This window comes from Felis catus, chromosome A1 (assembly GCF_018350175.1).
Source record: "Felis catus isolate Fca126 chromosome A1, F.catus_Fca126_mat1.0, whole genome shotgun sequence".
In the NCBI taxonomy this organism is placed as follows: domain Eukaryota; kingdom Metazoa; phylum Chordata; class Mammalia; order Carnivora; family Felidae; genus Felis; species Felis catus.
In genome coordinates, this window is record NC_058368.1 from 209909176 (window position 1) to 210485891 (window position 576716).

The window sequence follows — 576716 nt, forward strand, 5'->3', positions numbered from 1 at the left end:
TGATCCAAAAAATGTTAAAAGTTCTCATTAATAAATATTTATATTGATTTATGCTATAATAATATTTTAGGTATTGGGTTAAATAAAATATATTAAAATATATTAAAATCAATTTATCTGTTTTTTTTTGCTTCTTTTAATGTGACTAGTAGAACATTTTAAATTACATATGGGACTCACATTGTATTTCTACTGGACAGCACTGTTATAAAATGATTTTTCTTTATAGAGGAGTCCTTGCTGTTTATGGAGGAGTCCTTGGAATTGGCAGGGCTGGCTGGCAAAATCTCCTCTCTCCTCCCCATTTCCTCCCAATTTATTTAAATAGATTAACAGGGGCGCCTGGGTGGCTCAGTCAGTCGGGTGCCCTACTTCAGCTCAGGTCATGATCTCACAGTTCGTGAGTTTGAGCCCTGCATCGGGCTCTGTGCTGACAGCTCAGAGCCTGGAGCCTGCTTCGGATTCTGTGTGTCCCTCTCTCTGCCCCTCTCCTGTCGTGCTCTGTCTCTCTCAAAAATAAATAAACATTAAAAAAAAATTTAAATAGATTAACATAAGATGAGAATATTGGTTTCTGCACAAAGGTTTCATGCTAGTGGTAATACGACTACTAATAAAAACAGCTACCATTAGTTGAGTCTTTTCTATGTGCTGGGCACTGTGCCACGTGCTTTACATTTGCCTCATTTGCTTGTCACAACCACTCTATTGTTACTGTTATTATTCCCACTTTAAAAATGAAGGAATCGAGGTTCAGAGAGAATTAGCAACCAGCCAAAGTCACAAGCTGGTTAAGTGGTTGGACTGGGATTCCACCCCAGGCCACTTGCATTCAAAGTTTAGGCACTTAAAGGCCACATAATTCTTGTTGCTGGAACTTACACTCCCAATGAAAATACTGCCCTCAGAATTCTACAAATTCCCACCATGTTTAAAGGCGCTGGAGGGAAAGTGGAATATACAGAAAGGGGCAAAATGGCTGCAGTCCTCAAGGAGGTTACAACACAGTGGGGAAAATAAATGCACAATGAAATAGATGACAAAATAAAACCTGAAAAGATTAAAAATAAATTTCTGTAGACATGAGAGAGATTAATTCCAGTTGTGGGGAAAAAGAGTTTCATGGAAGAGACAGTATTTTACAAGGAACTCTAAAGATGAGGAAGTTTTTTTCCACAGTTAAGAATATCTTAGGAGAGTCATTCTAGATGGAGGAATGGAGGTGTCTAGGTGAAAGACATGGAGTGGTGTGGGGGGCATGAGCAAGGACCTTACATGGGTGTTCCATGCATGGCTAACGGATGGAGAAAAGACCAAAGAGATATGGTATACCATGTTTTGGACAAGCAGAAAAGTGGGAAGAAAGTAGAAACAACGTGTATACCTTGTGTTCTTGACGATGCACTCAGAGCATGTCTTAGGTTGAGAAAGTCTTTAGGTGCAATGTTCAATATCAAAGGTAACTTTGTACTAATGCACTTTGCAGAATCCTAGTCTTTTTTTTTTTCTTTCTAGAATCTGGCATAGCAAGCAGTAACACCACCAACAACAAAATCAGTCCCTAAAACCTTCCAAGAACTACGCAATCTTCATGAGCCAAAAAGAATATACCCAACCATAACAAGACCCTGTGGGAGTTACTCCCTGGTGGCCAACACTCTTCCATATTCCAGGATCTCCATCACCAGAAACAATGGCTTCTCACCCTCCACCCTCACCCCAATCCACATTCTTGTTAAAATCTTGGTTTTCTTCTATTCCATTAGAGGAAGGTCTGTCTCAGTGACAATAGATTCACCAAGAAATAGTAGTTGCTAACATTTACAAGGCAGACAGAAAAGATTAGAGGGGTGCCTGGGTGGTTCAAGCATCTGACTCTTGGTTTTGGCTCAGGTCAAGATCTCATGGTTTGTGAGTTGGAGCCCTGAGTCAGGCTCTGCACTGACAGCATGGAGCCTGCTTGGGATTCTCTCTCTTTCTGCCCCTCCCCCACTCACGCACATGTGCACATGCGTGCTCTCTCTCAAAAATAAATAAGCTTCAAAAAAAAAAAGATTAGAAAAAGAGCAGCTTTCACCAGATGTAGAGAAAATGAATGATTTTATTAGGTAATCTGTTGGAATCCCTTTTAAGGTGTCTGCTATGTTTTTCCCATGTGATGTTTAAGACAGAACTCACTCCTCATGGCCTTGACATGGCAGTAGGTGGAGTCCTCCCTCCTCTAGTGCTGCTTATACTTGCATCTTTCCTCCACCAAATCCAATAGGACTCAGAATTTTAGTTCCATTTTCAAATTCTTCCAGGACATTGAAGCCATGAAGCCTCTTGTTCTAGAACAGTTTAGTGATTAAAATGTGGTCCCAGTCTAAGCCTAGTCTCATGGGTTAAAGTGTGTGGAGATGGGATTAAGGAAGGGAGGCATGTTTACCCTAGGTTGACTACCCTTTGTACTTTTCACTATAATCTCATCACTATGGTCCAGCACTAGCAAATCTTACTCCTCCTGGGACTGGCCCTATTCCAGGAGGCAATCCTGTCAATCTTGGAGCTACCCCTCTGGCATTCCTTTTATCTACCAGGAATATCTGGTTTTCCCAACTTCTTCTTTTTTTAAAGAAGGTATGCCTGGTAATTAGAATTTTAACATAGCAATTTCATCATCAGATCTTTGAAGACTGCTTTTTTTTTTTTTTTTTTTTTTTGAGAGAGAGAGAGAGAATGAGTGGGAGGGGCAGAGAGGGAGGGGAGGGGGACAGAGGATCTGAAGCAGGCTCCAGGCTCCAGGCTCCATACTGAGAGCTGAGAGCCTGATGCAGGGCTCAAAGTCACACACTGTGAGATCACGACCTGAGCTGAAGTCAGAGGCTTAACCAACTGAGCCACCCAGGTGTCCCGCCCAATTCATTGCTTCCTTGCTGACCTTTTAGAGCTGTTTTCTTGGGTCTTCTTGATGAGATTTCAGGCTTTGAGATATTGGGCTTTATGGAAGGAGATCCTTCCTATAGACAAGTCTTGAGTTGATGAGAGCTGCCTGGAGGTTTAAAAATGCACATTGACTGCATGATGTGATTTGTGTGATTAGGGTGAGAAAGAGGAAAAGAACAAATGAGAGAATGGACAAGGGCACAGATAATCTTCAAAAGGAATGAGACAGGCTATGGCCAAAGCTGGGATTTTGATTCTCATTATAAAGGGAGTGTAGACTAGAGGAAGGCTCTCTTCTGATCTTTCTCTTGATGTTGACTTAAGATTTTCAGATTCCTCAGCTCCACCAGCATGGGCCCTACAAATTTTTCCCTTATTCTAGTGCCCCTTCAGTCTTTATATTTAAAAAGTGTTTACATATTTGTTTTGAGAGAGAAAGAGAGCAGGGGGAGGGGCAGAGAGAGAAAAGAGAGAGAGAGAATTCTAAGCAGACTCTGCACTGAGGGCTTAACCAACTGAGCCACCAAGGTGCCCTTGACACATTTAAGTAAATGTTGACACATATAAGTAAATATTTTCCTTTTAAAATTTTTGAAGACTTGAGTCTTCAAAAATATCTTCTCTTCACAAAAGAGTAAAATATATAAAGTTGTTAGTGTTGCCTTTCTACACTGCTTCACACTCTCAATTTTCACTCCCATTTGTTCACTCTTCATGCAACAAATATTGAGTCCCTGCTCTGTGCCCAGCCCTGGAAAGTCATGAAAAAAAAGAGAGAAGGTTTTCACTCTCATGGAGCTTTACATTCCGGTTGGGAGGAGACAGACCCTACACAAATAAATGCTCGCTGCTTCTGGAAAGGGCTTTGGACCTCACTGTGAGTGGATAGGAAGGCATTTTAGGGCTTAGCTCCATGAAGAAGAGTGATGGCCTTTTAAAAGGCTAACACTGGTTGCTGCATGGAGAATGGTTAGCTGTATGGAGACTAGTTAGAAAGCTACTGGAATAGTCCAGTGAGAAATGATGGTGGCTTAGATTAAGGTCACTAACAGAGACGTGGTGAGAAGTGGCCCTTTTGGGGTTGTATTTTGAAAGAAAAACTGTCAGGATTTAATGACAATTTGGACAAAGGTATGAAAGAAAGAGAGTAGTGAAGGATGGAGCTAAGGTTTTAGGATTGAACAACCAGGTAAATCAAGTTTAATTGAAATGGAGTGGAGAGCCTAAGGTTCAGGTTAGGTGTAAGTGAATGAAGAGTCCTGTTCTGGATCCTCTCAGATCTCCAGATGGAGATGTCTAGGCGGCAATGGCATCCAAGAGAGTGAAAGCTAGAATTCCATTTGGAACTTGTCAGACACATGGAATTAAGAGCTGCAGTGCGGCATAAGCATGCCCAGGGAGTGCGTGAGAGTACGTGAAGACAAGAAGATTCATAACTGAAATGGAATGGAATAACTAAAAATTAAATAGTTGAGGTTATTTTATTTAACATTATACATGCTAGTACACCTAACACTATTACAAAGGCTAGAGTTATATCTAAATGAATCTCTATTATGCTCCCTCATATTGTTAGCCAAATTTGTATAAGCATTTATTGGCTCAAAAAGGATGACACCAAGGTTTTTGGCCTGAGAAATTGGACGACTGTAGTTGTAATGTACTGATTGGGGGGAATGATCCAGAACAGATTTGTGTGGGGTGTGGTCAGGGCAAGATATCAAAACTTCAGATAATCAAATGGAGATGTTGAATGGGCTATTAGATAAAAAAGAAGGAATTCAGGGGAAAGGCCTGGTTTGAGATTAAATTTGGTGTTATCAACATCTAGATAGGGTCTGAAGCTATTTCAGCAGTAAAGGAATGGATGTTGTCTACGAGGGGGTGAGTGTAGCTAGAGAAAAGATAATCAAGGACTGTTCCTGTGGGCTCTCCAATGTCTAGAAATGGAAAATATATGGAGGAATTGGAAGAGAGACAGTAAGGTAAGGGAGGAGAAAGCAGAAGTACTATCTAATATACCAAATTACCTTAAATATTACAAGTACTTAACCCATCACATAGTCACAGGTTCTTTTAAAACTTAACACAAGTATAGAGTTTCATGGGTTCGATTTCCATTGTCTCTGAATTTAATTCTAAATCTCTCCAGGATTATAGACACTTGCCTTTGGAAATAATTATGTCATGCAAATAATTTTAAGGTTGCTTTCCCAAAGGACTATTTTGGAATTATGCTTGCTGTTATACATTTCCAGCTAATTAGTGTTGCCCACCGACCAGAGATTTTGGCAGGGTATGATGTAGAAGCTGCAGACATCTATGCTCCTCACTTCAAAATTGTGTAGTTATTAGACCTGATGCTACATCTTTTTTACTGTTAGTAATGAAGCACAAATATATGCAATTGTATTTCAATATAATTGGTTCCCTTTGTAATTTTTTTGGTTTTTATTTTATGTACTTATTTTTTTTTATTTTATTTTGAGGAGGGACTTTATGAGACCGCCAAAGGGGACAATGGTGCAGAAAAGTGGAGAATCTCTGGTGTCTGGATCTGTGTGGTGCATTCCTTGCATATACTTCCCACTTCTCAGCACCACACAACTCTTTTTTTTTTTTTTTAATTTTTTTTTCAACGTTTATTTATTTTTGGGACAGAGAGAGACAGAGCATGAACGGGGGAGGGGCAGAGAGAGAGGGAGACACAGAATCAGAAACAGGCTCCAGGCTCTGAGCCATCAGCCCAGAGCCCAACGCGGGGCTCGAACTCACGGAGTGCGAGATCGTGACCTGGCTGAAGTCGGATGCTTAACCGACTGCGCCACCCAGGCGCCCCATCACCACACAACTCTTAAAGATGGTGTGATCATATGCTACTGGTTATCTTGGGGATTTGACCAATGACAGTATCTTCGTTCACAGTGTCTTTTCTCATCTGAGATTTTATTTTTATTTATTTTTCATTTTTGTGTCATATATATGGAGAGAATGCATGTGGGGGGGGGGTTTGGAGGGAGGGGCAGAGGGAGAAGGAGAGAGACAGAATCTTAAGCGGGCTCCACACTGAGCATGGAGCCCGATGGGGGGCTCGATCATGACCTGACTGAAATCAAGAGTCCTTCACTTTAGGTAGTGAAGTCTGCTATTGTTACTTCTGTCTCCACGGCTTTTGAGGTTTTTCTAGGTTTTGAGTATTTCTTGGAGACACTTTCCCCACTCCAAAGTTATAAAAGTATTGTACTCTCCAACATTTTCTTAAAAGATTATTTATTTATTTTGAAAGAGACTGAGAGAGCAAGCAAAGGATAGAGAGAGGCAGAGAGAATCCCAAGCAAGCTCAGCACTGTCAATGCAGAGCCCAACGTGGGCTCGAACCTGAGCTGAGATCAATAGTCCAATGCTCGCTCAACTGACTGAGCCACCCAGGCACCCCTTCTTCCAACATTTTTATAGGGTTTTGTTTTGTTTTTCATCTAGCACTTCAATCCAATTGGAATTCGTTTTTATGTCTGTTGTGATGTGTGAAACTGAATAAAGGGAAACCTCACTGAAAATGGAGTAGGGAGGTTGGAGGAGGGAACTCTCATGCCCTGCAACTTGTTGCCAATTGCAGACCCCAACAGGAAGAGGCCTACTTTCCTGCTCCAGCAGGAGGGAGAAGAAATTTCTCCTTGCCTGGTAACAAGTTTGGCCAATAAGAAAATACCACAACTTAGCCAACAAGAAACTGTCACCACCTGGACTATCTCTTTTTTCCCAATGGACTTTCATCCAAAGCAGCCTCTCCCAATGTCCTCCTTTTCTCTCTAACATAACTTTCTTCTCTTTTGACCTCTAGACTCACATATGGTTTGCCATGGCCTATAAGTCTTGTATTGCAATTCCTCTGCTATGCCCAAATAAATCCATTTTGCTGGTAAAAATAACTGGCTGTTTTACTTTTAAGGTTGACAGATACAAGGATCTAACTTTTTCAAAAAAATTTTTGACGTTTTTATTCATTTTTGAAAGACAGAGAGCGTGAGCGGGGGTAAGGCAGAGAGACAGAGGGAGACAGAGAATCTGAAGCAGGTTCCAAGCTCTGAGCTGTCAGCACAGAGCTTGATGCAGGGCTTGGTGCAAAGCTCAAACTCACAAACCACAAGATCAATGACCTGAGCCAAAGTCGGACGCTTAACTGACTGAGCCACCCAGGAGCCCCTATAAGGATCTAACTTTTTAATTTGTTCTCCTACGATGATAGCTAAATGTTTCAAAACCATTTATTGAATAGTCAATCTCTTTCTCATTTACCACTTTTTAGAAGCTTTACTGAGGTATAATTGATATACAATAAACTTATTAAAAATATACAATTGGATACATTTTGACATATGTGTATACCCATGAAACCATCACCACAATCAAGATAGTGAACTACTCTTATTTCTTAATATCTTCAATTTTATTTATTTATCTTTTGAATGGTTAGCACATTCACATAGTTGAAAATTTAAAGACATAAAATGTGGGGCGCCTGGGTGGCTCAGTCGGTTAAGCGTCCGACTTCAGCTCAGGTCACGATCTCGCAGTCCGTGAGTTCGAGCCCCGTGTCGGGCTCTGGGCTGATGGCTCAGAGCCTGGAGCCTGCTTCCGATTCTGTGTCTCTCTCTCTCTCTCTCTCTCTGCCCCTCCCCTGTTCATGCTGTGTCTCTGTCTCAAAAATAAACGTCAAAAAAAATTTTTTTTTTAAAAATTAAAAAAAAAAGACATAAAATGTTTTATTATAAAAAGTTTCATTACTCATACCTAATTCCAGCCTTAAGTGCTCATTTCCCTCTCTAGAGGCAATGTCTTTAGTTTCTTTTGTATCCTTATAGAGATGTTTATTTATACCTATACTTATTATTTTTTTTAATTTAACTTATTTTTTAAGTAAACTCTACCCCCAATGTGGAGCTTGAACTCACAACTCTGAGATCAAGAATCCGCATGTTCTACCAACCGAGCCAGCCAGGCGCTCCGTCCAGTATGTTTATTATTAAATAGCCGTTATACCTTAGTAAAATTGCTGAAAATATGGTAAGTGAGGAAAAGATTTACTATTCAAAAATAGAAGTATTTATGCATATATAAGCAAATGTATGTATTGTACACACACACACACAAAATAGTATATAATACACATTGTTTTTCATATTCCTATTTTTGCCTTACTAATATATTTTGGACATAATTCCATACCTATGTGTATTTATTTATTTTATATATCTGTTAACATTTGTTTATTTATTTTGAGAGACAGAGTAAGAGAAGGAGCATGTGCTCACACGTGGGAGGAGCAAAGATAGAGGGAGAGAGAGAATCCCAAGCAGGCTCCATGCTGTCAGTTCAGTGCCCAAGGTGGGGCTTGAACTCATTAACCATGAGATCATGACCTGAGCTGAAATCAAGAGTCAGACACATCAAGGACTGAGCCACCCAGGTGCCCTCTATACCTATATTAAAAAAAAAAATTCTTCATTCTCTTTTGCTTCTTAGAATTCTATTGTATGGATATATTCAACAAATATTTATTGAAAACATGAAGTACTTTTCTAAGCTGTGATATATAGTGAAAAAACAAACAAAAATTCTTTCCCTCACAGAGGTTATATTCTAATGAGATCTATCATAATTTATACGAGTTTCTTGATAATGGACATTTAGATGGTTTTCAATCTTTTGCCACTATAAACAGTGCTGCAGTGAATACTGTATATATGTCACCTTACGCATGTGCAATCAATTGGTCGAATACAATTCTAGAAGAGGACTTGCTGGATAAGAGCATATGTACATTGGTAATTGATATGATCACATTATTCTTAGTAGAAGATTTTCAATTTACACTCCCACGAATAATGTATTGATTGTGCTGGTTCCTCCACGTATTGTTCTATGTGGATTTTTATTTTCGGCAATTTAATAGGTAAAATAATGACAAGTCATTGTAGAGTTATTTACATGTTTCTTCTGATTAACGATACTGGGCATTTTCTCATATCTTTAAGAGCCATTTCTACTTTTCCTCTTCATCTATTGAATTGTTAGTTTTTTCTCGCTGATTTATAGAATGCATATATTAGGACATTTTGGCTTTTCTTCTGCGATTTAACTGTCTAAAATTTTGACCAGTTTGTCATTTATCTTTTGATTAAGGCTATTATGGGTTTTGTTGTACATAAATTCTGATTTTTATAAAATTGAAATGATCAATATTTCCTTTTATAATGTAGGGGAGGTTTTTATGGTACTTATACAAGTTTTCCCGGGGCGCCTGGGTGGCTCAGTCAGTTGAGCGTCTCACTTCCACTGGGGTCATGATCTCGAGGTCTGCGAGTTCGAGCCCCGCGTTGGGCCCTGTGCTGACCCTTGGAGCCTGGAGCCTGCGTTGGATTCCGTGTCTGCCCCTCTCTCTGCCCCTCCCCCACTCATGCTCTGTCTCTCTGTCTCTCTCTCTCTCTCTCTGTCAAAAATAAATAAACATTAAAAAAAAATTTAAAGTTTTCCCCACTGCAGGATTATAAAAAACTGCAATGATTTCTTCTTGGATTTTTATGATTTCATTCTTTGAATTTAAATATTTAATCTACCCGAAATTATCTTGCAATAAAGTAAGGATTCAACCTAATTTTTTTTTCCATTTGGCTGCCCCAACACTATTTATTAAATAATCTTTCTTTTCTCCATTGATTTAAAATGCTGTCTTTATAACTATTAAATTTTCACATATATTTTTTGCCTTTTTACTCTGCTCCATTGATATGTCTGCATATCCAATGTGTCAATACCACAGTTTTAACTACTGTAGCTTTATAATATAAAGACCTTTTTTTCCCACTGCTCTTGTTTTTCATGATTGTCTCAGCTATTCTTGCATGCTTGTTTCCATATATTCTTTAAAATTAGCTTACACATTCCAATATCTAATTATTTTGTTGGGATTTCTGAGGAGACCAACATATAGCATTTTCCCCTCTCTGTCCATGTTTTGAACAAATTGAGAAAAAAATGTAAAGAGTTAGGCGTATGGGAAATAAAAGTATAACTTTTATTAGAGACCAAGGCTGAGTTGGATAGCTAAGAAGACTTCCAAATAGGCTTGTGAACTGAAACTTAGAATTAGACAGATATGCCCCCCTCGAATCAGAGGTAACCTCTTAAGGTGGGAGCTGTCCCGGTAAGACTTTGGAACCAATGCTCCTGAAGTCTGTTCACTTCAAAAAAAAAAAAAAAAAAAACAAGAACAAAAACAAAAGCAAAAACAAAAAACCAAAAAAAAAAAAAAAAGGGAAGGAAAGAAGCAGCCAAGAAGGTCGATTTTATTCTTCTTAAACTTGTCAGAGGACAAGAAGGAGGAGTGACTAAGGGATTGGAGCAAGACCTTAAAAGTTAGACCTCCATAGAAAAGGAAACTGAAGATTTCCTTTCTAACAATTTGATGCTGGTATGAGCAAATTATTGTCCCACTTTTTAAGATGAAAGGCATAATAAGATGTTAAGAAGTCACACAGACATCTTTATCTTCTACCTCAGTTCATTCCATAGGCAAAGCCCTTCTTGCCTTCGACAAATCCCCTACACTAATTATTTTGGAATATTCTCTCACCCCAACATAAATATGAGAGAAATGATAAAGGTAAATTTCTCCATTGCTTTGGGTGTATTTTCCTTCATTGAAATGATTTAGAAATAATCTTTAACATAATCTCATGAATAATCCTTAATTCAAACTTCAATTGCTTCCAGTAGCAATTTCAACACTAAATTCAGCTTTTTCCAGGCCAGGGGTACTTGCTTCAAGATAGCATCTTTCTTGGAAGCTATCCCACAGTTTGGGTTCTGTCTGACTCACCTCAAATTAACTAACCCCAAAGTGATGCCAACCTGCATGCATAGTTCCCTCCCCATCGTGCTTTTCTTTTTAAATTTTTTTGGGGAGAGTTAATTTTATTTGTTCAAGGGCTCATACTGCAACCACTAAACCAAGCATGGCTTCAATGCTGTGAGCCCAGATTCACATATTTAGGAGGATAAAAGCAAACTGTGATCCATGTATATGGATGAAAAACTAAAAGCTCATGGTTAATCACATTGTAGTTTTAAATTTCTATGGCTTAGAAGCCAGAAGTCACAGGTCTTTTAGGTCTTTCTGGATGTCTCACAAAGTATTTGCACTTTTCTTGAGCTGAGCAACCTCATCATTTGTCAGCTTCTGGTTGATAACACTGGTTAATCCCCGAGCGTTCAGGATGCGTGGAAGGCTCAGGAAGACTTTCTTCTCAGTGCCATCCATTCCCTTCACCATGGCTGACACTGGATGAATCCTGGATAGATTTTTCAACATGGATTCAGTGAGATCAGCCACACTTAATCCAATAGCCCAGCTGGTATATCCTTTTTAGCTTTATGACTTTGTAGGCACCATCTTAAGCACTTCCTTCCCCAATTTTCACTGTCATTGTCTGTTGCCATGTCTGGATTCAGTTCCTGGAGAGAAATGCCTGCCCCATTCACGCCACTCTGCACAGCCACACTTGAGTCGCCATGTTCTCCCAAAATCCATCCATGGAGCTGCTGGGATGAATGCCAAGTTTTTCAGCCATAAGGTAGAGAAATCTAGCAGAATCCAGATTACATCCTTTCCAATCACATGGTGGTTGGGTAGTCCACTTAGCTTCCAGGTAACATATGTAAGAATATCTACTGGGTTGGAGACCACAGCTCTGACACAATCAGGCCCGCACTTGACTATCTGAGAAATAATGAATTTGAAGATGTTAACATTCCTCTGCACCAGGTTGAGCCGGCTCTCTCCCTCCTGCTGGCGGCCTCCTGCAGTTACCACCACAATCTTAGAATTGGCGGTCATGGAGTAATCTTTATTTGCCACAATTTTAGGCGTCTGAAGAAATAAGCTCCCATGTTGCAGATCCATCCTTTCTCCTTTGAGTTTATTTTCCAAAACATCCACAAGGGCAAGTTCATCAGCCAGAGACTCTCCCAGAATGCTGATGGCACATGCTATACCAACTTGTCCAACACCCACTATAGTGATCTTATTGTTTGGGACAGTTGCCTCTTCTGTGACTGGTGCAATCAGTTTTTTCTTAAGAGTTGCCATTGTGCCCAGAGAGAAACGGCTGTAAGAGTCGCGTGAAGGAGACAAGGTCAGCTGTGTTGTGACTCTCCATAGAGTGTTTTTCTTATTCTTGATGGTGTCTATGGGATTATTGCTGTGGACCCTAAAACTGGGAGAGGAAGACTGGCACCTCTTCTGGTTTGCTGAACTTGAAGTTGGAATTATCCAGGGCCATTCATCTACCCTACACCTGTTCTACAACCCCATGAGATCTGGCTGCACTAAAACTGACCTGCCTTTTGGATGGAACATGTCTCTTCAAGGATCACTGAGCTCCTCCTAATCCACATGTTCTTCTAGGTGGTAGATCCCCCTTAGCCCTCCAACTCTTGTGCCCCACCCTGAGACACAGGATTCTGTGGAATTCCAGAGCAGGGGCTTTCTTCCCAAGCATATGTTCTGAAACAAAATACTGCTTACTTTTAAATCGCTATGTTAATATGGTAGGTGCCCATAGGAAGAGAAAGAATCATCTTAAATGTACGTCATTACTGGAATCAGAAGAGTGAATTTATTTTTGAATGTGCTCCTGAAAAGGAATTGAGCTTTACTGCATAACCTCCTAAAGAACTAATGCAAGTCATGATTACAAAAAGCTTTCATGGCCTTTGTGTGTGTGTGTGTGTGTGTGTGTGTGTGTGTGTGTGTGTGGTTTTCTTTCCTTGCCTTTCTTCTCTTTTTCTTTTCTTTCTTTCTTTCTTTCTTTCTTTCTTTCTTTCTTTCTTTCTTTCTTTCTTTCATTTTAAAACTCATTCTCTATCTTTGTGCTACTGAGTTCAAGCACACTCCACTTAAGAGCTTGTTAATGTTCATCACAGTATCTGTGTTGAAGTTTGGGAGGTCCATGGAACTTAATTAGAAAGAAAGTTGGCTCTAATTTTGTCTTTTAGTACCATACCCCCACTTGAAAAAATAAAGACTGGCTGTTTGAAGACCCTTAAAAAACTATTCTTTAGTTTCCTCTTGATTTGTGTTTACTGCTCAAAGTTTTCCCAGGGGAGGGTGGGAGGCAACCATAGGACAGTTCAGGCGTTCTGTTCTACTCCTTTTCTATCGAAGAGCTCCAGATAACAGCCCCAAAGAAGGGAACACATCCAGGCCTCACAGCAGGATGTCAGTACTTTATAATAACCTCTCCCACAGCCTGAAGCTCCCAGCACTATTCACTTTGTACTAGTACCCTTGACCCAGCACAAAGGAAGACTTTGAAAGTCGCTGGACCCCACATCCCTGCTGAGAACCCAGGACGCAGGATGCTACACAGCAGTCTTCAAAAAGCCCCCTAATTTTATTTCCATCTCTGATTTCTGGGCCAGAGTCTTCTGCTTGAACAAGGGGGAGAGCAGCTGTGTAAATAAATACAGATAACTGCAATGAGATGAATGCTTTCCCCCAACTGCCTGCTAAGCTCATATAGGCTCTCAGCTGATTGTGTAGATGGATAAAGACATGGACCAAATGTGCTGCAATATGTGATATTCTTCAGGGAGGAAAGTGGTATTAAGCACCCAGAAGTGTTCTGTATAAAATAGGGCTGCTGGGCAACCAGAAGCAGTTAACTGAATCCTATTACACTAGTTAGGAACCTTCAAAAAGCCTGTTTTCCTAACACCTATCAATCATCCGTCCAGCAAACATTTATCGAGTATCTACTACATACAAAGCATGTTTCTAAGTGTTTATGGGGTCACTTGGAAAACCTCAGGGAGGTCTGTCTGTGCCTTTAGGCATGTGGATCAGAGCAAAGGGATAAGTAGTGATTGAAAGTACAGTTTCTGAAGTCAACTGTCTTCAGAATGAAGTCAACATTCCCTACTAGCTGTGTGGCCTTGGGCAAGTTGCAAACCCTTTCTGAACTTCAGTTTCCTCACCTCTAACATTTGTTTCCTCATGTGCTGCACAAAGTCTGCCACATAACAAACTTCCAGTGCAAAGATCAGCTGCCTTATAGGGCATAGATTAAGCCGATGCAGCAGAAAACAAACCCCACCCCAAATTCAGTAGCACAGCATGGTAGAGGTTATTTCTCTGTCCAGAGCTGGGAGGTGCAGGGCTGTAAGGGTATTTCTATCACTTTCAACATGTAGCTTCATCTCCAAGACCAAGATGGTTGCTCTGGCTCTTACCACATCCCTGCCAGCAAGAGAAGGAGAAGGTCAGAGGAGAGTATGCTTATTGCTTTTAAAGGTATAACCCAGAAGTGGCACATACTATTTCTTGTTACATTCCATTTGCCAGAACTTAGTCATGTGATTGTGTCAAGCTGCATTAGAAGGGTGGGAACTGTAGTGTCTAGCTGGCCATGTGTTTAGCTAAAACTCATAACTTCTGTTGTGGTGGGCCACAAACCATCCCAGCCACAGCTATCATTATGACCTACTCACAGGGCTCATGACAGTCACTGCTGGAGGAGCCTTGGAATATCATGGGAGGTAGACTCCTGGACACAGGGGTAAGAAGAAGAAGAAGAAAAAAAACCATTCCAATGGAGGGATAGAGAGCTCAGAGACATCAAAGAGGGGATTTGTTTACAGTATATTGAGAAGTCTGGATTATCTGGGGTGTAGTGTGCAATAACAGAGCTGTGTGGGAAGCAAGGCCAGAGCATAGGTTAGCAATAGCTCATGAAGGGCCTGAGACATTTGTACTGTATTTTTCCAGTCAGGGAAGAGATAGTACAGATTTCCTTAGTAAGGGAGGGAAAATTAGGCAATGCACTTTAAGAACGTATGTGACAGTAATGAATAGGCAGGAGGTGAATGACCAATTGGAGAAGTCATTTAAATAAACCAGGGATAAGATTTTGAGGGCCTGAACCGGGCTAAAGTGGTGGTGAGATTGTTAAAAGAGTCAGATGGGAGGCACCTTTGGAAATAGAATTGACAGGATATGGGAACCCACTGAATATGGGTGTGAAGAAAATGGGTCAAGAATGACCCCAAGTTCTCCGCCTTTGTTTTTGTCAGGACAGTGATGCCATTAAAAAGGACAGGGAAGGGGTGCCTTGGTGGCTCAGTCAATTGAGTGTCTGACTCTGGATTTCACCTTAGGTCATGATCTCATGGTTCATGAGTTTGAACCCCACATCCGGCTTTGTGCTGACTGTGCAGAGCCTGCTTGGGATTCTCTTTCTCCCCCTCTCTGTCCCTCCCCTCCTAAAAATAAATAAATAAACATTAAAAAAAAAAAAAAAAAGGACAGGAAAGCCAGGAAGAGGGGAGAGAAAAGCTAGGACAGGGTAATGTCTTATGAGCCAGTGAAGGAGAGAGAACATGGTACCCATATATTTAAATTTATTATTATTATTTTTTTTTTGGATAATTCTTTAATGTCTGCTCACCTCCACTAGATTGTAAACTCATCTATAGCTGCATAACAAACCATCTCAAACTTTGTGGCATGAAACAAGCAAAAAAGGTCATTTATTACTATCTTTCATGGGTCTGAGGGTTGACTAGACTTAGCTAGGTGATTATCACTCAGGATCTCTCATTCAGTTAAAGCCAGACAAGGGGAGGAAGTGGAATCATCTCAAACACTCACATGTTTGGTAGTAGATAGTGGCTATCAGCTGAGACTTCAGCTGGGACTATTGGCCTGGGTTTCTTCACAGCACAGTGAATGGGGTCTAAGAACACATGTCCTAGAGAAAGCCAAGGAGAAGCTGTATTACTGTTTATCGCTGAGTCACTCAGAACATTTCTACTGTATTCAGTTCATTAGAAGTGAGTTACTAAGGGGGCACCTGGGTGGCTCAGTCGATTGGGCGGCTGACTTCAGCTTAGGTCACGATCTCGCAGTCCATGATTTCGAGCCCCACATCAGGCTCTGTGCCAACAGCTCAGAGCCTAGAGCCTGCTTTGGATTCTGTGTCTCCCTCTCTCTCTGCCCCTCCCTCACTTGTGCTCTGTCTCACTCTCTGAAAAATAAATAAATGTTAAAAAATTTTTTAAAAAAAGAAGTGAGTTACTAAGGCTAATCATATTTCAGGGCTTGATGGGAGGAATGTGCAAAAATTTGTGGACATGTTTTAAGCTACCACATTCTGTGAGGACAGGACCTTAATCCTGCCATTTTTTAAACCACTGTATTACTAATGCTTAGGAAAAAGTAGTGTGTGGTGTGGTCAGTGAAAGTTTGTTGAACAAGTGAATGAAGAGAAAAATCAACATGTTTCAGTACCACAGATTATTCATGATAAAGACTAGGGAATATTGACTTTTATTGTTTGTTACTAGCTGGCCACCTGTATGGCCACCATACATGTGGGCAACTCAATTTTCAGCGGCCATTACTAACACTACTGGGGGAGTGAGAACATTACAACCCCCTTCTTATAGGGCTATTGGCTCCTGGGTATGGCACAAGTGGATCTGAGAGCTGTTAAAAGATAAACTGAGACATATTAATAATTTTAAGAGTTTATCTTAAAGCTCTGCAAAAATCTGCTTGAATGGGCAACATCCAATCTGGCAGATAGAAAGGAGTTCCAAGGAGCTGTACAAAATGAAAGACTTTTAAGGGCAGAAGGGAGCAGGAAGAAAGAAGTTATATGAAGCACAAAAGCGGGTTGTTTATTGCAAAGTGACTTTCCTTTAGGGTTCAGCAGGGTGCCTTCAGGCAGATTACCTACCTGGTGGCTCATCAGGTGATTCCTGACCGACTGAGTTAAGATTCTACTTCTCAGAGAGCTCAAACTGTAATTCTCAGTTTGGTGACGTGGGGCTTAGTGTAAGCTACTCCAGTCTGGTTTCTAAGTCAGACCTGGTCTCACCCTAAACCCGCTCTGGTTCCTAAGTTGGACCCCGCTTGACCCAGACCAGTTTCTAAGTCGGATCCAGTCTGACTCCAGCCAGTTTCCCACCTAGCCCACCTCCAGAGGTAGTGAGAAAGCAGCCAACCCAAGGGGCTCCACCGGTACCTAGGTTTGGTTGCTCTGCTGCTCCAGGGGACCATTAGGGTCTCCTCGGTTCCCTCTTCTGATACCAAAACTGTTAGAAGATAAACTGAGGCATATTAAAAATTTTAAGAGGTTGAGCAAAAATTGATTTGAATTGGGCAGCATCCAATCCAGCAGATAGAAAGGAACTTCGAGGAGCAGTACAAAATGAAAAACTCTTATAGGCAGAAGGGAGCAGGAACAAGGGAGTTACCGGAGGCAAAAGGCGGGTTGGTTATTGCAAAGTTATTTTCCTTTAGGGAACAGCAGGGTTCTGTCAGGCAGATTACCTAACTGGTGCTGATCAGGTGATTCCTGATTGAGTTAAATTGCATTCTGGGAGAGCCCAAGCTGTAATCAAGTTGTCTCAGTTTGGTGACATGGGGCTGAGCATAAGCTATTCCACTTTGGGCCTATTGTCTTGTTTTTAACAGAGACAATACCTGAACCAAATGCCTACGTCCTTCAAGGAACTATTTTCTGCTTTTACCCAAACATAAAAGGTGAGTGTAGCAGGTTTTTTTTTTTTTTCTTCCTGATGCATAACAAATTACCACAAATTTAGTGGCTTAAAACAACACTCATTTGTTAGCTCATAGTTCTATAGGCAAGAAGTCTTGGGTGCTCTGCTTAGGGTCTTGTAAATCTCAAATCAAGGTGTTGGTCAGATTTCATTGTCATCTAGAGCTTAGGGTCCTCCTTCAAACTCATGTGGTCGTGGAAAAATCCAGTTCCTTGTGGTTGTAATATTGTAGCCTGTTTCCTTGCTGGCTAAGGGTCACTCTCAGAGATGAGACTGCATTTCTTGCCATGTAACCCCCTCCATCTTCAAAGCCAGCAATGGAGAATTTCTCTCTCATTGAATCCCTCCCTCTCTTAGGCTTCAAATCTCTCTCACATTCTGTCTCTGATCTCTAGATCCAGATTTAAAGGGCTAGTGTAATTAGGTCAGGCTCACCTGGATAATCTCCCATTTTCAGGTCAATTGATTTGGGGACTTCATTACATCTGAAATTAATATTCGAATAACTAGGAGTTCACAGTATTAGTGTCTGAATAACTGGGAGGTATGTGTACAGCAGGGGCTAGGAATCTTGGAGGCTATTTTAGAAGTCTGCTAACACAATAGGAAATTCCCCAAATATAGGAAGGTATACAGACAGTTCCAGTATTGGAAATAAAAAATGATGCAAATGTTTACCACAGGAAGAAAGAGGACAAATGAAGATATAGGAAAACTGAAAGGTAAGCATCTGAGATTGAAGTTATGAATTCTACTGAGGAACTACAAATGGACAAAGGAGTGAGGAGCAGTGTTGAAAGCCTGGCTGAAGTTGGCTGGGTGCAGAAAACGGCAATCGAGGCCCTTGATGTTCTTAATTAGTTTCTTAAGCAATCAGCTGCAGCAATGAGTATAAAAAGATGAAGCTGGAGAAATTGAATGGCGATGTTTGCATAGTATGAGGATTGGCGAGGCGAACGGCATTGATCATGGAAATGAAGGATCAAGGTAGGAGCACTGTTCCAGGAAAAGAAGTTGGAGGTCTGAATTCTCCTTATCCGTAAGGTGTGGGTTGTGCAGTGGATAACGTCCAACCGTCGGTACTGTAGCATCTGGATTCTATGTTGTGGCCACAGGGTCCTGCTGAGTGAGAGAGAAGACAAGGAAATAATGCTAGTACAGATGAAGAATAGAGATTAGAAATCATGATGAGGACGAAGATTAGGTGCGTTCGGATTTGATGCAATCAGAGAGTGTAAGAGGATGAGGTAAAAAGTTGATTTTATGCTACTTCCCATGTAATTTAAAATTTTTATGGCCATATACTTCCTTCCCCCCACTCCTTTCTTTGGTCTATTATTGTAATAGGTTTTACTTCTCAGTAAGGTATAATCCTCACAGTACTTTTTTGTTTGTGTGTTTGTATTAAAGGTCAATAATCATTTAAACACTTTAACAAATAAAAAATAAGTGTCTTTTATAGTTATCTGTATATTTACATTTATGGTACTAGTCATTATTTTATGTAGGTTTAAATTTCGATATATTATTGTCTTTCACCTTGAAGCACTTTTTTTTTTTTTCAACGTTTTTATTTATTTTTGGGACAGAGAGAGACAGAGCATGAACGGGGGAGGGGCAGAGAGAGAGGGAGACACAGAATCGGAAACAGGCTCCAGGCTCCAAGCCATCAGCCCAGAGCCTGACGCGGGGCTCGAACTCCCGGACCGCGAGATCGTGACCTGGCTGAAGTCGGACCCTTAACCGACTGCGCCACCCAGGTGCCCCATGAAGCACTTTTAAACATAGCTTATGGCAATGAATTCTCTCAGTTTTTGTTGTCTGAAAGTATCTTTATTTCAACCTCATTTCTGAAGGATTTTTTAAAAATCTTCTTTAAAAATTTCTTTTAATGTTTATTTTTGAGGGAGAGAGAGACAGACAGAGTATGAGTGGGGGAGGGGCAGAGAGAGAGGGAGACCCAGAATGTGAAGCAGGCTCCAGGCTCTGAGCTGTCAGCACAGAGCCCCACATAGGGCTCAAACTCACAAACCGCGAGATCATGACCTGAGCTGAAGTCGGACACTTAACCAACTGAGCCACCCAGGCGCCCCTGAAGGATTTTTTTAAAAAAATATAGAATTCTAGACTGGTTCCCCCATCCCACCCGCCACCCTCTTTAAACCTTCAAAAATGTTGGTCCATTTTGTTCTGTGAAATGAGAGATAAGTGATAATTTTTGATGAGAAATAAGTGATAATTTTTATTTCCTTGTGTATAATGGGCATTTCCTCATCTGCTGCTGCTTCTATAATCTTTCTCTCCACTGATTTTTAGCAGTTTTATTATGATGTGCCTTGGCATGGTTTTCTTTTTGTTTATTCTTTTGGGATGTGTTGGGTGTCTGGGATGTGTGAGTTTATATTTTTTATCAAAATTCATCATAATTTCATCAAAATATAATTTCATCAAAATTTATATATTTCATCAAAATATTTTTCATCAAAATTGTGTGAGTTTATATTTTTCAACATTTTGATCATTATTTCTTTAAATATTTCTTCCATATTCTCTCCAGGACTCAAGTTACACATATATTAGACTATTATTGATATTGTGCCGCATATCCCTGATGCTCTAATAATATTTTTAAGCCCCTCTTAACTTGTGCTTTAGTTTGGGTAGTTTCTATTGCTTGTTTTCAAGTTTACTGGTCTTTTCTTCTGTAGTGTTCATCAGTTACTGATCTCTTCCAGTAAATTTTTCATTTTGGATATTGTATTTTTCATCTGTAGAAGTTCCATTTGTTTCTTTTTTTATATCTTCCACTTCTCTAATCATTATGTTCATGCTTTTCTCTAAATCCTTGAGCATATTTGTGATATTTTAAGCAGTTGTTTTAAATCCATCATCCATGAATTCCATAATTTCTGTCATTTTGGGGGGTATATTTCTATGGGTAATTTTTCTCCTAATTATGGGTCACATTTCCTTGTTTCTTTAAATATTTAGTGTTTTTTTTTTTTTTTTTAGTTTATTTATTTAATTTGAGAGAGAGAGAGATCACATGTGTGTGCACACAAGCAGTGGAAGGACAGAGAGAGAGGGAGGGAGAGAGAATCCCAAACAGACTCCATGCTGTGCTGTCTGCTGTCAGTGTGGAGCTCGATGTGGGGCACAAACCCATGAATGGTGAGATCATGACTGGAGCCACCCAGCTGAAACCAGCAGTCAGATGCTTAACCTTCTGAGTCACCCAGGCACCCCTAGTGTTTTTGATTGGATGCTGGACAGTGCATTTAAGTGTCTGGATCTTTTTATCTTTCTTTACTGGAAGAGTGGATAGATTTGTTCTGTCATGCAGTTAACTTACAGAGTAGCTTCATCATTCTGAGGCTAGTTTTTAAGCTTTTGTTAGGGACAAGTATAGAGTAACTTTTTTTTTTTTTTCTAGGATTAGTTTGGCCCTAATTCTATGCCCTGCCCTTTATTGGGTCTTCAGTGGGGAAAAACAAAGAATCAAACAAACAAACAAAAACAAACTCAGGTATTCAGTAAAGTTTCTGTTTTTCTTTGATTGGTCTCATGCAGTATTACCCTGTGCATGCACAAGGTTGGTATTCAGCCAAATACTCAAAGAGACCCCTACACAGATTTCTAAAGCTATATCTCTGCACAGTTCTGTCTTCATTGCCCTGCAAATTTCAGCCACCTTATCTTATGTAAACTTCATTGAAGATCTCTTCCACTCAGTGAGACCACTGTGCTCTGCTTGCTTTCTGCTTTCATGGCCTGGAGTCTGGTAAATGCCTTCAGAGAAAAATGTTATAGGGGTCACTATCAGAATAATTTCATTTGTTTCCCTTCTCTGGGGAGTTACAGTTTTCTTGTTTATTATTATTTTTTAATGATTATTTTTTGAGAGAGAGAGAGCATGAGCAGGGGAGGGGCAGAGAGAGAGAGGGAGACACAGATTCCGAAGCAGGCTCCAGTCTCTGAGCTGTCAGCACAGAGCCCTATTCAGGGCTCGAACTCACGAACCATGAGATCATGACCAGAGCTGAAGTCAGATGCTCAACCAACTGAGCCACCCAGGCATCCCTGTATGTATACATTTAATATAGGTTCAACGTCTTTGGTCTTATACCTTTAAGGTTAGCTACCGGGAGATCATGACCTGAGCTGAAGTTGGACACTCAACCGAGTGAGCCACCCAGGTGCCCCAAGAGTTACAGTTTTCTGATGCTAGTTGTCCACGGTCTAAAAACAATTGTTTCATGCCTATTTCTCAGAGAAGAAAATGAGCAAGGCACTCTTGTGTCTACCTCTGACCTTGCTGGCCTCTTCCATAATACCCCTTGTGCAATCATGTGAAATTCTGAGTACAGGGGCTGGATGAGTTCACGGAGTTAAGAGATCTGAAATGTGTGCTGGGTTCCTACTCTCAGATTAAAAATGCAGCTTAGAATAAGGCGACTTCAGCATTTCTCGTTCAGAGTGCTTCTGGGGAAATTCTTTATGAACTCGCTAAGGTAGGTGTTCGGGAGGTTGGTAACATGAGGCAAATAGCTCCTGTCTCCCTCCTCTAGGTCCTTCCTAAGTTGGAAAACTCTCCCTGATAAAGGCAAGAACTGAGCTAGAGCTTGGGGAACAGGCTTGGAGGAGGTGGGAGCAGGGTGCAGGCACCAAGGTGGCTCAGCCTCTCTGGCTTTCGCTTTTTCTAAGGTATCCCCTCTTTTCCTTTTCTTACCCCCTACCCCCACCAAATTCTGGTGTTGTGGTTGCTATTTTCTGAAGAGCACTACTTTAAAATAACTTTTATTGTGTCATAAAATAAACAAGACAAACAAGACAAATATTTATTCATTGTTGAACACCTAAAACTTACTGAGCATCCTTAGAGAACTATCTTAGATGGTATTTCCTTTTAATGAAATAGGTAGTTGGAATAGCTGGAATAATATAATGCATGAAGTTGTGTGTCCAATTTTTAAAGCCTAGTATTATGAACATTTTTCTAAAAATTTTAGCTCTGCTTTTACTTGTTGTGTTAGCTTGGATATTAGTCTCGGTAAACCTCCGTATCCTCATTTGTAAAATGGAGATAATAGTAGTACCTCCTTCACAAGATTGCTGTCAGGACTAAATAAGATAGTATACATCCCACTCTTAGCTAGTGCCTGACATATGGTAAGCACTCATTAGCTGTTAGCTAATACTTTTTCATGTCATGAATGAGTTCATTATATCATCAAAGTATGGCTTTTCAACGAGTGTGTATTATGTCATTGTATAACTGTATCGTGACTTATTCAACTGTTGCCCTATTTTGGACATTCATACTTGGTAAGATTTTTGCGTTATAAGTAATTTTGTGATGAAAGTCCATTGAATATAAACCTGTCTCCCTTTCATGTGAAGGTAAATCCCTGGAAGTGGAAGGAATAGATGGGGAAAAGGAACGGAACATTAGTGGAGGTAGAGTTTCCTTCATCGATCTCAGCTCAGACTCCTCACATAAGGCCTCTGAGAAAGGAGAGAAGCAGCTTGGGGCTGGCTTCTAGAGGAGCTTGGGCTAAAGGAGAGAGGAAGACCCTTTGGGACATTTATGCCTTCCCTCCTTTTTGTTTCAAATTCTCAGAGGGTTGGGGCTCACTGAACTGGGAAGACCTGAGGTCTATGTCCACAGCTCACTGGCCAAGTATGTGACGTTGGGAAAGTCACTCAATTTCCATGGGCTTCCTCTTGGATAAAATGAGGAATTGGACTCCACTTCTAAAGTTCCTTTAAATGCTAGCATCCTTCAATCTAAGACTCTGACAACCTCATATCTAATATCAACAGACTCCACTTCTTACTTCAAGTGGAGAATTTAGTTCGTGAAATCTTTGGTTAATACATGTTTTCCAGAAGCATTTATCCCACATCTACTATTCATCCATCACAGAGGTGAATGGTCTCCAGTCTTCGAGGAACTCCCAGTCTAGTAGGGAAATAGGACAATTATATTGACACACCGCGACAAGTTCTATAATAGAGGCTATCGCTGAATCCCATGGAAGGACAGAAGGAGGAGATATCTGTTATGTTTTTAATGGTGCTGAGTGTGTGGGTCAGATTAGGAGTGGATCACCCAGGAAAACAGGCAAGCTGTCTCCAATCTCTTTTATGTATGGGCCTGATTCTGAGTATCAGTGAAAGCTCTCTTGATATGAGATTGTTATCTTAAAACATCTCCATAAAGCGAATATTGCCAAGAAATTCCAAGATGAGAGAAGGGAAGTTGACTACAAAAATGAACAAGACATTGTCTTTACCTCCTAAATAGGGATGGGAAAAGGCGGCTATGGAAGTGGTCAGTATGGAAAGTTAAGTATGGAAATAATAATAATAAGTTATGGACAGAGCAATTTTATTCCTGAGAGATCTGGGGTGTTCCTTCTGGCTTGTTGAAAACAATGTTGGCTTTGGAGTTAGAGTGGACAGGTAGCTTCAGGATCTAGGATAGGTTGCCTGATAGCTGTATCAGTAAACAGACCCAGGAACACTTACCTGGAGATAATGCCCCTAGAGCTGGGGTATGTATCAGACACTGTAGAAGATGCTCCTTTCTCCCTTCCTCTGGTCACCAATCTTTTAGTCTTTGTTTACATATCTTAAAGGTGTGAATAGTATTTTCCCCTGAAGGAATATTGATGAAGTAGTGAGTATGAGGGCATTTGGCACATGTTAGAGCATTACTGTGGTTCTGGAAGGAGGATATGAACTAGAGTCTTGAAGAACGGACTTATCCAGTAGACGTTTTAAGGAAGATTTTGGCATTCACCAGGGAGTTGTGCTCATCTGCAGAAGGGCACCATCCAGGAGCAGTTCCTGGCACGGGGCCTAATGCTGTGGGCAGTGGTGAAAGCTCTCACAGGAGAGGGAAATGGAGCAAAGGGGAAGGAGGACAGGGCCAGCTGACCACATCTCAGTCCGACTTGGCCAAAGTGCCAGTAGGGAAGGGATACTTAGGCAGAGTAGGGTCTGGGGGTGGGGTGACTTCTTCTGAAGTGCTAGTCATCTAGCACTATGGGGAATGTGACAAATAGTGGTTAGCACCCCTCCCTCTCTGTCCCTCCTTGTTGTGTTCCAAAGGGGAAAGCTATGCTGAAAGGGCTTAAAAAAAAAAAAAAAAAAAAAGGCAGGGCAAGGGAAAGATAAACCAAGCAGGGGTTGCCAGGACAATAGTGAACAGACATCTGGGTTGAGTGTTTGGGGTTGTGCAGTGAAGGAGAAATGCCCTGAGAAGTGCTGGGCTTTGTTCAGAATTCAGACATAATGGCAAAGGCCAATGAGATCCTCTCCACCCACCCCCCTCCATCCCACCCCCCACCCCCAAAGTCCACCCAGACAGAGAGGGGGAGAGATAAAGAGGCGGGAGATTTATTTTGATGTAGAGTGTTCTGAAAGCAATCCAGAAGGGAACGGAAGTGAGCTCAGAGAAGGGAAAATGTAGGATATCCTAGGGCACTTTCACAAGGCACCAGGACAGGAGAGAGAATCCACAAAGCAGTGCGGTGACTGTTATCTCCATATGTACGGAATGCCCGCTCTGTGCCTGCAGTTGAAATCGGCGGCTTTTTTTTTTTGAACAGAATAGCATTTGCCGGATTTGGGATGTGTTATCTCAGAATGTGTTTCCTATGCCTGCTCCCTTGTCTCCCAGCATGCTCTGTCCAGCGTAGTGAAGGTGCCTGGTTAGATCACTGGGTAAGGCATGCACTATCTCTCATGCAAGCACAATCACAACATAGCTAGCAGTTAAAAACATGGACTCTGGTGCTACACTCTCTGGATTTGTAATCCAGTTCTACCACTTGGGCGAGAACTTAACCTTCCTGGGACTCAGTTTCCTCATTTGTAAAATGGGATAAGAGTAGTATCAGCTGTGGACTGTTACAGGGTTAGACAGGTTACACATGTGAGGCACTGAGGAGACTGCTTGGCACGTGGTAAGAACTATGAAGCGTTGGCTATCATTATTATAAAATACCTGGTGCTTAGAAGGTATTCAAACGATGTTAAGTGCTGTCAGAAAAATCATCGTATCAAACAGTTCCTGAATCCCTATGTATCCATGATGCTACGTTTTATACTTATTTATGGTGCTCAACTGAAGACATGTTTTTCGCCTGGTAACTTACTTTCTGGGGTGGATGCACTGATTTGGACACAAAGAATTGAAGAAAAAAATGAGAAATCAGGCACAAAAAATAATGCATCAAAAAATAAAGATGTGGGTCACCCAGGTGGCTCAGTCAGTTGTGTTTGACTTGATTTTGGCTCAAGTTATGATCTCATGGTTCGTGGAGTTGAGCCCCCCATCAGGCTCCCTGCTGATAGTATGAAGCCTGCTTGGGATTTTCTCTCCTCTTCTCTTCTGCCCCTATCCCCCAATCAATCAATCAATCAATCAATCAAATTAAATAAAAAAAAAAAAAAGATGTGAGCATAAAAAGCCAACCAAAATTTGTGCTTACTATCTTAACAGAGCAATCTCATTTCTTATTGGTAGGGTTTTAAAATTGGTTGATAAGTCGTGGCACCTGGGTGGCTCAGTTGGTTAAGCATCTTACTTTGGCTCAGGTCATGATGTCATGGTTTGTGAGTTCAAGTCCCGCATCAGGTGAGCTCGAGCCCCACTTCTTTCTCTTTCTCTCTGCCTCTCACTCACTTGCACCCTTTCTCTCACAAATAAAATAAAAATAAAAATAAAAATAAAATAAAATAAAATAGGTTGATATGTCAATTTGCAGCTGTTAAATAGTCATATGCCTACATGTAAGGAGGTCTCTATTGGGATATCACAGAAATCATTCTTATCCTGGTGAATCGTTTTCCATAATAATAGCTTGTTATTATAATAAATCATAAAATATTTAATGTTAAAGTTATATGTTATAATAAATATCATATTTATAGCAATATTTTATTTCTATAATAAAATGTTGAGAGAATACCAGCTATGATGTCATTTAGTTATCTCAAGGATCCTGTGATACAAAATATTTATTATTATTCCCATTTGACAGATGAGAAGGTTGAAATCGCTCAAGTTCACATAGTTAATGAAGGGTACAGCTTGTATTTAAACCTAGAACCTAGAACCATTTGAATTCAAATCTATATTCTAAATGACAAAGAATCCAAAGGTAATAATTTAGATTATCAAAAAGATATCAAAAGAAATAGAGTTGTGGACTGAAACTAACAGGAGTAGATAAAATAGGGATAGATGGAAAATTCTGAATGTACCTTCATAAAACCAGCTGTTTGAGTTTGAAATGGACAAAATATGGCTTAACAACAGATCATGTGATATATGCTTAGGTTTTCTTTCTTTTTCTTTTTTTTATTTTTCCTTTCTTTTTTCCTTTTTTTTTTTAAGTTTATTTTGAGAGAGAGGGAGTGGAGGAGAGGCAGGGAGAGAGAGGGGGAGAGGGAGAGGGAGAGGGAGAGGGAGAGAGAGAGAGAGAGAGAGAGAGAGAGAGAGAGAGAGAGAGAGAGAATCCCAAGCAGGCTCCACACTGTCAGTGCAGAGCCCAATGTGGGACTCGGGCCCACGAACCATGAGATCATGACCTGAGCTGAAATCGAGAGTCCAATGCTTAACCAACTGAGCCACCCAGGTGCACCTCTTTCTTTTCATTTTTAGATTTAATTTTAATATGAGCCAACAAATATCTAACATGGCTGCCCATAAAAGCTAATTGCTGTGGTTGCAGCAATCTGCAGAAACACAACCATCACAGGGAGGAACGGACGAATAGAACACTAAGAATTTGTGTCAGTGAAGGGTCTGGAAAATACGTTTCTAACAATTTCAACAACAAGGAATTGCTGAAGGAACCATGGTGGTGTTGTTTTCTAGAAAGCAATGATGGTTATTATAATAATATCTAATTCTGATACAACAGTTTCCTTGACTCAGGCTTATTTATGTATTAACTCTTTTATACCTTACAACAGTGTTATGAGTAGATGTATTATCATTTCACTTTTATGGATGAGGAAAATTTGTTATGCAGCACAGAAAACTAACAGAGTAATTCTCTACCTTGTGCTTCCCTCTGCCCTGCCCCTCCCCAGCCACCACCCCTGCCCCCAGTACAAGAGCATACAAGAGCTTTTTCTTTTCCTCCTGACTCGTGTTTTTAGCTTCTGCCATGGTCACATGTAAGATGTAAGTGCAGTGACAGAGTTTTTACTTTAGTATGTGGCCAAAGCTGACAGAGGACTAATGAAAACCTGTATCTCCTTTCCCAACTGTTTCCAGATGTGATGTAATGAATCCCTCCTTTTCAAGAATAGCATGCGAGGGGCTAGCTGTTAAAAGGAAACCGTTCCACATGTGAGCTAACTCCTTTTACTCTCTGACAAGCTGTTGCCTCTGTTGGCCAGGGTCTACCAGCCAGGTGTCTTCAGATGTGTGCCATGGCCAGCGAGATTCACACAGCCATGAAATTGTCCATGAGTGGGAAACATAGGAAATTACAAGTTAGAGATATGCAAAATCTTGCTGGATGTAAAGGTTGAACAGTCCTGACACAGACAGATATACAGAAAATAGTATAAACTCTCTTGCTATCATGATTTTGCCATTTGTTACTTGATAACTCTATTTAAAAATTTTGCAATAAATACTTTCAGCAGAAACAAGCTAAAAAACAAAAACAACAATAAAACAGAACAAAACCCCCAAACCTGAAAGAGTATATTTAAGGAAAAATAAGGTCCTGAATGTTCATTTCTCAAGTTTGTTGATGATGAATATAAAACTTGCACAAAGTGTTTGTTGACCTCAGGGGCTTAGTGATATCATTAAACACATGAAAAGCAAAGACACACATCTGCTGAAGAAGCAACAGCACCTACTTCAAAGTTAGAAGTTATTTTAAGAGGATTGTGTCCAAAGAAAACAACTTAACATGTGCAGTTGCGGAAAGGTATGTTTACACATCACTCTTTGAAGTGTGACTTTTCATTTAGATCAAATGTCTGTTCTTCTAAATTAATTTCAATCATTTTCAATTTCAAGATCTCTTGTGTATTTATAAGACAATGTTAAAGTGTTGCTCTATTAGCAATAGAAGAATTTTGCAATCAGTTAAAATAATTCCAGTTTTCTGTCAGGGTCATCAGATACTTCAAATAGGAAATCAGACCAGTTAAATTCCCATTAATGATTCAATTCTTTTTCCATCTGACAACTCATGAAGTCAAAGTAAAGCTTCCAGAAGATTTTCTGTTGAAGGCAAAACATCTGATATAATGGTGAATACTGTGATAAATTTAGTAAAAAAGTTAACATTGAAGATTAATTTTTTTTTTGCTGTGGAGATATTAATGAATATATGTTTTTGCAGAGCATATCAACATGATAAAAACATATCAACATGATAAAAAAATGTGTTCTAATTATGATATCTGGGGAGCAGAAATATAATTGGAATGGATTTTGGTCCATGCACAGATCCTAATTGCATTGAAACCACATTTAATATTTTACCAATTGAAATAGAAACTGATAATGGTTACATTTTACAAATATTTATATATATACACAAAGTAATGGATTACAATTTTTGTGTGTATGTGCAGTAAAGCTGCAAGAACTTCACCATAGCAGTATGTATTTTCTCTTAGTCACGCATCATCAATTGAATCTTATGAATGTTTGAGCTTTTTGAAAAATTACTTGCAAAATCAACTTAAGTATCAACCATGGGGAAGAATTTCTCTAAATTTTGATTGCATTCTATCCAAAATCAGTTGGAAATGTTTAATCAAATTATTCAATAAAGGAACAACCAAGATCTTTAGTTCTTAAAGTTTATAGCAAACTTTAATTATTAAAATCAAAGCTTGCAAACAGGGAGATATTGATGTTTATCCATACAAGAGCAAGGGAAGAAGCAAACACATTAATTAAAGAAAACTCCAATGCGGAAAGAGCTCCACATGCAGAATAAAATCTTTTGATAAAGATTTGGTTTTTAATTTGGTAAGTTTATATTCTATTCTGGAATGGATTGAAACTGAGAGGACCTGTGATTCTGTATAATCTACGTTTGATGAACTATTTAGAAAAATCATTAAAAACCACCTTTTAAAATGAACTTTATCTTATAAAAAATATTTGTTAAAGAAGATACTCTGGGGAAAAAAAAAGTACGTGTAAAAATATTTAAGTTGAAATATGAACAGATCTTAATTTAAACATTAAAATCTGAGGGGCACCTGGGTGGCTCAGTCACTTAAGCGTCTGACTCTTGGTTTTGGCTCAGGTCATGATCTCAGGGTTGATGAGTCTGAGCTCCACATCAGGCTCCGTGCTGACTGTGCAGCGCCTGCTTGGGATTCTCTCTCTCTCCCTCTGTCTCTGCCCCTCCCCCACTCGCTCTGCCTCTGTCTCTCTCAAAATAAATAAATAAACTTAAAAAAAAAAACAGATGTTCAAAAATTAAAATCTGAGAATAGGCTCTGTTTAGCAGACTTTGCTCAGAGTTGCCTAGAGAGTGCCCAGCACCCGTACAGAGATTGATCTAGATCTCTTAGATAAAAATATGGTCAGAAGAAAGGGGTCAATTGAAGCTGTCATGAATTTCAAATATATTAATCATAAAATTCGACTATGAATAATACTGAAGGCAAATTTATGAGAAAATTAAAAATAATAATTACATATCAAAAAATTCTTTACAAAAATACTAGTGATAGGGTCTTATAGACAGATCAAGCTAAAAAATTTATTAAAAACATGAAAGTGTACCAAGGATAATTATTTCACATTTATTAGTTTTAATGTTCAGATAATTTACATTCAGACTTAAAGTTTATCCTAATATACTCAGGTACATTAATTTTAACTTTTTAAGAAATAATTTTATTTTTGATAATAATTTTTTTAATGTTTATTTTTGAGAGGGAGAGAGACAGACAGACAGAGCACGAGCAGGGGAGGGGCAGGGAGAAAGGGAGACACAGAATCCGAAGCAGGCTCCAGGCTCCAAGCTGTCAGCACAGAGCCCAACACCTGGCTTGAACTCACGAACTACAAGACCATGACCTGAGCTGAAGTCAGACACTCAACCAACTGAGTCACCCAGGTGCCCTGAGAAGAAATTTTAATAAAATAATCTGTAAGTTCTCCAATAAAAGAATACCAGTTTTTTGGTCACTTAATATTCCAAAATGTTATATAATTTTAGTTATTTGTCTTAAGTTTTTATTTGGATATAACTTCAAACTTACAGAAAAGTTACAAGAATATTACAAGGAGGTCCATTCCTTCATGTTTCCATTTTGTTCCATTTACTTTAACATTTTCCCTTTTCTCTTTCTCTCTCCTTTATCAGTGTGTGTACATAAAATCTTTTTTTTTTTTTTCTTGCACCATTTGAGGGCTTAAGACACCCTTGCCCTTTTTCTACAAAATCATTTCATGTGGTTTTTACTGAAAGTAAGGATATTGAATTCAGGAAACTCAACATTACTATAACACTGTGATCTGTAGTTCATATCCAAAGTTCACCTCTTATCTCAGTAATGTCCCTTGTAGCTATTTTCTTCCCATCCAGGACCCAACGTAGTTAACACATATAGCAGCAGTTGTCAGGTCTCTTTGGTACCCTTCAATCTGAAATAGTTCCTCAGTTTTTCTTTGCCCTACTTAATTAACCTTGACATTTTTTAAAAGAACAAGCTAGCTGTTTTGTCCCTCAGTTTGGGTATGATTAATTTCAGACCATGCATTTTTGGCAGGGATAATGTGATATGTCCTCAGTGCATCACATCTGAAGGCACATGGTGTCAGTTTGTCCCAATATTAGTGATACTGACTTAGATCATTTGGATAAGTTGGTGTCCAGCAGATGTCTCCCCTGAAGGCATAGATATATTTTCTAAGAAGTAATTGGAGGTCATACAAATCAAATTTTTACCCGCTATATTTAGTATCAGTTGATTCTATTAATTGTCCTAGATTGGACCAATGGGATTCCTTCAAGCTAGATGGCTCCTTATTCTTTTGGGATGATCTCTTATTCTTTAAACATTTCCTTAATTTTCAGCATGAGGTATTACAGGAAGCCTTACTGCTTCAGGTTTGGAATCAGCCTTTTCTCCAAACATCCATGGCTTTTTAGTAAAGAGTGGTATTTATAAACCAAGATCTGACAACTAGTTGTGCTTCCTGTTACATGTGAATCAATGCTTATAATGGTAGTGCTGATACACACACACATACACACACACACACACACACGTATACACAAGCATGTACATATATGAACTTCTCTCTCTCTCTGTATGTACGGGTATAGAGCCATGAATTTATGCTCATATCCAATTCAATCCAACACCACAGGATACATTCTAATTTTCTTCCTTCTCTATATAATATACAAGTACTCATTTGTTCATGCCTGGAATATACAGAACGTAGCTTCACAATTGCTCAACCATACTACTGTGAAAAGCAAACTAGCTAGAATTTAATATATATTTATAGTTTTATTAGGTAAAAATATGTCCACTGAAGTGTAGGATCTCAAGTGTACAATGTGATGGAATTTTTCAAATGGATATACATGTGAAACACAATCCTTACCAAGATAAAGAGCATTTCTATCACTCCAGTGAGTTTCTTCTTGCCCCTTCATAGCATTTCAGTCCTTCCTGTAATACACACACTCAAAGGTGATTTTTTTTCCTTTCTGATTTTTAAAAACCACCTGAATTTAGTTTTACCTGCTTTAGAACTTCATACACAAGGTCATGAAGATACTCTCCTAGATTCTCCTAGAAGCTTTATAGTTTTAACTTTTATTGTCAGGTCTATGATCTATATCAAATTAAGTTTTGCGGATGATAAAATAGGAAGGAGTTGAGTGCCATTTCTCCCTCATACATGAATCTAGTTGTTTTAGTACATATGTTGAAAAGGCTTTCCTTTTGTCCTCATTGCATTGCTTTGGCATCCGTGTTGATAATCAAGTAATTGTTTAAGTGTATTTCTGGACTCTTTTTTTCCCACTGAAATTTGTCTATATGCTATTATCACACTGTCTTGATTATTGTAGCTTATATTTAAGTCTTAAAATAAGGCAGTGTGAGTACTCCAACTTTGTGCTTTTTTTGTTTAAGATTAGTTTAGTTACACTAGTTTTTTTTTTTTTCTCATTTGCCATATACAGTTAGCATGATCTTGTCAATGTCTCTAAAAATACCTGCAGGAATTGTAATTGGGATTGCTGTGAGTCTATAGATCAATTTGTAGAGAATTGACATTTTAACAATATTGAGTTTTCCCATCCATGAACATAGCATATCTCTCCATTTATGTAGGTCTTTAATTTTTATCTCAGAGTATTTTGTGGTTATGAGTGTAGCGGTTTTGCACATTCTTGCTGAATGTATTCCTAAGTATTTTATGTTTTTTTGATGCAATTGTAAATTGAGTTTTCTTAAACTTTATTTTTCAATTGTTTGCTGCTAAGAGTAGAAATCCTACACAATAGATTTTTAAATATTGACTTTTTATCCTGTGATTTTGATAAAATCACATACAAGTTTTATAGTTTTGTAGCTTCCTAACAACTTTCAACTTAACATTTGTGATGTCTGTGATTGGGAAGAGTTTTACTTCTTCTTTTTGAATCCTTTTGTCTTTTTTCCCCTTTTTACTGGTTGTATTGCAGTGGCTAGATGATGACATAGTTTTTTATCGAATTTGTGTAAGATTGATATTATTACCTCTGTTGTTTCTGATGAGTAGTCTACAATTATCAATATCATTGTTTTCCTTTTAGTCATATGTCTCTTTTATCTTAATGCGTTCAAGATTTTCTTTTTATCTTTGGTTTTTCAGTTGTTTGATTAGGATGTGCCTGAGTGTGTCCGTATTTTTCCTTGGGGAGTTGCTAATCTTTTTGCATCTGTATGCTGTTTTTCAAAAAAATTTGGTAAACCTTTGGCTATTATTTCTTCAAATAGTCTTTTTTCTTTTATATCATTCTTTTATTTTCTTCTGGGGGCTCTAATTACAAGTATATTAGTCTGGCTGATGTTGTCTTCTAGGTCCCTGATGTTTTGTTCATCTTCTTTAAATCTTTTATTTATTTATTCTTCTCTTTTTATGTTGGATAATTTCTATTGACCCATTGTTAAATTCATTAAACCTTTCTTCAAACTCCATACTCTGATTCCTCAAACCAGTAAGACTGGGACTTTCTGCTTATGTGTGATTGCTTTAGGCTTGTGTGGACTGGGGAGAAGTCTCAGGCAAAAACTATATAAACACAGATTTTATTGAATTCAGTTCTCTTCCAGAGATTGACTACCATCCAGTTTCTACTGCTTTTGATTGCTCTCCAGGGCCTTTAAATGGTTGTTTAAACTTTTTTTTTTCATAACTATCTGTAGAAAACACAAGCTACCTTGTCAATATTAGATATGGGAGTAGGAATACAAATACTATTCCCTAATTCACCCAATAAAGGAAAAATATGTTATATAAATATCATTAACAATTGAAATAGAACAATACGTTATAAAAATAAAATGTTTTAAAGATTTAAAAAGGCTTGTATAAATATTTGGGTTACACTTGGCAAACTTAACCTTAAAATATCTCATGTGTTAACCTGAGCCTATTAAATCATCACTAGAATGTAGCTCATGCCACTTGCAATTCACCTGGATCAACAGCTCCTGCACCGCTCCATTTGCTCTCTAATGAACTGAGTCTACAATTATGTACTTGAGTGTTATGGCTGCATCAAATTGCTCTCAAGGTTTCTAAATGCATACTCCAATATGTCCTTGTCTCATGGTGGCTCAGCCGCAAATATTCACAGATTGGCATAAGTCTGCAAAATGCATGATGAGCAATGCTGATATACATGTCATTCTTCCGGAACTGTGGATGCACCTCTGAGAAACAGCTGTGCATGATTGTTGAGAATGAGCTAGGTAATGAGTTAAGGGTATCCTTGTTGTGTAGTGAGTACTGCTGACCTTAATCCATCTATTTGTCTATATTCTACCTTTGACAAACTCTTGCCAGACCAGTGGCATAGTTGTGCATTGGGGACCAAGGTCTCTTTCTTCAGAGGATTGGTGGCCAACACAGATACCGTGACCTACCACTGTTTTTGCAGGAATAACCAAGTATTGTATCTCACTATCAAACCACCTGCTTTCTACAGACACTTCATCATCACCAACTGTGGCAGATCCTGGCACCTGTCAGTGGATGGACTCTTCATGGTTTTCAGTTTTCTTCCATCATGAAGATGGTAATGACGGGACTGAGTAAGATTCCTTGGGTTTTTTCTCTTGGCATGGGAGGTGAGACAACCTAAAGAGGTATGCATACTTTTTCACAATAGAGGAGTGGCATGCACAGTTATTTAATTTGAATATTTAAAAAAGACAGTTTTATTTTGTACCCCATATTAGGAAAAAGGGACATATAAGTCACCAAAATAGATATATCCAAAGAGGTACATCTAAAACTGCAGACAACAAAGTCAATGATAACACTAGAACTAACTATCTGTGTTATGTTCTTTATAAATACTGATACTTTTAGGGCAGAAAGTTTGGTTGAGAATGCATTGACTAAGTGGACAAAATCCTCATTTAATTTGTGTAAGTCTTTTTCCCAAAGAAGTAGAATTTAGAATGTCCTATTTTTTTGCTATAAATTTGGGCTTGGTTAAATATTGAGACCAGTGATGAAGATGTTTGTGTGGAGAGAGGAACACAGAGAACTAAATTTAACTAGTTTAATTTACCAAGTATTATTTTTGTGATCTGTTTTTACTCTGTTTGGGCCATTGTGTTGATTCTGAAATGTTTATCTGCCCTTGGAGATTTCAGTGATGAGAACATTTTAAGAACTCTGAAAAATTCTGTAGTTCATTAAATGCAATCACCTGTTGGCATGTGGTCAAGACATAATTCACAGGAAAACATTTGTGTTGTGGGATTAGTCCATATCCATCAGGTAAAAGCTTATTTGGTCAGTCATCTTTCCCAAAAGTCCTGGCAGGGAGACTTGGTGTCTGTATTGTTTTATAATGACTCATATCAAGGGTTAAACTCCTTGATCCTTGCTGGGGTCATGTTGTCAAGCTTATGCTGGATATGGTATTTTACATTCTTCACCCACTAACAGCGGCTGCAAGGCTCTCTCCTTTTCTCCCTCCAAAGCCAGGACTAACCTCTTCTTCATTCCTCCACCCCCATTCTTGTTCTCTTCTATTTTTTAACACTCCACTCATGGACTGCCTGTCTGGATTAGGAGGCAATGGAAGAATTCCACTATCTTCTTGTAAAAATTTTCGGTGACAAGCAAAGAGTGTACAGTCTGACAGGGAAGGTACCTAATTCGAGATGACAATGTGTGAGCCCGATGCTCTAATTAAGGTGAGCACACACTCTTGTGGTGCATCTGGGAGGAAGCTTGCCTGGAGAAGGTCTGAGAAGATTTTCTATATTAGAAGATATGTAAGAGAGCACAGAAATATAATTTGAAAGACAAATAGGGGCTAAGTCATAAAAGAATTTGAATGACATGTTAAGGAATTCAATCTTTAGTGTGAATTATGAGGAGCCACAGAATATTTGTAAGTGCCATGTAAGGTTTGTGTCTTTGAAAGCTCTCTCTAGTGGCATTACAGAGGATGAACTGTAGACAGAAGATCTAATGAGACACAACTGAAGAAGAACAGGTGACAAATTGTAAAGGCCTGAAAGTGGGGGCAATGAATTTGTATAAGAGGAGAGAAATACACAAGCTATTTTAGAACTTAGACTCCATAGGACTTGGGACTGGCTTGGATGGAGCGTGGGCAGATGGAATAAGGCTCGGGAGGAGTTAGGATGAGGTCTCCCAGGCTTGAAAGACTGATGGATAGTGGTGGCACTGGCCAAGAGAAGGAATATAAGACTAGAAACAAGTTAGTCAGTGAGGGACAGTGGGGGGAGGTGTTTAGGTAAGAGATTCTAGTTTAGATTTGAACACATTGGATTTGAGGTGTTTATGGGGAGATAATAATAGATTTCTAAGCATCGAATAAAGGAGAAAGGTTTTTGTTTTTTCTTCTGACAATTGGTAATTCTCAGTAACTTTTCAGTCCGGTGTATTTTTTTAGTTATACTTGTATTGTTATAATTTTCTTGATTCTTTTTTTTGGCCACTCATAGATATATTCCTGGCTCCCTTGCATTCATATTCTGTGAGTTATTTTTGTATCATTACTATTTTTTATTAGAAATATATTTTACTGTGAAATATGCATTCCATATTTTGTTTGTATTATTGTTTGATATCTCAGTTCAAAACACTTTTTTTTTTAATGATTTTTATTTATTTTTGAGAGAGAGACAGAGACAGAGAGCAAGCAGGGGAGGAGCAGAGAGAGAGAGGGAGACACAGAATCCCAAGTAAGCTCCAAGCTGTCAGCATCAGAGCCTGATGCAGGGCTCAAACCCACAAACCCTGAGATCATAACTTGAGCTGAAGTTGAATGCTTAACCAATTGAGCCACCCAGGAGCCCCCAAAACACTTTTTACATATACATTTTATTTTCCTCTATGCAACAGTGCTACAAGTAGGTTTATCAGGTAAGGAAACTGAGATTTAGAGGTGGCAGGCAAGCACCTGGCTTGTGCAGAGAGTTCACAAAAATAAAGCTGGAGAAGTGGGCCTGCTATAGGTCTGCGGAAGAAGAATAACCAGAAGTGAGGGTCAGAGCTGCAATAAGAAGAAATAATTTGCTGGTATGAGAAAATCGGAGGGGTCACTAGCCAGCATTCGAATCAGCAGAATAATGCTCTAGGCTGGGCTTCTGGGTGTCTGGGTGTCTCAGTAGGTTAAGCTCAGGTCATGATCTTGTGGTTCCTGGGTTCAAGCCCCGCGTCGGGTTCTGTGCTGACAGCTCAGAGCCTGGAGCCTGCTTCAGATTCTGTGTCTCCCTCTCTCTCTCTCTGCTCCTCCCCTGCTTGTGCTGTCTCTCAAAAATAAAACGTTAAAAAAAAAAAAAGAACCTCTAGACATTTGCATTTGATCTCACATATTAATGGAACATCTACTATGTGGTTGGCACAAGGTTAGGAACTGAGGGTGTAACAATTAAATAAGACATTCCTTCCCCTCCATGGGCTAAGAGTGACATATGTATAAACAGTTGACTATATACAACTGCTAAGTTCTAAAGTAGAGCAAAAAATCACCTGCCTTGGGAATAAGGGAAGAGAGAGTAGTTAATATTGTCTAAGAGTTCAGGAAAAGGAAAATGAAGAAAGAAGTTATATTTGAGCCAAAGTTTGAAAAGGCTGGAGAGATGTCTACAGGATTGGAAAGGAGGACAAGGGAGTTCTAAGTACCAGGAAGAACAAGGGCAAAACCTGGGAAGTATAACAGTGTATGGGGGTGGGTATAGGTTGGGTCAAAGGTATTACCTAGGGTAGAGCCCCTCATAGAGGCACATCCATGTGGAAAGGTGGCCATATTATCACCATGCGGTGGAAACTTTTCAAAGGCAGGCTGGGGGGATAGGTGAGGGAGGGGACTCACCACCTCTTTTAGTGGAAGAATCAGCTGGATTGCTGACACTGTGATCTAGATTTTTAAATAATCTCTTATGTCCACAGGTTCTAGGAGGGGTGAGAAGATTGGCCATGAGTGAAAAGTTTGGTGGAGAATACTCTCCCCTTCTCTTTACCTTGAAACATGGGCAAGGTTTCAGGCAACTAGTTTTTTACAGGTCGTTAGGTCAGACACTATGACCTTGGTGTTATTTGGGATTCAGAGGTTCTTTGCTCCCTGCGGTAAAGATATCTATGAAAAACTGGGTAGAAATCAAATGTTTACCAATTCTGGGAGAGAGGGCTGTGTGAAAAATACAGGGCTCAAGTTCACCTTGAGGTGGAAATAGGATGAGCAGGTCCACCCAGCAGAGTAGATAGTCTGTGGAGGTCAACAAGATACATGCTGAAGGAGTGTGTGAAATTGGCCTCCAGTGAACATGGGTATTATGTCCAGGACAAGGCTCATGTCAGTGAGGCTCTTTATAAAGTACTTATATCTGATGTGAGGGGTAGGGAGACACTGCAGGCTTTTTATCATTGGGTAGTGAACATGACCTCTTGGGGAGATGATTCTGATGGATGGAGAGCTGGGAGTCTCTGATTATATGTACATTTTCAATTCCTGGGTTCTTATGAAGTGGAGGGAAGCCTTCATATCATTTTCCTGATAAGCAAACTCATTTGACACCATCAGACTCTTCTTCACAATGGAAGGTTCTGGAGTTTTGGATAAGTATAGGACTGAGTTGAGGAAAAATAGCCCGAAGCCTGCAGTCAGTAGCTGAAACCAGCAGGCATTTATCAGCCCTGTGCCATGTGCAATGGCTTTTCCCAAGTGTTTTTTGTTTTTTTTTAAATCTGTGTTTGCTTCAGTCTCAGGGGACAATCTATTCAGTCACCAGAAGGGATACCTTCAAAGAGTTTTCTTGGATAAAGTCCACTCATGTGGTCAGTTGTGACCTCATCTTACTGCTCCAGGGGCCCTTGTTTGGGACTTGATATCTCCAGTTCCTGCCTGAATGGGAAGCAGAGAGGCCTTTCTTTTTAGAGCCTCTCATTTTGGAACACATCAGAAACCACCAGTTAAATGTTTTTACAGATTTTTTTTTTTTCATTTTGAAATAATCTAGCCCATTGCCCTGCTTATTGTCAAGAATCATTAAAGACAGCCAACTGCTTATATTCTTTTCACAAACACAAAGTGGGAGGTTTGGGGAGGTGCAGGGTGGGGAGAATGGGGCTTTTCACTTTGCTGGCACCAAATTTGGAACCGTAGAGGAAGAAGAATAAAAGCACTGGTTCAGATTTTCCCAAACTAAATTGCGAACTTGATGTTTCTACCAGCGACCATAATACGTATCTCATGGAAATGCCCATATTTCTCTTTCTTAAATGTCTCTTCAAATTTGAAACTGTTCCAAGGGGGCTCCATATTCCCCCATTTTATTTATTCTTGAAAGCAAGGCTCCTGGTCGACTCCCGTAACTCCTTGGAGGAGAAGCTACCCGTCAGAGCGTCTTTCTCCTGCCAGCTGTGGATACAAATCCAAATGTCTCAACTATTCACATCCTGACCCCATAACTCCATGGCTTGTGCAGAGTGTTTGACTAACAGCTGAGGGGGAGGCTGGGAAGGGGGGGGAGGGGCAGGGGGCAGGTCTCTTGTTAGGGCCCCAGAGAGCAAAGCTGTGCATGGGACCAGACCTGCTTCCAGAACAGGCCCCTGCTGCCAGAAACAACTCATTCCCTGAAGAGTCTCTGACTCATGCCTCTAATAGGACTATTATGGTTTCCTGGCTGCAAAGTTGTCCTTTCGAAATGTAGGGTTTTTTTCTTTTTGAAATTTGAATTCTGAGTTATGTGTGGTGGATTAATTCCCCTGTGCCATGGTCTCACAGTGTTTTTTGAAGCTCTCTTCACGGTATCCCTTTGCCTGACTAGATTTTAAACTCTATGTACCCAAGGACTGGAGTCTGCTCTGTATGCTACTGTATGTCCAGTAGCTGGAATAGTGAATGGAGCATGGAGGCATATGACAATTGTTTGTTGAATGAATGAATGAAACATTGATGTGTTTTGCCTATGCAGCCCTACCCAGGATAAAAAGATTTTAAGAGGCCTTAGACCTCATAAAGCAATAACAGGGGGACAACTAAGGAACATGTCCCAGAATTTCACTAGGCTTTTTTTGGGGTCACAACTCAACAAGTGTGGTCATCTGGTTTCTATGCTACAGTAGAAATAGAAGCAAATTGCAACAGGGAGGTAGGGTGCTGCTAGAGAGAGGTGACTCTAATAGGAAAGGAGGGAACAGTGGAGCGTGAGGCTACCGGTTGAAGGGGACTCTCACCCCACAAACTTCACGAGCGTGAAGATCATCTTTACATTTTAACAAAATGTAATAATTGCACCGGAAAGTGGCGATGTTCAGTTATCTGGGAAGTGTACTTACGTGAACTAGTTTATTTCCAAATGGTGCTGAGCCACTGAAGTATTAGCATGTTGTGGCATGTTCATTTTATTTCTTCGAATCCTGTAGAAAATCCACGACTTTTCTTTGACAAGAGTAATAAGAATTGTGTCCTATTCTGTTTCTACCTCACAAAATAGAAGACGTTCCTCAATGGCCAAAGGTTGGCCCAGGCTTGTGAGGAGGAGAATCTTGTACCTTGTTAGAGTCTTTATGAACATTTTGGGGCACCTGGGTGGCTTAGTCAGTCGAGTGTCTGACTTTGGCTCAGGTCATGATCTCACAATCCGTGGGTTCGAGCCCCACATCATGCTCTGTGCTGACAGCTCAGAGCCTGGAGCCTGCTTCTGATTCTGTGTCTTCCTCTCTCTCTGCCCCTCCCCTGCTTGTGCGTGCTCTCTCTCTCTCTCTCTCAAAGTTAACATGAAAAAGAAAGTCTTTATGCACATCTATATTGGAAGTTTCCTTCAATCAAAAACAAAGAAGAAAAAGTCAAGAGGAGCACCTGGGTGGCTCATTCGGTTAAGTGTCCAACTTCGGTTCAGGTCATGATTTCACAGTTTGTGAGTTCAAGCCCCATGTGTTGGGCTCTCTGCTGTCAGCGCAGGGCCCACTTCAGATCATCTGTCCCCCTCTCTCTGCCCTTTCTCTGCTCATGCTCTCTCTCTCATTCTCTCTCAAAAATGAATAAACATTAAAAAAAGAAAAAGTCAAGAGAAGAAAACTATGACAACAAGCTATCTATACTCAGGGTACAGAGATGCTAAAAAGTACAGTTCTTATTTTGACACAACAAATAAAGGAATAGAAACTTCTAGTGATTTCACAGGAGAGAAAGACAGAGAGGTGAAACCTGGAAGAAACTGAGGAGCTTTTAATCAGATAATGGAGTTTCAGGTATTTGCCAACAGAAGCTGTAATTCTTCCAAAAACTTTTTTATGTTCATGCCACATTGAACAATAGTTGCTTCAGATTTCTAGGTAAGGAGAAAAAATTGCATGACTCAAGCCATAAAAAAGGTGTCCTCACTCCACAATTTAATTTTTGAGGGCACACATGGGCTTCTCTTGGTCTGTGCTTATTCTAAGCAGGCACCAGGTTGTCTAGCTTGCAGGATGCCACTCATTTAACACCTGGAAGAAAATACATGCCAGGCACTAACACTGTCATGTGAAATATTTAGAAGTAGTTACATCCAAGTTATTATTGGAAAAGGGCTTGAAGAAAAAGGTGAAAAGAATGAAAAAGGAAAGATGAATTCTTTAACACTTTCTTTCTTCCTCTCTCTCTCTTTCTCTTTCGTTCTCTCTCTTTCTCTCTTTCTCTTTCTTTCTTTCTTTCTTTCTTTCTTTCTTTCTTTCTTTCTTTCTTTCTTTCTCTCTTTTTTCTTTCTCTTTCTTTCTTTATTCTTTCTTTCTTCCTCTCTTTCTTTCTTTCTTCTTTCTTTCTTCCTCTCTCTCTCTTTCTCTCTCTTTTTCTCTTCCTTTCTCTCTTTCTTCCTTTCTCTCTTTCTTTCTCTTTCTTTCTTTCTTTCTTTCTTTCTTTCTTTCTTTCTTTCTTTCTTTCTTCTTTCTTTCTTCCTCTCTTTCTTTCTCTTTCTTTCTTTCTCTCTCTCTTTCTTTCTTTCTTTCTTTCTTTCTTTCTTTCTTTCTTTCTTTCTTTCTTTCTTTCTTTCTTTCTTTCTTTCCTTCCTTCCTTCCTTCCTTCCTTCCTTCCTTCCTTCCTTCCTTCCTTCCTTCCTTCCTTCTTTCTTTCTTTCCTTGTAGAGTTAACATACACTGTTGGGTGCCTGTGGAGCTCAGCCGGTTAAGCGCCCAACTTCAGCTCAGGTCATGATCTCATAGTTCATGTGTTCAAGCCCTGTGTCGGGCTTTGTGCTGACAGCTCAGAGCCTGGAGCCTGCTTCAGATTCTGTGTCTCCCTCTCTCTCTGTTCATCCTCCGCTCACACTCTGTATCTCTCTCAAAAATAAAAATAAAGATTAAAAAAATTTTTAAAAACCAGTGTTATATTAGTTTCAGGTGTGCAACATAGTGATTCACCAATTCTGTACATTATTCGGTGCTCATCAAGACAAGTGCATTCTTAATCCCCTTCACCTATTTCACCCATCTCCCCAACCACTTCCCTTCTGATAACCATCTATTTGTTCTCTATAGTTGAGAGTCTGTTTTTTAGTTCGTCTCTTTTTTTCCTTTGTTCATTTGTTTTGTTTCTTAAATTCCACATATGAGGGAAATCATGTGGTATTTGTCTTTCTCTGAACGACTCATTTCACCTAGCATTATACCGTCTAGCTCCATCCATGTTGTTGCAAGTGGCAAGATTTCATTTGTTTTTATGGTTGAGTAATATTCCATTGTATATAGATGATATCTTCTTTATCCATTCATCTATTGATGGACACTTGGGCTGCTTCCATAATTTGGCTATTGTAAATAATGCTGCAGTAAACACAGAGGTGCATGTATCCCTTTGAATTAGTGTTTTTGTATTCCCCAGCAGTGTGATTACTGGATTGCAGGGTAGTTTTATTTTTAACTTTTTGAGGAACCTCCATACTGTTTTCCACAGTGGCTGCACCAGTGTGCATTCCTACCAACAGTGCATGAGGATTCCTCTTCCTCTACATCCTCATCAGCACTTGTTGTTTCTTGTCTTTTTGATTCTAGTCATTCTGACAGGTGTAAGGTGATATCTCATTGTGGTTTTGATTTGCATTTCCCTGATGATGAGTGATGTTGAGCATCTTTTCGTGTGTCTGTTGGCCATCTGTGTATCTTCTTTGGAGAAATGTCTATTCATGTCTTCTGCCCAGATTTTAATTGGATTATTTGTTTTTTGGGTGTTGAGTTGTATAAGTTCTTCATATATTTTGAATACTAACCCTTTATTGGATAAGTCATTTGTAAATATCTTCTTCAATTCAGTAGGTTGCCTTTTATCTATTTATCTTTTGATGGCCATTCAGGTTGCTAACACGTTTTAGCTATTGTGAATAATGCTGCTATGAACATGGGTATACAAATATCTATTTATGATCTTGCTTTCAGTTCCTTTCGGTATATATCCACAAATGGAATTGCTGGATCATACAGTAATACTACTTTTAATTTGTTTTTTATTTAAAAATTTTTTAATGTTTATTTATTATTGAGAGACACAGAGTGTGAGCAGGGGAGAGGTAGAGAGAGGGGGAGATGCAGAATCTAGAAGTAGGCTCCAGGCTCCCAGCTGTCAGCACAGAGCTCGACGTGGGGCTTGAACTCACAAGCTGTGAGATCATGACCTGAGCCGAAGTTGGATGCTCAACCGACTGAGCCACCCAGGTGCCCCTATTTTTAATTTTTTGAGAAACTTCTATCCTGTTTTCCATAGCACTGTACCATTTTACATCACACCAATAGTGCACAATGTCCAATTACTCTACATCTTTCTCAACACTTATTTTTCAGGGTTTTTGATAGTAGCCACCCATTGGTGTGAGGTGATATCTCAGTGTAGTTTTGATTTGCCTTTCCCTAATGATTAGTGATCTTCAATATCCTATCATGTGCTTATTAGCCATTTGTATATCATCTTGGGAGAACTATTCAACTCCTTTGCCCGTCTTTGAATTGAGATGCTTGTTTTGTGTTGTTAAGTTTTAGAAGTTCTCTATTTATTCTGGATATTACCTTTATTAGATTTGATTTGCAAACATTTTCTTCCATTCTGTGGGTTGTCTTTTTACTCTGTTGATATCTTTTAGGGTACAAATTTTAAAAATTTTCATGAAATCCAGTGTGTTTATTTTTTTCTTGTGTTACCTGTGCCTTGGTATTGTCAGATCCAATGTTGTGAAGCTTTTGCTCTACATTTGTTATTTTTCTAGTTCCTTGAATTATAAAGTTAGGTTGTTGATTTGAAATCTTTCTTGTTTTTTAATGTAAGTAGTTATAGCTATACATGTCCCCTTAACAGTGCTCTTGTTGTGTCTCATACATTTTGGTATATTGTGTATTTGTTTTCATTCATTTCTAAGCACTTCCTAATTTCTCTTGTGAAGTCTTCTGTGATCCATTGGCTGTTTAAGAGAGTGCTCTTTAATTTCCACAAATTTGTGAATTTGCCAGTTTTCCTTCTGTTATTCATTTATGTCTGACTTCATCCTATGTAGTCAGAGAAGATACCTTGTATGATATCTATCTTTGTATTTAATATCAAGATATAACTGAGGTATAACGTTTTACTAGCTTCAATTGTACAACACGATGATTTGATATTTGTACACATTGAGAAATAATCACCCCAGTAAGTCTCATTAACATCCATCACCACACATACTTATGAATTTTTTTTTCTTGTGATGAGAATTTTTAAGACTGACTCTTTCAAATATATAATACAATACAGCAACTTTCAAATATACAACACAGTACTATTATGTAATGCTGTACATTACATCCTGAGGACTTATTTATCTTATAGCTGGAAATTTGTAGCTTTTGACCACCTTTACCCATTTTGTCCACCCCCCTATCCTCTGCCTCTGGCAACCAACAATCATTCTCTGTGTCTATGAGTTGTTTTGTTTTTTTAGATCCCACATATAAAGATCATATGGCATTTGTCTTTCTCTTCTGATTTATTTCACTTAGCATAATGCCCTCAAGGTACACCCATGTTGTCACAAAGGACAAGATTTCCTTTTTTTAGATTACTAGATAATATTCCATCATGTATATGTGTGTATGTATATGCCGCATTTCCTTTATTCATCTATTGTTGGACACTTAGGTTGTTTCCATGGCTTGGCTATTGTAAATGATGCTGCAATAAACATGGAGGTTCAGATATCTTTTCAAGTTGGTGTTTTCATTTCCTTCAGATAAATACCCAGAAATTAAATTGCTGGATCATAAGGTAGTTCTATTTTAAATTTTTTGAGGAACCTCTATACTATTTGTCATAGTGGCTATACCAATTTGCATTCCTGTACTTTTTCTTGACTAAGTCAGTAATTTGTGTATTTCAATGAATTTGTTCATTTAATCTGTCAAATTTATGGGATCCAAATTATTTGTAATATTGCCTTCTTAGCTTTTTAATAGCTATAATGTCTCTAGCCACAGGGTTATCAATTTTACTCTTTCAAAGAATCAGACTTTGTTTTTATTGATTTTTCCCTGTTATTTTTCTATTGGTAATGTCACTAATTTCTGCTTTTAACTTTAATATTCCTTTTCTTCTACTTTGGATTTAGTTTCTTCTTCTTTTCCTTGCTTTACTTAAAGCTTTGCTCATTGACTTTAGAAGTTTTTTTAAAATAATTATTTAAACAATTAATAATGTTTAAATTATCTTGTAAGACTGTTTTAGCTTCAACCAACAAATTTTGTGGTATTATTTTTTTCATTTTTATTGAATTAAAAATATTTTCCAGGGGCGCCTGGGTGGCTTGGCGTCCGACTTCGGCTCAGGTTATGATCTCACGGTCCGTGAGTTCAAGCCCCGCGTCGGGCTCTGTGCTGACAGCTCGGAGCCTGGAGCCTGTTTCAGATTCTGTGTCTCCCTCTCTCTCTGCTCCTCCCCTGTTCATGCTCTGTCTCTGTCTCAAAAATAAATAAACGTTAAAAAAAATTAAAAAAATATTTTCCAATTTCTTTTGTGATTTATTCTTTTAGCTAAGGGTTTAGAAATGTATTGTTAATTCTAAACATTTGGGTATTTTTCATATATCTTCTTTTAATGGTATCTAATTATGTCCATTATGGTCACAGATATTACTCTGTATGATCTTAGTACATTTCATTTTACTGAGCTTTATTTTATAGCCTAGTATATGGTCTTTCTTCATAAACATTCCACATGGGCTGAAAAGAGTACATATTCTGAAATTATAGGATATAATGTTCTATATATATTAGGTCAAGTTGGTTTGTAGTGTTTTCAGCTCCATTTTGTCCTTACTGACTTTTGTTTAATTGTTCAATCAATATTTATGTTTTTCTCTGAAACAAAAATATCTGATTGCTTAGAGGTACTTTAAATAGATTTGGAGTGTATCACTAATCTTTTTTACATTTACTTTTACCATTTCAGATTCCTAAATTCTGAACTGTTTTGATCTCTTACTTGCATGACTATATTTCATCATTAAGTAGGTTTTTGGAAGACATGTTTTAAATAAGCCTAAGATTTTACATGTTTGAAAATTTCTGTGTTTTTTGTCTGAGTATATCTGTGAACTTGGTGCACATTATTCCAATGTCTTCTGGAATTAAGTTTTCTAGGTACAAGTCTGAGGTCATCCTGAATTTTTGTCCTTATTGTGACATTTTTTTCCTGTCTGGTAGTCTTCCTTTATTTATTTTTTAATTTACGTATTTTATTATGAAATATGGTATACACTTTCAGAGATACCTTTATTCCTGAATATGTAATGACGTCATATAGTATCAATTTTACCTGGTATGTAGTATGCTCTTTCAAGTTTACATATTCTGTTCTTCATTTTAGGAAAATTTTATATGATTATACATCTCCAAACACATTTTTTCCCTACTATTGTTTCTTTCTTCTTCAAGGACACAAACATTTTTAGGTTGAATTGTCTTTTTCCTTTCTATCATATTGTCTTAATCCATTTCATTTCTTTTCTTTTTCTTATATATTCACTCTTTTTATCTTAAGGTGTTCCTTCCTACTGTTAATTTAAAATTCAGGTATATCTATTTCATCCTTTTCTAGATCTAGGTTACTTATCTGATATAAACGGTGAGGGTTTTTTTTGAGTATTTTTAGTATGCTTTAATCATTCTGCCTCCTTTTCCGTGCCATGTTGTTATATCATCTTGTCTTTGCACTCCTATTTTATTGAAGCAATACTCTTATTAAATTCTTCTATAGTATACATTCTAAAAGAATCTGCTTCTGTTTATTGAACTCTATTCCACTTTTAGTAATTCATTTGTGTCTTTTTGCACATTTTTTTCTCTTTTTGTATATTTCTTTATCTTCTTTTTGTTGTATCTCCATATAGTTTCTATTGTATTTCTTTTAATCTTGCTTATGCCTGGGAAGCTTTTGTCCAAACGTCTATTTTCTATAATATAGCATGAGACTTGACACATATTCCATTTATAGAAGGTAATTTTAATACCCCACCCCATGTCCCCTTCTCTCATCTGAGTTACCAGCAGCTGCCGACAGTTCCTGGCATGCTGACATCTTCCCTTCTCAAGCACCTACACATCTCCTCTTTACTGCCTGGAGCCCTTCTTTGAGAACATGGGAGTTGGCTTGATTGTGTACAAGCACAGTCCAAAAGTATGGGTAGAATACTACTTCTAGGGGAAACTTAACTGATAGGGTATGGGAGTCAATGAATAAATGGTCCTCAGGGAGTATCAACCACAAAAAATATACTGAACAAGTGGACATGATAACTCAGTCATTAGCGATCAGCCAGTTTGTCCTCTGCCACCATACTGCTTACACAATGGGCCCATGAAGAATTTAGCAAGGGTGTCAAGTATAGATATTCTGTATGGGTCCAACTGTTGTTGGGCTCTTTCTCACTAAGGCTCATCTAGTAATTGCCATTGCTCAATGTCCAACATGTTAGCACAGAAAATAATGTTGCGCACTTGATCTGATACTATCCTTCAAGGACACTAACTAACTAGTTGGTGGCAAGTTGCTTACATTGGACCCCTTCCACCCTAGAGGAAAAGTAATTCTTTCTACTTGAGATTGATAAGTATTCCAGGCACAGTTTTGCCATCTCTGTCCACAATATCTTGGCCAGCACCACTAGCTGAAGGTAGAATTTCTGATTTACTTATATAGGATCCTGCCTATATTGCCTTGGATCAAGGGACCAAGACATTTAATTTACCATAAAGAGGTGTGACAGTGGGCAATGACCATGGAATCCATTGGTCCTACCATATATTGCATCACCTAGAAGCTGCTGGCATGATAAAAAATTAGAATGTCTTCTTAAAGGCACAGATGAGGTTCCAGCTTGGAGAATAACACTTTTAAAGGTTAAAGTATGTTACATGGTACTTTGTCCCCAATAGGCTATCATATGGTGCTTTGTCTTTGGTAGCTAAAATACAAGGGTGGAACCAAGGGGTGGAAGTTGAAGTGACTCCCCTCACTCTCACCATCACTGTCCCAAATAGGGAGTTTTTATTTTCTATTCCTACAACTTTAGGGTCTACAGAATTAAAGGTCCTGATCTTCAAGGAAGTAATCCTTCTACCAGGGGACACAATTAGGCTTCCACCCAATCTAAAGTTATGACTGTTGCTCTCATGTCAACACACCATCAGGCTAAAAAATGTTCCCATGCTGGTGGTGGTAATCGATAAGATAATCATGAGAATCTAATGTTTTCGTTGTAACAGTGGGCATGGTCTGAAAGTCAGTAGATCCTTCAGAGAACCTCTGATAATTCTGTGCCTGAAGGAAGGGCAGTTTCATCAATTAAGGATTGACAAGGTCAAGGATACCAGGGATTCAGACATCTCAAAGACCAAAGTCTGCATTGTCTCAAGGAAAAGCAAGCTAGGATGGCAAAAGTTCTGACTGTTAGATGAAACTAGAATGGGTGCAAGGGGAAGGAGGAAATAAAACCAGTTGCTTTGGGCCTAGCCGAAGCCAAAGAACTTCAGGTTTCCCCATTAACCCTCTTAGCTACAGCAGCAGGGATTTCAGCTTTTACCCCTAAGCATCACTAAAAGAGTGGAATCAGGGTGGGGCACAAGCAGGTCTGGGAGCTGCTAAGGATGGTGACTGGCAGATACTGCTAATAGCATTCCCTGTATCCCTTGACCCACCTGGGTTCACCTACTACTGTGTGGGGGGGAGTTGATACTCTTGATGCCCTAGTCTTGTCTTCCAGTGGGACAATTCTGAGGTGCATTCAACACTATTTCTCAGGAAGTCCCAGATGTTTAAGCTTCAATTGCCTAAAGCAGTAACCTGATCAATACCATTACTTCTTTATTGGGCCTTCTTCTTTCCCTTTTCTCAATTCCCAGTTGTCTCCCTTGTGCTTCCTGGGATCATTTTCTAGTTAAACCACCTGTATACAATTACTTGTTCCATAGTCTGTTTTGGGGGAAAATCCAAACTAGAGCATCTCTTATCTGAGACAAGTTTGTGGTTTTCCTCCAAGCTGCACTTTGATTCTTGGATACTACTTTTAATCTATGTTGCTGTGGGCTCCGAAGGGAAGAGTGAGAGTCTTCTCTCTTTTTATTGGCCAGTCTAACTAGCAGTTTGTCAATTTTGTTGATCTTTTCAGAGAATCCAATTTTGCTTTCATTGATTTTTTTTGTGTGTGTTGTTTTTCCTGTTTCTATTTCATTTATTTCTTCTGCAAACTTTATTATTTCCTTTCTCTGGTAGCTTTTGGTTTAGTTTGGTTTGCTCTTTTGCTTTTTATTTTTATTTTTTATTTTTATAGCTCCTCAGGGTATAAAAATTAGGTTACTAATTTGAGATTTTTCTTCTTTTTAATGTAGGCATATATGGTAAAAATTTCCTTCTGAACACTACTTTTACTGCATTCTCTAATTTTTTTAAAAAAAAAATTTTTTTTTTTCAACGTTTATTTATTTTTTGGGACAGAGAGAGACAGAGCATGAACGGGGGTGGGGCAGAGACAGAGGAAGACACAGAATCAGAAACAGGCTCCAGGCTCCGAGCCATCAGCCCAGAGCCCAACGCGGGGCTCGAACTCACGGACCGCAAGATCGTGACCTGGCTGAAGTCGGACGCTCAACCGACTGCGCCACCCAGGCGCCCCTATTTTATTTTTTTTCAACGTTTATTTATTTTTGGGACAGAGAGAGACAGAGCATGAACGGGGGAGGGGCAGAGAGAGAGGGAGACACAGAATCGGAAACAGGCTCCAGGCTCTGAGCCATCAGCCCAGAGCCCGACGCGGGGCTCGAACTCACTGACCGCGAGATTGTGACCTGGCTGAAGTCGGACGCTTAACCGACTGCGCCACCCAGGCGCCCCTGCATTCTCTAAGTCTTACTGTTTTGTTTTTGTTTTCATTCACCTCAAGATATTTTCTAATTTCTTTTGTGATTTCTTCTTTGACTTTTGGTTGTTGAGAATACATTGCTTAAATTCCATATATTTAAATTGTTTTTAGTTTCCCTCCCATTATTTATTTCTAGCTTCATTCCATTGTGGTAAGAGAGATAATAGTTTGTATAATTTCAATCTTTTAAAAATGTATTGAGTCTTATTTTGTGGCTTAATAGTGTTCTATCCTGGAGAATGTTCCATGAGCACCTAAAAAGAATGGGTGATCTTCTGTTTTTGTTTGTTAGGTCTAGTTGGCTTACACTGTTAAGTTTTTTATTTCTTTGGTGACATTTGGTCTAGATGTATTATACATATTTGAAAGTGGTGTATTGAAGTTTCCAACTATTATTGTAGAACTGTCTATTTCTTCCTTTAATTCTGTTGATGTTTGCTTCATGTATTTTGGGCTTCTGTTGTTTGGTGCATCTGTTTATAATTATTATATGTTTTTGCTGGATTGACTCTTTTATCAGTATATATGTCTTTCCTTGTTTCTTATAGCAATTTTGACTTGCCTGTTTTGTCTGATATTGGAATAGCCACCCCAGATCTTTTTTGGGTACTGTTTACACAGCATATTTGTTTCCATCTTTTTCTTTCAATCTCTTTGTATCTTTGGATCTAAAACGACTCTCGTATAGGCAGCATATAGCTGTCTCATGTTATTTTTTCCAATCTATGCCTTATGATTACAGGGTTTAACTTAGTTATATTTAATGTGATTACTGATAAGGAAGAATCTACTTCTGCCATTTTGCTACTTGTTTTCTATATCTTAACACCTTTTTTTGTCCTCCATTTCCTCCATTACTATCTATTTTCTGTTTAGTTTGTGTTTTGTAGTGAACTGCTTTGATTTTTTTCTCATTTCTTTTTGTGTATCTTTTTTAGATATTTTCTTTATGATTCCATTTCTTTATGATTACCATTTAGTATCCTAAATTTGTAACAGTCTATTTCAGTTGATACGACCTTAACTTCAATACCATGTAGAAATTTTACTCCTATACAACTCCACCCTTCCCTCCTTTATGTTGTTGTCCGATATTTTCCTGAGAGATAATTTTCAGAAAAAGAAGAGACAATAGGAGACACTTCACTACCAGTAAGTGGCAAAATAGCCTGTCTTAGAATCCTGTTTCTGTACTTATCCGTGCACTGACCCCATGACCCAAGAAATTAAAAGATTAGTAGAGGAATAGTTATAGTATTAGAGTTGTCATCAACAGTGGTCCAGATTCTGGTACAAGAATGGAGGGTTGGAAGGCCCTGACCCCTAGGATGAGACAAACACTGAGGTATCAGATTGAATCACATATGCTGGGAGGAAGTTCAGTCTGGAGGGTACAGTGTGACTTCTAGGGCATGGTGAATCCAGATGGTGGGTTGATGGGACCAGTATAGTCTGGGTTTCAGAGTGCCCTTCTCAGCTTCCTTCCCACACTTGGGTAAAGTCATAGTGTTCCTATAAAATCCTTCCTCCTATACATTGATATATCCAGGACTCTTTCCACACTTGTCTCAGATTTGTCTTCTCGAATTTGTCTTCTTGGGATTGTTGCAGCAAGTTTGCTGACCCTTTATCTTTCTTTTGGGTTCCTATGCATGTGATGTTTTTTCACCAACTATTCCAAACCTAGGACGTTATTTCAGATTTTAGTTGAATCATCCCTAACACCATGAAGGTAAACTCTGCCCACTTTTATGAGTCAAACTGTGGACTATGAGTCCAGCAGGACAGAGTGGACAAACAGCAGCGGAAATGACTTTGGATAACAGATCAGAATGAGATTCCCAGCTCTACCATTTAATAGTTAGGCTTGCAACTACAAAAAGGGAATGATGATAAAAAATGGCTAGCTATGTCAGGCACTATGGCAAGCACTTTAAACATCTCATTTAATCTTCATAAAAATTATGAGGTAAGTGCTTTATTATATTTATTTTGTTGATGAGGAAATTGAAGCTTAGGGAAGTTAAGTGCCTTGCTGAAGTTTACACAACTTGTGAGTCAAGGAGTTTGGATTCTGATCTAGTTCTGATGCTAAAACCTAAGTCATACAGTGGTTACAAATATTATGTAAGAAAGTATATGTGAAGTGCTTATTTGCTTGCTATTATCACTGTATTATTATTGAAGACAAATCTCATATCTCTTTCTCTCATTTGTTCATTCATTCTGTACTCATGGAGTCCCTCTTATATGCTGAGCTAAGCTCTCTGACACGGCAGCCACGAACCAGAAAAGACCCCTGCTCACCTCTTAAGAGGAGGGGGGCAAAAAATTGGATTAAATTATTTCAGAAAGTGATCAGTGATCTAAAGAGAATCAAGAGTGACTAGAATGGTGGTGAAGATTGTTGGCTTCATTACATCAGGTGATTTAGAGCCTGAGGACATGTCATAAGCAGAATAAGGATTCTCCAATATGTCCCTGTCCTAATACGCAGAACCTGTGAATATATTATGTTAAATGGCAAAGAGGGATTAAGACTATAGATGACATTAAGATAGGGAGACTAGATTGTCAGGGGGCTGTGGGGAGGTGGGGGTAGGGACCCCGTGTAATCATAAAGGTTCTTAAAAGGGAAAGAGGAAGGCAGAAGAGGTCAGAGTGGTACCATACAAAAAGGAGTTGGCTCACCATTGCTGTCTTTGAAGACAGAGGAAGGAGTCTCCAGAAGCATACAGCCCTGCTAGCACCTGATTTTAGCTCAGTGAGATCCATTTTGGACTTCTGTCCTCCAGAACTCTAATACCTTAATACTTGAACTGTGTTTGTATTGTTTAAACCACTACGTTTGTGGTTGTTTGTTATAGCAGCAATGGAAAACTAAAATAGGAGATGTCATTGAAGTTGACACCTGGGGGACAAGAAACTATCAGCTGTGGGTCATAGCATTGCAGATAGATGGAACAGCATGAGAAAGGGGAATAGAAAAGAGACCAAGGAGTGGAACCAGAAAAGGAAGAGAGGGAATGGTAAAAATGGGTTTGGAGAAATAAGTAAGGGCCAGTCATATAGGACCTTGTTGGCTGTCATAATAGATTTGGATCTCATTTTAAGAGCAATTGAAAAACTTTGGAGGGTTTTAACTAAATGAGTGACATACCAAATTTATGTTTTAAAAATAATTGTCTGTATGTAAAACAAAACTGGTGGGCAGAGGACCAGGGAGAGGAATTCCTGCAGTTTGAACTAGGCAGTAGCAATGGAAATGTGGGATTGCAGGTATACATGGGATATAGAGACAGGATTTGCTATAGGGGGATGAAGAAAATAGAAATTGAAACTAGGGGTAGACTTCTCATGAAGTTAATGAAGGCTAAGTGTCAGGTATCTTCACCTGCACGGGTCCTATACCTAATTTTTAATTCATTATTTTGTATTATTTTTCATAAAGACAACTCCTGTGATTGCATCTGCTTCAAGTCCCCACAAAAACAAGAGTCTGCTTATGGGCTTAGGTGGGACAATGCAATTTGCTAAGCTAAATCTCTTTAAAATCTTTCTGTCTAAGGCCGGAAGTGGTCCAACCCAGAGCAGGATGGGTATGCAGGTGGAGGCTATCAGACCTCAGTTGGAGGGAGAAGAGAGCCTAGAGTTTGGGGACCAAGTTGGGCTTAGCACCTTTGGGGGCGTGGGTGTGCCACTGGAGACCACAGCCAGACTGGGAGACAAGCCTCTTCTCTCATGCAAAGATATGGGTTGGGAGCTAAATGTAGGAGCCTGTCTTTGTGGGAATCAAACTTGTCATTCATAGGGAAAGTTTATTTAACAGAGCTCTACCAAGAGGGAGCAATCAACAGTGACTGAGATACATTTCAATTGGTTGTTAAAAGTCACCCAGAAAGTGATGCGCACGAGGATTTTCCAGTGTCTATGTTATCTTCTCGTGATGCTTTCTCTGCCTTTTCGTCTTTGCCCCTTTCCTGTTGGCTCTGCATTCCTTTATCCTTGGCTATCTCTTATACCAACCATTTATGGCCAGGTCTGTCCTGTCTTACACCTGGTTTACTCCATCTCGTTAACTATCTCATGATCTGCCCCCCTTGCCCTGCACTAGCTGCCTGGTTCTTGAGAGTTGAGGTCATGTTAGCCTGCAGGAGACTGTCTTCTTTTTTCAGCAAATACTTGGGTCCCCTGTCCATGGGGGGCAGCACCTTCATTGGCCACATGTAAGGTCATAGTCCTATCCACTTCACTGATCCAGCCCAGCTCAGGTACCTTCTGTCTGCAAGAGCTAAGAGCAAGAGCTTAGTTTCCACATTGCTATCTCTTAGTCCTCTGCCATTCCCCTGGTATTGGACTTTGGCTCGCACTTCTCAGGGCAGTTCTGGCATCCTTTTTCTTCTTTCTCTTACCCCTCTGGGACTTGGTGCTGGTAAAGCCTGTGACAGAACTCTTGGTTGATGGATTCAATTCCTGAAGTAGGCTGTGTTATTTTGGGTTCCCCCTAAGGCAGAGCCTGACACAGCACTTTCTGCATCCTTGAGTATACCTCTTGCTTAGGGAGCAGGATGGAGGGAGGTGGGGATAGTGAGACAGGGAAGGAGGAAAAACCAATAAAAATGTATATCATCACAGTTGCTTCTGTGGATGGCAGTGCTTGATTCTGCTGGGGAGCAGCTCCGCTGAGGAGCATAGAGAATGCTTGTCAGACTGTCTGCCCGAAGATGGAGAGTCTAGAACATTCACCCAGCCCACTGTACCTTGTGCCAAATTGGTAAAGTTTGCCCTTGGGGGCATCAAATTCCTGCTCTCACAGACTGCACTGGCTTGTCCTATGAAGCTCTGGGCAGAATGCAGAGGGACTGAAATCTAGAAAGGCTATGCAGTAGGCATGAGGTGGGGCACCACCAGTTCAAGGTAAGTCTGAGTCTTCCAGAACTGTCCTCTGCAGCTATAGGTGAAATCAGAGGTGGACCAAGGGTATGATTCTTGTACCAAAGCCATCTGTTACACATGCCTCCTTCCTTCCCCTGCTGTCTCTGGTTCCAGGCTCTCTCCTTGCTTCACATCATAGTATAATCTATCCAAAATGATAGCCCTCATCATCAAGCATGTATGTCGGTGGGAATGTAAATTGAAATAGCCACTATGGAAAACGGTATGGAGGTTCCTAAAAAAAATACCTTAAAAATAGAACTACCATGTGATCCAGCAGTCCCACTTCTGGGTACATATCCAAAGGAAACAAAATTACTATCCTGAAGGGGTAGCTGCACCCCCATGTTTATTGCAGCATTGTTTACAATAGCCAAGGCATGGAAACAACCTAAGTGGTTTCTTTTTGTTTTTGAAACAAATGATATACAAACTTTTATTCAAAGATATTCAAGAAAGACATGTTTTGGTCATTTTATTTTTATTTTTAATTTTTTAAAAATATTATTTATTTTTGAGAGAGAGAGGGAGACAGAGTGTGAGCCGGGGAGGAGCAGAGAAAGAGGGAGACACAGAATCAGGAGCAGGCTCCAGGCTCTGGGCTGTCAGCACAGAGCCTGTCACAGGGGCTCAAACTCACGAGCTGTGAGATTACAACCTTAGCTGAAGTTGGATGCTTAACCAACTGAGCCACCCAGGCATCTCTGTTCTGGTTATTTTAAAGTGAGATTAGTGAGGGAGGGAAGATGGCGGCGTTAGGAGGACGCTGGGCTCACCGCGTGTCCTGCTGATCACTTCGATTCCACCTACACCTGCCTAAATAACCCAGAAAACCACCAGAAGACTAGCAGAATGGAATCTCCGGAGCCAAGCGCAGACAAGAGGCCCACAGAAGAGGGCCAGAAAGGATTGGCACGAGATCTTCAATGTGCTGAACAGAAAAAATATGCAGCCGAGAATCCTTTATCCAGCAAGTCTGTCATTTAGAATAGAAGGAGAGATAAAGGTCTTCCCAAACAAAAACTGAAGGAATTTGTCACCACTAAACCAGCCCTACAAGAGATCCTAAGGGGGATCCTGTGAGACAAAGTACCAGAGACATCTCTACAAGCATAAATCATACGGACATCACAATGACTCTAAACCCATATCTTTCTATAATAACACTGAATGTAAATGGATTAAATGCGCCAACCAAAAGACATAGGGTATCAGAATGGATAAAAAAACAAGACCCATCTATTTGCTGTCTACAAGAGACTCATTTTAGATCTGAGGACACCTTCAGATTGAGAGTGAGGGGATGGAGAACTATTTATCATATTACTGGAAGCCAAAAGAAAGCTGGAGTAGCCATACTTATATCAGACAAACTAGACTTTAAATTAAAGGCTGTAACAAGAGATGAAGAAGGGCATTATATAATAATTACAGGGTCTATCCATCAGGAAGAGCTAACAATTATAAATGTCTATGCGCCGAATACCGGAGCCCCCAAATATATAAAACAACTCCTCATAAACATAAGGAACATTATTGATAAGAATGTGGTAATTGCAGGGGACTTTAACACCCCACTTACAGAAATGGATAGATCATCTAGACACACGGTCAATAAAGAAACAAGGGCCCTGAATGATACATTGGATCAGATGGACTTGACAGATATATTTAGAACTCTGCATCCCAAAGCAACAGAATATACTTTCTTCTGAGTGCACATGGAACATTCTCCAAGATAGATCATATACTGGGTCACAAAACAGCCCTTCATAAGTATACAAGCATTGAAATTATACCATGCATACTTTCAGACCACAATGCTATGAAGCTTGAAATCAACCACAGGAAAAAGTCTGGAAAACCTCCAAAAGCATGGAGGTTAAAGAACACCCTACTAACGAATGAGTGGGTCAACCAGGCAATTAGAGAAGAAATTAAAAAATATATGGAAACAAACGAAAATGAAAATACAACAATCCAAAAACGCTTTGGGATGCAGCAAAGGCAGTCCTGAGAGGAAAATACATCGCAATCCAGGCCTATCTCAAGAAACAAGAAAAATCCCAAATACAAAATCTAACAGCACACCTAAAGGAACTAGAAGCAGAACAGCAAAGGCAGCCTAAACCCAGCAGAAGAAGAGAAATAATAAAGATCAGAGCAGAAATAAACAATATAGAATCTAAAAAAACTGCAGAGTAGATCAACAAACCAAGAGTTGGTTTTTTGAAAAAATAAACAAAATTGACAAACCTCTAGCCAGGCTTCTCAAAAAGAAAATGGAGAGGACCCAAATAGATAAAATCATGAATGAAAATGGAATTATTACAACCAATCCCTCAGAGATACAAACAATTATCAGGGAATACTATGAAAAATTATATGCCAACAAATTGGACAACCTGGAAGAAATGGACAAATTCCTCAACACCCACACTCTTCCAAAACTCAATCAGGAGGAAATAGAAAGCTTGAACAGACCCATAACCAGCGAAGAAATTGAATCGGTTATCAAAAATCTCCCAACAAATAAGAGTCCGGGACCAGATGGCTTCCCAGGGGAGTTCTACCAGACGTTTAAAGCAGAGATAATACCTATCCTTGTCAAGCTATTCCAAGAAATAGAAAGGGAAAGAAAACTTCCAGACTCATTCTATGAAGCCAGTATTACTTTGATTCCTAAACCAGACAGAGACCCAGTAAAAAAAGAGAACTACAGGCCAATATCCCTGATGAATATGGATGCAAAAATTCTCAATAAGATACTAGCAAATCGAATTCAACAGCATATTAAAAGAATTATTCATCATGATTAAGTGGGATTCATTCCTGGGATGCAGGGCTGGTTCAACATTTGCAAATCAATCAACATGATACATCACATTAATAAAAGAAAAGATAAGAACCATATGATCCTGTCAATCGATGCAGAAGAGGCCTTTGACAAAATCCAGCACCTTTCTTAATAAAAACCCTTGAGAAAGTCGGGATAGAAGGAACATACTTAAACATCATAAAAGCCATTTATGAAAAGCCCACAGCTAACATCATCCTCAATGGGGAAAAACTGAGAGCTTTTTCCCTGAGATCAGGAACACGACAGGAATGCCCACTCTCACTGCTGTTGTTTAACATAGTGTTGGAAGTTCTAGCATCGGCAATCAGACAACAAAAGGAAATCAAAGGCATCAAAATTGGCAAAGATGAAGTCAAGCTTTCACTTTTTGCAGATGACATGATATTATACATGGAAAATCCAATAGACTCCACCAAAAGTCTGCTAGAACTGGTACAGGAATTCAGCAAAGTTGCAGGATACAAAATCAATGTACAAAAATCAGTTGCATTCTTATACACTACCAATGAAGCAACAGAAAGACAAAGAAACTGATCCCATTCACAATTGCACCAAGAAGCATAAAATACCTAGGAATAAATCTAACCAAAGATGTAAAAGATCTGTATGCTGAAAACTATAGAAAGCTTATGAAGGTAATTGAAGAAAATATAAAGAAATGGAAAGACATTCCCTGCTCAATGATTGGAAGAATAAATATTGTCAAAATGTCAATACTACCCAAAGCTATCTACACATTCAATGCAATCCCAATCAAAATTGCACCAGCATTCTTCTCGAAACTAGAACAAGCAATTCTAAAATTCATATGGAACCACAAAAGCCAAAGCCCGAATAGCCAAAGTAATTTTGAAGAAGAAGACCAAAGCAGGAGGCATCACAATCCCAGACTTTAGCCTCTACTACAAAGCTGTCATCATCAAGACAGCATGGGATTGGCACAAAAACAGACACATAGACCAATGGAATAGAATAGAAACCCCAGAACTAGACCCACAAACATATGGCCAACTCATCTTTGACAAAGCAGGAAAGAACATCCAATGGAAAAAAGACAGCCTCTTTAACAAATGGTGCTGGGAGAACTGGACAGCAACATGCAGAAGGTTGAAACTAGACCACTTTCTCACACCATTCACAAAAATAAACTCAAAATGGATAAAGGACCTGAATGTGAGACAGGAAACCATCAAAACCCTGGAGGAGAAAGCAGGAAAAGACCTCTCTGACCTCAGCCGTAGCAATCTCTTACTCGACACATCCCCAAAGGCAAGGGAATTAAAAGCAAAAGTGAATTACTGGGACCTTATGAAGATAAAAAGCTTCTGCACAGCAAAGGAAACAACCAACAAAACTAAAAGGCAACCAACGGAATGGGAAAAGATATTTGCAAATGACATATCAAACAAAGGGCTAGTATCCAAAATCTATAAAGAGCTCACCAAACTCCACACCCGAAAAGCAAATAACCCGGTGAAGAAAGGGCAGAAAACATGAATAGACACTTCTCTAAAGAAGACATCCTGATGGCCAACAGGCACATGAAAAGATGCTTAGCATCGCTCCTTATCAGGGAAATACAAATCAAAACCACACTCAGGTATCACCTCACTCTTATGTTTTCACTCTTATGTGGATCCTGAGGAACTTAACAGAAACCCATGGAGGAGGGGAAGGGAAAAAAAAAAAAGAGGTTAGAGTGGGAGAGAGCCAAAGCATGAGACTCTTAAAAACTGAGAACAAACTGAGGGTTGATGGGGGGTGGGAGGGAGGGGAGGGTGGGTGATGGGTATTGAGGAGGGCACCTTTTGGGATGAGCACTGGGTGTTGTATGGAAACCAATTTGGCAATAAATTTCATATATTGAAAAAAAAAATAAAGTGAGATTAATCGAAGGTCTCAGAAAAATTATATTTGATTAACGCACATGACCACTCACAGAAAGTTCTCTCTTCTGTTAATAGCAGCTAAATCTATACACACAGAAAAAAATTAAGACCATGCAAATTCAGTTGAATTCCATGCATTCATTATATTCATCAAAAACCTGTAGTAATGTCCACGCCAAAGTGTTACTTTAAGAAAAAAATTAAAAATACACACTAAAACATGACCAAGATTAAACTGAAGAAAACAGTAAATAAGCATAATTTGTTTTATTTTTAAAAGTATAGCATCATACATATTCAAGTGTGTTATACCAGGTTCATTCCCCAGAAGTGGCATTTTAAAGTGTTAAGCATTGTTAAATATCAAAAAAATATGAGTCTACCTTTACAATGTAGTATAATTCATTGTGGCATAATTCAAAGTACTGTGCCAATAATAAATAGTATAATCAAGTTTCAAACTTCTTTTCAAATATATTTAAAGGAAAGCATATAGACACATTTATATGTACACAATTTATTATACTCAGGTAATTAAAGATATTTTATAAGAATAAACAGTTTTACCCCTCAGCTTGTTTGTACACTTATATAGATTTTTAATACGCGTTCAAAGACTTTCAATTCCTGTGAATACAGATTTTCATGAGAAGGAATAAAGATAAAATTTAATTTTACAGGAACACACATTGTCTTCCTTCACAAAATAACCCATAGTCATTCAAGGTTGATAAGAACTAATCTTTAAGAAAGCAACTGTTGTTGGGGCCCCTGGGTGGCTCAGTCAGTTAAAGGTGGACTTTGGCTCAGGTCATGATCTTGCCATTTGTGAGTTTGAGCCCCACAGTGGGCTCTGTGCCGACAATGCTGAGCCTGCTTGGGATTATCGCTCTCTGCCCCTCCCCTGCTTTCAATCTCTCTCTAAATATATAAAAGCTGAAAAAAATAAGTACTGCCACCCAGGTTCCTTATTAAAATGAAGTGTTACACAGCCCTCCCCCACCAAAAGAAGGAAATTCTGCCATTTGTGATAACATGGATGGACCCTGAGGGTGTTATGCTAAGTGAAATAAATTAGACAGAGAAAGACAAATACTGTATTTACTTGTATTATTCACTTATATGTGGAATCTAAAACAAAACAAAACCCCAAACTTCTAGATACAGAGAATAGATTGATGGCTGCCAGGGTGGGGAGTCAAGGGACAGGAGAGCTGGGTGAAGGTGGTCAAAAAGTACAAACTTCCAGTTGTGAGATTAATTAATTCTGGGGATGTAAGGTATAACATGCTGACTGTAGTTAATAATACTGTATTATTTATTTGAACATGGCTAAGAAAGTATATCTTAAAAGTTATCAAAAATTGTAACTGTGAGGTGATAGATTTTAACTACGCGTATTGTGATAATCATTTTCCTGTATACACATATATCAAATCACTATGTTGCATACCTTAAGCTTAGATAATGTTATATGTCAGTTATATTTCAATAAAACTGGAAAAAAATAGAAAAGAAGGGAAAGGTGAGCTGGTGCTCCACTGACTTAGTTTACCTAGGTAGCAGCAGCAGAAGTGATGTAATTTGGATAATGTCCCTGATTACAAGGTCATAGGTGAAAAATGCCTCCCACAGTGATATCCTTAAAGAAAGACATTTATCTCCAGCTCAAACTCGCTAGCATTGATTCTGTGACGTGTAACGAAGAACATTGGCTGATAGAGCTCCATGATGCTGGATAAGTGACATTTTGCTGTATGACATTTGGTTTAATGTTATCGCAAGGAACTAAGCCCAGATAAACTGAAGCCATAAGAGTGAACTTTAAGATAATTTGTACAGGGCCAAGTACGGAGTTCTATAGGAAACATTCAAAATAGAAATTTTGTTTCTTTCTACTAAGAGTCTAAAAACTCAAAGGTGGCCTGATCACTGTACACAGAAAGGAGGTTTGGGGGAACCTAGGTGGATCAGTCGGTTAAGCGACTGCTTCTTGATCTCGGCTCAGGTCATGATCTCATGGTTCATGGGATCAAGCTCCACATTGGACTCTATGGTAACAACATGGAGCCTGCTTGGGATTCTCTCTCTGCCTCTCTCTCTCTCTCTCTGCCCCTACCCTGCTCATGTGCACGCTCTCTCAAAATAAGGAAATAAACTTTATTTATTTATTTATTTATTTAAATGTTTATTATTTATTTTTGAGAGAGAGAGAGAGACAGAGTGAAAGCAGGGGAGGGGCAGAGAGAGGGAGGGAGACACAGAATCTGAGGCAGCCTCCAGGCTCTGAGCTGTCAGCACAGGGCCCCACGAGTGAACCATGAGATTGTGACCTGAGGTGAAGTCTGACACTCAACCAATGGAGCCACCCAGGTGTCCCAGAAACAAACTTGAAAAAAAAGGGGTTTTGTTTGTTTGTTTGTTTGTTTTTAAAAGAAAGGAGGTTTTTGGGCACAGGACCAGGCAGTTTTTTGGTTTTTGTTTGTTTGTTTTGTTTTGTTTATGAAATCATTTCTGCCCTTACCATTTGTTTTATTTATCAGTATGTGTCAGGCATACCAGATCAATTGTTTTATTTATCAGTATGTGTCAGGCATACCAGACAAAAGGTAAAATGCAGCAAAACAAGTCAAAGTAGAATGGTCTCCTTCATAGAAAACGTATACTCTGCGGAATTCTGACTGGTGTCCTATGAGCTCAGGGTTCCAGACAGCAACCAAAAGTAAGTAAATACAACCGAGTAAAGCTGATGATCTAATTGGTGTTATTAAGTGATTCACAAATCAGGGCAGCATCGGGTCCAGCAGGTAGAGGGGAGCTCCATTCAGCTAAACGAAAGAAAGATTTTTTTTTTTTTTAATTTTTTTTTTTCAACGTTTTTATTTTTATTTTTGGGACAGAGAGAGACAGAGCATGAACAGGGGAGGGGCAGAGAGAGAGGGAGACACAGAATCGGAAACAGGCTCCAGGCTCCGAGCCATCAGCCCAGAGCCCGATGCGGGGCTCGAACTCACGGACCGCGAGATCGTGACCTGGCTGAAGTCGGACGCTTAACCGACTGCGCCACCCAGGCGCCCCCACGAAAGAAAGATTTTTAAAGGCAGAGAGAGGCATAACAAAAAGAAGGAATGTATTAGCAAGGAATGCATTCTTTAGCCAAGGTTGACCTCCTGAGGGGAGCCAAAGGGGTCTACCAGCAAACTCTCTAGTATTGACCAGGAAATTTCATGCTGACTGGTTAAAGGTTACATTCCTGGGGGTGTTGAAACTGGAGTTGGGTTAGGTGTTAAGTCTGGGTTTCCTGACTTGGGGCCTTAACCTAAGTGATACCATTTTGGGCCTATGGTTTTCTTAACAGTTCCCTCCTTTTGATCAGACTTCCTCTAACTCAGACATGTGATCAAAATTTAAGACATTAGTGCCACTCTCAGCTACCTCTTGCTGGTTCTCTCAGGTTTGCTGATCCTTTGCTGGCATTCGCGGGCCGTGACGTTTTGCTTTATCTCTGTACGTTATGGCTTTAGGTTCACATTCCTTAAGTCGGTCATCTTCTGTGTGCCTTTTCTGACGTTCCAGTCTTAGGGTGATCACTTGCTTGGTGGCTAGCAGCTTTGAACATCCATTTAAAGCTTTTGGATGATAAAAGCTGACATGCAGGCTTGACAGCCTTATTTACATTTGCCCCTAACCAGGGAAATAGGGACCTGCCAGAGGGAGTAAATCCTGAATCATGAAAGCTTCCTGCAACATCCTTTTTAACTCAATAATGTGAATTTAGAGGAGTCGACCAGTGAGATGTCTTATTTTGCTTGTGAAAAGTTAGGGGCACAGGTAGATTTTTTCCCTAGCCTTAAATAAAACATTGTTCGAATTGCAGAGGTTACCCCCACCCCGCACCCTCAGTAATGGCCTCGGAGGTGAAGATGAGGCATTATCTTTCTAGGCCAATGCCAACAGAAAGGAAAGGAAAAGAAGGAGACAGGGTTTCAGGTTCAGCTAAACTGTGAACTCTTGATCTGTCGTCTTGGGCAGAAAGAGTCTGCCTCAATGTCACTACTGCTTTTCCTCGTCAATTTGATTTGGAGGCTCCAGCCTCTATATAGGACCAGGTGCCACATGGAGCCTTCTTTAGCTGTGTGATGTGAGCCCAGGGCTTGATACGTTCTAGCTCTGTAGCAGTGTCTGTGGTCAGCAGAGCTTGGTAAGTTCCTTTTCAGTGGGGCTCGAGAGCTGGTTTTCTCTGATAACATTTCCAAAATACCTAAACACCAGGCTCTAAACTATGATCAACAGAATCCTTTGTGGGTTTTTTGTTTTATATATATATATATTTTTTTAAATTCTTTTTAATGTTTATTTTTGAGAGAGAGAGAACGTGCATGTGCGTGTGTGGGGGGGAGACGTAGAAAGAGAGGGGGACAGAGTATCTGAAGTAGGCTCTGCACTGACAACTGACATGCAGGGCGCAAACCATGAGATCATGACCTGAGCAGAAGTCAGACGCCTGACCGACTGAGCCACCCAGATGCCCCTCAGCGGAATCCTTTGAATTGGGACCCAAGAAGGCTTCTTTCATCTGTTGATGACAGGCTTGAACATATGCATTAGAGACTTACAGTAGGTGGCCACACTAGCATGAGACAACAGGGATCAGCCGAAGGTTGTACACTGGCAGAATTCCAAGAAGTCTGCAAGGTTTTGTTAAGACTTGTATGATTTGCTCAGTGAGGTGGATGCCTTGATCACTGGAGATTATAGAAGGTATATCATATCCTAAGTGGGAAACACATTTTTGAACGGCTTTTCTTCTTATTTTCCTACTGTGAGAGCATCAGGAAAGGCTTCAGCCCATCCAGAAAACATGGTAACAAGAACATATTGATAATACTTACAAAGTGGCATCTGTAAGAATGAGGTTAAGCTGTAGGTGTTCAGAGGGTCCAGAGGGAATAGGTCTGAGGCCTCGGAGACAAAAACACTTTCCAGGATTATGGACCTGCCAAATCACACTTTTTTTTTTTTTTTTAATAGAAGTTTCCCACTAATGTCTATTTATAATCTGAGTCCTCTGAAATGCACTGTGGTGGGTGAAGGAATGCAAAAACTGAAAAAGGGGGTTTGTCAGGGAGCCCGGAAGAACCAAATAGCCCTCTGGGTTTTCTCGCAGCCCTGATGTTTCATTTAATGGACTTCACCTGCATGTGTCACAATCTTTATAGAATCTGTTGCTGCTGCCTTGTGTGGAAGTCCGGCCGATGACATTATTAAAATTTCTTTTCAAGGATTTCTTTTCCACAAACCTGTAACTTTCTTTTTAAATTTAGATTTTGTCTTAAGGTTTCCTTTTTTATTTAATTTAATTTAATTTAATTATTTATTTATTTATTTATTTATTTATTTATTTATTTAATATTTTATTTTTAGGGGCGTCTGGGTGGCTCAGTCAGTTAAGTGTCAGACTTGGGCTCAGGTCATGATCTCACATTCACCGGTTTGATCCCACATTGGGCTGTGCACTCCCAGTGCGGAGCCTACTTGGAATTCTCTCTCCCTCTCTCTCTGCCCCTCCCCCACTCATGCTTTTTCTCTCTCTCAATATAAATAAATAAACTTAAAAAAAAAAAGATTTTGTTTTTAAGTAATCTCTGCACCCAATATGAGGTTCAAACTTACAACCTGAGTTCAAGATTCCCATGCTCTACCGAGTAAGCCAGACAGATGCCCTGAAAGTTTTCTCTTTGAATAGCCAGTCTTATTTTAGGACAAAATTACTTTCTTTTTCCTCAACAAAAATGTATTTCTATTTGTCATGCTTTTTCTTACCAAAACTTTCCTGCATATAGAATTGTTACCCTTATTATTTCCAGTAGTCTTAATTGCATTTATTAGAATTTGTAACTCCCAGAATTCTTAATTTTGAGTGAAAGCTTATAAGTAAGCAATTGTGAACTGTTACACCAGTATTCTTTAGATTGCAAATTTATGAATAATTTTTAGAAGTATATGCCTTTTTCATTTTTCCAATGTTGTGCTAACACATCTAAAATATCTTTTAGTTTCTTTGCAATAAGAAGCCAAAAGTAGAAAACCTGTGTTCAGTAATTAATGTTTTAGTATTTCATCTTATTTGGAAATGATCTGGATATTTAAAGAACTTAACTTATCATTTGACCTCATTTAGAAAAACTTTTAAGGTTTTAGGTTGCCCACAAAGCTTTAGGAAAGCTATTTAAGGAGACATAAATATTGCTGAAAAGTTCCTTTTTAAACTTTTCTTGCTAACTTTTACTTAATTCACTTCTGTTCAGTAATTATGTTTAGATTACCTACGAAAATTTCATTCAACGTTAGACAACTTCAGCCATTATCCTAAAGTATTAATTTTTTGTTGACAAATCTTTTTTTTTATAATTTATTTATTTTTTTAAAGTTACATCCAAGTTAGTTAGCATATGGTACAACAATGATTTCAGGAGTAGATTCCTTAATTCCACCCCTTACCCAATTAGTCCATCCCCCCTCCCACATGTTTATAAATCTTGTATGAGACAACATGAGCTTATTTGGCTAGTAAATTCAGGTAGAATAAAATTTTTGTATTTAATGCTGATAACTCTAAAGACATGTCTGTTTTAATTAAACCATCAACCTTAAACTAGCTTTACATATCAAATATTTTCCCAGTTCACATGCACTTGAAAAAAATTGGGGTTAATTTCTATCTTTTTGAGTATTTTAAATTGCTCAGTCATTACAAGTGCTTGTCCTCAAACCCACTGAGTAGAGCTCTTTTTGAAATTAATTTTAGCAATATCATCTGGGGGTAGAACAGTACCTCACATTTGTAACATAAACACAAACACACAGGCGCAAAGACCTCATAGTTACTAATATTTGTGGAGAAGATTTTTAAGATTTGTATTTGTCCCTGAAATTAATGTCAAGGGACCTGTGCTAGAGTTTGGGAACAAGTACCCTTTTAGTGGTTTGTATTTTTAAAAAAGGCCTCCTTCTCTTTCTTTTAGTCTCAGGTGATTGTGGGCTGTGTTTACATTTCAAAGACATGATAAGATGTTTAACTTCAAGGAACAATGAAAGAATGTAAGTTTCTGTAAGGAGGACTTTGGTTTCCTAAGGCCAATGATTTACTAACCTTTTAAGATGAACAAAAGGAAGTTTGGGGATTGGTAAGAAATAGATAAATTTAGAATTGCCACTGGAGCTGATTTTTGTTTTCCAAAAGATTTGTAAGCTAAGGACAGTTGCTCTTACTTAAAGAATTGAATTGTCACTTGAATGACATCATAGGTTGATCTACCTTTTCTACTATATTATCCTCAATTTGTTTCTTTCCCTCTGAGTACATAATTAGAATTTTAAATCTTTTTAGCGGTATTGAGTACCCCTCCCCCTCGCCCTGCTTGGGTGTAAGACAGGTCCCCAAAGAGGGTGCAAAGGATATTACCTTCCCCAAACTCCCAAAGACAGACAAAAGAAAGACCCGATGACTGGGGCTGTCCCAGGCAGGCAGAAAGCCAAGCCCAGTTATGCAAAATGAGTCAAGCAAGAAAGCAACTGCTACCTCTGGGAGAGAGTGATGCAGGCTGCCTGGGTAGGAGGACCCAGTAGCGGATCTGCAGGACCAGCCAAAAGGGCCCTTGGCTTTGCACGGAATAGAAGTCAAACTCCCAGGGAAAGTGAGAGCAGAGTTTGCATAATAGTGTAAGTGATGGGGCATAGCAGATGGAGCATCTGGGAGACACAGAGAGCATAGGACACTCTTGTTTCTGCTGGGGGTCTGGGGTTTTTATTGAGGATGCTGGTCTTGTGAATGTGTCCTCTCAGACATCTAGGAATGGTCAAAACAAGGACAAGTGCTCAGGCGTCCTCCATAAGTCACTGATGGCCTGGAGCCGTGGGTATTGGTGTCTAGGTGTGTGGAGTCAGTGGTATTGGGAAATGGTACCTGATGACTCTGCCTGGTCATTCCTTAGATGTTATCTATTGTTCTGGAAGACTCCAAAGAAATCATTAATTTCTTGACCTTTACAAAGAGGACATATAAGGCATCTGAACTATAAGGCATGTGAAAAGTTGGGGTGCAGGTCCTAGCAAGAATAGCAGCAGGAAAAGGAGCAAAAAAAAAAAAAGTGTTTTTCATGGGGTCCTTCAGTTTCCCTGTCCCAAAAGGGTCAATAACCAATGGGTCTGGATTTGGAAAGGCAGGGACAGTGTGAAATTTTATTTTCGTCTCTTGACTGGGCACTACAGACAGAGATTCAAAAGAACTGATTCTGTTAAGAGTTTTCATCCTTTACTGGCTTCTGCCAATTTTTCCAGGATCCCCTCTGCAGGCTCTAGTATCTCTGAGTCTCCCCCAAATGTCTCAGTGTTGTGAACTCTGAGGGGCCCATATGGGGGGGCTCCTTTGAAGGTAGATATGGGGGTATCTGTAAGGCCATTGACTTGGAAGCATTTTGTTTATATTGTGTAGTCTTCTCAGGGTGGAAAAATAATTCAGACTAGGATGAGTACCCAAAGGAAGAAAGAAGAAAGCAATAGTGCTGTCAGTCTTATAGTCTTTTCTTTTAGGTACCTCCCACATCTTTAATTTTTCATTAGCTTTTTGCAACGAAACTTTCAATGAAACGATTTTGGAATTTTGAAACCTTTTGGAGGTTTTTGCTTGCCAACTAAAATGGGTATACTGTTCAGTTGAATTGGAGAACGCTTTCTCTCAAATGAACTTCTTAAGTGAACAATTTTGTCTAATCGGAATATTCCCCGTACTGGTCATTGTGATTCCATTTTGCTTTCAGTAAAATTTTGCCATTTTTATAGGTATTCACAGCTCCCTGCCTCTGTTTTTGGACATGAGATGACTTCCAGGTGTGCTGGGAGGCGCTGTGCCAGACTCTTTTTTTTGTTTTGTTTTTGTTTTTTAAGTTTATCTATTCATATTGAGAGAGGGAGAGAGAGCATGAGCAGGGGAGAGGCACAGAGAGAGGGAGAAAGAGAATCCCAAGAAGGCTCTGTGCTCTCAGCGCTGAGCCTGATGTAGTGCTCGATCCCACGAACTGTGAGATCATGACCTGAGCTGAAATCAAGAGTCAGACACTCAACCGACTGAGCCACCCAGGAACCCCTGCACCAGACTCTTTAGAATTTAAGGATCCCATTAGCTAAGACTTTATTTACACAATACAAGAAAAACAAACATATGCACCTTAACACACCAGCAGTAACCAAAAGATGTTATTGCAGACTGGCCAAGAGAAGGCTGTGTGCACCATCAGCAATTTCCAGAATAGACTAAGTCAGCAAAGTCCAGCAAATACAGAATACAGGTGGGAACTGGGGAAGGGACTCCAGTGTGGAAATGTGGACTGAACCAAGGGCCAAGGGCAGGTGCTCTGTTGGAGGCTCTTATCAGTCTCCACTGACCCGTTAACCTTAGACTGGAAAGCCAATTAAGTTGGTAGCTTGAATTCAAAAAGAGCAGAGCTCAAACCAAGAGGGACTCACCATTGGCCCTCAGAGATGGTGAAAAAGACCGTGAACTCAAAAGGGTTTGCAAGGCATCATGTTTGTTTCTTATTGTCCCTGAATGCTGTCAAAAGTTCACTTTGGATCCCAGCGTTGCCACCAAATCTGTTAAAAACCAAAACTCAACCAAGCAAATCTGACGATCTAGTTGGTTTTATTAAACGACTCGTGAATTAGGCAGCATTTCATCCAGCAAGCAGAGGGCAGCTCCAGTGAACTACACAGAAGGCACAGAGAGGGCACAACAAAAAGAAGGAAGGAGTATATTAACAAGGAATGTGTTGCTTTGGGAAGGTTGCCCTCCTAAGGGGACCCAAAGGAGTGTTTCAGTAAATTCTCTAATATTCACCAGGGAATTAATTCCATCCTGACTGGTTAAAGGTTACATTCCTGGGGAAAGCTCGCATTAAGATATTACGTTAGGTATTAAGATTAGGTTTTAAGGTTAGGTATTAAATCTCAGCTTACTGACCTGGGGTCTTAACCTAAGTGACACCATTTTGGGCCTGTGGTTTTCTCTTAAATACAAGCTTAAAGCTTGAAAACTAGAGTGTAATCTTCTCGTTTCACAGATGGACAGAGTCCCAGGGAGGTAAAGTGACTTGCGTAAGGTTTCACAACTAATTCTAGACTGAAGGGCAGCAGAAATGTGACAGTAGTTCAGGACAGGCTATCCCAGTGTGCTTTATTATGTTCATCATTTTGAGCTGTAGTCACTTGAAAAACAATACATGCAGGAAAAGGCTTTCCCTGATTTCCCCTTATCTGCCAGAGGACAGGTCAGGCAATAGGAACTGGGTTGTCCTCAAGCCTCTCCCTCCCTGGGAATGTCATTAACTGGGGAAGATTGATCACAGGAGAAGAGACTAGAAATTAATACCAACCCTAACAAACTTTGTCGCTGTCTTATCTCTCATCTATACGTCTTTCTCCCAAGAGTAAATGATCTGCCTCCCTCCCTCCTCTTTCCCTATTAAGATAGTATTTAATCCTGAATTCTAAAGCCACCTCTGGGTCTTACTCATTTTCCTTGCATATCTCCTGTGAATGCATAAGGTATATACATGCTAATGATGTATTTCTCCTGTCAGTCTGCCTTTTATCTCAGCTTAGAACTCAGAAGGGTAGAGGGAAGATGGTGTATTTCTCCCCTAAAAGGCAGATCTAGATTTTTATTAAAAAACAAAACAAAAACAAAACCCTGGTGTGCCATTCTCTCCACAGATGGATGCATCCTCCATTGTAAGAGAAACCAGCGCTGCCCCGTGTAGCACACCCGGCCTCCACCTAGCGCGGGTCTTTGTGCCCGTGGCTCCCTCGGGAGGGGTTTAACCCCTGGAACAGGTTGACAAAGAGATGGAATTTAAAATGGCCCTTGCTCTTGGGGGGGAGGGAAATGTGCTGTGGGGGGGCTTCGGGTTCTTTGCCTGGAAGTGGCTTCCACGTAGCAGGAAGTTTCTTTGCCTTGCTGCCTCCTTCCCTGAACTCCAGATTCAGCCGCATTTATTTTTCCTCGGGGTCCTTTCAGTTTCTGCCTAATGAGACCGGTGGCAGCTGAGTGTGTGACTGACACTCGGTATGTACAGCTTGTATTCATCTTCCTGAGAAAGGGCATTGCACAATAAAGGATTGCCAAGGGCAACAGCGGTGGCATTTCGGAGAGCCCCAGCCGCCGCTGTGCACCGCCCCGGGGGAAGGAAACAGCGCGCGCAGAACGAGCGAGCGGGTGGAGGGAGGCGGGACTTCCAAAGTAATTAAAATATTCATATGCAGGGGACCTTGAGTTCCTTTCTCTTTGCCCATTAGACCTCTTTACTTTTTACCCACAGACGGTTCTCCTGATTTCCAGGGCACAAAAGCCAAGTCGAGGCTGGAGGGAAATACTTTTGGAGTAAAATCAAATCAGTTGCAAATGAGTTACAACATCTCAATTGCCTTAATAGATCAAACAAAACTTCTCTGTGTTACTCCAGGCACCAGAACCGAAACCCTCCTTGGAGTTCCCCAGCTAAAAAACCCGTAAATCTTTGGCCTGCCTATAGCAAGGTCCCAAGCAATGCCCTTGAGGGCTCACCCAGGGCACAGTGACTTGGAAATAGAGTTTGCTGAGCACGTGGCTTGCCAGGATGGTGTAACTAGCAAACTAGCTGGAATGAGCACGCCAGCTTCAGGCCAGTGAATTCTTCTGTCCGGCCAGAAGTAGATTTTACTTACTTTGCACCCCGTGTATTGCCTGGGGAGAGGGTGGGCAAGTGAAGCGGGTTTTTTTGTGTGTGTTGGTAGCTCAATTGATAATTCCAGCCAGGCTGGCTGCCCGTACCCTCCCTGTTCCCCCATTCCACCTTCTCTCCCGGTTCTGTCTTCAGAACAGAATTCTGTGTACTGCACATAAAGGAGCATCGGATAGGCACCTCCTTGCTTCAAGTGGGTCTCTTTTTTAATAGAGCTGGCTGGTGCTTTAAAGTCTAACTTTAAAAACAGGTGGATTGAATTGAGATTTATAGATTTCAAGTTGAAAAAAACAAACTCAGTTTTATTGATAAAAGTAATTTACCAATTGACATAAAATAAACTGCGTGTACTTAAAGTATACAGTTTGGTAAGTTTAGACATATGTATACACCCATGAACTCATCACCATAATCAAGATAATGGACATATTCATCCCCTCCAAGAGTTCCTTCTTGCCCCTTTGGAACCCATCCCTCTCCCCTCTTCCTGGCCCCTGCCCACACCGCTCCTACACTTCAAGCAACCACAGATCTGCTTTCTTTCATAATAGATTTGTTTTCATTTACTAGAAACTTATATAAATGGAATCACACATGTGTACTCTTTTTTGGTCTGGCTCCTTTTACTCAGCATAATTATTTTGAGATTTATCTATGCTGAGTGAACTTTTGTTTTGTTTTATGTCTGATCTTATTTATTTGTTACTCTTAGAAAATCTCATTTTTGACTAGACTCAACTTAGAGGTAGAAGCTTCCAGAAAGAACAGCCTCTGTGTCTTGGCAATCTGTTCCCGGTGTTTCTCTTTGGCTTTCTTCATTCTCTTGGCCAAAAGTTTAGTATATTTTGCAGCCTCTTCCTTTTTTTTCCTAGTATGCTATTTCTTCAGAGAGAAGATGTTTGTGTCACATGACATGTGGAGGAACAAGATGTTGAATCTTGGGCACTTTGTTTCTAGGTTTCTTACTGTCTTTGTTTAGGCTCTTTCTCACAATGTACTGGTAGACATAATCTTCTTTAGAGAGATTGAAAAGATTTCTGCTAGCTCTTTTGGGTCCCAGGAGACAAGGCATAGTAATATCAGTGAGTCTAGGAATATCGCCTCCCTGTTTTTGTTTTGTTTTGTTTTGTTTACAATAATCAAGTTGAGAACACTAAGATTGACATCCACAGTCCAACCTGGAAAAGATTTGCGCTTTCTTTCTTCAGTCCTCCTTGGTCTGTAACGGGAGTGCCCCTTACACAGTAGCAGGCAGACACAGCCATGGGTCAAGACACCATGCCTCAGGGAGAATCCTTGTCTATAGTTCCCACCACTGATTGGGACCATACAACCCTTCCATTCCTCAATCAGAGCATCAGCAGCAACTTCTGTGGTCATATGCTTCTCATAAAAGGTACGAAATTTGCATTTATTGTCCACTCTGATGAGTTTCTGGCAGCCAGTAGCTGGGAAAGAGACGTTCAGCTTCACCCTGAAGCAGCCGACCACCTCTAAGGTGCCCTGAAAAAGAGCTGTGTTGGGGCGCCTGGGTGGCTCAGTCGGGAGGGCCTCATGACTTTAGTCATGATCTCACAGTTCATGGGTTCGAGCCCCGCATCAGGCTCTGTGCTGACAGCTCAGAACCTGGAGCCTGCTGCAGATTCCGTGGCTCCCTCTCTCTGTGTTCCTCCCCTTCCTGTGCTGTCTCTCAAAAAAAAAAAAAAAAAAAAAAAGAGCCATGTTGAGTGAACTTTATTAGTCTGTAACTTTCAAAGAATTGGTCCATTTTAAAGTTGTTAAATTTAAATTTATTGGCATAAAATTTCTTGCTCATTTATTTTTTTTAAGTTTATTTATTTATTTTGAAAGAAAGCACAGGTAGGGAGGAGAAGAGAGAGAAGGAGAGAGAGCGAATCCCAAGCAGGCTCTGCACTGAAAGTGCAGAACCTGATGCAGGGCTTATACTCATGAACCTTGAGATCATGACCTGAGTCGAAGTCAGACACTTAACTGACTGAGTCATGTGGACCTGGCATAATATTTGTAGAATTTAAAGTACATTCACCTCTGTCATTTCTAATATTATTAGTTTTTGTTTTCTCTTTTTTTTTTCTTGATAATTCTATTTGGAGGTTCTTCAGTGTTATTGATATTCTCAAGCAGCTTTTGGTTTCATTGATTTTCCTGACTGTTATTCTGTCTTCTGTTCATTGATTTTTGCTCTGATATTTATTCCTTCCTTCCTTCTACTTTACTTTAATTCCTTGGTTTAATTTGCTTTTCTTTTTTTAAATTTCTTTAAGTGGAAGCTGAAGCCATTGATTTGAGAACTTTTTTCTTTCTAATATAGATAGTTACTACTATACATTTATCTCTAAGTACTGCTTTAGCTGCATCCCATATGTTTTGATGTTATTTTTCTTCTTTTTAATTAAAATTTTTTTAATGTTTATTTATTTTTGAGAGAATGAGAGACAGAGCATGAGTGGGGGAGGGGTAGAGAGAGAGGGAGACACAGAATCCAAAGCAGGCTCCAGGCTCTGAGCTGTCAGCACAGAGCCTGATGTGGGGCTTGAACCCACAGACTGGGAGATCATGACCTGAGCCAAAGTCAGACACTTAACTGACTGAGCCACCCAGGCTCCCTATTCTTTTTAATTTTTGAATACTTCCTAATTTCTCTTTGGTTTCTTTTTTGGCTCATAAGTTTAGAAGTTTATTACTTCTACACTTTAAATATATACAATTTTGTGTCAATTAAATAAAACTGTCAAAAATGTGTATTACTTAGTTTCCAAATATTTGGGAGTTTTCCAGATCTTGCTATTATTCGTTTCTAATTTAATTCCACTGTGGTCACATGAAAAGATGCTCAACGTTGCTCCTCATCAGGGAAATACAAATCAAAACCACACTCAGATATCACCTCACACCAGTCAGAGTGGCCAAAATGAACAAATCAGGAGACCATAGATACTGGAGAGGATGTGGAGAAACGAGAACCCTCTTGCACTGTTGGTGGGAATGCAAATTGGTGCAGCCACTCTGGAAAACAGTGTGGAGGTTCCTCAAAAAATTAAAAATAGACCTACCCTATGACCCAGCAGTAGCACTGCTAGGAATTTACCCAAGGGATACAGGAGTACTGATGCATAGGGCCACTTGTACCCCAATGTTTATAGCAGCACTCTCAACAATAGCCAAATTATGGAAAGAGCCTAAATGGCCATCAACTGATGAATGGATAAAGAAATTGTGGTTTATATACACAATGGAGTACTACGTGGCAATGAGAAAGAACGAAATATGGCCCTTTGTAGCAACGTGGATGGAACTGGAGAGTGTGATGCTAAGTGAAATAAGCCATACAGAGAAAGACAGATACCATATGGTTTCACTCTTATGTGGATCCTGAGAAACTTAACAGAAACCCATAGGGGAGGGGAAGGGGGAAAAAAAAAAAAAAAGAGGTTAGAGTGGGAGAGAGCCAAAGCATAAGAGAATTTTAAAAACTGAGAACAAACTGAGGGTTGATGGGGGTGGGAGGGAGGGAAGGGTAGGTGATGGGTATTGAGGAGGGCACCTTTTGGGATGAGCACTGGGTGTTGTATGGAAACCAATTTGACAATAAATTTCATATATTGAAAAAAATAATAATTCCACTGTGGTCAGAAAAATACTTTGTATGACATGAATCCTCTTAAATTGACACAGATTTGTTTTGTTCAGAATATGGTCTGTGTTCTGCATGCAATTGAAAAGAATGTGTAGTCTGTTGTATGGAATGTTCTAGAAATGTCAATTAGGTCAAGATGATAGTGTTATTCAAGATGTCTGTATCTTACCTGATTTTCTGTCTACTTTTCCTATCAATTATTGAGAGATAGATATTGAAATCTGCAATTATAATTATAGATTTGGAAAATTTGTTCTAAAGTTCCATCAATTTTTTGTTTCATGCATTTTGAAGCTCTGTTATTGGATACATTCATTTTTGGAATTGTTATGTCTTCTAGAAGAATTGACAGACTCCTTTACCATTATGTAATGAGCTTCTCTAACCCTGGCAATATTCTTTACTCTAAAAACTGTCTGATATTAAAATAGTCACACTATCTTTGTTTTGATTAGTGTTAACATCGTACATCTTTTCCCATCTATATTAGTTTCCTATTGCTGCTATAACAAGTTACTACAAACTTAGTGGCTTTAAACAACACAAATTTGTTATGTTATAGTTCTGGAGGTCAGAAGTCCAAAATCAGGTTTGTTGGGCTAAAGTCAAGGTATCATCAGGTTTGGTTCCTTCTGGAAGCTCTGGGGAAGAATCCATTTCCCCGCCTTTTCTACTTTCAGGATGCTTTAACTTAGGGCCCCTTCATCCTTACAGCCAACAGCATAGCATCATTATATTTCCCTTAATTATCTCTGTTTCCATTGTCACATAGCTTCTCTGGCTCTGACCCTCTTGCCTCTCTCACATAAAGACTCCCATGATTACAATAGGACCACTTGGATAATTTCCTCATCTCAAGATCCTTATTCACATCAGTGAGATCCCTTTTTCCATGTAAGGTAATGTGAACACAGTTTCCAGGGATTAGGATGTGGTTATCTTTGGGGAACCATTATTCAGCCAACCATACCATTCTTTTTCTTTTAACCTATTTGTTTCTTGTATTTAAAGTAGGTTTATGGTAGGAAGCAGGTTCTTTTTTAAACAAATTCTTTTAATTATAGTGTTTAGGCAATTTATGTTTAATGTAACTATTGATAAAGTTGAGTTCAAATCTTCCCTTTGCCATGTTTTCTATTTGTCTCATCTGTTCCTTGTTCTCTTTCTCTTCTTTTGTGCCTTTAGTCTGCTATAACAAAATGTCACAGACTGGGTAGCTTATAAACAATACAAATTGACTTTCAATGATTCTGGAGATTGGAATTCTGAAATAGGGTGCCTGCATGATTGAGTGAAAGCCTTCTTTCCAGTTGAAGACTTCTTGTATCCTTACCTGGTAGAAGTAGACAGAGATATCTCTAAAGTCTCTTTTCTAAGGGCACCAATCCCATTCATGAAGGCTCTGCCCTCATGATCTAATCATGTCTCAAAGGTCTTACCTGCCAATACCATCAACTTGGACATTAGGATTTCAACACATGAATTTTGGAGGGATACATTCAGACCATAGTATGCCCTTCTTGGGATTAAGTATCTTTGATGATTGCATTTTAACTCTGAATTTGGATAATGGCTATAAATCTGTTGTATTTTTTTAGTGGTTGCTTTGTGGTTTATAGTAAACATCTTTAACTTACCACAATATATCTTCATGTGATATCATACCATTTCAAATACAGTATTAGAACCTGATTCTGGTGTACTTTCATTTCTTCCTCCTGATCTTTGCACAATTATTATTTACATTCTACTTTAAATACATTATAAACCTCACAACAGGTTCCCCCCCCCTTAAAGTGAATTATCACTCAAAGAGGTTTAAATAATAAGGAAAAAATATTTGATTTATATTTACATAGTTACACTTTCTAGTATTCTTGTTTTCATGTGTATATCCAGATTTCTATCTAGTACAATTTTCTATCTGCCTGAATTACTTTATTTGATATTTCTTATAGTTATGGTCTGCTGGTATTGTCTTCTTTCAGCTTTTATATCTCTGAAAAAAATAATTATTTCACACTTTTTTTTTTATTTCACACTTTTTAAAAAGGTATTTTTGCTGGCTATAGAATTCCATTTCTTTACTTTGAATATGTGCCCTAGTCCCTTCTGACTTGCATTCTTTTCACTAGGAGTCTGATATAATTATCTGATAAATTATCTTTGTTTTTTTGCAATAGGCCATATGATGACATCCCTACATGCTTTTTTTTTAAGACTTTATTTATTTATTTATTTTGAGAGAGAGAGAATGGCATGTGCACACAAATAGGAGGGAGGCAGAGAGAGAGAGGGAGAGAGAGAGAATCCCAAGCAGGCTTCAAGCCCAACCTGGGGCTCGATCTCACAACCAGAACCATGAGATTAGGACCTGAGCCAAAATCCAGAGTCTGATGCTTAACCAACTGACTTAATCATTTAATCATTTCTTCTTGTTTCTTATACTTGGATTTTGTTGAATTTCTTAGATCTGTGAGTTTATAGTTTTCATTAAATTTCTGACCATTATTTCCATTATTATTATTATTATGATTATTTCTTCTTCCTACTTCAGGAGCTCCAATTCCCTATATATCAGGCTGCTTGAAGTTGTCCCAGATCTCACTGATGCTCTGTTCATCTTTTTCTTCAGTCTTTTCTCTATTTTTCATTGGAATACTTTCTATTATAATATCATTAAGTTTACTAATCTAACAGTATGATCCTTTTGGGTCTTACTTTTAGATTTTGTTAGGCAGGATCAGAGCAGTTTTTAGTTTAGGGCTAATTTTCCACCATTACTAAGGTCAAACTTTTGGATATATGCTAGTTGACAACTCTGAATTATGAGGTTTTCTTCTCTGGTTTGTGGAACCAGGAACTTTTTTTTGGCATTGTGTGACCTTTGGTTATTCCTTCTACTCTCATTGGATATCCCCTCCCCCCAACTTCAGCCTGCCTCAGGGTCATTTCCTGACATACAAATGTTGCTCAGCACTCTACTGAAGACTTATGAGTCATCTGCAGATCTCAAGAGCTCTCTGAGTCCTGTTCTCTCCAGCACTCTCCCATACAGACTCTAGCTATGGGGAGACCAATCTTCTCAGACTCTCAGCTCTGTCTCCTCACTCAGAGATGATGCTGGCTCTAGTTAGGTTTTTCCTTTCTCTTCCACATCCTGGAAACTGCTCTAGGCAGTAAGATGGGACACATGTAGATTCATTTCATTTGTTTCTCCTCTTTTAGTGTTCATTATCTTTCAATACCTGATGTTTAATGTCTTGAAAACCATTGTGTCATGCATTTTGTCTGGGCTTTTTAGTTGTTTCAGGTGAGAGAATAATTTAGTCCATGACATTTCATCTCAAATCACAGAAGTTCTGCAACCCTTCACTTAATTTTTTTTTAAAACTATTGTGTTTATTCAAGTAGGGACTCTACAATTAGATTTTAAGTGTGTATTTCCTTGATTAAGGGCCTTTCAGAGAATCAGGTAGCTAGAACCTGAGAGGTAAAATAAAAGATATCATTTCCCAAAATGCAAGTGAAGTGCCTCTGAAATAAAAATGGAAGTCATTTAGAAATTAGAGTACTGTTTATAAGAATTAATGTAGTCATCTACATTTATCTACCTATTATATAAATATTGAGAGATAATTATCTGATTCTCATGTTTCTGCATTTCTTTGTTTTGGACTATCTTCTCAAAGATGTTTATATAGCAAATAGCTTGGAAGTTAGAGATAGAATCTTGTAGAGCAGAAGACAAGATTGCCTATAAACCTGGTATAAAAAAGATTTCTCCCACTGGAGCCGAGGTCAGACTTTTTGCTTTGTTTGCTTTTTGGCCATTATAAAGGATTCAGGTTCTGTAAACTCTCCTGTAAAGCAACCCAATGCAAGTGTGGGTGTCACTTTGTCCTCTTTGCATTGCCTGTGGGAATTTGGGCCTGAAAAACTGGTACAAATATTTTGATGCTTATGCCCTTTGCTGTGCTGTGAGTAATAGTCTTTTGTCTCTGACCCAGGAATCTCATATCTTCTGCCAGCATCCATGGATCTGTGTAAGGTTAGTTTGTTTGCTTGCAAAGAGGGTAACATACCAGATTCTTTACAGAGTTGACAGTGATAAAGAGCATATTTACCTAGGCTGCTGGCAATTTGACTATGTTTCCTTATACCAACAAGAACCAAACTTACAGAAAGTGGCGGAGATGGAGGGACGAGGACTATATGGGAGGAATCAAGATGAGTGGCAGCTATGGTATGACCATGTTCTGTGGCTTATAAGAAGTAAAGCATCATAAAGAAGTAAAGTAAAACACCAGGTGGTGTTACTGTATTATACTTATTAAGGAATCTGAGGATATTCAGCTTGGAGAAGGGAAGACTAGGCAGAGCAAGATAGCCATAATCAACTATGTGAAGAATTTTGAAATAAAGAGTAGAAGTATGTTTACTTATTAGTGAGACCTAATCCTCTTTCTACTCTTAGGTGGGTGCTGCCCCTATAAGAGATGTAATCCACAGTTAGTGGGAAAGGAACTATTGCCAAAGACAAATCATGTGCATATCACCAATAGGCATTCTGTTTAGGATAAGAAAGATAAAAATGTACAAGTTCAAAGGAAAGAATCCCCAACCTTGGGCAAAGGGCCAAGGTGGGGCTTCAAGGGGTTACTCCTGTTGTGCTGTCCTATCCCCTCTGGCCTTACAACTGCAGTGTCAGACTTCTTACATCCTAAGGCTTTCTTTCCTTAGGTGAGAAGTGCCTGAGGCTTTATTTAATCTCCTACACCCAGAAGTCTTCAACCATGACTGATGAAAACTGGTTCATAAATCTTCAGCTCCTTTGCATCTAGCTTCATGCTAGCTTCAAAGCACACGTTCTAACTGATTCTTTGTGTTCCCAAATTTATGCTCCAGTTATTTCCAGCAGAAATGGACTCTATCATGCACTGTTTATTTGCTGCCTTCTTTTTCCTGTCTCATTTCCCATCTCTTTACTGGAATCACCTCTCCCCCGCCCCCTCCCCCGAACTCCTTGTACTTGAATCTTTTTATCAGGATCTGTTACCAAACTAAGCAGGTAAACGGAAGGGGATATGGACACACTGAAATAATCACATTTGACGAATCATCCCACTAAAATTTGTACATTAGAAAGTTGATAATCCCCTCAGTGAGGCTCTGCAGCTAAACTGTAATGCAGTTATTGGCAAGAGGAATGGGTTTTTTAAATGTCCCTTAGGACATGTCCCCTTTGAAGGAGAAAAATGTCCTGAAAACCGTGGTGCAATGCCTGTTCAGGAACATAAAACAGATGTCTTTAAAACCCTATCAGTGAGGTTGGGAGTCCAGAGGGCTTTGATGGCTCCAGCCTTGTGCTTTATTTGCTTGCAAGATATTTTAGATTTGCCAGAGCTTCTGGGGTTGCCATAGTATTTGTAAACAAAACTCTGTGGTCAACAGACTCTGGGGTGGTACAACAATGCTAAGGGAAGTTTGGGGAAGGCAGGGTGCTCTTGCTGGGAAAGAGTCTTGAAAAATGACATCTTGAAAAGGTCATAGAACACAAAGCAATGGAACTGGCTGCCTCCAAGATTGGGATCAGTCACATCGACTCGGTTCACTCCCTTTCTTTCCTCTTCTGGGTTCTTCTCAGCAGCTGCTTCCATAATGATGGGAAAGAAGTTAAAATCATATGAAGAAATTTCCCAGGTGCCATGGAGGGTGTGGCGAGAAAGACCTCTGGGTTTCTGATAATTAATAATCAAATCTCTGCTGAGGAGCTCATAACTGCCTGCTATTCTCTCTTTTTTGAAAGATACTGGTTGCACAAACATTTATCACACAATTGCAAAATGCTGAACTCTGCAACAGATAGTGGGGAATATAAAGATGATTAAGATACAGCTCCTGTCCTCAGGAGGCCCCTGACCAGCAGGGGACACTATAGGGTGATGAACACGATCACAGCAGCACCATTCACAGTGGTCAGCAGAGGAGAGAGTGGGTAACTTGGCGGTGGGTTGCATCCTCCTTGGAGGGCAGGGTGGGCCAGAGACCATAGTTTTTACTGAGTATTTACTATGTGCCAGGCACCATTCTAAGTATATACATGTATTAACTAATACCAAACTGCACAAGTACTTTTATCCCCAGATAAGTGAACTGAGAAGTTAAGTAACATGCTTAAGGTCACACAGCTAAGCCAGAATTCAGTGCCCCAGACTTTACAGTCTTAACAACTACACGGTGCTGCAAAAAAAACCATTTCCAGGGCTCAGCATAGGAAAAATTGATGTATATTAGTGATCTTTTTCTTTTTAAAGTTTATTTATTTATTTTTAGAGAAAGAGAGAGTGCATGCAGGCAGGGGAGGGGCAGAGAGAGAGAGAGAGGGAGAGAGAGAATCCCAAGCAGGCTCCATCCACGCTGCCAGCACAGAGCCTGATGCAGGGTTTGATGTCCTAAACCGTGAGATCATGACCTGAGTTGAAATCAAGAGTTGGACACCTAACCAGCTGAGTCACCCAGGCACCCCAAAGTTTGTGATCTTTAACACATTTTACAGGTGTTCTGGTGGGCTATAAACTAGAGTCCCAGATGTGAGACTAGGATCTAGGATTTCCCAGGGCATTAGAGTCCCTATCAGCAAAATGACCACAAAGTTCCTATTTCAGGAAACTGCTTCTAGAACCTGTTTAGAAATCCCTCTTCTCCCAGGGCGCCTGGGTGACTTTGTCAGTTGAGCGTCCAGCTCTTGATTTCAGCTTGAGTCATGATCTCAGGGTCATAAGATCAAGCCCCACATCAGGTTCTGCACTGGGCATGGAGCCTGTTTGGGATTTCTCTCTCTCTCTCTCTCTCTCTCTCTCTCTCTCTCTCTCTCTCTCTTAAAAAAAAAAAGAAAGAAAGAAATCCCTCTTCTCCCAAAGATGGCGACTAGGCTTCAGGCAGGCTGCCAGAGGTTTATGCATTAAAATGCAAACATGACAGGATCCTGAGAGTATAAAGAACAGCTTTATACTGTTCTTTATACAGTATAGAGAACAGTCCATAAGTCTTCCCAGAGCCAGATCATTGTCATTATCTTGATCAAGATCATTATCTTGAAAACAGAAACCCTTAAGAGTTTTAGAGCAGAAGAGTCCCAAACAGGACCTAGTGTGCTAGGGCTGGCCTGAGGCAGAGCCGGAAAGAAGCCATTTTGCAGAAGGAAAAATGCCTAGAAAGAATGAACATATACGTAATCCAGAATAAGCTTTGTGATGATGGGGAGATTGGGTGGACCCCAGGCAAGAGGAGCCTCGATAAGAGCAAACAGAAATGACTAAGAAAAAATGGGCTTCTAATACCTAGGTGGTGAATACTCTGACTTGGCTGACTTTGGTTTCAGTGAGGAGACCTGGGCCAGAGTGGGAAAGGACCTTCTCCTTCAGGACCAGGAGGAGCTAGAGGAATGACCTCAGCCTTTGCTATAGGTATAGAACTCAGGTGTGCTGGACAGCAAGACAGTAACCTGGAGGGTAGGGGCCTTGTGCCTGGCAGGAAGAAGGAAGACAGAGAGAGCCTGGATGGACCTGTTTAAACTCTAGCCAAGCTACTGAGTAACGTGCCACAGTGTTCAACTGTTCTCAGTGTGAAATTTCCTCATGCTGTGGCAGAGTTCATTTGGGATCTTGAGCTGACTGCATGTGCTAGACTTTGAAGGGCTAGATTCAGAGAGGAGAGGAAGAGGGGAAAATTGGCCCTGGACATGCTTGTTAATAGAGAATGCCTTCTACCCTCCTTCCTTCCCTACCTTAATTAAGAAAAAAAAAAAAAAAAAGTAGTAAAATGCACATAGTTTTAAAGGTCACAGAGGTCTATAAGATTAGTTAGGAGAGGGGCACCTGGATGGCTCAGTTGATTAAGCATCCAACTTCGACTCAGGTCATGATCTCACAGTTTGTGAGTTCGAGCCCCGCGTCGGGCTCTGTGCTGACGGCTAGGAGCCTGGAGCCTGTTTCAGATTCTGTGTCTCTCTGTGCCCCTCCCCTGCTTGCGCTTTCTCTCAAAAATAAATAAACGTTAAAGATTAGTTAGGAGAAAAGCAACAAATTGTATAACATGACTGTCCTGGGAGGGACGTTGGGGGTCTGGCTCTAAAATATAGTCTTTAACCAGTCCTGTTTATTTCAGCTACCCTGTCCAGCTCCCCTCCTTCTAGAGGTACCTGCTGCTAATTTCCAAAACTTTTGAGGATTTCTTGGTGCAAACCAAATTGTTTCTCAGCTTTCTGGTTTAGGGAATACATTCATGTATTTTCTGTCTTTCAAATTTTTGCTCTTAGTTCCTTCTATCATGGATAACAGGCCTTTTAGATTTATTAATTTTTTTTTCAACGTTTATTTATTTTTGGGACAGAGAGAGACAGAGCATGAACGAGGGAGGGGCAGAGAGAGAGGGAGACACAGAATCGGAAACAGGCTCCAGGCTCTGAGCCATCAGCCCAGAGCCCGATGCGGGGCTCAAACTCACAGACCGCGAGATCCTGACCTGGCTGAAGTCGGACGCTTAACCGACTGCGCCACCCAGGCGCCCCTAGATTTATTAATTTTTTAATGTATTTTTTTAATGTATTTCTGAGAGAGGGAGAGATGGCACGAGCAGGGGAAGGGCAGAGAGAGAGGGAGAAAGAGGATCCGAAGCAGGCTCTGTGCTGACAGTAGACAGCCTGATGCGGGGCTCAAAGTCACTAACTGTGAGAGATCATGACCTGAGCTGAAGCCAAAGCTCAACTGACTGAGTTACCCAGGAGCCCCTGGCTTTTTAGATTTATGTCTTAAGAAAAAAATAACCCTTTATTGGCATTTTTAAGTGTATTTTGGGAGGAAAGTAGACAGTTGTGTCCCATCTGCAGATTTTGTCAGAAGTAACTTCGATTTTTTAAATCTTTATTTGGTGACTATGAAAAATCAACTGTATGAGTCACTATGCGTGGGAGTCTCTCTAGTTGGTTAGTCAGTCAGTCAGTCAGTCTGTCCATCAGTGTCTTATCCCATGCCCAGGGATCCATCGTCTGTGTTATCACAATGCTTTTGGCTGATCTTGGCTTCAAAAGAGATATTAAATCAGATGGGAGGTGGGAGTGCAGAAATAAGATCACCTCATCATCTTTTAGGAGCAGATGGTAGATGCCTAGGCTCTCTTGTATTTTGAAGCAAGCCTTCCTCACTGATTATCTAGATCCATACCTGAAGATTCATATCATCAAAGAGACAAGCCATGGAATCTCCAGGATGTAGAGTAGTGGGGATAAAGCTATCCATTGGATAGATGCCTCCAGCTGGAGACCCAACAGGAATCTCCCTTCCCCAGGGCACCTGAGTGGTTCAGTTTGTTGGGTGTCCAACTCTGGATTTCGGTTTAGGTCATGATCTCACAGTTTGTGGGATGGAGCCCTGTAGCAGGCTCTGTGCTGACAGAGCCTGCTTAGGATTCTCTCTCTCCCTCTTTCTGCCCCTCCCCTGTTCTCTCTCTCTGTCTCTTAAAATAGGTAAATAAACTTAAAAAAAAAGAACCTCCCTTCCCACATTGATAAACTGACTCTCTGTTATCACTTAGGCAAAGCCAATGAGTGGTGACAAGAAAGGGGAAGCTTTTGCTTCAATATATTGGAGAGAGTAGAAATTCTCATCTGTGTGCTGACAGGAACTTAGGGAAAGGAAGAAAATGCCTCTACTCTCACATTTTCCATTACCAATGGCTCCTTGTTTGGGGACACAAATATACTTGAGCGAGGACTACATCATGTGCCCTGAAGGGTCCTAGTCCATAGTGGACTCTTGGTGGTCAGTCTGCAGGTCCCGCAGGCATAGGATCCAAGACGGTGGTGGGGGAGGGTGCAGAGAGTATAGATGCCAAAGGAAACTTGCCTAGCTTCCCAGGTGTGTTGACAACTGGCAGGACCTATTAGGTGTCCATAGTACCAGGGCAGGGAAGCTTTTCCTTGGGGCAGTGGCATATGTGATTTGACTCACAGCTTAAAGGAGTGGAACCCCAGGAAGCAGCACTTAGAATATAGCTTCTCTGGACACTAGCATTCCTTGGCTTGTCTTAGCCCCTCATGCCATGTGCCCCACTTTAGAGCTTTCACTGCCAAGACTTGGAACAGCTTAGGATTGTCCCTTCTCAATTAGTCTTTCTCAACAGCCACCAGGAAGTTCAAGCAAGAGTGTTCATAGGAGCTGGAGTAACACTACCCAGGACTTATCCTCCATTCTCTGAGATCATTCCAGAGATTTGGGACAGCATTTCCCACGGAGTAGCAAGACTGGAGGAACAACAGAGGGTGCTAGTTAAAAGTGAATATCCCAGGACTCACCCCAGGTTTTCCAAATAGATAATTTCTTGAGTTAGAGGGGACACGCCTAGCCATATTCATTTCTTAGAAACAGAGTTCTCAGTTAATTCTTCTATACGCTAAACATTTGGGAAACTTTAGGCTGTTTTCCAACTTGATAAAAATCTCCTATGTTTTAGGCTTCTTCCCCCAAGATTTGATCCAGAGCATCTGGAATGGAGTGTGGGACTTCGTATTTCCAGCAGGTATCCCATGTGATTCTTACCAGAAAAGTTGGAGAAAGGCTAAGGGATGTAGGAGTAATGAGAGACAGGCCCAGGTCTTCTCTGCCTAGCTAATCCTCAGAATTACCTGAGGCGTTTAAAAAAGGTACATACAGGTGTCCCTTGCTTTTTGAAAGTTCACAAATTGCACCCCCTTGGTGTTTATGAAAGACCTACATTAGTACCGTACCTGTTTTTGCTACCTGGAAGAAATCCAGAGATAATTTGCACTTTTATGATAAACAACAAAAGCAAAAATAGCATTGAGCATTTATTTCACAGCAAGTCGTTATAGAGGCAGTGCACCCCCAGCAATGAGGGTAGCTCCGCCAAGCTCCTTCTCTGGTAACTATACTTAGTATCTCAGCATCAGGCTTCCAGAGCTTTGGACTGTGCGAGCATCTGTACTTGCCTCTATTTATTTTGTGTATCTGTCAGCAAACTGTGTCCTAAGGTATCAAAAAAGCCTAAGGGAGGTTATTCTTTGGATCTTGGCACTAAAAATTTTCCATATAAATTAACGATACTTGCTTCTTCACCTTACACCATTTTGGCTTACCAAAGATTTCATGGGAACATTCTACTTTTGGACAGTGGGGGAAACGGGTACATTTAGCCCATTCCTGATGACCGATTCAGTAGGTTCTTATCCATATAATTATAATTATTATGCACACACCTGGGCTAGAAGTACCACCTATGCTCTCCGTCAAGCTGGTCCGGTTTCCATGAATTCCATGAATACTTCCAGAAGGAAGCATTTGATAAGACTGTCTTTTTTCTTCTGGAACAGGAGTTCACTCAAGAAATGATGATGGAAGTTTACAATTGGAAATGGAAACGATGGAAATGATGATGCCAATTTACAATTGACATAGCACTTTTGCATGCTTTATCGAATTTGATTGCCACATTGTACGGTTATGACATAGATATTTTTATTCTGTTACCTTATGGATGAAGAGCATGAAGCTCAGAGAGGTTCTATAACCTGCCCAAAGTCCCACAGTTTGTGTGGGAGTAGGTGTGGGAGCAGCAATTTGTCTCTAGTCCCATTTAAATAAGTAGATGAGGCAAGAAAATTAACAAAGGAGTATTTGCCCAAGGGATTGGGGTAGCATTGGTGTGGGTCTCCTCTGTGGGTGGAAGGCTCTGTGGGGCTTGGCCAGAGAAGAGGAGGAAACAGTTATGATGCTAGTGTGCTCACTTTTATTTGTTCCTGGTGCCACTGGTAGCCTTCGGTGGGATGTTGCCATTGAGGTCTCCCACTTCTCTGTCTCCCAGAGTCAACATGACCTAAAACGGCCTACACTCTGCTGTGACCAGACCGAAGGCCACACTGCAAACCTTGACCAAGGACATGGGGAGTCAGGGCTACACAGCTTATTTTTCTTTATACAAAGGCTGCTGGCCCTTTGAGGACTAGTCCTTGATGTCATTAGCTCCAGTGAATGTGACCAAGTGGACCTACCCGCCCTGACCATAACGACAGTGACATAACAACCACTGACATTTCACAACTTGTCAAATGCTCCAGAAGTCAGCAAGCTTTGTGAGAGGTGGACTTCTTTTTCCTGTGGCTCATCATTGGAACCCCCACCAAACAACTGCTAGATAAGTATTTATTAACTAGAACAGGGACTCTAGCAAGATCCTGTGCTAGGGCCTAACTCACAAGGGTTAAGACCAAGGGATAAGAAGACCCTCTTGTTCACATGACTGAGACTGGATTCCATTGGGCCCCGCCTTGTAGTCTTATTCACAGGAGAACAATCACATCAATCCCAGCCCTCGAGGTCCTGGGGGGAAGCAAAAGGTTCAGAGAATAAAGAGGGGCAGGGGCCTCAACACCCTGCTTGTTATCTGAGCATAATTTGCTTGCTGTTGTAATGAAGAAGAAAACAAGAGGAAGGGGTGAAGTGTGAATAGGAGCAGGCTGCAGAGTGATCCAAGAGTAGCTGGCTCCCTGGAAGGTTCGATTGTATTGGCCTGTATTTCATTGGCTGCCAACTTATTCGGATCCAAAAATGGCATGGGATTGTTGGCACTAGAATCCTCCTTACCACACACTAGGAAATAATCCCAAATAGTTGGAGCAAAATGTGAGGGTGAGGTTTGGCTAGGTAAGGGGATAGAAGGAACAGAAGGCTGCAGGGCAGTGAAGGAATTCAGAGTCCAGAAGAGACAATATTTGTTTTCCTATCTCTTTCATCAGTGAAGTCACAGGCCCCTGAGCCGGCATGACAAAGGGAAGAATGAGGGTAGAGGCAGAAAAAGAGAGTGAGAGCAGAAGAAGAAAAAATCTGTAGTAAGGAAACTGACCCTGAGGAGAGAGGACGTGGCTTGGCTTCTGGGCATGTCTTGAGTGGATATGTGTGTGCACGTGAACACACACACACAATACACACACACCTACCTCTTTGCCAGCTCCAAGCCTGCAAGTTAGCCAAGAATGAATTTTTAGATTACTCATCTTAACCATCCCCTTTTATTTTATTTTGAGTTTTTTTAAGTTTATTTATTTATTTGGAGAGAGACAGAGACAGCATGAGCAGGGGAGGGACAGAGAGAGAGAGAGAGAGAGAGAGAGAGAGAGAGAGAGAGAGAAGGAGGGAGAGAGAGAGAGAGAGAATCCCAAGAAGGGTCTGCAGGGTCAGCACAGTGCCTGACGAGAGACTCGAACTCACAAAGTGTGAGATCATGACTTGAGCCAAAATCAAGAGTCAGATGCTTAACCGACTGAGCCATCCAGGTGCTTCACCATCTTTTAAAGTATAATTAGCATTGGGAACATTTTTTTTGCCTTTATGAGTCCTTTCCCTTAAACCACATTAATGTATTTGTATCACATTAATAGATAATTTCATGTTTACTTATTTTTTTTTAACCTCACAGCCACACTTCTGACCTCTAATTGAACGTAAATACTTTTCATGGGCAGGCAAAGTATCGTTTCATTTATTTCTTACTCCACGCCCCGGAGAACCTGCATGCTCCTCAGCTTAAGTCACGTGCTTCATAAATGCCTAATTGGTGACATCTTCACAGGAAGGAAAGATTCATGGCTTTCCGGGGCGGTGTCAACCAGTAGCTGGGCTTGGCCAGGGCCCAGTAGCAGTTCTGCCAGGGTGATTCTTACTCTGTATTCTGGAATGTTCAGCCTACTTTACAGTCACTTGGTCCCACAAGGTTCAGCATCTTTTCTCATGGTGAACCTCCCAACCTAGCATGGCTGTAGCTTGGAACCCTGCTATATGACTGGCCTTGAGATATCCTTTCCAGGACCATGTTCTCAGTGACATGGTGTTCTCACACAGTACTTCTGGTACTTTGGCTAATCTGACTTCTTTGGCTGGGGCCCAGTGAGGGCCTCTGTAACCCTGTTTCTGAGCCAAGGAAAGTCATGTTATAGCAAAGATCTCGTGAAACAAGAATACCCAACTACTCTTTGAAAAGAATTTCAGAAAATTCTGAGTCAAGCTTGCCATCTGCTGAAACTTTTTTTTTTCATCAGCCCCACCCACATCGATTAATGAGATCCCTAATCCACTCAGAACCTCATGCCAGCCTCCTCTCCATCTCCTTAAGGGAGAGGGAACATTCACCTGCTTGGAGTTTATACTGCAGAGAATTCCTAAGGAAACCTAACAAAAGGTAAGTGAAAGGAGAGGCTCAGGCAGTTGGATCCTTTCAGACTCACCACTGAAATTCTTCTAACCCAGGAGACGGCCATATTGGTGCCTCTACAGAGGACATGGAGAGACCAGCGTTGTTGGTTCTGGGAAATGAAAAATCCCAGTGCTGCTGGGAGAAAGCTGAGTCAGATTGGCTAGAATGCTGCTCCTAAAGATTCTGGCTCAGTAGGGCTGAGGCCCACCTGGGAATCTGATGCAGAAAGTCTATAGACTGTGCTGTGAGAAACCCAACATTTATAAATCCCAAGGGCAGACGTTGGTCCTCAGCTCCTTCCATCACCCTCACTGCCATCACTACCACCATCTAGGAAATATTTATCATCTGATGGCCCAGGTTCGACTCACTGCAAAACTAGCACATTCCTTGCTAGACCACATAAAATTCCAGGGACCCCAGCAGCTGCAGTATACATGTATGCATGTGCACCTGAAATGCGGTAGTGAGACTGAGGAACTGGAAATTTCATGTTATAGCTTTTTAACTAATTTTAGTTTATTTATTTATTTATTTATTTTTTTAAATGAAATTTATTGACAAATTGGTTTCCATACAACACCCAGTGCTCATCCCAAAAGGTGCCCTCCTCAATACCCATCACCCACCCTCTCCTCCCTCCCACCCCCCATCAACCCTCAGTTTGTTCTCAGTTTTTAACAGTCTCTTATGCTTTGGCTCTCTCCCACTCTAACCTTTTTTTTTTTTTTTTTCCTTCCCCTCCCCCATGGGTTCCTGTTAAGTTTCTCAGGATCCACATAAGAGTGAAACCATATGGTATCTGTCTTTCTCTGTATGGCTTATTTCACTTAGCATCACACTCTCCAGTTCCATCCACGTTGCTACAAAAGGCCATATTTCATTTTTTCTCATTGCCATGTAGTATTCCATTGTGTATATAAACCACAATTTCTTTATCCATTCATCAGTTGATGGACATTTAGGCTCTTTCCATAATTTGGCTATTGTTGAGAGTGCTGCTATGAACATTGGGGTACAAGTGGCCCTATGCATCAGTACTCCTGTATCCCTTGGATAAATTCCTAGCAGTGCTATTGCTGGGTCGTAGGGTAGGTCTATTTTTAATTTTCTGAGGAACCTCCACACTGCTTTCCAGAGCGGCTGCACCAATTTGCATTCCCACCAACAGTGCAAGAGGGTTCCCGTTTCTCCACATCCTCTCCAGCATCTAGAGTCTCCTGATTTGTTCATTTTGGCCACTCTGACTGGCGTGAGGTGATACCTGAGTGTGGTTTTGATTTGTATTTCCCTGATAAGGAGCGACGCTGAACATCTTTTCATGTGCCTGTTGGCCATCCAGATGTCTTCTTTAGAGAAGTGTCTATTCATGTTTTCTGCCCATTTCTTCACTGGGTTATTTGTTTTTCGGGTGGGGAGTTTGGTGAGCTCTTTATAGATTTTGGATACTAGCCCTTTGTCCGATATGTCATTTGCGAATATCTTTTCCCATTCCGTTGGTTGCCTTTTAGTTTTGTTGGTTGTTTCCTTTGCTGTGCAGAAGCTTTTTATCTTCATAAGGTCCCAGTAATTCACTTTTGCTTTTAATTCCCTTGCCTTTGGGGATGTGTCAAGTAAGAGATTGCTACGGCTGAGGTCAGAGAGGTCTTTTCCTGCTTTCTCCTCTAAGGTTTTGATGGTTTCCTGTCTCACATTTAGGTCCTTTATCCATTTTGAGTTTATTTTTGTGAATGGTGTGAGAAAGTGGTCTAGTTTCAACCTTCTGCATGTTGCTGTCCAGTTCTCCCAGCACCATTTGTTAAAGAGGCTGTCTTTTTTCCATTGGATGTTCTTTCCTGCTTTGTCAAAGATGAGTTGGCCATACGTTTGTGGGTCTAGTTCTGGGGTTTCTATTCTATTCCATTGGTCTATGTGTCTGTTTTTGTGCCAATACCATGCTGTCTTGATGATGACAGCTTTGTAGTAGAGGCTAAAGTCTGGGAGTGTGATGCCTCCTGCTTTGGTCTTCTTCTTCAAAATTCCTTTGGCTATTCGGGGCCTTTTGTGGTTCCATATGAATTTTAGGATTGCTTGTTCTAGTTTCGAGAAGAATGCTGGTGCAATTTTGATTGGGATTGCATTGAATGTGTAGATAGCTTTGGGTAGTATTGACATTTTGACAATATTTATTTTTCCAATCCATGAGCAGGGAATGTCTTTCCATTTCTTTAAATCTTCTTTAATTTCTTTCATAAGCTTTCTATAGTTTTCAGCATACAGATCCTTTACATCTTTGGTTAGGTTTATTCCTAGGTATTTTATGCTTCTTGGTGCAATTGTGAATGGGATCAGTTTCTTTATTTGTCTTTCTGTTGCTTCATTGTTAGTGTATAAGAATGCAACTGATTTCTGTACATTGATTTTGTATCCTGCAACTTTGCTGAATTCCTGCATCAGTTCTAGCAGACTTTTGGTGGAGTCTATCGGATTTTCCATGTATAATATCATGTCATCTGCAAAAAGTGAAAGCTTGACTTCATCTTTGCCAATTTTGATACCTTTGATTTCCTTTTGTTGTCTGATTGCTGATGGTAGAACTTCCAGCACTATGTTAAACAGCAGCAGTGACAGTGGGCATCCTTGTCGTCTTCCTGATCTCAGGGAAAAAGCTCTAAGTTTTTCCCCATTGAGGATGATGTTAGCTGTGGGCTTTTCATAAATGGCTTTTATGATCTTTAAGTATGTTCCTTCTATCCCAACTTTCTCAAGGGTTTTTATTAAGAAAGGGTGCTGGATTTTGTCAAAGGCCTTTTCTGCATCGATTGACAGGATCATATGGTTCTTCTCTTTTTTTTTGTTAATGTGATGGATCACGTTGATTGATTTGCGAATGTTGAACCAGCCCTGCATCCCAGGAATGAATCCCACTTGATCATGGTGAATAATTCTTTTTATATGCTGTTGAATTCGATTTGCTAGTATCTTATTGAGAATTTTTGCATCCATATTCATCAGGGATATTGGACTGTAGTTCTCTTTTTTTACTGGGTCTCTGTCTGGTTTAGGAATCAAAGTAATACTGGCTTCATAGAATGAGTCTGGAAGTTTTCTTTCCCTTTCTATTTCTTGGAATAGCTTGAGAAGGATAGGTATTATCTCTGCTTTAAACGTCTGGTAGAACTCCCCTGGGAAGCCATCTGGTCCTGGACTCTTATTTGTTGGGAGATTTTTGATAACCGATTCAATTTCTTTGCTGGTTATGGGTCTGTTCAAGCTTTCTATTTCCTCCTGATTGAGTTTTGGAAGAGTGTGGGTGTTGAGGAATTTGTCCATTTCTTCCAGGTTGTCCAATTTGTTGGCATATAATTTTTCATAGTATTCCCTGATAATTGTTTGTATCTCTGAGGGATTGGTTGTAATAATTCCATTTTCATTCATGATTTTATCTGTTTGGGTCATCTCCCTTTTCTTTTTGAGAAGCCTGGCTAGAGGTTTGTCAATTTTGTTTATTTTTTCAAAAAACCAACTCTTGGTTTCGTTGATCTGCTCTACAGTTTTTTTAGATTCTATATTGTTTATTTCTGCTCTGATCTTTATTATTTCTCTTCTTCTGCTGGGTTTAGGCTGCCTTTGCTGTTCTGCTTCTAGTTCCTTTAAGTGTGCTGTTAGATTTTGTATTTGGGATTTTTCTTGTTTCTTGAGATAGGCCTGGATTGCAATGTATTTTCCTCTCAGGACTGCCTTCGCTGCGTCCCAAAGCGTTTGGATTGTTGTATTTTCATTTTCGTTTGTTTCCATATATTTTTTAATTTCTTCTCTAATTGCCTGGTTGACCCACTCATTCGTTAGTAGGGTGTTCTTTAACCTCCATGCTTTTGGAGGTTTTCCAGACTTTTTTCTGTGGTTGATTTCAAGCTTCATAGCATTGTGGTCTGAAAGTATGCATGGTATAATTTCAATTCTTGTAAACTTATGAAGGACTGTTTTGTGACCCAGTATATGATATATCTTGGAGAATGTTCCATGTGCACTCGAGAAGAAAGTATATTCTGCTGCTTTGGGATGTAGAGTTCTAAATATATCTGTCAAGTCCATCTGATCCAATGTCTCATTCAGGGCCCTTGTTTCTTTATTGACCGTGTGTCTAGATGATCTATCCATTTCTGTAAGTGGGGTGTTAAAGTCCCCTGCAATTACCACATTCTTATCAATAAGGTTGCTTATGTTTATGAGTGATTGTTTTATATATTTGGGGGCTCCAGTATTCGGCGTATAGACATTTATAATTGTTAGCTCTTCCTGATGGATAGACCCTGTAACTATTATATAATGTCCATCTTCATCTCTTGTTACAGCCTTTAATTTAAAGTCTAGTTTGTCTGCTATAAGTATGGCTACTCCAGCTTTCTTTTGGCTTCCAGTCGCATGATAAATAGTTCTCTATCCCCTCACTCTCAATCTAAAGGTGTCCTCAGGTCTAAAATGAGCCTCTTGTAGACAGCAAATAGATGGGTCTTGTTTTTTTATCCATTCTGATACCCTATGTCTTTTGGTTGGCGCATTTCATCCATTTACATTCAGTGTTATTATAGAAAGATACGGGTTTAGAGTCATTGTGATGTCTGTATGTTTTATGCTTGTAGTGATGTCTCTGGGACTTTGTCTCACAGGATCCCCCTTAGGATCTCTTGTAGGGCTGGTTTAGTGGTGACAAATTCCTTCAGTTTTTGTTTGTTTGGGAAGACCTTTATCTCTCCTTCTATTCTAAATGACAGACTTGCTGGATAAAGGATTCTCAGCTGCATATTTTTTCTGTCTAGCACCCTGAAAATATCGTGCCAATTCTTTCTGGCCTGCCAAGTTTCAAAAGAGAGATCAGTCACAAGTCTTATCGGTCTCCCTTTATATGTGAGGGCACGTTTACCCCTTGCTGCTTTCAGAATTTTCTCTTTATCCTTGTATTTTGCCAGTTTCACTATGATATGTCGTGCAGAAGATCGATTCAAGTTACGTCTGAAGGGAGTTCTCTGTGCCTCTTGGATTTCAATGCCTTTTTCCTTCCCCAGTTCAGGGAAGTTCTCAGCTATTATTTCTTCAAGTACCCCTTCAGCACCTTTCCCTCTTTCTTCCTCCTCTGGGATACCAATTATGCGTATATTATTTCTTTTTAGTGTATCACTTAGTTCTCTAATTTTCCCCTCATACTCCTGGATTTTTTTATCTCTCTTTTTCTCAGCTTCCTCTTTTTCCATAACTTTATCTTCTAGTTCACCTATTCTCTCCTCTGCCTCTTCAATCCGAGCTGTCGTCGTTTCCATTTTGTTTTGCATTTCGTTTAAAGCGTTTTTCAGCTCCTCGTGACTGTTCCTTAGTCCCTTGATCTCTGTAGCAAGAGATTCTCTGCTGTCCTGTATACTGTTTTCAAGCCCAGCGATTAATTTTATGACTATTATTCTAAATTCACTTTCTGTTATATTATTTAAATCCTTTTTGATCAGCTCATTAGCTGTTGTTATTTCCTGGAGATTCTTCTGAGGGGAATTCTTCCGCTTGGTCATTTTGGATAGTCCCTGGCATGGTGAGGACCTGCAGGGCACTTCCCCTGTGCTGTGGTGTATAACTGGAGTCGGTGGGCGGGGCCGCAGTCAGACCTGATGTCTGCCCCCAGCCCACCGCTGGGGCCACAGTCAGACTGGTGTGTGCCTTCTCTTCCCCTCTCCTAGGGGCGGGATTCACTGTGGGGTGGGGTGGCCCGTCTGGGCTACTTGCACACTGCCAGGCTTGTGATGCTGGGGATCTGGTGTATTAGCTGGGGTGGGTAGGCAAGGTGCACGGGGGCAGGAGGGGCAGGCTTAGATCGCTTCTCCTTAGGTGATCCTCTTCAGGAGGGGCCCTGTGGCAGCGGGAGGGAGTCAGATCCGCTGCCGGAGGTTTGGCTTCGCAGAAGCACAGAGTTGGGTGTTTGCGCGGAGCGAGCAAGTTCCCTGGCAGGAACTGGTTCTCTTTGGGATTTTGGCTGGGGGATGGGCGAGGGAGATGGCGCTGGCGAGCGCCTTTGTTCCCCACCAAACTGAGCTCTGTTGTCAGGGGGCTCAGCAGCTCTCCCTCCCTTTGTCCTCCAGCCTTCCCGCTTTCCGAGCAGAGCTGTTCACTTATGACCTCCCAGACGCTAAGTCGCGCTTGTTGTGGGAACACAGTCCGTCAGGCCCCTCCGCTTTTGCCAGCCAGACTCGGGGGCTCTGCTTGGCCAGCGAGCCGCCCCTCCGCCCCGGCTCCCTCCCGCCAGTCCGTGGAGCGCGCACCGCCTCGCCGCCCTTCCTACCCTCTTCCGTGGGCCTCTTGTCTGCGTTTGGCTCCGGCGACTCCGTTCTGCTAATCCTCTGGCGGTTTTCTGGGTTATTTAGGCAGGTGTAGGTGGAATCTAAGTGATCAGCAGGACGTTCGGTGAGCCCAGCGTCCTCCTAAGCCACCATCTTGCCTCCAATTTCTAACTAATTTTAGTTTAAATGTAAATAGCTACATGAGTGCAGTGTCTACCATGTTACATAGGGCAGAATTAGAGGCAGGGAGGAAGAACCTGATCAGCTCCTGGCTTTGGATCAGATCACTGTTTCCAAAATCAACCCATTGGAAAGTACCAAGTCTAACAGCTGGGAGAATCTGGACATACTTAGACTAACTTGGATGATATGTGCGAATTGACCATTTCTCCCACCCCTCCCAGTACACAGCATGGTATGACCTTGATGATCACCAACCTCCTTCCACTCATGGAGGTCCTATACTGGAAGGGTTGTGTTGCCTTTTTCAGTAATCCTAGGAGATCAAGGATGGGACTTTGTGCTACTGAGAATGGGGAAAATTGAGGGTGATAATGAAGCCAACCCTTTGGGCTACTATAGCTGAATTGTTTGACCAAACCCCAGCAGTGTGGTATAGTAGGGAAGGGTCTGGGCCCCAAAGCCGGAAGCCTGGGTTGAACCTTACCTCTGCCACTTGACATCTGCATAACCTTGACCAAATTACTCCTTAAACTTCAGTTTCTTCATCTGTAGAATGGGAATGATAACAATAGTTCCAACTTCATGAAGTTGCAAAAGTTTAGCAGTTCTTATATTCTTTAGTCTTCTGACCCTTTTCCACTCTGAAAAACTGATGACAACCCCCCCCCCCAAAAGGACAGTTTTTGAGTTAAATCTCTACATAGTATTAGAAATAGAAATAAGAACATTAAAACATATTAATTTATTTAAATATAAAACCATTACATATTAGCATAACTTATTTTTGTGTTATTTTCCTAAACAAAAGTAGTGAAAAGTGTGACATTGTTTTACATTTTTGCAGATCTCTTTCATGTCTGGCTTAAGAGAAAACAGCTAGGTTCTTACCTCTCTGCTTCTGTGTTCCTTCTGTGGAATGGTTATGTTATGTTTACACTGTGTTGTTTTGGTCAAAGTATATGGTGAAAATTTGGCCTCACTCGGGTTTTTAATTGGAAAAGAGAGAAGTATTTTTATAGTGTTTTCAGATAATTGTGGGGTTTTTCCTTTGCTACGTAAAACTTGAAAATCGAATGGTTTTTAAAGATTAATTGCAATGTGGAATCTGAAACCGTCAATAAACTTTCCATATTTTTCACACTAAAATCTATTGTTTTAGCATGTACTTTTAATGCATCTTTTACCCATGAGTAATTTCGTAATATCATGAATTAGTCACTTGGGAAATATTGTTTCATTAAGTTATGCTGATTTTCCAAATGTTATATTTTATTATGCAATATCAAAAAAGCATAGTTGATAATCTCACCTCCAATATCATCAGAAGTTTTTAAGTATTGGCAATCTTCTAGGACAGTAGTGTTTGCATTCCTCTTGTGGCCCACAGATCTTAGGTTTATCCAAAGAGTAAAACAAGACAAAGATGGCAATTAATGACATTGTATTTTTTTTTTAAGTTTATTTATTTATTTTGAGAGAGAGAGTGAGTAAAAGTGGGAGGGGCAGAGAGGAGAGACGGAATCCCAAGCAGACTGCACCAGTGCAGGGCCTGATGCAGGGCTTGAACTCACTGACTGTGAGATCGTGACCTGGGCTGAGATCAAGAATCAGACACTTAACCAACTGTGCCATCCAGGCACCCCTAGGGTTTTTTGTTTTTGTTTTTTTAATCTCTCTCTGATTGTTGTTTTTTCCAGTAATTAATTTTGTTATATTTGGTATGTTTACATTTTGAAAAACCTTATGGGAAGATTGTCCATTTTTTATTCAGTAACCCGGGATGTTGGAGTACATACTTCTGTCATTTCTATACAGTCCAGAGATGAAGGATTCAATGAAGAATAATCGGATTTATTATAGAGGATATCTTGGCACATAGTTAGAATGCTTTTGACTTCCATGTAGAAAAAGAAGTAAGATGATTTGTTCAGTAGCTAGGTAAGTGCTATGCCCAAAACTTTAGGCATAACAAATCACCTCAGATCTAAGTGGCTTAGTACAAGGAAAGCATTTCTCATTTCTTGTGCTTTCTGTAGGTCAGGAATTTGGGAATTGCGCAGCTGGGCAGTTCTGGCTAGGGGGCTGTATAAGGTTTCAGTCAGACGCTGGCTTTCAGCAGGAGGCCCCAGTCCTTCACCATGCAGACTTCTCCATAAGGCTCCTTGAGTGTCCTGATACATGCTGACTGGCTTCCCCCAGAGCAAGTGACCCAAAAGAGGGTAAGACAGAAACCACATGTCTTTTATGCCATAGCCTCAGAAGTCACATGTCATTTCTGCAATATCCTGTTGGTTATACAGATCAGCCCTTTTTAATGTAGAAGAGACTCTACAAGGGTGTGAATATGAGGAGAGAATTGTTGGGGGCCATTTTTGAGGCTGACTATCACAGGCTATTTTAGGTATAGGATTGTCTTTTCCACCTGTAGAGCCTTTATATAGGCTTCATTACCAAGGAGCTTACAGAATACCTATTCAGGAGCATAGAAACCCACACAACTTAGTGTCAGACCAGGGGACCCATTTCCTAGTGAGGGAGATTGGGAGCAGGGCCATGATAATGGGGTCCATTTTTGTATCGCATACTGCACCATCCAGAAGCAGCTGGTGTCTTAGGTGGCACCACAGTCTTCTAAAATTGCAGCAGACACTCCAGCTCAGAGCTAATACTTTGGGATGATGGTCTGTCATCATTCAGCATGTGGTATGTGTATTAAGCGTAAGCCTCTATGTGATGCTGTGTCACCAACAAGAACAAATGGGTCTAGGAAACAAGCAGTGGAAACAAGAGTGGTCTCACTGGTGATTTTTATGTTTCTTGTCCCTTTAAGTCTATTTCTGTAGAATTGAAGGTCTTGATCCCCAAAGTAGGAATATTTTTGCAGGGTACACAGCAGGGTTCCCATTGAACTACAAGTTACAGTTGTGTCCAGGTTCCAGTAGGTAAGAAGGAAGTCATCATACTGACAGTGGTAATTTACTGTTAGTCTAGGTCCTCTGAAAAGCAGACATCATGGCAGGATTAGACATGTAGGGATTTTATTGGAGCAAACGCCAAAGGAAGAAAATGAATCATGTGAGGTTGGGAGAGTGGTCAGACTGTGATGCAAGTCTGATCCGAAGGAAGTGGAGAGGAAACAAAGGTTGGGTAGGAGGATCCTAGACTGCTGTGCAGTCTTCAGAAGTCTCAACAAGGCCACTGGGAGCCCTGAACCCAAAGTCAGCCACCAGAGGAGTCCCATGTCTCCCAGGAAGGGCCACCATAGTATCCCCGCAGTGCCCATTCATTGTCCAGGAGCAGCCTGTGGGAAGTGCAGCCTCAGATTTCAGAGCCAGCACCTGGGGCCCTTGGTCAGTTACACTCCCTATTGTTGGAGTTCTGCTGAGTGCATTCTCATGGCTGCCATACTGATCCTGGTTCACAGGAAATGGTAGGACTGCTTTTATACAAGGAGGAAATGAGGAATGCCATGTATAACCTCCTGGCACTTCCTTGCCTCATTACAATTGTGAATATATGAATATGTGTGCATATTATCTGCATAGGATTATAAGAGCGGGAAGAAAAATATGGGAGGATACAAATTAACTTGTGAACATGGCATGGAAGATAGTATTGATTTGTTGATGGAAGCCATTCTTGATCCCCTTTTCCACAGCCACTTTCCAGTCAGGGATGGCCATGTGACACAGTTCTGGCTCGAGAGACATAAGCACAATTGTACTGGTTGTCATGTCTCCACCCCCCCCCCCCCCCCCAACACTGGCTTCCTCATCAGGATATGTGCTCAATGCGTGAAGCTGGAGCAGCCATTTTGAGGCAATGAAAGAAAGGCCAAAAGGATTGCCCGCAGTAGAGTATCTTTAGAACTCATGAGAACAAACTGGACACCTATGTTTTACTCACAGTAAATATGTATTCTATCATATAGGATACTTTTGGTTATATGAATTCATGTGGTAAAGAGGTAAGTCAAGGCTTAGAAAAGCAAATATAAGTAAGACCCACTTAAAAAAATCATACATATGATCACATGTAATCATTTACATGCATAGGTCTATATATGTTTTAATAGATGTAAAAGCCAATAAAATGATTAAATATTAAAAAAGTAATAATGTCAATTTAATCTATTTTTAAACTTCACTGGCATATAACTTATATATTTAAATTTTCATTATTTTAGTTATACCTTATTTAAACATTTTTAATATAGTACATATTTTTTCTTTGCCAGATCTTGATTTTACTCATCTTACAAAACAAAAACAAAAACTTAGATTCTGTAGACCTTCTTTACTGTTTATTTTCTAATTCATAAAGTCTTTCCTTACCTTTGTCATTTCTTTCCTTCTACTTATTTTTGGGATACTGTGTTCATTTTCTAACTCTTTGAGTTGAATGCTCAGCATTAATTTTTAGCTTTTATGTATTTATTTTTGAATGTAATAAATCCTGGCCAAAACATGAGTGTTGGTCTAACGCAATTAGTGATGGGCTCCCATTTTCTGTCCAGCCCCTATTCTTAATCAGGAGGCAGATTGAAGTTCTCATCCTCTTTATAGGTGGGAGAGGGCTGGGCAAAGGTGAAATGGCAGGCAATGGAGACAGGAGGTGGGTTCTCAGCCAGTTACTCCCCCCAGAAGTCTTGTCAGTAGCAAGCTCCAGTAGATGATCACCACCAGATGGTGCCCAACCTCAATGGGGACCATTCAAGAAAGGGGATCTCTAGATCTCCTTGCCCATGGACTTCTTTTTCTTTTCTTCTTTTTTTAATCTTTTCTTTATCTTATTGTATTGTTTTTATTACACTATTCCTCCTTATATTTCAAATATTTTACTGGTTACAGTAAAAGTTTTATCGTGCATACTTCACTAGTTATTCAATCTTTATTTGTTTTCCTTCCCCAAATACAAGGATTTAAGATACCTCCTCACATTTCCCATGCCATTGTTCTTTAGTATTTCCTTTAACTTGCTTTTGGCTCTTCCAAATTAGCTCTTATTTTTGTTACTGTTGTTTCAACTCAATGCTCATTTCTCTGCTCATTTGTTCATATTTATTTTAAGATTCAACTTGTGTTTCTTTCTAAAATACATTCAATTAGTAGCTTTTCCAGCAATGGATGTCAGGGATAAATTTCTTTAGGCTTATTTTTTAAAATACCTTTATTTCATCCTCATTCAGGAACAACAGCTTAGTTGGGTATAGAAGAGAAACTCTTCTATTTTTGCTAGTGATAATTTTGTGGTCAACCTACTTGTCATTTCTTTTAGGTTTTCTGTCTTTTCAGGAGCTGTTAAGTGTTTTATTTGTTTGTTTGTTTGTTTAAAAGTTTGGCTCCAGGGTGCCTGGGTGGCTCAGTCAGTTAAGCATCTGACTTCGGCTCAGGTCATGATCTCACGGTCTGTGAGTTTGAGCCCTGCATCAGGCTCTGTGCTGACAGCTCAGAGCCTGGAGCCTGTTTCGGATTCTGTGTTTCCCTCTCTGACCCTCCCCCGTTCATGCTCTGTCTCTCTTTGTCTCAAAAATAAATAAATGTTTAAAAAAAATTTTAAAGTTTGGCTCCAATGTGCGTATCTGTATGGCTTTTTTGTTTATTTTCTTTTATGCTACTTGGGACTCAATGGCCTTCTTAAATTCTGGAAAATTCCCTGCTATTATTTCTTTGAGTTTCCTCAAACCCCCTTCCCTCCATTCTCTTCTGTAATTTATATTTGATTTAGATTTAAAAATCCAAATATATCAGTCAACTCTCATGGTTTCTTAAACTCTCTTTGACATTTTCTGTTCTTATTTTTCTGTGTTTTATTCTGGATGATTTTCTCATCAATCTACCAGTTCACTAGTTCTTTTTAAGTGCATCTCCTCTGCTATTTAATTTGATTTAAAATTTTTTAATGATTTTACTTTTCAGTTCTAGAAGTTCTACTTGATTATTACTCAAATTGCTCACTTAAATTTTTGAGTCCATTTTGATTTTTGTTGTGCTTTCTTCTATCACCTCAGTTTAAACATACTTATTTTGCTGTGTCTTTCAGGTTATTCTGTTATTTTAGTTCTTCGGCTCATTATTCTTCCATGTGTTGTATCAGCTAATACTCCTCCCTGATACATTTTCATCATGTGGTTAGTACATTTTTACCGTAAGCTTTTACTTTTCCCTTTGTTAAGAGTTCCATTCACCGTGGATTGTGGATAATTCTTTACACAGCAGTTTTGTATTTATTTCACTCCAGGTTCCCATGGTTTACACTAGCTTAAATTCATACCCCATACTCAGGTTTGGGATTTGGGTTTGGTACTTTTCACAAGATGAATATTTTTTCCCACTTGAGCCCAGAAAAGATAACTTGCTTCCTTGTTGTTGCTCTGGACAGTAGACAGAGTTCTTGAAGTACTCCATTCAAGTCCTGGGAGGATTTTTGGAGTCTCAGTTTCAAGCAAAGATCTCAGTTTCAGCCTGAACAGCCTCCAGGCCAAATTTTCTGTGGGACCTGTATCCAGTTCTGATTCTTTCTTGGTCCCTTACATGTCAGCTGGAGCCCCACATCTCTGGTTTTGAATTTCCTTTTGTTTCTGGCACCCGGGAACTGTCTTGGCCTTTTTGAAGCTGTGCATTTTAGAGTTTTAAAATATTTATCCAGCATTCCATGTATTTGTAGTGGGGAGGAGTCTTTGTTGTCAGGCTGCCATTTTGCCAGCACTGAAGGCCTTCCATACTCATGTGTTGGTTATGCATTTCTCACTTAAATTAATCTGGACAAATTCCCCTGATCTGATCTCACACCCCAAAGAAGTTGGATGAACCAGGAACATAGAGTGGCCTACTTGAGTTTCCTTTTCCATTTCATTTGCATTATTTCTCAGAAACAATCAAAGAAGGATGGAGCTGGGAGGGACCTCTCATCTGTATGCTCATTATCAGATGAGGAAGCAGGGCCTAACTGGAACTCTGGATTTTGGATTCTATGTCTGGAACACATTCAAATTCGCTAGCTGGAGCTGAGTGTAGAAAAAGGGGCTCTGGACTTGGACTCAGAAAACGGAAATTTGCAGCCCAGGTTTGCCACCTAAGAGCTGTAGGATCTTGGACAAGCCACTTAGCCCTTTGAGACCCAGTATGTTATCTTTTAGATAGAATAGAGGCAGAGTACATGGGCTTTTTGATTCAGCAAGTGTGAAAGGTTTTGGGATGTAGTAAGCATTAAAGAATTCTTTCTTCCTTATGGTTAAGATACCCCCATACCCTCTAAGAAATATCTCTTTGCAGCTGTTCGTTTTCACAGAATCTGCCTGGAAAAAGCAGATTTGTCAAACTGAAGGTGTAAAATTGGGAAACAGGAGGTTATTTTCCTGTGTCTCTTTTTTTCAATCCTGAAACTTCATTCCTAAAGGCTAAGCAAATCTGTCTTAAAGAGTTATATACAGGCTATACAATTGTTAGTGAAGTCATTGGAATCTTAAATGCTTTTCATTTAAAGTTTCACATTCACTGGTTTCCCATTCATTGGCCTATGGCTTTCTTGTGGTGATCACAGAGTGGATTCTACACCAGGGGTTGTTAGCAAACTTACTCTGTAAATGGCCAGATAGCATATATTTTAGGTTTTGAGGGCCACAAATGTTCTCTGTCACGTATTCTGGTTTTGTTTACAGCCCTTCAAAAATATAAGAAACATTCTTACATTGTAGACTGTACAAAAACAAGCCATAGGCTGGGTTTGGCCCATGGGACTGGCTGTAGTATGGAAGCCTGTTGTGGACTGACATAGCCTTCTGACCAAGTCCATGAAGACTTGACTTCAGCAAATCTCACTCAGCGCTTAGGGGCATTTAGCCTAATTACCCTACCAAGTTTGTGCAACCATCCTTTGTCCTGCACCCTCTTTGTCCTCTACCCCACCAGCTCCTGATTTTTTAGACTAGTTTCCTAGAGGAAAGAGAAGGACCGCTCATTGGATCACTCGTTGATTGGATTTCTATCCGTCCAATCAATGACTTTTGCTTTTTGATCAGAAAGTGATTTCCTAGGTGGTTAAATTAATGCTTCTCAACATTTTCTATGACATGGCACATTTGGAAAATGATAGTAGTTTGTACAGCTCGGGACTGTGGGATTTGGGGTGGGGTGGGGGGAAGTGAACAGAAGAAGGTTGAACATGTCCAGAGACAACTCATGTCCAGAGACAACTGGGCTTCAGGACTCCAAATGCCCCAGGAGATCTGACGGGGTTAATGTCTCAGCAAAGCTATCAGGAATATAGCAAAATAGTGATAGGCATAGTGAACTTGGAAATCAATCCCATATTTAAATCCTGGCTTTGCTTCTTGCTAATGATATGACCTTGGCAAACTTTTTAATGTGCTCTGTCTTAATTTCCTCCTCTGTAGAATGAGAATAATAATAGAAATACCTATTTGATAATGTCTATTTTCATATAAAAATGTGTATTATATATCCATGTAATGCCCTTAGCAAGGTGCTCAGTTATTAATCCTAAGTAGAATGCATTCTTCTTCTAAGTCAACAGTAGTTTTGCATTAAATGAATTTTATTTATTGAAGAAAGTCTCTAGGAACTAATAACTTCTAGCCCTTTGAACTTTAGTTTAAAAACGAAATAGTTTAAAAACTATTGTTTTTATTATAAAGGTTTCTTTTTTTTCACTTTGTCTTCCAAATTTAAGCCTTTGTGGTCTGCATTTTTTTTTTGTGAATCTTTTTTTATTGTTCAAACACTCAATGTCAAGGAGTTCCGGCCAGTGATGTACAGAGAACACCATGATAAGTAGCAATCTTCAGTTCTTTCGGGCCAGGCTCCCTGCTTTCTAGACACTTATGTACAGTGATCCAGAAAGAGTTAAGCAATCATATAGGGTAAGAATTAAACAGAAAGCATGAGATGATCTGAAAAAGTCTGGCACATGGCGTGGGTTTGCTGTATATCGGGTAAACACTTCAAGTAAAACTTTGGGTTGAGGAGTGTGCCTTTAGAGCCAGCAATCAAGTCATTAATAACCACAATTTGCCAATGGATCTGCAGCGGAGCCACCTGTGGGTAATCAGCCCTTGGCCATGTCTAGAGAATGTATCCTCTGTCTCTGAGGCAGCCAACCCTTCCAGGGGTCCTGGGATACAGCTGCCGCCATAGCAGTAAGAGAGCAACAGTGTCAGGAAGTGAAAGATCACCTTACAAGTGGAAACCACAGGAATCCCGGGCAGGCAGAAGTAATCAGGAAAGTTGTGTTTTGGCAAGGTGACATGGGTCAGCTCTCCCGGCCTCAAGAAGAGTGCTCTGAGATCCGTGTGACTTTAATCACATTCAGTCACTCTGTGGTTATGGGATGGCTGGTTGCAAAGTGTTCACAGTGCATTTTGCTTCATTATGCCTAGTACTTTGTGGGGGTGAAAAAGCAATGGAAGAGTTCATTCCTTCACCTAAGGCCCTAAAATTGGCTAGCAGGTCAGACTTGACATATATACAGCAGTTAAAGATACAAGTGATGGGGCCCCTGGGTGGCTCAGCAGGTTGAGAGTCCAACTCTTGATTTTGGTCACGGTCCCAGGGTCCTGGGATGGACCCCCATGCCGGGCTCTGTGCTGCGTGTGGAATCTGCTTAGGGTTCTTTCTTGCTCTCCTCCTGTTCCTCTCCCCCGCTCGCATGTGCTCTCTTTCCTAAATAAGAAAACATTTTGGGGCGCCTGGGTGGCGCAGTCGGTTAAGCGTCCGACTTCAGCCAGGTCACGATCTCGCGGTCCATGAGTTCGAGCCCCGCCTCAGGCTCTGGGCTGATGGCTCGGAGCCTGGAGCCTGTTTCCGATTCTGTGTCTCCTTCTCTCTCTGCCCCTCCCCCATTCGTGCTCTGTCTCTCTGTCCCAAAAATAAATAAAAAAAAAAAATAAAAAAAAATATAAAACGTTGAAGAAAACATTTTAACAATTAAAAAAATTAAAAATTAAGATTTTTATTTAAAAAATAATTTAACTTATTTTATTAAATTTTTAGTTAATTTAAAAATTAAAATTAAAAAAATATATATGTGAAAAATCTCCAGAAACAGGAACTCTAGGCTATATAGGTCCTCCAAAGTTCTCCAGAAAAAAACAGTAACAATAAGGATCTGCCATAAAGAAGGTTTGTGAAGCTCCAAATACTTCATTCTCTCCCGAAGAGTCACAAAGATGCGACCATGTTAAAGGGTCTTAGAAGTCCCGCAGTAAAGAATACAGTGTAGCTATGTTTAACAGAGTTTCACAAATGTAATTGACCTTGGCACCCACCTTCCCACTGCCTGCAGTGATCTGGAGTTCTTTGATTCTTTGGTTGAAAGGAGATACCAACTCTAGCTAAGAAGAACAAAAGTAATTTTCTGGAGAAGTCCTGGAAGCTTATGGAATTGTCAGGAAGACTGGAGAACCAAGCTGCCTCCTCATGTGGTTGCCTGAGAGCCAACATGACTTAGATTTACTACTTAAAACTGGATCACTGTGAAGGCTGGAGGGAGCCTTAGATGTATGTCAGGGACTTCACAGAGGAGGAATGAGTACTTTTACTCATAAAAGTACTCATCGTGTACTCATCCTAAGAAAGTAATTATGTTGGTCTTTTGAAAGTTGATAGTTTCTTGTGGTCATGGTTCATCTGAGGTTAGAGGTTCAACAGTCATTACTTCCCTCTCTTCTCTCCCCATTACTCTGAATATGGAGTAAAAGTACTCATTGTAAAGACTCAACTTCTCTGTGAAACACATTCTGCTACTTCCTTGCTCTCCTCATCTAGAATTGCCAGATTAAAGACAAGGACTCCCAGTTAAATTGGAATTTCAGATAAATGATGAATAATGTTTTAGTAGAAGTGTATCTCAAACGTTGCATGAGACTTATACTAGAAAAGTGTTTGTGGTTTATGTGGAATTCAAAATTAACTGGGGATCCTGAATTTTTTGAAAGTTTACTTATTTATTTTTGGAGAGAGAGAGCACAAGTGAGGGAGGGGCAGAGAGAGAGGGAGAGAACTCTGACAGCGCAGAGCCCGACAGGGGGCTCAAACTCACGAACCCTGAGATCATGACCTGAGCTGAAACCAAGAATCAGACGCTTAACCGACTGAGCCACCCAGGTGCCCGGGATCTGGTATTTTTACTTGCTAAATCTGACAAGTGGAGCAAGGTTTTCCCTGGGTGACACCGATGGGATTGCATCTTGTCTTGTCTCCCTTCTCTGACTGTGCAGGCAAAGCTCTCAGCACTGTGTCTGGCAAAGATATAGCACTCAATAAGGGTTAATAACTTTTGTTATCGCTGTATTCTGCAGCTACTTTCGCCTTTGTTCTGGTAACATTTTTAACACTTTCTTATCCTTATGTGGTTTCATTTTGCCTTCTTTATCAGTCTGCAAATCTAATGACAGGAGGAACTGTGTTTTTATACCTTAGCAACTGGATATTGTTGGTGCTTGATAAACGTTGAATGAAAAAAAGAAGGAAAGAGAGTCACTTGCACAAGAGGTGATAGAAGAAATGCTATAAAGGGAATATTGAAGCTACATATCAAATTAATAGTGTTTTTCAGTCACTTTTGGCATCTGACAGTCTTGATGTAAAATCTGAGGTCCGCCACTTAATATTCATCTGATCTGGGGCAAACTGTTTGTCATTTTCGAGATTCTAGTTCCTTATCTGTGAAATGGGGATAATGCATTTTCCCAGCACTATGAGACTGTTCTTGACTCGGCCACTGAGAGAAGAATCAGTCCCGGTGCCCCTGGCAGTTTTGGGGGGACTTCCACACGTGTGGGACCTCACCTGCCTTTAGCCAATTCGCCACATTGATGCGGTATGAGCTGGATGCAGACTGATTCTTACAGGGTGGTTTCCTAGAGGAACAGAACCTACCTTTTAAGGTACCCCTGCTTCTCTCTTTCATCCGTTTCCGGAGAGAATCTTCATATACTTGCTTCTCTTTCTGTCTTTTTCTGTCTTCTTCTCACACGTGTGTTTCTTTTTAATTTTTTGCCTTTAGTGAGCAGTGACAGGCCTCAAGTTCCAGAGTCTCTTTTTTTTTTTTTTTTTTAGCACCAAGCAGTGTTTATTTCTTCTTTTCCCTGCCTGTGTGAGAAAGGAAAGGCTAGAGGGCTGAAGGTTTTCTGGCTCCCTCATCTGGGGGAGCCCTCTCTCTGTGTGTGGGTTTGTCACTGGGGTACACATCCTGCCTTCCAAAACATTTTGGACAGAATGCAAGTCTTTTTTTGGTGACTCCGAATTATCATTATGGACGGTGGCTTTGCAGAGACCTGGGACTTTGAGATTTTGACTAAAAAAATCAATTTATCACAGGAGGAGGAAGAAAATTTCCCTGCTTAACTAAGTGGGAGTTACTGTAGTTTAATCAGAGACTTTTAGCTCCCTTCACCAAAGGAAGACTTTCACCCAAGAGCAGGTGGTCCGTAGGTAATGCAGGACCTTAGCTCAAAGAGACAGATTGTCAGAACACAGTCAGCACCCTACAGAAGCATCCCAGCTTGAAAAGGGATAGCTGTGCTCTGGGAATGAAATTTGCCTTGAACCTCCCACCAATGCAAAAAGGCAAGCCCAGAGGGAAGTGGTTAAAAGCTGCGAGCTCTCAAGAAACTCTCTCGGTCCCAATCCCAGCTTTGCCTCTCACTAGCCGTAATATCTTAGGGAAGATGCTTAACTGCATCTGTAGGATTTGAAGAATAACAGCACCTACCACACAGGGTTCTTACGAGGATTAAATGACATCATGCAAACAAGCAAGGATGGCGCAGAGGCATTTCATAAATACTAACTCTTACGACTCTCATTTTATGAAGAAAAATGAGTAACTGGTGGAGTCAAAATTAGATTCCAACTCCCGCTTTTTTCCCCCCCATTTCAGCACAGGGCCACTGCCAAAAGGAGAGAGGGGAAGTGGAACGTGGGGGCATCAACGGGATCCCCCAAATTATATCCCTAGTTACAAATGTCACTAATTGGCTAGGATGTAGGTCTTGCTGCTAAAAACCAGAATATCAGTGGCTTAAACAAGACAAATTTATATTCTTATTAAGAATCAGACCAAGGATAAACAGTAGAAGGTGATGTGGTGGCTCCATTGCATCAGTGACCAGACTCTTTCTTGTTGCTCTGTCATCCTAAATACGTGGTTGTTTGTCCCAGCTCTGGACACCATGTCCACACCCAAGCCAGCAGATGATGAGAACAGAGAACATTAGACTTCCTTTCAAACACGGGCATGACCTGGAAGTAGTATATCACTTCCATACACACCCTATTGGCCATACCCAACTGGAGGGGAGAATAGCATAGTCTTTGTTTCAAGCAGTCATGCGCTCAGTTATTATACTAAAATAAAATAGGAACGATGGCTATTGGGAGCTTAGGTAAAATAGTTCTTTCTTCATTTTTATTTATTTTTTTATTTTTAGGGAGAGAGAGTGTGAGTCGGGGAGAGAAGCAGAGGGAGAGAGAGAGAGAGAGAGAGAGAGAGAGAGAGAGAGAGAGAGAATCTGAATAGGTTCCACACCCAGTGTGCAGCCTGAAGTCGCAGGGCTTGATCCCATGACCCTGAGATCATGACCTGAGCAGAAATGAAGGGCTGGACGCTCAACCAACTGACTGAGCCTCCCAGGTACCTCTAGATGCAATAGTTCTTTCAACTGATTTATTATCTTTGTCCTGTTTTGAAGCTAACTTGATCATTGGTTCCACTCCCACTCTAAGGTAGAATAAGTGGGTCTGTTTATTTCATCATTAAATATCCTAGACTTCAAGGTTTCTTGGATTCCCCTTTTATCATGTTTTTACTGCCTTTTTAATTTTCTCTCTCCTTGCCAAGCTATCCGTTGGCGTTTTCCTTGGCAGGCAGGGCAGCCATTGGAGGCTCCCCTCACCCAAGCCTGTTTCGTCCTTCCCTTTCTTTACACACTTATATGTTTGACACTTGCACTTGTTTTTTTTTTTTTTCTAAACAGAACTGTATGCAGTGCAGAAGGAAACCGGTTTGAGTGAAGGCTAAGATATGCCCACTCTTGTCCTAAGTCCATGCTGGCTATTTGGGAGTGCTGCTTGCTTGCTTCCTGGTTCTCAGTTACTAGAACAGCTGAGATTGCTAAGTAAGCAAGGAGTCTCTGTGTTAGAAGAAGAGAGGAAATGCGAGGAGACCAGTGATGGGGGAGAAAGAAGCAATCAGAAAACAGCTCTCATCCAGGGAATTTTGCCAGGATTAAAAAAAAAAAAAAGTAAGAATAGAAAGACGGGGCAGATGAGGAATATAGCAGGCATAACTATGGGGGAGGTAAACAAATATCCAGAGATCAAAAGCAGCTTTCTTAAACTTTGAAATATAATGATAGTTCCTGAACGTGGATGTCTGGAGTGATCCTCGCTACCAGGGTTTGTTCTGATTTGAAGCACGGTCTGGGGGTGGGGAAGGGTCTCCGGTTTGTTAGGACTGTGGTTGTGTTGGGGAATGCAGGATCTGGAGCTAGCGAGGTTCATCATCATGCAGGCTGAAAAGAAGGCCATTGAGATGCTGGTCACCAGGGACTCTGGCGAGGAATAATGGGGGAGCTGAATGCCGGTCTTCGCGCTGGCCATTCTAATCACTGATCCTCTTTGTAACGGTCGATTTACATGTTAGAAGATCTAAAAGGCAGGAAGCATAGAAATGGGCTTTGAATTTTCTTCCTTAGAGTTTGTTTCCAATTAATCTTTCTGAGACAAGAATCGCAATCCACCGCAGACTGTTTTGAAGCTTTCAAGCGCAGGTTTTGCTACTTGGGACAAGATGCTAACATATTAAAAAGGAAGCAAACAACTTAGTGTTTGGTTGGGCGTCTTCCCCCCAAATATGAAAAACGCCTCTCCATATCAATAAAGAGGCAGTACAGAAATCTCATGTACGCTGAACTTCTGGCAGCTTTCTTAGAATCACAAAGCTGGAGAGAACTGGCCAGAGTTTTTAGAAATGAAGAAACTGAGGTCCAGAGGGGCCAAGCCATTCTCAGAAAGTTGCTCAGCAAATGAGTGGTAGAGCAGGAACTGCAAATGTTTCCAGACCTTTCACCAAACCCTACTGGCGCTTCAGCAGAATTTATCTGTAATGAACAGAAAGGGTTGCATCCCAAGCCTGATTAGTTTCTTTGACATTTCTTTAAAGAGCCTACACCTTATATGAGTGGAAAGGTTTTGTGTTCAACGAGAAACAGTGCAACCCAGAGAAGCTGCCCTTGATCCTACACAGAGACGATTGGCTATGATCTCAAAGGTGATAACAGGACATTTCCTGCCCCAGAGTCTTTCCTACTTCTCTTGCCTCTGGCCTGAAAACTGTCCTATTATTATATCCCAAAGCAAAGATATTTAACAGATGGTGGTCTCTCCTTCACACTCTGGTTAAAATGCAAACATTAACTGGGAAGAAAACCTCCTACAATTATCAGCTGTTGACATTCGCCATCAGGGGTTTCAACCTTTTCTGGGGTCATAGACATATTTTAGAATCTGAGGAAATCTATGGCTCTTTTCCGCAGAAAATACACAAGCAAAATTATAACGTCTTAGGGTCTTCACTGACCTCTGAAGCCCACCTTTAGAACCAGGTAAAAACACTCTTGTTTTTAAGTAAATTAGCTTGTCCTAATAGCTGGCTGGTCTTCACAAGCAGAGCCTAATGGGCATGGAACTAAGTTTCCATGGGAGAAAAGAGCCCCAAAAGGGCTTCCCTGAAGCAGTGAGTAGCCCAGATAGAGTCCTGAGCAAGTTCGAGGGAAGCGGACAAAGGAGAAGAATCAAAGAGAAGGGTTCTCAGGGAGGTTTGGAGAGAAGCCAAAGATAAACTTCTTGACTTCATCGCCCTGTCTAGGGTTGGCATAATTATGATTTCCAGGCTTATTTAACTTACTTAGCTGACCTCTGTAATTATTCTAAAGTCACACATCTTCCTGGAATCCTTCCCCAATACACACTGACTCAAAGGCAGCCCTGTGCTGGTGAATAAGATATCTAGCTGAGAGCTGAGTCCTTGTTTCCTGGCATCTTGCCATTTTATGCTGCTCACGGATCTTTTGAATCCCTAAAAGAGGTGGGAAGTTCCTTGCAATAAGCCATGGGGAGATGATGTATCACCAAAACCTAGACACGATCTTGGCAAGCTCACCAGGTAGTGATGTATTGATAAACATCAAAAGAAGTCATGAATTCCAAGAAAGAAAGTGATTTGGAGTAACTCCAGTGAGTCAGATTTTTTTTTTTTTTTTTTTTTTTTTAAAGACAGAAGTTGATTTGTATTGCTCAGCAGGACATGGTTGAGAAATGTGTTCAGGCTCCTCTGAGCAGTGGGAAGCCACAGAGAGGGACCTAAGCTGCCAGGACATATATGTGCCCTGGAGTCCCTAGCGGTTCCAAAGAAGTGAGTCTGGGATGAAGCTTAGGTGGGAAGCAGCCATTTCAAAAACTGCGAACAGTTGCAGCAAGTCATGGGCCACTTATCAGGACTCCACTGATGCCATTTCAATGGCAGGTTCTCACAGACTGGGAATCCTCACAGGAGGAAAGGCAGAGTGTGGGAATCCCAGTTAAAAGGAGCTGGGAAAGAAGACTAGATACTGGGAATCCAGGTGGTTGGCTGCTTAATTTATGCAAAATATTCTATAGTCTCTATGCCCATTGGGTAGCCAATAGCCCTGTATGGCTTTTAGTACTTGAAATGTCACTAGTGCAACCAAGGAGGATAAAATCTACTTTCACAAAGTGATCCTTCCTGTTAGGACAGACCATTGTCCCCAAGATAACATGGAGGCAAAAGTAGATAAACTAAAAAAAAAAAAAAAATATATATATATATATATATATATATATACACATATATATGTGTATATATGTGTGTGTGTGTGTGTGTGTGTGTGTGTGTGTGTGTATTAGAGAGCTGTGGACATGAATAAATCAAATTCCAGAATCAAATTCCAGAAACGGATGAGTCCTAGGTGAGAAGAGCTGGGGGGTGTCTAGGCACATTTGTAAATCAGGGTATGGCAGTAGGAACACAAAAGTGTCATGCACAGAGGGACTCTGTGGGGCATGGAAAAGTTCCCCAAGTTCTGTATGCAGAGGATTCTATAACATCTGAAAACATATCTCACTCTAGAGACATTTGCACAGGTCACAATAATTTATTTTAATTTTCTTAATTAAAAAAAAATGTTTATTTATTTTTGAGGGAGAAAGAAAGGCAGCAGGAATGGGGAGGGGTAAACAGAAAGAGAGACACAGAATCCGAAGCCGGCTCCAGGCTCTGAGCTGTCAGCACAGAGCCTATGTGGGGCTCAAACTCAGCAAGAGTGAGGTCATGATGTGAGCCGAAGTTGAACGCTTAACTGACTGAGCCACCCAGGAGCCCCTTTAATTTTTTTTTAAGTTTATTTACTTATTTTGAGAGAGACTGATACAGTGTGAATGGGGAAGGGGCAGAGAAAGAAGGAGGATTCCCAAGCAGGCTCCATGCTGCCAGAGCAAAGCCAGATGTGGGGTTCAAACTCATGAAAATGAGATCATGACCTGAGCCAAAACCAAGAGTTGGACGCTTAACTGAACTGAGCCACCCAGGCACCCCAGTCACAATCATTGTTAAAGACCTGTGTTCTTTCTGAGAAACATAAAATGGGTGTATCTTCCAATAACTGACATTTCAAGGTATGAAATATAATAGTGGTCATGGCTTTTTCTTCATGTAAGAAAGAAATTAGGTATTGAGATCAAGAAATTTGAACAATTCAACTAAGACTTTTCTCTTATTTCTTGAGACAAGGCTTTGAGAAAATGCTTTGATAGATTTTGTGGCACAAATACAGTGGAATATGAAATAGCCACTACAACTCTCATTAGAGTATTTTTATGGTCTAATTATTTATGATAAATAATTATGATAAAATGTTAAATGAAAATATAACACAAAATGAAACAATTCCTTGAATAAACTTATATAAAAAATTATATACACATGGAAGGAAATTTGGAAAAATATACCAAACATTATTAAGAGGGGCAGAATATGATTTTTTTTTAAATGTGTATTTAGTTTTGAGAGAGAGAGAGAGAGAGAGAGAGAGAGAGCATATGAGCAGGGGAGGGGCAGAGAGAGAGGGAGACACAGAATCCAAAGCAGGTTCCAGGCTCTGAGCTGTCAGCACAGAGTCCGACACAGGGCTCAAACTCGTGAACTGGAATATCACGACCTGAGCTGAAGTTGGATGCTTAACCGACTGAGCCACCCAGGTGCCCCTAGAGGGACAGAATATGATTTTAATATAGTCATATCTGTGTGTGTATATCTATCTATACCTATACCTATATCTACATATCTGTATTTGTATCTGTATCTGTCTATATCTATATCTATATATCATCTATCTATATCTATCTATATCTATATCTATATCTATATCTATATCTATATCTATCTATATCTATATCTATCTATCTGTATATGTGTTATGTTTCAGTAAAAAGCTTTGAGGGGTGCTTGGGTGGCTCATTGGGTAAAGTGTCAGACTCTTGATTTTGGCTCAGTTCATGATCTCACAGTTTGTGAGATCGAGCCCCACATGGGGCTCTGTGCTGACAGTGCAGAGCCTGCTTGGGATTCTCTGTCTCCCTCTTTCTCTGCCCCTCCCCTACTCTCTCTCTCTCTCTATCAAAATAAGTAAATAAACTTAAAAAAAAAACCCTTCTTTGAAAAACTTTTAAATTGCAATCAGATATTGAGGGGCACAGAGCGTGCTTCTGGGAAGGGAGAGCACATGAGCAACGGTGCTCAGGGGGCAGTGTGCAAGGCATGCTCTTGTGCTGGCAAGCACAGGGGGCCCCCCGTGGGCACTTTGGATGAGCTCAGCTGAACCAAGGGTAGGAAAACACATAATGTTGTCATTTTTCACCTGTGATCATCTGCTAAGCCCTGGGGGAAAAGAGTATGTGTCCAGTCTCTGGCTGAGCATCCCAAAGGCATGTGGGCTAACTGACGTTGCTAGAAGACAGAAGAAAATAGAGGACTTGTGACTGCCTGAGGCACCCATGATAAAGACAACACTCTCAGCAGGGAAAAGCGTCCCAAGTGTCACAGCAGAGTCATATTGTAGCTTTGCCTTTGTCCATCAAAGTGAAAATGAAAGAGAAGAAAGCAGGCAAGTCAGATAAAGCAACGATCAATAACATCAACCATCAATGAGAAATACTTATCAAGCATGTATCTTGTATCCGGCACCTTCTAGGCACTGGACCATCCCATAACTGATAAGTCTTCTGTGGTCCTCTTCCAGGATCGGAATAGCACCATCTGTTGTAATTCCTACTTATCTTCCAGCTATATCACTACAGTGCCTACCACATGGGAGGCAATCAAAAAATATTTTTGAATGACTGACTAAATAAATAACTCCGTTAATGATTTAGTGATGAGGCTGGTCTTGTGTATCTCTCAGTGTCTAAACAAAAGGCACCTCCACCTCCCCATGATGATGCTGCCCCTCTTCACCAGGCCCTGCCCTCAGCAGACATGGGGATGCTGTCTGGGCTTAGCCCAGAGAAGATGAGGACTCTGGACCAGAGCCCTTATACCATCTCCACTGGGAAAGCCTGTTGTGCTGAGGGTGGGGCTTCCCTCCTCCACTCCCTGTCCTCCCTGACACAGCACAGAAATTTTTGTTTAGATGTTGGTGTTCTATAGTTTCAAATGCAAGAATCAGGCAAGTCTCCTATACCTTCATGTGGCGGTCATTAGAGCTTTTCAAATATATTCCCTCAGTTTTGTTGCTGTTATTATGAAGATTTTAGGGTTGTTTTTGTAGCATAATCTAACCTATCCAGACGTGTGTGTGTGTGTGTGTGTGTGTGTGTGTGTGTGTTTATATGTAAACACACTATATTTGTAAGTTTTGCGTAAATATTTTTAATAAATTTTTAAATTAATTTTTTTGATTTGTTTTTACTATCAACCAAATCTAAACTATGCCTTTGCCTGATCATTATGTACCTCTGCTTAGATAAAAATAGCACCACAAGGATCAGCCTCTCCTAATCAGCAAGAGCACACAGAAATCTATGTCTACACAGATTTCTTATCAACTAACATTATGTCACACTGTTAGCTCAACTTAGGGCTCACCACAGTCTTTTATAATTTGAAGGCAGTTAGAGCTTTTGTGCTTATTTGCATTTTTTTTTTGCACCCTCCATATAATATATTCTTAAGATTCATGGGAATTGCATTCCCTGATTTCTCTTCCTTTTCCCTCCTGGTCTTAAGACACTAGGAGAGCAGTTGATCAGTACATTCAAATGTATTTGTTCAGTTAATTCTTAATTATCGAGTATGAGCGGAGGTATGGGTTACTTCATACACAATGGAATATCATTCAGCCTTAAAAAAAAAAAAGAAGGAAATTATGCCATTTGTGACCACATGAATGAACATGGAGGACATTATGCTAAGTGACATAAGCTGGACGTAGTAAAACAAGTACCACCATGTCCCGTTTATGTGGAATCTAAAAAACTAATTGAATCCATAAAAGAAGAGGGCAGAATTGTGGTGGCCAGGGGCTAGAGGAGGGTAACTGTCCATATAAGGGCAAACCCTGGGACCTGGCAGAGCAATGAGATACAAGGAAGTTGGCGTCCTGACCCCTGGACAGGATCCACCACACCACGTCCAACCTCTCTGTGACAGAGAGATGAGTTTTTCTGTAGTGTAACCATTATTACTTTGGGTCTCCATCATAAGCATTTGATTCTGTCCTAACTCAGTGGTCTTAAAAGTGAGGTATAAGTTTCCCTGGGGGATAAATATCCTCCACAAGACATAGAGACTCATAGTTTTAAAAGAATCAAGTTCTGAGGGTGCCTGGGTGGCTCATTTGGGTAAATGTAGGACTCTTGATTTCAGCTCAGGTCATGATCTCACAGTTATGAGTTCGAGCCCCGCATCGGACTGTGTGCTGATGGCATGGAGCCTGCTTGGGATTCTGTCTCTGCTTTAGTATCTTAAGGAGACTTTTAGACATTTTTTCCCAATCATTCCCATCACAAAATTTTAATTCCACATATGTATGCCATATATCTGTTCATGTTCTATATGCGTATGTGTACTTCATACACTAAAAAAGTAAGATTTTTATCCCTTAGGAACCAATTTTTGCCCCCATCAAGCAAGCATACCTTAGAATACAAAAATCTGTAGGGCACCAAAGGACTATTTGAAATACTGATATTGGTGTGAGAGATTAAATGACTCTGATTGCATATTGAATCTTTTACCACTCATAAAATTTCTGATTCTTTGCTTCAAAACATGCAAGAATGTAACAAGATGTCAGCTGATGAACCATTAAAACGAGCTCAGGAAGGATTCAAAGAATTGAGTGACCTTGCCATAACAAAACTCCTTTCATTTCTATGTAATTATTTATATGAATAAGATACATCAGGACTTTCATATATAAAAATGGAATACAGTAATATAAGTAGGCTGAGCACTGACTCATTCTGATGTTAAGTATTGTCTGTCTGTAGAAATGATTAGAATCACTCCTATTTAGAGATGCACTTCTAATAAAATTCACTTTTTATATTTAGTGATTTGTAATATATTTATGTTAGTTTTACCAAAATTACAGTGATAATGAAATTCAGAAGACATCTTTTGACTCTTAGGTCTTTTTGGCCATAGGAAATTATAAAGAGCATATTAAATGCCAGGCTTTACATGTATCTATATATCTACATCTAAACATGTCTCTATCTATAGGTGTATCTGCTATAGTAGAGAAAGTATGATGGCATGGTCGTAAAAGACTGTAAGAATAAAAATATAATAGGTTAAAATTACATGGAGGAAGTCAGATGGAAATGTAAGTCCAAAAGGAAAACGAATTGCTATAAAATTTCTTACTATTAAAGAAGGACTTGTTCGTGTATAGTTTAAATAAATGAATGAATGATGGTAAGTACCAATCATAATAGCTTCTAGATTCCATTTAATACACTTAAAGAGTCATGTAATGGTTCAATTAAAAAATGACAGGGGTGCCTGGGTGGCTCAGTTGGTTGAGTGTCTGGATCCTGATTTCAGCTCAGGTCATGACCTCACGGTTCATGATATTGAGCCCCATGTCTGACTCTGTGCTGAGCACAGAGCCTGCTTAGGATTCTCTCTCTCTCTCTCTCTCTCTCTCTCTCTCTGTCTTTCTGCCCCTCCCCTACTCGTGCGATTTCTCTCTCTCAAAATAAATAAACATTTAAAAAATGTCAAAATACACAACATGCCAGGAAGTACATACTTTGCAACAATTTAAACTCACGACGAAAAATGTTAGATGTCTCCTTAGAAATGAGTGAGGTTGCTTTAAAGTTTATTTTGAGGGATGCCAAGCCAAAAATGCTGAGGATTCGAGGTTCAAGTCTGACAGGTAACTGTGACGATGTTACCAAGCCACCACGGGAGGAGCAGAGTTTGTCCCCAGCCCAATTCTGGTTGCTAGTTCTAGCAACTGAGAGTGAGCCTGAGCTCACAGGGCAGGCAGGAGACGGTCCTCAACATGAGGGGTGCAAGGGAGTAGAGTCTGGGAAGTCAGGTTACTGTTGGCTGTTTGGCACAATACCTGCTTCTCCCTCCTTCCTTGCTGCCTGGGTTCAAGTGGTGAACAGTAGCCCAAAGGGGAACCTGCAGACCTCAGGATTCTCCGTGCTCTGAAGCCCTCCCCTCCACCGAAGGCCTCCAGCCCAGGTGGCTACATATCACCAAGTTCCTTGGGACCCCCTTCCCCACTCTAGCTGTTTTTAGCTCTTACTACGCTGACCTTCTCTTTCTCCAAAAATGTGGTCCACCTGTGTCGAATCACCTGGAGCCCTTGTTAAAAGTGTATGGTTTTTGGTCTCACAACAGACCTATTGTATTGGTATCCCTGGGGGTGCGACCTGGGATTCTACATGATTAACTCTTCAGAATAAGATTTACCTCTTTACGTTAGTTCTTTGTGTCCAGCAAATAATGGTAAGTTTCTTTGCTTACGATGGAAACTTGATATTGAGAGTTTGCATTTTAAACACTAGCAAATGGACACATGGATCTGAAAAGATTTCAGCCTGTTTTATTCTTGGATGATAGCAGATACTGGGGACTTCTTGGCTTTAAACCTGAAAGAGCAGGAAGAAAAGAATAATGTTCGGAGCAAGATAAAATGTATGTTCAAAAGAGAAAAAAAAAAACGAACAGGAAAATCACAAAGCAAGCTGTCTTCTAATCTGATTCTTAGGACCATGACATTGGACAAATGTGCAGCACTGAAAAAGAGCAGATGGTCTCCAGCACTGTACCTAACGCAGAGTTGGATGCCATCCCAGTCCTGGGGTTGGATCAGAGTTTGGACTAGACCAACACAATCATAAGCAGAGGCCAAGAATGGGTGCTCTGTTCCAGGGAAGCATAGGAAGGAACCGGGAGCTTTGGGGTCTGTATTTAGCAGTGTCAGATTCAAGGCCAGCTGATTCTGTGAGGGAGCCTGAAAGAAAGGCCCCATGAAAAACAGAGCTGGGCAGATGGATCCCTTTGATAGCACAGAATGGGGCTTACCTAAAGCATCTGGAGAAACGGAGTGAGGCAAACAGGAGCTTTCTCCAATTTTCTACTTTTAAAATCCAGCAACTGTCTCTGAGTTAGCATGTTCAAATTCTCTGCTCAGCTACTTAAGCCAGCAGGCCACAACCCTTGGTTTTTCCTAAGTTTACTACATGGTGCCTTGTGGCAGTGGCCATCAGAGTGATGTTTTCATTATTTAAAATAATTCAGGCAATGCACAAAAGTTTGCTTTCTGCCAGACCCAACATGTTTGGCTCCTTTCTTCTAGCACAGAAGACTCACCTCTTTGTGCTATTGAGAAGGGAAAAATTAATCCCAGGAGGAGCCCTACAAGAATGGGATAAAAAAACTTTTTCCTGCGTAGTTGTAGCTTTGGGGAGGGTGGTATTCTCGGCAACAACCATCTGTCTGGACTACAGAGGAGTTTTGAATGTTTTTGGAGAATTATCTTTGCTTCTTTGATTTCACAACACTCCCTTCTCTTTTACCACCTTGGTTTTATAATAATTTAGTGAATATAAATAGGTTGTTTTGGGAAACCAGGGAAGAATTTTGTGACACTTCTGGGGGTGAAATGGAAAGCCTTGTGGCTGATAGAACCAGGAACGAGAGTCGCTACTCTTGGACTAGAAATATCTGAGAGTGGTCTACGAGGTTCTGAGAGTCTTCAGCCTTGAACCCTGGGAAGGTAATACTTGGGTTTCTAACCCAAACACACAACTTGGTTCTAATCTTTTTATTTTTATTTTTTTGTATCTCACTTGCATATGTAACATTCTTTCCATTTATTATGTGTACTTAAGAATTGTTTTCACCCACCAAAGCGAATGGGTAGATCTAGATATCTGCTACAATGCTTTGTTTTTCTTGTTTGCTATTCATTTCTTTCCCTACTCACTTTAAGAAAAGAAAAATCAGTGTTTTCTTCCCTATTTGTCCTTCTCAGTCTGAACCACTTATGCCTTGTTAGATCCTGGATTCATTTACTCAGTTGACTGATATGAATGGAGCACCTATTATGTTCTCAGAACCGGGCTAGGTCTAGGATAGAGGCAGATGTGTTTCCTACCTTCCAGAAGCTCTCACTCTCCTGGAATTCCCAACGTGTTTCTCTCGGGACCTCTATACAGACTTCCTGGGCGATGACATTCTCTTATGTGTCATCAAGGCCTGCTGGGGGCATTTCTTGGCCTGTACTTTTTTTATTCTGGCTCTTTTTCCAAGGACCAGAGGCAATGCACCTCAGCCCTTTCCTTTCTCCACCAGGAAGGAGGCTTGATGGATCCTCACAGTTTTTTCTCCCCTGTCTCACAGGGACGCCACAGAAGAGTTCTGGAATGCTTGGAAGCTGATGAAGCACCTTAAATAAACAAAAGCAATCATAGTTATATCCCTGGGGGAGATGGAGACATCTGACTACAGCCAAGTAGATAAATATGTCCTTTGGTGTTTAGCTGCAATCCTGGGGATGATTGAACAAATCTCCCTTTGTGGGAGTGGCTGTAAATCAAACAACATAAGGCCTTCATGACACAAGGGAGATAACTCTGCGTTACCATATGGGTTTGAAAACACCCCAGCTCAACGGGCAATAAGAGGAGCTCAGATAGTCAGCCTGGCGCTACACGTTTGTGGGCCTTCCGGCTCCACACTCCTCGCCCTCATGCGGCTCTGCTCTCATGCAGCTGTGAGGGAAGGGACTCGCTTGGCTGACTTGATGAATGTCTTTCCTTTCTCAGGCATGGAGAGTTGAATCGATTATAATGTACAGCTCGTTGTGCCCCTTTTGCCATTGTCAGTACAGAGCCCCGTTCACCGGCTCGGTGTTTGTTTCCCCTGATATCTCATTCCGTACACTCACTCCCCTTTCTCTCCAGGCATTTGTTCTTACAAAGTGTATATTGCTTGGTCTGCAGGTATTCTTTCCATCTTTTAATTATAACCGTGTTCAAACACAGTGGAAAGTTGAATGTACACGTACCCTCCTATACCAGCCGCCTAGAATCAAACATTTCCTAATGTTTTGCTTGCTTAACTCCATATGAGCATTTGAAAGTAAGTTGTAGATATCATAAGTCACCCCTAAATGCTTCGGTATCCTTCTTTTAAAGGCCATTCTCCTCCGGAAAGAAAATATCTGCACATCTATGCATGTTAATAGTGATTATATAATCTAATATCCAGTCCATATTCAAATTGCCCTAATTACTAAAAATGTCCTTATAGTTTATTTTTTAGTTTTTTTATTTGTTTATTTATTTGTTTATTTTGAGAGAGAAAGAGCAAGAGAGTGTGTATGCAAGCACACGAGAATGGGGAAGGGGCAGAGAGAGAGGGAGAGAGAAAGCAGGCTCCACAGTGTCAGTGCAGAGAACAACATGGGGCTCGATCCCATGACCATGCAATCATGATCTGAGCCAAAATGAAGTTGTCACTCAACTAACTGAGCCACCAGGGCATCCCTCTTACATTTTTTTTTTTAATCAGAATTTGATCAAGGTTTACACATGGTGTCTGATTAAATATTTTTCATCTACTCTAGAATGGCCTCCTTCTTTTAAAAATAACATTGACTTTTTGAAGAGATGTGTTCATTTGTCTTGTAGAATGTCCTCCATTCTGGATTTGTCTGATTGCTTCCTCAAGGTGTTTAATTTTTTCCCTTATGTTTTGTCATTCTTGTAAACTGGAAGTTGGATCTAAAGACTTGATTAGCTTCAGGCTAAGTTTCTGACAAGCATACTTCATATGTGATTTTGGGTACTTAACATTGAATCCTATCAGGAGGCTCATAATTTCAAAATAGTCCATTGTCTGACTGTAATGTTCAATTTGATTACTTGGTTAAAGTGATCACTGTGATATCTTTGCATTGCAAAAGTACAGTTTACCCTTTGAAATTTAATAAAAAATGTGTAGGGATGGTACTTTGGTGCACTTGGACATCCTAGTCTCCAATAACCTCTCCCTTAATAATGATCCATCAGTGACTCTTGTTTGGATAAATGATCTTATTGGCAGTTGTAGAATTGTGATATTCTACTGCTATGATCCTTTCTACATTTATTTGCTGTAATTGTTCTATAAAACAGAGCTTTTCTTTATTGACAGTGGATAAATTCATGTCTACTACTTCATGAAAAGGTAGAGTAAGATACTTAATTATTTACCTTTAACAACCAGATTTTGGAGTAATGGGTTATGTAATAGGTACCTCCAAAGATGAAAAATGAGCTTTTTCCTCTCCTTTTATTTTACTTCATAATTTGAATGTCAGTATAAGCTTATGGGTATTTTTTATTCAAGATTTTACAACCAATTATAGTCATTTTTCTTTTTAATGCTCAAATTTGTGTTTCTTGCCGGGACTCTGATTAATAGACAATATATCCTGGACACCACTCTACATCACTACATAGAGATCATCTTCATTGTTTTATATGGCTGTGTAGTACTTCATTGTGTGGATGGACCAGAGTTGGCTCACTTTTTGTGGGCCAACCTTGACATCTCATCCCTCCACCTCAGGAGTCAGTATGATTGGAATCACTTGCTTTTTCTTTTCTAGTGGGTGACATTAAGTAATGTCACTTAACCTCTCTGTGCTTAAAGATTTCTCATCTATAAAATGGAGATGATAGGGTTGTTGTGGAGATTTAATGAGTTAATATATGTGAAGCTCTCAGAATAGTGCCTAATGTATATTAAGTATTCAATAAGTCTTAGCTATAATAATAATAGCAATTAAGATAATGTGATATTTGCCAATTATTTTTTAAATGTTTATTTTGAGAGAGAGAGAACAAAGGGAAGGGTCAGAGAGAGGAGAGAGAGCATACGAAGCAGGCTCCATGCTGATAGTGCAGATACTTAACCAACTGAGCCACCCAGGTGCCCCTATTTGTCGATTATGATTATGACTATTATAACCTTCACGTATTCTCTTCTTCTGCTTGCTACAAACCCCTGGGAAGTGTGAAGATGAACAGAAGCTTTTAAGGTGGGACAATGTGATTTAATGAAAAGAGCACTGGGCTTGGAGCCCTGAGATCTGGATTCTAGTCCCTGATTTACTTCTAACCACTGGGGTAATCCTGGAGGAGTCCTGAAACTCTCCTGATGTTATCTAAATAAAGAAGGAGCTGGAAAAAGGAGCTTAATTCTCTCCCTGCTCTCTGGTCTGTGTATTCTACTGGATGACTTGTTTCGTATTGGCCAGAGGAGAGGAAAATCTTCTGCTCTGAAAACTGGGACCCCCCCCTTCCCCCCCACCCTGCCATCTGTCATTCAAGGATCCACAAGTCCCTGGCTTTCTTCCATTCTGTGGTCTTGTAATGCACCAAAATTAGAATTAAGATTTCTCAAGATCTTTAGTCCTGGAAGGAAAGGAGGGAAGGAGAGAGACAGGAAGAAAGAGGGAGAGAAGGTGGAGAGGAAGGAGTAGGAGGAGGAAAAAGGAGGAAGAGGAGGAGGAGGAGGAGGAGGAGGAGGAGGAAGAGAAATTTAATTTCTCTTCAGTTTCTTGGCTGTAGGGTGCTTTTATTTTTTCCTTGAATGGGTGATATGCCTTCCTGTACACAATATGAACATCTCTGAGTAAAGTTACTGTTCAAAAAAACCAGTTAAGTCCTGAGCTTCTTATCTCTAAAAAGGTGCTTTTTGGAAAGTTAATCCTTGAGATTTCCCTAACATGCATGCGCCTGGAACATTCCAATCTTTTGGCTGTCCAGTCCCAGCAGTAAGAGCAAGGTTTGGGTTAAACTTTTAAACTGCAAGGAGTGTCTCAAGGCCGTCATTTTTGTGGTATGTGGAGCAGTGTGTGACCTCTATCTCTGGAAGCCCGAGCATAGAATTAATGAGAGGTTTCATAGGCGCCTAAAAGAAAGTCTTACTAAGAATGTATTACTCTCATTTTTGTATGTTCTCTTGAGACCCTTCAAATTGGTGGTGAGATGGAAAACTTCAGAATTTCCTTTAAAAACTCTGCCTGGGCAATGAGAAAGAATGAAATCTTGCCATTTGCAACAACATGGATGGAACAGGAGGGTATTATGCTAAGTGAAATAAGTCAGTCAGAGAAAGGTAGATATCATATGTTTTCACTGCTATGTGGAATTTGAGAAACTTAATAGGAAGACCATGGGGGAACAGAAGGGGAAAAATAGTTTCAAACAGAGAGGAAGGCAAACCATGGGAGAGTCTTAAATACAGAGAACGAACTGAGGGTTGTTTGGGAGGGGGGTGAAAGAGGGGGAAATGGGTTATGAGCATTGAGGAGGGCACTTGTTGGGTTGAGCACTGGGTGTTGTATGTAAGTGATGAATCATTGGAATCTACTCCCGAAGCCATGAGCACACTGTGTACACTGTATGTTAGCTAAATTGACAATAAGTTATGTTGAAAAACAAACAAACAAACAACTCTCCCTGGGGCTTGGACACTTTTTTGTATGTGTGTTATACTTCAATAAAAATTTTTACAAAGAAAGAAAAACAACAACCCTGCTTAAGTCTTACTTTCTCTAGGATAAACCTAACGTACCCATCATTCTTTATCTTTACCATTTCCTCAAACACCCAGCACTTAAGAAGTCTTTACTTCGATTTCCAGAATTGACAAACTGTAGTTTAGTGAAAAGAGCCTTCAGTTCTGAGTCAGCATCCCTAACTCCAGAACTGCTTGGTTCTTTCACATAGGAGCTGCCCATTGTTGGGCAGGACCCTTGACCTTGTTATGGCTCCATTCTCTCACCTCTGAGACAGGTGTAATATGGATTGCCACGGATGTATTGTCATGTAGATCAAATAAGACAATGGATATAAAAAACGCTTCATTAACTACAGAAATGTAAAAAATTTATAATTAAGGTGTATATGTTTTTGTTATTTTTTTCTGGTCTGTTATATTATTATCTGGTTTCCTGGGTTCCACTCCCTGTTGCCCACAGTTCAATTTCCACCCAGCAGCCAGAGGGATCCTATGAATCCATCATGTCTCTCTTCAGCCTCAGTGGCCCCATTTCTCTCTATGCCCTCTCTGCTCCTAATTGCCTCTCTGACTTCGGTTCCTATTATTGTCCCCCTGCTCATGATCTCCCAACACGCTGGATTTCCTGTGAATCCTCAAGCCTCCAATTTTGGTCCTGCCTCTGAGCCTTTGCAATTTACATTCCTGGGAATGCTTTTTTCCCAGACTTCCTTCAAGTCTTTGCTTTTCATTGAGGTCTGTTTTGGCCATTGTGTTATAGTTGCAACCCTGGCCCTCCCTAATCCTCCTTCCTGCTTTATGTTTTTACATTGCTAATAAGCTTCTAATATTCTATGTATAAATAATACACTTATTTATTTTGATTATCATTTGCCTTTCCCTACAAGACATAAGCTCCATGAGAGCAAGGTTTTTGTCTGTTTTATAAACTGATGCATCCTCAGCACCTAGAACACAGCTTGACACATAGTAGGCTTTCAATAAATATTTGTCAAATGAATGAATGAAGACAGTTTCAGGCTCACAATTGGACAAGGATGGAACTTAGATTTCTGGATAGTTTCCCAGACATAACTAGTATGAGTGAGCCCTATTGGAAAGTCTGTGTGCCTTCCGTACCTTCCCCCAGAATCTTGACCACCTGGAAGGTATTTGTATAATCTCTGCATGCTTCAAAATCAAGGAATGCTGTTTCTGTTCCAAAGACCTGTGGAGAGGCAGTAAATGCCACAGAGATATTCTTTGGAGAAATAGAACCTGGACCATATGAGGCAACTTTGACCCGAGGCACTGATCTATTCTATGTTATTATTTCCCCATCCGGGTTTGTAGCATTTTCTTCAGCCTGTAATTTGGTCTTGCAGCTTCTTAGAAGGCAGAATGATGAGCTCATAGCATTCCCCAATGCATTCCCAATAAGTTCGAGGAAATGCTTATCTGAGTTCAAAAAAGAATAAGGGCTCCACAGTTCTGATTCATAGTACATATTTGCGTGTTAAAGGCTCTGAGGAGTCACATAGCTTAATATAAATAAAGGATGGGTGGCCTGCTTAATACTTACTCATTTATTGGACTAGGGAAAAGCTTTTTCACTGTATACCTGTTAACACTCTACCCCACTCCTAGAGAATATAAAGGAGTACTAACATTTACTGAGTTTTACTTAATATTTTGTTAAAAGATGAGGCACTAAAATAACATGTGTACAGCAGATCCATGACATCATGCCAGATTATTTTTAAAACCTAGGCAATATTGAATTCTGCTCCAGTATATTCATTTATTTGAAATAACAGAGTGATATTAAAAGGCCTTACCTATTTTGTGGCCATGATCAAAACCTTTCAAACTTTCATTTCCCACAGATCTCATGGCATCTCATATACATTTTATTTTGCCACTGAGTCCTGTTCAGTACTCTGCAAGCTTACCTAAGGAACGAACTCCATGTATGGAGTACCTATTATGTTAATGATATATTGTCTGTGGCCCGGCGGTTCTTTTTTTTTTTTTTTTTAATTGTTTTATTTTTTATTTTTTTAAATTTACATCCAAGTTAGTTAGCATATAGTGCAACAATGATTTCGGGAGTAGATTCCTTAGTGCCCCTTACCCATTTAGCCCATCCACCCTCCCACAAGCCCTCCTGTAACCTTCAGTTTGTTCTCCAGATTTATGAGTCTCTTCTGTCTTGTCCCCCTCCCTGTTTTTATATTATTTTTGTTTCCCTTCCCTTATGTTCATCTGTTTTGCCTCTTAAAGTCCTCACATGAGTGAAGTCATATGATTTCTGTCTTTCTCTGACTGACCAATTTCACTTAGCATAATACCTTCCAGTTCCATCCATGTAGTTGCAAATGGCAAGATTTCATTCTTTTTGATTGCCGAGTAATACTCCATTGTATATATATACCACATCTTCTTTATCCATTCATCTATCGATGGAAATTTGGGCTCTTTCCATACTTTGGCTATTGTAGGTAGTGCTGCTATAAACATGGGGGTGCTTGGGTACCTTCGAAACAGCGCACCTGTATCCCTTGGATAAATGCCTAGTAGTGCAATTGCTGGGTTGTAGGGTAGTTCTATTTTTAGTTTTTGAGGAACCTCCATACTGTTTTCCAGAGTGGCTGCCCCAGCTTTCATTCCCATCAACAACCTGCAGTTCTTTTTTGATTTCTTATCAATGAAGAATGTATGAAGCTCTGCTCCTTACTTTATGCCAAGAATTCTATTAGGCACAGTGAAGACACCAGGGGAACAAAACAGGACTAGATCATGGAGCTTGCACTCTGGTATTGCTAGGCAAAGACAAATAAACTTACCAAATAATCAATGTTAAGATAAGGGTTTTAAAAGAAGAGAGGAAGTAGAATAAGGTGTGTGAGGGTATTTCCTATCTGTGGTGAGGTGACCAGGAGACAAGGATGCTCTGAGGTAAGGACATTTAAATTGAGGTGTAATGATGATAAGGAGCTGGACATGACAAGCTGGGGAAGAACATTTGTTTTAGGCAGAGAGAGTGGCAGGACTAATGGCTTAGCCACAGGAAGCAACTTGCTAACAATTGAAAGAAGGTCACATGGTTGCCCCCTAGTGTTCATGAGAGCCGCGTGATGAGGGGAAGTTGGCAGACAATGTGTAGGGGCAAATCACCCAGGGCTTTTGAAGGCCATGGATTGGACTTTGAGAGAGCAATATGCTCAAATTTGTATTTTAAGGAACCTTCCTCAAAGGAGAATATACCCCAATAAACTAACATTTTTGCTAAGTGAACAATGGACGTTTTAGAATGCTTTTAACAATCTAAAAAATGCAGATTATATATTTCTCTTTCTCTTTATTCCAAACACACAATATCCTCCAACCCTATGAGAACCATTGGGTCTTGGTGAAATGTTATTATTCTACTCTGTGTTTTATTTAAAAAAAATTTTTTAAATTATTTTTAAAAAATTATTTATTTTTTAAATTTACATCTAAGTTAGTTAACATATAGTGCTATAATGATTTCAGGAGTAGATTCCAGTGATTCATCCCCTATGTATAATACCCAGTGCTTATCCCAACAAGTGTCCTCCCTAATGCCCCTTACCCATTTAGCCCATCCCCCCACCCACATTCCCTCCAGCAACCCTCAGTTTGTTCTCTGTATTTAAGAGTCTCCTGGGGCACCTGGGTGGCTCAGTCAGTTGAGTGTCTGACTTCGGCTCAGGTCATGATCTCTCAGTCTGTGAGTTCGAGCCCTGCATCGGGCTCTGTGCTGATGGCTCAGAGCCTGGAGCCTGCTTCGGATTCTGTGTCTCCCTCTCTCTCTGACCCTCCCCCGCTCATGCTCTGTCTCTCTCTCTCTTTCTCTCTCTGTCAAAAATAAATAAAATGTTAAAAAAAAATTTTTTTTAATTTAAGAGTCTTTTACGTTTTGTCACCCTCCTTGTTTTTATATTATTTTTGCTTCCCTTCCCTTATGTTCATCTGTTTTGTATCTCAAATTCCTCATATGAGTGAAGTTGTATGATATTGGTATTTTCCAATTTCGCTTAGCATAATACCTTCTAGTTCCATCCACATAGTTGCAAATGGCAAGATTTCATTCTTTTTGATTGCTGAATAATATTCCTTTGCATCTATATACAACATCTTCCTTATCCATTCCTCTGTTGATGGACATTTGGGCTCTTTCCATACTTTGCCTATTGTCGATAGTGCTTCTATAAACATTGGGGTGCATGTACCCCTTTGAAACAGCACACCTGTATCCTTTGGATAAATATCTAGTAGTGCAATTGCTGGGTTGTACGGTAGTTCTATTTTTGATTTTTTTGAGAAACTTCCATACTGTTTTTCAGAGTGGCTGCACTGGTTTGCATTCCCACCAGCAGTGCGAAAGAGATCCTCTTTCTCCACATCCAACATCTGTTGTTGCCTGAGTTGTTAATGTTAGCCATTCTGACAGGTGTGAGGTGGTATCTCATTGTGGTTTTGATTTGTATTTCCTTGACGATGAATGATGTTGAACATTTTTTCATGTGTCTGTTAGCCATCTGGATGTCTTCTTTGGAAAAGTGTCTATTCATGTCTTTTGCCCATTTCTTTACCGTATTATTTGATTTTTGGGTGTTGAGTTTGGTAAGTTCTTTATAGATTTTGGATACTAACTCTTTATCTGATATAACATTTGCAAATATCTTCTCCCATTCTGTTGGTTGCTTTTTAGTTTTGCTGATTATTTCCTTCACTATACAGAGGGTTTTATTTTGATGAGGTCCCAATAGTTGATTTTTGCTTGTTTCCCTTGCCTCTGGAGACATGTTGAGTAAGGAGTTGTTGTGGCTGAGGTCAAAGAGGTTTTTGCTTGCTTTCTCCTCGAGGATTTTGATGGCTTCCGGTCTTACGTTTAGGTCTTTCATCTATTTTGAGTTTATTTTTGTGTATGGTGTAAGAAAGTGGTCTAGGTTCATTTTTCTGCATGTTGCTGTCTGTTTTTCCCAGCACCATTTGCTGAAGAGACTGTCTTTATTCCACTGATATTCTTTCCTGCTTTGCCAAAGATGAGTTGGCTATATAGATTTGTGGGTCCATTTCTGGGTTCTCTGTTCTGTTCCATTGATCTGAGTGTCTGTTTTTTGTGCCAGTACCATACTGTCTTGACTATTACAGCTTTGCAATACATCTTGAAGTCTGGGATTGTGATACCTCTGGCTTTGGTTTTCTTTTTCAGAATTTCTTTGGCTATGCGGGGTCTTTTGTGGTTCCATACAAATTTTAGGATTGTTTGTTCTAACTCTGTGAAGAATGCTGGTATTATTTTGATAGGGATTGCTCTACTCTGTGTTTTGTACATGAGTCTCCACAGCTAGGCTTTCTATGCCTCTCTGCTTTAAAGAACACTGATAGCCTGGAGCATATGTGAGGATTTTTGAGGTCAAAGTCTACCTTCTACAGTCCTGGAGCTTGTTTTGGGGATCTACCTGTACCATGACCTTTCCTTCTTCCAAGTCCCCAAACCTTCCTCAGATCTCCATTCTACCCATTCTTGAGCATAGTTCATGTAGAAATCCGGTTAAAGTGTTAATAGGTAATGATCATGTTAAATGAAGTACATTGAAGTGTGATCTTGACCAAAAGCATTTGTAATTTTGAAGACAATTCTTTAGGGCAGTCTTGGCACCTAAGGCATAGAGACAAAACCCATAGGGTAAGTGGGTGGGGCAAGGGGGACTCCTGCTCTGGGTGCTTTTAGAGGGTTCCCATATTAGAACGACACACAAAATAAATTTATTAAGTCATACACAGGTGTCAATGCCTTGGGATTCTGTGCTCAGTGTTGGCACAGTATGATCCATAATCCTAAAAGTCCACTATCATTACTGACACCATTCAGTCCCCAGGGAGATACTTCTCTGCATTTCTCACCCTGTGTTCCTGAAACATCAACAGCTAGACCTAATGCTTGTGGGTTATTTCACTGCTGAAGTCAGAGATAGACACTGCTTTCATATGTAGGAAGGATTTGAACAATGGAAGAACTGAAGTATGGCAAAACAAATTAATCAACTTTTCAAATCTTTGCTCTCAGTAAGCATGAATTCAAGAGGTTCCTGGGTGGCTCAGTCAGTTGAGTATCTGACTTTGGCTTAGCTCATGATCTTGAGGTTCATGAGATCAAGCTCTGCGTCAGGCTCCATGATTACAGTGTGGAGCCTGCTTGGGATTCTCTGTCTCCCTGTCTCTCTGCCTGTCCATTGCTCGCATGCACGTGCTCTCTTTCTCTCAAAATAAATAAACATTAAAAAATGAGGTTTTACTTTTCTAAATATTTTGCATTTACTACAATTTATAGAATTTGATGAAAGCCTGTTTAAATTTTATAAACTTTGAATTTTAACTTAAAATATTTTAATCTTCTAGATTATTGAGAATGAGTGCAAATTGCAATTGTGACAAAAATTAAAAATACAAAACTCCAGGGGCATCTGGGTGGCTCAGTTTGTTGAGTGTCCAACTTTGGCTTAGGTCATGAACTTACGGTTCCCTTGTTCGTGTGTTTGAGCCCCACATGGGGCTTTGCACTGACAGCTTGGAGCCTGCTTTGGATTCTCTGTCTCCCTCTCTCTCTGCCCATCCCTGGCTCTCTCTCTCTCTCCTTCAAAAATAAATAAGCATTAAGAAAAATACAAAACTCCACAAAAGCGGAGTTCAGAGAAGAGAAAAGGCTATAAAGGAAAAATAAGTAAATCTACAAAGAGGCCATCTGCTTAAATTTTTAAAAACTGTTAAAAAGTGAGCAGGCTTCTGTTACTCTGACCCACAAAAGATTGGCAAATAGGACATTACAAATTCTTTTTAAGTCAGGTTTTTGAGGTATAATTTACGTGTAGGAGCAGTCACCCTTTTTAAGTGTTCAGTTTTATGTGTTTTGACAAAATGTATCCTATCACGTAACCATGACCCCAATCAAGATATAGTGTTTTCCATCAACCCAGAAAGATCCCTTGTGCCCCTTTCTGGTCAATCCCTTTGCTCTCTTCTCCCAGCTCCCTGCTCCCAGAAACCTTTGATCTGATTTCTGTCCCTATAATTTTGTCTTTTTCAGAATGTCATGTAAATGGAATTCATACAGTATATAATCTTTTGTGTCTGGCTTCTTAGCATAATCCTTTTGAGAGTCATTCATGTTGTTGCAAGTATTGATAGATCATTTTCTTTTATTGCTGAGTATTATTCCATTACCTGGAGGAACTACAATTTGTTTAGCCATTCGCCAGTTGATGGACATCTGGGTTCTTTCCAGTTGGGGAGATTATGAACAAAACAGCTATAAGCCTTCTACACAGGTCTTTGCGTGGATATTAAGTTTTCATTTCTCTTGGGTAAATACCTAGGAGTGGTTTGCTGGGTCATATGGAAAGTGAATGTTTAACTGTGTGAGAAACTGCCAAAGTATTTTCTAGAGTGGGTGTCCATTTTGCCCTCTGCCAGCAGTGTATGAGAGTTACCCTCACTGTGCATCCTTGTGGGCACTTTGTAGGATAAGATGTTCTCTCTCTCTTTTTCTTTCTCTCTCTCTTTTTCTTTCTTTTCTTTTCTTTTCTTTCTCCCTCCCTCCCACCCTCCCTCATTCTTTCTTTTTCTTTCTCTCTCTCTCTCCATCTCTCTTTCTTTCCTCTTTCTTTCTTTCTTTCTTTCTTTCTTTCTTTCTTTCTTTCTTTCTACTTAGCCATTTTAATAGGAGGAACATTCTCTAATTACTGATCCAAACAGTTAAATTGAGCAAAAAATGATTCTCATCAACAACACAACTCAAATAGATCAGATGAAATCTTGCAGTTTCATCCTACTGGTTGAAATGATAAGAGAATATGTGCAGGCCTCCACTTGTTTTGTTGCCCAGGGCCCACAAATGGTAGCGGTGAGGCCGTACTCCTTATACCCTTTCCTTTCCTTCCAAAGTTGACCCTTAGAGGAGGTGTGTTGCTCTGGGGTCTGAGACCGGTCCTGGTGAAGGACAGCCACCACCTCACTCTGCAGCACCCCCTGGTGGAGGTGGAGACGTCTGGATTCAACCTATGCTCTCACTGTCCCCTCTACACGAGGGGTGAAAGAGGAGTCACTATGCCACTCTGAGAGGCTGTGCATAAACTTAGACATAATATTTGTCAGTAACTTACAATTTATCTACCAGAATATTTTATGCAAACCAGGCTTTGAAACAGCCTGAGAAGTATTTGGAAAAAAAAAAAATCGAATTCTTATCATTGTGATATAAACAAGTAAAACCAGTTTTCGGTCATATTTTTGAGACGTGAAGTAGAGATCTGTAGTTATGTAATGTGACAATCGAAAGAATATTAAAATTAAATTTTTGTGCAAGGTCACAAGTATCACTGGAAGTTTAGGTACACATCAACCAGGAACTGCTGTCTTCGGGGTGGCCAACACACCATGCCGAGAGGCTGGTCTAGAAGACAGGACTTGTGTTTAGGTAGCTTTCTGTGGGGAATGCAGTGCATGGCGCCATGGGCCACCTAATGGAGTGGTGAGTGATGCTGTGAACAGTCGGCGAGCAGTTGAGCCTCCATTCCCCCAACTGTCATGAGAAGACTTGTGGGATGCAGCAAATGGTAGCATGCTCCATTTTCCCATCACTGGTGAGACCTTGAGTAGAAGCTTCCAGTCAGTGAAGAATTCAGCTTCAGGATCCCCAAATCCTGGAAGCATGGCATTGGAAAAGGCTGGCCTGCAGTGGACATTGGTCGGCTTCTTCTAATACGGGAGAGGAGGGGAGTCTGAGGCTATCTAATTTACCCTGACTCAAGACTTTTTAGTAGATTATAAAGAACAACACTAGGAAAAAAATGTACTTCCTTCATTTTCAGATTCAGCAAAAAAGGCACTCAATAGATCAAGATGTTGTCTCTTCCTGACCGCAAGAATGTGTCCCCACAGGAGCCGTGGTGTTTTGTGATCTACCAGCAGCAGGCTGAAGTATAATATCTCTTGACTTGGCATTTGGGGAACCTTCACATATTTAAGGGCACTCGTCTCTCCTCTCAGTTATTTCTTCCTTTGGGGATCACAAAACCTTGAGAAATGTCAAGCTTTCTTTTCATATTTTCTTTATTGAATGCAAGATCTCAACTATTTTTTAGCCCTTCTAATGCATTTGGGCTATCATCTAATGTCCATTACACTGGCAAGCCAACTTTTCTAAAGGGCACTCTGTGTGTAAGATATTCTCAATCGACTAGGAGTTACTTACATATTTTGTATTCATTTAAAATAACTTAGAAGTTGACCGTGCAAGCTGTGGAATCAGACAACGTAAGTCCAAACTGTAAACTCAACTACTTAGCCAGCTGTTATACCCTCTTAAAATTCGAATGTGCTGTCAGCCCACTTCCTTATTTATTTATCTTTGGCAGTTCTGTTTGTGTTATTACCTTCCTGTCTACAAGCAGGACTTATAGACAAGTCCTTTGAAATTTAAGAATTTTCAAACGTTAGTGAATTTACACAATTGGTCTCAAGCAACTTTTTGCATTTTATTCTTGCAATAAAATGCTGCACAACCTTGGGCAAGGAACTTCTCCTCAATGACATTTTTTCTTAAAAACAAAACAAAACAAAACAAAACAAAACAACTTTTGAATTGAGAGGTAGCAAACATAAAGGGTATCAATCTTCATTGCACAGCTTGGTGAGTTGTTGTATACACCCATGTGATCGCATTAATTATTGTTACGTTTTGTTCTTGGAAAAACAAACAAACATTTAAACCTCAACTGGCTGGGGCTCAATATGCAAAGCACACAAAGAAAGTGTGACTGTAAGTCACATCTAGAATACTTAAGTATAAATGAGAGTGAATATTCAGATACTAACAAAATTCCCTGTGACAAATTTTGTTTGTATGAGCGATAGTGTTACACTAATTTTATGCGATGTTAACCATGTGATCTGGCGACTGAGTGTACTACAAACTTGAAGTAGCTCTCTTCATATTTGTCTGTGTTGTACTGCTCAAATATGTGATCTACAGTCCTAAGTACTACTACAAAGCCATTGTCGCATCAAATGACTCAACAGCTCATCTTACAATGAAAAAAAATATAAAGGATTGCCTTAAGTCCTCCCCTCCAAACAGCCACTTAATCAGTGGGACTTAGACAATGGTGAAGATCTGGATTTCACAGAATAATGTGAAAATATTCAGGCTGATCTTCTCATTGTTTAGGCAATGAAGGAGGGTGAGAAAATAAAAATTAGCTTGGATGGTAAGATTCTGTCTTTCAACTGACTAGAATAAAAAACACAGATAAAGCTAGCTGCAGAGTTAATAGAAAACAATATTTCCTCCAAGCACATGCTTCAAAGCGTCACAATAACTCCTTTCTTTGAGTGACCACTGCTTTCTTACTTACTAACTTTACTGTGTGAACTAAAACTGGTTAAGAATAGTTTTATTACTCTTGACCAGAGGATTTAAGTCACTTTGACATAGAGGAGTAGTCTTGGTTTCCAACCCAGGAGCAGAGCTTGAGATAAGAGGGTTTAGATCCAGCATTTCACATCCATCTTAACTTTGTAGTTGCCAAGGAAACAAGACCCCGCTTTCACTTTGCAGCCCACACTTGATGTTGACTTCTTTGAGTCTACTGCCATACTACTTCGGTTAAATTTTACTTACTTCTACCTTTTCCCCAAACCCTAGAATAAACCTATCTTTTCCTTTGTTTGGTGAGATATCCCATGATTCTCTGGTGTGTGGTTTCCCTCTTTTGAGTGGACCAATAAATCTGCTTTAGTTGGCCTACCTGTTTGCCCTTGGAATGCACAAGCTAATCACGCTAGGACAGTAGGTTTTATTATTCCTGTTTTTCCAGGTGAGGGAGGTGAGGGTCAGGGAGATTAAATAAAATATATACGGGGTCATGGATAAGTGGTCGCAGAATTACAGAATTCAGACCAAGATCTGAATGAAGTGTGATGAAGTCCAGTCATTTCCCACCATACCACGCTGCCCTCTACGTTTGCTTAACGCCCCCACCTGCTGTGAAGCCACATAACCCACTTATGCCACTTTTCTCTTCCCCATCATAGCTAGTATGCGATTCTGATACACACCTCTGTTCCTCAAAGTATGGCTTCAGTTGTATAGTGTTCCTCTTTGCAGGAAACTGAATGACCATCCAATACTTAGTTTCAAGTTCCTTACTTTCTCCGCCACACCTATCAGCAAATATTTCTTTTTTTTTTAATATATGAAATTTATTGTCAAATTGGTTTCCATACAACACCCAGTGCTCATCCCAACAGGTGCCCTCCTCAATGCCCATCGCCCACCCTCCTCTCCCTCCCACCCCCCATCAGCCCTCAGTTTATTCTCAGTTTTTAAGAGTCTCTTATGCTTTGGCTCTCTCCCACTCTAACCTCTTTTTTTTTTTCCTTCCCCTCCTCCATGGGTTCCTGTTAAGTTTCTCAGGATCCACATAAGAGTGAAAACATATGGTATCTGTCTTTCTCTGTAGGACTTATTTCACTTAGCATGACACTCTCCAGTTTCATCCACGTTGCTACAAAAGGCCATATTTCATTCTTTCTCATTGTCCTGTAGTACTCCATTGTGTATATAAACCACAATTTCTTTATCCATTCATCAGTGGATGGACATTTCGGCTCTTTCCATAATTTGGCTAATGTTGAGAGTGCTGCTATAAACTCTGTTGGTGGGAATGCAAACTGGTGCAGCCGCTCTGGGAAACAGTGTGGAGGTTCCTCAAAAAATTAAAAATAGACCTACCCTACGACCCAGCAGTAGCACTGCTAGGAATTTACCCAAGGGATACAGGAGTACTGATGCATAGGGGCACTTGTACCCCAAGGTTTAAATCAGCAAATATTTCTAACGACACACTCTGAGTTTTCACACTTGCATGCCTGCCTGTCCTTGTGCCATTCCCTGACCTTGGAATTCCTTGCCCCCAATTCTCTGCCTGTACAAATCTTTTTAAAAAATGGTATCAAGGCTTTTAGTGCAAACATAAGAATCCACACTAGTTTATTTTAGCAGACAAATAATTTATAAAGACTATTAGGCACTTCACAGAAACTTCGGAAGGACCAGCACACCTGACTTGAAGCCTACTCTACAGGGATGGTTCAGGGTAGCCTCCCTGCCACCACAGGACACAAGGAACAGAATTTCCATCTCTGACATTAAGGAGTGCTAGACCCTCTCTTGCTGCTGTTTCATAAGCTGGGTGTCTGCCAACACCCTCATCGGGACTAGCGAGGTTGGTGCCTTATTTACATCATGAGCCTCCAATTACATGGCTGGATTTTCTAACCATTGTCCATGTATGCTTGCTTTCTCAAACATCAACCATCCAGGAGGGTTGTGGTCCGTTGTGGACACACACTACTGAATGATGCAATTACTCTGGGCTCTTCAGGGTTGAGTGACCTGCCAAGACCAAAGCCCTTGTACAAAATACCTCATGAAGAATGCTGGGCACAACCAAGGGGATCTGCCAAACCCTACAGTGGTCTCCTGCATCTTGGACCCCCAGATTGCATCCATGCCTGAGTGGAGGAATCTCTTTCCTGGCCCCTTTCCTTGTCCCATAAGATGGGCTCCTGATGCGTAGGACCAGCTTTCATATGAGTGGTCTTTTGCTTGTTTTATGCTTGAGGTTTTGGTTTTGAAAATAGGCCCAGTGTCTTAGGCCATTGGGTATAACTTCAATGGATTTGATGGATATGACAAATAAAAGGAATGATGAATATTATGTAACAGCTGGCAGACTCCGAATGGTTTTTGCTGTGATTCTGGAAAGAATGAGGAAGGGATGACATGAAAAGGTGAGATTTGAATGGAGCCATCCTAACTTTCCTTTGGACATCAATTTTCCAGCAGGAGGTTAAAGCAGGATGACATGGAGGCCAATGCAGTACTTCTTCCCCAGGCTCCTGCCTCTAGCACGGTACTGAAGAAATTCTCAGGCTTCAGACATTCTTGCATGTTTCTGGCAAGACATCCCTTCTTCCCTATCCACCAACACCCATCTCAGTGGCATTATCTTCCTTGAGACCCTCTGGATTGACCTTCCTCCATGTAATTCAGTTACCACTAAACACCCAAGACTGCCTGGTCATTCCTCGTCTCCCAGATTCTCATTTCTGAAAAATCTGAATATCTTAAGTGACTCCATCTCTCATCCTTTTTCCAGAAATCAAAACTCTTCCTCTGTGCCCCTGGAACTCAGTGTATACAGACAGGAAACTCTTCTTCCTCATGTCCTTTTCCCTTTCATTTCTAACTGGCTCTTCCCTAAGGACACTGCTCCCACTGTAGTCACTCATAGAGGTAGCTGGTTTCTCTCCTACATCTCTGGCACTGCTGGGCCTGGCATAGGATCGATGTCCTCTTTGCTTATTGCTGCTCCCAAGCCATTGTCCCATCCTTTTCCAAAAAAAATGAGCAGCACTGAAATTCTTAATATTGGACTCTATATCATTTGCCACCTTCCTTTTGACAACCACTAATGACTCCAGTGTCACTTCCCTTCATTCTTGGCTCACTGTCACTTTCTCCGACACCATGTCTACTCTGTTCTTGGTGATTTCAGTATCCACATAGGTGGATCTCCAATATACTGGCCTTTCAGCTCCTTTACCTCCTCCCCTCCAAGTATCTCATACTCCATCCTACCTCAGCCGTCCACTTGCATGGTCATGGCACATGACCCTGTCCTTACCAAGAATCTTATCCCCTCTGCAATCTTAATTTTAAGCATCCCAATATTTGAGCACCACTTTTTATTTTATTTTATTTTCATCTAACTATGTCTTCCTTCTCTATCCCATTTCCTTGCCTCCTTTCCATGAGTATCCATAAGCCCTAATTTTGCACTTTTAATTCCCCTGATATTTATTTATACTTCCCCTGATATTTAAAATGGCTTTATCATGGGGCGCCTGGGTGGCGCAGTCGGTTGAGCGTCCGACTTCAGCCAGGTCACGATCTCGCGGTCCGTGGGTTTGAGCCCCGCATCGGGCTCTGGGCTGATGGCTCAGAGCCTGGAGCCTGTTTCCGATTCTGTGTCTCCCTCTCTCTCTGCCCCTCCCCCGTTCATGCTCTGTCTCTCTCTGTCCCAAAAATAAATAAAAAACGTTGAAAAAAAAAGAAAATAAAATGGCTTTATCATATATGCATGTATTCCTAAACAGCATGTTGCTTACTTATTTTTCTTGAATTTTATATAAATGATATCATACTGCATGTAGTGATTTGGAGTTTGCAATGTATTTACTATTCTATGCATAAAATGTCTCCATATTGTGTGCAATGGCTATGGTGTAGTCTTACTACTGTATAATATTCTGTGGTGTGAATATACCAAAATGTATTCATTCATTCTTCCCAGCTTTTTGATGTCATTATTTCTGCTGCTATAAATAGCTTGTACATATCTTCTGGCACATATTTGCAAGAGTTTTTGTAGGAGCAGAATCGATGGGTTCAACTTTACATGATGCTATGTTTTTTTCTAATGTAATTGTATATCACTTCCTATTATTCCTCTAGGTCCTGATTTTAAAAACTTTTTGCATTGCTAGGACCTGTAACAATTGAGCATACTATCTTCTTACTTCCTTCAGTCTCTACTTATCCAGGCCATAGTCTGTGGTCTGTCATAATGTTCATTCCTTTATATGTACCTTAGTTCCTTTGCCTCCGCTTTCTTTGTCATGCTCATCTGGCAAAACCCTGGCTCTGACCACAGCCAAACCTCTGTACGTGTACCCCTGCACGCGAATATGGTTGCAGACAACACAGCTGAGCTGGTTGTTCTTGCTTTACGTTCATACCACTCATCTCAGCCTGTCAGTCATACTGTACTTCCCTGGCCTATTAACTCTCCCATGCTTCTGTTTCATACCTTCTCTTCTCTCCTCAAACCTCTATTATCTCTTGCTGCCTCCTCTCTCTCGGCAGATAACCTTCTTCACTGAGAAAATAGAAGCAATCAGAAAGGACCCGCCATTGGCTCTCACTTCTGCAAAGCTCATCTGTGCTCATTGTATTATCCATTGCTAGGTAACAAATCACTCTGAAACTTAGTGGCTAAAACAATGACATTTGTGATTTCATAGTGGGTCAGAAACCGGGCACAGTTTTGCTGGGTCCTCTGGCTGTAAATCTTCTAGTACCCTCCTTTCAAGTGCTAGTATACCTTGATCAGTAAATAAATGGGCCAGTTATACCCTGGCCCTCAATGACAAGTACTTATATTACTAATAACGAGCTGGATGAGAAAGGCCACACACACCTTCCTCTTCCCATAGAACACACACTAGGCAAAATAAATTTTGTACTATTAGTAAATTGTAAAACTCTCCAACATTAAACCATTTTTTTCCCTTAAATTACCTTTATGGTATTAGAATAACTAGCAGACATCTGGAAAAAAGAAGATGGAATTCTTGGCTCACCTAAGACCAAAATAATTCACAGATGGATCAATGATTTAACTGTAAAGAAAATAAAATACCAGGAAAAAAAAGAAAATAATTTTTCTTATTATCTCACAATAAGAAGGAAAGATCTTGAATGGAGTGCAAAATCCAGAAGTCATATAAAAAAAGATGGGGAAATTTGATTCTATAATAATAAAAATGTCTACAGGGTGAGAAAAATAAAATGAAACGACAAATTACAAACTAGGAAAATATCTTCAACTTATATCATAGACAAAGGATATATTATATATATATGTGTGTGTGTGTGTATACATAATTTATACTTTAAAAAATGTTTATTTTTCAAAGAGGGAAAGAGCAAGAGCACAAATGGGGGAGGGGCAAAGAGAGAAGGAGACAGAGGATCCAAAGTGGGCTCCACGCTGACAGCAGCAAGCCTAATGTGGGTCTTGAACTCACAAATCATGCGATCATGAACTGAGCTGAAGTTGGACTCTCAGCCAGCTGAGCCACCCAGGAGCCCCTATAATTTATACTTTTAAAGCACTTGATAAATCCGTAAGTAAAAGATCAATAACTTAGTAACAGAATAGGCTTAATAACAAAAGATTCTCAAATTCACTCAATTTGAGAAATGCAAATTATAGCTACAATGAATACACATACATTGTGTTAGATACCATGCTTTGCACAGATTATATACAAACATGTATTTATATATTATATATATTTGACTCTTTTACTCTCTTCTCAACAATCCTATGAACTAGGTACTATTATTATTCTCATACTGTAGATAAAGAAACTGAGGCTCAGCAGTTTGGCCAAAGACAGCTAGAAAGTGGCAAAACCACGGTGCTTCTGGCTTATTTGCATGTGCAGAAAGTGACACAAGTGCCAGGAGAGTCACTGCAGAGCATGGCACGAGACAGTCACTGGGTAAGTGTTGGCTCAATAAGTAAAGAATAGCAAAGACTGGAAACAACCTACCTGCCCCAATAGGAAACTGATTAAATAAACAGGGTACAGTTAAAAGAATGAAACACTAAGCTCACTGATAGGGAATAATCTCCAAAATTGATAACTAAGTGAGAAAAACAAGATACAGAAAAGTATGGATGACAGGCATATCAACTACGTAATATAAGGGATAGATTTGTAAATGTGTGATATATGTCTGGAGATATTCACAAGAAATCATTAAGAAGGTTTGCCTCCAGAGAGAACTAGGTGGCTGGCTGATAGAGGAGAAATGAAGAATACTTTTTATTATATTCCACCTCCTACTACCTTTTTTTGTTTTCATGTGTGCATCTGTTACCTATTTAAATGAATGAAAAAAATTAAAAGTGAGGTCGTGACAATTTTAAAAGAAATAAAATAGTCTATAAGCAACAGTATAGAAAAATATACTATTACCAAGTGAGCTGTTACTTACTGAGTATATTTAAAAGAACAGGAAGGAGTGGTTTTATGTGCAAAAAATAGACATGGTCCAGGGATGTTAATATAGCGTAGAAGCCAGATATTCTGGATTCATCTCTTGCTTTTGACTTTGGCTGCTGGTGCTGGAGGCAAGTGAATTAAGCCAGTCATATCTGGATAATAGTACTTAATGATCAACCTTACCTATGCATTGTGAAAACCACTTACTTGATGTTGGTGAAACACTTTGAAGGTGCAACATTCCAGGGTGCAAGGCAGAGCCTGTTCAGACCTGTGTGTTGTCATGGGAACTGAGACTCCATCCAGAGTCAAGTCTTTGAGGAGACTTCCAATCACTATTTAGTTAAACAAATGTTTCTAAGGTGCCAGTGCTTCCAAATGTTTCTTAAATGTGTGTGCCCAGAGAATCAGACTATTTCAGTTGAGTTTTTGTATTCCTGTATTACATTCCTACAATACCGCCACTAGTCCACTAAGTACATTTTGAATATGATGATTTCAGGAAAATGAGTTCTTTTCAGAGAAGGGAAGTACAGCTTAAGACACATCGTGGTGTACAATTCAATAAGGAAATTGCAAAGCCTTTAGAAAACTAAAACGAGTTAGGGGCTAATAATGTTTTTTAACAATGTATATTAATTAATTGAGAAAAATATAACATCCACAAGGAGAAATGTATAGTCTAGGGGAAAAATAACTAATAGGAATGAGAATGTTGGTAGACAATTCCCCATGGGTCTCTCTCACTTTTCCACACCTTGAAAGCAATGCATCAACTGTCGTTTTGTCTGGAGTATGTTTTCAGGATGTTTGCATAGTTAACACCCTTGGAAGACAGAGATAGTGTTTTCCTCCAGAGCAAAGGCAAGTTTGCCAACTGTGCTTTATCAAAGATTGAAGTTCTTCAAATTCCAAGTTCCTCTCTGTTAGTGCAATACAGTATCACCTAGCTCTCTTCACATCATCCGTGGTAACTGGGGCTTGGTGAGCTCTTGCCAGTATGCTGATACTTTGGTTACTGCTGTCACTGTGAGTAATAAACTATCCTTTGTCTTTGAACCCGGAGTTTCATATCTACCAGCATCCATAAAACTGTGGCCAAATGACTTCTTAGCTTGCAAGTGGAGTAATATCTCAAACTCTTCGCAGTTCTTGAAAAAGAAGTGTTCTCTAGATCACTGCTATACAACAGAAATGCAATGTAAGTCACTCATGTGAGCCACATACATAATTTTAAATTTTACAGAAAGCACATTAAAAAGCTAGAAATAATCCCAATCAAAATTGCACCGACATTCTTCTCAAAGCTAGAACAAACAATCCTAAAATGTGTATGGAACCACAAAAGGCCCTGAAGAGCCAAAGAAATCCTGAAAAAGAGAACCAAAGTGGGAGGCATCATAATCCCAGACTTTAGCCTCTACTATAAAGCTGTAATCATCAAGACAGTATGGTATTGCCACAAAAACAGACACATAGACCATGGAATAGAATAGAGAACCCAGAATTGAACCCACAAATGTATGGCCAACTCATCTTTGACAAAGCAGGAAAGAGTATCCGATGGAAAAAAGACAGCCTCTTTAGCAAGTGGTGCTGGGAGAACTGGACAGCAACATGCAGAAGAATGAAAATAGACCACTTTCTTACACCATACACAAAAATAAACTCAAAATGGATGAAAGACCTAAATGTGAGACAGGAAACCATCAAAACCCTTGAGGAGAAAACAGGCAACAACCTCTTTGACCTCAGCTAAAGTAATGTCTTGCTCGACACGTCTCTAAAGACAGGGAATTAAAAGCAAAAATGAACAATTGGGACTGCATCAAGATAAAAAGCTTCTGCAATGCAAAAGAAACAATCAACAAAACTAGAAGGCAACAGACAGAATGCGAAAAGATATTTGCAAATGACATATCGGATAAAGGGCTAGTATCCAAAATCTGTAAAGAACTTACTAAACTCCACACCCAAAAAACAAATAATCCAGTGAAGAAATCTGCAGAAGACATGAATAGACACTTTTCCAAAGAAGACATGAAAAAATGCTCAACGTCACTCATCATCAGAGAAATACAAATCAAAACTACACTGAGATATCACCTCACACTGGTCGGAATGGCTAAAATTAACTCAGGAAGCAACAGATGCTGGAGAGGATGTGGAGAAATGGGAACCCTCTTGCAGTGTTGGTGGGAATGCAAACTGGTGCAGCCACTCTGGAAAACAGTGTGGAGGTTCCTTAAAAACAAAACAAAACAAAACAAAACAAAACAAAACAAAACCCCAAAAACAGAACTACCCTACGACCCAGCAATAGTCCTCCTAGGAATTTATCCAAGGGATACAGGAGTGCTGATTTATCATAAGGGCACATGTATCTCAATGTTTATAGCAGCACTTTCAACAGTAGCCAAATTATGGAAGGAGCCTAAATGTCCATCAACTTATGAATGGATAAAGATGTGGTTTAAATATACAATGGAATACTACTTGGCAATGAGAAAGAATGAAATCCTGCCATTTGCAGCAACATGGGTGGAACTGGAGGGTATTATGCTAAGTGAAATAAGTCAGTCAGAGAAAGACAGATATCATATGTTTTCACTCATATGTAGAACTTGAAAAACTTAACAGAAGACCATGGGGGAAGGGAAGGAGAAAAAAATAGATACAAACAGAGAGGGAGGGAGGCAAACCATAAGAGACTCTTAAAATCTTTTTTTTTCAATATATGAAATTTATTGTCAAATTGGTTTCCGTACAACACCCAGTGCTCATCCCAAAAGGTGCCCTCCTCAATACCCATCACCCACCCTACCCTCCCTCCCACCTCCCATCAACCCTCAGTTTGTTCTCAGTTTTTAAGAGTCTCTTATGCTTTGGCTCTCTCCCACTCTAACCTCTTTTTTTTTTTTTCCTTCCCCTCCCCCATGGGTTTCTGTTAACTTTCTCAGGATCCACATAAGAGTGAAAACATATGGTATCTGTCTTTCTCTGTATGGCTTATTTCACTTAGCATCACACTCTCCAGTTCGATTCACGTTGCTACAAAAGGCCATATTTCGTTCTTTCTCATTGCCACGTAGTACTCCATTGTGTATAAAAACCACAATTTCTTTATCCATTCATCAGTTGATGGACATTTAGGCTCTTTCCATAATTTGGCTATTGTTGAGAGTGCTGCTATAAACATTGGGGTACAAGTGCCCCTATGCATCAGTACTCCTGTATCCCTTGGGTAAATTCCTAGCAGTGCTATTGCTGGGTCATAGGGTAGGTCTATTTTTAATTTTCTGAGGAACCTCCACACTGCTTTCCAGAGGGGCTGCACCAATTTGCATTCCCACCAACAGTGCAAGAGGGTTCCTATTTCTCCACATCCTCTCTAGCATCTATGGTCTCCTGATTTGTTCATTTTGGCCACTCTGACTGGCGTGAGGTGATATCTGAGTGTGGTTTTGATTTGTATTTCCCTGATAAGGAGCGACGTTGAGCATCTTTTCATGTGCCTGTTGGCCATCTGGATGTCTTCTTTAGAGAAGTGTCTGTTCATGTTTTCTGCCCATTTCTTCATTGGGTTATTTGTTTTTTGGGTGTGGAGTTTGGTGAGCTCTTTATAGATTTTGGATACTAGCCCTTTGTCCGATATGTCTTAAAATCTTAAAAACAGAGAACAAACTGAGGGTTGATGGGGGGGGTGTGGGGGAGAGGGGGAAATGGGTGATGGGCATTGAGGAGGCACTTGTTGGGATGAGCACTGGGTGTTGTATGTAAGCGACAAACCACGGGAATCTACCCCCAAAACCAAGAGCACACTGTACACACTGTATGTTAGTCAATTTGACAACAAATTATATTTAAAAAAAAAAACTAGAAACAGGTAAAATTAATTTTAATAATATATTTTATTTAACTCAATATATCTGAAATATCTCAACATGTCATCAATATAAAGTTATTAATAAGACATTTACATTCTATCTTTACTACAAAGTCTTTCAGATCTGGAGTGTTTTTAATACAGTATATCTTAATTTTTACTAGCAACATTTCAAATGCTCATAGTTATTTAGTGGCTTTCATTTTGGAAATGAAACTCTAGACTGTAAAATATGGCAAAATGAAAGTAAAAGTTTTCAAGACTGAACTAGATTTTTCTTTAAACAAATTAAATCCAGGGTGTGAGTAATCACTTACTGGACCTGTCACTCCAGGGACTCTGAACCATGTCCTGCATGTTCCAAAATTTAAGTCTGACAAATCTGTCAGAAAATCCTTCATGTGTTATTTAATCCTCCTGTGCCCTTTAAGCTACATTCAGGACGGTTGATTCTTCTGCAGCTGCATGTAATAAGATAGGAAGTTAGGATAAGAGTCACTAAAGACAAAGTTGCTACCAATCAAGCCATACCTTGTCCTCTTGTTTCCAGAAACTGAAATTTAAATGCGTCTTCATTTTTTCCTTAATTTTCTCCTTGGAGAAGTTTGTCTAGCTAGAGGAAGGGGAAAATCCCTAACCTCAGCCTGTATCATTTTACCATTGGAATAGGAGATGGGCACTTACACAATGTTGACGAAGGAAAAATGAGTAACTTTAGACAGACCCACTTTGCCTCAATTTGCTCATCTGCCCTGCCCAGTTCACAGGGTTGCCATGTGATCGCATGGAATAATAGCACCAATGAGGTGTTGGCAAAGGAAGAGAGAGTGCCTGAGACATAAGCCGCGTTGATGATGAATATAATGATCTGTCCCTTGCTATAAATTTTTACTCTAAACAGCGTTCTTCAGACCTCAGAATCTTGCATGGGTTTGATTATGGTGAAATAAAGCAGATAACTGCCAAAACTTTTGATCATTTGGGGCTAAGGAGATTTAACCCAAATAATACTGAGGTTTAAAAACAAGAAATATGAGTTTACAAGAACATGCACACTGTTCTTCATACAGCCTCAAACCCTCCATATATGGGAAACTGTAGAAGTTAAATGACTTTATTTTAATGCTCTAACCTCACAAAATCCAATGTTTGAGAAAAGGACTCGAATACAAGTATTACAAGATTTCATCTAAAGTATATATGACAGAATCCTTTTTGGAACAAGGAGAAGACATTTTAGTTCACTAAATCAATCAACCGACCTCTCTGGAAGAGTCCTGTAACATTGGCAGTGGATGAGTTAAAAAATGACATAAAATGGCCCAGTGTGGTCAGGCATCCAAGGGAATATTGTCCATCCTCAGATCCCAGACCCTAGACAACCCAGGAGAGGCATTCTGAATCCCAATGTGAGCACAGGGGAGGATTCACCTGCACGTAGATTTTCTGTCAACTGATGACCTGTTGTTACTCATGTCATTCTGTTCCATTACGTGAAGCTGACATTTGGTCTGAGAACTTTACAGAGGTTCTGTGGCTCCTTCATAATGCTATTTAAGAACTGCTACCAAGATGCCTCACTGGCATTGTGCCCTTCTCTTTTGTATGCCTCCTCTTTTATCCAGCACCCTGACTTCCCAACCCTCTCCCCAAGGGTCTCCTCATTTCTTCTATTGCTGTGTTTCCCAGTAACACCACACTTTGGGTTTCATACCTCGACTTTGGCCAGATCCTTCCCTGGTTTGGGACCTCACCCATGTTGACACCTGGTTCCTTCCAGACTCTGCTTTCCCTACTTAAAATTTGTTTAGTTGCTACATCTTTGGGTAATAGGCATCTCACCCTGCATCACTGCCCAGTTGGGTACTCTTTTAGGCAGCCATTAACTTTGCTGGCAGTCATTTGTTCCTTGTATTAGACAATTGTTTACTCTCTTTTCCCCTTCCTATTCTCTCTTCTCTCCCTCCATTTAAATGACAGTGAGCTATACTAAAAAGTCTATGGAATTTGGAGTTAACAAAAACTCCAGATTGGATTCCCAGTGTAGGATTCCAAGGTGCCACCTTGCTATGCAACCTTGGCAATACTTATATCTAAGCTTGGCTCTTCATCTACAAATTTGGGATGATAACAATCAGTACGTAATTATCTTATGATGATAAAAAGACGTGTGAAGGCCAGTGTGCAAGAACCGACATAAACTGACACATGGGCATGGCATGTTTGAAGGACAATGAGTTGAGTTCTAAAATCAACTGACTTCTTGTTGGCCTGGCTCTTTCTGCATGAATTGGATTTTTTTTTTTTAACACAGGTATATATCTTGTAACTCCTGCTATATTACACTACATCTTTGACATGGAACACTTTATCTTTTGTATTCCTTTCAGTAGTGCCTTGGCCATAACAATTAGGTATTTCTTGGCTTGGGTGAAACAGAGAGCTCCTGCTCAAATCATGGTACATAAACTACCCAAAAGAGGGTTTTCAAATATTGGGAACCCTTGTAGGTTTTTGACCGGGAAATCATATCACAAAAGAAAGTTGTGGGAAAGCGTGATACCCAGTGTAACAGAACTGCTTGGAAGCAGGGAGGCTAGTGGTCGGAACATTTGACAGATATGAGACTCTATGTCCTGTTGTCTGTGAGGTGTTGAACAAATTGGCTAGCTTTGAAGCTTTAGTTTCCTTGTAAGCACACTAAGGATAATGATAATATTTTCCCCACAGCATTGATAGGAGAATGTATTCGAGAATCCATGACACTGGATTATCACATGTCTGACATGTAGGACCTACTCAGCACACATTAACTATGATGATTTTGATGTTTCCTTTAAACATCTTCCAAAGCCATTCTCAACCAGAGTGATCCTATTTAAAATGCTGATCAGGTCATGTCATTCTGCTGCTCAGAGCCCTCCAATAGCCCCTTCCGTTCAGTGTGAAAGTCATGATCCTTGCAGAGACCTACCCAAATGCACTATTTCCTTTCTCAGCTCTATTTCCCAACCCCCACCCCTGAGCATGTAAAGCCTCTTTCAAAACATTTAATTTACTTATTTGGTATGTTTATTGTCTATCATTTGTCTCTCCTTACTAGACTGTAAGCTCCATGAGACAGGTCTATTCTGTTCACTGCTATGCCGATGCTCTAGAACAGTGCCTGGCCAGTGGAGGTGCCATTTGTTAAAGCAAGCAAGCAGGAAGGAAAGGAAAGGAAAGGAAAGGAAAGGAAAGGAAAGGAAAGGAAAGGAGGACAGAAAGAAGAAAAGAAAAGAAAAGAGAAAAGAAAAGAAAAGAGAAAAGAAAAGAAAAAAGAAAAGAGGGAATGAATTTCCCACAGTCAAGTCTCTTCTAAGTTCCTATATTACTTTGATGGCTATTCTCTTATACTAGTTCTTACAGTCTAAATTATGCTCTATACTATTTTGGGATTTGCCTTGGTTCCTTAACCAGAGTATAAGCTTCCTGATTGGGAATGGGGTCTTTTCATTTTGCATTACCCCCAAAGCCTGGCACACAGTCATTAGTGCTCTTACCTAGGGAGAATACCTCTGAAATTCTGGACAATGTTCTCTGTCTTTCCCCCACTCCTGTCTCCCTTTTCTTTACTAATATCAAACTTTACTGCTAAAAATTAATTTGTTAAGATTTAGCCTTTAAATTTCAAAAGCAAAATGAATCTAATAAACACCACTTAGTAAAATCCCTTAATAAGGGTCAGCTTTACTTTCTGAACATAATCCTCACAGTTTCTTCTCAGGAGAAACAAAGCCCATGTTCCCACCCCCTCTGTAATGGCGTGGTCAATATCAGCGTGACGTGGATGTGGTGGCAGAAGGCGCAGTGGACTCTGTCTCCACCTGCTTTTGCTTCCCTCGTGTGACCACATCATACAGTAATGACAATCTGCTGCTTCACCTTCTCCTTCCTCTGGGCCTCCTTGATGCCACCTCCCATCATAAAACACTGTGGCTTGAGGGCAAAATCAAAGGAAGTAGAAAAGAGCCATTTAGGAAAAGAAGCAGACAAAAATACAATCCTCCCGCTCTCTCTTTTATTACACGGGGAATTACAAAAATGTGCTTCACTGGCCATTTCTCGTTTTTGAGTGCTAAACTTCATCAGCTTTTAGCCCAACTCGTGATCCCAGTAACTGATGTCTATTAAAATTCGGGCTTGTGTAAATCTAAGGAAGAAATTCCTGAGCTTGAGATCCCCACACAGATAGCATGAATAAGCCCTCAGTCAGCGCCTGGGGCCTTGAATAAAGGAGAGAAGCCCCGCCCCCAGACTCTGACTTAGGCACAACGGGAAGCCCTGGGGGCCTCCGGGAAGGCGCCTGAGCCCATGACAGTTGTTCAGCTGCTGCACGTCTTTATTTCTCCACCTGAAGCCCTGTGACTTTTACTTGATGTTTCTTTTTGAAACTCTTGGGTTCCCTCAGGACCCCAAATGGCACAGGGAGGTCTGCGTGTTTCTCATGGCCCCTCAAGGGTATGCTGCCCTCTGTGACAGGCTCAGGGACCCACATTTGGAGCAACATCTATTTCCCAGGCTGCTGGGCAGACAGACTGGCCAGAGGACTGCAGGCTTCAAAGGCCCGGATGAGCCCCTGTGGCAGGTCAGCCCCTGGAAATGCCTCTGATGTGCACAGACACCTGGACAAACACAAAGGATGCAGGGGGGCTCTTTAGCGCTGCTACACATTTCCCGCAGCAAAACTTGTTAGAACTACCTTCTCATGGCTCACAACATAGAGAGGCTTTTGTGTTGCTGGGGGCTGGGGAAGACGGTGCGTGTTGGATTAGAAGCTTCTTGGAGTGAGGTCTTTCATCTTTCGCCATTGAGCCAGCCAGTGCATCTGGCCCTTGCTGTGTCCAGTGGGGGTTGGCACCTCAGTGGTCCGGTGCCCAGTCACCGCTAAGTCTGCCTGTGGTGGGAGATTCTCAGCCAAATAGTCATTGACTGATCTTCCACAGAGTGTGTATGTATAGCTTTTCAGGACTGGGCTCAGCGCCTGATCCCGTAGGGACACAACAAATATTTGTTGAACGAACAAATGAGATACTGAATGAAACCCTGGAACAAAGCTATATTTTTAGGAGCTGAACCATTTGTCTTAGTTTGGATTACTAACCCCTGCCCCCTGACCTCCCAAGAAGCAGACTCTGAAACATGGGTGTAAGTGGGAATAGTTCATCTGGGAAGTGATTCCGGAAACACCAATAAGAAAATAAGGAAGTGGGGCAGGTGAAGGAAAGCAGCCGACAGGGGGTGTCTCGTTTAGCAAATTACCTCTGTGGGCAACGGGGTATAATCCTGCTGGGGAGTGCAGGGAGCCAGGGAGGGACACCTGCCTCCGAGGGACCTCACCCAGAGAGTGAAGGAGCCCAGGTGCGTAGGTATTATCCATCAGCTTTATCAGGTATTGACAAAGCACGGCTCTCAGGAGCATCGTTAATTCCAGCCTGCAATGTGCCCGGGGCCACAGAAAACCTTCTAGTGAAGGTGTGCACTACACTTGTAAGTCAGATTGGCCAGTGCACAGATGGTAGGGGGCATTTGCGGTGTCTACGATACCCTTCCACCCTACTCCAGTTTCCTTTCCCTTTATTTCCTCTGTACAAGTAGCTGTCAGGGGACCCTGAGGGTCACTGGCTCCTGCAGCCCTAAAGACAATAGTAAGTTCCAGAGACTACAGCTACCAGGACAAGTCACCTCCACGGTCTCGTTACCATCAGTGGGGTGGCTAATATGCATGTGCGTTTCAGCAAAGCACAGGCTAATCTTCCTGCAGTGCGTTTGGTTTGTGATGCTCTTGTGCTCATTTCCAAATCTCAATATCTGTGTCTTAGTTCTCATAGGATTGAAGAAACAATGCTTGTGCTTAAAATTTAAGGGGTTGGGGAGTTCAAAAAACAGCAGTGTTATAATCCAGAGGGATTAAACATATTTAATAGCATTACATCATTTCTCCCCAAACCTGACATTTTGGACCCATGGGAAACCTTAAATATTACTTAAATGAGCTTATTTTATTGACAATGAGACCAATGAGCAGAGAGGTGAAATGATATGTCCAAGGTCACATGGCTGATTATAGGCAGGACAAGGTGACGGCCTCCTAGCCCCTGTCCCTATCCCCTTGCCACACTCCTGTTCACACTAACCATCCCCAGGGTGTTACTCTTCACAAAATCTCTGAAAAGTAGTTGTCATAGTGTAGTCAAATTCTATACACTACAAACTTTACTCCCCAAAAGTAATTTCTTTGATTTTTAAAAAAAATAACTGATCTCATCTTGGTCCTGGGACGTCATTCCCACTCAGTAGCAGGAAATTAAACACACATGCACAGACACGAACTAAAGTTTCAATGTAGAATAACTGAGCTGCCTAGGGATTGACTCACGAGGCCAATAGTTTTACTTTGTCAACAGCACAAGATGAATTACAATTCTCATGTTCATGAGGAGACTCCTTCACTGGCCTCTGGTACAGCAGGGCAGCCCTGGGCATCTAAATGCTGGCAGCATTTAATCGGAGTGTCTTCCATCCCCATGGATGTTCCAGGTATCTCTTCTGGTTATAACATTGGAGATCTCTTTAGGAGACAATTATAGCTTTTGAGACAGTATCATGCTAAATGATCATCACCCTGTGACACATCTAAAAAAATAAGTCGATCAGTTTGGGCCAAGTAGAGAGCTGGCTGTGCAAGAAATAGGAGCCAGGGGAAGAGCCAAGGTGTTGGGGGAGGCGGGGAAGAGAGAGCAAAAGGAGGTGTGGAGAGGATGCTCAAAGCATGAGAGACTTCCAAGAAGGGCAGGCATGGCCAGGGCTGAGCAGCAACCCAGTGTGAGGGCCCTGGGAGCTTGGGGAGAGGAGTTTCAAGTAGGATGGTGTCTAAAGGCACGTAGCAGAACCACCTGCTATGCTGTGATAACTGTTGTGTGTGTGGGGTGATGCTTGGACGGGCAAAGTGAATATTGAGGCTGGTGCTGACCATCTTCAGAGCCAAGGGATGGCCTTCTAATCCTGTCTGCACTCGCATGGGAGCCAGAACCCCATCTCCTGACCCCTGTCCAAAGCTCATAGTGCCAGGCACAGACGGCATTGCCCATCAGTGCCCAAGGGCCAAGGGGTAAGTTTCAGGGCCTGTGCAATCCTCTCTGAGCTGTGATTTCCTTTGATTCTGTTGTTCTTGTTCTATCCGAGTGGGACTTCTGTTCCCATTCTGAAGGCCACTGTTAAGTCCTATTCACGCTCAATGGCTCATTTAGTTCAGTGGGGGTTTGGGTTTTTAGAAGGTTTCCTCTTTTAAATTCTCTTTTTTTCTTTTCCCCTTTTTTTAAAAGGGGTCATAAAGAGCTTTAAGATGCCATGCATGAAAAGCTCTGGATAAATGCAGCTTGTACTGGATTGTAAAATACTGTATTGTTCCAAGCTTAATTCCTTGTGTGAGACTGGAATCGGTAATTTCCTCGTCCTAAGAGCAGCAGGCTGCAGACTGTGGGGATGGGCGCCCCTGGGGGCCGCGAGGGAGAACCACAAATCTCCCGGAGAAATTCTCCTTTTGGTCCAGACTTGCTTTTCCTGACTTTTGCATTAAGGTAATTGAACATTTTTATGAAAAAAACAAAAACAAAAACAAAAACAAAACACAGCTCTGCTCTCTGAAGTGGCAGTTTAGGGGCTGGATCGGCTGCTATCTAGGGTCACACCAAGTTCTAAACCACAGAAACAACCTCCTCCCAACCTTCCTCCTCTGCAAACTCTCCCTGTCTGGTTTATGATCATGTTTGCACGTGTGGGGAGTCCCGCATCTCTGAGTTATGAAGACTGTTGGCCCTGGCCTTGATGTCCAGGTTAAGAGGCTGCCCAGTTGCAGATGAGCAGGGCTAACTTCCCCCACATCTGCCATGCTTACCCCTGCCTCCTTGTCACCGCCTCACTTGGTCCTTGCCTGGAGTCCTCTTCCCAGCTTCCTCTCTGCCTAGATTGTGCCTCTGTGCTTTCAAGCTACCCTCCTCCATAAAACTCTTCTTCCGACTCTACTGGGCTCCCTCTTCTCTGATCTCTGTTGTAATCATAATGATTGCACATTTTAATCCCTTTTGGGCTTCCATTTGGTGCCAAGGTTAGATGGTCAGCTGCTTGAAGGTCATGCCTTTCCCACAGTTTGTATCTGTCATATGTGCTATGGTATGTGTCCAGTGTGAAGCAAGAACTTATTGAATTCCCACTGTTTTTTTCTTTTTTATTAATTGGTTTGTTGTTTGATTGATTGATTGATTGTGGCTCAGACACCTCCTAATCAGATGTTAAGTGTTTTGCTCAGTTGACCCCAGATGTCAGCAAAGGTCTCTGTCGGGCTTTCGTATCCACACAGGCTGACTCACCCCCACTTCTCAGGAGCAAGACTCAGCCTCTGCTCCAGTTTCCAGGAAAAAAAAAAATCCACTCATGCCAAATGTCCTGTGAGTCTTGGTAGACTTTCACTAAGCATTTGGGGATGGTAGGAGGGCTATTTTGGCAGACTTCTGCATTTCACCATCTCCTTGTGTCCATGATACAGAATGACCAGAGAGTCCCTGTGCATGAGTGTGTGCACCAACAGCTGCTATAGAGCTAAAATGTCTACTGGTGACTCCACTATGGAAGATGTCTAGAAGGACAAGAAAAAACTAAAATTTACTGGGAAGATGAAAAGAGACATCATGGATAACGTCTAAGTTTATTGATTCATTTTTTGAGGGAGAGAAAGAGACAGAGTAAGAAGGGGAGGGGCAGAGAGAGAGGGAGACAGAGAATGCCAAGCAGGCTCCACACTGTCAGCACGGAGCCCAATGCAGGGTTTGAACTCATGAACCGTGGGATCATGACCTAAGCCGAAACTAAGAGTCGAGTTGGACACTTAAGCAACTGAGCCACCCAGGTGCTCTGAGACAGCATGGATAACTTCTTTTTTTTTTTTTTAATTTTTATTTATTTTTGAGAGAGAGAGACAGAACGAGAGCAAGGGAGGGGCAGAGAGAGAGAGGGAGACACAGAATCTGAAGCAGGCTCCAGGCCCTGAGCCGTCAGCACAGACCCCGATGTGGGGCTTGAACTCACAAGCAGTGAGATCATGACCTGAGCAGAATTTGGATGCTCAGCTGACTGAGCCACCCAGGTGTCCCTGCATGGATAACTTCTAATCAGCATACAGGGGATTTTAGCATCTCGACCTCCCATTAGAAGCAGCAAGAATTTCTTCCCCTGGCCCTTGCGTAGCTGCTTATAGAACATCACTTGCGACTTGAGGGTGTCTCGTTTAGGGTCACGCTTTCCACCTCAAGTGATATATTAACGTGTTTCTTCAAAACAAATCCCATGCTTTCTCCAAGAATAATCCCAGGAATTCTCTTTACCCTCCTTATTCTCACAGTATCCATACTCAGAACGGTTGAGTTTGTCATCTCTGGATCCGATTATTAAAAGCGTCCATTGGAGAAAGCAGCCACTAGCTCAGGGTCAAAGAGGGTTCAGATCTCTCCTGCCCCCAGCTTTAGCACCATGGGATACCAAGAGTGAGGTCTGGGCCCTCTGGAGGTCTGGGCATGAAAAAGTAAACAGACACAGAGCTCCCGCCGGCCTCCCCATCAGGAGCTGTTCACGCGGGGTGTCGCTGGCCAGGGGCTGCTGCTCTGTCCCAGCTTCCGGCAGCTTGATTCAACTCCTTTCCAGGCCTTCTTCCTGCCTCATGGAAATAGCAGCTTTATAGTCATGTAATTTTGGCACCGCAGAGATTTCATGTTAAGAAAAAATAGAATTGGTGCTGGGTCATTGCTATTGAAACTACCACACCGGTTTACACTTGCTCTGAAAAAGCCCTCCTCTCAACTCCCGCTCCCAGGCTCCCCTCTCTTGTGTAGCCTTTTGTGCGGCTCCTTTGGTTTTTCTGCTCTTCAGATGTGCACACAGTTTAAATAACATTCCTTCCTGAATTTGTCCCTTCATTTCCCCAGCTTCTGTGCTTGGGGGCTCTCCAGCTCCCATCCTTTTTCTTTCTTGCTAATGTTCCCTTCTCCATCCTTTGTTGACAGGCCAATTTATTCAGCACTAGCCTCCCCCTTCCTCTCCTCACTGTTTTCCATTCCTCGCACTTCTCTTGACAAACACTCCCCAAATAGTGTGTGTGTGTGTGTGTGTGTGTGTGTGTGCCTGGGATCTAGGAAAATAAAATCTATTCTGTCCCCATATCCCTGAAGAGGTGGGGGGAAGTATCTCTTCCTCCCCTACAAATTCTACTAAATCTCCAATGTGGCCAGCCAGGAGACAGGCTCAATCCTACGCATAGGTTAAGGGCCGTGTGACTTGCACGGTGCCAGGAAGGCCACTGCAGCAGCCACTTCCGGTTGCCTGCCCACCGGCCATTTCTCCCTTTCTCCTTAATAACAGTACCTGGACTTTGTTTGGCATGTGCCTCCTGCTCAGCCATGTGCTCCAGTGGAGGTTGGGCTCTAGTCTCATTTCCCACCTGCGAATCACGATTGGTCTAACGGATCTTGAGAGTTCCGCTTGTCTGTGATTGGTGTAGGCATGGGCATGTGAAACAAATCTATCCAATGAGAATGAAGAAGCAAGCTGGGGCGGGGGCTTCTGGGAAAGATCATCCTCTATCTTTAAAAGATAACACGGAGAAATGAGAGTCCTGAATGCCGTAAGTTGTCTGGAAGATGTGATGTTGAGGGCTGCTGCAGCAATCTTGAAAACATGAGCGGACAAGCCCCAGGGAGAAGCCATTCTGCTGAGAATAGCAGAAAAGAAATATGAAAAACAGTTGAGTCCTTGACACTCTTGTGCTGCTGAAGCTGTCTTCACTATGGACTTCTTGTTTCTGAGATAATAAACCCCCTCCCTTTTAAGCCATTTGTTTTTAGTATTTGCTGTTCCTGGCAACTTAAAGTATTTTTAAAAACCTAGCTTTTCTGACCCCAAATGGTTCCTGTCTATGTATACCATCTCTTCCCTGCTTTGTTTGTGTGTGATACACAGATCATCATAATAACAATGGCAAGTAATTTCATATGCTTTGTTCATGTGCCAGGCACTGTTCTGAATGTTTGAAATAAAGTAATTCGTTAAACCCTTACAAGAGCCTATAAGATAAGCACTCTTATTATTCTCATTATACAGGTAAAGAAACTGAAGCATAGAAAGACTGAGAAAATTGCCAAAGATCCCACAGCTAGTAAGAGGCAGTGGTGGGGTTGAATCTGGACTAGAGGCTGGTACCAATAACTCCATCGGCTTCCAGGAGTTGAATGGACTGGCAGTTCTGGCCCCGGTTCTCCTGGGAGGGGGCACATCTAAGTGTCTCTTCTCCAAGGTGAGGAAGCCCATGATAGTTTGGTTAGAGTCAAGATTGGAGGCTGCCTCATCGCTCTACCCTTGAAGGTGGTGACGCCAGTGCCGATAAGGTGTCTGGGAAATGTGATCCAGAGGCCACCATTATTATGCATACTTCAGTGCTGTCACCAGGATGAGCTGAACTGGACATTGGACAGCCTAAAGGCTAGCCCAGAGCCAGAGCTGGGCAGCCTTCTCACTTTCCCCTGGGCCTCAAGCTCAGATTCTTTCAAGTCCCCTCTGTAACTTGGGGACCCCCAGCTCTTTACCCCACTCAGTGGCCCCACTCTATAGGACATGGAGATTTGTTATTGAAGGGCTTGTAAAACCCTCCTGGTCCCATCTCCTCCCACCTTCTCTTTATCACTCAGGATCCAGTTAGGAGGCAGGAGTTACACCAACTATTTTAGAAGAGATAATTTAATATAAATAATTGTTATCTAGGCTTGAAGAATTGAAAAGGCAAAAAGAGAACATGAAGATATCACAGAGCAGCAACTGCAGGAGGCAGCTACTGTCCTTCTGACTGTGGATCAAAGGAAGAGGTTGGAATTACTAAAACTTAGAAACTTAGAGGAGGGAAGGGGCGCCTGGGTGGCTGAATCAGATGAGCTTCCAACTCTTGATTTTGGCTTAGATCATGATCTCAGGGTCGCGGGTTTGAGCCCTATGTTGGATCAAGCCCTATGTTGGGCTCTGTGCTGAGTGCAGAGCCTGCTTAAGATGCTCTCTCTCTGCTCCCTGCCCCCCACCCACAGCTCACTTGCTCTCTCTCTCTCTTAAAAAAAAAAAAGAAAGAAACCTAGAGGAGGGGGCGTTGCTCTGCAGCAAATGATGAAGCAGGGAAGTATCTCTAGGGTGCTGAGACAGGACCTTGAGGCCCATTGAAACCAAAAAGCAAATAGGAATGAGTGAATCTGAATCCGTTCTGCCTCCTCCAGCATTGCAGTTGGCCTCCAGTGCTCTCTGTGGTGGAATCCAGCCCTGAGCCAGATGACAAAGCAGCACACAGAGTGTAGAAGGGAAGTTTGAGCCCGAAAGACAATAGCTAATTCTCTTTCTCTCTCTCTGTCCATAAGTGTGGTGAACAGCTCAAGGGAGTGCAAGGCAGACATTCATCAATGGGAATTCAGTACAGTAAGGAATCTTTAATTTCACCTGCATCCCATTTGCATTGGATGTACAAGATATAAGTGAGGGGGCAGCCACATGAAAAAGATAACACTCGAGAAAAGTCAGTGCAAGAGGCTTAAAAGCCACATAGTAGAAGACGCTGGTAGATGGTTTGGTGTAGGAAAATTTACTGTGTACTGATGAGGAGACATTTTCAAATTTTAGGTAAAACAAAGGAAAGAATTAGATAATTAAGAGTTTTGATACCTTATTAATGTCACAGTGTTAATAGTGTCCTAAAGATCTCTTCTCTCTGAAAAAAAAAAAAAAAGTTGTCCTCACCTCTTGGATCTCTGAGGAGCCCCCAGCTCTGCTTATGGGGGAGGAGTGATGTGTTCCTGGCTTAATGAACACTTATTAAGGACTTCCTATATGCCAGACTCTTTTGAGTACTTTTGCCACTTACCATCTGTGTAACTCTGGTCCAATTATGTTACTTCTTGTAAGCCCCAGGACCTAGATCTATGAAATGAAAGTAATGCTATTTCATAGAGCTAGGAGGATTAGGAAAATACTGGAAAGCTCTTAGCCTGGTGTTTTTCATACATCGTTTCTCATTGTTTGTTTATGTACTTTACCCTTATATATACACTTTAGAATCAGCTTGTCCATATTTATAAAATATTCTGGTGGTTTAATCTTAAAAAATTGATTAATATGACAGCATTCTTTCTGATTAAAAAACAAACAAACAAACCTCAACAAAATAGGAACAGAAAAGAACTTCTTCAACCTGATAAAGGGCATCTGTGAAAAACCCTCAGCTAGTATCAGACTTAATGGTGAAAGATTGAAGGCTTTTTCCCTTAGATCAGGAACAAGACAAGGATATTTGCTCTTGCTACTTCTATTCAACGTTGTACTGGGCAATTAGGCAAGAAAATGAAATAAAAAGCATTTAGATAAGAAAAAAAAGAAGAAAATAATCTTTATTTCCAGTTGGCATGATCTTACATGTAGAAAATCCTAAGGAACTTATTTAAAAATTTATTAGAACTAATAAACAATTTCAGTGAGATTATAGGATATAAGATTAATAAGCAAAATCAATTGTATTTGTATATACTTTCTGATACAATAGCATCAAAAAGAATAAAATATTTAGGACTAAATTTAACAATAGAAATGCAAGATTTGTATACTAAAAATTACAAGATGTTTTGGAAACAAAATTTTAAAAATCTGAATAAAGTATATCTCATGTTCATGGACTGAGAGACTTAATGTTGTCAAAAATGACAACACTCTCCAAACTCATCTACAGATTTAACACAATGTCTATCAAACTCCCAGCTGATTTCTTTTTTTTTTTTAATTTTTTTTTTCAACGTTTATTTATTTTTGGGACAGAGAGAGACAGAGCATGAACGGGGGAGGGGCAGAGAGAGAGGGAGACACAGAATCGGAAACAGGCTCCAGGCTCTGAGCCATCAGCCCAGAGCCTGACGCGGGGCTCGAACTCACGGACCGTCAGATTGTGACCTGGCTGAAGTCGGACGCTTAACCGACTGCGCCACCCAGGCGCCCCCCAGCTGATTTCTTTATAGGAATTGACAAAAGGATCCTAAAATTCATATGGAAATGCAAGAAACTCAGAACAGCCAAAACAACTTTGAGAAAGAATAAATGTGGAGAACCATCACTACCTGATATCAAGACTTATTATGTAGTTACAGTTACCAAGACAAGGAGATAAAGATAGATACATAGTTTGATGGAATAAACTAGAGAAATCACCATATATAGTTCTACATATAGAGAGAGAACTGATTTTTAATGAAGGGCAAAGGCAATCTAGGAGCAAAAGGAAAGCCTTGTCAACAAATGGTGCTGAAACACATAGATCCCCTTAAGCAAAACAAAAACAAAACACAAAGTAAAAACTTAGATAGATAAATAATTAACAAAAATTAACTCAACATGGATCATGTACCTACATGTAAAATGAAAACTAGAACATGTCTAAAGGAAAGCATAGGAGAAAAATCTTTGTGACTTTGGATTTCATAGATATAGATTGCATAATTGATATTAATAAATGAAACTTTATCAAATTAAGAGTTTCTGCTCTTTGACATAAGAGGACAGAAAGACAAGTCCCAGCCTTGTGAGAAAAATATTTACAAATCACATATCTGATATTGGATTTGCATCCAGAATATATAAAAAAACCTCAGAACTCAAATATAAGAAAACAAACAACCCAATTTAAAAATGGGCAAAAGCTTTCAATAGACATTTCACCAGAGAAGATGTACAAATGCCGAATAAGCACATGAGTAGATGCTCTTTATCATTAATCATTAGAGAGGTGCAAATTAAAACCACACAGAGGTAGCACTAGGTATGTATTAGAACATCCAAATTTAAAACACTGACCATAGCAGGATTTGGTGAGGATTTAGAGCAGCTGGAGCCCTCATACACTGCTAGTGGGAATATAAAGGGGTCCAACCGCTCTGAAAAACAAATCTGGCAATTTCTTACCTTAAGCATACAGTTACCATGTGATGCAGCTATTTCGCTCCTAGGTATTTACCCAAGAGAAGTTAAGGCATACGTTTCTACAAAAATTTGTAATGAATATTCAAAATTTTATTTATAACAGCCCCAAACAGAAAACAACCTTGTGGTATAGTTAAAAAAAATACATATATATATGTATATATATATATAAGATATATATACATATATATAAATATAAATATATGTAATATATATATGTATATATATATGTACACATACATCTCTCTATATAGATATCTATATAGATATATATATGACTTTGTCCCTGGTTCCTGGCACAGAGATCCTAAAACCCTTGGAATTTTCTGAGTGATAGGAGTCTCTTTTGTTATTTGTAACAAGTCTCTTTAGACCATATCTGAGTTTATGCTAGTGAGGTACATCGCAGTGAGGTCCCTAGATAGCTTCAACATGCAGACAGGCCACCAGGAAGACCAAGCATTAGCACTTTTCAGCCCTCTTCCCTGACCTCCCTCCTGGGAGTGGAGTGGGACTGGAGATTGAGTTCATTCACCAATGGCCAGTAATTTAATCAATCATGCCCGTGTAATCAAACTATCAGAAAACCCCTTAAACAATGGGGTTCGGAAAGCATCCCAGTTGGCAAACACATGGGCGTGCTAGAGGGGGCATGGGGGATCTACACCCCTCTCCCACCCATACCTTGCCCTATGCATCTCTTCCGTTTCACTTTCTGAGTTGTATTCTTTAGACTAAATGGAGTTGTATCCTTTATAGTAAACTATAATCATAAATAAACAGCTTTCCTGAATTCTGTGAATCATTCAAGTAAATCATGGAAACTGAAGAAGGGTTGTGGGAAGCTCAGAATTAGTAGTCAGCTGGGCAGAAACATGGGTTGCCCTGGGACTCCACTTCTGACTGGTGTCTGTAGTGAAGATAATCTTTTAGGACTTAACCTGTGGGGTCTGTGCTACCTCTGGGTAGTTAGTGTCAGAATTGAATTGTCAGACACCCAACTGATATCGGAGAATCGGAGAACTGGTTGTTGGTGTTGGAAAAAAAAGATAATCACAAACCCAAATATCCATTGGGAGATGAAAAAATTGCTATATAAGCATTTAATAAAATACTACCCAGCAATAAAAAAAAAATGAGCTATTAATACAGTCTACAATGTGGATGAATCTCAAAATAATTATGCTGAGTGAAAAAAACAAAAAGAAATATATGTTATACGAACCCATTCATATGAACTAATAAATGTAACCTAATCTCTTGTGGCAGATATCAGACTGGTGTTGGCTTAGGAGTGGGAGACAGAGAAAGGAATTACAAAGGGGCACGGGGATTCTGGGGTGATGGCAGGCAATGGACATACTCATGTTGATTGTGGTGATGGTTTCACACACACACATAGACACACATGCCTGTGAAACTTCTCAAATTATACATTTTAAATATTGCATTTTATCGTAGGTCCGTCATGCTTCAATAAATCTGTTAAAATTTTTTAGATGACTGGAATAAGATATTCAAATGGTTATCTCTGGGTGATAGATTTTGAGAGTTCTGTTTACTTTTATACTTTGTTACCCTTATACTTTCCTCTAGTTTTAAAGTTTTCTGCAGTGAGCTTGTATGGTAGAGAATGAACGTATACAGGAACAAAAACAAAAACAAAATGATATAAAAATATTACACAGGGCTAAGACAACACGATTAACTTTACAGGAACGTAGTGAGTGAAGTAGTCCTTTGTGGCTCATCTGGGAACCCAGTCACCATTGATAATGAGGCCGCTGTGAAAAAATGTGCTCTCCTTCCCAAACACTGATTTTAAATTGAACTTTCAGAAGAGTTGTATTTTTTTTTTTTAAAGCTCTTTCAGCAGTGAACTCCTTTGTTTCAGGTTTTGTTCACAAGAGTTGCTTTTATTTTCTTGAGGATATTTCTTTCACACTAGAGTAAAAAGGTTCTTTAAAAATTGCAGCAATATTTGGTGTGGGAAATGTCCGTGAGGACTAAGGCCAGAGAAGTTTTCTGCTGAACACATCAGGAAAAGCTTTCAATGTGGTTACGCTCAGAAACAAGTCTATAAATATTGCACCTTGTTATGGCAAAAGCCCGTCTCCTAGTTTATGTGGCCCCTGTGACTGAACTGCTTGGTGAACTGCCTTCTCTCCCTACACACCATCTCCGGCATCCCCCGGGGCCCCCTGCAAATGACAAACCTTAAGTCGGGCTTCTGTTTCAGGACAGCTTCTGTCCCATCAGTGGCCTCTATTGAGTCTGTCTTACTGTCTCATGAGACCTGAACGAACACTTGTTTTCCAGTGAAGTTCTCACCTTGTGATCTTTTTTGCAGACAATGATGCATAAAGCAAAAAGCAGGCTGAGAACTTCTGAATTGGTGGGACTCATCCCAAGTCTTAGGGGAGGGAGACAAAAATCAATCCAACTGAATTTAGACTTGTGAGAGCTTAACTAACCACCACTCTTTGGTCTCTTCAAAATAGGAAACTTCAGGAAACACTAACTAAGAAAGCTTTGCACAGAGTTTGGTGGATTTTCAGACTCGCAAAGTAGAAGTCTGTTTCCCACTATTTATCGCCTTGGAAACTTTGCACACTCTCTAAGACACAACCTGACCTCACACCTTGGTCTATTGAAAAGAACTCAATCCAGACATACAGTTTTCTTGAACAGCCCAGAATAGGCTCAGCTATTCTCCCTTCCATAGGTGCTCTTGTCGCACTCGGCATTGTAGCGCTCAAGCAATTTCTTGCTTTTCTCAAAGGGAAAACCACTCTCTCTCTTCTGTGAATCTGCCCCGACGTCTAGCGGAGTTCCTGACACATAGTAGGCACTCAAAAAATGTATATGTGACTTACCCATACTGTTTTTTTTTGTTTTTTTTTTTTTAAAGATTTTTTTTTTCAACGTTTATTTTATTTTTGGGACAGAGAGAGACAGAGCATGAACGGGGGAGGGGTAGAGAGAGAGGGAGACACGGAATCGGAAACAGGCTCCAGGCTCCGAGCCATCAGCCCAGAGCCCGACGCGGGGCTCGAACTCACGGACTGCGAGGTCGTGACCTGGCTGAAGTCGGACGCTTAACCGACTGCGCCACCCAGGCGCCCCTTACCCATACTGTTTTATCAACAAATTCCAAACTAATGAGGCTTAAATAAGTGCGTTATTTGAAGGTAACTGATAGAACAGTGTAGGGATAACCCAAGAGGTTTCTTGTGATTTAATTTCACTCTTATTGCTGTTACTTTGTACGTTTCTTAGGGTGCTAAGAGAAGTCCAGTAAATGAGGGGCATTAAGTTGTGTGATTTCATCATTCTGTTACCCTCTCCCCCAGCACAGCTGACTCTCCAAGAAGTCTCCTGTAAGTCATTTGACCCATTCAAGAGTAGGGTTTGTGTCAGTCAGCATTTTAGTTGCAAGCAACAGAAACCAATTTTAGGTAATTTAATTAGAAAAGGGACCTATTAGAAGATATTGGTAGCTCACAGAATCTTGGGTCAGGTCAAGTAATCAGTCAGCATAATGCTTCAAATGCCACAGGGAACCTGTTTCCTGAAGACACCAGTGTCTCTGTTAGTGGGGCATCTCCAGCATCTCCAAGGTAGACCTGGGCACTGCCACTGAAATAGTTGACACTGTTGGCTCCAGAGGTGGAGTGGACCTGCTGTCACTGTGGCCTCCCTTACCAGAATGGGTTAGTGGTACTGTTCCTTTGTGTCATCAGTTTCCGATTGGGCAGAAACGAAACTGAGGTCCAGACCCTAGATGCGCAGGTGTTCGGATGGTGATTATCTGGTGTGTACTCTGGGAAGAGAAGGTCTTGTCTCTGTCTCAGATGCTGGGGCCATGGATATCCTTTACAAGGCTGTCTTGTCATTACTCTCTCAAGGATAGGAAGCCAGGAAATATCTTTAATATACAGCTGCTGAGAACCATCAAATACTATCTTTGTGACGATGACACAAGAGAAAAATCAGTGAGACTTAGCATGTGTATAAAGCATTGGACAAGCAAGCAGAGAAATCAGTGGGTGGATATTAGGGGGTCTGTGAATGCTCTGCAATTTTAGGCAAAATTATGTGTATCTCGAAGGCATGCATTGTGCAAAAAGCCTAAGAACCTAGATCCAGATTATTGTCTAAACTCATCACTTGGTATATGAGACTAATAAATTGAGGCCCAGAAAGTGGCTTATTGGAGGATGTATAGGGTGTCCTGGCAAAGTAAGGACTAGAATTTACGCCTCAAAAACTTGCCTGAAAAACATCTTCCAAGTGCAAGGTACAGTTTAAGGTCATAGATGTGTTTGTTTTAGAATAACCGTGTCAATTTGGACTAAAGTTATTACATGTTTTATGGAAACACAGAAATCTGATCCCAGGCTTCAATTTCAGCTTTGCTCTTCATTAGGTTGTCTGGTATTGGTATAAATCTCACCTGCTTTCCTTACATTCCCTACCAGTGACCTAGACACATCACTTGCCAGAGGAGGGAGGTGAATCAAGGCAGAGGGTAGAAGCCCCCAGGTCAGACCACCCCAGCAACTCTACACTCAGGCTTCTGAAGGTCTCTTCTAAGCTGAGACTTTGTGCCAGCTATTCTGGACTTGTCACAGGGCTTTCCTGCCTGTGCTGAAACCGCCCAGCCCTCATAGCAAATGGGCTTCCAAAGAGATTCTAATTGCACTGTCCAGCCATTTATCTACTAGTCCTTATGCTGAGCGCTCAAAGTTCTATAGGGGTCAAACAAGTAATAGGAGTGAAGCTGTTCAAGGTAAGCCACTAGGAAGTGGTGGGAACTGTAGTAAACTAGGTACAGTAGTGGGAAGAAAAATAAAGTCAGATTCTTCCCTGACTTTTTACACCAAAATAAATGGAGGAGTAACCTCAGTCGATTCACCATATGCCAACCAGATATATGTATTAGATCTCAATAACTCAGACAAATAACTAAGTCTTTTATAAGGCCTACAAAATGAAGATGCCCACAAGAAGATAAAACTGTATTACGTTTTTTTTTACCCAGCAATATGTAAAAGATCACCTGCCATACTTCAAGCAATGCAACGGAAGGACAGGGACAACTGTCCAGTCTCCTGGAGCAGATGAAACAAATTTCAAAGCAATAAGGGGCTGACCCGACTGATTTATGGATCAGGCAAGATCATCATTAAGGCACAGTGTCATGATTTTATTGGGATTTTTTCTTGCTTAGTGAATACAGAATAATGGTGTACCTTGCGGTTGATGGCATCTTAGAAATACAGCATATATATTTGCTTGTGTGTGCATATAATATCTCCGGAAGAGCACACAAGAACCTGTAGCAGTGGTTGTCTCTGGGGAAGCAGCACTTGGTGTTAGGGGACAGCGTGTGTCTTTTGAACTTTGTAAGCAGGTACAAGTATTATATATCAAACAGCAAAATAACAATTAAAAAAAATAAAATGTAGCTTTTTACATGCTAACGTGGAAGGAAACCCAAGATATGGTGTCAAATGAATTAAATAAGGAAATGCATAGAGTAGGGAGTTCTCAGATTCAATCCATTTCGCTATATGGGAATGCAGACCCACTGTTCCCAGATCATCTGATTTTTCGAGAAAAGCTTGAAATCTCAATTTTGTGTGAAATTCCCTAATTTTTAAGGTTGAAAAGAAATTTAAATTCTTTCAAACATGATTAGGGCAATAAAACCCATCTGTGAGTAGGCTGGGGTCCACAGACTGTCACTTTGGAATGTCCACGTTGTTCCTGATGGTGGCCCTGCCACACACAGTTATGCACATTGCTTTGAGGCACCTGCCAAGGGGTTGAGTGGGGGCTGATATCCAGCCCTGTTCCCTTCCCACTGAGCCATGGGGCCTGGCACAGAGCTGTGTGTTCCTAGAAGGAAGGCCACAAAGGTACCATTTGCTCACTAAGCACAGCGCCAAAGTCACCAAAGTTGCCCATGGGTCACCTTTTCCTAACTCAAGCCAAGGTGGTCTACAGGTTAGCGATGGCCCCACCTGAAGAAAGAAAGATCAGTGGCTTTAGTTTTGTAAGGTGAAACTTAAACTCAGATCTGTTTTTTCTGCCATAAAATTGATTACTTTTTGCCTTCTTGGTTTATGAACTGTTTGAAGTGAAGGATTTGCTAGCTAAGAAGGCCAAGTGGAATGAATTCACATGGTTGCACAGAACCCTGAAGTCCTGTGACTGTCTTGGCCAAGACAGATATGGCAGGTTGTCAAGGATACAGTTCTATTTGCCTTATTTGGTTAAAAAAAAAAAAAAAAAAAAACATTTGTCAAAGCTTTTTGTAGTTATTCCTCCTTTCTGTAGACGAACACACAGCTCTTGGCTGTAATCAATATTCACCCACCCATAAACCAACACATTATATTGAAGCTGAAGAAAACAATTTCAGTCATTAGGGATGTTTGTTGTCCTGAGCATTAATTGAGATAATACACTCAAGGGCTTAGCAGAGTGTCCAGCACCCAGTGAATTCTCAGTAAACAATTGCTTTTTTTTTTTTAATAAATGGTAATGTAGAATTCATATGTAAAGTCCTAAATATCTTCATACCTTACCAAGTTAGAAGCAAAACACCTTTCATAGTAAGATATCCAAGTCCTAGGCAACCATCCTGGACCCCTCTAAAATAATGGTCATTACAAGGTATGAATTCAATGAAATTTGGCTTTCATCTAAATGCCCCTTGTCAGCACTGGAAAGCAGGGGAAAATGAGGGACAGAAAAGTCATTCCTCCTGCTGGCTTTTTTTCTCTCTGTTCAAAAATGTCGACTCTACCGAAGTGTTGCTGAGATTGCTAAGAAATCGGCTGTTGTGTACATTGGGACCTTGACTCTGATTTGGGACAAAGCAATCCACAGATTTTCCACACACTGCCTGCCCCTGTTCCCATTACATTGACAGGGTTAAAACCAATCTGGGATATATTATACTGGTTTCAAGTCTAGGTCTGTTTTTTCATATAAAAATAGTGATGATTAAAACTGATGATGATGATAGTACCTACTCATAAGGCTGTTTTAAAGATTTACCAAGGTAATATCTTTGAAGTGTTTGGCACATTCCCTGGTACACAGAAGTGTTCAGTTAGTTTTGGCTATGATTAGGCTCTGGAAAGCAGGACAATGAAACTTCATTTATTCATCATGTACTTATCAAGTGCCCTATCTGTCTCTCTGTCTCTGTCTCTGTCTCCCTCTCTCTTTATCTATCTCTGTCTCTTTTTCTTTGCCAGGCACTGTGCCAGAAGCACACTCAAAGACAGGAAGACTGAGCTCTCGAGAGGTTTATGTTCTAATAGAATGATAATTTAGGACTGGATGAAAGAGAGAGGACACAGTCGCAGAGTGATAAGAAGCTACCCAGATTTTGTGTTTCGCACAGCATACTTCAATCTTGCCACTGCCTGCACCGTAGCTAGAACTTTGTTTTCCATATGGAGACGAACGGGATCAATAATTGGGTAATTTTGACAAAGCCGTGACTCCTAGAATGAAAAGAATCTTGGCTTACCTAGTTCATCCCTTGCAACAGTCTGCAAGAAGGTCAATGCCCAAATAATCCAAGATATCCAGGTCTTCCCTTTTCCACATAGGACCTTTAGTGGTAGAGACTTATCAGTCTCTCTGGAGAGGCACCTGTTTAAGAGCCTTCTAATCAAGACTGCTTCTTTCTCATGTACAACTTTGTTTTCTGGCAGTAAATCAAGCAAATTCTCTCTAAATGAAGTTGAGTGAGCCAGGCAGAATTTCTAGGTCATGGGCAGCTCATTACCCTTTCCACTCCTGCTGATATCCATCCTCAAGAGTTGTTCTTGGCCATATTCTGGTTTCTCATTGGAGGAGGCATTAGAATGCCATTCTGCTGCATTCCTCAGGGAAAGTATTCGGTGGAAGGCCTTTCTGAGAACCTATGGTTAAAGTTTAGTAAAACTGGAAGTACCCTATTACTGTTCAAGAAGTTTTAGTAAGTTCCACAACCCGGACTGGAATCTGGAGTATGTTTTTCTTGCTTTTTACAAAAGTTTCTGTGACATAATTAGGGCAGCACCTGTAAGAGTTGAGGGCCAAAGGTTAAGGTGGCCCCAACTCACCTGTCTGTACCTCACTGGAGAAGCTCATCTCATTTCAGCAAAAATAAATTGGGCACCTCCTGTGCACGAGTATGATTATTTAGAAGATCATAGAGTCTTGTGGGTCTGTAGATACCACTCAGCACAGCTAAACCTTTCAAATCTACAGGTGTATCCATCTGCCAAACATAAATTATTTAGCTCAGACTTAAACAAGCTTACAGCTGGAAGAGACTTTAGGAATTTTCTGGTACTCAGAGAAGGATCCCTTCTCTGGGATCCCTAGTATATGACTGTTCTGCTTGAGCCCGCAATCTCTTGGGAGGGGGAAGTCACTCCTTCCAATGAACATTGTTCCATCTGACACCCAAAGCTTTTTTTTAGAAGAATTAAAGTATTGCAAATAAGGAAACCAGAACATAGTATTCCCTTGACTAAATATTCTTTTACTACTAGGTTGGAAAGTTCTTCCCAAACTGATCTTAATACAACCTCTGTCCCTTCCATTCATTTGGTTCTCACTTCACCTTCTAGGTCAACATGAGACTAGTGTACTTCCTTCTCTGCATGACAGTCCTTGAAGCATTTGGAGATAGCTGCCTTCCATCCCACCCTCTCTGGCCTCATCTCATGCTCCTCAATGTCATGACCTCAGAGCAGCCTTCCTGACAGGTTCAGCCACAACAGATCCTTCTTTCCAGTCACTCTGTCAATCACCTTGTTTGTCTTCTTCAAGCATTTTTCACAGTCTGAAATTATCTTGCTCCTGCATTTGTTTATTTCTTTATGGCTGACTATAATATAAACACTTTGAGGGCAGGGATCTTGTCTGTCTTACTCATCACCAAACTGAGCGTGCCTAGAACTGTAACTAGCAAGTACTCAGCAAACATTTGCTGTTTATTCGTTGAATGAGTAAGTGAACAGACCTGAAACCAGTCTTTCAATAATTCCCTATAAGATTTTATTCCTGAAAAAATTTTTTTAATGTTTATTTATTTTTGAAAGAGAGAGAGAGAGAGAGAGAAAGTGTGTGTGTGTGTGTGTGTGTGTGTGTGTGTGTGTGTGTGTGTGAGTAGGGGAGGGGCAGAGAGAGAGAGACACAGAATCTGAAGCAGGCTCCAGGCTCTGAGCTGTCAGCACACAGCCCAGTGTGGGGCTTGAACTCACAAACTGAGAGATCATGACCTGAACTGAAGTCAGATGCTTAACGGACTGAGCCACCCACGCCTCTTGATAAGATTTTATTCTGTTTATTCAATTTCTTTGGCTTAGGTAACCAAATAGCTCTATCCTATAGACGGGAATGAAAAATAAAGAAGCCACATTAGAGCAAGGAACATCTACAAGCCACTTCCTTTTCTTACTCCTTTGAATATGGTGTAATACTGGGAGAAAAGAAAAAGCTGTCAGGACCTGGATTCTTATTTGATATCTGCTGGTATCTTACTGTGTGGCCTTGGAACAGTCTCTCAACTGTTCTGAACTTTAGTTTTCTCACATGGAAAATCTGGAAGGTGGCCTGGGGCTCAGAAATATTCTCAGTGGAAGTATTAATGCCAAAAAAAGAAGCCTCAGTGTAGTTCAGGTGCATTTAAGACCTGGTCATTCTCCATTAGCAAAGAGTCAGAGGTTCCCAAGCCTGGATGTACGTTCGAATCACCTATGAAGTGTTTGATTAGATCAACTTTATTGAAGTATGATTCATATGCAATTAAGTGCACATAATTTAAAGTATTCCCTATACACACTGTAAGCACCACTCCAATATAATATATAACATTACTCTGGTTCTGGAAAGTTCCTTCATGCCCCTTTGCAGTTAATCTACATAACACCCTGCCCTACGTAACCACCAGCCTGATTTCTATCACCAGAGATTAGTTGTGTTTATTTTAGAACTTTATGCATATGACGTGTGTGTGTATATATATACACACACGCACATAATCATAATCATACATGTGTATTCTTTTGCATTTGGCTTCTTTTGATCAGAATATTGTTGTTGAGATTTCATCCGTGTTGTTGCTTATATCAGTAGTTTGTTCTATTTATATAGCTGAGTAATTGTCCATTCTAAAAAAATGCTTTTTAAATGAAGAGTCTTGGGCTCCACTGATCTTCATATTTGGATCTCTGAAGTCGAAGTCCAGAAATCTATGTGTTTAACATGTGCCAGACAGAATACTTTTGCAGAAGCTGGGTTTAGGAAACTTTTAATTAGCAGCTGTTCCCCTCAAGTGCAAACAGTTCCCAAAATGCGACTGGTATGGCTGAGAGTAAATTGGTCACAAGTTCTGTGCGGGTCTGAGAACCCTCATTCCTGTCGGACTCTCTCCGCCAGATCTTGTGGCCTGCCATAGCTCATGAAGTTCCTGGTGCTTGTAACAAAGCCCAGAGTCAGCCCTGCAAATATTCTTTCAGCTCTAAGGCACCTGTAAACTGAGTTATGAGTCTCAGTGTTCACAGGTAAGTCTATAATCTTAATCTATAAAAGCTCACCCCTGCCACGGAGAACCAGAGGTGCTTACGGCAGCCCTTCTATTTCAGCCCAGCTGCTGAATTACTCATGACAGTTTTATGAGTTGTTTTACTGTCTGGTAAACTTTTTTCTTTCCTTTTTTTCTTTCTTTTCTTTTCTTTTTTTTTTTTTTCTGGTCTTAATTGAGGGAAGCGTTCTTTGACCATAGTACACAAACGCCACCTTCAGGCAGAAATTGTAACATTCTTTTGAAACCACAGGGAACAGTTTTCTTAGAACTTAAAAAAAAGTCTTGAGAGCAACATACAGTTTATATTTTTTCACTTTGGTCCAGACTTTTAAGAATGAGAATTTATTTTTTTAGAGAAGTTTTAGATACACAGGAAAAATGACCAAAAGGTATAGAGATTTTTCCATATATTCCCAGCCTTTTTATCTGCACATCCCACACCAGAGTGGCACATTTGTTACAATAGATGAATCTATATCATTACCTCTCCAAAGCTATAGTTCATATTAGGTTTTAACTCTTGGTATTGTACATGCTGTGGGTTTGGCCAAGTGTATAATGATGTGTAGGTACCATTACAGTCACACAGAGTATTCTCACTACCTTGAAAACCCTCTGTGCTCTGCCTACTCATCCTTCTCTCCCCTCTCACCCCCACCAATTACTGATCCTTTACTATTTCTGTAGTGTTACAGAATGTCATATAGTTGAACCATATAGTATGTGTAGTTTTATATTGGCTTCTTTCATTTGGTAATATAAATTTAAGGTTTCTCTATGTCTTTTCATGGCTTGACAGCTTATTGCTTTTTAGTGCTGGATAATAGTCCACTGTCTGGATGTACCACAGTTGATTGATCCATTCACTGACTGAAGGACATCTTGGTTGCGTCCAAATTTGGGCAGTTATGAATCAAGCTGCTCTAAGCATCCATGTGCAGGATTTTGTATGGCCATAAGATTTCAACTTCTTTGGATAAATACCAAGGAGAGGGATTCTGGATCATATAATAAGAACAGATTTCATTTTGTAAGAAACAGACAAACTGGGGTGTCTGGGTAGCTCAGTCGGTTAAGTGTCTGACTTCAGCTCTGGTCATGATCTCACGGTTCATGAGTTCCAGCCCTGCATCGGGTTCAGCACAGAGCCAGCTTCGGATCTTCTGTCTTCCTCTCTCTGCCCCTCCCCTGCTCACATTTTTTTTCTGTCTCTCCCTCAAAAATAAATAAACGTTAAAAACAAAACAAAACAAAAAAAGAAACAGTCAAAATGTCTTCCTGTTTGTCCACATTCTCGTGAGCATTTGTTGGTGTCATCCTTTTGGAGTTTGGCCATTCTAATAGGTGTGTGGTGATGTTTCATTGTTGTTTTAATTTTCCATTCCCTAATAACATATGATGTAGAGCATTTTTTATACACTTATTTCCATCTTTATATCCTCTCTCAGCCCCTCCTCTATTCTCTCTCTCTCTCAAAATAAATAAACTTAAAAAAAAAGCAACATCCTTGCCTTGTTCCTGATGTTAGTGAGAAAGCTTCTAGTCTCACTATCAAGTGTGATGTTAGCTGTAGGTTTTTGTAGATATTCATCAGTTCATTTAAATCTCTTGCATGTATCTTAAATCTTTTGAGATATTACTAAAAAATGAAAACGGTGGATACTCATGCAACAACTGAACCATGAAAGCAGGTTTATGAGACATTCCTTTTATACTTTAAATTGTTAATTGTGCTTTAAATCAGTTAGCCAAAGAAAATTGTTCATAACTAGTTTCACATTAAAATCCAGAAAACTTGTGTTCCACTGGCTGGTCATTTAATATCTAATCATGTCTCTTGTATTGTAAAGAAATCTATCTGAAAATCAAAACTAATGTGTCAATTTCTCTTTAGGCTATGTATTGGTAAATGAATTCTTTCCTAATTGGCCACAATTAAATATTATGTATTCTACCACTATGGTCTACATTTTGCTGTTAGTTTCATGATGGTTTCTTTCTTTTTTCTTTCTTTTTAGGTTTATTTATTTATTTTGAGACAGACACACACACACACACACACACACACACACACACACACGAGAGCAGGGGAGGGGCAAAGAGAGAGAGGGACTCCCAAGCAAGCTCCATGCTGTCAGTATAGAGCCTGATGCAGGGCTCAACCTCATGAACTGTGGGATCATCATCTGAGCTGAAACCAAGAGTTGGATACTTAACTGACTGAGCCACCCAGGCACCCTTCATGATGGTTTCAATCATTTATTACATCTTCAACATCTGTTGGATGGCTAGTACTGTAACAAAAACACAAAGAAGTTTAAGTCACAGTTTCTTCCTTCCGGGGATTTAGGAATCCATTAGGGAGTCAAAATAGATATTAGAAACAGCCGAGATACAATACAAAGCCAAGTGTACTTATTCAACAAAATGAGTGATGTTGGCTGTAAGTATAAAAGGAGCCAGGGATATGGCAGACTATTGCAGATTGGTTGCTGTGGAAGATTTTACAGAGAAGGCAATAACAGGTTAGGCCTGAGTGGGTAGGTTGGATTTGCAATGTGAAAGGGAACAGGCAAGGCATTTCTTCCAGGAATCTGGTCAGCTTGAGCAATGGCTTGGAATTGGGAATGAGCGTGGTATGAGTAAGCACAGTGTAAGCAGACCATGAAAAGAATGGTGTTGGGGCTTAATCTCCTTGAGGTGTGATTGTTCACAATGTCATTTTCTATAATGACAAAGGAGGAAGATTTTAACACTCTACAGAGCAAACAAAGCAGTGATTCAGTTTCACAGTTTATGTTGCTCACATAATTGTAACTTTCAGAAATATGATAGAATGATTAAAATCCACCTCCCCACTCCCACTGATGTTGGGATACAGCATGCCCTTCCCCTCCCCACCCCTACATTTTTGGGAGGCAGTGTAGGAACTAGCCTGGCTGGCTGGAGCCATGGGCTGTTACATTGTAGGTAGGATGGGGGCTGATCTTAGAGCCCATTAATAATGGTTGGCTTCCATTATTTGACTCTCTGTCCTGGACCCCTCTCCCCCAAAGTAAGGGGCTATTCACCCAGAGAATGAAACCCCTTTACTATCGCTATAAAGACAGTGATCTTTTGCAGTGATCTATTGGTTGCTGCAACCATAGAAAAAAATGTCTAGTATGCCTAGCATGAATAGCTTTGGATTTCCTGCTGCTTTCATTTGAGCCCCAGTTCTCCATTTCCCTAATCACAGATTTCCTGTGCATATGGCTAGAGGGAGCCTGCCCTGTAGAGCCTTGTGGTATTAAGGCTAGAGATTGCCTCCGCTACCCCTCTGAGGAGTAAGGTGGTAGGTTGCAAATATTAATGTTGCTCTTTGGGGGCATAGGTCACAGGGGTATGGATCATCTTCCTAGTTCCTATCCTACCCTCAAGAAGCGTAAGAGTCACGGCAGCAATTACAAAAGCCATATAAGATTTCAATGTCAACTTTCCAAAGCCAGGTATTATGAGTTTCAAAAAAAAGGGCACAGTGAATTTCTCTTTTTCTCTTCAGAGTATCAACCACTTATAAAATCCCCCACTCTGAAAGACAGTGGTGTATGTATATTTTCTCTTGAAGAGCTCTGTTGGTTAATGTGGAATACGGCTGTCATCCATTAATATATTCAGCAAGTGTTTATTGAACACTCACTTTGCAAAATGCCCATGCTTGGGGATAGGGATACGGTGGTGAGCAAAACAGCTAGTCATTGCTCTTAGGGTATTTAGAGTCTTGTAGGAAAGGCAAAGAGTAAACGATAGCAATGAAATGCATTGAATGCTCACAGGAGAAGCATACACGGGAGCATATAGCAATAGAACCTAACCAAGTTGATAAATTAGAAATTAGCCGGGCACCGGGAAGAGGAAGAGTGTTTCAGGAGGAGTGACAGCCTGGCAAGGGCTGGTGGTACTGGAGGAGAGAATGGTACATACTGAGACCAGAGGCAGAGGCAGGGGTCTGACTGTGATGATTTCTGGAAGTCCTCTTCAGGAGTCTGCATTTTATGAAAAGTGCATGGGAAACCAATGAGGAACTTAAAGCAGAGGAGCAAAGAGTGCATATGAAAAAAAAATGTGCCTCGTACCCCCTACTGAAATACAGAGATTCAGACAAAGGCTTGTTTATAAACACTAAGCAACAGGAACCCTCGAAATTTACCCCCAACTCGGCTACCTATTCGAATAGTCACCTGTTAGCATTATTTTTCATTTTGGGTGAGGGTGAAATATGGGAAAGAAAATGAAGGATAGTGCTGGTACTTTAGGTTCTCTAGGATGCAGAGGTTTTTGTGAGCTAGGATGATTCAGAGATTTTCATGAGCCAGGATGATTCAGGATAGGACTGACATTTCAAAATGATGGAGGAAACTGTTTCCTTAGTGTCAGGATCAGAAAGTGTGAAAGGAAATAGTCAAAACATTGACAGTGGTTATCTCTATTATGAGTGATTTTATTTTATGACATTTTTCAGTAGTCTCCAAATTTCTGTATTTATTTTAAAATCTGAGGAAACATTATTTTCAATTTAGAATATAATAAAGTTAAACTTTACAGAATTTTCTCTTCTTTTCTTTAATCGTCCTTCCATCTTTGCGTGTCCTAAAGGTCACGGAGAGCATGTTTTGATTCATTATTCATTATTCAGGATCCTGGGGACATGGAGGAAAAGGCTTGGGAGGTGAGACTTGCACAGAAGTGATAAATTCCATTTCACCATTGATTTTTACAGCTGCTGTGTTTCTTTCAGCCTCTTCTTGCCCTAAGCAGTATTAATAATGGATTTCATGTGTTCTTCCAAATTTAATGTTCAGCCCTAGTCTGTCACTGAAGCAGGCTCATGCAATGAACACTACTTTCCTTCTGAAATCTGGAATGTCTTGAAATAGCTCAGAAAGCACATGTAGAGGTGAGGAGATGTGTCATCGGATGTGCAGCTCAACGGAAGGGCTTGGATGATCCGGTAAAGGGCTTACATGAAATTAGTGATGGGCTCTCTCATTTTACTAGAAAAGAAACAGGCCCAGAGACATTAAGCAACTTGACCAACGCCATGTAGCTAGTTAGTGGCAGAATTGGGACAAGATTTACATTTTCCTATTCTTAGGATGTTGTTCTCACTCCGTCCCCTTGCCTGACCATTAATGGTGTCACCTTGGAAGCAGGTATTGGAGTGGGAGAGATGAATGCATAGTGAGCTATCAGAGCAGGGGCAAAAAAAGATTGGGGAAGGGGAAGGATGGAAATCAACAGGACGGGAAAACAGGGGGTATGCCAACCTCAGGGCAAGGCTCAAACAATCCAGTCCGATCCAAATCAGGCTGGCAAGCTGTCTTTGATTGGTCCATCCGGCTGAGTCCTTCAAGCTGTTATTCCCTGAACTGTGCCCAGCTGGCAGGATGAAAATCATTTGAAAAATATCCGGAAATCGCTACTCACCAGGGAGCATCTGTGAAAAATACTGACCACAAATGAGCTGGCAGGGGCTCGGTGACTGCCCAGTCACCACGGCGAGTTTGTCTGAAGGGGTTCCGGAGTTATTTCCCAGATGGGCCGCGCAGCTGCCGTAAGTGGCTGGGCCTTGTGAAGTGTTTCTCGTAATGCAGGAGCTGTTTTCTTGAAGAGCTGTGAGCAGATCACAGTTTTGTACCTGGAATCGTGCTTTTCAAAGGCGCTCATTAAAAATCCTGTGATGACTCTCTAAAGTGAAGGAGTTTTCACAAATAATTTGCCATTTTGTATATCTGGATTTCTTAGTGTAGAATCTACCCGGGGTCATCCTAATGAAGAAATTCTAGAGCACTGGGACATAATCTGTATTTTTGCACATTGTTGCTGTGAATGGCAAGCAAGAAACAGAGTTAGACCCTCTTCCTCGTAGCCGGAGATCCTGGGACCTGGTCCACCCTGCTGGAAGTTTGCCCAGCCTCTGATACCAATGCCTCCATAAGAAATCAAAGTTAGAAAAACCTAGTCCAACATTTCAGCTCATCCTCTCCTATCGCAGGTTGCTTCTAACATAATTCAATGAATGATTTTTCTTGTCTCCTATACATTACTGTCCTTCTCAAAAATGCTGATGTTCTCAGCAAGATATCATGTAAATATTTTAGTTTGAGCTCAGAGTCCAGGCTGTTTGATCTCATTTGGGAATGAGACCACTTGCTGACACCTATTGACTGTTTGCTATCTCCTGTGGTCTTTTCACCTGTGGGGTAGGATCAGTAGTTCACCCAAAAAGGGTACTCTGAGTTTCAGTGAAGCAGTTGAAAGTAAGAGACTAAGATCTTTGCTTATCATGTGTATTAGTCCATGTTCTCCTGAGAAAAAGAATAGATATGTAGAGGAAATTTATTACAAGAATTGGCTCACACAATTGTGGAGGCTGAGAAGTCTCACAATCTGCCATTTGCAAACTGGAGAACCAAGAAAGCCAGTGGTGTAATTCAGTCTGCGTCCAAAGTTGAGGAAAGCCAATGGTATAAGTCTGGTACAAGTCTGGTATAAGACCAAAGCCAATGGTCTTTGGATAAAAGAAGACCCAAGAAGCCAGAGTGCTGACGTCCAAGGGCAGGAGAAGATAGATGTCCCAGCTCAAGCAAAGACAGCAAATTTTCTTTTCCGCTACCTTTTGTTCTATTCAGGTCCGCCACAGGTTGGGTGATGCCTACCTTCATTGTTGAGGGAAATCTTTATTTAGGGTGCCGATTCAAATACTAATCTCTTCCAGAAACACTCCCACAGACATACCTGGAAATAATGTTTTACCAGCTGTCTGGGCATCTCCTAGCCCAGTCAAGTTGACATATAAAATTAACCATCACACCTTCCAAATCAAATACACAAACTGTTCTGTTTATGAACTTCTGCCCCCTTGGCCAGTCACGTGACTTCTATCTATTCAAATACATGCAAGCCACTACATGCTGAAAAGGAAGAAAACAATGGTGAAAATTACCTCACAAAGAATAAGACCCATTCTAGAGAACTTGGAAACCCCTCAGAGAGGTCACACAACAAGCTCTCAGAGCAGAATTCCTAGGAATTCAGGACATGAGTTTCTCAAAGGCTTTTGTCTTGTGGACTCCCTTCTCCTGCACTTGACCTTTCAGCCCCAGAAACACAGAGGCTCTCTGGAGAGAGAAGTGAGAATCAGGGTGAGGAAAAAGAGACTTTGGGCAGCTAAGAAGCATGAGGGAAAGAACAATTAGAAAAGTGATTTTAAACAGAATCCTATCTTCCCTGGATTCCATCTGCTGGTACAGGTGACCACCTATGTTATCTAGGCCAGCCCTGTTAACTAGAGGGCCCTACCTTTTTTTTATCATGATTTTATATGTGGTCGCTGCTAAACTCCCTTGGCAGATGCCTTTGCTTTTCTCATATTATATAAATATTGACAGCCTCACTTAAAAAATATTCCTTATCTATGTGGCTGCCGTCCACCAACAGGGACTGCACTAAAAGGCAACTTCCATGTCACTTAGACATGGTGTTACTTTGGTCCGAGGCTTCAGGCTTGGGTATGTATTAGAATCACCTGAGGGAGGGAAGGCTCATTAAGAAGTAGGGATTCTGGGTCTTATCCTAGGAATTCTGATCTAGGGGCTCTGGAGTAGGCCCAGGAGTCTGCATTTTAACATGGACTTCCAGTGATTCTGTTGTAGATGGGTCCTGACTGCACTTTGAGAGAAGCCGATAAATGTACTTTCCACAGAGCCCATTCAGAGGCATCTAGTGAGTCACCAGCCTCCCCTAGGCCTGTACCCTGTGGTTGCTGGCCTAAGTGAGCATTTGCAGAGAATATGCAAGAGCCAGGGAATTTCCCTGCCATGTCTTGATACATAAAAGAGTGCCGGGTCTAGATGGTCAGGAGCCCAAAAGTCTTCTGGCTAGATAAGGCCAAACGCTTCTCAGGAAAGGATCCATAACTGAAAGATTAAAATAGGGCGTGCTTTCTGCTTCTTGCAGTATTTGGTCATTAAAGCATGGGAAAAGAACTATTTGTTGAGGGGGGAGACACAGTGATTGTCTTCGTAAGTTAAGGATTTGATTTTGTGGAAAGGAGATTACAGTTTTCCCGTGTGGCTCCAGAAAAGAACCAGGAGTAGTACGTGGAAGTGTAGGAGGCTGAGTTTAGTTCAATAAAAGGAAGTTAATAATTAGGGATCTGGAAAATAAAGTGGGTTCTGTTGCGTGGCAGTGCGAGCTCTACCATTTGAGAGTCATGATGAAGAGGCTAGGTTAATTAATCAACAAATTTATGTGTTCTACATTTTTTAACATAATTTAAAGTAGTGGAAAGAGTCCTGGATTTGGAATCAAGCCTAGACTGAAATGCCAAATCCCTCATTTGCTGTGTGACCTTGGGAATATAATTTAACTTTCACAGGATTAACGTGATGTATGAGTAAGATAGAGCAAGTGCCTGGCACAGAGTAGGTGTTCACATGTATTTTCTCCCTGTCCCCTTCTTCTGTGTCTGCCATTGTTCTAGATATCAGAAAAGCAGACAAGTAAGAGCCTGTGTCTTCCCTGCAGGAGCTCCCTAACTAATAGTGGGAGACAACGAGAATCATAAACATTATGCCCGCTGTAATAGTGACAAGTGAAGGCTAATGGAGGCCCAGATGGGAGAGAGACTTCCATCTCTCTACAGGAGTTGATACTTCCTATGATCTCAGGTTCTGGATGTTGTCCTTTGAATTCTATTGGACACAGAGAGTGGTCTTCCATCTTGAAATAAGTACTCATTCCTGGGAAATGCTAAGGGACAATGAGAAATTATGCTACGAACCAAAGGCCAAAATTCCCCTTAGTGCTTTGATTTCTTTGGATCCATTAATCCAGAAAACATTTTTTGAGCTCCTACCAATTCTAGGTAGGGTGCTGTCAGCTGGGGATATAGAGCTAATAGGAGTGGTCCTTGTCCACACGAGGTTCACAGTCTGTGGAGACAGGCAGAGATGAATAAATACACTACACAATACCCAATATCCATTTCAACCAACAATGTCTTTTTTTCTCATTTTTATATATTACAGTTATGTTTATTTGGGGCCAGTAAAACTTACTGTGGCCAAAATGGCCCTCCATTCTGTAGTGACTGAACTCACAATAGAATTTTTTTCAAATTTCAATTCGAAAGTTTAATTTTTAGGACTTCAAAATAGTGATATTCAAACTCTTTTGATCACATATTTTTATTAGTAAATCATTTTTGAACTTATATGTATATAAATTATTAACTAATTTCTCAAGGCACATTAATGGACAAGGCTATCATTAATAACAGTGTTTACAAACCCATACATTAAGTCATCTTGGTAATTTCAATTTGGGGGGATCCAATTCATTATCAGATGTGATGAGACAGTAATTTTTCCCCCTTGTATTATTCTTGAAGGGTCATATTGGATAACTGCCATTGTGTTTGTATAGATTTTTATGTTTGTATTATTGCAAATATTATCTTCAACACACAGCTCATGTGGAAGTCCATTTTGTGAGGGCAAGTTTAATTAAAACTAGATAATGTCATTCATGAAGCCATTTAACTGGGCACCCAAAAACTGTAAATGTCCCTGCCCTAAACAGAGGGAGATGGGCCCCACTGCTTTGTGGAACTTCCTCACCTCTCTGAGGACACCTCCTGTCCTTCATGTGAAACTGACCTTCTGACATACACACAGAATGGCAGTGCCTGGGAAATATTGGTGAAGTTCATCTCTTTTCAACTTTCTGCTTTCCACTGGATCACTTCGTGTTCCTTTGAAGTGTATACCATGCACTTGGAAGCCATGCAGACTTGACAACCAGGGCTCCAGTCCACTCTGTTCCAGTGAGTGGCCCCACACAGCCTGCAGTACTGGACCATGACTCCTTTCCTTGATCCAGGGGTGTTCCTAAGGCTCTTGATATAGAAGCATTTCAATGAACATTTGAAAATTTGCTACAGTATGTTCTACTTACTCTCTTTTTAGTTGCAATTCAGTGTTCAGAACACATGGCCTGATATAAAAATTAAAACAAATTTTATACTTTTAGAGAACTAAACACACACACCACTGTGTGTGTGTGTGTGTGTGTGTGTGTGTGTGTGTGTGTGGTTTGAGGGAGGAAAATAAAGGGAGAAGCAGGGTTTTTTTCACCACAGTCTTAGAGTCCAGCCTCATGAGAAGAAAAAGAAAACACAAGTTTTTTATACTGATGATTAATATGATGTCAAAATGGTCTTTTGTTAAAAAAGAAACTCTTGTCATTTAATTCTATGCATAAGAAACTAAAAATCATTATTTTAGTGAAAGAGAGGAGTTGTTTTCATGTTTTAATCCTTCTCTATCCCTTCTAGAATGCATCTAGAACATTCTCTTTTTTAATATAGTTGACAGTGTTATATTAGTTTCAAGGGTACAACATAGTGATTCAATGATTCTACACATTACAGAGTGCTCACCACGATAAGTGTCATCACCATCTGTCACCATCCAACATTATACAGTGTTATTGACAATATTCCCTCTGCTGTACTTTTCATATCCATGACTTATTTATTTTATAACTAGAATTTTGTTCCTCTTTACCTATTTCTCCAACACCCTCCCCCCAAACCTGGCAGCCACTAACTAATTTGTTCTCTGTATTTATAAGTTTGTTTCTTGTTTGTTTTGTTTTTTAGATTCTACATATAAGTGACATCATATGGCATTTTCTCTTTCGGTCTTGACTTATTTCACTTATCATAACACCTCGTATGGTGTTATGGACCTGTAGGTCCATCCATGTTGTCATGAACGACAAGATTTCACTCTTCTTTTATGGCTAGCATTCCATTGTGTATATACACCACCTCTTCTTTATCCATTAATTTATTGATGGGCACTTAGGTTACTTCCATATCTTGGCTGTTATAAATAATGCTGCAATAAACATAGGGGTGCATATGTCTTTTTTAATTAGTGTTTTTGTTTTGTTTGAGTAAATATCCATAAATAACTGGATCATGTGATATTTCTATTTTTAATTTTTTGAGGAATCTTCATACTGTTTTCATAATGGCTGTTCCGCTTTACATTCCCACCAACGGTGCATGACGGTTCCCTTTTCTCCACATCCTTGCCAACAGTTGTTCTTAGAACAGGCATTCTTTTTTTTAATTAAAAAAATTTGGGGGGGGCACCTGGGTGGGTCAGTTGGTTAAGCGTCCGACTTCGGCTCAGGTCATTATCTTGAAGTTGGTGAGTTCGAGCCTTGGGTCGGCACTGTGCTGACAGCTCAGAGCCTGGAGCCTGCTTCAGAATCTGTGTCTCCCTCTTTCTCTGCCACTCCCTCACTCATGCTCTCTCTCCATATCTTAAAAATGAATAAACATTAAAAAAATTTTAAACATTTTTTTTTATTTTAGAGAGAGAGAATGAGTAGGGGAGAGGGGAAGAGGGAGAGAGAGAGAGAGAGAGAGGGAGAATCTTAAGCAGGCTCCACATTCAGTGCAGAGCCTGAGGTGGGACTCGATCCCATGAACCTGGGGTCATGACCTGAGCTGAAATCAAGAATGAGGCCCTCAACCAACTAAGCCACCCAGATACCCCAAAAGAGGCATTCTTAATATCTTTTATGCCATAAACTGTTAGCTGTTTGGTGCAAACTATAAACACTTTTCTCAAAATAGTCTATAGAGGTATAAAATAAAATACATGGAATTTCATGGGAAATCAATCATATTCAAAAATCAAAATTTAAAAAGCGAATGTATGAGATAGTAACACATGTGTTTATTTACTAACACATTGAATAACAAGATCTGGTGGCAAGTCTATTGTGATTTCAAAGTAATGATGAGTGTAAACGATACTTTGAGGCATCTGTAATAACTCGAATGTGATTCAAAAAATACCTGTAATTTCTCCTGTTGACAACTTACTAGTAACACTAGTAGAGCTCATTACATATATTCATGTCCGAAGAAAGTGCTAAATTGAAAATATCAATTAATGGAAATAGAGATGCAAGGTTTCCCCCATCCAATTTCATGAAGCACTGAATCCTATCCAGGGATCCCATCCTGGGACCCATCCTACTGCCTCTGACAAGGGAAATACCTGTGGGTGTAATGGTCACATGCTGTCCAGAAGGTGTCAGGCTTGCATTTCTGAAGACTGAAATCTGGTTGCTGCTATCCTCTCCCCAAACCAGTCTCCTGACTCAACTTCTACGGCAGATAATCCACCAAAAGCGCTGATTTCAAAAGAAACAAAGAGCTTCAAGGGAACAAATTCTACAAGGACTAACAAAGTGCTGTCTGAATTAAGAAATTTTATGGCAAAAAAAAAAAAAAATCTGAAGAAAGCGAATTGCTTTCCTGTCTTTTCAGTATGAAGACAAGATTTATGTTGTCAGCAAGGATCAGACACTGTGAAATTTTTGAAAATACATCACAGTAGATGCTTGGTTGAAGTTGGATAATTTATATCCTCACAGAGGATTCCATAAAGAGGAGGATTATAGAACAGAAGAGATACTGAAAATCCAGCCTATAAACAGAGTCTTCTGGGTACAAAGCAAGGATTAGACTATAATTCTTCCTTTCATCTGAGTTGTACGCTTAGAATTCTTCAAAGTCTCCAAGAAAACAAAGAATTTGTTGGAAATCTAGTGCACTGAATAAAAGATGTTTCCTAGAGAAGTCATTGTTCACATAGGGACTATATGGGCTTCTCCACATCTAACACATAAGTGTTTAATTATTTAGTGGATTTTGTTATGTGAATGTTTCATTAATGGATCGATTCAACCTGTATTCACTGAATTTTGGGGAATTACTTCTCTTCCCCCCTGATTTTCATATAATTTCTCATTGATCACCATTAGAAAATAACCCCCTGTAATAGTCTGCATTATTTTCCCCAATTGTTTGTCCTCCCTAGAAAGGACTAATGTCAAATTTGGCCAAGTGACTTACTTGTGTTAATGAAATATTAGCAGACATGATATATATCGGGTCCAAACAGAAATTTTAATAGCCACTGAGTGGTTCCACATCTTTCTCTCTTTCTTTTGCCTCAAGAATGATATGTCCTAGATCAGAACTCTTCCTAAAGCTTGTATTGCAGAAGAAAAAGACATGTGGAAAAGAGTGTCAGCCTACTGTGGCTGAAGTAACAGAAGTAAGGAAAAAGTCTTTATTGCTGCAAGCTATTGCTATTTGGAGGTTGGTTGTCACATAGCAAAACTCAGTGAAAGCTGACCAACCCAAATTCTAGGTCTTTCAATTTTCAATTTTCTTTTTCCCTGCTGGCTTAAGTAGTTATTGATCTATAAGCAAACTAAAATAAGTTTACCATGGATGCTTCTATTTAATGACCACTCCTAAAATAATTGAGAAAGGAGACAAAACCTTGTCTGTTTCTATCTTTAATCTATTCCTCCTCCACTTCCTCCTCCTCGTCTTCTTCTTTCTTCTCCCCCTTCTTCTTTTTGTCTTCAACTAAATCTCATTTATCGGTATCTGCTGGCTACGGAACCTTTCTAGATTCTTGCCAAGAAAACACAACTACTGTATTTGAGGACAAGTTGCTAGTTCCCAGGAAAAGCTTCTGGGTCTCTTGGGCTGGTCAATCACGGCTTTGCTCTTTCTTCTGATGGAGAAAGTATGGAATCCAAAGATAAACTTTGTCCATAAAGAGACAACGTTACGTTGATCATATGTCATGGATTTTGAGGTAGTCCCTATTTCAAATATCTACTCTCACTAACTCAGTGGTATGCAAAAGTACCCAAATTCTGCTTCTAAAAATAGTTATCTTAAGAGAATGTGTGATTTTATTTGTATAAAGTTCTAAATAGACAAAACCAAACTACATTGTTAAGTCAGGACAGTGTTTATCTCTTGGGGGAAAAATGGAGTGGCAGTTAGGTAGAAGCATGAGTGGGGCTTCTTTGAGGTCATAGCGTCCTGTCTCTTGTCCTTGATACACAGATGAGTATTCACTTTATGATTATTTGTTTAAGATTTGTATATTTTTCTCTATATATGGCACTTCACGATAAAACGATTTAAAAAATCCTATTGCTGTAGCCATAACCTATTCAAAACACATATGACATTAAAAGCTTAAGAATTAACAAACTTAGAAGACCCACTTTGTTGTGTAACTAAGAAAAAACACTCTCCCCATTCATGCTGGCTTTCCTGGGCTAGGAACCAAGGGCAGTTCAATTTAGCACTTTTTTTCTCTCTATTGAGTGTTCTTGTGCGTGTGTGTGTGTGTGTGTGTGTATGTGTGTGTGTTTGACATATTTTTTTATAGCTATCAGGGGAAAATGACATTAATTAAGTAATTGTACAATAGGTAATTATATATTACAACAGTAATTATATAATTAAGTAATTATATAAGTAATAAACTACACTGCCATAAATACTATTAAAAAGTACAGGATGCTAGGAATATTAAACTTTATCTCTGCCATGCTGTTATCAGCCAAGAGAGGAAACACTGTATCAGATACAACTCTCCAATCTAGAAGAGGAAAGCAAGTGATAATAAATTAGCTCAGCAGGTAACAATTTCAGAGACAAAGCCAGTGATGCGCAATAAGAGTGTGCAAAAGTAGATACTTCACTTGCCTCCAGCTGCTCCCACCATTGCTATCAGAAGTCATCCAGTTCCAGGCAGCATATCTGACTCTTCAGGGCTCCCTTTGATCTTTGATCCTCTTGTATCTATCTTTTCACACAAGCCTCTTTAAACACAGCTTCAGACACATTCCTAGAGCCTTCAACAGTGACATACTCCTCTCTACAACTAAGAAACTGAGAGCTGATCCTCAGATTGGTGTCTCCCTTGATATGACCTCAACCACCTCTCGACTTTATGGCCAGATCTGCAAGGCTTCTGGAATTCTCTGACCCAGAGAGCTCGGCCTTGGGGGCTCTAAGATCAGAGGAGAGGATGAAAATAAAGACCATCGAGGGAACTGAATTCTGCTTCCCACCTCCCGAAGACAGCTCAAGATACATTTCCCAAACTCTGCTCCCCACCAACCAAAAGTTAAAAAAGAAAAAGAAAAGAAAAAAAAAAGGAAAAGAACCGTCAGACCTTGATTTTAAATGACTTCAACTTGGGCCCATGACAGCCCATAAGAAAAACTATATTTGCCAGTCTCCCTTGCAGTTAGTTATGGCCTTGTGACTAAATTCTGGCCAATAGGATGAGCCCAGTACAAATGCAACTTCTCATTTCTATCCTCTTTCTTCCATCCTGCTGACTGGAATGTTAGGTGCGATGGCAGACGAGCTTGTCTCTGACATAGGGAGCATCCTACGGACAGCAAGTTAAGAGGAGGCCAGGTGTTTGCTAACTTGGCAGAAATACCTTAGCAGCTCTGACTTTCATATGAGAACAAGACATTCCTATCTTGTATCAGCCTTGTTATTTTCACTCTGAAATGTGAAGCCAAGCCTGTATCTCAACTGTGGCAGAGGCCGTCTATCCCAGGGGTTCTCCAAAGAAGCATTGGGATTCTTCCCCCACCTGGGAGGCAGTTGGCAACGTCTGCACACATTTTTTGGCTGTCACATTTGTGGGTGTGGGGAGGAGGTTGCTGCTGATATCTAATGAGTAGAGGCCAGGGATGCCGCTAAACACCGTACAATGCGCAAGAAAGTATTAGGCAGCCAAAATATCAATGTGCTGAGGTTGATAATCCAGAAAGCACTTAGCAGTGAAGAGAATCTAAGGCACAGGTTGGCACCACACAAGTTTGTAATTGGGGTAAGGCAGCTGCCTAGTTCCGATGCTCCACTCATTGCTTTTTTATTTTTAATTGTAACTATACCATTTCACCACCCCAAAAACCAGATCCATCTTATCCTCTGTCTTCCATATCTATTTATTGGGAGAATAAAAAGGGAGACATGCAGTGTGAAACACTAACAAAAGAGGCACACCCTTTTTCTACCTAGAGTCAACAATGTCTTGTCACAAACTTTTATTGAACAGCTATTTGCTGTAAATCCCTAGGCTGGATGCCAGTTTTAAATCTAGGTAGGGAATTAGGGCATATGTAAAAAGAGGGGCCAAGCAATGCAACGGAGCACATGGCAGAACCCAAGAGGGGCCCCTGCAACACGTGGGTGGAGATGGGGAAGGGACCTCACAGTGGACTGTGGTGGCAGTGTGGGTGACAGAGCCAAGCCTTCCAGCCCTACAGACTTCCACCCGGATGTGACGGGTTTGGGACGTTACAGTCCTCACCCAGGTTGTAAAATGATCTCTGCACAGCCCCTGGGCACACGTTCCTTCCCTAGGGGTTGGTAGAAGACATTGGTTATGTTGGACTACTCAGCACCCCTCCTCTCCTTTCTCACGGTAGCAGCCTTCTGCTTTTCCTTTGCAAAACTGCTCTGCTCCCATTCTGTGTGATCCTGGCAGGGATTCCAGTTACAGTACTCTACTGGCTATATTCTAGTTATCGCTTCAGATCCTCTCTCTACCTATCCTTCTCTGTGTCCCAGAAGCCTAGTGACGGTAGCTTAGGCTGACATAATGCTTCGAATGCCCCATGACCAAAAAGTGTCTCCTCCCTGCTTATCCACAATCCACCCGAGACACAACAGCTGACCTGACGGGTATGATGAGAGTGATGAGAGCTGCCCTGGGGAGCAGGAAAAAAAAGAAACAAGACACAACAGAAACAAAACACTAACACCCAGGTTGAAAATCCACATTCGAGTTCTGCTTTTTTTACCGAGTCACTTAACCTCTCTGACCTTCATTTTTTGTTTTCCCTCTGGAAAACCGAGATCAAGTTAACTCCTGGAAATGGGTCTGGAAAGGGAAGGATTTAGGTTTACCTGGGTGGTGGCAGTGGTGGTGGTGGGTGAGTAGTTTTTTCCTTTGGTGGTGAAGGGAGGTCTGGGGTCGTCTCGGAAAGGTTAATATGCTGGCCCACTGACAATTCCAGAACACAGGCATTTCCTGTCCTCCAGCAGATGAGTCTGATTCGATTTTGAGGAAAGCGTGAAGCCCAGTGGAGACAGAATCTGGAGCACTCCCCCAGGGCCCTTCTTGTTCAGTCAACTTCTCTAGCTACTGCCTCTCACCCTGGGACGTGCTCACATCCTGAATGTGCTCCCAGGGAGGCGCCCTTGTTGTGACCTGCAAAGTTGGCCTCGGGAAGGCCCCCTCCACCAGGAAGGCTTCTGGCCTCCCCTTGGACTGCAGGGAGTCTTGTCACAAGCACAGTGAAGCTTTGAGAGGCAGAAGGAGCCCAGCGACTGCCTGACATAATCGTGTGTGGTGTTGTAAATAAAAAGCCTGAGTGAAAGGGTCCAGAAGATGTTTCAGGTAACACTTGCCCAGAGAGAAAAGCAGGAAGTCTCTGGACACTGCAAGGAATTCCCGCAGAGATCAAGACAGTGGCACCAGCAGGGCAAGCAGGCGTCTTCCTGCCCCTCCCTTTGTCTCTCTTTCTCCCGTTAGCCAAATCTCTCCACCCCAGATTGATCCCTGGGTTAGCCCTCGACAGACCAGCCCTTGCGGTTTCAGGATGTGCCATCTGTCCACTCTCTGCCGTGCCCACACACCTGCAATTTAGCTGTTCAGCCTCCCCTGGCCTGTAGAAGAAGGGCGGACACTCAGCGAGGCGTCCCAATTCTTCTCACCCACACTTACTTTGATATTTAAGTTCTGCAATGTTTGTTTTAGTGATGCTGCTTCACGAAGAGAATTTAAATGTGCCATATTGGTATTCCTACTTCCCAAACATGACTCTCCAAGGAGAGGGGTCATGCTGTTTCTTAATTGCAGGCCATGACCACTCTATTTCTATCCTTTATGTGGTTGACCATACATTGTTAGTCCTAAAGCCAGGCTTTATAATTAGTTTTGAGGCTTTGGGAGCATTGCTTCTTTTCTCTGTGCCTCAATTATGTCATCTTTAACCCAAAAAATGGGGGAGGTTGACTTAAAGGTTTTTTTTAATTTTTGAGAGAGGAAGTGTAACCGAGGGAGGGGCAGAGAGAGAGGGGGACAGAGGATCCAAATCGGGCTCTGCACTGCTGACAGCAGTGAGCCATTTGTGGGGTTCAAACTCCCCAACCGTGAGATCATGACCTGAGCCAAAGTCGGACGCTCAGCCGACTGAATCACCCAGGCGCCCCAACTTAGATGTTGTTTTAAATCCCTTTCTGCTCTAAGGGAGCTTCTGTCATTCTTCATAACCTCTCAAATGTCCTGGGTTAATATTTCCTTTGTTTACATGCATCAGTATATATTTTATTGTGTCTTTCTTTTTTTTTTTTTAATTAAAAAATTTTAACGTTTATTCAGTTTTTGAGAGACAAAGCACGAGCAGGGGAGGGGCAGAGAGAGAGGGAGACACAGACAGGCTCCAGGCTCTGAGCTGTCAGCACAGAGCCCGATGCAGGGCTCGAAGTCATGAACTGCGAGATCATAACCTGACCTGAAGTTGGATGCTTAACCGACTGAGCCACCCAGGCGCCCCACGTTTATTGTGCTTTTCTAAATAGCTATTTCATTAACAAGGATCACTGATAATGTCTTTGCAACGGGAATGTTAATAGGTCAGATAGTGGGGGCAAGGCCACGTACAGCAGGACACTGGTTATACAATGAACAAACCAGGAGAGGGCCCTCTGGTGACTCCAGAATGCTGGAAGACAAAGAAAGCTGGAAGGAAAACAGAACATGACATAGCACTGCAAAGGATTTATGAAGAGCAACACACACACACACACACACACACACACACACACGTGGAGACAGCTCTTCTCCACGTATAGCCCTTTCCACGGCCAACAAAACAGGCAGTGGAAATTTCCAGCACAACAGACAAGCAGGTTCCAGTCATTAACTCTCTGCTTCCTGAACTTTTGCAAGGCTTCATGGTATTTGTAGGCTACCTCTGACCTTTGCTTTAGAAATTGTAAATTTTCCATGCCCCTTTCTCAGCTGAGTGTTCTTTCTCTTTGTTAAATGATGGAAAACTTCCCAATATTTAAGTTCAATTGTTCGTTTCTTTTTGAGACCATAATGAGCTAATTGGACAGATTTTTCAAAAATAACATTTTGAGAATACTAATGGACGGTACCAAATAGCAAATAAAAACACGTGCCCTGTGGCTCCCCATATTGCTGTCAGTTTAGAAATGAGAATGTTTACTTTTGAACCAATGAATAGACTTGGATAAAACATGCACAATTATCATTCAGCCTGCTTCCCCAGTGGGAAATGAAGGCTCCCTGAGGTTTTGCTGATGGCTTTTTTTATTTCCCTCTTTCCAAGCAAATAGCAGCTTGGGGCTAGAAGTGGTCTGAGCCTTGGTTCAAAGAGCTTCTGACTTCAGCTGATACTGTCAAAGCCTCATGACAAGAAATAGATGCTAGTGACAGTTGCCCCAATACAAACTATTAAAAATGGCAATGCCTGAATACTTCCTGTCTGCCAGGTGCTGTGCTAAGTCCCTCATAAAGGAAATACTATTATTCTCATCCTTGTTCTACATCTGAGGAAACCACTTTAGAAAGGTCACGTAGCTCGCTTGAGGTCTTGCGGCTAACAAGCACAGAATCTGGATTGCATTCAGGTGATGCCAACGCCAGAGTCTGAACTCTTTTTTTTTTAATTTCTTTTTTTTTTTAAAGTTTATATATTTTTGGGGCGCCTGGGTGGCGCAGTCGGTTAAGCGTCCGACTTCAGCCAGGTCACGATCTCACGGTCCGGGAGTTTGAGCCCCGCATCAGGCTCTGGGCTGATGGCTCGGAGCCTGGAGCCTGTTTCCGATTCTGTGTCTCCCTCTCTCTCTGCCCCTCCCCCGTTCATGCTCTGTCTCTCTCTGTCCCAAAAATAAATAAATAAACGTTGAAAAAAAAATTAATAAAAAAAAAATAAAGTTTATATATTTTTGTGTGTGAGAGAGAGAGCACGCGCAAGTAGGGAAGAGACAGAGAGAGAGAGTGTATGCATGACAATCCCAAGCAGGCTCTGCACTGTCAGCATGGAGCCCAGCACGGGGTGTGAACCCACAAACTGTGAGATCATGATCTGAGCTGAAACCAAGAGTCCAACGCCTAACTAAGCCACCCAGGAGTCCCCAGAGATTGAATTCTTTTTTTTTTTTTTTTTTTTTAATGTTTATTTATTTTTGAGACAGAGAGAGACAGAGCATGAACGGGGGAGGGGCAGAGAGAGAGGGAGTCGCAAAATCAGAAGCAGGCTCCATGCTCTGAGCTGTCAGCCCAGAGCTCGATGCGGGGCTCGAACTCACGGACCGCGAGATCGTGACCCGAGTTGAAGTCGGACGCTCAACCGACTGAGCCACCCAGGCGCCCCCAGAGACTGAATTCTTAACCATTCTGCTATATTACCTACTTGGAAATCTTTTTTTTTTTTTTAAACCTATCAGTAAGAGATTTTCAGCACTACCCCCTCTCCTCCTACACCCCATAATACCATTCAATTGGGCTACGAATGAGGATTAAACCAAAGAAACAATTCAGTTCTGTTTAATAAATATTTATGGAGATCCTACAATTTGGGGGGCACCATGCTAAGCTATGCCATGGGGACGACAGAGATAAATAACCAAGGTCACGAAATTTATGAGGAAAATGTATTTATAATTATAGCTGGAATGACAGCTCTAAGCTGAATGTGATTATATGATAGAAACACCAATAAGGGATCAAGGAGAGCAAGAAATACATTTAAATGGAAAGTCTGTGTTGTTTTCAGGGGATTCTTGAACTGGATTTTAAAGAATGGGTGGGACTTTAAAAATTAGGATTGCATATGGGGCACCCTGGTGGTTCAGTTGGTTAAGCGTCCAAGTTCAGCTCGGGCCATGATCTCACGGTTCAATGAGTTCAAGCCCCACACTTGGGTTCTGTACTGACAGTGCAGAGCCTGCTTGGGATTCTCTCTCTCTCTCTCTCTCTCTCTCTCTGCCTCTCCCCAACTTGCGTGCTTTCTCTCTCTCTCAAAATAAATAAATAAACTTTACAAAAAATTAAGATCGCATAGAGAGGCTATTCCAAGGACAAGAAACAGCAGGGACAAACGTGGTGGGACACAGCTAGGTCCCTGAGCCTACAGCTGGGCTATCCTTGCCTGGGTTGGTCTCCTGAGTAGGTAAACGAGGCAGTAACCTACAAAACTATATGGTGGACTGGCATAGCCCCCCCACGAGAGAGAAGATGCAATGATTATGCAGCAAAATGCCAGACGGATGGAGTCAGGAGGATCTATGAAACTCTCACATAAAGGTATCCTCAGAAGGGTGGGACTCAGAGCACAGTTCCCTCTTCCCATCAAGAGCCACAGCAATGTAGGGGAGCCTGGGTGGCTCAGTCGGCTAAGCATCCAACTTCAGCTCAGGACGTTATCTCAAGATTCATGAGTTCCAGTCCCATGTCGGGCTCTGCGACGACAGCTCAGAGCCTGGAGCCTGCTTCAGATTCTCTGTCTCCCTCTCTCTCTGCCCCTCTCTCCCGCTTGCTCTCTCTCTCTCTCTCTCTCGCTCGCTCTCAAAAATAAATAAAAATATTAACATTAAAAAAAAAAAAGAGGGGCGCCTGGGTGGCGCAGTCGGTTAAGCGTCCGACTTCAGCCAGGTCACGATCTCGCGGTCCGTGAGTTCGAGCCCCGCGTCAGGCTCTGGGCTGATGGCTCGGAGCCTGGAGCCTGTTTCCGATTCTGTGTCTCCCTCTCTCTCTGCCCCTCCCCCGTTCATGCTCTGTCTCTCTCTGTCCCAAAAATAAATAAAAACGTTAAAAAAAAATTAAAAAAAAAAAAAGAGCCACAGCGATCTATGAATACTACCCCTGTGTGTGGTGGGCAAAGCCACAGAGCCCGCCAAGGTGGTAAATCACCTTGGTCCCCAGCGTCACACAGGCCAACTCAGGGGCAAACAGGCTGCTACTTGTCACGACACACCTGTCCGATAGGCCTGGTACACCTGCTTCAGTTATACTGCTGGCGGCTATTTTGATTGGTCCAGCCCTGGAGATACTGTTTTTTAAATACTTTTAAAAAGGAGAGGTCCCTTTTAAGGGGTCACAATATCTTGAAGCAAAGGAATCTCATGTAATTAAATTTGTTTATTATTTGTGGCTTTTGTATACATATTTATGCTGAGTTTACTGCTCTTAAACTGCTTGTAGTTAATTCCATTAATGCATATTTTGCTTTTTGAAATAGTTCTTCTTGTTGTCTTCATAGAGTCCCAAGTTAAAGAATCCCTTGTGGGGGAAGAATAGGAATTGTATTATATGTTCCTTTAAAAGGTCTGGAATAATTCATAAGAACATAACAAAAGGCAGTTAGTTGATGGGGCTTGGGGAAGGGGTGATGTAGAGGGGGAAAATCCATGGAGATGGCAGAGAAAAGGGTTGGATGTGTGACTTTTCACCGATTATCTTTTATGATTGTTATTTTTTGACCCATGTGAATGTGACATCTCTGACAAAAATAAGCAAATAAATCGATAAAAGGACTTCAAATAACCGTGTATTTTTGAAAATGCATAGACTATCTCTGGAAGAAGGACACTGAAGAAACTGATCACAAAAGTCACCTCCAGGGAGGACAGAGTGGCCAGGGGCAGGAAAAGGAAGGAGGCTTACTTTACTGCCTCACACGTGAATACTTTGAATTCTGTGCTGTGTATAAAGATGATCTGTTTATGAACAAATAGCCCGAAACTAGAATGACCCTTCCGATGACCCACGTGAAGGATTCAGAGCATAAAGCCCAGCAAGGAGTGACCTGGACCTTGGCAAAGCCTACTCCTCACACTGGAAAGACCTCTTGGCCTAGAGCAACAGTGTCCCCTCTGAATGGCTAATGCCTAAAACCCTCAGAATTTGGGTTTCACTTATTTTAGAAATGGTTTTCTCCCTGTTTTTCTAGGAAGGATCACAGCTTTGGGGACCATTCCCAGCCTAGCAAACATGTAAATGTCATAGTGAGAAAATCCAAGGAAAATAGAAGTAACAACAAGAAATCCCTCCACCCCCACCCCCACCCCCGCCCCCCATCCTTTTGAAAAAAAAATTAGGGAGAAGAAAAGAAAAGGTCTTAGGAAGGGGTTACATTGTATTCAGTTTCCCGGCTTTCTCCCTCCTCCCAGGTAAACAACTGTAAGCATTGACATGAAATAGTTTATTAGATCCTTTTCGGGATAGGGTTTAAAGCAGTAGGGAAAGGACAGAGGCCACGGGGCTCCTGGGTGGGGAAGGGGCCTTCTGGAGACACAAAATACGAAAGGGGGAGGGGTTTACCTTGGGGCAGATCAATTGTGCTGTTCTGAGAACACTGTAACTAGAGAACAAGTACACTCCCTTCTTTGGGCCAGTAATACAGGAAAAGCCTGTGTGTGTTGGGGGCAGCGGGAGGGCAGCGGGGTGCAGGGGGTGCTGTGCTTACTGGCAGGTAGAGACTGCTGCTGTTAACAAGCCCCTGGCCGGGGAGGGAAGAAGTGGCTGTCGGAGAATTAGTAATGATCACAGTTGACCGGGAACATCCTTGTGCCTGAGATGAAGTTGACATAGCCTTGAGTATCTAAGAACGTATGTTTTTCTCAAATACTAGATGGTCTCATTCTTTAGTCCAGGAACTAAAGAATTTAACTAGGAAGAGTGAATTCTTCTAAAGGCTTGGACTTCCTAGTGGGCAGAGGGGTGCACGCCTTCAACAAAATATGCTGGGTTTCTCTTTAAGTGACTTAATTTTACACAAGGGAATGATAAAGGGAAATGTAAAAAACAAGCCTAGGTTGAGTGATCTGACATGTTTTGTTTCTGGATTGCCAAGTTTAATAGCTCTAAAAACAGTTTTAACTTCAGTTTTGTGCATATGCCTGTTTTGTGATTTCTCTCTCTATGGCTGAAGCAATCAGCAGTATGAAAATGTGGCTTTCATCTGGTCACTCATCCTGAGCAGGAAGCTTGAAAGATGCTCTCATTCCTACCTAAATCAGATTTACTGCCCTTCCTTGCTGGCAGTGTCTTCTGCAATAGGGTCCTGAATTTACTCAGCCTCATTCCCATGACTCCACAGCAAGCCACCCCTGCTTTATTTGGGCTTGGTCTCCTCACAGTCTCCAGAAAACATACTTTCTCCCATCTCCTCTTGCCTTCTGACCTATTCACTTCCTTCCTTCAAGAACCAAGCCAGGGACGCCTGGGTGCCTTAGTCAGTTAGGTGTCCGACTTCGGTCAGGTCATGATCTCACAGTCCGTGAGTTCGAGCCCCCGCATTGGGCTCTGTGCTGACAGCTCAGAGCCCAGAGCCTGTTTCAGATTCTGTGTCTCCCTCTCTCTGTGCCCCTCCCCCCCCCCCACTCGCACTCTGTCTCCCTCTGTCTCAAAAATAAACATTAAAAAAATTAAAAAGAAAAACAAGAACCAAGCCAAATTCTAATTTCTATGAAGACTTCCTTAAGTGGTGAAGCCTTTATTGATATCTCCTCTGAATAGCACATGGCTTGTGTGGCACTTATGGGACTAAGTCATGTCTACTTCTGGAATTCTGACACATCTGTGTAGACAAGTGAATAGATCTATTTGCATGAACTGAAAAGCTGTTGCCCACGACAATAGGGCTGGAGCCTCCTGGTAAAGACACATCCAAGCTAGAGTCAAGGTGGGCAGACAAAGTTGGCCAAACTTTGGCTTCAGAGGGAAGGGGCAATGCTGGGTGCATCATAGTGTCTGTCATTCACATTATCTTCTTCTACCCACAGTGCCACTTTCTTTGAGATTCCATTAATAGAGTGTAAATGAAAGGTGAAGACAGGCATTCAGGCAAAGTATCTCATTTAACATCCCGGTGATGTTTTGGCACTTTGAGGACTCGAGGCCATTAATCATGAATTCCTTAGGGAGATATTAGTACCTGGTGAAAGCTGTGGCAGTGCCCATAAAGGGGGGTTGGATGCCCAGGTAAATGTAAATTTCAGATAAATAGCATAACTTTTTAGCATATCTCATATAACATTTGGAACATATTTGTACTAAAAATTATTTGTCATTTATCAAATTCAATTTTAATGGGGTGTCCTATATTTTCCTTGGCAAAGGTGGCAGCCCTACTATGAGGGACAATGGTGCCTGAAAGAGGGTAAAAGGTCCACTGGGGTTCAATAGAGCCTACAGGAGGGAGTTCAGATATGATAACTAGGCAGTTGGCAGGCTTCCCTTTCTGAATAAAAAGACAAAGCGTTGAGAAGAGAAAGCCTTTTGAACCCTTCCACTTGCTTCATGTCTTTGAATGACTCATGAGGCCTGGAGTGGTGACAGCCATCTAGAGGTCATGAGCTATAGGCGGAAGGATGAAAAGCCAAGGTACCATGAAGAGTGAAGCAAAAGGTTGCAAAGAGCATATGTCTTTTTTTTTTTTTTTAATTTTTTTTTAACATTTATTTATTTTTGAGACAGAGAGACACAGAGCATGAATGGGGGGAGGGCCAGAGAGAGAGGGAGACACAGAATCTGAAGCAGGCTCCAGGCTCTGAGCTGTCGGCACAGAGCCTGATGCAGGGCTCGAACTCATGGACCGTGAGATCGTGACCTGAGCGAAGTCGGACGCTCAACCAACTGAGCCACCCAGGCGCCCCAGAGCATATGTCTTTTAAGACACTGTTGAGGTCCATCCAGGGAGGGGTAACCTTCCCTGAGACAAACCTGGGTTGGTTCAGTACTTGAATAACATTCGAGTTATGTTAGGAAGGAAGAAGGAGGAAATGGATGCTGGGTAGGCCATCAACACTGTCACTAACAATGTTTCCAGCAACTGCATGGATAGTAGTCCATCTATAGACATTGTTATTTTAGGCCTCCATTACTGTCCACAGCATACTAGGATTCTGAATATAGGTACAGAAATTAGAAGTCTAGGGGGCACCTGGGCGTCGGTTGAGTGTCCGACTTCAGCTCAGGTCTCATGGTTCGTGAGTTTGAGTCCCGCTTTTGGCTCTGTGCTAACAGCTCAGAACCTGGAACTGTTTCAGGTTCTGCAGCTCCCTCTCTCTCTGCCCTTCCCCTGCTCATGCCCTGTCTGTCTCTCTCAAAAATAAATAAACATTAAAAAAATTCTTTTAAAAAGTCTAGGAAGAAAATGAAGATAGAAAGTATACTGCAGTAAGTGTGCTGGTATCTCCCTTTGCTGTGTGTGTGTGCGTGTGTGTGTGTGTGTGAGTGTGTGTGTGTGTGTGTGTGTGTGTGTGTTCAATAGACGACCTGCATGGTTGAATGTCAACCATAGTTGACATGTTTAAAAAAATTATATGACTTGGTAACGCAAGCTGGTGTAGCCACTCTGGAAAACAGTCTGGAGGTTCCTCAAAAAACTAAAAATAGAACTACCCTATGACCCAGCAATTGCACTAGTAGGTATTTATCCAAGGGATACAGGTATGCTGTTTCAAAGGGGCACATGCACCCCAACATTTATAGCATCACTATCAACAATAGCCAAAGTATGGAAAGAGCCCAAATGTCCATTGATGGATGAATGCATAAAGAAGATGTGGTATAAATATACAATGGGATATTATTCGGCAATCAAAAAGAACGAACTCTTGCCATTTGCAACTATGTGGATGGAATTGGAGGGTATTATGCTAAGGAAAATTAGGCAGTCAGAGAAAGACAAATATCATATGACTTCATTCATATGAGGACTTTAAGACACAGAACAGATGAACATAAGGGAAGGGAAACAAAAATAATATAAAAACAGGGAGGGGGACAAAACATTAGAGACTCTTAAATATGGAGAACAAACAGAGGGTTACTGGAGGGGTTGTGGGAGGGAGGATGGGTTAAATTGGTAAGGGGCATTAAGGAATCTACTCCTGAAATCATCGTTGCACCTATATGCTAACTAATTCGGATGTAAATTAAAAAAAAATAAAATTAAAAAAATTATATGACTAGCTTATTCCCTATGAGATCCCTTCACATGTAGTCTTCTTTCATCCCCATGGGGCTACTCAATCCCTTACCACCATTACTCCCATATCCTCTTACATGTACATCCCTACCTCAGTCACTAGAAAATATCTTTTCAGTACTCATGGAGAATTTAAGGAGCCATAACTCAAAAACACAAGTGTAGCAAACTTTGCCATTTATCATTCTCTGAACTCATACTAAGCTTCACATCTGACTGCCTACCTCTAGATTTCTCAGCGTTGTGAAACATTCATTGTTTTTGTTGCCTAAGACACTGTCAGGTGTTCTGTTACCTGCAGACAGAAGCATCCCTAATCGTTAGAAAAGCTGACGTGTTCTTATACGTGAGCACATGTGAATCATCCTTTACCAACTTCCAGAAATATTTAGGGGAAGCTTTCCAGGAAAGTGGAGTCCTAAATTATCAGGTCATGTAACCAAACATGGGTTACATTTAGCATCTCTATTGAAAAGTTGGTATTGGCTATGAGTGAGCATAAAGCCTTCATGTGGACTTCAACTCTTGAGAGCCCAGAGACTTTCCTTTATATTCCCATTCCTCAACTGCATGACTCAATACACATTTATTGATTGACTAATTAAAGTATTTAACTGATTTATGGAGGATTTCTAACTTAATCTAAACCTGGAAGGGAGTATTTTAAAGATGGTGTGGAGAAAGAGTATTGAGGGTTAGGAGATATAAGAACAGAGGTCCTGGAATAAATCGTTAGAATAGCATTTTTGGTACATAAGGATTAGATCCCCCAAAAAGGATTAGTAAGAGTTTTTTTTTTTTTTTAAGTTTATTTATTTATTTTGAGAGCGAGAGAGTGGGGGAGGGGGAGAGAGAGATAGAGAGAGGAAGAGAGAATCCCAAGCAGGCTCCACATTGTCAGTGCACAGAACCCAATGTGGGGTTCGAACTCACAAACCGTGAAATTATGACCTGAGCCAAAATCAAGAGTCAGATGTTTAACCAACTGAGCTACCCAGGCGCCCCAGATTAATAAGAGTTTTATGACTAGGAGGAGCAAATGCTACCTCTAGGTATATTGGTAGGTGTTTGGAGCTGGGGCAGTAGGTCACTAGGGACCAGAGCAATCCTTGAGCAGTGGAGGAACACAAGGAAGAAATATCATAGGGAAGTTCATTAGTCAGCAGCCTGTAGGATCTATTAAGAGAAAGACATTGGTGACATAGAAAGGCAGTTAGGAAGCTCTTATGGTAATTGAGGGATAAATTACAATGGTGATAAGGAAGGGGAAAAGTGAATCCTAGAAACAGCTTGGTTGAAGAACTGACGGAAGGCAAGAGAAAAAAAGTGCTAACATTTGCTTGGTGCCTACTCCATGCCAAACACTTCACATACACTGCCCCATTTAGTCATTGTGAGTTATATTATTGTACTCTCCACCCAGTGGGGGGACCCAGTCTGTAAACATGTAATGATTTTACAGAGTAACAATTGTTCTAATAGAAGTATATATAAGAAAGCTATTGGGTATCCAGGAAAGAGGCATGGACCCAAGGAATGTCTAGAAAGATGCATGGAAATTTAACAGAAAAAGTCCATGGAGAACATTCCAGACAGATGGTATGTGCATAGGCATACTTTTGGCAAAATCTGTGTCTGCGGTGTCTTCTGGAGAATTCATTAGTACCAAGAAGTTTCTCTGAGATATTCGAGTGAGATATTTGCAGGCCAGGGCAGGGGGGGGTTTGGGGGCCCTTAAATAATACCATGTAGTTAACTGCCAGTTTAGCATCTTAGGAAAACTATAGCTATAGCCAGTAGTGGAAACACCTCCAGAGATTTCTGCTGGAAGTAATGCTCCATGATGTGGTGATGGAAAAAGGTGGGAAAGTATTGAAGTTCTTCCATGTGTTCATCTCTCCACCATTCCTGGATTCTCCAGGGCCACCGGCCTCTCCCCCTGATCCCCACCCCTATTTGTTCTCCTGTCAATGCTAGAGACTATACGTATTCTGAACACAGGGAGCTAGACAGCATCCTCTACATCCCTCAGCGATTTGCTCTTGGAGCTGATTTTACACCCTCCTCCTCTGCTCCCTTTCTGAATATTGCAGACCATCCTTCTCATAACATGCTGTGGCTGTGGCTTTCTGATATTTGGCCTGTAACCCCTGGGGCATGACAGCAGAGACCTCCTGCTCAAACCTTCCAGTGTTCAGGACATTATTTGCTTGCTTGTTTGTTTTTTGTTTTCTTTTCCTCTGATGCCCTTGGAGATAGGCAGGAGATCTCAGATAACCCTAATGTCAGGAGGGATCATTGCAGTCTCAGAAAGCAAATGCTCTAGTTCTGGGAGGGGTGGGTTGTCTACAGATGCACTCCCTGTCATGTCCCCTTGCTTGACCAGTTGGGACCTCGCTCTGTGGCATTTTGGGAAGATAAGGAGTCTTCTACAGCTTGTCCAAAATGTTAGCAAAGACTTCCATGTTTCTACTCTAACTCTGCGGCCACTTCAAACCTATATTTCAAAGCATCACAAATATTAACATTCTCGTCATATTACTCTTCCTTCAAATAATTTCTAAGGAATGTGTCCAAATGGCACAGGAGCAGGAGTCAGGAGAACCAGCAGTCTGCAGACCTAACTTTTGGGCTGAATTGAGCCTCTATCTATCCATTCTATACCCTTGAGCAAGACATCACTTTTTCAAGCCTCATTTTCCCCATTTGTTAAAGGGGCGCAACAGAGTTTGCTCCCTCTCCTTAGCACTTCTGTGAGGACTGGATCTGGTTATATACATTATAGTGATATAGGAAGTATAAAGTATGATAGGTGTGCATTATCACCCTACAGCAGGACAAAATAGCTAACGGCAGCAACTCTGGAGCCAGACTTTCTTTAAAGCCAGTTTTTTCCTCTGGAAAATGAGGATAATCATGCAGCCCAAAGCTCTGAAATCTCCGAAGCTCGGAAACCTAAAATTTCTTATGAGTGAGGCACCTGCCCTTACTGGGTGGCAAGATTGACCTGAGGGTTTTGATGGTCTTTGTCCAGCCTATTTGCTGCAGAAAACTCAATGTGCTTGTTTACTGGGTGCGGGAATCATTACATAGCATGCAGTACATCCACTGTGCTATGTTTTCTAAAATATGGAAAATTCTGAACTGGAAACACATTTGGCCTCAAGGTTGGTACCAAACTCATAGGGCTGCCGTGATGATTAAGTAAACAGATTCAGGTAAAGTTCTAAGCATAGTGCCTGGTCCGCAGTAGGCGCTCAGCAAATGTTAGCTTCCGTTGCTCTTCCCTCTGTTACTGCAGTCCTCAACATCCTTGAACAATTTCCACCATTGCTCTAGACGTGTTTCCCTATTTGTGCCTGTAACTACTAATGTCTAAAATTATTTCCATTCAAACACTCAGCACTTGCCTTTCCTGAAGCTCCTGTCTTCCCAGCTCTCTGCCCAAATGCTCTCCTCATTTAGGACAGAAAGCTCTCCCTGTAGCCACCTGATGTCCTCTCCCTCTGCCTTCTCGGTAATTGGTAGGATGGTCTGCTTGCAGGTGAAGGAGGCTGGGAGAGGGTTCTGGGAAGCATCCCACTGGTTCAGACCCCTAGCTCACCCTGACATCCTTCCCGGGGGCTGTGTGGCTGGGATCCTATTTGGGTGTATGCAGCTCCTCCCCTTTTGGAAAATTTACTTCCACCTTTCTGGACTTGAGTTTCTCATGGGTAAAGCGCAACAGTCAGCCTAGATGAAAGCTACAAGCCTCATAGCTCCCCTGAATCCTACCTCCTGTGATGCTGCCCTAGGGCTGTTATCTCTGCACGCAGGGGAACCACATCCTCCACAGTCTTTCGGTAGTCAGGTGATGTCAGAGGGGGAATAAAGGCTGCTTCCCTCCAGCTCCAAGTACATCCAACCTCAAGAAGGGCCAAACGCAAAGCGTTTGCAAACTTTGTGACCAAGGAAACTAGATCCTCTTTTTCCAGATTTCTGGGCACTGAAATTAACCTGACTGTAGGAATGGGCTCTGGCTCATCTGGACAAGGGTAGAGATGAGTTGGACAGTCTCAAGTTCAAGGAGGTCCAGCCTGGTAGCGAGGGGACTGCACGCAAGGTTGCCATCCATCGACCGATGCCAGAGGCCGAGCAGCACAGTGACCAGCACTGGTCAATAGACAGAAGGACTCTGCTAGCGGTGAGAGAGGCTGATGGAGAAGCAGGAAAGTGATGCTGGGAAGTGGTGAGGCTTCAGGTCAAGACTCTAGTGCCAGAGGGAGACTGAGGGAGGAGGGAGGATGGGTGATAATGGAAGCCTGGTGCTGTGGACTGGGCCACCCAAGGGTGGAGGTGACACGCCATAACCCTCAGGGCTCTTCCCTGGAGCACCATATGCTGTCACTCTGCAGCAAGACACTGTTAACTGCAGCCAGACATTCCGTTTATCATTTTTCATTTTATCATTAGGAAGGGGGCCCCAAGTTTTGTTTCAGAAACAGCGCGATCACCTAGAAATACTAATATCCCAGGGTCCCAGTTGTGTTTTGGTGAGATATCAGCAGAAATCGCCGGGAGGAGCTGTGTGAGAGCCTGTGCAAGGGGTCACTTCAGCTGGCACATGGCATTTGCCCATCACCCTTTTCCCTTTTTTCTGCCTGAGACTCAGACAGAACTCTGGAAGAGAAACAGCCCTCTGGTGACCAGTAAGCACAAAGCCACAGGCGAAGCTGGGTGGGACTGGAAGCTGAAGGAAGCCTCAGAGCTGACAGCGTGGGGAGCCCCCGGAGAGCCCTGAATGGTACTGCAGCCTCTTGTCATGTGAGAAAAATCAGCTCTTGTTTGGCTCATCAGCTGTTGTGGGCTCTGCTTTGTGCACACAGACCCAGTCCTAACAGGCACACGTATCTGCCTTCCTGGGTGGCTGGAAGGATGAGATGAGATGCCCCAGGAGACTCTGAGGGTTAAGGTGAACCCAGCGGATAGAGCTGAGCACTCGGAATCCAACTTTGGGACCTTGTCCTATTCTTAAGCCCCTCTAAGTGGTGGACACCTAAGCCACGATATACTTCCTGTCCCCAACTTGATTAACTCCAGACGTAGTAGGCAGATTACTGAAAGTCCATCTGCATTTCTAGAAAGAATTTCTCTGCTTATGTGTTATCAATGGTGGTTCAATAGCACCTTCTTCACATTTAGAGTAGCATTCATTCATTTGCCACATTCTTCCTGAGAGCTTACATTGTGTCAGGCACTGTATTCAGTCCTGGAGGTACAGAAGCGAGTAAGGTACAATCCTTGGACTCCAACATCTCAAGGATCTTCTCTGGGTACCATTTTTTTTTTTTTTTTTTTTTTTTTTAGAAAATGGGGCCAAAGATGAATGGTATGTTTGGGCTAAATATGAGGGAAGAGAAAGCTCTGAATACTGATGTTGTTATCATTTTGTATCCTCTGACCGATGCTACAAGAATAATGCACACTGGGTTTTGGGAGGTGGGGGATATTTCCAATCCAGCTTGAAGTGGAAAGTTACTGGTATGCTCAGAAGTAAGCTTCCATAATTATGGGCTGAGGTCAGACAAAATATAGAGAGTCCTTAATTTCAAGCATTTCCTTGGGCTGTGAGTAAACTACCACCCAGGTAAGATATGCTATCTCCTTAAATGGAAAATACCCAGATGGTGGAAATTTTATGTTATTTACAAATGGGAAACCATTGGGTCTTCAGTGATAACCCCTGCTCCACACTCTGACCAGCTGAATGGCTGTACCAGCCCACCATTTTTCATTTTTAGCTGCTCCTAACCAGACAGATGTTAGGGTATGCAGTATAAACCATGCATCAGAATGCAGGTTCTGGGGTAAGAGAACCCGACTTTGAATCCCAACTGCTCCTTACCAGCTGGTGAGTATCCACGTAGTTACTTGACATCACTGAGTCAATAATTCCTGCCACTTAGGCTCGTCATGAAGATTAGAAATAACATACAAAGGTTGGAGACTGCTTGGCACTGAGTTAGAGCTCAACACACAGTAACTATAGGGGAAATGAGATGGGGAAGGGGAGAGAGAATCTCTGTCCAGACACAGCCCATCCTCATCAGACCCCAGAGCCAGGTCAACCCTATGCTGCAGAATTCTGCTCCAATCACCTTCAAGCTGCTGGGGACTGGGGACTTGGGGGGGGGGCGCGGGGGGGACTTTCCAATTATTTAAATGAAAGCTGCATTTTGGTGGGTCTGCGAAATGAGTAGGTTCTGATAGTCCACTGGACGATTCTGCTTTGTGAGGCTAGATGAGGGTTTTCAGGAAAGCCTTCCCCGTGTAAAGACGTTCATTTCCTCAACTCTTCAATGGAGGTAGTTGTCCTGACCTCATGTAATGGTGGGGGGAATTAAACCAATGACAAGCACCTAGCATGATAACAGGAGGAAGTAGGAACTCCAGAAAGATTGCTCCACCCTCCTCCATGACCCCACCCTGCCCTCATACTGTCCTAAACTGAGAGTATGACTGACAGAGAGCTGAGGACACGTGGCGGGACGAATATAGGAATCCACTCTTAGCACCCTATACTTTAGTTGCAATTTGTTTATCAGACCAGCTAGGCCACTCCCTAGGCCAGTTCCGTTCAGCCCCAGGGCGCACGAGAATTGCTGGGTAGCATTGTAAAATTTATTGAGGTCAAGCATGAGTTTCCTCCCCGAGATTGTCTTAATTAATAGCTCCTTGAAAGAATGAGCACCTCTCTGGTTTCGGTTTGTTCCTCTGCAAATTGAGAGGCAGGGAAGTGGAGTAATTCACTGGGTGTTGCATAGCTAGAGAAGGCCCCAGGTCTGCTGAAGCCTGGCCAAGGGCAATCACCCCAATAGATACTGTCTTTAGTTAAAATTATGATATTCTGTCCATCACGAATTGTTTTCAATAATTTTAAGTTTTAAAATATTGTATTAAAATAGTATCTTGATTACTGAGGGGTGGCTTTTTTTTTTTAACACCCTCTTAAATTTTGTACTCGAGGCCATAGCCAAATGATGGGGAGTGTTTAAGAAAACCTCGCGTCACTTCCCTGGGTCGAGAAATTGCATCTATAAAGGAACACGAACTGAGCATCCTGTCCTTTTTCCTTGCAAGGTCATGCTCAGCTATGGTTTTGCACTGTGTTTCCAGGAGTTGTGACAGTCAGTCACGAGGATAGGGATGAGCTGCTGGTCTGTGGCAGAGCTGGACAGAGGCCAGTGAATTTCTGAGGCTTCTGTACAAGAAATCAGTTGAAAGTCATTTTAAGACTGGTTAGAATTTGGGGGCACCTGGGTGGCTCAGTCGGTTAAATGTCCGACTTCGGCTCAGGTCATGATCTCACAGCTGGTGGGTTCAAGCCCAGCGTCGGGTTCTGTGCTGACAGCTCAGAACCTGGAGCCTGCTTTGGATTCTGTGTCTCCCTCTCTCTCTGCCCCTCCCTGGCTCACTCACTCTCTCTCTCTCAAATATAAATGAACATTAACAACAACAAAAGACTGGTTAGATTTTGGCTGTGTCTCTTTTGCAGCCTAAGCAGCAGATGAAATTCCTCCAGGAAGGAGTATACATTATTTAACATGCCCCTAGCTTATAGTTAAGCTTTTGACTTTGGCTAGCTTGACATTTTCAGCCCATACTAATCTGATTTAGGTAATAAACGAGTGACAAGACCTGAACTATGCCCTCAGATACCATTAGACCAAACGATAGTTGATTTGCCTGGAGGGAGCTCTGTGCTAATCAGGTCAGGAAACACGTGAATGGTTTGCAAAGGAAACATTTAGACAAGGTGGAGCCGGAGATCCAGGTGAAAAGTCTTTTCCTGAGATGGTAGGCAGAGACTGCTGCTCACAGGTAGTCTTACCTGTCTGGCTGCATCTGCCTCTGGGAGGTCTGCAGTCATCTTAAGGGACAACACTGAAAATCTCAACAGTTTCTCCAAACTCAACTTTACTCTTATCTCAATTCCCATCAGAACAGAAGCTCCATAAAGACAAGGGTTGGTGTAGGGTTTGTTCCATGCTATATCCTCGGCAATTAGAATGGTGCTTTACCTAAATAAGTGCTGATGATCACGTCACCCTCTTGATTACAGTTCTTCAATCTCTCTATTTCTGTTAGAATAAACACTGAAGGAAGCCCTTATGTGGCCTACTTGATCCGCCCCCTGATTACCTCCTTAATTTCAGGTCAAGCCACCTTTTCTTCATTCACTATGCTCCAAGATCTGCCCTACCAGGCCTTTGCAAATGTTTTCTTCAGCATGGTGAACACACACACACACACACACACACACACGCACACACACACACACACACACACACACACACACACTTCCCAGAAACAACTCCTTCCCAATCTTCATATTATCTCAGTAGAAAGGTCCTTTCTTCAACTATTCTCAAGGTCTTTCTCTGTTCTTATCCATGGAGAACCTTCTTCTGCACACTCATCTCCATGTCATGTTTTCCTCATAGCGCTTTTCTCAACTGGTAATTAAATATTTAAAAAAAAATGTATTCCACTGCTTATTGTCTGTTTCTATATTAGACTTCAAAATCCATAAGGGACTGAATATGACTCTGTTCCAATATATCCATATTCCTCTGAAAGACATAGAATAGGTACTTACAAATTACTTGTTGAATGAACGAATGAATGTCTTTAATATATATGACCCTGTCCTAGAACAAAATATAAAAATGATGTTTTCCATCTCTCTTTTGTCTGCTCTCTTCCCTTTCGGTGCTCTCTTTGCTTGTCCCAGTGGCTAAATATAGCCTGTTAGCTGCCCAGGCTGCCTTATATACCCGAAGCTCAGGTCTGACAGTCTGAACAATGCTCCACTAGGAAGTTAAAGGCTGGAATGTCATGATGTGCTGTGCATAATATTTAGTTGTTAACAGAAATGCATCCCATTCTAAATATTATGTGAGTTTAGGACATTATAGACAGCTTACGGGGAGGAAATTTATGCGAGGACAGGAGGGCCATTCACTCCACAGAGGCAGCCAGCTGGCCCGTTGTCTATGCAAACAGATCTTGACATAGCTATCATAATCAGTTAAAACCAGGTTCATCTGGGATTTTCATGCTATTCTTTTGATCATTCTAACTACATATTGGCTACCTTGCATTATTTTCTGTCTACATAAAACTGAAGAGAAATCATAGAAAGAGTATCATACACCACAGTGTTAACAATACTTATATTTAGATATTGCAATATGAGTATTTTTAGGGTTTTTCCCCATGTTTGTCCATTTAACAATTTTTTTAAGTTTATTTATTTATTTTGAGAGAGAGAGAGAGAGAGAGTACAAGTAGGGGAGGGCCAGAGAGAGAGGGAGAGAGAGAGAATCCCAAGCAGGCTCTGCACTGACAGCATGGAGCCTGATGTGGGGCTTGAACTCATGAACCGTGAGATCCTGACCTGAGCTGAAACCAAGAGTCAGACGCTTAACCGACTGAGCCACCTAGGCATCCCTAACACTTTTTATTTATTGGCATTTTGTTACTTCTATAATTTTAGAATACGTATTTCATGTGCTCTACTCTGGGTTCATATATATAGTATCTCAGTTGTATAGAGCTATGCTGTCTAATATGGTAGCCACTAATGTCATGTGAATATTCAAATTTAAATTAATCAAAATTAAAGTTGATTAAAAACTCAGTTCCTCACTAGCCATATTTCAAGAGCTTAGTAGTCACATGTAGCTAGTGGCTGTTGTTTTGAATAGCACAGCCCAGCTATAGAACATTTCCATTATCACAGAAAATTCATTTGGAAAATACTGGTATAGAGTATGTAGGTCTTAAATGTTTGAATATAAAAAGAGTCTTACAGGTGTTGAAGAGTATTGTTGATGTACACAAAAGTTTGAAAAGATTGACCGTCTGGGTTCCTTGTGATCCAAATGCAGTAGTATTGATTCTTCTCTGAGAAAACACCCTGGTTTGTTCACCAGGGTCCTTCAACTTTTATAGCTGCGGAAGCCAGCTGAGTTTAGCCATCTGAGAATTTTTCCAAGGTAATCTGAAAAGGCTGGACAAAGTGCCCACCATGATGTTTCAGCCTCTGAGGCTGTTCCTAGAAACCGCCTTCTTATGGTAAATTTTCATAAGCGTACTTGAGATCAGATGCCTTATTTCCCTAATTTCTATTCCCATTAAAAGGCCTTTAGTATCTTTTCTTGACTGACTCCTCTTTAATGAACTATAAAGCAACCTAATGCTGAGGTAAATTTATTATGCAACCAGCCCAGGAAGTCATGCTCAGCAAGTGGCCAGGCTCTTCCTTGAAAGGGCAGGGACTAAGTGACCTTTGACACAACAGCGCAAGATGTGAGCAGCTAATCTTTCTCTGTAATTGCCAAAATTTGTCTGGTGCCAAGATGAATTCCCAAACTCACACTCCTGGTGGCCTAAGCAATGTGTCATGTCTTACTCAGCCACCATTAGCAAGAAAGACCTAGGTTATTAGCTGAGAGGTATAAGGATGTAGTCATTCATAGATTTTTTTTTTTAAAACAAACCTTCAGTGAGCATCTACCATGTGCTACACACTGAGAATAGAACAGTAATTAAGGCAGACCTGGATACTGCCTTACAGAGTACCACCTCAAATTATTATAACACCAACCTTATTAAAGTCAAGGATAATCTTAAATAACCAGAAATGAGCTGACACCAAAGAGTCAGGAGTGTCTCCAATGTGCAGTAAAGGTAAAACTCTAGCTACGTGTGTAAATCAGGAAAGATACCGAATGTAGGAGTGTGTTTTATATCAATTAGCTTCTCAAGAGACCCCTTAAATGTCATTTAGCTGTGCAAGAGGAAAGAGACAAAATGTTTCTGTAATCGGGTCCTACAGGAGACATTAATCACCATAGGAAACAGTGCTAGGTAGTAAACTGCCAAGACCTGTAATGTAGTTCACTGGCCTTTCTCTAAGCACCCCGGGTTAACATGGAAAAAGGAAGATCTACCAAAATGTTGGTTAAAGTCCATGATAAAAGGTCATTGCCTTAAATAACTAAGATGTGGAGCGTGTGTGGCAATGTGGAAACAGAAGTACAGAATAAAAAGGGAAAATGTCTTCTTAAGTGTCTTCTTGCAAGAAAAAAAAAGGAAAGAAAGATTTGGATATAATCCTAAGAAAGAGGCACTCAGCTGACACCCCTGCAGAGCATGCCTAATTGCCCAGAAAGGGTAGACTAGTAAATCTTACTGTAAATCTCTCTTCTCTCATGGCACAAACTTCTAGATCTCACACTAAGATGTTGTAAACATATCTGATTGAAGTTCAAGGGTAGGAGAAGAAGGGAAGGGCATGCAAAGGCCTCCATGCTCCTGAAATAAAATTATCTGAGGAAAGAAAACTTAGAGTGATGGTCAGAAATCAACATAAGGAATTGTGGTGGAGAATTATAGCATAACATGTGGGTGTTGCTAGATGCCTTTTCAGACCAGTCCACATTAGCACTGTGGTTGTGTTTTGGAAAATATTTGTTGAGTACAAGAGTGCATAACATTTGAGCCCAAAACCATGTAGGAATCATCAGTAGTTGTTGATTGTTAAAGAGCATGAATGAAAATACTGGACAATGTAACATGAGGAGAGTGGGGGCCAAGCATGAACACTTGGGTATCCCCAAAGTTTAAGGTCAGGGCAAGAGATAAGGAATCTATTAAAGGGATAGAAAATGAATGGTCAAAGGGAACCAGCAGATTGTTGCCAGAGAAGTCAAGGAAGTAAAGAATTCAGAGAAGAGATGCCTGCTTACACACAGTTGGAAGTACAGCCAGCTAAGGATTGTAAACTGTCCATTAATTTAGCAAGATTTGCCAGAGAAGTCTGAGTGGAATGGGGTGAGCATAACACAGGTTGTAAGAGACTGAGAAGTGACAGGGAGGAGAGGAAATGTGGATGGGACCAGCCATTATTTTGAAGGATCCTAACATGAAGACCCACGTAGACATTGCTCATAAGCTTTTATTCCTGAAGAGTCTGGCTTGCTAAATTGCTGAGGTTTAATCTCCAGAACTGACCTGCCTGGCTACAAGGATGGGAAACAATCATATCTGAACTTTTGATCGGAGGAAGAATCCACATAACAGAGCATTCTAAACCTGATTCTTCTCTGATTATTGTAAACATTATTTAGCCCTTAGAGAAATAATGCTTTTGAACATTTTCTCCCCAGCAATTTTTCTTGCCCTTCTCTATAGTATAGAGATTGCCTATAAGATTTAAGTCTGTGGAGTTCAAGAAAAATCCATTGGCATCCCTTCTTTTGAAAAGTGAGCTGTGGGGCTTAGTGCAAAGCACTCACCATAGAGGCAAAGAAAGGGTCTCCTGGTGTGCTATGCACAGACACTAGGTCTGTGCAGCCTTTGGGTAAACAGAGATGATTTATGTGCTTCAGATCCACCATGTGGTCAGTAGACTTTGCATAGAGAAATTCCCTAGAAGTGTTGGAAGGCAGACCCTGCCTCTTACTAACAAACATAGCCTCAAAGTTGTTCATATAGATCAGCCATAAAAATGCCAAGAAAAATATTTCAATGATTATTTGTTCTACTTCACAAAGCCAAGAGTCCTAGGTTATCACAACATACTAGTGTTTTCAAATTTTAACTCAACATCAAGTCCTTTTCATGAACTAAATTGTACACTATATGTATCAGATAAAAATGCTGGACTACTATGGTTGAAGCTGAGTGACATAGGGCAAAGCTACCTCCTTGGAATTCAAGACACATGTTGAAAGCATTAGCCCTAAGAAAGTGGCTCATGACACTGGCTGCCTATTAGAATCACCTATGGACAAATCCTAATGCATTTAGAAATCCTGATGTAATTAGTCTAGGGGGAAGACCTCTGGCATGGTATTTTTTAAAGCACTCCAGATGATTCTATTATGCAGTGAGGGCTAAGAACTGGTACCCTGAAGGGGTAATGGGAGGCTCCATTCTACCACAGAAGATAGTATTTATGGGAAAACTGCTATCAAAGCAATAGTTAGGGAATACTCTGCTGTTGGTTAATCAGATATCTTAGTTGGTGAGTGTCAACCAGTTTACCAATAGAAATCAATTTTACGTGAAAGTAGAATAAAAGGATGCATACATTACAAAAGTCAGACTGAGTAGCCCATATACCAACATTTAACCAGAAATCATTTCTTGAGTGCCTATTATGTGGTAGACTCTATGTAAGAGGCTTAGAGAGATATTTAAATTATTCTTCTCCAGACCTTACTCCCAAAGAACTGTAAGTCTTCTGTGGAAGGTATAATGTTTGATAAGCTCTGGACTTGCTAGGTTGGGAAATTTCTAGCCTTTCCATGTGTCAAAAGACTTTCCAAGTTAGAAATGGATTCACGGTAAAGGTCAAATCCAGAATGCTGCTGGTAAAACCTGGACCCAAGTTAAGGACAAATCAAGGTTGTATGACCTTGATTTGTGCTTGTGAGACCTTTTGTTGACCTCAGAAAGATGCAAGAATCTTAAGAGCATTGCTCCGCAGCATCCTGACTTGCAGTCTAAAGGAAAGAGGGGCCTGCCTTGAAGAATTTTATGGGTGTGAATTTTATTTAATGAACTGAATTTGTAATGTGATGCATAGAAAGCATAAACAATTTAAAGAGAATTGCATTGGCAAAAGTATCACCAGATTGGACTAAAAAAGATAGGGTAATACAAAATAAAATGAGATTCTGGGCTCCTAAATTTATATAGACAGAAACTAAGCAAAGAAAGAAACTCATTGGCGGCACCTGGGTGGTTGGTTAAGTGTCCAATTTCAGCTCAGGTCATGATCTCACAGTTCGTGGGTTGGAGCCCTGTGTCAGGCTCTGTGCTGACAGCTCAGAGCCTGGAGCCTGCTTCGGATTCTGTGTCTCCCCTCTGCCCCTCCTTTGCTTGCGCTCCATCTCTGACTCTCAAAATTAAATAAACGTTGAAAAAAACCCCAAACAACTCAGTTGTAAACTGAACACTTATCTTACAGAAAAGAAAGGAGTTCTCAGGTGAGAAAGCCAGGATGCAGAGGGTAGAAACAAGAGCCACCAAGGACAGTAGGCTGGATAAAGACTCTGAGAGGGCAGAACTGGACCCTAATCAAGGAACATTCCCTGCACTGTAGTAGGAGACCCTACTGCCCAGGTGGATTTCAAAATTACTATGAATCAGGGAAGCTATGTACTCCTGTTTTCTCCCCTTTTGAATGGGAGTGTCCAATATTGTTATTCTTTCCTTGTCTCACTTTTGTGTGTTGGGTGTTTAGGGAGGCAGATAACTTGTCTGTTTAATTAACAGATCTTTGCATAGATAGGAGCCATACTGATTGTTTTTTTTTTTTTTAATTTTTTTTTTCAACGTTTATTTATTTTTTTGGGGACAGAGAGAGACAGAGCATGAACGGGGGAGGGGCAGAGAGAGAGGGAGACACAGAATCGGAAGCAGGCTCCAGGCTCTGAGCCATCAGCCCAGAGCCCGATGCGGGGCTCGAACTCACGGACCGCGAGATCGTGACCTGGTTGAAGTCGGACGCTTAACCGACTGCGCCACCCAGGCGCCCCCATACTGATTGTTTATATTCAGGGGACTGTAACTTAGGAGGCTCATTCATATCTGTACCTGATTTAGATGATGACAAAATCCTGGATCTCAAGTCTGGGCTGATCCCATAATGGAATGAGAATTTTGTAGGTTTTTGGAAAGGATTAGTATATTTTGCATATGGGAGGAAAATAAATAATTTAGAGATTATTAAGGATAGCCACAGATTCTCTGCTTTCCTTCCATCAAGAGATGGAATTTATTTTCCCTCCCGCCAAATCTGGGTTGGCATTGTGTGTTGCTTTGTTCAACATAATGTGGCAGAAGTGATGCTAGTCTAGTCTAGGCTACACTTTAAAAATTGGGAGGCTTTGCTTTATTAGTGTCTTGAGACATCATGTCAAAAAGTCCAACTACCTTGCTGAAGAGACCACATGGCCAGCCCCCAGCTAGTCCAGCCATCTCAACCAAAGTGCCAGACATGCCATAAAGTCATCTTGGAATGCTGCCTTAAGACTACCATGCTGTGAGGAAGCTCAAGCTCCCCTATGGAGGGAACACATGGAGGAGAATTAAGGCATGACAGTTCATAGCTCCAACCTGGCTGTCATCTGAATGTTGTTATAGGACTGATTCAACATAAGACTAAAAGAAAAACTGTTCTTTAACCCACAAATCATGAAAAATAATAAATCATTATCATTTTAAACCATTAACTTTGGGAAGGTTTGTTTTAGAGAAATAACTAATTGACACCATTGTGAGATACAATTGGGGCATTTAGTTATGCCAAAGAATTTTCAGATGGAGAATCTTAGGTAGAAATTCTGTTAAACTTGCTATTTTGTATTAGCAATTTTCAAAAACTGCATCTTAGGGTGACATCAACTAAAGCAATCCTAGAATGCTTGCAAATAAGTAAACTAGAGTGTAATGCAGCCTTGATTCCACTTGATTCCACATCTAGTTGGGCAAAGTGTTGGGAAAATTCCTCAACAGATATTTATCAAGAACCTCCTATGAATGTCAGACAACCTAAGGAGAAAAATCTTATTGCCAGTTTCTAAGGAAAGACAGGATGTGAACACCTAAATATCCAAATAGCAGCCAATGTCAGACCTTAATTAACTCTGAACATTAGGGAGGTATTTCTTTTTCTTCTACTATTTTTCTAGAAGAGATTATGTAGGATTGTATTGTTGTTAATTATTTATTATATATTTGGTAGAATTCTCCAGTGAAACCATCTGGACCTAGAGATTTTTTGTTGTTGGATTTTTGAAATTATGAATTCAATTTCCTTAATAGTTACAGGACCATTCAAATTATACCTTTCATGTTGAATGAGCTATAGTAATTTGTGCTTTTCAAGAAATTGGTGTATTTCATCTAAGTTGTCAAATTTGTGTGTAGATTTGTTCACAGTATTCCCTTATTACCCTTTTGATGTCTGCAGGGTCTGTAGTGACAAAACCTACTGCATTTTTTATATTGGTAATTTATCTTTGCTTTTTCTTTGTCAGTCTTGCCAGCATTGTTCAGTTTTATTGATCTTTTCAAAGCACCAACTTTTGGATTCATTGATTTTCTGATTTCAGTTTTAGTGATTTCTGCTCTTAACTTTACTATTGCCTTCCTTCTGCTTGCTTGAAATAATTTTGCCCTTAGTTTTCTAGATTCTTGAGGCTTTTTATTCCACGGGAAAATTCTACTTCAGTTTATCGTATATGTTTCTGGTTCACTAATGCAGTATATTTGTTAGATATGACTATTTAGTAGCTGTTACTTTCATAGAGCATATATAACATGCTTCCTTCACGTTCATGCGGTGCCACCAAGGTACATCAGAAAACAAGAGCAAAATTCACAAAATGTGTGTCAGTTTAAAAAAAAAAGCCATCAAACAATCAGTACTAGCTGATATATCCCCTAGTGTGCTTAGAGAGGCCAATCAAGATAAATTATACCAATAAAAGGAGCAGACCATCAATGTTTTTTCCTGCTGCTCTAAAATTTTCCCCTAAGCAGTAACCTAGCAGTGGAAAATCCCCAGCACGAAGGTTAGAGGAAGTGTGGTAAACATGTGCTGGTCACTAGATTTATCTTTCATGGTATTTCCAATAATAAATGGCTCTCTGAACAAGAAAGAATCCGAGCGTGAAAGGCTCAGGTTAGCAGCCGAGCTAAATAAAGAACAAACTGTGGCTCAAAAGAGATAATTTGCATATTTTCTTACATTTGTATTGGTGGCCATTTGGAATTACTTAGTATATTCTTAAGAGGCAAACAATAAACCACCCAACTGAATTTTAAAATCACACGATTATTCTTAGAGATGTATGGACCCAAGGAGGAAATAGGCACCCAGACTGATCAACTGATTTGCCCAAAATTGTTCAGTCAGTCCCAGGAGAACCTGAGCTCAGACTGCCCACCCTGTTCCATTCTTTATTTAGTTAACAAATATTTATTGACTGTCTACAATATGTCAGGAGCTGTTCCGGGTGCTTGGGTGCAAAGGAGGCAAGAGTCCTTGACCCCATAGAGCTGGCAGAGGGACAGAGATAATAAACAACTAATGAATTAACAAAGTGAATTACATAGTGCATTATGCGGTGATGAGTGCAATAAAAAAAGAAAGTAGAGCAAGGGAAGCAGAGTCAGGAGTGCTAGCAGAGGTGACAGCAGGTGCAATTTTAAATAGTGTGGTCAGGGAGGCCTCATTGAAAACACTGGGAGAAGACAAGGAAATTAGCCATGGAGGCAATTGTCTGGGAGAGAGGATTTCAGTGGGGAAGAGTGGGCACAGAATAGTTTCTAAGATGCTCCTGCCACGCTTGAGGAATTCAAGTCCTCTGTTAACCATCTGCATCATGTCCTCTAAAAATCATAGAACCTATAGACTTTCAGAGTTGGGAGAGACTGAAAAATTGTGCAGTCTGACCTCCTAGCCATGCAGGAATGTTCAGCAAAGTGGACCAGATCTATGGTTATCCATGCTCCAAACAAATCTCTCCGATCCAAGATCTTACTGGGTCACAAAGCAGCTTGTGACATTTTTTTAGCTACTTCCAGTGGTTAGGAAGTCTTGTCTTTGTTGAGCTGAAATCTGCCTCCCTGTGGCTTTACCTTGTGATTCCACTGCTACCCTTTGGAGCAACACAAGCCCCCTCCCCCATCTCTCAGCCATGACATATTTGTCTTCTATCTTCTTCCTTTCAACTGTCTTCTATTCCTGGCCAGCTTTAATGTTCTTCTCCAGACCACTGCTTTCTAAACATTTTCATTGCTCATTCTTATCAGAAAAAAAAAAAAAAAAAGAAAGATGGACATTTATTTCCCATATATATCTATTAACTTCTTTATTTTTTTTTAATGTTTATTTATTTTTGACAGAGAGAGAGAAAGACAGAGCATGATAGGGGGGAGGGGCAGAGTGAGAGGGAGACACTGAATCGGAAGCAGGCTCCAGGCTCTGAGCTGTCAGCACTGAGCCCGACGCGGGGCTCAAACTCACAGACCGCGACATGGTGACCTGAGCCAAAGTCCAACACTCAACCGAGTCACCCAGGCGCCCCTATTAACTTCTTTATTTTATATCATGTGTATGTACTTCTGTACCAACACATCATATATATTATAAAACAGACAAAAAGAAACTAAACAGTGATACATTAAAAAATAGAATTTGAAATATTTTCTCCCCACACCTCATGAATCATCTTGCTCACTTTGGACATCTACTCTCGGAAAATTTTAGTTTCTTTGTGTCCCCCCTAAGTGGTGAATGGAAAACCACAGTCTCGGGAGAATATTTACATATAACATAGTGACAAAGCTCAGGCTGAAGAACAGAGAAAACACTGTTCCATCTGAGTTCTATCATTGTCAGTTGCACGGTTCCATACAAGTTACTTAACCTACCTATGCCTTAGTTTCCTCACCTCTAAAAATTCAGTGAATAGTGTTGTTATGTAGGGGGTCTAATGCCTTGCAATGTTGTGGGATACAAATGGGATAATCAACAGAAAGTACTTAATACAGTATCTAGTACAAAGTAAGCATGAATCACTGTTAAGTAGTTATTGTTATATGGTTTTCAGAAATGGCATCTAGGTCATACATGTCAGTCATTGGGTAAAAACTTTACCTCCGGTAACCTGAATTACTTGATTCTTACTTTAGTAGTAATTTGAAAGTCCTTAATGTCACGAGTGGTGCTATCCAGATGCTTTTTGCCATTTCATTCCAATCGTAGCGGCTTTCTTTTAATCCTTTGTGTACTGTGTTTCCTCATACTGCCCCAGGGCCTTTGCCCATGCAGTTTCTCTGCCTGGGGTGATGTTCTGAGCTATTCTTCACTTTGTTGATTCCTACTTTTCTCAAGGATCCTTCCTCTATCATCCTCAACCAACTCATACTCCTTTGTTGTTTTGGATAACTTAACGAAGGCAGACTGCTTGAGTGAACAGATATCCTTCTTTCAACCAATGTGCATTATTTCTTTGGCCAAGGACACCTCTCAGACAGTTTGGCACAGAGGAAAGAATGTGGGCTCTGAAGGCAGTAGGGGCTGCAATTCAAATCCAATTAGTAGCTGTGTGACCATGAATAAATTACCTCATCTCCTCAAACTTTAAGGTAAAATTGGGAAAATACCTTGTCCCAGAGGACTGTTTGGGACATGGGAGACTACATACATGTGTTCAGTAAATGGTAGTTGTTGGTATATTTTTATCTGAAGGGTGAGTTATCTTTCATTTATACTCTATCTCCCCTGCTAAACCGGCTCAGAGTATACAGCTCTGTAAGCAAAATTTGAATTCAAAATTCCCTGAACTCTTTCTACCTGGGCTTTTGATGTATTTGCTGGCCTTAAGGAAAGTCATGTGCTGGAAGTTGATTATTGGTGATGAGAAGCACATAAAACCAGCCATTAACTTGTTTCAGGAGTTCTGAAATGAGGAAACAAAAACCAGTGAAGAAGAAAAAAGCCTCGTGAATAAAAATGCTGAAAAGTAAGCTGCTTTGTTACTAGTATACACTTGCATATAGTACATGGTATGTTACCCCTAGAGAATTCCCTAGGGGTAACATGTAGGCAGCGCTACTGGGCACCCCCAAACACAGACAATGAGTCAGAAGCATGAGGTGTCTACCCAGATGCCCAGGGCAATTCCCTGCACACTAGAAGGTCTCCTAGCCACCCTTGTTACCTAATTTCTTCTAGAAACTCAGTTATGAAGTCCACTGAGGCATTTAAAGAGACAATATCTTAGTCGGGATGAAGTAATGAAAGATGATGCATCTGCAAATAACAAAGTTAATAACCATTTCCTGGGTGTTGGACACTGTATTTATAAATATTGCCTCTCCTGAAAAAAATAATATCCTCGATACAGCCTTGGTCAAACCGTCCCTCCAGGAAGTAGAAGCCAGTAGTGTTAAGACAAAGTTACTGATCAGCACTGCATCTTCTTCTTTTCTTCCTAAATCCCCTCCAATCATTCAACTTGTCTCACCATTGGGAAGATTATCAAAATGAGTAGAGCAAGGCTGAATTCAGGCAGGATTAAATCAACACATGTAGAACCACGTGGCAAAAACAGACATGGCAAACACTTGCCATACTTACATATGAGCCTTGAAAGACAGCACTGAATTTAAGTGACTACTCATTCTAAAACTTTCCATGTGTCAGGTACGAATTGGAAAATCACAAAACAGTGATGTGCAAATATGGATCTCATTCTATTTGTATACCTTTGACTAGCCATATTCCTTTGACTAGCCCCCATATTTCCCTGGCAACTGGAGAACTAAATTGAGGACAATTTAGAGAAGTCAGACCAATCCTCTAAGTTTTTTAGCCTCTTTTAACTGCAACATAATCTCCCTTCAGTATATATTCAGTCAAATACAATCATTATTATCTCTATTATCATGATCGGTTTTCGTCTAGTTCAATACTCTCTCCAAGCTTCTGCCCGTCCCTTCTTCCTGTCAGACTATTCCTGGCAGTCACAGCCTCGCAAAGAGAAGGAAGAGGCCTCAGGGCACCTGGCTGAGTGTTGGTGATGGAAGGCTCTGCATTTGGTTTGTGGGGACTCCTTAGTTGGCTCCAGCCATTTGTATCATTGTCTACTGAGAGTCCTCACGTATGGTGCATTCGATGTGACCTTCTGCGTAGCTCTAAGTGTAGATATTCCCACAAGGATGTGCTTTCTTCCTTTCACCCAGAGGCCCATCTCTAGTCTCCCATGACACTGATCCTTCTTCAGGCTACATAGATCTGGATGGGAAGTCAACTTGTGCTCACAAACTTCCAGAATTCCTGCTGAGCCCATGGACAACTCATACACCTTTGTCACACCACAGAATGGTGACTTGGGCTATCCCCAGACACCTTCTCCTTGTCTCTCGCCTGTACTGGCTGTTGTGGAGCACCTCTGTGCATTGCTGACCCTCCAGAGGGCTCCAGATGAGACATCAGCCCTATCTTTCAGAGTGATTCTTTCAAGAGTCACTGGGTGGATTCTCTGACCGTCTTCTTCCATAGCACTGGAAGGTTCCACAAACTCTCCCTTCTCCAAAAAGAGCCAGTCTCACTTCCCCCAAGCCTTTTAATGTCTCCTCGTGGCAAAGGTCACAAATCAGGTCTGGTTTGCTCAAATCAGTTTCATCTAACACCTGGCAAATTCCCCACCGAACCTGGCTATGGGCAATCTATTCTCTTTGTTCTTGGCAGTCATGATGGAATGGCAGGGTGGGGCTGGGGAGTGATGACGATGAAAGCAAAAGAACAGAACCCAGATTCTGGTGTCATTGCCATACGTGATATGTGGTATGCTGCCCCATTTCATACACCTGCACTTTCCTTTTCCTACTACAGTCATTATGGTCATAGACTCATCGTGGTTATGGACAGCATTTTAAAAATATTTTAGAGATCATTTAGTCCAATCCCTTTAATTTGCAGATAAGGAGATTGAAATCTACATGCATGCAAAGATGAAACTTTTATTTTCTCCCATAGCTTGTTCTTTGTGCCAGAAATTCTGGGAATTTCGAGTAGAAAAAAATAGGTGCCAGCTATTTCAATACAACCTACAAATGCAAGATGATTAGAATCGCAGTCTGAAATATTTTAAGCGGTGCTTTTAAACTCATTATTTCCAAGTTCCTTAAAAAAAAAAACCTCTTAAATTCAAAGAATTTTTCTGACTGCTACATTTCCTTTTGAGGAAAATCTTAATTTGTCTGATCGAAGTAGCAAAAAGTACTTGGAAACTCAGACAGACACAGACACCTCTGTCTTCCTATATGGAGAAGGCTAGGAAAGGGAGGTGTGGTTCATTATTAAAGGAGTGTGGTTAACGTGGTGGTTAACGTTATGTGTCCACTTGGCTAGGCTACGGTACCCAGATATTTGGTTAAACACCAGTGTAGATGTTGCTATGAAGGTATATTTTTAGATCTTATTGACATTTAAATCTATAGACTGAATAAAGCAAAGTGACCTTCGTAACGTGAGTGGTCCACATCAAGACAGTTGAATATCTTAAGAAAAAGAGTGAAATCTCCCTAGGAAGAAGGAATTCTGCCTCAGAGTTGAATTGCAACATCAGTTCTCCCTGGGGTCTCTCAGCTGAGGGCCTCGTCTGCAGAATTCTGACTTGCAAGCCTCCGCTCTTGCATGTGCCAATTCCTTAAAATAAATCTCTCACTCTCTCCCTTCCTTCGTCTTTCTCTACCTCTCTCTATATATTTTATATATTATATATGTTATATTTTAATTTGTCATATTTTATTTTATTTTAAAGTTGATTTGTTTATTTTGAGAGACAGAAAGAGAGAGAGAGAGAGAGAGAATGAGCAAGGGAGGGGGAGAGAGAGGGAGAGAGAGAGAGATAGAGAATCCCAAGCAGACTCCATACAGTCAGCACAGAGCCCAATGCAGGGCTCAAACTCACAAACCATAAGGTCATGACCTGAGCTGAAACCAAGAGTCAGATGCTTAACCGACTGAGCCACCCAGGTGCCCCTAAAATATGTCATATTTTAAAATATATTATATATATTTTATATTTAATAAATTACATATAGATATAGAACATAAATGTGTGTGTGTACATATATATATATATGTGTGTGTATATATATATATATGTATATATATATATAGAGAGAGAGAGAGAGAGAGGAAGAGAGTGAAAGAGGGAGGAAGTAAGTACACACACACACACACACACACACGCACACCCTATTGGTTTTGTTTCTCTAAAGAATCCTGATTAATACAGGTGGTGTCATAGTAGCTGATCAATCTGCGGTGATTCACACTGATTCACACTGAGCCTGACAGTGGCCCAGAGAATGGTTCAGCCCTGACAATTATCTTCACCCAGAGAGACTCTGACCTTCTCACCAAGGCCAGCAATGACAGATGCAAAAGACCAAGCCTGAGACGTACTTCCTGGCCAGGGTTTGCTGGGGAACCCAAACACCATGTCTCATCTGCTTCTCTTAGTGCCAATGGGACCTTCAGGGCCACGGGGGTTTTTCTGCCAAGCCACCAATCCTGAGGGGGGAAAGCCGAGGGAGCAATAATGACAGGCCTGGAGTTAAGATTTTCTCTCTTCAGGGTTAATCTGTCCTCTCAAAAGGAAGAAGAGGCCCAGAGCCACAGCAGCAGGACAACAAATACCCTCCAAATATCCCAGCAGGTAGTTACTTATGTCTCATTGGCCAGAACTTGGCTGTCTGGCCACCTAGCCACAAGCGAGGCTATAAGCGAGGCTATAAACAAGCCTACAAGTGAGGCTGGAAAATATTTGGCTCTTTCGGTCTCTGCAGTAGAAGGAAGAACATCACAGTATAGCTGTGTTTGATATGAATCTGAATTCTGTGTTTTTAAAGCAGTGCAATAAAACATGCTTGCATATTGTGGGAAATTGTTGATATACCGCGACTCCCCCCAAGATGAATGCTACTTTGAGAGTCACCTTACAGGTCAGTGTTCTCCAAATTGTGAGTTATGGAATTTATTTAGTGGGACTCAACTAGGTGGAGGAAGAAGAGGAAGAGTAAAGGAGGAGGAGGAAAGATGGTGGGAGAGGAGAGAAGGATGAAAAATAGAAGACAATAGAATAGAAAATATTGGGGTGAAGCTTTTGTTTCAGTTAGATATGTTTTTCTCACTCTTGGTTGTAGTCAAAAAGTTTGAAAGTTACTGTAGGAGAGCATGTGATTGACACGTGTGCATGGCTTTGTACGACCCTGACCAGAGCAAGCTTACGAGTAGTGCACTGCCTCTGCTCTCATTTAGCACCTTTATTCTTGGTGTCTTCCCCACCCCCCTTCCCAGCCTCCAAGCGTGTCTCTCCTGCATAATAAGCTCTGCTTGTGTCTGCCACTCCTTCTCCACTTCTCTATCCTTGAGTTCCACCTGGACCCAAGTAGACTCCATTTACAACATCCATTTTTGCTTTCATCCCCCCTAAGAAATTTGCTTCCATTTCCCGCACTCCCAATCCTCCAATACGCACCTTTAAAAGGTCAAAATTGATATCTTTAATGTCAAATTCAGCTTTTCTTGCTGACCGGCCAAAGTTTGTCATCACTCTATGGAAGTGGGTGTTTTTGCAGGTGCTCTCCCTTTCCCTCTCTGAGAACTTACATCTCTATCATAGATGCGGTTAGCATCACCTTTATGTCAAAGGTTAGACCACTGTATTTCCAGTCCATCCTGTCACTCCTGTCCAGTACTGCACTCTTGCAAGTCTTGAACTCAGCGTATCTGAAATGAGATGAAGCACATCCCCGCTCAAAGGTGCTTTTTCCTCCCAATTTCTCTATCTCTATAAATCGTGCAATCTTCCAGTGGCCCAGGCAGGCATTATAGAAGCCATCTTTTCTTCTTTGCCCTCTTTATCTTTCACCTCTTCTTAAAGAACAATCCCATGCCCTGGGGCATGGAGTAAGTCCTGCTCAAGACTTGTCCCACCCACTGGTAGGGTGCATCAACTGAAAGGACACTTAATTCCTGGGATTTGCTTCTTCAAAAAGAATCATTATTTTTCAAGTTCCAGATGTAACGTCAATTTTTTTTTAATGAAGAAAGCATCAATTTGTATTTTTTAACATTTATTTTTGAAATTTAAAACAATGCTGAGAGGTATTTAACATGTTAATTATTACTCTCCATTTAAACAACTATTTGGCAAAGCATCTAAAGAGTCATGAAAACACTTGTCCCATATGACATAATAATCAAAATTCTAAGAAAAGGCTAGAATCCTAAGGTGTTCACTCTAAGTCTATGGAAAAATAGAAAGTAACCTAACTTACTTTAGGAGAATGGCTTGGTAAATTATGCTTAAGAAAATATCAATTTCAGGGGCACCTGGGTGGCTCAGTTGGTTAAGCGTCTGACTTCCACTCAGGTCATGATCTCACAGTTCATGGATTCAAGCCTCCTGTTGGGCTCTTTGCTGGCAGCTCAGAGCCTGGATCCTGCTTCGGATTCTGTCTCCCTCTCTCTCTGCCCCTCCCCCACTTGGGCTCTGTCTCTCTCTCAAGAATAAATAAACATTAAAAAATTTTTCACAAAAAAATTATCAGTTTCATTAGATGTGATGCAGCCATTCAAATGATAATGTAGCAACCTGGAAACACACAGAAAAGAAGCAGCTACGGTTACAGCTAAGTTAAAATCAGGGATGTATTTGGCAAAAACTAGAGAGAAGTATGGAAAAATAATTTAAGATGGCTGAAACTGAACCATTTTTAAAATTTTATTTTCGTTTCTTCGTTTATTTCCAAAGACATCATGCTATAGGTAGGTAGTGGCTTTTAAACTTTTTTGACTATGACTCGTGGTGAAAACTACATTATATATTATCAACTAGTATGTGTGCCCACCCACAGACACACTTACACACTTGTGTAAAAACTATCTTATTGTATTATCTTTGTAAGATACATAATTTTTCACATTTTAACATCTCTAGATTGAGATGTGCGTTACAGTTGTTGAGATCTGGAGTTTATAATTGTAAGCATTTTTTTTTTCTTTCTTGGAGGTACATAAATTAAAGGTGCATCTCATAATTAGTGTTTTTAGGTGTGATAACATATGGTAACAAACCAAAGTTTCACGACACAACTACCACATGTGATGTATTGTGATATTTTTTTCTTTTCTATTTTGAATCTTTTTAATTTTTTTTAATGGTGGAAGCAACTCACTAAATTGAGTCTTACAATTCCTTAATGCAGAAGCCGACAAACTGGTCATGTTTTTGTGTGGCTCATGAGCTGAGAATGGTTTCTACATGTTTAAGTGCTTAGATAAGACAAAAAGAATATTTCATGATACGCAACAATGAAAAGAAATTCACATTTCAGTCTCATAAATTTTTCTTGGAACCCAGCCACCCACTTGTGTATTATTTACAACTACTTTTACACTGCAAGGGCAGACTCAAGTAGTTGTGACAGAGACCATATGGTCACAAAGCCTGAAATATTTATCATGCAGCCCTTAACAAAAACGTTTGCAGCCCCTGTGCTAATGGTTTGCAATTCGCTGTTTAAAACACTTCTAACGTCATGGCAGGAACACAGAAATGGTAAATCTGGGTCCAAATTCTGGCTCCACCATTGCTACTGCCTCTGCATTTATAAATGGATGCAATGCCTAGCTGATAGTGCTACTGGGAGTTTTGTGTGATCATTTATCTGAAATGCTTGGTCCATGGTGGGTACTTGAACAAATGTTAGGGGTTTTTTCTGCTTCTCTTTACATTCTGCTTAGGCTATGGCCCCCACTCTTCTCCATTAAGGTCACCGATGAATACTAACATGCCACCAGGGCAGTCTTAAGGGCAAAGTCCAAAGTGGTCCTCCACAAATGTGAAATTTTTGATGTTTCACATTTACCCTAAAAATTTGGGGGGATGTTAAAATTCTATTCCGAAGTATGCTTATATTTGACTCAACATAAAATTAATTTTTAGGTGGAGCAAAATGGATATTCCTGGAAGACCGTCTGTGTCTGGTGGCTTTGCATCTGTGCTTTCTCAGTTTGAGAAGCACGGGTTTATGCAATGGCGTTTGTTGTTGCTGTTGTTGCCATTGTTTAAAAAAGAGCTTTCTTTTCCAGGACTCACCTTTGTCATTTGGTTGTAGTTATACAGGACTGGAGAGGAGCTATTTTTAAAGGAGGACATTTGGGTTTGGCCTTAGAATGGAAAGTATGAGTATTTAGGAAGAATCATTAAAACCCAAGATCAGTCCTGAGCTTGCAAGTGCAAAGCTGATTTTTTTCCAGAGTTCCCTGAAGTGGTTAGGATTAGCTGGACTTCCTCAGCTGATGAAGCTCATAAGAGACTCATGCCAGAAGCTAATTTAATAATTTGCAGAGATAAATTATCAGGTGCATTGGAAGATTGTCATCGCTTTTTTCCCCTACAGATAAAGTTATATAAAAAGCCAAATCATAGCCACCAGTCTGCCTGCTGAGCATAGAATCACAGGAGTACAGGCAAAACTCACAGATCTTGTGGACTTGGTTCAGACCACTGCAATAAAGTGAATGTTTCAATAAAATGAGTTAAATGAAGTTTTGATTTCCTGGTGCATATGAAAGTTATCAAGGGTGTAATAGCATTGTGTCTGAAGGAATAACATTCATTCCTTAATTAAAAAGTACTTTACTGTTAAAAAATGCTAACCATTGGGGCGCCTGGGTGGCTTGGTTGGTTAAGCATCCAACTTCGGCTCAGGTCATGATCTCACGGTCCGTGAGTTCGAGCCCCGCATCGGGCTCTGTGCTGACAGCTCAGAGCCTGGAGCCTGTTTCGGATTCTGTGTCTCCCTCTCTCTCTGCTCCTCCCCTGTTCATGCTCTGTCTCTCTCTGTCTCAAAAAAATAAATAAACGTTAAAAAAATTTAAAAAAATGCTAACCATCATTTGAGCTTTCAGTGAGTTGCAATCTTTTTGTTGATGGAAGGTCTTGATTTGATGTTCAATGTTGCTGACCGATCAGGTGGTGGTTGCTGACGGTTGAGGTGGCTGGAGCAATTTCTTAAAAATAAGACAACAGTGAAGTTTGCCACATTGATTGGCTCTTCCTTTCTCGAACAATTTTGCTGTACTATGAGATGCTGTTTGATAGCATTTTACCCACAATAGAACTTCTTTCAAAATTGGAATCAATCCTCTCAAACCACTTTATCAACTAGGTTTACGTAAATCCTTTGTTGTCATTTCAACAGTCTTCACAGCATCCCCACCAGTAGATTCCATCTCAAGAAACCATTTCCTTTGTTAATCGGCGAGAAGCAACTCTTCAGCCGTTAAAGTTTTGTCATGAGATTGCAGCAACTCAGTCCCATCTTCAGGCTCCACTTCTAATTCTAGTTCTCTTGCTATTTTTTTCTCTGCTGTTTTTTCTCCGCTGAAGCCTTGAACCCCTCAAAGTCATACATGAGGGTTGTAATCAGCTTCTTCCAAACTCCTGTTCATGTTGATATTTTGAATCTCTTCCCATGCATGATGAATTTTCTTAATGGCATCTAGAATGGTGAATCCTTTCCAGAAGGGTTTCAATTGACTAAGCCCAGATCCGTCAGAGGAATTACTATCTGCGGGAGGGGTAGATTTTCAAAACGTATCTCTTAAATAATAAAACTTGAAAATTGAGGGGCACCTGGGTGGCCCGGTTGGTTGAGTGTCCGACTTCGGCTCCCATCGTGATCTCTCAGTTCGTGAGTTCAAGCCCCACATTGGGCTCACTACTGTCAGCCTGTCAGTGCAGAGCCCACTTGGGATCTTCTGTCTCCCTCTCACTGCCCCTCCCCCACTTGTGCTCTCCCCCAAAATAAAATAAATATTTAAAAAAAAAAAACCTTGAAAGTTGAGATTACTCCTCGATCCATGGACTACAGAATGGATGTTGTATTGGCGGGCATGAAAACAGCATTTATCTCATTGTATATCTCCATCAGAGCTCTTAGTTGACCAGGTACATCACCAATGAGCAGTAATATTTTGAAAGGAATCTTTTTTTCTGAATGGTAGGTCTTAACAATAGGCTTAAGATATTCAGTAAACTATGTCACTAATAGATGTGCTGTTATCTGGACTTTGTTGTTCCATTTATAGAGCACAGGCAGAGTAGACGTGACATAATTCTTAAGGGCCCTAGGATTTTTGGAATCATAAATGAGCACTGGCTTCAATTTAAAGTCACCAGCTGCACCAGCCCTTAACAAGAGAGTCAGTCTGTCTTTTGAAGCTTTGAAGTTGGCCATTGGCTTCTCTTCTCCAGCTATGATTAGTCCTAGATGGCATCTTCTTCCAACATAAAGTTGTTTCATCTACAATGCAAATCTATTTTTTAGTGTGGCACCCTCACTAATAATCTTAGCTGGATCTTCTAGATAACATGCTACAGCTTCTATATTGGCTCTTGCTGCTTCATCTTGCACTTTTATGTTATGAAGACAGGTTCTTTCCTTAAAACTCATGAACCAACTTCTGCTAGCTTCATACTGTTCCTCTGCATCTTTGTCACCACTCCCAGACTTCACAGAATTGAAGAGAGTCAGGGCCTTGCTCTGTACTAGGCTTTGGGTTAAGGGAATGTTGTGGCTTCTTTGATCTTCCATCCAGACCACTGAAACTTTCTCTGTATTGGCAGAAAGCCTGTTTCACTTTCTTATTCATGTGTTCACTGGACTAGCATTTTTAACTTCCTTCAAAAACTTTTCCTTTGCATGCACAACTTGTTAACTGTTTGACACAAGAGGCCTAGCTTTCAACCTACGTCAGCTTTCAACATGCCTTCCTCACTAGGCTTCATCATTTCTATCTTTTGATTTAAAGTGAGAGACGTGTGACTCTTCCTTTCCCTTGAGCACTTAGAGGACATTGTAGGATTATTAATTGGCCTAATTTCAATATTGTCATTTCTCAGGGAACGAGGATGACTGAGGAGAAGGAGAGAGACCAAGGAATCACTGGTTGGCACAACACAGGACACCAGAACACACACAACATATATTAAGTTTCCAAACACACACAACACTTATTAAGTTTGCCATCTTATATGGGCATGGTGCATGGTGTCCCTAAACAATTATAATAGTAACATCAAAGGTCAGTGATTACATTTGTCAAGTCACTATGTTTCACACCTGAAACCCATATAACATTATATGTCAAGGGTACCTCAATAAAAATAAATCACTGATTACAGATCATCATAACAAATATAATAATGAAAAAGTTAGAAATATTGTGAGAATTACCAAAATGTGACACAGGGAATGAAGTGAGAAGATGCTGTTGGAAAAATGGCACCAATAGACTTGCTCAATGCAAGGTTGCCATAGACCTTCAATTTGTATATTAAAAAAAAGCAATATCAGGGCACCTGGGTGGCTCAGTCGGTTGAGCATCCGACTTCGGCTCAGGGCATGATCTCGCGGCCTGTGAGTTGGAACCCCGCGTCAGGCTCTGTGCTGACAGCTCAGAGCCTGGAGCCTGCTTCCGATTCTGTGTCTCCCTCTCTCTCTGCCCCTCCCCCGCTCATGCTCTGTCTCTCTCTGTCTGTCAAAAATAAATAAACATTAAAAAAAAGTGAAAAAAAAGCAACATCTGCAAAGTGCAATAAAACAAAGTATGTCTATATATGTATGATCTTAATGGCTATTGTATCAAACGAGAAAGGAAGGGCATTTCCACCTCTATCAGGTGCATGCCTACCAATCAAACCGAGATTCATCAGTCTGAGTCTCTTCTATCCAGTGCTAAGCGTAGCTGACACATTCTTAATCTTGGGGAGTTTCCCTTTTCTTGATTTCGTGTCAACCTCTTTCTTCCCTCTCCACATAGTTGTGCTTACTCATTCTTTCTTCAGATGTTAAAGCCATTCATTAGCCTTTTTTTCAAAGTATATCTTATAAAATAACAAGTTTGCTTGGAAACTTTTGGATTAAGTTAGACTGTTTCTCCCTGTAGGACTTCTCAGAGGCTTTATGTATTGATGTGAATCATGAGCCTCCAAGAAGGGAATCTACTATGTGGCGTATCTCAGACTTATTTGAGTACTTTTTATTTCTCAGAACGTCTCTCAGGACTAATAGAAGTGGAAAATGCTGGACTCCAGTTCTCTTGCCTTCACACTTATTCAAATCTTAATAACATTATAGGTCCTATTTCTACATTCAGCCTAGGAAATGCCACCTCGTTACAGTGACTTCTGCAGAAAGATAATCTTATCTGTTTCCTATGGACTCCATTTGCTTGAATTTCCCAATTGTGATAGGGTGTGATAGGCTCAGATAATGTATCTATGTACCAGCTATACATTATCTATAATTATATTTTATCTTTTTATTTTATATATAAAAAATGTTTTTTACTAAAAAGGTAATAATCACTTTTGAAAAGTCAATGAACTAAAGAAAGGATTACCTATATCCCCACCATCCAAATTCAACCATGTACAAAAAATCTAAGGACTTATTTTGTATGCTCTTATAGTTCTCCTGGATAAATCATTCAAAAAAAAAATACCTTACTTCAATTATTCACTTAAAAAAATGAAGATAAAAGTTATTATTGTTTTGATATCCAATTTGCAACTGAACGGAAGTCAGTTTGCTCCTTGGTGAGTCAGAAACTACCAGGTTTAGCTGTCACACAAAGAAAACTTTATTTGCAGCAAATAAGATCACAGGGAATGGCTTCCAAAGTGGTGACTCCCCAAGAGAGGGTGAACAGGTTCCTTTCATTTAGGATAGGATAAATATTTAGATAGGGAAGCCTTGTCATCCTATGTAGTGGCAGGCCTAAAAGGAAACATGTCTATACACCTGTTGTATGTTATGTAAATGAGGCTGAGTCTCCTCCTTGGGCAGAGATTTTAGCACTATAACGAAGTAAAGGTAATTGTACAACATTCCACAGGTCACTCCATGGCATTGGCGTGAGTCGGATTTAGCACAAATGGTCTGGATGGTCTGGGCCTACTGGAGGTGTCAGGGCAGTCACCTGACAGAGTCACCTGAAGAGGTGGTTTCAGGTTTCATTGCCTGAGTTAAGAGGAAAGCCTGAAAGAAGAGCTTAAGGAAAAATGTAAGACAAAGGTTAGTGAGTACAAGCAGGTGGGCAGTAAAGTCTAGGTCTTGGGGTCTAGCTGGTGACAATGTCTTGCTTTAAAATCATCCATTTAACAGGTGCCTGGGTGGCTCAGTCAGTTAAGCATCCAACTTTGGCTCGAGTCATGATCTTGCTGTTTGTGGGTTCGAGCCCCGCAATGGGCTCTGTGCTGACAACTCAGAGACTGGAGCCTGCTTCGGATTCTGTGTCTCCTTCTCTCTCTGCCCCTCCCCCACTTGTGCTGTGTCTCTATCAAAAATAAATAAATGTAAAAAAAAAAAAATCATCCATTTAAATCCAGTGAAGAACATGGGCAGAAGACATGAATAGACTTTTCCGAAGAAGACTTCCAGATGGCTAACAGACACATGAAAAGATGCTCAACACTGCTCATCATCAGGGAAATACAAAATCAAATCCACACTGAGATACCACCTCACGCTGGTCAGAGTGGCTAACATGAACAACTCAGGAAACAACCGGTGCGGGAGGACAGGAAAATGGGAGATGGACCTTGAGGAGGGGGCACTTGTTGGGATGAGCAGCGGGTGTTGTGTGTAAGCAATGAATCATGAGAATCTACTCCCGAAACCAAGAGCACACTGTATACACTGTATGTTAGCTAACTTGACAATAAATTATATTTAAAAAAGTCATCCATTTAGAAATTCCAAGAGGTTGTCTAATCTTTTCCCATACATGCAGAAAGTATAATGATCAATCTATCTGAAATATGATCACCTGCTAATATATTCAAAGACATTTACATGAAAGAGAAAGACACAATTTATTGCCATCAGTTATCCTTTCTTGTATCTGCCTATCTCCTCCCCCGCAATGGTTATCTTCCTTCCTGTAATATTTGGGGGAGAGGGGAGTGTGTCTCCAGTCTACATCTAAGTAACTCAGTGCAGCTTGTTTATTGTTCTCTGGCTCCTACTCACAGCTCCTAGGGTGAACTTGGGCCTCCATTCATTTCACTATTGGTCACCGCCTAGAAATCTGGTAGGCAGTATCAGCTGATTTCACCAGGGGGTCAGGTGGCAGAGGCTACAATCCCCTCCATAGAATCTTATTAAATGTTTGTGAGTTTAAAAAGGAAAAAGAAGAGAAATTTTGGTTCAGCATAAAGCAGGAAAACAATTTGAAATTTACAGTTTTATTAGACATTACTCTTCTTATGTAAACGATCACTGGGAATTTCTCAAGCCAGGCCTGCTGCCGTGGTGCTGGGAGCTGCGTCTCCTTTTTCTCTTTCCCTAGATGCCAGCAGCATCTCCAAATTTCTGTTAATTTCCAGTGCAGAGCAGTTTATCCATCTAACTCAGTGGTTCTCAACTGGGGTCAATTTTGCCTCTCTTTCCCCAGGGGACATTTGTCAACCTCTACAGACATTTCTGATTGTCCTGACTAGGCAGGGAGGTGCTGCTAAAGGTCCTACACTGTACAGAACAGCCTCATAACAAAGAATTATCCAGCCTAAAATGTCAGTAGCGTAGACGTTGAGAAACAGAGAAACTCTGATCAACTCCCACCCATCCAACCAAACTAGAATAAGGGCACACATCTGCAAATCTGGATACTGACTAAGGTATTCTGCTGAACGGTGGGTCATTTACTCCAAGACTCCACTCCTAGCAACACAAAGAATCAACAAACCTTACAAACCTATAGTGCTTTCTTGAGCATATCTTTGAGTTTTGAGCAGAATTCTATCCCTACTAACATTTTGAAGTAAGAGGAGCAGTAAAAACATTTATGCTTTCCCTGTTAGGAAAAGTCCCTTAAGGTTAGGGATATTTTATCTCAGTTATAATTATGTCTAAACTGCTTTTCTTCGGTATAAGTGTGAATATTCCTTTTTCTGAAGCCTTACTCATAGAGATACTGAGTTGAGCACCAGTTGAGCTGGTGACAGAAAAACCACATACCGTGCCCATGACCGCGGGCTCTACAACTGCAGAAGACAGGAGTTTAGTCCTGTGGTTAGGAAATGGCTTGCTTTTGTAGTTTATTTCACTTGGGTATTGTGCATATCTCACCAGGATGCTTGCCTTGTACTAGAACTTTCTAGGTACCTGTAAGACTCCAAAACTGCCCCCACCACACTTCTCTTAATGTATGAGATCCTTAAAGTCATTTCCCATCTCAGAGCCGTGACTGGCCCATAGAAGACCCTCAACAGTTGTTTCCTAAATAAATACATGAATATTGGCTCAATGGAATCAGGTAGAAATGAAATAACATAGTCCAGATTAAGGCTGAGGTATAAAGAAGGACTTGCATTAATTATGCAAATGTGGACAAGATCCATCATTAAAGCTCCTGTCACATGAACATAAAGTTTGACAATACTAATTCCTTTAGGGGTATCTGGGTGGTTCAGTCAGTTAAGCGTCCGACTTCAGCTCAGATCATGATCTTTTGTTTGTGGGCTCGAGCCCTGTGTCAGGCTCTGTGCTGACAGCTTGGAGCCTGGAGTCTGCTTCATATTCTGTGTCTCTCTCTCTCTCTCTCCCCTTCCGCCACTCCCCACTCCCTCTCTGTCTCTGTCTCTCTCTCTCTCCAAAATAGATAAACACTAAAAAGAATTTTCAAAGTACGAATTCCTTTAGGGAGTAATTTTTTAAAAAGGGATTTCCTTTTAACAATTTCTCTCATTCCATTTACTCAGAGAAACAAAAGAATACTTCTTTTAAAAAAATGTGTGGTTACACATACATACATACATACAAATGTATTTTAACCAGATTTGAGACCTATAAGAATCTCAAACTTTAGTGTGTATCAGAACTGGGGAGCCATCAAATTACAGAGTTCCAGGTCCCAGCAATAATAGTAATGCACATTCCTAGACTTCAGCCTAGTTCATTCTCATTCACTAGTAAAACATGACTTTTAGGAGGGCTGTGGCTAGAGTTTCTGAAATCTTGTCTACCCGTGGCCTGAATTGGCCCCATTCTGGACTGGAGAGGGGATAAGTGCATCCACAGGTTAGTTTAAGTGGCTCAGCTTAGGGCCAAGGAAGCAGCAACAGAGGTACAGAGAAGCAGAATTAAGTACAACAAGATGAGAAGGCCTATGGGGGCTTCCTAGAGGAGAATTCCAAGTGTCTTCAAGGGCTTTGAAGAGAAGTTGCTGTCAACTGGGTATTAATTTTAGCTCATTTTATTTCAAAACACAGGGTTTTACTTGGACTTAATGAGATGTTTTATTCATATTACTCTTATGTACAAAAGTCATCAATAGGCTTATTTTTTTAAGTTTATGTATTTATTTTGAGAGAGAGAGAAAGAGAGAGAGAGCACAAGTGAGGAAGGGCAGAGGAAGAGACGGAATCCCAAGCAGGTTCTACACCACCAGTGCAGAGCCGGATGCAGGTCTCCGGCTGCAAGATCATGACCTGAGCCGAGGTCAGACCCTTAACCAACGGACCCACCCACCCAGGCACACCCAATAGGCTTATTGAGATGAAATGAAGAGGGAAGTGAAGAATAAAAGAGAAAGGAGCCAAGTTTTTGTCCAGGAATGAGGCAGGGGCTAGTAGATGGAAAGGGAGGTGAGACACGATGAAAGAGAGTCTGCCTGGAGCAAGAGAGCGGGAGCCCAGACACGGATCCATGTTGTGACTTCTACCCACCAAGTGAAACAGCATCAGAGAAGGTGGGACACCACCCAGGTCCAACTCACTAACGGGTTTATCTGTCAGCCTCCCTGGGTCCCGTCCTTTACAAGGCTCCCCAGGGTAGGCGGGGAGTTCCTGAGGACCTTTCCTAGCCTATGCTCATTACTTTTTCTTTCACTTCATGCTCCTTACCTGGCATATGCTCTGAAGAGCAGGGGCTGTTCTGCTCACTGCTATCTCCTTATTTGGTTTTTTTTTTTAAATGCTCAAAGACATAGTTCTTGATGTTTGGAATAAAAGAACATATAAACAAACACCAAATCCAACTTCTCAGGATCCCACAGGCAGGAAGAAAAATGTTGTTCCAAGCTACAGGCAGTAAGTTCTAAGAGGGGCAGCTGGAAAAATAGTAAAAAGACCATGGTCTTCTGGTGAGTTTTATTTTTCTTATTTCTGGTATAAGCACACTTATTTCGATAAAAACTGAATCCTGGTAACTGTAGGTAAATAATATGAATGCACGTACAAACTTAAAGGGACAAAAGTTGGGGCACCCGGGTGCCTCAGTCAATTGAGTGCCAGACTCTTGATTTCAGCTCAGGTCATAATCTCAAGGTTGTGGGTTCAAGCCCTACATCAGGCTCTGCACTGAAAACATGAAGCCTGCTTGGAATTCCCTCTCTCTTCTTTTCTCTCTGCACCTTACTCACTCTCTCTCTCTTTCTCTCTCACAATAAATAAATAAACATTAAAAAAAATAAAGGGACAAAAGGTGTCATATATGTATATGTAATATGTAATATGTAACATACATATGTAATATATGTTAAGGTAAAGGTAAAAGAGAATAGCAAATCATTTCATTAGAATGTTTTCATGTTAAGGGGCGCCTGGGTGGCGCAGTCGGTTAAGCGTCCGACTTCAGCCAGGTCACGATCTCGTGGTCCGTGAGTTCGAGCCCCGCGTCAGGCTCTGGGCTGATGGCTCAGAGCCTGGAGCCTGTTTCCGATTCTGTGTCTCCCTCTCTCTCTGCCCCTCCCCCGTTCATGCTCTGTCTCTCTCTGTCCCAAAAATAAAATAAACGTTGAAAAAAAAAATTTAAAAAAAAAATTAAAAAAAAAGAATGTTTTCATGTCTTTGAATTTGGAAAAGCTGAAAATCAAAATAATACTGGAAAAGTGAACTTCATAAAACAAAAGACAGAAAACAATGACTCATTCAAATACCTCATCCTCAGAGATTATTTATAATTGAGGATATTGACATTACCCCTCCTAGAATGGATTTATAAGCCGTCTTTGAGAAGTTGTGTGGGAAAGCTTTCCCAATGAAACGAGAATTTATTTGGTCAAATATATTTGAGTAGCCCCCTTTCTTCAGCACTAGAAATCCACTAATTTTTAAAAATTTGCTCATGTATCTCTGTATTTCTTGGTTCTGGTTAGGAGCCAGAGAAAGATGGCAAAGAAGAGACAGTCCCATCTGAAGCAGAGGATGATGGGTGTGTCAAACTGTGTAAAATTGCATACATGCTTCACCCAACAGTATTTCTTAATTTATTATTTAGAATCCGTTTCATTGAGTTTTGCAATATTATGCAGGCTTGCCCTTAATCTTATTAAAACAAGACAAAGGCAAATATGTTTATTTTTCAAGGACAAGAAAAGATCTGGAGAAAGTATACTTAAAGATTTTAAAGATATGATGAAAAAGCCTTAACTGGAACCGGGAATCGAAATTCAGCAAGTGATGCTAAGACATGAACATATATATTTAGTATTTTTAAACAAGGTGAAAAGAACTTAATATTCTAAAACTTATTCTTTCCAGTAGAATCAACGATGTTGCATGAGGGTTCCTTCATAGATTTGGTATTGTTTTAACATACAAAGTAGCCAAAATCTAAGTGTTGTCTTAAACTTCTGGAACTCTGTACATTTCTATTTCTTCTTTTGGGAGAATTTGACCCTGGTTCACCCAAAATGCTTCAAACTCTTGTCCAATAGCTTGCTGCACCTGGCGAGCTTCTGCTGAGATTCACAAGCATGATCGTGTATGAATCCCTTGAAGCTTCATCAGTTTAAAACATTTGATGGAGGGCTTAAAAAGTTCTTGTGTCATTTAAGAGCGTAGGAGAAACAGGTCCCCCCTGGACCACTTAATCCGTTAACTGAAGACCACAACTCATCACAGATACCCTAAGCAGTCAGAAGTTCTGGCTAGAGGATTAAATTTTGACTTCTTAGTTCATAGCATATGATTTCTCTCTCTCTCTCTATATATATATATATATAAAATATGTATATATAATATATTATATATGTATTATATATGCATAATATATATATATATAAAATACATACATATATACATATGATACAAATGACATACATATTTGGATTGCCGTAAGGTTTTTTATTCTTAATATATGTGATCACTATAAAGTACTATAGAACTGCCCGTTTTATTTTACTGAGTAACTACGTATTTCTTTATTTAGTTTTAATTCTAGTTCTAGATGTTATATATCTATTTTCTGTAGCCACAGTGTTTGAAAGTTGAGGAAGAGTTTATTTGACAAAGATTCTAGTTCCAAATTATGTCTTTTCCTAATGACTTATTAAAAAAAAAGCCTTATTTTGCAAAATTGAAATTAATCCTAAAACGATAAAAATTGAGTTGTTTACTTGTTATTAAACTTTAAGAGTTCCTTGTTATATTCTGGATACAAGTCCTTTATCAGATATTTTCTCCCAGTATGTAGTTTGTCTTTTTATTTTCTTAACAGTGTCTTTTGAGGAGCAGATGTTTTTAATTTTGACAGAATTCATTATATCACATTTTTCTTTTATGATTCATGTCTATGACCATATCATATATCATTTATTAATGGCTCATGCCTATAAACCACTCATATGCTATCTATGAAATCTGTATCTAATCCAGGTCACAAAGATTTTTCCCTATATGTTCCTCCATAAGTTTTAAAGTTTTGAGTTTTACATGTAGGTCTATGATCCGTTTTGAGTTCATGTTTGTATATGATGGAAGGTATAGATAAATCCAAAGTTCAATTTTTTTGCCCATGGATATTCAAATGTCCCAGTACCATTTGTTGAAAAGATTATCCTTTCCCCCACTAAATTGCCTTTGTACATTTGTCAAGAATCAGTTGTATATATGTGTGTTCACCTATTTGGGGGCTCTTTATTCTTTTCCATTGATCTATTTGTCTATCTTGATGCCAATATCTCAGTGTCTTGATTAATATAGTTTTATAATAAGTCTTGACGCAAGTAGTGTTAGTCCTCTAATTTTGTTCTTCATTGTCGAAGTTATTTGGGCTAGTCTAGATCCTATGCATTTCCATGTACATTTTAGAATCAGTTGATCAATTTTTATTTAAAAGTCTGCTAAAATTTTTATTGGGATTGTGTTCAATCTATAGATCAATTCAGAGAGAACTGAGATCTTAACAATATTGAGTCTTCTAACCCATGAACCCAGTAATATATCTCTATTAATATTGGCCTTCAATTTTTCTAAGCAAATTGTTTTTAGTTTTCAGATTTAAGTTTTTCACATATTTTGTCAGATTGATTCCTGAATATTTCATATTTCTTGATGCTATTATAAATGGTATTGTTGTCTTATTTCTGTTTCTGATGGTTTTTTGCTGCTATATAAGAATATGATTTAATTTGTTTATCAATTTTATATTCTGCCACTTTGCTAAACTCACTTATTCATTTGGTTTATTTTGTAAATCCATTAAGATTTTCCATTTAAATGATGATGTCATCTGAGAAAAAATAGTTCTATCTTTTCAGTCTGGATGGATTTTGCTTGCCTTATTGCACTGACTAGAAAATCCAATACAATATTGAATAGAACTGGTAAGAGTGGATATCCTTTTCTTGTTCCTGATCTTAGAGAGATTCATTGATTTTTTACCTCTAAGTATGATGTTAGTTGTAGGTTTTTTATTGATGCCCTTTATAGGGTTCAGGAAGTTCTTTTTATTTCTAATTTACTAAGAAGTTTTTAATCAGTATAAATGAAAGTTGGATTTTATAAAATGCTTTTTATGGGTATGTTGGGATGCTCACATGGTTTTTCTTCTTTGTTTAATATAGTGAATTACATTAATTGCTTTTCAAATAATAAAACAACTTTGTTTCTCTGGGATAAATCCAACCAGATCATGATGTATTATCCTTCTTACATATTTTTGGATTTGATCTACAATTTTTTTACTTAGAATTTTGGCATTTATTTTCATGAGAAATATTAATCTGTCATTTTCTTTTCTAATAATATCTTTGGTTTCGGAATCAAGGTACTGCTGGCTTCATAGAATGAGTTGGGAAATAGTCCTTTCCAATTGCTATCATTTCTTCCTTTAACGTATGGTAAAATTCACCAACAAAGCCTTATAAGATTTTTTTTTTTATGTGTGAAAGGTGCTTAACTTCAATTTTAATTTATTTAATAGATATAGAGCTATTCAGGTTATTTATTTCTTCTTAATTGAGCTTAGTGGTTTGTGTTTTTCAAGGAATTTGCCAATTACCTGTAAGTTATTAAAGATTTTGGCATAAAATTGTTCATAGAATTTCCCTATTATCCTTTCAATATCCATCTATTTGTATTGATGTCACTTTTCTCATTACTGATATTGGTAATTTATATTTTCTTTCTTTCCTGATCAGTGTGCCAAGGGTTAATAAACATTATTAATTTTTCTCAAAGAAAAAAACAGCTTTTGGTTTCACTTTTGTTTTTGTTTTTTTCTTTTGTTTTGTCTTCTATTGTTTTTTAATTTCTTTTCTGATTTTTGTTATTTATTTCCTTCTATTTACTCAGGGTTTCACTCTCTGTTTAAAAATCAAAGGGGCGCCTGGGTGGCTCAGTCGGTTGAGTGTCCGACTTCGGCTCAGGTCATGATCTCACGGTCTGTGAGTTCGAGCCCTGCGTCAGGCTCTGTGCTGAGAGCTTGGAGCCTGGAGCCTGTTTCAGATTCTGTGTCTCCCTCTCTCTCTGATCCTCCCTGTTCATGCTCTGTCTCTCTCTGTCTCAAAAATAAACATTAAAAAAATTTTTTTTAAATAATAAAATAAAAATCATAACTTTAGGTAGACCTAGAGGTCATTCATTTGAGACTTTCTTCCTTTCTAATGTAGACATTTTCTGCTATAAATTTCCCCCAATATATTGATTTAGTGGCATTCCACAATTTTTGAAGTGTTGTGTTTTCATTTGCATTTAGTTCAAAATACATTCTAATTTCCTTTTGGTTTCTCTAGGGCCATAGGTTATGTCCAAGTTTGTTTCTTAGTTTCCAAATACTTGAAGATTTTTCAGATATCTTTATGTTATTGATTTCTAATTTATTTCCTTTGTGGTTACAGAAATACTTTGTATAAGTTGAATAATTTTAAATGTATGCATATTTATTTGATGCTCAGAATATGATCTTTCTTGGTAAATGTTCTATGTACTCTTGAAAGGAATATGTTCTGGGTTGTTGAATTCTGTAAATGAATCAGGTCAAATTGTGTGATAGTATTGTTTAGGTCCTTTATATCCTTACTGATTTCTGTTTACTTATTTTATTAACTATTGAGAGAGAGGTATTGAAATCTCTGACTATAATTGTCTATTTATCCTTGAGATTCTATCAGTTTTTTCTTCTATATTTTGAAGATCTATAATTATGTGCATAAATATTTAAGATTATTATGTTGTCTTTGTGAACTGACCCCTTTAACATTATGAAAGGCTCTTCTTTATTCCTGGTAATAGTTTTTTATCTGAAATGTAATTTGATAGTAATATCACCACTCAAGCTTGCTTGCTTGCTTTTTTTTTCTTTCAGTTTATTTATTTATTTTGAGAGAGAGAGAGCGTGAGCACAAGTACAGGAGAGGCAGAGAGAGAGCGAGAGAGAATCCCAAGGAGGCTCCACACAGTCAGTGCAGTGCCTGACATGGGGCTCGATCTCAGGAACCATGAAATCATGGCCTGAACCTAAATCCAGTTGAAAGCTTAACCAACCGAGCCACCCAGGCACCCTTCAAGCTGTCTTTTGATTAGTGTTAGCATGGTATACCTGTTATATTGTTTTACTTTTAATTTGTTTGTGTATTTACATTTAAAGTGGGTTTGTTGGAAGCAGCAGAGAGTTAGTATTACTTTTTAATTTAATCTACAATCTCTGACAGGGTATTAGACCATTTATATTTAGTGTGATCATTGATATGATTAGGTTCAAATCTATCATCTTGCTAGTTTTTCCTCTGTGTCCCATCTGGTCTTTGTTGTCTTTCATTTTTTCTGCCTTCTTTTGCATTGAGCGTTGTTTTTATTATTATTTTTTTAACATTTATTTATTTTTGAGACAGAGAGAGACAGAGCATGAACAGGGGAGGGGCAGAGAGAGAGGGAGACACAGAATCTGAAACAGGCTCCAGGCTCTGAGCTGTCAGCACAGAGCCCGATGCAGGGCTCGAACTCGCAGATGTGAGATCATGACCTGAGCCGAAGTCGGATGCTTAACCGACCAAGCCACCCAGGCGCCCCTTGTTTTACTTTTAAATAGACTATATATTTTAGAGAAGTTTTAGATTCACATCAAAATTGAGTGGAAGGTAAAGAGATATCTTATATACCCCTACCCCCACACATCCACAGCCTCTCTATCAACATCCTGCACCAGGGTGATATATTTTTTAAAGTTGATGAACCTATATGGATACATCATTATCACCCAAGATCAATAGTTTACATTAGGCTTTACTCTTGTTGTAAATTCTATGGGTTTTGACAAGTATATAATGACAGGTATCAACCATTATAGTTTCATACAGAATAGTTTCACTATCCTAAAAATCCTTTGTGTTCCACCTATTCATCCCTTTTTCCCCTTTAACCTATGTGGCAACAAGTGATTCTTTTACTGCCTCCAGAGTTTTGCCTTTTCCAGAATGTCATCATAGTATGTGGTCTTTTCAAATTGGCTTTTTTCACTTAGTAATATGCATTTAAGTTTCCTCCATGTCATGGCTTGATAGCTCATTTTTTTTTTTTTAATTTTTTTTTTTCAACGTTTATTTATTTTTGGGACAGAGAGAGACAGAGCATGAACGGGGGAGGGGCAGAGAGAGAGGGAGACACAGAATCAGAAACAGGCTCCAGGCTCTGAGCCATCAGCCCAGAGCCCGACGCGGGGCTCGAACTCACAGACCGCGAGATCGTGACCTGGCTGAAGTCGGACGCTTAACCGACTGCGCCACCCAGGCGCCCCAGCTCATTTTAAAAACACCAAATAATATTCCATTGGTTAGATGTACCACAGTTTATTTATCCATTCACCTACTGGAAAAACATCTTGGTTGCTTCCAAGTGTTGGAAATTATGAATAAATTTTCAATAAACACCTTTGTGTAGGTTTTTGTGTGGATATAATTTGCAACTCCTTTGGGTAAATACCTGGGAGTGAAATTGCTAGAACATATGGTAAAAATATGTTTAGTTTTGTAATCAACTGCCAAACTGTCTTCCAAAGTGACTGTACCACTTTGTATTTCCCCCAGCAGTGAATGAGATTTCCTGGTACTCCACATCTTCATCAGCATTTTGTGTTGTCAGTGTTTTAGTTTGGCTATTCAATAGGTATGAGTGGTATCTCATTATTCTAATTTACAATTCTGTTCAACAATTTTGATGTTGAACATCTTTCCATACATTTTCTTGTCATCTGTACATCTTCTTTGATGAGGTGTCTGTTCAGGTTTTTGTCAATTTTCAAATCATATTGGTCATTTTATTATTGTTGAGTTTTTAAAAGTTATTTGTATATTCTAGATAATAACTGTCTTTTATCAGGTATGTCTTAGGCAAATATTTTCTCCCAGTCTTCAACTTGTTTACTCATTCTTTCAAAGTATTTTTTAAATTATAATCCTTTGTTGTTTTATTAGCTCTAACTTTTTGTTTTCTTGTTTCAAGGGTTTAAGTTACACCTTTCACTTATCACAGCTTACCTTGAAGTACATTGTAGCACTTTACGCATAGTCTAAGAAACTTAGAACAGCATACTTTTATTTCTTCCCTTTTGATCTTTGTGTTATTGTTGCCACAGATTTTATTTTTGCAAATGCTATAAATCTCACACACCATTGTTAATATTTTTGTTTAAGCAGTTGTCCTCTAAATGTATTTTAATAATAAGAAAACATCTTATATACTTACCTATGTAGTTACCATTTCCAGTGATATTTATTCCTTTGTATAGATCAACATTTCCAACTGATATAATTTTCCTTTTGCCTGAAGGACCGCCTTTAGCATTTCTTATAGTGAGGGTCTTATAGTGATTAGGTTTTTTTCAGCTTGTGTGTGTAAAAAAATTATTTATTTTGCCTTCATATTTGAAAGATATTTTTGCTTGGAGTAGAAGTCTGGATTGACAGTACTGTTCTTTCCATACTTGCAAAGATGTTGCTCTACTGTCCTCACTTGCATTGCTTCTAATCTGGAATCTGCTCCTAACCTTAGTTTTCTTGTGCTATATATTACATGTGTTAGACACATGTTTTCACTAACTGCTTTTAAATTTTTTTTATCATTGGTTTTGAACAAATTGATGTGACTTGGTGTAGTTTTCTTTATCTTTCTTGTGCTTGAATTTATGGGCTTATCATTTTCATCAAACTGGGAAAAATTTGGGCTATTATTTAAAAAAATTTTTTTCCTGCCTTCTCAACTCTCTTATCTCTTTTGGTGACTCACATTACACATATATTAGTTCACTTGAGGTTGCCTAACAGCTCACTGATGCTCTGTTCATTTTTTACAAATCTCTTTTCTCTATATATCACATTATTATTTATCTAATTATTTTTTTCATTTTATTTACTTTAGAGATAGAGTGAGCAAGAGTTAGGGAGGTGGCAGAGGGAGAAAGAGAGAGAATCTTAAGCAGGCTCCACCCTCAGCATAGAGCCTGTTGTGGGGCTTGAACCCACGACCCTGGGATCATGACCTGAGCTGAAAATGAGTCTATTTTTTATATCTTTCACGTCTCTATTTAACTTTTTGAACACGAGGAATATACTTATAATCACAGTTTTAATATTTTTTGTCTTCTAATTCTAACATTTATTTTGTTCTGAGTTTATTTTGATTATTTCCCTTACTATGGGTTGTATTTTCCCTCATCCCTAGTAATAAGTTCCATACCTGGTAATTTTTGTTTTCAATATATGAAATTTATTGTCAAATTGGTTTCCAAGTGCTCATCCCAAAAGGTGCCCTCCTCAATACCCATCACCCACCCTCCCCTCCCTCCCACCCCCCATAAACCCTCAGTTTGTTCTCAGTTTTTAACAGTCTCTTATGCTTTGGCTCTCTCTCCCACTCTAACCTCTTTTTTTTTTTCCTTCCCCTCCCCCATGGGTTTCTGTTAAGTTTCTCAGGATCCACATAAGAGTGAGAACATATGGTATCTGTCTTTCTCTGTATGGCTTATTTCACTTAGCATCACACTCTCCATTTCCATCCACATTGCTACAAAGGGCCATATTTCATTCTTTCTCATTGCCACGTAGTACTCCATTGTGTATATAAACCACAATTTCTTTATCCATTCATCAGTTGATGGACATTTCGGCTCTTTCCATAATTGGCTATTGTTGAAAGTGCTGCTATAAACACTGGGGTACAAGTGCCCCTATGCATCAGTACTCCTGTATCCCTTGGGTAAATTCCTAGCAGTGCTATTGCTGGGTCATAGGGTAGGTCTATTTTTAATTTTTTGAGGAACCTCCACACTGTTTTCCAGAGCGGCTGCACCAATTTGCATTCCCACCAACAGTGCAAGAGGGTTCCTGTTTCTCCACATCCTCTCCAGCATCTATAGTCTCCTGATTTGTTCATTTTGGCCACTCTGACTGGCGTGAGGTGATATCTGAGTGTGGTTTTGATTTGTATTTCCCTGATGAGGAGCGACGTTGAGCATCTTCTCATCTGCCTGTTGGCCATCCGGATGTTTTCCTTAGATAAGTGTCTATTCATGTTTTCTGCCCATTTCTTCACTGGGTTATTTGTTTTTCAGGTGTGGAGTTTGGTGAGCTCTTTATAGATTTTGGATACTAGCCCCTTGTCTGATATGTCATTTGCGAATATCTTTTCCCATTCCGTTGGTTGCCTTTTCGTTTTGTTTATTGTTTCCTTTGCTGTGCAGAAGCTTTTTATCTTCATGAGGTCCCAGTAGTTCATTTTTGCTTTGAATTCCCTTGCCTTTGGGGATGTGTCAGGTAAGAGATTGCTTCGGCTGAGGTCAAAGAGGTCTTTTCCTGCTTTCTCCTCTAGGGTTTTGATGGTTTCCTATCTCACATTCAGGTCCTTTATCCATTTTGAGTTTATTTTTGTGAATGGTGTGAGAAAGTGGTCTAGTTTCAACCTTCTGCATGTTGCTGTCCAGTTCTCCCAGCACCATTTGTTAAAGAGACTGTCTTTTTTCCATTGGATGTTCTTTCCTGCTTTGTCAAAGATGATTTGGCCATACGTTTGTGGGTCTAGTTCTGGGGTTTCTATTCTATTCCATTGGTCTATATGTCTGTTTTTGTGCCAATACCATGCTGTCTTGATGATGACAGCTTTGTAGTAGAGGCTAAAGTCTGGGATTGTGATGCCTCCTGCTTTGGTCTTCTTCAAAATTACTTTGGCTATTCGGGGCATTTTGTGGTTCCATATGAATTTTAGGATTGTTTGTTCTAGCTTCGAGAAGAATGCTGGTGCAATTTTGATTGGGATTGCATTGAATGTGTAGATAGCTTTGGGTAGTACTGACATTTTGACAATATTTATTCTTCCAATCCATGAGCACGGAATGTCTTTCCATTTCTTTAAATCTTCTTCAATTTCCTTCATAAGCTTTCTATAGTTTTCAGCATACAGATCTTTTACATCTTTGGTTAGATTTATCCCTAGGTATTTTATGCTTCTTGGTGCAATTGTGAATGGGATCAGTTTCTTTATTTGTCTTTCTGTTGCCTCATTATTAATGTATAAGAATGCAACTGATTTCTGTACATTGATTTTGAATCCTGCAACTTTGCTAAATTCATGTATCAGTTCTAGCAGACTTTTGGTGGAGTCTATCGGATTTTCCATGTATAATATCATGTCATCTGCAAAAAGTGAAAGCTTGACTTCATCTTTGCCAATTTTGATGCCTTTGATTTCCTTTTGTTGTCTGCTGATGCTAGCACTTCCAACACTATGTTAAACAACAGTGGTGAGAGTGGACACTAATTTTTTTTTTTAAGTTTATATATTTACTGAGAGAGAGAGAGCAAGTGTGATTGGGGAAGGGTCAGAGAGGGGGGAGACAGAGAAGCCCAAGCAGGCTTTGCACTGTCAGTGCAGAGCCCCATGCAGGGCTCTATCCCACGAACTGTGAGATCATGACCTGAGCTCAGATCAAGAGTCAAATGCTTACCTGACTGAGTGACCCAGGTACTCCCCTGGTAAGTTTTTATTAGATGCCAGTCATTGTGAGTTTTACTTTGATATGTGCTCTACATTTCTTTTTTTTTTAATATATGAAATTTATTGTCAAATTGGTTTCCATACAACACCTGGTGCTCATCCCAAAAGGTGCCCTCCTCAATACCCATCACCCACCCTCTCCTCCCTCCCACCCCCCATCAACCCTCAGTTTGTTCTCAGTTTTTAAGAGTCTCTTGTGCTTTGGCTCTCTCTCACTCTAACCTCTTTTTTTTTCCTTCCCCTCCCCCATGGGTTCCTGTTAAGTTTCTCAGGATCCACTTAAGAGTGAAAAAAAAATATGGAACACTTCACGAATTTGCACGTCATCCTTGCGCAGGAGCCATGCTAATCTTCTCTGTATCGTTCCAATTTTAGTATATGTGATGCCGAAGCATGTGCTCTGCATCTATAAATATTTTTGTACTTTGTTCCAGGGCGCAGTTACATTTTGTGAAAACAGTTTGATTTTGGGGGGGTCTTGCTTTTATGATTCATTAAGTAAGATCAGAACGGTCCTCAGTATAGGGCTGATTATTCCCCACTACCAAGACGACACCTTTCTGAGTACTCTACCTACTGCTTTGTGAATCATGAGGTTCCCAGTGTGAATTCTGGGTGCAAACACCATTCTGTCTCTGTATGGGTGCTTGGTACTCTTTCTCTACCTTTCCAGGAGATTCTGTCCCTGGTCTAAGGCAGTTTCCTCAAATGAATTTGCTAGCTAGTACTCAAGTGAAAATTCAAGGGAAACTCTGCAGATCATCAGGTATCTCTGTCTAGAAAGCTCTTTTTCTCTCCAGTATTTTTTCCTCTGACCTCTAGCCATCTTGTTCACTGCACACTTACAGCTCCGCCTCAAGTCAGGAAATCACCCAGGCTCCACCTGTGTTCCCCTTTCTTGCACTACAGCCTGGAATCCCTCGTAAGACAGTATGCTGGGATAATCACAGGACTCACCTCATTTGTCTCCTTTCTTTCAGAAGTTGATATTCTTCATTTCATGATATCCCGTGTCTTGAAAACCATTGTTTCATATATTTTCTTCACTTATTGATTGTTTAATGTGGAAATGTAAATCTGGTCCTGTTACCCCACCTCGGCCATAAGTGTAATTCAGTTTCCAGCATATTTATTTGGAGAAGAATATACTTCTTCATAGGTACTATTCACTATTAGGAAAGAAAGGGGGGGGGGAGGAAAGAAGGAAGGAAGGAAAGAAAGAAAGAAAAAGAAAGAAATAAAGAAAGGAAAACTTGGTTTTAAATAAATCTTATAGAAAGAGATTATTGGGGGGCCCCTGGGTGGCTCAGTCAGTTAAGCATCTGACTTTAGCTCAGGTTGTGCTCTCATGGTTTGTGGGCCCGAGCCCTGTGTCAGGCTCTGTGCTGACAGCTCAGAGCCTAGACCTGGCTTCCCATTCTGTGTGTGTCTCTCTCTCTGCCCCTCCCCTGCTCATGCTCTGTCTCTGTCTCAAAAATAAATAAACATTTAACAAAAAGAGAGAGAGATTGTTGGGAGGTAGCAACAATCTTCGGCAAGAATGTAGAGTTCTTGATGAAGCTAATTTTTTTCATTTAAATGTCAGTACCTTATGCTAAGGTATATATTTGCTACTTTTGTGTGTTAAAAAGACTTTCATCTGGTTTTGTTTTTTACCTTGTAAAATTAAAACTTGCTTATCTTTCAACTAAAAAACATACCGGATTATCAAATTCTAAAGTCTGGAAAGGAGTGGTAAATTTTGGGACTAAAAACAGGTGAACTTCAGATGGCTGGGAAATAATTGATTTTTTAAAAATGTTTATTTATTTTGCATGGACACAGGCAAGCAGGGGAGGGGCAGAGAGCAAGGAAGAGAGAGAATCCCAAGCAGGCTCCACAGTGTCGCACTGTTAGCACAAAGCCCAACAAGATCTTGGCTTGATCTCAAGAACCATGAGATCATGACCTGAGCGGAAATCAAGAGTCAGATGCTTAACCAACTGAGCCACCCAGGTGCCCCTTAATTTCTAAGGTGGCAAATAAAAAACTGTGCGCTCTTTGAATGTTGAGAGTGTATCTTCATTAAACATTTTGTTTCCAGTATCCAGAACATAGCTGCTGCTCAGTATATGCTTATTGAATGAATGAATGAGTGAATGAATGAATGAATTTGATGTCTAACCACATAGTACCTAAGGACTGCTGGTCTGGCTGGCCCAGGAATTTTCCAGTGTAGCCCTCTTCTTAATTGATCTGGTTCATTAAAGTGGAAACAGTGAGACTAATTGGCTTTGACACAGGCTAATTTCCCCAAGTCAGTGATGTGGCTGTCACACACACTGTAAATAAGCTGATACGCAAGGCACCTGAGGCACGGGACCTAATCAGTTGGCAGGATCTTGGACCATGACAACCTAGACAGGGATAGAAGAAACAGTATAGCATTAACTGGTGAATCTGCCAAGATTTGGGAACAAAGACACAAAGAACTGACTAGGAAGATACCTGCCCTATGGAATATAGTCCGGGCTGCTCTCTAGAATCACTTGAGTTGTGTTTTTTTTTTTCTTTTTAATATTCATTTATTTATTGGGAGAGTGCAAGCGGAGGAGGGACAGGGGGGTGCAGAGAATCTGAAGTGGGCTGTCTGCCGACAGGCCGACAGCAGCGACCCCGATATGGCGCTAGAACTCACAAACCTCAAGATCATGACTTGAGCCGAAGTCGGATGCTCCGCCAACTGAGCCACCCAGGTGCTCCTTTGAGTTGTTTTTATAATATACAGATACTAAACCCTATACCCAGAAATTCAGCCTCAATTACTCTGAAGTGGGGAAGGAAATTTGAATATTTGTAAAGCTCTTCAGGAATTTCATCATATAGCTAGGGTTACAAATTCCTGTGTCAAGCCAAGAAACTAATAATCCCCATCTTTTTACCTTTGTTAGTCTTTCCCATTCAATTTTTTTTTTCAACGTTTTTTATTTTATTTTTGGGACAGAGAGAGACAGAGCATGAACGGGGGAGGGGCAGAGAGAGAGGGAGACACAGAATCGGAAACAGGCTCCAGGCTCCGAGCCATCCCCCCAGAGCCCGAGGCGGGGCTCGAACTCACAGACCGCGAGATCGTGACCTGGCTGAAGTCGGACGCTTAACCGACTGCGCCACCCAGGCGCCCCAGTCGCTCCCATTCAAAAGGTGTCCTATTCTCCAGCAAGATGCTACCAGTAAGAGTTATGCATTAGAAAAATGCCAAGTCAGATGTTAGCAGATGTTATTTTGGTATCGGTGCCCATTTTCCTTTTCCAAGCCTCTATTTCCGTTCTGCAGGAGGAGAATATAATTCAGTGTAATTAGGTAAGCATCTGTCTAACTTAGTATATCTGTAATCATATTCAGGTCAAACCATTTCAATCACTATCCAGTTCAAAATCCTTTCTCCAAACTGCCTTTACTCCCTACTCTTACTGAATTTCCAGGGAAGAAATCTCATGCTTGACTTTTGTGAAAGCAGCAGTGGGATGAAGTCAGGGTGAGTGAGCTGACTGGTAACAGACCGGTGGGGCAGACAACTGAAGAGCTAATTCCAACTGCCAATGTCATCACCCCATCTGGTTGTGGGCATCTTCTTGATGGCTCCGCAATCCCTGAATTTTCCTAGCTTTATCCCCAGATTCACTTCTGCTTTATCCCCAGAGTGCTGGTCTACGCTGAATCTCTGCTTGTGGGGTTCCTTCATGACTACCCAACTTTTTTTTTTTTTAATGTTTATTTACTTTTGAGATGGAGGGAGACAGTGTGTGAGTGGGGATGGGCAGAAAGAGAGGGAGACACAGAATCTGAAGCAGGCTCCAGGCTCCAAGCTGTCAGTACAGGGCCCGATGCAGGGCTTGAATTCATGAACGGTGAGATCATGACCTGAGCCAAAGTTGGATGCCCAATGAACTGAGCCACCCAGGCACCGCAACTACCCAACCTTTTTAAGGCTCGAGGCAAATGGAGGTCCACATATCTTAAGTCCATATATTTAAAAGTTATAAATCAGATCAATAAATTGCTAAATGAAATACGTTCTATCCTCCTAACTTGAAATATATACTTTGTAAGGACACATCAGAAAAATATATATAAAGCTGAGAGTTAGCAAAATATCACTTGACTACAACTGAGTTTAATTTGTATTGCACACGCCAGAGCATCCTCTTGATGGGATGGCAACGTTTGGATGAGTAATAGTTCAGAAATTAGTATATATTGGTTTCCTGGAATCCAAATTTTTGGCCATCATTTCAAGTAAAGTCACTAATTATGGTGATATAATCAAAATTTTCACATATAACTTGTTTTCTTGTGTTCACTAATGAACACATGGATTAAAAAGTAAAATGTAACTATATCCAAACTATAAAATTTGGGTAAGGTTTTAAGAAAATTTAAAGTAAGTGTAAACAAATAAAATTGTTTTGCCTAGATTGTTAAGTAAGTAAGATTTCTTCTAAAATATTTAAAATCATTGGGACGCCTGGGTGGCTCAGTGGGTTAGGCATCCAACTCTTGGTTTCGGCTCAGGTCATGATCTCGCGGTTTGTGTGTTTGAGCCCCACATAGGCTCCATGCTGACAGTGCAGAGCCTGCTTGGGATTCCCTCCCTCCCTCTCTCTCTGCCCCTCCCCCGCTCACTCTCTCTGTCTCTCTCGCAAAAATAAGTCAACTTAAACAATTTTTTTTTAAATTTTTTTTTCAACGTTTATTTATTTTTGGGACAGAGAGAGACAGAGCATGAACGGGCGAGGGGCAGAGAGAGAGGGAGACACAGAATCGGAAACAGGCTCCAGGCTCTGAGCCATCAGCCCAGAGCCTGACGCGGGGCTCGAACTCAGGGACCGCGAGATCGTGACCCGGCTGAAGTCGGACGCTTAACCGACTGCGCCACCCAGGCGCCCCTTAAACAATTTTTTAATACTTAAAATTATCTATTAAGATTAAAAGGCAAACTACACAGTACAATGAATATCAATTCATTTTTTCACAAAATGTGATATCAAAGTGATTCATCGACACTATAAATTTCAAAATTTTAATTCTTAGTAAATATTTTTATAGAAACAGAACTATTTGTAATTCTAGCATTGAATGCCCATGAAATTGCCAATATAAAGGAAAGTGATTGCGCTTCATGCCTGTTACACTAGACCTACACTATACATGCACGTAAGGATAATATGAATAATACTGTAGCTAATTCTCAGATACCAGGTTAACTGTTGAAAATCGTGAGCACTGGGTAGTGTATGGAAACCAATTTGACAATAATTATATAAAAAATAATAATAAAAATAAAATAAATAAAAATGGGATGCTTAAAAATAAATAAATAAGCCAGTTATATCTCTTTGGTTTTTCTGGGTAATTGTGACTTAATTAAATGTAGTATTTTCAGGAAACGTGATCCATTTACTGTATATGCCTATATATATATATATATATATATATGTATGTATTTATTTTATTTTTCATTCAAAAAAAAAGAAAAGAGTGGGCAAATTCATGAGCACCTCTGCAAGTACAAAAAATAAAATAAAGAGAACAAAGAAAACGGACAGTTGGCACCATAAGGGAATTGCTATTTCATTATAAAAGACACTTCTGAATTCACACTATTTGAGAGGAAGGATTTACAAGTTAATTAATTTGGTTTTTTCCTCCCCAAAGTGTTGTCACCAAATGCATGGCTGAAATCCTCCCCGTGCTCCCAAGCAGCATCGACACAAGCGCAGTCCACAAAACTCTGGGCTTTGGACACAATTGCCTTTTGTTTAGGATCTAAGGGAGTGGAGAAGCTTTCCTTGGGGCCTGAATAGTGTCAGTCGGAGAGCAAATATTTAGGGTTTTACGTTGGTCTGTGCCACCTCTGACCTTGGATCCTGAGTGGCAGCATGTATTCTTCAGCAAACGCACTTGGTGATCAGCAGAGCCCTGTAAAGATCGGGTCCAGGACAGGGGTCCCTCTTGCCGAGACTAAGCGTGGTCCTGGAACCTTTGCTTCCTGTGTGTCTGGGCAAAGAAGATTTGCGGAGCCAGCTGACCTGTGCTTCCAACCATCTTATTGGACCTCTGGGGCCCTGGGAAGCTTAGACTCCTTATTAGAACCGTCTTGGCTCTGTGGAACACTGGGGGGTAATTTGTGGCCATTCCCGGCTTGTTCTGCCCTCTTTCTGATCCCACTGCTTGTGTCCAAAGCCCGCTGGTGTCTTCTGCCGGTGCCCTGGCAGCTCTGGACGTGCCCACGGGTTCTGCTGGTACCAGTCTCTATGTTCAGATGTATCCCTGAACTTTACAGGCTATTCTCTGGGGATCCTCTTTATAGGAAACCATGGCAAGCGCTCCCCTTTCTCAAGAGTTTGAGGATGTGGAAAGAACAAGGCTTCCAACTCTAACACTCCAAGATCTCTTTAAGAAGTCTCCCCAGTCTTTCTCTTGTATCACTCTGCACACCACCCTCTAGCGGCGGAGTGAGGCATCTAGTTCACTTCTGAGTCACTCCATTGTTTTTGTCTCACGCCTGACTGGTCTTCACTGAGCCTACACATCTGTCCTTGAGTCCGGTCTCTGACCCAGGAAGGAGTTCATAGCAAGGGGAAGAAAGTAAGACGTGTAGATTGCCATTTTGAAATCATCCCAGGACTGTTCACCAGCTGGCTGTGGTGAACTAGGCTTTATGCCACATTGCAAGTTGGAGGACATCATTTTTTCATGACTTTAATGACTTCTTTTTGCCCGCGGGTATAACATCAGGTTGACTCCAGGCTGTGAACCTGGAGTTCACAAAGACTTTCAGAAATCTCTGCCGTGTACTGCTAGACAATTCAGGTATCTTAATTTTCTGTCAGTCTTAGTGTCTTTAAACTACAAAATGCTTGCCTCCTTTTAAACTCAAAATGAAGTTTATAAAGTTTGTTTCAAATGAGCTTCAAAGAGGGAAAACCAAGTATTTTTATAAAATAATTTTTAGACAGCTCCCACTTACATACTTAACTCTATTTCACAATACTAATTCCCTTAAATGAAATATTATTTCTTATACCAAGCACAGCTGGCCCTCTGAAATGCATTGTAGATAATTCCACTTGGTATCTGCTATGTTTGTAATTTACTGGGTCTGCCAAATGCTGACAAAATAAATCATGTTAGCTGACTCCCAGTGGGGTGCTCTTCTTCAGTTCAGACTGGGCAGCTATCTCCATCTTTCCATCATATCTAGTTAACATCTTCTGTGCTTTGTGCATTTGTAAACAGTATTTTATTTAGAACTTTATAAATCATAAGAATGATGTAATTTTAAACATTGCAGTTCACAACCCATAATAACAGAGTCGGGAAAAAGAGAAAGAAAAATATCTGTTTTTGTTTGTTTGTTGGCTTGTTGGTTTGTTTATTGGTTTGTGTTTTGGGGGTTTTTTGAGGGCGAGAGTGGAGAAGGTTTCTAATGAAGCTCTCGCATGCATCTGGAAAATTCTTACAGCTGAAAGGTTGGCTGTTTCTCAGCCATGGAGCTGAAAAAGGTTTCCTTGCACTGAGAGAAAATGGCAAGGCGAGGAAAGTCAAGGAAGAATGAAACCCTACTTCTTTTGTGTTTGATGTTATGCAGGTTTTAAAAACATGTTACAAAGAAAGATCCTGCCAGGAGTTCTGGGATCTTATGTTGATATAAATTTTAGCAATATGGCTCAGATGAGACCTTGAGAGTGATTTCATGAATTCGTTCTTCCAAAGAAACTCATTGCCACCTAGGGTGTGCCAGGCTCTGTGCTCCATTCTTGGGACCCAAAGTTGAACTAGACATGTTCCCTGTCCACAGAACGTCTTGATGTTCTCTTGTTGAGACCCCTGCATTCCACAGGCCTCAAATTAGGTAACTCAAATTTATCAATTTGTCCAAGAATGGTCATTCTATAGAGAGTTGACTCATCCTAAACAAACCAGAACAGTATGTATATATTCATGGTAAGAAATATATATATTCTAGTCAGTACTTGCCATGTATAAAAAGATGCTGACATCTAAACATCTAATTGGCTTGTGCCCAGCATTGAGCTAGGTACAGTTATCTCATTTAATGCAAACTGCATATTAATCATATAAGATCGGTGTTATTGTACTCATTTTGTGTGATGCAGAACTGGAAGCTAGAAGATGGGAAGTTGCTCAAGGTCATACAGTTAGCACAGGGTGAAGCCCAGATTCCAGCAGGCCTGCCTGATTTCAGAGACCTTCCAATGTTATGATCTTGATCTCATTTAATGGTATAAAAGCCTATCTTTGGTTCTTAGGTCAGTAGCACTTTATTCTTTCTATTTATTATGGATGTCAATCACTTAATGAATCTATGTTTCCCAAATAAATATTTTTTTATTTTTTTTAACGTTTATTTATTTTTGAGACAGAGAGAGACAGAGCATGAATGGGGGAGGGTCAGAGAGAGAGGGAGACACAGAATCCGAAACAGGCTCCAGGCTCTGAGCTGTCAGCACAGAGCCCGACGCGGGGCTCGAACTCACGGACCGCGAGATCATGACCTGAGCCGAAGTCGGATGCTTAACCGACTGAGCCACCCAGGCACCCCCCAAATAAATATTTTTAAAAATTGGCTGCAATGTTTTCCATTTTGTTTCTTAACCATGAATGGAGAAGAAATTTTCCCAGTTTGGGGAACCATCTGCTAGGATCTAAACATGACACAAGTTGATTATTTCATCATGGTCTCAATGAGAAAAAAGAAAGAAACCGTAACACTTCTCTTTCTTCCCTTCCTCCATCTTTCCCTCTCTTTTTTCTTATCATCTCCTTTCCTTTCTGCCCTTTATTCCTATTTAAAAGTACCATATATTCAGCCCAATTCACTCATATCTTAGTGGGAAGAAACATATGTGTATGGAGAATTATCAGGAAATATGCATTATACAATAAGAGAAATATAGCCAAAATATAGGTCCAGCCCAGAAGAGAGTATGGTTAACTCTATCCTGAAGACGGTGGGGCCACAGAATCTTTCACCCAGAAGATGCTTGATGTTGATGCTTGAAAAATGAAGAGGCAAGAGGAAGAGCAGCTCAGGGAGAGAGCACAGAGTATGAAAAGCCCTGATGTGTCTTTGTTGGCTACAGATTCCTGTACCAGTGACTACTCAGTGCAATATTAAGAAGAGGAAGGGAGATGCAGAAAGGTGGAGCCGAGCAAGTATTGTGTTGATATTGGCAAAGTGTGGTTTCCAAAGGCAAGTGTCCTGCTGCTCCGAGCATTGTTAGAGTTGAAGGTGAGGCAGCTGCAGGGATGGCACCGAGCCAGTCAGTGTTGATGGAATGACTTCTCTCTCTCCTGGAAATTATGATACTAAATACTTCATTTTTTTTTAATGTTTATTTTTTTTTTGACAGAGAGAAAGAGAGAGTGTGTGTGCATGTGCAACTGGGGAAGGGACAGAGAGAGAGGGAGACAGAGGATCTGAAGGGGGCTCTGTGCTGACAGCAGAGAGCCCGATGTGGGGGCTCCAACTCATGAACCACAAGATCATGACCGGAGCTGAAGTCAGATGCTGAACCGACTGAGCCACCCAGGAGGTTTTTCTCAGTACTTTTCCTGTTTGTTGTAAAAGCCATGTGACATGATACAAATTATTTTCTTGGAAATCTTTAATGCAAGGAGAGTGGGGTCTATGTGATGATTTAGACCAACCCGTAATGACAGGGATGAGGCCCACCTCTCCTGAAGCACATAGCTGCACAATGTCAGAGTTCTGTCAACATCAAGGAGGGAGGAAACCGCTGCTGGGCAGGCATTCAACTATGTCTGCTACAGAGCGAATGAAAAATGAAAGGACAAGGTGATTGACTTTGCAGTTAAGTACAGATACTTAATGGGTACTCCTGTACTAATGAAGAAGGAGCATTGCATATTTTCTCTCTTTGTTAGTACCATCCACATCATTATAGGTCATGTATAATGGTCTGTAGAGAAGTTTTGTTAGTTTTTGTTTTGTTTTGTCACATCTTTATCATTTTCAAAACAGTGCTTTATAAAAGTGCTTTGAAATATCTATCCATCATCTGCAAGGTGCAGGAGATTTTAAATTGGCCTTGATTCATTCGATATCGGAATACGTATAGAAGGCAAGGGATTTGTTTTCTTGTGAAAGTAGTCTTTTCTAAAATCAAAGATGGTAAATGAAAATGTTTCTTCTGGAACAACAAAATAGAAGCCACCAGAGATCCTGGATGATCTCAGGGAAAGCCACCTACCTAGACTGGACCTCTTGATCATCACTGGACTATTATAAAAGAAAAAATTCTATCTTCTTTGAGGCACTGCATTTTAGAGTCTATTTATTATTATTTAAAAATTTTTTTTAATTTTTTTTTTTTTTTGAGAGACAGAGAGACAGAGCACAAGTGAGGGAGGGGCAGAGAGAGAGTAGGAGACGCGGAATCCAAAGCAGGCTCCAGGTCTGAGCTGTCAGCACAGAGCACGACGTGGGGCTCGAACTCACAAACCGTGAGATCATGACCTGAGCCGAAGTCAGAGGTTTAACTGACTGAGCCACCCAGGCGCCTTAGAGGCTAGTTATTACAACAGTCTATCCTAACTAACACACTCGTTACCTTTTTTGAAGAGGGACCAAATCTTCCAGTTTTGTCACAAGAACCTGAAATTTAGAATTTTGTATAAAATCTACAGGTCTCTCTTTTTTATTAAAGGTTGCTTGTTAATTCAATATTATTTGAAGCCCCGTTTAGGGAAAAACCACATGTCCACACATCACCACTGCCTCTTTGGCATGGCTTCTTGCCTCCAACACTTCTTGGCTTTATGACTGGTTGCTTGTGTGTTTTGACTCTACCACAGATGCAACAATATTTGCAGGGAGGCAGAGAGGGGATCCCTGGCCAATATTTGAAAAGAGAGGATGAATGGTAGGTTGTGGACTCTCTATGTCCCTTATTTGGTACTTTATAAAGAAATTAATTTATTAGGTGAAAGTACTACAGAACATCCAGCTCCTCAAATCAAGGATGTAGTAGTAGATGATGGCAAATGGAAGGACAGCCTACAGCGGACTGCCGAGGGGATTAGATGGGTTAACATGTGTAAGGACTTAAAATAGTGCTGGAAAACAGTAAACACACACTTAACGCTGGGTGTTAGTGTTATGCAACTTGCCCAAGGTCACAGCTAGTCAGCTGAGGAGTACATGGACCTCCTAAACAGGCTTTTCATGTTTCAACTTGTTCAAAATTTTTTGTCATTTTGCTCTATGTTCTCTAAATTTCTGTTACTTTATCTTCTATATGACTAATTCTTTTTTTTTTAATTTTTTTTCAATGTTTATTTATTTTTGGGACAGAGAGAGACAGAGCATGAACGAGGGAGGGGCAGAGAGAGAGGGAGTCACAGAATCGGAAACAGGCTCCAGGCTCCGAGCCATCGGCCCAGAGCCTGACGCGGGGCTCGAACTCACGGACCTCGAGATCGTGACCTGGCTGAAGTCGTGCGCTTAACCGACTGCGCCACCCAGGCGCCCCTATATGACTAATTCTATCTTTAATCAGGTTCATTATTTAGTTCACTTTTTAATTGAGGTGTGGGGTTTTTGGACAATCATATTTTTAATTACCAAGAATTTTTCCAGTGTCCTGGAAACTCAGTTTGTGATGGCAACCTGTTCATATATTATGGACGTAATATCCTTTCTGTTCTAAGGACACTAACAAATTATTTTTTTTTAAGTTCTCTTTCATTTCCTGCATTATTTCTATTTCGTTTTTCCAAGGTCATCTATTCTGTTTGCTCATCTGGTCCTTTTCCTTACTTGTATTGGTTTTCCTCAAATATCTAATGATCTTACATGGGTCATTCACATTTATGAGTGAAGGTTTAGGTTGACTTGTATGGAGACTTAGCATGATTTTCCTCTGTAGGTGTGTGAGTCTTTTTTCCCCAGCAGACTTCTCCTGGGGGTTGACTGCATGCTTTGTATAAGTGCCCTGGTTGTATTGACAGTCTTTTGGGTTCATGGATATAAAGCAGACAGGCAGCCTGAAGATATTCTCCAGTTACCACAAAGGAGGACTTTGGCTATGGAAGGCTTCAGTACATTTCTTTCCAGTCTCTTTCTGGGTGGAAGGGGAAAGGGGGCGGTCTTAGGTTACTTTCAGCTCTACTTCTCTTTCTGGGCCCTGTTGAGAAGACTTTTCCAAGCAGATAACCTACATTCTTAAATTATCAGGATTTATCCTGTGGATAAACATTACTCTTCCACATGCAGTTTTCTCGTTAATACATGCTCATTATCCGTGTTACTCATCTTTATTGATGCCAAATTTCTCTTACTATGGTTTATTCCACTCTATTGTTCAGATTCCACCCCCCCCTTTTTAAATCTTCTTAGAAGTCCTCATAATTTTTCATCCAACGATGGCATGTACATAAAGGTGACACTTTAATGAGCATCACCTATATTTTTTACTTACCCCTTTGTATGACTTTTCATATTTTCTGAATGGATTTTGAAGTGTGTGCTCAGCTTGTTATTTTAATTAGTCTTTTTTTGTAAGTAAGTTTAAAAGTTCCTTTCTCTATTGTCTTCTTTAAATGTTTTTTAGGATTGATTATCTACATGGGCTTACTTTGGAAAGCTGACAGTGAAGAAGTGTATGTTTGCTGACAGCTGATGTATGTAATATACAAGAAAACATACCAGGAGTTTTATTTAATTGTACCAATTGTACTTAAGTCTAGGTAGACTGCAGAGTTACTGGGAGAGCTTCAAGCTCCTCTGCATTGAGAAACAATTTAAAAGATCAGAAGTAGAAGGTTGATTCTTTCTTGATTTACCCAACTGGACCCCTGAGACAATGAGCAGGATCCTGTATTCTGACCCTTCCATCTTCTTCAACCTCAGTCGCTTTGGGTCCTCACTGTGCAACAAAGGAGTGGCTTTGGTGGCCCTGGTTCTGACACAACTGTTCAGGGAGTCCCCACCCTACAGCTCACTAGGTGCTGTTGTTATTTGAAGCTACATATCAATGTCTGAGCTACAAAACCTGATCCTCACATGCCATTCATGAATGCCAGAGAGATAAGGAGTGTGTGTGTGCGTGTGTGTGTGTGTGTGTGTGTGGTTTGGGAGGCAAGAAGTGGTTGTAGTCCAACAGTCAATATTTATTGACTATCATGAGCAGGCCTCTGAAGTCATATATGTGGGAATATAACGAGTTCCTAGATACCTTTTCTCCAATGCCCTGCCAAGGAGCTGAATTTATATTAAAACCTCTCCCATTCTTGAAAATACAACCTGTTCCGGACTGAATGTTTGTGTCCTCCCCAACCCCAAATTCAGATATTGAAATCGTAACCTCCAATATGATGGTGCTAGGTGGAGCCTCTAGGAGGTAATTAGGTCATGAGGAAGGAATCCTCCTGAATGGAATTAGTGCCCTCATAAAAGGGACTCCAGAGAGGTCTCTCACCTTCTTCCCACTGTGTGAGGACACAGTGAGAAGTCAGCAGCCTGCAGGCCAGAAGAGAGCCCTCACCAGAACCCCACCATGCTGGTACCCTGATCTTGGACTTCCAGGCTCCAGAACTGTGAGAAATGAATTTCAGTTGTTTATAAGCCATCAGTTTATGATACTTTGTTACAGCAGCCCCATAACACACAACCTAATTGCTTTTTTAATCGAAAGTTTAAAAATAAAATAGTAATAAAATTTTTTAAGTGGTGTAGAAGGGAACATCTGTACGGTTGAGAAGTAGTGAGTAAAATGACCATCTGGTCCTATTTAAAAATGGGTGTGGCATCTTCACGTAAGGCCCAGCCTTACGTGGCTCTCCTCTGCCACAGAGGTCTCTCTGAGCTTAATGATCATGCCCCTTTGTCAATAGCAGATGTTTCCGAGTGTAGCCCAATGTGGGTTTGTTTGTTTGCTCATGAATGGTATTCATGTGGGGCGCCTGGGTGGCGCAGTCAGTTAAGCGTCCGACTTCAGCCAGGTCACGATCTCGTGGTCCATGAGTTCGAGCCCCGCGTCGGGCTCTGGGCTGATGGCTCGGAGCCTGGAGCCTGTTTCCAATTCTGTGTCTCCCTCTCTCTCTGCCCCTCCCCCATTCATGCTCTGTCTCTCTCTGTCCCAAAAATAAATAAAAACGTTGACAAAAAAATTTTTAACCAAAAAAATAAATGGTATTCATGTGATGCTCCACAAATACAGTATGAATGTTAACATTTCCCATCTTTGTATATGTTTTATAATATAGAGAGTAAAAAGTTAAATAGGAAAAGAAATGTGGAGAGCTTCTCTCCACGTCCTAATAAATCACATTGCCCATTCCTTGTATTCTTTCAATCAGGTTCATTAGAAGTAACTATATTTAAAATTTTTAATCATGGAAATTAAAAAAATGTATATATATGTAGGACTATATAAATGAAGGAATAGTATGTCTCATGTGTTCACTTAGTTTTAATAAATATCAATTTATGGCAAGTCTTTCTTATGGGCAGGGGGTGGGGAATTCCAATAGGCTTTTATTGAGATAAATTGACAAAAACCAAGATTTTATCAACCATTTTTTTCTGAACCTTATAGACTCAGCAGAGACTCTGGTCCATATATGTGTACACACAACATAATACATCTCAACGAAAACAGAGTCCCACTGGAACACTTGCCAATTAACAGAAAGCCAAATTTCCCTGTCCCCAAATGTTTTTAAAATTTTGAGTCCCCACTGTACACTTTTCAGTGGAACTGATCCCTTATGGCTTAGGACATTGGGATTCTATTCCTATTTTTACTGAGCAAAAAATACATTTTTCAAATTTTAGCCCTATTTGAAGAAAGGGAAGTGACTTTGTTTTCTCCAGGCACCTCTCCCCTACAACCACTAGTTAAAATACAGTAGAATTTATGGCAAGTCTTATTTTGTCTATACCCTCCATATCTCCCTCACTCAAATTATTTTGAAGCAGATTCCAGACGTATATTATGGAATATAATGCATTATACTCAATTTAATTAACATAAAAGAAAATGAGTGAAAGGAGAAATAGAGAGAAGGAAAAAGAAGAATGGAAGGAAGGAACCAACAAACAAACTAATGGAAGAAGGAAGGTATGAAGGAGGTAGGGAGGGAAAAACATAGTTCGGTGATTACTTTATTCCTGTGAATGTAAATTCATATCAAGTAACAAAAGTTTGGTCTGGTGCAAGTTAATTTGCTTTATTTTGGAAATGATCCCAGTTAATGAGTGTTTACCTTCAAAGAGTTCAGTTCTGCTGCAAACCCATTGACCTCATGCCCATGTACTTCAAACATTTTTAGGTGGAATTCCGATTGTGTAGGATCATTTGATCCTACCCAGATGGCGGACATTATGGAACCAGAACCACCGTACTCCAGTTTCCTTGCCACTTAAAACAAACAAAATAAAACTGCATTTTTCTGCCCTTTGGTTTTATTTTGTCTTGTTTTCACTTTGGCTATCAAGACAGAAAAAATGTACAGCTACAGAGATTAAATACCAGCACATAGCAACAATCACATTTCACCCGTAGGAGAATAATCAGGTAACGTTCCTACAACTTCAGACACAGACAAGCATTTCCTGAGCTCACTAATACAAGACCCCATTCTGAAGACATGGGTTTATTTTGTGCTGAGGCCAAGGCTATTTTGCTAACTGACCTTGGACTCTGCTGACCTCCAGAGGGAGCCCTGTTGCAGCCAGATCTGAGGCTCATCTGTGAAAGGGCCAAAACTAATTTTGCTTCAAATGCCAAGGCAATGTTTATGGAGTGAGGCAATATTTCTGATAACCAAGACCCGAATGTTGATGTTCAATGGATTAAAGATCAATGGTGGCAATTTCAGAGTGTGAGCACCTTGAATAGGTAAGCAGTTTGGTGCTATGCCAGTGTCGCCTCCTCAATTCGTAGAGAGGAACAAGCGTTCAAGCAGAACAACCTCTAATACAACCATTTGCGCCTCCCATGTTTTAACAAATAGCAATTATGGGAATCCAGCCAACTGTGCTACCTGAGAAATTCTTTGAGCTAAAAACATACAGTGACTTAGAGTAACACAACTCTAGACAGCCACAAAAGCCTGCCTTGATGAGCTTTATGATAAGCATGTTACATAAGCCATTGTGAGAGCCTGAAACTCTACATTCTCGTCCACAATGTCTTTGATGGAAGGAAGCGTGATCTTAAAAAAAAATCTCCCATGGAATGTTATAAAGGAGCAGAGGATCTGTTATTTAAAATCAATAGAAATTCTAAAGTCGTAACACTAGTTCATGAGTATTGAACTAAAATGGCCATGTAATAATCCCTGCAGTGTTTTGGGGGTTGTAGTGAGGCTCTGGCCAGGGCTTCATGGTTTTCATGTTTGCATGTTAGGGGTCTTTTATCCTATTCTTTGAGGATAAGAGTGATAAATGTAATACTGCTGCTTTTTACTTATACTTGTCATTCAAAGCACTCTGAACACTTTCAAAGAGTAGATACACACTATCATAAACACTTTTGAAACAAGGCAGGTTATTAATTAAATAACTCACTTGCATACTAATGTCCAAGGCATATGTTCCTGCTTCCTAAATATGGTTCAACTGAAAAAAGAAAACTCGCCTATAAACTTAGGACCATTCATATTGTTTAACCAAGCACTATGCTTTCTGAGCTATAAGTTCTAATCATAAAATATCATTTTTCCCAGTATCCATCCCAAACGCAGTCGTTGAGAAGATCAATTATTTACCTGTAACATGCCATTCAACAGTGGCATCTTTTTGACATCACAGCGAGTTGGTAAGGGAATAAGCTTGAGTTTCATAGAAATTCTAACTCATCTTTAATCAAATTGAAGTAAAAAATGCCAAATATTATTCACTTGTTTTTTGACCCAACCAGACTTCACTTTCTACACTCTGACTCTTTGCTTTTATTTACAAGCAAAAAGCAAAGTATAATATGCCCATTATGAGCTACTAACTTGGTAGTGTTTCTGAAAACTAAGGGTATGGCTTATTATAACTGATTCTAACTATGGCTGATAGAGCTGATATTATTTTACATATTCCTATTACATATTACTTTCAGCTATCCTGGCTTTTTTCCAGTGGAAATTGGTGAGTCAAAACAGAGTCTCCTCCCAGAGCAGAAATGTGATTCGATATGCTGTGTAAGAACCCAGGAGTCTCTGTAATCAAGTAATCAACCACAGGGTCACTGCCCAGGGCTGACTCAATAATGCACAACGGTGGGACATAGAGGAACCAGGCAGTAAGTCTCCCTGGGGATTGTCCCTATTCCCTAATGTTGTGGCACTGGAAACTAAGTTTAAAGCATTCTTGTTTTTGGTGTCATCAGCCCTCAGGAGAGATATAATGAATGAAAGAATGAGCAAAGCAGACTATTTAAGCAGGTCATGCATGTTTACCTGGACAAGAGGACTTTATAAATATTCCATCTAAAAAATCATATATTTATATAAAATATAAACCATGTTTAAATATATATGTGTATGCATATATATATTTCAGACACCACCTGTACCTCCAACACTGCAGCTGGGAGTCAGGAATCTCTATGACATTCCCAGAGTAATTACAGTGCTCAGCCAGGTTGGAAAATCAAGCTCCTAGATTTTCAGATACACTCCCAAATCCTACTCATATTTTTTGTTTTAAATCTATTTCTTTCTCCTCAGGCTACAGCCAAAGACAAAACAGGAATCTCCTTATTTTCTCAAGTCTTTATATTCACAGAATAAGTATTGAATAACCTCTTGCATTGTTTGCCAAACATTTGTTTCATTTGACAAATGAAGACACAAACTCAGAGATGTTAAGTACCTGGTTCGAGGTTACACAGTCCACTAATGGAGCACCAGGGCTAGAAGGCTGGCTGTTTTAGCCTCTGTGGTCAGCTGACCATTCCTTTTCCCCCTTCTCCCAGCTTTACATCCAAGCGTAAGAAGAATGGAGGCATCTAAGGGCTTCCTTGAAAAATCAGACATAAATCAGGGTAAATGTAAGATATTAATCCCCATGCAATATTTTCTCTTAGAGAGAATCCTACACAGTGAAAAAGACTTATGAGACATATCAACCAAAGACCATGTGTAGACCTTTGGGTCCAGTTTGAACAAAATGTAAAAATGTTTTGAAATTATTGATAATGATTAAATCCAAGTGATGGGCACATAGGGCTTATTATGCTATTCTTTCTACCTATATATACCTATATATATACACACACACACACACACACACACACACACATATATATATATATATACACACATATATATACATATATATGCACACACATATATATATTTAAATTTCTCGCTATAAAACTTTTTTTTAAAAGAATCCATTTCTCTCAAGGGCTGACTTACAGTTTTATGGGTTATTTGACTTACCTATATAATAATATGCTTATCAGTGAGGTCCGCAGCTTGATAGAATGTTGATAGCTTTATGTCACTCTGAAAGAAAATGCTTCAGCCTTCTGCCATGACTGCTGTGAAGCAGGAGATAAATGCCAACCGTTAAAGCAGAAACTATGTTTCCTCTAACAATTGGAATCTCTTTCAAAGTAGCTAAATACTTCTATAACCTGTTGTACTGTGAGGGGCCCAAAACAGGTAGACTATTAAAATAATAAAGGTGGTTTAATAAGTCATGGCAATTATGAAAGAACAATCACACATATCACAAGGGTTTTTATAAGTCAGAGTATGTTTGGGGAATTGTTCATCGCCTCAAAGCGGAAGGAGAACACCCATCCAGATCCGGCAAAGAGGTAACCTTCTAGTTAGGGTTTCAAGCTTAGCACCAATTTCCAAGTGCGCCCAGGAAGCTGTGGAGCTCAGACTTTGAGGCTAAGCACTCTGCCCTTCTCCTTCATCCTGGCCCACCACCTCCGTTCAGAATCTACAAAGAGCTGTGGAATCTTGAAGGGCAGCATCTAGTAACGTTCATTACAATTTCAGGGGTAACAGCTTCTGAGTTAAATGAAAGGTGTTTAGGGTTTGTTTTTAAACAGTAATTAACTATGCTATTATTTCAATGAATATTTCAATGAAATATGCTATTTCAACACAAGAAACCACTGGAAATCTCTTTGTTTTGTGACCTAGAAGTAGACATGGAGAGTCTAAAGGGAATCAGAGGTAGATTTCTGGGAAGATAATGTTTTATGTGTTTATTTGTCTTCCAGAACTCCAAATAGTTGCGTTGGCAGGCAGACTGCTCTATAACTGCCCCCTTCTGAAGACTCAGAGGTGTTTACAGAAACTGAAAGTCCCAGCAGTATATTTCCATGAGCTCATTACCAGTTCCGCTTATACCCTTCAGATGTTGCATGTGCAAATGAACATCCATGCAGTATAAACCCCTGCCTTGAGCTTTTGTTCTAATTACAAAGTAGCACAAGTCAGAAACGTGGTGACTATAACATCAGGGCATCTTTTTAGAATCCCTGCTTTGGTCACTATTATTCAAAGCAACTCCAATGCCATTTCTTGCCTGCCTCTTTATGCTAATCAGCCTAGCTCCCTCGGCCCCTCCTCCTTCAGCTTCCTTTAAGAACTGTTCACTTTCAGCTGTCACAGAGGGTAACTCAGACCAGGCTTGGAAATCACTGGATTTAACTCAGCAGCACTTTTTAAATTTTGTGTATCTTATTCTAGCAGTCCTCTCGAAATACTAGAGGCATTAGGTTTCGTGTCAGCAGATGGGTCAAAACATTGCCAAAACTGTAATTGGTTAGAAATAGTTACTTTGTAGGATTTTACACTGTAGAGGGGAAAGCTTCAAAGTACTTTGAAATGAAAGACAAATTAAGCTGTGCTTTTACCCAAATGAATTGGCATCTTTGTATGTAGGGGAAGTTATATTGGTCAATATTTATTTCAAGAATCATGACTAGAAAGCACTTGGAAGTTTATTAGAGAAGTAAATGTTTTACACTCAAGGACGGGATCTGCATGTACCTCTGGGGCTCTGGGTGTCTGGTGAAGACCATTTTAGGTGACTAACCAGGGGAAGGAAATGTCCTAGTGATACTGGAACCACAGCCGTATTGCCAGCACCATGTCTACTGCACAGAGAAAAGACAGCAGGCACCTGTTTAACAGTTTTTACACCTGTAAACTGAAGCTTCCAGAAGACCAGCGACAGCAAGGTGAGTCAGCCAGGCTAACGCGTTCTGTGACCTGGCCATTTGCATTCCAGGAGGAATGGTAGGCTGGGGAAGTGCCTGGGGAATCTCTGGTTGGAAGATGCTTTATAATCTTTGATGTTTTTTTTTTAACTCTGAGAATAGACATAATAGTAATGCATAAGGGTGAGTTAACTTGGGTTCACTCCTGGTTTTTAAAGGACTATGGGAGACTATCAAGAATGCTATTCCTTGGACTTGTCCTTCTGAGGCTTATGTGCTGAGACTTCCAGCCACTGTTGTTTTTCTAGAGTATGCTATATTTGTGTAATTCAAAACACCCATCCAGGGAAGGCTAAATCAGCTACAAGGGGAATTTGCTGAGATTAGCTTTATGTTACACTGGAACTGTCTTCCCTGTCCTGCCACTAATGGCACACTTTTGGATTTAAAGTTGAAGCCTAATTTTGCCTGGATCTCTGACTCACTCACTTGTGGGAAAAATAAATATATTCTTGGCTCTTTCCCTGTTACGATGTAGGAACAGCTGGAGAAAGACAGTGAAAAGTGTCACATTTCACATGATGGGCACTCATTCAGACTAAGCTATCTACCTGGCAGTCATTTTCACCATCAGTCTTTTTTAAAATTTCAAATCCACTACCCAGCCAGCTGCATCAATTAGTGGCAGATGGCTGACATGAATAGACAAGATGATCTTTCCAACCCATTCTGGCACGGACAGCAAAGGACACTTGAAAAAAAGGCAGGGTGCTGTCACAGATGACATCATCACTCCCCAGAGGTTAAGGATTGGCCCCGGACATTTCTAACGTGCCCTTAGACAGATCCACTGATGGATCTGTCTATGTAGGGATCTAGGCTGCAAGCTCTTTATTTACTTTTCCACAGACACGGTTTTAGATTTTAGTGGCGTGGACAGAGCTGGCTAATGGGCTGAAACCTCCCATTTCCAAGGTGGCACCTGTGTGCTAACGTTTGCATGAAGGTGTCAGGCCACTTTCTTGCATTAGTTCCTGGACTTCACGCTGTACAAGGCTTACCATAGTGGGGGTAGAAAATACTTTGTAATAAATGGAAACAGCAAAAACTTTTGAGTATCGGTATCATCAGGGCTGAAATAAGTCATTTTAAACTAACTGCTTTAGCATGTAAAGTCCTGGAATGTGCCAGAGTTTAATCATAGCACTATAAAAGTTGTGCTCTTCTGTTAGTAAACGCTAGTCCATCATAGGTTTTTGTTGGCTGTTCATTTTGTTTGAAATGTTTAAAGCTACTTCCCCACTCCAATTGCTAATGTAATATTTATTATATAAAATTTGCCAGGGGGAGCATAGAGGAGATGGTTAAAATCACCACCCAGAGAGTGTTGTTCTTAACCTTTTAGTGCATAGTCTTCCAGCCTTTTCTTCTGTGCCCACGTACAACGTACTCTTTTGCTTGATTTTTAAACAAAATAGAGTTATTTTATATATAACATTGTATGAACTGCTTTTTAATTTAATAATTGATTATGAACAAATTTCCATGTCATCATTCATGCGCATATATTCTTCTACAACCTTATTTTAGCTATTTATTCATTCATTCATTCATTCATTTAAATTTATTTTTGAGAAAGAGAGAGAGTGTGAATGCATAAGCAGAGAAGAGGCAAAGAGAGAGGGAGAGAGAGAATCCCAAGAAGGCTCCACATTCAGCATGGAGACCGACACTGGGCTCGATTCCATGACCCTGAAATCATGACCTGAGCCCAAATCAAGAGTCCAGTGCTCAACCGAGTCACCCAGGTGCTCCTCTGCAGCCTTGTTTTTAGCAGTTGTATGCTCTTCCTTAAATGGATGTAGTAAAATTCCTTTAGGCAATTCTCTATGATTAGACATGTATTTTATTTCTATTTTTTCCCTTTTACAAACAACATTGTGTTTAACCTAAGCAAATGGATAAATCATTGCAGAGGTAAGATTATTTTCTTGGGATACATTCTTAGTGGTGGAATTGCGAGGTCAAAGGATATATATGTTTTTTTAAGATTTTTGTTGTTGTGGGGTTTTTTTGTTGGTTTGTTTGCTTATTTTTTGACAGTTGGCCCTCCAGTCAGCAGTATAGGGGTATATTCTCAGTAATATTGGGTATTATTTTTATTTTTCCCCAATTTTCAAAGTGGAAAATACTATGCTGCTGTGGTTTTAATTTAAGTCAGGCTGTCTTAATGTTCTCTTCCTTTATTGGCCATACCCAGAGGAGACTGGAAAAATCATTATGATGACATACTTCCCAAAATACCAAGAAGACTAGAAGTCTAGTCTTTTTTTCTCAGACTGAAGCTTTTGCCTAGAATATTTTGAAAGCAACCATATTCTTCCACAACTGAGTCTCAAAATATCAGTCCCCAGAAACCACAATCCATAAGGTTGTAAAGCACATGAATGCAATTGAGAACAGTGTTCAACGGCATTGACTACTACAAGAACTGTCATCTAGAGATCTGAATTGACAAGTGACACTGGGCAGTGTTTGCTAGGCTGCTGAGTAGCATTCAGTTACTCTTCTGGAGTTTAAAAGTATTCATTGAGTATAGTGGCCTTGATTTTTTTTCCTCCAAGGTACATTGGCACCTTGCTATTATGCAAAGTTCAGCAGAGGTCCAAGAAAGCAAAGCGATTGGTTTCAGAGAGTGAAGTCTGGCTATGAATTTGTTTATGGAGGCATTCTGAGTTTGTGGCTTTGGCCTACCTCCCAAACCACACCAAAGTTCCAGCTTTTTAATATACAAACCATGATTAATTGGCATTTAACTCCTCAGAGGGCATAACCAGATTCAACACATAGGTACTTTCTAACCCTCCCTGCTATATGGTGAAGTGCTTTATGTTATAAAATTGTACTTTTTGGGTGATCACTTAGATAAAAGTCACTTATTGTTTAGCAACTATCTGAACAACGACTATGCAAAGCACTGTGCCAGACATGGTACATCAGTTGAACCAAGCCAACTAAACTATGGTTTCCAGTCCCCATAGTATTTGCATTCTATAACAGCAGATGCTAAACAGTCCAGCACAGGAATCCAGTAGGCTTCTCTCCCTACTTGTTGCTGTCTTTATAGATTCTTCTGTGATAGTTCAAATCTATTTATCTATAACATTGATCTGAGATCACATTTATAAACATTAACTTATATGTCTACAAAGCCTCAACAAAGTTCAGTTCATATTACATGTGCTAGGTAGACTTAACCATACTTATGTTTTATAAACCATGTTTATGTTTATATACTTTAAAATTCACAAAGTAAATGTTTAGAATGCTTTAAAAATTACACAATTCTCAATACATTATCTTATTTAATTTTTGCAATAGTCAGGTGAGGTAGTGTATTAGTTAAGGTTCTCCAGAAAAACAGAATCTCTAGGATGTGTGTGTGTGTATGTGTGTGTGTGTGTGTGTGTGTGTGTGTGTGTATAGATAGAGATCAAAATTTATTTTAAGAGATTGCCTCACACAATTAGGGAAGATGGAAAGTCCAAAATGCACTGTGTGGGCCACCAGGCTGGAGTCCCAGGCAAATTGCTGACCAACATTACAGTTGAAATCTGAAAGTGGTCTGCTGGCAGAATTCCCTCTTGCTTAGGGCAGGTCAGTCTTTTTTATATCCAGGCCTTTAGCTGATGGATGAGACCCACCAACATTCTGGAGGGCAATCTGCTTTACTCACAGTCCACCAGTTTAAATGTAAATCTCATCCAGGAGCACCTGAGTGACTCAGTTGGTGAAGTGTCCAACTTCAGCTCAGGTCACGATCTCACAGCTTGTGAGTTTGAGCCCCGCATTGGGCTCTACACTGACAACTCAGAGCCTGGAGCCTGCTTTGGATTCTGTGTCTCCCTCTCTCTCTTTGCCCCTCCCCTGCTCATGCTCATATATAGCTATCTCATAAAATCCATGATTTTTGAGATACAATGTTTAATTTTTTTTTATTGATCCATATCAGAGAAACTTCTCTGCAGATATTCAAGATGCATTAGTGTTCCTTCTGATTTTTCTTGTTCTGACACCAACTGGGTGTACTACAATTTAATTAAATTCTGTCATTATCCAGAGTTAATGAAGACTCCAGAAGTTAAGGGCTCAGTCTCAAGAGACCGATCCACTTAAGTGCTAGCTACAAATTTCAGGTGTCTCCAAGCCACCTCCATTTCTGCCTGGATGACTACAAATTTAAGGCTTCCCACAACTCTCCCAGGTTTGAAAATTTGCTAGAATGACTCACAGAACTCAAGAAAGCCCTATACTTATGATCACCATTTTATTATAAAGGATACAAATGAACAGCCAGCTGAACAGATACATAAGGCAAAGTGTCGGGGGTTTCTGAGCACATGGAGTCAGGGTATCCCACTCTCTCAGGACATCAGTAAGATCATCAGCCAGGAAGCTCCAGTAAGCATGGTGTCCAGAGTTTCCACATGGGATCTTGCTACATTTGCATGATTGATTAAATCAGTGACTATGATTGAACTCTGGCTTCAATCTCTCTTCCCTCTCTGGAGGTTGGAAATGGAAAGTAGGGCTAGAAGGTCCAACCCTATACAACCTTGTTCTTTTTGGTGTGGCCAGCCTCTCCCTTGAGTTTCCTCGTTAGCATAACAAAGACAAATGGCCATCAGTTAGGAAATTCAGAGGGTTTTTCAAGCTCTGTGCAAGGAATGGAGAGCTAAAACCAGATCTATTCTTTATTACATCACATTTTGGCTGTCATTTTCAGGATGAATTCTTTTCTTAATGTTAAGACAGTTTCCTGCAAGTCAAGGAACACAGATTAACGCCCTCAACCACTTATTTATTCAGTACAGTTTTTACCAAGAGCTGGGAGCTATATTAGACACCAGAAATGCAAGTTTTTCTGCCCAAGTTTATTTTCTGTCATGTGCTTTTTTGAGGAATTCAGTAATAAGAACTCAGCTAATGGTACTTTTTCAACTTTTTGGGTGAAAGAAAAAGTGATTTGACTCCATAATATTGTGACCCTGCTGCATTAATCCTCATTCTGTGTATTTTGGCCACACTCTTCTTGAGGGTTCCAGAAGGCACTTAATTTAGCTTTGAACTTAGTAAATATAAATATAAAGGCTAAGTGGGGCATGTTTACTGTGAGACCAAATTTGCTCTGAGTCTAAACCATAAAACACAAATTATATTTAGATTGCCGCAAATGCACTATTTCCCTTGAAAATACTCTGTGAACATTTATGAATATACTTAATTTAGAACACTTAAAAAATTTAAGTGCTAAGGAATGAAGATACAACCATGAGAAAGGAAACCCAGTGGTGGCAAACAATGAAATAATGCCTTTTATATGAAAAGATAATGTGAGATACACACATTATGCTTCTCAAAATAGATTTGTATTAGCTTTCCTTCTTTGTGATTCTAAAACAGTGAAATGGCATAGACAACATGACATCTTTTGGGTGATACATGGCTAAATAAACGAGGATCAGAGGAAGGAACCCTGCACATGTTTCTGTTTTTCTTCCACCAAAAGGGAACCTCAAAGTGGCTCAAATGAGTTTTGTTCTATCTACAAAACCATTACTCACATTAAAAAAAAATTTTTTTTTAACGTTTATTTATTTTTGAGACAGAGAGAGACAGAGCATGAACGGGGGAAGGTCAGAGAGAGGGAGACACAGAATCTGAAACAGGCTCCAGGCTCTGAGCTGTCGGCACAGAGCCCAACTCGGGGCTCGAACTCATGGACCGCGAAATCATGACCTGAGCCGAAGTCGGCCGCTTAACCGACTGAGCCACCCAGGAGCCCCCCATTACTCACATTTAAAGGCACAAATTGGTGGAAACAAATATAGACCATTTAAAAATAACTAGAAAGGAGAGAACTCATATTCTATTAGATTTGATCGTATTCAAGCTCCCACTCAGTGCAGGAATTCTTTCCACTAAGCTTTCTTAATAGATGGCACATTTATGAGGATCTGAAATATATATATATATATATATATATATATATATATATATATATATAATGGTTTAAACTCCATTTTCCCACTTCACACTCATTAGGATGGCTACTATCAAAAGAAAAAAATAGAAAATAGCAAGTGTTGGCAAGAATGTGGAGAAATTAGAACTCTTATACACTGCTGGTGGGAATGGAAAATAGTGCATCTGCTGGAAAATAGTATGGAAATTCCTCAAAAACTGCAAATAGAATTACCATGTGATCCAGCAATTCTACTTCCAGGTATATCCCCCCAAAAAGTGACAGCAGGGAATCAAACAGGTACTTGCACACCAATGCTCATAGTAGCATTATTTACAATAGCCAAAAGATTAAAGCACATCTTTCCATTAAGTGAATAAACAAAATGTGGTATATATATATATATATATATACACACAAAAATATTATTCAGCCTTAAAAAGAAAGTAAATTCAGATACATGCTACACCATGGATGAATCTTGAGGACATTATGCTAAATGAAACAAGCAAGTCACAAAGAGATGAATACTATATGATTCCACTCATATGAGATTGCTAGAGTAGTCATTTTCAGAGACATAGAGCAGAATGGGGGTTGCCAAGGGCTGGGAGGGGGAATAGGGAGTTATTATTTAATGGTATAGAGTTTCAGTTTTGCAAGGTGAATACGTTCTAGAGATTGCACAATAGTGTGAATCAGTTAGCACTATTGAACTATGTGCTTAAAAATGATTAAGATGGTAAATTTTAATGGTATGAAAAAAAATTTTTAAGCCATTACTGGCCAAAGCCATCCCTAATTATGTTTCTGAATTTGGGCTTAAAAAAACAAAAACAAAACAAACCTTCATTTTTCCTATTCCTAAAACCAAAACTAGAAGGAAATATTCTGCTCATCTCTGATTCCCAAAAGCTATTTCTTTGAAAACATTAATAAAATTAATAAGCTCCTAATTTTTACAAAAAAAGAAACAAAACATTACCAATATCAGGAATGATATAGAGTGTCATTATCGATCCTACAGCTATTAGAGTGATAATAAAGGAATATTATGAATAACACTGTGCCAGAAAGACACCAAAAAAAAAAAAAAATTCAACAGCCACTCACATAAAATCCCCAAAAGGATTTAGAATAGAAAGGAACTTCCTCAACCCAAAAAGAACATTTTCAAAAAACTGACAGCTAGTATAGTGCCTTCATTGTCAATGAAAGACTTAATACTTCCCTATGAAGATTGGGAAGCAAGCAAGGATGTCCACTATAGTCACTTCTATTCAACATTATGGAATAGGACTGAAGGTCTTAGCCAATGTACTAGGTTAAGAAAAAGAAATAGGGGTGCCTGGGTGGCTCAGTTGGTTGAGCATCTGACTTCGGCTCAGGTCATGATCTCATGGTTTGTGAGTTCGAGCCCCGTGTTGGGCTCTGTGCTGACAGCTCAGAGCCTGGAGCCTGCTTCGGATTCAGTCTCCCTCTCTCTCTGCTCCTCCCCCACTCATGCTCTGTCTCTGTCTCAGAAATAAATAAACATTAAAAAAAATTTTTTTTAAAAAGAAAAAGAAAAAAAATAAAAGTTTTATATTTTGGAAGTAAAGAGGTAAAACTATATTCACAGATGAACGATAGCTGGTATAGGAAAAACTTTAGGAATCAATTAAAAGAAAAAAAAAATACTACAACTAATAAGTGAGTTACCAAGATCACAGATAACAGCATACAAAGTATACTAAAAACAACTATATTTCTATATATTAGCAAAGAATAATTGGAAGTTGGAAACTTTTAAGTATTCCTTTAGTAGTACATTTTTTATAAAAAAATAGTAAAGGAGTTATTAACAAAAGATGTGCAAGACCTGTACACTTAAAACAAACATTGTAGAGAAAAGCTAGAGAAGATTGAACGAAATACATAAATTGGAAGGTTCAATTTATTAAGATATTAACCCTCCCCAAATTGATCTAGAGAGTCAAGGCCATCTCAGTCAAAATTCCCGCAGACTCTTTTTTCATTGACAAGCTAATCTTTAATTTATAAGGAAATGCAAAGGACCTAAAATAGCTAAAATCTTGAAAAAGAAGAACAAATTTGATAACTTATGCTTTGGATTTCAACTTATAATAATCAAGATGGTATAATATTGGTATAAGCATAGAAAACTTATTATTGAAACAGAAGAGGGAGCCCGGAAATTGACTCACTCATTTTTGGCCAGTTTTTGACAAAGATATTGAGATAGTTCAAAGAAGGAAAAGATACTATTTTTTGTAATACCCCTGGAACAAATAGCCCTCATTACCCACCTCACACAAAAATTAATTTGAGATGAAATATGAAAACACAGAAGCTTAATCTATAAAACGTCTAGAGGAAAAACATGGGAAAATATTTTCATAAATTGGAACAGGTAATTTTTACAGACACAGAAAGTATTAACCATAAAAAATAGATAAACTGGACTACCAACATTAAAAATATTTGTTTTCAAAAGATTACATTAATACAAGAAAAGAGAAACTGGGAGATGAGTGCCTGCGTGGCTCAATTGGTTAAACCTCTGACTTTGGCTCAGGTCATGATCTCACAACTCGTGAGTTCAAGCCCCATGTAGGGCTCTGTGCTGACAGCTCAGAGCCTGGAGCCTGTTTCAGATTCTGTGTTTCCTCTCTCTCTGCCCATCCCCCTGCTTGTGCTCTGTCTCTCTCTCTCTCTCAAAATAATAAATAAACACTTAAAAACAATTTTTTAAAGAGAAACTGGGAGAAAACATTTGTGATATATAGATCTGGAAAAAAAGCTTGTAATCAGAATATGTAAAGAACTCAATATAAACAATTTGATTAAAAAATAAGCAAACAATCTGTCAGACACTTCAGAAAAAGTACATATAAATGTCTAAGAATCACATCAAAAAATGCTCAACATAATTAGTCATCAGGGAAATGTAAATTAAAACCTCTGTCAGATATCACTTCCCATTCACTAGAATAGCTAAAATTAAGAATGCCAATGATACTGTGTTGCAGAGACAGTAGAGCAATCAGAACCCCCATGTATTGCTGTAAAGTGATACGACCACTTTGGAAAATAGTCCGGCAATTTCTTTTATCGTTAAATCTACGCCTACCCTATGATAACCGATCACACTTAGTTATTTTCCCAAGAGAAATGAAAAGCAAAAAGCTTAGAGAAGAATGTTCATGGCAGATTTTATACCTATGAGCTCCAACATGTGAACCACTCAAATGTACATAAGCCCGTAAATGGATAAGCCAATTGTGGTACGTCCGTAGACTGGAATGTTATCCAGGAGTAGAAAGCAGTAAGTTGCGGTTACACATAACCACATGGATGAATCTGAAACTGTACGACATTTGGGGGGATGAAGCCAAGAGGCTGGTCTATGGGGTGAAGGACCAAGGGCTTGGCATATGTGCAGCTCATACAGCAGTATGCTGCCGCGCATGGGCTGGTAAGCTCTGGCGGTAGCATAGACTCTAACCCTCATGCTGTGTGATGGAAGGCCATCTCCTGAGGATGCTGTAGACATCTCAGATGGAAAATTCTGCTAGGGCAACTGCAAGATCCCTTTCAAAACCAAGATTCTGTGGTTTGCCCCCAATTCTTTCATTCATTTTGATGTTGTCTCCTCAACGGTGTTGTGCAAGTTCTTTGGGAGCAGTAAACTGGGTTTATACTGGGAACCACTCACAGCATTACATGTCACCTGTAAACAAATCATATTTTGTCATATGTCATCCTAACCCAAAAACTCCAGAGCCTGTGCTATAGCCCGAGTTTCCTTCCTCTCATGTGGGCTCATTTAAGTACCTGCAAACCATCTGAGTGATGGCTGGCCCTTGAACTCAGTTTGTCATTCAGTTTTAAATGTGTTGCTATTCGAGTCACCAGTTGATCTGTATGTAAACCGCTCACCACATCCGAATGTCTCCCAAAATGGGTATTTAACTCTAAAACAATAGGTAAGAAAATGCAGCAGTATCAGTGCAAACACATCAGATCAGAGCAGGTGGCCTGCTTACTGGGCTAGCAGTTTTCACTGAAATTTAAATATTTGCATGATATATGTTTCTTAAACTGCACGAAGTGTGAAAGATTGCAATGTACCACTTTTGGAACTGGGCCAATATGGCCTTGGAGAAATGATTTAGATTTTAACAAAATAAATAAGAAGTATCAAAAACTCCAAATTAAACAGAGGCTAAGCAATAGTCATTATTATAACTCACTTTTTTATTTAAACTGGGGACTCTATTCAGAATAAAGTGCTGGCTCAAAGTGCTCATTATATTAAATCATTAACTTGACTTGAAATCTTAACATTTAGGCCAGGTAAATTTCACACCTGACTTGCTTTTTAATGAAATCTATTGGTAAAGCTAGCATAATAACCAAAGGCAGGATTCAAAATGCAGTAAATACTCATATCCAGTAAAAAGCTGCATTCCTTCTACCCAATGATCAGATATCTCACCCTGTGTAGATGGTCAATAACTAAGCACAAGGTCATAAGAGTGAGATCTAGATTACTGACAAGAGATGATGATAGTCGGAAGATATCTTTTGATACTAAACCAACATCAAAGAGCATGAAACATGCATCTGTGAATTGGGCCAGAAGGAGACAGAGGCTAAACTGTAACTGATGAAATGGAAACTGACCTATATACTCGAACGGGAGAGCGAAAAGATTTTTGTAAGTCTCCCGTATCACTGCAGAATGGGCTTCAGGTCCTAAAAGAACCCACAGCTAACAGGACACAAGTTCCTTTCCCTCAGCAGATGCAGAGAAACTACCAAGTCTCCAGACATGACAGCTTAGTAACTGGATTGTCCCTCTTGAGTAGGAATCTGTAATGACTGGTTTCAATAATTGGCTCCAAATCCTTTCTTGTTCTGATAAAAGGAAGTAGTTCATAACAAGAAGGTATGTTACCATCTGAAGAAAAAAGAGTAAAGCAGGGAGACTTGATGGAAAAGGACCATTTTGGTCTAGGCCTGTCTGTGTTAAACTGTAGTTGACTTGCAGAGAAATGAAGTCACAGATAAGGATTTATGTGTATGTGTGTTTTTATAAATTGAGTGTGGGTAAGACATACCAAAGCTACAGATTATGAGGGTCTGTTAGTTCAACAAGACCGACTTTGTCATAAGGAACTTCATGTATGAAGTATGGATTCAAGTGTGGATTAGTTTTGGTATTAGTTGCCATTTTTCTTTCTGAAAATTGAATACGCTAAAATTAATTAGTAGAGGTGATTGTTTTGATCTTAGGATGAAGCAAAGTAGATTTTGAGGGACTTGCAGAAAGCTCTAGCTACAAATAAAAAGAGAAAAAAAGCATAAAGATTTAGAAAACAAATCTTCAAAAAACACCCATAATAGATGTGCCGATGTCTTTCTAATTTTGTAAACATTTCTTATATTTTAAGGTTTAAATTCACGATATTGTTATTGTCTTTTACTTTGCTCATAGCAGGCTATTAATGTTTATTTAGTAAATCAATACTTTTTCCCCAAAAGTTCATCCAAGTGATTAATATTCCCAAATTACTGAGTGTTCGAGCTTTAAACTCCACTTGGGGCAATGGATCTTCACATACTAGAAAACTGAAAGCAGAGGAGAGAAGTGACTTACTCAAAGTTAATAGCTAATGCAAAGAGCCGGTACTATACTTCTACATTTGCTTGAGAATGTTATGAAGAAAGGGCCAGCATAATAAAAAGTATCTACAATGCATTAAAAAATTAAGACAAAATAAACTTGAGTTGTACCTTATTTAAAAATACCCACAGAAAGAGTATCTACTTGTGTAATAATCTTAGTATTAAGCAGGTAGAGAAAATGATGAGTATATGAGGGAGGGGAAGGAGAAACAGGAAGAGGGAGGAAGGGAAAAGCGCAGAGAAGCAAGGAACCAGGCGCTAGAGAGAAATATGCAGCCAATTGAGAGCAAAGAAAGGAGAAGAAGCAAATGAAGAAAAGCTGATTTAAAAAAAAAAAAAAAAGGTCCAAAATGTGCTACATACATACACCGGGATATTATTCAGCATTAGAAAGGAATGAGATTCTTCATACATGCTACAGCATGGATGAACCTTGAAGATACGCTAAGTGAAGTAAGTCAGGTACAAAAAGACACAGATTGCATGATTCCACTTCTACAAAGTGTCCTAGGGCAGGTGGATCCACAGAGTCAGAAAGCAGAGTGTGGTTTGGTGGGAACGCAAGCTGGTGCAGCCACTCTGGAAAACAATATGGAGGTTCCTCAAAAAACTAAAAATAGAACTACTCTACGACCCAGCAACTGCACTACTAGGCATTTATCCATGGGATGCAGGTGTGCTACCTATGCACCCTCATGTTTACAGCAGCACTATCAACAATAGCCAAAGTATGGAAAGAGCCCAAATGTCCATCGATGGATGAATGGATAAAGAAGATGTGGTATATATATACAATGTAGTATTACTCGGCAATCAAAAAGAATGAAATCTTGCCATTTGCAACTACGTGGATGGAACTGGCGGGTATTATGCTAGGTGAAATTAGTCAGAGAAAGACAAAAATCATATGACTTCACTCATATGAGGACTTTAAGAGACAAAACAGATGAACATAAGGGAAGGGAAAAAATAATATAAAAACAGGGAGGGAGACAAAACAGAAGAGACTCATAAATATGGAGAACTGAAGGTTAGTGGAGGGGTTGTGGGAGGGGGGATGGGCTAAATGGGTAAGGGGCACTAAGAAATCTACTCCTGAAATCATTGTTTCACTATATGCTAACTAATTTGGATGTAAATTAAAAAAATAAAAAATAAAATTAAAAAAAAAAAAAGTAGAGTGTGGTGACACAGGCTCTGGGGAGAGAGACATGGGGAAATAGCACTTCGTGGATACAGAGTTTCAGTTTAGGATGATGGAAACGTTCTCAAGATGGACGGTGGTGATAGTTACGCATCAGTGTGAATATACGTAATGTCACTGAACCATACATTTTAAATGGTTAAAATGGTAAAATGTTATGTATATTTTCCCACAATAAAAAAAAAAAAACACTTAAAAGAAATGAATTGATTACAGGATCTCCTCTAATATCACAATAGTTCACTGACCATGAAAACTTGAAGGAAAGAAAATGAATAGATTTAAAGGCTTGTTCTCAGTTTTCTTGAGAATTCTTCAAGTCGTATACATTTGAAAAGTGAAAGTTTTTCTCTTATAGTTTTCTTTAGCATGATGAACAAAATGTTTCTGGTAAGTCTTACAAATTGCTACCTGGCCTTGACTTCTGCCAAACTAGCTCTAAATCAATGCAATAAGGTATCTGCGGCCGGCATTGCTGTATTCCTGCTCATTTCTGTGCCCGAGGGCCAGCAGGGCATTTCAGTGACGATGAATGGCCGCCTGCCGGCTTCTGTGAATTCCCAAGAAGAGAATGAGGTCTGGGCCTTCTGGGCTTGTGAGCGCCTTGGGTGGGCGGTTCTTGCTCCTTTCTTCTGGCCTAGGCCTCCAACATCTTGTTCTCAGGGGAACAACATCCATTTAGTCTTGTGGAAACGAGAAAACAAGGAGCCTTTTTTTTTCCTGCTTGCTCAAAGCCTCAGGACAAAGAGGAATAAGGAAAAGAGATTTGGAATTAGAAGAAGCTGCAATCAAACTTCTCCATCCGGCCTGTGTCCTTGGAATCTAGGAAGGAATTTAAAAATAGTGTGTTTCTTTAGTGAAGAGGAAGAGCTTAAATTTATCTGAATTCAATGTATGAAGCTACGCTTCAGCCATATTGATTTATTAATAGTCTATGTGAAGAGTGACTTCTTACTAATATGGTATTTCGTGTCAGAATCACCTCTTTAATTTTAGCAGTACAGAAATGCTAGAGAATTACTTAAAGAGATACCATTTTAAACCTGTGCATGTGCCTGGTCAATATTAATCTTCAACATGTCATAAAACCTTGACTATATTTCTGTTCCCCCTCCCTCAGCAAAATGGAGAGACCCATTTCTAACATATGGAAGCAGTTTCACACTGCAAGTTATTCCGAGGGGAAAATATGTGATTCATAAATGCTGTCAAATGAAATATGTATTTCCAAATGGTACCAAGTTGACCAAGCACATCCTACGACAGATTCCACATCTTTATTACCCCATATGCATAAATGAAAGAACAGTTTAGAGAAGGGCAAACAGCCCCTTTTAGCATCCTCCATCCGGAAGTCCCATGTTTGTTGCTGGGACACATATTCACGTAATCAAAGATTGCAAGTAACCTTATCACAACATAGCTTTATTTATAAACAAAATAGCACCTTCAAATTATGGAGAAATGGGTATGCTCTGTCCAAAGTAATACATTCGTCTGGGTTATTTTCGTCAGTGGCTGAATATATATATATATATATATATATATATATATATTGACAAGACGATTTTAGATGGCGAGGTTCACCATGCCATTTGCCTGCCGACATTCCAAAACAAACCTCTTTGGTCAGAATACGAAGAGAAAATGGTGAGACCAAGTGAAGCATCTTACAGTGTTTACAGAGGGCAAAACCAAAGTGCAGCTAGACTGACGCAGTCTGTGGCCACATCTCAACGAGGCTTTTACAAACCACGGAAGCAGGAGAACCCTCAGAGCCCAGGCACATCACAACTTCAGAGGAGAGGAAGCTGTCAAGTAGTCATTTAACTCACAATGGAAGCCAGGAGGGACTCTTTCTTACAGGAAAAATCTCTCCCGTGCTTTAGTCCCTAAATATTAGCTGTCTGGTCTCAGGCACATCCTGTAATTTTAGAGGCTTTCTTTTCTCATAAGCACAAGGGTCTAATAACCTACTTTTTGAGAATCCTATAATGCAGTAAGAGCGGCAGCTTACTGAGCATTTTGTACGTGCCAGGTGTTTTACCTCCGTTACCTTGCAACTCTGTGAAGTATGTTTTATTATCTCCATCTTACAGACAAGGAAACCTGGGCTCAGAAGCATCAAATGCCCTGCCCTGGCTTATTATTAGTAAATTCAGGAGATGGAATTTGAATCCAGGTCTCTTTTCCACCAAAGCTTGGATTTTTTAAAACCACGCATTCTGGACCTTAGTAAGCATTCATTGAGTCACCAAAAACTAATATATTTAAATCTGTCTTACAACAGGTAAAGTAGGATGGAAATGGAAGTCTTTAAATTACCCCAGTGCATAAAAGAAGCATCATGGGAGGTCACCAAGGTCCAACATTTTATACTACTTCTTAAGGTCATATTAAGTTAAACAACAGGCAAAAGGATAAAGATTAGTCGTGACATCCATAAGCATATCATATAGTAGCTACTGTCTTTAAGAATGAAAAAAAGAAATAATTTAAAAAGTCGGGGTGCCTGGGTGGCTCAGTCGGTTGAGCATCTGACTTCGGGTCAGGGCATGATCTCGCAGTCTATGGGTTCAAGCCCCGCATCAGGCTCTGTGCTGACAGCTCCGAGCCTGGAGCCTGCTTCGGATTCTGTGTCTCCCTCTCTCTGCCCCTTCCCCGCTCATGCTCTGGCTCTCTCTCTGTCAAAAATAAATAAAATATTAAAAATTTTTTTTAATTAAAAAAAAAGAATTTAAAAAGAAACGAAAAAAGAAATTTCTTAAATTTAATAATTTAAGAAAGAAATTCCAGTTTTGACACTGGAATAATAGTAGAATTTAATGGCGTATGCTATGATACCTATTGAAAAGGTCACCACTCACCCCCAAATATAAAGCATACTACACATGATGACCGTATCTTTTGGGGTCAATTACAGAACACTCTCAAAATTATAAAGCCATTTTTTCCCCTCACCATTGTGTTTTGATTGACAGAGTGATTTTGCCAGATGTTCTATACCACATGACTTAATTAAAATTATTTGTTTTTTAATCTGTGAACCTCTCTATTTACACAGGCATTAGTGAAGTGATTTTGGAAAATAAGAAATTTTCTTCAGTTGAATTACTGCTGCTATAAATCTCCAGATTCCAAAATGCAAGTGAAATTAATTCACTGGCTATCACCCACTACCGCACATAACTGGATTATAAATTAAGCAGCACAGTTTAGAGGTGAGGTTGGGTGAATGCATTCAACACAGAATTCTGAGGGCTTGGTCCTACCTCCAGAATGGTAGCAAGGGCCATGTTTGACACAGAGTCTGAGTCTTTTTGCTTCTTGCTCACATCAAAGACTTTTATTATCTCTATGCCTTGATTTTCCAAAGTTGGTCTGTGTATACATCTAGACCAATGTACAAACCAAGGGAGGAAAGTGTCTAGACTCTTTAGAACTTACGATGAACAGATCCCTTGAACACTATCAGTATGAGAAGCAGATGGGTTCAGAAAATAGGATGGATTGGGCAAACTCTGGGTGATGATGGTTGTGTTCAGTGGGTTGAGAGAGAGTTTTCTCATCTTCTCCGATTTCCTATTATGAAATGATTCCCATTCTGAAAATGAGTGATTTCTTTATCAGCGTGGTATTGACGAGAAGAGGAGTAGCTTTCTTTTTCTGTTCTAATGTTGATTTTTTGTCTCTAGTGTGGGCTTCTCATAATGAATCAAAACTAGAAATGCTTGATTTCTAGAGTTGGCAGTTTAATAACTTCATTTTCAACAAGAACTTAAAGCAGCTCAAACAAATTAGACGTTAGTTGAAAGGCTGAGTGTTTTTCCCTTCTACTTCATATACTGTACTTACTATAACAGTTTTATATTTATAGTACACAGAATTGGTTATTGCTTCAGCAGCAATGACCAGTACTGGAATGCTTCCAGCAGGATCCATTCATCCTGTGTCTCAAGTTGAGCTAGTAGCTTTGTGAATCAGCCTGGAAACTTCCTGTGTAAACTGCCTCTATTTTCCTCTGGGGTCCTGGTTATTTTACTTTAACTCAGTACAAAACATCTCATAAAATAGAACCAAGAGTGTTCCGTCACAGTTAATAGTGTCACTCTGTGGCCCTACCACCCCCTCTGTAAAGACATAGTTTTTTATATGATGGTGGGTAATTTGTTATTTCATTCTTCTTGCATTTTTATTGAGCTCCTCCGTGTAGGGCTAGAAATAAGTACAGAATATCTCATGCTAGTGCTTCCCTCATAAATTGGCAGATTCCTTTTTCTTCTGGGGCTGCCACTTGCCCTTATTAAAACTATCTTGGAGGGGTTCCTGGGTGGCTCAGTTGGTTAAGCCTCTGACATTGGCTCAGGTCATGATCTCGTGGTTCATGGGTTTGAGCCCTGCGTCTGGCTCTGTGTTGACAGCTCGGAGTCTGGAGCCTGCTTTGGATTCTGTGTCTCCCTTTCTCTCTGCTCCTTCCCTGCTTGTGCTCTCTCTTTCTCTCTCTCAAAAATAAATAAACATGAAAAAAAATGTCTTGGAATATTTTAATATAATGTTGAGGTTTGTTTTTTCTTTTTACAAAAATCAAGATTATGATTCAGACCCTCTGTGTCTCTTCTTTCTGGGGTTCCATACAGAGACTAAGGTCACTTGCTATGATTTGCCTATTTTTTCTACAGAAGATCTCATTTTTACAGTTGAAACTTCAGAGGTTTCAAATTTTTGGTGAAGAATCCTAGTACTATGGCAATATTTTTGATGTAGTTTATGCTTCCAGCCTAATTTTTTGCCTCGCAGAAATGAACATTTTAATGAACATTTAATAATTTCAGGCCAAGACACTTTCCAAAAACATTTTTTTTCAGGGACACCAAGGTCAGATTTCAGACATATCAAAACAGCAAACAAACTTTTGCATTTGAGAGGAAATCATTAATGGCTTCAAGCAAAATATCTGAGAGACTGATTTCAGCATCAGTGTCAATATTTTAATATCCTTACTACAGAGATTTCTTTTGAAGTCTTCTGAGTAGCCCTTAACTTCACCTTACACTGAATCATAATCATAGTATGGGGTTTGAGTAGCAATCCTTTTCTCATTAATTGTCAGGTTACTCAGAACATCTGGAGAGTTAGTCACTGACTCCAGGAGTCTCCACTGCCATCTTCCTAAATGTGGTATCAGGTGACAGAGACCTGGAGGTGCTCTCTAGGACTACCTCTTAACCATATGTATACATCACTAGGGATCATGTCAAATACGATCATTCTGTAGGTATGGGGTGGGCCTGAGAGTTTCTGTTTCTAACAAACACCCAAGTAATGCTTCTGGTCTACCTGGACCACACTTTGACCAACAATCTCTAAAACTCTGTATGGACCACAGCCTGAATTCAGAAACTTCCTGACATTAAAAGAAGAAGAAGAAAGATAGGGGCTCGATGAAGAGAAATGAGGAAGAAAACTAGGGATAAGAATATGGTAATGAGTGAAAGGAAAAAGAAAGATCTCTGAGGAACAATGAGGCATTTCCCTCAGACTAACAAGAGTCACAGGGTACCCACAGGTAATATCGGACTGGAGGGGAAGAGGACAGGGAATCTCACTTTTATTGAATGTCTCCTGTGCAACCTGTGGTCTGATATATTGCTATATGTTTGTGTATGTATGGATAGATGATGCTAGATAGATAGATGATAGGCAAATAGATACTGGAATGTACTGTAAATATCTGGATATATAGAGAGATGTGTGCAAATATAGAGAATAGATAGATGATAGATGGTTCTGCTTTGTTCCAAATGGGTTTGAGGAGGAAGCTGTACGAGATGCTTCTATATGCATACATTGCTTCAAGCCTCATGACAAGCTTTTAAAATATATACACAGAGACATAGATCATAAAACTGAGGCTTGGATTAATTAAAAAAAAAATACAGTTCTAGGACTATTTGACTTCCGAGCTCCCAAATCCATGCTTTGACCAGTTAGAGAGCTGGACACAAGTCAAAGAGGGTGGAGAGGACAGGGACATAATGAACAATGTTGGAGCCTGGGCTAAGACAGTGCACAAGGAGAAGAAATTAGAGAAGAGGATGTGGCGGACATGTGGATAGGTCCAGGAAGAAAGGGAGAGGAAAAGGCAGGACCTGCCAGGGCTGCGGCCCAAGTGGATAATTCCAGTCCTGGTAGCAATTAAGAGGTGACCCATTTGGCATCACCTACCTCTCAGTGGGAGGGGTTGTTGCCACTCTCTTTCCTGCCAAGTCCGTTTCCACAACCTTTCTGGCTCCGGCTAGGGCAGCCTGGTTCTATCCAGTGTGGAGGATTCAGTGTTCACCTTTCCCCAAATCCCAATGCAGCAAGAGGCGGTCCGCAGGACTCTGCTGTGTAGTAGAAATTTGGGGCCCCTAAGGGTGCCGGTCCTGTCCCCACTGGGACTCTGAGTTGGGGGCGCTCCGTGCTCAGTGTCTTTCTCCTCTTCTGGATCTGCTTTTGGCTCTGCAGATCCTTTTGAACCTCCTTCTCTGAGATGATTCATTGGGAAAATCCTCCAGTTACGTTTTGATGAAACATATGAAAATAAAGGATAGGGACAAGGCCTTATGACCCACCTAAAACTGGGGGAGAGGGGAATTATGGTACATATTAGAAGGAGGAAAAGTTTACATTTACTCACCTTCAGCCTCATCTTGTACCACTGATCCTCTCTCTCTTGCCTTGCAAGGTGGCTTGTACATGGTCAACCCTCAATACATGTATTTTTTTTAAATAAATGGATTGATTAATTAATACATTATACACTTGATCTTAGACAAAAGGCCGAGAAGCGATTAATGAATACATTATAAAGCAAAAAAGCATAAACTTAAAATTAGAAAATCATAAGAACCTTGCTTTTATTTTGAAATTTTCCTACTGGGTTAAGTAAAAAAACTGTTATGGACCCGATGGCTGGATAAATGCTTACCTTTGGCTTTGGCTTTGGAGCCAAAAGAACTGCTTGGAAGAGGGGAACAGAATCCAGATAGAAGAGGAGGTACGGAGATTATCTGCTTTGCAACTTATGTGCTGGGCGGAGTCAGGGAGAGAGGGTGGCTATGCTGAGGCTAATAAAACTTCAATCAGACAATGTATCCTTACATCCCAGCACAATGCCTGGCACAGAAAGGATGCCCAACGAATATTTGTTGAATTAATGAATAAAAGTGACATTCTTACTTTATCATATGTTCTCCAAGCTGCAAGTAACCCTTTACGATTTCCTCCTTAATGCTGCATTGAAGAGTGCTCTTGCCTGTGTTTAGCTGAATGTTTTGATTGAGGGAAAGTCAACGTGTTACTTGTCTAGAATTAGGCCTCTTCATGCTATTTTAGGCATAACTATCCTAAGTTTGATTTAGAAGAGGCTGATTTATAATTCCATTGCATAAGTATTCCCCTACACATTCACGAAGCCTATTTTCTTTCAAAGTCACTGGAGTTCTCATTTCTTAACTCTAATGTAATTAGAGCTTGTTTGAGAAGGAATAAAGAATTGAACCATAGTTTCATGTGGATGGGACTGCCAGTATGTTCTTGAGTATTTTCTGCTGGGACTCACTTGGTTCCAAGGACAGACAGTGCAGTAAAAAACTTGCATGAAAAACTGAGCAGGTTATCTCCATGGACCACAAGAAGTACCCCCAGGTCATAGGGCCCCAGGAGCTTGGCAAGAGTGGCCTGGCAGAGTTTTGACACTCTCTTACGGGATTCAAATATGGGGAACTGGAGAACCCCTTTCTGGCATATAACAAAATGTAATTGGCGGTTCCTTGAAACTCCTCAGTGAGAGTTTTATTTATTCATCCCAGGAATGGCAAATTACCTTGGCTTGTATGCCAGGACAATATACTGGTAATGGCTATTGAAAACCTATAATGAGAAAAATTCTGAGATCATATTTGGGCTCATTAAGAAAGTGTCATTTTTACTTCAATTTAAGAAAAGAAAGTGTTGTCTTAAGTGGTCAATGTCAGCTAAGGATTGGTGGCGTGCCATATATTTAATATTCTTTCTTTAAAGCTTTTTTTTTTTGTCTTGTAAAAATCTAAGCAATTATATCTAAAAATCCATTGCCACATACACTCTGAGAGGTAAGTACTGTTATAATCTTCATTTTGTTTTCAGATGAAGAAACCAAAGATACAAACATATTATTTCCCCAAGAATTAGTGCTACACAAGCCTCCCTAACTACAGAGCCCAAGCTCTTAACAAACGTCATTTTCCCTAAGAATTCTGGAGTGCTCATATTTAAATCTGTTATCCCTCATTTACACCCTAGAATAAATGAGTTTCTCTCCATTGTCTTACCTAAAATAGGAAAATATAAAAGATTAATAAGGTCAATGGGGCTGAAGACAAAGTTTATCTACTTTACAACACTGTTTTAGACTGATTTTTAGGGGCACCTTGGGTGGCTCAGTCGGTTGAACATCTGACTCTTTAAATTTTTTTTTTCAACTTTTATTTATTTTTGGGACAGAGAGAGACAGAGCATGAACGGGGGAAGGGCAGAGAGAGAGGGAGACACGGAATCGGAAGCAGGCTCCAGGCTCCGAGCCATCAGCCCAGAGCCTGACGCGGGGCTCGAACTCACAGACCGCGAGATCGTGACCTGGCTGAATTCGGACGCTTAACCGACTGCGCCACCCAGGCGCCCCATGACTCTTGATTTTGGCTCAGTCACGATCTCACTGTTTATGAGTTCCAGCCCCACATTGGGCTACATGCTGACAGTACAGAGTCTGTTTGGGATTTTCTCTCTCTCTCTCCCTCTGCCCCTCCCCTACTCTCTCTCTCTCTCAAAATGTAGAAAAATTTTTTTAACAAGACTGATTCTTAGTTTAAATATTTAAAACATGGCAAGTATTTTCCTCTAATCAAGGAAGTATGAGTTATTTCTGGATTATTCTAAGGATCTACTTGAGATCCAACCCAAGTAGAAGAACTGTTCTTAGATGAGATTTTTCTGCCCTTTGTGGTTTTTCATTCTAAAAGTAAACATGTTAATCATTATGCCCTAATGATATTCTAAATGCAGGTAATTATACTTTGTTTTCCTTAAACACTTAAAGTGTGTTCTTTAATGGGATGAGCTCACTATTTGTGGAAACACATTATTATCACTTTCCCCAACTATTTATATCTGTAAATAACTGAAAATCATTTGTAAATATGCAAGTTCTAGTGTCCATGTAAACACAGTTTGGATTTTACCTAAAGGCAGGGAAAAACACAAAACAAAACATCTTCAAATACTCGTAGTTGGTGTTAGAAATGTCAGAATATGATTTGACTTTTTGCCTGTTCTTTTCCTTTTACAGAAAAATCTGTCATTGCTCAGCCAATATTTGTTTTTGCAAAGAGAGAACAAACTTTTAAGGTAAGACCAAGCTACTTTTCTTTGTTTGATTTTCACTTTGACCAAGAAAATTATCTCTCAAGAAGCTGCTGTTACTAAATATCATTGCTGCCTTAGTTTAGGCTCTTGTTCTTTACTTAGCAGAGTAGTGCCTCCAGAATATTTATATAGTCGGTTTTTACTGGCAGCAATTTGGCTGAAATGGGAGGCCAGAGGCCTTGTCTTGAAGCTATGAATAACATACCATTTTTACCAAAATTATAGGGTTTTTTGGAGTGACTTGGAAAGGGGCAGGACTGAGAGAGGTCAGGAGGACTGAGACTCCTTGTGGGTCTCCACCACTGACCTAGCTTAAAACTAGGTATCAGATAAGTTCTAAACTCTGATACTTGATTTAAAAGGGATCTTGAAGAATTTATCTGCCTTTTCAGCCTCGTAACTAAAAGCACCTGCTTTGAAGGACGAATGATAAGATTCATGGCTTTTCTCTTTAGCTTGATTAGGATTTTCTTGTTATTCGTTCTTGCTTATGCTGGGTCATTTACCCTACCACCCACAAAACTAAAGAAAAGCTCAACCCCAAGCCCTTGTCGAAAAGTCCGTTTCCTGGGCCCCACCCCAGGCCAACCGCTTCAGAATCTTGAGAGTTGGTGTTTCAAAACCAACCAACTTTTAAATCAGTTCCCGCAAGCAATTCTGCAGTCACTGAAATACAAAACCGCTCTACGAAGACTTTGCTTTTTCTTGAATACATACCTAGTGAGCAAAGGTGAGTGGCTTTAACCTGGCCCATCTGAATAGACCTGGCTTTTGAGAATTCTCTGATCAAGTGACAGGGTGGAATTCTGACCTAAAATCAGCAAGTACTCAGCTCTCCTTGACAGCTTTGCTTCTTTCCAGAGACCTGCAGAAGACACCCTGTACGAAGCAGCAGAACATGGTAATGACTTACATCCTTATTTCAAAATCAATCTTCATACAAAGAAAATAAGCAGGCACAAGCATGTAGGCATGTGGCAACAACTGTGTAAAATGTAACGGTTTTTCTTGTGTTTAAACATGAAAGGAAAGTGGCTTTTGTTTTGACAGATGACACGCAGGTCCTGAGAACCTGACCCTAGTGACACTAAACTCCCTTGTTTCTCCATTGCCTGTGTCTCAACCTGCCAAAAACATTCTCTGTACGATCTCAAAATTCGTATGCAGTTTCTTGCTGAAGCCACTTGTTTCTAATTGTTCTTACTAGGATGATATGTCTACTGCTTTATAATCACCAAGCTGTTACCTCCAGTATTTAAACTTGTGCTTCAGGAGATAACATGTTATCAGATGATGATCTATGTAGGCAAGAGGTAATTCTATTTACCTTTCCATATCTTTGCTTGAAGATAATTTGTTATCCAAGCAATTTTACCCTTCGCATTGAATTTCTTACAGAGTCTAATGGTTTTCTGAGAAAGCGCGTAAGGTCTTCATCTTTTACTTTGCATACTACACATCTTCAATCTCAAGGAGGTAGGTATAGACCTGACTGTTGGCCGTTCACTGTTACGCTTACTCCGAGTGTGAAATTACTGAGAAACCTTCCAGATGGAAAATGTTTTAAAAGTCTACCCATCAGATAATGTTTATAATAAGTTGCTGTGTGAGGGGCCCCTGGGTGGCTCAGTCGGTTAAGTGTCCAACTTCGGCTCAGGTCATGATCCCATGGTTCGTGTGTTCGAGCCCTGAGTCAGGCTCCGTGCTGACAGCTCAGAGCCTGCGGCTGCTTCAGATTCTGTGTCTCCCTCTCTCTCTGCCCCTCCCCAACTCGTGCTTTGTCTCTCAAAAATAAACATTAAAAAAAAATGTAATAAATTGCTGTATGAAAACAGCAGTCTAAAAATGGATTGTATAGTGAGTCACTATGCACAAATTCAATTTATCAACATTGGATGAAAGATGGAAAGGACATAAGCCACAATGTCAGCAGTGGTTGTCTTAGGTAATGGGATTACAGGTGATTTGGGGTTTTCTACCCACTCCTTATATTTTGTTGTGTTTCCAAAGTGTCTGCATTAAGTATGCATTAGCTTTGTAATTAGAGGAAACTGTCATTTCTCCCTAAGTAACCACCTACTTAAACAAACAGATGTTTGCCTTCAAAAGAACACTTTTAAGAACTTCATCGTGTACGTATTCGGAGTAAACCCATAACTTAGTTTGCCTCTCTTCTCCACTCAAAGCTCATTGGTGATCCCTTTTATAAATGACCGCATTGCCCCCTGCCTTGTACTACAGCTATTTGTGTGCGTGTCTGCTTCCCACTGTGAGTTCCTGGGGGTCATCTTCTTGCCTGATAGAGTGTCTTACACATGCTGAGCACTCCGATATTTATTGGTCCGAATAGAAATTAATTTATAATTCTCACCACAGCTACATTTTATTTCTACTGATAAACATACAAAATCTTGTCTAAATTAGTGATTCAAAAATTTTTCTGAAACAGCAAAAGTTCAAATAAAAAGACACACAAAAACCAACCTCCTTACTGACTTTAGTTTGCAATTTGCTTCTAGCATCAACCTTGTCCCAGAATCGAATGAGATCATCATCCTTCACTGACCTCCCGACCTTCCCTCCTTCTGGGCCGGGTAATAAACAGCTTCTGGAACTTCAAGCCTGACACTCTGGTTTTTCAAAATCCATTCTCGTTGATGGTGAACCTTCTTACTCAGCTATTATAAAATGCTGGCATTTTAGTGGAAAATAAAATAGAGGCCTTAGCCAAGTATGATTAGAAGAATGCCTTATGAATCCCAACTCCACAAATCCTGTTTGTTTCTGGTAGAAAGTTTGAACTTGAATTTTTTTAGGATTTCATGTTTATGATAAAAATATTTTCTGTAAGGCAGCCATACAGAGTAACTTGTTTTATTTCGCTTATTATTGTGCATCTGTATGGTCCATGGTACCTATGGTGCTCAAAATATACAGCTATGCTTCAGATTCTTATTCTAAAGTTTATGCTTTAGATGATATTCTAAGGTTTAGAATATGATTCCTTTTGAACTTTTCACTAATTAAAACATTACTTCTTTTGATTTGGAATTTGTAGTGCTTTGCTAGGTAGATCTATTTTATCATTACAAAATATTTGTGATGGTTGGAACATTCTCTACATAAAAATTATGATTTATATTCTTTTTGTGTTTGTTTCTACTGAACAACCAGCTGCCTTTTCCAAGTTAATCTTGCCACTGAGAAACTAAAAAAATACAAACTATTCACTTCCTTTCAACTGATCCCTCTCTACCTGGGAGCCACAGAGTTCTCAAACTAACAAATTTATATTCTTATTAATAATTCCAAGCATGGCTGAGCAACATATATGTCAGATACCTTTCAGATACAGAAGAAATACTTTCTAGCTCAATATACCCCATTTAAACTTCACTGACAAGTTACAGACATTAAGAGGAATTGGGGTCCTAGCCTAGAGAATTTGTTTTATTGTATTTGTGCATAAAATAAAGGGATGGCTGTAAGTATCTGAATAACTGTTTCGATTTATTAGTATCTTAAGTTAGACATACATACACAAAAAGACTAAAGAACATTGATATCAGTAAGCATCATTCCACTTTATGTTGTGCAGTATGTTGGTGGTGTTGGAATGGAGAAAAATAGTACAACTTTATATGGCCCTTTGGTGCTTGTTTTCAATCATAAAGATCATAAACCATTTAGTTGCACTTTGAATTAGAGAAGCAATTCTACCCCAACATTTATAATATGTTATAATACTTAGAAGAAGCAATTCTTATTCTTTTCTCATTTCCATTAATCAAATGCTCGAAGGTTGCTGTTTCTGCAGTTTGCAACCAAGAGATGATCTCTTTGAAATGTACAGTAATTCTGTATTTGCAGCTACCACCATATTCTTCATACTATGAACACACCTCATAGAAAAATCACCTAGCATAACAGTCATCTTTGTCTGTAGGTATCACCAGGGTAGAGAAAGGGGCAGAATTTGCTAATAGGTTCATAACATTTTATAAGAAATACATATTAACGTACACATAGGGATCACTATCATCAGATTTCATAATATGTACTCATTTCAGTACTCATTTTTATTATTCTAGAGAAGACCGCCTATTCCATTAGTGGCCCAATTTTCACTTATATTTCTGAAGGTAAACAGAACTATGTGGCAAAACTCACTGCCATCAGTCATTGTTAGCCCACCTGCCTTCTCAGCACACTGCCAACAGTGACATCTACTGGTGAGCTTAAGACAGGACTGTTAAAACCCAAATCATGTAGAAACTGACACTCTCTTAGATTTAAATTTTTCTAAATTGTTTTTCTTACAGTGAAGAAAAACAATGTTTTTATGACATCAACTCATGTGCAAAGGAATGCTGATATGAACAGTGCAGAACAAGGTATGTAGTTTATTACAAGAACCTCTGAAATTTTACATTTTACCATTTATATTTTAATTTGTTGTGTGTGTGTGTGTGTGTGTGTGTGTGTGTGTTGGGGTATGGAGGTAGGACCCAGTGACAAAACACGAAAAAATATATTTGGTAAGCCAAGTCCCATGGTCAAAATGACTGGTTATTGGGTAAAATCTAGGCCAAAAGTAAGCACTAACCAATTCATTGGCTATTTTGACTTTGGTTAGTTAACATTAACCCCTCATTTAATGATGACTTTAGAAAGTAAGCATTACATTGGTCAAAATATGGAGGAAGAAGTATTTTCCTAAAGATATATTGACTCTTGAATCCTGTTCTTTTAAGGTCCCGTGAAACATTCCGAACATGTTCTAAGACCTGCTATTTTGCAACCACCTCAAGCTCAAAGGTGTGAAAAAGTAAGAAAAACATTTGGACACGATACCTTGGAATCCTGCAAGATTAAAGATAAAACGAAAAATAAGGTAAGGAACCTCCAATGGCAGGATTGACACAAATTCTCCGTCTTTCATTTAGTAGATTGCTGTGGGCCCTACGTCCAAAGTTAGGGGCTGCCTGACTTTTGTTCTGTTGCTGAGGTCACCGCCAGGCTGGAGAAACACCCCAGACTATAGCAAAAAGCCCTCAGTAACCTTATTCAACTTGTCCTCTTAAACTGGAGAGTAGTTTCTAGGAACTAGTTTTGTGGTCTCCCCTAAGCTGAAAAACTGAGTCCCTTGGGGTAGAAACTTCTGGGGTCTTATTCCAGTGCACTGATCGCACGTGAGAATAGGGGGAGCAATGAGGTGGCCAGCTCCAGGAGTCAGAAGTCAAAAAAGGAACATGGGCTTCCAGCATCTCCAGCTGGTTGACATCCTAGTGTGGCTTGCCAGTTGAGGTCACACCAGGTATCCATCCAGACCCACCTTCATGGATATTGGGAGCAGGGAACTACCCCCACAGGGTAGGGAATTGGGAGGGCTGGGGAAGCTTCTGAAGACAGAGAAGAAGTCTCTCTTCCAGTTGTTGTGGGTGACTGAATTCCTCAGTGTGGGCCTTTCTAGGGAGATTGTCATTTTGCTCAAGCCATGCAGATATGGGTTTGGGGATATTCTGTTGCTGTGTCTTCCAGAAGCCAATAGTTGAGAGGAATGGTACCAAAATCAGTAGGTTGGAATTTGAGAGTAATGGCATCCTTCATTCATCTCCAGCTAAACTGTTGAGGGTTGGTCACTTGTTTTGTTTTGTTTTGTTTTGTTTTGTTTTCCATACTGAACATAAAGAGAGTGACACATGGAAGCTGATAATAGCAGCCATTTCATCAATGCAATGAAAAAAACATCAGATGGGTAGTAATCCTACCTCTGCCACTAACTATGTTTACATTCTTGGACAAAGCACCCAATCTTCTCTATCAGCGAAGTGAGACAGTTGAACTTGGTCAGCATTTGACAATATTTTTATAATTTCAAATCCTTTTTTTGTAAGATATGACTTCATGAGACCTATTTTGAATTTTAAAAATCATTTAATCATTTCTGCATGGTATATGGTATGAGCTTTAAGTAAACCATGTTTTAAATTTCAAACCAGGGTGCCTGGGTGGCTCAGTCGGTTAACCTTCTGACTTCGGCTCAGGTCATGATCTCACGGTTTGTAAGCTCGTGCCCTGCTTTGGGTAAAAACATGAGCCCCACTTGGGCGAGCTCTGCTTCTCTCTCCCTCTCTCCTTCCCTCTCTCTCTGCCCCTCGTGGGATTCTCTCTCTCTCTCTTGCCCCTCGCTTACTTGCACCCTCTCTCTCAAAAGACTTTCAAATCAGTAGATTGTTAAAAGTTTTCATTGAAATATAATCTAATAATCATTACCATATTACATAAATTCTTTTATCCATTTAAGAAATGATGCATGTTGTTTAATTTGTGTTAAAGTGTATAAAAAAAGTATGATATGTTGACTAATTTCTAAATGTTATCATATTGCATATGATTTTGGAAGAGTATGTACTATAAATTATACATTAAAATTTTTGTTACATGTTATAAATCAATATTTCTTCTTTGGCATGGCTTATTGAAATTTTGCATTATGTATTTTCTTTTTTTTCTTTTTATTTTTTTGCATTGTATATTTTAAAAATAAAGTTTATTAATATTTTTCTTGTATTTTCTTCCTAAATGATAAAGAATAAGAGAAATTTTCAGGCTATTGTTTGCAAGCATTTCTTCTTGAATAAATGTATTAAGCATAATGATGCAATGTAAGAATTCTGACAAAATGTAATTTATAGATCTAGTGAAAATTATCTCTCGGTGGATTTCATAGAACTATTATTTTCATGTTTCTTATTAACTTGTATATAAAATCAGAGCAATTTTTATTCATTCTGTTATTAATCAATGGTCACTTATGCACTATACATATAATATAGCATATGTACTGTTTTACATATGAGTATATTTTAAGTACATAAGAACAAAACTCTCATTTTGGCTGAGAGTTAAGTCATTTGAGTGATCGAGTCACGAGGCATGCACTTTGATCTTTGCTTGCCAACAGCATGTATTCTCTTCATACATATTTCTCAGCTCTATAAATTCTGTTATAAAGGGAAAAATGCTCAAAATTATTTTTATTGATTGATATGAAATTGAAGTGGAAACAGACCCTGTCTACCTTTAAAGATATGAACTCCTTGCACCTGGGTGGCTCAGTCGGTTAAGCGTCCGACTTCGGCTCAGGTCACGATCTCGCGGTCAGTGAGTTCGAGCCCCGCGTCGGGCTCTGGGCAGATGGCTCAGAGCCTGGAGCCTGCTTCCGATTCTGTGTCTCCCTCTCTCTCTGCCCCTCCCCCGTTCATGCTCTGTCTCTCTCTGTCTCAAAAATAAATAAAACGTTAAAAAAAAATTTTAAAAAAGATATGGAACTCCTTGCAACATCTTTGCAAATCCCTGCTGGGGGAAGGGTGAGGTGTAGAAAACATTGGAGACACTCTATCAGATAATTTATAGGGCTCCTTCCGGTTCTAAAATTGCTCATATCTGGGGGCATCTGGGTGGCTCAGTCAGTTAAGCCTCTGACTTTGACTCAGATCATGATGTCATGGTTGCTGAGTTTGAGCCCCATATCGGGCTCTCCTGCTCTCAGTGCAGAGCCTGCTTCAGACCTTCCATCTCCCTCTCTCTCTGCTCCTCCCCCACTGGCAGGCTCACTGGCACGCTCTCTCTCTTTCAAAAATAAACATTTAATAAAAAAAATTGCTCGCACCTTCATCTATACATTAGTCAGGTAATGTGCATATGTATATACATCAGACAAACTAGTTGATTAAGTTACCAGTCAAAAATTTCTAGATGAAGAGATGATTGGGATTCCCTCCAACGTTTGGTGGCTGTGCTGGTAAAGCTCTTAGGGTGTTTTGGGGGGTTCAACAGTCCTGAAGGATATATCTGCTAAATTAGAAATGAGAATTAACTCCATGTGGCTAAAAAGATAAAAGTAACAAAAGGAGGTGGGATTTCTGAATATGATGGCTAAGTATACAGTCTCTGGTGTCAGACCCTGGCTCTAAGATCAACCCCATTCTTGGCTGCCCAAGCCTAGCCACGTTATTTAAACTCATTAGGTCAGTTTACTCATCTGTAAACTGTAACATGTGGATAATAGACATACAACCTATAGAGAGATGTCGTGAGGAGTAAATGAGATAATGTACCTAAAATGCTTAGGGTAGTACTTGAACACAGTAAATTTTCAATACATTTAACCGTAACTATTGTTTCCTTGTCTGATGCTCCTTTTAAGGCAACTGAAAGGAACTTTCTGACGGATTGTCTTTCAGATTTCTGAGGGGAGCTCCTGTTTGCTAGGTGAAAAATTACCCGGCACCAGAATTTCAGTCCTGCTGACTACTAAACAGAATTGTTTAGGTGCTACATCAGTAGGGTAAGTTAATGCTGAGGACACAGAGAGGATATCCTTTTATTCTTGCTTTCTTTTTACCATTATAATCATTTGTGGAAAAATAACTTTCTGATACTGCGCAGATAAATTGTCAAGATTTCTGTTTGAGATTTTATAAAGAACGCAAGTTTAAAATGCTTTTCAGGGGCGCCTGGGTGGCGCAGTCGGTTAAGCGTCCGACTTCAGCCAGGTCATGATCTCGCGGTCCGGGAGTTCGAGCCCGCGTCAGGCTCTGGGCTGATGGCTCGGAGCCTGGAGACTGTTTCCGATTCTGTGTCTCCCTCTCTCTCTGCCCCTCCCCCGTTCATGCTCTGTCTCTCTCTGTCCCAAAAATAAATAAACGTTGAAAAAAAAAATTTAAAAAAAATGCTTTTCAAATAAGATAAAAAGAGAGAGGGAGACAAACCATAAGAGACTCTTAAATACAGAGAACAAACTGAGGGTTGCTGGAGGGGAGGTGGGTGGGGGGGATGGGCTAAATAGGTGATGGGCATTAAGGAGGGCACTTGTTGGGATGAGCCCTGGGTGTTATATGTAAGTGATGAACCATTAAATTCTACTCAGAGATCATTATTACACCATATGTTAACTAACTTGGATTAAATAAAATAAAATTAAAAATAAAATGCTTTTCCCAATATCTCTAACATATAAAGATTATCCTATTAATATTGGATTATTTCCACTTTTTCATTGACTTGGGTGAGAATATTTCAAAACGGTGTAGCTAAATTTTTATTTAGTTGGGAATTAATTATCCGACTGCTAGCTTAGCCTTTTCTACCTTTTCTCTGATGTTCCCCTTTTTTAAATTACTTTGAATATTAAATTATTATTCATTATTTATTGACATACATTGGATAGACAACAAAAGAAAGCAGTATAAATGTGCACAATGAAAGTAAGTATTTCCTGGTATCATCAAGCATGATGAGGTTTGAGTTGAGAGGAGATTAAGACAAGCCATGGACATAAACGGACTCACATGGTTGGGGCCCGTGTGGGTCCCACAGAGCTCACCTACAGCGCATACTAGGGATGCAATGTGGACCCCGGAGTACATCGGCCTACAGATAGACAGCTGTATGTCTAAGTTTCTCATCATGCAGAACACTTTTACCATTAAAAAAAAAAAAAAAAGTCTCCAGGACGAAAAACCCAAATTAGACAAATGCACATTCAAGTATCACTGACAAGATGCATTGGTCATGCCTTTGCTCTGGAGGTCTCTGGTGGCTAAGAGCATTGGCCACTTGCGGAGGAGGAGAGTAGAAATTAGAGACTGACAGAGGCTGTGCTGGAAAAGCAAGAAGATAAGGGCTGGGCAGCCCCTGGTTGATCACACGGCCTGAAGAGTGATGGGCATGACACGTGTTTGGACTGGTTTCAACTAGTGCTGTCACAGCTGTGAAATATTTTAAATATTATCCCTGGAAGTACCTATCTCAGTTTTCCCTTCATTTCTCAATATCTGCAGATGAGTAAGAGTTAACAGATGTTTTTATGCTTTACATAAATCTACTAAACCATTTGACTATTTCATGTGCTAAGGTTTAACATGGCTTTATCCATATATTTTAAATAGCAAATGCTTATTTCTTTTCCTTAGATGTCAACCAAATGAAGAGAAGTATTCTTTTAAAAGCTGCAGTTCTGATTTCGTGTTTGGAGAAAACATGGTAGAAAGAGTTTTGGTAAGATTTTGGCAAAGGTGTCTATTATATAAAAAGCTGTCGGGGCGCCTGGGTGGCGCAGTCGGTTAAGCCTCCGACTTCAGCCAGGTCATGATCTCGCGGTCTGTGAGTTCGAGCCCCGAGTCAGGCTCTGGGCTGATGGCTCGGAGCCTGGAGCCTGTTTCCGATTCTGTGTCTCCCTCTCTCTCTGCCCCTCCCCCGTTCATGCTCTGTCTCTCTCTGTCCCAAAAATAAATAAAAACGTTGAAAAAAAAATTAAAAAAAAAAAAAAGCTGTCACTTCAAGTTTCTGGAGGCAAATTAATTAAAACAATGTTAAATTGGATCATACTTTAACTCCTGAGTTCAAAGGCACATTTTCTTTCTTTAATGGAAATGTTCTCCTGGGAAGCAAGTTCTAGTTGTTAGAATCATAGACAGGAACCCGCAGAGGAAGGGGATTGTTTAATTATAACATTATTACTGATGAGAAATATTAAATAGTTCTTTCACGTGTGTTAACTGAAGGTATGCATGGAAATCCCAGAATCATCTGCAATAGACAAGCTCAACTGGTAACGATATTTTAATGTAGGTTTTTGATAGCCTTTTTCATAATATGGTGCATTTAAAACTATTTATTTATTTTTTCTTATTAACTACAACCCTCCCCTTAGAGCTTTTATAGTGAAAAACATCATTATAACTTTTTTTTTTTTTGCTAGCCTTAAGAGGAAAATAATAAGACTTTAACTTGCCTAGGGAAACATCCTTGTCAAGTGGAAACGCCTAACTAGTATTACTATCATCCTTATCTAATATCGAGCATCCTCCTCCAAGAGGCCATTGCTGCCCCATCCTCCACAGAGCATGTTTGTAAAGCACAGCAGGGAAGTAGACAGCAAAGTGAAGGCTGTGCACCTGGTCCATCACACCTTCATGCTGCTTTCACCCAGACCAGGGTCTTGGTTGACATAGGCCAAGGTGACCAGTTTATCTTGTGGCTACTAGTTCTATGGAGGATCCAGAGGAGGCTACAAAGGTTTTAAAACCTGTGTAAAGGCTCAGAATAACAAAAGGACCAAGTCATGAGGTCAGTCTATTCTAAGTTTCTTAGGGCTTTCACAAATCAATCACTTTGAAGACCTTGTTTATGCCATACCTGCCTCAGGCCGAACCCCAATCCCAAGAGTAGTATCATAGCTTTTCAGCTCAGAGGCACCATCCTTCACTCTCAAGATGAAAGTCAACTCCACAGTTCTAGAGCTATTGACTCACCTCTTTGGATCTGAACCAGAATGGACCAACTTCTAGAGGGAAGTCCCGGGCAATACATTCAGGCACATTTCTTCCAAACCATTTATTCCCAAATTTGGCACTAGATTAGTCACAGCTTCTATAAGATGTCACAGACACAAATAAAACATTTCCCAAGCCTCACAGGATCAACTTTAACATTCAATTCAATTCAACAAACATGTTTTGTGTTCTCATGACATCTAAAGCATTGGCATTGGTCTCAGCTTTGGCTGCGTGTTAACAATCATCTGGTGAGCCACTAAAGGATTTCTTAGGGCATCTCCACAAACAGATTAGATCAGAGTCTCTGTGGGTGAGGGTAGGTGTTAGGTGACTTGAATGTACAACCAGGATTGAAAAACATCTGGGTAAGTGGTTATACAAAGCTAAGGGAGCCACTGTGCTCTAAAGGTGTTTATAATCTAAGGGGAGACAGAGAGATCCCTGAACAAATGAACTACAGTTGGGATTGTAAATTTGGTTTAGGGAGGTACTTGTGTATATTTCCTATGGGCACTTTAAATCTGGCTTGTGAAGGAAACTGTACTTCCTGTATTTTAAGTTGATAACATCTGAGGACAGCAGGAGCTATAGAGATCACTTGTATTTGTCCTCTAGTTAATCCTATAATCCTGTGGCCTTGTGATTTGGTGGTCAGAATGCCTTCCTGATTTGTTTGCTGACCATGTGCTTTTCAAGGGGGTCATTAAACTTTCTGAGCCTTAGTGTTTATTTTCTTCAAATGGAAATAATCACACCCGTCTTGGGTGCCTGGGTGGCTCAGTCGGTTAAGCATCTGGCTTCGGCTCAGGTCATGATCTCGCAGTGTCTGAGTTCGAGCCCCACATCAGGCTCTGTACTGACAACTCAGAGCCTGGAGCCTGCTTTGGATTCTGTGTCTCCCTCTCTCTGCCCCTCTTCCGCTCACCTCTGTCTCTCTCTCTCTCTTAAAAATAAACATTAAAAAATTTTTAAAAAATCACACCCAACTCTACCGATTTTAACAGAATATCTTAATGTCCAGTTAAATAATGTGGAAGAATTTTGAGTTCATAAAGGAAAAGATAGAAACCTAAATTCTGAAGTACTGTTCCAATTCTCCCTGTTCTCCAGGGGGCTCTCCAGTATCAGAAATGGCATGGCTGACTCAGTTTTTTTTCACAGGCCTTGATTATAGCACATACACAAAGCCCCATGTGTGCAGCCTTAAAAGCAATTGTTGGCGGAAATTGTCTTGGGAAAGGGGCCCCTGGGTGGCTCAGTCGGTTGAGCATCCAACTTTGGCTAGGTCATGATCTCACGGTTGGTGAGTTTGAGCCCCATATTGGGCTCTCTGCTCTCAGTGTAGAGCCTACTTCGGATCCTCTGTCTCCCTCTCTCTCTGCCCCTCCCCTGCTCATGCTCTCTCTCTCTCTCAAAGATAAATCATTTTAAAAAAGAATATCCTTAAAAAAAAATAAATTGTCTTGGGAGAAAAATTACAATTCTTTCTGTAAAGATGAGCTCTGAGACAGCTAGTGCGTTCTTTGGACAACTTTATCTATTTATTCATTCATTCATATGAAGTGGGTATAAAGTGAAGTGCTGGGAATACTGAAATACCTTGAAACAGAAATAAGGGACACCTGGGTGGCTCAGCTGGTTAAGCGTTCGACTTTGACTCAAGTCATGATCTCATGGCTCATGAGTTCGAGCCCCACACAGGGCTCTCTCCTGTCAGCACAGAGCCTTGTTCAGATCCTCTGCCCCACCCCTCTCTCTGCCCCTCCCTTGCTCTTTCTCTCTCTCTGCCTCTCAAAAATAAATAAGTAAACATTAAAACAAAAAGAAAAGAAATGATAGTTACGTCTCCTTCTAGGCATCAGGTTAGTCTGGTGGGAGCATGGAACAGCTGCTACCTCCTTCTTGGTCTCTAAACCGTCTCCCTTTGTCCCTGGAACTAGATCCCACCTGAAATAAGCTGGTGGTAACTAGATTATGCTTCCTGAGGATGAGAACCAGGGTCCTCTGATGATAGGAAGGATTTCCCCATTCAGCACACAGGGAGTCCAAAACAAAAACAGAGCAGTTGAGTTCATTTGCCCTGTTGAAGTGGAACAAAGGTATCTTTTGGCTTACTGCAGATATATGGGGATACAATTAAGTAATACATCTTTTTCCTTCACCTAGGATATTCAACATCTCACCCAATCTCAACCTGAAAATGATTCATACACCAAGGAACAACCATTCAAATCCGTACTAGAATTTCCTGTCAACTCTCTAAATTCAAGTAAGAATTATTTGATTTGTAAAAAATGTGATTCAACTATTATATTTCCTGTGTTTCCATGTCATCTGTTCAATAGCTATAAAATACAAAACCAGTAATGCAACACTTTAAAACTTTTTGGCAAAGATTAAAGCATAGAAAATATTGTTGTATGATACATAAGCATTAAAATTTTTTTTACTTAAGGATATGAGGAATCATTAAAGAGATTTATCTAAACTCAAGTAGTTTCATATTTTTGGTAACACTCATTATTATAAAAAGCTAAGGAGACGTGTATATTAATGGGGACAACAAGGAACTTTTACAGTAGAGAAAATGGGGTCTTTACGTGTCTTTTCCCATTTTTTCTTACAAACAGACTCTATTAAAAATATATCCCTAATCGAATCAGCTGCTGCTTTCTCTTCTAAGCCATCACCCAAATGTTTGCTGCAGAAAATTGATGTTGTAACAGGGGAGGAAGCTGAACATAATGTGTTGAAGGTCTGTATATCACACATTGCTCTTTCTGGGAGCACGTACATACACGAAACCAAGTTTCTATCAGCAGAAGCACTTTTAAAAATAAAGGCAGAAGTATAGTTTTCATGAAGACTGAGCTGCTTAACTAAACATGCTAGACACTTCCAAAGATTAAGCCAATATTTTGTTGTATTCTTATTTTTGTACGGGTAATTTTCAGGAAAATGTGTTACTGGGGTTTACAACCATTCACATTAGTCTCTTAGAAAGAAGACAGCCAGGGACCCTGTCTTAAAAGAACTTCAGACCTACATTTTATACTTTACATGCCTGTGTTTATAATCAGTGCTGTTATTGTGTGATTTAAAAGTTCTACTTACGCTGGACATTTTTAAATGATAAGATGAATAGATTTCAGTTCAAGATAAAAAAAATTCTGGTTTCCTTTGAAAAGTTCTTTTAAATAAGTTTTGAATTTCATATAAAGCAAGAATTTCACACACGTAGTATATAGTATCATGCATAGGATTTGAATGTTGAGTGACGTAGCCATCAGCGTAGGCACATGAAATAAGGTAGTCATTTTCCAACAAGGAACAGATTTCCCTTTCTTTTTATCCATCTGTTTTTACCCCCAAATCTCTCCATTTCTCTTCTCTTCTCCCATGGTTTACTGATACATTTACTATACAAGTGTGCTTCAAAGCATAATTCTCAGATCGGGTTTAATCACAATTCATTGAAGTAGCTGCTAGCAGTGAGGCCCTGGAATGCTATATTTTTGACAAGTCATGTGGGATTCTTTTCCACAGTAATATTTAATTCTGGTAAGCATTAAATTATAGTATGGTGCTCCATGGTACCACATCCTAGTTCTGATGCTGCATTCTTTGAAAAATTTTAGGCATACAAATACTTGCACTATTCCTTTGCTTACAAATAAAGTTACTTAACTTGAATAACATTAAATTTCATTTAAAATGTGGTACATATAAATATATTTGTTAAGTGGAAAAGCAAGATGCAGAAAGTATGTATGATGTTCTACTGTTTATAGAAAAAATAGGGGACATAGGCACTGGCATGTATATAAACACAAATATCTCTGGAAGGATAAACAAAATATTAGCAATAGCGATCACCTGATCACAGGGGGTAGAAATCGACAGACGAAGAACAAAGGTTGGGAAGGACTTTTAATTTTGTACATCTTTTTGCTTTTTGATATTTGAACTATTCAAAAATTGTATGTTTTAAAAGTTAAATAAATTTTTTAAGCTGGTTTACAAATCATTAACCAAGGTTATTCTGGTAAAAATCAGGCAAATAAAAGTGTTGTAGCATAGAAAGAAATCATTTTAAGATAAATTTTTATATATTTGACATTTCAAAAAATTGTCCTTTAGATCAACTGCAAGCTTTTTATATTCAACAAAACAACACAGTCCTGGACTGAAAGGGGCAGAGGAGCTTTGAGGCTGAATGACACAGCAAGCAGTGACTGTGGAACATTCCAGTCGAGACTAAGTAAGGAATCATTTTGTAAAGCAACCTGCCATTTCTCAGGGTAAAATTTCCAATAGGCACACATCATTTTCTGGAGATGTGTTATAAAATGGTCAACAAATCACTGTTGAAAACAATATTGTTTCTAATGTGCTGTAGGATCTTCCTGTTTAGAGCAGGCTCTGATGTCAAACTACACAGGTTCGGTTCTGCCTCTATCACTGACTAATTGGTGACCTTGGGCAAGTTAATCTCCCCACAGCCTAGTTACATCAGCTTAAAATGGGGATAGTAGTACTCCATGACTTATTGAGCAATTGTGAGAATTCAGTGAGATAATGCACCTATGACACAGCCCAGTGCACCCCTAAATAGTAATCTCGGTAATATTGAAAGCAATATGATGATATTTTTGAAGGGAAAATGGTTTTTCCTAAAAAGGATATTTGCTCTATATTTCATTCTTGGCATTCTAAGCATGTTGCGTGGGGCGAGATGAAGTCAGTTTCCAAGGAAATTAAGGTGTGTGGTTATTGAATCCTGTGTGTGTTTACTGACATCCACAGTGATGGTAGGAATCTGGAGTCAGTCAGACTGAGAGGCTCTCAAAGTTTTTGGCATCTGAAAAGACGCACTGGGCATTGTTCAGAGGCCCAAACCGAAAGTGAGCATAGGCAGAGATCTGGGCGGGGTGTGTAGGTTTACTGGCCAACATTGGGCAATCAGAGCTGTGGAAGGAAACACTGGAAGAAGTGGGATCCGTGTATATGGATTTTTATTGAGTTTCAGATATCAAGCTCAAGAAACCAGTAAGGAATAGAATTCACACTGAGAGAATAGGAACCGTGTTTTCAGTTCTATAACTGGCAAACAGGTTTCTAAATAACCCAACGAAGGCAGGTGCTAGTTGTTTTCTACTCTTGTTCAATGCCACTCTGGCCACTGCCTGCCAAAATTTACAATGCATGGTATTTACACTGTTGTGTAACCTGATTTTACTTTTTACATAGTATATACCATGACCACCTTTCTACGTCAGTAATGATCTTTCTTTAATATTCTTAATGGGTTTGTAATATTATCTTGAATAGCCATGTCATCATTTATTTAGCTAATTCCATTTTTTGAATGCTTAAGGTTTTGCTTCTGTTTTCTCCATTTTGGATAAATATTCTTCAGACCACTAAGTCCTCAAAGGGATTCTAAAATTGTAATCATTGTTTATTATAGTAAAAAAATAATTCCAGCTTTTAAGCTAAAAATGGTCTTCCAACCTAGTAAAGCCAATTTGAAAACCAACTTATAATCAAGCCAAATTACAATTTAATAGTGAAAATACAGTCTGAAAAACAACTAGAGGATTTACTTCACTTTCAAAAATGGCAAGTTCCCCGGGGAAGGTTAAGGAATCAACTATTCTATAGTCTTATATATTCACCTTCCTGTTTTAGTTATGCGCAATCAAGGCAGCCTGAGGCTGATTCTCAATAGCAAACTCTGGGCTCAAATGGAGATTCAAAGAGCGAACCACAAAAATTTACGAATAACAGCTACTGATTTAGAAGACTATAACATCAAAGTGTTTTTAATTCAGGTAAGTAACAAATTTCAGTGATAGAGGATTATCCTACTATATTTATAGATCTCTGCAATTGCTGATTTTTTTTCACTGTATTATAATAACTTGCACCATTGGCCAAAAACAAAAAAACAAAAAACCAGCCATTTATTTTGGTTGTTTACAGTTTAACATGAGACCTAAATTTTAAATGAAATTTACAGATTAACACCAAAATCTGTAGTAACCAATTGGCATGTGTCCCAAGACATTTGTATTGATATATGCTTCAAACCTTCACATTTTTTTTTTCCATTGAAATTATGTCAACAATCTTACAAAGTTACCAAAGGGACCGTTGTCAAGATTGGCTCCTAGGAGTCCAGTGGAATACATAGCCCAGTGCTTACACTGAATGCTGAAACTGAGAAGGCTTTGAGATCACTGGAAAGGACCCCCTGAGAAATGGAAAAACACAGGGCTAGTAAGTTAAAACAACCAGTCCAACAGCAAATTCCAATTCTGGACATGTGTCAGTCGCCAAGGTAACAGGATGGGAGCACAGCTTTAGCTCTTCCTGGCAGCAGGAATGCTTGACCTCAAATACAAAATCCAGGCACAAGAGAGAGAGAGAGCTGGCAGGGATCAGGCTAGAAAAAAAGTCTAGGTTTCCCACATGAGCTGAGACCCAGAAGACTGGAGAAGACTGGGTACTTACGTGACTCAGGCGGAAAGTAACAATGCAAGTAAATAAACTTCCATACAGTAATGGAAAAAAAGTTGGCAAGTGCCCAGTGATGAAAAACCAAAAGTTTTATTAACTACCAATAAGTGCACTGTTAGGTATAAGTGATACTGAGTATTAAGATGTTAGAGTAAGATAATGCCCAAACCCTGTTTACCATTTAGGGAGACAGACAATACCTGATATCCCGCCAGGCTGGATCTCCTGGTTTTGAGTGAGTAAAGCAGCCCGCTGCCACTGTCACTGAGATTGAGACTATTAGTTATGATGAGATTCTGCTGCTCAATGTCTGACCCGCACTGACCCTGTAAACTGTAGGATATTTGCTAAATAAACCAAATTTAGTTTGCTAAATGCAAATAAAAATCACCCCAAATTCCATTCCCAGAGACGATCACTATTAACATTTTTGTCATTTCAGCATACGTGTGTGTGTACATATGTATATAATGTGCCAACTGTATGATCTTCAGGCAGGTTATATAGATTCCTTAACTTGATTTTACTCATCTGCCCAATAAAGATTATAATGATACACTTTATAAAATGGTTGGGTAGATTCGATTGCTAATACTTGATTATGAAGTACACATGCGTAACCTTTTCACTCATCAATGAAAATGAGTGTTTTCGTGTCATTAGTCATTAAAGGTGAAAAGAATTCTATTCTGCACCATAATTTATTCCATTAATCTTGCTTTGTTAAATACTTATGTAATTTGCTGTCTTTCACTATTATAAATTCCACAAGAAAGATGTGAGGAATTCTCTTTGTACACGTGTTAATTTTCTTGGGAAAAGGCTTGACTTGTCTTGACAAATTTCTCTTCAGAAAGACTGAACCAGTTTTCATTCTCGCCAGCATTTTCTTATGGTACTTCCTGGGAATTATAATTTTTTTTTTATTTTTTTTTCAACGTTTATTTATTTTTGGGACAGAGAGAGACAGAGCATGAACGGGAGAGGGGCAGAGAGAGAGGGAGACACAGAATCGGAAACAGGCTCCAGGCTCTGAGCCATCATCAGCACAGAGCCCGACGCGGGGCTCGAACTCCCGGACCGCGAGATCGTGACCTGGCTGAAGTCGGACGCTTAACCGACTGCGCCACCCAGGCGCCCCGGAATTATAATTTTTTTAAGCATTGAGAATTTGTTATCTGAAAAATATGTCATTGTGATTTTATTTTTAACTTCTTGTTCTGAATTTCTTGAATGAATATATCTAAATGAATTTAGCCAAAGGCAATATATTGACTAATGAAAGGCATATTTAAATTTTAATATTAGAAAGTGAAGGTGGTAGAGTAGCATTTATATTTTAAATACTTTCAATATTTATTAACGTACTAAAGAAAAATGACATCTTTGCACATAATGTAAAAAATTAAATCAGTCAAGAGTCAACATTTATTTACTCAACAACCTCTATAGATTATTTAGCACAATATGAGAAACAAAAATACTTTATTTAATTTATAGTTATTTTTTGCCCCAAAGTAGTTAAGGGAACTTAAGAACATGCAAATGAAAAAAAATATAATTGAAGACCCTTCTCCCAAACAGTTGGCATGTAGTTTGTTCTTGCTTTGAAAAGTTTGATAGCTTTCTGGAGGGTTAGCAAAGAGAATAATTTACCTACCTTCTCTTTGATACTGTGAAAACATACAAAAATGTAAACCACTGCCATGTTACCTTAAAAGAGCACTGACTCTGATGACAAAGGTCTGGGATTCGAGCCCAGCAGATTTGCTGACTAGCTATGTAAATGCAGGCCAATCATTGTACCTTTCTGAGCCATATCTTCTCATCTGTAAAGGGACGTGGGAAGTAAGTATAAATTGAATACTTGTGCTAAGTGCTTTTGCTAATATAAATGGAATAAATGACTAACTCATAGTTTTGTTGTAAGTGTTGAATAAAAAAAGAACGTAGTAACCGTAAATGTTATACAAATGTGATTGTTACCACCATTTTTTATATTAACAGCAACTATTAAAAATAGCATAGAAAAGTACTGAAAGCAAAGACTTATGACGTGTTTATGATACAATATCATAAGGACGGCATGGACAGCGCATTGACTTCTATGATGCAATATTCGACTGCTTTAATGAGCTCTGCTTTTCCACAGAGCTGTGAGGCTTGTTGGGATGTCTAAACAAAGTGATGTAAAGGAAGTGGAGGTCTGTTATTCACCGAACCCTCTAATTTTCTATTAGAAATAGAAAAATAGTAAAAAAATAGAAAATAGTAAAAAAATAGAAAAATAGTAAAATAGCGGAGGAGGGATAGTCTTGAATTCAAGTAGAAATTTTACATCAAAAATTTCATTTCTCAGCTTAAAACGCACAAATAGGGACCTGTTATAGAATTATTCACTTTTGGATTTAATTTGTTTGGTTCAGGATGTATGGCTTTTTACCCTTTAACTTCTAGGGTTATTTATATCCTAGATTTCTGCCATATAATTCCTTCCTAAGAGTGAAAGATTAAAAATCTCTAAAACGTGGCTATTATTCAGTTATTTATATTCTTAACAACTTAATTTTCCTCATGCAGGCCAGTGCCAAAGATACAGGGTATCTGTACGCGGCAATACATCATCGGCTTGTTGCACTTCGAAGCTTTGGTAAACAGGAAGATGTAAACCAAGCGGAAAGCCAGTCAGATACAATCCTTCAACAATTAAACTGTGAAAGCTGTGATGAGGATGAGGATGATTTCATCAAAGCAACGAAGAATAGATCAGGTAAATAATTTTTCTTTTGTTAGGTCGGAGGTATAAGAAAGAAATCTTCTACACAATCCTAATGTATGAAATTGTTTTGTTGTTGTTGTTGTTGTTTTTAATGGAACTGGTATGTTTAAAGTGGATGAGGGGGCGTTTGGGTGGCTCAGTCAATTGGGCATCCGGCTCTCAATTTTGTCTCAGGTCATGATCCCAGGGTCATGGGATGGAGCCACGTGTCGGGTTCTGCACTGAGCGTGGAGCTTGGTTGGGATTCTCTCTCTCTCTCTCTCTCTCTCTCTCTCTCTCTCTCTCTCACCCCCCCCCCCACTCTCTCTGCAAAATAATAAAATAAATAATTAAAAATTTTTTATAAAAAAATAAAGCAGATGGGAATTAGAGTCCTAGCTCTTTGGATCAGAGGAGTGGATTTGAAAGTGACTGCCTTCTATGTGTGGCCTCCATCAGGATTTTACCAAAAGTCATCCTCATTTTGATGCCTGTGTGTCACTTGTGCATAAATTTAATAAAAATACCACAAAGTATTACATTCGTACACTGAAACTACCTATTTATTCATATTTCTCTTCACCTGTTCTCGTTTTCCTATTATTGGCTATAGTAGAAGAACTTTATAAATACATCATAAATGTAATAAACATATTACAATGGATCCACCAGGCAAAGATGGCTTGAAACACTGAAACTCCTATTTATCTCCTTTTTTTGGAATTTGCTTTATTCTCAAGGACCTTTTTTGCATAGGCCAAAAAGTACTATTTTTTTTGTCAGGATTCATGAATTGAGCAAGGTTAAAATAGAACCAGTAGTTATCAGATTTTTAGGTTTCAGTGCTTGCCCTGGTGAGTAGATTTAAAACAAAAACTTATGATTATTTTTGGAGAAAAAGATTGTCTAGGAAACAATAAGTTCTGCTTTGTTATATAAATGGAGCCAAGTATTTTCAGTAATAGTTTCACTTAGGCCTGAATTCTGTTCTACAGAGAACTGAGTGACATACCTACAAAGATAGTGTGTTAGCAAGCATTTTTCCAACTTTTATTTTAAATCTTAAAGGTAACTTAATCACATGTAATTTAAGAATCTATCAAAGCACATGTGTAAAACTTGAGGAAATATCTTCCTTTGCCTAATACTAAAAAATGTAATCAAAATGTACAAAATATGCAGACAAGGGGGCACCTGGGTGGCTCAGTTGGTTAAGCATGCAACTTTGGCTCAGGTCACGATCTCAAGGTTTGTGAGTTCAGGTCCTGCGTTGGACTCTGTGCTGCCAGTTCAGAACCTGGAGCCTGCTTCGGAATCTGTCTCCCTCTCTCTCTGCCCCTCCCCTACTCACACTCTGTCTCTCTCAATAAGAAACATTAAAATTTTTTTTTAAATATATGCAGATCAGGATTATAGATTGCTTGACTCAGTGAGCCAAAGAACTAAATGAATATGATTTTTCTTGTCACTATTAAATAAATAGTTTCTTATTCTTCAAAATGTGTGAAATGTATAAATAAAATCATCTTTTATAATGTTTGTATTGGCAATAATAAAATAGGGTCTATTGGAAAATGAATTGGTATCTATTAGAAATGTTAACATGAAATAAGGATTAAATGGCAAAGTTCTCTCACCAATAAAAGTCACATTTATGAAGTCTATATTTTATTATATTCCATTTTAGGAAAGAGTAATATACAACTACCTTCATACAAAATGAGAAATAATGGAAAATAAATGTCAACCATATGAACCCCTCCTCCTCTGCCATTTTTCCCTTTTCACTTAGTACTTTCTCCGGGAGGTGATGCATACAAATGCTGAACTGTTACGAAAGCAATAAAAAGTCCATTTTTTAAAACTTTGTTTCCCATGAATTAAGGAAGGGTTTAGTTATCTGAAATATCATGTTTAAAATTAGCAAATTTCAGGGCGCCTGGGTGGCTCAGCCGGTTAAGCGTCTGACTTTGGCTCAGGTCATGATCTCATGGCTTGTGAGTTTGAGCTGTGCTGACGGCTCAGACCCTGGAGCCTGTTTCAGATTCTGTGTCTCCCTCTCTCTCTGACCCTCCCCTGTTCATGCTCTGTCTCTCTCTGTCTCAAAAATAAACGTTAAAAAAAATTAAAATTTAAAATTAGCAAATTTCCAAATGTTACATATAAAATGTAAATTCTACATTTTGCATTTCATCACCTGTAAGCATCTTCATGCATATTCATGTTCAGTTGTGTTCAATATTAAATCTAATCTGAATGTAACATTTTCTAACATTTTAAATTTATATCACAGATCCTTCGAGGTGGACCCACAGACAGTCGGTTGCCTGTTCATGAGCACTATCTACTATAAATGTGACAACATCTACAAAAAGATTGATCACCTTACTGAAAATCCTAAATCATCTTAAGTAAATGAGAAGATCCTATTCATCCCTTGAAGAGTTTTTATAGCAAAGTTCATAAAACATAATTTGTTGCAATTAAAATTTTTCTCTTATGTAGTCAAATAATTGTAAGGTTTTACATTTTGATTATTGTGGAGAAAATGAAAGAATTTAAGAAATGCATGGACTTCGGAAGTTCAAAATTTATCATTTTTGAAGAGGTAATTTAGAATAGGGTTTGATAACTAATTTGGACTATTCATCACATTGGTGGATATCATAGTTAAAATAAATTTCTGGATTTGATAAATATCTAACTAAGATATTTATTTTTTCAGTCATACACTGTCTGGTCATAAAACAAACATTTTAAAGATTTCCAGTCATGTCTTCAAAACACTGTAACTGCATGCTAACATTTGATTAAGTCGTGTTTATTTTCTGGGAAATGAGTATTTGCATTTAACCTTTGAATTTACTAATACTATAAGATTATATATTCATGGTATGAATTTCTTTAAATTTAGTATTGTTCATGGACCTGTATCCATTGTACCTTGTATATGGCTGATTCCAGGTCAGCATCCAATAGTTGTTGAAGGGATGAACAAAATACATTACCTATGTAACAAAACAGTAAGTATACAAAAGTAAAATATGTTAACTCGTTCTTTGCTTTATGTAATTAAATTGTCATTAATATTTTATGGGTGTAGCTGTATAGAGCCTGTTTTTTTTATACATACATATAGCCAAATAAATCTTTTCTTTTTAAAAAAATGTTTATTTATTGGGGCACCTCAGTGGCTCAGTGGGTTAAACATCTGACTCTTGATCCCAGCTCGTGATCTCATAGTTTATGAGTTCAAGCTCCACGTCAACCTTTCTGCTGTCAGTGCAAAGCCTACTTCAGAATCTTTGCCCCCCTCTCTCACTCCCCTCCCCCCTCAAAAACAAATAAACAAATGTTTATCTAATAATAAAATTTGCTTTAATTAATTGAGAGAGAGAGAGTGCATGAATGGAGAAGGGGCACAGAGAGGGAAAGAGAGAATCCCAAGCAGGCTCTGCACTCTCAGCACAGAGCCCAATGCAGGGCTCAAACTCATGAACTGGGAGCTCCTGACCTGAGCCAAAATCAAGAGTCTGGTGCTCAACTGACTGAGCCACCCAGGCGCCCCCAAATGATACCATAATAATGGTAGACTGTAATAATTTCAACAATCGTGCAACAGAGTTTTGATGCTCCTCTTTTGAGATTTGTCTCAGAGATACTTCATGAGTTACACACAAAAAAGTAGTCTCAGTGCTCGTAGCCATACTTCATTTTTTAATCAAGTTTGATCACCCCATGACTTCAAAATGACTTTTGATCATCACTCTTAAATAGTCCCTTGTTAGAGGCATCTTACTCTTCTCGGTCTGCCATAACAAAATACCGCAGACTGTGCAGCTTAAACAACAGACATTTCTTTCTCATAGCTCTAGAGTCTGAGAAGTCGAAGATCAAAGGGCCAACAAAATAGGTTTCATTCTGAGGCCTCTGCTCTTGGTTGTAGGCTACTCACAGGATCTCTTTGTGGGACACAGGCAGAGAGACAGTAAGCTCTCTAGGGTCTCTTCCTATACACCAATACCATTACACCAGGGCCCTTCCCTCATAAACTTGTCTAACTGTAATTATCCCCCAAGACCCCATCTCCAAATTCCATCACATTGGGTGCTAGGGCTTCAACATAGACATTTAGGGGGAGAACATAAACATTCAGTCCATAACTAGGGAATAAGATTTACAGTTCCAAAATGATTTCTGAAAAGTTTTTGAACAATGACGACATCTATCTGGAATAATGGGTCTAACTTCACTAAACGCTACTTTGAAGAACAATATTCATTTGGATGTAGACATGTGAATACACAATTTTTCAAAGTTACGTTATTTTGTTACAATACCTTTTACAGTAATAAAAGCAATTATATATAGATACATATAGATATACTAAAACCTGAGCTAATGCCTGAAAATTTTAGTTTGTCATGTGAAAGTTGAGTTAACTCTTTTCGACCATAATTTGATTGGAATATAAATTGTTCAAAGTTTTGTTCCTTCCCTATAACTGAGTATAACTTAGTGAAAAAGTGAGCTACTAAGAGAAGCCCATTCATTTTTCTAGTGACTGTGGAAGAAATACAGCATCCTTTACTTCTTTTTTTTTTTTAATTTTTTTTTTCAACTTTTTTATTTTTATTTTTGGGACAGAGAGAGACAGAGCATGAACGGGGGAGGGGCAGAGAGAGAGGGAGACACAGAATCGGAAACAGGCTCCAGGCTCTGAGCCATCAGCCCAGAGCCTGATGCGGGGCTCGAACTCACGGACCGCGAGATCGTGACCTGGCTGAAGTCGGACGCTTAACCGACTGCGCCACCCAGGCGCCCCATCAGCATCCTTTACTTCTAAATTAAGCAATGATTCAGGAAATGGAAAAGAAAAAGTTAATGTGAGAGAATGATAGAGGAAAGGTAGAGAGAAGGTTAAAAAAAATAAAAGAATAGCTCTAGCATGAAAGAATAAAAAGAAAGGAAAAACAAATTTTAAAGTTGGTTGTGTTTTTTCAATCCCAAAAAGTGCCTCTGATGCAGAACACAGTCAGTGAAAATTTTCTTTAGAAGCTAACATAAACAGGAAGACATTTGGAGAAGAAATTAAAGAACTGGTTCTCTTTTCCTATAAGATCTTAGCCAATAGGGGAACGTTGTGATTGCACTAAATTGTTAAAGTGAAGCAGGGAACAGAGATCTTTATCCTCCTAACATGTTCATTCTTGCCCTCACTTTAAGGTGGAGATAGAGCAATGTTTTCTCAATGCCTCAAACATTTTAATGTAATTTGAATTCATTCTTTCCTTCTGTGATTTTCCTTGAACTTCTCTGCAAATACCAAGCAAAAAAAAAAAAAATAGATTACTTCAATTACTTGTCTATATATTAATGCCAGTGCAACAGAATCAAAAATAGTATTAGAATGTCAGGAAGGCAGAGAAAGAGTGAAAATTTCTGGATTACGACATGGTTACTCACAGCAGAAACATGGTATTTAGCTTGTGACTTTCAAATCATTTTCTGTCCACTGTACTATTCCTTCTTACAATCTTTATGCAAATATTTAGTAAAATTTTGGATAATAGTAGAAACATCTTATAGTTTCTGTTTGTCCTATTTCTTCATCTAACCTCCTTTTTGGCTTTTCTACATACTTTGACCTCTCTTTAACATGAAGAGATCATCATACAATGATAATCATTTTCATAAGTTATTAGGTGATCTCAAAGCACACATCTTCTTAGATTTTAATAGAAGCTGCTTTTATTAAAATTTTATTAAATATTTCCCAAATATATTAGATATATATTTAACATTATATCTAATTATATATCATATATATATATATATATATGTAAAATAAACTTAACAGTCTTCTCTTTCAACAGGACTTTAGACTTTACCAAGTTATTCAGCTTAATTTATGGCCCGTCAAAATGTTCTCTCTTTAAACTATTATTTTACATCCATTACTACCAAAGCCAGGAACCCTTTGACCCCAGGGACTAATAACCTATGCAAGTCTTAGAGTATGTGGATGCCATTAAAGAAAAGGGGCGGGGGTGTGTATCTTTCATAGAGTCAGAATGTACATGAAGTGAGTTGGAGGGGGATCTAGGGATTGGGAAGGATGCATCTTAAGCTTTGTAAATCCTCAAATTGTGAATATCACAATGATATAGAACTTTTCCCATAAAATGTTGAAAACAAATAAACTTCTTGAGATGTGTTTACCAGGTGGTTGGGTAAGCTTACTCTAGAAAAGTACACCAGCACTGCCAGACCTGGGGTTTGAGTTTGAAACTCAGTAACATTACAGATTATTTTAGTAGTTTGAGGGTACTGAAACTCATATTAAATTCATGAATGCAAGCACTTTTGTTTGTTTTGCAGTGAATAGATCATACCCACAGTACTGCATGATTTTTGACATCAGACTTGGAGTGGACAAACTGGAATACATGAACACATTTAAAGTTTCTAAGATGATATTTAGAAACTGTGGCATTGGAGAAGTTATTGAAATAACTGGGAATGTTTAGCCTTATAAAGCCTTGATGTAATAGCTTTCAAATAATTTAGAAGATTGGCAAAACTTCTTAATCTCTGCCAATCTAGTGGATATGAAAGACTATTTCAGTGAAATTACCTTAATTTGTATTTTTCTAATTTCTAATAAGGTTGAGTATATTTCAGATATTTATTCTCTGCTTTTTTCTTCTAAGAAATTCCTGTTCATAAATAATATTTGCAAAGCTAAGCATGTTATTTTCCCCTTTTAGTGGCTTCTTAGCATATACAGCATAAAAGCCAAGTTCCTAAGCATTGATATAACACCTTCCATGTCTTTCCCCCATCTGCCTTTTTTTTTTAACTTGTTTTATTTTTTATTTTTTTTAAATTTACATCCAAATTAGTTAGCATATAGTGCAACAATGATTTCAGGAGTAGATTCCTTAATGCCCCTTACCCATTTAGCCCATCCCCCCTCCCACAACCCCTCCAGTAACCCTCTGTTCTCCATATTTATGAGTCTTTTCTCATAATGAGGTTTTGTCCACCTCCCTGTTTTTATTATTTTTTCCCTTTCCCTATGTTCATCTGTTTTGTCTCTTAAAGTCCTCATATGAGTGAAGTCATATGATTTTTGTCTTTCTCTGACTGACTAATTTCACTTAGCATAATACCCTCCAGTTCCATCCACGTAGTTGCAAATGGCAAGATTTCATTCTTTTTGATTGCCGAGTAATACTCCATTGTGTATATATACCACATCTTCTTTATCCATTCATTCATTGATGGACATTTGGGCTCTTTCCATACTTTGGCTATTGTTGATAGTGCTGCTATAAATACCCCCATCCACCTTTTATAGTAATCTGCCTCTCTAGCCTCACCTTTCATTGTTGCTTGCCTCCCTCTAAATTCCCTAGGAATTCAGAACTGCTATTTCATTCTCCATACTTTTGCTCATGCTGTTTCCTCTCTAGAAATCCTTACTATAACAGTGTTGGAATAGTGAGAAGAGAAACGACCTTGAGGATGTTCAAGTTATAAATGAGTAACTCACAGGAGTGCCTAGGTGGCTCAGTCAGTTGGGCGTCTGACTTTGGCTCAGGTCATGATCTCACGGTTTGTGCATTCCAGCCCCACGTCAGGCTCTGTGCTGACAGCTCAGAGCCTGGAGCCTGTTTCAGATTCTGTGTCTCCCTCTCTCTCTGCCCCTCCCCTGACTCACACTCTGTCTCTCTCAAAAATAAACATAAAAAATTAAAAAAAAAAGAAAAATAAATAAAAAAATGAGTAACTCACATCCCATAGAAATTAAGAGATGTGCTTAAATTTCCACTACAAGTCACTATTAGCACCTGCTGTGAGGCAACGTTCCTGGCCAGTGACTTACTAAAAGACATCTGGGGTGCCTGGGTGGCTCAGTTGACTAAGTGTCTGGCTCTGGATTTTGGCTCAGGTCATGATTTCACGGTTTGTGAGTTTGAGCCCATGTTGGGCTCTGCACTGACAGCATGAAGCCTGCTTGAGACTCCCACTCTCCCTCTGCCCTTCCCTATGCTTTCTCTCTCAAAAAAATAACATTAAAAAATACTGTGTGGTGGCTGGGTGGTTCAGTCAGTTAAATGTCCGACTTCAGCTCAGGTCATGACCTCACGGTTTGTGCATTCCAGCCTCACGTCAGGCTCTGTGCTGACAGCTCAGAGCCTGGAGCCTGCTTTAGATTCTGTGTCTCCCTCTCTCTCTGCCCCTCCCCTCCCCCCACTCATGCTCTGTCTCCTTCTGTCTCTCAAAAATAAACATTTAAAAAAATACTTTAAAAGTAGACATCTATCAGACTCAATTGTATATTTCTTAATAATATAGTACCCGGCACGCATTAGGGATTCTATATTCAGTGAACCCATGAATAAATGGTAGTGGTGGTGGCTAGCTGAGAAGGAAGAGCCCAGATTCAGAATCAATTTGGGCTTGATAGAGCCTTGGTGCCACTCTAGTTCAGTATCTTCATTTTACCGATGTGGAATCCGAGGCCCAGAAAGAGTTAGCAACCTTCCCAAAGTCCACAGACTAGTTATTGATAGTGCTAGGACTCTAAAGAAGCAAAGAGGGAGCCAAAGCAAGTGCATGTGAGGAGCATTAGGGTAACAGTAGAATGTGGACTGCCATTTGACTCTCCCCTTATCATGCGAGCGTTTTCTTGCACGTCCATTACCACTAACTCAACCTAGGGCCACGTCTAACTATTCCAACAGTGCCAAGTCTCCTTCCTACCCCTGCCTCCCAATCCACGCAATAGTCCCAAGCCAGATCAACAGTCCTCAAACATTGTTTTCAGGACTCGCATCTTTCCAGTTAAAAGCTTTCAAAAGGCCACGACTGCCTATAGAATAAAGTCCAAATTACTAACATTCTTAAGCTTTCTCTCTTGTCCTAGCTACCTTTTCAACGTTCTCTCCCCATCCAGAAATACTTCACTTGGCCAGATTCCTCTACCCGCTATCCTCTAATTTCCTCAATGGCTACCTGTCTCCCTCCGGAATGATAGTTTTTTGGTTGTCAGCAGAGGCTGTAACTTGTGCAGTCTCACGGGCGCCATGCTTAGATGGGCCGGGCACCCGGCTTACCGCTCTCCGTCTTGAAATTCTTGATAATTTCTGAACAAGAAGCTCGCATTTTCATTTAGCACTAGGCCCCACAAATTATGCACATGGTCTTTGGTCAGTTTCCTTGCCCCTCCCCCTCCCCCCACACTCCCCAGCCCAGTGTTGGTCATATTGGCCTTCTGCCTAGACTTAGTTGAACGAAGGGATAAAGAATGCAGTCTTATGTGCCATGATTAAAGAGTGGTTTTATGTGGTCTGTTCAAGAGCAATAAAGAAGCCCAGGCAAGGAGGTGCTTACAGGCACCTGCTCTCCCGCCAGGCGCTCGAAACCCCACCCGCAGTCCCCCGCGCCGCTTCAGACCGGTTCCAGCTGGATTCCTAAGGCAGCTCTATCGCCAAATAGAATCCCAGCCCTTCTTCTGGCCACAGCCAACCCCCGCAGCTCCTCAGGCTCCGAAACCGCAGCGGGCTCTGATTGGTTCACAGAGTTGGGGGCGGGCGTGTGGGTTTAGTGCCCACCCAGGGAAGGGGGTGGAGCTGGAGTCGGCCCCCGGGTGTCGAAGCGGCCACTGCGCAGGCGTGGATGGAAACGGATACACAAACAAACAAAACCCACCACCCTGAGGCCTCTAGCTTTTCCCCGCCCACCTTTCCCTGGCTCGGGCTCTCCCTCCTCCCAGTCGCCGGGTTTTCCCCGCCCCCGTCAACGTCTGGGCACGTCCCCCTCGCGGCGCGGGCCACGCACTGTAGTGCTCTTAACCTCTGCCCGCCCGGCGCGGAGTTAGAGGCCGGGTCTGCGCGGGCCGCGCGCACTGTTGGTGGCGGGAGCCCGGGCCTGCAGCCCCGCCGGGCGGAGGATGACTTGCTACCGAGGCTTCCTGCTGGGCAGCTGTCGGCGTGTGGCAGGCGGCCGGGCGGCGGTGCTGAGGGGGCCGGGCGCGGGAGGCCCCGCCGCGCGGCCGCGGCTCTGCGGTGACGGCGGCGGCCGGCGACACCTGGGGCAGGGGCAGCTGCGCGAGCTGGCGGGCTGTGGCAGCCGCCCCGAAGGCGGCTTCCGCCCCTCGCGGGTGGTGGTGGTGGCCAAAACCACCCGGTATGAGTTCGAGCAGCAGCGGTACCGTTACGCGGAGCTCTCGGAGGAGGATCTGAAGCAGCTGGTGGGTCCCTGCGGCCCCTGCGGTTGTGTGTGGGCTCGACCCCGGCTTTGTGGTGTGGCGAGACCTCTCGGGATGACCCTTCTACCCCGGCGCCCTAAATGTCCAGCCTTCCCAGCTCGCTGCCCTCCATCCTTCTGGCTTCGCTCGTAGACCCCCGCCCTCTGTGTATGTTGAGAGAGGGGGGGGGTCATTGAAACTGCAGAGACCCCCCCCAAGACGGAGAGGAAGACTTGGGGGGGCAGGGGCTCCCAGTGGGAAGGGTTTGGGGATTCATTTGCGCCCTCGCTAGCCCCACTCCCTATTCTCCCTTTGGGGATTAGCAACAACAGCCCCGAGAAAGGTGGGCCAGTGGCTGAGGTCTGGACGCCCTGGAAACCGCTCCCCAAGCCTCCCCGAGAAAAAGGGCCCCCCCCCCCCGGGCGCCGCTGCGGGAAGTGGGAGAGAGGACGAAGGTACCGCGGACACACCCCCTTTTACTCTGCAGGACTGCTAGGCCTGGGATACTCCAGAAAGCCGGTCTGGGCGAGCCTTTTCCGTGATGGAACGTGGTCGTCAGACAAGGTTCTAGCAGCTTGTTTTAAAAGCACACGTGTTTTGAGTTCAGAGGTTAGCAAGGGAGAAAATTTGACTTTGTGTTATTAAGTAGAAAGGGCAGGACAGAAGGCAGGTGAATCTGGCAATTAATGGAATAAAGAGCCTACGTCTATAACATAGTATCTCCACAAGAGACTGTATTTGGTACAGATAGTAACATGTTTGCAGAAGTATATAAATCCATCCAAGAAAAAGCCCTGAATATCTTCTCTCTTCCCTCTCCTTTTGAAACTTCTGACCCCATGCTCCCTATCCACCAACTCTAGGAAAAGGGGAGTGAAGATGCTACCATGAACAATAGGGAAATCTCTAATTGTTGATACTGTGGCCCCAAAGGCTCTGGAGTTATACATGCTTATAACCATAATCTTGTAGAATTCTGTGTAAGAGTGGACAGCTTGTTTTAAACTTCTGGTATGGTTTGTAATCTTCAGATTTTTTCGTAATATTTTGCAGAGGTATCAAAATGAAATTGTAAATCCTCACTGCTTAAATATAGAGTCTGTTTTCAGCATTAAACTTCTTGATTCTTCAATGAGTTAATTGAGCAGGGTCCCTATTTTCCTTTAATGGAGGTGCTAGGTGCAGGTGTGTTTCCTCTCATTTAGTGTTTGAAGATGTAGCGATTTATACAAGACAATTGTATCATTTTAAAAAGTAAATCAGTTAATTTGAGTAGGAAGTTGGAGTAGTTATGTTTTGTCAGGGAGTGAAATTGGGGATGAGGCAGGGAATAATGTCAGAGGCAAGCACATTGTTTCTGTTCTGGGAAAGAGGTGTGTCGTTTGGATTGTACTCCCAGTTTTGCAAGCTCTACTTTTTAGAAATTGTCAAACATATGTATAAAAATGTTTTCTATACAATTTTATCAAAGCCCCTCGCAGCAGTTTAAAGTAGTACACTCCATTGGCGTGTTTGGAGTGTGGGATTGGGAGTTAGGAGCTTGGGGTTCTAGGCCCAGTTTGTGTGGTTAACTTCCTATCAGTCTTTTTAACTTCTCTGGGCCTCATGCATGAAAATGATACCTTTTTGTAGTACTGTCAGGTTTTAAAAGTGCTTTCACCTAGTTCAGTATATGAAACAGTAGGCTGGACTAGATAGCCTCTACAGGCTCTTTTTCGTGCTGGCATTTTGAAACTCTGGATGATTTTTCAAGGCCTCAAGAAGACGAGTGTCCTCTACATTAGATTAATTCTGGGACCTCTGAATTAGATTGCCACTAATCAAAACATTTTAAATGTAGGCAGATCAGTAAGTAAGTCTTTAGAAATTGAACTACATAGTGTACCCACTATAGGTATCTAAAGAGAAATCTCTAATAGGTAAATATTTGTCTATTGCTAGGTAATGCTGTTTGGGAGAAGAAAACTTAGTGTTAAAACTTCTGTACTATAGAACACATGGTTTTGTAATCTCAAGGCAGTGAAATAGTCGTTGTTGTCATTTCAGTTACATTATATTGGATTAGTTCCTTACTGATTTGAGTTTACCATTTACATTAAAGCCAGTATTCAGAATGGAATAGCAGTAGATGGAGTTGAGGCCAGATATGGGGCTGTGTAAAGTTTTTCTAAAATGGGACTCTGTAGTAGGACTGATAAGCTGGCCAATATTGTTTGCTGTTTTGCTGGGGTAAAAGATACTAAGATATATGAATAATGTGAATTGAGTACAAAAGAAAGTGGCCATGTGCTTACTTTAGTCTCTGGCACCTTACCTCTGATGTCTATAGTGTCATGGTAACCTGAAGTTTTATACCAGAGGGTTCTCTTTTGTTGTGGAGGTGGTGGTTTTGTTGCAGAATAGGTCTCTGTTAGGTTGTTAAAATGCAAATAGAAGATGAAGGATGGAGTGCCAGTATAATCTTATACCCCAAAGCCTCATGGGTTACTTAAGTAGAAGAAATACTTCTTAGTTGATAAAGCGTGTACAAAATAGGGTTACATCTTTGAAGCTTGGTCTTTCACTTTTATTGGTGGCATTGCTTTATTTTTAATTCGTGCAGTGATGTTTCCTGTGAATTTCTGGTGTAGGATTTTACCTCTGCTGGCTCATTACCTTGCCACTCAACAAATTAGATCTTTAGATGAATCAAAGATGATTGGAAAGGGTTTTGCCATTGTAAACATGCCTTATTGGCCAAAGAGAAGGTTTTATTGAAAACTATTTTAATATATACTAAATGAGACATTAACAATTTCCACCCTTCTCTCCCTCCACCGCAACTCCCTTTAATGGTTGCCTTATTTATTTATTTATTTATTTATTTATTTAAGTTTGGGTGCGTGTATGGGTGCGTGTGTGTGCATGCATAAGCAGAGGAGGAGCAGAGAGAGAAGCAAAGAGAGCATCTCAAGCAGGCTCTGCTCTCCAGGAACTGTGAGATCATGACTTGAGCTGGAACCAAGAGTCACTTAATCAACCTAGCCACCCCTGAAGGCACTCCTAGTTGTTGTTGTTGTTTTTTAATCTTTATAATGGGATGGAATAATTTCATTTAGCAGTCCCTTTATTACTGGATTAAATTATTCATAGTTATTACCTTCCTAACATATTTGGGAAATCCTAGCACCTTGGATTTTGTTTCCCTTAACAGTGTTTCCTGCAGTGATGGTGTAGCTTAGGTTGTGGTTCTTGGGCAGGTAATACTTTTGCCACATGGTGTGCAATGAATGTAGTATATATGAATATTTATCAAATTAAAGAACATGATCTCCTCCAGGGCTTTCTAACAGAGTCTCACTCCTCTCAAATCTTTCAGATACAGGCACCAGAGTGGTCTATCTAAAGTGAACATCTGGCCAGTTTACTCCTCTGCTTAGAACTACTCAAAAGCTCCCCATAACCTGTAGAGTCACCTAGGAAGTTTGTTAAAACGCAGATGCCTGAACCTTTGCACCCCAAGATTCTGATTCAGTTTGTGGAGACTCCAGACTCTGCCTTTATCAACCACACACCCTTAAGGTTGTTGGCTCTGTCCAGGGGACTTCATTTTTAATAAGCTCTCCAGGTTTGCAGGTGGTCCCCAGATCACACTTTGAGAAACACTGCTCTATGGGAACCTTCATGATCCTTACTTAGTATGCCAAACAAGGCCCTTCATGAACTGGCTCCCGTATGCCTGTTGAGCTTTATTTCTAATCAGTTTTTGTCTCGAACTTCATTTTCCACTAATTTCAAACTGTTTTAATTTTCATTAGGTGCTGTGCTGATTTAATTTTATGTATTTATGGATTAGTGCATTAAAATGTTCAAAATGTAAAAGATACAGAAGGCTATACAATGAAAAGTCTCTTATTCTTATTACTGGGCACTGTGTTTTTGTCCCTGGAAGTAGCCAGTGTTATCAGTTCCTTGTGTTTCCTTCCAGAAATAATCCATACATACAAATCAACACAATGAAACATTATTTTTCTTTGTCCCACCCCTTTTTACTTTGTGATAACATAATATTTAAGCTATTCTGCACCTTGTTCTTTCTTTAAAATAGTATGTGTGGGAGTCCATTGTGTGCATGTCTTAATTTATTAAAATAGATTCTGTAATGGGGGTGCCTGGTGGGCTCATTCTGTTAGGCTTCTGATTTTGGCTCAGGTCATGATCTCAGATTTGTGAGTTTGAGCCCCACATTGGTCTCGCTGCTGTCAGTGCAGAGCCCACTTTGGATCTTTTGTCCACCCCCCCCATGTCTCTACCCCTCCCCTGCTTGCATGCATGCACACTCTCTCCCTACCCCCCCAAAAATAAACATTAAAATACATTCTATAGTGAATAACGTGTGTGTTAATTTATGTATGTGTGAACCAGGCTCTAAGATAAATACCTAAAAGTGGAATTGCTGAGTCAAAAGGCATGTACATTTGAAATTTTAATGGGTATTGCTAAATTTCTTCCCTTCAAGGCTGTACCAATGTATACCTTCCCCAGCAATGGATGAAAGTTACTGTTATTCCACAAGAAGTTTATCACATTTTGGAGTTTTACCAAGCTGGGAGGTGAAAAAAATGGTATTTCAGGGTGGTTTGATTTGTATCTGTTAGTGTCTTTTCCTCTGCAGCCTATTTTAGTGTGAATATTTCTCTTTCCTCTAACCAAATTCCTTTGAGGTCAAGCTCCAGATGTTACTGTCATAGGAAGCCTTCCTTTGTAACCTTGCTGTGCCCCTCTTTGGCCACAAAGTTGTGTTCGGTACTCTTCACTGTATCTTCCCAATACTTACACATTTGAGCTTTCCACCTTTGAGTATAATCTGATTATTTTCTTCTCTAGACTTCAGGGCAAAGACTGCATCTTATTCATCATCCTCTCCACCTTCCCATCCCCACCAAAAAAGGTAGTAAAACGTTTGTCTTTTTAAAAGTTATTTTTAGTTCTTTTCTCTTGGAGGCTTCCAGTCCAGAGCCGTATTTCCAGCTATCATTCTTCCGAAAGACGTTAGCTGCTGAAATCTTAAGATAGAGGTTACCAACGTGAGTTTCCTGGAAGAGGCTTCATGTGTTAAACATGAGCTGAAACAAAACAGGATTTTTATTTGACCATGGGATTTTGGGAGGGGGACAGAAAAATGTGTCAAATTTTGTGCGATACAACTTGGAAAATAGAGACTTACAGTACACTCCTTCCCATAAATATTTGTCGTTAAATGGGAGACCCAGAAAGATGTAAAAGGGTTGAATATTACAGTAGCTGAAATTCCACCACTAACGTAATCATTGACCAGTGTGCTTTAGAGCCCTGATTTTCAGGCTTTTCTTATCAGGATTACCTAGGGGAGGTTTTCAAAACTACAAATATGTGGCCAGCCATGAGACTGTAAACAACATAATTTCTTACTGTGATCCCTTTTCCTGTGTTTTTAATTATATGAATTAAGTTTTGAGTAAAAAAGTGTTTATCAATGCACATTAGTATCTTCTTAGCTAGTAAGGTGTAAGTTAACTTTATTTTTCGCTATCACTGATCTTTGTAATACGTAATAGGTGTATTTCAAAATATCACCAAATGTGCCAGTTATTTCATGCCTTAGGAAAGTTCATTATATATGATGTGGATTGTGCAGGAGATTAGACCAACCTCCATAAGACATTTGCATTCAAGGAGAGGTTAGTCAATTGGATTTCTTCTTCCTAACTGCAAGTTGGTAGAATTAGGACATAGGAACAGAATAGTTCTTGGCCTGTGTAACTTAATCATTAAAATGAGGCTTAGTGCCCTAATGAGCATTTACATTTCCCAAGGAGGAGTGAAATCTATAGCTAATGTAGGGTTGTTAGGAGTCTCTAGTGGACAAGTCTTGGATTAAGAGCAGGGGCGCCTTGGGTGGCTCAGTCTTGGATCTGAAGGGGCGTCTGGGTGGCTCAGTCGGTTAGGCGTCCGACTTCAGGTCATGATCTCACAGTCTGTGAGTTCGAGCCCCACGTCGGGCTCTGGACTGACAGCTTGGAGCCTGGAGCCTGCTTCGGATTCTGTGTCTCCCTCTCTGTCTGCACCTCCCTTGCTTGTGCTCTCTCTCTTTCTCTGCCTCTCAAAAATAAACATTAAAAAAAACCTAAAAACAAAAAAACAAAAAAACAGGAGATCTGAGTTTGGATACTGGCACCAATCTATTAGCTTTGTAAACTGGATCAAGTAACCTAACCTCTTTCTATTTATCAGTCTCTGACTTTGAAATAGGTATAGTGTCTGTTTTTCCTTGTTTACATAATTTTTAGGAAGAGCAAATTGATTGATAATTTACATAATTTAAAGCAGCATAATTAGGATTTTTAGCCACAATAATGATCATTATGTAAATGTCACCATTACTTACTAAATTTTGTACCTAAAATGGTACTGATTTGGTCACTTCAAAATAGGTTCCTTTGTAAAACAGATGGCTAAAGTAACTGAAGACTTATTGAATTTAACTTTTGCTCATGTTTTTTTTTTTTTTTTTAAAGCCCATTTCTTGGAGGAAGTGATAGTTTTGAATTGTTTACTTTCTTCTAAGAAGTATTTTTGTGGGGTGCCTGGGTGACTCAGTTTCTTGAGTCTCCAACTCTTTATTTTGGCTCAGGTCATGATTCCAGGGTTGTGAGATCGAGTCCGTGTTGGGTTCTGTGCTGAGTGTGGAACCTGCTTAAGATTCTCGCTCTCTCCCTCTACCCCTGTCCCCTGTTGTACTCTCTCTCTCTCTCTCTCTCAAAAAAAGTATTTTTGTAGTGGAGAAAATAATTATAAAAATTATGGTCTTTAAAAATAAGATCTAAAAATATGTTTAAAAATAAAACTTGCTTCCAGTGTCACTATTGCCAACATTCATGAAGTTTGTTGGTTAATTTGTTTAAAGTGTCACCTGTTCATTGAGCGCTTGCTAGGTTCTGGGGAACCACAGGTGAATAAAAGGGTTCCCAAATGTATGGAGAAAATATTTTAAATTGTGTTATAACTGTAAGTGGTCCACGGGAATACAGAGAAGGGAGGGAGTAATTTGGGAAAGGTAAGAATGAAAGAGAAAAAGATGACCTTTGCATTTTTTCAACTTTTAAGTAGACTTGCTAGTGATCTTTTTAAAGTTTAGACTTTCAGTTATGAAATGTTTTTACCACATAGAAAACTTTCAAAATAGACCCCTGTATATCCAGCTACTGAGACTTAACAGATACTAATATTTTGCCACATTTACTTGAGATACTTACAAAAAAATTTTTTTTAAATATTTATTTTTGAGAGAGAGAAACAGAGTGTGAGCAGGCGAGGGGCAGAGAGAAGGGGAGACACAGAATCCAGAGCAGGCTCCAGACTCTGAGCTGTCAGCAAAGAGCTGGACACAGGGCTCGAACCCACAAGCCATGAGAACATGACCTGAGCCGAAGTCAGACCTTTAACCAACTGAGCCACCCAGGTGCCCCAATGCCAGAGATATTTTTAAAGGGAATGTTATAACTAAAGCCTTATCATTCCAACTTTTTCCCTCCCTGTGTCCCTAGAGGTAACCACTAGCCTGAAGTTGTTAAATATGAATATATATATATATATATATACACACACACATATCTTTTTCATGCATATGTTATACATTTATTAATGTGACCATGCCCATAAAAAGTGTATTGTGTGTCTTAAAGTTACATCAATAATATATTCTTTAAATTGTATACCTGTTCTTTAGAAATTTGCTTTTCTTATTCACATTGGTTTGAAACTTCTCTATTTTGATATATGTTAATTCATTTTAAGTGCTGTCAAGTATTACACTGTTTGGATAATGAGGTTGTTTCTAGTTTTTTCTATTAAAAAATGCAATTAGAAGTACAAATAATATTTCCATAAGCACTGAACATCTCCCTGATACCCCATGTTCTCATTAGCACTTGGTGGACTTTATTATTTTTGCCAATATGATGAGAGTGAAATGAGATCCTTTAAGTTTAGGGTATTTTAATTAAATATTAAAGAATAAGGAAGAATTTATATGTCAAGGGTAGAGAACGGTACTAATGAGACAGTGGAGAAGTTAATCTTTGCCGGCCAAAAGAACTGAGATATTTCTGACTGTAATCTACAGTTGGAAAAATTTTACATATGACTCACTAAGTACATATACTCGTATTTGAAATAAAAGGTAATATGAAACAACTGAGCAGTTGCATGTAGTAGAGTTTCTTTTTTTTTTTTTTTAATTTTTTTAATGTTGACTTATCTTTGAGAGAGACAGAGCGTGAGCGGGGAAGGGGTAGAGAGAGAGGGAGACACAGAATCCGAAGCAGGCTCCAGGCTCCGAGCTGTCAGCACAGAGCCCGACACGGGGCTCGAACTCACGAGCTGTGAGATCATGACCTGAGCCGAAGTCGGACGCTCAACCGACTGAGCCACCCAGGCGCCCCTAGAGTTTATTCTTAATACCAGTGCTGCTTGTGATCAATAAATTGATGTGACAGCCATTTTAAGGGCAGTTTGAAAATCATTGTTCAAGAGTGAGTATATAGAAGGGAAACAGGTAGGCTGGACCTTATCAGGGTATTAAATGTCATGTGCAGGAGTTTGCTTTATGTCCTAGTCATTTTCAGTGTTTTTTAGCAATAGAATACAACTGTCAGTCCTGTTCTCTTTCCCCACAAGAGGAGTGGAGGGTCAGTTTTTCTGAGACGTTAGCATTCTGGGCCTAGTATGAAAGCAGGCTTCTGGTAGTGGTGGTTAGGTTGGAGGACGGGGAAATAAAGACTTTTAAAGGAAGCAGTTAGAAATTCTGGAGGCAGGCTATTGCGTGACACCAGATAAGAGCTGATGTTGCCCAGAACTCAAGCAGTGGCAGCATGACTGTGGACAGATTGGACAGACAGTTTACAGGTACGATTGTTGTTCTTCACCACTGACTGACTGTGGAGATTGAGTGTGAGGGAAGAATTAAAGGTGACGCCTGCGTTTATTCTGTTGCTTATATAAATGTAAGTATTATTAACTGGTATACGGGACTGAGAAGAGCAAATTTGAAGGAGGAATATGTAATCAGATTTAGGTGGTTGTGGGGAAAGGTACCTGATCTACCAATGGGGGAGTATAAATGCTCACGTTGAAAATTTGAGCCGAAAGCTTAAAGGAAAGATGTGAGCTAACAGTGTATATTTCATAGTTGCCAGTGTATACTTGGGCCGTCAAGTCCTGCAGCAGGGAGGTAACTCCAAGAACACGAAGTGGAGCAGGTAAGAAAGTCAGAGATGGAACCTTGAGCAATCCCAATGTATGAGGGAATGGGTAAACAGGATAAAAAGAGGAAGGCAGAAGTAGGAAGAGAATTATGGGGAAAGTAAAGGTGAGTGCCTGGGAGGAAGGCTAAGTGAAACTGAAATGATCTAAGATAAATGCCAATATAGCTGGAGAAATATTTAGGGTTCACTGTACCAGGCCTGATCATGCTAAGTGGAATAGTTTACTTTCTAGCTGTTGACTAGGTGTTTCTCATCAGTGTAAGGCAGTTTTGAGTTAACAGTGTACCATTTAGTTAAGTGGGTACTCTTTTTAAGAGTGCTTCAATTCTGCCTAGTGAGTTTACATACCAAACAAACAGGTCATTGTCTCAAAAAGTTTGTGTATTTCTTATGTGTTAAATTTGAAAAGACTGTTTCCTTCCCTTACTGAGCTTTCCTGTGACTTATTACAGAGAGTAGAAAGTAGTAACATTCAGCTGACTAGTAAAATAAGTTAAAAATTTGTTTCGTAATAAACTCAGTTTAGGTCAAGTAAAAATACCTATGATACTTTAATAAAAGCAGTTGGATCATTTAGGAAATAACCTATCACATCTAACTTTAATGTGGACAAATTTTTGTTGGTTTAGAATCCATTTTTCCGTTCATGCTTTGTTGTATTTTAACTTTCAGGCTACTTGGGCAGAAGTGATGTTTGCTTTTGGAAATTTTGTAGGAGAAACTCTTTTTTGCTTGTTTGTTATTTTTTTAATGCTTATTATTTAATGTTTATTTTTGAGAGAGAGAGAGTGTGAGTGGGGCAGGGGCAGAGAGAGGGGGAGACACAGAATCTGAAGCAGGCTCCAGGCCGCGAGCTGTTGGCACAGACCCTGACGTGGGACTTGAACCCACTAACCACGAGATCATGACCTGAGCTGACATTGGATGCTTAACTGACTGAGACACTCAGACGCCCCACAATATGCTTTTTAATTCTGGCATTCACTCTACTGGACAAATTTCCTACTTGATTAAATGGATGTTCATTGAAGATATTTCTAAACTTCTCTCTCAACATTTTATTTACTTTTATTTTATTTAGAAGACATATACTTTAAAAGGAGAATATTAATGGTACGGTAGTAACATTATAAAATGTCACTCCAATGGACTAGGAAAGATAATTCTTGAATGATATATGTCTTTATATCTAAATGTTATCCAATTTCAGTGAGCTAACCAGTCCTTTGTTTGGATTGTGTGGGGTAAATTCCAAATAGAGTTCATAAATCTGAACAGAAGAGAGCTGCAAATCCAAGTGGAGTAAAGGTCATCTAACTGCCTTCTAAAATATTAGAAGATTAGTTTATCTTTGGTCTTCGAGTAGCCGTATGCAATGTGTTAAAAATCCATTTAAAAAATTGGTTGTAAAGTAAGCAAAAAAAATTTTTTTAATGCTTATTTATTTTTGAGACAGAGCACGAGTGGGTTGGGGCAGAGAGAGAGGGAGACACAGAATCCTAAGCAGGCTCCAGGCTCTGAGCTGTCAGCACAGAGCCCAATACGGGGCTTGAACTCACAAACTGTGAGATCGTGACCTGTGTTGAAGTCGGACGCTCAACCGACTGAACCACTCAGGTGCTCCAAATAGGCAAATTTTGAGATCTTGTTAACTACGTGATTCAGGAAACTTAATGCTGTATTTGGTATTGAAACCAAATTATAATTTTCTGAAGTCAGGCTTTCTAGTTCAGTTTAAACTTGTAGTCCTACAAATATACCTTCAAAAAAAGATCTTTCGGTTTTTACATAGGGTTTTTTAAAGAGAGATGTTATACTGTGTACTATATGACATGTAATAAGACAGAATTTGTTTTATTTTGATATAGCTTGCATTGAAAGGCTCTAGCTACAGTGGACTGCTTGAACGGCATCATATTCACACCAAAAATGTAGAGCATATTCTAGATAGTTTACGGTGAGTCATTGGGATTGGATCTTGGATGGGCTTTTGTATTCAGGACTTTTAATTTTTATTTTTACTAGAAGATGATCCTGTGATTTTTAGTAAAGATTTCCATTATAAAATAATTTTCAGAAAATTATATTGTGGTTAATGGAGTTGACATTGTAGTGTTTCTAAGGACATTTTTGTACTCTGAAAATTTCACAGATTTTCAGTTAATATTTGGTCTGAGAAGTGCGTTTTCCACAGAGACAATTCTGTATACATTATGCTTGAACTGTGTATGTTATGTTTTTTTAAACAATACTAGATTATATGGGTGTTCATTAAAATATTATTTGAATGTCTGAATATCATAGAAACTTCAGTTAATTCAATTAATGCAGTCAGTGAATAAGTTTATATAAGAGAATCAGTGTGAGAACATGCAAAGTAGAAAGTATTTTAGTCACTGTTTCAGCGTCTGACAACTGAATGAATATTTTGGATTTAAAGTAATGACTATTTTGTTTTATAATTAGAAGTCTCTCAAGATGTGACTCTTCTAGGACATTTTTGTATTAATGAATTTTAGCATCAGGAATAGAGAAAATGAATTGAAATTCTCATTTATCAATATTGCTATTTGTCAGGGACTGTAACAACATGTTTTTAAAGCATGTAAAGATTTGGGATCATTATTAACTTTCAGTTTACTCTTGTGCATCTTGACTTACCATAGTTAATTGGCTGTTGTAATTAAAATGAAGCTAAGCTTGCAAAGCTAAACATAAATTTGTTTATAAAACAAGTTTATTTTACATCATTGTAATAATTTGCCTCTCAGAAAACATCCTTTAAATTATTAGTGGAAATTTTATGTAACGTTTACTTTCTTATCTTAGGAATGAGGGAATTGAGGTTCGCCTAGTAAAGAGGAGAGAATATGATGAAGAAATTGTTCGATGGGCAGATGCTGTCATAGCTGCAGGAGGTAATAGTTTTACAGAGGGAAAGATTGGAATACAGAAATCCTCTTTAATATACATTTCCAGATACCCTGTAGTCTAGCTGTATTGAAGGCTTCAGAATCCTACCACAAGATGCATTTTTAGATTTTTAGGATAAGATTTAAAAAGATCTGCTATATGTAACATTTTGCTTTTTTAGTGAATGATGTTATTGTGAGGTTCCATGTATATTAAAGGTATGTTTAACTTCAAATATGATTCAAAGAATGAGTTGTAACTGTATTTTGGTTTAGTTATACTAGTCTTAAAAAAAAGTTGAAATTATTTAAGAGTTTAACAGGATTAGATAAATTTCATCCCACTCTGACTCTCATATACTTATACCTATTTTTTCCTGAGCTTTATTATTAAGTTAGTAAACATTCTTTCTAAAGCTTTAAATTGATAGCATTTGTTAGAAAAATCTACACTGGACACTTTGTTAGATATATTCTCATTAAAATATTTTATGAGTTTGGATTGATGTTATGACAGAAAGAAAAAGAATTGGCTAATAGAAGTGATAGGATTAGAGCAGTAGTTCCCAACTGGAGGCTACTACTGGGCATCTAGCATGTAGAGGCCATGGATACTGCTGAACATCCTGTTATGCACAGGACAGCCCCCCACAACAAAGAATTATCTGGCCTAAAATGTCAGTCTTGCCACTGTTGAGAAATCCTGGGTTAGGGCTGGTGGGTAGAAAGGCAGTGGAGAGGTCTCTGGTGGTCAACAGGATGGGGTGGGAGTGAGATTGTTAAAATAAAAGTACTTGTGTTCAGAATGATGTTAAAAACTAGTTTTGTAACAAATCTGGTTATGTAGGTGATGGCACGATGCTTCTGGCGGCAAGTAAAGTCTTGGACAGACTTAAACCAGTTATTGGAGTAAACACTGATCCAGAACGGTAAGGAAAAACACATTCTTTTTATTTGCTGTGTGTGTGTGTGTGTGTGTGTGTGTGTGTGTGTGTGTGTGTGTTGTACATACAGTTATACTTTGCTTAGTATCTATTTCTGATAAATCTTAAATTTTGGAAGGTCTTTATTTCCTCTACCGTAGTCACATTGCTGTGCTCTGTTGCTGCAGAGAGTTTACTGTGGTGCATGATGTTTAAGTGAAAGCATCATTGTTCCTGGTTATCATGAATATTAGAACCATGTTCCAAAAAAATTTTAGAGATGAAATTCAGGCATGTAGAATTCATTTCTACTTTTAGTACAATTTTTCTTCTTTTTTAAAAAAAATTTTTTTTCAGCGTTTTTATTTATTTTTGGGACAGAGAGAGACAGAGCATGAATGGGGGAGGGGCAGAGAGAGAGGGAGACACAGAATCGGAAACAGGCTCCAGGCTCTGAGCCATCAGCCCAGAGCCTGACGCGGGGCTCGAACTCATAGACCGCGAGATCGTGACCTGGCTGAAGTCGGATGCTTAACCGACTGCGCCACCCAGGCACCCCAGCAATTTTTCTTCTTTAGTACAAGTTGTTTCCAAGGATCTAGCTCTTGCTTATAGCTCAGGCATGAGAAATATATATGCATTTAGCTGCCATTGGTGGTAGAAAATTATGATATGGGATGGACAGGTCCTCACATTTGACTTCCCAGGTAGTCTGGGAGTAGGATCTGTGGCAGGATAGACCTGAGCCCTTGACCTAGGTGAGTATTGGTGTCCTTCAGTATTGCTGAAGAGGGATGAGTTAATGTCCCATCTTCTACCTTTCTTATGTCTCTCATCTCCATTCCTGGTTATATCTCCACTGATTTTCTGGGTGACTTCATCAATTTAATGAAGAGACCAAACCCTGTCATCACTTCTTTTTTCCTTTTCTCAGCTTCACTGACATTTAGCATCATTCTATTCCAGCCACCCACAGTATGACCATACCTGGACTTGATGATCATCTAGAATTGCCCCATCTTGCAAATCTTAATTCCACTCTGACCACAGTCTCCTATCTTTAATAGCAGTCTTATTCCCTCAATTCTGCTAAGTCTGCCCTTTGGTTTTCAGTGCATTGAACCCCTCTATTTCCTTCAATTAATTTTCCCTCACTTCATTCACTTGCTTGACAAATTTCGTAGACATTTTGTACCATTGTCTTTCTGCTCAATCCTACCTCTGTCGATCATCCTTTTTATTCCTCCATCAGCACTGCTGAGGCCATCTGGGTAAAAAAATAGAAACTTAAGTTTCGTGGCCTAGTTTGCGCCCCAACTTACTTCCAATTTGTAGTTTCTAGCACTTAGAACTGGACCCAAAATTTTCTATGTGGCTCAGGTCCTCTCTTTTCCCCATTCTGTGTGGTAGCTTCTTCAAGGCTATTTAACTTGTATATATTCCCTGCTTTCCCTACCCTTCCTCCTTCAGCATTAGCCTTCTCCTTTACCTGATAGAGGAAATGGAAGTCATTGGATAAGAACTTCTTTACCTTTTCCCTGGCTTAAAATAAAAACCTTGTTCTGTTCCCTTTCTTTCCTTTTCTCCCTTTGCACATGGTTCCTCTTAGGCTAAAACCTTGCTCAAGACTGTCATCTTTTAAGAAAATTTAATAAATTCTTTACCCTGTGCCTTTCTCTTGATTATTATTCTTTTTCTTCCTCTTTACCCCCAAGCTTGGTATCTCCACTTACTTACTTCAGTTTTTTTAAACCTTTGCTAGCTTTTCTGGATTTGCTCCCACCAGTTCATTGACATTCTTTTTGTCTTACTAGTGATGTCCTGGTTATTGAACTTACTGGACATTTTAGTCCTTGTCTAACTTGATTTCTGGGAAATTTTTGGTGCTGACTTCTCCTTTAATGCATCTGTACTTCTTTGGCACTTATGACTGCCATTTCCCCCCTTGCCCCTTCTTCCTATCCTGATGGCTACTACTTTGTGTCTTTTGAAGGATGTTATATTTTAGTCACGGCTTAAATAGTGGTGTTTTTATATATCACCCTCTGGGCCATCTTTCTCTCACTCCTTTTTTTTTTTTTTTAATTTTTGATAGAGACAGAGTACAAGTGGGGGAGGGGCAGAGAGAGAAGGAGACACAGAATCCGAAGCAGGCTCTAGGCTCTAGGCTCTGAGCTGTCATCACAGAGCCCGACCTGGGGCTCAAACTCACTGTGAGACCATGAACTGAATTTGGACACTCAACCGACTGAGCCACCCAGGCACCCCTCTCTTTCACTCTTTATAATGTCTCCAGAATAGCTGATTAATATCTCTGGTTGAACTTAGATCGTGGACTCCAAAATATATCTAACATTGATCTTGTTTCCACTCTTACCCGTATTTATATTCTCTTCCCACTGCAGCCAGAGTGACTTCTCTGCTCCAAATCTTATGGTGGCTCCCTTATCTAACTCAGAGTACAATCTAATTCTTTATTCTGGCTAGGGTGACCAACTCATCCTGGTTTGCCAAGGACTTTTCTAGTTTTAGCACCAAAAGTTCTATGTCCTGGGAAAATTGTCAGTCTCAGGCAAACTGGAACAGTTGGTCTCCTTCGCTGTGATATGTAAGACTCTACGTTTTCTGGCTCCTCATTATTCTTTGTCCTTTTCTCCTGTTATTTTTCTCTTATTTGAGCCATTCTACCCTCTACTTGAATGTATCCATTGGCATTAAAAATGTAACATGTCTGAGCGCCTGGCTGGCCCAGTCCGTAGAGCATGTGGCTTTTTTTTTTTTTAATGTTTATCTTTGAGAGAGAGAGAGAGAGAAAGAAAGAGAGGGAAGGAGGAAGGGAAAGAGAGGGAGACAGAGAATCCTGAGCAGGCTCCGCACCATCAGTGTGGAGTCTGACATGGGGCTCGAACTCATGAACGGTGTGATCATGACCTGAGCTGAATCAAGAGTCGGGTACTTAACTAACTGACCCACCCAGGTGCCCCATGTGAGTCTTAATCTCAGAGTCATGAGTTTAAGCCTCACATTGGGCATGGAGCCTATTAAAAAAATAAATAAATAAATAACATGCCTGCAAATGAACCTATGTCCTTTGCCCTCCCCTACCATACTCGATGAATGGAGTCATAACCTGTGCTAAAGCTGTGACCACCTGTCCTTCATCCACCCCCTCACCCCCACCCCATCCCCACCTTACCACACTGGTCTATGGATCTAATTCTGAGTTCTTGGGATCTTACCTTTGAGTCCATCTCTTGCCATCGTCACTGCTAATGAACACCGTGTAGGCGTTGATAGTTTGTTGTTTAAATTACCACAGTAGCTCCCAGTCTTGCTCTTTCCAACCCATCCATTACACTTTGTCTTCATGTTACTCCAAAGTACAAATAGTGTATCCACTCCTAAATTAGAGTCTTTTAGGCTTTCCCATGACTTTTAGGATACATTGCAAATTCCTTAGTATAATAGTATGATCTTTCACCATCTGTTGCCTATTTGCTTTTTAGTTTAATCTATCCTCATTTACTGTATGCTCTTCAGTAAAAAACAAAACAACAACAAAAAAACCACCTCTAGGAACAGCCTAGGATTCTTCCTAAGGCTGTTTCTTTTTTTTTTTTTTTTGAATCGCATCTTTTCTCCCAGTTTTGTTGAGATATAATTGACATGCAGACTGCATAAATTTCAACGTTTATTTATTTTTGGGACAGAGAGAGACAGAGCATGAACGGGGGAGGGGCAGAGAGAGAGGGAGACACAGAATCGGAAACAGGCTCCAGGCTCTGAGCCATCAGCCCAGAGCCCGACGTGGGGCTCGAACTCACGGACCGTGAGATCGTGACCTGGCTGAAGTCGGACGCTTAACCGACTGCGCCACCCAGGCGCCCCCAGACTGCATAAATTTAAGGTGTAACGCATAATGACTTATACATAATGTGAAATGATTGCTACAGTAAATTTACTTATCTCATATAGACATGAAAAAAAAGGGCTTTTTTTTTGTGATGAGAACTCTTAGGATCTACTCTTTTAATAACTTTCAGATATACTATACAGCAGTGTTAGCTGTAGTCATCCTGTTGTCCATTACATCCCCAGTACTTACGGTCTTATAAGTGGAAGTTTGTACCTTTGACCATCCTCACCAGTTCCTCTACTGCCCACTCTGATGGCCGTTCTTAAGTGCAAATGTTCGATCTGAGCGTCTGCTGACACCATGGGTGGAGGCTTTCCTCTGGTGAGGAGCTTTGTTGATATTTAAGACAGTAGGATTTGAAAGAATAAGTGAAAGAGTTCTCCCAAAGGCCCATATTCTTTTCATGTCTATATATGCGCTTTTGTCCAGAATGCCCTTATACCACATACTGAGTTGTGTAGTTGTATAATTGTTCATTCATGACTCTGGTGCATCTTGTGGCTCTGGCTATAATTCCCGGTAGAGAGTGCTTATCTTTTCATATCGTTTTCTGCTTGGAAAATATGTTTTCTGTTTGTCTCCTTAGACTATACATTTCTTGAGCATAGGACTTTGTATTTTAATTTTCTATTGCTTTTATAGTATTATATGTGGTCCATAGACAGTAAACTTTTGAACTGAATGATTAATTAAATGCTTTTAGGGAATAGGGCTAGGACCCCAACCTAGCTGAGTAAAAATTTCTTGAGCATAAGTTATTGAGATCATTGGTTCAGTAAATATTTTTTTGACTGCTTTCAGTGTTGATGCATGTATATTTTAGAAATTCTTATGGCATATTTTTATATCGTTAAGAGATTCTTTAGTGGTCACATTTCATACAGTTTGTTGAGACATATTTTCCTTTAAAAACCTGGCTTAATAGTCATAAGCTTGTGGAGATTTTGAAACTGGTAAACAGACACTACTGCTTCTCTAATGTCTACCTAGAATAATAGGCTTTAGAAGTCCTTTGGTTTCTCTTCTTGTCTACAGGCCAGAAACGTATTAAGCCTCCTAGCTTGTTCGGTAATTCAGGTTGCCTGACTTCTTTTCCTTAAGCACTGTGGTGACTCACAAGCCTTAATCCTAGAAGTTAATATTCAACTTAAATTTCCTTTCCTCTATTAGTTATCAAATGCTGCATAACAAATCAAACCAGAACTTAAAGGCTTAAGTAGTAAAAATCACTTATTATCTCTCCTGGTTTCTGTGTATCTGGAATTCAGGAGTGGCTTGGATGGGTGGTTTGGCTTGAGATCTCTCCTCATAAGGTTATAGTTACATGTCAGGTGGGGCTGCAGGCACTTGGAGGCTTGACTTGGGCTCAGAGATACCCTCTAAGATGGTTCACTCACATGGTCACTCACATGTAAATTAAACATACAACTTCGGTTTGTCTCGTTTGTATTCTGCAATCGTCTACTGAACTTTTAAATAATAATGACATTTGAATGCTTAATAATTAAAATAGGGTATATGACATGTAGTAGCTAGCCTACAAGATAGCTGCCTAGCATTTACACCTTTTTGTGGTTACCTCTCCCCTTCTGTATTCAATCAGGACTGACCTATGGAATATGGTATGACAGTGTGTAGATTCCAAGGCCAGGTCATAAATGGTATTCCAGCTTCTGTTTTGGTCTTTTGGATTGTACATTCTGGGGTAAGTCAGCCAGCATGATGTGAAGATAGTCAAGCAGCCCTATGGAGAGGCTCACGTGCAGAAGAATTGAGGTGTCTTGCCAATAGCTCACACAATTTGCCAGCCCTGTGAGTGAGCCACACTGAAAATGAATCGTTCAGGCCAAGTCAGACCTTCAGATGCTCACAGCCCTAGCTGATATCTGACTATAACCTCATGAGAGATTGTTCTCTCTAGGATGTTTTAGACCTCCAGTTGACCCTAGCTGGTATTGTTCTATCAAATGACTGCTGATACCTTTTATATACTTAGCACTATGTAAAGTGTTGCAGGGAGTATAGAAATTAAAACACTTAGGCCTTGCCTAAGTGTCTTAATTTCAGTGTTGATCCACTCAGATAAAGAAATTGACTAGTCACGACTTTGTAAAAAGGTTTTTCTCTGCTCTTCACACTTAATGTAGTTATTTTGAAGAGTTTGTTTTGCAAAGCCTACTCTCAATATTTCCTTCAAGATCAACGCATCATGTAATGATGATTGAGCTTTCTGGACACCTATTCTCATGTTAGGTGCCATATTATCTCATCTTTCTATAGCAACTATAGGCAATCTTAACACTGTAATTTGCAATTTTTTTAAAAAAAATTGTCTTCTGCATCAAGCTTTTTTTTTTTTTTTAATGTTTATTTTTGAGAGAAAGACTGAGAGTGGGAGAGGGACAAAGAGAGAGGGAGACATAGAATCTAAAGTAGTCTCTAGGCTCCGAGCTGTCAGCACAGTCTGACATAGGACTCGAACTCATGAACCACAAGATCATGACCTGAGCCAAAGTCAGACACTCAACCAACTGAGCCACCCAGGCGCCCCATACATCAAGCTTTTAACTCCTTGAAAAGGAGTTAATTCTTCTATATTTTTTTAATAAATGAAGGATTGCATTGGATTAAGCTTTATGATTTCTCTTTATAACTTGGAATATCTTAAATGACATTTAAAAGATTTATGGTTCACTTTTGAACCATAAATAGTTTGATTCCTCAGAATAACCTTTTGAGATTGGTGGTTCTATCACCCTTTTAGAGATGAGGAATCTGATGTTAAAATGACTTGCCTAAAGTTAATAGATAAATATTATAAAAGTAGGATGCAAATGTCACTATACCATCAGATAATTTTATAGGGAAATCAATCAGTGGCACATTTGCTGTTATTTTTTAGTTTCACTGTAATGTGGAAACTTAAGTGGTTTTGTGTATCATGGCATTAAAGCTGTATGTAAAATCACTTTGGTCTTTCTGTTTGGTCTTTCTGTCTTATTGAAAATACAGAAAACTTTGTAGCAAAAAAATGAAGTATAGAATAAAAATTTACAAAATTTTATGTCTGATTTTTATAGCTTAGTGATACCTTTTGAATTAATTTTTTTTTTCCTCTTTCTTCCCTTTACACCACTCCAAATCTCTTAAAATAAAGGTCTGAGGGTCATTTATGTCTTCCTGTTCGATATACACATTCCTTTCCAGAAGCCTTACAGAAGTTCTATCGTGGTGAGTTCAGGTAGGAATTTCTTACAGTTGTTTTACAAATAATCTTAATAAATATGTGCTATTAAAAATGCTATTGAACAGTACAAGTTAGATAATATTTGGCTTAGTCCATAGTTACAACAGTAGCCATAAAAAGTAATAAACTAGCTGAGTCACAAACATCTCTATCTTACTTTCTTCTAGTCCAGGTGGAACTGTCCAGAAACCCTGACAAGTGCCCTTGGCCTGTAACATAATTGCACGTGGAGAGGTTTTCTCCATCAGTGAGATAGAGGCCACATTTCTACTTTTAAACCTGGTTCTGTGTTCTTAGCAGTTTGGTAGAAAGATAGTTAAAACTGTTGGCTAAAATTAAGTGTTCAAATTCTGAGATTTTATATTTTTTATCCTCATCTCCCATCCGGAATGGCTGAGGGTTGGATTTACTCCACTATGCTGAAGGTTCCTGATGTCTTTATTTTACATATTAAGTGTATCTTAATATGTAAGTGTATCTTAAGTGTATCTTAAGCAGGGGGATGTTTTTTCATATTTTTTTTCACTTACTGTGTTCGGAGGCCAGGCTGTCCTGAAAAAAGAAGGATGGGGGGAGGAGCTGAGATGGGGTTGGTGATGATAATAGAGTGAGCCAAGTTGGACTACTTTTTTATTTCCTGATTTAGACTAGATTTTTATTGTTGGAGAAAGCTTTTTCTCTGGTTTTTGTGAAATTGTATTAAGTCTTCTTGACTTGTGGAATCATTAATAATGATTCCAGTTTCTATTGATTTCAGAAGTTTGGCACCTCTACAGATGACCAGTTTATAGCTACCAAATGGGAGTATATTTTTACATGCTAATCTAGCAGAATCTGTCCCACTAACTTTTTGACACACCAGTTTTTGGTTTTGAAATTAATTTTACCTGATTTTTTTTCCTTTTATCAAAAATGTTTAAGTTTTAGGTATAATCTTAAATGTTACAATATTTGTCATTGATTTCTTTTTTATTATTAAAAAAAATCATCATTACAGAATTTTAGGGGAGGGAATTTTGTCTAATCTGACCACCAGAACACAGTATTATTTTAATTTCAGAGTGCTTTCTTTTCTTCATGTTATGTTTTTGTATGAGCAAAATGCAACTATATCTAACTCAGTATCTTAGATTTAATGGATATATGATAAAGAATTTGGCTTTAATTCAGTTATGTGTGAGATTCTATATAAATACATTAGATATTTCTGTTATAATTGAGAGACCTAATCTCTAAATTTGTCTTTGAGTAGGAACCTGTGGGTTTTGGATGTTTCTGGTATAATTTGTTCATGGGATAACTAGTTTTTAATATTTTTATTTTTTAATTTGGTGAAATTATATGTAATTCTAAAAATACTTTATTCTATCTTAAATTAATTTGATTTTCCTTCACTCTTCTAAGGTGGTTATGGAGGCAACGAATCAGATTGTACCTTGAAGGGACTGGCATAAACCCTGTTCCCGTGGACCTTCACGAACAGCAGCTGAGTTTGAATCAACATAGCAGAGCCTTCAACATTGAAAGAGTTCATGATGAAAGTAGGTGGATTGGGAATTAGACGTGTTTGGAGCAATATTTAACTTAGAGTTCCTTTGATTTCTAATTTCTAGAAGTAATAATTTATAATTATTTGAGGATTTTAGTGCCACTGACCATACTTAAGAAAATACAGTGAACTACTTCAGGTGTAAAATTTAATGACTAGATACTGAAATAAGAAGTAAGCATATTTCCAGAAGAAATGTTATCTAGGATTGAAAACTTGTTGATTATGGAAGGATTATAAATGTCTAAGAGAAGAGTTGATATTTAAGGACAGATTCTTGGCCTTAATCTTTGAAATGTCAAAAAGGAAAAAGAAAGCAGTAGAAATAAAACGAGCTAGTATGTAGATTTCATCATAATTATACACTTGTATAGTTGTATTTAAATGTATTCACCACAGTTATGCTCATTGATTTAAAACCTTTTTGTTGAGAAATTTTGCATCTTAGCCTTAAGATTTGTGTTTCAATCTCTGTAAACTGCTAAGAGAATATTAGCATAAGGTGATATGCAGTTTTTTGTTATGAGTGTTCAGGTGAATTCTCAGTTGTGAGTTAATTTGTGGGTTATAATTTAACCATATTTTCCCACTTTTTCCAGTAACTATAAGATTTTTATGATACAAGAAGATCCCAAGAGATATACTAGATATCTACGGACTCCAGGAAAAGATATTTTTTTGTCCTGTGTTTCATTTCTTGGCTAAACTTACCAGGAAAAGCTACCTTTAAATATCTGTTTTGTCTCTGTCTTGTCGTGGTACCTGATGTTTATTTATGGTCATTGTTCTCAGAGTTTTTCATGGTGATTTAAAGCTTTTTATTTTTCAGTTTATTTATTTATTTTGAGAGAGGGAGACAGAGTGCGAGCAGGAGAGGGGCAAAGAGAGGGAGACTTCCAAGCAGGCTTCCAGCATCAGCACACAGAGCCCAGCACAGGGCTTGAACTCACAAAACCATGAGATTGTGACCTGAGCCAAAATCAAGAGTGGGATGTGTAACCAATTGAGCCCCCAAGGCACCCCCCATGGTGATTTATAGGTTTATATAGGTTAGGATATTCTTAAACTATGTGTTCATGTCATGTTTTAAAGATGCTCCCCCCACCCAATCATACGCATATGGATTCCTATTACTGTTTTTCAAAGACTGCAGTAAGATTTAAATTTTTAACTAAAAGTTTTACTTTATCCCTCACCAAAAGAAATTATTGCTACCACCAGAGATGTTTAAGATTTGGCTCTGAAATTCACCAGCTACATTATAGGAAAGCTATAGATTGATATTCAGAGATTCATTGCTCAGATTCCTGTCTCAGATTTACTGTTTAGTTTGTAAAACTAAATATATATAGAAACAAAATCACATAGTTATTAACTAAGTAACATCCAGGATGTTCACATCTGATTAATGTTTTTCTAGAAAAAGAAGAGAAAATGTTCAAAATAAAAAAAACACAAGAGAATTTCTCAAAATGTAGGCACCATTCTTTGAATTGAAAGGACTCACAAGTAATGGTAACAGATTTCAAACCAAGGTATGTCAGAATATTAGGGATGAAACAAAGCTCCTGAAAGCTTCCAGAGAGGAAGTGGTGGTGGTGATTGTGGCTGAAGTAGGTTATTTTATATATAAAGAATCTGGAATCAGAATAGTTTCAGAATTCTCAATAGTAACACTGGAAATTACTATGCTTATTGTAATAATTATTTTTGTTAGAAGCAATTATATGATATTTAACTGTGTCTAGGCACCATTTTAGAGGGCTTTTTTTGAGTTTTGTTATTTTTATAGCTTTATGAGAAAAAATTTAGGAAGATTTCAAATTGTATCTCATTTTTTTCTATTTAAATTCTTAGCAAGTTGGTAGGGAACATTTCTTAGGAGGCTGCCATTAGGAATTTTGAAATATTGGAGTAGATTTGAGAGTATAAATATGCTACCATGTTTTATCCTGGATTTAGCTTTCTAATAATATATTTATATTTATGTGGTTTTTTTTAAATTTAAATTCAAATTAGTTAACATCAGTATAGTCTTGGCTTCAGGAGTAGAACTCAGTGATTCATCTCTCACATAGGATACCCAGTGCTCATGCCAAAAAGTGCCCTCTTTAATGCCAATCACCCATTTAACCCGTCCCCCTACCCACCTCCCCTCCAGCAACCCTCAGTTTGTTCTGTGTATTTTAGAGTCTCTTATGGTTTGCCTCCCTCTCTGTTTATATCTTATTTTTCCTTCCCATCCTGTATGTCCATCTGTCGAGTTTCTCAAATGCCACATGAGTGAAATCATATACCTGTCTTTCTTTCACTGACTTATTTCGCTTAGCATAATACCCTCTAGTTCCATCCATGTTGTCTGTTGTAAATTAAAAAAAATTTTTTTTAGAGAGAGCATGAGTGGAGGAGAGGGGCAGAGGGAGAGCGAGAGAGAGAGTGAGAGCGAGAGAGAGAAAGAGAGAGAGACAGAATCCTAAGCAAGCTCCACACTCAGCACAGAGCTCTATGCCAGGCTTGATTTCATGACCCTGGGTTCATGACCTGAGCCAAAATCAAGAGTCAGATGCTCAACTGACTGAGCCACCCAGGCTCCCCTAGCTTTCTAATTTAGAACCAAAGATTACAGAGAAAAAAAAAAAAATTCTAGTGTTGTGTGTGTTTAACTTTTCAGCTTAAGAAAAATCTATCCTTCATTGGATTGTATTTATGTGCAAGTTGTTAAAGGATATGTTCAAGGGAAGGTAGGGTTGGTATATTATTATTTTTAAAAATTTTCATCACATAAATTAGCAGCTTTATTTGCAAGTCGAGTTGTATTAATTTGGATAAGTGAATTGATTTGATAAATAATCCCAGATTCTCAGTGGCTTAACATATTGAAAGTTTATTTCTATTTCGTGTCACTGTCACCTGGGTGTTGAAGAACTTCCAAACAGTGCCTCCTACCATCTTCTAAGGCCTCTGAGTTTTCTATTGGATCCTCTGGAGCTTGTGGAAGGAAGAAAGAGCACAGAGTATCTTAAGGCAGGTTTTAGGAGCCAGGCTTTATCACTACTTTTCCTCATATTTCATTGGCCATTACTAGTCTCATGGGTGTACCCACTGCAAGTAAACCTGGAAACATAGTATAGCAGCATGGTGGTGAAAGAGAATTGTACATGTAGTGGTCCCTGTTACTAGTATAACAATTCTATATTTAAAAATACAAATTATAATTAATTTTGTAATCCATTGTTTTGGATAGAAAATTGTTAATTGTCCTTTACATGTCCTATTGAATTAAGTTATAAATGTACAGTTTCATTGGTTAGGTAATGTTTGGTAGTAGTCAATTAGCATGAAAGAAAATATAGGCAGAATTAAGATGATTAATGAGACCTGAAGCAATCTTAATTTTCTTGTTTGACAAAGGGTTCTAGGTAAAATTCAGCAAGTACACACAATAAAAGTGCAAAATGGAAAGGAAAATTTGGATAGGGAGAAATGGGAATAGAGGCAGAAAGTCAAGACTATATAAAATACATGGTTACAGTTTGGTGAGAAATCAGATTTATTAGTAATATTTAGTGAGTACCTACTGTTAGTTTGGCATTTGCAGAAAATCTGTGGGGAGATGTAAAACAAATTCCATTAGGAATTACCTTACATAGGGGTGCCTGGGTGGCTCAGTCAGTTAAGCCTCTGACTTCGGCTCAGGTCATGATCTCACAGTCTGTGAGTCTGAGCCCTGCGTCAGCCTCTGTGCTGACAGCTCAGAGCCTGGAGCCTGTTTCAGATTCTGTGTCTCCCTCTCTCTCTGCCCCTCCCCCACTCGCAATCTGTCCCATTCTCTCTCTCTCTGTCTCTCTCTCTGTGTCTCTCTCTCCCTCCCTCCCTCCTTCCCTTCCACCCTCCTTCCCTTCCACCCTCCTTCCCTCCCTCCCTCAAAAATAAACACTAAAAAGAAAAAGGAATTACCTTATGTAAAGAAAAATAATTTAAAGAATAAAATTTAGTTTTTTGCATTTGTAAAACTTAAATTTTGACATGTGTGAGAATGATAGATCTAGTACCAAATTAAGACAATTTCAAAAGTTAGGTTTTATAATCTTTAATGTGAATTTGATTAAACATATCAAATTTTTTGATATACCTTTTTGTGTCAAGTTTTTTCAGCTATATTATGAGATTGAGCTGATCACGTTAGCCCATCGTACAATTTAATCAGATAACGAGTTTTCTTATGGTCTTTGGCATTGTATGACAACTTGTTATATTCAAAAGCATCGTTGGGTCCCCCATAGATTGTTAAATCCAAAAGAAATGAGATACGTGTAATTAGTGTCTAATAAACATATAAACAGGAATATAATAATAGGGTAGCAAGTCAGGAGAATATTAGATCAGTGGTTGTGTTGGTGACAGTGGTAGAGATTTTATTAGTATATGAGGTGTTTAGTGTGTATTAGATATTTATTACTGCATAACGAATCACCCCCAAATTTAGCATCTTAAAACACAAATATTTATGATTTCAGAGATTGTGAAGGTCAAGAATCCAAGAACAGGTTAGCTTGTTAGTTCTGGTTTAGAGTCTTTTGGGAGGAGGATCAAGCTGTCATCCAGGACAGCAGTATCTGAAGACATCTGGGACTGGAAGATGTGCTTCTCAGCTCCTCACATAACTGTTAGCGGGAGGCTTTAGTTCCTCACTATGTAGGCCTCTTTATTGGACTGCTCATGAAGTCTCTCCCCATCCTCCCAACCCCCCAGAAGCCAAGTGATCTGAGAAAAGAGGCTGAGGTGGAAGGAAGCCAGGGTGGCTTTTTAAACCAAATCTCGGAAGTGTCGTACCATCACTTGTATCGTACCCTATTTGGTCACATAGACCAAACCTAATATGCTGTCAGAGAGTTACACAAGAATGTGAATACCTGGAGGCAGGAATCACTGGGGACCCTGTTAGAGGCTAGTTACCACAGTCCAGGTAGACTTTCAAGCTTTGACTTAGGAGAAAGCGTGGAGGAGACAGAGAAGGGAACTTGTTCCACAATGCTTGCCCAGCGAGAGTTGGGTGCAATGAATCTGCTTTTGGTGACATTGAGAAGATGAGGTTGGCATTTCCAGTTGGGAGACTGATAAAAGATAAGTAAAAGAAACCATTTGAAGGTGACAGTTGCAATTTTAATTGAGAAAGCAGTGGGAATCCTTTGGAGGATTTTGTGATGAAGTGAGGTTTAAATATCATCAAGGCAGATTACATAAACTGTGCATATAGCCTTATAGAATAAAAAAAAAAAAGATGACATTTTTCAGAAGTCATGAAAGGAGATGTGGCAGTGTTCCTTCAGGACTACTATTGCTAGAAACACTCTTGAAGTTTTCTATTTAAAAAAAAAGAAATCTGATCTCTAATAATAACTGATTTGGTTTCCAGTATGAGCCATGGGTATAATTTGCCACTTAACTTCAAAGTGGCTCTCCTCTGGAAGTACTTGATCATTTCTACCTCTGAAGCTTTTAGAGAGAAATTAAATGTGACAACAAAAATCTTATGAGAAGAATAAATGTGTATTTTCTCGGTCTTGAAAAATTGTTTCAAGAAGAATTAAGGCTTATTTTGGAGAGCTAGAGGCTTCATTGCAGCAGTGTTAGGTGACTTTGAGGTTCATATTATGAACATTTTATTTATTTTTTAATATTTTTATTTTTTATTTTTTTATAATTTTTTTCTCATTTATTTATTTTTGAGAGACAGAACAAGACAGAGCGTGAGTGGGGGAGGGGCCGAAAGGGGAGGGGGGACACAGAATCTAAAGCAGGCCCCAGGCTGTCAGCAGAGAGCCTGATGCGGGGCTCAAATACACGGACCCTGTGATCATGACCTGAGCTGAAGTCAGATGCTTAACCGACTGAGCCACCCAGGCGCCCCAGTTTTTTCATGTTTTATTTATTTTTGAGAGAGCGAGCGAGTGAGCATGAGAGAGTCAAATGAGCATGAATAAGCGGGGGAGGGGCAGAGAGAGACAGAATCTGAAGCAGATGCCACACTGTCAACACAGAGCTGACCCGGGGCTTGAACCCACAAGTGGTGAGATCATGACCTGAGCTGAAGCCGGATGCTGAACTGACTGAGCCATCCAGGCGCCCCTATGATGAACACTTTAAATAAGATATTTTATTTATATGTTAATAATGTTAAAGTATGGATTATAGTGAAAAGTGTGAATATTGTAATGTCTCATAAAATTGAAATCCTAATGTTTCTAAGATTTAAACAGGTTGTCTTGAAAAAATTTTTTTCATCACCTTCAGGACCTGAGGCTTCAGGACCCCAGCTTTTGCCAGTGAGGGCACTAAATGAAGTCTTCATTGGGGAGAGTCTCTCATCCAGGTACTTTTAAACCTGTGATCTTGAGTTTGGAATTTAATGTTTTAGTATTTTTTAGATATTTATTCAATTTCTATAACTTAAGAATTATGAATAATTAAGGTGGTAGAAGTAATAGAAGTGAATTATTAAATGAAATATTTCCAAAACCCTCTCACACATTTATAATAAGTGTTAAGGGGAAAGAAGGTTCTATGACCAAAAAAGTTTGTGAAACCCTAGATTAAACAAAAAGTTATTTGGGTCCTGTTACTGCAGAGCCTTTAATCTATCATGTAGGTGGCTTTATAAATGTTTAACAGAATGATATACTAGGCATACATTTGCAGTTGTTACAAACTTTTGTAGACAGTCCATATCACAACTTCCCTACTAATTATCTTAATAGTGTCCCTTAAGGTAGATTTGTTTGCTTATTTTTATCCAGGATCTAGTTAAGGATTATGCATTGCATTGGCCATCATGGCCCTTTAGAATTAAGAACAGTTCCTCAGTCCCACACTGTTTTTTCATTCATGACATTAATATTTTGGAATAGTCTAACCCAGTTGGTTTGTAGAATATCCCTTGTTTTAGATTTGTATGATTTTTTTCCTATGCATGATGAGATTCATGCTAAACATGTTGGGCAGGAATACTACTTGGTGCTAATTGTATCCCTTATGCAACATCATATGTCAAGTATATTGACAGTTTAAGATTTGTAACCATTATTAGCAAATATTAAGGTTAATAAAGTTCTTCATTAGTATAAAAATAATAGTATTTTATTACTGATGAAATCTGTTTTGTGGGTGTTGAGTATAACTTAGGCTTAAGTTGTCAGAATTTTGTTTCAAAACTTTTCGTGTGACATTAGTTACCAGTTGTAAAATGACTGCAATAATGTAACGTTAATTTAATTCTTCATTGTCATTTAGAACTTGCCTTTGCATTTTTCTAGATGTAAATGAATTAGGAGTGGAAAATTAGAGATGAATCTGTCCCACTTTGCTGCTACCAGAACCATGTGACCCTTTGAAGATCATGTAGTTGATTCCCTAGTTTACTGAGAGTTCCATGTATTCTGGAATTCTGTTCGTTGTCCTGTCTTTTCATAAGAAGTTTAACTATGATGAGAAATGTTTGTCTTAATTAAAGAAGATATCTCTGTTTTAGCCAGTCATTAACTCATGTAGTACTGAAAAGAACAAAGCCTGATTCAGCAGCATGCTTTGGACAATCTTTTTTAGTTATAATTATTTTGATTAATGTAATTTTAAATTTATTCAGTAAAAATATATTGTGTACCTGCTATGTGTGACATGCGAGTCACTAGGGATCTTATTTTTTTTGGAGCGTGGTAAAATATGTAATTTTTTAAAGTATTAAAAGTAAAAGTTATTCTTCAAAGGAATCCTAAACATACATTCTTTACAGAACATAAAGTGTAAATATATTTATTTTAACAGTGATAAGACTTACACTATACATAAGATTTTTTCTTTTGCTATATACCAAGTTTGAAGCAATATGGAAATGAATCATGGATACTTTTATGTGATAAAGAAGGCAGAAAATGTATCTCTAATTAGTGATATAATTTAGTCATGATTACTAAAAACAGAAGGCAGAAAGCAACAACTTTAAATGAAATTGAAGAAATTTCTACATTAAATAGATGACAAATGAAACCTTGCCATTTGTGACAGCACAGATGGACCTAGAGGGTTTTATGCTAAGTGAAATAAGTCAGTTAGAGAAAGGCAATTACCATGTGATTTCACTCATAATGTGGATTTTAAGAAACAAAACAAATGAACAAATAGAAAAAAAAAGAAACAGACTCTTAAATACAGAGAACAAACTGGTGGTTGCCAGAGGGGAGGGGTGGTGGGTGAAAGAGATAGAGGGGTTTAAGAGAGCGCTTGTCTTGATGAGCTCTGAGAGATGTATACAATTGTTGAATCATACGGTACATCTGAAACTAATAGAACACTGTTAATTATACCTGAATAAAAAAATAATAGATGACAAAGGTAAAAATGTTTTGTAAGTTTATGTTTATCCTAGAGAAGCCATTTAATGGCTTATGTTATTCGGTTTGTATATTTTAAAAGTTGTAACTTCTGAGAGCTTCTACTAGTGTTGCTTTATAATTTGTACTTACTAAAAATTAAATAACTTATAAAAGGAGGAAAACTGGGATCAGTTGACAGACTTTTGGGAATTCAGTGAAGTCCCATTAGATTTTAGATTGAATGTTGTTTTCTGTGGCAGCAGTGATTTGGTTGGTTTATCTCCTAAATAATGTCTGATGCTGCTTCTTTTTGTGTTCTTTGAGCCTCACCTTATATCCTTACTAAGATCAGGAGAGCAGTGGGTTCGCTTCTGATGCTATTGAAAAAGTTCTCACTATTGGAGGTATTAGAACTTACTTTTAAAGAATCTATGACATAGACCCTTAGCTGGAAAGGAAATGAACACTTACTGGATGCCTGCTGTGTGTCAGGCACTGTGTGTATTACCGCATTAAACTCTCATAGCAACCCTGTGAGAAAGGGTAGTTGTAATTATCAGTGAAAAAACTGAGATTTGAAGAGTTCAAATGACTTGTCCATGGTCATATAATTAATTAGTTAGCATTAGAACTGTCATATAAAACCCAGTATTTCTGATTCCAGGTCCTGTACTGAGGCTTCACTATGCCCTGAAAACTTAAGTGCTTTGCTTGGAAAATATGAAGTGCAGCAATATTATTCCTGCCTCATTTATAATGTTCTTACATTTAAGAACATTTTAAAAGCCCAATTTCTTTTTTTTCTTTTCTCCTATTTGTTCTAACCTAGAATGTCTTATTCTTGGGCTGTAGCAGTGGAGAATTTAAGAAGAAGTATCCCCACTCTAAAGGGACTGTGAGTTTTATTGCTGCCTTAAAAAAATAATTTCCCTGAAAAAAAATTTCTGAGTTGACTAATCTTGATAAACCTGCATGTGAGAATGACACTAAATTTGCTCATTGTTTTGGACTCAACACCTCTTACCTGACTATACTTTTCTTCCTCTCCAGCTCTGCTTCTCTCCTGTCCCCACTTAACTCTAATCAATCTTTTGTTTCAGTGTGATTCTGGCATAATAGCAGCCATTCCTGTAGAGTTGACTGGCTTGTCTGAATGTAATAGGCTCCTAATATGCCTAAAATTCCCAACATTCTAGGAAAACATAACAAAGCTATGAAATAGATTAAATGTGAATATTAGGCCTATCTTTTATGAAGAATGGTGACTTCAGAGAAAAAATGAAAAGGAGTTGTGCCATGTAAAACCTTTAAAGATTGAATTTGGCAGGAGAAATTGAAAGGGTTAAAATAAGAGATAATATTATCCATTGAATGTTAGTGTTTGCAAGCCTAATAATTGTCATTATTGGAAAAGCTATATTAAGAGTTTAACTTTTTTATCTGCTGGGCAAAAATAACCCAGTGTTGATCAATGACACCATTATTTTAAGATACAGTTTACAAAATAAGCTTTTACATGTTTCAAAAGTTTTTTTGAATAATTGCAAATTTGTATGTTCATACAGTTAAGGAATAGTGCCATTTTTTTCTGGTGTCAGAAAACCCATTTGATTTAATACTTATGAAATACTGTAAGAAATAGAAATCTCTAAAGAAATTATAGTTTTAGTTTTATTCCTAGTTTTGCCCACTGATGCAGTACTGAGAATTTTCTTTAGAACTTTATCTCTCTTAGCCTACTATCAGTTCAAAAGGCACATTAACATGTAACTTAAAAAACACGAGTTGACCAGGAACTGTTGGTAACTTGAAGGATTAGATACAGATTGGGATATATCAAGAACTATCTACCAAGAATGAAACTCACTTAAGAATGGTATTTTCTTTTTGAATTCTGAAATAAGGATCTGTATGTGTTAGAGTCCATAAAAACAGTAGAAGCAATCATAGGTAAAAATTTATAAGGAGCCCTTGTTTGAAATGTTAAAATACTGATATAAAGGAGCATATGGATAGGAGAGGGATGCAGTTTTACAGATTATTTTTTTTTTTTTTTTTTACTTTTTCACTTAATCAGTATTGGTATTAGCATCATGGTGTGCGTGCCTAAGTCAGGTATGTCTGAGTCAAGCTGGCCCACTTAGAGTTCATTAGTTCTGAAGAAACGGTGTTTGTCTTATTTACCGTGAGCCATAAATTCAGCAAATCCAGTTTTATATTCTCAATTCTTAGGGCTTCCTACTATGAGATTTCAGTTGATGATGGTCCATGGGAAAAACAGAAGAGTTCAGGGCTCAATTTGTGTACTGGAACAGGATCAAAGGCCTGGTGAGTACCTTGGGATGTTACTTATTGACTTTTGTGAAATATTTTAAGTAATGTAATTTACTCGATGCTGCATATCGGTGTATCTAAGGCCTCTGAAACGCAAGAGGTAGCCTGGTGTTGTTATGTTGGTTGGCCCAGTTTCTGCTTTACTCATCAGTTGGCTCTAGAAGTCCTGCCTGGACTTCTTAGATTAGAGCTATAGCCTGGATTTGGTCATTCTTTAGCCTGTTGCCCTAGGTTTGTAAAGAGAAAAAAGAAAATGTTTTGGGGGGACTGTATTGTTTTTAAATGAAAAATATTTTAAATAATAGTAAAGAAATGAAAACAACTACAGTAACAACAACAAATGTCCTGGAGGTTTGTGCGTCAAAGGCTTAACGAGAGATAATTTGGGCTCCTGTATCTTGTTTACCCTATAACCTCTCTCTGGGTAATGGCTTCGCTTCTTGGTACACAGACACGGATGCCTCCAGACTTTTATCTGTAGCTATCTTGTTTCCTGAGCCCAAACTTCTGTTCTAAAATTACCTACTAAATAGAATGTTAATAGACCTTCAAATTCAACACATTCAAAACTAAATTTATTATCTTCAGGTTTTTTTTAAGGTTTTATTTATTTATTTTGAGAGAGAGAGAGAGAGAGAGAGAGAGAGAGAGAGCGCACAAGTGGAGGGGCAGAGAGAGAATCCCAAGCAGGCTCCACACTGTCAGCACAGAGCCCATGTGGGGCTTGAACTCAGGAACTGTGAGATCATGACCTGAGCCAAAATCAAGAATCGGACGCTTAACTAAGTGAGCCACCCAGACGCCCCCATCTTTAGTTTTTCTTGCTGTGATCCCTGTATTGCTTAATAATATCACTGTTACTGTGAGTTCATGCTCTAGAGAAAAAACAGTACTCCTTAAAACCTGGCTCTTACTTTTGAGTCTCCCTGTTCTCCTCTTTACATGTACTGGTCTCTGAATCCTGCCAGTCACGCTTCTGAAGTCCTTGCCCCTCTTTTTCAGTTTCTACTGCTGTGTGGTCTACTGCTCTATGCCACACTTCTGTTTCTGCAGTTTCTACTGCTGTTTGGTCCAGGCCCATCTTTTTAGTGAATAATCTTTGTGCCTCACCCTTTATTCTTCAGGCTGTCGTCCATACTGCCAACAGAGTAATATTTCTAAAATGTAGATAAATTTGACTATTCCTTTCTGTGCTGTAAAAGCTTCATTGACTTCTGACTGTGTTCAGATTAGTCTGTGTGTAAGACCCTTTAAATAAGAAACTTCACCAGCCTATTGTTGCCTTACTCTAACCCATTGGCACAATGGGGACACTGCAGGCTACTTGCAATTCTCAGCACAAGCCACATTGTCTCTGGGCTTTTTGTTTTTGCTCAGTGCAACTTCTTCCTGCATTGAATGCCTGAACATTTTCCACTTTCCTTCCCCTGGCTGAAAAATCCAGTCTTCAAATGTCATTCTCTGTAGGAAATCTTTACTAGGACCTAGTTCTTTTCATCAGCATAATGAATCCCCTTTTGGTGCATCCCAAGCACTTTTTCGTAATAGCACTTTGACAGCACTTACCACATTATTAGTTCTCTAATTACCTAAACCCAGCTGGTTTGAGCAACTTGAGGTATTTGGCATGGTGACTAGTGGTTTTTTTGTTTGTTTAATTTTTGCATGTATAGCACAGTACCTAATACATATTCTCTCATTTTTTTTTCAAATAAATGACTACATGCTTACAAATACAGCTAACAAACACAGTATTAATCTGTGATTTTAAGTTTGGATAGTTTAAAATGGAGTTTTACTTCCCATTTTTTCGGTGTTTTTAATACTTTTTATTGTGGAAAAACTTAAAGATCTGTAAGAGTAGGCAAAATAGTATAATCAATATCTGTGTACCCATTAATCAGTTTCAACAATTATCAACACATGCCCAATCTTGTTTCCCCTTTGTCTTCTTTTGTCTCATAATACTTTGAAGTAATTTTCAGACATCACAGTTCATTCATAAGTACTTAGTAACTTCACATCTTTTAAAAATATCCTAGTCTTAGCCAAATAAACCTTTGGAGAAAAATGAGAAGTATCATTTTAAAATATTGGTTAATATTTCATTTTCCTGAGGGGGGCCAGTGAGAACTACATGTCTAAAATGACTTTAACAGTAGTTTGCAAAAGTAATTTAATAATCTAAGATGCTATAAAATTATTTTGTAGCCCTCATAAAATGAAAACATTAGTTAATTGCTTTAATTTATCATAATATCTTTTCTGCTCAACATGATATGTTACTTGGTGAAAACTGGATTGAAAATCAGAAATGGTTTCCCAGATCCTTCTTCCCTTCTCCTAGGATTCTCACCGCCCCCTCACCCCCCCCTCCCCCACCGCGCCCCCATCATGGGCAAAGCGGTATAATTGAAAAGAGTACTGGCCTGGAAGTTAGAGAGACCTGGCAAAATCACCAACTAGCTTTGTGATCTTGTACAAGTTTCCTTTTCTGAAAAATGAGGGGAAATGGAACAGATAAAATAAGATTATCTTCTGGACTGTGATTCTGTAGGTTCTGTTGTATGCAGTAAATACAAGCTATCAGTTATTTAGCCCCTGTTACTTTGAATATACTGTGGTAGGTACTTTTTATACATTGACTATAATTCTTACAGAAATCCTGCAAGAAAGTGGTAGTATCCCTGTTTTATAAAGTAGAAATTGAGGCTTCACAAGGATAAACAATTTAGGGTGAGGTCAGAACTAATGTCAGAACCTGGATAAAAAAAGCTCAGGTGTGCTTGACTAAAAAGCCAGTGCTTTTTTGACTGCCAGCTTTTTAATGTTTATTTGAGAGAGACAGAGACAGAATGTGAGTGGGTTAGGGGCAGAGAGAGAGAGAGAGAGAGGGAGACAGAATCCGAAGTAGGCTCCAGGCTCTGAGCTGTCAGCACAGAGTCCGACGCGAGGCTCCAACTCACAAACCGTGAAATCATGACCTGAGCCAAAGTCGGGTGCTTAACTGATGGAGCCACCCAGGCGCCCCTGACTGCCAGCGTTTAAATGCGGAGGGGGAGCTGTCTGTAGAAGCCGCTGGTTCAAAGATGTGTCACTAGGTTGTATTGAAAAATTATTAAGGTAAACTTGCTGATCTTAGTGAAACCGTGGTTATGCTAAACAGTGAATAGGCTTTTGACTTTTGCACTGGGGTGTGTGTGATTTTATTTTTTTTTTATTAGAAAAATTTTTTTAATGTTAATTGATTTTTGAGAGAGAGAGACAGAGCATGAGCGGGGGAAGAGCAGAGAGAGAGAGAGAGACACAGAATCTGAAGCAGGTTCCAGGCTCTGAGCTGTTAGCGCAGAGCCCAGTATGGGGCTCGAACTCACAAACCACAAGATCATGACCTGAGCTGAAGTCAGATGCTTAACTGACTAGCCACCCAGGTGCCCCTGATTTTGTTTTCAACCTTTCAGTAGTAAGAAGAGCATAAAGGATAAGAGCCATTAGGCTTGCTTGTAAAGCAGTCCTGCCCTCCATTGCCACACACCTTATAGTTGAGTCCTGTGTTCCCATTGGATGTGAATAAATGTGGCTTAGATTAGAATTTCATTCATTTCTGTGTTGCTTAATAAAGTCTGATGTCTAGAACTCTGTCACTAACTATATCCTATCCCTGCCACCTTGATTACTCAGCCTCTTCTCTCTTCAGCCTATGTAGCTTGCTTGCTTCTAATGTTCTACCTTACTCCCTCCCATTGCTGATTGTTCTTTGCCTGTGATTGCGTTTTCCCATTCATCTTCTGTCCTTTTTCTCTTCAGAAAATGGAGGGAGGGAAGAGACGCCTAGGGGCCAGAAGGACTGAGGAAAGCTATACATTTCCATACATTAATAACTTTTATCAAACTACTATTAACAAAATTTTTTTTAACGTTTATTTATTTTTGAGAGAGTGTGAGCAGGGGAGGGGCAGAGAGAGAGAGGGAGACACAGAATACAGAGCCTGATGTGGGGCTCCAACCAACAAACCATGAGATCATGACCTGAGCTGAAGTCAGATGCTCAACCAACTGAGCCACCCCGGTGCCCACCTCCCTTTTTAAAGTTTATTTTGAGAGACACTGAGACAGCACAAGTGGGCGAGGGGCAGAGAGACAGGGAGACAGAGAATCCCAAGCAGACTTCATGCTGTCACTGCAGAGCCCAATGCGGGGCTCAAATCCACAAAACCATGAGATCATGACCTGAACCTAAACCAAGTCAGATGCTTAACTGACTGAACCATCCAGATGCCCCTTGAACTACCATTTCTAAGCACTTTCTTTGAGCTAAATATGTTAAATTTTCAAAAATACTCTGGAAGTAGGTGATTAATTTTTAAAGTTTATTAATTTATTTTGAGAGAGAGCATGTGTGCGATTAGGGGAAGGGGCAGAGAGAGGAAGAGAGGGAATCCCAGGAAGGCTCTGCACTGATGTGGGGCTCAAACTCATGAACCATGAGATCATGACCTGAGCTGAAATCAGGCGTTTAACTGACTGAGCCACCCAGGTGCCCCTGGAAATACGTGATTTTATTTTCGTTAATAGAGTAGTAAAGTCTCAGAAGTTTCCCAAAGCCATATGGCTAATAAATGGTGAAGACAGACTTTAAATTCTGTAGACCTTACGAATCACTGGAAAGAAAGGAATAGAATAGCTTATTTCTTTTACTCTTCTTTTTTTTTTTAATTTATTTTTTATTTTTTAAAATTTAAATCCAAATTAGCATATAGTGAAACAATGATTTCAGGAGTAGATTCCTTAATGCCCCATACCCATTTAGCCCATTCCCCCTCCCACAACCCCTCCAGCAACCCTGTTTGTTCTCCATATTTATGAGTCTCTTCTGTCTTGTCCCCCTCCCTGTTTTTATATTCTTTTTGTTTCCCTTCCCTTATGTTCATCTGTTTTGTCTCTTAAAGTCCTCATATGAGTGAAGTCATATGATTTTTGTCCTTCTCTAATTTCACTTAGCATAATACCCTCCAGTTCCATCCACGTAGTTGCAAATGGCAAGATTTCATTCCTTTTGATTGCCGAGTAATACTCCTTTGTATATACTCCACATCTTCTTTATCCATTCATCCATCGATGGACATTTTGGGCTCTTTCCATACTTTGGCTATTGTTGATAGTGCTGCTATAAACATGGGGATGCATGTGTTCCTTTGAAACAGCACACCTGTGTCCCATGGATAAATGCCTAGTAGTGCAATTGCTGGGTCACAGGGTAGTTCTATTTTTAGTTTTTTGAGGAACCTCCATACTGTTTTCCAGAGTGGCTACACCAGCTTGCATTGCCACCAACAATGCAAAAGAGATCCTCTTTCTCTGCATCCTCACCAACATCTGTTGTTGCCTGAGTTGTTAATGTTAGCCATTCTGACAGGTGTAAGGTGGTATCTCATTGTGGTTTTGATTTGTATTTCCCTGATGATGAGTGATGTTGTGCATTTTTTCATGTGTCGGTTGGCCATCTGGATGTCTTCCTTGGAGAAGTGTCTATTCATATCTTTTGCCTGTTTCTTCACTGGATTGTTTTTTGGGTGTTGAGTTTGATAAGTTCTTTATAGATTTTGGATACTAACCCTTTATCTGATACATCATTTGCAAATGTCTTCTCCCATTCTGTCGGTTTAGTTTTGCTGATTGTTTCCTTCACTGTGCAGAAGCTTTTTATTTTGATGAGGTCCCAATAGTTCATTTTTGTCTTTGTTTCCCTTGCCTCTGGAGATGTGTTGAGTAAGAAGTTGCTGTGGGCAAGATCAAAGAGGTTTTTGCCTGCTTTCTCCTCGAGGATTTTGATGGCTTCCTGTCTTACACGGAGGTCTTTCATCCATTTTATTTTTGTGTATGGTGTAAGAAAGTGGTCCAGGTTCATTCTTTCTTATGTCGCTGTCCAGTTTTCCCAGCACCACTTGCTGAAGAGACTGTCTTTATTCCATTGGATATTCTTTCCTGCTTTGTCAAAGATGAGTTGGCCATACGTTTGTGGGTCCATTTCTGGATTCTGTTATGTTCCATTGATCTGAGTGTCTGTTCCTGTGCCAACTTTTACTCTTCTTTTAATTCTTGATACTAGGAGATAAAAGTTTTCCTATGTGACCCTCTCCTTGCTTTGACTATAAAATATGGAAATGTATGACTTTGGATAAGATAGTTGTTATAACTGATAAACCCCCACTCAGTGACTTAACACAATAGAAGTTTATTTCTTGTTCTTATAAAGTTCAAGTGGGTGTTCCCAATTGGGAGGTGGGTTTCAAAGTGGTGACTCCAGGTATCCAGGCTCTTTGCATCATCTGCCTCAACCATCTTTTAAACATAGCTCTTGAAGTCACTCTACTCATTTAAATGAAGCCACAGAAGGAAGAAAAGCATGGAGAGTCAACTGTGGCAGGCTTATGAGACAGTCTTAGATATGTTGTCTATTACATCTACTCTCATTCCTGTAGCTAGAACTCAGTCACATGGATTTATGGCAAGAAAGGATGGAAAAGATAGTCTAACTATGCATGTATGCATGTAAGTACACACACACACACACACACACACACACACACACACACACACACGAAGGGTTTGGGGATTAGCTCTCCCATTTTGCACTTCCCAAAATTCCTCCACAGGATATAGGATGTAGGGGTTATGTTGCATAGCAGGTTGTCTCTGATTTGTCCCATTGTCATCTCAGTCCTCTTCCCAGCATGGAACACGATTTGCTACATTCACTGGGAGAAGTACTACTGAGCGCAATCACATATATTTCTGTGTGTTTTTTTAAAAGACTTTTCCCAGTTCCCTTCCTTTACACATTCTGTTTTAGCTGACTTAATTAAGGGTAAGTGTTCTTAAGTGAAGAGAGAAAGCTTTACTAGCTAAAGAAGAGACAAGATTCAATTTGTCTTCAATTTGATTGTCTTTAGTGGAAGTTTTATCTGATTTCAAATGGAAACTCTTAGAATGGTAAAGGTTGTAGACCTAAGAATAAAGCCATCATGTGTTAGCTAATACCTGTTTAAGCATATAGTTTGTCTTTGATATAGAATATAAACCACTCCTAAAGGGAGAGTGAATTGGCTGAGATCCAGGTTACAACCATAGGAAATTCGTCTTAACCCCAATTCAGAGGACTTAGTTTGGGTTGGCTTATGATATCCCTAATAAATCATAATTCTAGGAATATTTGATCAAATCATAGAAGACTTTTGTTCTCTTAAGTCTTCAAGGGTCACCTGGGTGGCCCAGTTGGTTGAGTGTCTGACTATCGAATTCGGCTCAAGTCATGATCTCACGGTTTGTGGTTTCAAGCCTCACGGTGCCTCCTTAGGATTTGCTCTCTACCTCTCTGCTCCTCGTGGGCTCATGTGCTCGCTCTCAAAATAAAAAAAACTTAAAAATTAAATCTTCAGTATTTTAATTCAGTGGAACCCTAATAAACATGGCTCATTTTATGTGACTTTTAATTTAAAATAAAATTCTGAAACAATATCTTCTAATAATGTCAATTAGAATATAATTCATGCATATCTCTTTCATTTGATACTTTCATTCGCTATTGAGTTCTTGCCATGAGCCAGGTAGTGCCGCAAATGCCTTGCAGTGTGTATGTAATTATGCAGACAGTAATTATGATGAGATATGTATTGCGAACTTCACACTGAACAGTAAAAAAGTCAGGACACTTACTGGCGAAAAATAGAATATGGTGAAAAATAGAATAGGCAAGGGCCAGATTTGGGATTTTTTTAGCATAGGGATTTGGTGTGAATGACCCCAAATTTTTAATATAAAACTTGTTACCTGCATTTTTAAGAGAATGCCCTAAATGTTATCACATTTCTCAAAATGTGAAGGGCATAGGGTTGGAAGTGTATGCAAGAGTATCTATTACTCCCCCTCCTCAGAAAGGTTAAGAGCCACTGAATTAGGTTTATAGAGTTGTTTGGGTCATTATGCTGCTGTTCATTGAGATTATCTACTGAGGCCATGTGAGAATTCTGTAGCAACAGAATTCTGAATTACTGGAAAGAATTAAAAAGAAGAAAAAACCCAAAAACCTTTCCTTAACCTTCTTTGTAGACCCAAGGACAGAGCTACTTTTAGGTGATTCGTGTTTGTGTTAACATTTGTTCTTAAGTGTTTAAGCAAACATCACACTGGTAAAGATTTCTCATCTTTTCTATTTTATAATTTAAAGAAATATTTACAAGTTAAAAATAGGTTATAGTACAGGGACACCTGGGTGGCTCGGTAGGTTAAGTGTGTCTGATTTCAGCTCAGGTTATGATCTTGCAGTTTGTGGGTTCAAGTCCCACATTGGACTCTGCTTGGGATTCTCCCTCTCCTTCTCTGTCTGCCCCTCTCCTGCTCATGCTCTTTCTCTCTCAAAATAAATAAATAAACATGAAAGAATGTTATAGTACAAAAGGGTTTAAAATGAAAAGCTAGTCTTTCATTTCATATATCTAGTACTAATCTCCAGGTACAACCTATATATATATTTTTTTTTTCTATATAATGCCTTTGTTGTTTTTTTTAAACTTATGTTTCCATCAGCACACACAGTTCTATTTTATGCTTTTTAATCTCTACATAGTAACATATTTAACCAGCTTCCTACGGATATGAGTTGTTTTGCTATTATAAACAATGCTTCAGTAAATATCCTTGTACATGTCTTTTGTGTACTATAGATAGAAGTATTTTTTAGGATAAATTAGGATGAGTAATATGTTCATTTAAAATTTTAATAGTGAAGAATTGCCTTCCAACTGCAACTTCCATAATGCCATCATGTATGAATGAGAATGTCTTTCATATACCTTTGATACATTATCAGTTTTTAATTTATGTGTCCTTAAGTAGGAGTAAGATTGAATGCTTTTTCATATAAGCCTATAAACCGTTTACTTTGCCCACTTTTTAAAAGTGGGTGAAGGAGCTATCATATTTTGGTTGCTTCTTCTTGATAATTTCTAAGAGTTCTCTGTATATTAAGTAGATAATTCCTTTTTAATTTAAAGTGTGTTTTTAGAATGAGAACAAAGAACTTACATAGTGTTTCTTTCTAGGTCATTCAATATTAACAGGGTTGCGACCCAGGCTGTGGAAGATGTTTTAAATATTGGTGAGTACCAGAATAGCTATTTATGTTACAATTATAATGTACTATATAATGTATATATTTTATTGTATGTTAGCTATTATGACATTACTTAATCAAGATATTCCACCCTTTCCTTTTTCAATAGCAAAACGACAAGGAAATTTAAGTCTTCCATTGAACAGAGAATTGGTAGAGAAAGGTCAGTGACTAATGATCATAGTTACTAACAGTTTCATTCAAGTTCTGTATCAGTCTTTAGGATGTTATTATGAAGTGTACTTGTCTAATTAGCAAAACATTGTACTTTTTTGACTCAAACAGGCCCTTGATATAATACCTTTACGTATATTTAAACAATAAAAAGTTTAGAGCTGGACTTTATATTAGATTTTTGTGAACTATGAAATACAACCTCTGTGCCAAAACTCTTAACTACATACATATTCTGGGGGATAGGAAAATATAGAAAAATACAGATCTGGCAAATGGGAAATGTTTACCTAAACTCTGTGTGCCATTAATATCCTCTGAATGAAAAGGAGTTCACTGAGCTGTGAATGCTTATCTTCACATTCACTAAAATCTTCTCTTTAACTTTCTTCTTTCTATTCCTGCCCGGTTACTTCAGGGTTCCTTTGAGAGAACCAGCACTGTTGGGAAAGACTACTGATCAGGGAACTTGAAGGCCTGGGCTCTAATCCCAGACCAACCAGTCACTCACTGGAAATAGGAGCAAGACTGTGGTTCCATTCTTCTACTTCTTGAACTATAAAAGGATGAAGTAGAGATAGATTGGTAATACCTAAGGGGTTTTTCAAATTTATTCTTCAAGTTTTTCTGTTCTAAATATTTAAATTCTTAAATTGGAAAACACATTCCTTTGATTTGCTTATGAAATTAACTCACTAAAATCCCCTCTTCTGTACCAGAATCATTTTTGTACAGACCTCAAACTAAAGATTCTCTAGTTGTCTCTGTTTGATTGAAGAGTATCCTAAGTTTTCAAGATTATTAAAAAATCCAAACTTGTTCATAGTGCATCTCCTTATCTATGTAAGGGTGTTCAACATATACAACCAAAACCAAATACACAAAGTGGATATTGGCAAATGTAAGACTGCAGCTGGCATCCATAAACACAGACACTTGAATTTAAGAGTTATCAAAATAGTCTCACTCTTTTTGGTTGCCTTTTAAATAATTTAGCAATACACAATAAAGTATTTGAATAGTGCCAGTTCATTTATGTGTGTATTTTAGATTTCCACATAAGACTTACTTTACTGGGGGACATGGTTGGCCTTTAATAGTTTGAAAACAGGACTAAATCTCTGAAGTCCCTTTCAACTGTCTAAAACGGACTTTCTCCCTCTCTCAATTTGAGACCAAAACGATTATTTTGATCACAGCTTATGAGCTAGCATTAGCTTTAAATCTGTGTTAGAGTTAAATTAGGCATTTACAGTAGTTGATTCATTATATAATTTAACTTAAAGGGGCGCCTGGGTGGCTCAGTGGGTTAAACATCTGACTCTTGATTTCAGCTCAGGTCATTATCTCATAGTTCATGAGTTCGAGCCTTGCATCGGGCTTGTGCTGAGAGTGCAGAGCCTGCTTGGGATTTTGTCTCTGCCCCTCCCCTGCTCATGCTTGCTCACTGTCTCTCAAAATAAAAAACTTCAAAAAATAATTTAACTTAAAACGTATATAAAACAACTGAAATTTATATCGGGTATGTAAATTAATTTAAGGGTATACATAAAATACAGTGATTTTTCCACTTTACTGAATGAATGTTATTCCTTTGAAGATTTGACTGTCCTCAGAAACAATAGTGAATGCCAGTAGTGCAGTCACTGTTACAGACATTTCTGGAACTACCTTCAGAGCTAGCACTTTTTTTTTTTTTTTTTAAGTGATCTCTATGCCCAAAGTGGGGCTCGAACTCACGATCCTGAAATCAAGAGTTACATGCTTTACCCACTGGACCCAGCCAGACAGCTGTAGCTAGCACATTTTGAGTGTTTGTATTCCCAGAGGAGCAAATTTTTGAGAGTAAATTAGATTTTTTTCAAGGAGCCAAATAATTTAAACAAAATTTTGGTAAATAAGGTGGATTGTCTGACAGTCTTATAATGTTTTAATGTGGTGTTCAACTATACGTTCTTTCAAGCCTGATTTCCTTGTATAATTGTTTTTGACCAATTTATGTTTTGCCTACCAACTGTCATGTGCCTCTTGGTTAGAAAGCAGGTCCCAAAGATTTCTAAAAATATCATGTGTAATGAGAGTTTCATTAGAGAAAGCGTATTACCTGTAATTTTTTGAGACTGCATTTTTAATCAAGAGAATTAACTTAATATTTATGGACACTTTGACATGGTGTTTTGGAAGGGAATTTGGCAAGGGACTATGGCAACTCAGGTTCTGTTTTTGAATGCCCCAAGTTAGTTCCTCTACTTTTGTTTAATTACTGGTTTTGTAGCCCACTCCCCAGTATGTCTCCAGCTGATGTGTCAGGGGCTTTGGTGGCCTTATCTTGAAACCTAATCCTCATTTTATAAAGTTTTTGTTCTTTTAATGGAATGTGTTGTGAGTTCCAAGAAAGTTTCTGCCAAACAGACCTTTGAAACAGAGTTGCATTTAAATTGGGGATAGCATAGCATCCATTTTTCATTTTGCACTTCTCAGAAGTGACTTTCTTTGAATGTGCTAATACTTTTTTTCCTTTATAGTAACAAATGAATATAACGAATCGCTGCTCTATAGTCCAGAAGAACCAAAAATACTTTTCAGTATTCGAGAACCAATAGCAAACAGAGTTTTCTCCAGCAGTCGTCAGCGCTGCTTCACGTCAAAGTAAGCTTCCAAAGGCCAGCCTGTGACTATGCTTCCATCTCTTGTAATTATAAATGGGTTTTGGTTTTAAAGTATTCAGTATGATGAAATTCACTCATTCACACTTAATCTAGTAGGAAAAGTAGGGCTTTTGGAACTAGTGAGGCGTCATGCTATATATACCCTGGAGGAAATATTTCCTTTCCCAACTTGTGCCATTTTAGAGAAACTATAAGTAAATAGAAGGGGCATAATTATCTAACTGGGTGATATGGATTTGTTGTTTTCATATATTAAGACAGAATAAGATCAAATTATCACTTTAAAAGAAACTGGAGGGGCGCCTGGGTGGCGCAGTCGGTTGGGCGTCCGACTTCAGCCAGGTCACGATCTCGTGGTCCGTGAGTTCGAGCCCCGCGTCAGGCTCTGGGCTGATGGCTCAGAGCCTGGAGCCTGTTTCAGATTCTGTGTCTCCCTCTCTCTCTGCCCCTCCCCCGTTCATGCTCTGTCTCTCTCTGTCCCAAAAATAAATAAACGTTGAAAAAAAAAATTAAAAAAAAAAAAAGAAACTGGAAAGCAACTTTTTTTTATATGCTATTGGATTAAAAAAAAAAAAAGGACAAATATTCATATAAAACCTAACTTGTAAAGCCGTAAACTTTCAGAGTAGGACTCATTTCTTTCAGCTTTTTCCTAAAAGTGACCTCCCCCTTCCTCGCATTTACTGAATTTGATTTTTGTTTGAAGGGAAGATATCAAAAAACCTTATAATTTATTTTATAAAGGTTGCCCAATTTTCTAAACAAAACTATGAAAAAATGTCATTTGTCTCATGGCAAGCAAAGAACAGTTTAATTATGAATTGCTACTTATATAGTGTGCATATTTTCTTTTTTGAAATATGGTTGATATTTTTTCTAGGAAAAACAAATTCGTTTTACTCATTTGAAAGTTAATTTTGATTAATCGACAAATCTATGTACTCAGTTTAGGTGAAATTACAAAGACATTTAAATTTTGCTCATATAAACAGAGTAAGCTTCATGACTTTGGCAGTTGGACAATATTAACAAAAGATGGAGAAATTGAACTATTTAGAATTAAGTACTTTTCTTAATGGAGACACCATTAAGGAAAAAAAAAAAAAGGCAAGCCACAGAGTGATAGATATGCAACAATGGACTTCTATCCAAAATATTGTAAAGATTCCTACAACTCTATTAAGAAAAAGGCAACTCAGTAGAAAAATTGCCAAAGTCCTGGACAGGCCTTTCACAGAAGAGGGTATCCAAATGGCTCAGTGTATGAAAAACATCCTTGACCTTATTATTCATGTGGGGAATGCAAATGAAACTATATAATATGATACCATACACACCCACCAGAATAGCTAAGGTGCTAGTTGTTGGTAAGGTGGGAGTAACTGCAACTTACATGCAGTATTTTTAGGACTAGTTTGGCATATTGTTTGGCAGTTACCTACCAAAGCTGAATAAAGCACACAGTGACCCAGCAAATTCGCTCTTAGGTATATATCCAACAGAAATGTATACACACATACATCTGCAACAAAAGACATGCTTAAGAATATTTGTAGTAGCACTACTTCCAGTAGTAAAAACCCAGATGTCTATGAATAGAGGAGGTACGTAAATTTTGGTATTTTCACACAATGGAAATGTTTTCATATAGCAATGAAAATGAACACAATACTACTATATGTAATAACCATGGATGAATTTCACAAGCATACTTTTTTGCTTATTTTTGAGAGAGAGAGAGAGCATGAGCAGGGGAAGGACAGAAAGAGAGAGAGAGACACAATCTGAAACAGGCTCTGAGCTGTCAGCACAGAGCCCCACATGGGGCTCGAACTCATGAACCATGAGATCATGACCTGAGCCAAAGCTGGCCCTTAACTGAGCCACCTGGGTGCGCCCACAAGCAAACTGTCAAGCAAAAGAAGCTAGACACAAAGCAAACCTATGTGTTCTTCCATTTATATAAAGTTTAAGAACAGAGCTATTACCACTATGGTGACTGAAATTAGGGTAGTGGGCATGCATGGGAAGGATGGCCCAAGGGTAGAGACTGGAGGAGAGCAGTGAGGGAGCTTCTGGGGAGCTGGGGAACATTTGATTCCTCATTTGGGTGATGAAGGCTGCACAAGTGTGTTCACTGAGCTGTTCATTTGTGCCTCTTCATTTGTTCTTAAGTCAAAATTATCCATGAAAATAGTTACATTCTCAATATTAGTACTTAAAATAGTAATAACTCAACATTTTGTCATATGAAAAAAGCCTGTGAGTTCCATCAAGTCTGAACTTGTTCTCTTGAAAATGTTTGGGTGAATGGAGCTATCCTGAATATCTTAATTTTGAGATTTTGATAACATACAGTTACTCTCTCAAACCAAAGAACAACTTGATTTTTAAAATCAAGGCCGAATGATCTGCCAGTTTCAATGAAAATTAAAGAAATCATAATTTAAAGTTAAGAAAACTTTATATTAATGAGATGTTTTTTCTGCTTAGGGTATGTGTTCGATCTCGTTGTTGGGATGCCTGCATGGTTGTGGATGGAGGTACTTCTTTTGAGTTTAATGATGGAGCAATTGCCTCAATGATGATCAATAAAGAAGATGAGCTTCGAACTGTGATTCTAGAGTAATGAAAAATTTCCTCAGATGACAAATTTTGATTACTGGGAAAATACGTTCACTGCAGAAACAGACTACCAATCATTATTGTTGAGACTGGTTGGCCCTGAGCTCCAAAGGTGACCAAGGAAGTGAGATTTGCATTATTCTTCTTTTGGATTTGGATAAAAAAGATGTTCACTGTGTTAGAGAATGGATGGACTAAACTGATCAGAATTTATACTTCTACATTGCTTATAGTTGGTATCAAAGAGTACTGATACATTTTTAAATTTAGAGAGGTAAGCTCAAATAAAGGATTAAATGTTTAAGATTTGAAATTTCACTGTACAAGATTTTTTTTTTTTCCCTTTCCTAACTTTGTGGAATTGGTCAGACCAACATATATCATTTAACTAGGGTATATTTTTTATAGTACCTAAAAATCAAGATTTTTAAAAAATTTTGATGGAGAATTTTTGATAAATCCTGACATTGACCTAACTGAAGTAGGTAAATGTGTTTTTTATATGTGCTTAGAATTTTCTAATTTCAGAGGACAATACTGTTATGGCTCTATTGATTTAAGAAGTTCAAATCATTTTTGAAATTATCGGTGTTTTCATTTAATTGATTTTCAGGTTAATTTTGACAGTTCTGGGTGAAATACATATATCTGGACAAAATCATGATACTGTTGCAAATGTATTAATTATCCAATAGCTATTTGAGGGAAGAGACTTTTTTTTTTAAATGGTTTTGAGTCTTAATAGATTCCTTCCATATTTAAAACTCTAACATGGAATCAGAGACTATAAGAATGAATTGATTAGACGTATTCTATTAGGAGTTTGGTAAAACCTTTTAAAAATATTTTCATCCAGTATTATGAGGTTTGTCAGAAAATGGATTCTTTAATAAATATGCAAAACACAATTAGTTGGAATTGCCTTGCTTTTAATATCATGGTAGTTTTCACTAGCTCATATTCCATGTTTTTACACATTAGCTTTGGGAGATAAAATGTTATGGCTTCTCTTGCCCTCCCTCCACTATGAGATTTCCTTTAGTTTGAGAGGAAATTATCTAATTATTGATCTACTTACAAGTAATCCTAGAATTTTCACAAAAAGCACCTATTGCTGTGTCATGAGACAGCTGGTAATCTCATGCCATTTATTCAGTTGTATCTGTTTTTTTTCACTTGCTGCTAAAAACTTCAACATTGAAATATTTATTGAACACATACCTTGTGCCATGTACTGTGTCAGATGCTGGATCTCAGTTGATCAATGAAAAAGACTGTCCTGATAGAACTTGAGACGAGTGGGCTCAAATTCTGTGAGAGCTAGGATATATAATCGAATTGAATGCTATTACTTTTGCCAACATTTAATATGTTCTTGTCAAATTTTTAAATAAATGTTACTATACAAAGGTAATCTAGGTTTTGATGTATATCCAGAACAAGAATCTGTTTTTCTTTTCAAAGAGTATCTGCATAGACGTTCAAAGCAGTGTTTACATGATGTGTACAATGAAAATTAGTGTTTTCCCAGAGCTGGATCTAGTTTCTGGCTTGATTTAAAAATGTACCGAAGATAACACTTTATGAAGAAGTGAAATTCCACACCATAAAAATTCCTCTAAGAAGTTTAAAATACCTTCTTGACAAAAATGCCAACTCTATCCAAAATGGTACCATAGATCTGTTAATGTTACATATTAATAGGCAATCTGCTCTGTAAAATTGTTCATAAGCCATATTTTAAAGGTTTAAAAAATAGTTAATGTGCTGCATTTGCAGTATAACTAACATTTCTGCTAGGTGTTGGGGATTTATTTGTTAAGAGATAAGAGGCAAAGGATATTGCAATAGAAGAAACGTGTTTATGAATGAGTTAACCTTTTAATGGCAACTATGTGAATAAACATAATTAAACTGGTATTATCTTTTTTTTTAAACTACATTTGCTTGCTTAACTCTTATAGCACCATTAATGGAAAATCAGATTCTCCCAAAATGGTATGTTTCAGGTCTTTTCCACCTGGAAAAGATACTTTCCAGGATACTGCTGATGTTGCACACAGAACTAGGACTTGTTATATAAGCAGAGGGTAAAGTACTTACTTTTTAAGTATAGACTCTGCAGATATTTTTCACTAGTTTTGATGTTCCACATGTATTTATATTCGTGGCCCCACTAAATCAAATCATATTGAATGTTTAGTAGCCTTCAGGTATAAAGAATTTCCATTCATTTCACTTTTTAAATATCAAAATAAACTATGTATAAATCATTAGAACCAGTTAACACAAAGTTATCAAAAAAATATTCACTTGATGTACATGGAACACTCTCCAGAACAGATCACATATTAGGGTACAAAACAAGTCTTAACAAATTCAAAAAGACTTAAGTAATGTCATGCATCTTTTCATCTAGTTTCATAACAATGCTATAAAACTAGAAATCAACCACAAGAAAAAATCTGGCAAGACCATAAAGACATGGAGGTTAAATAACATGCTACTAAAAGCAAGAAATCAAAGAAGAAATATAAAGTTACATGGGGACAAATGAAAATCAACACACAACAGTCTAAAATCTTTGGGATGCAGAAAAAGTGGTTCTAAGGGAAGTTTATAGCAATACAGGCCTATTCAAGAAGCAAGAAAAATCTCAATCTAACCTTATACCTAAGGAACTAGAAAAAGAACAAAACGCAAAACCAGCAGAAGGAAAGAAAAATCAGAGCAGAAATAAATGATATAGAAACTAAACAATAGAACAGATCAATGAAATCAGGAGCTAGTTTTTTGAAAATATAAACAAAATTGATAACCTTCTAGCCAAACTCCTCAAAAAAGACAAAACCAAACAGCCAGTACCATGGAAATACAATTAGAATACTATGAAAAGTTAGATGCCAACAAATTGGACAACCTAAAAGAAATAGATGCCTCTCTAAAAACATGTAACCTACCAAAACTGAAACAGGAATAGAAAATTTGAAGAGACCGATTACCACCAATGAAATTGAATCAGTAATCAAAAAACTTGCAACAAACCAAAGTCCAGGACCAGATGGCTTCATAGGTGAACTCTACCAAACATTTAAAGAGTTAATACCTATTCTCCTCCAACTATTCCAAAAACCAGAAGAGAAAGAAAAACTTCTAAATTCATTCTATGATACCAAAACTAGATAAAGGCACCACAAAAACAGAACTACAGGCCAGTATCTCGGATAAACATGGATACAAAAATCCTCAATAAAATAATAGCAAACTGAACCAAATACAATGCATTTAAAAAAATCATTCACCATGATCAAGCAGGATTTATACCCAGGGTGTAACAAGGGTGGGTCAATATTCACAATCGATCAACATATGATGCATCACGTCAATAAGAAAGGATAAAAACTATAGGGCAATTTCAATAGATGCAGAAAAAGCATTAGACATAGTACAACATCCATTCATGATAAAAACTCTCAAGGTAGGTTTAAAGGGAACATACCTCAACATAATAAAGGCGACATATGAAAAAACAACAGCAACCCTCATACTCAATGGGAAAAAAACTGAAAGCATTTCTCCTAAGGTCAGTAAAAGATAAAGCTGTCCACCCTCACCACCTTTATTCAACATAATACTGGAAGTCCTAGCCACAGCCATCAGGCAAAAAAAAAGAAAAGGCATCCAACTTGGCAAGAAAAAGGTAAAACTTTCACTATTTACAGATGACACGATACTATATATAAAAATCCCTAAAGACTCCCCAAAAAATACTAGAACTGATAAATGAATTCAGTAAAGTCATAGGATAAAAAGTCAATATACAGAAATCTGTTGCATTTCTATACACTAATAATGAAGCAGCAGAAAGAGAAATTAAAACAATTCCATTTATAATTATACCAAAACTAATAAAACATCTAAGAATAAACTTAACCAAGGAGGTGAAAGACCTGTACTCTGAAAACTATAAAACACTAATGAAAGAAAGATGACACAAAGAAATGGAAAGACATTCTGTGCTTATGGATTGTACTGTTAACATGTCTATACTACCCAGGGGTACTTGGGTGTCTCGGTTAAGCGTCCGACTCTTGGTTTTGGCTCAGGTCATGATCTCACAGTTTGTGAGTTTGAGCCCTGCATTGGGCTCCGTGCTGCTGGTGTGGAGCCTGCTTGGTATTCTCTCTCTGCCCCTCCCCCACTTGCGCTGTCAAAATAAACTTTTTTTTAAAAAGCCTATATTACCCATAGCAATCTGCAGATTTAATGCAATCCCTATACCAACAGCATTCTTAAAAAACCAACAGGACAAAATCTAGATAAACAGTCCTAAAGTTTGTATGGAACCACAAAAGACCCCAGATAGCAAAGCTGTCTTGAAAAAAAGAAAACTGGGGGCGCCTGGGTGGCGCAGTCGGTTAAGTGTCCGACTTCAGCCAGGTCACGATCTCGCGGTCCGTGAGTTCGAGCCCCGCATCAGGCTCTGGGCTGATGGCTCAGAGCCTGGAGCCTGTTTCCGATTCTGTGTCTCCCTCTCTCTCTGCCCCTCCCCCGTTCATGCTCTGTCTCTCTCTGTCCCAAAAATAAATAAACGTTGAAAAAAAAAATTAAAAAAAAAAAAAAAGAAAAAGAAAAAAAGAAAACTGGAGGCATCACAATTCCAGACTTGAAGTTACACTACAAAGCTGTAGTAATCAAAACAGTATCATACTGGCACAAAAACAGACACATAGATCAATGGAACAGAATAGAATACCCAGAAATAAACTCACAATTATATGGTCAATTAATCTTTCACAAAGGACATAGCTGGCCTACTGCTGGCAGGCACCATTTCTGCCACTACCTAGCTAACACTGCTTGCCTTGTCCTACTCCCTTACAGACCTGATCCATCCAAATAGCCTACTCTAGCAGGTGCCCCTCCAAAACAGCTCCCATCCTACCATACCCAGCAGGGGTGGCCTTGGTCCAGTGCTCCTCCCCAAAGCAGCTCCTACCCTTAGGAAGCAGCCTAGCCCACGAGTGCATCTATAGCAACTGCAGCTAAGTGCTACAGCCAGCTGAGCTGGGGGATCAGCTCTACCCAGCAGCACGATCACAGCATTGTGCCCTGGCCAAAACAGGACAGCACATATCCCCCACATGTGATAACCTTGGAGTGCCCAGTTCTGATGATAAGGGTGGAGTGCCCTTCTGAGTCCCACAGGACACATTCTACATAAGCCTGCTCCTTCAAGATTGGGAGACATAGCTGATCTACCTAATACAAAGAAACATAGATAGTCAAAATGAGACAGGAATATATTTCAAATGAAAGAGCAAGACAAAACCTCAGAAAAAGACATGAAACAGAGATAAGGAATCTACTAATAAAGAGTTCAAAGTAATGGTCATAAAGATACTTACCAAACTTGGGAGAAAAATGGATGAATGCAGTGAGAACTTTAACAAATATATAGAAAATATAAAAAAAGAACCAATTGGGGCACGTGGATGGCTCAGTTGGTTGAGCATCTGACTTTGGCTCAGGTCATGATCTCATGGTTTGTGAGGTCAAGCCCCACATCGGGCTCACTGCTGTCAGAGCAGAGCCTGCTTCAGATCCTCTGTCCCCCTCTATGCCCGTACCCCACTTGCACTCTCTCAAAAATAAAAATTAAAAAAATAAATAAAAACGAACCAATCAGCCGAAGAATACAACAATAAACAAAAACTACACTAGAGGGAATCAACAGCAGTTTAGATTATGCAGAAGTACTACCAGCATCTGGAAGACATGGTGGTGGAAATCACCAAAGCTGAACATAAAGAAAAAAAAAATTTTAATGAAGATAATTTAACGGACCTCTTGGGCAACATCAAGTGCACTAATGCTCATTTCATAGGGGTCCCAGAGGAGAATTGGGGCGGGGGGGGGAAGGGGAGGGCAGAAAATTTATCGAAGAAACGATAACTAAAAACTTCCCAAACCTGGGGAAGGAAACACACATCCAGGTCCAGGATGCACACAGAGCCCCAAACAAGATGAACCCAAAGAGGTCTACACCAAGACACAATAATTAAAATGTTAAAAAAACTAAAAGAGAGAATCTTAAAAACAGCAAGAGAAAAATAACTAGTTATATCCCCCATAAGATTATAAGCTGACTTTTCAGCAGAAACTTTGCAGGCCAGAAGGGAATGGTACAATATATTACATGATGAAAGGGAAAAGAAAACCTAGGAACACCAACACTCTACCTGACCAGACTATTATTCAGAATTGGAGACAGAAAGTTTTCCAGACAACAAAGGAATTCTTTTTTTTTTTCAAATGTTTATTTATTTTGAGAGAGAACGAGATAGGGCAAGCAGAGGAGGGGCAGAGTGAGAGGGAGAGACAGAATCCTAAGGAGGCTCTGTGTTGTCAGCACAGAGCCCAAAGTGGGCTCGAAATCACGAACTGTGAGATCATCTGAGCCAAAACCAAGAGTCAGATGCTTAACTAACTGAGCCACCCAGGCACCCCAAAGGAATTCTTCACCACTAAGCTAGCCTTAAAAGATATGTTAAAGGGCCTTACTTAAGTAGAAGAGAAAAGGCCATAACTAGAAGAAAATTATGAAAGAAAAACAAATCTCACTGGTAAAAGCAAACATACAGTAAAGGTAGTGGATCAACCATTATAAAACTAATAAGAAGGCAACGTAGTAAAATCAACTACAGCTACAGTAATTAGGGATATGCAAAATAAAAAGATGTAAAATATGATGTCAAAAACAAAACGGCAGGGGGGGGGGAGTAAGAATGTGTTTTTAGAATTCTTTAGAATGTAAGCAACCATCAACTTAAGACAGACTGCTATATATACCTAGGTTGTTTTACATGAACCTCATTGTAACCACAAACCAAAAACCTCAAACAGATACACCATAAGTAAATAAAGAAAAAAATAATCCAAATATAACTCTAAAAAAAGTTCTCAAACCACAAGGGAAGACAGCAACAGAAGAAACAACTACAAAATCAACCAGAAAACAATGAACAAAATGGCAATAATTACATACCTATTGCTAATTACTTTAAATGTAAATGGAATAAATGCACCAATTAAAAGAGAGTGGCTGAATAGATACTAAAAAAAAGAAAAGACCACTATATATGTTGCCTAAAAGAGAGTTCAGACCAAAAGACATACCAGACTGAAAAGGAAGGGATGGAAAAAGATATTCCATGCAAATGGAAATGAAAAGACAGCTGGGGTGGCAATACTTCTTCTATCAGACAAAACAGACTTTAAAACAAAGACTGTAACAAGAGACAAAGGGCCTTACATAATGACCAAGGGATCAATCTAACAAGAGGATATTACACTTATAAATATCTATGCATCTAACCTAGGAGTATAAAGCTCCTACATACATAAAAACATAAAGCTAATATTAACAGACATAAAGGGAGAAATTGACAGTAATGAAATAATAGTAGGGGACTTTAACACTGCACTTACATCAACGGATAGGTCATGCAGACAGAAAATCAATAAGAAAACAGTAGCTTTAAATGTAACGTTAGACAAGACAGGACTCAAGAGATATATACAGAACATTTCCATACCAAAACAGCACAATACACATTCTTTTCAAGCGCACATGGAACATTTTCCAAAACAGATCACGTGTTAAGCTATAAAACAAGTTTCAATAGATTTAAGAAGACTGAAATCCTAGCCTGTTTCTTTTCAGACCACAACAGTATGGACACAGGTATAAATTACAGGAAAAAAAACCTGGAAAAAAACAGAAGCATGTGGAGGCTAAACAACAACTGAGTCTATGAAAAAATTAAAAAGGGGAAATAAAAAAACACCTAAAGATAAATGAAATTAGAATCCCAACACTCCAAAATCTGTGGTATGCAGCAAAAGCACTTCTGAACAAAGTTTGTAATGTGATACAGGCCTACCTCAAGAGACAACAAAAATCTCAATCTAACCCTATAACTAAATGAACTAGAAAAAAGAAGAACAAACAAAACCCAAAGTTAGCAGAAGGAAGGAAATAATAAGGATCAGAACAGAAATGAAGACTAAAAAACAATAGAAAAAAAAAATCACTGAAGGAACTGATTCTTTGAAACGATAAACAAAATTGATAAACCTTTAGCCAGACTCATCAAGAAAAAGAGAGGGCCCAAGTAAATAAAATCTAAATTCAAAGAGAAGTTAAAACTGACACCATAAATTAGAAGAGACTACTATAAACAATTATATACCAACAAATTGAGCAGCCTTGAAATAATGGTAAATTCCTAGAAGCATACAATCTTCCAAGACTGAATCAGAAAGAAAGAGAAAACCTGAACAGAACTACTAGTAATGAAATTGAATCAGTAATTTAAAAACTCTCAACAAACAAAAGTCCAGAACCAGATGGTTTCACAGGTAAATTTTAGCAAAAAAAAAAAAAAAAAAAAAAAAAATTTCTAACATTTATTTATTCTTGAGAGACAGAGAGCAGGTGCGGGGCAGAGAGAGAGGGAGACACAGAATCTTAAGCAGGCTCCAGGCTCCGAGGTCTCAGCACAGAACCTGATGTGGGGCTTGAACTCACAGACCATGAGATCATGACCTGAACCCAAGTTGGGAGCTTAACCGACTGAGCCACCAAGGTGCCCTTTAGCAAACAATTTTTTAAAGTTAATACTTATCCTTTTCAAGCTATTCTAAAAAACTGAAGTGGAAGGAACATTTCCAAACTTATTCTACAAGGCTGGCATTAACCTGATAACAAAACCAGACAAAGACACTATATACATATATACATACATACATACATACATACATATATACATACATAATTACAGGCTGATATCCCTAAAAACATAGATGCAAAAAACCCTCAACAAAATATTAGCAAACTGAACTCAATAATATATTAAAAGGATCACATGCTATGATCAGGTGGGCTATACTCCAGAAATGCAAGGATGGTTCAATATCCACAAATCAGCCAACATGATATATATATACCACATTAACAAAAGATAAAAATCATATGATCACCTTAATAGATGCAGATAAGCATTTAGAAAAATTCAACATTTATGATAAAACCTCTCAACAAAGTGAGTGCAGAGGAAAGAAACCTCAACATATTAAAGGCCATATATAACAAAACCACAACTAGTATCATAATCAACAGTGAAAAACTGAAAGCTTTTATGATCAGGAACAAGGCAAAGATGCCCACTCTCACGACTTTTATTCAATGTAGTTTGGAAATCATAGGATCAAGTGAGAAAAAATAAATAAAAGCATCCATACTGACAAAGAAGAAGTAAAATAGTCACTATTTGCAGATTATATGATACTATATATAGAAAACCCACAAAGTAACTATTAGAATAAGTGAATTCAGAAAAGTTGCAGAATAAACAGAAATCTGTTGTGCTTCTATATACTAATAACAAACCACGTGAAAGAGAAATTAAGAGAACAATCCCACTTATCACTGCGTCAAAAAGAATAAAATACCTGGAAATAAATTTAACCAAGGAGGTGAAAGAAAAATATGAAAACTATAAGACACTGATGAAAGAAAGATGACACAAATACACTGAAAGATATTCAGTGCTCATGGATTAGAAGGCTTAATATTGTTAAAAAGTACATACTTCCCAAAGCAACCTACAGATTGAGTGCAATCCCTTATCAAAATACCAGTGGTGGGGCACCTGTGTGGCTCAGTTGGTTAAGGTCTGACTCTTGATTTCGGCTCAGGTCATGATCTCATGGTCGTGAACTCAAGCCCCATGTCTGTCAGTCCCCACAAGGAGAACGGAACTTGCTTGGGATTCTCTCTCTTCCTTGCTCTCTGCTCCTTCCCTTGCTTGCTTGCTCTCTCAAAGTAAGTAAGTAAGTAAGCAAACATTAAAAAAATATCAGTGGCATTTTTTAAAACAGAACTAGAATAAATACTCCTAAAATTTGTATGGAACCACAAAAGATCTGAACACAATCTTAGAGGAAGATGAACAAAGCTGGAGGCATCAACATCCCTTGATTTCAAGCTATACTACAAAGCTATAGTAATGAAAGCAGTATGGTACTGGCACAAATACAGACCAATAGATCAATGGAATACATTAGAGCCCAGAAATAAACCCATGTTTATATGGTCAATTATAGTTGACCCTTCAACAATGTGGTAACGGGTTAGGGGCACTGAACCCCCCAGCCAGCACAGTTAAAATTCCACATGTAAGTTTTGACTGCCCCCAAAACTTAACTCTAATAGTCTACTATTGACTGGAAACCTTAGTGATAACATAAACAGTCAATTAACACATGCTTTGTATGGTATATGTATTATATATCGTATTGTTACCATAAAGTAAGCTACAGAGAATAAAATATTAAGAAAATTCTAAGGAAAATGTACTTACAGTATTGTACTTACTGTATTTATCAATACCTGAAATTTATGTCATCTGTTTACAAGATTAATCATTTGTCATTACTAACATCAATACTGTCTTACATAATACAAAACCCTGTAAATGTTATGCATATTAACCCGAGACATCAAAAATGAAAAGATGTGAAAAACAAATTCATATTCACAGGTATAATGATTCATGCATTGATTACAAAGCAGTAGCAATATCATTGCCCTATAGTAGCCTAGAGTAAATAATATGGTTTCACAGTGCCCTAGCCTGTACACTAATGAATGAATCACTATAAAATATTTATGGCACACAGTATTATCATCATATTCATAACACAGTATTGTAAATACTGTTACATTTTTTTTTTGAAAAAGCACTTACCTTGATGATAGGCTGATACATTTTCTCCAATAACGAGAGGCATACTGTAATTCTTTGAAAACAAAGTTATAAACAGTAAGAAAATAACATGTCATTAATTTTACATTAAATATCACTCACTTTATGCCTATGTAAGGATAGGACATCTACTTCCATACGTGTTTGTACACGATGTTCTACCCCATGAATACTTAGGTGATGATGATGATGACACAAAAACATATCAGAGTTCTTGCCACACAATTGTCAGATTTTCACACTAAGACACTCACACGTATACACAGCACTTTATTAACTATACAGCAAGATTATTTTTCATGAAGTGGATCATCATAAAGGTCTTCATCCTGTCTTCATGTTGAATAGGCTGAGGAGGAGGAGGAGGAGGAGGAAGAGGAAGGAGTGGTCTTGCACACAGACATGGGCGTGGCAGAGGCAAAAGTGGAGGAGGTGGAAGGGGAGGACGAGGAGGAGGCACACTCCGTGTAACTTTATGGGAGTACATTGCAATTTGTGCCTGTTTGCTTTTTCACGTTTCTAAAAATGTTTCTATACAGTACCAATTTTTCTCCCACCATTTGCTTTAGTTTCTGTGCCCATATTCATGGAGTAAAATAAATCAAAAGCAGTCTTGAATAACTGGAACCCTTCTGCCAGCTTGTCTAATGTCAATTTGGTTTCTGGCACTGCTTCTTCTAGGTGTTCTTCCTCATCATCCGGCACTGGTTCAGAAGCACTCGTCTCCATCAAGGCATCATTAGCTAAGTCTTCTGGTGTGGCGTCTCTTGGCTCTTGAATTTCTCCAAAAATCGCATCTTGAAAGCCTTCATCCCCCACCTTTTTTGCCATACCCACAATCTCTTTCATGGTGCCCTTGATTGGCTCTGTTGTAAATCCTGTGAAGTCATGCACAACATCTGGACAGTTTTCTCCAGCAAGAATTCGTTTAGGGCTTGACATCTTTCCTGGCTTTTTCTGTGACAATGCCATCTTCAATGGAAAATTCTACCAGGCTTTCATGATGTTCTAGCAAGGTTCTCTTGCATACACAATCCTTTCCATAGAATACTGTGGGTAGTAAGCCTTAAAGATCATTATGACCCTCTGACCAAGAGGCCGAATTAGAGACATTGTGTTGGAGGGCAAGTAGACCACTTTGATAAACTCACGAGGTTCTGCGTGGCCAGAGTCATTGTTCAATACCAAAAGAATGTTAAAAAACAGTTCCCTACAGGCAAGGTACTTCTTGACTTCAGGGACGAAGCACCGATGGAACCAATTTAGAAAGAGGTCTTATTATCCAGGCCTTCTTGTTGTCCAGTGAAGAGACTGGCCGTTGGTGTTTATCTTTTCCCTTTAAGGCTTGGGGCTTAGCAAAGGGCAGTGCTGATCATAAACCCGAGTGCATTTGCACAAAAAGGTAGGCAGTCCCTTTCTGCCTTATATATTGCTACTTGCTTCTCTTCCTTACTAATGTCTTTTGTTCTTTCCAGAATAGGGCACTTTCATCTGCATTAAAACCTGTTCAGGCAAATATCCCTTCTCCTCAAGGATTTTCTTAATGGGGTCTGGGAACTTGTCTGCTGCCTTTGTTGGCAGAAGCTGCTTCTCTTGTTATCTTGACATTTTTTAAGTCAAACCTTTTTAGAAAATTATCAAACCATCCTTTACTGGCATTAAATTCTCCAGCTTTAAATGCTTTACTTCGTTTTGCTTTAAGTTGTCATATAATGACCTTGCTTTTTCTCAAATCATATTAGAGTCTCTAAGTGTATGCCTTTTTTACAGCGATCCCCAACCCGCATAAAGTCTGCATTTTCAATACAAGATGAGAAGGTATTTGGTAAGAAGGGCAGGGTGTTCATGCCTGCTAGTACAGCTGTACCAACATCTTCACAAATTTCCTTTCTTTTACGGTGGTCCTTCTGCTGGATTTATTTATCTTGAAATGGTGGGCAACTGCAACCGCAGACTGATCAAACAATCAACATTTTCTTGTAATGTCATGGCTTTGCTTCCTGGGACCACTTTCAGTGTCACAAGTGGCACTTCATATGGGTCCTCAGGTGTTCTTCAAGGCTTACAGTTGTACTAAGCACAATGAAAAATATGTGAGAACCATGGGAGATTGCTTTTTAAAAGCAATATGCAACTTACTGGAGATGAACTGCTCATGAGATTATTAGCATCACATGGTATTTTAAGTGATTACTCGCGATACTGGAACTCACTGCAATCGCAACAGGGGGTGGCTACGAATCTACTACAATAGTACAGTATGGACTGCAGTTAATTTCATGCAGTTATGGTTTAATACCACATCTTTACATTGTTTACGCTTCTCTCAACTGCAAATGGCACCAAGTACTGTCTGTGTGTGTTTATGGAAGTTCTGATAAATTTTAACATTTTGTAATAGATTTGTGTGTTTTATGGTAGTAATTGATGAAATAGACTAGTATCTACATATTTTTTATGCACGTATGACATATTTAGCCATTTTTGATATGTCTAGGCTACAAAGTTCACCTAAGAACTTTTTCAAATTGTCACAAATCTCCAAAAATTTTTCTAATAGGTTTATTCAAAAATCGTGCATATAAGTAGTCCTGTAGAGTGCAAACCCATTTTGTTCAAGGATCAACTATAATCTGTGACAAAGATGGCAAGAATATACAATGGGAAAAGACAGCCTCTTCCATACACGGTGCTGGGAAAACTGGGCAGCTACATGCAAATGAATGAAACTACAGCACTTTTTTGTACCTGATACAAATACAAACTCAAAATGGGGTAAAGACTTAAAGACCTGAAACCATAAAACTAAAAGAAAACATAGGCAGTAAACTCTTTGACATCAGTTTTAGCAATTTTTTTGGGGGGGATGTGCTTCCTCAGGCAATGGCAACAAAAGCAAAAAACAAATGAAACTACATCCAAATAGAAAGCTTTTGTACAGGACAGGAAACCGTCAGTTAAAAAAATAGACATAAAAAAAATAGTGAATGGAAGAAAATATTTGCAAATGATATATCCGATAAGGGGTTAGTATCCAAAATATATAAAGAACTCACACAACTCAATACCAAAAATAATCGCATTAAAAGGAACAGAAGAGAGGCGCCTGGGTGGCGCAGTCGGTTAAGCATCCGACTTCAGCCAGGTCACGATCTCGCAGTCCGGGAGTTCAAGCCCCGCGTCAGGCTCTGGGATGATGGCTCAGAGCCTGGAGCCTGTTTCCGATTCTGTGTCTCCCTCTCTCTCTGCCCCTCCCCCGTTCATGCTCTGTCTCTCTCTGTCCCAAAAATAAATAAACGTTGAAAAAAAAAAAAAAAAGGAACAGAAGACCTGGATAGACATTTTTCCAAAGGAGACATACAGATGGTCAATAGACACATGAAAAGATGCTCAACATCACTAATCATCAGGGAAATGCAAACTAAAATCACAAGGAGATGTCCCCTCAGACCTACCAGATGATTATTTTCAAAGAGACAAGAAATAACAAGGGTTGGCGACGACATGGAGAAAAGGGAACCCTTGTACATTGTTGGTGGGAACTGATGTAGCCACTATGGAAAAGAATATGAAGGTTCCTCAAAATATTTAAAATAAAACTATCATATGATGCAACAATACCATTTCCAAATATCTGAAAACAAAAACACTAATTCAAAAAGATGTATGCACCCCTATGTTCACTGCAGCATTACTTACGATAGTCAAGATATGGAAGCAACCCAAGTGTCCATCGACAGATGAATGGACAAAGATGTGGTATACAGTGAAACATTTACCTATTAAAAAATGAAATCTTGCCATTTGTGACAACATGGACAGACCTAAAGGGTATTATGCCAAGTGAAAGAAGTCATAGAAAGACAAATACTATATGATTTCACTTATATGTGTAATTTAAAAAAAGAAAATGAACAAACAGAAACATACTCGTAAATGCAGAAACAAACTAATGGTTGCCAGAGGGGAGAAGTAGGCAGTCAGGTGAAACAAGCGAAGGGGAGTGAAGTATAAGCTTCCAGTCATAATATAAGTCATGGAAATGAAAAAGTCAATAAAAGTGTGATAATGTTGTTTGGTGATAGATAGCAACTATACTTATCATGGTGAGTGCTGTATAATTATTAATTATTAATGCATAATGTGTAATTACTAATGTATAATTGTTAAATCACTCTGTTGTATACCTGAAACTAATAAAATTAGTTTAAAATAAAAACTAATAAAAATAAAACTATCCTTCAATTTTAAAAAGCTTAGAAAAAACGTAATTTAGGATTTAAATTACTAAGAAATTCAATCCGTTGTGCCAATGTACCATATATGTATCACTATACTTAAGGATAGTAGTACCTACCAAGACAATTGTGCAAAAAAGTTCCCAGCGATAATGTGACAGATAAATAATATGAGAAAAAATTATATATATGAGAAGGAAAAGAGTAAATATACTGATGAACTGCTGAGCTACAAGGAGAAATTACTTCAAATGCAGCTTATTCTTGACATTAACATTAAAAATAAGCATGAGATTAGGGTGTAAGTCAATGAGAAGGTTTAAGTTTTCTACATTAAGGAAAATAGGAAGAGTATTTTTTTAAAGTGTCATAGGCTTTAAGATATATTTTTAAGAAAATTACTGACTACACAAGGAGGGACTAAGAGAAAAATAGAAAAGAATATTAAAAAAATTTTTTTTAATGTTTATTATTTATTTTTGAGAGACCGTGAGACAGACTGAGAGCAGGGGAAGGGCAGAGAGAGAGAGGGAGGCACAGAATTTGAAGCAGGCTCCAGGCTCTGAGCTGTCAGCACAGGGCCCGATGCAGGGCTCAAACTCACGAACCGTGAGATCATGACCTGAGCCAAAGTAGGATGCTTAACCAACTGAGCCACCCAGGCGCCCTGAAAAGAACATTTTAATTTGAATATTTTATAAGATAGTAAAGGGATGGATTATAACTAACCTCATTCATTTCTCCCTTTTAAAAAGTCAAATATCAATTGCTAAAGAAAATCAAATCAAACTTTGGATTCTGAAAAGACCGTTGAAGAGATCGGAATAACATACAGCTTTCTCTCCCAGTAGAGCTTCGGGGAGTAGGAATGAGTTCTCATCTGTACCTCTACAATGAATAAGGACTGGGACTACCAGAGAAGAAACTGCTAATTACAAGAACAAACAATAGTTTTCATACACTGAAATTTAACATTCTTTACTTATGGTGTGTGTGGGGGGACCTGATATACGGATGTTTGAAGTAAGTATACAGTATTTGAGAACCAGGTTTTTACAAACTTCTATTAAACAAACATTTCCCCCAGCTACAAATAGTTTATTTCTCCACACTTACCTTCTTTGAATGGAAAAGGAGGGCTTGAATGATGTTGTTGCCATACTAAACTGGCTCTTCTTGGCTTTCACAAGAAAATAATCTATTTAAATATCTCTGGCAATTACGCTTTGCTATTTCCTCCTGCCTCCGATCTTCTCTTCGAAACATCTTTTCTTCATGAAAGGATTCCTCACAGGATCATTGTATTAATCTTATAAATACTTCTGTAAGCATTTTAAATGGGCTATTGTAGATTATCCACTTGAAATGCAGTAATATTGCCAAAGTCTAGAGCTCCAACCTGTATCACAAAGAGTTAGCCTCTTGATGAAGAGACTTTATGACTTCCTTGGATATTTGGCTAGTTTGGGAAAGGGAGAGGAAAGAGGTTGCTTTTTTGCTTGTTCCAGGGCGAGGGTATCCAGTGGAAAGGAGCTTCTTTCTAGTTTTCCCAGCCCCTGGGTTACTTAGTGCCTTTCCTCAGAGGCTCTGCATCATCCCCGGTGCTGCTGCTCAAACACAGTATCCTCCACACTGTAAATCTTCAGTAAACGTGGGACGGAAATGAAGTTGACCAGGACAGAAGGGATATGTTACTTTATACAGAAATTTGGATCTCTGGAACTTGTGGCTAGAGTATAAGAGAGGGAGGAATCAAGGGCCACAGGCAGATGCCAGAATCATAAAAAGAATGACAGCCAGATGTTATGTGTCTCCTGATGGAAGAATAATACCACTTAGCAAGTATCCATTCGCCAAAAAAAGAACTTGTAAGATAAGCCTCGAGATCAGGGTTTCACAACTCTGGCACTTACTGACATTTTGTAGCAGGTAACACTGCTGTGCGGAGCTGTCCTATAAACTGTAAGGTGGTTAGCTGCATCCATAGCCTCCGTCCACTAGATGCCAATAGCACCTCTCTACTTGTGACAACCAAAAACGTTTTCCGGTATTACCGAATGTCTCCCGGTTGGCAAAATCACCCTTGGTCTAGAGCTTTTTGTTGCTGAATCCAACTACCGGTTTATCGAAATAAGAGACAGGTTAACCTGTTATACAGAGATCACATCAATAAAAGTCACAATGTAGAACACAGGACAAACAACCTAGTTTCATCTATAAACAAACTGCAAAGTAAAAAATTTGGGGCAGGGGCCAGGGGCGGACCCCAAAGATTAAGAGACTTAAGAAAATGTCAATCAAATGCAATGTACAGATCATGTCTGGAGCCTCATCAAACTCATGTTAGAAAGCACCTGAGACCAAATGGGGAACTTTCAACAGCATCTTGATATTTAATGTTTCAGAAATAATTCAGGAGAATATCTTTCAGATGTATATACTAAAATACTTATAAATTTTGCTTCAAAGTAATCTGTGCAGGTCGGGGTATGAGTGTGTATGTTGGGGGGGTGCAATGATAGATAAAATGGGATAGGCCATAACTTAATGATAAAAGAAAATAATGAGGTTATGATATTGTCTACTTTTTGCATGTAGTTGACATTTTTCATCATTAAAAAAAGGAAGCATAGTAGTGATAATAACAGAACATAATGAAAGGCAGCCAGAAAAGCTGGGTAATGTTCAGTAAGAATCACACTACCATTTGAATGGACGGGTTCAAAAGAAACTGAATTCCCAAGATCTGTAGGTACAGACTGAACTATTCAAAGTTTCCTAATGAAAGTGAAATATGCAGTATAAGCTGACCCAGTCTCTATTTAAAGAGTGCTACTAGCTGCCTTTCACTGATAGTACCTGACTATCACACTCATCACCTGAACTGCAAATGTTTTAGAAATGTTACTATTTTAGAAGCACTGTAAAGAAAAAGCCTGTATTTAGCACCTTCTCCGAAAGCCTTATAAACTATCATTTTAATTTGATAATAAGCAGATGAAGTGGATGGAACAAAGAGGATCATTTTAGGGCTCATTTTGTAGGGCCTTAACTAGAGGGCCAGGATCAAGGGCACACCACACCAAACGCTTTCTAATTTTAACCACCGGACTTAAGAAAAAAAAAAAAAAAAAGAGAAAAAAGGAATACAAGTTAGCTGAAGTACTCATTTTTATAAAAATGTGTTTTATTTTAAAACAAGTCTATAAAAGTAGAAATCACATACAAAAATACAGATTACTCTGACATGTTAGCAAAATAGCTTATGGCTGGACTTGAGTCTGGAAGTACTGTGTGTCTGAGGGCATCTGGAAGTCACAGCCCATCTGGATCCTATCATCAGCCCTTGTCACTAATCTGTAAACAATAATTTCATGTAGTAAATTTAGCACTTTTTTAACCAGTACAAAATCAAAACATAATCATTTCTTGTATAACACCACTGTAAAATGTTCGTCCTTAGGTCTGAGCAGGTAAGGGCACTTCGCATCGTTGTTTCTAACATTCGAAAAACCTGATTTGAAAACAACGTTAATAGAAATGACGGGTTTTGGCTTTTTTTGTTCCATTTTGAACATCAGGGAGGGTCATCAGTGTAAATAGGAAGTTAGTGTTTTGTGTCGGGTTTTTTTTGTTTTGTTTTTTTTAAGAACTTAATCATTTTTCTTCTAGACACCATTAAAAAAAAACACTGTTCCTATCAAAAGGTTCCACACCTGAGTTTTAACTTTTACATAGGTTCAAGCTGTCTTACTGCTTTGAAACTGCACGGAACATACACCTACTTCTGGCGTGTCTTTCTGAGTGAATGAGCATGCAGTTCTTCTCACAGGACTCTAGGTCCAGTAACTTTATAAAACAATGGCTTTCAAACAATTATTGTGGGAGACAATTTTTTTTTAAGGGCAATTTAAAATACTTGATTCCAGAGTAATATAAAAATAACTTTAAGAGCCTTGGCAATAAAGGAAAATCGCAGGCAACTTCAGTTTGGCATTCTGTCCAAAATTTCGAGAACAAAGACTGGTTACCACCACCTTTCTAAAACAAAGTGAGCCATTTTAAAAGCTAAAGAACCCACTTAACATGATTTGATCGCAAAGTTAGAAGGCCACAGTTCTGTTTCCTCAGCTAATACAGAATTCTGGGAACAAAGTCCATGAAGGAAACTTCAGTAACGTGCATTAGAGGGTACTTCAGATTAACTCGTCATAGAAAGTTGCCTCTTGAGCCTTCAAAGTCCATACCAATTCTTTACCTCTGGTTGATTAGCTGTTTTTTAAAATTTAGGTTTCAAGGTGAATTGCCCAGGGCTATTTGTTTCCATGAACCTAGCTTCAAATCTAAAGGCAAAGTTGAAATGCATATTTTTCTATCCCCAGAAGAGATTACCACAAATGCTACTATCCATCCTATGATTCTTTTGTTCCACTCACAATACAAATAGCTTATTCTTCTACCAATCTATGTCTCATAAAGCAATACTGAAAAGTTAAATAGAAGAAAGTTACCATATAGACTGTGAAAATGATTTGCTGGTGGTGACTCTTATACTTGATTCTAAATAGATTGAATAAGAAGGGCACTTGGAAGAGGTGGCTCAAATCTTGCTGTTTAAGGTCTCTTGAAATTACCGGTTCTCCTAAAATTTCAAAAGGCCTAAAACTTAGGCTTTTAAAGGCACAGAAGCAGTGACAGAAGCTTTTATAGTTACTTAGAAAAAGCAAAACTTCATAGTTTTCTCTCAATGGTTGTCTAATATACTTGCAGAATGAAGGCAAAGGGAAAACCAAGAGTAACAATAGCTGAGTGCTCCAGCAAGCGGGCTTCCTGCCTATTTTCCCTGTTCCAAAGAAAAGAGGAGACACCATCCTGCAAAAAATACTTCATAGACAACTGGGCTTTTGCAGTGTCAGCCGGCATTTGATGCCCCATATCTCCTGGTTCTTTTTGTTGCCAGTGGTCGGCCTGGCAATGGTGGTGAAATGGGAAGTATTAATCTGTAGATGAGGAAGGGCTTCTTTTAACAGTTGAAGGGTACCGTCTGGCACGATTCCAAAAACTTGTAGTGTTTTTAGTGTGGGAATTTCTCCAAGTTCACTGGAAAGGAAGAGAAACCTTTCAGAGTAGCAGTATCTATGGTAACAGATCCACTAGGGTTACATGACCCAATTTTTACAATTTGTATCATATTCTATTAAACGCAAACTGAAAACATAATTCGCAATCAAGGATTTGAGAAAACAGCGAAGGTGAATCAAACCAGAAAGCACAGACTGAGGCTCAAGACAACACAGCCCTAGGACACACGCAGCACATTTTGTTAAATTTCTCACAACCTAAAAACTCTGAGGTTTCTTTAAAACCCAACCATATTTGCTTCCTTTCTCCATTCTTGATTTAAAACGAAAGGCGTTACTGTGTTGTGAGAAGCTAGAAGGTAGTGATGGTAAAGAATCACCACAAGTTACATGTGATTTCAAAATATGGACTTGACCTTTAGTTGAACTAGGCTCTTCCCTCTCAAAAGATCAGCAGAAGTTAAGGTAACTTCTTAGTAAGTCCATTACCTGTGATAAAACCTAACAGTGACTTCACTAAGATCTTTTAGACGGGGTTATATAGTTGGGTGCAGACAGAAAAAAAGAAATAATCAATCACACCTTTTCTAGGAGAGGCAAGAGTCATCTGACTTCTCCACACATTACCATTTTTGCTGTTGTTTTGGTTTGGTTTTGGTCACATATAGGCCAATCCTCTTCTCAGGTATTTCCCATTAAGTGAAATTCAACTCTGTCAAGAGTGAAATTCTGGTCCACAAAAAAGGGAGCCTATTTCTCCAAAGTAAATACTTTAGGTAATGATTCTTTCTTCTTAACCCAGATCTATGTGCTTAGAAATTCATCTCTCTGATCTGTATTTGCTCCAGGTTGGGACACACAGTACAAAGTCTTAGGAAAGGGAATATTTAGTTTGGAATATCAACAAAATCCCACTGCGGATCAATGAACACATCAGAGACCTAGAGTTAGAAGCATCCTTTTTATTTTCATTTTGCTGGTAACTACTAAAAAACCAAACTTTCCTCACAGTAATTGTCCCCTTGCCTCCAATCTTTCTTCCTTCCAGCCTATTCTATATACCAGTGCCCAAGGCATCTTCCTAGAGCCTAGCTCAGATTATGTCACCCCTCCCACTCACCTGCTCCACAGCCTTTGATGCTGCCCTCTTGTTTACGGAACTCAAACTGTTCAGCTGGCCTTAGGACTTTTCCACGTTCAACCTGTTCTCCCAGTCACCCCACTACCCTCTAAATGTATTTATTCTACATTCAACAGAGCCTAGTAAACACCATAGACGTTCAATACATGTTAGCTGAATAAAGATGAAGGGCACTTTAGAAAATACGAGTACTATCTAAATAAAATAAATATGCTTGGTGTTCATAAAAGGCCAGTAAGATCTGGAGGTTACAACAGACACCAAAGAAAATCAGGAAGAACAAACTGCTGTTCTTGAAGTAAACTAACCTCTGGACCATAGAGACAGAAGTGCAAAGAAAGATCACAATTCATAGATGTTTATACTCGTCATTGCTTAAGATGACAGCAATTCTGCCCCAACCTGAAGTCCCTCTTACGTGAAATCTGAGTATTTGAGAACTTTGTGATGAAAATTCAGGTGCTGCGATATCCAAATGAGACAAACTGTAAGTCATTCTATAGTGGACGGTGTCAGAAGCAGAACCTAGAGGTGGGAGCAAGGAAAGGAGGTACAGCGGATGGCAGAAGAGGAAATGTTCTTGCAACAGCGCTGGGAAGGACGCTCGGCGAGGAAGGACATGACAGCAGATTCTCAGAAGACACTCAGGTGTCCCAGCTGAAAAAGGAGGGAGCTGCCTTTGATGGGATGGTGGACAACGGACCAACCCAAGTCAAAAAACCAGAAAGTCTTTACACTTTTAACGAGACCACAAAAATAAAAAAACACTGAAAGCCCCTTCGTACATGTATCATCTACAACGCAGCAGAACAAATTTCTAAGCATCTTTCTAGATTGAAAAGCAACTGAAGGCTGGTGAATAGGAACAAATCTCTGAAGAGCAATGACTTCTAATTTAGGAAGCATAAACGGACACTGGTAATGTCTTCAGTATCTTTGCTGAATCTCAGTAAACAGAAGATATTTACAGACCCCCTCACGCGTTCATACCTCACCTCCACTACACGATCCTGTTTTCCTTATAAAATTTAGTAAATGCCTAACTAGGAATTCTCCCTACAACAGACTTTTTATTTAGTCTCTCCTAATGCCAGATCAGTTTGCTACCTCCAGCTCGGCTTTCTTACTTGAATGAGAAATACAGAACAATCAGAAGAGAGTTCAGACTTACGGGATAAGATCGATAAAGGCATAAGAAAATAGACACAATGCGGACATATCCTGGGGAAGAAAAATCTGATTACCCACGTATTCTAAAGCACTATCATGACAGAAGAAAGTCATTCAAATTTTATTTTCCCACTTTTGAGATAAGAAATAAAAATTCTTCAGCATAAACGGCTTTCTCAAAATTACTACTGAGGATCCTAGAATTCTTACTATGAATTTCAAATACATCAGCTGCCAGAATGGAAGTAGAGGGAATAACATTTTATCTTGAAAAACTCCTAAGGACAGGGTACAAGCAAACTAATCTTAATGGGTTCAGAAGGTAAATCAATGTACGTATTATTTACATAATGCCTGAAGAAACATCCTCTTTTACCTTAAAGTTCAAGCACAGCATCTTTTCTCTCTGTGTTACTCTTTTGGTGGTCTGATTTGTAAATTAAACTCCTGATGCCCCTATTTCTCTCATTTCAAGGTAAGATTTAGACAAGTCACAAGAAGGCAGTGAAGGTTCAAACCTAAGTCTGTTGTGACCTGAGGTCTGTACGCTTAAGCATCAAGTCATACTGCCTGCAGGTATTACACCATGGAAGTGTTACTATCCTACTGGATAAAAATACTAAACTGTGAGAGCTCACAGCCTTCCCTTAGCCTCTGCTCAAGAAAACAACAACAACATCTGGGGATTACCTGCTTAGCTTCTTTTTCTGGAGAGAAAGAACGGAAGTGAGACATCTGGATAGATTCTCTTGAGAAAAGCAACCAAAACACACTGATCCCCAGGGGGCTGCACAGGCAATGAGGCTGAAGCCCAGAGGGCAAGGACAGGAAAGACAGAAGACAGAAATGCCTTTCTAGGTAGATGCTAGAGGCTCCTAGGAGTTTGGGATACTAGAAAGGGCAGGAGATTTCAGTAACAGTTCCATGGATATGAATTTACACCCTACCTCTCAGAGCCACGGATGTAAATCCTAGCATCCCTGTTAGGCAGTGCTTTTTCAAATGAGATACCAGCAGAGACCCTGAGCCCCAAGATTAATTAAAGCGATTAATTAAAAACAGAATTACTGGACTCTCTAACTCTACTAGTTAACCTGAAGTTACCTTCAGATACCTGAAGTATCTGATTTATTAATTCTTAAAACCAACTTAGAAGATTCAAACCAATCATTCAAAGACTACATAAATTCTTTGTTCAAATTCACCACCTTTCTTTGGTAGACGCCAGAGGCTAAATTACCTTCATCTGGATAGTGAGCTACACACAGGAGGTCAGCAGCCTCTTTCAGGGCATACTGGCTGGAATAAGAAAGAAGGGCACCTGACCAAATTCAAGATACTGACTTCTTGTGGTTTTCAATGAAATTGCTATGCATTTACATTCTACATGAGGAAGGATCTTCCAGCCCTTTGGGGATAAAAGAAAGGAAACTTTTTAAAAACAAACAAATAAATAATATTATTCCTGGGATGACTTGAGCATAGCACTTTCCAAAAGAAAGATCAGACTTCTTTTTCCTTTGTGCAAATTTTTGTGGAAGTTGCTGAGCAGGTACAAAATTAACCCTCCTAAGAGCTACCGGATTAGATATAGACTATTTTCATCCGTCCAGAAAACCTAGGACCTAGACCCGGCTCAGTCATTAACTTACTTTACAGCTTTGGGTTAAGACATTTTTCTCTTCTGGACTTCAATCTCCCCCTATTCCAAGACAGCATTAGACTCTTCTGATATTTACCATTTACATTCTGCCATTCTTCCCATTCCCTGACTACCGTCCAGAACAGCCATCACTAGATTACACAACTTTCCTCCAAGGCCAGAGGGAGCCTCTCACAGTTAACTGGGGTTGATTTGAAAAATATGGGGTGGGGGGGAAGCCTCCACTGATCTGCCTCCCAGTTATTACTGTGAGCTCCCCAGAGGTAGAAACTGTCTTCTCCTTTTGTAAATCTTCCAGATACTAGTACAGTATTGTAATATCTAAACCTGCTTCTAGGTAAATAATAAATGTTTAGTAAACTATCCCAATCAACTCAACTTTTCTAGATATTTTAAACAAAAAATTTTGCCTTGGGTTTTCTATTTTGCTGGTCTTCCCTAACCTATTTGTGGCCCACTAATATTGATGCCAAGTTTTAAACATCTGCTACTTACAATAACAGATATTAATCCCAAGTGGCATCTCCTTTGCTCCCTGTCTTCTAGTTTTAGACAATGAAAATACTTACAGTAAAGTTTCAGGTATGATATCATAGCATCGACTGAGTGACAGATGTTGGAGGTAGTTGAGCTGGTAAAATTCTGGAAAGCAGTCATTCTTCAGCATGACACTATCACTGTAACAGAGAAGAAAAAATTCCCAACCTATCCATCAATTCAGATGGAGAAGACAGAATTAGCTGACCGTTTGGTTCCTTCAACATGTTAAGATGCTTTCCTCCTTCAAAGATCAGTCATGACTTTTCAATTTTTGTTTGAAAAGAAATAAACAAAAAAAATACCTTAAGTCTAGGTGGACAAGATTGGGGCATCTTCCAACTAAGGTAGAGACATCTAGGGGAAAAAATGATGGGCACGATTAAATGAGGAACACCACAAGGGTATCTGCTATTAACACTATCTTTAACATTGTGCGAATAAAACTTTGGGACAATGCAATTAGTCACTCTATTAGACACAAACCACAAAGTCATCGTCTTGGCATGTAAGATTTTTGAACCCAGAAAATCCAAGAGAATCAACTGAAAATAGTAGGAGAACTATGTAACACAACAGGTTAACAACAATCCATAGCTTATCTATGTATGTGCAAAAACTGGCTGGGGAAGAAAAGAAAACAAACAAAAATCCCATTCACAATAGCAAAAAGCAAAAACAAACACCACCATATATAAACAAACAACACATTATAAAGGTAGCACTTAAAATCAATAGGGGAAATCATGGATTATTTTTAAAAAATGATATTGCTACCACAGGCAGAAAGAGACTTATTTCTCCAACTCAAATAATATTTCCAAATAAATTCCGTACATATTAACAAGTCCTAAATGCAAAAATATGAGTATTTTCTTTCACTGGATCTTGGGATAGGTAAGGCTTTTCTAAACACAAAAGAACACACAAAGGAAACACTGACAATTTGCTACATAAAAATTTTAACTCTACCATGTTAAAGCAACACAAACCACAAACAGAATTAAAGAAGTGTCAGAAAACTGCAAATGTTTTCAACATACATGCAGTAGACAGTTAATGGTCTTATATAAAGAGAAGAGAAAGCTAAATATAGAAAATGAGTGAAGAATATGAAGAGATACTTGGCAAAATAGGTATAAATGGAGTAAGAAAAGCAAAATAAAATTGAAATATTGCTTTTTAGCCATCAAATAAAAAAAAAATTCTATCATAATACCCAGAATTGATGAAATACAATTAAGCAGATCTCACATACACTGCAAGTGGATATTTAATTTCCTGCAGCCATTCAGGGGAGCAAATGGATTTTTTTTAGGATGAGCAGATTCTTTGTGTGTGTGTGTGTGTGTGTGTGTGTGTGTGTGTGTGTGTTCTGAGCATTATACACTCGGCACTTTGGCTTAGTAATTCCAATTTTAGAAAAACAATTAGGTGTGCACGAAGACATTCATTTTAGCATAGCTATACTAACCCTTCCCCCAATTATTTTAATCCATTAACCTCCCTCCATTCTGTGGAACACAATGCCAATGACGGTTATTCAAAAGCTTTTATTTATTTATTTTTTTAATGTTTATTTATTTTTGAGAGAAAGAGGGAGAGAGAGAGCAGGGGAGGGGCAGAGAGGACGAGACAGAGGATCTGAAGCAGGCTCTGTGCTGAAAGCAAAGAGCCAGATGCGGAGCTCGAACTCATGAACTGTGAGATCATGACCTGAGCCGAAGTTGGGCACTTAACGGACTGAGCCCCCCAGGTGCCCCTTCAAAAGCTTTTAAATAACACTTAATGACATGAAAAAATACTAAAGATATAGTGTATAGTGAAAACAAAACCAGTGGGTGTAGCAGGGGAAGGCCAGAAGGAAATATACACAAGGGTGGCAGAATCACAGGTACCTTTGCAGAATTTGGAAGAAAGTCACATGTGCTACTTTGCAATCAGAAAATGAATCAGTAGATGTTATTTATTTTTAAAACCAGCTTCATTTCCTGTGGGAAGGAAAACATGGGACTGCCGTCAGCCCCAGTCCCTCCCCTGCAACCTAAACCTAGACTTGCATTTAATTTTTTTTTTAATTTTTTTTAACGTTTATTTATTTTTGAGACAGAGAGAGACAGAGCATGAACGGGGGAGGGGCAGAGAGAGGGGGAGACACAGAATCGGAAGTAGTCTCCAGGCTCTGAGCCATCAGCCCAGAGCCCGACGCGGGGCTCGAACTCACGGACCGCGAGATGGTGACCTGAGCTGAAGTCGGACGCTTAACTGACTGAGCCACCCAGGCGCCCCTAGACTTGCATTTTAAGCCGTCTCCTCAACACACCCACTGTGATAGGTGACAGGCATCTCAAAGTCATGCCTAAAAGCAAAACTTCATTTCTTCTCTAAATCTGCCCCTTCCCTAAGTCTTTTCCATCTCTGAGAAGGTACTCAAGTCACCCATCCAGCTGCTTAGGCCGGAACCCCGAAGTCACACTCAACTGTTTTCTCACATCCCACATCCAGTCTGTTACCGAAGCCTGTTCTGGTGGCTTTTTACCATCTGATCATTTCTTACCACCTCCAAAGTCACCACCCGAGGCTCTTACAGCCTTTTCTCAACACGGCACCGGAAGAAGACTTTTAAAGGTGAGTGAGATCATATCACATCATTAGCTGCTCAAAATGCTACAACGGCTTCCCATCTCACTCAGGAAAATTCCGAACAAAGCTTCTGCCTCGGCTTAGAGAACCATGGGCTACCTTACCTCCTATCACTGTCCTCCTTGCTCCCTCTCACATACTGCCTCCCATATAAGGCCTTTGCACTTGCTGGTCCTCAGTTCTAGAATGTTCTTTCCTCACTTATCTATACAGCTCATGCCTTTCACTCAGGCCTTTGTTCAAGCATCACTTCCTCCAAGAGGCCCTCTTTGGCCATTCCATTTGAAAATAAGCCCCTCTGGCCTGTGCTCTGCCTGGTCACTCTGCTCCATTCTTTCTCCCTCCATCTCATCTCCTTTCATCACATTTAGTCATCTGTTGGTTGCCTGCCTCCCCCACCAGAACATAAGCTGTACAGGGGTGACTTCATCAGTTTGGTTCAAGGCCACAGCTCCCAAGTCTGGAACAGGGCTTTGTGCATCGTAGGTGCTCAATAAACATTTGTTTAATGAGTGACTAAAAAACGAAGAAGCGCACAGTACACTTTTGAGTGACCCACCACCTGGCCAGCCAACCAGCCATCAACAAAACTCAAAATCAGATACCATGTTATTTTGATGCCACCCAGGAAAGAACAAAACCTTGGGGGGTAAAACTGGTTGGTCTCCAGCCCTCACTTAAGCCCTGGCCATCCCTCAGCAGAAAGGGTTAGTAAATAGTAACTGCTTACGAGTATAGATTCCCTCTACACACGATCCCCTTCATTTCACCACTAACCGGAGCTCTGCCTGAGCCAGAAGGCATCTTACAAATCCCCAAATCTAACCCATCATTTTAGGGGAGAGCGATTTCATCTAGAGAATTCAAGGGCACATCCAAGACCAAGAGCTGGGTCCTCCAAGACCTCGGTCAGCCCCTACTGCCCCATGGGGAGGTCGGTGGGGGTGTAACAGCCAACAATTATTGTATTCTCACTAGCGTTAACATGCTATGTGAGATTAAACCATTTATTCTTAACTGCAACTCTAAGAGACAGGCTTCACTACCACTCCCTCCATTTTACTCACGAGGAAACTGAGGAACAGGAAAGTTTAGCAACTTGCTCACGACCACAAAGTAAATGGCAGAGCAGGAAGCTGAACCCGGGCGGACTGGCACCAGTCTGGGAGCTAAAATAACATTTATATTATCTTCTAAATAGTGAAGCAGTGTGTGCCATTGTTAAAGATATTAAAAAAAAATCTGATTCCCACTATATAATTAAGAAAACACATACTTCAACTTAAACTCTAGGTCTTTGTCCTTGCTCTGAATGTGTCTAGCAAGCACGATTTTATTACCCATTATTCTTGCCAAATCTTGGTAAACAGGCTCTCCATTCTTTTCTGGAAGAACAAGAGAAGTGTTTTAAGCCAAACTTGGGACAAATTAACAGCAGCTTGCCTATAGCAGAGTTCCTCAACCTTGCAGCTAGAACCTCGTTCATTCAGAAAGACTCTCAATAAAGAAGCAGCAAATTCAGATATGAGGCACTGCCTTTTCTTGTCTTGGGGATGAGCAGAGAACTAGTGGTGAGATTCAATGTGAAGAGGCTGCTCACTGGCGGGAGTTTAAAATCCTTCGGAGGCAATTTGGCAAGAACTACCCAGAACTTAAGAACAGAGCCTAATCCTTGACTCAGCAATTCCACTTTTAAGATCCCACCCTTAGAAATGCACTCAAAGGTCTGTTTATGTTCATGACAAGGTTGTTTATAAAAGGAAAAAACTGGAAAGACTCTAAAAGTCCATTACAAGGAGATCAAGTGAAGGAATTATTATTCAATCAATATAAATCATTCTTTATCTATTTGATGGAATATCACACAGCCACTGACAATGATGTGGGAGAGCTACTAAAAATGGGATTATCTGGAGGGAAAAAAAGGGTATTCCAAAGTATTTCATGCACTATGTCCCACTTTAAAAAACACTTTTAGGCAGGAAAAAAAGCATCAAGATGTTAGTGAGATTGCTGATGATTTGTTTTTCTTGCTGTTTTTCCATATTTTCTGTATTTTTGAGAGTGTGTAATACTGTAATGAGATTTAAAACAGTATTTAAAGGAGAAAAACGAGAACACAAGTATCGTGTGTATAGGAGAGTGGTAAGAAAAACACTCTGCTGCTTTTACAGATGCCTAAAGAAAATAATCCCCTTGGGAATGCAAGCTGGTGCAGCCCCTCTGGAAAACAGTATGGAGGTTCCTCAAAAAACTAAAAATAGAACTACCCTACGACCCAGCAATTGCACTACTAGGCATTTACCCACGAGATACAGGTGTGCTGTTTCAAAGGGACACATGCACCCCCATGTTTATAGCAGCACTAGCAACAATAGCCAAAGTATGGAAAGAGCCCAAATGGCCCTCGATGGATGAATGGATAAAGAAGATGTGGTATATATATACAATGGAGTATTACTCGGCAATCAAAAAAGAATGAAATCTTGCCATTTGCAACTACGTGGATGGAACTGGAGGAGTATTATGCTAAGTGAAATTAGTCAGAGAGAGACAAAAGTCATATGACTTCACTCATATGAGGACTTTAAGAGACAAAACAGATGAACATAAGGGAAGGGAAACAAAAATAATGTAAAAACAGGGAGGGGGACAAAACAGAAGAGACTCATAAATATGGAGAACAAACTGAGGGTTACAGGAGGGCTTGTGGGAGGGGGGATGGGGCTAAATTGGTAAGGGGCATTAAGGAATCTACTCCCGAAATCATTGTTGCACTATATGCTAACTAAATTGGATGTAAATTTAAAAAAATAAAAAATCAAATTAAAAAAAAAAAAAGAAAAGAAAATAATCCCCTGTCTGAAGATGCAGGCGTCTGGACTTGGGCACAGGCAAAGGACTCAACTCCCTGGCCGCTCCCAAGAATCTAGCTCGTCTTCTGATTGCCTGATACATCTTACTTTGCCAAAGACACATTTGTTCTGGAGAAGCATGTCTCAAATACTAATATTCTAAGAAGATACATTCTCCAAATGTCTGATTCAAATCTTTTAAAGTATAATAAACTCTATAATAAATAAAACAGTTATGAGCTAACATCAAGTCATAAAGACACGGCTGAGGTGCGCTGGCAGCTTCACAAGGCTTTGCGTGGCCCGCAGCCTGAGAGCTCGAGGGGAAGCCATTAAAAAAAAAACCTGTGCCATTTGCAAACACTTATCTCTGCAAATCGAGGTTTTGCCAATATTAGAAGATTAAAGCACAACTGAATGTTGAGGCTTATAAAGACTGTTGGCTATTCGCACATTACCCCTGACTTCAAATGCCCGTATTAAACTAAACATCATGATCCTCTTTTTTTTTTTTTTAATTTTTTTTTTTTAATTTTTTTTTTTTAATGTTTATTTATTTTTGGGACAGAGAGAGACAGAGCATGAACGGGGGAGGGGCAGAGAGAGAGGGAGACACAGAATCGGAAACAGGCTCCAGGCTCTGAGCCATCAGCCCAGAGCCTGACGCGGGGCTCGAACTCACGGACCGCGAGATCGTGACCTGGCTGAAGTCGGATGCTTAACCGACTGCGCCACCCAGGCACCCCTAAACATCATGATCCTCTTAGACTGGATTAAGAAGAGTTGTAATATGATCTTATAAACAGGGCTGAGAACAGGGTTTTTCAAACCTTGGCACTTCTGACATTTGGGTCAGATTATCTTTTTGTGTTCTTCTGCTGTCCTGTGCATTGCTTTCTTGCATTCCGGGCTTCTGCCCACTGGATGCCAGTAGCATCCCTGCAGCTGTGACAATCACAAATGTCTCCAGACGTTCCCGAATGTCCCCTTGGCAGGAAAACTCTCCCTGGTTGAGCACCACTGCTTACTGATCAAACACTGCGTTCATCTATTCTATGTTGGGGGTCTTACCTAATAATTCAGCTGACTAAAAGAAGTTCTGCTTAAATTGGTTGAAAGTACAAAGGCTTTCACTTCCAGATTCTGGATTCAGATCCTGATGCTACCCCACCGGCTGTCCATCACCTAACCCTTCCAATCAGCTGCTACCTCCTCTGGACAATGGGAACAAGACTATGCATACTGGACTGAGACAATGGAGGCAGGACAGCACTTAGAAGCTCTGCAGTAAATGAAACCTTCTGCTGGTATGGTCGCTGTTAAGGGTCCAGTGTCCAGTGGGTCTTACCTGATCTCTGGAGATTCTTTCGGTAGCCACTGAGGTTCAGCTGGGTGACGGTCTCTGACACATGCGCGACAGCCACTTGCACGTGCTTCTCAGTGAAGTCGTAACACCAGGAGAGGTTCAGCTCATCCAATCTGCACACCAGAGGGGAAATAAGGAAAGCGTGAAAGCACAACACAGGAATGAGCTCTGTAAGTAGCACTGTCTCAAGCTGCAAAGAGAACACAAAGCCATGGATGGAGTCCTTGCCATTTCACGCACAGAACCTCTGCTTCTCTAAGCAGCTACCTCCCTCTGCTCACCTGAAACTGCCTTCTCCCCTCCTGACACACTCCCCTGCCCTGGTTTGCCTCAGAAAGTTGCCTTAGTGAGTGATGCCCCCTTCTGGAAATGGAGGGAACACTCTCCTCTAGATGGCTCAAACCTCATTACAGGACTAGATGGAGAAACTCTAGGCTATTTTCTTTTTCAACCAACCACGTTGTTAGCAAACAACCAGAGACTGAACAATCACTTGAGACACTTTAAAAAAATATGTATCGGTGGGGGCGCCTGGGTGGCGCAGTCGGTTAAGCGTCCGACATCAGCCAGGTCTCGATCTTGCGGTCCGTGAGTTCGAGCCCGCGTCAAGCTCTGGGCTGATGGCTCGGAGCCTGGAGCCTGTTTCCGATTCTGTGTCTCCCTCTCTCTCTGCCCCTCCCCCGTTCATGCTCTGTCTCTCTCTGTCCCAAAAATAAATAAAAAACGTTGAAAAAAAAATTAAAAAAAAAAAATATGTATCGGTGGATTATACCAGGGATTCCCAATAAAGATATGTTGACATTACAAAAAGCCACTTCATCTTACCTGGCCTCTGCTAACTGAGCAAATGAAGGACTCAAAGACAATATCCAACCATTAAACCACAAACCCCATTCCTGACACTGCTGAATAAATGTAGGGTTACATATTTTACTTCACTGATAACATTTTTATCCAAAGGTAATCTACTTTCAACAGATTAAAGAGATATACGGGGGTGCCTGGGTGGTCGGTTCATTAGTTAAGTGTCCGACTTCTGCTCAGGTCCTGATCTCACAGTTGGTGAGTTCGAGCCCCATGTCAGGCTCTGTGCTGACAGCTCAGAGCCTAGAGCCTGCTTCAGATTCTGTGTCTCCCTCTCTCTTTGCCCCTCCCCTGCTTGTGCTCTCTCTCTCTCAAAATAATAAATAAACATTAAAAAAATTAAAGAGACACACATACAATGCTACAGTAGAAAGATTAAGAATTATTAAAAAGGACACACAAATGCACACACACAACACAGTATTGTGTATTCTGTGAGCCATGTCCCCCTCCCATTTAGTAGTATCTGTAACTGTAGCCTTTATTTATATACTAACATTATTATATGACACAGAAGATATTTTTCACGGAGCCACCCAAATTTATGATATTTGCATTTATGGTATTAGGTCTACAGATATTACAGGGAAAAGGCCTGACTGAATAGTCAGGTATAAACAGATTAATTTCAACCATACTGTTGATAAACACAGTACTAAATTTCCCTTATTTTATGAACAAATCAGGAGACTATAGATGCTGGAGAGGATGTGGAGAAACGGGAACCCTCTTGCACTGTTGGTGGGAATGCAAATTGGTGCAGCCGCTCTGGAAAGCAGTGTGGAGGTTCCTCAGAAAATTAAAAATAGACCTACCCTATGACCCAGCAATAGCACTGCTAGGAATTTATCCAAGGGATACAGGAGTACTGATGCATAGGGCCACTTGTACCCCAATGTTCATAGCAGCACTCTCAACAATAGCCAAATTATGGAAAGAGCCTAAATGTCCATCAACTGATGAATGGATAAAGAAATTGTGGTTTATATACACAATGGAATACTACGTGGCAATGAGAAAGAATGAAATATGGCCTTTTGTAGCAACGTGGATGGAACTGGAGAGTGTGATGCTAAGTGAAATAAGCCATACAGAGAAAGACAGATACCATATGGTTTCACTCTTATGTGGATCCTGAGAAACTTAACAGGAACCCATGGGGGAGGGGAAGGAAAAAAAAAAAAAAAAGAGGTTAGAGTGGGAGAGAGCCAAAGCATAAGAGACTGTTAAAAACTGAGAACAAACTGAGGGTTGATGGGGGGTGGGAGGGAGGAGAGGGTGGGTGATGGGTATTGAGGAGGGCACCTTTTGGGATGAGCACTGGGTGTTGTATGGAAACCAATTTGTCAATAAATTTCATATATAAAAAAAAAAAAACAAAAACAAAAAAAAAGTAAATTTCCCTTATTTTAATAGTAAAAAAAGAAGGGGGATCACTACACAAGTATCCCCAGCAAACCCAAGTGATCTGCCTCCTCAGCTTGAACAAAGTTCAGAGGGTAAAGGATGGATGCTGTGTTACCATCAGGAGCACAGAGTCAGGAATAGCTCAAGAAATATATTCGATTCTACTCTCATGGGAGGGATAGTTGTATATTTGCCAAAACAGTTCTATAGTCAAATCTCACATCATTCTTACCTGGAACAGCTGCTCAGCAAAGTCTTCAGGGCAGATTCGGAGAATCCAGAACACCCAGAAAGATTTAGTCGCAATAAATTTGAGTTCTGTGCTAGGTTACTGGAAAAGGAGGAAAATGTCCGAGTATCAATACACACTATTACTCAATTAGTAAGCATTCTGAGGAAAACAGGCTAGAGAAGTTAAGTACTCAAACACACAGGGCTTTGAGCCAGAAGTGAGTTTCAACTCCTGTCTCACTCTGTATGACACCAAGCAGGATGCTTTGCCTCAGTTAATTCATCTGTGAAATGGCACTATCAGTACCTTCTTGGTAGGGTTGTTAAGATTAAATTATATAATGTGATAAAGGGCTCAGTACAGTGCCTGGCACAAAGGAAGCACACAAGAAATACTAATCAATGTAGTTTTATTTATTTTTTATTATTTTTTTTAAGTAGGTTGCACGCCCAGCGTGGAGCCCAGTGCGGGGCTTGAACTCATGACCATGAGATCAAAACCTGTGCTGAGATCAAGAGTGGAACGCTTAACTGGCTGAGCCACCCAGGAGCCCCAATGTAGTTTTTAAATTAAAAAAAGAAAAGAATGATGGAAAAAACATTATTTCTTTTTCATCCATAATTAGCATTAACTTGTAGGCACACTTTTACTTGTCAAGTCTCCAGGTTCTTTCAATTAAACTTCTCTCAAATTTGCCCTCTCTTCTGCATTCTCAAATGCCTTGTGTTAGTGGATTCAGTGATTAAGAGCTAGAGTTCTGGAATCACACTGTATAACCAAGTTCAAATCTTGGTTCTGCCACTTAACTACCTGTGAGACCTTGGACAAGCTATTCAACCTCTCTGTGCCTGTTTTCATATCTGAACAACGAGAGCTTACATCATAGGTTGCTGTGAGAATTTATGAGATGACCTTTGAAAGTGCCCAATAAATGTTGGTAGTTAATTTTATGTATTTTACATCAGGTTTCATCATTTCTTACCTGAGTGAACACAAAACCGTCTTAAGTAGTCGAGTTTTTTCTTTGTCTGATTAACCTGCCAAGGTGCCTAACAAGTTATTTTCCTAAATTTGAACTCTGACATGTTCCTTCCATTCTCAGATCCAGTCTCTTTACGACACTTCCCTCTTCAGTGCCTATCATGGAGTCCAGACTTCTTATAGCATGGCAGGGGCCCATTATGATCAGGTCCTCACCTCCTGTCACCTCCTCACTGTGCCCTACGCTCCAGCAGTTCCCAACTACTTCAGAGTTTAGAACTGCACAGGCGGCTTTACCTAGACTGCTTCTTTACCTTGTCACATGGGGATCTCCAACCTGAATATCTGCAATACTCAGCTTAAGAGTCACTTCCTCTGAGAAGGCTGCCCTCCCTAAATTTAACTAGGTCTCTCTGTGGGATGCATGCATCTAACAAACACACTGCACTGTAATTATCTGTCTCTCCCCTGAATGGGGCAGGGAGTGGGCCTCTATTCATCCTTGCTTGTCTAGAACCTAGCATAAGGCCTGGCATATAGTTAGCATGCCAACTTGCATTGCCTGGATGAGTCCCGCACAGTACTGCAGAAGCACAGATACTTTCTGAGTCCATCTGGAGACGGACAGAAGGGCACCCCACATATATTCCGGAAACAAAATTAACATACAGAAAACAACTGCCTGTGGGACATGTTTCTGGCGGCCACTCACTTGACAATGGGATCTGACAGCTGGAGGCCTTCCAGGCTTAGATTCTGCAGCTTGGAGCACCGGGACAGAATGCCGTGGAGGGTAGACACATCGATTACAGAGTTGGACAGATCCATGTGTTGCACACGGAAAGAGCTGAACACAGACGGGATAAAAGAGAGGCTACGTAAGGTGGCCCACACAAGTACCTCCAGATCAAATCCAACCTCATCCCCTCCCCAAATGAGCAGCCAATCACAAACAGGATCCTTACTACACATTTCAAGTACAGTTTTGGTCTTAAAATAATTGCTACTAGTAACTCCTTTCCCTCACTCATTTTAAAATTCAGGAGGATTTCTGCCAGGTCAAAATGGTGCTGCCCATTTTGCTTAGGAAATTAGTCAGTGGGCATCATGAGAATGAGCTGGAGGTGGCTGACAAGAAGATTCTGCGTATGATGCCTCGAGGCAAAGGTGAGTGAGTGAATTACTGAAACAGAAAAGACAGCAGAAGAGCAAGCTGTAAAGGGCTAATATTGAGAGGCCTGGAGGAAACACAGGTGTGGAAGTTTCTAGGTAATTGGACCTAGTTGTTTGAAAGAGAGGGATGAACTGGAGAAGAGGATTGGAAGGTTCTGGCACAACTGCGGGTGTATGACAGTGTGTCCAGACAGTGTGTGGATCGAGGAAGGCAGCCAGGGACAGACCCCAGAGTAGCAGAGAAAGAGGCACATGTGAAGAAGACCCAGAAGGAATAGCCATGGGAGAAGGATGAACACCAGTGGAAGAGGGGTGCAGTCATATGACCATGGAGGGAAGGGGAAAGAACTAGAGTTGGGATCCCTGTTTTGTCCTTCACTCTGCCATTTGTAGCTTATCTTTCTGTTCGGTATCTAGTCATTCCACTCAAGTTTGGGATGGCATTAAACCATACTGCAAAACTACGAGGAAAAGAGAAGTAGTTTTTCAAAAACATTCCACAAGGCAAACAAAAAGAGGGCATTTCTTTCAGGTTGCAAATCTGTCCACCATTGGATCAGAAACCCAGAGCTACAAAATCCGGGAAGACTCCTCACACACTGTCTTTATCAGAACTGGCCAGTGAGGCAAGAGCTAGGCTGGTTGAGTACTGTGCATGGCCCCTGCCTCAAGCGACTCACGAGGAGCATCTGCTGAGGACCCCCCTCCCCCCCTGAGAAGCAAAATGTGCATCTCTGACCCTCAGGAAGAGCCCAAAAGTAACCCTGACTTAAAGTGGGAATGGGATCACGGTAAGCAGTGCCATGTTTCAGCATAAAGGCCATACAGCAAAGCATGCACTTAACATTCCACTGCATAGCTGACTTGTCACAGGCCAGAAGGCTGGACATAGAAAAAAAGTAAGTTTTCATCTGCTTCTACCTCAAGATTTAGAAATAGTCTTTTCTAGTTTTGTTTTTTTTTTTTTTACCTGAAATGTTCAACTAATGGTTGATCCACAAATGATCGTGGGCAGCGGAAGGCAACCACCCCTCGAGACAGCAGCCGGCCGATCACATCTGGGTGCAGGTTTTTACCTGTGAGGTCCAAGGTCTGCCACAGGGACTCATCAAACCTGGAAAAGAGGAGGTCCCTAGTTAAGTCAGGGGCACTGGATACCAGAGGCTCTTATCACTGTTACAGAACAAGGGGGAGATGGCCATAAATCACCTTGAAGCAAATTCCGAAGGAAGCTGTGTTTCTGAGTTGACAATACAATTAGCTATGACACTTTTGAGATACTATTGACCATTTCTTGCTCATCTCACAGATTAGCTTCCATCTTCATCTATATATGTATTTCAATATACATTATTGAATAGGTAGGTAGGTTCAAAGTTACCTAAATGATCCCACCTGCTGTTTTTGATAAGCATAAATAAGTTACCACAATCACCCTAAGTAACACGTAAATATAACTAAAAGGAGGGAGGTCAGCCCTATAGCTGACCTTTGCACATGGGTTTGAACTATGCAGGTTCACTAACATGCTGATTTTTTATCTATCTATCTATCTATCTATCTATTTATTTATTTATTTAAACGTTTATTTACTTTTGAGACAGAGAGAGACAGAGCATGAACGGGGGAGGGTCAGAGAGAGGGAGACACAGAATCTGAAACAGGGTCCAGGCTCTGAGCTGTCAGCACAGAGCCCGACACGGGGTTCGAACTCACGGACCGCGAGATCATGACCCGAGCCAAAGTCGGCTGCTTAACCGACTGAGCCACCCAGGCGCCCCACATGCAGATTTTTTATAGCACAGTACTGTAAATGTATTTTTTTCTTACGATTTTCTTAACATTTTCTCTCTGGCTTACCTTATTGTAAGAATAAGAGTATACAACACATATAACATATAAAACCTGTGTTAACTGTTTATGTTATGGGTAAAGCTTCTGGTCAATAGTAGTCTATTCACAGTTAAGTTTTTGGGGAGTCAAAAGTTATATGTGGATTTCTGACTGGGCTGGGTGGGGTCAGTGCTCCAAACCCCCATGTTGTTGAAGGGCCAACTGTACTTTATTAAGAAATAGTACTATCAAATATCTACTAGGAAAAAGGAACCCTAAAAAGGAGTTGGGCTGTTTTACAATACCCTTTAAGCTTAAAAACAAAAACAAAAAACGTATATACATGCATGGAAATATATGTATTTGTATGAACTAATGTGAAAGGAAAAAGGAAAAATATTACTTAGATTTTGGATAGTGTTTCTAAAGCAAAACTGAGGTACTAAAATGTACTGAACAGTAAACCAGGGGGCTGTAATAGCCACAGTTTAATTCAACTTAACAAAAAAAAGAAAACATGAGATCAAGTACATGAGGGAACATTTTCAATGCCTACTAGAATTTTATTCTTTAATATTGCTTGAAATAAGCAGACCACCGGCAGGGCTTTGAAATATCGCTGCATAAAGAAACTGTCAACGTGTTATTTGACTTCTATTAACAAGAAGGCACGACTACAGTACCTGGCACATAACAAGTGCTTAATAAATGCTGGTTATTGCTTTTATGACAACTGATACGAAGATTAACAGACTCTGCATGAAGAGGAGAGCTGGCTGAAAGAAAATCGATATGGGGTCACTTAGGGAGGGATCAGGGAAACTCCGCCACCACTGGCTCCAGCATTCCAGGGGTGCACACCTCCCCGTGGCTCTTCTAAGCAAACAGCCCACTCTGTAAATACCCGGGGCGTCTTACTGCCCACACGCCCCTGAATGGACGGGAAGGGGCTCTTGCTGGCTCACATTAAGAACTCCAGAGATGTGCAGGGAGAAGAGAGATAGATGGCCTTTAAGCGCAAAGGATGGCTAGGGGCTGGCTGGGGAGGACAGGTGGTGAAGAACGGACAAAAGTTCTAACTGCAAACAAAGCCTTCCCCCACTTCTGGCCTGTTACTGCCTTCCAACTCACCAAGATGTTCCTTGTGCAGCTCACCGTTCACACTTGAAAAGTGGCAATCCCGAACCAACAGAGACACCCGTAACTATTGGTTTCCATGTGCGACACGCTTTCATGAGCCAGGCACTGCACCGCCATCTTTATACTTCATCCTCATAACTGTCTGGAAGGTACTACGACCTCCATTTTATATATGGGGGGACCGAGGCTCAGAAGTGTCAAGAACGTCACTAAAGTCCCAGAGTGCTAGGTGGCAGAGACTGGGTTCGCATTTGGATCTAATACCAGGACCTGTGTTCTCCCCTCTGTGCTCACTGCCTGGCCCACGGGTGTGAGAAACCGTTGGCATCCCCCTTCACTCCTAGGACATCACCTGGTCGAGAGTCGGCATCCAACCAGCAATAATATAGGAAAAAGTTCTCCGAGGTGGGTATGTTTACACCTCCAAGAGACTCTTCCCTTCCACTGTGAAATGAAGTCATTAATATTAAATATATGAAGATACCTAGTTTGCTTTGTGGTACTGTATTTTTCTTGTTTTTTTAGTTTCACTAGATCCAAATGAATAAATAAATAACCCTTCTCTTCTCCTTCCACACATAAACCAAAAGGGGTAAAAAATACTTACGCTAGGTGATACCACCTCTTACAAACACTGGAGACCTTCAAGAGTTCAGGGAGGCACAGACAGGAAAAGATTCCTAAGAGCAGCTCGTCCGGAAGGGAGTCCCATGAAACACCTTTGAGGGAGAAAAACAATGTGTCTTCTAATCACCACTCATTCACCCAATCAAGTCTACTGAGTCTTTTCATGCACTTAAAGGATACACAACATTTAACTTACAGGGGGAATTTAACACTAATCGAATTACTCATCCCACAATTGTTTTTCTGTTCACCCACTGTCTCCGTACCCTGCGGTGAGGCACCACACCTTCTCAGCAAAGGAGAAAAGAGAAAACCAAGAATACTTTTCATATCATTTTTCCCTTCAGCTTCTGCTGGCCAACCTTAGTAAGGGCTATATTAAAGGCGGTACAGAGCAAGTCCCCCCTTCCATGGCATACAATAACGTCTAAGACATTGATGCCCTCCATGGCTAAGAAATGCCTGGTTTCTCTCAGAAGTGGATTCGGTGGTGGATTCAGCCATCAAGTATTGACCTTATCTACAAGGCAAATGAAGTTTTTCCCTCTTTCTTTCAGATTTATAGAAAGCACTCAGAAGTCCATTTGCCTACAAGTGCACTATCAGAAGGGTGCTTTCATCTATCTCTATTTACTATAGTGCCAGGGAGCATTCTAGGTGTTGGGGAGAGAGCAATAAATAAAATAGACAAAGCATTTTAGCTTCACGGGACTTACATTCTAGTGGGAGGAAACAATCACACATATAAAAATAAATTACAAGATCTGGAAAAATTGATTAGTGCTCTGCAGAAAAGTTAAGCAGAGTAAAAGAGAGGACAGGAAGTACAGGGGCCAGTGTTCAGAATCTCAAGAAAGCGGTCAAGGAAGGCCTCACTGAGACAGCGATCACTGAGCAAAGGCTTGAACAAAATTAGGGAGCCATGTTTTCTAGGTATAGGGAACAGAATGTTTGTTTTGAGGAACAGAAGAATGAGCAGGGAGGTGACAGAAGATGAGAGATGTTGGGGCCAGGTCATGCAGGACTCTACATCATGAGGCCTTCAGCTCTGACTCTGAATGTTGTGAGGAACCACCAGAGAGTGCTGAGCACAGAAAATTCTGAAAGGAATGCTTGGGCTGTGTTAAAACAAACAAACAAACAAACAAACAAACAAACAAACAAAAAACTGGACGGGCGCCTGGGTGGCTCAGTGAGTAGAAGGGTCCTACTTTGGCTCAGGTCACGATCTCATGGTTTGCAAGTTTGAGCCCTGTGTCAGGCTCTGTGCTTACAGCTCAGAGCCTGGAGCCTGCTTCAGATTCTGTGTCTCCTTTTCTGCCCTCCCCTGCACACACTCTCTCTCAAACAAAAACATTAAAAACAAAACAAAACTGGAGGGGGGAAAAAGGTGGATATTTTAAGATGAGTTTTGTCTTATAAAAGCAATGTCTCAATAGAACTCTTACATAGGAACATACAGAACATAACCCACAAGATCAGGATAATAGGACAATGGCCAAGAAGGAAACAGGTATGCATGGAAGAAATACTGAGTGTTTAGATCAGTTCAGTAACTCACCTTCCTAGTCAGTCTCCCTGTACCTCCACTCGCTCTTGTACACCAAGTCTAGCGCTACCCTCTCCCTTCTGTGATGGTTCACAGGACTGATGTCAGCTTGACTGGGTCAGGGGGAGGCTAAATATTTGGTTCAACACTATTATGGGTGTGTCTGTGAGGGGTTCCTGGAGGAGATGAACGCTGGGAGTCTGTTGACTGAGAAACAGATTCCCTTCTCCAACGTGAGTGAATCTCATTCAATCCAAGTCCTGATGAGAATTGGTTTTCTCCCTGCCTTTGAGCTGGGACATGGATCTCCTGACTTCAGATGTGAACTGGAACCATCTGCTCTCCTGGTCCCTGGGCCTTTGCACTGTGGACCTGGGTACTTCCCAGCTTTCGTAATAGTGTGAGCCAAGTCCTTATAATACATCTCCCTACATCTCTTATTTTTTCCACATCTCTGGAGAACCCTGATTACTAACACACTGTCCCTCCTCCCCGTTATCTAAAAGGTGGATTTCCTGCACAGGTACACTGAACCAGGCTCTGTGGAGAACATGATGGAGAAAAGCACTGAGGGTGATAAACGTGGCACTTGCTGTCTCTGGGTGGTATTCTTGGGCAATCTTTCCAAGTTTGAACATCTCCATGGTCCCCCCCAAATATGTAGCCTAAGGTCCAAACTGCTTGGCATGAAATTTATGTCACGGACCCACTCATTTTTCTAGGTTCATTACCTAGAAATATGTTCTAGCCATTTGGACTTACTTGTAATTAGTAGAATGAGTCATTCTGCGCCACATCTCAGAGGCCCTGTATGTGCTGTGCCTGCCCCGATTGCTATTAATTTAAAATCAAGTTGCTATTAGAGCCCCAGTGCTTATGGAAGGCTTCCCATGACATCACCAAAAATGGGTCACTTTTTTTTAACCACAATTTTATTATTTACTTACTCATTTGTTTAGACCCTGCCCCTGCTGGGCCATGAGTTCTTAGGAACAAAAAAGTATTTTTTAAAAAAATAATCTTTGTATTTCCTGGAACTCGCACGGTGTCTGATACATTCGTATGATATATACATGCATATACTTATTGAACATGTCCTATCTGTGGGTGTCTGTTCTACAAATATGAAAAGGGATGGCCAGCTCAGGGTTTGAGACACAAAAGAGAAATTTCAATGAAGTATCATAATGGGCTGCAATAGGGATCACAGTGCTGTGCTGTGCAGTGGATGGTGGTAGAGGAGAGATCAGAGAAGCCTTCCTGGAGGAAGTGGGCTCTACTGAAAAATGAGGAAATATGCAGTTGCTCAATGAATGCCTGCCCCTCCCTCCCTGAGGGCAAAATGATTCACTGAGGCCCTGAAACCAGGAGTAAAGGGATGAGGGCAGACCATCCATGCTGACCCTGGACCACAATGCAGGGAGGCAGCTGGAGATCACCCTGAGGCTTCTCAGTGTGGCAACAACCCCCCTTCACCACAAGGCTCCTCCCAGCTCAGCATGGACAGAGGACAGGGGTTCTCAAATACGGCTCCTGCTCTGCTTCCCAGATTCGAAAAAGTTGATACATTAGCTTTTCTTAAGTTCTCCTTCCATTAACTCTTCTGAACTCCCTGACCTCTGGTGCCTCTTGAATACATAGATCAGATTCTAGCATTGGATTTGGCAAAAAAGTCACACGCTTCGTTACTTCAAATCCAGGATGTTGAGACCACACTAGGACTTGCACTACGATCTGTCCACTCCTCGTGACACCAGGTGCCTGGCCTCCCCGAGGGTGAGAACCACTGGAAGGGAAGCACGCTGATGGGAATGCATCTCTGTGGCCCAAGTCTGTGAATACTGGGCAGGTTACCTAATCCCTCGGGCTCGGTTTCTGCATCTGCAGGAACAGGAATAAAATGATTTATTTTGCAAAGTAGTTCCCTGTGGAGATTAAATAATATAAGGGAAGACATCAAGCAGCAGAGTCAAACTTTCCTTTCTCCTTCTTGCCTCTATCTCTCTCCTCTCTCCATTAAAGCTGCACATTTGCCTTTTGTGATGACTTTTCACTGCTGCTTGGAATTTCACTTATTTGAAAACACACTGGGTTTTAATAGGGTTTGGATGAGGGCTGCAGCATGTGATTGACCAAGAGGCCCAAACAGCCCTCTATCTAAGTTTGGGACCCCCAGAAGCAGATCCTGAGGACCTGAAGTCAAGTAGTTTATTTTGCTAAGTAATCCCAGGAAGCATTGGAAAGTGAAGAGATATGGAAAGGAAAGAAGCTAATTCGGGGAAATGTTAATAAGCAGGTTATCGCCATTGCCAAGTGGAGTTCAAGTCTGCCGGGGACTCCAGGAGACCCTATAGCACCCTGCCCCAGAGCTGTCTGTCTCAGCCAAGAGCATGGGTGCTGGGGTATTAATCCACCAACAACTCTCAGTCACTGGGTGTGGGCTTCTGGGAGCGGGACAGAAATGTTAATTCCCACATGCCTGCCCAGAGAAAGGCATCAAGCAGTCATATCTGTATGCAGGAGAAAACCTGGCACATAAAGGAGTGCTGAGCTTCAAGTGGCTATGGATGGGGCACCATGCGTCCTCTAAAGACAGTGGAAAAGGAAATTAGGGAGGCTTGTTGTGAAGTGCAGGGCAGGAGAAATAAATTAATGAATTTGGTGCCTATTTTATTGGGAACATACAAGAAATCAGAAACAATTAGAACAACATGAGCTAGGTAATTAAAATGCGAGGAGGAGGGCCACCTGGGTGGCTCAGTTGGTTGAGCATCCAACTTTTGATTTCGTCTCAAGTCATGATCCCAGGGTTGTGGGATCTAGCCCCGCATTGGGCTCCATGAAGCCTGCTTGGGATTCTCTCTTTCTCTCTCTCTCTCTCTCTCCCCCCTCCCTCCCTCTGCTCCTCTCCCCCACTCATGATCTCTCTCTCTCAAATAAAAAAAATTTTTTAAATGCGAGGAGGAAAACTAGTCACTACTGGCAGCAAGGAACACAGAGGTTTGCAGAGGACAGCAAAGCTAAGCAGTGAAGCACACTAGTAAGGTTAACACTAGAATTTGGATGTCTTTGTCCGTCCAACTCCTACGCATCCTGCAGATCTCGGCTTAAACTTGTTACCCCCTCAGAGGAGCGTTCCCAGATCACCACCACAGCCCCCAGACCCAGATTTGCACACCCAGCACACCGCACAATACTAAGCCCGTAACTGGCATCCAATAAAGCTTTGCTAGATGCATCATACCTTTTACTCTCCCTTCATGCAAACTGAATATGCCAATTCTGCGTTTGCATTTGCGTTGACTAGTTACCCTTTGCTAATCAAGAAACTAGCACACACCCAATGCCTAGGAGAGAGCCTGGCAATGAATATTAGAAAGTATTCAAATGCTGTTTCACGAAGGAATGACTGACAGCCCAAAGAAGAATGCTGGCTTTATTCTACACACAGGCAAGACTGCTGGCTTCTTAGGACCAGTGAGTTTCCTTATTTGTAAAATGATAAGGTTGGCCTATGACTCCACTTCAGCAAACATTCCTGGGTGCCTAATTAATGCACTAGTGCTGGGAGCTGGGTGTAAGCTACAGTCCCTGCCCAACAGCCTCACTTGAAGACAAACTAATAAACAGATACATAACTTAACATTTAAACACTGCCATTTACTGAAAGCCCTAAAGTCTCGAGCATTTATTCAAGCACACTGACTCTAAATGCAACAACCCTGTGTATTTAGTAGCATCCCATCTTACAGATAAGGAAACTGGCCTCAGCAGGGTTAAATAACCTCACCAAGGGGCTATTGGCTGTTAGGCAGGAGAGCCAGGAGGCAAAGCTGGGGCTGCTCTGAGTATGCCAAAACCCCACACCCTGAGGTGCAGGTGCAGAGCCCCAAGAGGTGGCTATGTGAAGGCTGGCCAGGTAGCAGAGGGCACTGCAGGTGTGGGCCCTGTACCTGCAAAGGAATGGCACGGCGCTGCTATGCAGAGTCAAGAAGGCTGAAGACAAAAACCCAGGACGAAGAGATAATGTACTCGGGTCAGTACACGAGTAGTCTGTGAGATGGGAGGTGGGGGGAGTGCAGAAGAACACACAAGTGCGACAAGGCCACACAACTAGCAAGTGGCAGGGTGGGAATTCAAACCCAGGTCTGACTCCAAATGATGTCCTTTCTACCACAGGATGCTCTAACATCCCACACTCTCCCCTGTTCTAAGTGCTTGATGCTCTACAAGACAGAGGAAGGTAAGAATTCAACCTGACTTACAATGCGAAGAGAACTCAATCAGGGCTAGGGAGGGAGGGCTGGCAGGGAGAGGGAGTAAAACAAAGATGCTAAGAGTTATTAAGCAGGCTGGCTCCCGAAGGGAAGGAACGAAGGCCAAGGAAATGCACGGCTCCAGCTGGCAGCCAAGTCCCCAGGACTCCCTCAGTTGATCACAGGACACGGACCTTAGGGCCCCTCGCTAGAGGTGCTGAAGCCTGAGACTGGCTGCTGTATAAGCAGATGGGGCAGAAGTCTGTCTTCCAGCTCCAGCGGCTGGTATCCAGGCTTGTGATATGCTTAATCTAATTTTACTTGCCATACTTAATTCTCCAAACATCAGCCATCTGTTTCCTGGATTCCTGACTCCTCTGCTGCCTGGTCTGTTTGCCTGAGCGGATGGGAGAGTCCAGAGCAGGACTTTCCTCCACTCACCTCTTCTACACCCCGAAGGCTGCACACCAGCCCTGCACAGAAAAGGAAACAATGATTTAAGCCCACGGCCGCCAGTCTTCAACTACACAAAGGCTGTTAAACACACTTTGGAGCCACGAAGGGGTGAAAACTGGCCAGATTCACAAACCTGCTGGTCATCACCCTCAGCCACCATCATTTCCACTTACGCTTGACGTGCAAACCCAGCTGTCCACGTCTATAACTTCGCCACTGCCCATGCCTCAAACTCCTCTGGGGAGAGCAGCTTATTGAAGAATTTTCTATGTATGAAATCTTTGCAGTATAGGTGACTCATCTTTTTTTTTTTTTTTTTTTTAATGTCTTCATTTATCTTTGAGACAGAGAGACAGAGCATGAGCAGGAGAGGGGCAGAGAGAGGGGGAGACACAGAATCCGAAGCAGGCTCCAGGCTCTGAGCACAGAGCCTGATGCGGGGCTCGAACTCACAGACCGTGAGATCAGGACCTTAGCCGATGTTGGACGCTTAACCGACTGAGCCACCCAGGCACCCCTATAGGTTACTCAACTTCCTTGCAATATTTATTTCTTGGAACAATACCCACACTCAGATTCAAATTAAAATTCCAAATCTTAATCATAAACTCTTGACTCTCAAAACTGCTCCTCTCCTTCAGCATGGATAAACAAATTATACTTGAAGGATAAGCCAGCACTCACACCTCCCGTTTCTTATATTTAAGGGTGGGGGCTCACTTCACATTTGCTTGTGTTAGCTTGTTTTAAGTATTAACAATCTACGCTTCCTTTCTGAAAAACCACAAACATTCTGCCAAGCAAAACACAGTAAAACAAAAGCAGGGTCCCAAATGATCCCCTCAGCCCCAGAACCCTCTATTTCTGTAAGAAACTTGCTCAACTCTGAAATGTGGGGAGAGTGGAGAAACCATGGAAATTAGGATTTGGAGAATAAGGTAAAGTATATACACTCTCTAGGAGGTCTGAGAGGAGGTCTTTTGCCTGTTATGTTCACTGCTGTATTAGTAACCTCTAGAATGCTCAGTATTAATTACTGGCTGCATGAATAAATGAAAGGAAGCTGCAGGGCAAAGAGATGCCTCATAGGGCCCCATAAAGGCTCTTGCAGAGCTGAGTTTTGGGAGCCGGGGGCTGAGATTCATTGGTGAGTCATGAAATCAATTCAGTTGGAGCAGCCTTGTTTTGAAAGAATGGAATGGAACACACTAGGAAGTATCTTAGCAAGGGGAATTACAGCTTTGTGAGATTTCTGTTTCAGGCACACACCCAGCATCGCAATGTAAAATATATGTATTACTGGTTTAAAAAAAAAAAAAATTGGAGGAAAAATGTTTGCCTGTGAGCATTAAAAAGCAGATTCCCGGGCTCAAGGCAGGACTTCTTGGATCCGAATCTCAGGAATTTTGCACTTTGAACAAGTTCCTTTGGGGATATCAGCAGACACTAAACTTTAGAGTCTCCAGTCTGAGAACCACTGCAGGCTCTGGAATGTCAAGCAGTTTAACAGCCCTGGGAAAGCTAATCAACAAATTAGTTCAACGGTGTTTTCACTGTGTTTCACTGTTTTCACTGGGGCGGAGGGTAGGGAGAAAAGGGACCAAGACAGGCATTTAATGACATGAATAAAATGAAGTTGTCCTGTTTGGGCTTGTTACTGACCCCACTACTGGGCCACTTACTTCCAATTCCTTCCATATACTCACCCCGAGGGCAAAACAGACCTGTCCTGATACAGCGTTTGCCACACAGTTTTTATCTTCCAAAATAAAAAGATGAGGAGGATTTAGTTGCCAGATGTGTATGAGTCTGGCTGGGGGCCTGCAGGGAGACTGCTGAGGGAGGAACCAGGAAAAACTCCCAGCCCAGGGCCACTGTCACCAGATCGCTACATAAAGCAGGTGTGGCTTATTCTGCCCTAATCCTGGCAGAGCCATTAGCCACCTGTCTTGACAACTGCACACAAAACTCCCTGGAATGATGATCCAGAGAGAGAGAGAGAGAGACAGAGAGAGAGAGACAGACAGACAGAGAGAGAGTGAGAGAGAGAGAGACAGAGACAGAGAGAGACAGAGACAGAGACAGACAGACAGACACTGGAGGCCCACTGGGAATCCTCTACCCAGCTGTCTCTCATCCTGCATCAGGGAATCCACCTCTCCACACTCCATACCAATTAGCCAGTCTATATTGTGTGCAATTCCACACAAATAGGATGTAGATTATTAGTTTTCCTTCCTGCCTCTCTCTTAGGTAGTAACAAACATAAAAATAAAACATTGTTTTTTCTCTTCTTGCTCAGGCATATATATATTTGAGGTCAGTTTTAACAATGTAGACTTATTGACTGGACTATTTCCAGATCTTTCCCTCTCCTCAGAGCCTCCACTTTCGCTGAGTGGAAGGAGGAAGATTGTCCACATCCGCTGGGAATCACCCTGGAAGCCCTTCTGCACCTGGGAAGCTGTACCTGGTTCAATTTGGCCCAAGGGGTTCCCTTCCTCTGGCCTCCAATTGCACTTACTACCTAGACTACTCATTGGATGCTAGTGTTTTGGTCGCCATCTTCTGCTGTGAGCTTCTCTGAGGGTGTGTTGTCTTTCTCCTCAACTTGACTTGCAATGTCCTACAAGCCAGCAACCATCCCTTAATCTCTGTTGTTTCCACAGTGCCTTGCTTAACAATGACTTTTTTATTTATACATCTCTATCTCTGTGTATGAATGCGGAAGGACATACAGGAATCACACTGAATGTTTAAAAGCAACTGGCCCTGGACAAGTTAATCAAAATATGCTCATCTTAGCAGAAATGTGCTGTCACCACATCTGGTTGGTCAAACACCAAATTGCTAGTGCTACACTCCAGACGCTAAAAATAACAGAAGCATTAAATTCTGAAAGAAAAAATTCTGTACTAACAAGGTCAGGCTAACAGGACTAAGGACAAAAGAAAAAGTGAAGTAGCTTCCCAAATGAGTGTCAGAAATTTTGTTGACCAAATTTACTTATTGTGTATTATGTGCACACAACATGCTAAGAGCTTTGTGGGCACTCTTTCCCTTAATCCTCACAGCGACCTATGAAGTGGGTATTATTATTCTATTTCACAAAGAAATGAAGGCAAAGAGAGCTCAAATAACTTCCCAAGGTTGGTAAATAGCAGAATTAGGATGCAAAGCCAGATCTGTCTGACTTGATCACAATCCTTTATTGCCTTTCTAATTAATTCACCCCCTCCCCTGATGTAGATTTCCAGACGATAACCTGTAGGTTCTCATTCCTAACGAAAGGGTCAAAACCCCAAAACAACAGATTTTTTAAAGCAAAGCAAACAAACAACCAACCCTTTTTCAAAGATAGTCAAATGGGAGGACTAAGGAATATACTTATTTGCCCCGGCTCTGTAAGACTTCGTCTTCAGTATTTCTTTAATCTGTCTCTTCTCTGCTATCACCCACCCAATTCCTGTTTAGCCTCTGATCACCTCTTCTACAGACTACCTCAATGGCCTAATTCTGTCAACTCTAACGTCAGAATCTATCCAGAACGTGACACTTATTACTACCCCCATACCTCTTAACAAATCTCTAAATTTCTACCCTTGACCCCCTACAGTTTAATCCCATCAATGTGTCCTTTTAAAAGGTCACATCACAACTCTGCTCAATACCAGCTCTAGCCTTATCTCCCACTACTCAACCCTTAGCTCATTCCACACATGTCTTCCTTCTTCCTTGAGCAAACATGACATGCTTCTGCCCCAAGGTCTTTGCACTGACTATGCCCTCTGCCTGGAACCCGTTTCTCCAAGATATTTGCGTGGCACATTCCTCACACTTAATGCCTTTACTTAAAAAGCTCATGTCTCAGTGAAGCTTCCCTTCAATACCCTGTTTAAAACTGCAATCCATATTCCCACCCCAGGACTTCCAATCCCTCTCAACTTGTTCTATGTTTGTTTTTGGCCATGGCATTTATTACTTTCTAACATTCTACATACCACATTTATTATGTCTGTTGCATCCTCTCTCTCCAACAGAAGCTTCCTGAGGTCAGGAATGTTTACATTGTTTGTTGCCGAATCCCTAACAATCCCTAACACCTAGAACAATGCCTAGCACATAGTATGTGCTCAGCAAAAATGTGCTGGCTTAATGTTTTAAATACCTTCTAGCAAGAAACAGTATTATTGCACTACCTTTACCCTATGGCCTTCTGTACTCTTGGGGCTCTGATCCACTCTGGGAGGCACACGCTGATCTGTTTGAAAAGCCTGGAGACGGGGAGCTATCAAAGCCAGAAATGATATGGTGAGTTCTACATTTCAGTCAGTCTGCTCTAGCTCTGAGGATGGATCTGCAGAGGATAAGCCTGGAATTATGAGCCATTCCAATATTCAGGCAAGAGATAATGAGAGCTTGAAAAACATCCTGGAGACAAGAGGGAAAGATTCAATGATTGGCTGGATGCTGGAGGATGGCAGAATGGGACTGACCCTCAGGTTTTTGGCTGGGTGACTGAACACATAATGCTGGCAGTAATGTAGACACAGCATACCAGAAGAATCCCACTTGGGAGGGACCTGGGGAGAGAAGTCCCTACACATAGTTAACATTCACTTTAGCAGTTCTTTGGAAATCACTAAAGCAAATATGGCCAAAAAACAAAACAATAACAGAAAACCCCAAAACCCTCAACCAAGGCTACAGAGCAGAGTATAAACAACAATAACACAATCCTACAAGATTATTGCTTATGTTCCCATTTATCAGTAGCACCGAGCTGGCCTTTGAACATGCAGATTCACTTCAAAGTTAAGAGGTAGGTATGTCTTCTCCTGGGTTAAAATTTCACATGGGTTAAAAGTCAACTGTGCATCTAAAAATATGTATCTACCAAGATTCCTGCAGATTTGTGAAAATGACTTGTCCCACTTCTTTGGAAAATGACTTCAGAAGTAGGCAATTTTGAAAATGTGCCATCCTAAAGATCACTAAATAAAGATTACCAATAAAGTAGTTCAATCCACCTCTTATGTGACCACCAGTTTACCTTACCTGGAAAGCTGTCTCTATTTAGCTTAGGTCTGCGGACTATCACAAAATCCTTGTCATTCCCCTTGCTCTTCAGCCGTTTTCGTGGGGGGCTCTGAGCGTGGCCCAGGTTTGAGAGCAGTTCCTGGGGGATATTCTCACTGTCCACCTCCTCTTTCTCCAGGGCGGAGACCCCCATGCCTGACAGCAGTTCAGAAGTCTTGCTAGAATCCCATCCCCATGTGAAGCTGGTAGTAACGTTGCTACCCTGGTCAGGAATCTCCTGGAGGTGTTTCCTGCAGAAATGCACAAAAGCCCCCCACCCCCGGCCCGTTCCTTTCAAAAACACACCCGAGTAATTAAAAGACAGGCCTAAATGAAACTGCAAGTTATGCAATGCAGAAAACTTTCACAGTGGCTCACAAAATTGCATATCTTAAGCGCCGGCGGCGAGTTTCCACGTAGGAAAGAGAAAATAACCAAGCAAATCAAAAAGGCTTTTTGATTTACGATCACGTAGAAGGCCTTGAGAATGTCTTAAAGTGGAGGGAATAGACAAGAGGGAGAGCAATCATACAGCGACTGAAAATAGCAGGAAAGCTCAGTAAGGGAAGTCAAATAAAACCGCACACTGATCACCGCACTAAAGCATCCAGCCATCCACGCTTTCCCAAAGGGGCTAAGCAACTATTCACTCTACAGCATTAGTAACAATATTAGCAAGTAGCATTTTTCGCGGCCTAAAACAATTAAGACGGTTCATGCAAGCTCTGCCCCCTTTTGCAATCCGTTTACCTGTGCATGGCGTCCACAAGTTCTGGAGTTTTAAATGGGTGCATTAATTGCAGAACTGCCCGCCACCGGGATTCCCGCTTTGGCACGCGGCGGCTCGCGGCGTGCAGCTCCGACCCCCAGCAGCAAGACCCGCGAACTCTAGCAACGTTCCATCCTCACCGCGCGCGCAAGGCTCTTCTACTCGCTCTCCTCCGCCGCGGCCGTCTGCAGCCCCGCTGCCTGCTGGGAACTGTAGTTTCAGCCCTGACTTGTAGTCCAGCAGGCTCTCCGCTACTTCCTTCCTGGCTACTTTACCCGCCTTTGAGATACCCACAACCCCCTGCGGCTGGGGGCTGGGCGACCCATGGGGTAGGCGGGGAAACGGAAGTGGGCGGTGCTCAGGCTGCCTGGGAAATGTCAGCCTCTTGACTGGGGACGGGTTTTCCTTACGGCGGAGCCTGCGGGCCTTCTAGTGATCGTCACCGCCGTCGCCTCGGAGAGTGGGTCCCAGATCCTGGACGATTGCGGCCGACGCGGAGTTTCCCGGTCCTTCCAGACACTGTCTGGCGAGATCGGACCGTGAGCCCGATGGGGAGAGCGTGAGGCACTGTGGGGTCGAGGGTCTGAGGCCGAGAGCAAGCGGAGATCGAGAGGACCACGGAGACCCCGAGCACCCGCCGCCACGGGCCTAACTAAGTTCCCGGTCACGGAGAGGAGGTGGTAGCCCGGCCCGCTGGCCAGGTGAGAGGATGGGGGCCGCGGGCGTCACATGTGCTCTCCCCTCCGCCGGGAAGCTGCTTCCTTCATCGGGGAGAGGGTGACCCTTAGCACCGGTCTGCGGACAGGATCCTTTCCTCAACAGTAAAACAGGCACTAATGATATCGGGGGTCATCTCGAAGGCTTGGCGTGAGGGTCAAGTCAGATAACGCTTGTGAAAGCGTCTTGTAAACAAAAGCGCTGTTCGAACGAGAGGCGAGGCGGTGTTTTAATTTCAGGTGAGCAGACCAGTGGTTCCCGTGTGCAGTGGGAAGGCTGCGCATAGCCTTTCAGCCTTGACGAATTTCATAAATGGTAGCAAGGGAACGAATACGGTGACTGTATGTTTGCAGAGGGCTTTATAGCGCAACTCTCGGGGCCACGAGCGGGGCCGTTCGGTTCTTAAGACCGGCTGCGTCTGGTTGCGTCGCCGTCCAAAAACAAGCTGCTTTTAGCCTGTCTCGGCGGAGAAGAGTTTGGGGGCAGCTAGAGGAGGGAGTGTGCCATGTTCCAGATAGGATGACCATGCGAAATCTGTTGTGCACACTATACCATAACTGTGACCCTTGGAAAACATTGGAAGAGAGAAGGGGAACAAATCCCAACCCTAATAAAAATGGAGAGGATTTATAAAGTTCGGAAGTAAGCAGGCCCGCGTCATCACAAAAATTAATATTGGAGTATTACTTCGGTATGCTGGATGACTTACCTTAAAAAATAGTATGACATACCATTAAAAAATGATTCGCTTTTTGTTGGATTTAAACCTAAAACCTATCTTGTCCAGGTATGTGTTTGTTTCAGGCTTGGTGCTTAGCTTGAAAAGTGACTACTTCTTAATTAAGGTATTCACAAACCTTTAGTTTTTTCTTGAAAGTAAGCGAAATGGGCCTAAAGAAGGGATATGCTCACAAATTAATTTTGCCTTAAACTATGTGAAGATACTAGGTTGAATTGTCACAACTCATTAAACTGATGTTACAGAAAATACTTTTAAATGCAATATTCTGATTTTTTATATGAAGCTATCTTTATGTTACTTTGGCTAAGGAGAAAGCAGTTGCCCTGGGTTGAAATCTACATCCTTTCCCTTAAGTTGGCAACTCATTAGAAAAAATAATTTTGTCAAAAAAAGTTATAGTCTCCTTCAAGAAAGACAGAGGGATGTTTCTGGAGGAGAAAGAAAACAAGAAAATAATATGTCTTGATGAGAATAAACAAAGTTTTGAGACATAAAGTAGATCGTATAGATAGGAAGATCTAATGGGATGATTTTAAATTTAAAGATGAGAAATTTCTAGTGGTAGGATTTAGCAAGGATTTACCTAGGAACTAGGGAACATTTCTAGTTGTCAGAATACTTTTTATATCTGAATTGGTGGACAGGAAGTCCTCTATAGGACTTCAAAAAGAGCCTTTCAACTTTGAAAATCTGTCTTCAAATTCTGTAATAGATATCTTACTAACAGTTTGCCCTGGCAACAGAAAAACATTAGCTTGCTGAAATAGGAATCATTTTTTTCTGCATGTCTTCTAATCATGGCTGTTTTCTATCTAAGTAAATAAAAGTTTAAATTGGTACAGGTGTCTGATATAAGGAATTGTGTCCATTGAAGAGATGAGATTATCAGCTACATATATAATTGCTGTCTGGTCTCTTCAGGAATTGCATGTAATTGCTACTGATATGGATTATTTTTTTTCCCTGATTAATTTTATTTATTTAATCTTGCTCAGCATGCCCCACGTCCCATTTTAGTGGAGAGGTGTGACTATATTCCTAAAACTAGAATTACTAGATCATTATCTAGGATAGATGAGTTATAATTGTTTTATCTCTGGAAATGACATTAGAGTAAGTCATGTTTAGTACTGTTTGGAAGTTTGAGATAGAATACAAAGTGACTTTGGGGTCCTGGGTGGCTCAGGTTTGATTTTGGCTTAGGTCATGACCTCATGGTTGTTGAGATCCAGCCTGCATCAGGCTCAGTCAGCCCTGGGCATGGAGCCTGCTTAAGATATTCTCTCTCTCTCTCTCTCTCTCTCTCTGTCTCTCTCTGTCTCTCTGTCTCTGTCTCTCACCCGTCTGTCCCCTCTCTGTGCATTCCCCACTCTCTCAAAAAAAAAAAATACAAAGTAACTTTGTAAATTGGGAAAGTGTTTATTGTAAAAGGGACAAGAGAGTCAATATTATGAAGGCACAGGAGAGGCCAAAAAGGAGTGGAAACTACACTTGACAATAAGATATATAAATAAATAAATAAATAAATAAATAAATAAATAAATAAATAAATAAACAAACATGTATATATGTTCAGTAATATATTAGTGTTCTTTTTGAAAATGAAATATGACAAGAGATTGTATTTAAATAGAAGAGTGATGTGCTTTTTTTCTTAGTTCCATCATAGCATGAAATCTTAAAGATTTCTTTAATTCTTTTATGTTATTTAGCTTAAGGGAACAAAAGACTAACAAGGATTACATAGCAAGAAGTTTCTACCTGCCATCAGATTTCAAAAGGATCCTTTTCCCTCCATTAATTTTAAAGTAGATCTTTCGATCTCTGTAGTTTGATGTTTTCTGTGATGGACAGATTGGGGCAAGAACAAAAGGGTTCTTTCCCTATTCTGATTTGCTCTGTTTTCTTTTCTACCTTCCTCATGTAGATTAAGTCTTAAGTAATAGCAGTCTTACCTGAAGGTAAAAATTCTTAGTTAATTCTATATTAAACATGACTTTTCTAGCATTCTATCTTGATATATGTAAAGGAACAATTAATAGAATGTTTCTTGTTTACTATGAAATGGAGCAAAAGAAAGCATTTAAACAATTTAAATTGCATTAAGTATGTCTGGATTCAAAGAGACTCTGTAATATCCATGTTGTAGTTAGAATGTGTAGGTTTGAATCCCAGCTTTGCCACTCACTGACTGGGAATGTGGACAAACTACTTACTCTATGTACCCTTTTCTGTTCTATAAATAAGGATATTTATAGTCCTTTCTTATGAGGTTGTGAGGTCTAATTTGATAAAGTATGTTAAGTGCTAGCATAATGCTTGGAATCCAGTAAACTCATACTCAATGTTAGCTGTTGTTGTTGTTGTTGTTTTTAATTACTTTAGTAAGAAGGATTTTAAGGGGTCACCGGGGTGGCTCGGTTGGCTGAGCCTCCGACTTTGGCTTGGGTCATGGTGTCGCAGTTAGTGGGTTCGAGCTTGCACGGGGCTCCCTGCTGTCAGCCCAGAGCCTGCTTGGGATTCTCTGTCCCCCTCTCTCTCTGCTCTTCCCCTGTTTATGTTTTCTCTCAAAACTACATAAACTTTTTTTTTTTAAAGGATTCTAAGGATTATTCTTTAATTACCAAAATAAGTCTTACAATCTCTTTACCTGAAATCTTTAAGAATCCATTACAATTCCGGGGCGCCTGGGTGGCGCAGTCGGTTAAGCGTCCGACTTCAGCCAGGTCACGATCTCGCAGTCCGTGAGTTCGAGCCCCGCGTCAGGCTCTGGGCTGATGGCTCGGAGCCTGGAGCCTGTTTCCGATTCTGTGTCTCCCTCTCTCTGTGCCCCTCCCCCGTTCATGCTCTGTCTCTCTCTGTCCCAAAACTAAATAAAAAACGCTGAAAAAAAAAAAAAAAGAATCCATTACAATTCCAATTGTTTTCTTCTTACCTGCTTACATGGTTACTCTCTCTCTCTCTCTCCCATGCCTTACCAAAAGTTAAGCACTTTGTACGTATCTGTTTCTTCAGAAGGGCTTGTCACACTTTGGAATTCAGCTTACCTGGTTGATTTGGCAACTCAGCTCATTTTTTGAAAATGACTTCAAAAAATATTACAACTGTTTTTATTTTTAGAGTAGGAGCCACATTCTCTTGTGGTATATCCTAAACTGAATTCTCCCTGTACATCTCCCTGAAATCTCTAAACATGGAATAATGGTTATATTTCAAAGATTTAATTTTTTATTGGTGGTAGAGGATTGTTGACTTTCATCACTCCATCTAGTTCTGATGCTTTCAATTTTTCATTATTAAGATGTTGAGTTGCCTCCTAGTTTTTATTATTTTGCATATCTGAATAAAGACACATTTAAATTTACACAATCTGAGCCTGATGAATCACTAGGTTCTAGCTAGAAATCTTTCATTCAGTTTTGGAACCTTAGGTTTGGACAAAATATTTGTGTTCAGTTGCTACTACAAATCTTTCCTGCCATCTTCCCTTCTTCTCTTTTCCTTTTCTTTCTCTTTCTTTTTGAAAATATTTAGGATGCTTCAAATTCCAAAATTTTCTTAACCTGTAAATTTTCCACTTAAATTTAGCCTAAAAAACCTATCAGCCATAAAGTACTTGGGAAACAGCACCCCAAGTCAGTAACAATAACAAGCTAATTATGAAAGGCATTTGAAAGGGATTGTATGAGATCTTGATACTTGTTCAAAGACTGACTTGGATTTTAAATGTTTAAGACTTTAGAACTGGTATTTTGAAAGGGAGACTATGTCTGGATTTCAAGTACTAAAATTTGATTGAATGAATTGGCGTTTTGATTTTGAGTAAAATCTACTTTTGCTGCTGTTGGTGTTCATGCCACCCTGTGACAGCTCTAAATCTCCTGTTCAATTTCTAATCACATGGAACTGAATTTTGATTTGCCTCCAAATTTTTGCATATTCTTCACTCATTTTTGTCATTTAGCCTAAACATGTTATTTTAATATTTGAAGAATACTACTAGAAGGACCACTTTTGTGGGTGGAGGCACATTTCCTCTTTTGTCCTTGGAGTATATTTTTGCACAGCTGTACATGGTTGCAGGTCAGCAGATGATCCATTTTTATCTACCTCCACTTTGATCATGTTCCTAGGAGAATGGCATTACCTTTCTACGTGACATTGCCATGTCTTATACACCTTCTTGACATGGTTCTGTCCCTTCACAACAGACAGGTGAAGGGGTGTTTGGGCTACTTTGTAGACCTATGGAGGTAATCCCAATTAGTCAAGAGAGGCAAGGGGAGCAATTTCTTGGAGCAAAAATCATTTTTTTTGTTTTATAGGAATGAGGGTGGACTCAGGCTGTGGTAACCACAGAGAATGAGAAGCAAAAAGCATTTGGTATCCATATTTTGGTGGGGGAGGAGACTATATGGTATAAAGCTATGCTTTGAGACTGTTGAAGCAACTGGTTATCTTCTAGAAGCACATGATATAAAGGAGGTGGAGATTAGCAAATAGCATTTATTGGGGATCTATTCTGGGCCTCGAACTCCTATTTGGTGTTTCACTTTTGTATCTCCTTTGATCTTCATAGCAACCTGCATGAGGTGATTATTTATCCTCACTTAATAGCTTAAATTGTATAAAGTTATGCAATTATTAAATTGAGTTGGGATTTGGAACCCAGGTTTATCACAGTACAATAAAACATTTGTATTTTAAAATAGCTGTAACTTTAGACACCCAGCACCGCAGCAGAATTTTTCATTTTCTATTTACTGTATGTTTTACCTTCATATTACTACACTGATTTTTAACTAATGTTAAAATTACAAAATAATACTTTATTTGAAATTAAAAACACATAACACAAAAGCACAAAGAAGAAAATAGAAATCATGTCTTTATCATTTTAGGACAGCCACTGTTAGCATTTTGATGTATATTTGTCCGTGTGTTTCTTATGTGCTCTTCCTCGGACCCCACCCCTGTCCCTTTGCCATCTCTAAAGTGCCCCTGTGGATCTCACCTTTCTTCCAGATTGGGGAATCTGGTGGCTTCTTTGAATCACAGCCTGTAGTGGAGTGTTGCTGTTCTGTAGTCCTTGACTCATGCACAGATCCCTGCTCCCATCAGTACGGACAGGTTTGCAGGATTAGTGATTTATGAAACCCTTGGCTGCTTTTTTCAAAAGGGCAGTAGACAGCGATGAGACTGGTGGACGCTTTTGAGACTTCCTAGACTATTTAGTACAAACATTTAAGTTGTTGCTATGTTTTCATGTTTAAATAATGCTGCCATGAAAGATAACATCGTAGATCAATTTTTGTTCACGTTTTGGGTTTTCTTTAGGTTATTTGAAGAGGGATTGCTAGGACAAAGGATATGTACCTTTCTAAAGGTATCTGATACATATCGCCAAATTGCTGTACTCCTTAGTTATGAGTTTTTTTACTAAACCAAACCTGAGTTGTCTAATCTATATTTTTATTAGATTTTAATTGACAGTTACTTTATTAATTGAACATATAGATAACTAGATCAGATGGGGAATAAGGTGTGCCTCTAGCTTTGAACACAAAATTATTGAGCTGAAATAACCAAAACAGGATATAGGGATTCGTAAAGAACCTTGAAAAGTGCTGTCATTCTAGACTGAAAAAAATAATTCCTCACTTGAATTTACGTACAGGTCAAAGTTATGGACTTTGAAACTATTATTTTCTCACCTAAGATTAGGGAACCCCCAAATTTCATCTCCAGTTTAATGGGGCCCTTAGGCCTAACCTTGTGCCATAACAAGACAACAGGAGTTCAGGTTGAACAGAATGGACGGTGTGGTAAACAGAATAATAGACCCTAAAGGATATGTATGCCTTAATCCTTGGAACCAGTAAATATGACTAGATTATCCACATTGTCCCAGTGAGATCAGATAAGCCCTTGAAAGCAGAGTTTTCTCCCCCCGAGAGTGGAAGAGAAAGTCCAAGATTCCTGAGAGGATTTGACAAACCATTGCTGTCTCTGAGGTACACAGGGCCACATGCAAAGACTGAAAGAGGCCTCTGGAGCTAAGGGTAAATGCCAGCTGACGGCCAACAAGGAAATGGCGAGCTCAGCTCTAAAACTATAACAAACTGAATTATGTCAACAGCCTGGATGAACTTAGAAGTACATTCTTCCCCCAGAGTCTCCAGAGAGGAACACAGACCTGCTGACACCTTGCTTTTGATCTTGAGAATTCAGTTGAGCCAACTTGTGCCTGGACATCTGACCCACAGAAACTATGATATAAGGGTGTTGTTTTAAGCCTCTGAGTTTATAGGAATTGTTTATAGCAGGAATAGGAGACTAATACACTGAGAATGGAAGAGATCGAACCAAACCATTTCTTTATTACTAGAATAAGGGATCCATAGTTCTCTTTATTCATCTATAAGATTTTTAAAGTGCAATCGAATCAGACTGAAAAATTGACAGCTACTGTAAAAAAATATTAGTAGCTTGTGGTAAGTTTATAACTGATTTTGTTGTTTGCCTATGCCAACAATCTTATAATTCATTTTTGTCTTAGTGTTTTCTTTAAAAAAATTTTTTTAATGTCTATTTATTTTTGAGAGAGAGAGTACAAGCAGGAGAGGGGCAGAGAGAGGGAGGGAGACACAGAATCCGAAGCAGGCTCCAGGCTCGGAGCTGTCAGCACAGAGCCCCAGGCGGACCTCGAACCCACAAACTGTGAGATCATGACCTGAGCTGAAGTTGGTCGCTTAACCGACTGAGCCCCCCCTGGCGCCCCAATGTCTTAAGTGTTTTTCATGCATATTATAATAAATGTAAAATGTGTGAATTGAGTTTTTCCATTAATGTTATGGTAATTTTCAAATGTTACTAGATAATCTTAATATCATTTCTTATACTTCAATAATCTATCGTTTGCTTCTGCCATACTTTAGCATTTCCTTGGTAATCTCTGATATTCAGTCTTTTTTCTATGACTACCATATTCCTTGGACTGGACAATTTCAGGAAAGTAAATATCTCAGTCAAACCATAAAGGGATTTTCAGATAGTAACTATGTTACATTTAAATTCACATTGAGTTATGTTTGTTTAAAAGCTGGATCTTGAAGATGGTAATGGCTTTCATCAGCACATTCTGCATGGAGTTATCCATTTAATCTATTCTTGAATTACAAATAAGATTTGACCTACTCCTATTGTGATGGTATAAGTTTTTCTCATAGAAAATGAAATTTGAAATTTTGAGTAGTAGTTAGTAGTGGCAGAGACGTAGTAAGTCTTTGAGTTGTGATAAGTATTTGTAAAATCGGTTTTGAAGAACATAACAAGAGTTTTATGTTGCCTTTATAGTCAGCATTAATAAAAATTATGTATATACTGAAATGTAATGTTTTTATTCACTTATTCATTCATTCAACAAATACTCTTTGAATATCTACTGTATGCTGAATACTATATTAGAGACATGGGATATAGTACTGAATAGTCAAGTCTCTGCTGTCATAAAGTCTGGGAGGTGGGGATGGAGGAAAAGGGCTACAGGGAGAAAATAAATATAAATATACATTATATCAGGTGGATAAGTGCTTTGAAGAAAGATATTGCAGGATATGGTGATAGAGTGATGAAAGAGGGTCAATTTGAGATATTTAAAAAATATGAAAATACTGGTTGAAATACACAAAGGAATGTTTAGTTGAAATACACAAAGGAAGGGTCAGAGAGAGAGAGAGAGAGACACAGAATCTGAAGCAGGCTCTAGGCTCCAAGCTGTCAGCACAGAGTCAGATGCGGAGCTCCAACTCATGGACCCTGAGATCATGACCTGAGCCGAAGTCAGACACCCAACTGATGTAGCCACAGACGCCCCTTTGTATCACAATCTTGATTCACTATTAAGATATTTATTACTTGGAATAGTGTAGTTAGTCCATGGACCCAACAAAAATGCCTAAAATTGATTTTACAAAGGTGAACCGAACATGCTGCATTCAGCTAGTAAAGGTAAATTATTTTAAAAGCATAGAGAGAGAAAAAAATAAACCATTTGCTGATGTCTGTATTATCAGCATTTATAATTAAGAATATTTTCAAGTGTTGATGATTACAGGTTTGTAATATAACTTGAAGTCTGGAATTGTCATGTCTCCAACTTTGGTTTTCTTTTTTAACATTATTTTGGCTATTTGGGGTCTTTTCTGGTTCCATACAAATTTCAGAATTGTTTGTTCTAGCTCTGTGAAGAATGCTGGTGTTATTTTGATAGTGATTGCATTGAATGTGTAGATTGCTTCAGGTAGTATCAGCATTTTAACAATATTTGTTCTTCCAATCCATGAGCATGGAATGCTTTTCCATGAGCATGGAATGTTTTTTATTTCTTTGTGTCTTCTTCAGTTTCTTTCATAAGCTTTCTATTTTCTTATTATTTTTTTTAACGTTTATTTATTTTTGAGACAGAGAGACAGAGCATGAACAGGTGAGGGTCAGAGAGAGAGAGGGAGACACAGAATCTGAAACAGGCTCCAGGCTCTGAGCCGTCAGCACAGAGCCCGACGCAGGGCTTGAACTCACGAGCCACGAGATCATGACCTGAGCCGAAGTCGGACGCTTAACTGACTGAGCCACCCAGGCGCCCCAACTTTCTATAGATTTTTTAACCTCTTTGGTTAAGTTTGTTCCTGGGTACTTTATGGTTTTCGGTGCAATTATAAATGGGACCGAGTCCTTGATTTCTATTTCTGCTGCTTCTTTATTGGTATATAGAAATGCCACAGATTTCTGTATGTTGATTTTCATATCCTGTGACTTTGCTGAATTCACATATCCGTTCTAGCAGTTTTTTGGTGGACTCTTGGGTTTTCCACATAGAGTGTCATGTCATCTGGGAAGATTAAAAGTTTGACTTCTTCCTTGCCGATCTGAGTGCATTTTATTTCTTTTAGTTGTCTGATTGCTGAGGCTAGAACTTCCAACATCTGTTGAACAATGGGTGAGAGTGGACATCCCTGTTGTGTTCTTGACCGTAGGCAGAAAGCTCTGTTTTTCCCCATTGAGGATGATATTAGCTGTGGGTCTTTCATAGGTGGCCTTTATGATCTTAAGGTATGATCCTTCTATCCCTACTTTCTTGAGAGTTTTTATCAAGAAAGGATGTTGTATTTTGTCAAATGCTTTTTCTGCATCTACTGAGAGGATCATGTGGTTCTTATCCTTTCTTTTATTAACGTGATGTATCATGTTGATTGATTTGCCGGTATTGAACCAGCCCTACATCCAGGAATAAATCGCACTTAATCATGGTGAATAATTCTTTTAACGTATTGTTGGATTCAGTTTGCTAGTACCTTATTGATAATTTTTGCATCCATGTTCCATCAGGGAATTTGGTCTGTATTCTCCTTTTTAGTGGGGTCTTTGTCTGGTTTTGGAATCAGGGTGATGCTGGCCTCATAGAATGAGTTTGGAAGTTTTCTTCCCATTTCTATTTTTTTTGGAACAGCTTCAAAAGAATAGGTGTTAACTTTTCTTTAAATGTTTGGTAGAATTCCCCTGGAAAGCCATTTGGCCCTGGACTCTTGAGATTTTTGATTACTGATTCAATTTCTTTACTGGTTATGGGTCTATTCAAATTTCCTATTTCTTCCTGTTTCAGTTTTGGTAGTTTATGTATTTCTGGGAATTTCTTCCAGATTGACCAATATGTTGGCATATAATTGTTCATAATATTCTCATATTGTTGTTTGTATTTCTATGGTGTTGGTTGTGATCTCTCCTCTTTCATTTGTGATTTTATCTGGATCCTATCCTTTTTGATCAAACTGGCTAGGGGGTGTATCAATTTTGTTAATTCTTTCAAAGAACCAGCTCGCGGTTTCGTTGGTCTGTTCTGCTGTGTTTTTTTTCTTTCTTTTTTTTAAATTTTGATATCCTTGGTTTCTGCTCTAATCTTTATTATGTCCCTTCTTCTGCTGGTTTTGGGATAAAGAAGATGTGATACACACACACACACACACACACACACACACACTGGAATATTACTTAGCAATCAGAAAGAATGAAATCTTGCCATTTGCAACAATGTGGATAGAACTAAAGTGTATTATGCTAAGTGAAATAAGTGAGTCAGAGAAAGATAAATATCATACGATTTTTCTCTCATATGTGGAATTTAAGAAACAAAACAGATGAACATAGGGGAAGGGAAGGAAAAAATAAGAGAGGTAAACCATAAGACACTTTTAAATACAGAGAACAAACTGAGGGTTGCTGGAGGGTTTTTGGGTGGGGGGATGGGCTAAATGGGTGATAGGCTTTAAAGAGGACACTTGCTGGGATGAACACTGGGTGTTTTGTATAAGCGATGAATCATTAAATTCTACTCCTGAAATCATTATTACACTATATGTTAACTACCTTGGATTTAAATAAAATTTAAAAATTAAAAACCAATTCTCAAGTGTATGATTTTATTCAATAATCATTGGTAAATTTTTCTACATATAAAAAGTAACTTTCTTTAAAGAAAATAAGATTTATATAGGTAAATGGAAAAGTGGCAAGTATACATTTGCAAGGGTCAGGGGTGCCAAACCCTGTACGGTCAAAAATCTGTGTATAAGTTTTGACTCCCTGGAAACGTAACTGTTTATAGCCTACTGTTGATTAGAAGCCTTACCTGTAATGTAAACAGCCGATTAATAGATATTTTGTGTGTATGTCTGTGTGTGTGTTTTACTGGATGAACTTGATGTTTATTTTATAGTGTATTTTTTATTGAAGATAATTAGCATACAGCATTATATTAGTTTCAGGTGTATGACATAATGATTCAACATATATTGTATGCATATTATATACTCATAATAAACTAAGCTACAGAAAAGAAAATGTTATTCAGAAAGTCATAGAGGACATATATTTAAAGTACTGTATTTATCAAAAAAAAAAAAATCCATGTGTAAGTGGACCCACACTGCTCAAACCTAAGTTGTTTAAGTATCAAGTACTGTGTTTTGTGAAGCAGTAAATAAGTAAGAATTGCAAGTCATTAAAGTTGTTAAGACAAGATTAGCACACACAAAAAAATAACAAACTATTTCAAACAAAGGAAATGTTTTCAAATGGTCTTTTTCTTGCTGTTTTTCCCTCTTTTGGAACATTTTAAGTAATGGACTGTGGAAAACTTTATTTTACGAAACGTCTGATTACTTAGGATCTAGTCAATTGTGTATTTGTATAAAACTTCTTTTGGGGCTTATAACTGTAAGGAACAAACTCCAAATGATACTTTTGAAACAGTTCACGTTCAGTATTCTTATTTTGCAATATTTTTAGAAGTAGTATAATTTTCATTAAGATAACTTTTTTCCTGAAGATACAATTTATGTCAAGATTTTAAGATCTGTTTTCAAAAATTAGATATGTATTTGAGAGTAGGAATTATTCTTTTCCTTCTATTTCTTTTTTTTTTTTTTTGATGTTTTATTTATTTTTGAGAGAGAGAGAGACTGCAAGTGGGGGTGGAGTAGGGGAGGAAAGGCGGTGGTGGGACAGGATCCAAAGCAGGCTCTGTGCTGACAGCAGTGAACCTGATTCCAGGCTTGACCTCACGAACTGTGAGATCATGACCTGAGCCGAAGTGGGACACTCAACCGACTGACACACCCAGGCATACCCTTTTTCCTTCTATTTGTAGTTCAATGTAAAGCCTGACAATTTTCCAAAGAATTTATTAACACGTCAATAAACAAATATTTAGGAAATTTCCAAGTGGTTGTTTATGTTAATGCTACTTTTTTTTTCTTTTCCACTTTACAGATATGATCCAGACCTGCTCATGAATGACTTTTGGTTAGTCAGAGTGAACATTCAATAATGAGTGGTGCAGCTTTGGGACTCGAGATTGTTTTTGTCTTTTTTCTGGCATTATTCCTACTTCATCGATATGGAGACTTTAAGAAACAGCATAGACTTGTAATTATTGGAACACTGCTAGCTTGGTATCTCTGCTTTCTTATCGTCTTCATACTGCCTCTGGATGTTAGTACGGTAAGAGGTGAAACTGAGTTTTGCAATTTGAAAGGCAATTGTAATCATACAGCTTGTTTGAGATATGTTAGTTCTTAAAACAGCTAAATTATATAAGGTCATGCTTAACTTTTTGTATTTAAATCTTTGTGAATTTGATCATTAAAAAACATAACCAGGAAGGTCACCGGTGGATAGGTTGATACCCCCCAGTATCCCGTAACTCTGTAACCTTCTGATTTTCATTGTTAAACCATGTGTTCATTGATTTAGACAATATACAACCGGTGTAAGCATGCAGCCGCAAACTCAAGCCCTACCGAGAACAGCAACATTACAGGATTCCACGCAACTGCTACCCCAGTTCCAAGGTATTTTCTTCCTTTTGTTTTTTTTTTCTTTTTTTAAATAGTGTAGAGGAAAAATTACTTTAAAATTGTCTGTTCTTACCATTCGGGATTTAAATTTATAAAGTTGATCTTCTTTTTCTACTCATCCCCCACGCCTCTCCCATCCTTTGCTAGTAGACTTTTAATTACATTGTATTCTATTTAAACGTAAAGCTTAAATAAATTTTACATATTTATTGGTGCACGAGGCCTTTCAGTAGATGCTAAGCAGAAACTTGGAGAAGACCTGATTTTTTTAGCCCTGGTTCTACCTCTTACTAAGAATGTGACTTCCAATGGCTTTTTTTTTCTTCTCAGCCTCTCTCTAATCTAAAAAAAAACCTTCATTTTCTCTTTTGCCTGATTTACAAGGTTGTATGAGGGGATTATTCTGTATGTAGGATGTTCTTTTCATATTGTGCATCCTTTGAAACCATTATAGTTTTAGACCGAGAATGAATAAAGTTCAAATTATCGAAAGGTTACGTTAAATCCATATCAAACTTCCAAGTAAATAGGTTTAATAAATGTTGAGTGTAGCTTCTACCAATGCTCTAAGTAGTGTTTGCATGCTTCTTTATGCAGCTTTTATTATTCTTTTAATCTAACCTGAATAAGGGTAAATTTAAAATGTAACTGTTACTCCCTTTAAAGCACATTAAAAATTGAATATGGATCAGCAGCAGTTGTGAATCGTTGGAAGCTCCTAGACTAAACAGTATCCTTATAGTCAGGGAAGACTATTAATGGAAGATACACATATGTTCAGAAAATTCAAACAGAATTATATACAGATACTGGCATCTCTGTCCATGGGATCTGTACCACAGTGACTAATCAGTTAGGGCTCCAGTTACCAGGAGTTAATCACCTAATTTCTTTCACCTCCCTGTTCCCTCTCCCCAGAAAATAACCAATCCCACAAAATGGAGTGTGTATTTTAAAGACAGTTACCAGTTTTAAAGGCAGTCAAATCAGAGATTTAGTTTCATGACATATTCATTCACTTTTAAAGACTCACATTATCAGTCTATTAAGTGAACATTATGCCCTTTTACTCAAGGACTGAAAATACACTGAAAGTTGAAAATTTAAGTGGCATTCCTCTCTAGAACAAACTGTTTTGTTCCCTTTGTTTCTTTTTTTTTTTTAGTTTGACGGTCTGCTTTGAATTTTAAGTTTTCTGTGAAGTTTTGGAAGCTAGAGTCAGTAATTTAATATCTGAATGTAAATGAACTTTGCCATGCACAAGTTAATTATATAACTTATTTAAGTAGTCATCATTTATTAATTGGCTATAAATTGTTGTTAAACAGCCAACATCCATGTTTCAAGCCATGGAGTTACATTCCTGATGGAATCATGCCAATTTTCTGGAGGGTAGTATATTGGACATCACAATTTTTAACATGGTAAGTGATAGTGAAGGATAAAAAGTTTTTAAATTTTGGCTGAAGTAAAAAGAAAAAGATTATACTTTCTCTGTGAACCTTCATTTTTAGGGTTTATTCAAGTGTTAATTTTTTTTTTTCTTAAATCTGTATATTCTCCTTTCCTGCTCATTCACTTCTCTCCCATCTTAGAAGAAATGAAACGAAAAACCCCCAACAAACAAGAAATAGAATACAGAAACCAAAAATTTTCCTTGTCACCATTCCCTTCTAGTTACTGCCTTCTCTCTTGACCTTCTTCCATTTAGTCTTCCTCCAGTCCCAGTTTTAAATGAAACTGCTCTTGCTAAGGTCATCATTGTCTCCTGGTTTTCTTTCTATCTGCTTAGCCCAACCTGCTGAATTTCCTTCATGGGTTCTATTTCTGTGGCCCATTTCCTGAATGTTGGCATTCCCTAGGGTCCCATCTTTGGTCATCTTGTTACTTGAGCCTCTCCGTATAGCTTTAATTGTAACCATAATCGGATGCATTCCAAATGTTTCTTTCTACCCACGGTAGCTTTGTCTTTCTGCTGGGTTCCAAATTCACATTATTCACTGCCTACTGAGCATTTTAGATATTCTGCAGGCAACTAAGCTCTAAAACTGAAGCTAGTGAATATTGCAAGAGAGAAATCACACGGCACAGTCAGGTAGTGCACCTGTAAATTCGTGTTCATCCGACTCATCCAGGCTCCCAGCATTGACAGACTTCTATGTGTCTCTAGTCTGCTCGCTCTTTGTTCTCCACAGTGAATCCTTCTAATCACTACAGACCTCAAACCTCTACTATTCCCTTTGTGGCTCTTTCTCTCTCTTTTACATCCTAGAATCAGTCACCTTTTCTCCTTTCAGAGTACTTTACTTTCTACTTCACAGTGAAAATAGAAGTCCTCACATGGTACTCTTTCAGCTTCCCACCAGCACACCTCCCTACCCGTCCTTTTCCCTTCCACTCAAAGAATGGAAGAGTCACTCTCAAAGTGATTACAAAGTGAAATCCCTCTTCCTGAAGTATGGACCCATCTCCTTCAGCTCTTGCTACCTATACTTTCAGCTTCCGGTTTCAACAAAGCATATACAATTCTCTCATCCTTTTAAAAAAAAGAAAAGAAAAAAAAGCCAGATCTCTCAAATGCAATCCTTTCCAACTTCCTAGCTTCTAACCTCATTGATCTATTCATCACGGCTTAATTTTGAGAGGGAGACTTTTTTTTTTTTGAGAGAGAGAGAGAGAGAGAGAGAGCAAGTGGGGGAGGGACCGAGAGAGAGACAGAGGATCCAAAGCAGTCTATGCCTTGACAGCAGAAAGCCTGACTTGAGGCTTGAACTCACGAACTGAGACATCATGACCTGAGCTGAAGTGGGATGCTTAACTGACTGAGCCACCCAGGTGCCCCTCGGGGTGGGGGAGACTTTTTTATTGAAGTATAAATTAGTACAGAAAAGTGCACAAATTGTGTTCAGTTTGACTTTTTTCAAAGTGAGTACACCCATATAACCAGCACTCAGATGATATTATAGAATATTAACAATGTTCATGCTAAGTCTAGAAGCTTCCCTCATGTCCCTCTCCCAGTCCTACCCTCCCCAAAGGTAGCCATGATTCTGACTTCCATCACTATAGATTAATTTTACCTGTTTTTGAACTTTATAAACATGGAATTAATATGGTATGTATTTTTCTGCACCTCTTTTTTTGCTCACATATTTGGAAAATTCATCTGCGTCTTATTGTACGTGTCAGTATTCTCTGCTTTGTCATTTATGTAAAATCTTCCATTATATGAATATACTGCAATTTATCCTACCCAGCCAAATTTCTTAAATGAATTGTCTACATTTACTTTTACTGTCTTCATTTCCTCATTGCTTACTCTTTCCTCACCCCATTGAACTCTATTTTCTAGCTCCACTTCTCCACTCACACAGACAGGTTCCTAATTTACTAGACTTCTTGGCAGCATTTGATTATTGTTTTCTCTCTCCACTTTGAAACGCTTTCTTCTGTTTTTTCCTCCGCGTGCTCCTTGGTTTTCTTCCATATCTACTGATCTGTCTCAGTCTCCTTCACTGGCTCCTCCTGTTAGTTCTCTACCTCTCCTTTAAAAGATGATCTTTCCCAGGGTCAGCCTTAGTTCTTTCCTTCTCATTCTACATATTCACCCTTCCAAATCTCATCTACTGGTGTTATTTCAGAACCACTGATATGGTGATGACTCCTGGATCTGTATTTCTAATCCTCTCTCCCGAATTCTGAAGCTGGATAGCCAACTACTTCCAGTGCAGCTTCTTTGGGATGTGTCCTAAGTACCTCCGATCAGTGTATTCACAACCAGACTTCTCCCTTCCTGCTTCTTACCATATCACCACCCCTTACCCTCTCCCACATAGTCCCAGTTTTGTTTCCTTTCAGTCCATTCTTCCTGCTGAAGACTTACCAGTCTTTAGAAAACTTAAATTTGATCACATCTCCTTTCTGTTAAAGAAAAAGATTCCTCGTTGTCTGAATGCAGTCCAAAGTCTTCATAAAGGCGTTAAAGTCACTCGTGACACCGTTGTACTCGCTGTTGGTCATTGTGGCTTCTTTTGCTCCCAGAAATGTGCTTTGGTCTCCCCAAAATCTGATATTACAAAAATATTCAGTTATCTGTTATAGTTTGTTCAGTATTAATACTCAAAATCATATTTATGAAAAGAACTACACATTAAAATTGAGATTCACATCATTCTGGTATTTCGAGAATAAATAGGCATGTCAATTGTTTCTGTAATCATGTTTTTCCAACCGTCTAGGATTCTGTTACCTTTTATGCAGTCCTATGCAAGATCAGGAGGGTTTTCCATCACTGGGAAGATCAAAACTGCACTGATTGAGAATGCAATCTATTATGGCACCTACTTGCTGATTTTTGGAGCATTTTTAATATATGTAGCTGTAAACCCACATTTGCACTTAGAATGGTAAGAAAAGTTGTTTTCTTAATATTATTTTAATGTATGTTTGCATTTTTAAAAATTTACTTTTCTCTCATATGGGCAGGTAAACAGACATTTCACTGAGAAACATACAGAGTTATGTGTCTAATAGATTCCCCAAAAAGAAATCTGAATAACGCATATTTCTAAGAAGAAAAAAAATGGAACAACTATTAAATGTAGCTATTAGATGAAGGACTAATGATTTGTCTAATAGCTATGTGTTAGAAGTATTAACGCTTATGATTTTTTTGCAGTTTTTATTTTAATTCCAGTTAACATACAGTGTAATACTAGTTTCAGGTGTACAGTTTTGTACATGACAAAATAACTAGTTGTTTTTTTTTTAATGTTTATTTTTGAGAGAGAGCGAGAGTGCACGTGCAGGGGAGGGGGAGAGGGAGAGGGAGACAGGATCCTAAGTGGGCTCTGTGCTAACAGCAGACAGCCCGATGTGGGGCTCCAACTCACGAACCATGAGATCATGACCTGATGTGGGGCTCAAACTCATGCACCGTAAGATCATGACCGGGCCGAAATCAGATGCTTAACTGATTGAGCCACCCAGGTGCCCCTTAGGTTTCTTTTTCTTTGGAGCTTGTTGAATATTTTTTCTTTTGTTCTGACTATACCTTGAGAGCATATTTCTCTTTGATGTTAGATTCAGACATTATAATAAAATTGAAATCTGTATTATACTTGTGATGTATATAATGTTATGTGAAGACATCTCAAAAATTTAGGAATAGAGTAGTAATGATAATTCTCACTGTTGCATTCCTGAGATTTGTGTAGGTGTGGCTCAACATAAAATTTTTTAGACTTTAAAATTTTTTTCAGGCTTCTCTTGGTTAATACTGAGTAAGAAAGCACCTAATGAAAAATATCTTTTTTGGGGAAAAAATATATATAGTTTTCACCATGAACTATCCTAGATTCTAATTTTAACTATGATAGAAGCAGTGTTTCCTGTGTTAAAGTCTATTTCTGCAGTTAAGCTCTAACTTCCTTTTAAAACGCACAGATTATCTGCTGTTGCTAAAAAAGTAGCTGAGGATTGGAAGGTATACTTTTTTTCATGTAAAATCCTAGCCATCTTGTAGGGCTGTTTCCTGAAAAACCATTTAACACTAGTTAGTTTTATTTTATATTTTTGGAAAAAAAATATATATAAAATTATTGGAAAAATTTCTTTCTCACAGCTCTGCTTCTGTTTTCTCTTTCTCAGGAACCAGCTTCAGACAATTGGAATAGCTGCAGCAAATACATGGGGCCTGTTTCTCCTCGTGTTGTTATTGGGATATGGTTTGGTAGAAATTCCTCGGTCGTACTGGAATGGAGCAAAAAGAGGTTATCTACTTATGAAGACATATTTTAAGGCAGCCAAACTGATGACAGAAAAAGCAGATGCAGAAGAGACTTTAGAAGATGTCATGGAGGTAATAAGCAAGTTTAAACTAACAGCCAGTCACTATTGGTTTGTTGCTGTTGTTGTTTGCACGTTAATGGGTTTCACACGGAAAATTTGGTGATGTGCGATACTTCAGTATGTCCCATCCGGTAGGATGGCTTCCTGTTGGCCGTTCCAGCTTCATGAGGTGTCATCTCCACCTTCTAACCCACAGATTCAGCAACAATTATTCAACAGTGCAGGGTATGCTTGTCATCTTGGGGTAACCTTACAGAGCCCTTCTTTTACTCTTAAAAGTGTTGTGATTGAAAAATCTAATACTGGCTTTTTGGCATGTATTGCCTACAAAAAGTAAGAACTGCAGTAGAATATATTGATTGAAAATGTAGGAGTAAATTCACAGATAGTATTCTGTTACATTTCCTCAGGCGTCTGCTGGCTATTATTACATGTTTCAAAAGAAGATAATGTATGTTTGATAATTTTTGTATTTATTTATGATATATTTGGAAGTTTATATTTGAAAATTCAGATTTTTGGAAAAAAACTTGAAAATTTGTATTTAGTAAGAAAATAATTTTTAAAAGATAATTTAAATTTGATACTGTTACCCTTTAAAGTTGGTACTAATTCAGTTGTTTCAGATTTGAGGAATATGGATTTTACCAGTTATTCAATATTCCTTCAAGAAATATAAATCCAGTTAATTATGCAAGATCTGGATTTTGCTAGGAGGAACTGTCAATGACTGAAGAAAGATAGATTTTGTTGTTGTTGTTGTTTGTTAAGTAGGAACTCTCTACTGAGGAATAGGATGTGGAAAACTAGGACTGGCATTGGTGCCGTCTTTGTTATTTTATTTTTATTTTATTTTATTTTATTTTATTTTATTTTATTTTTTTGAGAGAGAGCACACACGTGCAAGCAAGGGAGGGGCAGAGGGAGAAGGAGAGAAAGAATCTCACACAGGGCTTGATCTCAAAACCATGAGATCATGACCTAAGCCAAAGTCAAGAGTTGGATGCTTAACTGAGCCACCCTGGTGCCCCAAAAGTTACAAACTTTTGAAGGAGCCTTAGATTTATAACAGATATAGCAAATATCAGTAGTTAACTTGTTTCAGTACATATTTTTGTGTCACATGGCTGAAGAATTTAAAGGAAGAATACAATATTTTACATATAACATATAATCAGTATGGTTCATATTCAAAGTTGTGCTAACAAGTCAACAAATCTTTAAGGCAGTTTAGGAATAGAAAATTGTAATGTAATGATGATTCAAGCATCTTTTAAAAACCCAAGTCTTCTCTTGTCCCTGCTATATTTAGATCACTTGTTGACCTCAAACAAACCGTTATAAAGGCCTTCTGGAGTGCTTTGCTTTTCTTTAGCCTGATCAAGTGCTGCTCAGGCAGCCGCTGACTGTCCTTTTCCCTGCGATCACATGTACTACTTTCAGTTCCTTGAAACTCCTTACACACTGCTGCGTGGAGGCCTTTATACTGGCTGTTCCGCTGTTTGGAGTATTCTCGCCCCTTCCTTTGGTTTGCTGACCTTACTCCTACTCAAGCTTTTATCTCAGCTTGAACAATCAGTTTATCAGAAGGCCTCTCACACTAGATTACACAGCAGTTTCCATACCATTTCTATTTGAATAATACCTGTTTTCCTCAGTAAGCTGAGCTGCTGACAGGAGCAATGTCTGTTGATACAGGTTATTCCTAAAGTCTGCATATTGTAAGTTTTGATGGTTATTGCTAAATTACTTTCCAAAAACTGTTCTCATTTTTAAAATTTGTAATTGTTTTTAGTGAGCTTGACTATCTTTCCAGACGTATATTGGCCAATTGTATTGCTTTTGTGTCTTCCCAATTTTCTCTTGATTTGTGATAGCACATATATATTAGGGAAAATGATTTTTTTTGTCATATAAGATATAAATATATTTTCATAACTTTGTATGCCAGGTGGTTTCCTTGCCTCTAGTTTTGTATTCCTTGGGGCCATTCTCTACTCTCCAATCAGAATATTCTTTTTATTGTCCTGGTCAGTTCTCTTGCCTCCCAGCCTTTGAACGTGCCATTTCTTCTGCCTAGAGCAGTGGTTCCAACTTTTTAAAAGTTTCATTAGTATAGAAATTATTGTTCTTCTTTGGGATCTGCTGGTTGTAAAGATTACCCTTCCTAACTAACCCCTTTATACTTTTCATATTCACTAAATTGGTTATTAAATTAGCTCATCACCAGCCTGTCATCTTTAAAGACCTGTAACATCATGTCTGCCTACCACACCCTTCAGCATGGATCGTGGTGACCTTATGCTTAGCACAGTGCTGGCATAGAGTGTGCTCTTTATAACGAATGTGGAATGAGTCAGTAGTTGTGACTGCTGTAGGGAACTCTCTCATTGGAAAGGAGCCGGTGCTTTGTGACGCTTGTTGCCTGTTGCTTCTTCCTCTGGTTTCTTCACTGTACTTTAGATAATGAGATAACTGAGCTTGCTGAGCAAGGTGGAAGAACACAGCATTGCAAAGTTTGTCTGATCTTTCATGACCTTTTTATAATCCTCATTCACCTTTGTGTACCAAGAGGCAAGTGATAAGAGAGTAAATCTTAAAAAATAGTAAAAAACATGAGGGTATAGATATTGCTATTCTATAACTTTGTATTTTTACTTATGTTCTTAAGAACTTCTATTTGGTGAACAGAACTTCATGTATATGCTAAGTAACTTGGGTTGAAATTAAACTTATGAGAACACATACAGTACCTAGGGCAGTCTCATTTGAAATGTACGATGTATAGAAATGGAAATATTTTTATGCTTCCTACTTTTTTATAGGAGGTTCGTAAAGTGAATGAAAGCATCAAGTATAACCACCCATTGAGAAAATGCATTGACACGATACTTAAAAAGGTAATCTGTCATATTCTCATCTTTTTTCTTTTGAAATATAAATTTGTAGACTGTAACATTATAATAAAAGCATCAGAAAAGTGTGAGAACAGCCTGTGACTGTGGTCTTCCCATCTCCTTTCCATTTTCATGGAAATATTAACCATAAATCAGTAGTAATCCATACTTAGAATTTGTTCTTTTGTTAATACAAGTGTGACATTTAATTATTGGCAGTATTTGTCATTGAAGTGTGGATGTAGAGGTTAAGTAATAGATAATGATTGCTGACACAGCGATGGAGATGGACCTTCACAGTTTCTAAGTGTCATTGAATGTGGTCACTAAAGGTGCACCTCCCGTAATAAACTAGAGCCTTAATAATCTCTTTCAATTGCTTCTACCATGTCATTTCATGATATATGAAATAAATTGTATAATGAATGACCCTATGAGATATTTAACACAGATATTTAACAAGAAGCTATAAAATTAAGGTTTTGATGCATTGGTATTGAATTAGGGTATTCATATACTTCCAAAATGATTATTCTAAAAATGGACTTCTCAATAATTGTCTTTGCAACCATAGAACCACTGACCTATTTCTTTTTCTATATTTTAAATCTATTATACTGATTATTAGCTAGTGTTCCCTTTGGCTAAGTTGATGGTAATGAGAATCAGTTCTCTAATCTTTTCTCTTTATATTGCTACCTTTTGAGACCTATTCAGGGAGGTTAAGTAACTTGCCCAAATTCAGATAGGTAATAAATAAATAATAGGGCAGATGGCTCCAAATTACGTGTTTGTTTTTCTCTACAACGCCTTTTAAAAATTCAACGTCTTGGGTTTGTTGCGATTCTTTTTTGTTTTTAGCTAGGAAAATAATTGACAGTTCCGTCAGGTTGCCTGCATAGCCTAATCCTCTCAAATACTAGTTGCTTCATGTAGGTAAGCTCTCAAGGTAAGAACACACTTAATACATCTTCTAGAACATTTTCAAGGAAATGTCAGCCACTAACAATCCAAATATCTAGAGATGCCAGTAAAGGAAGAAGATGTTTTTGAGAAAGTTAGATATGCCCAAGAATGGCAAATTTTTAAATAAAAATATAATTTTACTTTTTTGCACATGAGATTTAACAATATCTACTTTTCCCTTTTAGTGTCCTACAGAGTATCAGGAAAAAATGGGTAGGAACATGGATGATTATGAAGATTTTGATGAAAAGCATAATACCTACCCAAGTGAAAAAAGTCTGGTAAAACTACATAAACAGGTGACTTTATTAATAATAGCTTTTTTTACTTACTGATGATTTTAATTAGATTTATAATTGCTGCCCACAAAAAGCGATTTTCGAGTAAATGTGTATTTGAAGCTTTCTTTGATCCTTGTATCATTCTTTGAGATGTTTTAACTTTGTGTTTCTCAACAGGGGTACTGTTGGCATTTGGGGAGGGAAAATTACTCACTTAGCCTAATTGTTAAATATGTCCTAGAATATTAACATTCTTGGCCCCAATCAGTAAATGCCACATGCCATTAACACTTCCCCATTATTATGACAATCAAAACATACTCTCTGGAGGGATGTATAGAAATGGATCAGAACATTGACAGATATACCCAAATTCTCTTTTTTAGGTGATTTATTCAGTTCAGAGACACCGTCGAACTCAAGTACAATGGCAGATTCTTTTGGAACAAGCATTTTATCTCGAAGATGTAGCAAAAAATGAAACTAGTGCTACTCGTCAGTTTGTTCACACCTTTCAGTCACCAGAGCCAGAAAATAAATTTCTCCAATATTTTTATAATCCTACAGTTGGTATGTAATTTTACATAAATTTCAGAATTCAATGATGATAATTTTTCTAGAGAAAGAAAGTATATATTTTCCCCAGTGCAGAGTTGAATCGTATTTGTATTATTTGACATATACCATGTGGTAATATTATGTGTCTGATAAACTTCCCCCTCCAAAACTGTTTTACTTGTCATACAACATATAATCTATCAGTTTCCACTGTTACTTCACAGATAACCAAAATGCTATGCAAAAATATATGCAATACATCAAGTATATTATATGTTCATAATATATACTTAAAATAATTAGAACTTTAAGCAGTTTTATATCACAAGCTTGGGTCTCTTCTTTAGTCTTGACATACTACTAAAATATTCCCCTAAGAAGTCCTCTTTGATTATTTACATCTGTTAGTCTATTTATAAAACCTACATAAATAGTCAGAATTATTTCATTCTCTTTAATTATTTATGATACTCTTTCAGTGTTATCAAATTTAATATGAAGAACTTAATGAAAATATGCCAAGTGTCACAGTATTAAAGCTTCCATTTAGCTTATTTGTTTACATAAATAATTATGTTCATTTGATTCTTTTTGCCGTGTTTGGTCTTGAGTATGAAGACATAATGGCCATAACATATGTTAGAAAACTACTTCAACAAAGATCTTTTCTAATTAAATGAAAGAAATACTTGTTTTCATTCATTCAACAAATACTTGAGACATATATGCTGAATGTTGTTGGATGTTGGGTATATATCAATAAGTGTAATGACAAAAATTCCTGGCCTTACAGAGTGAGAAAGTAGACTACACAGAAAGGTATAAAGAAGATACCAGAATGTAGACATCAGGTTAATGGAGGAACCCAGTGAGGAAGGAAGAAAAGCAGGATAGTGAGGTGTAAAGTACATTTCCCAATAGGTTGACTTCAGAGAAGTGAGGTGGGGGTGGAAAAGAGAAAAAGGTAAAAAACAAACAAACAGGCAAACAAAAGCCCAGTTGAATTTAAAAGAAATCTGGAGGAGAGCAATTAGAGGCAAGGAGAATACAAAACTCTCAAAATGTTTTCCTTATAAAATGGAGTAGAGAAAAGAGGTAGTAGCTGAAGGAGAATGGCAAGGTCAAGATAAATTATAGCATGTAATTTGGGAACAATATCTTAGAGGAAATGTAATGAGCGAAGAGCATGGCTGGGGTGATGTTCATGAGTAGCAGAGATGAAATGGGAAATAGTGAACAATGTAGAGATTGCCCTTAGATTAGGAGGTAAGGCACGGGTGTACCTAAGCAGGTGAGAAGAGGTAGTGGCAGGAACTTGGGGAGGTTCCCTTCTGCCAGTTTCTCGGTGAAATGCTGAGAGTAAAGCATAGGGTAAGAGATTTGGGAGATCTGAAGAGAAGATCTGAAGGGAGAAGGTGCAAAATAGTTGCTTAGGAGTGAAGGCATGGGAGAAGATTGAATTATAGGAGGCCAGCCAGGCAGTGCTCAGGATCCACCTGAAGTTGGTGATTAGGAATTTGGAATGAGACCAGTCAGCAAAGTTGGGGGCCTCACTCCTGAAGGGTACAGCTCCATGGGTGCAGGCTCAGAGTGGCCAGGGAGTTGGATCCTAACCAGGGTATGGTCTTGCTTAGCAAGTACAGGGAAGCAAGAGAGAAAAGAAATGGGGATGATGGAGCATAATTATCCTCAAAGACTACGGAATCTGAGCTGATAAAGGAAGCAGCAGGATATCAGGGTATTAAGTGGCAATATAAAGGTGGTACAATGATTGGATGGTTGGTCCAGATAGAGTCAGTCAGTGGAATTGGATATTAGGTGAAGGTATTGCTTGGAAACAGGGATGCTTTAATGAGATAATAAGGAAGGGAGGGCAGTAAGAGGTTTAGGGATGACTGAGAATGAGTAGTTGAGGTGGAGTGGAGGATGAGATCACTGGAGGAAAGGAGGTCAAGGAAGTGAAAGACCCCCTAGGATATTGAAAAAAGGATCACTGGTGTGGACGTTGAATTCATCAGGAATTGTGCTGAGAGTAGGGTTGAAAGATTTAGAGTCTGAGCTCAGAGCTCGCTCAGCGCTTCAGTGAATGAAGTGAAAACGTAGCCTTTTCAATTCGGTGAGCTATCTTTTTTTTGTTGTTGTTAAAAAATGTCAGATTTAACCAAAAGTTAGCAGAATAGTACAAAGAATTTTTGTATATACTTCACTCAGATTCATTTACTTTATCTTTCTCTCTGTATATGTATTTTTCCTTAATCTTTTCAAAGTTGAATTCCAGACATGATGCCTCTTTGCTCCTAAATGTTTCAGTGTCTGTTTTCTAAAAATAAAGACATTTTCTTACTAACCAAATACAGTGACCAGATCAGGAAATGAACTTTGATACAGAGCTGTTTCTGTACACCTTACTCAGATTTTGCGAATTGTTCTAAAATATTCTTTGTAAAAAAAAAAATCCCAAATCATGCATTGTATTCAGGTGTCCGTCTCCCTAGTTTCCATTCATCTGGAATAATTTCTCAGTCTCTATTTGTGTCTTCTGACATTGGTGTTTTCGGAGACTATAGGCCAGTTTTTTATTAGGTGTCCCTGAATTTGAGTCTGGTATTTTCTCATGTTGGATGCAAGTTTTGCATTTTTGGTGGGAATACTGCAGCAATGACATTGTTTTCTTAGTGCTTCATAGCAGGAGGCACATGATGTCAGTTTATCCTGTTATTGGTGATTATTTGGTGAACATGGTACCTGCCTGGTTCCTCTACTGTGATATTACTGTTTTCTTCTTTGCAGTTATGGATCCTGTATAGAGATATTTTGAAATATAAATATCTTATTCTTTTATGATTTTTCCTAATCATTTTTTTCTTTTATCTTCCAGAATGGTACTGGGAATGTCTTTTGAGACCGTGGTTTTATAGGATACTTGCTGTGGTTTTGTCCATCTTCTCTGTGATTGTTGTGTGGTCAGAATGCACATTCTTTAGCACTACACCTGTCTTATCCCTCTTCGCAGTCTTCATACAGCTGGCTGAGAAAACATACAATTATATTTATATAGAGGTCAGTTTATTTTACATCTGTCATAAACATACGTCAGTTCATAGTCTAGTCATCAACTGTGTTTTTTCTTTATATAATCTAATAATAATGAAAGCAGTGAAGTTGCCCATAGTGTTATTCAGACTTTCAAAAATGAGCTTCATCCATTTATCAGACCATAAAAACTAAAAATTGTGTTTGAGGAGGGATGACAAGGTGCAAAATAGTGCAGAATTCTTTTATGAGAATACTTTGATCCTGTTGATGCCAGTGAAGCTGCATAATGTACAGTCTTCGCGGGAAGGGTAGCCAAGGGCACGGGAGAACGGGCTCACTTCAGGAGGTGGTTTGAAACTTATGGACAGGATATTGAACTGGTAAGACGTAGATTTTTTTCATAAATTCATTTTCTTAGGTGGTTAAAAAAAACCCTGTTACTGTGTTTAAACCAGCTACAGGTGTTTAAAACCTGAACTGTGTTCTAAAATTTTTAGAATGTCAATAAATGTTAGCTGGAGATAAAGGATAATGCTTGTGAGAGTGTATAAAGTGCCAAGGTCCGTTAGTCTTAAGTCTGTTAGTCTTAAACTGATTTTGTTTGTTTTCATTTTTCAGATTGCTTGTTTCCTGAGTATCTTCTTTCTGAGTATCTGTGTTTATTCTACTGTGTTCAGGATTCGTGTCTTTAACTATTATTACTTGGCTTCACATCACCAGACTGATGCTTACAGCCTTCTCTTCAGTGGCATGTAAGTAGGAGTGTGTTTAGACACAAGGGAGTGACCCCACTGCATGTAGTCTATGGATGTCCCTTTTCTTTCTTATTGTTTCTGAGCATTCCACTAACACCTGCATTTATGTGAGCTCATTGATTACGTTTAAGCATTAGATGTTTGCTGACTGCTAGCTAAATCGTGCTTGAAGTTTAAGGTTATAATACAAGAGGTTTACTAGGTTAGGAACGAAAAGAAAGACAACCTGGACTTACAAGTTAGAGATTCAATAAATAGGTTGGTAAATACTAGGACCATTTGAGAGTTTAGAGGCTAAGTCAGACCTAGAGTGTTCGGTGATTAAGTGGCATCAAGCTGCATTGGGAAGGACTTAAAATGAACAGGAATATCCTTTGCTAAGAGAGTATTGCTAGTAATAGCTAGGTTGTGCTATTGTTTGTCCCTGTTGGTAAGTTGGTCATATTAGGTATTTATAAAATAGGCTGCACTTAGGCAGGTTCCCAGAGAAATCCATATCTGAAGCATCTTTAAGACTTTTTTCTTTAAATCTTTTTTCCCTCAAATAATTATAGAGTCACAGGAAGTTGCAAATACAGTACAAAGGGTCCTACTAACTAACCTTCACCCAGCTTCTCCGAATGGAGAAATTTTATATAGCTATTGTACAATATCCAAACCAGGAATTGTACATTGATATATTACTCTGAATTAGGTTACAGACCTTATTTAGTTCTTACCACTTTTTATCCTTCATTCATGTGCGTGTGTGTGTGTGTGTGTGTGTGTGTGTGTGTGTGTAGATTCACATAACCACCACCACAATCAAGATACAGAACTGTTCCATCATCACAAAATAACTCCCCATATTTCCTCTTTGTATTCACACCCTCCCTTCATTTTCCTCACCACCTGTTCTCCAACTCTATAGTTCTGTGAGGTTCTCTTTTTATCTGGACAAAACTGAGCTCTAACAGTTCTTTGTACCTGAACTTGTCAGAGTGACCTACTTCAATACAACTTCAGCTCCTTTATGTACTGAGTACAGTTCCCCTCGAGGATATTGCTGTCCTGGTCATGTGGACACGGATTGCACAGATGGTAGATTTGAATAAAGTGCATACGAACATTCTTCAGGTACTGCACAAATCTTAGGATGAAACAGTGACAGACACAACCAAAGCAGGCAGCCTGAGGCTGGAGTTTTGCCCTGATGTTTTAGGGCGATGTGATTAATAGGATATTCAGAATGTCTCTCAAATAAGGGCAGTTTGCATTAAGAATTCAAGATACATGTAATACAAATAGATGAAAATAACAACATAATAAAATGTACTTTGCTGCTATATTTTTTCTTATTCTGTTTATATATGCTTATTGCAGGTTATTTTGCCGTTTGACTCCTCCTTTATGTCTTAATTTCTTGGGTTTGACCCATATGGATTCGTCCATCTCTCACCAGAATACTCAGCCAACTGCTTATACATCTGTAAGTATGGTCAGGAAACAGTTTTTTTAGATTTGTTGTCTCTACAAGATGTATTATTGTGGAATTTCTTTTAATGCCAGCAGAAATGTTCTATAGTGTTATTAGGATTTTTTTAAATATCAAACTTATTTTAAAGGTTGTATCTGACTGGGTAAAAATGATTTTGTTCTCTTTTATTGTAAAAAAAAACACAAAGTTTTTTGGTTCACATAGGTTGACCAGATGAGCAATATCAATAGACCTGATCTATAATATTAGCTTTCATATTTATAATCTTCATGTACATGATAATTTTTAGTAATATTTATAAAATATTAATTTTCTTTATGTGAAAACCTTAATAAATAAGCAAATTCGATATTAGTGACATATAACATTGTATGTAGTGTAAGGTGTACAATAGAATGATTCGATACGTGTAGATATTTTGAAATGATTGCCACAAAAAGTTAACACCCATCACCTCACATCGTTACAAGTTTTTTTTGTGATGAGAACTTAAAATCAGTCCATTTAGTGCTTTATTTCTACTTTTTGAAAAGTCCAAATTTGTTAATAAGACTGGTGATGAGTGAATTTTTTTAATGGTGGAAAGGAATGAAAAATACAGAATTGTACTAATTTAACTTACTTTTTTTTTTTTTTTTTTGCCTCTTTAGATTATGGGTTCCATGAAAGTTTTATCCTTTATTGCAGATGGATTCTACATATATTATCCTATGTTGGTGGTTATTCTCTGCATTGCTACTTACTTTAGGTAAGAAACTTAACATCAGTTATTTTTCCTCTCACTCTTATTCAATCTGGATATCCTTTCTCCTTAAAGCCTTTTTAAATATTCAGTTGTTAGGTTTTGGTTGTTGTTTGTTTTATTGTGGCTTTGGGAGAGCAAGGGATAGCTTAAATGCTTTGCTTAAATGATCAAGTCAGGTTCTCCCTCTGAAGGGATTTTTAAGAAAAGAGAAGTAGAGTTATTCTTTTACAAGTTTTTAGATTACAAGATAATAGGATAGAATGTTAACTCTTAAGTTCTGGCCTTCAGCACTGACAGCCAGCGTAGCTCATAAAATACCCCCCCCAGGCCCATCTTTTATCCAGTAACATAAATGAATCTGAGGGTGGGGCACCTGGGTAGCTCAGTCAGTTAAACAACTGACTCTTGATTTCAGCTCAGGTCTGATCTCATGGTCAGAACAGTGCGGAGCCTGCTTGGGATTCTGTCTCTCCCTGTCTCTCTGCTTCTCCCTGGCTCTCAGACATACTCGCTCTCAAAATAAATAAATAAACTTGAAAAAAAAAAATGAGTCTTAAGGCTTTCCCCACAATCATCACCAGGTTTCTAGATGCCTCAGACCTTAGCCAGCACAAAGCATCAGGTGAGGAGCAACTGTAATCAGGCAGTACATACATGTGAGGTTGGACAGGAAAGGACACAGGGTATGTTTTTTTATAGGATTAGAAAGATGCTTGATTCTTGGCAAGAGTGTGACTCACAAGGAGGTAAAGACAGATCTACTTGGCTTCTAGCACCCTGTCTCCCCTACTTCCACGTCAGGTACCCTCATCCTGTACTGTGTCTGCCCTCTTCTGCTGATTGCTTAAGTGTTCTGTGACAAGCCAGAAATACCACTTTAAAAAAAAAAATTGATGTTAATCACTTCGCTTTTCTGATGAAAATGTTTTCTCCAACCACTTTTCATTTAAAACTTCCAATACCATTAGGGGCGCCTGGGTGGCTCAGTCTGTTGAGCGTCCAACTTCAGCTCAGGTCATGATCTCGCGGTCCGTGAGTTCGAGCCCCGCATCAGGCTCTGTGCTGACAGCTCGGAGCCTGGAGCCTGTTTTGTATTCTGTGTCTCCCTCTTTCTCTCTCCTTCCCTGCTCATGCTCTGTCTCTCTCTTCTCAAAAATAAATAAACGTTAAAAAAAAAAAATTAAAAAAAAAAACTTCCAATACCATTAGTTATTACAGATAATGTATATGTACTCATTAAGAAGTTAAGTAAACAAATATTGTTTGAAATAAATTCTCTATTGGATGTTTTAAAACGTTTATAGGGATGCCTGAGTGGCTCAGTCGGTTGAACGTCTGTGCTCAGGTCATGATCTTACAGTCCGTGAGTTGGAGCCCCGCATTGGGCTGTCTGCTGTCAGCCTGTCAGTGCAGAGCCCACTTCGGATCTCCTGTTCCCCTGTCTCTGTATAGTGTCTTCCTTTACTACATCATTTTCACAGTATAAACAAACCTATTGTCTTTTTTACCTTATAGAAAAAAAACTTGAAAATCAGACGTATTAGCAGTTCATATTAACAGTTTTATTTGAAAATATAATCTCTTATTTTACCTATGAGAAGGCAAAATATAAATGTTTTAATTTTTTAAAACATTTTTCTTTATTTTTGAGAGAGAGATTGAGACAGCGCGTGAGCTGGGGAGGGGCAGAGAGCGAGGGAGACACAGAATCTGTAGCAGGCTCCAGGCTTTGAGCTGTTAGCACAGAGCCTGATGCAGACCTCAAACCCTGAACCGTGAGATCATGACCTGAGCTTTTACTTAAACTGCGTTCGCTAGGACTAATATAAATGGTATTGTTTTTTATTTCAAGCTTTTATTTAAATTCTGTTTAATGTAGGTGCGCCTGTGTGGCTCAGTCCTAAGCGTCCGACCTCATCTTAGGTCATGATCTCACGGTTCACGACTTTGAGCCCCGCGTCAGGCTCTCTGCTGACTGCTCGGAGCCTAGAGCCTGCTTTGATTCTGTGTCTGCCTCTCTCTCTGCCCCTGTCTCGCTCTGTCCCTCTCTCTCTCTCGCTTTCTCTCTTTCAAAAATAAATAAAAATTAAAAAAAAATTAAAACATTTATATTTTGCCTTCTCATAGGTAAAATAAAGGATTATATTTTCAAATAAAACTTTTATTTATGAACTATTATGAACTAATAATACGTCTGATTTTCAAGTTTTTTTCTGTAAAGTAAAAAAGACCATAGTTTTGTTTATACCGTGAAAATGACCTAGTAAAGGAAGACACTATACTTTGCATGTCCAAAACTTAGTTTTGATTATATGTTTATTCATTTTAAAAGTTTATAAAACTGAGGCATCTGCGTGGCTCAGTCAGTTGGGCATCCTGTTCTTGATCTTGGCTCAGGTCATCATCCCAGGGCCACGGGATTGAGCTCTGTGTCGGGCTCTGTACTGTGTGGAGCCTGCTTAGGATTCTCTCTGTCTCTCTTCCTCTGCCCCACTCCCCCACTCACACTCTATCTCTAAAATAAAAAAATAAAAATAAATTTAAAAAAAATTTTTAAGTTTATAAAACTATTAATGAAACATTAAGAGCTTGTGATGTGTGAATTATGTTTTCACACATTAGTAGTTTTGTTGGCAAGATTAGCATCTCTTCCTACCTTATTAGATTGTTATGTGGATCAGGTAATAGATGGGTAGAATAACTAATGGTTTATCAACTATAAATCTTAAATATAAAGAATTATGTCTAAAAGAAAATTTGTTAAAATTGAAAATAATCCATTAAAGGTATTGTTTTAGAATTAGGATAAACTTTGATTGACAATTTATCTTTTATTATTTTATTTTATTTTATTTTATTTTATTTTATTTATTTTTTAACAAGTTGAGTTTTTATTTTAGTTCAAAGTCACAATTTGTCTTTTAGGAAAAGGGCAGATTTCTTGAATTTTCAAATTACCTTTCAAAATAGATATTCTATTATAGAAACGTATGAAGCAATGCCTTACTGACGTTTTAATGGTAACTTTCTTCCTAGTTCTGTTTTCTTTGGAATGCTGCCATAATTAGTCTAATTTCCGTATTACTAACAACACAGTCATGCCCAGAGTTCATATTCAGACTTAACTGCCTAGAGAACATAAGGCTGTTTCCTGATACTTTAGGAAAAACTATGACCTTCCCAGAGACCATGATCTAGTTTGGGGCTTCTCATACTAGGGTGTCATATTCCTACAAGGCTATGAAGATAGTAAAGGAATATTTAAAGTCACAGAATTAGCAGGGCGCCTGGGTGGCTCAGTCAGTTAAGCATCCAACTTCAGCTCAGGTCATGATCTCACACTCCGTGAGTGAGTTCGAGCCCCATGTTGGGCTCTGTGCTGACAGCTCTGAGCCTGGAGCCTGCTTCGTATTCTGTGTCTCCCTCTCTCTCTGCCCCTCCCCTGCTCATGCTCTTCTCTCTCTGTCTCAAAAATAAATAAAAACATTAAAAAAAAAATTAAAGTCACAGAATTAGCATGACCGTCTACCCAACACCCCAATTTTGCTCAGTGATAAGTTATATAAAACATTCTTTATATATTAAAGCAAGCAGGCATTATGAATTCATCAGAGTGTTACACATTGGTAATATAAAATGGAAGACCTTCACTTTCGTGTAACTGCTCCACTGTTTTCCTCTCCTCCCAGTGCATGCACCTGTGTGCACACACACGCTTATTCCCTCCTTTTATTCTCTCCCTCCTTGCTCCATGTGTGTGTTCAGGCTTCTGTCAGTAGAAGTACATCAGTAAAAAAGTTTGAAAACTAAGGTAATAAAAAGAGCTTAGTCTTTCTTTTGTCTTGGATTTAAATCCCAGCTCTAAAGTTTATTCAGTGATCATTAGCAAAGTATTTAACCCTGTGGGCCTCTGTTTCCTTATCTGTAAAATGATATCTATCTCTTAGAATTACAGTGAATAAGAGAGTAGCTGTAAACTGGCTGATGTATAATGGGATCTTAAGTATTAATACTGCTTGTCTATCCATTGCTTCTTTCCTTGTGTGTCATATTTTCAGAGTATTCTTGTCCTGCACAGCAATGAGGTTTAAAGTAAATACCAAATAAGATAAAATAATAGCCCCCAGGTAAGACATAGTAATCAATTCTGAGTTTATAATAAAAGCTATTTAAATAGAATTGACTAGCTCTCAGGTTAAAAAAAATGAACATGAATATCAACTTGCATAGTTAAGATGTTCTAAACCAGGATATTTTACACTTGGAGATACAGATTGTGCGTATTTTCAACACTAAAGTTGTTGTTTGAATATAAGAAAAGAGGGGCACCTGGGTAGCTCATTCGTTTAAGCGTCCAACTTTGGCTCAGGTCATGATCTCACGGTCCGTGAGTTCAAGCCCCGCCGTCAGGCTCTGTGCTGACAGCTCGGAACTTGGAGCCTGCTTTGGATTCTGTCTCCCTCTCTCTCTGTGCCTCCCCCACTCACACTCTGTCTCTGTCTCAAAAAATGAATAAATGTTAAAAATTTTTTTTTAATATAAGAAAAGAATGAATTGTATTTGTGTTATAGCGATTGCATTGTTTTTTGTTTGTTTGTTTGTTTGTTTGTTTGTTTTTAATCCCTGTATGATTTCTGAAGGTATTCTAATGGCCCAATTTAATTTGTTTTTGTAAGGAATCTGGGTATGGTACATACCCTGTCAGTGAAATACTGGGTATATAAGTTCCTTAGAGAAATAAGTCCTTCTTCAAGAAAGACAGATGTTGGGGCGCCTGGGTGGCTCAATCAGTTAAGTGTCTGACTTCTGCTCAGATCATGATCTTGTGGCTCGTGGGTTCAAGCCCCATGTCGGGCATTGTGCTGACAGCTCAGAGCCTGGAGCCTGCTTTGGATTCTGTGTCTGCCTCTCTCTCTGCCTCTCCCCTGTTTGTGCTCTGTCTCTCTCTCTCTTTCAGAAAGGAATAAATATTAAAAAAAAAAAAATGACAAATTTAATTACGTAACTTGCCATGATAACTAACAATAAAACGTAGGCTTCTTTCAGGCAACGATGTTAAAGAACAGTGTATCTAAACATTTACAATGAGAAATAATACTTGTCTTTTTTAAAATCTTTTATTAGTTTGGGAACGCGTTGTTTGAATCTGCTTGGTTTCCAGCAGTTCATGGGAGATAATGACATGACATCAGACTTGGTTGATGAAGGAAAAGAATTAATCAGACGAGGTAAGATTTGTCTTTTAAAATAAATGAATGAAAGTACTAAGACTCAAAATATAAAAAATTCAAATTGTATAATTTATCATTATTATTCTATCTTAAGAAATTAATATTTTTAACTAAAAATCTATGTACAGGCTTCATAGCAAAAATAATTTGAAAACATGGTTTCATCTGACTTTAAGAAATATTGTAGCAGAAATCATTAGTATGTCTTCAGCTAAATAATGCTCTCGGATGGTGTGGAGTCATTTTCATGTTTGTCTGGAAACAGATTTGCCAAGTTCAGTACAACTGTAAAATTCATGAGTTGAAAGAATCATCGGTTTAATACTACAGAGGAAATCATTCAAGCCAAGGCTGGTTTTTAGAATGTGATAATTGTTAACAACCTGTTAGAATGTGTGGCATTCTACTAGAATCTAATTCTAACACTGAATGTATCAAATTTCCTGATGTTTAAGTGATGGTAGGGAAAAAAGAAAACAGAACTTGAGTGTCGGGACATGGATTCCTAGACATTCTCCCTATGTGTGTCTGGAGTTTTTATGTGATCATTAGTTAAGTGTAAGCCAAAATGTGTTGTAGCTCCAATAGAAGTTGTTGTAGCCTTCACATTCTCTCCTAGGAAGGTGGGGTCTAGTTGATGTGATGGTTCTGCTTTTTGCATTAATTAGACTTCATCTGGAGTATCATACTCAGTCCTGGGTAAGATTTCAAGAGTAGGACTAACAAGTTAGAAGGTATTTAGAAAAGGACAGCCAGAATTATGTACAGCATATCTTATAAAACACACACACACACCCGCACGCACGCACAAAACACTGAGTATATAGCCTGAAGAGAATAAAGGAAAGGACTTTTACGCAGAAAGAAGTATCAACTTAATTTAGAAGATAAGGCAAAGAAAAGAGAAGTTACAAACAAATTTCAAATGAAGAAGAACTTTTTCCTCACTAAAACTGTTCAGACAAAGCCTAAAGGTCATCTCCAACAAAAATACAGAAGGGATTCTCTGTGGACTTAGGTGGCCTCTAAGGTCCTTTCCAACAATAACCTATTACTTTTGACTTTGTAGTAATTTAAAGGAAATTGGTCATAGCCTGATACCTTTACTTCAGTTACTCTACGTCTAATTAAACCATGTTATACCAAATTTGAGACCGCTTTTCTGTCTCTAGAGAAGAGAAAAAGGCAAAGGCAAGAAGAAGGTGAAAATCGAAGAAGAGTAAGTATAGTACTTAATTTGCCGTGACCTAAAGACTAATATGAAGTATCATGAGAATTTTACTGATTTAGAATTGGCTAAAGTCTAAAGAACAGTGGGAAAATGACGTAGGGCACATTGTTTTAAAAAGTTAATTTTAATACTTTGAGATGTATATGCTAACTGTCTTGTCAGACCTGTTTTAAAAGTTATTAGTATTAAATTATTTCATGTCCAGTGTCTAGCAGTTTCTTGCCTAAAAGTGCTCAGGAAATACTTATTGAATGAATTAATAAATTCATGCAGTCTTGCTATTAAAGTCCTTTTGATTGCTTTAAAGTTGTTATACTTTTTTGGTAATGTGACATTAATTTTGTTCCTCTTCAATTTTTCTTCAGTTTTCTGTTTGCTGAGGCAAATTAATCTCCTCATAGAGAGTGAAAGGGCATAAAATTAGAAAAATCTAAGTCACAGTTACCACAAAATTTACTACACCTTGGTGTTATCTATACTGGAGAAGTGAAGACTCAAAGGAGGAGACTTGATGGTTGTCTTCATAGTGTGTGTTGTATGAAAGGAAACTTGTTTATTTCAGAAGACGTAATTAGGAACAGAGAGGGGAAGTTACTGGAGACAGATTTCACCTCTCAATGAAAATTTCTAACTTCCACAGTTTATCAAAATTGTGATGGACCGCTCACACATAGAAACGTTCATGTCATTGAGGCCCCTGGGTGGCTCAGTCAGTTAAGCGTCCGACTCTTGACTCTTGATTTCAGCTCAGGTCATGATCTCACAGTCATGAGATCAAGCCCCTGTGTCGAGTCCTGCACTGGAGAATGAGATTAAGATTCTCTCTCCCTCTGTTCCTCCCCCGCTTGTGCAAGAGCATGTGCACTTTCTCTCTAAAAGAGAGAAATTTGCATGTCCTCTAATAAGAGAGCCCATGGCATGGCTATTTTAGAATGAAACTGCACTGCAGTTGAATTAGGTGACCTCTAATGTTCCTTTCAGTTCTAATAATTTATTGAGTAGTATCTCCCTTAATATGGTTTGACTGCAGTTATCTAATCATCTTGTTCACAACTCTGATTTTGCTATCCAGAGTGACTTTTCAGGTCTTTGGTAGTTGTAGTTTATTCATATGGGAGAAAATTTTGTTAACATCTCATGAATTATTATGAGTTCTTATAACTTTTATATGGTCAAGGTAAGCTTACTGTAGCTATAATGTTTTGACATTTTAGAGGAATTGAAAAGGTTAATGTTTTGACATTAGATAGAAGAATTGAAATGGTTAATTATAGCTAGCAAATATGTCTGTAAATATTCATTTGTAAAACTTTGGAGACTGTATTAAAATCATGTAGTGACAAGAAAAATTATTTTTGAAAATTTTAATGGCACTAAGCTAATCATATTGATTATCTGGTGAATTTCTGATGAGAATAACTGAATTTTATTACTCTGCATATGTAATCTGTTGATACCGATGAATTATTTCCTGCCTGTGAGTTCTTTTGTTATATATTTATTTGTGTTTCTGTCCTAGGAATGGAAAGAACGTTATGGACACAATAGAGAAGACTCCACTAGAAACAGAAATGTTCATGTTGACCCGAAAGAATCAAACCTCTCAGATATTAGTACCAACCGATGTAAGTAGTTTATTTTCCTGTTCCCTTAGAAATTGTTTTATTATGCTTGCTTGCATGGAGACTGAGAATTAGGGTATCCATTCAAAAATGTCTTTATAGAACTGTAAATGTGGTTCTGTAGTTCTTTCCTTTCTCATCCCTCAGTGTATAGAAGGAATGGAAACCCAAATATGCATTCTGGGAAGAGAAGGAGAAATTGGGAGAGTGAATGAAGAGTTGTAATCAGTACTTACCCAGGCATGTTGTAGGCAGATGCTGATTTCTACTATTTACCTCGATGTTGTTCTTTACTTTTCTATTAGTAGATGTAGGCAATTCAGTCATTTTTATAACAGTTTCCTAACTGACCCATATATGTCACGTACTTTCCTAGATACACAGTGACATGGAGAAGATAAATTTCCCGTCCTTGGGTTTGCTAATTAATTTAGTGACGGACTGATACCAAGCAGAAGACATTTGCCGGTGGGTTGAGATAGGAAACCTCCTCACATCCTCGACCCTGCCATCTGCCCTGGGAAGGTGGCAAGAAACCTGTTTTTGCCCAGGACTCTGACCTGAGTAGATGGCAGAGGATGCTTGTCTTTGGGGGAGACGCAGAAACGCTGAGAGAGTAGAGGGGTACACACCTGATGCCGAGGGAACTCAACTCAGGGGATGGAAAAAGAGATCTTTACTGCAAAAGGATTTCTGTGATAAAGAAATATTCACTGGGTATTTGGGAATGAACAGTACTTAGCCAGATTAAGGTGCTTTAGGCAGAAGGGCGAATGAGTGACTTGTGAGAATCTTGGGGGAATAATGCAAGTTTGTTTCTGTGACAAGAGCCTGAAGTATGAGGAGCCTGATAAGGGGAGGCTACAGAGATAGTTGGGAAGCAGGTATTACCATGCCCAGAAGTTTAGATTTTATCCCAAAGGTAAGATTTCAATCAGGAAAGGAGCATGCTCAGATTTTTGGTTTAGAAGATAAATTTGATAGCACCATATACAGCATGATTTCCAGGGAAGTGAGACACAGAAACCTGTTTAATTTGTTTTGGTAATGCGATCAAGACATGATGAGGGCCTAAAATAAGCAGTGACCTTGGAGATGAGGAAGAAAGGATGTGTTTGAATGAGATTTAGGGTAGAAGAAATGAGAGGGGCGCATGGGTGGCTCAGTAGGTTAAGGGTCCAACTCTTGCTTTCTACTTAGGTCATAATCTCGAGTTTTCATGAGGTCGAGCCCCACATCGGGCTCTGCACTGACAGCACAGAGCCTGTTTGGAATTCTCTCTCTCCTTCTCTCTCTGCCCCTCCCCTACTCACGCTGTGTCTCTCAAAATAAATAAACTTCAGAAAAGAGAAGAAGAAATAGAGGGCTAAAGTTTTAGTTAAAGCTAGGAAATAGAGGGTTCCTGGATAGTTCAATAAGTTGAATGTCTGACTCTTGATATCGGCTCAGGTCATGATCTCGTGGTCATTGTATCGAGCTGAGCCTGCTTGAGATTCTCTCTCCTTCTGCCCCTCTACCCTCATGTGGTGTGTGTCTCTCTCTCTCTCTCTCTCTCTCTCTCTCTCTCTCTCAAAAATTAAAAAATAAAAAGCTAGGTAATAGAGGGAGAATTCTAGAAAGATTTGGAAGCTTGTTTACCACAGAGTAGGGCAGTGGAAAGATGTGAGAGTGTGGGAGGACGGTCAAGAGAAGAGGAAATACAGTGCTTTAGGATGATGACTTAGAACTTGGAATATGGGAGGCAACCAATATGTGCTAAGTGAATGAGAGAAAAGATGAAGGGCAGAGTCCAGGATGACAAAAGTGTAAGATATGAAAGAATTGGCTTACTTTAAATTTTCAAAAAGAGCTGTGTCGTAAAGTTCTTTTGAAGCTATTGGACTGCTCGAAACAACATTGTGAAAGTTTAGGTTGTTTATGAAGAAAATCTGCCTCGTCCACATAGAGAAGGGAGAGTTAGTTCTCTAGATCTGTGCTGACCAAGCTGGTAATCATTAGCCACATGAGGCTGTTGAGCATTTGCAATGTGGCTGGCGTCCCATGTTAAAATGATAATATATTGGATGTATTGAATTGAACATATTAAAATTAATTTCATCTGTTTCTCTTTACTTTTTTAATGTAGCTATTAGAAAATTTCAAGGTAAATATGGGGCTTGCATTTTATTTCTGTTGGACATTGCTGCCGTAAACTCTTATCTAATGGGAGAAAGACTCAGGCCTTTCTTGAAGAGCTTAAGTTGAATACACTTTAAAGAAAATTCTAGTCAAAAACTGAGATACAGCAAGCCTGGATTCACTGTGAAACCAATGGAAACTTGATAATGAACAGTTTCACTGTTTTGATACCATAGTTAAATGTTAATTTTGATTCATTTTAATTGAGTCTTTGCACTGTACCTGCTTCTGAGCTTAGATTAGCTATAAGGGATAACTTTTCCTTGTTATTTTCTGTCATACTATTTATCATTTTAATTTGATTTTTAAGGAATCAAGTAGTTATCTTGCCTTACTGTTGTCTTCACAATCAAAATTCACGTCCTTTATAATCTTGACTATTTTGGGGGAGTCCATAGACTGTGACCCATAAAGACCATAGAAAAGTAGACATAATTTTTTTCTTTTTGTACAGCAGCATCCAAATATACCAGGGCTAATAACAGGACGGAAAGGGACCGAATAGAGCTCCTCCAAGATGTAGAACCTTTGGATTTTAATGCAGAAACATTCACTGATGATCCTCTTGAATCTGAACCAGGAAGGTAAGCTTTAGCTGTGTCATTTTGGCTCCAGTATTCTGAAATTTTAATAACATACCATTTGATGAGATAAGCATAAGGAAAATATTCTTTACTGCTAATAAAAACCATATTAATCAACTTTTGGTACCTTTTTATACCTTCTAATGCTTTTATATTTTAAAAATTATAGCATCCAGTGATGGTAGTTGAAATTGCTATCTCCATAAACTACTAGTGATATTATAAACAAGAAAGAATTAAAATTGGTAGAATCTGTGAAATTTATCGTATTTAGCAATAGCTACATAGCTATGACTGGGTGTCAGACACTATCCTAAGCACATTAACCATAATACTGCATTTTATGATTGTAAATCCAATTGGATTTGAATCCACAGAGGCTTAGTAACTCAACCAGAGTCACACAGCTTGCAAGTGGCAAAGTTGGGTGTTCAAATCCCAGGACTCTGGCTGTAGAATCTGTGCTTTTAGCCACTATGCTCTGTGAAAATGATTAAACAAAAGCAAAATATCATATGCATGAAAATATGCATGAATATCATACGCGTGAAGACATTTTTGCCTACAAATAGGAAAAACACTGGAATGTTTTATTTATACTGAACAATTAAGAATGATTATTAAATCTTCAATCCCATGATATATATATTCCCTTTCTGTTTACATCTCTCACCCTCTCATATGTGTATTCTAGGCTCCAGAAAAAGCTGTTGGTTAATTTATAATTAAGTAAATCCCTTGGGGTAATATCTTTGGAGAGTAAGTTTCTGCTTTCAGCTACTGAATAGATTTTACAAATTATGCTTACTAATTATGTAGCCACTTCCTTTTAATGTGTCCTTGTTTTTCTCTCCTCCTTTGTTATTTTTGATGCCTCAGATCATTTCTTTATCCACCTTTCAGGTATCAGCCTGGTGGACGATACCTCTCGATGTCTCACAGCAGAATATTCGATGATGTTTAAAGTCTGAAAGAATTTATGGAACAACTAACCAAGATCAACACATCAGTTCAGTCTTTACGAACATATGTATGCCCTAGAATTTACACTGTACTCTTAATGAAAAGTGTCAGGACAAAAATGGCACTGAAAGTAATCTCAGTAATCATAGTTTATTGCCTATTGATTAGAGTGTCATCTTTTCTCATAGGATTTATTACCATTCCTGAAGTGTCTGCCTTAGAAGTACAGGTGTAATGGAAGGATTCAGTTCATGATAGAAATCAGTATATGTTGAGAATATGTAGTTCAGTTTGTTTCAGGTTAATTTTTTTCAGGAAAGTTGTTTTAAAGGTCCAGGAAAGCCATAAGTCATGACTAAATAACATCATACGTCTTATTGTTGTGATTTACATTTTTGCTGTTTCTAAAGAATATGTTAATCCTGTATTTCCCAAAGAGATGGAAACCACAAATAATAATGGTATTTTCAAAACCCATGTCTTAAAACAAGGCTTACTTACCAGACATAACTGAATGTAGAAAGCTCTTTTTCACCTCTATATGCAAATTTTGGGGGTTTTTGCATGTGTAATTAAGATGATACTTCAACTGACAGTGTTAGTATCTTCAGCATGTGTACTATAATCAGGTGATGTATTCTTTCAGTCTTTGGTAGAAACTGGAAATTATTTTACGCTTTTGGTATTGCTTTGTAAAAGATTTTCATTTCAGGGAGAAATGTTCACCTTTATCATTTAGCATATTGACTTACGTGTTGATCTTTCCACTCAAGGAAAATCTGAAGCATTAATGGTAAATAGCAGGTGGTTTTTTTTTTAAAAGCCAAAGAGTCCCATAAAAATTCTCTAATTTTTAAAGGTGCCTATTTATGCTTTTTGAAAAATAACATTTGGTTATTAAAAGGTAAAAAAAAAATAGTTATTATTAACACCTAAATTGTGGTTCATATTTCAATCTTTTTAAATTTTTTTAAAATTTATTTTTGTGAGAGAGACACAGCATGTGCAGGGGAGGGGCAGAGAGAGAGGGAGACACACAATCTGAGGCAGGCTCCAGGCTCTGAGCTGTCAGCACAGAGCCTGACGCAGGGCTGGAACACTGGAACCATGAGATCATGACCTGAGCTGCAGTCGGACAACTGACCGAGCCACCCAGGTGCCCCTAAATGGTGGTTTATAGAGTGGAAATGTGCAATAACTTCGTTAAACATGCTTATTATTTAAAAAAAAAAAATTAACTTTTGTGTTTAAGCCAAAGTTACGTATTGCATTTTAAATCATCAGTGTTTTATTGCACAATGAATACTGTACTGTTGAGCACAGCATGCTACAGAGGGTTTTTTATGTCCCTGAAATGGTTGCAATTCAGAGACCCCTGCTATGGATTCACCCAGTGGTGACTGTTCTTGAGCTTGCCCACGACAGCCTCAGGTTAACACCTGTTAATTCTGTGTAATTGTTAATTGTGCTCACTTTCACTCTTAGATATCCCAGTTTGAAAATGAATTCTATAGTCACCCTAACGATATGATTATATGTTTCTTGAAGGTAATCCTCCCTTGAATCATAATTTTAAATTTTTTATTTTGCTGTTAGTATTACCATGTAATTTTTTTAAAGACAGTTCTATGCAGATACTGAAAGGAATAGTATATCATCCTAATTATCTGATTTTTTTTCAATTTTTATGATCTTTGAGGTTAGGCCCCCTTTAAAATAATTTTATTTTCAAAGGTCTCAAAAGTCAAAGATCATTTAGACTGCCCATTTGAGAACACACACAACCTTTCATTGTAAAGTGTGGTTAGTGAGCTATGGGCCAGGAGCAGAGATAATTCAGTACTGTTTGTAGTTTCATGATCGACCATTGAATACCTTGGGCAAATTATGTAACCTTTCAGTGCCTCAATTTCTTCATTTGTGAAATGAAGATGATACTTGCTATTTACCTACTGATCTACCTCACAAAACTATTGTGAGGGTATTCAGTTGATGTTTGTATGCTGGAGTTAAAAACAAAACAAAATAAGTTGTTAGCTGTGCTATTTTTCCTAGTGGTACTTGAAGGTGTTGGGTGGAGAAATGATCAGCCCAGAGAGGGGTTCAGTTTCTTATTATTACAGAGAAGCTTATAAGTCCCCAAAGCAAAACAGTTTTTAGAATAGTTTATCAAAAGTCCTGTGAAAATAATATTTTTGTATTTTTCATCTTTGGGTTTACCCTGAAATATTTTCCTTAAGTATAATGTTGTTTCTCATCAGGTTTTGTCGTGAAACCCAGATGCTGTAGGAGAAGTAGAAGCAGAAAAAGAGGAGAAATTACGCAGTCACTTCTGTAACTTATAATGCCCTAAAATAGATTGATAGGAATATGTAGGGGAATGTACTACTTTCCTTTATTATTAAAATTGTTATGATTATAGTAATTGAAGTATATGTAATACTTCACAAACAATATAGCTCCCTTTGTGACTTTTTGTTACTCTCCAAATGATTTTTGGTTGTTTAAGTGATCTAGACTGTTCAACTTTTTAAGCAGAATTTATCTTACAGGATTTTACGGCGTTACCTGACTGGGTAAATTTGAGTTCATAAGGTAATGATTTAACCCCTGAAGAATAAAGAGTTTATTGCTGGAGAACTAAGTTAATATTTGTTAAGCCACCTTGTGTAAAAAACTGGAGTACGAACAAAAGTCTTTTGGGGGAAGCTTATGCAAAACATTACTGCTAAATTCAGATACTGTAAATGCAGAGTAATTTCCTGAAGAATTACTTCTGACAATTAGCTTTTGATGTCTTTCTTATAAAATAATAGATAACTGATTACACTTTTAAAATTATTTTTGTAAATAATCGTTAGGATATTCAGTAAACCAGTAATTCAAATAGCCATTGCAGAAAATAATAATAATTTATTAATTTCATGAATCACCTGTAAGTTGCTAATTAACTTTTGTTACATCAATAGAGCATTTTTATAAAAAGCATTATTAAAATAAGACATAAGGGATAAGCCTAATTACTAGAATTTGCTCTCTTTCCAAATGAATACAGGGCTGTGGAATAATTGCAACACAAAAGAGGCCCTCATTTCACAAGAGTGGTAAGAGCTAAATTAAAACTTTCAAGGATTTTCCATTTATAAAAAATAGATTGGAAAATTAGACAACCCATACCATCAAAAAATGCTGTGAGTTGATTTGTTGTTTGTTTTTTTTTTTTTAAACATTTATTTATTTTTGAGACAGAGAGAGCATGAACAGGGGAGGGTCAGAGAAAGAAGGAGACACAGAATCTGAAACAGGCTCCAGGCTCTGAGCTGTCAGCACAGAGCCCGATGCGGGGCTCGAACCCACGGACCGTGAGATCATGACCTGAGCCGAAGTCGGACGCTTAACTGACTGAGCCACCCAGGCGCCCCAGTTGATTTGGTTTTGAATTCTATTTGATTAGAGTATCACTTCTGAAATTTACACTGGTTGTGTACCCAAATGAAATTAAATGTGGAGAGGAAAGTCGATTTGTGTTTTTTTTTTTTTTTTTAAAGTATACTTCAGCATACGAATGAAAGAATTTAATTTATGTGCAATAACAAACCTCATTTTTTATCTTGTAATAGATTCAGGGAATGTTCTTGGTTGTGTGTTGATTACCATCTTAAAGGAAAAACAAACTCTCCCTTATTATAATTTACACTGTTCAGTAATGTTGAGTTTTGTACTTGTGATTTGAATGGACCATGACTGAAAATCATAAGGATAAGTGTATTTGCACTAAAAAGGCAAAACATGTCCCTGAAAGATCTTAACATACTTGAATCTCTGAAGTGTAATGGATCACATTACATTAAATTCTAAATGTTGAGAAGTAAATAGATTTAGAGTTTTATCTTTCCTTTCTTTACTTCCTCCCTTCCTCATTCCTTTTTTACCTGAGGCCTCTCTTTATAGTGTGATTTTTAATGTACTGACAGATTTTTTTTCTGTTTTGTGTACACAGTTGTTTCTGATGATCTGTACACTCAAAAGGAACTAGTTCTGATGCCAGATCCCACTACTTGAATAGCAATGTTGCACCTAAAGTAGTGAAACAGATTTTTCTAGACAACTAAGCAGCATCTGAATGTGAATGTGATGTAAGCTGGCTTGGTGTGTTGTCTTTAGGTCACTAAGGAGGGCACTTCATTAAAATGACTTATTTTCAGTGTAATGTTTTGGCATAAAAATGGATTTCCAAAACCAGTGATTGTTAAAAACAAAACAAAACCCCCAAAAAGATTTAGAGCCTTGAGGTATCTTTTTATGAAAAGAAACTCATAAATAACCTACGTCATTGGCAAAGTTTTCATTAGAAGAGGTTGGAACACTACATGAGGGTTTACAGGAGGCCTTCTAAAATATGAATTCCTTCGATGTAGGGTACTTCTTCCCAAAGGACTTTTTTCCTGCTCAGAGAGCTGGAAGACCAAGGCATGTCATCCCCTATCCCAATTCCTGAGGACCAGGTCCTGTGATCATCTCCCCCAGCAGAGCAGGCACGAGCCTTGCCCCATCTGAGTGCCATCAGTGGGAGCATGACCTCACCTCTAATTCCTTTCACGCTCAGCCTGGTCTTCCTAAAATTTTATTGTCAAAAGATTTGTCTGTTGAGGTTGATTCAAACCTTGCTGTAATTTTTAATTTGTTGATAAAGCAAGAATATTGGCATGTTCCTCTTCTCATTGATATTCTAAGAGACATTTGTTTTTAACACACTCCCTGGGGATAATCAACTTTTTTTTTTTTTTCCTCCTGAAAATCTTTTCCTTTTGTGGTTATCTTGATCTCCCGTCATTTTCGAAAATATTTTTTCTGTACTTAGTGCAAAAGAGTAGAAAGAGTGGTTTACTATGGCAGACATAATGTAAGGGAAAGTCATAATTTATTAATCTGACTATACAACACAATTTTGAATTGATATTATTGATGAAAATCGTATCAACCTAGTCAGTTAGAGCTGTTTGTCTCAAAAGAGTGCTGGCTAGCATCTTCCTGACTTAGTACACCAAGTTGTAGGGGAGAGACTGTGTATTTATTTTATTAAAAGCAATCCAATGGATTTGTTTTTGTCCATACTTTGAAAACAGCCTGAAGGATTTTTCTCATCTTAGAAGGTAGAGAACATGTGGACGTGTCTTTTAAATTACTGTAATCTAATATATATTTATAAATTATATAGCATTGAAACAAGAGCTCTAATATTGATGTTGTTACTTTCTGATATTTAATTTTTATAAAATGTTTTTCTAGTAACTAATTGTAGTGCTTTTAAGTAGTTTAAAAATCTTTCTCAAATAAGTTCTACCCACATCCTGTTTACTTAGGGCAGTATTCTGAAGTTCAGTCCAGTGTGAATTTGAAATATTCCTTCATCCCTTCAGTGTCTTTTTATAACTAACAGTACCCAAGCAAAGTATACCAAAAGCTCAATTCCTGTGTTGCATTAATAAAGTGCTTGTTCTTTAATTCAGTGGGTTAGGGGAAATGGAAGATAGGTTTTTCTCAAGTGTGCATCTGATAATTTTTCTAAATGTTCGTTATGTTGACTTTTGGTGCATGATGCCAAATTTATCTTTAATCAGCCATTACTACCTGATATGTAATGACAAATGTTTTCCTATCTGACCAATGGGTTGTGGATTTAACTATTTTTCTCTGCATATTCTCACTACATTTTCAAATATGTATGTGGAAAAAGCTACAAAGTGCTACCTATACGTGAGTTAGCATCTTTGGCCTTATCTGTGCATAATGTTCTCTCAGTTTGGTTTTGACAAACTCGTGGACTTGCAGTTGCTTTGTAGTATTTTAACTTATTGTGATGTAATGAATTTTTTGAAATGTTTATTTGATTAGCTATTAAAATATAGGAAATTATGTAGCTTTGCATGAAATAAAGTACATTTCTACAAGTTCCTAAGAATTTTGCAGATTATGTGTTTGATTTCATACCATCTTTTCATACTATCCTAAGAGATTAAACTCTTAAGGAGCCTGAAGCTTTCTTTGTTTCTTACAAATATATTAACAGGTATTACAAACAAAATATTTTAAGATAAATAATTAAATGTACTTTAGGTTCTACATTACTTTGTCCTGTACTTTGACATTTATTTTTGAGAGAAAGAACATGAGTGGGAGAGGGGCAGAGAGAAGGAGACTCAGAATCTGAAGCCGGCTTCGGGGTCTGAGCTGTCAGCACAGAGCCCAACATGGGGCTCAGACCCATGAACTGTGAGATCATGACCTGAGCCAAAGTTGGTTGCTAAACCTAAATTTAGGCGCCCCTAAAATAAGTAACTGTTATAAAAATTAGAAGTCAATGAAATTTAAAGCAGGAAAACAATAAGGAAAATCAACAAACCAAAAGCTGGGTGCTTGAAAATATCAATAAAATTGGTGAAACCATAGCTAGGCTAAGAAAAGAGAGTTGTTTTCCTTTATAAATTGAAGTTTGAAATTAAAATGCCATTTAGGAACAAGACAGGGATGCCCACTTTCACCATTGTTATTTAACATAGTACTGGAAGTCCTAAACTCAGCAATCAGACAACAAAAAGTAAAAGGACATACAAATCAGCAAGGAAGAAGCCAAACTTTCACTATTTGCAGATGACATGATACTCTATGTAAAAAACCTGAAAGACTCCACCAAAAAATTACTAGAACTGATACATGAATTTAACAAAGTCGCAGGATATAAAATCAATCTACAGAAATCTGTTGCATTTCTATACACCAATAATGAAGCAGCAGAAAGAGAAATTAGGGAATCAATCCCATTTACAATTGGACCAAAAACCATAAGATTCCTAGGAATAAACCCAACCAAAGAGGTAAGAGATCTGTACTCTGAAAAATTATAGAACACTTCTGAAAGAAATTGAAGAGGACACAAAGAAATGGAAAAGCATTCCATGCTTGTGGATTGGAAGAACAAATATTATTTAAAATGTCTATACTACCCAAAGCAATCTACACATTTAGTGCAATCCCTATCAAAATACCACCAGCACTCTTCCCAAAAATAGAACAAGCAATCCTAAAATTTGTATGAAACCACAAAAGACCCCAAATAGACCCCAAATAGCCAAAGCAATCTTGAGAAAGAAAAGCAAAGCTGGAGGCATCACAAGTCCAGACTTCAAACTACAATACAAAGTTGTATTCATCAAGACAGTATGGTACTGGCACAAAAACAGACATATAGATCAGAAGAACAGAATAGAAAACCCAGAAATGGACCCACAACTATATAGTCAACTCGTCTTCGACAAGCAGGAAAGAACATCCGATGGAAAAAAGTCTCTTCAACAAATGGTGTTGGGAAAACTGGACCACACTATTCACAAAAATAAATTCAAAATGGATGAAACATCTAAATATGAGACAGGAAACCATCAAAATCCTAGAGGAGAACACAGGTAGTAACTGCTTTGACCTTAGCTGTAACAACTTTTTACTAGACACAACTCCTGAAGCAAGGGAAACAAAAGCAAAGATGAACTATTAGGACTTCATTCGTTAAGATTAGAAGCTTCTACACAGCAAAGGAAACAATCGACAAAACTAAAAGGCAGCCTACAGAGTGGGAGAAGATGTTTGCAAATGATATATCTCATAAAGGATTAGTATCTAAAATCTATAAAGAACTTACCAAACTCAACACCCAAAAAACAACTCAGTTAAGAAATGGGCAGAAGACATGAACAGGCATCCAAAGAAGACATCCAGATGACTGACAGAAACATAAAAATGTAAACTGGTGCAGCCACTCTGGAAAACAATGGCGATTTCCCAAAAAGTTAAAAATAGAAGTACCCTATGACCCAGTAATTGCACCACTAGGTATTTTACCCAAAAGATACAAAAATACAGATTCAAAGGCGTATATGCACCCCGATGTTTATAGCAGCATTATCTTATTTATTTATTTAATGTAATTTATTGTTAAATTGGCTTCCATACAACACCCAATGCTCATCCCAACAAATGCCCTCATCAATGCCCATCACCCACTTTCCCCTCTCTTCCATTCCCCCCTGCCCCATCAAACCTCAGTTTGTTCTATTTAAGAGTCTCTTACAGTTTGCCTCCCTCCGTCTAGGTTTGTAACTATTTTTCCCCCTTCCCTTCCCACCCCCCCACCATGATCTTCTGTTAAGTTTCTCAAGATCCACGTATAAATGGAAACATGGTATCTGTCTTTCTCTGACTTATTTCACTTAGCATAATACCGTCCAGTTCCATTCATGTTGCTGTAAATGGCAGGATTTTATTCTTTCTCATTGCCAAGTAGTATTTCATTGTATATATAAACCACATCTTCCTTACCCATTCATCAGTTGATGGACATTTAGGCTCTTTCCATAATTTGGCTATTGTTGAAAGCACTGCTATAAACATCGGGGTACATGTGCCCCTATGCATCAGCACTCCTGTGTCCATCCTTTGGGTAAATTCCTAGCAGTGTGCTATTGGGTCATAGGGTAATTCTAATTTTTTTGAGAAACCTCCATACTGTTTTCCAGAGCGGCTGCACCAGTTTGCATTCCTACCAGCAGTGCAAGAGGGTTCTTGTTTCCCCACATCCTCGCCAGCATCTGTAGTCTTCTGATTTGTTCATTTTAGCCACTCTGATCAATGTGAGATACCAGTGGTATCTCAGTGTGGCTTTGATTTGTATTTCCCTGATGATGAGTGACATTGAGCATCGTTTCATGTGTCTGTTGGCCATCTGGATGTCTTCTTTGTAAAAGTGTCTATTCATGACTTCTGCCCATTTCTTTACTGGATTATTTGTTTTTCGGGTGTGGAGTTTGGTGAGTTCTTTATAGATTTTGGACACTATCCCTTTATCCAATATGCCATTTGCAAATATCTTTTCCCATTCCATTGGTTGCCTTTTAGTTTTGTTGATTGTTTCCTTTGCAGTACAGAAGCTTTTTATCTTGATGAGGTCCCAATAGTTCAGTTTTGCTTTTAATTCCCTTGCCTTTGGAGATGTGTCAAGTAAGAAATTGCTGCGGCTGAGGTCAAAGAGGTTGTTGTTTATAGCAGCATTATCAACAATAGCCAAACTGTGGAGAGAGTCCAGATGTCTATCATCTGATGGATGGATAAAGATGTGGTGTATATATGTATACACGCATACCCACAATGGAATATTACTCAGCCATTAAAAGAATGAAATCTTGCATTTGCAACGACATGAATAGAGCTAGAGTGTGTTATGCTAAGCAAAATAAAATCAGAGGAAGACAAATACTCATATGTGGAATTTACAACGTGAACATAAGGAAAGGGAAGGAAAAATAAGATAAAAATAGAAAGGGAGGCAAACCACAAGAGACTCATGTATAGAAAAACAGAGTTGATGGAGAGAGGTGGGTGGGGAATGGGCTAAATGAGTGATGGGTATTAAGGAGGGCACTTGTGATGAGCACTAGATGTTATATGTAAGTGATGAATCATTAAGTTCTACACCTGAAACCCATTTTACCATCTGTATTAAATAGAAGTTATTTTTAAAACAATTTTAACATTCATTTTTCAGAGACAGAGACAGAGCATGAGTGGGGGAGAGGCAGAGAGAGAGGGAGACACAGAATCCGAAGCAGGCTCCAGGCTCTGAGCTGTCAGCACAGAGCCTGACACGGGGCTCAAACTCGTGAACCGCAAGATTATGACCTGAGCTGAGGTTGGACGCTTAACGGACTGAGCCACCCAGGCACCCCTGCATTAAGTAGAATTTAAATAAAAGTTTTAAATAAAAAACAATACCATTTATACTAGTCCTAGTAAATGCAATTTAAGACAAGTAAAGGCAATAAAAGATACACAGATTTGGAAGGAAGAAATGAAGCTGTCTTTGTTAGCAGATGACATGGTGTCTATGTAGAAAATCTAAAAGAATTGACAAAAAAGCCCTCCTGTAATAAGTGATTATTATAGCAAGTTTGCAGGGTATAAAGTCAATATGCAAAAGTCAGTCACTTTCCCATATAGCCAATGGAGAAGTGAAATTTAAATTAAAAACACAATACCATTTACATTAGCACACCCCAAGATGAGCTATTTAGGTATAAATCTGACAAAGTATATATGAGATGTATATGAGGAAAAGTACAAAACTGATGAAAGAAATTAAGGAACTAAATAACTGGAGAGATTCCATATCATGGAGAGAAGAGTCAACACTCTCAAGATGTCAGTTCTTCCCAACCTATAGAGTCAATGCAATCCCAATAAAAATTCCAATAAATTATTCTGTGGATATTGACAAACTAATTCCAAAGTTTATATGCTGAAGCAAGAGACCCAGAAAAGCCAACACAATGTTGAAGAAGAACAAAAGTCAGAGAATTGACACTACCCAACTTCAAAACTTACTATGCAGCTACAGTAATCAAAACATTGTGGGATTGACAAAAGACTAGACAGATGAGTTAAACACAATAGAAAGCCCATAAATAGACCCACATATAGACAATTGATCTTTGACAAAGGAATGAAGGTACTTCAATGGAGGAAGGATAGTCTTTTCAGCAAATGATGCTGAAACAACTGAATAGCCACATGCAAAAAAAAAAAAAAAAATCTAGACACTGCTGACTTTACATTTTTCACAAAAATTAACTCAAAATGAATCATAAATCTGAAACTGTAACTAAACTATAAAACTTCTAGAAGATAACAGAAAACAGGTGGCTTTGGGCTTGGCAATGAATATATATATCACACAAAAATGTGTATGTGCACAAGAAAACATACAATATAATATACAATATAATCATAGCAGCATTATTCATAATAGCCTCAGCCATAAACAGTTCAATAAACAGAATAGATTTATTTATCCAACATGATGGATATGTACATAAAAAACAAATGAAAATGAGTTAATTGCAGCTATGCAACAACATAGATGAAACAAAATGTGTATCAAAAGAAGGTAGACGTGAAAAAGTAATATAGTGTGATTACACTCAGACAAACTTCAAAAGCAGCCAAAACCAAGTATAGTAAAAACATGAATGCTTTGTAGTAAAACCATAAGAAAATTAAGGAAGAAATAACCATAGATGTTAGACTATTGCTTAACTTTGAGGAGGAGGAAGGGATTAGTGATTGAAGTGCAGCGCAAGAGAAGCTTCTGCATTGCCTGTGTTCTCTTTGTAGAGTGGCACTTATTTTTATTTTTTAATATTTACTGATTTTGAGGAGAGCCCAAGTGGGGATGGGGGCAGAGAGAGGGGAACAGGGGATCTGAAGTGGGCTCTGCACTGACAGGCTGACAGCAGAGAGCCTGATGTGGGGCCTGAACTCAGGAACCATGAGATCATGACCAGGGCCAAAGTCAGACACTCAACCGACTGAGCCACCCAAGTGCCCCTGTAGAGTGGCAATTTTATAGGTGTTCACTTTGTAATGAATTGTTGAGTAGTGTTGAGTAGTTATGTGTGCTTTGCTATATGTGCATTTTATTTTGTAATGTTAACATCTTTAGAGAGAATTAAATTATATAATTTGCCATATAAATTGGGAGTGGGGGAAGCTGCATTATAGTGTTCTAAGCTCATGGTAACATGCAAAAGGAATGAAGATATCGCTTAAGCTAGACTTTGTTAAGGATGCATGCTATAATCTCTCTGGTCGTCATTGAAAGAATAGAAATAGGAAATAGCTTCAAATACAGGAAAGTTGGAATGACCAAAAAAAAAAAAAAAAAAAAAAATCAATTCAAAACAGCAAAAGGACAAAAACAGGCAAAAACTAAACTTTATTGTTTAGAAATGCACACATAGTTGGGCACATTGTAAAGTCATGTGAAGTGATTTAACATTTAAGTCAAAGTAGTGCTTCTGGGAGGAATGGACATTCAGGGGTATAGCTCAGAGGGGCTTAGGGTTACTAAGGGCAACAAATTTCTTCACTTGGGTGTTTTTTACAAGCATGTCTCTACTTATCAACTATATACATTATACACTATACACAATATACATTTGTATCGTATGCACTTTTCTGAATGTCTCTATTTCAAAATGTAAAAGATTTTAAAAAGTCAGTTTCTGTAAATCACATTAATAGTTTAAAACAGCAAAATCACATCATCATCTCAAATGCTGAAAACATTTTGATAAAATTCATTTATATATTTTTAAAGTCCCATTTTTTAAAAGAATATTTTTTTTGATAAAGGATGAGTATCTATATATGTGTATATACACATGTATACATATAAAGAGGAACCTAAAACTACTGCAGATATCATCCTTAATGCTACAGGCTTTACCTTTGAGATCCAGAACAAGCCAAGGATGCCTACCATCAGCACTTCTATTCAGCATTGTATGTTCAATAATTATAAGACAAGAGAAATAAAAGGCCTAAGGATGAGAAAAGAAGAAGGAAACTTTTATTTATCTTGATTTTGATGGTTATGTATGTGGAAGATCCAAAAATATGGAGGAGCTCCTGGGTGGCTCAGTCCATTAAGCCCCCTGCTCTTGGTTTAGGTTCAGGTCATGATCTCCAGGTTCTGGAGTTCGGGCCCATCATTGGACCCTGTGATGATAGTGAGGAGCCTGATTGGGATTCTCTGTCTCCTCCTCTCCCTGCCCTTCCCTCTCTGCCCCCTTCTCTTTCTCTCAAAAATAAATAAATATTTAAAAAACACCAAAAATATACATCTTACTGTAAGAATCGATAAGAAAGTGGCATTTCTTAATATGGTGTTTGGATCCCCTGAATCCTGGTTAAGTCAGAGACTCCCAGTAAACCTGAACCTCAGATTCCTTTGTCAGAAAAAGTTGGGGAGTGAGATCGTTTATAACAGAGCTCATCAGGGTGGTTGTGAGGATTATAATCAAATAATGTATTTGAAAATGCCAAAATAAATGATGGTACCTTAACACCAAAAAAAAAAAAAAAAAAAAAAAAAAAAAGGAAGGAAGGTAGGAAGGAAAGGTAGAAGGGAGGGAGGGAAGAAAGGCAAAGCAAGGCAAGGCATAGTGCTGCCCCATAGCAGACACTCATTTATTAAGAAACAGCGAACATCCTCGTTGTCAAACTAATCCTCTTCCTTCAGAGCCTTATCTGGAAGTCATCTTTCAGAGGGGCCATCCCTACTTATTTTTTTTCCTTAAAACTTAGCACTAACATACTTTTGCCAATACTGTACTCATCTCCGTAACAGAAGTTCCGTGAGGAATGATTTTTGTTTTGTTTGCAGACCCACTCTTGCCTGACCCATACTAAGTGTTCAATAAATTTGTGTTGAATGGGTGAATTTACTCAGTCGCCATCCCCGCCCGATTTGTGCTACTGCTAATTATCGGAGGTACTGGGGCTTGAGTGGGATATTGTTAAAACATCAACACCTCTGGGGTGAGGTTTAAACAGCATCGCCACCCTCTGGGGGAAGAAGGGGAGAATTGGAGATCAGGTATGTGTGACTATTAGAATTAGTGAGAAAGGCAATGGGCACCCAAAAGTCAGAAGAAAGGTCCAAAAAAAGGGACCCTGGGATACGAAAAGAAGAATCCGGGTATCCCGAGTTAGCATTCCAGGCTAGCGCTGCTGAGTTTCACCTGCCCACTTCAAGGAGGCGCCTGTCCTCACGAGATTTTCATGCAGAAAATCCAACCCCAGATTTCTAGGCAGGGCCAAAGAGGTGGGCCCCAGTAGCTATCAAAGGGCCGAGCAGGGGCGGGGGAAAGAAGCCAGGCCAGACCCCTGGCCGCGACCCGGTCGGAGAAGGCACCCCGCCCTCGGGTCCTGCAGCCTGGAGTTCGCCCCCCGTGCGGTGCCAGGCCCAGGGCGCAGCACAGCGCCCGGCGTGGCGGGCACCGCGCGCGCGAGTAGCGCAGGGCCGACCGCGCTGCTTCTGGCGTTGCTGCCGCCGCGGCTCTTGCTGCCGGAAGTCTCCCAAATCCCGGCCGCGTCCTCTTTGGGTGAGTGCCGGGCGGGCAGCGCGCGCGCTTGGGCCGCCCCTCCGCGGCTGGGCTGGGGAAGCCCCCGGAGTCTGCGCCGCCGCGCGCCGGCGGAAGGTGACTGCAGGCGGGCGCCTGGGGGCGGCGCCGGCGAGGAGGACTGTGCCCTTTGCCCTAGGCGGTCTCCGCCAGCCTTCCGTCGCTCCTTCAAGTCTATCTGGTCGGGCCGAGTTCTGGCGCGGGAGTGAGTGAGGACGGGCTGCAGGGACCGCTCGTTAACTTTAAACAGAGCAAAGAGCAATGTTATGTAAGCAAAAAATGAATGAATGTATGTGGAGATAGCAAAGGAACTACAGTTCAGGACAAGGAACCTATGGCGAAGCCCAAGAGACGAAGAGAAGGTCAGCTTTTATTAGGTCTGAGGAGGAAATTGGGGAGGGTTTATTCTGAACAAAAGTTCCTTGGAGAAGAACAAGAGTTTGAGACTGGGGCAGTTTCTCATTGGTTGCAGGCAGCTGGGGCAGGTTGAGAGCTCCTTTCCTTTTCTTAAAGGCAGGAGATAAAAAACACTCCCGTGTGAAAAGTGCCTCCCGTGGTGGAAACCATGATCTTCCTTCTCCCTGCTGCTTCCGTGGGCTGTGTGGTGCGTGCGTGAGAGCTCCCCCTTCAGGGCTTCCTCGCCCTACTTTAAAGGTTTCCTTTATTTTCACACCCACCACGTCTGAATTCTTACTGGAGCCAAGCTCAGACCCAAAATAAGTACCCCCCCCCCCGCACAAAGCATTTACACTTAAAGGAAGTTTCTAGTTTTAAGGACTAGTTCCACCTCCGCCCCATGACTGCCTCCTGGGCTCACTTTCCAGCCACTTTCTGGTTTCCACTGTCGCAAAAATTCCCAAAGAGGAGGATACCCCTCCTCTGTGGGTATCTAGGATACCCCTGATCTGCTGTCTGCTATAGGAGGTCGTAGGTATACCACCAAGTGGAATTAGGTTTTGGAGCTTGATTAAGGGGCATGACCTTAAAATTTTTTTTTTATTTTTAATATTTATGTTAGAGACAGAGTATGAGGGGGGTAGGGTCAGAGAGAGAGGGAGACACAGAATTCCAGGCTCCAGGCTCCGAGCTGTCAGCACAGAGCTCATTGTGGGGCTCAAACCCACCAACCAGTGAGATCATGACCTGAGCCTAAGTCACTCAACTGACTGAGCCACCCAGGTGCTCCAAGGGGCTTGACCTTTTAAAAAATGTAGTCTATTTCCTAGAAAGAAGAATGCTTTAAGCTCTAAGTAAGTCCTCAAGAACTTATCACATTGTCATAGATAGAGCCCCTCCCGTTGCAGGATTTTTTTTTTTTTTTACCTCACTTCCTCAGAATTTATTGTCTCCCCACCTGGAAAAACGAAGAAGTGGACACAAAATAAAATGAGCAGCAGGCAAAAGTTTATTAGAATATAAGATTAGAAAGTAAGAATAGTATGAAAGCTCTCTTTACAGAGAGGGGACGTTTGAAAGTGAATGCCCCCAACTATGGGCAAGGGACTTTATTTAATATGGTTTTGGTCCATTCCCTCCCCCCCCCAACTTTTTTTTCCTTTGTTGGCCTGATAACTGTAGGTGCTGAGTTGTTCATTTCTGTGGGAAACGTGAGTGGGGGAAGGAATAGGTAGTGTTTGTTACCTTCTTAAGAAAAACTTTAAGTCTGAGGGAATTTCTCTCATGGTCAGATGTTCCCAGCACTGTTTTAAAATATGTGGTTTCTCTACATCCAGGGACCGCAAGTCCTAACCTTTTCCTCTCTACCTGTCATTCTGGGTCACAGGACAGGGAAACTAGAGGAGAGTTGCGGCAGGTGGGGGCTCAGAGAGTCAGGAATCATTCTGCATGAGGACTCTGAGGGTCCAGGGCGAGGTTGCCCATATAGGAAATGAAGAGGCAGATGAAGCTTTCCTTCTGCTCACCATCCAGCGAAGGTTTATCCCGAAGCTTCTCTGTTTCCCTACCCTCCCACCCTAGCCTTTCTCTTCATGGACCTCACAAAAATGAAGCCCTGTTCCCAAGGGGAAGCCACTATCTACTGATGGCCGAGGTATCTCAGATTCTTCAAGACCATGGGCATGATGTGATCTTACTTCAACAGAATGGACTTTCGTTCACATTAGGTATCCTGTCTTTCTATTCCATGTTCTGTCCAATAGAAATACAACATGAGCTATAAATGCAAGCCCCATGATGTATTTATATTCCAGAAGACACATGAAAAATAAAAACAGGTCAAACTAATTTTCATCATACATTTTATTGAAAGTCATATATCCAAAATATCATTTCAACGTGTAAACAATATAAAAATTATTAATGACATAGTTCACATTTGTTTGTGTTAAGTCTTTGAAATCTGGTGTGTATTTCACAATTCACACTAGCCACATTTCAAGTGTTCAATAGCCACATGTAGCTGATGGCTGCCATATTGGACAATACTGTTTGGACCCTCCTACCATAGGTGATAAACCTTGCATATGTTAAATGTTCAGCAAAACTTCATTTTAGTTCTACTGAGTTATTACAATGAAAATGATATGTGTGTGGTATCTGTGTTTATTTCAAAGTCCATCTTAAACCATAACTCTAGCATAAGAAAGTTTGAAACACTGTTTCACTCTCCTCATCATCTTCTGCATCCTTCCATCTCACATCCTCTCACTTCTGTCTTCAACCCATTCATGCAAACCCTTCGCACACATTTCCAGATCAGTTTGACAAAATACTGCTTTATGTTGCATGAAACCTTGTGTATAATTTGTGGAGATTGGATCAAGATGATTTCTCTTTTTTTTTAGAGTAGGCTCCATGCCCAGTGTGGACCCCAACCTGGGGCTTGAACTCAAGACCCTAAGATCAAGACCCTGAGCTGAGAGATCAAGAGTCGGATGCTTAACCAACTGAGCCACCCAGGCACCCCATCACAATGATTTTTCTGATAACAATCCAGGAAAAGAAAACAGGAAAATTGCAGGAGAAACTTATCAAACAACTAATACAAGAAAAATTTCCAGAACTAAAATACGTGTAGCTCCATACTGAAAGATCCCACCTGCATTCAACACAAAGAATAAAAAAATGACCTACACCAGGGGAAATCATGGTGACATTTCAGAATAGCAGTGGTTAATAAAAAGCAATCTAAATGTTTTGGGGTGCCTGGGTGGCTCAGTCAGTTAAGTGTTTGATTCTTGATTTCAGCTCATGTCATGATCTCACAATTCCCACATGATCCCACAGAGAAGGTTTGAGCCCCATATGGGGCTCCACACTGACTGTCTAGAGCCTGCTTAGGATTCTCTCTCTCCCTCTCTCTCTCTGCCCCTCCCTGACTCACATGTGCTCTCTCTCTCTCAAAGTAAATATAAACTTAAAAAAAAAACTATTTTAAAAGCAACCTAAATGTTTTGATATACTGCAATGATGAGTAGGACTCAGAATGGCATCAAACTTTTTAGCATTGACATACAGCAGTGGACACAGAAAACCCAACAAGACTTGACAGTAAAATAGTCTCAAAGGTTTTCCTTTTCGTATACCACTTCTTAAGAAGTTATTACAGAGTTTAGTCCCAGCAGAACAATGGGGTGACCAAGAAAGAGGAAGACAAAGGGTAAGTATATAGAAGTGGCAAAACAAGAGAGTGTTAAGATTTGTCCTAAGGTATCAGCTGTGCAGTTGGCCTGGAGAGCAGTTGGTCCAGGTTGAATTGATAGAAGAATCCAGAAAGAACATCTCTGGGGGGAAAAAAAAAATTAGTCAATAAGTTGACCTTATTGAAAATCCTATTGAGAGAATATTGGAGGGAGTTGAGAGACTGGCCAATAGGCACAGAAACAAAACAAAACAAAACAAAACAAAACAAAACAAAACAAAACAAAATAGGCCTAAACAAATGAAAAGTATTCCCTCTGTTCTCCCTTCCTCCAAGTAGATTTAGCAGGGAACATACACTTTTCGAGTGTGACCTACAGGGCCTAACACTATTTATGCAAGTCTTTTCTCTCTCATATTGTTTATATTTTCTTTCTCTCTTTAAGTTTTTTAAACTTATTTTGAGTGAGAGAGAGGAGAGAGAGAGAGAGCACGAGGAGGAGAGGGGAAGAGAGAGGGAGAGAGAGAATCCCAAGCAGGCTCCGCACTGCCAGCGCAGACCCTTATGTGCGTTTTGATATCATGAACCATGAGGTCATGACCTGAGCCAAAATCCAGAGTTGGACACTTAACTTGCTGAGCCACCCAGGTGTTCCTATTTTCATGTGCTAATTTCCAAAAATGTATACCAAATGTCTTGAATTTCTCAAAACTAGTCCCTGTGTTACTTAATTTTTTTTTTCTTTTTTAATTAAGGCTCCATGCCAAATGTAGGGCTTGAACTCACAACCCTGAGATCAAGAGTTGCGTGCTCTACCGACTGAGCCAGGCAGGTACCCCTTTAAACATTTATTTTAAAAGCTTAATTTTTAAAATGTATCCCCACCAACATATATGAAATTGGTAGTAGCACATAGAGAGAATTACTGTACTAACTGCTAAGCTAATTACGTTGTTTGTACACTTCATAATGCCTACCTCTTTCTTTTTTTTTTTTAATTTTTTTTTTCAACGTTTATTTATTTATTTTTTTGGGACAGAGAGAGACAGAGCATGAACGGGGGAGGGGCAGAGAGAGAGGGAGACACAGAATCGGAAACAGCCTCCAGGCTCTGAGCCATCAGCCCAGAGCCCGACGCGGGGCTCGAACTCATGGACCGCGAGATCGTGACCTGGCTGAAGTTGGACGCTTAACCGACTGCACCACCCAGGCGCCCCTACCTCTTTCTTTTCAAACACTTAACACACTGGTAATTTTTTCCTTGTAATGATTTGCTCAATGTCTGCTTTCCTTGTCAAACCGTAAGGTCCATGATAGCAAAGATCATGTTTTCCTTGCACACTACGAGATCCACAGAACCTATCATAGTGTATGGCATATAGTAGGCATTTAACTACACTACCTAAAGTAGTGTAAACATTTAACTACACTACCTAAAGATCAAGATGTATAAAAATACTAGGCCAAATTATAAGTTACATCTTCCTTGACTAGTTTTTTATAGTTATTGAAACCTTTGATATCGTCCCAGATATAACTGGGAAAATTATCTTGACTTGATCATTGAATTCAAGAAGCCTTCTGGGACTCTTCTCTCTGTGGCTTAAAGTAGTTGTCTGCCTGCACCCCCCACCCTCCAATCCAATCAGAACACCCTCATCAAACTTACTATAACCTAAAATGACTGCCCATTTGGCCGCATTTATTTTCTCCTCATAATCTTGTGACCTTTTGGAAGAAGGCTGCCCTGCTCATCACACTGCTGAAGTGACAAAACAAATTCCTCTCTCGTCCCCAGTAATTGTCAGTAATTATCCTCATAGAAAGTATTTTCTTCATTGAAACAGCACTTTTAACCACTTTTTGTCCTAACATTATTTCATTCCATCTTCTTTTCCCTGAACCAATTTTATTATTAAAAAAAATTTTTTAAGGGGCGCCTGGGTGGTGCAGTCCGTTAAGCGACCGACTTCAGCCAGGTCACGATCTCGCGGTCCGTGAGTTCGAGCCCCGCGTCGGGCTCTGGGCTGATGGCTCTGAGCCTGGAGCCTGTTTCCGATTCTGTGTCTCCTCCCTCTCTCTGCCCCTCCCCCGTTCATGCTCTGTCTCTCTCTGTCCCAAAAATAAATAAAAACGTTGAAAAGAAAAAAAAAAATTTTTTTTAATGTTTATTTATTTTTGAGAGAGAGAGAGAGAGAGAGCGAGCGAGCAGGGGAGGGGCAGAGAGAGAGGGAGACACAGAATCTGAAGTAGGCTCCAGGCTCTGAGCTGTCAGCACAGAGCCCAACGTGGGGCTTGAATCCATGAACCATGAGATCAAGACCTGAGTGGAAGTCTGACACTTGATGGACTGAGCCACCCAGGCACCCCCAATTTTATTTTTTTAATGTTTGTTTATTTATTTGTTTTTATTTAGAGTGCGAGCTGGGGAGGGGCACAGAGAGAGAGAGAGAGAGGATCCTGGTCAGTCTCTGTGCCCAACGCAGGGCTCAATCTCATGAACCGTAAGATCATGACCTGAATCAAAATCAACAGTTAGAGACTTAACCAACTGAGCCACCCAGGCATCCATCCAGAACCAATTTTAGAAATAGTTGAGCCATTTAAATAGGCATGAATGGTGGTATACCCTGTGTCCTTATGTTAGGATAAATGCATATTTGCCTTCTCTGTCTCTCAGGAGGGCACTTCTGAACCCTGGCTGCATATTAGAATTACCTGAGGAGCTTTGAACAAATGCTTATGTTTGGGGTTCACTTTCAGAAAGTCTCATGTAAACTATTTATGGTGAAGTCCAGGCATAGATATATTTGTAACGCTCCGCTATAGCACACAGAGTAGAGACCTTCCTCCTGGAGCCATGTTTCTGTTTTCCCCTTCACCACTCTCCAGAGGTTCTCTCTAAGTGTTGGGCCTTCACTTTAGTGAAAGGAGATCATGCAGCTGATTGCTGATCTTCAGTTCATAAGTCAAGTGCCTAAATCTTGGGCATGAGTAGTAGGAATCTCATTTTTCAGCCCATATTCTGCATCCTGAATCATCAGTGCAGAATCACTTTGGTGCGGCATTTGTCAAATGTTGTATAAACCATAGCACATGTTTAACCATTATTAAAAGAAAAGTAAATGAATCCCCAATAAAACAAAGTAAATCCTCAAATAAAAGCTGACACAGGACATTAATCTTCAGCAGGGTTGTTGGAATCTGTATCATAGAAGAGGCCCTGAGAGGGAGGTAAAGGTACAAAATCCTCATTCACTGGCCCTTAAGTGGGAACCCCAAGCACCAGTCACCTTTTTGAAGGATTTGTTGCCAGTGGAGTGTGAAGACATCCATTGGTCCAATAGTTGAAAGCAAGAAACCAGCAGATGTCACTAACACACAGGTTTTACAGTGGTTTCTCCAATGGAAAAAGCTGTTTTTTCACTTCATGAGACCCTGTCATCAGGATGCTCACAGCTGCGGGAAAACAAGTCCTACACACAGGTATATTTAAGAACAAAGTTTGCCGGGCACCTGAGTGGCTCAGTTGGTTGGGTGTCCAACTTCGGCTCAGGTCATGATCTCACGGTTCGTGGGTTCAAGCCCCGAGTTGGGCTCTGTGCTGACAGCTCAGAGCCTGGGGCCTGCTTTGGATTCTGTGACTCCCTCTCTCTCTGGCCCTCCCCCACTCACACTCTGTCTCTCTCTGCCTCTCAAAAATAAATAAAAATGTAAAAAAAAAACCACAAAGTTTGCATATAATTGGAGGTCTTACAGAACGTCATGGATGAGCTTCAGGATTCAACCAGTGGAGAGAGATCAGAGACACCAGCCATAGCTGGTAATATGTCCCACAGCAGGAAGAGCACCAAAAGATGGGTAGGATTTTGATGAGGGGAAGAAAGGAAGAGGAAGAAAGCAGGAACATTCTAAGCATCAGAAAGAATTGTAGCAAAGAAAAAACAGAAAAATGCCATGGTAGATTTGGAGGTCATGAAAGGACCAGTATCTGGATCAGAAAGTTCTCAGGAGAGAGCAGTAGAACAGGTTGCTGCCAAAAGTGCTTTCTGGGTGTTCACTTCCGGTGTGAAGATTCTTTAGTGTGTTTGAAGATTAACACCATTTGTGAATATTGAGTATCTCTCACTTCTTTTTTTTTTCTTTTTTTGCAGGAGCTCATTTACAAACCTTTTAAAGGTCATGTAGCTTCATGACACAACTCAGTGTAGTCATTTGTTAGGAAGGACAGATATTATGGGCTCCTTAAAGAATGAGAGTTTTGACCTAGTGGTGGTTGATGCTATAGGATCGTTACACTTTCCTGGTTGCTGAGAAGCTTGGAAGGCTGTCTGTGACCTCTTTACTAGCACATTTGGAATATCAATTTTGGGCTGTCTGAACCTGTGTCTTGCATGTCCTCCCTGACAGATCACATGGATTTCTGAGACCAGGTGAAGAACTCTCTGATGTTCTTCATTTCAACCTTGAGCAAATGGTATATATTCATACTCAGTTTGATGACACTATCAAGGAACATTTCCCAGAAGGCTCTAGGCCAGAGCTATTTCATCTTCAACTGAAAGCAGAGCTGGGGTTTGTTAGTTTTGGCTTTGGCTTTGTCTTTGCCTTTGCCTGGCCACAGCTTCCCAACACTGTGTATGTTGGACACTTAATGGCCAAACCTGATGAGCCAATACTTCAGGTAAGTAAAACCTTTGTGCCCCATTGGACATGAGGAACCACCCTCATGATGGTGTCATTAGTGCACAGATGGCAATTGCTCAGACAAGGGGTAAATCTAGGTTTTTTTTAATTTTCTTTTCACATTTTTTAAATGTTTATTTATTTTTGAGAGAAAGAGAAAGAACGTGAGCAGGGGAGGGGCAGAGAGAGAGAGACAGACACAGAATCTAAAGCAGGTTCCAGTCTCCGAGCTGTCAGTGCAGAGCCTGATGCAGGGCTTGAACTCACAAAGTGTGAGTTCATGACCTGAACTGAATCAGATGCCTAATTGACTAAGCCACCCAGACACCCCTATATTTCGATTTTCAAATGCTTTTGGTATTATATAGAAATACAGTTGACTTTTATATATCAGCCTTGAGTCCTGAAATTTTAATAAGTTCACTTATTAGACTCTATTGGGTTATTTTGTAGCTTCCATAGGGTTTTCTATATAGATAATAGTGTCTCATAAAACTGAGAACATTTTCTTTCCATTCATTATTTCTTTTACCCATTTTTCTTGTTTTATTTTCCTGGCTAGAGTTTAAACCATGATGTTGAATAAAAGTGATGAGAGCTGACATCTCTACTTTGTTCCTGTCTTAGGTGGAAAGAGTTCAATATTTTACCGGTAAGTATGATTACAGTACAGATTTTTTTCAACAGATGCCTTTTATCATATTAAAGAGATTACTTTCTATTCCTAGCCACGCGGAGAGTTTTTATAAGAAAAGAGTGTTGAATTTTGTCGAAGATTTGTTCTGCATTTATTGAGGAGATCATGTGATACTTCCTTTTTACTCTATTATTGTGGTGAATTATAATGATTAGTTTTTGACTGTTAAATTGACCTTGCATCCTTGGATAAAAGAATTGGTGATGATGTATTATGTTTTTCGATATATTGCTGGATTCTATTTTAAAACATTTTAAAGGCCTCATAAAACTATATCACATGGATTTCTGGGGCTGAGTGAAGAACTGTCTGATATTCTTAATTGTATTTATGAGGTTATGCTTCTATAGGTGTCTTTTTAGAAATCTTTTGATTCTGAATTCAATTTTTATTAAAAAATTGAAATTTAAATTACCTATTTGAAGTTACTTAAAATTTCTAATTCTTCTAGTGTCAGTTTTGGTAAGTTGTGTTTTTAAAATTTTTTTTTTTAATGTTTATTTATTTTTGAGAGAGAGACACACACAGAGTGCGAGCAGGGGAGGAGCAGAGAGAGGGAGACACAGATCTGAAGCAGGTGCCAGGCTGGGAGTTGTCAGCACAGAGCCTGATGCGGGGCTGCAACTCACGAACCACGAGATCATGACCTGAGCCGAAGTCGGACGCTAAACAGACTGAGTCACCCAGGCACCCCAGTAAGTTGCGGTTTTTTTTCAAATAATTTGCTCACTTCATGTATTTGACAAGAAATATTTCATTTTTCGGAGAAATAAGGTGATATATGGGCCCTGGGAGCACTGAAACAACTGGTGCTCTATTATGGGTGTCTCATCAGTTGTATATGCTGCCTTGTCAGAGCCTTTCCCAACCCAACCCCAGTATACATATATACAGCTCCAGTGAGCCATTACCCTTCCACACTGGTGTTTCAGGATTATGCAGGTCACACTCTGCATTAGTTTTCCTCAAAGTGTGGTTCTTAGCCCATCTTTGTCAGGTTCACTTGAGATGCTTATTAAAAATACGGATTCTAAGCCCCACCCAAGAACTACTGCATAGAATCTCCAGGTTTGAATCCTGGTAATTTGCATTTTCAACAACAACCAAACTGCATTTATACAGACTATTATTTGAGGCTATAAATCTGACTGTGAGGCAACCACTATTTTTTATTCTTTCCCTCCATAGTCTGTGTGAAATCCCAAAGTGAATGAGCAAAACTGAAAAGGAAATGTTATTAGAAAATCATAAGGAAGCAAAATATAGTACTAAACTGTATTTATTGAAAAAAATCCACATATTCGTGGACCTGTGCAGTTCAAACCCATCTGTTCAAGGGTCAATTATGTATATTCAGTCTAAATACAGAAAGAACTGCAAACAAAACTTGTCTACTGAGTAGGTTTTTTACAGTTGTGTGGGGTAGTGTATTTGACCTCACTTTCTAGGCATGATAGGACTGAGCAAATGAGGAAATGTATTGATGTTGTTTCTTACATTAGGAAAAGACAATTACAAATGTGGAAATGAGGAAGATTAGAACAACCCCTGTGATATATTGAATTGAGATATCAGTATGAATTCATAATTTTTTCTATAGGCAGAGAAATAAATATAGGATCTTGATATCTACATCTATAGCCATATATTTCCTAGTTCTGTCCACTGGAAGGATTATAAACAGTGGCGCTTTGTTAGCAATGAGCACACCTAGCAACCATATAGGTATCTTTTGGTCTAGTAGATCATAAACTCCATGAATGTAGGGACTGATAAAGGGCAACTTTACCTTTCAGCATTAAATTGGATTCTGTGCACACAGGAGTTTTAATAAAATTAAACTCTTTAAGGCATCCAGCTGGTAAATTGCAGGCCAGGTTATAATTACCTGAAAACCAGCCTTCTCTGTTCAGCCTAAGCTGCTGAGAACCTGCCATCTAATGTTGCCACCAACCCTCTGTCTCTGCCAACCTGTACGTTTCAGCAGCGGTGGCCCCAGCACCATCAGATGCTCCTGCACCCTGAGCCCCCCACCCCCACCAGGGGCTGGTGGGCTGGATCTACCACATCCTCCAGGTAGGGGGTGTAGCACAACTCAGGCCCACACTTTCCAATAACTGTGGCATGAACGTACCTCCTGAATGTCTTATTGTCCCTGCTGATGGTCACCCTGGGCACTGTGTGGCTGTGTGGGAAGCTGTTGAGTGTGGTGGCCAGGTGGCTGTGTGGGCCCTGAAGCTGAAGGCCTGAAGCCAAGTGTAGGCTTGGGGATGCCATATTGGAGGGGGGGTGTTACCATTTCTTATGAGCTTCCCACCAGTTCTGGCAACTCCTGTTATCCATATCATATCCATGTGCTAATTTTGTTGTAAATACCTGCTCATTGGCTTCTTCCTAAAATTAGAATTCTTTATTTAGCCCGTATGGCCTTCTTTATTTGCCAGTCAGGCAGGGCTGTTGTATGATTTTGTTCCCATGGTAATTTGGACCAGTGGCCCTCATATTTTAAGCCTTGAAGCCACCTTCTTTGTCATGCCCCTGTTGGAGGAGCATCAGCCTGAACCATTCCAGCCTCCATGTCCAGTCCCTTCTCAGGCTGTTTCCCTCGCTCCTGCCTCCGCCACCCACTATAACACTGAAAACAGGCATCTGACAAACTTTTTCATTTTCTATTTGCCTTTCCTGCAAACTCTTGTCAATCTATCTTGTTGGGGCAAGAGGAGCCCCTGCCTCATGGAAAGCAAAAGTCTTCCAGAATTATCGTACCCCTCCACTTGGAAAAGAGACTCCATCCTCCTTCCCCAGAATTCTGTCACCTGACAACTCAAGGCTGTGAGGGAAGCTGCACCGAAATCCTTTATAAGAGCCAGTCTTGTTTTGAGGATAGAAAATGCAAAAATGCCTTCTGGGGCTTGCATGCCCTGTCCTTCCCAGGGCTGACATTGCAAAGAGTCAGAATGACAAGATGTCCTCAGTTTGTTCCTGAGGAGACTGTGGAAATATCCCCAGTCCTATTTTATGATGCTCATTGGAATTATAGTCTCAGCAGTAGAGGTAAAGACTTGGACTTGTAGAGTTAGGACTCTAGCACGTCTTCATAAATAAATGACCTCCTTAAGAGGTAGGTCCTCAGAATACAGTCCAGGAATGATAGGTGGACTTCTCTTGGGGATTGACTTCTAGAGAGTAGACACAACTCCTTCCAGGGAGCGGTGTCTTGAGATTGGAAGACTCGCAGAGATTTTAAGCAGGTACCTGGGGAAATGGGGCATGGGGATGACAGTATGAGGTCAATAGTGCAGTTAGGAGGTGGGAAAATTCGTGGAAGAGTCTCTAAAACGGAGATGGGTCTGAGTCACCTGGGGGTGGCACTATCTTGGAAGTGACTTCCTGAAGTCCCTGCCATTCCTGGTTCAGCGTATGTTCTCTGCAGAGAGTGTAGTGATTCCATGGGAGGAGAGGGGTTAAGGAGAGCTCACTAACCCCTCCTTCCTTCTGCCAGATGCCTGAGGTTAGGGAGGGTGAGGACATATTAGCCAGTGGAGCAAACACCCGGGGAGGAGGAGCAGAAGGGCAAGAAGTCACAGACAGAAAGAGACGACAGGCAGGATCCACCTCTCACCTCTTCCCAAGCTGCCTGCCAGCGCATCTCCTTGGCTGCCAGTGCAGTGCGTGTCCCCAGGGCGCACAGGTTACTGTGTGGGGCGCGGGGTGCAGGCTCTGGGCACAGGACCGGGCTCCGCAGCTGGTACAGGAGTGAGCATGGCGGGGCAGCGGGTGCTGCTGCTAGCTGGCTTCCTTCTGCCCGGGTTCCTGCTCTCTGAGGCCGCCAAGATCCTAACCCTGTCTTTGGTGGGTGAGTGCGTGGCTGGAGAATCAGACACAGGCTCGTCCCAGACACCTGCGTGAAGGCTCAGGCACATAGCCCTGGGCCAAAGGTCACTCTGTGGGGTTTTCCAGACAGCGCTTGGGTCCCAGGCTGCAGGAGGGAGAGGCGGGAGGGGGTTGTTGGGGCATGAGGAGCCCCTGCCTCATGTAGGGGTGAAGAAGATACTTCTGGAGAAAGTAGAATACCCTTTCCTCTCTCTTCCTATTCAGACTAGCTCTCCGAGGCACAGGGATGGGGCGAGAGGTTTGAGATCCCTCCCTGTGCTCGAGACGCAGGGCAGCGTCTTCCCCAGGGCGGTTTGGACATTCAGAGGCTCACCCTAAGCTTCTCAGGGGTGTGCAGCAATTGTCAACAGAGACGGGGTCGGCGGGGGGGAGCATTTGCAGGCTCTTGGGGGCCCAGGGAAGAGCTCACGGGGACAGCAGCACGGATTTTCTGAGGCTGCATGGGAGCCAATTGGAGAAGGGAAGGCATTTCAGTAACAGTTAGGAGGGTGTTTTCATCCAGAGAAAACCTAGAGAACTGGCCAGGGTTGGGGACTGGACCCTGGGCGTTCAGGTCTCTCCAGTGCCCACTCCTTTTCACCCGTGGGGCTGGAAGTGTTTGAAGGACTTGAGGGACTGTTAATTTTGCATTTTGTAGCCTCAGTCTTATCTCCTTTACTTTTGCACCAAAGGGACTAGCAGATGAAAAGGAAAATCATATCAGGATAAAGGGTCATCCTCGGATGGAGCTTCCCCAACATTGTATTTCAACTCACAGGGGGCTCTCTTTTAGGTCACCTGACTATATAGGTCACTGGGAATCAGGGGATCTTAGAGCTGGAAGGACACCGAATCATCTCATTTAGCCCCCACAGTGTTTTCCTGAACAAGAAACTTAAGGGTCGGGCACCTTTGCCAGAGCACACTGGACCTCCTTAAAGGCACACAGCAGGAATTTACTCTGCTCTCTCAGCCCAGGAGCAGCCTTTTCACAGCTTCCAATCTCATGCACTTTTAGTGGGTAGTTTTAAAAATCACTCTTTAAGAAACCCTGTAACTGCATTTGAATTCCTTTTTTATTCATTTAGTTTTCTTTCTGATTGTTAGTAGCAGTGACACAAAAGCACTCCCTCCCTTCTTGTAAGTACATGTCCTCTGGACTCTGTGAGGTGGGGAGGAAGGTGTGGTTTGGAGGCACTGAAGCCCTGCCTCTGTTCCAGAATGCACTGTGCTCACCAAGACCTTTAGGAATGGCTGCCTGTACAGGTGCAGGAAGCCTCTCCTGAATCCATTTCCTGCATGGGTTAAAGGTAGAGTCAGAGCAGGGAGTCTGAGGGGGTAGGGTTCATGTTTTATGTAATCTGTGTTACCTCAGGGCAACACAAGTATAGCTATTAAAAACTAGAGTATAAGAAACTAGATGCACACTATTGCTGTAGTTCTTTTTAAAACTTTTTTATTACTGTGGTTCCACATCCATGTGAGCTGACCCAATCATCATGGGACCTTCATCTTCCAAACAACCCCCAGGTCCCAGCTTGGGCAAATTCTATTCCTTCCCGTGTGGTCTGGCTTTGACTATTGCCGAGACTCATAGATTCCATAAAAATGGCCCCTGGTAGCATATGGTTTTAGATACAACTTGATGTGATAGAAACTGTACCTCCCCAGGGGATCATACTCTGTTTCCTTAGGATCCCAGGATATTTCTAGGATGGGTGGTGTCTCAGTCTCTCATGCATACAGGATCCTGCAGTTCCACTGGAAGGGTCCACAATTATTCTGAATGCCTTAATTTGATATTCAGCAAAATGCAGACCCCAACTGAGAAGCCTCCTGCCAAATATATTTGAATCTGAAGAATTTTGGCTCTAAGTGGTGTCTCTCTCTCCTTTGCTCCAGTGGCTCTTTCCTGGACTGATGTTAAGTTCCCATGTTTTGGCCCTCACATTAGCCTAAATTTCCAGAGAGAAGGATTCCAGAAATGCTCTGCTTAATTTTCCGCTAGGAGTCCTTCACACTCGTATAGAGCACTGTGCCAAACTTTCCATCAGTACAGTTATTTCTGTCGGGCACCAAGTGTCCATAAGGCCTGGCTAGAATCAGCATGTGCTTAGAATCAGGAACTCCTTAAAGCCTAAGCACAGAGAGGCTCCTCACACTGATGTTTGGTCACTTTTGTGACCAGAGTCACACAAAAGAATCAGAGGGAGGTTTGCCAAGGTCAAGGGTTTGGGCAAGTAGGCTCAGGGTGAGTGGCTGTGCCTTACCCAGATGGAGATGGGCAGCGTGGCTGATGAAGCTGATCTTCCTCTACTCACTGTCATCTTTCTGTTCTCTATCTCTCATGTGTTGGCTCTATCACCCCATCAACTTCACGCACTCTATTCTCATGATTACAAAGATGCAGTTGTGAATTGTTCCTAGGTGGGAGCCATCATCTGCTGCTGGACCGGGTGTCTCAGATTCTTCAAGATCATGGTCATAATGTCACCATGCTTCACCAGAGAGGGAATTCATTCATATCAGGTATCTTTTCCCACTAATCCTTGATTCCTTCTGCTCTGTGCAAAGTGTAGAGTGAAGCAACAATGCCCTTTGCATAAATGGGCTCAGAAAAGTGTTTTTAAAATCTAATTGGACCCAAACAATGAAAAGTGTGTGTGTATGTGTGTGTGTGTGTGTGTGTGTGTGTGTGTGCGCGCGCATTTAAGTAAGGTGTTGTAAAACTTGCTGGCTATGTCTACCAGCACTCCACACTCTGTAGTCTCATATTTTCCTCCCTTACCTTCATCCCAACCAACAGTCCACATATTATTACAGGTTATTTTGGTAAATGGCACTTCATAACAGCTTGAAAATATGTGAACAGAAGTGTTCATCCATATATAAGATTTCTAATAGGAAAGGATCATTCTTTTTTTTTTTTTATATCAGAGATTACTTTTCTTCCTATGATAACTGAAATTTAAGAAAGGTCTCTCAGGGGGCGCCTGGGTGGCGCAGTCGGTTAAGCGTCGGACTTCAGCCAGGTCACGATCTCGCGGTCTGTGAGTTCGAGCCCCGTGTCGGGCTCTGGGCTGATGGCTCAGAGCCTGGAGCCTGTTTCTGATTCTGTGTCTCCCTCTCTCTCTGCCCCTCCCCCGTTCATGCTCTGTCTCTCTCTGTCCCAAAAATAAATAAACGTTGAAAAAAAAAATAAAAAAAAAAAAAAAAGAAAAAAAAAAAAAAAAGAAAGGTCTCTCAGGAAGCCCCTTATTTAGGCAGGTGAGATCAGATCCTATAATTGAGATGATTTTGTTTTCTTGAAAAATCAATGACTGCCCATGAGTTTGTGGATAATGATGTTGGATGTTCTTAACTGAATCATCGAATCCAATGAATGTTAGTCAAAATGAGCAAGGAAATCTTATCAACTCTTCTCTGTTGACAGACAAGACGTCAGCAACCCAGAGAACTGAAGTGAATTGCCCAAGGTCATATGGCAGGCTAATAATAGTGTTGGGTGGCTTTAGGACTTTAAGCTCTGGATTGCTCAATCTGTAGTTTTCTCAGGCTTTGATTTAAAAAAGATTCAATTTTAATCAGCATCTTTGAGGAATAAAATTCTGAGAAATTATAAAATTTTGAAGGTGATCAGCCTTTGTTGTTGTTTAGATTTTATTAAAAACAAATGTTTTTTTACTGTGAAAATTTCTTCTAAGATATTTATTGTAGTAAAATATACACAGCATAAAATTGATCACCAAACATTTTGTTTTGGACAGTTTAGTGACTTTAAGTACATTCACATTGTTGTGCAACCATCACTCTAGAACATTTTCATCATCACAAACAGGAACTCTGTACTGATTATATATATATATATATAACTGCCAAATACCCTTTGCCTGAAGCCCTTGGTAACCACTACTGTACCTTACTTCTCGAAAAATTTGGCTATTCTAGTTATTTCATTTAAATAGAAATATACATTATCTGTCTCTTTGTGTCTGGCTCATTTCACTTTGTATCATGTCTTTAAGACTCATTCATGTTGTTGTATGGATCACAATCTCTTTCCTTTTTAAGGCTGAATAATGTTGCACTGTAAGTACATACCACATTTTGTTAATCCAGTCATCATCTGTCAATGGACATTTGCACTGTTTCCCCCTTTTGGATATTGTGAATAATGCTGTTGTGAAAGCTGCTGTAGAAATATGTCTCTGAGTGCCTACTTAAGACCATTTAAATCACTTTCTAGATTAGGTTCTTCATTCTTCAGTAAATATTATTTATATACATATCTCTTTGTATCTGCCTTGATGACAGACATGAATAAAGAACTGTAGTTTGTTGATGATAATGTGTCAGTGTAGTTAATCTTGATTTTGAAAATTGCAATTAAATTTAATTAAAATTTAAATGAAGTTATGTTAAATTAGAATTTCAGATTGATTAAAAAATAATTTCAGCAGGGGCACCTGGATGGCTCAGTCGGTTATGCATCTGATTTTGGCTCATGTCATGATCTTCTGGTTTGTGAGTTTGAGTCCTGCATTGGGCTTGCTGCTGTTAGCACAGACCCTGCTTCGGGTTGTGTCTCCCTGTGGCTCTGCCCATCCCCCACTGGTTCTCTCTCTCTCTCTCTCTCTCTCAAATAAAATAAAACTTAAAAAGAAAGCGTCTAGGGGAGCCTGGATGGCTCATTTGGTTGAGTGCCCAACTTCGGCTCAGGTCATGATCTCGCCGTCTGTGAGTTTGAGCCCCGAGTCAGGCTCTGTGCTGACAGCTCAAAGCCTGGAGCCTGCTTCGGATTCTGTGTCTCCCTCTCTCTCTGCCCCTCCCCCACTCATACTCTGTATCTCTCTCTGTTAAAAATAAGTAAACACTAAAAAAAATTTTTTAAATAAAAAAAAAAAAGAGTCTAGAGTTGAGTTTCTTTCAATATGCCCCCATCACGAACATTTCTGAGGCTTTGAAACAGCATATTCATTCTTTACTTCAGGAATAGAGCTTTACTAAACATCTGCAAATAGGGAAAACACATGATTGGGGTGTTATTTCTGACCTGCTTCCCATTTCAGTGTAAGGTAACATTTGTGTTTTTTTGAGGGGGGCTTTATTTGGAGGGCTTCTTTTGAAAGTAAACATATACTTAGGAAATGCTATGTGACTAGCACTGGGATCGATATTTTCACATTTACACCATCATTTAAACTGAAGCCTGATCTTTGATCCAAAGTAAATGTTTAACAGAGTGTTTGGAAAGCAAATGTGGGGATAAACTTTTGGAGGAAAAGTTCTTAGAATTTCTTCAAATTGAATCATCCAGAGGTGCTTCTTGGCCTGTGTGTAGACTTGTCTGTCTTCCCAACCTTAGGAAATAACACACCCAGTGTTATTTGTGCATGTGATGTATTGGTGGAGGGCTGTGTGGAATGCTTCTTGTTTTGTGACCTTCAGGTCACAATAACTGCCTTTGCTTTAGGAATTTATTTTCTTTTTTTAATTTAAAGTTTAGTTAGTTAATATACAGTGAAATATTGGTTTCAGAAGTAGAATTCAGTGATTTATCACTTATATACAACACCCAGTGCTCATCACAAATTCCCTCTTTAGTATACCCATCACCCATCTCCCACCCACCTCCCTCCATCAACCCTAATTGATTCTCTGTCGTTAAAAGTCTCTCCTGTGGTTTGTTTCCCTTTCTTCTCTTCCCCCCACCTCCCATATGTTAATCTGTATTCGTACTTAAATTCCACATATGAGTGAAATCGTACGGTATTTGTCTTTCTCTGATTGACTTATTTTGCTTACCATAATACATTCTAGCTGCATCCATGATGTTGCAAATGGTATGATTTCATTCTTTTTGATGGCTGAATAATATTCTTTTATATATGTGTGTGTGTGTGTGTGTGTATACACACACACACACACACACACACACACACACACACATTTGGGCTCTCTCCATAGTTTGGCTATTATTGATAATGCTGCTATCAACATCGGGGTGCATGTATGCCTTTGAATCAGTATTTTTGTATCCTTTAGGTAAATGTCTAACAGTACAATTGCTGGATCATAGGGTAGTTCTGTTTTTCATTCTTTGAGGAACCTCCATGCTGTTCTTCAGAGTGGCTGCACCAGTTTGCATTCCTACCGGCAGTGCAAGAGAGTTCCCTTTTCTCTACATCCTCCCCAACAGCTGTTGTTTCCTGTGTTGTTAGTTTTAGGTGTTCTGACAGTTGTGAGGTGGTATCTCATTGTGGTTTTGATGCGTATTTCTTTCCCTGATGATGAATGATGTTGAGCATCTTTTCATGTGTCTCTTAGCTATCTGGATGTCTTCTTTGGAAAAGTGTCTATTTATGTCTTCTGCCCATTTATTAACTGGGTTGTTTGGGTTTGGGGTTTTGAGTTTGGTACGTTCCTTAAAGATTTTAGATTCTAACCCCTTATCATATATGTTGTTTGCAAATATCTTCTCCCATTCTGTAGGCTGCCTTTTAGTTTTGTTGATTGTTTCCTTTGCTGGGCAGAAACTTTTATCATGAAGTCCCAATAGTTCATTTTTGCATTCATTTCCCTTACCTAACCATAAATCATTTGTTGAAGAGACTTTTTTTCCATTGGATATTCTTTCTTGTTTTGTCAAAGATGAGTTGACTACATAGTTGTATAATTGTGTCTGTTTTTGTGCCAGTACCATACCGTCTTGATGACTACCGCTTTGTAATATAGCTTGAAATGCAGAATCATGATGCCTCCAGTTTTGTTTTTTCCTTTTCAGGATTGCTTTGCCTATTTGGGGTCTTGTATAGTTTCATACAAAGTTTAGGATTGTTTGATCTAGCTCTGTGAAGAATGCTGGTAGTAGTTTGATAGGGATTGCAATCAATGTGTAGATTGCTTTGGGTAGCATAGACATTTTAGCAATATTTGTGCTTCCAATCCATGAGGATGGAATGCTTTTACATTTTATTGTGTCCTTTGCAATATCTTTTATAAGTCTTTATAGTTCTTAGAGTACAGATCTTTTACCTCTTTAGTTAGATTTATTCCCAGGTATCTTATTGTTTGTGGTGCAATTTTTAAAGGGTTTGATTCCCTGATTTCTCTTTCTGCTGCTTCATTATTGGTGTATACAAATGAAACAGATTTCTGCAGGTTGATTTAATATCCTGCAACTTTGCTGAATTCATGTATTAGTTTTAGCATTTTTTTGGTAGAGTCTTTCAGGTTTTCTACATAGCGTATCATGTCATCTGCAAATAGTGAAAGTTTGACTTCTTCCTTGCTCTATTTGTATGCCCTTTATTTCTTTTTGTTGTCTGACTGCTGAGGCTAAGACTTCTAGTCTATGTTAAATACTAATGGTGAAAGTGGGCATCCTTGTCTTGTTCCTGACTATAAGGGAAAGGCTTTCATTTTCTCCCCAATGAGGATGATATTAGCTGTGGATCTTTCATATATGGCCTGTATGTTGAGGTATGTTCCATCTATCCCTACTTTGTTGAGGGTTTTTCTTTTTTTTTTTTTATCAAGAATGAATGTTGTATTTTGTCAAATGCTTTTTCTGCATCTATTGAGAGGATCATATTGTGTATATTGTACCACATCTGCAGTCCAAGAATAAATCCCAGTTAATCATGGTGAATAACTCTTTTAATGCACTGTTGAATTTGATTTGCAAGTATCTTGTTGAGAATTTTTGAATCCAGTTTCATCAGGGATTTTGGCCTATAATTCTCCTTCTTAGTAGAGTCTTTGGTTTTGGGATCAAGGTAATGCTGACTTCATAGAATGAGTTTGAAACCTTTCCTTCCATTATATTTTTTGGAACAATGTAAGGAGAATAGACATTAGCTCTTCCTTAAATGTCTGGTAGAATCCCCCTGGGAAGCCATGTGGCCCAGGCCTCTTGTTTGTTGGAAGATTTTTGATTACTAATTGAATTCCTTTGCTTGTTATGGGCCTATTAAAATTTTCTATTTCTTTCTGTTTCAATTTCTGTAGTTTGTGCATTTCTAGGAATTGTCCATTTCTTCCAGATTGCCCAATTTGTTGGCATATAATTTTTATAGTATTCTCTTATAATTGTTTTATTATTGTTGTGTTGGTTGTGATCTCTCCTCTTTCATTCATGAATTTTATCTACTTGGATCATTTCTCTTTTCTTTTTGATAGATCTGGCTACGGGTTTATCAATTTTGTTTATTCTTTCAAAGAATGAGCTCTTAGTTTCTATAATCCATTCTACTGTGGTTTTTTTGTTTGTTTGTTTTTGTTTGTCTCTATATCATTTAGTTCTGTTCTAATTTTTATTATGTCCCTTCTTCTGCTGGCTTTAGGCTTTATTTGCTGTTCCTTGTCTAGCTCCTTTAGGTGTAAGGTTAGGTTGTGTATTTGGGACCTTTCTTGCTTCTTGAGAGAGGCCTGAATTGCAATATACTTTCCTTTTAGGACTGCCTTTGCTGCATCCCAAAGGGTTTGAACTGTCGTGTGTTCATTTTAATTTGCTTCCTTGTATTTTTTAATTTCTTCTTTGGAACACCTGGGTGGCTCAGTTGGTTAAGTGTCTGACTTCAGCTCAGGTCATGATCTCGCAGTTCATGGGTTCGAGCCCTGCATCTCAGAGCCTGGAACCTGATTTGAATTTTGTGTCTGCCTCTCTGTGTCTGCCCCACCCTCCCCATATTCTGTCTCTCTCAACAATAAATAAACATTAAAAAAAGAAAAAATAATTTCTTCTTTAATTTCCTGGTTAACCCATTCAGTTTTAGTAGGATATTCTTTACCTTCCATGTATTTGGGGGCTTTCCAAATTGTTTCTTGTGGTTGACTTTAAGTTTCATAGCATTATGATCTGAAAGTATGCATGGTATGCTGTTGATTTTTTGTACCTATTGAAGGCTGATTTGTGACCTAGTATATGATCTATTTTGGAGACTATTCCATGTGCACTTGAGAAGAATGTGTATTGTGCTGGTTTAGGATGAAATGTTCTGACTGTATCTGTTAATATATCTAAGAATTGTCCAGATATAAGTACATCCAGTCCAGTGTTTCATTCAAAGTCATTGTTTCCTCATTGCTTTTCTGATTTGATTGTGTGTTCATTGTTGTAAGTGTGGTGTTAAAGTCCCCTGCTATTACTGTATTATTATCAATAAGTTTCTTTATGTTTGTTATTAATGTATTGATTTATATATTTGGGTGCTTCCAGTTGGTGGTATAAATATTTACAATTATTAGATCTTCTTGAATGGCTAGACCCCTTAATTATGATACAATATCCTACATCATCTTTTGTTACAGTCTTTGTTTTAAAATAAAATTTGTCTGACACAAGTATGGCTACTCTGGCTTTCTTTTGACATCCGTTATCATAATAGATTGTCCTCTACCCCTTCATTTTCATCTGCAGGTGTCTTTAGCTCTAAAATGAGTCTGTCTTAGGTGCAGATAGATGGCTCTTATTTTTTTTTTATCCATTCTGATACCTTATGTCATTTTATTGGAGTACTTAGTCCTTTTACACTCAAAGTAATTATTGAAAGATATGAATTTAGTGCCATTATTTACTGGTAGAGTTGGTGTTTCTGGTGATGTTATCTGGTCCTTTGTAGTCTTTATTGCTTTGGCCTTTTTTTTTCTCCACTCAAAAGAGTCCCCCTTAAAGTTTCTTGCAGGCCTGGGTTAGTTGGTCATGAACTCCTTTAGTTTTTGTTTGCCTGGGAAACTCTTTATTTCTCCTTCTTTTCTTAATGACAACTGTTATGGATAATGAATTTTTTGGCTGCACATTTTTCCCATTCAGCACAATGAATATTTCCTGCCCCTCCCTTCTGGCCTCCCTTTCAGTGGACAGGTCTGCTGCTAACCTTATGTGTCTATCCTTGTTGGTTAAGGACCTTTTGTCCCTAGTTGCTTTCAGAATTCTCTCTTTATCTTTGTATTTTGCAAGTTTCACTAGGATATGTCATGGTGTTCACCTGTTTTTGTTTATTTTGCGGGGAGTCTGTGTGCCTCTTGGACTTGAATACCTGTTTCCTTCCCCAGATTAGGGAAGTTCTCAGCTAAAATTTGTTCAAATAAACCTTCTCGTCCTCTTTCCTTCTCTTCTGGGAGTACTGTGGTATGGATATTATTTCATTATACAGAATCACTAAGATTCCTAAGTCTCCCCTTGCGATCTAATGGTTTTCCTTCCCTCTTCGTTTCAGCTTCATTATGTTTCATAGTTTTATATTCTGTCACCTATTCTTTCCTCCATGTCTTCAATCCTCATCGTGACTGCATCCACTAGATTTTGCATCTCACTTATAGCATTTTTAAATTTCAGCCTGGCTAGTTTTTAAGTCTTTTATCTCTGAAGCAAGGGTTATTCTAATGTCTTCTATGCTTTCTTCAAGCCGAACTTGTAATCTTATGACTGCTGTTCTCAATTCTTGATCAGATATATTGCTGATATCTGTTTTGAGCAAGTCCCAGGCTGTGATTTCTTCTTGACCTTTCTTTTGGGGAGGATTCCTCTGTGTTGTCATTTTGGCTAAGTTTCTGTGTTCTGCATGTTTTCAAAGCTTGTTATGTTTCCTGCACCTGAGAATAATGCTCTATTAAAAAGGGGTCATAGGGGCACCTGGGTGGCTTAGTCGGTTGAGCGTCTGACTTTGGCTCAGGTCATGATCTTACCATTCGTGAGTTCGAGCCCTGAGTCGTGCTCTGTGCTGACAGCTCAGAGCCTGCTTCGGATTCTGTGTGTCTCCCTCTCTGCCTCTTCCCTGCTCATGCTCTGTCTCTCTCTGTCTCTCAAAGATGGATAAATGTTAAAAAAAAAACTTCAAAAAAGGGGGTTATACACTGTCCAGTGTCTGGCACTTCAGGAAGTATCTCTGGTGTACACTGTGCACTCTGCTATTGAAATTTGGCTGCTATTTCCCACTGGCCGGTCCTCCACCGAGGTCCTCCTTGCTTGCAGTGGTGACTGTTTGGATCTTTTACTTGGTGTGCTTTGATTAGTTTGTTAATATGAGCCTGGAAAAATAGAAGGAAAAAAGCCTGATTCCAAAAAAAGAGAAAAGGAAAAGGAGTGAAAAAAAACAAATGATCAAAAAACTACAAGCCTGATTCTAAAGAAAAAGAAAGAAAGAAAGAAAGGAAAAAAAAGTCTGATCCAAAAAGAAAAACAAACAACAAACAACAACAACAACAACAACAACAAAAACAGAGAGAAAAAAGGAAATGAAAGAAAAGAAAACTAACAAACTAAGAAGAAACTGCAAGCCTGACTCCAAAACAAAGAAGGAAGAAAAAAAAAAGTGAAAAAAGAAAAAAAAAATTAAGCCTGGTCCTAGTATCACCAGAACTGCAGGTGTCATTTTGAAGCACTTGATTTTCAGTACACTTGGTGCATGTGAGGTGCTGCCTTTGCTGGTCTTCTGGTGGAGAGGCCCATTGTGTTGGTTCAGAGTCAGTTTGCCCCAGTAAATAAGCTTGTGCCTCATGCGGGGGTTGGGAGGGGAATGGGAAGGAGGAATTTGTTGTAAGGGAGTCTTGCCTCCCCTAGGGTCTGACCTCAATACGGCTGTGTTTGAAGGACAAAGAGAGCCCAGGATCTCCTTATGTCTATGCCATCTTAACTCCTCCTGTATTGTAACATTTGAACCGTTTATTAACTCCTTCTTTGGACATATTTCCCTATCTTGTTAATTTATTTACTACTTTAATAAAGAAATGAAATTACAAGCACTAAAAAGCAAAGATCTTCAATATTCGCATGTGCTGCTGCTCCAACCAATATCTGGCATTATAATTGGGTTACCAATACAGGCTGGAAAAATATTAAGAAGTATGATAGAATAAGTACAGATTATCTTGAACATACTATTGGTAGAACATACAGCAGCAAGTACGTCTTGAACATACTATTGGTAGAAATGTGGATGTTAGAACACTTTGGCAATCTATACAAACAACAAATCATTAAGTCTTGCACCTGAATATAATGTAATGTTATATGTCAATTGTATCTTATTAACAAAGGTAAAAACTCTGCTAATGAGGGTGAAGAAGGAAGAGAGGAGCATGGTAGAGAAAATCTACATTGTCTTAGACAATATGTAAATCACCATAAACACACTTCTGGTAAAAATATAGATGTTAAGGATGTCTTGCTTCTTATAATAAAATGTGAAAGGAAAGAGATAAATTGAAAGAAGAACTATTAAGCATAAAGGAATGAGGACTTCATGATTTTGGAAACTCTCACCCTACCCAGATTGCAAAAGATTCTAAAATTAGGGGATTGAATGTGAGGAAAGAGAAAGTGTGGCTGGATAATCTCTTCCTATTTTCTCTAAATAGGTCATAATATTTAGTCTAATAAAGCTCTTTAAATATTAGGTGTGTGATTCAGTGGGTCTCTTCAGCCACATTGACTGACACCAATAGTGGAGATGGAATTATTTTTAAAGATCTGTGGAGGACCTCCTGTTCAGAGGAGTGAATTCCATGACATAACCAGAAGATCCAGAAGGTACTTGAGAATTTTATACCGGGATAAACACTGACAGTTTGGATTGAAAAGGACAGAGAAAGAGTGACTTGAAAGAAGCCCACTGAACTCCCCCAAATTAAGAAACATGCCCATAAACTATCCAGCTGAAAACTTGTGCTACCTTTCATGACGAACAAATGAAAACTCTTGAGTTTGAGGCAGTGAACCCAGAGGGCAGAACTTCTAGCTTACAGGGCTGAATTCTAATTCACAGCAGATTATTTACAGTTTTTAAACTTAACATTGTCTTCCCAGTTAGATATCAACATTTCATAGGTCCAGAGACCTACGACAGGTCCATTTTCCTGTCATTTTCTTCTATTTTGAATGATAATGTCTGCAACTGGCATCTTAATATTCCTTGGGAGCAGATAAACTTCTTTCCTAATATCATAGGTCCACAGGTAGAGAAACTTTGTTTTTGGATGGATCATATCCAGACTGTCCCACCCACACTTGATTGAATTATTTGGATAATATAAGTTGAGACATTTGAGCTAATGATATTTAGATGAGATTTTGAATTATGAATTGATGATGTGAAGGATTGAGACTTGTTGGACTGTTGGGTGTGGTGAATGTAATTTTTATGTGATATTTACATGGGAGTTTGATGTCCAGAGAGCAGAACATGGTGGTAGAAGATGATGCCCCCACCCAAAGATATGCTGTACTCTTTTGAACCAGTGAATATGCTACCTTTCATGGCAAGGAGACTTTGCAGATGTGATTGATATAAGGATTTTGAGATGGGGAGATTATCTTGGATTATCCATTTGGGCTCTATATTATTATAGGAGTCCTTCTAAAAAAAAGAGGAGATGATAAGAGAGTAAGAGTAGGAAATGTGATGATAGAAGGGAAAGGCAGGTAATGGATGATGTCATTGCCAGTTGAAAGGAGGCCATGAGCCAAGGAATGAAGGCAACCACTAAAAGATGGAAAAGACCAGAAAATGGATTGTCCTTTTGAGCCTCCCAAAGGAATTCCTGGCCTCCCCACACCATACTTTTGTCCTAGGGAGACCCATTTTGTATTTCTGATCTCCAGAACTATAAGATAATACATTTGTTTTGTTTTAAGCAACTAGGTTTATAGTAATTTATTACAGCAGCAAGTAGAGATTAATACTGCTATCCAAGTGGTCTAGCCAACTCCAGGAAGAATGGGAAGATGTTGCCAAAGCCTTTATAATGAAGGCAAATATGGGGGTCACTAATGGCAGTGCCTGTTGTATTGCAATTTGGACAGATTCTAGATCTTTATGATATTGGCCTTACTCAAAATGGGCTGATTTTCAAAAACAAGCATAAATAGATTTAAGGAAAATGTATGAATCAGAAATCTATTGTCTCCAGATTGCACAAAGGCTTAAGAGATGTTGGATTTGTTGAGATATTGTGCTGTTGTGAGTCATCGGTTTTTGTTTCATAGTGTCATCAATCAGGAGGCCTTAGCTTATCAAATAATGCCCAAGAAAGCTTATGAAATAATTCCCAGGAATTTAACTGAGATCCTAGGCCTTGAGACTTATGTGAGGTAATGGCCCATCCCTTTATGTGAACTCCTTTGAGAATGTTTCTCAATCCTGATGAGTATGTCAAATGAATCTATTCAGGGCAGGATATTGTCAATATAATGTCCTACCTGTGCTCCTGGGGAAAGTTGGATGTGGTTAAGATCTTGCCAATAAAGATTGTGGCCAGGGGCGCCTGGGTGGCTCTGTCGGTTAAGCGATGACTTTGGCTCAAGTCATGATTTCGCAGTTCCTGAGTTCAAGCCCAACGTCTGGCTCTATGCTGACAGTTCAGAGCCTGGAGCCTGCTTCAGATTCTGTGTCTCCCTCTCTCGCTGCTCCTTCCGCACTCCTTCTCTGTCTGTGTGTCTCAAAAATAAATACGTTAAAAAAATTAAATTAAAAAGTAAATTAAAAAAAAGATTGTGGCCAATGGTAGGACCATTGAAATACCCTATGGACAACTAGTTAAAGGTCTACTGTGTCCCTTCCAAGGTGAAGGCAAACTGACATTGAGAACCTGTTGACATAGATACTGAACAGAACATATTAGCCAAAAGTATGATTGCAAAATACAGTGAAACCTTGTATTGCGAGTAATTGTTCTGTGAGCATGCCACAAGAAAAGCAAACAGTTCTAATAAAATTTGACTTGATAAATGAGCAGTGTCTTGCAATATGAGTATTATGTGATGCAGAACATCAAGTGATCACAACTGAGCCAATGGTTCTTGACATTTGCTTTGATATACAAGTGCTTTGTATTACAAACATGTTTCCAGAACAAATTATGCTCACAAACCAAAGTGTTACTTATTTGCCAGTACATACTTGGATAGCAGTAATTTCACTAAGATTGGGCTTGTTAGTTTTAGTGTGTAGGACTATGCACTAATGTATCACTGGTTTACACACAGTTTGTTTGAATGTTATGACTGATGAAAGCTCGCATACATAAGAGAGTATGAAATTTTTATTTCTCAAATAGTAAGGCATGTTTTTTTGGAAAAGTAGGACAGGCTCCTAAGCAAATCTGAAATATGGCTTTCTAGAGGCTGGAGGGATGACTAGTTTGAGTTTTTATTGTGAGTAGAGAGTTGGGATGTGTTGAGGGCTCCCCCTCATTGGCCTTCCTTGCATGGTTTGAAACTCCCACTAGGGTCAAGAGAGGGACCATGCGGACTCTCTTACTAGTTTGCCCAGGTGAAGAAGCATAAAAGAGGGCATGGGAGATAGGGCTTGACAACTGTCAGCAGTCAAACATCAAAAGTGGACTCAGACTTCTTATTACACATGGGTATATGGGAGAAACCATGTTGGTAAGTAGAGGTACAGCGGTCTAGTATTTTATAGAAGCTTTTTAGTACTTTTTACTGAATCAAAAAACTATTTGGATTTATCACTCTATATAATGAAAATGAGTTTTTCTAAAACAGAAGGAGCAGAGGCTCTGGAATCAAACAGACCTGTACTGAAATACAAAGACTGTACTTCCTATGTGTGCAACCTTGACAAATTGTCTTAACTTCAATTCACATTGTTTTCTGACCTGTAAAATAGGACAAATAGCTATGCCTTATGGAGGCTTTAAATGGAAGCTTCTATAACTTTAAATTGAAAAACACTCCTCAATCAGTGTAAGATTCTCCATAATCTATGGAGAATTAATCATTTTATAAGATTAAATGAATGAGAATGCAACCAAACCATACAAAAATATATCAAAAGGCAAACATTCTATAAATATAGAATTATTTAAGCAAACACATGATGATATTATCATGCTAATGTTAATCCATGGTTTGTGGCATATTTCACATTTTTAACCCATGGGTGTTTTCTAGATTTTAAAGAGAAGGAGATATCATACCAAGTTATCCCTTGGCTTCCACCTGAAGACTGTAACAAAGGATTGAAGAATAATTTTGATTTTTTTATTGAAGAAGCTTTGGGTGGCAGGTAATTGTTATGTCTTTGAACCAAAGAGTCACTATTTTAGCAATACAAATGAATGGATGGATGCCTGGATGCTTGGACTGTAGACGTAAGACAGGGATGGACGGATGGGTGGGTGGATGAAGGAATAAACGATGAGTGGATAGTTAGGGAAACAAGTATTTACACCAATTCATCCAGTGCAGTCACTCGAGATTCTTCTTTGCTGTGTACTGTGCCTCTTCCATGAATGGATTTCTGTAGCAAGTAGAGGTTGATCTTTCTGGGACTTCCTTTCAATACCTCTCTTACAATCTTTGTTTATAACCTCCCCACCACAAAAGCACAGGTACCTCAACCTCTCACTGTTGATAGGGAAATGAGAGCCACTTACTTTTCCTCCTTTTCTTCACACATATTCTAGTATTGGAAGGAAGAATTATGAACACTGGTTTTGTACTAGTTGAACATCTGGCTATGTAAAGTCCATTTATTTATTTATTTATTTATTTATTTATTTATTTATTTATTTAATTTTTGGCCTTGTAAGGTCTTTTTAAAAATGCAATGAACCTCGTGCAAAATAAGACATGAGTCCTTTGTTTCATCTGAATGGAAAGGAGCACATAACTGCTTAATCTTAGACATTAATGTGGAAAGACAAACATCCATTCCTAACTTAATTATAGTGGCCTTGCCTTCTTTCTATCTGAAAATTCTACTTACTAGTGTAGGTCTTGCTTACATTTGACTTTTCTCATAAAGTCTTTTTTCCTCCCTCAACTGGGAGACCACAGTCCTTCCTGTCTAGAACTGATCTAATCTATTCATTTGATACTTAGTCTATATAATCTTGTGCTGTTAATTATATTAAATATAGGCTTTGTCTCTTTTCCATTCATTTAATATTTTTGTAAACAGGCATGGGTAACCATGGATTCTTAAACATTGTTTTCTATTTATTAGCTTAATTTTAAGCATGCTTAATGAGCTATATCTGGAAATTTTTACAGCACTATTGTAAGTATCTACAATATCTGGTTATCATTCCTTTGCTATGTGAAATCTCCAAAAAATGCATAGCAGAGGAGGATTTTAGCCAGTCACTTCCACTGTGTAACTTGAAGTTAATTTTAAATGTCAGGAAGAGTTCTGTATATTGCTAAAAAGTTCTCTACCTCTGAACCTTCTCCATGTGGGGTGCACTGGTACAGTACACTTAAAGGGATGCCAGGGTGTTGATTCTCTTGGTCCTGCATGTAGCCAGCAGGATGTCTTGAGCTCTTTCACCTGTTAACTCTGATACCTTAAAGTACAGATGGACATCATTATCTATTTCCCTGTAGATTATTCAAGCAGGAAGTAAACAATCATATTCTATATAGGCAGTTACCGGAAAGCATTTTAAGGAGATTAGCTCCTGGAATATTCCCATGGGAAAAGTCTTAATTACATGTTTGTACTCGTTGTCATTATCTTCTCTGGACACCTCAACCTACACTGAAGTAGACAAGCCAATAATATGTTTAGTATTAATCAGGCTTTCCTTTTCTTTTCTTTTCTTGCATTGCTTAACTTTTAGGCATAGAAATGTGGAATTCCCATTTTTGCTGTGTTTTGGGTTCTATATGATAAAATGATCCCTTGTGTGAGGTGATCTCTCACATTCAGATTATACAATGATTTTTAAAAATAGCCTATATGGTCAATATTTATGGAACTGTGTCATCAAGTGACTTCCACTGTTTGAGTAATCATCAGGTAAAAAAAAGTTTATGAGAATATTACAGAGTTTATCAAATAGAAAGAGATATGTGAAATTTGCATGGTCAGAGAAAGTTCCTAGACCAGAAAGTCCACCAGTGGCAATTAGTTTTCAGATAACACAATTCAGTTGTGCCAAATGGATTTCAAGATATTGAAAGAGAACATGAGTGGGGGAAAGGCAGAGTGAGAGGGGGACAGAGGATCTGAAGCAAGCTCTGCAATGACAGCAGCAAGCCTGATGTGGAGCTGAAAATCAAGCACCCTGAGATCACGAATTGAGCCAGAGTCTGAGGCTCAACTACTGACCCACCCAGGCATCCCATGTGTTTTTTAAATAAACTGGAACAGAGAGTGCTTGAGATTTAGATGAGGGAGAGAAGAGGAGGGGAGGAAGGGAACCCTCTCAAGAGCAGAACATCTGCTCAGAGTACCTGAGATGATGGTACTAATGGGCAGTGGTGGAATAGGTGGGCTGCTGCTAGGTGTGGTCTTGCTTATCTGGGATATTTTCTTTGTAGCCCAAGATTCTTTTATGTATTGTGGAATTAACACATCCAATGATTGTTTACCGTTTTTCTCTTTCTTATAGATACACATTTGGAAAACTCTTAAAATTTATGGAACAAGTAGGGCTTCAGTGCAGCCATTTTCTAAGGAGAAGTGATATCATGGATTCCTTAAAGAGTGAGAACTTTGACCTAGTGATAGTTGAAAATTTTGACTACTGTCCTTTCCTGGTTGCTGAAAAGCTTGGAAAACCATTTGTGTCCATTCTCTCTTCCTCGTTTGGTGCTATGGATTTTGGACTACCAAACCCTCTGTCTTATGTGCCAGTATTGCATTCTTTGCTAACGGACCACATGGACTTCTGGGGCCGAGTGAAGAATTTTCTGATGTTCTTTGATTTCACCATGAAGCAAAGGCAAATCCAGTCTGCATATGACAATACCATCAAGGAGCATTTCCCGGAAGACTCTAGGCCGGTTTTGTCTCATCTTCTGAAGAAAGCAGAGCTGTGGTTTGTTAACTCTGACTTTGCCCTTGAATTTGCTAGGCCCCTGCTTCCCAACACTGTGTATGTTGGAGGCTTAATGGCCAGACCTGTAACACCAGTACCACAAGTAAGTGAAACTGTAGCTCTCCATGTGGGCTTCATGCAGAGGTCTTCAGCACAGAGTTGGTGACTGCCCTGCCCGTGGAATCCTGGGAAGGAAGTAGGGTGAGGCAAGTAAGGTGCCTAGGACATGCTTTTTAAGGGAGTACTCATTTTTAGGGCCATGCAATGATGGTGTTAGGACTTGCACAACCCTGAGATTGAGGGCCTCCTTAAATGGTACACTGAGTGTCCTCTTTAGTCCTGGCCTTGGTAGGATAAGCTCTTTATTTTATTTTAATTTTACTATCTCTACATACAGCAAGGAGCTTGAACTCAGCACGCTGAGGTCAAGAAGAGCATGCTTTTCCAAATGAGCCAACCAGGCACCCTGGCATAAACCTTTTAAGAAGTTGATATTTTCATGTGCGTTTTGTATGATCATATGTATAGTAGCTATGTGGCAAGGATCCATTAAATGGGAGAATTGTTAAAAGAGGTGAGTTATGCTCAATGAAATGCACAACACTATGAGTGTGTAACCAAGGTAGGACTGGGTGGTAAGAACTGCAGACATCATCTCCAGCATCCTCAGCTGATCTTCTGATTTGTTTGATCTGGGGTTAGGCCTGGGCGTTGTAAATTGTGAAAACTGCTAAGTTGGTTTGAATCCATAAACTCAGACTACTGCAATAGAAGGTTTTTTTTTTTTTTTTTAATGCTTATTTAGAGAGAGAGAGAGTGAGAGAGAGAAAATGATCATGAGCAGGGTAGGGGGTGAGAGAGATGGAGACCAAGAACCCCAAGCGGGGTCTACACTGTCAGCACAAACCCCAAAGCGGGGCTCAAACTCAAGAACCATGAGATAATGACCTGAGCCAAAATCAAGAGTCAGACGCTTAAGCAACTGCACCACCCGGATGCTCCTCTGCCATAGAAGTTTTAATTTATTCTTATTTTTGTTTACTTATTTATTTTTCTGCAATAGAAGTTATTAAATGGGAGGGAGCTAAGATGAGTTGGCTTCCTTTTGCCTATCAGCACTGTGTTGCCATTTTATGCAATTTATCTTATATAATAACATCTTGCCACCTGGAAGGAAGTATGATGATCTCCATTTTTATAAAAGAGAAGACAGAGACTGAGGTGGTGTGTAAGTGACTTTCCCACTACCATTCACTGCAGAGCTGGGGAAAGCCCTGATGTGACCTGGGTCTTCTAGGTACCCAAGTGTCTATGCTTCCTCTACTGACCTTGTACTCAGTGAGCAGGGAGAGTTGGGGAATGATCCATGGACTAGATGGGCTTTGAGTTGGTGGTAGGGTTTTTTAGGGATGGAGCTCGGGAGGAAGGTGTTCCAGCTGGAGAGAACAAGTAGCTCAAAATGTTAAAGTAAAAGTAAGATAGGCATGGCTCTGGGTTCCCTTGGTGACTCTAGCTAGACTGGATCAGAATTCTCAATTGTGTAAATACAGCCAGGCCAGATTGCAGGAGACTTTACTTGATAGGAGGGTGGGTCTTAGTTATAGGGTAGGGGGAGGGAGTTGTTAAGCAAGAGCATAATGGCAGTAAGGGTTATAGTGGCTGTGAGATAGCAGAGGCTTTTTTCAAAAATGTTTCTCTATATTTTCCAGTTTTTAGATAATGGAGTTACGTGGCTTTTGTAATTAAAAAGAATGACAAAGCTGTTGTCAAAGTGGTCCTTTGAATGGTAAACCAGGCAATGTTATGCTAGATGGAATCAATCCAGGAATGAGGATCTAGAAGCTGAGGAAAGGGGGCTGCAGAAGTCCAGAGTCAGAGTCTGAAGAAACACTTGAAGCAAGAGTTGACAAAACTGTGTTAAGCCAAGATCACATCATTAAGTCACAGCCTTCCTTAAGAATTGCCTGAGGACTTTAAAAAGCAAGCTGCCATATTTCATTTTTTCTCATTGCCACGTAGTATTCCATTGTGTATATAAACCACAATTTCTTTATCCATTCATCAGTTGATGGACATTTAGGCTCTTTCCATAATTTGGCTATTGTTGAGAGTGCTGCTTCACAAAGTATCAGAGCAAAGCACTCTACATGGTGCATTGAGCCAGTGATCAGGAGCCTTCCTCCATTTCTTCCACTTCTTCTTATGCTACAGGCCTTCTCCCAGTTTCTTCAATCTAGCCTCAGACGTTGCAGCTCCCTCTGCTAGACCCTGACACCCCACTAGTATTTGTTCTTACACTACCATTTTCCGGTGGCCTTAGGAAATTCTCAAGTGACCATGTCTCCATTGACTTATGATGAGCAGTGGGTCTAGGATGGCCGTGACACAAAATCAAGCTTTTAAAGAAGAAAGATATTCTGACACAATGGGGATGAGCATCATGCAGAGGGTGCTGAGCTCCCCCAGGGGCTATGAGCTCTAGGAATGGCAGGAAGGTGTGTTCAGTAAATGAATGGCTTTCATTTCGTGGCTGCCTAGGTTTTCATGAACAACATTTTTCACGTCTTTTTCTTTTCTGAACTCTCTCCAGGAATTTGAGAATTTCATTGCTAAGTTTGGAGACTCTGGTTTTGTCCTTGTGGCCCTGGGCTCCATGGTGAGCACCTTTCAATCCCAGGAACTTCTCAGGGAGATGAACAGTGCCTTTGCTCATCTCTCTCAAGGAGTCATATGGAAGTATAAGCCATCTCACTGGCCCAAAGACGTCAAATTGGCAGCAAATGTGAAAATCGTGGACTGGCTTCCTCAGAATGACCTCCTGGGTAAGAACTGCCCAGGTCGGCTTCACCCGTCTCGTTTACATATTTTTAGATCTCGTCGGGCTCTGACCTCTAGTTGGGTAATCCCATTTGCTCTAGAAGGAGCTGCTGATACCTAAAGGTAAGTCTCCAAGAAGCAGGAATGGAATGGCCAGCTGGAGTTCTTGGGGAATCAGGCCCTACTCCCAATGAGATCAGGTGCCCAAATAGCCATCTCTCCTTCATTCTTTCTTTCCCAGGTGAGATATTGGTAGACATCAAAGTCACCTTGTCCTACTGCATTAGGTTTTACACAGGGTCACCCAAACACAGTCCAAAAGAACCTATGGATTCTAGAGAACACATACCAGAAGGATGTGGCCCTTGTATTTAGCGGCTTCATGAGTACCTGTTCTTCCACGTGCACTTACATATATCATACCACCCTCCCCCACATCTTTCTTAGCTATTGAAGTGTGAGCAATTCATACCTTCATAACATTAATACCAATAGTGTCTTTAGGATGTGCCAAAATACCTGAGTGCCAAGATGAACAACCTCATAGCTGGTTATTTGGTCCATTTTGTCTCTGGTACCAGAGAGTTCCCTCACCTCCCCCCCCCCCCCCCCCCGCCAACCCCCCCGCTAACCCCAGTAGTTTTTCTCTGTGCCCTGTGCTGCTTCTTTCAGACCCCTTACTTCCATAACCACTGACTGGATCAGAGGCTCATGACCAAGATAATGACTCAAAATACCCTGGAAAATTGAAGGAATAGATTCCCAACTCAACTTCTCAAATTTAATTATTTAAGCCTGGAGCAAGGCACATGATCCTCTTTTCAAAGAAGAGATAAGGAAATTCTGATGTACATTCAAGTTGGGTGACATAAGCTGAGATAAACTTTTCTTTTCAATAGTAATCTTATTTAGCTCTAAATAAGGTGGGCTAGAAATGCTAGAGATGGAAATACTCAAGTGTAGAATCTAGTCTCTGGTTTCAAGGGGCTACTCATGTGTTTGAGGAGACAATGCATACAGTGTCAATTTTACAATTGCCAAATAGATTATGATGTCAACGAATGTGTCAGGAATTCAGAGAAGAGGGAAATAAGTTGACAGGTAAGAAAAGAGCACTCAAGATCAAGAGAGAGACAGACACAGAGTCACAATGAAAAAAAAAAAACAGATGAGAGAAGCAAAGGGAGGCATTGAGCTGATAGAAAGATGTATGTATGTATGTATATATGTATGTATGTATGAATGTATGGATGGATGGACAGACAGAAGGGGATATATGTCTTGCTTAGCATTATTGTCTAGAGAGTTTCCTGGGTTCTGAGTCTTAGCTGGGTTCTGTCCAGGGCAAAGAATTTCTGTACAAGGGCAAGGCTTGTATATTAGTACATGCCCTTGGATACATCGTAAGCAAAATATCTTCAAATGGCTCCAACAGACCTTGAAATTCTCTTGGTATATTCTTCTGCCCTTCTTGCCTGCCCTGGTTTTCTCAAGCTTTTCATTCTGAAAATATTCATTCTGAAATATTGTGCTCTCTTTCTTATTTGAAACAGCTCACCCACGCATCCGTCTTTTTGTCACCCATGGTGGAATGAATAGCATCATGGAGGCCATCCAACATGGCGTGCCCATGGTGGGGATTCCCCTCTTTGGAGACCAGCCAGAAAACCTGGTCCGAGTAGAAGCCAAAAAGTTTGGTGTCTCTATCCCATTAAAGCAGATAAAGGAAGAGACCTTGGCTGTGAAGATGAAACAAGTCATAGAAGACAAGAGGTATGGAACTCTCTGGGCTTTTGGTCACTTAGGTTGAATGAAGACATCAAACACAAAGAGTACCATGTGGCTCTTTTTGCAATAAAAGCTGAAACTTCCAAGACATGGAATAATATGTGTGTGATGCTAACAGCTGACCTGTTTTCCCTGAGAGCAAGAGTAGAAAATTTAGGTTAGATGTTGAGAACAATTTGCACCTTATGGTTTTAAGCACCCTGTCCTACTTACACAGGACCTCTGAGAGGTCTAATGTTTATGGACTGCTTATAGTAGAATTCCAAGTGAGGCAGGTTGACTTTGTGTCCACCAGTATACTACACCGTTTCCTGTCTCAGGCCCTTTGTCAGTGCTGCTCCCTAAAACATCCTTCCTTCTCCTCTCCTGTCTTGAAGGACTGGCTCCTTCCCTGCAGTCAGGCTCATCTCCAATGTCCTCTCCTCAGAGAGGTGGTCTTTGTCTGACAGTCCTAAATGCACTCCTCTCCCACCCTCTTCAGTCATAATTCATTTTTCCTTAACAGTTGTCAGGATTAGTAACTACCCCATTTCTTTCTGTTTCGATTTATTTTGTGTCCCCCACACTAGAAAGTAGAGAGGAAGCTCCTCTGAAGGACCAAGTGTGTCTCTTGTTTTCCCCTGTGCTCCCAGGGCTTCGCACAGGGCCTGCCACAAAGTAAGTTGGGATGAATTTCTGTTAGGTGAGTCAGCAAAAGGGCCCATGATGTCTTAGGTAAAATTCCCATCCAGCACAATGGTCCCATGACCAATTTTATTCTTTCTTCCTTATAACCAAGAAGGCCTGAATGACTTAATGTTTCAAGGACACAAAGTGACTCAGCCCTTAGGACTTATCATACTACCTTGCACAAAGGAGGCCCCCAGGAGTACTTGTTAGATGACTGAAGAATCACTGAAGCTTGTGATTCTTAGCCCCAGAAAACTTATTAAGTTCCAGGGGTCAGATAACCTCAGACATTTCATTATATTGGGTATTTCATATGTAGCAAATGATCACTCAGAAGAATGAGCTTGTAAATTTCATTGGCTATTCAAAGACCTAGACTCGAAATGGCCATCATCTGCTGACCCTGATATGGAGTCATTGGGGCTGGGATGGTCCCTACACATTGTGTTTCAGGGCTGGGTATATAAAATGTGGAGCCCAAGTAAAATGGAAAGGTGGGCACCCTTGTTATAAAGATTAAGAATTTCAAGATGGTGACAGCATAGAATAAAGCAAGTGTAGGACCCATCTAAATGTGGGGTCCTGTCCAAATGTGGAGGCTGCAGCCCATGAAGCCAGTGCTGGCCAATATGATGCTCTGAAGAGGCAGAAAAGTTCAGGCCTCGTCCTGGGCTCCAGTCCATAGAGTCACATATGTCACCTAGCCCAGACGCCAGCACAAAATAGCTGCTTATTATACATATATATTGTATGTATAATATATATGTTACATGTATATATTATATATATTGTATGTATAATATATATGTCACATGTATATATTATATATATTGTATGTATAATATATATGTCACATGTATATATTATACATATATTGCATGTATAAAATATATGTTACATGTATATATTATGCATATATTGTATGTATAATATATATGTTACATATATATATATTATACATATATGTTGAATCCTGTATGTTAGTACACACACCTTGGATGCATCCCAAGCAGAGTATCTTTATAATGGCTCCAAAAGACTTTCAAATTCCTTTGATATTTCCTTCTGCCCTTACTACTTGCCCAGGTTTTCTGAAACTTTTCATTCTGGAAATTTTAATTCTGAATATTCTGCTCTCTTTCTTATTTGAAACAGCTTACCCACACATCCATGATATGTGTGTGTGTATTTTACATATATATATGTATGTATATGTACATACACACACACATATATACATACATATACATATATATGTATATGTACATGTATATGTGTGTGTGTGTGTGTGTGTGTATATATATATATATATATGATAACATCACATCTATAGTTTGTGATAAGCCTCCTTGGGTGGAGACTAGCCCTGATAGACTTAGTCATTTTTTTTTCTTTTTTTTATAGTTTAGCACATTTAGCATAGAGCATAGTCTTTGCATGGAGACACCAGTTTGAACTTTTCAGTAGAACCAGCTAGACTGTGGCAAGGCCAGGCCAGGCCAACAACTTTTCCTTGAAACTGAGTCTTCTGTGTGTGGAGGGAAGAGTGTGTGTGATACAAGGTCTCTAAGACTTCTGAGACCACCTGAGTAACACCCCACCTCTGTGTCTGCCAACAGGTACAAGTCAGCAGCAGTGGCCGCCAGCATCATCAGGCGCTCCCACCCCCTGACCCCTGCCCAGAGGCTGGTGCGCTGGATCGACCACATCCTCCAGACAGGGAGTGCGGCCCACCTCAAGCCCCATGCCCTGCAGCAGCCATGGCATGAGCAGTACCTGCTGGATGTCTTCTTGTTCCTGCTGGTGGTCACCCTGGGCACCCTGTGGCTCTGTGGGAAGCTGCTGGGCATGGTGGCCAGGTGGCTGTGTGGGGCCAGGAAGCTGAAGAGGGCCTGATGGGGGTGCAGCCTTGATGGGTGTTTGGGGAGCCACTGGTTCTAGAAGGCTTTCCCCAGCACAGGGCAGCCCTGGTGTCTTCCCCATATTGGCACCTGAGGGTGGCACACAAATTGCTCTTCACTGTTTGCTGCCTCTGTTTAAAAGTTCTTGTGAAACACTCTTGGGCATCTTTTAAAAAAAAATTGTGGTAATATGTACAGCACATAAAATTGACCGTTTTAGCCATTAAGTATAGAGTTTAGTGGCATTAGGCATTCTTGTTGTGGTGTAAACATTACTATCATCCAGTTCCAGAACGTTTCATCTTCCTTAACTCAGACTGCACTGATGAAATAATAACTGCCATACCACCCACATCCCAACCCCTGAAGCTCTTGGCAACCTCTGTTCTACTTTCTGTGTCTGTGAATTTGATCTTGGCTTCTTGACTTGCCTCTCATCAATCAAGTCCTCACTCAGACCCACACCTTCAGCAGACAGCCCCGCCTTCCACTGCACTCCACACTCCCTGTTTCCAGGCACAGCACCCTGCTTACTTCCTCCTGTTGTTCCCTGGAAAGGAGGTATGTGCAAAACTACCTTCAAAGAGCGAAGAAGCCATGAAACTGAAGAAAAAGACCAACAAGTCCAGCTTGATGACAAATGGTTTATTAAGGGGACATATGGACAGAAGCTTGTCCATCTCGTGGGACACCACAAGATGAGTCAATGTCCACAACCCCACCCCCTAACAGACCTGCTTTTATGGCCCTAAAGGCTGGTGAGCACTTTCTGGGGGGCTACCCAGGAGGAATCATATCCAGAGCAGATCCAGGAAGCTTTGCCTGGAGGGTTTACTCACAGGTGTAGTTAAACAAAAGAGAAGAATGGGGGGACAGGCTGTATTTAAGAGGCTTTAGGTCACAAAGCAGTCATCATAGTGGAATTTCTCAAGATGGCTTTTGTCTGGTTCATATACTCACTCTCTCAGAAACTTCTCAGTCCCTTTCCTTCTTTCTGTTCTTTCATTTTTCATGATGGCATAAGATCTTGGCCAGTTCTTCCATTTTGGGTTTTCCTCTTGCATCTTCTTCTCACCTCACCTCCAAGCTCAGGAAGCCTGGCCTCTGTTCTGCAGTTAGGCAGGGGTGACTCTCCCAGGACTCCACCTGTGGTCTCTGTCCCAAGTCAGTCCTGGGAGAGCACCTCCTTTGCTGGTCAGACCTGGAGGCTGTCTTTGGCCACAGCTGATGCTATGGTTTTCACTTCCCACAATTTCCTTCTCAAGTTTCCCACTCTTAAAAATGTAGTCACAGAGGAGTGCCTGGGTGGGTCATTTGGTTAAGCGTCCAACTTCAGCTCAGGTTATGATCATGTGGTTCATAAATTCGAACCCCTCGATGGGCTCTGTGCTGACAGCTCAGAGCCTGGAACCTGCTTCAGATTCTGTGTCTCCCTCTCTCCCTGCCCCTTCCCCACTCACAGTCTGTCTCTATCTCTGTCTCAAAAATAAATAAGCATTAAAAAAATGTAAAAAATGTAATCAACAATACCTCTAGTACAGAACCCGGACCTCTCTGTGAAGTTCTGAGGCATCCGGTCCAGTGACTATGGCAGTTCTGAGGACTTTGTTGATTTAAAAAAAAAACATAATCTTTGAAAAGGTAAGAAATATAAAAGATGATAAAATGAATGAGTAAAATTTGATGAGGAACAGAATATGTATACAGTTTCAAAATGTCTCCTTGCATCTAATTTCCTAATTATAGGGTAAAAAATACCAATGTTACAATCAAGATCTTGGTGAACACCACTTTAAATAAGCGTTAGAGTTATCTCTAATGATAGGACCATCTGACATCATGTGTTTCTCAGTGTGATTCACTGAGATGGAATCAACACCACCTTAGTAGTAGTCCCACCATGTCCCCTAGTAACTTGAAGTATAATGAGAAAACATCAGACAAACCCAACTTGGAATCCATCATACAAATAAGCAGCTTGTACTTTTTAAATCATCAATGACAAGAAAGACAAAGAATAGCTGAGAAGCAAATTCTTACTAAAGGAGATGATATAGACATGATAACTAAATGCAATGTGTGATCCTGGCTTGGTTCCTGCACCAGCAAATTCATTTCACAACATGGGATATTATTGGGACAATCGGATGTAATGAAGTAAGGTAAATAAAGTAGTGTGATTGCCTGTTTTAAAAAATTGTGTCTTCCTAAGCAGATTAATTTTTCCACTGGGAAGATATAATATCTGAGCAGAGGGTAACTGAAAGTGTATGACTGTAATCACATAGCTTCATACTATAGCACAAATACAGAAAGATTATGAAGGGAAAGAAATGGAATAAGGTTGACAGAGTTTACAAATCTTTCTAATAAATAATTTCAAACATTTATAAGAACAGAACTTCTTGCTGCCCACCACACAGTCCTATTTAGTATGCCCATTCAGAATTATAGACTTAACCTTTAGAGGTTCAGTCCTTCAGGTCAATACTTGGCCATCCACCTAGGGGTGCTAAACATTTTGGGACACTAGCACTTTCACCATATGTTACTTTCCTAAGAAACTTCCTGAGCAATAAGTGTAGGTCATTTTCATTTGGGAATAAGCTTCTGGGATTTTGACATTGGAACACTTAAAGAGATTTAAGGAGGTACCTGGGGAAATGGGGCAGGGGGATGACAGTAGGAGGTCAATAGTGTAATTAAGAGGTGGGAAAATTTGGGGAAAGGTCCCTAAAATGTAGATAGGTCTGAGTCATCTTGGAAGTGACTTCCTAAGGTTCAGAGTATCTTCTCTGCAGAGAGTGTGGTGATTACTCAGACAGAGAAGGGTTAAGGAGAGCTCGCTAACTCCTCCTTCCTGCTGCTCCTGGTTAGGGAGGGTGAAGTCCAAATAGCCAGTGGAGCAAGCACGCAGGAGGAGGAGCAGAAAGGCCAGAAACTATAAACAGAAAAGAAAACAGACAGAACCCATCTCTCACCTCTTCCCAAGCTTCCTACCAGAGATTTTCCTTGGCTGCCAGTGCAAAGCTTGTCCCCAAGGCATACAGGTCGCCGTGAGGGACTCAGAGAAGCAAAGCGCAGGGCTCTGGGCACAAGGCTGGGATCTGCAGCTGGTACAGGAGGGAGCATGACAGGCCAGCGGGCGCTGCTATTAGCTGGCTTTCTTCTGTCTGGGTTCCTGCTCCCAGAGGCCGCCAAAATTCTGACTGGATCCTCACTGGGTGAGTGCTGGCAACAGAATCAGACACAGGCGCATCCCAGATGCTCAATCTAGCCCTGATTCATAGGTCATTCTTTGTGGTTTTCCAGAGCTTGTTTGGATCCCAGGATAGAGGAGGGAGAGGTGGAAAGGCGGGGGGTTCACAGAGGGGTCCCCACTGCTGGTGTGGGGAAGCTAGTTCTGGAAAAAGCAATGGTTTTCTTTCCTCTTTTTTACCTTTTCTGGAGGTGTGTCGTATTCTGCATTGCTGGGGCCAGAATTTCGATCCAATGCTGACCTAGCGACCTTGAGCTGCCTACTCCTGGGTGCAGCTGGGATTTTCAGAGGCACACCTTAAAAGTCTGAGGGCGCGGTAGTTGCCAATAGAAAGTGGAAGGTGAGGTCACTTTCAGGCTCTTGCAGGCCAAGAAAAGGGACTCCTGGGCTTAGCAGCACAAACGGGGACTGTTTCACTAATAGGAAACCTGGAAACTGACTGGGCAGAGAAAATCAATTGGGAACAGGTTTCTCTTTTGCCCTTGCTGCTAGAAGGCTTTGAAGGACAGTGAAACAGTTAATTCTGTGTGAACCCAGTTTTAATGCCTTTACTTTTGCTCCAAAGGAAACAGAAATGGAACAGGAACATTTATCAGGATAAAGAGGCATCATAAAATGGAGTTCCCCCAAGATATTTTTTTTGATCCATTCTGACAGGATACGGGGCTCCTGGGGTCACTTTTAGATCCCCAAGAATCTGGGGATCGTGGGCTAGAAGAAACCATTGAGATCATCTAATTGGGCATCTCCCTTTTATTTCCTGACAGGGAACCTAAGGGTCAGGGAAATGAGGGGCCTTTTGCAAGAGCACACCAGACCTCCCTGATGTCACACACCTGGACTTAACCTACTGTTTCTTACCTCAAACCTGTCCTCTTCCCCAGACTCTATGCTGTACAGTGGGGATTCCTAAAAATAAGTATTGAAAAAACTCTGTTTTCCATTTTAAATCTATTTTTAATGATAGTTAAAGGCAACAGAAAAAAAGAATTGCCCCACCTCTTGAAATTGCATGTCCTCTGGACTCTGAGAGCGGACAGGTGTGGTTTGGAGGTGTTGGAAACCCTGCCTCTGCCCCAGAATGCACTGGGATCACCATGGTCCTCAGGAATGGCTGCCTCTGCAGGAAGCCTTCTCCCCTGCATCCATTTCTTACAGGGGTTAAAGGTGAGCCAGAGAAGGCATCTAAGGGTGTAGTGTTTGTGCTTTTATGTAATCTGTGTTACATCAGGCAACACAAGTATAGATATAAAAAACTAGAATGATTTCCACAGATATACACCATTACTGTAGTCCTACATTCATCTGTCCTGACCCAATCATCATGAGATCATTGTCTTCCAAACAGCCCCCACTTTCCAACATAGGCAAATTCTACTCCTTGACCCATAGATTCAAGCAAAGTGCTCCATGATATTACATGGTTTTAGACATTGGTGTGATAATCTGTACCTCCACAGAGAATCACACTTCTATTTCCTTAGGATCCCAGGATTTTCCTATGTTGGGTGATGTCCCAGTTTTATATACATACAGGATCCTACAGTTCTACCCAAAGGGTCCATAGTTATCCTGAATGCTTTAATTTGATGTTAAGTAAAATGCAGGACCCAACTGAGGAACATCCTGCCAAATATATTTGAATCTGAAGAATCTTGGCTCTGAGCAGTGGCTCTATCCACTTCTGCTTCTGTGGCTTGGACTGATATTCATGTTCCCATGTTTCTGGCTTCCATGTTAACATAAATTTCCAGACAGAAGGATTCCAGAAATAGCTTTGATTGATTGTCCTTTAGAAACCCATTATTCTCACATACATAGTCTTGTGCCAAAATTTTCCACAAATTTCCTTTCCTAAAGGACACAGTACCTCCATAAAGGCAGCCTAAATTGCAGCATGTGCCTAGGATTGGGAACTCCTTTAGGCTTAAGCTAGAGAAGGTCATCTCACTGGCATGGAGATCTTGAACTGCAAAAAGGAATCTTTCATGTAAGATTGCTACAAATTAAGACTTGGTCAGAAAGAAGGAGGGTATCTGGTCTGGGGTTTACCCAAAATGAAACCAAAGGACTAAAATAACTCATCTTCTACTGACCACCAATTCTCTGCTACCTTATCCTGGATCTCCAGATCCCCCACATCAATTTCAGACCCTCTGTTCTCACCTTTACAAAAATAAAATTTTATATTATTCCTAGGTGGAAGCCATTATCTACTGCTGGACCGGGTATCTCAGATTCTACAAGATCATGGTCATAATGTAACCATGCTTCTTTATGGAGGAGATTATTTAAACCCAAGTAAGTTTTTTTTCTGGTAATTATTAAATTTATCTATCCCAGTAAAGGATATACAATGTCTTTTGTTTGTTTGTTTCGTTTTTTTCAATATATGAAATTTATTGTCAAATAAATATCTTTTCCCATTCCGTTGGTTGCCTTTTAGTTTTGTTGGTTGTTTCCTTTGCTGTGCAGAAGCTTTTTATCTTCATAAGGTCCCAGTGGTTCATTTTTGCTTTGAATTCCCTTGCCTTTGGGGATGTCAAGTAAGAAATTGCTATGGCTGAGGTCAGAGAGGTCTTTTCCTGCTTTCTCCTCTAGGGTTTTGATGGTATCCTGTCTCACATTCAGGTCCTTTATCCATTTTGAGTTTATTTTTGTGAATGGTGTGAGAAAGTGGTCTAGTTTCAATCTTATGCATGTTGCTGTCCAGTTCTCCCAGCAGCATTTGTTAAAGAGACTGTCTTTTTCCATTGGATGTTCTTTCCTGCTTTGTTAAAGATTAGTTGGCCATACGTTTGTGGGTCTAGTTCTGGGGTTTCCATTCTATTCTATTGGTCTATGTGTCTGTTTTTGTGCCAATACCATGCTGTCTTGATGATGACAGCTTTGTAGTAGAGGCTAAAGTCTGGGATTGTGATGCCTCCTGCTTTGGTCTTCTTCAAAATTACTTTGGCTATTCAGGGCCTTTTGTGGTTCCATATGAATTTTAGGATTGCTTGTTCTAGTTTTGAGAAGAATGCTGGTGCAATTTTGATTGGGATTGCATTGAATGCGTAGATAGCTTTGGGTAGTATTGACATTTTGACAATATTTATTCTCCCAATCCATGAGCACAGAATGTTTTTCCATTTCTTTATATCTTTTTCAATTTCCTTCATAAGCTTTCTATAGTTTTCAGCATACAGATCTTTCACATATTTGGTTAGATTTATCCCTAGGTATTTTATGCTTCTTGGTGTAATTGTGAATGGGATCAGTTTCTTTATTTGTCTTTCTGTTGCTTCATTATTAGTGTATAAGAATGCAACTGATTTCTGTACATTGATTTTGTATCCTGCAACTTTTCTAAATTCATGTATCAGTTCCAGCAGACTTTTGGTGGAGTCTATCGGATTTTCCATGTATAATATCATGTCATCTGCAAAAAGCGAAAGCTTGACTTCATCTTTGCCAATTTTAATGCCTTTGATTTCCTTTTGTTGTCTGATTGCTGATGCTAGAACTTCGGACACTATGTTAAACAACAGTGGTGAGAGTGGACATCCCTGTCGTGTTCCTGATCTCAGGGAAGAAGCTCTCAGTTTTTCCCCATTGAGCATGATGTTAGCTGTGGGCTTTTCACATATGGCTTTTATGATTTTTAAGTATGTTCCTTCTATCCTGACTTTCTTGAGCGTTTTTATTAAGAAACGTTGCTGAATTTTGTCAAATGCCTTTTCTGCATCGATTGACAGGATCATATGGTTCTTATCTTTTCTTTTATTAATGTGATGTATCACATTGATTGATTTGCGAATGTTGAACCAGCCCTGCATCCCAGGAATGAATCCCACTTGATCATGGTGAATAATTCTTTTTATATGCTGTTGAATTCGATTTGCTAGTATCTTATTGAGAATTTTTGCATCCATATTCATCAGGGATATTGGCCTCTGGTTCTCTTTTTTTACTGGGTCTCTGTCTGGTTTAGAAATCAAAGTAATACTGGCTTCATAGAATGAGTCTGGAAGTTTTCCTTCCCTTTCTGTTTTTTGGAATAGCTTGAGAAGGATAGGTATTATCTTTGCTTTAAACGTCTGGTAGAACTCCCCTGGGAAGCCATCTGGTCCTGGACTCTTATTTGTTGGGAGATTTTTGATGACTGATTCAATTTCTTCGCTGGTTATGGATCTGTTCAAGCTTTCTATTTCCTCCTCATTGAGTTTTGGAAGAGTGTGGGTGTTTAGGAATTTGTCCGTTTCTTCCAGGTTGTCCAGTTTGTTGGCATACAGTTTTTCACAGTATTCCCTGATAATTGCTTGTATCTCTGAGGGATTGGTTGTAATAATTCCATTTTCATTCATGATTTTATCTATTTGGGTCCTCTCCATTTTCTTTTTGAGAAGCCTGGCTAGAGGTTTATCAATTTTGTTTATTTTTTCAAAAAACCAACTCTTGGTTTCATTGATCTGCTCTACAGTTTATTTAGATTCTATATTGTTCATTTCTGCTCTGATCTTTATTATTTCTCTTCTTCTGATGGGTTTAGGCTGTCTTTGCTGTTCTGTTTCTATTTCCTTTAGGTGTTCTGTTAGATTTTGTATTTGGGATTTTTCTTGTTTCTTGAGATAGGCCTGGATTGCAATGTATTTTCCTCTCAGGACTGCCTTCGCTGCATCCCAAAGCGTTTGGATTGTTGTATTTTCATTTTCTTTGTTTCCATATATTTTTTTATTTCTTCTCTAATTGCCTGGTTGACCCACTCATTCTTTAGTAGGGTGTTCTTTAACCTCCATGCTTTTGGAGGTTTTCCAGACTTTTTCCTGTGGTTGATTTCAAGCTTCATAGCATTGTGGTCTGAAAGTATGCATGGTATGATTTCAATTCTTGTATACTTATGAAGGGCTGTTTTGTGACCCAGTATGTGATCTATCTTGGAGAATGTTCCATGTGCACTTGAGAAGAAAGTATATTCTGTTGCTTTGGGATGCAGAGTTCTAAATATATCTGTCAAGTCCATCTGATCCAATGTCTCATTCAGGGCCCTTGTTTCTTTATTGACCGTGTGTCTAGATGATCTATCCATTTCTGTAAGTGGAGTGTTAAAGTCCCCTGCAATTACCACATTCTTATCAATAAGGTTGCTTATGTTTATGAGTAATTGTTTTATATATTTGGGGACTCCAGTATTCGGCGCATAGACATTTATAATTGTTAGCTCTTCCTGATGGATAGACCCTGTGATTATTATATAATGCCTTTCTTAGGCTCTTGTTACAGCCTTTAATTTAAAGTCTAGTTTGTCTGATATAAGTATGGCTACTCCAGCTTTCTTTTGCCTTCCAGTGGCATGATAAATAGTTCTCCATCCCCTCACTCTCAATCTGAAGGTGTCCTCAGGTCTAAAAAGAGTCTCTTGCAGACAGCAAATAGATGGGTCTTGTTTTTGTATCCATTCTGATACCCTATGTCTTTTGGTTGGCGCATTTAGTCCATTTACATTCAGTGTTATTATAGAAAGATATGGGTTTAGAGTCATTGTGATGTCTGTAGGTTTCATGCTTGTAGCGATGTCTCTGGTACTTTGTCTCACAGGATCCCCCTTAGGATCTCTTGTAGGGCTGGTTTAGTGGTGACGAATTCCTTCAGTTTTTGTTTGTTTTGGAAGACCTTTATCTCTCCTTCTATTCTAAATGACAGACTTGCTGGATAAAGGATTCTCGGCTGCATATTTTTTCTGTTCATCACATTGAAGATCTCTTGCCATTCCTTTCTGGCCTGCCAAGTTTCAGTAGAGAGATCGGTCACGAGTCTTATAGGTCTCCCTTTATATGTGAGAGCACGTTTATCCCTAGCTGCTTTCAGAATTTTCTCTTTATCCTTGTATTTTGCCAGTTTCACTATGATATGTCATGCAGAAGATCAATTCAAGTTACATCTGAAGGGAGTTCTCTGTGCCTCTTGGATTTCAATGCCTTTTTCCTTCCCCAGATCAGGGAAGTTCTCAGCTATGATTTCTTCAAGTACACCTTCAGCACCTCTCCCTCTCTCTTCCTCCTCTGGAATACCAATTATACGTAGATTATTTCTCTTTAGTGCATCACTTAGTTCTCTAATTTGCTCCTCATACTCCTGGATTTTTTTATCTCTCTTTTTCTCAGCTTCTTCTTTTTCAATAATTTTATCTTCTAGTTCACCTATTCTCTCCTCTGCCTTTTCAGTCCGAGCCGTGGTCGTCTCCATTTTATTTTTCAGCTCATTAATAGCATTTTTTAGCTCCTCCTGGCTGTTCCTTAGTCCCTTGATCTCTGTAGCAAGAGATTCTCTGCTGTCCTTTATACTGTTTTCAAGCCCAGTGATTAATTTTATGATTATTATTCTAAATTCACTTTCTGTTATATTGTTTAAATCATTTTTGATCAGTTCATTAGCCGTTGTTATTTTCTGGATGTTTTTTTGAGGGGAATTCTTCTGTTTCAACATTTTGGATAGTCCCTGGAGTGGTGCGGGACTGCGGGGCACTTCCCCTGTGCTGTCTTGAATAACTTGCGTTGGTGGGTGGGGCCACAGTCAGACCTGATGTCTGCCCCCAGTCCACCGCTGGGGCCACAGTCAGACTGGTGTGTGCCTTCTCTTCCCCTCTTCTAGGGGCAGGATTCACTGTGGGGTGGCATGGCGCGCCTGGGCTACTTGCACACTGCCAGGCTTGTGGTGCTGGGAATCTGTCGTATTAGCTGGGATGGATCGGCAAGGTGCACAAGGGTGGGAGGGGGAGGCTCAGCTTGTTTTTCCTTCAGATATCTGCTTCGGAAGGGGCCCTGTGGCACCGGGAGGGAGTCAGACCCGCCAGAGGGATGGATCCGCAGAAGCACAGTGTTCGGTGTTTGCATGGTGCAAGCAAGTTCCCTGGCAGGAACTGGTTTCCTTTGGGATTTTGGCTGGGGTATGGGCGAGGGAGATGGTGCTGGCGAGCATCTTTGTTCCCTGCCAAGCTGGACTCTGTTGTCCAGAGCTCAACAACTCTCCCTCCCGTTGTCCTCCAGCCTTCCCGTTCTCTGAGCAGAGCTGTCAACTTATAACCTTCCAGATGTTAAGTCTCGCTTGCTTTCAGAACACACTCCGTCCGGCCCCTCCGCTTTTGCAAGCCAGTCTGGGGGTCTCTGTGTGGCCGCCGGGCTGCCCCTCTGTCCCGGCTCCCTCCCTCCAGTCCGTGTAGGGCGCACCGCATCTCCACCCTTCCTACCCTCTTCTGTGGACCTCTCGTCTACACTTGGCTCTGGAAAATCCATTCTGCTAGTCTTCTGGTGGTTTTCTGGGTTATTTAGGCAGGTGTGGATGGAATCTAAGTGATCCGCAGAACGCGGTGAGCTCAGTGTCCTCCTACCCCGCCATCTTCCCAGATGCCTCCCTGTCTTTTGTATAACACTGCTTAGCACAAAATCTTTTTTTAATCTAGTTGTATTTAAAGATGGGAAAATGTGTGTGTGTGTGTGTGTGTGTGTGTGTGTGTCGTGTCCAATGCTGGACATCTTATTAGACTGTGTAGACCTGGCCTCCACGATGCCACATCTATATATTTTACCTCCTGTTCTGGTTATTTTATCCATTATTAGCATGGAGTATGAAATATTCCATGATTATTTTAAAATTGTGTATTAAGCCTTCAATTCTTTCAGCTTTTGCTTTAGATATTTTGATGGTCTCTAATTAGGTGCATATATGTGTATAATTTTACGTCTTCTTGCTGTATTGAAACTTCTGTCTCTTGTAATCTTTTTTGATTTAAAATCAATTGCATTTGGGGCGCCTGGGTGGCTCAGTCGGTTGGGCGTCTGACTTCGGCTCAGGTCACGATCTCACGGTCCGTGAGTCCGTGAGTTCAAGCCCCGCGTCGGGCTCTGGGCTGATGGCTCAGAGCCTGGAGCCTGCTTCCAATTCTGTGTCTCCCTCTCTCTCTGCCCCTCCCCCGTTCATGCTCTGTCTCTCTCTGTCTCAAAAATAAATAAAACGTTAAAAAAATTAAAAAAAAAAATAAATAAAATCAATTGCATTTGGTATTTGCTTATTGACTTTTGCTGTCTTTTGGTTATTACTTGCATGGAATATTTTTTTTTTTCCATTATTTCCCTTTTAGTCTGTGTCATTGCAGATAGATTCCACTGCATGTTGAAAACTTGCAAAGATAGTACAGAAAGTTCCCATACATCCCTTACCCTGTTTCCCCCATTGTTAATATCTTTTTATTTGCAATTATTTTATTAATATGTTTTATTGAAATATAGTTGACGCACAATGTTACACATTAGCTTCAGGTGTACAACATAGCAACTTGACAACTATATATGTTATGCTACACTCACATGTGTAGCTACCATCTCTCACCATACAAAGATATTACAATTGGTTCATGTATTTTTATCCATTCTTCCAACGTCTGTCTTTTTTGGAGAATTTAATCCAAGTTATTTAAAGTAATTACTGGTAAGGAGAGACTTACTTCTGTCATTTTGCTATTTGTTTTCTATATGCCTTTAACTTTTTTGTCCCTTACTTTCTGAATTACTGTTTCTTTTGTGGTTAGTTGATTCTTTGTAAAATGTTAAATTCTTTTCTCATTTTCTTTTGTGTATATTCTACAGCTTTTGTGTGTGTGTGTGGTTACCATGGGCATTTCATTTAATCTGCTAAATCTATGACACTCAGATTTTAGTGTTTAGTTTATACCAATTTAATAACATACAAATATTTTGTTCCTAGTGTTCCTAGATGGCTTTATCCTCATCTCTTTGGTTAGTTGATGTCACAAAATTACAATTTTATACATCATGTGCTCCTAAACATAAATTATTGTTAATTTAAATGCACTAGTATGTTAAATTGTGTAAAAAATTTGAGTGGAGTTACAAATTTCAAATAATGATAGTAGCTTTTAAACAAATAATTTTTTTAATGTTTATTTATTTTTTGAGAGAACGAGAGAGAGACAGAGCATGAGCACAGAATCTGAAGCAGGCTCCAGGCTGTGAGCTGTCAGCACAGAGCCCGATGTGGGGCATGAACTCACAAACCATGAGATTATGACCTTGGCCGAAGTCAGATGCTTAACTGACTGAGTCATCCAGATGCCCCTAAACAAATAATTTTTTTAATATACTAGCCTCTTAAATCATATTGAAAACAACAAGGTAGTTAGAGCCATTGTTACAATAACAGTAGCTTTTATAATGCCCATTCTTTTACCTCTTAAAAATCTTTATTTTTTCATATACCTTTAAGTTACTCTCTGGTGTCCTTTCATTCTTCCCTGAAAATGTGCCTTGTGCATTACTCCCAGGGCAGTTCTAGTGGTAACAAACACCCTTACTTTTGTTTATCTGGGATTGTCTTAATTTTCCTTGATTTTTGATGGACAGAGTTGCCTGATGTAGAATTTTTTGTTGACAATTCTTTTTTTCCCCTTTGTTTCTTTCTTATTTCTTTTCTTTTCTCCTTCTTCATCTTCTTTTTTTTTTTAGCATTTTGAATATATTGGTCCACTGCCTTCTGGTCTCAAACTTTTTTTTATTTTGCCTCTAAAATTTTTGATTGGAAATCTATTGATAATCTCACTGACAATCACTTGTATGCGATGAGTCACTTTTTTCTTGCTCCTTTTAATATTTCCTCTTTCTCTTTCTGTATTTTGATATAATGTGTCCTGATGTGGGTGTCTGAATTCATTTTACTTGGAGTTGGATGAGCTTCCTGGATGTTTATATTAAAATCTTTCACCCAATTGGGAGGTTTTCAGCCACTGTTGCTTCATATATTCTCTCTATGTCTTTCTTTCTCTCTTCTCCTGAGCATCCACAGGGCATGTATTGGACCCTTAGACAGTGTTCCTTTTCTTCAATTCTTTAACTTTATGTTCCTCAGACTTGATCATTTCTACTGTCTTCTCTTGAGGTTCACTGATAATGCTTGATGGTTCTTTTGCTTGCTCAAATCTGCCTTTGAATCCCTCTAGTGACATTTTCATTTCATTTATTGTATTTTTCATTCCTAGAATTTGTTTTTAGTTTCTTTAGATTTTATATTCCTTTATTAAAAAAATTAAAATGTTTATTAATTTATTTTGAGAGAGAAAGAGTGAGCGTGAGCTGGAGAGGGGCAGAGAGAGAGAGGGAGAGAGAGAATCCCAAGCAGGCTCCTTGCTGCTAGCCCAGAGCCTGATGTGGAGCTTGATCTCACAAACCATGAGATCATGACCTGAGCTGAAATGAAAAACTGGATACTTAACTGACTGAGCCACTCAGACACCCCACCTACCCTTTCTTTCAGTGACATTTTACAAACACTTTTTCCTTGACCTTCTCCACATCTTCCCTTAATTCTCTGAGAATCTTTAAGGCAGTTATTTTAAAGACATTGTCTAATACATCTGACATAAAGTAATTCTTAGGAACAGTTTCAGTTAATCTATAATTTTCTTTGGATGAAGCCTTAGTTTCCTGTGTCTTGGTGTGTCTTGTAATTTTTGTTGAAAACTGAACATTTGAATATAAAAATGTGTATATCTGGAGATGAACCTCTCCTCCCTTCTCTTTGCAGATTTTTGTTATTAATTTTGTTTGTTTATTTATGTTTTAAAATTGTTTTATGCTGCTTTTGTGTTGAGGATCAAACCGAGGTGTAAATTTCACTGTTCACTGTCTTTTCTGAGCCTTTTCCTGGGCATGAATGGACACTTTCAAGTTTTCCTGGTATGTGTAGCTGTTTTACAATGTCCCAGGTTTAATGGTGCCCTTTCAAATGGGTAAATTGAGAAAATGAGGGGAAAAGGAGGGCATCAATCTTTTAAGACCCCTGGAAGTCAATTGAGCCAGAGAGGGAAGTGGCTGCAATAATAGAGCATGATGCAGAAACCTTGCTGCCTGCTTCTTTGTCTGCATCTCTGCGACCAGAGCAGCAATCAGCAATCAGAGCACAGATACTTGATATTTGGACAAGGTGATTTTTTTGCCCGCTCAGGCTCTTGAAACCTGTGTACAAGCTGCTCTATAAACAATGCATACAGCTTCCGGCTGGAGACTGAGGGATGGGGGATGGGTAGCTGCTACTGTGGAAAAAGCTGAAATTGACTAAAATTATCTGCAATTTACAGTTAAAGACTTCCTCTGGTTGGTGGAAACCATCAATTGGCTGCAGATTTCCCAAATAGTTATTTCAGACAAATTCTGTCAGTGGAATTGTTGTCTACATCAGGAGGTGTGTGTGTGTGTGTGTGTGTGTGTGTGTGTGTGTGTGTGTATATGTGTGTGTGTGTATGAATTTTTCACCATTTGCTGTTTTCGAAGTATGTCCAGGAAAGCTCCTTATACTCTCATGCTGGAAATGGAGCCGTAATAGGTGTGCCTTGACAGTGTCAGGGATGGAAAGACCTTCCACTCAACAAGCAATTTGTCCCAGGAATTTAACTGAGGTGCCATGCCTTGTGCTTTGTGTAGGGCAGCAGCCCATCCCTCTATGTGAGTTGCTATGTGCGTGTTTGTGTCTTGACTGAATGGGCTCCACAAATCTCTGCAAAAGGAGGTTGTCCTCAAAGTACTGTCATACATGTGCTTCTGGAGAAAGTTAAATGTGGTTAAAGATCTTGCCAGCAAAACTAGCGAGTAGGGCTGTTGAGGTAGTCCATGAGAAGCCAAGTTACAAGTTACTTGTACCCTTCAAAGGTGAAGGTGAAGAGACACTAGAGCTGAGAGCTTGTTGAAATAGGAATTAAACAGAATGTATTACCAAAGGTATGACTGTAAAGAATTTATTAGTTTTAGATATAGTCAGTAATTTCAGTAAGATTGGAAATGGAGGCCATAATATGATCACAGAAATCCACTGAGAGGCTCCATTCATTCAGGGTTAAGAATAGTCAAGTTAGGCTATTAAATGGAGAACTAGTGGGGATAATCACTTCTTTGTTAATGGATCCTTTACAAAAAGGGATTTAATCCTTGAAGGCACTCTATTAAAACTCTATTTTGTTGTATTAAAACTTTTAATATGTTGGGCAGATCCAATGAGTTCCCTTTCATCATGGTGTTAGTACTAAAACATTAATTTTATGACTTCTTATATAGGAGCAACCATAGCTACTGTGAGATAACAACCAATGGCTGTTATGGCTATGGGATATTTAATCCCAGTAGTTAAGACAGGGCATGCACCACTGTGCTCTATCTAATATTTTCTACCTCCTAACAGTATAGAGGTACTTTGATAAATTTTGGTGAGCTCTCATGATATATCTGTTATTTTCCCCAGTATTGACTAAGACGATTAAAGTTGGTCATTGGGGGGATCTCATCCAATGTTAAAAGTAATGTAGAACCTCTGATGTAAGTCACAAAAGCCAATCTGTGTCCTTGCTCTGTTATAGTGTTTTTTTAAAGTAATGTTAGTTGCCACATATGTCAAAACTGAGACCTCTGTTTTAATTTCTTTCCTGACTCTCTCACGCTGACATTTCCCATTTTTTGCCATTCCTTTCATTGTCATTATTTATACTTTGGGGGAGGGTATGCCTTTTAACCTGCTCATATTTATAAGTTCTTCCTCCAAATGTCCTAATTAGCATCACCAAAGCTAAGGGCCTTCTTGCTGGTGATCTTAGAGAACTGAGATTAAGCTGAGTTTGAATTAACCCTTGAATTAACCCCATGAGGGTGTCATCAGTGTTTCCCTTATACTGTGTTAATCAAGGTTTTCTTTGAGCTGCAGAGATATCATGAGCAACAGTAGCAAAGGCATTTTCTCGGGTTCTAGTGCACCTTCTCCTTTTACAGTGTGGAGTTCATCAGATGGCATGGTGCTATCCTCCTCACACCGTTCAGTGGGCTTGTAAACTGGAATCAGTCTTAACTCAGAGCACTGTTTATAATGGGGGCAGTCCTTGAGATGTACAACCATTGGTCATGCGGTTCTACCTAGCCTAGTGTCAATCACATGGTTCCTGCTGGAATCCAGAAACAAAGTGGATTCTGACAGAGAAGATAGGTTTGTGTGAGACACATGACCAGGGCCACTTAAAGGCTAAACCTATCCTTTTGTTTCTAAATGCCAATTATGGAAGCCTCTGAGTGGGATGGAGGTGCAGGTTCCCCTCATGGGGTCTGGCTTGTTTGGCTGAAAATCTTGGTCACACGAGGGAGGTCGTGTTGAGGCTTTCTCCTCATTTTTCCAAGATATGTCCCAGAAAGTTAAGGAGGAAATGGAGCTTGAAAGCTGTCAACAGTCCAACTTCAAAAATGGTGCCAGACTCTTTAGTACACATGAGTTATGGGGGAAATGTCGGAATGGTAAGTAGGACTGCAGGGGACTACTCTTGTTAACTTAGCCTTTGCCATATTTTTGGGTGAATGAAAAACCTTTGCATGTGTCACCTGTAAGTAATAAAAAATATCTCTTTTTTCCTAAAAAACAAAGGACTGGGGAGCTGGGATAAAATTAAATCTGTATTTAAATACAAAGTGTAGCACTTACTATATGTACAACCGTGATGAATTATCTGACACTCCATTTATGTTTGTCTTCTCATCTGTAAAATGAAGAATATCTATACCTTTACATGAAAGCTTCAAATAGAACTTTACTTTTATTTAAGTTCTATATCATTCATTCAATTGAATAGAAGTAATTGAATTATTATAATGTTCTCAATAAATAGTATCAGATCCTATGACTGAAGAAATGAAAAAGCAAGCAGAAAACCGAAAAACCCTCTAAAAGCAAACATGCAGATATATATAAAATTATTAGGATAAAAAAAACTATGGTATCATGCCAAAATTATCTGCATTGTTGGACTTAATGACATATTTTTATTGGTGTTTTTAAAAATTTTTTATTTAGAAAAGAAGGAAAATGCATACCAAGTTATCAGTTGGCTTCTACCTGAGAATCAAGAAAAAGAATTAAAGAAACGTTTTGGTTTGTATATTGAAGAAGCTTTGCATGGCAGGTAATTTCTTTTATTCTCTGATTGAAAGACTTACCATTTATAAAGTGATGCAAATAAATGGTTGGATGCATAGGTACTTAGAGTAAGTTTAAGAGAAAAGGATGGGTGGATGGATGGGTGGATGGATGGGGAGATCAATGATGGGGGGTAGGGATCGATGGAATAGATGAGTTTTTCACTTCCAATTATTTGGTTTGTGTAGTGTGCCTTTTCCACTGAAATCATGAATGTATTTCTATATAGTCAGGGGGATTATTCCTTCTGGATCTTCCTGGCAGCCCTTCACCTACAATGTTTTTGTGTATACTCTCCACAACACAGAAGGCAGGATAAACAACATAATTTCTGATTGTTGGTAGGCATATCAAAGCCACCATTTTATACTTACTTTTCCTCTCATCATGTAAACTCAAGAATGGAAACATGCTGATGAGCATTGATTTTTTCCTTCTTTGAGCCATTGTCTTTTAACTCATTTAAAAGCCCAAATGCCTTGATGATACACATTGTGACATTAGCCTGAAAGTTTTCATCATTATCTGGGATGTATAGAAAGTTCTTTACCTTTGACAGAAGAGGGGAAAGACACATATTCATGCCTTCCTTGGTGAATTATAGTGGCCTAACTCCACCTGTCCCTGTTTCCTTAAAAATTTTATTCAGTCATCAAGGTGGTCCTAAAATCTGGCTTTTGCCATAAAGCCTTTCTGCTTACCTAAACTAGAAGACCAAATTCTTCATCCAGAAGAGATGTGTTCTAAAAAACTCTCTTAAAGCATTGTATATATCATTTTGTGTTGTTATTCATGATTTTTTTTATTATGTCTTGTCTCTTCTTCCCCACTTCATTTCTTTGAAGACATGTTGCACCCACTTATTAAATAGGGTGCAGCATGCTGAGCACAGTACCTTCCTGTATTTTAATAGATTAACTTAATTTCAAATATGACGAATGCTGTTCTTTTGAGGAATTTGTAGTTCATTTCTTGAATTTATCCACACTATGTAGCAGTCATTTATTATGTAAAATCATTTAAAAATATAATAGAGAATAATTTCAGTTAATCATCTATTGTCACTTGAAGTTTACAGTGCATGTGGACAACTGCATATTACTAATGAGGTTTCACCTGTGAGGTTTCAGTGGGCTGACATGGTGTAGTATTAAGTTCTTTCACTACTCCAAGAAATATGAAATGGAAAGGGTAATAATAAGCTTGTTTGTTTTAACTTGTTTATGTCATAGGCTGGAAAAATATAAATCTCATGTTCAGTTTAGAATTGGGATTCTAATATTACCATCACAAAGTTCCTTGTGTGAGCAATCTCTCAAATGCAGACTCTACAAAATTTAAAGAACAAAAAAGGGCTATATTATCAACATAAATGGACTCTGCTACCAAGTTACTTCCACAGTTAGGCTGGGAAACAAGACAGTCACTCATGAACTGTCAGTATACAGATGAAAGTTAAAGAGAGCATCACAGAATGTGTCAAGTAGACATGGAACTGTGATGTCTGCTACAGTCAGAGATTGCTGCCAAATTGGAAGGATCTTGAATTGATGTGGAGGTGATTGGCTAGAGAAAGTAGAGGGAAAAAAGTGAGAACATTTTAGGAAGCAGAAACACATGGAGCAGAGTGACCAGAGCAGATTATTCATTGGACACCGGTAAAATAGATGGGCTGCTGCCAGGTATGGTCTTACTTACCTGGGATATTTTCTGTGAGCTAAAGGTTATCCTAAGTGTTGTGAAATTAACTCTTCAGTGAATATTTGTCTTTTTTTTTTTTTTTTTAACAGGGAAGCATTTGGCACCGTTGTAAAGTTCATGGAACAATTGGGGATTCAATGCAGTGATTTGCTAAGGAGAAGTGATATCATGGATTCTTTAAAAAATGAGAACTTTGACCTGGTATTTGTTGAAGCATTTGACTTCTGTTATTTCCTGGTTGCTGAGAAGCTTGGGAAGCCATTTGTGTCAATTCTTCCCTCCCCATTTGGCAGTGTGGACCTTGGGCTACCAAACCCGGTGTCTTATGTTCCGGTGTTCCGTTCCTTGCTAACTGACCGCATGGACTTCTGGGGCAGAGTGACGAATTTTCTAATGTTCTTGGATTTCTTCTTAAGGCAATGGCGAATCCTTTCTACATTTGACAACACCATCAAGGAACATTTCCCGGAAGGCTCTAGACCAGTTTTGTCTCATCTTCTAAAGAAAGCAGAGCTATGGTTTGTTAACTCTGACTTTGCCCTTGAATTTGCTAGGCCCCTGCTTCCCAACACTGTGTATGTTGGAGGCTTAATGGCCAGACCTGTTAAACCAGTACCACAAGTAAGTGAAACCTCAGCACTCCATCGGGACTTCATGCAAAGCTCTTCAGTAAACATAGAGTTGGTGGCTCCTTTGCCAGTGGGATCTGGGACTGAAGTAGGATGGGACAAGCAAAACACCTAGAATACACCCGTTTACTTTTATTTTTACTTTTTTTTTTTTACATACTTACTGTTATGTCTCTAGTCTATTTTATTGTATTCTATTCTATTTTAAATTTTATTTTATATTGGTAAAAACACTTAATACGAGAGCTACCCTCTTATCAAATTTTTGAGAATACATTATGAATTATTAAGTGTAGGTACCGTGTGCCTCAGATTTGCAGACCTTATTGATCTTATGTAACATTATAACTCTTCCTCCATTGAATAGGAACTATCTGTTCTACTTTTCCTCCAACCCTTGAAAACCAATTTCCACTTTTTATTCTATAAATTTGACTATTGTAGATGCTTCCTATAAGTGAAATCTTACAATATATGCTTTTCTGTGCCTGGCTTATGTCACTTAGCATAATGGCCTCAAGGTACGTTCATGTTTTCATATATTGCAAAATTTCATTCTTTTTTTTTTAATTTTAATTTTATATACTTATTTGAGAGAGAGGGCATGAGCCCTTTCACTATGTTGATGGTGTCCTTTGATACACGAAGTTTTTCTATTGGTGCAATCCAATGCTGTTATTTTTTATTTTGTTGCCTGTGCTGTTGGTGTCTTTTATGAGAAATCACTACCCAATACAATTACAATTATATGAAGATTTCTCTCTCTATTTTCTTTTAAGAGTCGTATGTGTATAGCTCAGATTTTTAGGCCTGTCATCCATTTTAAGTTGATTTACCATATGGTATAATGTAATGGTTGACTTTCAGTTTTTTGCATGTGGATATCCAGTTTTCTAATATCACTTGCTGAATAGACTGTCTTTTACCTAATGAATGGTCTAGGACCTTTGTCAAAAGTTATTTGACCAAATATACCTGGGGTATTTCTGGACTTTCTATTTTATCTTATTGATCTACATATCTATCTTTTTTGTCATACTACACTATTTTGATTACTGTAGCTTCGTAGTAGCTCTGGTATCAGGGAATGTGGGACCTCCAACCCTGTTCTTTTTTCCACATTGTTTTGGGTACTCATTGTTTTTGAAATTCCACATCAGCTTATGATAGGTTACTATTTCTGCCAGAAGCAAATGTTGTTCACTATTGATAGAGATGCATGGTACCTGTGGATCACCTTGGGAAGTACTGGCATCTTTAAAGTATTAAGTCTTCTAATCCGTGAAACCTGAATTTTGTTTCCACTTATTTGTGTCTTCTTAATTTCCTTCAGCAGTGTCTTATAGTTTTCAACATAGTTCAATATAGTTACCTCCTTGGTTAAGTTTATTCCTAACTATTTTTTTATTCTTTGGATTGTATTGTGAATGAAATTGTTTTTCCAATCTCCTTCCTGAAATGGTCATTATTAATGTAATGCAATGGATATTCTGAGCTGATTTTATTTCTTGCTACTTTCCTAAATTTCTATATTGGTCATGACACATTTTTTTGTGTGTGAGAGGAAACTTAGGATTGTCTGCATATTATATCTTGTTATGTGCCATTATTTCTTCGTGCAATCTTTCTATTCTTTCCTCTCTCATTCTCTTGAGAACTCCATAATGCATATATTAATCTACACAAAGGGGTCCTGTGAGTCCCTCACACTGTGTTCATTTTTTTGCCCTTTCTACTTTTTTCTCTTTAGACTTGACACTTTAGATGTCCTGTCTTCAAGTGTACTAAGTCTTTCTTCTGTCTATTTTGGTCTGCATTGAACTACCCTAGTGAATTTTTCAATTCAGTGATTGTATTTTTTGTTTTGATTTTTTTTGCTTTTTCTGAAAAATAATTTCTGTCTCTTGTTGCTATTATTCTCTATTTGTTCATATATTGTCTTCCTGATTTCCTTTAGACCTTTATCCACTTTTTTTGGCTCTTTGTGCATATTTAGTCAATTTAAAAGTCTTTGTTTAGTAAACCCAATGTCTGTTTCTTCAAAGAGGGTTCCTGGAGATTTATTTCATTCCTTTAAATGACACATTTTGGCTTTTAGTCTCTCTCTTTTTGTAATATGTTTTGTGATCTTTTGTAGAAAGTTGTGGGCATTTGTAAAACCAGTCACCTCTAGTTGTGTTTGCAGGCTGCCATGGAACACCTTCACTAGTTAGTGGGGAATGTTTAATACTTTGGATAAGCCAGGGCAGACAACTTAAAGTCTCCTTAGGTATTTTCTGAGCATTTTTCCTGTCTGGACCTTTGTGTATGCATTCATTCATCTGATTCTTCCTGTATACTTGGCCAATTTTAATGTCTTAAGTTCCCAAAGAGTCTTACCCAGATTCTTCTCAGGGACATAGGTGTTTTGTTTGTCTTGCCCCAAGATTCTAAATTCTGCAGTATCCCTGCAGATTTTACATGGCATTGTGCCCTCTATTGCCTTGCAAGACTCCCACCAACCTGATATCTGAGCTATATTGCCATTTCCCGTCAGAGCTCTGAGCCTGGTGAGATCTTAACTTGTCAGCTGGGAGCCTACAGAGTGGCTACAATGTTGCAAATTATTTCATTTCTTCTCCTCTTACAGAAGGCAGGGCTACCACTGCTGCCTCTGGACCATGGCATGCCACTTCAGGAAGAGTGTGGGTCCAGAAGAGTAAAATTGCCATGGAAATTCTCACCATTCTGAGTGTGTGTGTTTTTTTCTTCCTGAGTGGGCATCTGTTTGGTTTCTGTATATCACTGGCTATTTTCCCAAGTCGTATAAAATTATCTGAGTGAGTCTTTAGCCTTTTTTATCCTTCTGTTTTTTCTGTGGGGAGCTGGGAGTACTCAGCTTCTTGTTATGACGTTGTACTCTGCCTTTGCCCATTTTAAATTATAGATTTACACTGATCTTGTAAATGTCAAATGACAACAAAGCTGGTTTTTACTGGTCCTTTGGGATGATAGTTTTTATAGTGTTGTGCTGGATGGAGTTAAGAAGGGCCAGAATGGTACAATGAGGTAAGCTGGAGACAGTCAACAAACGCACAGGAAGGAAGAAACAAATGTTTTGAAGAGTTGACAAAAGATATGAAACTAATATTTAGGGTATTTATTAAGTCAGAAACTTCTTTTTAAAAAATTTTTTAATGTTTATTTTTGAGAGACAGAGAGAGACAGAACATGAGTAGGGGAGGAGCAGAGAGAGATGGAGACACAGAATCAGAAGCAGACTCCAGACTATGAGCTATCAGCACAGAGCCCAATGCGGGGCTCAAACCCACAAACCATGAGAAAATGACAAGCCAAAGTTGGGTACCCAATCAACTGAGCCACCTGGGCGCCCCAAGACCATGAACTTCTTTAAGAATCATCCAAGGTGGCTATGTGCTAATTAAAATCAGACAAAATAGACCAATGTCAAACCTTTTACAGGATATAAAAGGTATTTTATAACTTGCCTAATGTAATAAAATCAATCAGCATAATGCAACACATTAATAGAATGAAGAGAATTTAAAAAAAAGCTCATCATTTCAAGAGATGCAGAAAAAATATTTGACAAAACTAATGTCCTTTCATGATAACAACAGTCACAAAGCTAGGAGTAAAGAGGTATTTTTTGAACATGATAAAGAGTATTTATGGAACACTGACAACTTTAACATCATACTCTATGGGATAGACTGAAATCCCGCTGCCTCAGATCGGTAGTCTAAGATGCCCGCTTACATCACCGCTATTCAAATATACCCTACACAAAGCAAGTAGGCAAGAAAAAGAAATAAAAGGCGTCCGAATTGGAATGGACAATGTAGAAGTGGTTTGATATTCATATGACATAATCTTGTATATAGAAAATCCCAGTGAATTCATACAACTTGTGTTTTCATACACTGGCTATGAACAATCTGAAAATGAAACCAAGCAAATTATTCTATTTACAACAACACCTAATTAAACTGAGGAGGGGAGAGACACATACAGTGGACACTACAAATTTGCTGAAAGAAATTAAGGAAGACCTAAATAAATGGAAAGACATCTCAAGACCATGAATTGTGATACTTAATGTTGTTAAGAGAGCAATACTACTCAAAGTGATCTACAAGTTTTACCTAAGCCTTATCAACACTTGAGTGGCTTTATTATTACTTTTTTTTCTTTTTTGCAGAAATGGAAAAGCCAGTCTTCATCTCACATTGAAATGTAATGGAATGCAAGTAGCCAAATCAACATGAAAAGAACAGTGTTCAATGACACACATCTGTGACCAATTCGTTTGTGACAAGGGCGCCAAGAGCAATCAATGGAGAGAACAGTCTCTTCAGCAAATGGTGCTGAAACCACTGGATATTCATTCCCATGAAAGAGAATATATTCCAAGCCTTCCTCACACCATACACGAAAATCAACTCAAAATGGATCAATGGCCTAAAGAAAGAGCTAAAAGCCAAAAAGTTCTTAGAAGAAAAGAAAGGGCTAAAATGCATGGACTTGGACTTGGCAATGAATTTGTAGATGTGACATTGAAAGAATGAATAACAAAAGAAAAAATAGATAAATTTGACTTCATCAGAATTAAAATCTTCCAGAGAAGCTTCTCCCGAAGCTTTTAATTAAAGGGGACATTTTATAGAAAATGAAAGGACAACCTCTCAGGTACCAGGCAAGTATGTACTCTCTTGCTGCTTTTCATCCTCATCTTGGAGGTCCTAAGAAAGTAGTAGGAGAAAGAAAAATGAATAACAATCATGTAGATTAGGCATGAAGAGTTAAAACTGTTCTTTCTCACAGATGACATGATGGTCTATTTAAAAAATCTGAAAGGTCAAGAAAAATATTTCTGGAACTAGCAAGCAAGTAAAGTAACATCAAAGCATACAAGTTTAATATAAAAAATCCATCTTTTTCTTGTATATCAGCAATGAACAGGAGGATGTGAAATTAAAACCATTCTACTATTTATATTTCACCACTAAATATGAAATCTTGGGAATAAGTACTAACAAAACATGTACAAGATTTATATGGAGAAAACTACAAAATGCTGATGGAAGAAATCAAAGAGCTAAATAAATGGAGAGATACTCCATATTTATGGGTAGGAAGACTCACTATTGCTAGGTGTTAGTTATCTCCAATTGGATCTATAGATTCCGTGCAATCCTACTGAAAATCACAGCAAATTATCAATTGTCGATATTGATAAGCTGATGCTCAGATTTGCATGGAGAGGCAAAAACCCTGAAGGGCCAACACAATGTTGAAGATGAAGAACTAAGTTGGAAAACTGACATTAGTCATCTCCATGACTTATGAAATGGCTAAAGTAATCAAGAAAGTGTGCTATAAGCAAAAAAACAGACAAATAGGTCAATGTAATAGAAGAGAGTACACATAGACCCACACAAATGTAGTCAAATGATCTTTGACAAAGCTTTAAGAAATACCACGAAAAGAAGATAGTCTTTCCAATGAATGGACACAGATCCTATGTCTTCAAAAAAATTAACACAAAGTGGGTCACAGAATTGAACATAAAATGCAAAAGTATGAAATTCATATGAGGTGACATAGGAAAAAACAGATGACCTTGTGGTTGCTGATTACTTTTTACATATAAAACCCAAGTCATGTTCTATGATAGAGTTGAGAAGTGGGCCAAATTGATTTTAAAAATTTCTGTTCTGCAGCATACCAGTTGTGGAATAAAAGGAAGAGACTCAGACCAAGAGTAAATATTTGCATAGGTATACCTGATAAAGACTATTATTCAAAATGTAATACACACAAATATACAACCATATATACAAATATACAAAGAACTCTTAAAACTCATAATAACAGTAAAAAAAATCAATTAAAATTTTTTTAAATGGGCCAAACACCTTACCAGAACTCTCAACAATGACGACAACAGATGGCTCATAAGCATATGAAGGAGACAAATGACAGATATTTCCCCAGCATCTACTTCAGCCTCCAGAATGCCTACTGCCCCCTACTTGTCCAGGACAGCAACTGGCACTCACCTAGGCAATAGCACCTCTGGTCTGTCATTGGAACACTCCTAAACGCCGTATCTGCACAGACAAGGATGAGGGATGAGGATGACCCTGCTTCTGGGGCCATGTTCTTAACAAAAAAAAAAAAAAAAAAAAAAAAAAAAAAAAAAAAAAGAAGTTTCAACGACCTCTGCCTTCCTCTTCTTAAAACATTGTAATATGGATATTCTGAATCTAGATATTGGTGCTGAAGTATGTGTTAAGTGTCCTACGTGCAATGTGGACTATTGTGATACTGGCTGGACTCCTAAGACTCTCTTCATATCCATTTGTGATTATTGAAAGTATTTGTATGGTATGGAGTGTCCTGAGGTCTCAGAAAAATGACCTCAAGGCCACTGGACACAATGGATATAAGCACACTGTAGAGTACACTGAGCTGTTCTCAGGCCTATGAGTACAGTTTCAAGACAGTGACCTTTAGGTACTGACAGGATGGTGCATTCTGTTAATAGTTGACTTTCATTTTATGAAATGATTTTATAAACATTTTACATCTAGGTTTTCATGAACAACTTTGTTCACATCCTTTCCTTTCTTACCTCTCTCCAGGAATTTGAGAATTTCATCAGCAAGTTTGGAGACTCTGGTTTTGTCCTTGTGGCCATGGGCTCCATGGTGGGCACCTATCAGTCCGAGGAGGTTCTCATGGAGATGAACAGTGCCTTTGCTCGTCTCTCCCAAGGGGTGATATGGAAGTGTAAGCCTTCTAAGTGGCCCAAAGACGTCAAATTGGCAGCAAATGTGAAAATCGTGGACTGGCTTCCTCAGAATGACCTCTTGGGTAAGGACTGACCAGATCGATTTCTCTTTTTCTATTTATGTCTCTTTAGGGCTCCACGGGGCTACTTCATCACCATGAGAAGGGACGGTTGGTTGCTAAAGTAATGTTTAGAGGACAGGAATGGAGCAGTCAACTGGAGTCCCTGGGAAATCAGGATATACATCCAAAATGGTTTAAAGTGCCATGTTTGCTTCCTCCTTTCTATTCTAGTCCTGCTATTTTCAGTCAGAAGTGATATTTTTGTCAGGTTGTTTTAAGCCTAACATATTTGCACTGAAGAAAGTTGTCCAAGTCCAACCAGAGACAGTTTGTGGACTTTGAGAACACACATCAGGGGTCTTCTTGTCATTGCTTTTCCTGGGCCCTTGAGAACCTGTTAGGCCACGTGCCATTACAGACACCCTCCCCTTCCACACACATACATATTAGCACATTCTCCTATGCTACAAAAGGTATAGTCATACTTTCAAAAAATTGATGTTGATGGTGTCTGAAGGGTGTGCCAAAATATCTGACTGTCAAAGTGAGTAACTTGTCAGCCAGTTATTTGGTCCATAAAATTGTCTGGTAACAGTTCCTTACACCCCAAGGTTTTCTTTGTCCTTGTGCCAGTTTTTTCAGCATCCTAGCTACCACCACAACTGAATACCTCAGAGGTTCACCCCAAGATTATTCACCCCAAGGCTCACAAACATATTGGGAACTTAAGATAGAGTGTTCTGCATTTTTTTTTCACAAGGCATGGACTAAAAAGGATTCTGATTTCAAGGAAACACCAATCGATTCTGATGCACATCCCTATTGAGAGGCACTGTTTGAGATGAACTCTTCATTATCAACACTTGTTTTGGTTTTCTCTAAAAAAGAGTAGAGTAGCACACGGGAACTGGAAATACTGAGATGGGTGGTCCATCAAGCCCTACTTTAGAGGATTTCTTATTAAATTGAGGAGAAAGCACATAGAGTGTATGTTTGAGGAATGCCAGGTGAGATGCGATGACAATAAAAGTATTAAGACTTCAATAAGAGGAAAATAATGGGCAGTGAAGGAGAGAGGGTGAGACGTGGAGAGTGAGAGACAGAAAAGAGACAGAAGGAGACACAAAGAGAGCAGACATAAGGAAAGCAAAGAGAGAAACAGGGTAGAGAGAAGAATGGATGGATGGATAGGTGGATGGATAGTTGGGAGGAGGAATGTGCCTTGCTTAACACTGTTCTCTGCAGCTTTCCCTTGGCTCTGAGTCTTAGATGGATTGACTTAGAGGAATCTCTGTACACAGACAAGGCCAGAATCTTCTATCTTGGAATATGCACCCTTGAGTATGTTCAAAGCTGGATCAGTAAATCCATTTTCTCCACCATACCTTGAAATCCTTTAGTATTTTCCTCTGCCCTGATGCTTTCCCTGGTGTTCTGAGAGTTTTCATGCTGAAATATTCTGCTCTGTTTCTGATTTACAATAGCTCACCCACGCATCCGTCTTTTTGTCACCCATGGTGGGTTGAATAGTATAATGGAGGCCATCCAACATGGTGTGCCCATCGTGGGGATTCCAGTCCTTGGAGACCAGCCTGAAAACATGGTCCGAGTAGAAGCCAAGAAGTTTGGTGTCTCTATCCAGTTAAAGCAGATCAAGGCAGAGACATTGGCTCTGAAGATGAAGGAAGTCATAGAAGACAAGAGGTATGCAGCTCTCTGAACTTGTCATTGAGACTAAAAGAAGATATGAAATACGATGGGTACTGTGTGGCACTGTTTTGCAAAAAGGCAAAACTTTAGGGACAGACAATGATATGCATATGATACTAATACCTGTTCTGTTTCCTCTGAGAGTAAGACTATGTATTTAGGTTAGATGCTGCGAACAATTTTCTACCATAAGTATTGCAAAGACTCTGACCTATTTACACTGGGTCTCAGAGAGGTATTTTGATGCTGCTTATAGTAGAATTTCACTGAGGCAGGAGGTCTTCTTTTTGTCCCCCAATAAGCCACACTGTTTCTCCAGCCTCAGGCCCTTTGTCAGTGCTGCTCCCTAGAACATCCTTCCTTCTCCTCTCAGGACTGGTTCCTTCATGACCATTGGGCTCATCTTCAATGTCCTCTCCTCAGAGAGGTGGTCTTTGATAGTCCTAAATGCACTCCTTTCTCACCCACTTTAGTCATAATTTGTTTTTATTTTTAACACTTCTCAGGATAGGTAACTACCCCATTTCTTTCTGTTTTTATTTATTGTGCGTCCCTCACACTGGAAAGTAGACAGTAAGCTCCCTGGATGGCCAAGTGTGTCTCTTGTTTTCCCCTGTGTTCCCAGGGCCTAGCACAGGGCCTGCCACAAAGTAGGTTGAGATGAATTTCTGTTAAGTGAGTCGGTAGAAGGACCCATGATGTCTTATGTAAATTCCCATCCAACACAATCATCTGATAATGAGGATGGGTGGAATATCTTATTAGCATCTTCAGGACATCTACCCTGAGTCAGGAGTATGTTACATCAAATATATTCATACGTGCTTTTTCCTTTAGTGTACCATAAGCCTCCTGGGAAGAGACTTTTCCTTACAGCTTAGTCACTGTTTTATAGTTTAGCACTTTGGACACTAGGCATGGATCTTTGCATGAAGGCACCAGTTTGAACTTCTCAATGTGACCCTGCTAGTGCGGCAAAACCAGGCCAACATTTTTCCTTGAAACTGAGTTTTCTGTGCATGTGGAGGAACGAGTGTGTGTGAGATTCAAGGTTTCTAAGACTTCTACAACCACTGAGGTAATGCCTACCTCTGTGTCTGCCAACAGGTACAAGTCAGCAGCAGTGGCCGCCAGCATCATCAGGCGCTCCCACCCCCTGACCCCTGCCCAGAGGCTGGTGCGCTGGATCGACCACATCCTCCAGACAGGGGGTGCGGCCCACCTCAAGCCCCATGCCCTGCAGCAGCCGTGGCATGAGCAGTACCTGCTGGACGTCTTCTTGTTCCTGCTGGTGGTCACCTTGGGCACCCTGTGGCTCTGCGGGAAGCTGCTGGGCATGGTGGCCAGGTGGTTGTGTGGGGCCAGGAAGCTGAAGAAGGCCTGATGGGGGTGCATCCTTGATGGGTATTTGAGAAGCCACTGGTTCTACAAAGTCTCCAGCCACACAGGACACCCCTACTGTTCCTCGTATTCCACCTGATGGTGGCACATAAATTGCTCTTCGCTTCTGTCTGTGTTTAAAAATTCTTGTGAAGCATTCTTGGGATTCTTCTTTAAGTTGTAGTAAAATATATATTATATAAAATTTGACATTTTTACCATTAAGTGTACAGTCAGAGGCATTTACCATTGACATTATCCTGCATACATCACTATAACTCATTCCAGAACTGTTTTTATCATTCCAGAATAAACTAACTCCTCGGTGATCAAACAGTGATTCCTCATATACATGCCCGCCTCCACTCAAATCTCCATCAATTCCTGTTCTACTTTCTGTATCTATGAATTTGATTCTGGCTTCTTGACTTGCCCCTCATCAATGGACTCCTCACTCAGACCCAAACTTTAGCAGGCAGCCCACATTCCTCCTTACTCCCTGTCCTTAGCACAGGGCCATGTTTACTTCATCATTGCTGTTTGGACACTTGTAGTCTCTCTGCCATTACTTAGTTTTCATTTCATGCTATGACATAACATATTGACAAGTTCTTCCGTTATGGGTCTTCCTCTTGCATCTTCTTCTCACCTCACCACCCAGTTCAGGAAGCCTGGCCTCTCCTGCAGTGAGGCCTGGATGGCCTTTCTAGGACTCTACCTGTGGTCTCTGTCCCGAGTCCATCTTGGGAGAGCACCTACTTGGTGTCAGATCTGGAGTCTTTGGGCACATCTGATGCTGTGTGTTTCACTTCCCACAATTCTCTTCAAGTTTCCCACTCTTAAAAATGTAGTCATGGAGACCTCCAGTAGGGAATTCGGACCTCTGCAAGAGCCTCTTGGGCTTCAGGTCCTGTGAGTATAGTCGTTTCCAAGACTTTGTTGATTTAGAGAGCATCCATCTGTAACTGTTGTGGCAAGGGATGTCCCTTTATGTGTAAATCCCTTGGGAATTACATTCAGTTCATGGCAACATAAATCAGAAAAAGTGTGCTTTAACCACCAGGGTTTTTGTTTGTTTGGTTTTTCTTTTCATTGACAAAGCCTAAAGTCAGGCAATGCAGTGTGGGTTCGGTAGATCTGTTATGTCCACAGAACTTTCTTTCTCTTTTCTCTCTCTGTGTCTGTGTACACACACACACACACACACACACACACACACACACACACACCCATATTATACATATAATTTTTAAAAAAGATTTGTTCTCTTTCTAAATTAATACAAAAGACTGTCCTTTTTTTTGGTGTATGGTTTTCATGAAATATTTCATCCTCAAATGATTATTTTCTCATAATTGATTTTCATTCCTAAATGGAATTAAGTTCCTCCTTAAAGTTTTCAAATATATGTTACCTCATGGGTTAAAAATATAGAAAAAGAGCATTAGACATATGTAGTGTCTCTGGGAGGACCATCGTTTTTGATTGCTTAATTCTGTTGTGTGAAACAGATCTTGTAAAAACTAAATATAAATATTATGGGGTACTTTGGTGTCTCAGTAGGTTGAGCATCTGACTGTGGATTTTGGTTTGAGTCATGCTCCCAGAACTGTGGGATGGAGCTACATGTTGGGCTCCACCCTGAGCCTGGAGCCTGCTTGAGGTTTTCTCTCTCTTTCTCTCTCTCTCTGTCTCTCCCCCTCCCTTCTCCCTGTTCTCTCTCTCTCTCTAAATAAAGTAAGAAAAATAAAAAGAAAGAGCTGCCATAAATAATTCCCTTATTTATACAGTAAAGGCCCTCTCACTTGCCGTATCTAACAAAACATACACTTGGAAGTCTCTAAGGCTGGATGTTCAATATCTACCCAGTTTGTGAATTCTGATAGTGTAAGAATGCCACAAACAGCCAGGAAATATCACGTGTAGAAAACGTGTCCTTGGGTGTGTGGCTCTGCATGTGTGTGAAATATGATTTTATTTTTGAATTTTCTTGAAACCACTTGAAATGGTCTGTGGCAATAGTCCTTGAAGAATGATGTGACAGTTTCTTGCATTGTTGGGTCAGTAGTCCCCATATTTTCCCCAAAGACCAACATTAGGGCTGAAGGATTGGGCTCCCTGGCTGGTAACTTCCTCCCTCCCATCCCCAGCATGCTGTTCTCCCCTAACATTTGGGTAATTTCTGAGGCCACTTCTGTGTAAGTTGCTTCCTCAGGCCCACTCATTCCCCTGAAATTGGATCAACAACAGCCAGTGAGCCATGGAGAATGATGACTCTAATTTGTTTCTGCCAGACATCTTCCATAGGCATGCCATCATGGTCTTGATGACATGGAAAAATGATCTCATCACTCCCTATTTAAAATTCTTTGTGGCTCCCACTACATGGAATACAAAGCCTCTATGATTTCTCTCTGGTTATCACTGTAGGCACACCTTCAGCTACCCACCTCTTGCCCATTTCCCATGTATGCTACACCCATTAATGAGAAATCATGTGGACAGGTGCAAACCCTTGCAAGGAAGACTTTGTTTAAGACGTTGCCACAGGGAAGAGTATGTTGCAACAGGGAAGAGAAACTGCACTCAACTCTAAGTTCAGCAAGGACAGGTGAAGATTCATAGCCAATAAGCAGAGTCAAGGGATGTTAAAGATAAATTATTTAATGGCTCTTGTTTAGATAGTAAGAAAGACTACTCAAGGGAGGACTATCATGATAGGTTTAGGGACTATTACAACAGGGTAGAGAGATTGGGTTCAACTCTGAATACAATGAAAAGTGGCAATTTTAACCATGTTGCTGAGTGGGGAAAGGTGGATGGAAAATCACTACAAAGAAACATCAGCAATAAGGGGCTGAACCTACCTAACAGGATTCTTGCTGAGAGACACGTCAGCATGATCAGACCTCACCCTGGTTGGGGATAGTAGAGGTGAGGAAACCAATTAGCTACAGAGGGTGATCAGATTTTGAGAATGGGGGTCTGCCTAAACTGACAGGATTCTTGCTAAATCAGACCATGTAGAGATGAACATGCGATTGTAAAAGTCAGAGTCTAGTTGAGAAGACACTTACCTAATGCTCATTAGAGTTTGATCAAGGAGAGAATCATGGTCAAGATTCAGTGGATAGAAATTTACTAGAGTAACTTAGTTAGATCAAGGATAAGGAATTCTTGTTACAGGAAGACCAAAGTGATCAGATATCAAGGGTGGAGAGATTCTCCATAAACTTGCTTAGCAGGATTCTTTGCTGGAAGTGGGTTCAGCTAGCCAGCGGCAGGGCAGCAGGCTATGATTGATCCCTAGTCTGGAAGAGGTTTCAGAGAATCCTGACTAAAATTTGAGCCTAGGATGGAATCTTTGTCACTCATCCCAATACATTTTGCTGTTTTGTTCCTCTGTGTATTGGACCATACTGTGTCCTCTCTCAGAAATGCAATCTGCTCTTGTTGGAACAAAAAACTTTTACATGTTCTTCAATACGCAATGTTACCGTGAACACATTAGTGTGGCTGGACTTGGCCATCACACCCACAACAACTCATTGCATCCTCTTTGAAGCATTGTTCTTACTATATTGAAACTATTTGCTAACATATATGTCTATTTAGAAACCATACGACCCTAAATGTCAGGATTTTGGTTCTATTTATCTTCTTGTCATAGCACCTAGCATGGTGGCTCATACAAAGATTGTTGGGATGATTGGACAGTCATTTAGGAAAATGACAATATTTGATTCATATCTCACAACATATCAAAAAGTACACTCTAAATACATCAGAGATTTAATATAAAAAACGGTAACACACTGGGTCTAAAAAAAGGTGAATTCCTCCGTAAATTGTGTGTATGGAAAGACTTTGTAAATATGACTGAAAAATTCTGATATGACAAAGAAAAATTAACTAATTCAAGTAATTGGAGAATATTAAACCTTTTTTCATGCTACATCACCATGAGTACAGTCAAAATACAAATGAAAAGTGGGAGAAAAAATATTTATAATGTTCGTCACATACAGAGGACTACTAGTTCTAATACTTAAATATGGAAAAAATTAAAATTGAGGAATGAAGCTATAATACATGTACACACTGGAATAATAGGCAGCTATAAACTACAATGAGCAAGGCAATTATTAACAATTCTAATCTGTTAACTAAAAAAGAACAAAGTATAAGAATAAATATAATAAGCTCATTTTTATTTTTTAAAAGAGAGGAAGAGAATAAAAATATAAGCTTATCTGCATCCATTTGCAAAATGAAGCAGAAGGAGAATAAACCAGAGAATAATGTGATAAATTATCTAGGAGGCTATTGTTAAATATGGTAGTGAAAGAGCAGACCTAGGCCTGCAGATTAGTGACTATGTCCCCGACATGGCCGCAGAAAGAAGTTCCCGCTCAAACCTCAGACCACGCCTCCTCCCGTTGAGTAACTTATGTTTTCTAAGAAAGCAGGCTACCAATTGATGCATTCTTCCAAAGTCTAAAGTGGGAGGAAGGGGAGTGTGAGAGGCGTGGAAAGTGTGAGTAGAAGAGGGAGGGCTTCTCTCAGGTAGGGGCCAGAGGCAGGAGCCTTCAACCCTGTCCAGGCTTAGAATGACCCGGGAGCATTTTACCCCTCCCCAAACCAATTAAATCAGAGTCTCTGGGGATGGTGTTTGGTGCTAGGTATTTATATAGCACAGCAAGGCTGACAGCCAATGGTTAATAGGTGACCAGTGAGAAACGTTCTGTATACACTGAGGCCAAACATGTTAGGGATCCTCAGACACAGTGGTTCTTAAACTTCAGGTGCATCAGAATCTCCTGGAAGACTTGTTCAAACACAGATTGCTGAGCCCCACCCCCAGAGTTTCTGATTCAGTGGGTCTGTGACCACCAGGCCCAACATTTGCATTTTTAACAAGTTCCAGGTGACACTGATAATTGCTGATCTGGGACCACACCTTGGCAGCCATTGTTCTATCCTTCCCCAGCCAGTCTGCTGAGGCCACGACCCTTCCCTAGCCAATCGGGTAAGGCCATGATCCCTATAAAACCTTTGTGCTTTTGAAACCCGCTCTCTCTCTCTGGTATCTCACCGCTGGGTCGGTGCAGGTAGGGGATTGAGCTCGAGCTAGCTCGAATAAGGGCTCTTTGCTTTTGCATCAGACTCGGCTCCCTGGTGGTCTTTGGGGATCACGAATTCTGGGTATAACAGTAGAAGGACAAGGAAGCAGGTGGCAGGTCAAGGGATTTCTGTTTACATAGTTCTGTTTATAGAGTTTGGTTTTTGGAGGCATGTTAGTATTTTATACAACAAATTTATACCTAAATCAATGGAGGGCAAAACCCTAAAATAGAAACAAACAGCAACAAATGAACTCAGAATTTTTCAAATGTGTGATATAACCCTCTGGTAGTGGCAAAAAATGAACATAATTGCATTTTGAACACAGTACTTTGAATATCTGTCTTGTCATTCTAAAGAAAAAAAGAACTGCAAAAGATCTATTTTTTGCATCCTCTGTTTTTTGAGTAGTCCATTGAGTAGGTCTGTTATTCCCATTTGGTGAAGTAGTACATGGTGACCTTCCTTCAGTGCATAGGATGGTTGAGCAAATAAGTTAATATACCAAGGAGGTTGAGAGTCAGATTTCTTAACTTTATTAAGGGGGCATTACTAATGTGGAAATGGAGAAGATTAAAATCAACACTGGTGTTGTATTGGAATGGACGGTATCACTATGAATTCATAATTTTTTACAAACAAACTAATTTTTATAAACTAATTTTTTACAAACTATACACATGATTATAGAGAGAGATATAGATATATAACATTTATATCCATATCTATGTCTATATATTTAATAACACTGTCAACTTAAAATGGAATATACAGTGGTGCGTCACAAGAAATGAACATTTCTTGCAACCATACCCGGTCTCTAAATACCATTCCCTACTGAAAGACTTCCTTGAGAAATGGATTATTTTTAGGACTTAGGAGGAAGATAAGAAAGTATAAGATGAGTCAGCCTGGAAATTATGTGCCAAAAGTAAAGAGAAAGGTCCCAAATGATAAAGGTTACACAGGAGCAAACCAAAAAATAATGATAGAAATTATAGCCTATTGAATAAATATGTATCCAAGTGTAGATACTGAAAATAGACATAGGTAGATAGATAATTAGATACATGTGGCAGAAGACCCAGTTTTTTTGTAAGTATACAATGTCACATGACAAATTTTAAAAAGTGAAGTTAAAAAATCATTAATTTGCCACTATGACAGTAACACTTGAATCAGGTAAGAAACATAAAGTATGATAAAATGGGTAAAATTGGATGAGGAACAGAATATTTACACAGTTTCAAAATGTCTCCCCATATCTTTTTTCCTAATTATAAGCTAAAAAAATAATAACTTTACAGTTGGTAATCTTGGCAGACACAACTTTAAACAAGAGATATAGTTATAATCTTTAATTATTGAACCATCTGACATCATGTGCTTCCCATTGTGATTCACTATGATGGAATCAACATCACCTTTGTAGTATGCCCACCAAAAACTCTCTAGTAATCTGAAGTGTAATGAAAGAACATCAGACAAACCCAACTTGAGATCCACCATGAAAAATAAGCTGCTTGTACTCTTTAAAATGTCAATGACAAGAAGGACAAACAAGGGCTGAGAAACCAATCTTTACTAAAGGAGATTAAATAGATATGATAATTAAATGCAACGTGTGATCCAGGGTTGGTTCCTGCACTAGCAAATTCCTGTCACCAACATGCGATATTATCGGAACAATTGGAGGGAATGAAATAGAGTTGTAGATAAAGAAATGTGATTGTCTTAATTAAAAAATTGTGCCTTCCTAATGCAGATTAATTTTTTCACTGGGGAGGTATAATATCTGAACAGAGGGTAACTTTGAAAGTGTATGCACATAATAACATAGCCTCAAAGACTACAGCACAATTGAGGAGAAAACATGAAGGGAAAGAAATGGAATAATCCTGACAGAGTTCAAAAATCTTTCTAGTAAGTAATTTCAAATGTTTATAAGAATAGCACTTCTTGGTGCCCACTGCGAGTCCTATTTATCATGCCCATTCAGAATTATAGACCTACCTTTAGAAGTTCAATCCTTCAGGTCAAGACCTGGCCCTCCAGGGGTGCTGAACATTTAGGGGACACTAGAATTTTTACCAGTAAGTTACTTTCCAAAGAGACTCCCTAAGCAATAAGTGTAGGTCATTTTCCTCTGGGAATCAGTTTCTGGGATCTTGAGATAGAACACTGGCAGAGATTTTAGGCAGGTACCTGGGAAAACGGGGCATGGGGATGACAATATGAGGTCAACAGTGCAGTTAGGAGGTGGGAAAATTCCTGGAAAAGTCCCTGATGGGTCTCAATCATCTGGAGGTGGAACTCACTTGGAAGTGACTTCCTAAGGCCCCTCCCATCCTGGTTCAGAGTAGCTTCTCTGCGGAGAGTGTGGTGATTACTCGGACAGAGAAGGGTTAAGGGGATCTCACTAACCCCTCCTTCCTGCTGTTCCTGGTTAGGGAGGGTGAAGACAGAATAGCCAGTGGAGCAAGCACCCAGAAGGAGGAGCAGAAGGGCCAGAAGCTACAAACAGAAGAGAAGACAGGATCCACTTCTCACCTCTTCCCAAGCTGCCTGCCAGCGCATTTCCTTGGCAGCCAGGGCAGCGCGCCTTCAGGGCTCACAGGTCGCTGTGCACGACTCAGAGAAGAGCACAGGGCTCTGGGCACTGGACCCGGCTCCGCAGCTGGTACAGGAGGGAACATGGCGGGCCAGCGGGCACTGCTGCTAGCTGGCTTTCTTCTGTCTGGGTTCCTGCTCCCAGAGGCCGCCGAAATTCTGACCGTATCCTCACTGGGTGAGTGCTGGCAGGAGAATCAGACAGGGACGCATCCCAGATGCTCAGGCAAGCAACCCTGCTTCATAGGTCATTCTTTGTAGTTTTCCAGAGCTTGTTTGGGTCCCAGGATAGAGGAGGGAGGGGAGAGAGGGAGATGGGGGTCACAGAGGGGTCCCCACTGCTGGGTTGGGGAAGTTAGTTTTGGGGAAAACAGTTTCCTTTCTTCTCTTTTAATCTGTTCTGTAAGTGCTTCCCACTGTGCATTGCTCGGGCCAGAATTTAGATCCAGTGCTGAGCTGGAGATCCTGAACCCCCTACTCCAGGGCGGGGCAGGAACTTTCAGAGGCACACCCTAAAAGTCTGGGAGTGTGCAGTAGTTGCCAATAGAAAGTGGAAGACAGATCAGTTTCAGGCTCTTGGAAGCCAAGGACAGGGGTTCCTGGGGGCAGCAGCACAAACGGGGCATGTTTCATTAATAGGAAACCTGAAAACTGAGTGGGCACAGGAAGGAACTCCAGACAATCAGTTGGGAACAGCTCTCTTTTTGCCCTTGCTGCTAGAAGGTTTTGAAGGACAGTGAAGCAGTTAATTCTGCATAAACCCAGTTTTGTTTCCTTTACTTTTGCACCAAAGGGAACAGAAGGGGAACAGGAACATTTATCAGGTTGAGGAGGCATCATAACAGGGAGTTTCCCTAAGATATCACTTTTAGATCCCCTAGAATCTGGGGATCCTGGGCTAGAAGAAACCACAGAGTTCATCTAATTGGGCATCTCCCTTTTTATTTCCTGACAGGGATCCTAAGGGCCAGGGAAATGAGGGGCCTTTTGCAAGAGCACACCAGACCTCCCTGATGTCACGCACTCGGATTTAACCCACTGTTTCTTACCTCAAACCTGTTTTCTTCCCTAGACTCTACTCTTTATGGTGGGGATTCCTAAAAATCAGTATTGAAAAAAACAAACAAACCCTATTTTCCATTTTAAATCTATTTTTTAATGATAGAGGCAACAGAAAAAAAGAGCTGCCTCACCTTTTGAAATTGCATGTCCCTTGGACTCAGAGGAGGCAGGTGTGGTTTGGAGGTGCTTTCTCCCCTTGCCTCTGCCCCAGAATGCACTGGGCTCACCAAGACCCTCAGGAATAAATGCCTCTGCAGGAAGCCTTCTCCCCTGCATCCATTTCTTGCAGTGGTTAAAAGTGATCCAGAGCAGGCACTTGGGTCTGTGTTACATCAGACAACACAAGTACAGATGTAAAAAACTAGAGTAATTTCCACAGATACACATTATTACTTTAGTCCTATATCTCTCTCTACTGACCCAATCATCATGAGATCTTTATCTTCCATCTTCCAAGCAACCTCCACTTCCCAACATAGGCAAATTCTATTCCTTTACCCATAGATTCAAGAAAAATGCTCCATGATATCACATGGTTTTAGACATTGATGTAATAGAACCTGTACCATCCCAGAGAATCAAGCTTCTGTTTCCTTAGGATTCCAGGATTTTCCTATGTTGGGTGATGTCCCAGTTTTGCATGCATACAGGATCCTACAGTTCCACCCAAAGGGACCACAGTTATCCTAAATGCTTTAATCGATTTTTAGCAAAATGCAGGCCCCAAGTGAGGAACATTGTCATATAAATTTGAATCTGAAGAATTTTGCTGTGAGTAGTGACTCTACCCTCTTTTGCTTCTGTGGCTTGGCTTGATATTCACATTCCCATGTTTCTGGCTTCCACGTTGACATAAATTTCCTGGGAGAGAGATCCCAGAAATAGCTTTGAGTGATTGTCCTTTAGAAACCCATTATTCTCACATACATAGCCTTGTGTGTCAAAATTTCCAGCAAAACAGTTACTTCTTTAGACACAGTATCTCCATAAAGGCAGCCTAAATTTCAGCATGTAACTAGGATCAGGAACTCCCTCAGGCCTAAGCATTAGAGAAGGTCATCTCACTGGCATGGAGACCTTGAATTGCAAAAGGGAATTTTTCATGTAAGATTGCTACATATTACAATTTGGTCAGAAAGAATGTGGGTATCTGGCCTGGGGTTTACCCAAAATGAAACCAAAGGACTAAAATAACTCATCTTCTACTGACCACCAACTCTCTGCTACCTTACCCTGGATTTCCAGATACCCCACATCAATTTCAGACCCTTTGTTCTCACCTTTACAAAAATAAAAATTTTGTATTGTTCCTAGATGGAAGCCATTATCTACTGCTGGACCGGGTATCTCAGATTCTTCAAGATCATGGTCATAATGTCACCATGCTTCTTTATGGAGGAGATTATTTAATCCCAAGTATGTTCTATTTTTTTTTTTTTTTTGGTAATTATTAAATTTATCTACCCCAGGAAAGGATATACAACGTCTTTTGTATAGCACTGCTTAGCACAAAGTCTTTTTTAATCTAGTTGTATTTTAAGATGGAAAAATGTGTGTGTGTGTGCGTTTTATGTTAAGTGCTGGATATCTTACTAGACTATGTAGACCTGGCCCCCACAATGCCATATCTGCATATTTTACCTTCCACTCTGGTTATTTTATCCATTATTTAGCATGGAATATGAAATCTTCAGTGATTATTATAACACTGTGTATCGCACCTTCAATTCTTTCAGTTTTTGCTTTAGATATTTGATGGTCTCTAATTAGCTGCATATATGTTTATAATTGTCATATCTTCTTGCTGTATTAAACCTTTTATAATATGTAATGTTTTTATTCATCTCTTGTAATTTTTTAAATTTAAAATCCATTGTGTTTGATATTTGGTACTTGCATGGAATATTTTTTCCATCATTTCCCTTTCAGTCTATCTTTGATTTAAAGTGAGTCTTTTATAGGCAGAATATAGTTGGATTATGTTTTGTGTGTGTGTTTATGGCTTTTTAATTTTTTTTACTTTTTAACACATATCGTTATTTTGGAAAAATTCAGATTTATGGAAAAGTTGCAAAGATAGTATAGAAGTTCCCACACATCCCTCACCCTTTCCCCCCATTGTTAATATATTTTTATTTTTAATTCTTTTATTAATATGTTTTATTGAAGTATTATTGACACACAATGTTACATTAGTTTCAGGTGTGCAAGCAACTTGACAACTATGTATATTGTGCTGTGCTCACCACAAGTGTAGCTACCATCTATCACCATACGAAGCTATTACAACTGGATCATGTGATTTTGTCCATTCTGCCAATTTCTATCCTTTGATTGGAGAAGTTAATCCATGTATATTTAAAGTAATTACTGATAAGGAGAAATTTACCTCTGTCATTTTGCTATTTGTTTTCTATATGCCTTATAACTTTTTTGTACCCCACTTTCTGTATTACTGTTTCTTCTGTGGTTAGTTGATTCCTTGTAAAATGTTAAATACTTTTCTCATTTTCTTTTGTATATGTTCTACCACTTTTTTGTGTGTATGGTTACTTTGGGGATTTTCTTTAACCTGCTAACTCTATGACACTCAGATTTTTAATTTATACCAGCCTATATTAACACTCAAATATTCTGTTCCTAGCTGGCTTCATCCTCAACCTGTTCAGTTAGTTAAATGTCACAAAATTACATGTTTATACATTATGTGCCCCAAACATAAATTATCATTAACTTAAATGCATTAGTATCTTAAATTATGTAGAAAATTTGAATGGAGTTACACACAATTTCAAATAATGATAGTTTTTAAGTGAATAATTTTTTAATGTACTAGTCTCTTAAATCATGTAGAAAACAACAATGTAGTTAGAAGCCATTGTTACAATAACAGTAGCTTTTATAATTGCCCATCCATTTACTTTTTTAAGGTCTTTATTTTTTCATACAACTTTAAGTTACTCTCTGGTGTCCTTTCATTCTTCCCTGGAGAATTGCCTTGCACATTTCTCCCAGGGGAGGTCTAGTGGTAACAAACACCCTTAGTTTTGTTTATTTGGGATTGTCTTAATTTTCCTTGACATTTGATGCACAGTTTTGCTGGATATAGAATTTTTGTTGACAATTCTTTTTTTCTTTTCTTCTTTCTTTCTTTCTTTCTTTCTTTCTTTCTTTCTTTCTTTCTTTCTTTCCTTTTTTCTAGAATTTTGAATATATTGGGACATTGCCTTCTGGCCTCCAATCTTTTTTTTTTCCTTCAAAATTTTTGATTAGATATGTTTGGTAATCTCATTGACAGCCACTTGTATGTGATGAGTCATTTCTTTCTTGCTGCTTTTAATAGTCTCTCTTTATCTTTCTATATTTTGATTATACTATATCCTAATGTGGATGTCTGAGTTCATTTTACTTGGAGTCTGTTGAGCTTTGTGGATGTTTATATTCATGTCTTTCATTTAATTTGGGAGGTTTTTAGCCATTATTACTTCAAATATTCTCTCTATCCCTTTCTTTCTCTCTTCTCCCTCTGAGGATCCACAAAGCATATGATGGACCCTTAGGCTGTTGTTCCCTTTTCTTCAATTCTTTAATTTTCTGTTCCTCAGACTCAATCATTTCTGTTGTCTTCAGGTTCACTGATAATTTCTTCTTCATGCTCACTTTGGTTTCTTTTTAGATTTTCTACCCCTTTATTTAACTTTTTTTTTTTTTTATTTATTTTTGGGACAGAGAGAGACAGAGCATGAACAGGGGAGGGCCAGAGAGAGAGGGAGACACAGAATCGGAAACAGGCTCCAGGCTCTGAGCCATCAGCCCAGAGCCTGATGCGGGGCTCGAACTCACGGACTGCGAGATCGTGACCTGGCTGAAGTCGGACGCTTAACCGACTGCGCCACACAGGCGCCCCTAAAAATTTTTTTTAAATGTTTATTCATTTATTTTGAGAAAGCAAGAAAGAGAGAACAAGCCAGGGAGGGGCAGAGAGAGGGAAAGAGAGAATCCCAAACAGGTTCCATGCTGTCTGCTCAGAGCCTGATGCAGGACTCAGTCTCATGAACCATGAGATCATGACCTGAACTGAAATCAAGAGCTGGACTTGCCTCATTTATCCCTTTATTTATATTTGCATACACTTTTTCCTTGACTTTCTCCACATCTCCCTTTAGTCCTCTGAGAATTTTTAATGTAGTTATTTTATTTTATTTATTTTTTATTTTTTTAATATAATTTAATGTCAAGTTAGCTAACACACAGTGTATACAGTGTAGTCCTGGCTTTGGGAGTAGGGTCCCGTGATTCATCAGTTACATACAACACCCAGTGCTCATCCCAACAAGTGCCCTCCTCAATGCCCATCACCCATTTCCCCCCTCCACCACACCTCCCATTAACCCTCAGTTTGACTCTGTTTTTAAGAGTCTTTTATGGGTTTCCCTCCCTCTCTGTTTGAAACTATTTTTTCCCTTTCCCTTCCCCCATGGTCTTCTGTTAAGTTTCTCAAGTTCCACATATCAGTGAAAAGATATGAAATCTGTCTTTCTCTGACTGACTTATTTCAACTTAGCATAATACCCTCCAGTTACATCCACGTTGTTACAAATGGCAGGATTTCATTCTTTCCTATTGTAAGGCAATTATTTTAAAGTTATTATCTAGTATATCTGCCATCAGGTCATTCTTAGGGACAGTTTCTGTTGATTTCTTATTTTCTTCAGAATAGGCCTTAATTTCCTGTGTCTTGGTGTGTCTTGTGATTTTTGTTGAAAACTGAACATTTGAATATAACAAAGTGTTAAATCTGGAGATGAACCTCTCCTCCATTCTCCAGGGTTTGCAGACTTTTGTTATTAATTTTGTTTATTTATTCATTTTCAAAAATTGTTTTATGCTGCTTTTGTGTTGAGGATCAAACCGAGGTGTAAATTTCACTGTTCACTGTCTTTTCTGAGCCTTTTCCTGGGCATGAATGGACACTTTCAAGTTTTCCTGGTATGTGTAGCTGTTTTACAATGTCCCAGGTTTAATGGTGCCCTTTCAAATGGGTAAATTGAGAAAATGAGGGGAAAAGGAGGGCATCAATCTTTTAAGACCCCTGGAAGTCAATTGAGCCAGAGAGGGAAGTGGCTGCAATAATAGAGCATGATGCAGAAACCTTGCTGCCTGCTTCTTTGTCTGCATCTCTGCGACCAGAGCAGCAATCAGCAATCAGAGCACAGATACTTGATATTTGGACAAGGTGATTTTTTTGCCCGCTCAGGCTCTTGAAACCTGTGTACAAGCTGCTCTATAAACAATGCATACAGCTTCCGGCTGGAGACTGAGGGATGGGGGATGGGTAGCTGCTACTGTGGAAAAAGCTGAAATTGACTAAAATTATCTGCTATTTACAGTTAAAGACTTCCTCTGGTTGGAGGAAACCATCAATTGGCTGCAGATTTCCCAAATAGTTATTTCAGACAAATTCTGTCAGTGGAATTGTTGTCTACATCAGGAGGTGTGTGTGTGTGTGTGTGTGTGTGTGTGTGTGTGTGTGTATGAATTTTTCACCATTTGCTGTTTTCGAAGTATGTCCAGGAAAGCTCCTTATACTCTCATGCTGGAAATGGAGCCGTAATAGGTGTGCCTTGACAGTGTCAGGGATGGAAAGACCTTCCACTCAACAAGCAATTTGTCCCAGGAATTTAACTGAGGTGCCATGCCTTGTGCTTTGTGTAGGGCAGCAGCACATCCCTCTATGTGAGTTGCTATGTGCGTGTTTGTGTCTTGACCGAATGGGCTCCACAAATCTCTGCAAAAGGAGGTTGTCCTCAAAGTACTGTCATACATGTGCTTCTGGAGAAAGTTAAATGTGGTTAAAGATCTTGCCAGCAAAACTAGCGAGTAGGGCTGTTGAGGTAGTCCATGAGAAGCCAAGTTACAAGTTACTTGTACCCTTCAAAGGTGAAGGTGAAGAGACACTAGAGCTGAGAGCTTGTTGAAATAGGAATTAAACAGAATGTATTACCAAAGGTATGACTGTAAAGAATTTGTTAGTTTTAGATATAGTCAGTAATTTCAGTAAGATTGGAAATGGAGGCCATAATATGATCACAGAAATCCACTGAGAGGCTCCATTCATTCAGGGTTAAGAATAGTCAAGTTAGGCTATTAAATGGAGAACTAGTGGGGATAATCACTTCTTTGTTAATGGATCCTTTACAAAAAGGGATTTAATCCTTGAAGGCACTCTATTAAAACTCTATTTTGTTGTATTAAAACTTTTAATATGTTGGGCAGATCCAATGAGTTCCCTTTCATCATGGTGTTAGTACTAAAACATTAATTTTATGACTTCTTATATAGGAGCAACCATAGCTACTGTGAGATAACAACCAATGGCTGTTATGGCTATGGGATATTTAATCCCAGTGGTTAAGACAGGGCATGCACCACTGTGCTCTATCTAATATTTTCTACCTCCTAACAGTATAGAGGTACTTTGATAAATTTTGGTGAGCTCTCATGATATATCTGTTATTTTCCCCAGTATTGACTAAGACGATTAAAGTTGGTCATTGGGGGGATCTCATCCAATGTTAAAAGTAATGTAGAGGGGCGCCTGGGTGGCGCAGTCAGTTAAGCATCCGACTTCAGCCAGGTCACGATCTCGCGGTCCGTGAGTTCGAGCCCCGCGTCGGGCTCTGGGCTGATGGCTCAGAGCCTGGAGCCTGTTTCTGATTCTGTGTCTCTCTCTCTCTCTGCCCCTCCCCCGTTCATGCTCTGTCTCTCTCTGTCCCAAAAATAAATAAAAATTAAAAAAAAAAGTAATGTAGAACCTCTGATGTAAGTCACAAAAGCCAATCTGTGTCCTTGCTCTGTTATAATGTTTTTTAAAGTAATGTTAGTTGCCACATATGTCAAAACTGAGACCTCTGTTTTAATTTCTTTCCTGACTCTCCCATGCTGACATTTCCCATTTTTTGTCATTCCTTTCATTGTCATTATTTATACTTTGGGGGAGGGTATGCCTTTTAACCTGCTCATATTTATAAGTTCTTCCTCCAAATGTCCTAATTAGCATCACCAAAGCTAAGGGCCTTCTTGCTGGTGATCTTAGAGAACTGAGATTAAGCTGAGTTTGAATTAACCCTTGAATTAACCCCATGAGGGTGTCATCAGTGTTTCCCTTATACTGTGTTAATCAAGGTTTTCTTTGAGCTGCAGAGATATCATGAGCAACAGTAGCAAAGGCATTTTCTCGGGTTCTAGTGCACCTTCTCCTTTTACAGTGTGGAGTTCATCAGATGGCATGGTGCTATCCTCCTCACACCGTTCAGTGGGCTTGTAAACTGGAATCAGTCTTAACTCAGAGCACTGTTTATAATGGGGGCAGTCCTTGAGATGTACAACCATTGGTCATGCGGTTCTACCTAGCCTAGTGTCAATCACATGGTTCCTGCTGGAATCCAGAAACAAAGTGGATTCTGACAGAGAAGATAGGTTTGTGTGAGACACATGACCAGGGCCACTTAAAGGCTAAACCTATCCTTTTGTTTCTAAATGCCAATTATGGAAGCCTCTGAGTGGGATGGAGGTGCAGGTTCCCCTCATGGGGTCTGGCTTGTTTGGCTGAAAATCTTGGTCACAGAGGGAGGTCGTGTTGAGGCTTTCTCCTCATTTTTCCAAGATATGTCCCAGAAGGTTAAGGAGGAAATGGAGCTTGAAAGCTGTCAACAGTCCAACTTCAAAAATGGTGCCAGACTCTTTAGTACACATGAGTTATGGGGGAAATGTCGGAATGGTAAGTAGGACTGCAGGGGACTACTCTTGTTAACTTAGCCTTTGCCATATTTTTGGGTGAATGAAAAACCTTTGCATGTGTCACCTGTAAGTAATAAAAAATATCTCTTTTTTCCTAAAAAACAAAGGACTGGGGAGCTGGGATAAAATTAAATCTGTATTTAAATACAAAGTGTAGCACTTACTATATGTACAACCGTGATGAATTATCTGACACTCCATTTATGTTTGTCTTCTCATCTGTAAAATGAAGAATATCTATACCTTTACATGAAAGCTTCAAATAGAACTTTACTTTTATTTAAGTTCTATATCATTCATTCAATTGAATAGAAGTAATTGAATTATTATAATGTTCTCAATAAATAGTATCAGATCCTATGACTGAAGAAATGAAAAAGCAGGCAGAAAACCGAAAAACCCTCTAAAAGCAAACATGCAGATATATATAAAATTATTAGGATTAAAAAAAAACTATGGCATCATGCCAAAATTATCTGCATTGTTGGACTTAATGACATATTTTTATTGGTGTTTTTAAAAATTTTTTATTTAGAAAAGAAGGAAAATGCATACCAAGTTATCAGTTGGCTTCTACCTGAGAATCATGAAAAAGAATTAAAGAAACATTTTGATTTCTATATTGAAGAAGCTTTGCATGGCAGGTAATTTCTTTTATTCTCTGATTGAAAGACTTACCATTTATAAAGTGATGTAAATAGATGGTTGGATGCATAGCTACTTAGAGTAAGTTTAAGAGAAAAGGATGGGTGGATGGATGGGTGGATGGATGGGGAGATCAATGATAGGGGGTAGGGATCGATGGAATAGATGAGTTTTTCACTTCCAATTATTTGGTCTGTGTAGTGTGCCTTTTCCACTGAAATCATGAATGTATTTCTATATAGTCAGGCGATTGTTCCTTCTGGATCTTCCTGGCAGCCCTTCACCTACAATGTTTGTGTATATACTCTCCACAACGCAGAAGGCAGGATAAACAACATAATTTCTGATTGTTGGTAGGCATATCAAAGCCACCATTTTATACTTACTTTTCCTCTCATCATGTAAACTCAAGAATGGAAACATGTTGATGAGCATTGATTTTTTCCTACTTTGAGCCATTGTCTTTTAACTCATTTAAAAACCCAAATGCCTTGATGATACACATTGTGACATTAGCCTGAAAGTTTTCATCATTATCTGGGATGTATAGAAAGTTTTTTACCTTTGACAGAAGAGGGGAAAGACACATATTCATGCCTTCCTTGGTGAATTATAGTGGCCTAACTCCACCTGTCCCTTTTTCCTTAAAAATTTTATTCAGTCATCAAGGTGATCCTAAAATCTGGCTTTTGCCATAAAGCCTTTCTGCTTACCTAAACCAGAAGACCAAATTCTTCATCCAGAAGAGATGTGTTCTAAAATACTCTCTTGAAGCATTGTATATATCATCTTGTGTTGTTATTCATGATTTTTTTTATTATGTCTTATCTCTTTTTCCCCACTTCATTTCTTTGAAGACATGTTGCACCCACTTATTAAATATGGTGCAGCATGCTGAGCACAGTACCTTCCTGTATTTTAATAGATTAACTTAATTTCAAATATGATGAATGCTGTTCTTTTGAGGAATTTGTAGTTCATTTCTTGAATTTATCCACACTATGTAGCAGTCATTCATTATGTAAAATCATTTAAAAATAGAGAATAATTTCAGTTAATCATCTATTGTCACTTGAAGTTTACAGTGCACGTGGACAACTACATATTACTAATGAGGTCTCACCTGTGGGGTTTCAGTGGGCTGACATGGTGTAGTATTAAATTCTTTCACTACTCCAGGAAAGATGGAATGGAAAGGGTAATAATAAGCTTGTTTGTTTTAACTTGTTTATCTCATAGGTTAGAAAAATATCAGTCTCAGGATTCTAATATTACCATCACAAAGTTCCTTGTGTCAGGCAATTTCTCAAATGCAGACTATATAAAATTTAAAGAAAAAAATAGGCTATATTATCAATACCGATGGACTGTGCTACAAGTTACTTCCACAGGTAGGCTGAGAAACAAGACAGTCGCTCACGAACTGGAGTGTACAGGTGAAAGTTAAAAAGAGCATCACAGAATGTGTCAAGTAGACATGGAACTGTGACGTCTGCTACAGTCAGAGATGGCTCCCAAACTGGATGGCTCTTGAATTGGCCTGGATGGGGTGGATGTGATCACTGGAGAAAAGGGAGGGAATGAAGTGAGAACATTTTAGGAAGCAGAAACCCCAGAACCAAGTGACTAGAGCAGAGTGTTCATTGGAGACTGGTAAAATAGGTGGGCAGCTGCCAATATGGTCTTACTTACTTGGGATATTTTCTTTGAACCAAAGATTCTCCTATATATTGTGAAATTACCACCTTCAATGAATATTTGTCATTACTGTTTTGTTGTTGTTTTTTGTTTTGTTTTTAACAGAGAAGCATTTGACACCTTTGTAAAGTTAATGGAACAATTGGGGATTCAATGCAGTGATTTGCTAAGGAGAAGTGATATCATGGATTCTTTAAAAAATGAGAACTTTGACCTGGTATTTGTTGAAGCATTTGACTTCTGTTCTTTCCTGGTTGCTGAGAAGCTTGGGAAGCCATTTGTGTCAATTCTTCCCACCCCATTTGGCAGTGTGGACCTTGGGCTACCAAACCCGGTGTCTTATGTTCCGGTATTCCATTCCTTGCTAACTGACCGCATGGACTTCTGGGGCAGAGTGAGGAATTTTCTGATGTTCTTGGATTTCTTCTTAAGGCAATGGCGAATCCAGTCTACATTTGACAACACCATCAAGGAACATTTCCCGGAAGGCTCTAGGCCGGTTTTGTCTCATCTTCTAAAGAAAGCAGAGCTGTGGTTTGTTAACTCTGACTTTGCCCTTGAATTTGCTAGGCCCCTGCTTCCCAACACTGTGTATGTTGGAGGCTTAATGGCCAGACCTGTTAAACCAGTACCACAAGTAAGTGAAACCTCAGCACTCAATAGGGACTTCATGCAGAGCTCTTCAGTGTAGAGTTGGTGGCTCCCTTGCCAGTGGAAATTGAGAGTGAAGTAGGATGAGACAAACAAATTTTTCTAGTTTATTGTATTGTATTGTACTGTATTGAATTGTATTTTAAATTTAAGAAATTTTTGAAAATATAATATGAATTATTGACAGTAGATACCATATTGTGCCTCAGATCTGTAGATCTTATTGATCTCATTTAACTTTATAACTCTTCCTCCATTAAATATTAACTACCTTTTTTCTCTTTATCCCAACCCCTGATATACACATGAGAATGCAAATCCAATTTCCACTTTTTATTCTATGAACTTGACTATTGTAAGATGCTTCATATAAGTGAAATCCTGCAATGTTTGCTTTTCTGTGACTGGCTTATGTCACTTAGCATTATGACCTCAAAATGCATTCATGTTTTTATATATTGCAAAATTTCCTTCTCTATTTCTTTTTTAAAGTTTATTTATTTTGAGAGACAGAGAGTGGGAGGTGGAGAGGGGCAAAGAGAGGATCCAAGGATGTTCCCCGCTGTCAGTGCAGAGTCTGATGCAGGGCTCCATCTCACCAACCATGAGATCATGATCTGAGCCAGTATCAAAAGTCTGATGCTTAACTGACTGAGCCACCCAGGTGCTCCCAAATTTCCTTCTTTAAAGACTAAATAGAATTCCACATGTATGTGTGTGTGTGTATAATTTCTTTAACCATTCATCTTTTCATGGACATTTAGATTGTTTCAACATTGTGGCTATTGTGAATAGTGCTTCAGTGATTATGGGAATACAGCTATCTCTCTGAGATTCTGATTTGCATTCTCATGTGTATATACACAGAAATGGAATTGTTGGTTCATGTGCTGGTTCTATTTTTTTTTTTTTTTTGAAGAATGTGCATACTGTTTTCTATAGTGTCTGCACCATTTTGCATTCCCAAAAGCAGTATGCAAGGGTTGCAATGTCTCTATATGCTCAACATTTGTTGTCTTTTACTTCTTTTATAATAACCATACTGACAGGTATAAAGTGATACGTTACTGTGGCTTTGATTTGCATGTCCCTGATTACTAGTGTTGTTGAGAATTTTTTCATATATCTGCTGGCGATTTGTATGTTGTGTTTGGATAAATGTCTATTCAAGTCCTTAGCCTATTTTTTACTGAGGTTATAAGTTTTTTTTTTTTTTTTGCTATTGAGTTTTAGTCCTTTCCTATACATTCTAGAGATTAATCTCTCTCTTTCTCTCTCTTTTTTTAAAGTTTATTTATTTATTTTAAAGAGACAGAAACAGCCAAGCTGGGGAGGGGCAGAGAGAGAGAGGGAGAGAATCCCAGGCAGGCTCCATGCTGATAGCTACAGAGCCCGATGTGGGGCTTAACTCATGAACTGTGAGATCATGACCTGAGCCAAGATCAAGAGTCAGACGTTTAACCAACTGAGTGACCCAGGTGCCCCCAGAGATTAATCTCTTATTAGGAATATGGTTTGCAAATATCTTCCATTTGTAAATGTCTCTTTACTCTGTTGATTGTTTCTTCTGCTGTGCAGAAACTTTTTAGTTTAATATAGTCTCACTTATTTTTGTTTATTGAGTTAATTTTGTTTCTGTTGCTTGTGCTTTATCATTGAACTCATTGCCAAGACCAATACCATGAAGTTTTTGCCCTGTTTTCTTCTATGAGCTTCACAGTTTCAGGTCTGGTGGGGAAGGGGCAGAGACAGGGGGACAGAGTATCTCAAGCGGGCTCTATGCTGACAGCAGTGAGCCTGGTATGGGGTTCAAACACACTAACTGTGAAATCATGACCTGAGCAGAAGTCAGATGCTCAACCAACTGAGCCACGCCCCCCGGTCTAATGTTTAAATTTTTAATCCATTTGAGTTTTTGTGTGGTGTAAGCTAGGGGTCCAATTTTATTCTTGTTCATGTAGCTATCCACATGACCTGGTTAGGGATTCTGGTGAGAGGGTGTTTTCATAACTATTCACTGGCTTTGGTGAGACTGGTTACACATTTGCCTTGGGTGCACTACTCTTTCATTTAGTTTCTGGATTCCTTACAAGGGAATTTGACCACGAAATATTGCTGAATTAGCATGTTTTTCAGGGGAAGGAGCATCCAGAGCTTCTTACTCTGTCATCTTGTTGATCCCAGGGTCCACTTTCAAGGAAGCCCTTGCTATAAAGGTCATGGAAGTACTGTTAGGTACATGGCTTTGATATTGCGAACCTCCTTAAATAATGGCCCTAAGCTCTTCCTATGTCTTACCCTCGTCCTAGCCTTGCTAAAAATGCTTCAATAAGTTGATATTTTAATTTCTACTTTTTATGATCATATATAGAATAATTATGTAGTGAGAGGACACCGCAGTTAAGGATTTTAAAGGAGATTAGTTATCCATGATGAAATGTAAAAAAACTGAGACATAATGTAATGAGGCAGTAATGAGGCAGGATTGGGTGTGACTGACAAAACCTGCAGGCATAATCTCTAATGTCTCCTTCCTATAAAGGCCTGGTTCCTGACTCAGCCTAGATTTTCTGATTTGATTGATCTTGGATTGGGTCTAGGTAATGTAATATTTACATGCTACCCAGGTGGTCTGAAGGGAGAGCCTGAACTCAGAACTACTGCTCTAGAAGTTTTGAAAAAGGTGGAGAGCTAAGATTAGTGGCTGCCTGTTGCCTGTAGGTAGGTACTTGGGTGTTATTGTATGGACATTATCTCATATATTGTATGTCATGCCACCTTGAGATAACTGATGATCTCCAATTTTATAAATGAGAGGACAGACATTCATGTGATGTGCATATTATTCCCAGTACCATTTAGCTCAGAGCAGCAAAAGCCCAGATCTGACCTAGGCACCAAAATCTCTAACCTTCCCCTACTGATCTTGCATTGAGTGAACAGAAAAAGTTGGGGAATGATTCATGGGCAAAATGGACTTTGGTTCATGGTGGCATTTCTTAAGAAACAGAACTGGGAAGGAAGATACACCAGGTTGAAAGAACAGGTGGCCCCATGTGTGGAGGTATAAGTAAGATGGCCATGAGGCTGGGTTCTCTTGGTGACACTGGCCAGACCAGTGTAGCTGAAGATTCAATTATACAAATAAAACTAGGCCAAAACACAGGCCTTACCTGACATGATGGTGGGTCAGGTCTTGGAAGTGAGACAGGAGTTATTAAGGAAGAGAATAATGGAAGTTACAGTATGTAATTCATGAGATAACAGATGCTTGCTTTGAACGATTTTTCTTCTCTCCTTTCCTACTTTTTCTATTGAGATCAAATAAACATATAATAAATTTTACCACTTTAGCCATCTTGAAGGGTATAGTCAGGGGTATTAAGAACATTCACATTGTTGTGCAACCATCACCTGCATCCATCTTTAGAACATCTTCCTCTTCGCAAATGGAAACTTCATACCCACTCAATAGTGACTCATTATTTCCTCTGCATCCAGACCTTGGCAACCACTAGTCTCATGTTGTCTTTATGAATTTCACTACTCTAGGTGCATTATACGGGTGGAATCATACAACATTTGTTCTTCTGTGTTGGCTTGTTTCACTTTGCATAATGTTTTCAAGGTTCATGCATGTTGTAGCATGTGTCCAAATTTCTTTTCTTTTTAAAATGTTTATTTATTTGGGGGGGGGGGGTAGAGATGGAGGGCAGAGAGAGAGATCCCAAGCTGTCTCTTCACTGTCAGTGTAAGGCCCATGTGGTGACCAATCTCATGAACTGTGAGATCATTACCCGAGCTGAAATCAAAAGTCCAACGCTTAACTAACTGAGCCACCCAGGTGCCCCTGAATTTTAAGGCTGAGTACTATTTCACTGTATGTATATACCATATATTTTTTTTTATTTTTTTTTAACATTTATTTATTTTTGAGACACAGAGAGACAGAGCATGAACAGGGGAGGGGCAGAGAGAGAGGGAGACACAGAATCTGAAACAGAGTCCAGGCTCTGAGCTGTCAGCACAGAGCCCGACGCGGGGCTCGAACTCCCGGACCGCGAGATCATGACCTGGCTGAAGTCGGACGCTTAACCGACTGCGCCACCCAGGCGCCACTGTATATACCATATTTTTAATGTATCCTTCTGTCCATAGACATCCTGGTTACTCCCAATTTTGGCTATTGTGAATAATGCTATGAACAATAGTGTTCACAAATATTTGTTTGAGTCTTTGCTTTTGATTCTTTTGGGAATATGCCAGGAAATGGAGTTTCTGGGGCATATGATAATTGTGTATTTATGTTTTTGAGAAACTGCCATGCAGTCATTCACAGTGGCTGCACCAGATTACCTTTCCACCAACAATGCATAAGGACTCTAATTTCTCCACATCTTCACAAACACTTGTAATTTTATATATTTTTTTTGTTTTTTGTTTTTAAAAATTTTATTACTTACCATCCTAATGGATGGGAAGTGGTGTCTCACTGTGGTTAGATAAAAATTTTCCTGATTAGTGAGGTTTACCATTTCCTAACCTGATTGGCAGTTTGTATCTCTTCTTTGTTCAATATCTGTTCAAGTCTTTGCCCATTTATGAATCATGTTTGTTTTTTGTATAGAGTAGTTCTTTCTATAATCTCTTATCAGATATGACTTGCAAATATTTCACCCATTCCCTGGGTTGCCCTTTCACTGTGTTGATAGTGACCTTTGATACACAAAATTTTTCTTTTTGATGTAATTTTTTATTATGTTGCCTGTGCTGTTGGTGTCTTATATGAGAAATCACTACCCAATACAATTACAATTATATGAAGATTTCTCTCTCTATTTTCTTTTAAGAGTCGTATGTGTATAGCTCAGATTTTTAGGTCTGTCATCCATTTTAAGTTGATTTACCATATGGTATAATGTAATGGTTGACTTTCAGTTTTTTGCATGTGGATATCCAGTTTTCTAATATCACTTGCTGAAAAGACTGTCTTTTACCTAATGAATGGTCTGGAACCTTCGTCAAAAGTTATTTGACCAAATATACCTGGGGTATTTCTGGACTTTCTATTTTATCTTATTGATCTACATATCTATCTTTTTTGTCATACTACACTATTTTGATTACTGTAGCTTCGTAGTAGCTCTGGTATCAGGGAATGTGGGACCTCCAACCCTGTTCTTTTTTCCACATTGTTTTGGGTACTCATTGTTTTTGAAATTCCACATCAGCTTATGATAGGTTACTATTTTTGCCAGAAGCAAATGTTGTTCACTATTGATAGAGATGCATGGTACCTGTGGATCACCTTGGGAAGTACTGGCATCTTTAAAGTATTAAGTCTTCTAATCCGTGAAACCTGAATTTTGTTTCCACTTATTTGTGTCTTCTTAATTTCCTTCAGCAGTGTCTTATAGTTTTCAACATAGTTCAATATAGTTACCTCCTTGGTTAAGTTTATTCCTATTTTTTTATTCTTTGGATTGTATTGTGAATGAAATTGTTTTTCTAATCTCCTTCCTGAAATGGTCATTATTAATGTAATGCAATGGATATTCTGAGCTGATTTTATTTCTGGCTACTTTCCTAAATTTCTTTACTAGTCATGACAAATTTTTTTGTGTGTGTGAGAGAGGAAACTTAGGATTGTCTGCATATTATATCTTGTTATGTGCCATTATTTCTTGGTGCAATCTTTCTATTCTTTCCTCTCTCATTCTCTTGAGAACTCCATAATGCATATATTAATCTACACAAAGGGGTCCTGTGAGTCCCTCACACTGTGTTCATTTTTTTGCCCTTTCTACTTTTTTCTCTTTAGACTTGACACTTTAGATGTCCTGTCTTCAAGTGTACTAAGTCTTTCTTCTGTCTATTTTGGTCTGCATTGAACTACCCTAGTGAATTTTTCAATTCAGTGATTGTATTTTTTGTTTTGATTTTTTTTGCTTTTTCTGAAAAATAATTTCTGTCTCTTGTTGCTATTATTCTCTATTTGTTCATATATTGTCTTCCTGATTTCCTTTAGACCTTTATCCACTTTTTTTGGCTCTTTGTGCATATTTAGTCAATTTAAAAGTCTTTGTTTAGTAAACCCAATGTCTGTTTCTTCAAAGAGGGTTCCTGGAGATTTATTTCATTCTTTTAAATGACACATTTTGGCTTTTAGTCTCTCTCTTTTTGTAATATGTTTTGTGATCTTTTGTAGAAAGTTGTGGGCATTTGTAAAACCAGTCACCTCTAGTTGTGTTTGCAGGCTGCCATGGAACACCTTCACTAGTTAGTGGGGAATGTTTAATACTTTGGATAAGCCAGGACAGACAACTTAAAGTCTCCTTAGGTATTTTCTGAGCATTTTTCCTGTCTGGACCTTTGTGTATGCATTCATTCATCTGATTCTTCCTGTATACTTGGCCAATTTTAATGTCTTTAGTACCCAAAGAGTCTTACCCAGATTCTTCTCAGGGACATAGGTGTTTTGTTTGTCTTGCCCAAGATTCTAAATTCTGCAGTATCCCTGCAGATTTTACATGGCATTGTGCCCTCTATTGCCTTGCAAGACTCCCACCAACCTGATATCTGAGCTATATTGCCATTTCCCGTCAGAGCTCTGAGCCTGGTGAGATCTTAACTTGTCAGCTGGGAGCCTACAGAGTGGCTACAATGTTGCAAATTATTTCATTTCTTCTCCTCTTACAGAAGGCAGGGCTACCACTGCTGCCTCTGGACCATGGCATGCCACTTCAGGAAGAGTGTGGGTCCAGAAGAGTAAAATTGCCATGGAAATTCTCACCATTCTGAGTGTGTGTGTTTTTTTCTTCCTGAATGGGCATCTGTTTGGTTTCTGTATATCACTGACTATTTTCCCAAGTCGTATAAAATTATCTGAGTGAGTCTTTAGCCTTTTTTATCCTTTTGTTTTTTCTGTGGGGAGCTGGGAGTACTCAGCTTCTTATTATGATGTCGTGCTCTGCCTTTGCCAATTTTAAATTATAGATTTACACTGATCTTGTAAATGTCAAGTGACAACAAAGCTGGTTTTTACTGGTCCTTTGGGATGATAGTTTTTATAGTGTTGTGCTGGATGGAGTTAAGAAGGGTTAGAATGGTACAACGAGGTAAGCTGGAGACAGTCAACAAATGCAGAGGAAGGAAGGTTGACAAAGGATATGAAACTGATTTTTAGGGTGTTAGATCATGAACTTCTTTAAGAATCATCTAGGGTGGCTATGTGCTAATTAAAATCAGACAAAATGGACCAATGTCAAACCTTTTACAGGATATAAAAGGTATTTTATAATGTGTCTAATGTAACAAAATCAATCAGCATAATGCAACACATTAATAGAATGAAGAGAATTTTTAAAAAGCTCATCATTTCAAGAGATGCAGAAAAAATATTTGACAAAACTAACGTCCTTTCATGATAACAACAGTCACAAAGCTAGGAGTAAACAGGTATTTTTTGAACACGATAAAGAGTATTTATGGAACACTGACAGCTTTAACATCATACTCTATGGGATAGACTGAAATCCCGCTGCCTCAGATGGGTAGTCTAAGATGCCCGCTTACATCACCGCTATTCAAATATACCCTACACAAAGCAAGTAGGCAAGAAAAAGAAATAAAAGGCATCCGAATTGGAATGGACAATGTAGAAATGGTTTGATATTCATATGACATAATCTTGTATATAGAAAATCCCAATGAATTCATATAACTTGTGTTTTCATACACTGGCTATGAACAATCTGAAAATGAAACCAAGCAAATTATTCTATTTACAACAACACCTAATTAAACTGAGGAGGCGAGAGACACATACAGTGGACACTACAAATTTGCTGAAAGAAATTAAGGAAGACCTAAATAAATGGAAAGACATCTCAAGACCATGAATTGTGATACTTAATGTTGTTAAGAGAGCAATACTACTCAAAGTGATCTACAAGTTTTACCTAAGCCTTATCAACACTTGAGTGGCTTTATTATTACTTTTTTTTCTTTTTTGCAGAAATGGAAAAGCCAGTCTTCATCTCACATTGAAATGTAATGGAATGCAAGTAGCCAAATCAACATGAAAAGAACAGTGTTCAATGACACACATCTGTGACCAATTCATTTGTGACAAGGGCGCCAAGAGCAATCAATGGAGAGAACAGTCTCTTCAGCAAATGGTGCTGAAACCACTGGATATTCATTCCCATGAAAGAGAATATATTCCAAGCCTTCCTCACACCATACACGAAAATCAACTCAAAATGGATCAATGGCCTAAAGAAAGAGCTAAAAGCCAAAAAGTTCTTAGAAGAAAAGAAAGGGCTAAAATGCATGGACTTGGACTTGGCAATGAATTTGTAGATGTGACATTGAAAGAATGAATAACAAAAGAAAAAATAGATAAATTTGACTTCATCAGAATTAAAATCTTCCAGAGAAGCTTCTCCCGAAGCTTTTAATTAAAGGGGACATTTTATAGAAAATGAAAGGACTACCTCTCAGGTACCAGGCGAGTATGTACTCTCTTGCTGCTTTTCATCCTCATCTTGGAGGTCCTAAGAAAGTAGTAGGAGAAAGAAAAAGGAATAACAATCATGTAGATTAGGCAGGAAGAGTTAAAACTGTTCTTTCTCACAGATGACATGATGGTCTATTTAAAAAATCTGAAAGGTCAAGAAAAATATTTCTGGAACTAGCAAGCAAGTAAAGTAACATCAAAGCATACAAGTTTAATATAAAAAATCCATCTTTTTCTTGTATATCAGCAATGAACAGGAGGATGTGAAATTAAAACCATTCTACTATTTATATTTCACCACTAAATATGAAATCTTGGGAATAAGTACTAACAAAACATGTACAAGATTTATATGGAGAAAACTACAAAATGCTGATGGAAGAAATCAAAGAGCTAAATAAATGGAGAGATACTCCATATTTATGGGTAGGAAGACTCACTATTGCTAGGTGTTAGTCATCTCCAATTGGATCTATAGATTCCGTGCAATCCTACTGAAAATCACAGCAAATTATCAATTGTCGATATTGATAAGCTGATGCTCAGATTTGCATGGAGAGGCAAAAACCCTGAAGGGCCAACACAATATTGAAGATGAAGAGCCAAGTTGGAAAACTGACATTAGTCATCTCCATGACTTATGAAATGGCTAAAGTAATCAAGACAGTGTGCTATAAGCAAAAGAACAGACAAATAGATCAATGTACTAAGAATAGAGAGTATACATAGATCCACACAAATTTAGTCAAATGATCTTTGACAAAGCTTTAAAAGAAGTACCATGAAAAGAAGACAGTCTTTCCAACAAATGGACACAGTTCTTACATCTTCAAACAAATTAACACAAAGTGGGTCACAGACCTGAACATAAAATGCAAAAGTATGAAATTCCTATGAGGTGACATAGGAGAAAGTAGATGACGAAGTGCTTGGTGATTGTTTTTAGATATAAAATCTAAGGAATGTTCTATGATAGGGTTGATAAGTTGGCTGAATTTATTTTAAAAATAAAGAAGGTGTGGTTTCTGTATACAATGTAATACTGCTTGGCAATTTGCATTTGCAGCAACGTGGATGGAACTGGGAGGTATTATGCTAAGTGAAATAAGTCAATCAGAGAAAGACATATATCATATGTTTTCACTTATATATAGATCTTGAAAAACCTAACAGAAGACCAGGGGGGAAGGGAAGAGTAAAAAAGTAATTACAAAGAAGAGAGAAGGAGGCAAACCATAAGAGACTCTCAAATATAGGGAACAATCTGAGGATTGATGGGTGGGTGGAGGAGAGGGGAAAATGGGTGGTGGGCATTGAGGAGGTCACTTGTTCGGATGAGCACTGGGTGTTGTATGTAAGCAATGAACCATAGGAATCTACCCCAAAAAACAAGAGCACACTTTACACACTTTATGTTACCCAATTTTATTATAAATTATGTTAAAAAAATAAAAATTTCTGTTCTTGGAATTACCTGTCAAGGGAATAAGAGGTGGAGACACAGACCAAGAGTAAGTATTTGCATAGATAAACCTGATAAAGACTATTATTCAAAATGTAATACACACAAATACACAACCATATATATAAAATACACAAATAACTCTTAAAACTCAGTAATAACAAAAAAACCCCAATTAAAAATTTTTAAATGGGCCAACCACCTTCCCAGAACTCTTATCAAAGAAGACGGACAGATGGCTCATAAACATATGAAGGAGACAAATGACAGATTTTTCTCCAGCATCTACCTCAGCTCCCAGAGTGCTTACTGTCCCCTACTGGGCCAGGAGAGCAACTGGCACTCACCCAGACACTAGCACCTCTGGTCTGTCATTGGAACACTCCTAAATGGCCATATCTCCACAGACAAGGATGAGGGATGAGGATGACCCTGGTACTGGGCCATGTTCACAATGAAGAAAGAGGTTCCCATCACGTCAACTTTCCTCTTCTTAAAACATTGTTATACATGGAAGTCCTGTATCTAGATGTCGCTGCTATAGTATGCATTAAGTGCCTCATGTGCAACGTGGGCAATTGTGGTAGTGGGCTGGACACCTAAGGCTCTCTTGATTTATTTGTGATTATTGAAAGTATTTGTATGGTATGGTGTGTCCTGAGGTCTCAGAAAAATGACTTCAAGGCCACCATAAACAACAGATATGAGCAGAGTGCAGAACCTCCCTCGCTATCCTCAGAGCTATGAGAACAGTATCAAGACAGTGAGCTCTAGGCACTGACAGGAGGGTGTATTCGGTTAATAGATGTCTTTCAATTCATAGGTGTCTAGGTTTCCATGAACAACTCTGTTCACATACTTTCCTTTCTTACCACTCCAGGAATTTGAGAATTTTATCAGCAAGTTTGGAGACTCTGGTTTTGTTCTTGTGGCCCTGGGCTCCATGGTGAGCACCTATCAGTCCCAGGAAGTTCTCATGGAGATGAACAGTGCCTTTGCTCATCTCTCCCAAGGGGTGATATGGAAGTGTAAGCCTTCTAAGTGGCCCAAAGATGTCAAATTGGCAGCAAATGTGAAAATCGTGGACTGGCTTCCTCAGAATGACCTCTTGGGTAAGGACTGACCAGATCTATTTCTCTTTTTCTACTTATGTCTCTTTAGGGCTCCACGGGGCAACTCCATCACTGTGAGAAGGGATGTTGGTAGCTAAAGATAATGTTTAGCGGACAGGAATGGACCAGCCACTTGGAGATCCTGGGAAATCAGGCTATACGTCAAAAATGTTTAAAAATGCCGTGTTTGCTTCTTCCTTTCTATTTCAGTCCTGATATTTTCAGTCGGAAGTGATATTTTTGTCAGGTTATTTTAACCCTAACATATTTGCATTGAAGAAAGTTATCCAAACCTAATCAAAGACGGCTTGTGGACTTTGAGAACACACATCAGGGGTCTTCTTGTCATTGCTTTTCCTGGGCCCTTGAGAACCTGTTAGGCCACGTGCCATTACACACACACCCCCCCCCCCACACACACATACACACATGTTAGCACATTCTCCTATGCTACAAAAGGTATAGTCATACTTTCAAAAAATTGATGTTGATGGTGTCTGAAGGGTGTGCCAAAATATCTGACTGTCAAAGTGAGTAACTTGTCAGCCAGTTATTTGGTCCATAAAATTGTCTGGTAACAGTTCCTTACACCCCAAGGTTTTCTTTGTCCTTGTGCCAGTTTTTTCAGCATCCTAGCTACCACCACAACTGAATACCTCAGAGGTTCACCCCAAGATTATTCACCCCAAGGCTCACAAACATATTGGGAACTTAAGATAGAGTGTTCTGCATATTTTTTTTTTCACAAGGCATGGAGTAAAAAGGATTCTGATTTTCAAGGAAACACCAATCGATTCTGATGCACATCCCTGTTGAGAGGCACTGTTTGAGATGAACTCTTCATTATCAACACTTGTTTTGGTTTTCTCTAAAAAAGAGTAGAGTAGCACACGGGAACTGGAAATACTGAGATGGGTGGTCCATCAAGCCCTACTTTAGAGGATTTCTTATTAAATTGAGGAGAAAGCACATAGAGTGTATGTTTGAGGAATGCCAGGTGAGATGTGATGACAATAGAAGTATTAAGACTTCAATAAGAGGAAAATAATGGGCAGTGAAGGAGAGAGGGTGAGACGTGGAGAGCGAGAGACAGAAAAGAGACAGAAGGAGACACAAAGAGAGCAGACATAAGAAAAGCAAAGAGAGAAACAGGGTAGAGAGAAGAATGGATGGATGGATAGGTGGATGGATAGTTGGGAGGAGGAATGTGCCTTGCTTAACACTGTTCTCTACAGCTTTCCCTTGGCTCTGAGTCTTAGATGGATTGACTTAGAGGAATCTCTGTACACAGACAAGGCCAGAATCTTCTATCTTGGAATATGCACCCTTGAGTGTGTTCAAAGCTGGATCAGTAAATCCATTTTCTCCACCATACCTTGAAATCCTTTGGTATTTTCCTCTGCCCTGATGCTTTCCCTGGTGTTCTGAAAGTTTTCATGCTGAAATATTCCTGATTTACAACAGCTCACCCACGCATCCGTCTTTTTGTCACCCATGGTGGGTTGAATAGCATAATGGAGGCCATCCAACATGGTGTGCCCATCGTGGGGATTCCAGTCCTTGGAGACCAGCCTGAAAACATGGTCCGAGTAGAAGCCAAGAAATTTGGTGTCTCTATCCAGTTAAAGCAGATCAAGGCAGAGACATTGGCTCTGAAGATGAAGGAAGTCATAGAAGACAAGAGGTATGCAGCTCTCTGAACTTGTCATTGAGACTAAAAGAAGATATGAAATACGATGGGTACTGTGTGGCACTGTTTTGCAAAAAGGCAAAACTTTAGGGACAGACAATGATATGCATATGATACTAATACCTGTTCTGTTTCCTCTGAGAGTAAGACTATGTATTTAGGTTAGATGCTGCGAACAATTTTCTACCATAAGTATTGCAAAGACTCTGACCTATTTACACTGGGTCTCAGAGAGGTATTTTGATGCTGCTTATAGTAGAATTTCACTGAGGCAGGAGGTCTTCTTTTTGTCCCCCAATAAGCCACACTGTTTCTCCAGCCTCAGGCCCTTTGTCAGTGCTGCTCCCTAGAACATCCTTCCTTCTCCTCTCAGGACTGGTTCCTTCATGACCATTGGGCTCATCTTCAATGTCCTCTCCTCAGAGAAGTGGTCTTTGTCTGACAGTCCTAAATGCACTCCTCTCTCACCCCCTTCAATTGTAATTTGTTTTTTCTTCTTAACACTTCTCAGGATAGGTAACTACCCCATTTCTTTCTGTTTTTGCTTTATTGTGGGTCCCTCATATTAGAAAGTAGAGAGTAAGCCCCCTTGGATGGCAAAGTGTGTCTGTTTTTTCCCCTGAGCTCACTCACCAGGCCTAGCACAGGGCCTGCCACAAAGTAGGTTGAGATGAATTTCTGTTAAGTGACTTGGTAGAAGGACCCATGATATCTTATGTAAATTCCCATCCAGCACAATGATCTGATAATGAGGATGGGTAGAATATCTTATTAGCATCTTCAGGACATCTACCCTGAGTCAGGGGTATGTTACATCACATATATTCATACGTGCTTTTTCCTTTAGTGTACCATAAGCCTCCTGGGAAGAGACTTTTCCTTACAGCTTAGTCACTGTTTTATAGTTTAGCACTTTTTGGCCCTAGGAATGGATCTTTGCATGAAGGCACCAGTTTGAACTTTTCAATGTGACCCAGCTAGACTGTGGCAAGACCAGTGGTGTAGACTCTAAGTCTAAAGTTCTTTTTTTTCCAGCAAAAGAGCAGACACAGGATTAAAGCGAGAGATGGCA

General features: G+C 39.6%; 8 protein-coding genes, 2 long non-coding RNA genes, 1 other non-coding gene and 1 pseudogene across 31 annotated transcripts in view; 8 read left to right on the forward strand and 4 right to left on the reverse strand.

Annotated features, from left to right (window-relative positions):
• Nucleotides 1–11080: 11080 nt before the first annotated feature.
• Nucleotides 11081–12073, reverse strand: LOC101099023 (annotated as a pseudogene).
• Nucleotides 12074–21921: 9848 nt separating this feature from the next.
• Nucleotides 21922–312434, forward strand: RANBP3L (RAN binding protein 3 like). 4 transcript variants are annotated; one of them, XM_019811844.2, is made up of 16 exons: nt 21922–22064; nt 34785–34874; nt 288639–288697; nt 289577–289616; nt 290114–290191; nt 291235–291309; nt 293038–293109; nt 293470–293609; nt 296965–297068; nt 298696–298780; nt 302227–302329; nt 302691–302815; nt 304201–304321; nt 305752–305894; nt 309163–309352; nt 311634–312434. In XM_019811844.2, exons 2-16 carry the CDS (start codon nt 34832–34834, stop codon nt 311675–311677), a joined length of 1422 nt encoding a protein of 473 aa, XP_019667403.1. In that variant the 5' UTR covers nt 21922–22064; nt 34785–34831; the 3' UTR covers nt 311678–312434. The 4 variants fall into 4 exon arrangements, with proteins under 4 accessions (XP_019667403.1, XP_011284800.1, XP_044894037.1 ...); XM_011286498.4 differs by lacking the exons at nt 21922–22064; nt 34785–34874 and adding an exon at nt 265320–266369; XM_045038102.1 differs by lacking the exons at nt 21922–22064; nt 34785–34874; nt 288639–288697 and adding an exon at nt 288793–289445.
• LOC111556729 lies at nt 246428–246530 on the reverse strand. The gene has a single exon (XR_002736445.1). It is a non-coding gene; the product is annotated as a U6 spliceosomal RNA (small nuclear RNA).
• Nucleotides 312435–319068: 6634 nt separating the features above from the next.
• NADK2 (NAD kinase 2, mitochondrial) lies at nt 319069–368690 on the forward strand. 3 transcript variants are annotated; one of them, XM_011286501.4, is made up of 13 exons: nt 319069–319601; nt 330751–330839; nt 331712–331800; nt 332642–332723; nt 339791–339874; nt 341285–341421; nt 347724–347802; nt 350628–350693; nt 352031–352126; nt 361234–361289; nt 361414–361467; nt 364004–364127; nt 366641–368690. In XM_011286501.4, exons 1-13 carry the CDS (start codon nt 319302–319304, stop codon nt 366774–366776), a joined length of 1392 nt encoding a protein of 463 aa, XP_011284803.2. In that variant the 5' UTR covers nt 319069–319301; the 3' UTR covers nt 366777–368690. The 3 variants fall into 3 exon arrangements, with proteins under 3 accessions (XP_011284803.2, XP_023094780.1, XP_019667436.1); XM_019811877.3 differs by lacking the exon at nt 319069–319601 and adding an exon at nt 328702–328876; XM_023239012.2 differs by lacking the exon at nt 350628–350693 and having other exon boundaries at nt 319077–319601.
• A 16318-nt stretch (nt 368691–385008) lies between these two features.
• Nucleotides 385009–418876, reverse strand: SKP2 (S-phase kinase associated protein 2). 4 transcript variants are annotated; one of them, XR_006585798.1, is made up of 12 exons: nt 418646–418871; nt 417875–418146; nt 406536–406647; nt 403926–404069; nt 402495–402629; nt 400802–400900; nt 398281–398411; nt 395418–395462; nt 391740–391791; nt 391467–391574; nt 386354–386942; nt 385009–385199 (listed from the first exon to the last, which is right to left on the reverse strand). XR_006585798.1 is itself a non-coding variant. In XM_045038116.1 (11 exons), the coding sequence occupies exons 1-11, from the start codon at nt 418687–418689 to the stop codon at nt 385106–385108; spliced, it is 1236 nt and encodes a 411-aa protein (XP_044894051.1). In that variant the 5' UTR covers nt 418690–418876; the 3' UTR covers nt 385009–385105. The 4 variants fall into 4 exon arrangements, 3 of the variants coding, with proteins under 3 accessions (XP_044894051.1, XP_044894050.1, XP_023094784.1); XM_045038116.1 differs by lacking the exon at nt 386354–386942 and having other exon boundaries at nt 418646–418876; XM_045038115.1 differs by having other exon boundaries at nt 385009–386942.
• A 109-nt stretch (nt 418877–418985) lies between these two features.
• LMBRD2 (LMBR1 domain containing 2) lies at nt 418986–461768 on the forward strand. Of its 9 annotated transcripts, none has more exons than XM_019811896.3 (18): nt 418986–419365; nt 431950–432180; nt 432433–432530; nt 433865–433960; nt 436775–436942; nt 438186–438396; nt 441212–441286; nt 442435–442548; nt 442917–443100; nt 445967–446148; nt 446743–446876; nt 448242–448347; nt 449007–449104; nt 454226–454329; nt 455505–455551; nt 457083–457188; nt 459821–459947; nt 460827–461768. In XM_019811896.3, the coding sequence occupies exons 2-18, from the start codon at nt 432007–432009 to the stop codon at nt 460909–460911; spliced, it is 2109 nt and encodes a 702-aa protein (XP_019667455.1). In that variant the 5' UTR covers nt 418986–419365; nt 431950–432006; the 3' UTR covers nt 460912–461768. The 9 variants fall into 9 exon arrangements, 7 of the variants coding, with proteins under 7 accessions (XP_019667455.1, XP_019667450.1, XP_006928114.1 ...); XM_019811891.3 differs by having other exon boundaries at nt 418987–419365; nt 459818–459947; XM_006928052.5 differs by having other exon boundaries at nt 418987–419365; nt 460851–461768.
• A 16600-nt stretch (nt 461769–478368) lies between these two features.
• Nucleotides 478369–487660, reverse strand: LOC123380287. Its single transcript, XR_006585811.1, has 2 exons — nt 487529–487660; nt 478369–478665 (listed from the first exon to the last, which is right to left on the reverse strand). It is a non-coding gene; the product is annotated as an uncharacterized LOC123380287 (long non-coding RNA).
• LOC123380283 lies at nt 482174–484479 on the forward strand. The gene is made up of 3 exons (XR_006585810.1): nt 482174–483207; nt 483772–483861; nt 484419–484479. It is a non-coding gene; the product is annotated as an uncharacterized LOC123380283 (long non-coding RNA).
• On the forward strand, nt 484542–516131 carry LOC101099779 (UDP-glucuronosyltransferase 3A1). 4 transcript variants are annotated; one of them, XM_045038124.1, is made up of 7 exons: nt 484542–484601; nt 490207–490308; nt 503693–503807; nt 506140–506671; nt 509159–509390; nt 510939–511158; nt 513462–516131. In XM_045038124.1, the coding sequence occupies exons 2-7, from the start codon at nt 490275–490277 to the stop codon at nt 513736–513738; spliced, it is 1410 nt and encodes a 469-aa protein (XP_044894059.1). In that variant the 5' UTR covers nt 484542–484601; nt 490207–490274; the 3' UTR covers nt 513739–516131. The 4 variants fall into 4 exon arrangements, with proteins under 4 accessions (XP_044894059.1, XP_044894063.1, XP_019667482.1 ...); XM_019811923.3 differs by lacking the exon at nt 484542–484601 and adding an exon at nt 487394–487574; XM_019811925.3 differs by lacking the exon at nt 484542–484601 and adding an exon at nt 487633–487762.
• A 495-nt stretch (nt 516132–516626) lies between these two features.
• LOC101081204 (UDP-glucuronosyltransferase 3A1-like) lies at nt 516627–543603 on the forward strand. Its single transcript, XM_011286527.4, has 7 exons — nt 516627–516967; nt 519202–519303; nt 530869–530977; nt 532782–533313; nt 539969–540200; nt 541664–541883; nt 542997–543603. The coding sequence occupies exons 1-7, from the start codon at nt 516874–516876 to the stop codon at nt 543271–543273; spliced, it is 1566 nt and encodes a 521-aa protein (XP_011284829.1). The 5' UTR covers nt 516627–516873; the 3' UTR covers nt 543274–543603.
• A 7160-nt stretch (nt 543604–550763) lies between these two features.
• Nucleotides 550764–576716, forward strand: part of LOC101087045 (UDP-glucuronosyltransferase 3A1-like) — a 27256-nt gene continuing 1303 nt past the window's right edge. Inside the window, exons 1-7 of one of the 2 annotated variants that reach the window (XM_045038118.1) lie at nt 550764–551181; nt 553380–553481; nt 559732–559845; nt 560401–560509; nt 562314–562845; nt 573723–573954; nt 575419–575638. In XM_045038118.1, coding sequence (XP_044894053.1) covers nt 551088–551181; nt 553380–553481; nt 559732–559845; nt 560401–560509; nt 562314–562845; nt 573723–573954; nt 575419–575638 — 1403 coding nt within the window. In that variant the 5' untranslated portion in view covers nt 550764–551087. The remainder of the gene's footprint in view (nt 551182–553379; nt 553482–559731; nt 559846–560400; nt 560510–562313; nt 562846–573722; nt 573955–575418; nt 575639–576716) is intronic. The other variant, XM_045038120.1, reaches the window with a different exon arrangement.
• Nucleotides 575506–576716, forward strand: part of LOC101097701 (UDP-glucuronosyltransferase 3A2) — a 59054-nt gene continuing 57843 nt past the window's right edge. Inside the window, exon 1 of the mRNA XM_045038137.1 lies at nt 575506–575638. The gene's annotated coding sequence lies outside the window, so the exon portion shown is untranslated. The remainder of the gene's footprint in view (nt 575639–576716) is intronic.

What these genes read in the sequence shown, in the direction of transcription:
- LOC101099779 (XM_019811923.3), top strand. Translation starts at nt 487,409, where the DNA reads ATGCCTGAGGTTAGGGAGGGTGAGGACATATTAGCCAGTGGAGCAAAC. An exon ending in AGGGAATTCATTCATATCAG is followed by an intron (nt 490,309 to 503,692) that starts GTATCTTTTCCC and finishes GGTGTTTTCTAG; the next exon opens with ATTTTAAAGAGAAGGAGATA. An exon ending in CTGTAACACCAGTACCACAA is followed by an intron (nt 506,672 to 509,158) that starts GTAAGTGAAACT and finishes AACTCTCTCCAG; the next exon opens with GAATTTGAGAATTTCATTGC.
- LOC101081204 (XM_011286527.4), top strand. Translation starts at nt 516,874, where the DNA reads ATGACAGGCCAGCGGGCGCTGCTATTAGCTGGCTTTCTTCTGTCTGGG. An exon ending in TCTGACTGGATCCTCACTGG is followed by an intron (nt 516,968 to 519,201) that starts GTGAGTGCTGGC and finishes TATTATTCCTAG; the next exon opens with GTGGAAGCCATTATCTACTG. An exon ending in CTGTTAAACCAGTACCACAA is followed by an intron (nt 533,314 to 539,968) that starts GTAAGTGAAACC and finishes ACCTCTCTCCAG; the next exon opens with GAATTTGAGAATTTCATCAG.
- RANBP3L (XM_011286498.4), top strand. Translation starts at nt 266,279, where the DNA reads ATGTCTACTGCACAGAGAAAAGACAGCAGGCACCTGTTTAACAGTTTT. An exon ending in ACATCTTCAATCTCAAGGAG is followed by an intron (nt 290,192 to 291,234) that starts GTAGGTATAGAC and finishes ATTTGCTTCTAG; the next exon opens with CATCAACCTTGTCCCAGAAT. An exon ending in TGTCAACTCTCTAAATTCAA is followed by an intron (nt 302,330 to 302,690) that starts GTAAGAATTATT and finishes TCTTACAAACAG; the next exon opens with ACTCTATTAAAAATATATCC.
- LMBRD2 (XM_019811891.3), top strand. Translation starts at nt 432,007, where the DNA reads ATGAGTGGTGCAGCTTTGGGACTCGAGATTGTTTTTGTCTTTTTTCTG. An exon ending in TGGTAAAACTACATAAACAG is followed by an intron (nt 442,549 to 442,916) that starts GTGACTTTATTA and finishes TCTCTTTTTTAG; the next exon opens with GTGATTTATTCAGTTCAGAG. An exon ending in AGATATTAGTACCAACCGAT is followed by an intron (nt 457,189 to 459,817) that starts GTAAGTAGTTTA and finishes CTTTTTGTACAG; the next exon opens with CAGCATCCAAATATACCAGG.
- NADK2 (XM_011286501.4), top strand. Translation starts at nt 319,302, where the DNA reads ATGACTTGCTACCGAGGCTTCCTGCTGGGCAGCTGTCGGCGTGTGGCA. An exon ending in TGCTGTCATAGCTGCAGGAG is followed by an intron (nt 331,801 to 332,641) that starts GTAATAGTTTTA and finishes CTGGTTATGTAG; the next exon opens with GTGATGGCACGATGCTTCTG. An exon ending in ATCCCCACTCTAAAGGGACT is followed by an intron (nt 350,694 to 352,030) that starts GTGAGTTTTATT and finishes CTCAATTCTTAG; the next exon opens with GGCTTCCTACTATGAGATTT.
- SKP2 (XM_045038115.1), bottom strand. Translation starts at nt 418,689, where the DNA reads ATGCACCCATTTAAAACTCCAGAACTTGTGGACGCCATGCACAG. An exon ending in CTTGTGGACGCCATGCACAG is followed by an intron (nt 418,147 to 418,645) that starts GTAAACGGATTG and finishes GCATTTCTGCAG; the next exon opens with GAAACACCTCCAGGAGATTC. An exon ending in AAGAGGTGGTATCACCTAGC is followed by an intron (nt 404,070 to 406,535) that starts GTAAGTATTTTT and finishes CCTCTTTTCCAG; the next exon opens with GTTTGATGAGTCCCTGTGGC.